The following is a 449,179-nucleotide window of genomic DNA, read 5'->3' on the forward strand; positions in this document are numbered from 1 at the left end:
GGATGCAGTACGTATAAACCACCCTCGGGACAGGGAGGGATAGAGTCGAGACCGGGCGACACGTAGCAGCCAGCATTGCGTGACGGGAAAACGGCCAATTTTGCAGAACAACACGCCGTCGACGACTTTCACTCTAGTGGCAAAACTGGAACTCTCGAGTCTCCTTCCTTCTATTTGTCGTGCATGTTTTTCGTCCCAGATCTCGACCCTTGTGACTTTACTTATCTATATCTCGTTATTCTCTGGGAAAACATCTGCTTAGTATCACTCAAGCCTCGTGCTTCTTGGTTCATGGACAGGCTTAGCTGATTCTTAGGTTTTCTAATCACTTGCTTGTGAATCCACCAAGAAACCGTTGATTTTTTTTTTTTTTTTATTTTATTTCTTCTGATGCATGCAGGCATTAATCGTCATCAGATATCGGAGAAAGTGATTATACAGAGTGGATAAAAAATATCATCGTGGTGAGACGAAGATAATCGACAACTCTCAAAGTCTCGGATAGCAAATTTTTTTCCTCAAATGCTGTGTGACTTCTTGTGTGAGGTTTAAAAAAGTGTAAATCAGCAGCACACAGCGTTTATTAAATACTTGATTACACTTTTTGTACGGTTTCAGTATATTCGTTTTAAAACTCAAGCCGGTGACTCTGGTTGACTGAGGATTATGTGATTTCTAGAACTTCTGCGTCGTCTGGCCACTGGCCTCCCAGTTTACCTTCATTTCGTCTGACCTCGGCGCACTGTCAATGTTAAGCGAACGTTCCCGAGAGCAGCGATTTAACGATCGAGTTCGACGACACTGTATAATTCGTTTATTGGCTCAGGTTGGGTACAAGCGATATTTTTAATCTCGGGCTGCAGCCGAGGTAAACAAACATTTACGACAATTAAATTGGCACGAATCGTGAGTCATGTGAAAACGAAACGACCGTTTTGACACTTATTGCCCAATCTTTCCAGGTCGATCACTCCGATTTGATTTCTTTTGTAACATGTTATAGTGGACTAAAAACTGAGTGGCACGTATTTTTTGTTTATCCGCCATTAAACATTTTAACAGGGTGAAACCACCTTCCAAGATAAGGTATGTCAAGGGATGATTTGGCTGTTTTTTTGTTTTTTAATTAAAAAAATCACGTTTTTCACTTCTCGTTATGAAAAAACGAAACGGAACTGCCAAATCGGCTTCTGACATGTCTTACTTTGACGGTTGGTTTCACCCCCTTAAAGTGTTTAATGGCAGACAAAAAAAATACACGTCGCTTAGTTTTTAGTCTACTTTAACATATTACAAAAGAAATCAAATCGGAGAAGTCGACTTGGGATATCATCCTTGCGAGGCTAACTCCATCGGTCAAGCAGACTCACTTCGGTCAACCTCAAATTCTGCGTATCGAAAGAAATTCGTTCTAACTTTTTTTCCACCTACCATGCACCACAGTAACGTAAAGCTGATTCTTATCTCGTACTGACTGCAAGAGCCGATTTCCATCCGTTTTCTCGCGTTATCCTGCGGTTCCTTTTCAACTGACCCCTGCATTAAAATTTTGATGCGGATTCAGAGGGCACTTGACACGTTCCTATAATAGGACCCTGGATGCGCATGCATGCATAACGAAGTCCTCCTCTCCTCTCCTCTCCTCTCCTCTCCGCTCTCTATTCATCATCCAGCGCGCACTTGGGCGCATGGCAATGGTCGAGAGCATGCGTATGGTGTATACACACGGGCTTACGAAGGGCGTCAGCTGATTTATGCGTCCGTATAACAGAGAGACGCCTGCCTCGAGGGCGACCTAGATCGCGATTCGTGCTTCCGTCCCTCTCCCTGCTGCCCTTCTTTCACTCCATATTTCTCCCGGGTTCTGCCACCTTTTTCAATGTTTTATTGCTCACCCCAGTAAATGAGGAATCATGCATATTCAAATCCGTGAAGAAAAAGTGGTGGGTGGGAATGGTCAGAAACAATAGAAAAAATACGGGTACATAAATTTCCAAAAAAGGAAAAAAACCGTCAAAGAACAAACCGAAGGATACACTCCGTGGCCCAAAACAGTTCAGGACTCCTAGAAAATGAATCTATGATGGGTAAAGGACGACCCTTATTGGATGTTGATTCGGAGGAGATCGAATTCCGAGCATTGATTCACCGAACGCACAATTTAACATTCCGTTGGACCTCGTCGGCTAACCTAACCCCACAGCCCAACCCAAGTACATACATACATAAGTGTATTTGTCAGGGGTGAAATGCGACGTGAATTAGTAGGTATGTTCATACATATATATGTATTATACATGTGCCGTATTTACACGAGAGTCGTTCGTCCTGCACTCGAGGATAGAGATTAGAAATAAGGTATGCCCACTGCCAATAGTCTATAAATTATTTAGGGTCTGCAGGGGTTGCGGTTCACGTTTGAGTGCGCAGTGTTCAGCGGACTTCGGTATAGGTATACAAACCACATATACTCGTCGTATTCATGCGTGCCATAACTTGGCCGATGAAATCACGCGGCCAAACAAACTTCATGCGAGAAAATATACCTGACTATCCAGAGTCGGGCAAGTAACTTAGATTCTGAATCAGAGCAAGTAAGTAGAAGAACCCTGCAAATAGTCGTCGATATAAATTTCCGTTAACTTATCTTTTTTTCTTTTTAGATTGGTACGGACTAATAATAAACAAGGGAAAATGAAACTCAAGTCCATTTCCCTGCAGACGATGAATCTGGTTCGCCTTAGGAATGGTCAGCAGCGTCCATCGGGGAGTTTAAGAGTTAAAACTCGACGTTTGTTCCAGAGTGCGAGGCGACGAGAAGGGGGGAGGGGGTGTAGTACACCGACGTAAGGCGGATGGAAGAAGTTGTGTAGCAGGGAAAGAGAGAGGGGAAACGGCGTAAAGCAGTTGTACAAACATAATTCCCTCCGGCAATAGTATGCACACCCATTTACCACCACCTCCACGGTGTAGTAGGTACCTACTACCTACCTACCTACCTACCTACCTACCTATCTCTGTTTATATAAAAGCCACACAACTCACTCGCGGCGTGGAACTCTGCAGAAGCGATAAATGGGGTGGCGTGCATGTATATCTGCTTACGGAGAGATTGATAGCTGCACTGTGGTCCGATGGGTGTGGGTGTACGTGTTATACACCGATTGGTAGATGCAAGCTGGTACACAAACACGTTTAATTTAGCAGAATCGGTATGTATATGGTAGCCAGTTATCACCATGCAATATAACCATCGTGGTTATTTAGAGACCAATGGGACTCGAACTGCCTTACCTGCAGGAAAAATTAGAGGTTAGGTTTGGTGTCGGAGTGAGAGATACCTACTCGATGGAAAATTCATTTTGATTTATTCCTGGGCGCGGAAAATATCGTGGCAATGATGAAAATGCCTGATATAACCGCGTTAAGATCGCAGCGGAAAAAATGCTATCTGCATGACTAAAAGCCTGAGAGCTTGAAGAAGTGAAGATAAATCGGTGTGCGTGGTGGATCGGAGGCGAGCTGCGTATAGAGGTGAGGGCCTCATTGTGATTCGGACAGGTCTGGACTACCAGCTCAGCTGACACAAAGAAAAAAACCGAAGGTTCAACTGAAAGGACTCCCGGCAAGAGACGAGAACGAACGAAACCTAAGGAATAGGTTGGGTCCGTGGCGAACGCGTACGGGCGTCTTGAACCGCCGATGGAGTTTCTAAGGATTGGTATTCCTCCAGGTATATGGCGTAGCACAGTGGACGGGACACAAAAAGGAGGTCACGGCTCTCGCGCACCGTGAGGAATAGAGGAATAGGAAGGAGGTGTCCGATCCTGAATGGCCCTCCGCTTCTCTTCCCGTCACAATTTCCTTCCAGGAGCAAAAACTCTCCCTGGAACAGCGGCGGTGGGGCCCAAAACGAACGTCTTTTGGATGAAGCCAACGAGAATATACGTAAAATCCGGCGGATCCTCTTCAGTTCGGAGTTGCAACGCACCCGGTTTCTATTCCAAGAGCAAGTGAAGTCTCTCGTTCAATTTACCTTATTTTCCACTCTTGGATCATTAGTTGAAATAATTTCCATCGCTATTTACGACATCACAGCTAACCGCGTAACCAGATCGAATTGCAGCTGCAGTTGAGTAGCGTTTTTCAGTATGCCATTAAATGTTTCGTCAGTTGTATAGAGGTATAGAGTAGCGTGAGACGATAGGGGAACAAGAGATCATCAAGATGCCTTAAAAACCAGCTTTGCGTTACTTTTACATCGCACTTGAAAGCGAGCTTAATTCATTCCCATTGCTCGGAATTGATGGGAAAGTACTTGAAAAACACTTTTAACATCTCGCTCCTTATGAACTCTGCTGTGGCTGGAAAAATGGACGGATCGGGTTTACCCAGCAGACTTTTCACGGTACAAAATCTTGTTCTGAGAAGTAATATGAAAGTTTTCTTGCCCAGAGTGAGTTTCGAGTTCCGCGTTGTCGGAACCTTAAGGTTTATCTCAAAAGCAGCTATAAGTAGAGAATAAGCAAAGGTGCCTTGGCGGGTCCTTAAAGGCTTTTGAAGACGCGGCGTAACAGCTGGCGAGTTTGGCCTGCATCTTTCCGTCTCCTTTTCTTGTCCTTACACTCTTCGCGAGAGCCTTGAGATAATTCCAGGTTCTCAACCGGCCCTCGTGTGCACCAGGTATAGGGAAACCTGAGCCTCCTCGGTGTCGTAGAGACGTTGTATAAAACATATGTGAAATAATCGAGGAGACATTAAGATCGGTATCGATTCTCGTTCAAACGCGTCGGTGGCCGAAGAATTAGAGTCGCGTTGAACTGCAGGTATAAGATCGGTCCATGGGAATCGGTCTGTCGAGTGTGCCGAGTGGGAAGCGAGAGAAGGAGCACAAGTTTTATACCCAATTCATTACCGAGGTGTATATACGGAATAAAAAAACCGACAATTCGATACTATCGAACACGTTGTAGGAGGCTCGAAAATACGAGGGACTCGCTCCTGCCGATCAGTTCAACTTAATCTCAACCCGTCAGCAGATGCACCAGGGACTGAGGTAGCAGAACGTCCTACGGTCCATTTCGTGATTAGGCCGACCCTGCCTACCTGCACGAAAACTACCTGTATTGACCGGACTCAAAATGAAGCCGGCATCCTCGGGAAGGAAACCCCGGAGCGCTATAAGGTCCACTAGGACTCGACAGTGGCGTAGGATTACCGTCGTCGCCTCCGACTTTGAAGAAATTTATTTTTCGAAGCATTTCATCCTACGAAAGGTCTCGCGATTCCTTTAACACACACACAAACACACGTGAAGGAAGATCGTGGGTTGGGAAAAGTTGGAATGGAATGATTGAAGGAAAGAAGACATCCATCTAGAATTATCTAAAAAGATTGTAAATTTACAGGACTGGTTTATCACCGTGGTAACACGCTGGTTGGTGAACATGCCGCAGTTTGTCGCCGCTGTTGTTATGGATAGGAAAAAAGGAACCAGACGCGATAAGTAAAGAACGGTATATCCTATGCTTGTTTTTCTTGCACGTCTAGTGTGAGTTTGGGTAGGTGTACACCGTACAGCACCGGTATGTCTACCTGTGCATTGAGGGACGACGTGGGTATAGACGGTGGAATTCGTTTTGAGCGATCAAAAGGCTGGCTGTAAACTTCGGTTACCGTCAAATCGTTTAAATCAGGTAGTGGTGGATGGTGGTCGGGGACCAGGCAGGCAGCAGGTACCTACGAGCGGAGTCTCTCCCTCTCTCTCTCTCGAGAGAGAGAGAGAGAGAGAGAGAGAGAGAAAACGAGAGAGTGAGAGAAAAAGAAGAAGAAGAAGAAGAAAATGAAAGGAGAAGAAAAGTATCGAGACCCGATTTAGCGAGGATCTTTAGCTGATGTTGGCAGGATTGACAGGCACTGTGCTCTATTATATACGCGTCTCGCACACGAAGGATAGACATTAAGTTACAGTCCCCGAGGCAGTCAGGCCGACCCAGGAGACTCACGAGACGGGGAATTTTCCCTTGAGAGGTTTCCAGCCGAGCCCCACGCTCTCAGTTTATCCTCCTGTCGTTATTCGAGTTTTCAATTTTTAACGATCCACTGGTTCCAGTCTCAAAACGAAACGAAACGAACCGAAACGAGACCGAGCGGAACGGAAAAACGAATTTCAGCATCGCCACCTACCGCGTTTCATCCTTTCCGCACCGTTTCGGGATTTAATTTCAACCCGTAATTTCACATGTGATTCAAAATTATATAATACAATAAAATATAATAACTGCTGACTACGATCTGGAGATAAGAGCGAAAGAGAAAAATTAACGTGAGTAACTCGATACAGTGGAACGATTAAAGGATCGTTGCCAAGCTGAAGAGTCACGCTTAGCTCTCCGCATGTGCGAGATTTATTTCTTGGTATCACACTCTGCACACGGAGGCAACTCTCTCGGACTTTACATGTAATTACAACGTTCATCGACACTAACTAACCGGCTCGACATCGTCCCCCCGTAACTCTTTTCAATTTTATTAACACGGGAGTAAGCATACATTTCATTACGAACATCGCCTGAGCAAAACGACTGTTGACGACACCGATAATTATAAATCCTCTCGATCTTAACGACAACGGTGAAAAGAAGTTCTAAAAAAAAAAAAAAAAAAAACACCACAATAGTCTCAACAAAGTATTTTCGGATCGGCGAAAAATGACGTTTGCGTTTATTTTTTATGCAAATAAGGGGAAAGGGGGGGAGGGAGGGGGGAGGGGGGGAGTCAAAAAGCGTCTGGAGAATACATCCGTGAATTTTTGAAATTCTCGTGCGATTTCACATGTGTGAAAAAATTCTATTACGTTATACTTCTGTTTTCGTCGTTTCACATGACGTAGTTAAATTTCAAAATTCTTACGGAATCTTAGGATCGAATAAGACTTCAGGAACCTACGTAAATGATCTGTCAATCGTCGACCTTGCATAAAAAAGATAAGCTTTCTTTCTACTAATTGAATCTATCCGTTTTAATACTTGTTTAAAAAAAAAATTTGAATTTTTCCTTTGATCTTTTACTCGAGGTACGAAATTTCTCCCACTCCTCTCCACTAATTACGTCCACGCAGAACGTTTGATTTACGACTTCCAACTGCAGGTAGGTTCGGTTCGCGTCACCTTTACTCGTCTCTCTGCTGGATCCTGGCCTGCGAGGAATTACGCGTAAGCAAGGATCGGAGGAGGTATAATAAGGAAGGTGGACAATGGGCACCAAAAGTACCAGCAAACGCACCTGTCCATCCGTTCCGATCCTTTCCGATTCGATTGTGGGTTTAGGCTCGACGTACACGACGATCGATGGACGACCGGAGCTGTGAATCCCGGAGGAAAGCGGTTACGTGCCTTAATTTTGTACCTGTCATTGCGATTTACCTCCGTCCGTGCGGTTACGGTCAATAAATCCTTCGCCATTTATATACACGAATTTATATACGCATACGCTTACGCAGGCATGCGCACTTACACAAGTACCTACGTATATATATAATCCACGCATTAAACGGTATTCTCAACTGTGCACCCTTCGGCCATTTTTCACTGACCGGGTGACTCGACCTTCAATTATTACTTACTAAGTATACGCTGCAAAAAGTTTGCCTTACCGCGAGTCATTCTCTTCAATATCTTGCTTGACTGTATTTTTACAATTCGATGCGGAGGAGATGAAGATTTCAAAATTTGCAACGTCATATATCCCTTTTTTACCGATACTGGTAATTTTTTACACGAAAAAACTTTTTTACACGATAACAGAAGTCGACAAGATTTTTTTTTTTTTTTTTTTGTCATTCCTTTTCAGTTTCTATTTAAATGAATAAATTTTGATTCTACACATCATGTAATAACCAGTATCTTCATTTATTACTTACAAAGTTTGCTTTTGTTTTTTTTTTTTTTTTTTACGTTAATAAATAAATCTTGAAGTTTTTGATGTATCGAAAATGTATGAAAAATGAAAAAAAATTTAACACCCAAAAACAATATATTATCAGAAGAAGAATATTTCAAGAGAAAAATGTATTTAAGTTGGGCCTTTGAATACCGATTTATGGCACAACTTGTCCAAAAAAAGCAATTTTTACCATTTTTATGATCCTGATGACACATTTATTGCCTTATTCGACCTTACAAATGAAGGTTCACGATAATTCCTACCATATTTTTCACCCAGTCCATACAGTGCAACTAGTTTTCTGTCTCTCTCTCTCTCTGTCTGACGAGTTAACAACTTATAACTGTTAGCTGAAACGATCAGCTGTGACCCAATTGTGACGCCATATTGCTTCATCCACGGAGTCCCTCCTTCGGATTACAAATACATTCACGAAAACCACGTGTCAAAGTGTTTTCCACATTTCGGACTGACCACAAATTGGAAAATCGACCAAAAATTTAGATCCAAGTATTAACCCTTTTATTTTCCAAAATTATAAATTTACATTACAAGAATATCTCTGATTAAAACCGATTTCTAGATGGTTATAAACACCAGAAATTCATCTCTTGGTAATTTTGGAACTTAAAAGGATCAAACAGATAAAACCAAAAAAGGTAAACCGAAAAAAAAAACAAAAGAAAAATCAGAGATCCTGCTTCCGAATCCAACGTCCTCAGGGTATGAATGACGCGAATCGGTAATCGTCGTAAGTTTTCCACGAAAAAATTACGCCGGTAGTCCCGAATACCTGAAGTGTCGAAGAGCCTCTTCTGGTCTGGTGCAGACCAGCAGCTGGACGAGGCACACGGGAATAAGAGAGGAGGTGGACGGAGGCAAAGGGAAGACGAGGCCGAGGTAGTGGACAGGTGCAGGCGAGGTTCGGCGCACCTGCTCGCATTATCACGTGCTGTCATGGTTACTTCTTCTGAGTATGGGTACCCGGACGCCGATCGGTGTCGGGTCCTTCCCCAATTTCGAGTCCGCACTTGTACCGTTTCCTCGAATCCTTGGCGTAAGCACTTTGGTCCTTTAAACGCGCGGCGTCCTCTAATCTTCCTTCTTGCGTGTGTTTTCGTTCAATTTTTTTTTCTTTTTTTTTTTTTTTTTTTGGTTTGTTTTTAACTTCTCTAACGCGTCCGATTTCCTACTCAACCTTCTCTTTTGCCGCCTCTACTTGTAGTATGTGAATTAATCGGTACTTTTGTGTTAATTGAAGAGTGTATTATAGACGTACGGTTAAGCGTGGATTTAAAACAGAGATTTTTTTAAGTCAGTTTAATAGTGAAGATGATCTGGATATATCTTAGAAAAAAAAAAAAAAAAGAAACAACGAGTTTTCGTTATGATGGTAAAATTTATTAAGACACATAAGTTTAACTTCTTCACCGCGAAATTTCTGTTGTTTATTCAAAAATCTCTCCAGCAGCAATTTATCTGAAATTTCGTGGAAAAATTTTAAGAAGATGAAGAAAAAAATTACAAGAAAAAAAAAATAAAAATAAAAGTAGTAAAAGAAGAAGATGATGAAAGGAGAGAAGGAAGGAAAATAAGAAACAGTTTTTGCAGGTTGTAATTAATCGAGTTGAGGCTGACGTACGAAGGAAACTGCGTGCGAATGGCGAGAAGGGGACTTCGAAGAGGGATAAATATATGGAACGGAGAAACTGCGGGAAATTAATTACCATCGAGACGTGTCTAAATTATCCTTGTAGAATTATCGACTGCCTCCCGGCCAGCCTTGTGGCGCCACATGCTCTCGCAGGGTGTATAATACGCTGCATTTATAACCTGGACTTCTGACAAACTTCGGCGTGTAGCTTTGGCTATCATATATATAGGCACAAGTGTCTCTTAATATTTCCCGCTTGAATCTCTCAAGCGAATCATAGCGAGAGAGAGAGAGAGAGAGAGAGAGAGAGAGAGATGATCTTGGATCAGCTGGACGAACGTGAGAAAAGCTGAGCAGCGATTATTTATCCCAAAAATTTTGTTATTCGTAAATCGGACCGGTTACGTGCAGTGTGAATCAGCCTTTGACGAATTGGGAAAATACCTGGGGAAAAGCCCAATTTCCCCTGAACACCGGTTAATTTTATATAACGAATATTACGTCAGTGTGTGCGAACGATGTATAAAAAAAATTGTATAGTGACAATTTTGCAATAACGGAAGGTGACAGAAAAAAAAAAAAAAAAAAAACTCTTGTCAATTTTGTGATATAATATATTACGGCGCGCGGGTACAGTCTGGTCAAAAAATTCGTCCAATAAAATACGTGATACATAGAATGCTTTGAAAAGTGAAAATGAAGGGTAAAATCAAGATGACAGTAATTAAAAGCGTTTAAAACAGACGATTTGCGCATAATTCATCAAAATCAAAAAAAAAAAAAAAATGTGCGGGAGAACGAGGTGGAGAAACTGCAGCACGCAACGCATCTAAACGCAAAAAATTTATTTAAAGTCGGATCACATATTTCGAGAACAAATGAGCTTAGAGGATATTATAGACGTGTAATATAAATTCTCATTTGATATTCAATTGCAGGCTTAATTAGAAATTCATTGGAAAGGTGAATTTAAAAACCCTCTCACACAATCGTTGTCACGCGGTGTTTTCCCGAGGTGTGACCTCCTCCTTTTCCCCGCGACGAACCCAACGGCGCCATAAGATCGAACATGCGCGTATATATTTTACACACACACACACATATATATATGCTATACATCTACACACACACACATAGACACGCACGTGTGTAGGAAAGAATGATCGTAGAAGAGACGCAGGTGTGTCATGGCGTACCGCACAGGTAGATAGGTAGGTACTTGGGGCAGCCTATAGGCAGAGGGATCGAGGCATTTGACGCGTAAAAACAAACTGGCTATCTGCTGGCGTGATCTATCAGGAGGAGACCACACGCACCGTGACGTCACATCCGGCGCGTGCGCGACTGTGCGTGTGCGGGCACATCCTAAACACGAATCCCGATAATTAAAATACCGACATCCTATGCAAATCACGCTTTCGCTCGTTCAATCCTCTGATCTGCTACTGCCGAAGAGCCTCGATCGATGGATGGATCAGGTCGTTCCAAGTTGAGATCGTCAAGGCTGATTGAACACAAAAAATTTTTATAATGTGCTGAGAGTCTTGCGAGGATGTTAGTTCATTTTCTAAGATGCGTGTCGGTGAATGAACAGCCAGGAGTAGATGAATAAACTGAATAAAAAAATTAAAAATAAATCTATACGTTATACCATTTATAGTGATTTTATTTACGGTTGTTTAGTCACTGCTCTATTTTAATTTATCGCCATTCGTTTTTCAATTGATGAACAAGACGCGTGAGGAGTTTTTTTTTTTTTTAATAATTTCTACCGTCGCCGATACGCCACTTCTTGGAGGATACATCTTGAAGGTAGTACCAGCTGGATTGGATATTACTCGGCAAGCCAGGCGATGGATCCTGCAAACGTGTCGTCATGCACCTGTTTACCTGTTGGAGTGTATAATAACTATTTATGTGGCATGCCCATAAACCGCCTGTTTTTTTGGTAAGGATAAAGATTTCAGGACGAGCTGAAGGCGAGCCGGAAGCGAGTACAGAAATTATCCGAGCCAAAAAAACGGTTTACTAGCATGCCACATACAATATTTTTTACGGTATGGGCATTGAAAAGCAAAACGAAGAGTGAGGTTATGTCGCGATCTGTTCGACGAAGCTACTTTATTCGGCAGTTTGTGATGCGCACTTCGAACTTCGCATCAAAACTCCGGAATAAAGAATTTATTCCGCAACTTTGTTCGCTGCCGTCTAAAGAGTCACTTTACGGAACGAAAACTGCCACAAAAAGTGGACTTTTCAATGCTCATGCCGTAAGAAAAAATTATCAACGATAACGGACGTCGAACGAGACCAGGATGAGAGCTAAGGATGGCCTTGAAGAGCCCGCAGTAGTCCGCTGCAGCGTTATGGCTCTTTGCCCTGCACGGTCCACGTCGACGAAAGGATTATCGGGGTACCAGCAGGCCGGTGTCGGCTTGCCAGTTTCTGAAGACGTGTTCGGCATCATCCAATCCTCCTCGTAGTCCATAACAGATTCAGGATCAAGATCCCAAGATGCGGGTGCACCGAAAGGTGTGCTAACGAGTGAAGGTGGGTGTCCGTGTCGGAAACGAGGCTCTTTTTCTCGCGTCTTCTATGTTATGCGTATATGCCTTGTTTGGAATGAACAACGTCAAGTTGCTCGATTAACGTCCCGCGGTGGTACAGCTGAAGAAAAATGGAAGAATCTATCTGGCTGAAATTTGTGAGATTTTTTTTTTTTTTTTTTTTTCTAGTAACCTCAGACTTCTCAGGTTCTGCTAATTGTACTCAGAGTTTGGAACCAGTTCCAAGTTGAACGAAGCTTGAAGAAATGGGGGGGAGGAGGGGGGGGGAGGAGTATAATTTTTATTAACTCTACTAACGATGTCGAAAAATCTACTTCCTGAAACGAAATTTCGTATTTATGATTCACCGAACGGTATAGGAATTAGAATGACTAATTCGTCGATGCAGGTCGAGGAGTCGATTCAATTACGAATCGAAAAAGAAACGTCGGCAATTTATTTCCGTGAAATGTAAATCGGCTATCTCGTTCTACCCCCTGTAATTATAAGGTGACATTAGAATAATTGTCACCGTGTAAGAGAATAACCGATACCTACACCTTGAGCAGCGGTAGCATCATGCATAAACGTCACTAGCGATATCGGTGAGTTAGTCATCGTCGTCTGAAACGAACGTCGTAGTGTGGTGTGCTTGTGTTAAAACGCGGGTGAAATCGGCACGTGTAAAATTGTTAAAGAATTACAGCTAGTCGAGGTTGGCGGTGAAGCCGAGGCTGCTGGGCCTGCTGCAAGCCTGCTTGGCTGTGATCTGAGTCATGCGACTCGCACGTTCGTTCATGACTCACGTAATCAGCGGTGCGGGAGGCTCGAACCCCGGCCACGGACTAAACCCTCGCATACCTGCGGTCGATCCGCATTTCCCGCCGACAATTTACAACCGAATGATAAGGGATTTATGACAAAGAGCGAATTACGCGAGTTAGTTTTCAGCCTCGTTGCTTATCCCGCATTTTTCGAACCCCAATTGTACCCGGTATTCGGTTTACCCCAAAATACGTGGAAATTTTTTTTTACGCTGAACGTAGTTGAAGTTTTCAAAACGAGAAAGTCCTCAGAATCGAAAGTTGAAAAAATTATCCTGAACAAAATACATAATTATAACGACCCTGATGGGATTGGTGAAAACGAGTATAAACGAGTTCTTAATTTGGCTAATCTTGATTAATTTGCGTTTCTGATAAAACATCGAGAAATTAATGTTTTCAGTTGTTTTTATCTTGTTATTCGAATGAATAAAAAACTACTGGATCGATCATATCCAGATCTGATCGATTCTAAGTTGAGAAGAGCCCCATCGATTGAGACCAAAAGCATCGAAATCCATTCATTCGATCACGCAAGTCCAGAAACCATCGAAAAATGGTCGTAAATTATTGTCTAAGCCTTGAAACGTCGACACCCAGTAAAAGTTCAACTTTTCATTTTCGGGTATGATTATAACAATTTCCTTTATTCTTTTCTTTTTTCCAAAACAAAAAAAAAAAAAAAATAAAGAAGGAAAAACAGAAGTAACAAGTTAATAAAAACAGCGAATAACAAAGCCCACAATTCCGATATTATTTACTTTAAAGCGACATCTTTTTCGCCGTGACAAATCCACCTGCAGTAGCAAGATAGTCGCATCTTCTTATCGTCGTACCTGGAAAGTCTGTATAAGGCAACGAAAGAAGAGACAAGGTGACAAGGGAGAAAAGAGGGAGAGAATGATCAGAGAGACCGAGGACGAGCGCTTTGCGCGAACGGACAAAAGACCCAGATTGCGAATTATAATCAAGCGAGATAAGAAGCGACGAGCGAGGACGTTTCGTTACATGTACGCCTATACATACATACCTATATGTAAAAGTCATAGTTATAGATGTGCAATGGGGAAAAATCTCGCGGCCTCCAATCGCTGGCTGCAATGATATATATTATATATGGGCGATTCCACGCCAACTCAGCACATACACGGTTGATCCTGACATTTTTCAGTTACGCTCAGAATTTTATTTCAAATTTTTATCATAGATTTTTAACGAGTATGAAAATAGAAATAATAATTTAAACAAAGATAGTTAAAAAACGAAGTTCCAATCTCTGAATCTTGCGTGAAAATGTTTCATTTCGAAGACCGAATATTTTTTTTTTTTTTTTTTTCTTGTTTCATAAAAATCTGTGAGGCTATTTTTGAGACGGATTTAAAAAATAATAGAGTAAAGATTAATTTAAAGAAATTAAAAAATGCCGTGGTCAACCGTCTGCTGATTTGGCGTGGAATGCCCCATATATACTGACAAAAATTTCATCTATCGTAGAGATGATTGCCGTGGATATAAATTCCGATGAATCTATCCCATTGTAGTCGACGGAAGGTCGCAGAAGCGCTTTCTTTAAAGACAATATTATTATCATAATAAAAATCGAAAGACACGAGCGACGCGTTATCCGCAGTCGGTAGCTTCGCGTTGCGCTGTATCCTTAAGCTGCGCATATCCTTAACTTTTACGGGACGTAAAGCGGCTAACAGCGTCAGACATCGGGGGCGACAGACCCTGACGGTGATGAAAATCGCGTTTTTATAGATACCGTTCGCACCTGCACCTGCGTTCAATCGGTTTTCCGTCGTTTCAATGTCATTATCCTGGTTTTACAGCCTCCAAGAATAAATTCATAACCTTTGTACAATCGGTTCGATTGCTTCGTTCGAAAACTGAATTAAATTGATGTTGAATGAATTTGTAATTAAAAACAAAAGCAATGGCCCTCTTCCTGATTTATTGTTGAAACGAAATCAACTGCAGTATTAATTTTTAATGTGTAAAACAAAATCAGATCCTTTTCATTTGATTTTGTAATTTGTCATTGAACTAAGATCGAATTTAAACGAAATAAGTGAAAATTTTTAATTTATCATTTACCTTTGAAAATAATACTCTTTTTGAAAGTACCTACTTATATTTTTACTGCGTAACAATTATTACAAAATTTATTTGCACCTGCATTTGCATTGCATTCTGGTGTATTTGATAAAAAAATCATCATTTAATATAAAAGTTGAAGAATCACTCAAAGTTTCAAAAATATATTAGAGTTTATCCTCTGGCCGTTGAGAATGCGAGAAAGAAAATCGCTGAGTCTAATTAGTTCTGAAAACAAATTGATAGTGTTTTAGAACAAACCAAGCTGGTGTCGAAGCGTCGATCGAAGAAGAATAAGACTAAAAACAAAACTGAAAAAACGCAAGATTCGTGAGCCAGACTCCACAGAAAAGAAGTAAGCACCTAGTCCGCGTATGAAACGGACAATCACCTCAATCGTGAAATCCGTCACGGTACGGTAGGACCGAAGTATCGTGTAAGAAAAAGGTTCGAGGTTTGAATTGAAGTGTGTACGAGGAGCAGTGGCGATGAGCGAGTGATACCGGCGAGAAGAGCGAGAACAAACACGGCCGAGATCCCGTCTGGTGAATTTTTATTGGTCGTCGTTTGGGTCGCGTGGGCCTTGCGGGCCTTGCGGGCCCCGTGGCGACGCGCACGTCGCGAGGCGGCGCTGCTACCACGAGTAGTAGGTAGGTAAGACAGTTCTGCACCGACTCCCCGGCGTCTGTGTATCCACCAGACGCCGCAGTCTCCCCTGCATTTTAATCGCTCTGGGCCCCTTCGCCGATCTCGCATTCACCGTGTGTAGCTCACGCGTGGGTCACCGGACACCGGACCCCCGGGCCCGTTTGCCCCCCCCCCCTCTTCGCCTCTCGAAGCCCACACTCAAACACGTGCCCATGAGAATTCTAATGACGCCGAGATATCGACGTTTATTACGAACGCCTGTAATCCGAGTGCCGTACCTACTCCGTGACGACTCTGCGAAGACCGATGCTCGTGTTCGGTTGACTGAAAAGGATACAACTTGGTTATGTCTGTATTATTTATAAAGCGACTATGATTTCTTTTTTTGCTTTTTTTTTACTACCGATTCAAGACAGCTGCCACGATCACGTTAAAGTTGCAAATAGAAAATTTGAGTCGAAAGATTTTCGTGTTCGGGTTTTTTTTTCGTTATCAGACGTAATTATGCATGGTGTGATACCTGAGTTAAATTGAATAGATGGGTGATGGGTGGATTGGAATAATTAATTATGGTCTTTTCTCAAGTGTACACTTTTAGCTGATTACTTTAGCTTTACTTTGACTTTTTTGTAGTGAGTTACGGTTTTACTAGATCGGTTAAAATTTATGAAACTATATATACTTACGGAGAAGCTGCGGACTCTAAAGTCATTGGGAACATATGATCTATGGTTTTTTGTTTGTTTTAATTGTCAAAAAACTTAGCAGCGATCAATAATCTCACACGGAAGATTGTTTTGAAGTTATTCTCCTCGAGCTTGGTATAGAGTGGTAATTAATTGCAGTGTAGAAATAATTGTAAGAGATGCGCTATTTTTTAAATTTTACCTACTTGTTTGATTTTTTTACATCCAAAATCTGACTATTTTTGTTACCATAAACGTTGAAGCATTGCTAATAATCCGTCTTTTACAATGCAAAGTGCAAAACATGTATCGTACCAATTTTTCCATTCGTAAAAAACTAGAAAATTAGGTATCTAGCAATCGAAACGTCCCGAAAATAAGAAAATTTCACCCTTTTTTTAGTTTATGTTACCCTGAAACAAGATTGGACAAATAATATTCGATGTTGACAGACCAGCCATTTGGTAAAAAAAAAACTTGTTTTTTGAGAGTATATAAGATATTCATCGCGGACGCGGAGATATTGAATTTTTGCATAAAACGTTTAAGGCCGAACGTTTGTAACGATCGTTGATTTGTTCGCAACAACATCATGAGGTATAATTATCGGTTGGCTTGATTACACAGTGATAATTATACAGTGACTGGAGCCTCTCCTTCGAGCTCTCCTTATTAAGCCACACCTGCTTGCCTGCCGAAGCCAGAGCTCTTGTAGCATCGTTGATACGCCGCTGATTTTTAACATACATTTTGTTCCTTTTGGCGGCACGACGATTAAGATCATTAACGAAGTTTTTCTTTAACGGACGGACAACATGTTTATTGACTAAAGACACAACCAATACCTACCGCGCATCGATCGCCGCTACAGAAACTGGAGTCATCGTTTGTATCACACTTTGTCCCATGTCGAAAGAAAGTCGGTGAACCGATTCAACTTTCAACGACGTTGCAATGCACGTATTGCATTCTCTTAATAGGGGGGAAAAATAATGGATTTAATCAAAACTCCATTATTTTTGCTCATTCTTAACACATCATTTAATCAGGCTACCAGTTGCGTGCATCGAGGGATTGGAAAGTGAAGTGACTTCATTGCCAATTGCAATTTGAGCAAATGCATGGGTTCAGTATAATACAGAGAGAGGAACGGAGTCTAGTTCTTTGCTGGTTTTCGAATATACCGAAGGGATTCTACCGCAGTATCGCTGACATAAGCTTGGACAATAGGAACCAACACCCACATGCACGCCCACCAATGGGTGCATGCATATACGAGTATATCCACACTCGTAGCTGGCATGATGCATTACATAGCAACTGTCAACTTTGCATAATCTTTCAGTTTAGCTATAAACCCGCTTCGTGTACCTGACTCTGCGGTATTTATCGTTTGCACACACCGTCCAAGCAATATGAACAATTGACCGTACACAACAGGCGATGTGTACGTTACACAAGGTGGTCATAAAGCAACTAGGCTCGTTTAGAGACTCAACAACTTATCCTGATAACAGTTTGAATATCGTGTTAAAATAAGAAGGCACACTGCTAACTGCATGTACGTATCAGTAGATATGATGCGTACAGCTTTTAGCCCAATTCGAAAAGGTTTTACAATCAAGACGTTTAGCTCACCGACCAGATCCCATAAATATATAGTTACAACCCGGAAGTCGTCTTTACGATGAACAAAATAAGCCGAAAAACTTTAGAATTGGGTCAAAAGCACTGGAGTTTGAGCGGTTTGAACATTCCTAACCTAGAATCTCGTCTCAAATCGCTGATATCCTATCTTGTGCTTTTCAAATTTGCTTCGAATGATATTCATCACATGGATAGGATGTTGTTCAACTCGTGTTCACTATCGCTAACGCATATATAACAATGATGGTGGTTTTTTTGAGCATTTTTTCTCATTTCCCAAAGTATGATTTATTCAGACATAATTGCGGTCAATTCATCCTTAACTCACGTGCAGTATGAGACCTTAGATACACGTATCTACCTATAGACCAATTGTGGAATGGTTATCCAGTCTGAAAGAGAATGATAATAGCTGTTTATCATCCAGGATTGGCTGCGTGTGCGCGACATTGGCGTGTGTGTGTGTGTGTGTAAGCGGGAACCGGATGGTGTATTTCTGGTGAAAAATGCATGCTCAATGAAAAGTTGATGCATCCAGTATTCAAGACTCCGTATACGGAGGAAGCCTCGCGTCCTGCGGCCCCTGCTCACATCAACTTTGCTCGTTTGATAGCAGCGTCAACTTTCTCCATTAGGATATTTTATTCATGCCTAATCATTAGACGGCAAAGTATACCCATACTTGCAGGTTGCCAACCGGTCCCCGTTGTTCTATCCACCCCCGACCGCACCACCGGCACAGAATTACATATCAGGGCCACCATTTTTCACGCTTGTAACAACGATTCGCCGCTTCATTTTTCACCAATTTCCGCCAACTCACCCTCGTACAGTAGAACCCCGCGAACATCCTGAACTTGTGATAAGCACACCGTACCGTTCAGCGTCCGCCATTTATGCTGATAAACTTCCAGAGATGTTTCTTTGCTCAGAAATATGGAGTTTCCGTCCATGGAGTAGTCCTTGACTTCTATATTAGCAGTTTGATGATTGGAATGATCTGATCACCGAAACCTTTCGTGTATTTTAACCTCAAATATCGATCTTCACTGTTCTTTCTTAAGGTTCCGATGACAGTATCTCATCGATTGAAGAGTAAACGGATATACTATCGCTTAACAGCCGAAGTAAAGTACGAAATACGGATTTTCGTATTTTCATCCAATGAAATACTCTGAGAAGTTTAAGTAGAGTCTGTGGGGAGTTGAGGCAGAATTTTTAGCTTCTACTGTATACTCGTACAACATAATACTGCGTACAGCATTTACCTGCTGCGGCTGAACCGACAAATCTCCGCCCGACTCAAATTCTACAGCAGAGTGACGCGCGTTTATTCCGCACAGGACGCTACGCCGCATACCTACTTCAATTCATCCAAATACATATTGGCAAATTCCCCGATGGGCGTGACTGTAACGATCTGTCGGTGTATTGTGAAAGTGAAAAACTGCACTGCTGGACGAATCCCTATATACATATAATATTATCCGTGTGTACAATGACGGGTAACCTTTTTTTCGTTTTCTCTCTCTCTCTCTTTCTCTCTCTCTCAATCATGCATGAGCGAGCATTAAATTTTTCCTTCTTTTTCTGAAAGTTGGGGGAGCATTGCTTTTGACAGATGAGAAGAATACACGGATTGATGGTAATTGTTTCTTGACATATTGTCAAAGGTTTTGGAAAAAAATTTGGACAAACGATGAGGTTCGAGCATATTTCCAGCTCGCTTTCAATCCATCGATTAATTATCAGCGCGAGTCAATTTATAGCTGTCTCGAAGTGAGGAAATGATGATTTCTGCGAAAAGTAAGGGACAAAGATATTCATCACCTCCGGCATAAGGTTCGGGAAAACGTCTGTCGCCTCTCAGAGATTTCTCGCTGATGTGACGATAGAGGAAAGAGAGACGAGGATCAGGCCGCTGGGTTACAGATCGATCAAGCCACAGCAGTTGGACGTCAAGAATGCGATGTACAAATTTGTCGAGGGCATTCTATTATGAATTCCTAAGGGATGAGTAAGAGTCCAGTTCGTGAAGATATTGTCCGTCGTCTCACGCCACTCCCATCCTTACGGACCTCCTCCTAGAAAGAGGAGCGAGACCAAAGGGTGGGTAGAAAATATATTTGTATACTAAAAGGCATCCGAAAAGGAAGGAAAAAGAAGTTGGAAAAAGAATTCATCGAGAAAAATGCTTAACACTGTGCTCAATCTCTCTCTCTCTCTCTCTCTCTCTCGCTCTCTTAAAAGATAAATAAATAAAACCAACAATTAATCAAATTAAAAGTCGTTCAGGTTTGAATAAAAAATCTCATTCTATAAGAAACATTTTCTGACACGCTAATTGTAAGAGAGCGATTTATATCCACCGATAAAAAGTGAACAATATTCTTAGCGTAGATTAAAATTTGTCATCTATTTTGAAAATTGCGGACCGTCAAACAGACATAGCTTTGAATTTCATTCTCGTCCCGATTATTGCTTATAAATACATCAGCTGGCATTGCGCGGCCGTATAATTCGAGGGAAAACTTTCGAACGGCATAATACATATTTCTGTAGGAGAATCAGCCAGCTGGCTCACAAGTCCCTTCGAGCGTTCGTCGACAGGTATAAAGTCAGGCGATGCGAAGGCATCCGGCGTCCGGTTGAGTCAGGCTCTCGCGTTTTCATGCTCTTTTCACTAGTCAGCAGGAACGGAACGGAACGGAACGGAATGGAACGAAACGGAACGGATCGTCCACTACCCGGTGAATCACTAGACGCTTGCGCTAAGCGATAAGCGAAGGTAAATGGGTCAACCTATTTACCAGTTTATGACTCGTGCTTTTTATTCAGCCCCCCCCCCCCCAACCTCCGCCTTCCTCTCTCTCCTCCTCTCTTCTCTCTTCACGGTTCAGATAGGCAGCCTGCAGGCTCAGCTGCGCCTCGTATGCACAGATTTACACGCGACTGCACTGCGTGTGTGCATCAAAATCGACCATTGTCGTTTATCGCTGTATATACATATAATTGTGTTCGTTTCAGGTTTTCTATATACATAAATATATATGTATATGTATGTATGTATATATATGGGCATGTGTGCAGTGTGTCGACGCGAAATCAGTCCAGGGATCCAGCAACAGGGCGTTGAACCTTACCGCCCGAGAAACGAACGCAGTACTTTTTAACCGACTTTTATTATTTACTGAAAATAATTCGTGTATATATAATACATATAATTTATTACAAACGAAGGGTGTATGAATTCTATAGAGAAATTTTTTATCTGGATGAATATTTTTTTTGCTACGTATCGTAATTATTGTTGCAGTAATTGTTTTTTTTTTTTTTTTTTTTTTTTGTTCACTCTTTTTCTTTGGAATTAATTATGAGTAATATGTATAGACGTTTTTATAATGGAATTATAGAAAGATAAGTGGAGTGTTGCTGTGTAGGAAGTTCTGCATCACGATATGAAAGGTTGAATATTTCTTTACGAAGAGGAAGATTGAAGAATTTAAAATACGGAAAATGTTATCGGTGAAGTTCGTATGAGTCAGGTATTCAACGAGAAGTATGATAATTTTTTTATTTCTCGCACCGTATTTTAACGATCTAAGAAAATGGTCGATATTATGTAATGTTGTATGATAATTTTTGTCTTACGGGCGTATATAGATTGCCGATGTCCATAGTATTCGGAACTAGGGAATTCAGTCGAGGATCGAAGAAGATCGAAAACTGGAACTACAGAATAGATCTCTAATTCTAGAATCTAAAAAAATTCAGTCAAATTTACTGAAATACAATACAATTTTCGACCCTCGTCAAAAGACAAAAATAATAATCACTTTTACATATTTGTAATTATTATTTAAAATCACATATCTTTTGCTGTAACGAACTTCGATTTTCGACAAAGTTTCAACATCGTTTTTAATAACTTACTAGATTTTCCAGATTTTTTTTTTTTTTGCTTAGAAAAGAAACAGCAAATTAAATCGTAACTCATACAGAGGTTGTAAAAAAGTTTACCAATAAATAGGATCATATTTTCCGACAATAACTTTGGCGTAAAAAAATTCCTGGGCAAATATAAAACCTCAACTTCCGATCTCGATCGATATATTATATTATACCTATCTCAGGGAACGCATCGTATATAAAGTATCGAAAGCAGACTAGGAAGAAATAAATAAATAAATAAATAATAGAAATACGAGAATATCGAAAAATGGAAGGACGCAGGATGCAGGGTGCAGAAAAGGACGGAAGTTGTCGGTGTCGAGGGCAACTTGACGCAGGGCGTGTAACAAGAGTAGTCGGAGTGCACGCGTACCTATGTATAGATATAAAATAAAATGAGGGACTGAAAGGAGAAAGAAGTAAAGGGAGAAAAAAAAACGACGAGCGGTTAAAAAAAGGTAAAAATTTGCAAATGTAAAATGCCCGTCGTCACCCACCGTAACGCCCTTCCTCCGCATCCGTATTGTTACTTCTACAAACGACGGAATGACGAGAGCCGCGTCGGACGGATTGCCTTACCAAAACTCGTGGGGGAGAGAAAGAGATAATCGTGATATCTTAGGTCTAATAGGAATTGAAGTAAACGAAGTAAAAAAATGTAAATAAAAAAAAAAAAACTGTAGCGCAAAATACACTTGGCTGGAAATCGTTTAGCATCGTTATACGGGTTAAATCTTCGCTTCGGGTAATGGGCGGAGCTTTTGTCTGCAGACCGTCAAAGTGAGCCGCAATATCACGAGAAACAGACTACAGAAGTATCCAGAATACATTCGAATTTCGACTCGTTTTTTGTTACCTTCTTTCATTTTTTCGATCTTTACCTTTTTTCCGTCTGTGTGTGAGTTTTTTTTTTTTTGCGGAGAGTGGAGGGGGGGGGGGGATTTGACTTTACCTTCTGCTTCTTACTCAACGAACCACTTCTCTGACTTATAAAAATTATACACCGTGAGAAAACCTGAAAGAAACCAAAAACAGAAAAAGAAAAAAAAATAACCATAATTTACTGTTACCTTACGAATCGATGTTTAAATATATTTTACCCCACTCACATAGATGTTTGAATAAGAATTGTTGCAGATTGAAGAAGGATTCCAAATGTGAAATTTGATATCGATACATCGGTTGTTTTATTTTTTATTTATTCAAATATTTGGCCACTGGTTAATAATATTGGAAATAACAAGCAGGCAAAAAAAATGCATTTTTTCAATATACGTTTTACCGCGTAACAGCAGTCTTAGTTTCCAGTCACCCGGCTTATAAAATTCGATACAAAATTCCCTCGTAATACGTGTACGTGCCTGTATTATGTTCAATACAAAATCAGGCTATAGACGAATGCGAATATTAAACATGGGCTCGACACGGTCGCGGATTAAGTTACAGAAGTCGAGTGCCCATGAATATACAATTACGCGTTTCGAGCAGACGAGGGTTTCGGTGAAATTTCTATAATATAAGCGATCTTCATTAGTGTCGGCGTCGAGGACCACACTTATCAAACGATTGAGACATTTTGACAGTGGCTACTAACGAGCTTTTAATCACAAACTTATAAGCTGTAATCATTGCAGGAAACGTCGCGCCGCCGCGGATCGGCTCCGCTGAATACGGTGTTAAATTATAGTGCAGACTAGAACCGAATGACACAACTTTTGCCCCAGTCACTCGAAGACGAGGAAGCTAACAGAAGTGATGCGTCAGTGGCGAAAAGTTCGATATGAACCGCGGTATCGAGACGAGTACTTCAAATCCACTCGCACTTTGCTCGGGATCGGATTATTATCCGGCGTATTTCCGCTCTCCCGAAACGCCGAAGAAGGTCTATTCTTAACGCAATTTAAACCCCGCCTATAAAGTGTGTTATAGTTAATTGTTTAATTTTTTTTCTCTCCTCAGTTTTCACTCTTTCTTTTCATTTTTATTTCGAAACGTGAGCAGTATAAAACACTTTTCCGAGTACAGCATAATATAAGTCGATAATAAAAACTGCCGACTTGGCAGTTTTATTAATCTCAAAGTTCGATGTGTTTTGCGCCGCGATAACTCTGCACTTTGTGTCTGTGTATGTATGTGTGTGTGTGGGTGTGCACGTAATCGCTGCAGTGCAAAAGCAGCGGAAGTAGCACCGCGAGGTGCGTTTTGTTTTCGTTAAAAATCACGAATCGTCGTCACGTATACATATACATATGTATACACATATAGTTACTACGATTTCTGCCGCGCATATGAAGCTATTTTTTCACCACCCCGCATGACCTGTGATAAGAATTTTCCATGCCAGGCTTACCTTGCTTACTGGATTTCGAAACGCGTACGCACGAATAAAAAACATTCCAGATTTTACATCTCTTGCTGTTTTAACATATTAATATAATATAAGTATATATTAAATAATGTACTTAAAGTAGATAATACAGTTACTGTAATATATACAACAAATTTTTTGTAGTTGAATCAACGACAAATATGGCGAGATTTAAAAATCCGATAATATAAGAGTTACGAGAAACCAATAGTACGATTTTCAACACGCTTAGGTAGATCCACCATGAATGATACGTAGATTCGACTAAAAAAAAATGGGGTCCATGTATTCGTGTATTTCCATGCACAAGAAGCTTTATACGCTATAATTGATTGTTGTTAAAATCAATAAATTTTCCAGCAGGAACCTTCCAGTTCAAATGGACTTCGATGAGGACCCTCTACTCGGTCCTAGTCTACCTTCTGATCTCCTGCATGGTCGGGTACTCGACTTACGTCAAGGTGCGTCGAAACGCGTCACTCTATCTTCGCTGATTCCTGACTTACTTTTTCCCCCTCGTTTTACAGTTCCTCAACTTCGTAAATCCCGAGCTCCCCTTCGACGAGTACCTCATCACCCTGATATTCTTATTCGCCCTTTTCCCTCACTGGTTTTATCAACTCGTCAGCTTGCCCTCGAGCAAAGGAGTCGCTGAATACCTCACGATGTGGACTCGCTTTCAGGTACATAATTAAGACAACAACATCCGCCCCCCCGATGCCTCTCAGCCTTCAGGTACACTTTCATCCCCGGCGCGTATTTCAGAAGCACTTTCTCGAGGTGACCGGAAGCCTGATAGAGCTCGACTACAGGGTGAAATTCATCGCGGCCCATTCAGTCGGCACTGCAATGGCCGTCGGCATACCCATAGCGCAAACCGTGTTGTTGGGAAGTTTTACACTCGTTGAATCCGTCGGCTTCTACCACGTCCTCAGCCTCAATACCTTCTTCTGCGTCTGGTGGTCGTTGCAGTGCAGCGCGTTCGTTTGCTCGGTCAGATGCATGCGGAGGACCATGAAAAGGGTGGGTATTAATTTATGGATTTTTGTTTTTTGCCTCGTAATTTTTTAATTCGTTACGATCTTTAGTGGTACCATAATAGCTATTTATGTGGCATGCCCGTAAACCGCATGTTTTTTTGGCAAGGATAAGGATTTCAGGACGAGCTGAAGACGAGCCGGAAGCGAGGACTGAAATTATCCGAGCCAAAAAACAGTTTACGAGCATGCCACGTACAATATTTTTTACGGTATGGGCATTAAAAAGCAAAACGAAGAGTGAGGTTATGTCGCGATCTGATCAACGAAGCTACTTTATTCGTCAGTTTGGGATGCGCACTTTGAACTGCGCATCAAAACTGAGGAATAAAAACTTTATTCCGCAACTTTGTTCGCTGCCGTATAAAGCGTCACTTTACGAAACGAAAACTGCTACAAAAAGTGGACTTTTCAATGCCCATACCGTAAAAATGTACTAATGCTTAGACCTCGTTCCAGCAAAAGGAAAAAATTGTTTCACCCAAACACGAAATGGTCTACAAGAAGTACAATAACATGATGTCTTTTCTCAATCCTTTTCTTTATTCGCTCAGGAATTGACGGAGAGCCCGTTTTACCTTGACGTAAGACATTACAGAATGTTATGGATGCACATTTACGAGCTGATCGAAAAGATGTCATCGTCGGTCAGCCGCATTTATGGACTGTACAGTCTCGTCCTTTACATGAATCTTTTCGTCGCGGTTTACTGCACGGTTTCGAAGATCCTGAGCCCTCAGGAAATCGTCTTCACAGCAAGGTTCGTCGGGTTTGTTGTCTGCATGTTTTATTTCAGCATTCATCTCTACGTTGTTTCCAATTCCGCTTACAATATGCACGAGGAAATGACAAACGCCGTCAGAAACGACCTCCTCGACATTCGTCTTGACAGATTGTCAAAATTTAACGCTAAAGAGGTATGAATTGATCATTAGCCTCCTGTCTAGTTGATTACACGCGTTGCTGTTTCAACCATTTTATTCGCTTAAATATAGGTCGAGTTTTTCCTCGATACAATCAATGCCAGGAAAGTTGGACTGGTAGTGAGTGGGAATCTCACGATCAGAAGGAAAACCGTCATCGAGGTAAGTATGAGGTCCATTATTCTACACAAAATGGTTGACAATATTTTTTCAAACTCTACAAAATAGGACGAATAGAGAACAGCTGTAAAAGCGACGTGATATGATTTCCGATTCGTTTTTCAGTACAGGAAGTTCAGAAAAAAGTAAAAAAATAAAAACAAAAGGAGTCCAATCCCTTCAAATAAATATACGGAATACGGAAAATCAGTCGCAGCAAAACTGGGAAATTTTTTTATGCGTATTTTGTTGGTAAAAATTAGTGTCGGTTGAAAAACACATCGCGACGAATCCTTGTACATTTTTTTTTCTTTCTTTGCATTTGCCCTTGTCCTTCAATTCTTGCATGGTCAATTATGCATCTACAGGATTTTCCTTTTTTTTTCGTACCAATTTCGAAGACCTGGATCCGATATCTTCTTCTTTCCAGTACGCTTCATCGGTGGCGATGTATTGTCTCGTTCTGCTTCAATTCAAGATCGCTTTACCAAGGACGTGAGGTACCTAGTCCAGGTCAAAGGATTGAAGAAGCATGGATTGAGACGAATTTTTGGGAGCAATGACCCTGCAATTAGTATCGTTTGGCATGTATCAATTAACTTATTGTTAGCCGTAGATTACAAAGAAGTTCTGAAATTCATCAGCGATTAGATTCGCATTATGGAAAGTAATTTAAGACCCCCTCGCGCTATCGAAACTGACCGATTTTTACCGCAAAAAAAGGAAGTCACGAGGCGCGATGTTGATTCAAGTTCCGAATTAAACTCAATCGATTCACGACGACTTTGCTCGACCTTAGAAAAGTTATTCAGTTATGTCCGGTATTGAATTATTTGTTCTCGAAGTTCAGAGTCGACAAAATAAAATCAGCAAAATGGGTCTGCGAATGATGACGTTTTCAAATTTCTAGAAAGTAATTTTAGTTTCCCATGATTACAGACCGTTGAAAGAGTAAAAATTATTAACGCTATTGAAACGTGGCATGCTAGTCTCAATTTATATTTAATCTAGATTAATTCAAACTTTTTCGCCTATAACCACGTTTATATACCGTAAAGTTTCATTCTAGCAGTATGGCCGTGTGTACAATTTTCAAGGCAATAAAAAATAATTTATAACAATTAACGAAGCTTAATTCAATCGCGCTTATCACGCGAATAGCACATCAAGAGTTTCACGTGTAAAATGCGGTTTAAGTATTCAAGTTTCATCGGAGCGAGAAGGGATGAATTTAAAATTAACAATCAACGGTAACACTGCGTAAAAAACGAACTACAGCGATTTGACAGGAAAATCAACAGCTGAAATTAATTTCAAATTTCTCGTCTGGATTCGAACAATTTTCATACATCAAGCAGCATCTATCACATTCTCGCGGAACTACCGGCTGCGGTCTGACTTATCGACGACAAAGTTAAGCTCTGGACTTACCGTTCGAGACGGTAAGCGAGTCGCGAGCTCTACGTTACCGACTGAGTCAAAAGTGCTTTCATCATCTACAAATAAGCGCTGCGATCGCGTTGGCATTGCAAGTGACGAATCGACGTGTGCTGACTGCTGTGCCGTTGCCACGTAAATAGAAGAGACGTGTCGAAGTGTAATTCTGCGACAGAGAATTTTTCCACAGAGAGATAAAACCAGGAGGAATCAAAGGTACGTAGTTTTTTTTCTCATCGAATATTAATCAGGGTCTTCTTTTGTTTTTTACCAACTCAGACTGAGTGCCCATAAAAATTCAATGAATCGACGATCGCGGCAAGTGGAATTGACGGAAGTCCTTCACCGACATATCACTGATTTGCGTTTCACGATTTTCAGATGATCACCGACGTCCAGTTAGCAGTTTTCTCGAACATCCTAGGGGTGACGCTCTTCTTTTTGGTGGTTCTCTTCCACTACATAAACGCCAACTACTCGAAATGATCCGTCGGCGAAATGGAACGGCGAAGGCTACCATAACCTCAAACATGAAAACGCTAGCCGTGAAAAAGTTCACAGCTCGATGAGCACCGCTCAAGATCATTATTAAAATTATCAATATCTTTCATACACATACAACATTCTCTTACGCAATGAAACTCGTGACGATTCCCGAATAAAGAAAACTCATTTCATATTTCGTATTTATTGTGCGTTCATAATTTACAGCGTAAATGTATTAAATTGTTTCCTGTATCTGTAATTTAATAATCTTCTGTCGTGAGAAACAGAGATCTCTACTGCAGAGATAGGAGTACGAATTTGAAAGCTCAGCAAGATAGATTATAAATTTGTTTTATGTCCTCATTTTTACAATCGGAACATGCCTCGATAAACGATGATATAAAAAAAAAACAAAAACAAAAGAAACAGAAACGATGTAGTGAAAAATAGAAAACGATGTCACGATTCGCGAACGTATAATAAACGTGAAACGTTGCATGCTGTTTATAATAAACGTATATACATGTATCGAGTATGCAGATAAACTTTGTATCATATTCCACGATTTTTATTTTTATCACTAAAAAGCAGCTCTGCGAGTATGCCTGTCTATCATGCAAGTATATAATCGCATAGTCAATGAGATGCGTCTGCGATGACGTCAAAACGACGTATATAAAAACCCAGATTGATATAATATGACAGAATTTCTACATCGAATCCGCAGCTGTATCCATTATTATTACTATTATTATTATTATTATTATTATTATACCTAGAAGCATTAGTTGAATGAAGCTTTAACCACACTGAAAAGAACACAGAAAATTGAAAATTAAAATTGGGAAAATTGGGATCGATATGTTTTTGAAATCAACACTTCAACAATTGCATAGGTTTTCCTACTTTCTCTTCTTGTTTTGCAAAATGTTTTGTATACATGAACAAATTTTTTATGTAATATAAAGCTTATAACGGTACATCTTCAGTAAAAGCAGTAAAGTGCGAGTCTCGTCTATTCAACGCCATGTTTCTTTTTTCTATCTTCATTCTTTCGTTTTTCTTTTTCTGACCGTCCCTAACAAAGTTATGTCACACATAATCGTCCGTTATATCCTTAGCCTTCATTATTTTTTTATTTTTCTTCTTTTCGTTAATTTTGTCTTTGTTTCTTTTTCCCTGTTTCGTTTCGTCGGTTTTTTTTTTTTTTTGTTTTTTTTTATCACGTTCGTCCCTCTGCTTTTGTTTTTGTTCGCGAAATTTTATCATCGACATCCGCATTCCCCGCCACGATATTATAGCCCCACCGCGAGTAGAAACGATGCGGCCTTGTCTGCTGTGTCTGACATCAGTCGCAATACCATAGAATTAGTTTCTCCGAGACGTTCTTATATGCATGTATATATATATGCTTTAGCTCTATATAATACAAATTAAATCATCGATCAATCTTATACTATAACTATAACGCGAACGAAATTCGCTGCAGCATGCCGTTTATATTTATTCAACGTTTTACATTGTGTTTTCTAAAAATATCTCCAAATCGCATGGAATCCACGTTACCACACCACCTCTGAATTCTCAAAATAAGCAAACAGAAGGTAAGAAAAAATAATATAAACAAAACAAAACTGTTTTTCGCGCGGGGGAAACGCTTTTACCGACAGATAAAAAACAAAACAAAATAGGGTATTTGAATTATATTGCAAGGTTGCGCGCGCGCGATTACAATTCAAATGATTCGAAGATTTAAAATTTTCTCCGCAAGACAATATAACGAGCAAATAGCCCATGTGTGTTAGTTTCCATTCAGAATGAATGAATGACTGACTGACTGACTGACTGACTGACTGACGATACGAACGAGGTTTTATTTTGCGAGAGCGAGATCACGGTTAGACTTCCGATGATACACTGGGAGTGGAGTTAGTGTGCGTCAGAGTGGAATAATGCGACCTAGACGGCGACCTGTTGAAGCGACGCAAATTCCCACTTTCATACGGAATACATTGGCGAGCGAGGAACGGCGTCGAATGCACGGCGGAAAGGGATGCGCAGACGCGCAAAGCCGACTTCCTCCGTTCTTCTAGACCCGCACAAGCGATCCCCGATACGTCTCTTCCACTCAATTTCGTAAGTGTCAACAACGGTTTTGTAGCGACCAGCAACGCTCCTAAACCACGCCGGTGTTCGTGGAGAATAAAACCGCCTAAGCCGATCGCGAGAAGTTGAAGAAACGATATCGCGGGGTTAAAATTTAAACATTAAAATACCGCCTTTTATCCGTTTTAATTTCACTCGCAGTGGTGTATAAATAATAATAATAATAATAATAATAATAATATTAATGATAAATTAGCGGTAAAATTTTTTAATTCAAATTAAATTGTACATTCGATTTTCTTACAGAGTTTACAAATATCGTGTTTACGTTAGATTGTGTCGTACGATTGGAACGCGGGTTATTAGAAGAAGAAAGAAATTGAGTTGGAGGAAAAAGAAAGAAAGAAAGAAAGGAGGGAGAAAATGTAAATAAAACATTGACAACACGGAGTTATATTTGTCTGCTGTAAACTTTCGTTATAAGTATATTAAGGTAAACAATTTATATTATTGGTAAACTTATAAAAATAGTGAAATATATTCGTATGTGGATAAAAGGAAATAATTTTGTGCCGGTAAATTGAATATTTTATTATATTCACGTTACAATATACATATGTATGGTATACGTATATATTACATATAGATCATGCTTGGTGTTTGAACAGTTTGAGGAAAAAAAATGCGGTCGTTAAATTATATCGTACCATTGTTGTTGACGAACCTCGTAACGACGACGCCGTTACGCGCCGAAAGTTTCGAGACGTTCGAGGAGGTCGTCAGGAGGGCGATGTGTGATCTCGACAATTCTGACGTAAGTATGTCACCGTTTGTTTACCCTATCGTCAAACCGAAACCAGCAGCACACGTGGTTGGTTCACTTAGATTGATTAAGAGGAGGAACGACACCTTGTCGATATCGACGACATGTGGAAGAGAGAAAAAGAATGCGCGTGGGTACGCAATGCGAGAATCCGACATGTGCGCGAGAAAATTAAAAGGAAATTCGTCGAGTCGTCGACGGCCAAGAATCGTTGGGCAAAAGCTTTTTCGGAGAAATTTGTTTCTTTCGCGTCGTGATTCTACAAGTGACCAATATCAAAGTTGCTATACCAGTTCCAGTTACCTAACCGAAAATTGGTGAGCAGAATAATCTCGGTCGGTCAAGAGGAAACGAGATATAAGATGTATTATGCCTTGGAACTCGAAAGTTGCGATGCGACTTGAAAAATAACGGAAATGGCTGATAGAGTTTTGACTTGAGAAAAAAAATTCTAGTTGTTATTACTATTTTCGTATATATATATTTTTTTTTTTTCTACCACAAGCGAAAAATATAGTTCTGGGTAGAAAATGAATTTGATAAATTTTTTTTAGATGGAACCAGAATATGTGCGCGATCATTTGAATTCGGTGAACAAATTAATCAATGTTAACGCCTTGTTAAATTTTTTTTTTTTTTTTTGTCTTAATTTAACAAAGTAGATCTCGTATACATTCTAAGAATTAGAATTTACGAGTTACCCTCTACATCGTAATATTCATCCAATACGTATTGCGCAGTAAAGTTGGCGCATTGAATCATCCTCTCCTCCAAACTAGGGGAAGTCGAATTTAAGTTCTACTGTAGACCGAACAAACTTTATAAATCATTTTGCAATAAGCAGAAAATGTTGCATACAATAATCATAGTGAACAGTTAATTGTTCTTCCAATTTTTTTTTTCAATTCCAACAAAATTATTCGAACCCTTAGCTACAAGAAATGAACATTTTTTATACACCAAAAGCGGTATTAATTTTGTTGACACACGGTGCCAATTCAGTCGAATACATATCACGACAAGGAAGGAAAACCATGAAGGTATTCCAAAAACGCTAATCGTATCACTAGCCGATGGCGCGCGTGTGTTTCAATTGAAATAAATATTCGGGTATTGACCCACTAAGGTTATACATACGTAGGTGCATGCATGAGTGCACAGCGATATCACACGTGAACACGTTTTCATTACCTTAGGCGGATTTGCCTATAGCTATTCTACTAAAAGCATGTACCTACAAGCGAGTTTTCAAGCACCTATGGACACGAATTTTATCTATCAATTTAAACTCGAAAATCGCTCACCTCAGAGCGTAAAGTCACACATAAGCTGTATAATAAAGATAAAAACCAAAGTACGGGTTTAATTTTATCGAAAGCAACGGACACAAGTTTTGCAACAAAAAAAAAAAAAATTTCCCCGGTACGTTGAAGCAGATTTTACTAACTTCAGAACTGATCGCTGCTATCTTTTGAACATATTATGTTTATTGAAATTGAAATAGAAGCAAAAAAAAAAAAAAAAAATTACCATAAATTTTGTGCACTTTTTCGGAGTAAAAACCGAGCCATTCCATCAGGAGTAAGATTTTACCCGAGAAAATTTCGAGAATGTTTTAATTTTTTAAATACTTTTTCCACATTTCCATCGTCGAAAGTAAGAATCGCTCGGTTTTTACTGCATAAAATTTAGAGGGTTTTCTTGTTTTTTATTACACAATTAATTTTTCTCACTCACACGACATTCGTGTTCGACCATTCGAAGTGGTATAAGTGTAAATAGCATCATCTCATGAGTAAATAGTATCTTATGTACCAAGGGCGGAAAGTGGCTCATTTTTGCCAGTGCTTGAAATTCGCAGTACGTATCGCGAGGAGGAAAGGAGAATGCAAACATACAAGGGCAAAAATAGGAGGGGTTAAAAACAACCCCTCGCCCTTGGTACACACCATATTTTTTGTCACACGTGTATAGACTTAGCGTTGTTTTCTTTCCAAAAGTCCGGGATCAAGTCAAATTGATAAATAAATTGAATTATGTATGTAATCAAGAAATTAGTACAATATATATCTACATTTAGATTCATTCAAATAGTATACTATCAATTAGTATAAAAGTTACTTTTTCGCCCGCTGTTTTTTGATTTTTTTTTACTTTCGTCCCGGATGTTGTATAGAGAAAAAAAAAAAAAAAAAAAAACTCGAAAATCGTGCATGTGTTAGAAAAATAATTTTTCACATTTCTGAGTCTGGAAAATACAGCATTATACTACACATAACGTCAATGGAACAAGGTATATAAAGGACAGGAAGAGGTCATTCGCAAAGCGGCCGTTTATAGTTGTATCGTGGCGTTTTATCTATGGGTAAAATTATACGACATTATACGTATATACGAAGGCGCAGCGAGAAAACCTTGGGGGCATATTTTTCACTGCAGATAAAAAAATATCTCGTTGATGGAAGATGAAGAAGAGTAGGAAAAAAAAACGTAGATTTTTACTCCCTTCTGTACGATTCTTCATATTTTCAATTCACTTTTTAAGGAGGGACTAATTTTTATTGACTTTCGCTCCGGACATTCTTTAAAATTCTCATATTTATATCATATTGAAATTGGTAACGTTTCCGTAACGATTCATGCTGAGGATAAAACCGTTATTTCACGATTTTGAAATTGTCTGTGAAATTCAGTAAACTGTAATAAATCAAAACTCACAAAAATTTTGAAATCTTAGTTACTTCAAAATCATTGTAAAATTAAGAAAACAGTGATCTTTTCCTCAGTACAACATATCTTCTTATTCGAGAAAGAGAGAGAGAGAAAGAGAGAGTTAAGATAAAGCTCGACCATAAAACAGAAGTCGAAAAGACATTGGTTCACTAACCCTTTAGCCTGGTCTCCACTGCTAGTTGTTTCATTCTTTTTTCGTATACTTTTTTCCTTTTATCCTTGCTTCGTTTTACGACATATTTACAAGCAAACACCGTGGCCACAAAAAAAAGTCTAGACCCGCTTCCGGTGTGTCACAAGCGCAATATGGAGGGTTCTTCGAAAAACTATGGAGCATTCCGCGAGTTATCGATCAAGATCGAGGATCAAAATTTTAGATTTGCTCCAGAATTATTAAAAAAAAAAGTATTGATCAAAAAATAGATCGAAATTTTTTTTTTCCCTACTAGCCCATATTTAAGATTTGCTATTAATTCTGAAGCACCGATTTCTAAAATTTGACAAAAATACGTGAAATTTTATTCAAAATGTAAGAAAATTTCTGATCCCTTGTCGAAGGTAGAGTTTTAATCATAGTAAAATGGGTTATTTTAAAAAAATGGTGAATGTAAGAAAAAAATAATAAAAAGCAAGTATATATGTATATATATATATATATATATATATACACACAGGTATCTACTCGACGTATATACATATGTATTATACATAATCGTACGTAAATACGTCTTGTATCAAAATGGGGTATACATGCATGAGGTTAGCTCTGAACTGCGTCAAGTTAAAAATAGACATACGTATGATTGAATAGTGCGAGCGGATACAAATGTGTTAGAAGGAAGGCAAAAGAGAGAGAAAGAGAAAGAGAGAAGAAGAAGGAGAAGAAGAAGAGGTGAAAAAAAAGTAAAGGATGAAAAAAAAGATACCATTGAACGAAAAAAAAATACATACACACACGCACACACACACACAGACACGGAACGGATACTCTTTTTATACGGATAAAGAAAAAAATCACTTTATAGCCGGTATCTATCGCGCATATCGATTCGGATCAACCGGATGAATACACTTGAATTCATATAAGACCGAGGTAAAAGAGGGAAACCGCAATGACGATTTCGAGACTCTATACTAATACAAATAATTTAATTGATTCAAGTCAATGTGCTCAAGGTTGTAATCATTTTATTAATAATGTAAATTTATCATTTCAAAGAAAGACATAAGAAGAAAAAAAGCTAATCATTTATATCGTAGTTCACCTTCTGTACACACAATACGGATTTCATATGCATATAATTATTTATATCTACACTTACGTACGACATGTAATTCAAAATGAAAAACAAAAAACCGATATTAGGTACACACTGCATACCTAATACAGGTGTTGTGTCTACTCTACACGCGGGTGAAACATGCCGGTTTACAATGAATACCTGTATTTGTATAATGTATATATATATATATATATATATATCAACCATATCTGTAAGGCAATTGAAATTCAACGAATAACCAAATCGAATAAACAACGTATAGGAATTTATTATGTTCGCATAATCTATACATATGTGTGTGTGTGTATACCTATACGTGTAAATAAAATGTATACATATAGATATATACATGCATTTGTGATAAATTTGCGTATCGTCAACGATTATTTGCTACTTTCAAAACGATGATATATCCTCGTTTGAAATATTGTCTAAACCGAAATAGTTCGTATAAAATTTGGATAAAACGAGCGATTCTTATGTACTTGTTATACTTTGGCATGTTATTTACATGCGAAATGAGAAATCAGAAGTGACTTATCCGCGGCGATCTATCGATCGAAAAATACACGCGCGATATTTCAGTGAGATTGATGCAGGTTGGTGGTTAACGCTCAAGTACAGATTGTGTTCGCTATTTTTATACTTGATACTCTGGTTATAATACGATATCGACCGTGTCATAAATGATTGTTAAAAAATTTTGGGACAGCAATCACTTGATCGAAATAATTATCGATATTATCAATCGACAAATTGATCGTCAGCTCGTCATAATTTGGTAGTTATTCATAAACAGGTAAAAATTAATTCGTCTATTTGTAAGAGAGGAAAAAAGAAGAATATCCGGCTTCCCCAAAAATGATAAGAAAACAATTTCAACAATTATTTTTTTTTTTTTTTTTTTTGTTTTTGAAAAGTTTCAATAATACACGAGTATTTTTCTGGTAATAGAATATAATCAAACTCCGACGACCAAATTGACGGAATGATTAATCGCAATTCAAGTGCGAGTCACGTTCGTAAACCGTGAAGGAATTAATCCACGTGCTATGCAGAACAGGTACATCAAAACGCGGGATAATCGACTTACGCCGATCGGAATCAAACGACTTGCCGATTCACCGGCACGTCCCTGATTATTATTCATTTAAGAATAATAAAACAAAGTGAAAGAAAGAAAAAAAAACAACACAACTAATATCAAACAATATTGCGGCAGAAAAAATTTTATTCATCAAATATTGTACGATTATTTTTCAGGAGGCGAAAAACTGCGATGAGACGAGAAGAGAGATAAATTGTGAGTTGTTGGTATAAAATTTTACTATAATTATATATAATTATTTTTATATAAATATAATTAACGACGTACTACAACAGTAATACAAGATAAACTATATAATTTATTATAATAACTGTGGTACGGTGTACGTAATTCAAGGCGTCATTATACGCCAGCTTTTTGCGAATTTTAGCCCAGCTTTCAACTATACACGGTGAAAATAAAACAGCAGATCTTACTTAAAACTGTAGAAAAAAAGGGGCGCGTCAGGTTTTTTTGTAATCTCATCGATGAGAACCACTGCGTGAGGACTGAAATCTGCAACACTTATAGTAAAAGAACGTGTAGTTGAAGTAGGTATTTTTTTTTTACGAAAAACCCTGAAATGTCCCTTTTTTCCAACCTGGTTTGAGTAAAATCAAAAATGCTATTTTTCTTCTCTCCTTATAGTATTTCAGCTTTAAAATACTGATAGCTACTCTGCACCTATTTTGGGATCGGTTTGGCAGATATACGTGTACGTGACAAGCTGACAAATGTCTTACATTTTGCGAAACCTTGCGTCGCGTGTATTATACAGACCTATGTATGTATGTATGTATGTATGTAAGCAACGATCAACGTGTTACATTATACATACCTGTACGTACCTATATATACATGTATAATATCATGTGTGATACGCGCGTGTCCTCGAATCGAAGGTTTTTGCTTTTTTAAACAACAAAGTTGGCACTACCGATTCACATATGCATTGTGGTGTGAGTCTACATGGTGTGCCTAGGAGTGCAGCTTTTTTCTCCAAAAAGTTTGTTACCCACGCTGGACTGGACTTAAGTAAGACGTGTACCAACTGCGCCAAAATACCCTAGATCGGTTGCCTAGTGATTAATTGCCGTCACGTTGAATCTGCGTGGGGAAAAAATGAGCGGGACTTTAGATAACTCACACCACAAGTATACACGGTGGCATTACCGAGCAGGGATGCGTTCGTCAGAAAAATAATTCCCTAACAATATAGGGATTTCTTTAAACCGTTGGTACACATCTCACTTAAAGGCTTTAACCTCGAAGAAAGGGGCGTATCGTAGGAATCTAGTCACACCACGATATGCATTGTCAGATTAATATGATACAACACGATAGTGTTTCAGATCTATAATATCGATCAATTGTACACACCTGTCGAAGGCATATAATGATGCACTATACATACCTATTCATACAAGTATAGCTAAATGGAATCGAATTTCGGATCTTGTTATCATATTTTACTGCAAACTATTCGTAGCATGGTGATGAAAAGAAATATCGAAAATTCCCCGACGTGAATCGAAACCTTGACTTTACTCTTACTAATTACCTCCTAACGATAACCGAAATGTTTTTTCAGATCTCAACGTGACTGCAGACGCGAATGTAACGTTCGTTTGTCGGGACACAAAGTTCATTAGGATGGTTCATAATCCGGGAACTTTCGTCATTGAACGTCGTAGTGCGAAGAATGCAAGTTGGACGAAACCGATTATCGTGAGTATTGCGTAAATCGAATTCTCATCGGCAGTATGATTGGAATACTTGTAATTATTCGGTAATACTTTGGAAGAAGAATAAATGCATGTGAGAAATATTCATGGTCTACTGTTGTATGGTAAAAAAAAATATGAACAGCGACGTAAAATCGTTCCAATCAATGAAAAAATCGGTTCTAAGATACTTTTGTTTAAAGAGCAACGAGACGACGGCGAATATACACGAATTGCGATCGGGGTCAAACTATTGGTTTCGTTTACACCGAATATCGGCGAACGGAGTTTCCATGGCAGAAAACACAGAATCGATCAGTACGATGAGCGGTGCGTAAATTTATATAATCAAGCCGAAAATTGCTTGGTTTTTAATAATTGTTTGAAATCAATCCACGAGACGTTTTTTGCCTTACAGACACTGCTCTGCCACAACAGGTGACCAATATTACATACGGAAAACCGGAAATTGATCCTAAAAATCCGTTCCTACTGCAATCGGAAATAAGTTTCATACCGGCCAAAGGTGAGACAACGTAATAAATATGTTAATAAACAAATGACACTCAAAAATCGCGGTATATACATACAATTCATTGAGATTTGTCGACAATTCCTTTTCTTTTATTGTATTTTGTTTTTTCTCTTTCCCCGAAAATAATTTACGAATCATTTTTTTTTTCAACAATTGCTGCCGCTTTTTATTCCAGATCGCAGCTGCTATTACGACATTGCACTTTTGCTACCATCGAACAACAATCAGTTCAGAAGTTTTGAGGAAGTAAGTGCCGGCTAATACCACGCTTACTTGGCAAAAAGTAAAAATGTGTATAATATAAGAGTCACGTTTATTAAAACTAGAAATATTTGCCTAACGATAGATATTATAAGTGTATAATTCTTATTGCAGCCGACTGATTACAAGGTGACTTTCGGAAAGTTGGAATTTTCAAAAACGTATACAATCCACATCACGGCATCGACCAATAGAAAGATGTCAAGCCCTCCAGCCACAACCACTCTCAAAACCCCTACGTGCCTTAAATTTCACAAAAACTTGACCATATGCGGTGAGTATTTGAAAATTAATCATCAAAGTCTGCATATAACTATGTATCGGCTTGTTTCAGCGCCAGATATTGTGGAGGGTTTGAACGCAACGGCAATCCACAAGTACAGAAACATTTACGACGTGAAGGTGACTTGGCAGAAGCCTGAATTAATTCCGGACTATTACATGGTCCACTTGAATCCAATTACTTCCAATTACTCAGGACCAATTAATCGCAACGCTTCCGGTGTAAGTTGGCAAAATTTTCTTTCCCTCATTTTCAGATTCATCATAATGTGTGTCAAAATATCTCCACACACATGGTGCAAAAATTATTTTCAATTCTGCACTACTCAAGTCGCACAATTTTAAGAAGCGATTCGATATCTTCTGCTTGATATCGAATGTTAGGAACAGACAGGAAAAACGTTTAAAAATCACAAATAACATCATACCGTAGATTTGTCCACCAGTTTTTTCCTCTTTTCCTAAATTTTTATTTAGACTGTCCGATGATTCACCCTGAATTAGGTACCTTGAAGGTTTGAGAATGGACAGTTATTCTTTGAACCCTCACCCACTTTATTTTACAGACGGCTACCGAAGTAGTCTTTTCGGACGTTCCAATATCGGACATATACCACGTTATGATAAGAGCCGTTTCTAAGCGTGGTCAAGGCGAGAGCCTCCAGGACCATTTTTTTGTTCAGCAAATACTCCCGGACAAGCCTGAAGGTATATTTGTGAAATTCTTCGTGTGACTTCTACTCTTGAACGTAATCTCTTCTTATCCTTCTTTCTTTTTTTTCTTCTTAAGAACCGTCAGTTATATCGAACGTAAGCGCTGTCATTGTGACGTTATTGGCAAGTGCCGTTTTAGTTATGGGATCCGGGATATACGCTTACCACAGGCACGCGAAACGGAAGCGAAATCGAGAGAGGTCCAAATATTTTAAGGTGAGAGATTTCTAGCACGTTGATTAAATAACTCTATAAAAGTAATTATACTATTCAGCAAATATACAGATAAATTTTTTTTCAATCTGTTTCGATAAAAATTCATCACGGGTAATCGAATTCGACGATTTTTCTCCCTTGTATTACACATTAAAGAAATATATATAGACGATCCAACAATTTTAACATACCGATTTCAAATTACGGGTAAAGAAAATTCAAGATCTCGATCACAAGGACACGGACCTAGACACGATCAAGGGCGTCGATGACGGGGATCCTCATCCAACCGGCGTCGGTTTCAAGAGCTTATTGGCACCGGCTGACGAGTACGAGATAAATCCTGACCGTTTAGAGATCAAGATAGTCCTCGGGAGCGGTGCTTTTGGTGTCGTGAGGCTTGGAAGCCTGCGCGATGACAGAGGCCAGACGACTCCTGTGGCGATAAAAATGTTGCGAGGTGCGATGAGCGACGAAACGACGTATATCTACAACACGACGTCGGTTCAGTAACGCATTATTTTCTTTACAACCATATCTTTACAGACCATCCGAGCGAAGAGGATCGGCGGTGTTTCGAGCTTGAAATAAAAATCATGAAATCTGCCGGACAACATCGGAACATCGTTTCTCTCCTTGGATGCTGCACGATCGGTCAGCGGCCTCTTCTCGTTGTTGAGTATTGCTCCAGGGGTGATTTACAGTCCTTTTTACGCGCGGTGAGTGAACAACGAATCGATCATAAGTTATACAAATAACTATATGTAAGTCAATTAATTATTATCAAGACACAGAGGGAAATTGAATGAGCGTGTTGGGTGTGAAAAAAAAACTACAACAAACAATTCGAAGGATCGATTAGAACGATTTTTCTATATTTGAATATGAAATTTCGAACGATAAATCTGGTGAAAATTAACTTAATATTGTCAATGCAGATAATCCAAAAGGCCACGACTTCGGCGAAGGAAACAAAAAATGGTACAAAGGCAGAGAAGAACACCGATGAAGTGATATTTAAATTTCGTGAGTTGAGATTGGTATGATTTTGAAACACTCTGATAAGACTAGCTAAATTTCTTCTTCCATTCTGGTTTCATTGAAAGCAAACTACACCGAAGACGACGTTCACAAATCGAGCTTCGTCGTGAATCGTGGATACGCGGTTGACCAGGGTCAGTAATAAACAGTGATTAATTCCGAACTGACGGTTACTCTTCAACTATTATTATCCATACATTTTCCCGCTAACAGACGTTCTTCGCGACCCTGACATGGTGACGGTGACAGACCTGCTGAACTTCGGCCGGCAGATAGCGACGGGAATGGTAAAAAACAGCGCCCTCGGCCCAAACGTTGACAAACATTCATCTCACGCTTTCTCAACAATTTTCCAGGAGTTCCTATCATCGAACAGAGTGGTTCACAGAGACCTGGCAGCCCGAAACGTCCTCGTATGCGACGACAAGACCGTCAAGATATCGGACTTCGGACTGAGCCGAGACATCTATCAGGAGAACATTTACAAGAAACAGGGAAACGGACGACTTCCGGTTAAGTGGATGGCCATCGAGGCGCTCACTCACCAGGTCTACAGCACCCACAGTGACGTGTAAGCTATGCAACACCGCAACCCGCAATATAATTCATGACTAAAATTCTGTTTCGGTTCAGATGGTCCTTCGGAATTCTCCTGTGGGAAATAGTGACTCTGGGCTGCAGTCCGTATCCGGAAATACCGACGAACAAGGTACTGACCAAATTACGAACTGGGTACAGGATGGAACGACCGGCCAACTGCAGTGTTGCTCTGTGAGTCGGTCACGTTATTTATTAACGAGGGTTAAGATATGGTTGGAACTGTACTCTAAACTCACTTGAGAGGCTGGCGTTAAACCGCGAATCGAAGCTTTGCCGTATTCATCTTCCAGTGTGCATGAGTTAGGAGATAAAAGATACTAATCGTTGTCCTGATCGACGATACAGGTACAACGTGATGCTGTCCTGCTGGCAAACGAAGCCCAAAGATCGACCGACCTTCGAAGCCCTGCGACAAGAGCTGGACAAATTGCTCTGCGTAGCTGCGGAAAACGAGTACCTTGATCTGAACGATATATCGAAAGGGACGCCGCCTGAAGAGAAAATATTGAAAACCTCGAATTCGCGTTCCACTCATTTTGATCAGCAAAGGAGATACGCCAACGAGCTTGAGCCGAAAATCGTTAAAGAATGAACCTCTGCTGCGGCCAACTCGAGAACGAGAAATTAGCTCAAGGCTGGGACCGATACTCTTGAACCGATGGAGGTTCGGGCGAAGATAGTAATTAGAGCGTGGACACTCTGTAAGCTATGACGAAACGACGCGGTCCATATAAGCGATAGTGAAATTTACGCTAGAGGCAAACTTCTCGACCCGTCAAATTTATACATCGAAGAATTCTCTCGCACGTTGCAGGGTTCTCAGAGAGTCGGTAAGAATTGTGAATGCGATTGACCCGCCGCGATTTCGGTATCTTTGAAACTGATTTTTGTCAAGCCACGTGATACTGTCGGTGTCAGATACTTTGTCAGCTTCTGAGAATACGCGATAAATAGACAGTGTATTTAGATTTTGTACGGTTTTCAATACTGCCTTGATACGATTTTTATTGAATTATTTTTTTAATTCTACTTTACTGACTTTCAAATAGTATGACGAAGCTTGCATAACGTTAGCACAGAAACAAATAGTACAAATTCATGTAGTACAGTTTAAGTTCGTTTTGACTTCTGATAGATCGTAAAATTGAACCGAGGAGCATCCAGGTGACATGGCGAATAGCGCGGTTTTCATTTGTTCGATTTTGAGATCATGTGAAATTCCAAAAATGATGTCTACTGTTGTGTGTGTAATAATTTTACTGAAAAATTTCTCTTTTCGTCGTTCGCACCTCTGGCTCCGGTTGAAATTCATCTTGAATTCGAAAAATTAAAAATTTTCCATCTCACAAATCAGATTTATATGATTGCTTAAGCGTGCGGAAAGCAGGATTTTATGCATAACAATTTGCACATAAACACAGATGAAAAGTAGAGAGAAGTGAACCAAGCGACTTTAACTTGATTTCATACAAAATTGCATGTGAATTGCTGACAATGGTTACAGTGCTCCTGGATTATTTTAAAAATGCTCGTAAAAATACCATGCACAGATAGTATTATAAGAACGTGTTGTATCCTGAGAGGGTAAATGACTTATTACTCGCAAAGCGAACGCTTGCGCATGTGACAAAACGAAAAATGAAACTTTTTCTTCGTACGTTGCTTATTCAATTAGTACCACTGAAATAAATCCCATTTAAGCCCCTGTAGGATGGCAACTTTATTACTTCTGTGCATATCTAGTTGCATAGTTTCATCGGCGGTATTCCACCCGCAAATCTTCTCAGTAATCAGAAGCATCTCATCGCCCCGATCTTACTCTGTATCACCACGACGTTTACTTGGCGCAAAATCACTCAACACACAAAATCTTGGTGGAAATACGGAGATTTTTTCAATGAAGAAACACGCCGGCGATGAAACAGTATTTTCCGTAAGAGGCTCTGTATCGCGGTCGGTAATGGATGAAATTGCTATGCCGCTGGGCCAAATCCTACCATAAATTGACGAAAGAAAGCTGGTAAGGCTGGCAGTCTTTATTTATCCTCCTATATGTCAACGATCTGCGATTATTAGATGGTAAATCACATTTGGAATAAACAATGCCGTCATCATTTTAGAGATACTTATGTTCATTCTAGTTTTCATGGCCGACTACTGACGTCATGGCTGCCGACACCTGAGTCTTTAGTGACCGACGACTGGAAAATCAACATATTTTTTTCAAACTATTATAATTACATTATGCTGGACGTAATTATCAAGTATAGTGTTTGAATCCGAAAGGATATTTCCTCATCTTCCGATTGATCATGGTTTCAATTCATTTTTCATGGTTATACGTTAGTGAATTGTAACTTAACGACCAATGTACAGAAAAGTGGCCAACAACCGGCGCATCTACACTAAGTATGTCATTCTCTTTCTATGTGTTTTACGAGCGAGATTGCCGGTTTTTCACACTTAGTTCGGAATAGCTGGTGGTTAAGGACAATCCGAAATAACCGGTTCTTCCAGCGAAACCCGAGATTACCAGCTTTTCTACACGGTCATCGAAAATCAACCATTTGCTACGAATCTCAACAGGTCGAGAGTTGTGATTCACTTATGATTACGTAGCTCGTTGGTTATCTACTGCGGTACAGCAACACCATTGTCGCATACTTGGAAAAAGTAATGAAATCTAAGAAAAAACATCTGCAATGTAAACAAATCCGTCAAATTATCAAAACCACGTCGCAATAAAAATAAAAGAACAGCTTAGGCCTTCATTGCCAGACTCTGTCATGAAATCAGGGAGAAACTCCAAGTCCTACGATCTCTCAGCAAGTGGGTGTACCTCGTAAAGTCAGACTTGGACTGTTCTGTGTAGTGCCACGACGTCGAAACATCATTCCAAAAGCTACGTACTTGGCGTGGAGTATATTCGATTCGTAATTTTTATTGCATACTTGTTCGTGTTCATGCTGATTAGCATACTTGCTGAGTCAGTATGGAGTAATCTATACTTGAATTACACTATGACATGGAATTTCCATACCTCATAAATTTAGTCACTGTTACGATTTATGATACTCGTATGTAAAAGTTACAAAGCAGAAAAAAAACAAAACACGTTTACAACAGAACGAATCCAAACCAGTCTGAATAAACCCGGATTTGTATCAAACTTACTATCATTTTAGAGGAATTCATGAATTAGTTCGATTCGACAAGTATCGATGCTGGTTTCGATCTTTGCTGCGAAAATGAGTGGCTCGAGCAATAGTTCCTATCCGCATTTGTTTACGCTCCTCTGGGCCACTTGGTCTCGGTGCTCGCCACAGTCCGAGGTCCGGGAAAACAAGTGGAAAGCTCAAATCTCTATAGAAACATAAATAACGATGTAGTCCGGGAACCGGGTATGGAAAAGGGCCGTTTTAACGACATCGCGTCAGAATGATTATGATCGACGGATTAGTGTAGGACTTATGTCCTTGATGAAGGCCGGATACTTTCCAACACTAGATTTTGGGCGGCTTTTTTTTGATAGCGTCGAAACCATTGATCCGAGAAAAAAAAGTCAAGTGACTATTTGTAGATATTAGAAAGACGAACAAATTGGCGTATTGCAAATTAAAATCGGTTAATTAGTTCGCCCGCAAAAAATTAAAAACCAGCTAAAATAGCCGTTTCTATCATAACCCATTATTAATTCAAAAATGCGTGTACAGTCTTTAAAATCTCAGAATATATGCCCCTCGGTACACTAAACAAGTGTACGAAATCGGAGAACCTCCACTTCCCACATTAGTAAATACGATAAATAATTGTGGAAAACAAATTCCGCTGATTCGTTGTCGAAAAAAGATTATTTTCCCGGACTAATTCGAGTTTCCAATGGAACATCTTTACCTCTTGAATAACGTGTTTTGCTCAAAAATCAATATTCGTCGCCAATAATAATGATCACGGTAACGATTATTATCATAAATTCCCTTTCTGCATTTCGTTAGTTTCCCCAACCTTGTCTCAAAAACCGAGAGCTACAGCGACGCTGCTGGAGTAAGTTGAGTAGCGTATTTCAAGAAGGAAATAATTCGCTGAATTGCCACATCAATAAGATTGTAAATTAAATACAATTCACCTAATTTAATGAAAATTAACTGAATTATTATAAATTAACCTGAATGATAAGATTTTACTGGGAAATAAGTTAATTATGGAAAATGTAGTCGAATTGATTTGAATTAGTTTGGATTCTTGCCAGAACTATTTCTTTGTGGTAAAAAGAAAAAAATTAATGAAAATCAAAAAATCAAGTTGAAATAATAGGAAATACAAAAGAATGAATTGAAATTTTTTGAAGCTTACTCACTTAAATTAGTACCCAGGCTGAAAATTCTTGTTGGCCAGTGTTGCAATTCCTTCTTATTCCTGTAATAATCCCTGCTTCGTTTCATAATGTCTTTCGAGGTGGTGTATGCGAATTAAATCGCTAAAACTCTCCGATCAACGCCCAACTACGAAGCAGCGCTTTCGTTTTTCGAAGGTATGAGAACTGACAAGGCGATTGACAGTAGCGTGTCTGCAAAAGCGTCTGGATTTTTGCGACATCTTGAGGGATTCGATTTTGTCTTCTTATTGAGCTGAACTATCGTGTGGTTCGATTTAGGTGTGAATGAATTTCATCATAAAGTAACTTTAGTGATCAAATGTCTTCAGGATTCAAGAATTTCGGGTTTCGAAATCGTGTGGGAAACGGCTATCGTTGCTGCCGAACATCTTGGCTTAGAGAAGCCGCAGCTATCTCGAGTCCGACGAGGTGTACAACGACTCATAACAGATGACAGGAATACAAGCCATACATTTTCAAGCCCTGAAGAATGTTTTCTAAAAAAGTTCTTCGAAATAATCGACCGGGTTTCAACGTCTATGGAGCATCGATTTTCTTCGGCAACTATGCAGCTTCTGAATAAATTCGAAGACTTTGCAGTTGGTCACGAACCTTCAACTGAAGCAGTAACGTCATTCTACAGGCAGATTCGGAACAAAAATGGAAGCTCTGTTGTACAAGCAGATTTCGACGCGGAAAAGCTAACCTTATACCTGAAAATGTTTTTTTTTCATGGCCGAACAAAGAAACTTTGGGCTGATTTCTCTAAAAGACGTTGTTTCTTTGTTTAGAGTAAATTCATCAATCAGGAATTTGCTTCTGGAATTCTTGAAATTCTTTGAAATTCTCGACTCCTTTACGCGTACCTACGCACATACGCTTGCGAATGACGTCTTCAGGCAGAGGCTGGAGGTCAACCTGGGGGGGTCCATCGCCTCCCATTCTTTTAACGTTTTCTGATATAATGATAACGCAGCTTCGCGCACCTCATACTTCTGTCGAGAACGCGTATAAACTCACTCTAAGATCTCAGTCCGCAAATAGATTTCAACTCCACTGCACTGCAGTTCGGAATAGCGTCGACGGTTCTTCTTTGCCCTTGTAAACAAAATTTGGTCGATACGTTTCACCGGCGCTATGACTGAGATAGTTTTTCTAGTCTGCGTGTCGTTCGGTTTAATGAACGGTCAGGTTTTCGCCAGTAACCCGGAGGGACGATTATGGCTGTCGAGCACCCTCGGGACGCATCGGACATTGCAGACCGAGAACCACACAGATTCCCAAAGGGCAGTTCCGGTCTCGCGAGGGTCTTCGTGGTGGACCGACTTCCCCGTTCTGCCGTTCGTATTCGCTAATTCGAACAGGATCCCGGAGGGTCCTTGCAGGAAGCAGGTGCAACGGTACCTCAAGGAACTCGCCAATTCCACGCTGTGGGCCGTCCAGAGTGAGTTTATTTTGATCACTTTCAATTTTCTCCAAAGATGCGGGCAATGACTGTCATTCGTTTTCCCACTTTTCAAAAAGCAGAAGCCCTGATGAATTAAGGGCCATGCGCTCGATGCGCGCCGAGTACCTACAAGGTAATCGACGTACAAAGCCGCAATAACAAACAAGTTGCTGCACTAATTTATGTTGTAAATTGCCTCAATAAAGGTTCCTCTGATTCGTGTCATAGATGAACAAGAATTTTAAATTATTCCAAAATGATGAACCAATTCTTTGGAATAGTAGATCGACCCTCACTCCAACTGAGAGTTACTTCAATATTGATTAGCAATTTTTGAAGATTTTATTGGACATCAGGATTTAAACATAGTGATTGGTGAAAAGTAGAAGCGATAGTAACGATTCGACAATGCCTTTTGTGTATCCTTGCATAAGCAAGAGCGTTATCGAAACTTCAAAGGTCCGATAAATTTGAATATAATTTGTCATCTCATATTGTCCTGAAAAAACGTTTGTATATTTTCATATATGTGTATTACGTACGTCACACTCATGAAACTACACAAAACCCAAAGGCCGGATGTTCCGGTAACGGCGCGACCATGAGCCGGATATTTGCTCTTATAGCCTTGATTGAGATTTATCGTTAAATATTTCATAACTTTCAGCATGAAAACATGATATAAATAGCAAATAATACGTGTGTAACCTTGGTATTTGTATGATAGCCGGGAATTTTTTTGAGTCCCTGATTTAATTTCAGAACTTATTTTTTAAATTTGCTATCCGCTCAAGGTAAGAATTGGGATCAGTTAGGATAAATTTTTTTAAATTAATAAAGATTAAAAAACCCACGAGTACCAAGTTTCTTTTTGGTACAAGGGTGCTAAGCCTTAGTCGCAATTACCGGTATTTGAGACGCCGTTTTGGATCCCTCGTATTAAATTTTTCAATTCTGCGTTCTTATATGGATTCCGTGACCCCAAAACTAGACTGTGAAAATTTCCGTCCCAATTCATCGGAAAATATCAGTTATTTAAAAATGTTCATTTATGATCGATTGACAGCCAACCGGATAACGTATGGGGTAAAAAGTAAGAAGTTCCTTTATCGATATTCTTCTCTCTACTTGATCAACTGCATATGTTTGTTTGTATGAATCGTATAACTTGAATAGCATTACACTCGTAGTAATATTCGATTGTCATCGTGAATCCATAATAATTATATCCATGACTAAGCACACGTAAACGTGTGTAAATTGTCTACAAAAAAAATCGAAGAATACAAGGTTCACTAGATGCCAATCTCATGCAACACTGTAAGATGTTCCAGAGTCTCGTTATTATTCATTATCTTCTCATGGAACAACATGATGAACATCTGCATGAAACAATATGGAGGTCATTACGCGAGCTAAATCATATCGTAAATCTTAACCATCGGACTTGGACGGTCAAATTTTATTGCTGCAAACGTACAATATTAATGATGACTGTGGAAAATATTATGGATAATTCTAAAGAATCCCCAGAAAACTCTTGAGAAACGAAAGAAACTGAATTCCCCGCATAGTCAAGTTGGAAAATACAATTTCAGTGTTCGACGCCTCAACGAAGTATCCAGATGGCCTGCTACACGGTCATACAAAACATTTGGGAAGCTTTGACCAATGCTACAACTTGCGGGCGGAACTTCCTCCGGATGAATTCTCTGACAGCGAAGAGCCCGACGAGGTCGAGGGTCGTTACTGTTTGGTCCGCTTGCGTTACCGGCGGAAAGACGTGGTGCCTGAACGCCCGCGACTCTTCACCCTCGACTTCGACCCAAATCTATCCGCCTGGGACGCGGTTGACGTGAGTGACTTTTATCACGGAGAGAATTCACTCGCAGCTCCGGCTCCGTCGGAGTGAATTATTGACTCGAAGCACAGGCATCGAGTTCTATCGATCCTCGTATGCATGTAATTCTGACTCTGTTCGATTTTTATTCCGCATCCGCAGTACAGGGGAGACTTCCGCCGTGTGAAACGACACTCCGTGTACTTGTCGCTTTGCGTTCCGGCAAGCTGCAGCTCTGAAGATGTTACGGCGGCGTTGACGGAGCCTCTGCAGGAGTTGGCGAACGCCCGGCAAATACACGTGGATATCACGGTGAAGCCTTCGCTTTGCCAAGCACGTGGCGACGTCCGTCAAGACTTCACCGTCGGGTTGAAGGTTTTTCTGTAAGACAAGTCAAAATCATTTTATGGCCACGGTATACGGTGAGTGGAGCCGAGGAACGACAATGTAACGAACAATTTTCCATCCAGCTTCATCGTCGCGGCACTCTTCGTCCTCGTGGTAGCGAGCTCGTGCTACGACAGCAGCGTCTATTCTCCGGAGGAAGCGGCCAAGGACAACGTACCCGGAAGCTTTTTCCTCTGCTTTTCCGCACGGCGTAACTTGCGCTCAATTTTTGTCACTAGGAGTTCACACCCTGGTCTCGATTGCATTCATTTGATCCGGTTTTTTTTCACGACATGCACAATTTTCGGTCACAGATTAATGCAGTACTACGGCTACCCGCTCGTGGAGTCAACGTACCCCGAAAAGGTTAGTGCACGTTCTTCACAGGAGCAATAAGAGCGTGTCGTACATTAGGTACTTTTTCGTTACAAAATAATGTAACTAACTCTCGTATGACTACGTCAACTGTGTGATTATGCAGTTATTTTCGTTTCACTATACCAGTTCTACACCGTGCCTATTTCGATGATGATGTTCAACGGACCGATTATCATTGACGGATTTTTCGGTATCGGGGGTCTTCTTCTGGCTTACGACGTGCTTCGCAATCTTGATCGGAGTAAGCGGTTGAATTTTACCGCTTTCATACTCAATAGATTTCTACGGTGAGTCGAACGTACGCGCCTGGCTCTCTTATTCGTTAAACACGCGGAAATAAAGAAAGATCTAAAGATGAAGCTTCGCTTGATATTACAACAGGTTGACACCCCTCTACATGCTGGTCGTCTTATTCTATGCTACCCTGATGCCGATGATGGGATCCGGTCCGTACTGGGAAGCCAGGGTGGGTTTCGATAGAGATAATTGCGCGAAAAACTGGTGGACTAATCTTTTATACATAAACAACTACGTGCGTCCCAATGAGATGGTAAGTATCGTGTCACGATCGTCAAGGTTTCTCACCATGATCATTCTGTCACAGTCAATGCCTGCATCTGTCGCACCGTGAGTCGTAACAAATTTACGTGACGACTCGACTCGTCTATCCTCTTTCGCAGTGTATGTTTCAATCCTGGTATTTAACGGTGGATTACCACCTTTACATCATTGGACTCTTTGTCTTATGGGCCTATTGGCAACTTCCAAGACGACTCGGCTACCCGTTCCTCTGTAGTTTGATCGCATTGGGCACTGCCATTCCCATCGTCATTACCTATGTTGAGGACCAGCAGCCAACATTCCTGGCATTGCTTTAGTGAGTGAAAACCACGTCCAGTTATGAAACAATTCAATCCTAATCATAGCCACATCATGTAATTCTCCGTCATTCTCCAGCTTGGAGGATCCGAGAAAAAATACGTATTTTCTCAATTACTATAACAAATCACATATGAGAATCAGTCCCTACATGGTTGGCGTTTTGGCCGGGGCAATTGTCTACAACCATAAAGACGCAACGTGGAGACTCCCCAAGGTAATTTCAGAGAAAAAACTTGATGACGACAAATTGGATCCTTGATCGTTTCTTTTCCGTAAGGTGTCAAGCCTGTCCTACTGCCCGTTGTCAGAACTATATCATTTTGTATTTCAGGCTTGGTCACGAAGTCTTTTCATTATACTGGCAGTCGGATTCACTATTATCAGCGAATTTTTGGCTGCCAAGTATTACGACCCGAATAGCGAGCTGCATCCACTTGAGACTGCCGCGTACGCTGGCTTCCATAGAGCAGCGTTTGCTGTGGGAACATGCTCGATCGTTGTTCTAATAACAATTGGCGATGGTTTGGGTAGGTTCGAGAGACTTGCTAATGCTGAAATGCGATGGAAATAGCCTTTTGGTTGATTATGAAGGATTATCGAATGTTGCATTCCATACATTTTCAGAATTTCATTACAACTTTATGACACCACGCTGGATCCAACCCCTTGCAAGACTCACTTACGGTGCTTATCTTGTCCATAATATTAAGCAAGCCTATGACATCGGTGCTACTAGAAGCCCCCGAGTATTTTCCATCTACAACGCAGTAAGTTGCATTCAACTCGATCTAGCGTGGGTAGATATACTCATGTTGTGTTGCCATTCATACGTAATTAATTATAGAAGCGTAAAAAGTTGACGTTTTCTTAGCATCATTGTAAATTACAAAACGAACTAGCAAGTTTTTCAATTTTCCACATTGCAGCTCTGTGACTTCGTGCCTGACGTGATCTACACTTTCGGTATATCCCTGCTGCTGTCGGTTGTTGTTGAAGGGCCGATACGAAAGATTGAGAAGTTTATACTCACGAATCGACCGAAAGCATGTCCCGCGGAAGCGTAAGTGTCTTTGAAAGAAATATAAATCATATACATAATACATCTTGCATCACATATAATACAATAATCAGGTAAGCAAGAGTTCCATCATCTCGGCTTCATCTCGTAGAACGGTATATAAGATAGATATAAATTTCACCCTGCGCCTGGTGATTACTTGATAGAGATGACCGACGTATAAAATCAGAATGTTGCCGCACGCACTACGGTACAACTGCATCTCATTTTTGTATTTTCAGATCGAAATCCAACGGCGTCAAAAAGAGCAACTGAGAATTATCAAAGGGTTGGTTATCATGGGGATTGCCGCTTCGTACTTTGTACAATATATTTATAGATAAACTCGTGGTTCGTCCATCTATATTGTAGGACGAACACTTGTATAGACTCTGGTTTGTAATTCCGCATCACCTTATTCTTGTACGTAAAATAATTCACCTCGATCACCACAGGATTCTTATGTTATACAAGCGACACGCTCTAGTGCTATACCTTGCGATACATGTATACCTACAGGATTTGGGGTAACCCAGAACGAGGATGTGAAATAAAATTTCATAAAGAGCTAAGTGGATGATAGTCAGTCAACATCGGAAAGGTCAACTTATATATCGCCTCAAATAAATTCCTGTTTTGTGTTTGATTAATGCACGCGGAATTACACAACGATCATGTTTATAACTCTAATCGAATAACAAACTGACGGGGTGGCTTTGGGTGAATAACAAACAGGAATAACAGATATGTGCAATATTCTCCTGTATTGGTACTCGTCTTCGATAGTCACATTAATGCTCAAGTAGTACTAAATATTAAATCATTGAAATATGCATATACAAATATATGTTACATATGCACATGAAGGTCATAATGCCATTGCTGTTACAATTGGATATAATATAGAAGAGACCGTTATAATTAATCACGTCGACACTGAAAATTATCACAACGCACGTTACCTAGATCCTTTAGAAACGAGTTGGTGAAATATAAAAGCAAACGTGTGTTGCGATGAAACCTGTCGTTTGTAAACCAACGGTAAGAACGCGCGAATCTATAACTAATAAGGGGTGAATCGTTACCACGGAAACAAGCCAGCCGTGGTTACTGTATTGACGTCGCATTAGTAATATAGTCTAAAGTCGAATTACCCACATGAAAATAAACTTTGAACAGAAGCAATCAAAAAATTGGGAAATGTTAACATTTGCATAATAAGATTGGAACAGAAATGTTAAGAATAATAAAACAATTGAATATGTCTATAATTCGTGCAGTGAATACAGTTTAATGCCGTTCCATTACAAATAATGTCGCAACTTGTTCGCAATAAGTTTATGAGACAAAATATAAATTGCCATTGAAGTCTCCTCGACACCGAGGGATGCAATAAAAAATAAATTAAGCTTAACCGGTGGAAAATAAAGATGGAGACGCAATATGTGTACACAAAGAGTCGGGCCCAATTTGGACGCTGGTGTTCGTTTTCTGACAGCAGTCCTGAAACGATGGTCAATATTCAGTCGGAACCATCCCTCATGCACAATTTCATCAGAAAAGATCCTGTCACACAGGGCACGCAATGCAGCAAGATATTTGCCCAGCACGAGGTAAGCAAAAATTCTCTGCCGCACCTTCACCTTCGTTATTGTGCGCCATTAATTAGGGCGACGGGTTTTTTCACAAACATCGTCCGCTATTTCATCAGGTGAACACGACAACGGCAACGTACAAGGAGGGCGGTATGCATCACGTCGAAGGTGGATGGCCAAAGGATGTGAACACTCACGATTTGGAACAGACGGTTCGTTACAGACGTAAAATAGAGAAGGACGAACTGTACATTCACACCATGCTACAGCTTTTACCGGTGAGGGACGAGATGAAATTCGCAATTGTTATTGGTGGTCCCACGTATAATTGTCATTCTCTTCTCAGCAATTACTCCCTCTTTTTTCCTAGCCTATGGAACATTACATCCTGCAGAATAACGTTTGCGACATATACGAGCAGTATTTTCACGACACGGAGCCAGCCCCGTTGGTTCAAAAGACTTTCTCGAGAACGGTCAATGTCTACAGAGATCCTCTACCCATAAAACGCTCGATTACCCACATGTCCTGGTCCCCTGATCAGGGAACAAGACTCGCTATAAGTTATTGTGACACGGATTTCAAGAGGACCATGAATTCCAGCCCATATTCTTACATTTGGGACGTAGGTGAGCGAGTGGCTTTCGGTTTCTTGCGAAATACCCTCGCGTAGTTCCTGGCGATGATGGTACTGGCAAGCAACGAACTCTGAATATCGTTTTATAGAAAATCCGAACAATCCATTTATGGCGCTGAAACCCTTCTGCCCAAACCTGACCATGGAATACAACCCAAAAGACAGCAACGCGCTGGTTAGCGGCATGACGTCCGGGCAAGTGGCGTCTTGGGACATTCGACGGGGTTCAGAGCCAGCCGAGACCAGCTTGGTTGAACACAGTCACCGAGAGCCGTGCAGTAAAGTTTTATGGATCAATTCAAAGACGGGAACAGAGTTTTTCAGCGCCTCTAACGACGGACAAGTATGAAAATAATTACTGAGTGAATCAGACGATAATCGAGTATCTTTCATCTTCAGATAAAATGGTGGGATACCAGGAAATTACAAAGTCCGACCGAGAATTTGGTTATTGATTTGCTGAAGCCGGAAGAACAGGATGTTGGCAGGGCGACAGGCATTTCAGCCCTGCAGTTTGAAGCGTCGATGGGTACAAGGTTCATGTGTGGTTTGGAAAACGGTACTTAAATTTCCTAATTGGAGAATATTTGTATGATGACTGTACTTAACAATCTCGTGTAATGTTGTGGGCACTGAATTGAAGGGTTGGTGATATCCGGAAACCGTAAGGGAAAAACACCCGGAGAGAAAATGGCGACTAGATTCAAAGCCCAGTACGGACCGGTAATAAGCGTTGAACGTAATCCAACTTTTGTGAAGAATTTTTTGACCGTTGGAGATTGGACGGCGAGAATTTGGTCCGAGGATTGTCGAGAATCGTGTATCGCGTGGACACCGTGAGTAAAAGTATTAGATCGCGTTATATCGTTCACAGACCATGAAGATCGTATATTTTTATTTCCCACAATAGAGGCCATAGAGATTTGTTGACTAGCGGTGCTTGGAGCGCAACTCGGTTTTCCGTATTTTTCCTAACCAAAATGGACGGTACTTTGGATGTGTGGGACATACTTGTGCAGCAGGATTCACCTGTTCTCAGCGTTAAGGTGAATATGAACAAGTAGATAAAATTTTCCCCATAACCCTGAGTCAGTGAGTCGCTCGTAGATTTATTGTGAACTTTGAAATTGATCAGTCGAGGGCGGTTTTTCCTTTTTTATTCACAATATTCACTCTGCGGGTGTGAAAGGTTTGCGACGAGGCTCTGACTTGCATCAGGCCTCACGTAGAAGGCAATCTCGCTGCCGTAGCCAGCAGAAACGGAACAGCGTACCTGGTCGAGTTTTCCGAGGCTCTGACGATTAATCAGAAAAACGACAAGCTTCTATTGACTGCGGTAAGCAGCCCTGCCGTTGATTAAGCATGTGCCGTCTGCTTTCAAGCCTGTCGGGACGTTGTTGATTTGAAACTGATTTTTCAGCTACTAGAAAGAGAAACGCGAAGAGAAAAGGTAATCGAGGCTAAGAACAGGGAGACGCGTTTGAAACTAAAGACCGGGCGGCTGGAAGCGGAAACTGAGGCGCAAGAAAGTTTGAACGCAAAGCTGGATGCGAGCAAAGCAATAGAGAGTCAAAAAGCAACGGAGGCAGATCCACTTATAATTCAGTGCGAGCTGGATTATCAGCAAGCCGTTGATGCGGTAACGTCAAATTTTTTTTTTTTTTCGTTCATAATGCACAAAACGGGCAAAAATTCCTGATTACGATTGTCATTCTTTTATAGGAAATAGTACGGCAAACTTCGATGGAAAATTCTGAAGTGAATAATAATACGGTACAAAATGGACAGCCTGCAACTCATTGAGGTTGATTTATCGCAGTGATGTCGGTTGAAAACTTTCATTTTATAATCAAATGCCACAATCATTGAAATGAAATAATAATTACTAAAATTCGTTCGTATGCCGGGCTGCCTGTGGCAAGGGGTGAGGCAATATTCTTCGCTGTATTAACATTGTGTAATCATAAGAATAATTAAGGTTATTTTCTTAACACTCGTATTCTCGGAGAGCTACACATAGAGCTTATAGACTGCAAGCTGTATGAAATATGCTGCGAGCATGTGACGTATCAAGAGTTACACCCAAAAAACGTAAGATTTCGTTCGTAATTTATCTGCTGTTGGTCCTATGCTATGTGTGATGTCTGCGAGCAACGCATGAGAAGTAATAACCAAAACTCAAGGAAATTTCTGAGAATTTTTCCGTCTGTTGGTCTAATGCTGTTCTAGATGTTTTCTTCGCATTTATGAGGATCCGATGAGTCTAAGAAGAATCGTACAGATCGAATATAGATCGAAAAATTCCTGGGTTGAGAAGTCGCAAAAAAAGCAAAGCTAACAAAATCGAATGATGGATCTAGAGGTACAGCCAGAATGCATGAAAATTGCACAAAGTTTTTGAAAAGGTGAAAGAATAGAATCGATAACTTATAGGAATTGAGTTTCACCGGTTTATTTTATGTATCTTATCCTAGTACAAGTGTTTAAGTGTTAGTGTGTAGTAATAGCAGAAGTTACCAAGGTATATAAGTGTGAGAGACAATGAGAAATGCAGAAGAATGTTTAAGATTAGATGAAGAATCGAATGATTATAGGTAGAGATTGCTGTGCAATATACATCGAATAAATAAAAATGTATGAAATACTATATCGAATAGTTATAATCGTTGTTCTGGAATGTAGCTTGAGTGTTGGACTGCGTACACGTGCAAGACGGTTCTGCAAAAGGGTGATATGATGTACAATATTGTATTCTGTGTTTTATGTATCCTGTAATAAAAAAAAATGTGATAGATTTTTTGACAATAGGAAAAAACCTGATTTTCGACTCAGAAAAAAGTAAGGCTAACCCCTTTGGATTTTTAGCAAAAATTTCGACTTGTTCAAAAAGTGCTGCAATCAGTTCTGGAGGGCACTATTCCGACGTATTTTTGCGAGAGAAGGCGATTGAGCGCAGTCCCAATACGCTGCGAGCAACGCCTGAAAAGTTACAGCCAAAAAACTGCAGATTTTCGTCGTCATTTCTCTGCTGTTGGTCCCACGTTATTTTTCACCTCTTTTCTGAGTTCCTGGGGGTCGAATTAGTCTGGAAAGAGTCATAGAATCGATTTCAAGCCGAGAAATTTTCAGCTCAAAAATTCACCAAAAAGTAAGGCTAACCCCTTTGGATTTTTGGCGGAAATTTCGACGTCATCGAAAAGTGCTGCAATTAATTCTGTAAGGCACTATTCCGACGTATTTTTGCGAGAGAAATCGATTGAGCGCAGTCCCAATACGCTGCGAGCAACGCCTGAAAAGTTACAGCCAAAAAACTGCAGATTTTCGTCGTCATTTCTCTGCTGTTGGTCCCACGTTATTTTCTACCTCTTTTCTGAGTTCCTGGGGGTCGAATTAGTCTAGAAAGGGTCATACGATTCGATTCCAAGCCGAGAAATTTTCAGCTCAAAAATTCACCAAAAAGTAAGGCTAACCCCTTTGGATTTTTGGCGGAAATTTCGACGTCATCGAAAAGTGCTGCAATTAATTCTGTCAGGCACTATTCCGACGTATTTTTGCGAGAAAAATCGATTAAGCGCAGTCCCAATACGCTGCGAGCAACGCCTGAAAAGTTACAGCCAAAAAACTGCAGATTTTCGTCGTCATTTCTCTGCTGTTGGTCCCACGTTATTTTTCACCTCTTTTCTGAGTTCCTGGGGGTCGAATTAGTCTAGAAAGAGTCATACGATTCGATTCCAAGCCGAGAAATTTTCAGCTCAAAAATTCACCAAAAAGTAAGGCTAACCCCTTTGGATTTTTGGCGGAAATTTCGACGTCATCGAAAAGTGCTGCAATTAATTCTGTGGGGCACTATTCCGACGTATTTTTGCGAGAGAAATCGATTAAGCGCAGTCCCAATACGCTGCGAGCAACGCCTGAGAAGTTACAGCCAAAAAACTAAAGATTTTCGTCGTCATTTCTCTGCTGTTGGTCCCACGTTATTTTTCACCTCTTTTCTGAGTTCCTAGGGGTCGAATTAGTCTAGAAAGGGTCATACGAATCAATTTCAAGCCGAGAAATTTGCAGCTCAAAAATTCACCAAAAAGTGAGGCTAACCCCTTTAGATTTTCGGCAGAAATTTCGACGTCATCGAAAAGTGCTGCAATTAATTCTGTAAGGCACTATTCCGACGTATTTTTGCGAGAGAAATCGATTCAGCGCAGTCCCAATACGCTGCGAGCAACGCCTGAAAAGTTACAGCCAAAAAACTGCAGATTTTCGTCGTCATTTCTCTGCTGTTGGTCCCACGTTATTTTTCACCTCTTTTCTGAGTTCCTGGGGGTCGAATTAGTCTAGAAAGAGTCATACGATTCGATTCCAAGCCGAGAAATTTTCAGCTCAAAAATTCACCAAAAAGTAAGGCTAACCCCTTTGGATTTTTGGCGGAAATTTCGACGTCATCGAAAAGTGCTGCAATTAATTCTGTGGGGCACTATTCCGACGTATTTTTGCGAGAGAAATCGATTAAGCGCAGTCCCAATACGCTGCGAGCAACGCCTGAGAAGTTACAGCCAAAAAACTAAAGATTTTCGTCGTCATTTCTCTGCTGTTGGTCCCACGTTATTTTTCACCTCTTTTCTGAGTTCCTAGGGGTCGAATTAGTCTAGAAAGGGTCATACGAATCAATTTCAAGCCGAGAAATTTGCAGCTCAAAAATTCACCAAAAAGTGAGGCTAACCCCTTTAGATTTTCTGCAGAAATTTCGACGTCATCGAAAAGTGCTGCAATTAATTCTGTAAGGCACTATTCCGACGTATTTTTGCGAGAGAAATCGATTCAGCGCAGTCCCAATACGCTGCGAGCAACGCCTAAAAAGTTACAGCCAAAAAACTGCAGATTTTCGTCGTCATTTCTCTGCTGTTGGTCCCACGTTATTTTTCACCTCTTTTCTGAGTTCCTGGGGGTCGAATTAGTCTAGTAACGGTCATACGATTCGATTCCAAGCCGAGAAATTTTCAGCTCAAAAATTCACCAAAAAGTAAGGCTAACCCCTTTGGATTTTTGGCGGAAATTTCGACGTCATCGAAAAGTGCTGCAATCAATTCTATAAGGCACTATTCCGACGTATTTTTGCGAGAGAAATCGATTGAGCGCAGTCCCAATACGCTGCGAGCAACGCCTGAAAAGTTACAGCCAAAAAACTGCAGATTTTCGTCGTCATTTCTCTGCTGTTGGTCCCACGTTATTTTCTACCTCTTTTCTGAGTTCCTGGGGGTCGGATTAGTCTAGAAAGGGTCATACGATTCGATTCCAAGCCGAGAAATTTTCAGCTCAAAAATTCACCAAAAAGTAAGGCTAACCCCTTTGGATTTTTGGCGGAAATTTCGACGTCATCGAAAAGTGCTGCAATCAATTCTATAAGGCACCATTCCGACGTATTTTTGCGAGAGAAATCGATTAAGCGCAGTCCCAATACGCTGCGAGCAACGCCTGAAAAGTTACAGCCAAAAAACTGCAGATTTTCGTCGTCATTTCTCTGCTGTTGGTCCCACGTTATTTTTCACCTCTTTTCTGAGTTCCTGGGGGTCGAATTAGTCTAGAAAGGGTCATACGATTCGATTCCAAGCCGAGAAATTGTCAGCTCAAAAATTCACCAAAAAGTAAGGCTAACCCCTTTGGATTTTTGGCGGAAATTTCGACGTCATCGAAAAGTGCTGCAATTAATTCTGTAAGGCACTATTCCGACGTATTTTTGCGAGAGAAATCGATTGAGCGCAGTCCCAATACGCTGCGAGCAACGCCTGAAAAGTTACAGCCAAAAAACTGCAGATTTTCGTCGTCATTTCTCTGCTGTTGGTCCCACGTTATTTTTCACCTCTTTTCTGAGTTCCTGGGGGTCGAATTAGTCTAGAAAGGGTCATACGATTCGATTCCAAGCCGAGAAATTTTCAGCTCAAAAATTCACCAAAAAGTAAGGCTAACCCCTTTGAATTTTTGGCGGAAATTTCGACGTCATCGAAAAGTGCTGCAATCAATTCTATAAGGCACCATTCCGACGTATTTTTGAGAGAGAAATCGATTAAGCGCAGTCCCAATACGCTGCGAGCAACGCCTGAAAAGTTACAGCCAAAAAACTGCAGATTTCCGTCGTCATTTCTCTGCTGTTGGTCCCACGTTATTTTTCACCTCTTTTCTGAGTTCCTGGGGGTCGAATTAGTCTAGAAAGGGTCATACGATTCGATTCCAAGCCGAGAAATTTTCAGCTCAAAAATTCACCAAAAAGTAAGGCTAACCCCTTTGGATTTTTGGCGGAAATTTCGACGTCATCGAAAAGTGCTGCAATTAATTCTGTAAGGCACTATTCCGACGTATTTTTGCGAGAGAAATCGATTGAGCGCAGTCCCAATACGCTGCGAGCAACGCCTGAAAAGTTACAGCCAAAAAACTGCAGATTTTCGTCGTCATTTCTCTGCTGTTGGTCCCACGTTATTTTCTACCTCTTTTCTGAGTTCCTGGGGGTCGAATTAGTCTAGAAAGGGTCATACGATTCGATTCCAAGCCGAGAAATTTTCAGCTCAAAAATTCACCAAAAAGTAAGGCTAACCCCTTTGGATTTTTGGCGGAAATTTCGACGTCATCGAAAAGTGCTGCAATTAATTCTGTCAGGCACTATTCCGACGTATTTTTGCGAGAAAAATCGATTAAGCGCAGTCCCAATACGCTGCGAGCAACGCCTGAAAAGTTACAGCCAAAAAACTGCAGATTTTCGTCGTCATTTCTCTGCTGTTGGTCCCACGTTATTTTTCACCTCTTTTCTGAGTTCCTGGGGGTCGAATTAGTCTAGAAAGGGTCATACGATTCGATTCCAAGCCGAGAAATTTTCAGCTCAAAAATTCACCAAAAAGTAAGGCTAACCCCTTTGGATTTTTGGCGGAAATTTCGACGTCATCGAAAAGTGCTGCAATTAATTCTGTGGGGCACTATTCCGACGTATTTTTGCGAGAGAAATCGATTAAGCGCAGTCCCAATACGCTGCGAGCAACGCCTGAGAAGTTACAGCCAAAAAACTAAAGATTTTCGTCGTCATTTCTCTGCTGTTGGTCCCACGTTATTTTTCACCTCTTTTCTGAGTTCCTAGGGGTCGAATTAGTCTAGAAAGGGTCATACGAATCAATTTCAAGCCGAGAAATTTGCAGCTCAAAAATTCACCAAAAAGTGAGGCTAACCCCTTTAGATTTTCGGCAGAAATTTCGACGTCATCGAAAAGTGCTGCAATTAATTCTGTAAGGCACTATTCCGACGTATTTTTGCGAGAGAAATCGATTCAGCGCAGTCCCAATACGCTGCGAGCAACGCCTAAAAAGTTACAGCCAAAAAACTGCAGATTTTCGTCGTCATTTCTCTGCTGTTGGTCCCACGTTATTTTTCACCTCTTTTCTGAGTTCCTGGGGGTCGAATTAGTCTAGTAACGGTCATACGATTCGATTCCAAGCCGAGAAATTTTCAGCTCAAAAATTCACCAAAAAGTAAGGCTAACCCCTTTGGATTTTTGGCGGAAATTTCGACGTCATCGAAAAGTGCTGCAATCAATTCTATAAGGCACTATTCCGACGTATTTTTGCGAGAGAAATCGATTGAGCGCAGTCCCAATACGCTGCGAGCAACGCCTGAAAAGTTACAGCCAAAAAACTGCAGATTTTCGTCGTCATTTCTCTGCTGTTGGTCCCACGTTATTTTCTACCTCTTTTCTGAGTTCCTGGGGGTCGGATTAGTCTAGAAAGGGTCATACGATTCGATTCCAAGCCGAGAAATTTTCAGCTCAAAAATTCACCAAAAAGTAAGGCTAACCCCTTTGGATTTTTGGCGGAAATTTCGACGTCATCGAAAAGTGCTGCAATCAATTCTATAAGGCACCATTCCGACGTATTTTTGCGAGAGAAATCGATTAAGCGCAGTCCCAATACGCTGCGAGCAACGCCTGAAAAGTTACAGCCAAAAAACTGCAGATTTTCGTCGTCATTTCTCTGCTGTTGGTCCCACGTTATTTTTCACCTCTTTTCTGAGTTCCTGGGGGTCGAATTAGTCTAGAAAGGGTCATACGATTCGATTCCAAGCCGAGAAATTGTCAGCTCAAAAATTCACCAAAAAGTAAGGCTAACCCCTTTGGATTTTTGGCGGAAATTTCGACGTTATCGTAAAGTGCTGCAATTAATTCTGTAAGGCACTATTCCGACGTATTTTTGCGAGAGAAATCGATTGAGCGCAGTCCCAATACGCTGCGAGCGACGCCTGAAAAGTTACAGCCAAAAAACTGCAGATTTTCGTCGTCATTTCTCTGCTGTTGGTCCCACGTTATTTTTCACCTTTTTTCTGAGTTCCTGGGGGTCGAATTAGTCTGGTGACGGTCATACGATTTGATTCCAAGCCGAGAAATTTTCAGCTCAAAAATTCACCAAAAAGTAAGGCTAACCCCTTTGAATTTTTGGCGGAAATTTCGGCGTCATCGAAAAGTGCTGCAATCAATTCTATAAGGCACCATTCCGACGTATTTTTGAGAGAGAAATCGATTAAGCGCAGTCCCAATACGCTGCGAGCAACGCCTGAAAAGTTACAGCCAAAAAACTGCAGATTTCCGTCGTCATTTCTCTGCTGTTGGTCCCACGTTATTTTTCACCTCTTTTCTGAGTTCCTGGGGGTCGAATTAGTCTAGAAAGGGTCATACGATTCGATTCCAAGCCGAGAAATTTTCAGCTCAAAAATTCACCAAAAAGTAAGGCTAACCCCTTTGGATTTTTGGCGGAAATTTCGACGTCATCGAAAAGTGCTGCAATTAATTCTGTCAGGCACTATTCCGACGTATTTTTGCGAGAGAAATCGATTAAGCGCAGTCCCAATACGCTGCGAGCAACGCCTGAAAAGTTACAGCCAAAAAACTGCAGATTTGCGTCGTCATTTCTCTGCTGTTGGTCCCACGTTATTTTTCACCTCTTTTCTGAGTTCCTGGGGGTCGAATTAGTCTAGAAAGAGTCATACGATTCGATTCCAGGCCGAGAAATTTTCAGCTCAAAATTTCACCGAAAAGTAAGGCTAACCCCTTTGGATTTTTGGCGGAAATTTCGACGTTATCGTAAAGTGCTGCAATTAATTCTGTAAGGCACTATTCCGACGTATTTTTGCGAGAGAAATCGATTGAGCGCAGTCCCAATACGCTGCGAGCAACGCCTGAAAAGTTACAGCCAAAAAACTGCAGATTTTCGTCGTCATTTCTCTGCTGTTGGTCCCACGTTATTTTTCACCTTTTTTCTGAGTTCCTGGGGGTCGAATTAGTCTAGTGACGGTCATACGATTTGATTCCAAGCCGAGAAATTTTCAGCTCAAAAATTCACCAAAAAGTAAGGCTAACCCCTTTGGATTTTTGGCGGAAATTTCGACGTCATCGAAAAGTGCTGCAATCAATTCTATAAGGCACCATTCCGACGTATTTTTGAGAGAGAAATCGATTAAGCGCAGTCCCAATACGCTGCGAGCAACGCCTGAAAAGTTACAGCCAAAAAACTGCAGATTTCCGTCGTCATTTCTCTGCTGTTGGTCCCACGTTATTTTTCACCTCTTTTCTGAGTTCCTGGGGGTCGAATTAGTCTAGAAAGGGTCATACGATTCGATTCCAAGCCGAGAAATTTTCAGCTCAAAAATTCACCAAAAAGTAAGGCTAACCCCTTTGGATTTTTGGCGGAAATTTCGACGTCATCGAAAAGTGCTGCAATTAATTCTGTCAGGCACTATTCCGACGTATTTTTGCGAGAGAAATCGATTAAGCGCAGTCCCAATACGCTGCGAGCAACGCCTGAAAAGTTACAGCCAAAAAACTGCAGATTTGCGTCGTCATTTCTCTGCTGTTGGTCCCACGTTATTTTTCACCTCTTTTCTGAGTTCCTGGGGGTCGAATTAGTCTAGAAAGAGTCATACGATTCGATTCCAGGCCGAGAAATTTTCAGCTCAAAATTTCACCAAAAAGTAAGGCTAACCCCTTTGGATTTTTGGCGGAAATTTCGACGTTATCGTGAAGTGCTGCAATTAATTCTGTAAGGCACTATTCCGACGTATTTTTGCGAGAGAAATCGATTGAGCGCAGTCCCAATACGCTGCGAGCGACGCCTGAAAAGTTACAGCCAAAAAACTGCAGATTTTCGTCGTCATTTCTCTGCTGTTGGTCCCACGTTATTTTTCACCTTTTTTCTGAGTTCCTGGGGGTCGAATTAGTCTAGTGACGGTCATACGATTTGATTCCAAGCCGAGAAATTTTCAGCTCAAAAATTCACCAAAAAGTAAGGCTAACCCCTTTGGATTTTTGGCGGAAATTTCGACGTCATCGAAAAGTGCTGCAATCAATTCTATAAGGCACCATTCCGACGTATTTTTGAGAGAGAAATCGATTAAGCGCAGTCCCAATACGCTGCGAGCAACGCCTGAAAAGTTACAGCCAAAAACCTGCAGATTTCCGTCGTCATTTCTCTGCTGTTGGTCCCACGTTATTTTTCACCTCTTTTCTGAGTTCCTGGGGGTCGAATCAGTCTAGAAAGGGTCATACGATTCGATTCCAAGCCGAGAAATTTTCAGCTCAAAAATTCACCAAAAAGTAAGGCTAACCCCTTTGGATTTTTGGCGGAAATTTCGACGTCATCGGAAAGTGCTGCAATTAATTCTGTAAGGCACTATTCCGACGTATTTTTGCGAGAGAAATCGATTGAGCGCAGTCCCAATACGCTGCGAGCAACGCGTGAAAAGTTACAGCCAAAAAACTGCAGATTTTCGTCGTCATTTCTCTGTTGTTGGTCCCACGTTATTTTCGACCTCTTTTCTGATTTCCTGGGGGTCGAATTACTCTAGAAAGGGTCATACGATTCGATTCCAAGCCGAGAAATTTTCAGCTCAAAAATTCACCAAAAAGTAAGGCTAACCCCTTTGGATTTTTGGCGGAAATTTCGACGTCATCGAGAAGTGCTGCAATTAATTCTGTCAGGCACTATTCCGACGTATTTTTGCGAGAGAAATCGATTAAGCGGAGTCCCAATACGCTGCAAGCAACGCCTGAAAAGTTACAGCCAAAAAACTGCAGATTTTCGTCGTCATTTCTCTGCTGTTGGTCCCACATTATTTTCTACCTCTTTTCTGAGTTCCTGGGGGTCGAATTAGTCTAGGAAGGGTCATACGATTCGATTCCAAGCCGAGAAATTTTCAGCTCAAAAATTCACCAAAAAGTAAGGCTAACCCCTTTGGATTTTTGGCGGAAATTTCGACGTCATCGAAAAGTGCTGCATTTAATTCTGTCAGGCACTTTTCCGACGTATTTTTGCGAGAGAAACCGTTTGAGCGCAGTCCCAATACGCTGCGAGCAACGCCTGAAAAGTTACAGCCAAAAAACTGCAGATTTTCGTCGTCATTTCTCTGCTGTTGGTCCCACATTATTTTCTACCTCTTTTCTGAGTTCCTGGGGGTCGAATTAGTCTAGGAAGGGTCATACGATTCGATTCCAAGCCGAGAAATTTTCAGCTCAAAAATTCACCAAAAAGTAAGGCTAACCCCTTTGGATTTTTGGCGGAAATTTCGACGTCATCGAAAAGTGCTGCATTTAATTCTGTCAGGCACTATTCCGACGTATTTTTGCTAGAGAAATCGATTAAGCGCAGTCCCAATACGCTGCGAGCAACGCCTGAAAAGTTACAGCCAAAAAACTGCTGATTTTCGTCGTCATTTCTCTGCTGTTGGTCCCACGTTATTTTTCACCTTTTTTCTGATTTCCTGGGGGTCGAATTAGTCTAGAAAGGGTCATACGATTCGATTCCAAGCCAAGAAATTCTCAGCTCAAAAATTCACCAAAAAGTAAGGCTAACCCCTTTGGATTTTTGGCGGAAATTTCGACGTCATCGAAAAGTGCTGCAATTAATTCTGTCAGGCACTATTCCGACGTATTTTTGCGAGAGAAACCGATCAAGCGCAGTCCCAATACGCTGCGAGCAACGCCTGAAAAGTTACAGCCAAAAAACTGCAGATTTTCGTCGTCATTTCTCTGCTGTTGGTCCCACGTTATTTTTCACCTCTTTTCTGAGTTCCTGGGGGTCGAATTAGTCTAGAAAGGGTCATACGATTCGATTCCAAGCCGAGAAATTTTCAGCTCAAAAATTCACCAAAAAGTAAGGCTAACCCCTTTGGATTTTTGGCGGAAATTTCGACGTCATCGGAAAGTGCTGCAATTAATTCTGTAAGGCACTCTTCCGACGTATTTTTGCGAGAGAAATCGATTGAGCGCAGTCCCAATACGCTGCGAGCAACGCGTGAAAAGTGACAGCCAAAAAACTGCAGATTTTCGTCGTCATTTCTCTGTTGTTGGTCCCACGTTATTTTCGACCTCTTTTCTGATTTCCTGGGGGTCGAATTACTCTAGAAAGGGTCATACGATTCGATTCCAAGCCGAGAAATTTTCAGCTCAAAAATTCACCAAAAAGTAAGGCTAACCCCTTTGGATTTTTGGCGGAAATTTCGACGTCATCGAGAAGTGCTGCAATTAATTCTGTCAGGCACTATTCCGACGTATTTTTGCGAGAGAAATCGATTAAGCGCAGTCCCAATACGCTGCAAGCAACGCCTGAAAAGTTACAGCCAAAAAACTGCAGATTTTCGTCGTCATTTCTCTGCTGTTGGTCCCACGTTATTTTTCACCTCTTTTCTGAGTTCCTGGGGGTCGAATTAGTCTAGAAAGGGTCATACGAATCAATTTCGAGCCGAGAAATTTGCAGCTCAAAAATTCACCAAAAAGTGAGGCTAACCCCTTTAGATTTTCGGCAGAAATTTCGACGTCATCGAAAAGTGCTGCAATTAATTCTGTAAGGCACTATTCCGACGTATTTTTGCGAGAGAAATCGATTCAGCGCAGTCCCAATACGCTGCGAGCAACGCCTGAAAAGTTATAGCCAAAAAACTGCAGATTTCCGTCGTCATTTCTCTGCTGTTGGTCCCACGTTATTTTTCACCTCTTTTCTGAGTTCCTGGGGGTCGAATTAGTCTAGAAAGGGTCATACGATTCGATTCCAAGCCGAGAAATTTTCAGCTCAAAAATTCACCAAAAAGTAAGGCTAACCCCTTTGGATTTTGGGCGGAAATTTCGACGTCATCGAAAAGTGCTGCAATTAATTCTGTAAGGCACTATTCCGACGTATTTTTGCGAGAGAAATCGATTAAGCGCCGTCCCAATACGCTGCGAGCAACGCCTGAAAAGTTACAGCCAAAAAACTGCAGATTTGCGTCGTCATTTCTCTGCTGTTGGTCCCACGTTATTTTTCACCTCTTTTCTGAGTTCCTGGGGGTCGAATTAGTCTAGAAAGGGTCATACGATTCGATTCCAAGCCGAGAAATTTTCAGCTCAAAAATTCACCAAAAAGTAAGGCTAACCCCTTTGGATTTTTGGCGGAAATTTCGACGTCATCGAAAAGTGCTGCAATTAATTCTGTCAGGCACTACTCCGACGTATTTTTGCGAGAGAAATCGATTAAGCGCAGTCCCAATACGCTGCGAGCAACGCCTGAAAAGTTACAGCCAAAAAACTGCAGATTTTCGTCGTCATTTCTCTGCTGTTGGTCCCACGTTATTTTTCACCTCTTTTCTGAGTTCCTGGGGGTCGAATTAGTCTAGAAAGGGTCATACGAATCAATTTCAAGCCGAGAAATTTGCAGCTCAAAAATTCACCATAAGTGAGGCTAACCCCTTCAGATTTTCGGCAGAAATTTCGACGTTATCGAAAAGTGCTGCAATTAATTCTGTAAGGCACTATTCCGACGTATTTTTGCGAGAGAAATCGATTGAGCGCAGTCCCAATACGCTGCGAGCAACGCCTGAAAAGTTACAGCCAAAAAACTGCAGATTTTCGTCGTCATTTCTCTGCTGTTGGTCCCACATTATTTTCTACCTCTTTTCTGAGTTCCTGGGGGTCGAATTAGTCTAGGAAGGGTCATACGATTCGATTCCAAGCCGAGAAATTTTCAGCTCAAAAATTCACCAAAAAGTAAGGCTAACCCCTTTGGATTTTTGGCGGAAATTTCGACGTCATCGAAAAGTGCTGCAATTAATTCTGTCAGGCACTATTCCGACGTATTTTTGCGAGAGAAATCGATTAAGCGCAGTCCCAATACGCTGCGAGCAACGCCTGAAAAGTTACAGCCAAAAAACTGCAGATTTTCGTCGTCATTTCTCTGCTGTTGGTCCCACGTTATTTTCTACCTCTTTTCTGAGTTCCTCGGGGTCGAATTAGTCTAGTAACGGTGATACGATTCGATTCCAAGCCGAGAAATTTTCAGCTCAAAAATTCACCAAAAAGTAAGGCTAACCCCTTTGGATTTTTGGCGGAAATTTCGACGTTATCGAAAATTGCTACAATTAATTCTGTAGGGCACTATTCCGACGTATTTTTGCGAGAGAAATCGATTAAGCGCAGTCCCAATACGCTGCGAGCAACGCCTGAAAAGTTACAGCCAAAAAACTGCAGATTTGCGTCGTCATTTCTCTGCTGTTGGTCCCACGTTATTTTTCACCTCTTTTCTGAGTTCCTGGGGGTCGAATTAGTCTAGAAAGGGTCATACGATTCGATTCCAAGCCGAGAAATTTTCAGCTCAAAAATTCACCAAAAAGTAAGGCTAACCCCTTTGGATTTTTGGCGGAAATTTCGACGTCATCGGAAAGTGCTGCAATTAATTCTGTAAGGCACTCTTCCGACGTATTTTTGCGAGAGAAATCGATTGAGCGCAGTCCCAATACGCTGCGAGCAACGCGTGAAAAGTGACAGCCAAAAAACTGCAGATTTTCGTCGTCATTTCTCTGTTGTTGGTCCCACGTTATTTTCGACCTCTTTTCTGATTTCCTGGGGGTCGAATTACTCTAGAAAGGGTCATACGATTCGATTCCAAGCCGAGAAATTTTCAGCTCAAAAATTCACCAAAAAGTAAGGCTAACCCCTTTGGATTTTTGGCGGAAATTTCGACGTCATCGAGAAGTGCTGCAATTAATTCTGTCAGGCACTATTCCGACGTATTTTTGCGAGAGAAATCGATTAAGCGCAGTCCCAATACGCTGCAAGCAACGCCTGAAAAGTTACAGCCAAAAAACTGCAGATTTTCGTCGTCATTTCTCTGCTGTTGGTCCCACGTTATTTTTCACCTCTTTTCTGAGTTCCTGGGGGTCGAATTAGTCTAGAAAGGGTCATACGAATCAATTTCGAGCCGAGAAATTTGCAGCTCAAAAATTCACCAAAAAGTGAGGCTAACCCCTTTAGATTTTCGGCAGAAATTTCGACGTCATCGAAAAGTGCTGCAATTAATTCTGTAAGGCACTATTCCGACGTATTTTTGCGAGAGAAATCGATTCAGCGCAGTCCCAATACGCTGCGAGCAACGCCTGAAAAGTTATAGCCAAAAAACTGCAGATTTCCGTCGTCATTTCTCTGCTGTTGGTCCCACGTTATTTTTCACCTCTTTTCTGAGTTCCTGGGGGTCGAATTAGTCTAGAAAGGGTCATACGATTCGATTCCAAGCCGAGAAATTTTCAGCTCAAAAATTCACCAAAAAGTAAGGCTAACCCCTTTGGATTTTTGGCGGAAATTTCGACGTCATCGAAAAGTGCTGCAATTAATTCTGTAAGGCACTATTCCGACGTATTTTTGCGAGAGAAATCGATTAAGCGCCGTCCCAATACGCTGCGAGCAACGCCTGAAAAGTTACAGCCAAAAAACTGCAGATTTGCGTCGTCATTTCTCTGCTGTTGGTCCCACGTTATTTTTCACCTCTTTTCTGAGTTCCTGGGGGTCGAATTAGTCTAGAAAGGGTCATACGATTCGATTCCAAGCCGAGAAATTTTCAGCTCAAAAATTCACCAAAAAGTAAGGCTAACCCCTTTGGATTTTTGGCGGAAATTTCGACGTCATCGAAAAGTGCTGCAATTAATTCTGTCAGGCACTACTCCGACGTATTTTTGCGAGAGAAATCGATTAAGCGCAGTCCCAATACGCTGCGAGCAACGCCTGAAAAGTTACAGCCAAAAAACTGCAGATTTTCGTCGTCATTTCTCTGCTGTTGGTCCCACGTTATTTTTCACCTCTTTTCTGAGTTCCTGGGGGTCGAATTAGTCTAGAAAGGGTCATACGAATCAATTTCAAGCCGAGAAATTTGCAGCTCAAAAATTCACCATAAGTGAGGCTAACCCCTTCAGATTTTCGGCAGAAATTTCGACGTTATCGAAAAGTGCTGCAATTAATTCTGTAAGGCACTATTCCGACGTATTTTTGCGAGAGAAATCGATTGAGCGCAGTCCCAATACGCTGCGAGCAACGCCTGAAAAGTTACAGCCAAAAAACTGCAGATTTTCGTCGTCATTTCTCTGCTGTTGGTCCCACATTATTTTCTACCTCTTTTCTGAGTTCCTGGGGGTCGAATTAGTCTAGGAAGGGTCATACGATTCGATTCCAAGCCGAGAAATTTTCAGCTCAAAAATTCACCAAAAAGTAAGGCTAACCCCTTTGGATTTTTGGCGGAAATTTCGACGTCATCGAAAAGTGCTGCAATTAATTCTGTCAGGCACTATTCCGACGTATTTTTGCGAGAGAAATCGATTAAGCGCAGTCCCAATACGCTGCGAGCAACGCCTGAAAAGTTACAGCCAAAAAACTGCAGATTTTCGTCGTCATTTCTCTGCTGTTGGTCCCACGTTATTTTCTACCTCTTTTCTGAGTTCCTCGGGGTCGAATTAGTCTAGTAACGGTGATACGATTCGATTCCAAGCCGAGAAATTTTCAGCTCAAAAATTCACCAAAAAGTAAGGCTAACCCCTTTGGATTTTTGGCGGAAATTTCGACGTTATCGAAAATTGCTACAATTGATTCTGTAGGGCACTATTCCGACGTATTTTTGCGAGAGAAATCGATTAAGCGCAGTCCCAATACGCTGCGAGCAACGCCTGAAAAGTTACAGCCAAAAAACTGCAGATTTGCGTCGTCATTTCTCTGCTGTTGGTCCCACGTTATTTTTCACCTCTTTTCTGAGTTCCTGGGGGTCGAATTAGTCTAGAAAGAGTCATACGATTCGATTCCAGGCCGAGAAATTTTCAGCTCTAAATTTCACCAAAAAGTAAGGCTAACCCCTTTGGATTTTTGGCGGAAATTTCGACGTTATCGAAAATTGCTACAATTAATTCTGTAGGGCACTATTCCGACGTATTTTTGCGAGAGAAATCGATTAAGCGCAGTCCCAATACGCTGCGAGCAACGCCTGAAAAGTTACAGCCAAAAAACTGCAGATTTGCGTCGTCATTTCTCTGCTGTTGGTCCCACGTTATTTTTCACCTCTTTTCTGAGTTCCTGGGGGTCGAATTAGTCTAGAAAGAGTCATACGATTCGATTCCAGGCCGAGAAATTTTCAGCTCAAAATTTCACCAAAAAGTAAGGCTAACCCCTTTGGATTTTTGGCGGAAATTTCGACGTTATCGTAAAGTGCTGCAATTAATTCTGTAAGGCACTATTCCGACGTATTTTTGCGAGAGAAATCGATTGAGCGCAGTCCCAATACGCTGCGAGCGACGCCTGAAAAGTTACAGCCAAAAAACTGCAGATTTTCGTCGTCATTTCTCTGCTGTTGGTCCCACGTTATTTTTCACTTTTTTTCTGAGTTCCTGGGGGTCGAATTAGTCTAGTGACGGTCATACGATTTGATTCCAAGCCGAGAAATTTTCAGCTCAAAAATTCACCAAAAAGTAAGGCTAACCCCTTTGGATTTTTGGCGGAAATTTCGACGTCATCGAAAAGTGCTGCAATCAATTCTATAAGGCACTATTCCGACGTATTTTTGAGAGAGAAATCGATTAAGCGCAGTCCCAATACGCTGCGAGCAACGCCTGAAAAGTTACAGCCAAAAAACTGCAGATTTCCGTCGTCATTTCTCTGCTGTTGGTCCCACGTTATTTTTCACCTCTTTTCTGAGTTCCTGGGGGTCGAATTAGTCTAGTGACGGTCATACGATTTGATTCCAAGCCGAGAAATTTTCAGCTCAAAAATTCACCAAAAAGTAAGGCTAACCCCTTTGGATTTTTGGCGGAAATTTCGACGTCATCGAAAAGTGCTGCAATCAATTCTATAAGGCACTATTCCGACGTATTTTTGAGAGAGAAATCGATTAAGCGCAGTCCCAATACGCTGCGAGCAACGCCTGAAAAGTTACAGCCAAAAAACTGCAGATTTCCGTCGTCATTTCTCTGCTGTTGGTCCCACGTTATTTTTCACCTCTTTTCTGAGTTCCTGGGGGTCGAATTAGTCTAGAAAGGGTCATACGATTCGATTCCAAGCCGAGAAATTTTCAGCTCAAAAATTCACCAAAAAGTAAGGCTAACCCCTTTGGATTTTTGGCGGAAATTTCGACGTTATCGTAAAGTGCTGCAATTAATTCTGTAAGGCACTATTCCGACGTATTTTTGCGAGAGAAATCGATTGAGCGCAGTCCCAATACGCTGCGAGCGACGCCTGAAAAGTTACAGCCAAAAAACTGCAGATTTTCGTCGTCATTTCTCTGCTGTTGGTCCCACGTTATTTTTCACTTTTTTTCTGAGTTCCTGGGGGTCGAATTAGTCTAGTGACGGTCATACGATTTGATTCCAAGCCGAGAAATTTTCAGCTCAAAAATTCACCAAAAAGTAAGGCTAACCCCTTTGGATTTTTGGCGGAAATTTCGACGTCATCGAAAAGTGCTGCAATCAATTCTATAAGGCACTATTCCGACGTATTTTTGAGAGAGAAATCGATTAAGCGCAGTCCCAATACGCTGCGAGCAACGCCTGAAAAGTTACAGCCAAAAAACTGCAGATTTCCGTCGTCATTTCTCTGCTGTTGGTCCCACGTTATTTTTCACCTCTTTTCTGAGTTCCTGGGGGTCGAATTAGTCTAGTGACGGTCATACGATTTGATTCCAAGCCGAGAAATTTTCAGCTCAAAAATTCACCAAAAAGTAAGGCTAACCCCTTTGGATTTTTGGCGGAAATTTCGACGTCATCGAAAAGTGCTGCAATCAATTCTATAAGGCACTATTCCGACGTATTTTTGAGAGAGAAATCGATTAAGCGCAGTCCCAATACGCTGCGAGCAACGCCTGAAAAGTTACAGCCAAAAAACTGCAGATTTCCGTCGTCATTTCTCTGCTGTTGGTCCCACGTTATTTTTCACCTCTTTTCTGAGTTCCTGGGGGTCGAATTAGTCTAGAAAGGGTCATACGATTCGATTCCAAGCCGAGAAATTTTCAGCTCAAAAATTCACCAAAAAGTAAGGCTAACCCCTTTGGATTTTTGGCGGAAATTTCGACGTCATCGAAAAGTGCTGCAATTTAATCTGTCAGGCACTATTCCGACGTATTTTTGCGAGAGAAATCGATTAAGCGCCGTCCCAATACGCTGCGAGCAACGCCTGAAAAGTTACAGCCAAAAAACTGCAGATTTGCGTCGTCATTTCTCTGCTGTTGGTCCCACGTTATTCTTCACCTCTTTTCTGAGTTCCTGGGGGTCGAATTAGTCTAGAAAGAGTCATACGATTCGATTCCAGGCCGAGAAATTTTCAGCTCAAAATTTCACCAAAAAGTAAGGCTAACCCCTTTGGATTTTTGGCGGAAATTTCGACGTCATCGAAAAGTGCTGCAATCAATTCTATAAGGCACCATTCCGACGTATTTTTGAGAGAGAAATCGATTAAGCGCAGTCCCAATACGCTGCGAGCAACGCCTGAAAAGTTACAGCCAAAAAACTGCAGATTTCCGTCGTCATTTCTCTGCTGTTGGTCCCACGTTATTTTTCACCTCTTTTCTGAGTTCCTGGGGGTCGAATTAGTCTAGAAAGGGTCATACGATTCGATTCCAAGCCGAGAAATTTTCAGCTCAAAAATTCACCAAAAAGTAAGGCTAACCCCTTTGGATTTTTGGCGGAAATTTCGACGTCATCGAAAAGTGCTGAAATTAATTCTGTCAGGCACTATTCCGACGTATTTTTGCGAGAGAAATCGATTAAGCGCAGTCCCAATACGCTGCGAGCAACGCCTGAAAACTTACAGCCAAAAAACTGCAGATTTGCGTCGTCATTTCTCTGCTGTTGGTCCCACGTTATTTTTCACCTCTTTTCTGAGTTCCTGGGGGTCGAATTAGTCTAGAAAGAGTCATACGATTCGATTCCAGGCCGAGAAATTTTCAGCTCAAAATTTCACCAAAAAGTAAGGCTAACCCCTTTGGATTTTTGGCGGAAATTTCGACGTTATCGTAAAGTGCTGCAATTAATTCTGTAAGGCACTATTCCGACGTATTTTTGCGAGAGAAATCGATTGAGCGCAGTTCCAATACGCTGCGAGCGACGCCTGAAAAGTTACAGCCAAAAAACTGCAGATTTTCGTCGTCATTTCTCTGCTGTTGGTCCCACGTTATTTTTCACCTTTTTTCTGAGTTCCTGGGGGTCGAATTAGTCTAGTGACGGTCATACGATTTGATTCCAAGCCGAGAAATTTTCAGCTCAAAAATTCACCAAAAAGTAAGGCTAACCCCTTTGGATTTTTGGCGGAAATTTCGACGTCATCGAAAAGTGCTGCAATCAATTCTATAAGGCACTATTCTGACGTATTTTTGCGAGAGAAATCGATTAAGCGCAGTCCCAATACGCTGCGAGCAACGCCTGAAAAGTTACAGCCAAAAAACTGCAGATTTTCGTCGTCATTTCTCTGCTGTTGGTCCCACGTTATTTTTCACCTCTTTTCTGAGTTCCTGGGGGTCGAATTAGTCTAGAAAGGGTCATACGATTCGATTTCAAGCCGAGAAATTTTCAGCTCAAAAATTCACCAAAAAGTAAGGCTAACCCCTTTGGATTTTTGGCGGAAATTTCGACGTCATCGAAAAATGCTGCAATTGATTCTATAAGGCACTATTCCGACGTATTTTTGCGAGAGAAATCGATTGAGCGCAGTCCCAATACGCTGCGAGCAACGCCTGAAAAGTTACAGCCAAAAAACTGCAGATTTTCGTCGTCATTTCTCTGCTGTTGGTCCCACGTTATTTTCTACCTCTTTTCTGAGTTCCTGGGGGTCGAATTAGTCTAGAAAGGGTCATACGATTCGATTCCAAGCCGAGAAATTTTCAGCTCAAAAATTCACCAAAAAGTAAGGCTAACCCCTTTGGATTTTTGGCGGAAATTTCGACGTCATCGAAAAGTGCTGCAATTAATTCTGTAAGGCACTATTCCGACGTATTTTTGCGAGAGAAATCGATTAAGCGCAGTCCCAATACGCTGCGAGCAACGCCTGAAAAGTTACAGCCAAAAAACTGCAGATTTTCGTCGTCATTTCTCTGCTGTTGGTCCCACGTTATTTTTCACCTCTGTTCTGAGTTCCTGGGGGTCGAATTAGTCTAGAAAGGGTCATACGAATCGATTTCAAGTCGAGAAATTTTCAGCTCAAAAATTCACCAAAAAGTAAGGCTAACCCCTTTGGATTTTTGGCGGAAATTTCGACGTCATCGAAAAGTGCTGCAATTAATTCTGTCAGGCACTATTCCGACGTATTTTTGCGAGAAAAATCGATTAAGCGCAGTCCCAATACGCTGCGAGCAACGCCTGAAAAGTTACAGCCAAAAAACTGCAGATTTCCGTCGTCATTTTTCTGCTGCTCGTTCCACATTATTTTTCATCCAGAAAGGGACATATGAATCGATTCGGAGACAAAAGATATGTAACCCAAAAAATAAGTAAGGCTAAGGCTGCCGTCCCATGGTCCGGAATTTGTTTCGTCTCCACGAATCCGGAATCCAGTGACTTTTCAAGCCTCAATCAGAGGCGTTCCGGCTCGACTGATTTACGGGATGCATTTTTTCGACTGTCCCATGATACGGAAATGACACGCACGGAACTATCGCTGGCGAATTGCGATCGTTCCTTTTAGCGCTGAAGTTGAAATGCGCTACTGTGATTGGATGTCAGCACTACCGGGCCTGTGCATTCCGTGTCATGGGACACTCGATGCTGACAGAGACGGAATCGTATTAACTCACACAAGCATATGTATTGTTTACATGCTTACGTTACGCGCTTAACTTCTTTTTGGTTAATGAATTGTAATATTGGTAAGAATAAATGGATGCCGAAACCGTTTTGTTGTCCATCGCGGCTGTGTGGATGAAATGGAAGGCAGCACCGCCGAGACAGAGAGAAGTGCTGCGCCGCAAGTTGTTACGATTTATGTGCATTTACGATGTTTTGGAGTCAGAAAACGATCGTGTGATAAAACGTAAATTTTCGGTTCGCCCGATATTTACTACAGAGCTGCGATTTCAACAGGGTGCAAGTAACAACTTGATAAACAAAATGGAGTTCGTTGACAACGACAAATACGTGAATTATTTTCGGATGACACCCAGACTTTTCAATCAATTACTCGCTTCGATGGAACCTGGCCTGACGAATTCATTTTTGTCTTCGCACCCACACACACACAGATACAGAGATTTGTTTGACAGTTCGCAAATACTGGTAGTGCACACGGAACGGAATGTCCGGAACGCCTCTGATTGGGGTTTGAAAAGTCACTGGATTCCGGGTTCGTGGAGACGGAACAAATTCCGGACCATGGGACGGCAGCCTAACTGCATCCGATCCTTGACGAAAATTCCAACGATTTGGAATATACTGAACTAATATATACAAAATAATTTTTTGTCGCACGATATCGACGTAATTTTTTGAGAGGAATTGGTTGCGGGCATTCCGTATACGCTATCATTTTCTCCATTTCGCTCCCTTAATATTTCCGTTTTCTACTTTTCTCGCCGTTTTTCTTAGTGCTCGTATTTGTTGCGTCAAGTCATTTTGACGCCCGTAACAATTCAGCCCCACAGATATACCGCGTGAAAACAAACCTGAAACCTCTCATTGCTTCTGTGCCGATTATTTGACAGCCACTATTTTTTTATAGAGTGGGGTATTCTCAAAAAAAAAAAAAAAAATTATGCGCACTTTCGTGCAAATTCGAGACGCGTGACGCGATTTTAGCACGTTCGAACTCGTCAACGTCCGAGAATTCTGTTAGTTCTTAGAAGTTAGTCAAGCAGCAGCAACGACTATGTATGTAAGACTTAGGACTACGTATGCGTGCGCTTACGTAGATTTGCCGCATGATGACGCCTGGTTAGCCAGACTTCACCCAGAGGGCCGAAGGTGGCTAGAGCGACAGCCTACTCGTAGTTCGTGTTCTTCCCAGCTTAAACATCCGTATCCAAGGTCTGTAATCGTGTGTCGTGCCGGCTGCTGGTGCCACGCGTCAGAATATCAATTGCGAACGAAAAAAATATCGTAAAACACTCCAAAATGTCGGTGGTTGCAGTACTGGGAAAATTCTGGCAAGAGTACACGAAGAATACTCCGAAAAAGTTGAAGATCATCGACGCGTATCTGTTCTACATATTTCTGACAGGAGTCACACAATTCGTCTACTGCTGTTTGGTCGGTACATTCCCGTTCAATAGTTTCCTCAGCGGTTTTATCTCCTGCGTTTCGTGCTTCGTTCTTGGCGGTAAGTGGTTCTCTTCGATATTGAATAGTAACGCGATATTCATCAACGTTGTACGTACATACATGAAAGTTTTTAGGTTAATCAATGCGCTGCCCTGTCCATCAATCTGAACTTGAGTCGGCATGCACCCTGTCTCAATATATTTTCATTTTTCTATTACAGTTTGCCTGCGGCTACAGGTCAATCCACAGAACAAAAGCCAATTTCACGGCATTAGTCCAGAGAGAGGATTCGCAGACTTCATATTCGCCCACATTATACTTCACATTGTAGTCATGAACTTCATCGGTTGAATGATATACCGTGTTTGTCTTAACGTAAAATAAATCTTCAATAATTTTTCTGTGCATAAATTTGAACCAATTACCTATTGCAATGATAAGTTCTCAAAAAAAATAAATCTTTTTCCATATTTCCTTGCATTTTTTACTTATACTACACCGGCTCAGGTTTTTCACAATTGCAATTGTTGCTCTACAATACATGAATTCTGCACTCTGAACATATTTTGTAATAGACGAGTTCACCCTTCTGTTCTGTATTCCTGTTGTTTGTCTGCTTCACATAATTTCTGGGTAAATGTTAAAGAAAACACCTCGATCATTCTAAATTAATTTATATTTACATCACATCATGGAGGAACTGATGTACAATATGTCTTATTAGTGATATTGTGACAGTTTTTCAAAATTTACACTAATACAATATGCTGTTGTCGTTTTTGATACAAGTTTTAAATTATGTATAGGATAATTCACTTACAATCTTGAAATAAAGTTTTTTTTTTTAACCAACTTTCTACCGCAGATTCGGAAATAATGGACGCAATAAGAAAATCGTAAAGAAAAACATTATTGTCTATGGAGTGTTATCTTTTTTTTCTGTTTCCTCCTATACTGGTTCATATTTAATTTTTATTCAAATGAAAATGCAGGAGTCAACTGCATCTTGTAAAATTGTGAATTAAAATGTGTTGACTGATTATGTATTTAAAAAACTGGTACAGAAAGCCCAATTTTATTTTCTAACTGGCTCATCGCCATACACAAGGAGTTGTATTTCCACAACAATATTTAGTTTATTTCTTTATACTCATCTATTTTTCTTTCTTATTATCTGTTATTTATTATCAACTAATCACTTATCACGTCTAGAAAATAAATATTCGAATAATTGTTTACAATAACGTACTATTGGAAAAAAATATAGTGTAAAACGAAAATGAGTGAAAAATCGATGTAACACATTTGTCTATCCAAAATTTCTATTCAAAATTTTTTATTTCATGCATTAAATATGCAAGCTCAAGATCAAAATGATAAGAAAAATTATGCTTAATAATTATGTCGTATTAGTAGTAATAATGAAAAAAATAACATTAATAATTGTAAGAAACGGGTTCATTACATGTATACTTTAATTATATCACAAAAACAAACTAGGATTGTTTTCAAAACTTCAAATCTAGCATTGAAACACAATGAAAGAAAAAAAATTATGCACAACTTGCACACTTGTTTCAACTTTTATTCCCATATATATATATATATCTTTTTTTTCCTTTCAATTATTTATTATATTCCTTAATCAAAAATAAATAGCGTACTACAAAGCTAAGGAATCAGCATTTGCTTCAGGACTATATCAAGTGATCTTATAGATACATATATTATATTATGTTATGTCGTGATATATCACGTCACCGCAGGTCTCAATTGCCGTATAATTATACTGCTGCCATGCTTTCAACTAAATTTGGTACGATACTTCATATAACTATACTTGCTGCGATAATATCTATATGAGGTTCAATCAAGCAACGCCTTACATTTCGCGTTTACACTCTCTTGGACGCAGATAAGCTGAGATACTCTGTACAGGAACGAATTTTTACTCTCGATTGATGTTCTTTTTCTCGAAAGTAGTAAGTCAATAATGCAACAGACACGTTGTAAGAGATCTCAATGGTAACTTCTATGGTTAAAAGCAACGATAAAACTACGGTACCAAAATATGCAAACTTTTTTCTAATTTTTTCTCTCTCTCTCTATCTCTCTGTTCTTAAGATTAGTAGAAGATGATGATACGATAATTACAGATACACACAAGAATTTTAAGATCGAACAAACCTCGCGTTTCCACAGTCGTAACAATTTCATTCGGCAAATTGTTTCAATTTATATAGGTATTTATATTTCGTTTTCTAAATAATTTTTGGCAAGGTTGCGTGAAACAGATGGAAGATTGTAAGAATAAAAGTAATTATAACACGGAACTATATTAATTCAAAAGTAAAAATCGAATGATTTATAATCTCACTTCAGGTACTATTATACTTGCGCAAGAAAGTTATCCAATATATTTTTCTCTACTGTCGGGCACCCACGATTTGTTCATTTTCATTTATTTAGCAATTTCACAAGTGGACTGGACACATGGAATCGTGATAATAAAGTACGAGACATAATTGTTGAGAACAATGAAGCAGTTTGATCGGCTTGCTACATAGTTAGTAACTAACAAAAAGTACAATGCACTCTGTGATGCGGAAGGCGAATTAAAACTACGATGCGATTAGTGGAACGCAGAACTAATTATTATTACTATTATTATCACGAAATATATAGTGTACAGACGTACCAGAATACGAGGAGAAAAAATTGTTCTTTTTTGTTTTTTAAATAAATTAAATCAATTGTTAAAGATTATTTCGAAACACGCATTGTAACATTTATCAACTTATGAGTGAGCCATTGATTGTCAATTTTAATGTCGTGTTTACTGGTTGGTATAGCATACGTGTGTACGTAAAGCACTATAAGCACGTCTGCGATGCTAAACATGATCTATTTCGCAGTACGTAGGCAACCGCCAAAAATCTTCAACTGTGGGAACGTCTACCTATACTTGCTCAATTTCCATACCTTTAGAATGAAATTTTCAGTTTGATAAAATTCCGAATGAAGCAGCCATTCGTGTAACGAAATATCCGTAACCGTTTCTCAAATTTGTGTCAATAACCCTGCGATAGACGCATATCGACTAAGGACGAAATATTGAATAATTGAAGCCGTAGCAAATCATGGAGTGATCTCCTTTTCTCGGTATCATCGAGTAAATTGGAGAAAACATCTTGTGCCTTGAGATTGGGTAAAACTCGCATCGTCATAGGCAGAAAATCGCACACAGTTAAATCAGGTGGGTGTAACAGCGAAAGTTTTTAAATATTTTTACATATATTATCATTAAATGAAAAGCGGCGAGCCTCCAATAATAAATATCATTCTTCGGCGCGAGTATTAAAATGATGATTTACTCTCCTCGTGAGCTTACCTCTTATTTTTCTCTGTTTTTTCTCTGCTTTTTCTCCCTCTCACTCTTGCTTTCTACCTCCACCGAGTTTGTAAAACGGAGATCAATGAACGAGAGAGTTCGTCTAGACTAAATCATTCACAGCTCGATCGCATCGACAATCTGAACTGTGTTTTATAGTCGAAGATTAATAAGCTGCGATCCGGCAAGCATTGCGGTGGCTCCTTTTCAGTTATGAGAAAGGCTTATCCTCGGTGTAACGTTGTTCGGATGCACGGGGGACGAAACGTCCAACGATGTATCAGACTCATTATGATGGGGATGTCTCTCAAAGTATTTCCGACGAGCCGTAAGAAGCATGTGCTCTTTTCTACGCTGCAAGATCCTTTCCCTTTCCATTGACGATTTCGAGAATCGTCCACCGAGATTGGACGGCTCTTCTCCGCTGAAGTTGCCAAGTTTATTACACGTAAATACAAACTCAGAGAGAAATAGAAAAATCCCAATAACGCTGAAAACTTTTTGGACAAGCTTACCTATCAGCTGCTGGTATATCGAGTCTCGGATCCAAGGTGTCTTGGACTAAAGGAATGGGCAAGATGTGAGCTGTTGTGGTTTGCGTCGTAGTCGCTGGCTCTACTTCCGGTTCTTCAATAACGTGGTGCGGAGGCAAAAGCCTGCTGTCCAGGATGTTCTCAATTGTGATTTCGATCGATCGAGTCCCTCTCAAGTCCTCGAGAATCACATTGCGAGGATAATAGGGAAACAACTGTTGGACCTGAAATTGAAAAGCAGCCATTGCAATTTAAGGAGTGAACTTCAAATGTGACCAAAAGTTAGATAATATTATTGCGAAACGATGAACCGAACATATTTATTTAGTCTCAAATCTGTTGCAGTCAAACCCTGAAAATCAATTCAACTTTGATCTCTTGAAGAATAAGAAGAGAAATTGCAAAGAAACGTCGAAAAAGAATCTGTCTCACCTGTCTAGCCATAGCATCAAGCTGCGAATTGGTGTGCGCCAATGCAGAAATATCGCCTCTGATCCTGTTATGGGTGACCTCGACGGAGAAGCTAGGCAGCCAAGAGACGTATCTGGATCCGTCGAAGTGGAAGAAGTGATTATCGTTACGACGCGCAGGTGTAGGGGATTCGGAGGGTATTTCGGGAGCGTTTTCCCTGTGATTGGCTTGCATACTCAGGGCCAATCTGCACGTTGGACAGGAAGTGTCCTGCTCTAGCCAAGACTGCAGACAAGAGTTGTGAAACAAATGTCCACAAGGTAGTTTCCGAGCAGTTTCCATTTTTTCCCAGCAAATAGCGCAGTTGTCGGAATTCTCGGCTAGTTCCTCTTGCGACGCCATCGGGTAGCTGAGGTGAAATAATTTTGTCAGAATGATTCAAAGGTGACCTTGACGGTAAATTTCTAGCAAGTATCTCTCTCAGTTATTAATAATACAGACTCAAATTTAAATGAAAATCTTAGCTTCTTTAATTTAATTAACAGCAACTTACTTTTGTTCCATGTGACTAAGCACAGCGAGATAATTTCTATGCTTTGTTATACGTCGTTGAATTTCATGGAATAGATATCTGAGCTGCATACAAATAACAAGGGAAGCCATGCTCAGGAATATATTACTCCAAAGCAGCATGTGAACGTGATGAAGGAAGTCTACGGCCAGGATTGTAAGTTCGGACGTTAATTCTGTGTAATAGGCTAGCGGACCTCGCTTATCCCAAGAACGTGGCGACGTGTTACCAGCTCCTCGGGTATCGTAGAGATGTATTGCGTATCGTAGCATAACGTGGACCGTTCTCACCCCCAATAAAATGCACTGAAACAAAGTGGAGTAACAAAGTGTCAATATGATGCTGAAGAAATTCGTTTTACATTTTGTTATTGAGAAGTCAAGGACATTTTCTATAATTTTAAATTTCCATATTCGAATATTTGTCCACATTTTATACTTTAAACAGGAATTTTTAAGGATCAAATTTTTACAGGCATTGTTACAGATATTCTCGAAACTTGAAAAAACCGGAAAAAATTTACTGTCAAACATAAATTATTCTTTGCAAATATCAGCTGAAATTATAGGCTTGGAGTATGAATTGTTATTAGCGAACATCAATTTGTGATACTTGATTAAACTGTAAAAAAAAAAAGAAAAAAGATGAAACCAAATATGATTGTGCACAATAAATTTGCTCGACATCAATTTATTTATGCATAAATTGTATGCCAATGTCATTGAAAACAATAAACAATACCGATTATTAATCGTTTTTGATTACTTATTTTAAATTCTTGTTCGTCGAGATTGCACTAAACAGCATAACAAGGACCTATTTTTTAATAAGAAATTTTGATCAAGATTTTTGCAACGTATTTATTCGGCGATTATTTATATTAGAAATTGCAAATGTCTCCTAATAGGTGTTAGAGAATTAAATTGAAAATTTATTTCACTATAAACTCTATAACACGCTGAAGGTCCATTTTGTTTTCTATCGTTGGCATGCATTCCGATGAAGAGTCTAAAAAGATTAGAATTCACTGAAACGCTATACTTTTGAATGATTTCTAGAAATCTCTACATGATAATAATGTCAAGGCTGCAGGTAATTAAACGTCAACATACGCGGTGATAAACTTGATGAATAATATCTTAATTTATGCCAAATCCCGTATACAAAACGTCGTAATTTCCCCCTTTTGCTCGTTATATGAGTTTTATCCATACTACGAATCGCTTTGAACTAATCTAATAAATCAAATTCTATACTGTATCATAAAACGAGGTTGAAATTCACATCGGAATCAACATGAGGCAAAGATAGTTCGAATGTAAATTTTTGCACAAACAACAGGCGAGATAAATAATAAAATAAGTAAATGAAGCGACATGTTAAAAGTATTTGTTTATGAATTGTTTGCTACATCTGTGTTTGCTGTTTAAATATTGAATCAAGTTGTAAAAATAATGTTGTTCATTCCGATGCAGAAATATATGTACAACGATTCCAAACTCGTTGAGATAAAAAGAAAAAGAAGAAGGATAAAGAAAAAAAAAAGAGAAAAAAATACTGGTATTTTTGCAGCAACATCGAGGGTCGCAACAGTTTTATTTCACCTGTTCGATAAACGACTATTTGAGATATGATAATAACATTCAAATAGTAATAAAATGAAATCGAATGTAAAATTTCAGCTGATGAAGTGTGACGTGTGTGCAGTATGCATGAAAAAATGAAACTTAAAAATAAGAGGCAATGAAATAAGAATACATGAGAATCAGAAATATCAGAATCAAAGTAAAAAGTTAAAGAAAAAGGTGAACAAAGATGTTGACTAATAGGTTGTGGAATTTTTTTTCCTTCTCTTTTTCCGCGACGATTTTTCAAAATGACAACTACTTTGAATTTCTGAGAAAAAAAGAGATAAAATTTAGTGCAGAAAATACGTTTCAGCTCTTTTCCGTCTACGGATAATGTAACAACAATTTTTTCACCCGCATACATTCTGAAGAAAGCGTTTCTCGACGAATTCGCAATATTATATTATTCCCGATTCTCGTTAATCCAGCAGCAATCAAATATTCCATGAATTGACGCAACATCCAGACTTTTGAAATATCCAAGAAGTTTTTCATTGCAAAATTGCGGTCGCCTATAAACTGGTTGGAAGACGAAGAAAAAATATATATATATACATTCATCATCCATCTTACGGTTTACACCTCCGAAAGTAATTAAGAGATTAAATTAAAATCAGTATCAGTATATTATAAAATATAAAAAATTCGGCCATCTTCTGGCTTGCGAATATCAAAGAACTGTTGAAAAAATCTTCGAGGTTAGGAATTCGAAATTTATGCGGACGGATAAAGGCGTTCGAACAAATTTTTAAGAATTCATTAACGATCACGATGGAATATTCTTTAACGGTATATATATATATTCCGTAAATTTAGAAATTCTCCGATTGAAAAGAAGAAAACAAAGAAAAAAATAATCTAGTCGTAAGAATTCGATGCCACCTACAGCGAATCCTTACAAGTTATTTGTCGCGAATTTTTAATTCAACTATGAACAACATTTGGTTGAAATATGAATGTTTTAAGCAATAACTTGTTAATTAATTTGGCTGGCCTTGAAACTATTTGCTTCGATGAGTTTCAAGGCAATAATTAAAACCTGAGGAAAAAAAATCTTTTTACATCTTTTTTTTTTTCACATTCTCGTTACAATATCGAGTAATTTAATTTTTTTTTTAACCGACAAGCTATAAATCGTATAATTCCTTTTCTCGATCGTGAAATATTTTCGCCCGCGAATAACGATAAAAATACTTACATATGTTTAGGAAGAAAAAAACTGGTTTACGCCACTCGGCGTTCGACTAAAGTCCAATATTTCATTCGAATCGATCGAATTTGATTATTATAAATACGATACGCGAATAGATTTTTACTTTCGTATTATTACCTAATAATTCGATATAATAAATATTGCGACCGAGGTAAAATATATTTCTATTTCTTTTTGTCTCTTATTCTCTTTCCGCACGATTGTTACTATCCTTACGCGTATATATTATACATTCCGCATAATATTGAGAATTCTAAAAAAAAAATGATTGCGCATTATTAATAAAGTCTTCGAACTCATAATTATGTAAAAAAAAAAAAAAAAAAAAAAAAAAAAAAAAAAAAAAAAAAGAAACACGACCGTATGCCGATTAGGTATAGAAAGAAATCGAGTCGAGCATTTACATCGAAAGTTGATCTGAAATTTCCTCAACTTACAACTTAATTTGGTCTTTTATTTGCCTATACCTATCGATTTCTAATTGATGGATTTGTATTTAAACTTTAACGCTCGTTTTGAATATTTTGAATCGTTAAAACGAATTATAAGCTAGTGGAAAATTTTTATCGGTTAAATCATTTGAAAACAGAAAGAAAAAAAAAAAAAAAAACGAAACAAAAATATAACAAACTATGAATTTAAACATACTTAGTATATTTAATAAAATGTTGATCAAGATTTGTTTTTTTTTTTTTCTAATCTTACGCCTGAAGATATAAATTATTGAAGATTTCTCTTCGTTGTGAAAAAAAATTGTATTCAAGCTCACATCTTGTCGAGGGTGAGAAAAAGAAAAATCTATAATCGCATTATCATATTATTTAACACCCAGCTGTGTTTCAATATCCGTGGGGCTGCTGCAGCTGATCGTTTTCACGCGTCAACGAAGCGGAAATCAATATGATGCATATACCTATATATATATGTATATTACAGATATAAGGAGTTCAAAAACCGAATCAATTTATTGGAAAATAATATCATTATTATCATACCTCGTGCATTAAAGATAAGGTAAGAAAAGAATGGAGAAAAAAACAAAACACGAAGAATAATAATAACAACATCTCTGCTTATCAATCCTGCAACAATATACTTAATTTCCTTAAATATTGCTATCATCGTCGTTATTGTTCTTATTATTATTATTATTATTACTATCATTATTATTATTAAAAGCTCACCTCGGCTGCCATAAAAGCGAACGTGTTGAACGACACGAAGAAAAAACCAGCCGCGATGCACATCAACAACATGAATGACGAAAGAGCTAGGATCGCGGTAAGGAGACCCAAAAGTCGAACGTGACTCCACCCGGGAGTCGTCGGCGAGAAGGAGAGCTGAAAATTGAGAAAAAGACGAGTGAAAAACATTTATTTATGTATAATTATGCAAGTGAATATAACCGGCGGGGGGAGGGGGGGGAGGGGGGGGCTTATGGTTCGGGGTTAATTTTTGACATTATCGTCATCATCATTATCATCATCGTATCATTGTCTGTCAAACTAATGCAACCTGGCGCTGACATTTGACCGTGTTTTTAGCATCCAGATGGTAAAACAGGACATATTATTGAATACGTTTGATGAATTGAGATGACATGAGTAATTTGAAACCGCAAAAAATTACGATTTGCCTCCAATTAAAATCACAAACTTAGGTTATCTGGTGATAAAATGGCGCCGACAACCAGGCTCTGACGTCATGAGGACATTTTCGAATGGTCAACTGTCACTTGTCGACCGCTCTCGATTCTAGGGAATTTGTTCTTTTCAGGGAAAGATTGCTTCAGACTGCGTGAATGGATGTCAGTAAATCAAAATTAAGTAAATTGAACCTTTGAAGTCCTTTGAAGAAAAACTCTTGGTATAAAACTCAACGTCTATCATCATTACGTAATCTGTATAAAACGTATATGTCTATGTCCGTATGTTCGCTTATAACTCGAAAACTGCTGAACTGATTTTGATTCTTTTTTTCTGCCTATTAGCCACAATGTTTGTCCAGATTTTAGGCTACATTCCATTAAAACAAAACTGATAGTTTCGGAAATATAATGATATTTGTAAGGTTGGCTAAACACTTACAGATAGGGAAAATTAGGTTCAAAAGTTATCAAGATCTCGACAAGCTCAAGAAAAAAGTTTACCGCGAGAGCATGTAGCTATATCTAAATAGTTTTACCACAGAAAGTAAAATTTGAAAATATTCACAGACGGAGCCGCGACGAGCTCCTAATATTTATTATAAAATACAATTATGCAACACGATGTATATTCGCCAACAGCTTGTTGACATATATATATATATATATATATATATATATACCAATAATGTATGTATAACTGACATGTTATTGGCAGCGTTTTATCGCATCTGCCGCAACATTTCGTGCGTTATTACATCCTGTGCACAGTTATTGGCACCAGTTTATCGCATCTGCAGCAAAATTTCGTGTACGTTATTACATCCTGTGAAAATTAAATGCACGGCATTTTATCCCGGAATGCCAATTAATGCCAAAGTTTAAATATAAACTTATATGAGTAGTAATAATAATTGTTATTATTCTGTACATTATTTATATATTGCAGAGAGATAGAGAGTGAAAGAGTGACAATAAAAAATAATTTCGGCACGTGAAGTCGTGAACTGACCACAGTTTGCATGCTAATAATAGGGAAAAAAAAAAACTTTTAATCATATTATATATTTATTATACTATGCAGTTTGTTTTCAACTTCTTAATTCTTCATATTTTCATAGATAAGTAGATAACAGAAGAGTCGTGACGTGTTTAAAAGAAAGAAAAATCGATCGGACTAATTCGATTAAAAATATCGAAGATTTTTCACTGCGGAATAATATCAAATATGATATATATATATATATAAAAATGAAGAAAGTTTCATTTTAAAATCGCAGGGACTTCCCGACTTGTATGACTTCGAAACCTCCCCTATATATATATATATATATATATATATATATCTGCATCGTTGCATATCGATACAACACCAGCTGTAAATAACATAAAAAAATTTCTACGCTAGTAAAGTTTCACACTGTCAGGAGAAATGGTCAGGAATAAAAATAAAAATTGGTTTTAAAATTGCAGAGCCTCGTGTATAAAATTGCTTTCAATGTTGAACACCGGAATTATACAATAAATAATAAACTGTTTGTGAGAGGAAAAGATGGGTTATAGACAACGTAATGTAATCTTGCAGCTAGACTGTATACGTATAAGATTGGATATACTTATTGGATTGTCCAGCTGCTAAAGGGATTATTTAACGGCAATTAGGTGAAGCAGGTTCACCTTGAGGCTAGGCAATTGCGTAAAGAATAAAAGATAGAGAAGAGAAAAAGAAACAACACGTAGAATGAATTGTCGAAAATATTTGTCGAAATTTAATTTGAAAAAAGCCTCGACTAGTGAGAAAAATTAAGAGAATCTTGTGTTCTTCGTTTTTATCTTCTTCCCTTCCAAACTCGTAAACACAAGAGAGAGAAAAGAAAAAGAGAGAAATTTATCGTTATACTCACATATTCGAAACGGTCTTTGCACAGCTGACTGAGGAGGCTCAAAAATCCAAGAGCCGTAAACCAGGCGCACCAAAGGACGACTTCGTCCATGTACTGTACGTTGAGTACACCAAAAACGAATATGAACTTGTAGAAAACGAAGTTCCAAAATTTATCCTTAAGGTGTTGTCGCTCGGAAACTCGAAGCTCGCCAAAAACCAATTTCTGAATTGATTTACCGACGAGTATCAAAACGCAATACGCCATGTTTATCAGCGTCTGTAAAGCAGAAGAAAGAAGAAACATACTTTAGTCATTTTCACAATAAAAACTTCGAGATATTTTATTTATTTAAAAAAATTTTTACCCCAGCTTTTACGTTCTATAACTCATTAAATATGATCGATCAAAATATGATCAAAGTGTCATTTTGTAGGGAATTGAAGTCTTTTTCAAATTCGTATCGTTGCGTGTAATACATCGATTTCTGTGAATCATGATATAAACGCAGTGAAAAAGATAAATAAATAAATAAATGGAACAAATAAAATACAAGAATAAATAGACCGTGCAAAATAAAGAATATAGAGTAAAAATTGAACTTGGTTTTTTGTTTTTTTTTTTGCTCCTAAATCACACCGCCCGCGAATAGACACCAACGAAAAATATCATCTGCATAATTGCGAGTTGCAGGGGTCGGAGGTTCCACACAATGAACGCGTCTCGATTGAAATCAATCTATTGAATTACACCAATGCCGTTCACTGCACCGTTTATACGATAAAGGACTTGTACCAAGTACGGTAACGTATACATCAGCCGAATATATATGTGCAAATTAATTAAACAAGGTTTACGATAATAATTACAAAGGCATTACACACAACCATTGAGGGTGAATGACCCCATCATAAACTTGTAATGGAAGAAACTTATTTTCAATGCGTGCCAATTGGAAAAAGTTAATTATTATACACGCCATGATTTAAATAACAAGACGTCGTTATTCGCAAGAATTTTTTTCTTCTCCACAATTTTATACCTACAGAAGAAAAAAGAACGAAAAGAAATTTCATTCAATTTTTATCTATATACGATTGGATGAATTTAAATTTTTACAAACTGTCGCGTTTTACGTACACAGAGAAATTATTACGCGAAATGAAGAAAAGAATAGAAGAAGAATAGGGGAAAAAAAAAAAAAAAACTTTTTCAACTAATGGGAATGAAAATTTGTCGAAGGGTGAATGATTTTTTGTAAATTGAATTTGAAAAGAAAGATATTATTATTATAACACCTACCTACAAAATGTCGAAACAACTATTTTCATAATTATCATATGTTTTGAAAAAAAAATTTCATGTGTATATACATATATCTTACATTATACTGTCAGTGTGTAAAAAGAAAATAATTTCTCTTCTCATACTTTTTATTTCGTGTGAATGACCTCCGTACAGTTTCGCCGAAAAAGGTGTTCAGACAAAACAGTAAAAAAACATTTCCAAACAGACTGCATCAGGCATAATAATTTAGTTCGTTCATACTACACTGTATACGTTATAAAACGGTATAATGGTAACTCATATTCGCACGTAAATTGCGTAATAACAAGTAATCGCTGAAATTACTTTACATATCTTGTTGTGATGAGAATACGCGCATTTTCCCACGCAAATTTCACATATACATATATGCATGTGGAAACCATACATTTATTCTCATTCCTACCTAACCTAACCTAACCTAACCTAACCTAACCTAACCTAACCTAACATTCATTCCCATTTGCAAAAAGATATACGCAATATTATAACTGTACAGTTTATTTATACATGTATATAATTATTTTGCAATTTTCAACGCCGTATTAAACTTTTTCCTTAAGATCACGTGGTACTCCTACCCTTACCGACCGAGCAAACTCGCGCGTTTCCTTTCTGTATTAAATAAACAAACGAACGGAAAGAAGTGAAATTTCGAGGGTTACTCATACCCGGAAAATCGTGAAAAAGAAATCTGTGGTTTTTCGACACACTGTTTTCATGCAATATTGATTCGTCGCTAGACGATAACTAGGAATTAAAATAATTCCGTGAAATTTGACCCGTTTCCGTCCGTTTGCTTGTTTAATACAGGAAAAAAAAGAGCGAGTTTGCTCGGTCGGTAAAGGTAGAATTACTACATGACCTTAACATCATTTTTGTTCCACCTACTCCGGAGTATTGTATTGACTCATCGCTTACACACTTGTTAATTATAATTAATTATTATCGGTGTTTCTTCATTCGTGTAATCGTTTATTCATTAATTCATTCATTAGATTTATTCATTCGTGCTTACTATTATCGTTGCTATTGTTGTTATTATTACAGGTCTCTGTAAGGCAAATGATTAATAGAAAAAAAAAAAAAATTAAAACATAAACAAATAAAAATTACATACGAATGATACGATATATTACACTGCGTTTCGTTACTTTGAATGCAAAAAGAATTGAGACAAGAAATCAATGTCGAAAAAAAAAAAATCGTTACAAGGTCTGAATCACCGCCACCGCATGGTCATACATACACAGGTAATATACGTCACGTATAAAATCGATGAGTCAATTTTGCAGTTCCGAATCCGTTGATTATAAATGAGTAAACAAGTATAGTGAACACAGGTATAAGGTACACACATACATACAAGCCGTTTTTATGTCCGTGTTGATGAGGCAGAAGATGCTAATGCAAAATGACGAGAATAGCTAAAGCGATTTCGTCGCAGGCAGGGATTTCCGGAGCCGGTGAAAAATAGTAGTCGTTCGTTTACATTTTTTTTTTACATAAATTTACAAATGAGGATGTACAATTATACATACATACAAAATGAATTATTCATTATATTTAAATTTGTGTATATATGTGCTTAGCTAAAGAGATAATAAAGATCTCGCTTCAAGAAATGAAAACTTTCTTATTGATAGATATAAACGTGATAAAAGAAACAAAGTTTTATTATTGGACGCGTATAAATTGATGAATATTTGCAAAAGTCTTAAGAATTTATTAATCTTGACGTAACAACTGTTCTGGCGAAAAAAATATTTTTCAGTATCGACGATTTGTTATATATATTTATTTCTTTTATTATACATGCAAGTAAAAGCATTTTAATAATTAATTATAATTAATTCGTTGAGTATATATCTATATGTATGTATAGTTATATATGCAATAATACAAAGTGTACAATTCATTCTTATGCAATATGAATTGTCGTAAGTTGGTTATTACATTCGAGAGGCTTCGATCGTTCGTTACAGTAACATTATATATGGAGCATTCCAAGTGAAATCAAGGAGTCATTTCCCTCGGGTAATCAGATTTTTTTTTTTTTTTACATTGATTCCGCTTCAAAAAAAGTCCAATTTTTTGTAAAAACTTTCTCGCTCCTCATTCGTGTATAAACGCAACGATCGTTGTTGCGTCAAAAAAAAAAAAAAGGACAGAAAAAAAAACATTTTTACATTTTAAAAAAGTTACGCAAGAATCTAATGATGACCTGATAGAAACGACTCCTCGATTTCACTTGGAATGCATCATACATATCTAACTGAAGCGTTCAAAAATTTATCTGGCCGTTTTTAAAACGTTTACACAACCAACTAACGTTCACCCGGAAGAGGAGTTGAAGAGAAAAAATAAAAAAAAAAATGAAAAAAAAAGTAAATAAAGGTACGGTTACACGCTGAATATAATAATAAACTAATACGAAAATTGTAATAATAATATGACTAGTTAGCCAGCTGGAAGGTTAAACGCTTTTTCTTTTTCGTAATTTCAATGTCGGATGGTCGTAGATCGGCTTTAAATATAAGAAAAACAAAAAAAAAAAAAAAAAAAACCACACACACACACATACCAAAAACTCTAATTTTTTCAGATTTTTATTTCAAGTCCTGAGACTCTCTGCTGGCGTTTTTTTTTTTTTTTTTTTTTTTGTCCCCCTCAATTATCAGAGAGAGAGAAAGAATTTTTTGACTGATGATATAATTTTCAAATTCAATGTGTAACCGAGATTGAAAAGGTTGTTGAGATAATGAAATAAATCCTGTTATATAAAAACACTGACAGTTAGAATGTGTAACAAATCAATCGTAAAATAAATTCTATTTGTATACGTACAATAATGATAATAACCCTTCTTCAATTTGGAATAATTATACGTAACGTAAAAAAAAAGAATTAAGAACTCACGAACTTAATATGACGAAATATTGTTGTAATAGATGATGAAACCGACAGTGACTAGGATAGATAATAATAATAACAGGTGCATCGAACAGAATGGCTGTGTATAACTGCGAATGAAATCGTATTACAAGCGAAACAGTTCCCAATATGCAATTGATATATATATTTATATAAAACGATAAATGAAACGTTCTTGTTAAATGACAATAACCATAACTTGTAATAATTTGAATAAATCAAAATTACATTTTCTAATAATAACAATACATTGCCTGAAATTTAACAATAATAATGAATGATTGAGAAGAAAGAAAGAGAAAAGAAAAGAAAAAAATAAAACTATGTATTATTATACACAACGATAGGTATTAATCTTTCGAAGGATTATTTTAGAAATTTCACCAAAATGTGAATAATTTATGAACACAAAATAAATATATATATATATTTTAACAAAAATATAATAGAAAGTAGCGAGAATGATCAAAGCCCCCATTTAATGTGTTACATAAGAGGTAAAACGGATTTGGTTAATATTCTTTAAACCGGGTATAGCGTTATATATATATATATATATATATATATATATATATATATATACAGCGTTATGTAAACATTATATACCTATATATGTAACTGTTTTGCCGCGAGAAAAGTGTATCACTGGACCAAGGCTGCTGCTGCGGTTCTGTCCCGCATTATACATATATATACATATACACATATGTAAGTGTGTGTGTGTGTGTGTGTTTACAATATAATATGTACATAAAGCCATTTGACGAAATTTTCTTCTTCTTTCCTTCTCTGCGTGTGAAAAAATATATATATTCTTGTTTGTAAAGGTGATTTTCAAAATGTGGATAGATGCTAATCACCGGGTACACGGGTTAATAATAATAATAATAATAATAATAATAATAACAATAACAACAACCACAACAACGACAAGAACGAAAAAAATAAAAAATAAAACAAAATAAAATGAAATCAACAACAAACACAACAGCAACAACAATAATTGAAATAATAATAATAATAATACTATACTGCAGCGCTAAATACTCGAAAGAGTACCTACTTTAACATTTTTTCTTTCCCTCGATAACAAATCCTTAGCTTAAAGTCAATGAATTTACAGCAAATATTGATATTAAGATGATGTTATGTTCAGTCTTTACCGACCGAGTATTATTATCCAACGCCTACGCAACACAACTGTTGTGAGCCAAACACAAATATTGAAAAAAATATTTTCTCTTCGCGCAACGATAATGGCGATTTATTAGGTATAATTAAATTACCACTTATATGTACGGTAGATTTACATTTTCTGGCTTTGTCCTCGGGTAAAACAGAATGAAAAGTTGTTGACTAGAGTTTGTTTTCAACAATTTCGTCGGCATTGAATGTTTTACATGAGCGATTCGTAAGGTTAACTGAGCTAAAGAAAATCGATTATATTATCGGGTCCAAAACAATAATCGAACACAAATCGATTGAATAGGTAAAAATTAATCAATTTATCGATTAATTCCTTTGTTTTTTAAACTGTGCATTCGAAACCAGATTTTCATAAATTCCAATACGTATAAGCCCTTAATAACGGTAAAATTTGTTGATAATTTAGAATTTCATTGAAAATATTTCTCAATTTCAAGGGAGTACAAAAAAAAAAATAAAAAAAAATAATTGAAGAATACTAATCGAGCCGATCGATTAATCGAATTTGTAAAATAATCGATTGTAATCGATTATTCGATTAAAATAGAATCAATTATTTTCTTTCGTTCTCTATTCATAGGCTTTGGGAATAGACAAGTGATATCGTACTTGGTCGGCAAGTAAATATGTATAATGTATGTATGCACTGGCTATTTCAACGAAACTACGTATATCATTCGTCGAGAATGTTTGTTGCCAACAACGTTGCATGATAATCGTCGCTACAATAATCATAATAATAATCATAATAATAACAATAATAATAATAATAAAATAAGAAGAAGAAGAAGAAACAACAGACCCGATAAATACCAGTAAGACAGAGAATTGCGTTGCGTCACAACAATTCAATCTCATTCTCATTCTCATTCTCATTCTCAGCTCCTCTCATGCACGCTCTGTGTATGTAAAATTTGGCACAGACCGTACATTGCAGCAGCAGAGACACAAAAAGTGTGATAAGACAAATGTTGAGGCTCGCATGCAAAACATATGATACTTATTGTTAGAGGCGAGTGCAAAATTTCTGCAGTGTGTGTATAAGGGAGGAATAAATCGACGTAAGATTTACCCACCGATTGTCTACGTGTACATGCAGTTGTGTCTTCCTATCGTGTTATAAGGAGCCGAATGACGTAAGCGAATCACTGCTGCAGGAGTTGCGCAGAATTGGAATTTCGAAGAAACCCCAAAACAATCTCTCTACACGTACATACTATATAGATATATATATATATATATATATATATATATATAAACTGTGTAACATTATTACATACCAACCTATTTTACTTCCGGATTTTCCGCTGCTCTCTCTGTCTCTATATATATATATATATATATATATGGGGCATTCCACGTCAAATTAGGAGCTTATGTACTTCACCCCCTTCGATTCTGACCATTTTTTAGTAGGTACAAGGTTCTCACCGACCCAAAATGAATCTCGAATATTTTTTTTTTTTCAGATTTTCTTTAGCCACTCATGAAATTTGTATGATAAAATTGCAAAAACGAATTACGAAGAGGTCGTTGTCAAAAATCGTTGAAAAATTCACCCCGATTCTATGATTCAATATGTTCAATGTTCACATACAATATGGTACGTAGATATATTATACTTATGGCATTCGTAGTTGCATTCGCGATATTTATATACCGTTTACAATGTACATACGTACACAGGTTCGTTGATATACCTTCTTACCTACTATGTATTATATATATATATATATATATGTATAGTTGGTATGTTCCGGGTGTCGCAATGACGCAATGTACCAAATACCTTCTTTCTCTCTCTGGTTGGCGCGCACGTTATACCTACGTACATACGTCATCCAAGTATGTCAGATCCACCAAATTTTTCTCAACAACATGTTTGTGCGTACAATGTAGGTGCACATGTGCACACGTGTGTTTCAGCAAGGCGCGATAATGATCGTCTGGCTAGTTTGAGTTTTGTCTCTGGCTATGATGCGTGGTCACTTTGTTCATGTGCATATACATGCATACATAGATCGTGTCGTATGTATGCGGAAGAAGCAATTTCGTTCAATGTATAGCATCATCCGCACGAAGTTTGAGAAACAAAATTTGAAAAAATCCTTCCAGCACTGGTTGAAAAATAAAATATAATAATAAAAAACGATTGTCAAACGAGACAAACGAGAAATTTTTTTTATTTATCACGTGATTGCTGTGCGATTTTAGGAAATTATGAATGTATCTACGTTGCGCAATTCTTCTTCTCTTTCATTGACAATGAGAATGTGATCACATGTTTGATTTGCATAGAAAATATTAATTCTTCATCGGAATGATTAAACAGGCAGAAACGGGTATCAAGACTCCCATTAACAACGTGATCGGCAGTTTAATTACAATTACATGTGTATGTTCAAGTTAACGTGCAATCCTTTCGGATTTAACGATTTTTTTTTTTTTTTTGTTGTAAGGATATATATATATATGTATATATGGCACAGGCCGAAAAGACGTGTGAAAACCGACATTATAGTTTGAAAGTGAAATTCTACCTAAGTCAGATTTGAATTTGAATAAACAAAGGTTTCTCTGTGATCCGAAACAGAATATTGAAGCACAGAATTTCAACTTTGAACTGATAGTTAGCTAGGTATCGATAACTTGAAAGAAATCTAAATTACTTATCCAATTGTGATAAAGAATATATAGCTTGTAAGTGAATTCTTCACAATTGGTCTGATTGCGAGTCAGACTTTGGATAACAATGACGTATTTCTCTTGCCGAGTATAATAATATTATCATGTGTAACTTGTGACAACTGTAAATGATATCGGATTTTTCGATCGACCGAATAACTGAAGTAGAAAAAATAATCCACCCCGGCCACGACAATGAGTCGTGGGAAATTGATTTTTGATATCGATGCGTTTTCCGAAAAACTCGTCACGTTCGTTTCATCACTTTATGACTCTCCGAGATTCATTGAACCGTAAAAAAAAAAAAAGAGCATTAGAGAAAAATCGACTCTTCTTTCAAAGTTTTAAATATAGTAACTTAACATCACGGTGACATTATTCATGGCCATTTTTTTTGCGTTCCAGGTTACCGAGCAATTCAATCTCCGTTGATTATCATTCCTGTTTTACAATTTTATCTCGCACTTTGCAGGAACTTCCTTAACGAGGCTGATTGTACAGTTAATAAGGTCAACATGACGAAACGAAACATCAGATAGTAGAAATTCTCATTATTTTATAATGTAGAATGATTTCCGATGAGTAGGTTTTTCAAAATATGAGTAAATTTCGTTCGTTACGATTTCATACAATTTCATACAATCATAGAAGTTCAAGGTGACGATTTCACCTAATAATCCATCGTTACAGTGACGTTAGCAACTCCAACCTCGTCTTTCTTGCCGATATAAGACTGGACTTGATCATCAGGCTGAAGTCAGTAACGTTAACGTTGGGCAATTTAAAAATCACTTTCAAGGAAATGACTTTTACAAATATATAGATATATAAGTATGTTTAGTTTTATTCATCACGGTTTATCAAAAATTTTCTTAAACATCCATCGTTACAGTATCGTTCCTAACTTCATCCCCATACTCAAAACGAGATTAAAATTAATAAACGTTATCGTAACGAAACATCGGTAAACAAATCATTACTTTCTTATTTCTACAACGATTTTCAAAGAACTAAAATTACAAAATATGAACATATATTTTCACGTTTATAAATATATAACTGTTTACCGAATTTCAAACAGTTCCAAAATCGCGAAGTAACGCTTTTTCCTAACGAAATAAATCGTCGCGAAAACGTTTCAAACTTCACACGATGGAAAGAAGAGAAAAAAAAAAAAAAAAAAAAAAAAAAAAAAAAAAAAAAAAACGGAGGGTGTTCACTCACCCATATGCATCCCGGCTCCTGAACCATGCAGGCGAAGAGTTCCCTCATGTGAACACCAAGGGTTCGGGAATCAACGATGGCCGATGCGTTGTTATCGGTGTTGTTTCCTCCAGCGACGACCAAGGAGTTCGGATGATTATTCCGCCATCCTGGATCCTTGACGATCTGTGCAGCGTAATAAACCGAACAGGACAATATCGCGATGCTTATCGAGGTGTAAGCGCGTAGACTCGGGACCGGTAAACGGTCGAGAAAAACCATCGGCATCTTGACGCCGGTCGGTTATTCCTTTTGCTAATTAATTAATCGCACTTGGGTCAAGTGCAACTACTCGACAACCACCACCACCACTACCACCGTTCACTTGGCGCCCCCCACCCCTGGCTTGGTTTCACCTTAGATGTGTTTTACTCGTTTCTTTGGAGAACTTCGTATTTCCTCTTTTTTCTTCTCTTGTTTTTCTGTTGTTTTTTGTTTTTTTTTTAGATATTTTCTCACCTGCTCACTTTTCACTTTCCATCGTTAAATGATGAGATGTATACGGACTTGTGTGTAACTAGGTGAATGAAACACGTTGTTTTTGTTGAGATGTTTAAGTACGCAGGCAACTATTCACGATATATTACAATTTTGTACACTTGATAAATGGTTTTCTTTCTATCTTTCTTTCTTTCTTTCTTTCTGTTTTTTTGTTCTATGTCTTGTTCTCCTTGATCTTGTTTTGTTTTTAACCTTTAAGTCGTTACGGCGCTTCACAAGAGATACGGGTAGTTATTTTTAGATACATCCTACACTCACTCGCCAATTTATTTATTACGTATGGTTACTCTTGTACGACGATCACTGGTGTAGTTTAGAAACCTGGAATCGAATGCGATAAAAAATTACTCCGAATTCAAGCATATATATAAATATAACTCAGTTTACTATAACTCATTTGCTTTTCAGGGTGTTCTTTTTTTTCAACTTGCACACACTAATTCGCGACTATTCGAAACGAAGAAGAAGAAAATGGTAAAAATTGGGGGGGGGGGGAGGGGGAAACAGCGTTTAAATTTGTGTACAACACAAATGTTTCACGCATTTCTCTGCTGTCAACTTTATGAATCACTCTCGCGTTACAAGATTCAGTTGATTGATACGAGCAAATTTTGAAGGGACAATGACGACCGGCTTCGCGACTCGAAATAGTGAGGTTATGTGTGACACCACGGGGTTAAAACTGAGAAGGAGAGAGATGAAATTTTGCACTGCGGAGATCCTGAAAACCGGAACAACGGAGAAAAAAGTATTTGACGTTTGTAAATAAAACAAAAGGCAGACAGAAACGAAGAACAAACAAACGAAAAAACAAACTCTGTAATATCGGTGCAACCATTCGGCACTGCGGTCAATGCGTCAATGAACAGAAACGCAGGTCCGGCGGATAGAGAAGTGACAGGTCGTGAGATCGGGGCGAAAAGGGGGGAGGGATAATGAAAAAGAAAAGGAGGGCAGTCCGGGGAAAGTATTTGAGACGACTCGTCGAAAGAGAGAAAGAGAAAGAAATAGGGTGAGGTAGGGAGGGAGGGAGGGAAACAAATATCTCATTGTTTGTTTTCAACGTGTATGTATGTACGGTGACCGTGTGTCTCGGTATCAAATCTGATTATTTATATGAATATTATACGTAAGACTAGTTTTTAATCAACGGTAAATGCTTTCCTTTAAACTTTAAAGTTAATATAAACTGGTAGTTTTTATATTGAATTAGAAACAGCATCGCGGATGTGGTGATTGCGGGGAAGAATTATTCAAGGTTGTATAAAAATAAATTTGTATTCGCCCCTCCCAGGATTAGTTGGCTCTGTGAAACGTCCGGGTGATCATTGGGTGGCAAAAAAAAAAGGAAGAAGGACGAAAGTCACGAAATCAGGTACAACGATGGGGGGGGGGGGACATACACACACGCGCAAAGGAACGTCTGTGACGCCAAGTTTTTCGATAACACGGGAGAGATCTGAATTCAACCGACAAATTATGCGACACATAACCAATAAATCGCTGTCGATATGATGCACGTAATCAGGGGTCAAAAGCAGCTCGAGTTTTTTACATCGCTTTCTGGTGATATTCCGCCGATTTTCGTACCTCTGTCGGAACGAAGTCGGCGAATTTTAACTCTCCTGGATCCTAACAGCAGTTCGCTACGAGCAGCACCGAGACTGCTGACATAATATCGACGGAATTGTAACCGTACGTTGCGACGCTCCGAACTCCGCATCCACCACGCACTATTTTTTCAGCGACGCAAGCTGAAATCCATTCCGGAATTATTATCTCAATAGGGGAGGAATTTTCGGCCCCGGAATCGCGATTACGCGACGAACAACCTTCGGGCTTCTCGTGCCACGGCTGACACACAGCAGGCACCATGCACACGGCACACGTATCTTTTTCACTTTGCAGTCAGACCAATCCCGAGGCTGTGTTCCTGTGCTGTGATCTAGGCGGCAGTCAGCTTTCGTCGCGAATCGTTCCGATTACCGCAACGACGGGATGCCGGGCGATAGTCGGTCGGTAAGTTACCGACGGAAAAGGTGCCTGCGTTTTGGTACAGGTGGCGCCGCTTACCGTCTCGATTCTCCGACCTGTGACTGCACAATTCGATACGACTGAAGCGGAAAATTCATTGCACTAAATGCAACATGAATGCAACGGTAGATCATTATTCAGACGAACGGAAAAATTCCATGATTTAGATAGATTTCCGAGATTCCCGGAGGTCGCTTCTCAAGCTCAAACTCAAACTCAAGAATGCAAGGTTACTTGATGTCGGGATTTAAGTCTCTAATACGCTGTTGGCTGACGATTGTTGAAGTCTGCATTTTCACGGGCAGCAAAATGCTGTCGCGGCATTTTGCAGCCTAGTTCTTGGTCAATAGGAATGCCAAGAAAATATGTAATTCGTAGTAAACGGCTCCCACTGATAAAGAAGCTACCGGATCGCTAGCAGGGCTTCTTATGGGCCCAGATCCACTTACCCACCGAGTACTAGTCAGGAAAATTTACCCAGAATACACTTTTCGATGACGTTTCAATATTATCTCTACAAGATAGTCAATTTATGATGACATCTTTGAACAATAAGACAAACTGTTTCAAACATTATGTCGATAGGTAGAATTTGAATTATCGACTCGTCATTACTATTTATGATAACAGTAAACTGATTGAAAATATGTAAAGAGTTAAACAAAGAATATATTTTTTGAAAATATTCATAGCTCCAAATGAATTATACTGAAATTGTACCGTTTTTTGTATAAACTACAACGGAGGAAAAAATTAATTGCTGTAATAATTTCGTTGTGATTATCAGTATTTTATTGAAATAGGTTTTATTTACCGGCTTGAAAGACCGTTACTTGCATATATAGGTCTGTTTATTGCCATATGAGAAATCATGTTGAATAATTTTCTCAGAAAATAGCAGAAGCTCGTGTATATCATGAATACATAATATTATCAAACAGTAAAAACAAGCACAAGCTTAAAACGTGGACAAAAAATAAAAAATAAAGCAGTGAAACTGAACCGGCGTAAAATTCATATTATAAGTTGCAGAAAAGATTCGCGTCTGTTATCATTTGAAGTTTATCTACATTAGATTTTTCACACATCCTGAGAGTGTTGAAAAAACGATAATAATAATAATAATAATGCTTATGCATGCAATATTGCTGTTATTAAAAAATGTTGTACTGTCCATTCATCAAAAGTGGTACAGCCATGTCCCATTTACGATAACGAGTTATAACTTGAGTATATCTGTAATAAATACGCCATTTAGATATAATTATGCTTGTTGCTACAGTCTGTAGAAACAAAAGTCAATTTCAGTAACGGAGTATGTTTTTCCTTTTTTTTCCTCCACAATTTTGCGAAATTTCGACTCGACATTTATTCAAACTGTGGAGTAAAAATCGTCCGGTATACACATACGTATGATGTACGTAATGCAAGTATCCGAACGAATGATTTACAACTCGAATGCGTGAAAGTATTGTCAAGCAACGCTCAGCGCGAACTTAATAATTCAAGGCAGTCTTCTTCAAGTTTTTGCTCGATTTGAACCATACGTTGAACTTAGCTGCACAATTAGCCGAATGATTCTATGTACTCACCTGTTATTCTTTGGAGCGGTAATTTGTGCGAATGTATTTACCACAGGCGAGATATTTTTATGCAAGTTTCTACTCAAGAGTGAACAGACGGATTACCGAAGATGAAAAGGATATTTTTCCATCCTCAGACGGCGAAACGATTCTTTAGATAAAAATTTTCGGTGAGAAACAGCGTGTATCAGTTGCAACTCACAACTTGTGCACATGAATTTGTGGAAATTTTTTTTTTTTTATTTCTGAGCTTATAAGCGAATATAAATGAGAGTATATAAAAACAACATGGCTGCCGTTCACGCGCCTGCGATCCTCTTTCGGTTACACAGTCCCTCTCATCACTCATCAGATATCGAACATTATTTGATGACGAACAAAGTCGTGGCAAGGATACTTTGGCCGTGATTAAACCCTCGACAAAAGCCTGCGCGGCCTGAAACTTGGCTTGCGAAAATAACGCGCCATTTTCGTCTGCTCGTAGCGTTTACGATAGACTCTTAGAAATGCGTTCAATGATCGCGATGATCGATTTGAAAGCTTTTGGATAATGCATAGGCCAGAATTACAGCTTGAATAGTATTCATATAAGTTTTTCCTCGAAACAGACAATCGATTACGAAATTATTATTGATATTTGATTATCAATTATAGACACGTACAATGACTATCAAGGTCCTGGAAATCCGAATGAAGCAATTATGACTATATATAACTATTTTGATGTTCCAGGCGCAATATCTGACCACTGTATACATCGGATGGCTCAACAGGTCAATCACATAAGACATTTCCTCGCCTGCGGTAATCAATTGGACGCGGTTAATTGGATACGAGTCGCTTCAAAGTCAACTACTGCAGGTGTTCAACACACGTTTATGACGTCTATTTGCAACAACATGTGTCTTCATGTGTACCTATGCAGGACGCACCGGTACAAGGCCTATTCAAAATACCACGGAGATCGAACCTTATTGTCGATAGCACAATAGTCTATAAAATTTATGTAAAACAAGAAGCTATGCTGTCATGGTTTGATTACAAAAGCCGTATTTCATCACAGTATCCGTTGCAAAAAGGCACTCGAAGACGTATTTATTGGGGAAAAAGAAGAAAAACGAAACAACAACTGCACAGTAAAATGTATAAATAGAACGATGACGAGGACGTTGAATATTTTATAAATTTACCTTCGGACACGTGGTTTTCTGCTACCTTTAAAAACAGCGAAAATCGGTCCCGTTGCTGTTCACTTTTGAAATCTTGATGAGACTCGGACGATTATCGATGTGGCATTGGCTTGTTTTGCGGCTACTGTAACAATGGTGCCAATTCCACCGGGTTTTTAAAAACCTCGGGTAAATATCTTGCATGACAAGAATCACGTACCCACGAGTAAGAAATACCCATATGCGTCCATACGAACTACCTTGGAAAGTCTTATATAGATGCAGGTTGAAGTATATCGCGTAAGTCACTTCTACAATTTTTAGGTTAAATTCTGAGTGAAATATTAGTCATAAAGAATTTTTTCGTATTAGGATATTCCCTGAGAATCACTCGACATCCGGAGTTCCGGAGTCCCTCGTCTATTCCTCGGATCCATCATCTCCTCAACGTCCGCCGGAAGCACTTGAGGCCCATTTCGGGCCCATCGAGCCGGGTTTAGAGACGGGCTCGCGGTTATCGGTCCCGGTTTCAGGGCGGGGGAACTTTTCTGACAGTATATCAGGGCGATTAACTTTCCAACAAGACTCTCTCGATATCGGAACAAATAATGCTTCCTTGCCTTTTAGTGATAAGGCTCTATAGCCGATAGAGAGCTGTTTCAAGCTGTCTTGCGCGCGCAACGCGTATAATCGTCGCTCAGTCCCGTAAGTCGGTCTCAAAATTATTTACGTCAACCATATTGCACTCTTCGCTACGCCTGTTTTACAGTGAGAATATTTAATTAATAGTATAAAAGGTAGAAGAAAATTCAAGAAATTTGGTGAACTTTAAATCAGACGTTACATCGCGCTAATTCATAAATACCCATGGAATTGGTATCAATAAACTGTTGTAAAAAAATACGTGATGAAATAATCGTTCGAAGACTGTCTTCTGAGCTTAATCTATTGTTTATACATTTAACTAAGGAATTCCCCGTGATACAGGAAAAATTTTTAAACCACACTATTGAAAATCAAATAAACATCTCGTTATGTTAATAAAATCCGAGAAATCATATTATTCGACTGTGATTTTTTTTATTTTTTTTTTTTGTTTTGTTCTTTTTTTTTTCAACGAAGATACTTTACGTCGCACAATCGATTCTTATGAAACAAAGGAGCCCACATTGTTTGTAAATTAATTTTCCACGCACGATTCGTCGGAGTTAAATTCTAGATAACAATATTACTCGTAATGACGTCTTTCTTGCTGAATAATACGTTCATCGTTAGTGAATTATAACGATTTAACAGATGATCGGATTTTTATTTGTTTTCACCAACCGAATCTGAAAGTAGACGTCCGATATGATATTTCATGGGAAATTTGTTTATAAATAGAATGAGCCATTTTTCCTGCAATCGGCCAAACGATACATGGTTTTTTCCGTTACAGTGTTCATATTGTTGAAATTCAGTGTTTCAAAATCCTCAACTCGATTACGGGGACTTTTCTATTTAATACAATAGATTTAACCATAGAAATTAAACTTCGGTGAGACTTTCTGGTACTGTTTTATCGGATTTTTGTCCCGACTCCCAACATCCATCAATCGAATATCTTCGACGAAGTGAATGTAAAATAATAAACGGACATTCTCACCGACTTCTAGGATCAGTTCAGTAATGAAATACAAATGTGCAAACGGCGAGTGGCATTAATTTAATTTTAGCACATCGTCGTCCTCGAGTCGATTTGCAATATAAATATATCTCACATAAATGGAGAGCACCGATGTGGAAGAATTGTGAAAAATATAATTATGCGTTCTATAAGCAACAGCAGCAACAGCAACATCAGCAGACTTATATGCCAGTTGTATATTATATAAATCGTATATTAATTTAATCGGGAACTATCTGCAAAACGTCGATACATGCATGTGTGTACGTACGCCTCTCTGTGCATGGTTGGAGTGCATAAAACTAGAAGGTGACATTATTACAGGTACGTAGGAAAAACCCTACAATTATGTATATTAAACTCATTAATGTACGGCATCTGTACATTATACGTATATGTATACGTATATATATATATATATTACATATATGTTGGTATACACATACACACACAAACACCTATTTATTGCCGCATTGCTGCCGGCCAGTCACTTTTCCTAGTAATTGCAAGGGAACGATTTGCTCTACATTATGCATACTCCAGGCAATTGCCGTTTTTTCAATTTTCCTTCTCTTTATCGTCTTTCCTTTTCCTTATTTTTTTTTTTTTTTACTTTTTCCTCCACTTTCATCATTTTTATTCATTCCTCGTTGTGAAGTTTTCTTTGCTATTTATATTGTCATATAATATTCTAGTCGCTGTACCGCGTGACAAGCTGTAATTATACTTGTAATATTCGAATCAAGCGCAGTTATTATATACATATATATGTTATTATATAATATTTACCTACACGCACACACACACACACACACACACACACACACACATTTTCAATATTATACATACTTATATACACGTGACAAATCGATGCTGTTTACGCGTTTGTTCGGCGAGGTGAACTTCCGGTTCATATATGTATATTGCCTGCTGCAAATGATAGATTACATATATATATATGTATATACATATATAAGATACATATTAACTCGCGGCAAGTTGTTCTTTTTTCTCTCTCTTCTTTTTTCACCCATCGTATTTTTTTCGAATACTTTTTTTTTCTTATTACTTCTGCTCCTCTAGTTTTAGAAGAGACTTTTGTTTTTTTCATTTTTTCTCAAATCCTTCGACGAACACTTTTTTTCTATCGTCAAATATTTCGTCGCTGACTGCAATATAAATATATATTCATGATTCCGTCGGCGGTGTGAATAAGATTTCTTGACATTCGATTTCCGCGTAGTTGTTTTTTTTTTCCTGTTGATTGATTGATTTTTTTTTATTTTTCATTGTTTCTTTCATTACTATTTTATTGAACATTTAATACTTTGGTATTACGTAACATAGGTACAAAAAAAAAGCACAAGAATTTTGCAATGCAATTCAACGCGCGTTTTTCGTGAAATCGTGAAACTGCATTTTCAATATATATACCAATTCAAAACGAACTCGTCAAAACGTCAAAAACGAATCTTCGCAGAAAGATATTTATTAGTTATCACGAATTTCAAAAGGCCCGAACTTGTCCCTGGAAGTATTTTACGTAGAATTAAATTATCTAAAATTTTATCGCTTTCAATGTTTGATATGTGAATTCAATAATTGAGCCATTAAACAGACGTAAATATGAATTTTAATATAAAATTGATTTTCGAGACAAGTATCATTTGGACTGTGCAAACTACAACAAATTTTGCCTGACGACTCGACGTATTGTTGTCCTAATTTACGATAAGTTTTTCAAATCCGTTAGCAAAAGAAAAAATTGAGTCGCTTCCAAAGAAGAGACTTCGAGGTTTGTTTTGACCTCGGAAAACTGCGCCTCACAGCTCTGCGACATTAATACGAGAATTTTTCGCGAAGTTCTACTCAATTTTCAAAATCACAAACTACTTTACGTGCAGCAAATCCTGCCAAGGAAATCGTTTTAAGATCACTTGTAATCGCTGAAAAATTATTTGAAATCGTTAGAAATCAGTTAGAATTCCAGCGAATAATTAATCGTTTGTAATCATTGTAAAAGTTGTTCGAGGTAACAGAATCTCTTCGGAATTGAAGTACTTTGAAAAATCACTTGTGATCGGATGATGAAATCGAACAAAATTTTTAGGTATCGCGCGAAATAATGAAAATCTTGCAATCGTATATCACTCAATTAGCAGTGATTCCAAAATATCCCTTCGGTTTAGTTATTGAATTATTCGCGCGCCAAAAATTATGCAGCTTTTCGTTATAGCCTAGTAACGATAAAAAAAAAAAAAAAGATTTTCGATTAATCGATAATAAGTTAAAAATATTTTCCATTCAAAAACTTTTTATCTATTCAGACTACATACTGAAATTTACAAAATGTTGGCAAATGTTGGCACCGTTCAAAAAAGGCAGGAACCAATCGATCGATTAATTTTTACCGATCGAGTCACGTTCAATAATTTTCCGGACTGGATAAATCGATGCATCGATTATTTTTAGGTTGTTAGCGGGCATCGCCATACATCAGCTATACGGCTTTGCTCGACGCTGTCGTTTGTAAACGTTTACTCGATGCCGGTCCATCACCATCCGCAGTATGTGTCCACTAGCAAGATACCTACACTCGTATTGGCCTGCTCGCGATGCCTGGAGAACTATCGCGGCGACGCGACGCGACGTTGCGCGTCCTGAGCTACAGTAGCGGCGACGCTTTCCGCCAGCGCGGACTTTGAGCGGCGTCGCGTCGCCTCGCGTTGCGTTGCGTTGCGTTGCGTTGCGGTAAATTTACAAACGAGACGAAACGTTTCTGCATGCACGCGAATAACCCGTAAATCGCATGTGCACTCGTCGTCACCTCTTTCAAATTTTTTCTGTCTTTCCTACAGTCGTTCGAAAATCTGCCGCCAATTATATTTGGCGGAATTCGTCTTCATGGGAAAGGGCGTAGCCTGGCGGAGAAACCAAGGGTAGGTTTTTGCCCCCCCCCCCCCCCCCCCCCCCCCGTAATTCCCCCTTTCCATAATTTTTGCTTCAAGTTTGGTGTCACGCGACCGATACAAAAGTTTTTGTACAAGAATTCATTTGATTGTTTCGTAAAACGTCGATTCGGTTTGAAATTTTAGGTGATGTGATCGATTTGATGTTAGGAAGTGAGGTATGTTCAGTTGGAACCGATAAATTATTGTATTGATTAATAATCGAATAATTTGCATAACATAACCTCAAAGCCCGCCTCGCGGGGAATTAATTTAATGGAAAATCTGTACGACGGTTATTCAGCCTTGGTTGACCAGAGCGAACTGTTAGACAATGGCAGGATCATTTTATGGGAAATCCTAAATCGATTCAAAGTTTTACGAAAGCTTGATATGGATTTTAGTGGATATTCTGACATCGATCACGTGACGCAACGTCTAATTAAAACGCTTACGACGTTCGATAAACTTTACGTAGAAATATAATTGATGCGTATATCAAGTGAAATTACAAGTTTTTCAAACTTGAGACAGTATTTCTTCTACATATATGTTTGGTAAATTCAAACACACGTGTTCTTTTGTTTCTCATCATCTAAATCTGTATGAGAATTGTTGGCTAACAGTTCATCAAACAGTATAAACGATCGTACGTATTTCAAAGTTTCAAAGTTTTAGATGCGTATTCGATTTTCACATTTCGTTATTATTTGCAGCTTGTTTGCATTTGTGTAATTGTGTATAGGTGCATTATATAAGTATATCACGCAGATCGTGGAGGTTAATTGTAAAATAAAATTAACGAATATTATTATAAATTAAACTTATAGACATGTATAGTCGAGAATCGAGAAACTGATAAAAACTGCGCGCTTAATTGATACCTAATTATATAGTGTGATAAATTTATCACCACATGATTTACGATAATTCTGCATAGATAAAACAGTCCGGGAATACGTGCAATTATTGAATAAAAGTAACTTTGTGTTATAGACAATTAAGTATATGAATACACTGTATAAAGATTAGGAAGATTGGTTGGCTAAAAATCTGTACTTTTCCATTTATTTTACATTGATCAAATCGTTATACTCTCCAGTTATGAAGATATAGAAAAAAATATTAGAATTATAAACAAAAGCTCAGATATCAATGCTTCGTTTCAAACCGTATCAAAATCGATAAAAATATGGTAGATCCGATCAATTCCATTTTACAATGGTCATTTTATTCGTGAGACTATTTTCTACAAATTCTGTACTAAATCGAATTTTGTTTTCTTTTTTTACAGCAGTCGGTTCAAAATTGTTATATCTTATTCAAAATTGATATCAGCACAACGTAAAATTCAACGATACCAAATTGTGGAAACTATAGTTTTGTCGATAAAAAGAAGCCATGATTAATGATCACGTAGAAAGAAATCGAACAAATGTAAAAGATTTTCAATCTTTTCGAAGCGATTTGAAACGAAGCATCGGTATACATAAAAGCTTTTGCTTTTTTCCGGTAGTATTTTCTGACTCTCAAGTTTCCAACGAGATCTTCATAACCTGCGAAGAGAATAATTCGAGATATACTGAACACAGAATTTATCCGTCATATAAATAAAATGACTCTCAAAGTGTCGATTTTTGGCAAATCAAGAGCTCGTTAACTCCGTGAATTCGAAAAGACCTCCATTTTTTAATGTATTTCGACAGTCGCAGAGGTTTGCACTGGGCTCGAGATGATAGAGAAGACGACTGCCGGATGAAGATGGACGGGCACGTGATTCAGAAACTGGTGCCGATCCGTAACGGGCCTCAAATCGATCGTTCAGGTGGAGGAAATACCGATCATCCATATCCCTACGCCTCCGCTTCCGGGGACGGTGAGTTTCCAGAATTTCGATCTCCGCGATTATCATTTTCCTCGAGCGATCATCGCTAGACAATAAAATTTGCTGGAGGGATGAGTTTTGCTCGTCAGAGGACCGGTAATAAAAACCCAAAAAACGATGACGTTGCAAATTCGTTTAAACTTGACAAACGTTTGTCTTTTTCACCATTTTCCGTTGCTCTGCCAGCCACGATATCTATAAGAATTTCCGCACAATTTTCTTCTTCTAATTTTGTTTTCAACAGTGAAATTGACAATTGACAAAAAATACGAGAGCAGGATCGTTCAACAATATTGTCAATCCAGGGACTGAAACAGCGATTCAAGTCACAGAGCTGAATGTTTGTAGGTTAGGTAACGAATTTCATCAATCACTTTAACATACGAACGATTTCTTAACGGTCTATCCATAGAATAGCAGGATAGTAGATAGGCTTGGCGGGTTCTGGAACAGCCAAATCCCTCTTCCCCCTCCCTGGCCCAAATCGACCAACTGCGCCTGCGCAAAGGCGGGAAATTTGAAAAAATTTTCCGTGGTCTGCGATTTTCGATGATCGAAATTGTTTCACGCGTGAAATGAAGGTCGTGAAAATATTATCCAAGCTAAAAATATTGACTTATATGACTTTCGTCGCTGTTTCACGCTGGTGACAAACGATAAAATTTTGGACCAAGATCTCATGTTGAGGATTAATTTCCGTATGGATAATCATTGTAGATCACGTTTTTGCCATTGCCGCAACTTGTATAATGATTGGGAAATAAACCCGAGAGCCTGGCGGCGTCAGGTTAATTTGTGGTTATAATAAAACACGTAATGTATTTATAATGTATGCATAACTTGTGGTTCAGGTTGTGGCAAGGCAACTATATGTATAACAAGTTATCATTTCTCAATACATGTGATAAAAAATTGAAAAAATTCATCGTCGATACGTTATACGGTTTGCTGCATAACGATGCGAGTGAAATTACATGTGTAGTTACACAGAATGGCGGAAAGTTTTATCACGTGATTTTGAAGCAGCGCAAAACGTTTTGAAACAAACTGATGCTGTTGCGGAAATATGCATAGGATGTGAAAATGTATGAAGAACTCTGAAAGCAGATAACGAACAGGAAAATTAATCATACCGTTGCTGTTGACACTGCATACGGGGCGTTCCGTGCCAAATCCCTGGGTTTTGAATTTCACTACAATATTGAATCTCGTTGAAATTTTTGCCAAACGATAAAACCAGTTCTGTATACTGTACCAAGTTTTTTTTTTTTTTGTTTCTTTATTTATTTTTTCGAGCAATTTTCTGCAAGACATGCAAGATATTCGAATCCTTTTATCACGGTTCGTCCATTTTCAAAGTTCCCAACAATTGCATTTATAACTTCCAGAATTTCAATACAGACCTCACGATCGAGTTGGTTTCCTTTTTTGTTATCAATTTTTACAGACTCTGAAATTTTTGCCGCATGTATTTTTAGGAAAGAACGAACTATTGACAAAAGTTTCAAATATCGACAGTTGAAACGTATTTACATCGAGTAGAATAGTAACAGCAAAAATTATAAGACTGACTCGTGTGTAATTTGATACAACGATGAATGAATGGTTCAGTTTTCTCAATGGATCGCGATAATCATTCACATTAACAATTCTACAGAAGTGATTATGAGGTTATGGGTATCGATCGTTCAAAATGGCAGATTATTTAGGTAAATAGAAATACACGAAAAGAAATTTTTTAAAGTCGGTTTGAATATTTTATGGCGAGTTACCTTTTGTTATTGCATATACGTTGGGAATTTGATTATTTATTTATTTCTTATCTTTTTTTTTATGCTTAGATAGTGTTTCGAAAGGATGAAAATATGCAAAATATTGGATTAGGATTGCGAGACGAAGATGAAAAAGAAGGTCATTAATTACAGAACAACAAACAATTATTGCTACACACTGATTGATTATAGCATATTATTTACATAATCCAGTCGACAAACGCGATGAAAGAACGAATTTTTCAATGCATTCTCTTCTTTTCGCGGTTATGCGGAGAAACATCGAGAATAGATTATTTCATCACCGAGGCTGCGGATCGAGGGGTCAAGGCCATTTGCCGCACATTAAATATCTGCATCCGCATAGGTGGACACGCATCTTACATATTATATGCGCGCCATCATCTAAGTACTGCAGTTTGCGGTTATTTGCTGCTGATATACTGCGTGATGTAACGCGCATTCAACTGCATGCACGAAATGTCTATACGTCTACTTCCAACTTTGATTTACGGTCACATTGACGACCAAATTAATATAAGGACGAATAGGGTGTACAGTCTAGTCGGATTGTAAAAGTGTTGGTACAAAAACGTGCCGAAACTAAGCTTTAAGGTCACGTAGTATCCCCGCTTTTACCGACCGAGCAAACTCGCCCTTTTTCTTCCTGTATTGAATGTATAAATGATTGACGATGTCAAATCGTTTTCAAATGCCTAATAAAATCAAGTATGTTCATCTGATTTCTAGTCGCAACGATTCACTTTGTTAGAAAGACCATTTTTCAGAAATTTGTCGAAACACTTTTTTCTTAATTACGTTTGCAAAGTTCGATATTTCATTTTATACAACGTTGAATGGGTATTGATCGTGGTCAATAAATGGAAATATTTCATCTACTACTAATAGATAAAAATAAATAAATAAAATCCGTCTCGGTAAATTTCGTAGAAATCAGTCTTCTAAATAAAATGATCATTAGTCATCGTAGATTCAATCCGGACGAATCTGACAGATTTTCGTCGTATCTTTCGCGATTTAAAGTGAATCAATATCGATTATATCTATAATCTTTCTTCGTATAATCCCGCTATTTACTGGTTCGAAATTTTGAAAAAGTGGATAAACGCATTCTAAATTGGAGAGTAATTTTTTCCGTTCAAAATCTCTCTCTCTCTCTCTCCCTCTCTCCGATTTCCGAATACGTGTGAGAGTAACATTTCACGATCGTTTTCGGAATAAAAAAATACCGCATAGATTGGACGAAGAGACCTCGCGTCTTGTGACATTTTGTAAATTCGTTCCAACTAACGATAAATTTTAATACGCATACGAATATATGCCTATAATGTACAACATACATGCGACTGTTTAGTTTAAATTAGTCACCGAGCGATTAGTTCTTGGATTGCGGAGTAATATTGGAGGCCTAAATCTACACGGACAAATCCATTGCTTCTAGGTTAGCTGCCGATCCGTAATTGTGTTTTTCTTTCGATAGCTCAGGCATTTCCGATTAGGTATGTCGAGCGAAAGCAATTATATGTACGCGTTGCGCCCGATGAGTCTATAGCCAGCCGTGTCTGTTTGTCTATTGTGCGCCTATAATCTGTTTGCGTTCGTACGACGTGCGCTGCGCTACCGTTGTTGCAACAGCATGCAACACCGACAAGCTGTGTGATGGATATTACAGACTGCATTGCATGCGATGCGATGCGGCGGGCCGGCCAAAAACAAACCTTCTTACGATATTACTTACGTACACATGTGTGCGTGTGCTTGTGTATACCGTGTGTCCATGAGAAAAATGTGCACTCTGTGCGCGTGCGTCAAGTCGTTCGAATTTTATTGGCCGACAGTAACTGCTTGATTAAGTAGCCGACGCAATACCGATCACGACTGTCACAAAATTCCCTAGGAACCCACAGCTAACGGCGGGCTCCTAGGGACCAATACCAATCGCGACTGAAAGAAAATTCCCTAGGAACCCACAGCTAACGACGGGCTCCTACGGACTAATACCAATCGCAACTGATGTCAGAAAATTCTCTAGGAACCCACAGCTAACGGCGGGCTCCTAGGGACCAATACCAATCGCGACTGAAAGAAAATTCCCTAGGAACCCACAGCTAACGACGGGCTCCTACGGACTAATACCAATCGCAACTGATGTCAGAAAATTCTCTAGGAACCCACAGCTAACGGAGGGCTCCTAGGGACCAATACCAATCGCGACTGAAAGAAAATTCCCTAGGAACCCACAGCTAACGACGGGCTCCTAGGGACTAATACCAATCGCAACTGATGTCAGAAAATTCTCTAGGAACCCACAGCTAACGGCGGGCTCCTAGGGACCAATACCAATCGCGACTGAAAGAAAATTCCCTAGGAACCCACAGCTAACGACGGGCTCCTAGGGACTAATACCAATCGCAACTGATGTCAGAAAATTCTCTAGGAACCCACAGCTAACGGCGGGCTCCTAGGGACCAATACCAATCGCGACTGAAAGAAAATTCCCTAGGAACCCACAGCTAACGACGGGCTCTTACGGACTAATACCAATCGCAACTGATGTCAGAAAATTCTCTAGGAACCCACAGCTAACGGCGGGCTCCTAGGGACCAATACCAATCGCGACTGAAAGAAAATTCCCTAGGAACCCACAGCTAACGGCGGGCTCCTAGGGACTAATACTAATTGCGACTGTCTCTCAGTGACCAATGGTCGGGAGCTTGTTTGCTTATGCCAAAGCGCGAAATTACAGAATTTACGAAAAATAATTAGTTACTAGTTAGTAGTGAATATATATATATATATATATATATATATATATATATATATATATATACATATATATATATAATGGCTAGGAATGTATATGCGTGTTGTGTTCGTTTCGCCGAGTCATACTTGGGTCAATATTTTTAAGAATACGAGATAAGAAAATGTCGATAGAACCAAACCAGCTCGTATATTATACCCCTATAATAAATAATATTATATACTGTAGGCAAATATTAGTTTTTGTAGAAATAGAGGCGGTCAATTTTGCCTTTCAGCTTTCTTCTACTCTCTTTATGTTATTCTGCATATGTACTGCACGGCATTCCTCGCGTATTTTGTCATGCAAAAATAACAACGAAGATAACAAGGAATTAAGGGGGAAGTACTTGTTGCAAAAGATAACTAGGGAATAAGAAGAAGAAGAAGAGGAAAAGCTTTCTCTACGTTATTAAGATTATTCTGTTTTGTGAAAACCGCATGGGATTCAGCTGTTCCAGAAGGTTTGGAAGTGACTCGATTTGAATTTATTCGAAAAAATATTTCTTTGGAGTAGAAAAGATTGTGGAAAACCAGTTTAGAAAATAAGTAAAAACCGTTGAAAAGAGTCGCTGCAGCGTTACTCGTGGTATTAGACTAACGAATGAATGAACGTGAACACGAATGAATGAACGTCCCTGTCATGGAAGGTCGGAAGTAAATCTGAGCAAATTTGAAAAACGAAAGCTAACAGGATGCAATAAATAATTTGAGAAAAGTTTATGCAACGAGAATTTTCAAAACTACGACTGAACTGGTGTTTCTTATATCTTCGAGCTCGTTCTGCCGAAGGACCAGATCCTTGAAGCCGTTCTGAAAAACAGTAAAGAAGTCTTGCATTATGATGAAGGTAGTTGCTAAGCGAATGAGAATGCAAAACGAGTTTGCAGCGATGAACTCCAGTCAACACTTGCAGCTTATAAGTCATGCAGAATTGGTTGCACCGCGCTATTTGCAAGATAAATGTTTGACGACTAATTAACAACGACTCGTAAAATCAAAACCGCGGGACTTCGCTGCCACAGAATATGATATAACATTGTCATTCCACCTCTTGAATAATAAACATACGTACTTTACCGTTGACGTCTCTCTTTCTCTCTCTCCCTCTTCGCTAAGGCATAAATAATAAACAACCAACTAATCAATCAATTAATTAATCTTTCTTTTTCTCATAATTTCGTATTGTTTCCAAATCGGACACCTTTTCCACTCACCCTTCAATGCGACGAATATTAAGGTCGTGTGGTATTCCTACCTTTACCGATCGAGCAAATTCAACCTTTTCATTCCTATACGTGTTCACGTGTCAAAAAACCTCATATTTCTTTCTCACGATTTTCAGGATATGAGTAACTTACGTGAATTCTAATACAGAAAGAAAAAGGGTGAACTTGCTCGGTCGGTAAAGGTAGGATTATTACATGACCTTAACGCACATTTTCCCGTGTCTTTTTTCCTTTTTGTTTTTTCAGTCAGTCGTAATTATAGCCAACGATTTTACGCTTAATATCAATTCACTACCTCTTAACTACCCGTTTTTCTTTGCATACTGAATCTAATCAGCCGAAGTTAATTAACCTGAAAAAATAATCGAATCTATTTCATTCAATGCGATTGCGTGCAGAGGAAAAGGAGATGGAAAAAATTAATAAAATTGCTATACCGAGTCTATTGGCTTGCGATCGTTAAATTTATAACGGACATTAACCATATTTAAAATTCTTCTCTTACTCTCTCTCTCTCTTTTTTATCCATTTACGTATATAAGTGTAATAATAATTATTATAGCTGTGCGTAGGATTTCACCTTGAATATTAGTACAAGTATGGGGCAAATATCAGGTTGGATAATTATAACAACTTGACTTGGCGATGTGTGCATGGTGACGTATTGTTCCTTTTTATTTACTTTTTTAAAGTTTCTTTTTTAGCATTTTCGTTCATTTAAATGCACTCGTGACTGTACTGCAGCAGATGTAGCGATTAACATAATGAACGTATTAATTTTTACACGTTTGAATAAGAAAAGTGTCAGAAAAAACTTGGACAGGGAAGTTTTTTTCATAAAGTATTATTATAATTGTTGCGGTTTCTATATTTATGTAATAACATAAATTTTCTGGCTCGGTTTAGCTTTAACGTCCGTTTAGCGTTTAGTGTATTATATTATATTCAATGTCAACGTGTAATTAAAACAAAACCGTTTTATTGTTAGTGCTGTTTGTGCATATTATGTGTTTAACAGCCTGCTGCAGTTTTATTACCACGATTATTTAATTACAGCAGCTTAAAAAATTGCCACAATTTATTTTCAGTCGTTATTTCATCGCGATCAGTATTAATTGTTACATTAAAACTATGAGTGAAAGAAAAAATTTTTATAACTCAAAATTTTTTACAAATATGTACTAATTATAAATATAATTTAATTATATCTTTCGGGAAAATAATTGTAAAATGGGGCTGGAAATTCATCGTTTATTACGTCATTTTTTAAATTATTATCTCTGCTGATTTTCAACCTGCAGTGTTCGAGTGAAACGATTTAATTATTGCTTTTCTACTCATTTTGCTCGCCAATCAGACCCAAAAAATTGCTCGAAGAACGTTAATGAGATCTGAGATTTTTGAAGAACATTAAAATCTGGTAAAACCCATCAAAGTTTAAATATTTTAGCGTTTCAATTATACATAAAAAAAAAAGCTGATCAAACGAACACGAAAGATTATCATAGATGCGAGAAATTTTTCTCACCTGCAACATTCATTGATAATATAATGAATTTTAATGGTGAAGTGAAAAACTGAGAACATAATTGAATAATCATGTCCACTAGTGAAACCGCAGCCTAAAAAACGTATTTATTTATTGAATAATTATCAGCTGTGTTATTTCTAGACGTCGGCGGTTATTAACTCGCGGGACTGACCTTAAAACCGAAAAACGAGGCTCGACTAAAGTGGGAGATTATAAAAGTCTCGAGAAACTGGTTTCCCTCGATGAGACGATTATTCATGCAAAACCACATTGTTCTGTGGCCTCAAATATTTGATCCCGAATTCACGAAGCGAGTGCATAACGATAACGCTGAGATAAGAGAAAAAGATCGTTGATTCGTCGTCAATGAATTTATGCACATTTCATCGCATCACGAATGTATCAAAGTTAATATTTTACTGAAGACGCGTGCGGCGAGGAAAAAAGTTAATAAATATTTTTCACCCTCGTTATACTGGAGTTTTAAATCAATAACGTGTAATTTCCACAACACAGTGTCTAGGCATTTGATAAATAAAAATTTCTCAGAACATCGCGGAAATTTCGTTGATATGAAATTTCTAAAACTTTTCCCGTTTAATTATTTTAAAAAACTGATTAATTCACGTAGATGATTAAGCGAAAAGTTGAATTTCCGCAACTGTGGACAATAAGAAATAAGGGGTGTAGAATATTTGTACTTATGAATATGGCTTAGTATAAATATTCTTACAATTACTGCACACTTTTTCAAAACATAAATAAACGATTTGTGGGTAAAGGAAATTTACCATAATTTTATTTCATCTAATTTAGAATAATATTGCTGTAAAAAATTCTACTCAAAGAAGTTTACCTGACTGCAAAATTAATTCCATTAGCATTTTTAACAATCCTCCGTAGCATGTAATGTACAATATGTAAAAACAATTGGTAGAAAAAAAAAGTAATAATAATATTTAGGATTATCGCTTGGTGAAATATAAATAATAAGGTAAATCTTGAAAGTTTGTAATAGGAATTTACAAACATAACATCAATATAATTAGAAGATATTGTAAATTACATCGAGGATGTTTTTTCCTCTCGTCTAGAAACATAAATCCGTATAATAAAACAGCGACAATTAATGAAGAATAAAACATCAGGCGGCAAATTTTATATACAATATACATGCAATATACGAATATACAAATGATAATTCGTCGAGACAGCTTTATCGCAATGCCAGATTTTTTATCACCCAATACTAGACATGTGTTACATAATCTATGTACAACACCATAGTGGATGAAGATGAAGATGAAGATCCAAAGAGTTGCAAATGTTGTAGACCGTGTATGAAAAAAAACGAACCGCAAAAGATTATACGAGAGACGAAGAAACCGATCGGTATTAAAGTAACGGAAAGGAAAAGAAAGGAAAAGAAAGGAAAGGAGGGAAGAACAAGGAAACCTGAAGGAAGACACGCTTTCAGCACGTGCTGAATAACAGAGGGCGTAGAAACCAGCAGCTCCTGCTTTATTATTTACACCGTGTAACGCGGGCTGCGGACTGTCGGACAGCCGTAATAATAAACTCGTATTTAACGTTATAACTCGACGGCGGTAGATTTATTGTACATGTTATAAGCAAGCCGAGAACGGGTCACGCGATAACCCCGCAGGTCGATGGGATCTCGGATAGACGGGCATACCGGTCACGTATAACGCTCAACGTAAACGACGAATCGAATCGTCGCGAGCTGCGAGCTGCTTCAAAATTATTATATGCGGAATACGAAAAAGGGGACGGAAGTTTCTAATTTTTTGGAAATTAGTCCTTTGAGTCAAGTTTTATAACAAGGGTCGCTGATTGCGAATCTGAAATCAGATTTCGAAGATTCAAGATGGTAGATTCAAAATGGTGGACGAAAATATCAAATTTCATCTAATGTAGTCAAAAAAAAATCTATCCAGGGATTTTCGGGGTGGCTGATTGGCTTCGCCACGCTGAATTTTCAAAATCTGATTTCGGATTCGTAATCAGCGACCCCGAAAACCCCTAGACAGAGTTTCTTCTCCGGAATCGATCGGATATGAGATTTTTCTCCGCCATATTGGATCCGCCATCTTGAATTTTTGAAATCTGATTTCAGATTCGTTATCAGCGTAAAAAAAAATGTGTAACTTTCTCGTGAATGAATCATTCCTTCAATTTCCACGATTTTTTTCAAACAATTTGTTTCTAACAATAATAATTTACATTATATCGCAATAATTACTCTCGAGTATTGAAAATCGAAGGGTTAATCATACATCGTAATCGTAATCAACAGTTTGGTGTTTTTATTGCATACGAATCTGATGTTTTGGCCTCGTTTTTCCTTTCATCGTATAATAGATCGTAAAGAGGTCGTAGAAAATATTTTGCTAATAGTTTATGTAACAACAATTACATTTATAGGTCATAATTATGCTATTGACGTGAGATTTATGATACGTTTTTTTACACGATTTGATGGACAGTTGTAAAATTAGAGCAAAAAGATTAGAATCTAATCAGAAACAGTAGAGTTTCATCATTTTGAACATTCTAATTACAGAATTATTGACAATTGGACATATTCGATTGCATTCACCCTTCGCAATATTTTTTTCGATAAATCCAGGCCAATTCAATCTCGCGGTTTTCAAATTTTGAAGTTCGATTTTAACGTTCTTTTATTGGCTAACAGTTTATCGACCGGGCTGGAATCTAACCTCAAAATTGAGAAAGGTGAAACCGCAATGTGACGGGAAAAGTACCAAGAAAACTGAAAATCGGTTTTCAAATTCTTTACAGATCGCATCGCAGTGCATAAAACGTCTGGAAATGAATTATTATACCGATAAAATCATAGGATTTCTAAAACCCCAAAGCGACATGAAAATCGTGAATCAGAGTCCGTAAAAATAGTTGTCGTTAAAAGAAAACCTTCAAAAGTATACTCTACAATTACATTTGCCCATTCTTTAATCCCCGCTTGTAAATTATTATACCCAAAAGATTTCCAATCGATAAAAAAGCGGTTCCTACGTATTTGCATCAGCTCGTCGTTCAGGTATTTCTCACATATTTATAGAAAAGTTTCAAGACATCATTATATCAGCGAGTACACAACGATTTATCAAATACATTGACACACGATGACCGATCCAAACCGTTATCTCAAATTTCTATGCTATACTCGTACACCAAACTCAAGAGGGCGGTAAATAAGACGATATATAACAAACACGATTAGATAGATTATAACGAGAAAAGTAGGCCTAATTTGTTTTCGAATTTGATTAGCCGTGTGTGTGTACACACACACTTTGAGATTGTACATATTCCTGAACACCCATGTAGAGTTTTATACTATCCATATGCCTCTATCATTTGTAAATCTACGATTTGACAATTACTTAGATTTTTCCCAATAATATATCTAACGAAATATTTATTTAACTACGGTATACTAGATATCGATCGATTTTTTATTCGACATACGGACTTGGTTTGAATTTATATACTTTTTCAATTTCTTATAAAATTGAAAATTCTTATGAAATTTTTTTTTTTTATCAAGACGATATAATATTTATACAGTATATTGAAAATCGATCGATTAATTAGTTATTGATTAGTTAATTGCGATTAACAAGTTCAAATTAGAATTGCACAGTTTCACGATGGACGAAAATTTTTTCTTCCACTCGTTTAAATCATCCTCTACAAACTTAAATGATCTGAAAAAGTTTTCTTGTCTCTTAAAACTAGAAAAAGTGTTTGTGTATTCCAAAAATTTGAAGCGTCGCGGTAATAAATGTCGAATTTATTTCCATACGAGTGATCGTTGCGCGGTTAATTTGTCAAGCAGAAGAAGAAGAAGAAGAAGAAGAGAAAAACAAAAATCAAAAAAATAACAATGATAATATATTATTCAAGAAGCGAGTGTTTTCCTCTCGATATTTGAATCTCGATTCGAACCTCAAGCGATAAAAACCTCCAGCTTTTAAAGCTCTATATAAAAAGTCGGACAAGGTTGATGATCGATCAATCGCGATTCGAGCAGTAAACTACACCGAAGAAAAGACTTTTTGTGATATTATTTATTGTCAACAAACGATTATATCTGATAAACGATTACATTGTTGAATATGGTGAAACAAAATTTTCCGTTATTATTATGAAATTTTAGTTGAGCCAAGTAAGATTGTTAACTATTAACAAATTCTTGTCAATCGTTATTTGGCTCTCTCTCTCTCTCTCTCTCTCTCTCTTTCTCTCTCTCTCTCTCGGCCGCGGTTCTTATCTAATCTCAACGCCACAAGAATGGAACCTCATAATCCTGACCTACGTCGATTCGACCCGTCAAATTAGGCTCGAAAATTATCACATCTGCACGTGCAGCTGCGATGGCTTTTGTTCGGCCTTGTCAAAGTGTCAAAATCCGCGTAAAGTTTATTGCAGGATGTAACTGACAACAGAGAAAAATGTAGGGGATGGTGGAGGGCAAAGTGGGCCCAATTAAAAAAATAATACCTAAAAGTGGAAAAAAATTTTTAGTTTTCATACGAACAATTATGTTTAATTATTATCTAACTTTCTCGAGAAAAATTAGTCAGAAATTCAAGTTCAGAAAATTATTTCACTTTGACGAATTTTGAGTAAAGCACAACTTGAAACGTCTCGCGTTTTGACCTGTGCAATTACTCGAGTAAATCATTTCCGAATAATTCATATTTAATAAAAAGTTAAGGTGGTTAATTTTATACCTTGTTATTTAAAAAATTTCAGGGGACCCATTTTGCCCCCAAATTTTTTGAGGTATCGAAAATTTTAAGGGGCCCACTTTGCCCCTATCAACTAATCTTCGATGCGATGCAACCGCGAATTTAAGCCGTTTTATATATATATGCTCGAATATCGTATCTCCAACCGATCAGAGATCGGTGATCGATGAAACAAGTGGAGTTCGAACCTTTCACTTATCAGCTTTGAAATTGATAAGAAAAACTCCGAGCATAGCGATCCTGCATCGAAGTAAAAAAAATCGACGGGGGAAGTCGACCAGATTCTGCAGTAGCTTCATCCGCCATATTTAATTCACGATTCAATTCAGAAAATATCGATCTAATTGTGAGACAAAAAATTGTTTACCAGGATCAAAAATGGAGGGAATTTAATTTCCTACAAGTTTAGTCGTGAAGATTTCGAGAAAAAAGAAATTCACCCATAAATAAAAGATGGCGGCCGAATCCAGTGCAGAATCTGATCGAAATTCAGGATTTAGACTACAAATGATTATAAAAAAAAGAAAATAGTGGCATTAAAAAATATCAATTTCAAATGTCCATTCCGACTGAACAATCGATATTTTTCTTCTTCTTCTTCTTCTTCTACTTATTTTTTCTTCTCCCATCCAGAATTCTTCCAGACTCGTTTGTAGAGCAAACTAGAAACCCGCTGCATGTATAATGCGGAATTGCACAACGATTCTGAACGATCCGAAGAAGAAATATCGCAATTCTTCTCATCGATCACTGCAGGCTTAAACACATGTGTCTGTATGTAAATCTAGCATTTTTCATTTATGTGTGTACTTTATATGCACGTTGCACAACGAAACTCGCGGTTCAGGGGCAGAAGTTCTGGATTACGATGATGATTACACGCGTTCGTTCCGTTGCGAATATATATATATATATATACACACTGCAGACTGCAATGATTTTTTCGCCTTAATATTATGATTATTGTTATTGTTGTTATTATTATTATTTGCGAAACGAGATAACACGGAACACTTTGATACTTCGAAAAAAAAAAATTTTCTTTTGGTTTTGTTCTTTTATTTTTTTCAAAATTATTCATTTGTTACTTAGTGTAAAAATAACAGCGCTCTATACCTAAACAATTAAAAAGCAATAGAATTCACAGCGTAACGTTAAAAGTGCGTTATTATATGTATATAAATAATAATTATAATATGTGAAAATAGTGAATGAAGATATGAAAATTTTGGAAAATATTATCGACTGTAATAAAACGATACGAAATTTATTTACTTTGTATACGCTTGTTACGCAATTTTATACGCGATGCTCGGTGAATTTTCGTATTTGGTAAAATTATAATTATTCAAAGACGCTTCTCCTCATTATACCAACTAGTTCTCGACAATTTTTCACGATAATCAATTTCAAGGCTCGCGTTTCGGCAATTTCTTATCCTCCGCACGTGCATACATTTTAAAAGTATATGTTAAAGTATTTATCTACCTGTACTTCTGGTAATTGGATGAATAATGCTCGTCACGCGGGCTATGCGAGCCTAATATTTGACATGTCGCATAATGGGACCCGAGTGTTTAATTTCATGCAAATCTATCCGCCGTCTAATTAATTATTGCACGTAGAGACGGTCATTTTTATTTATCTCGTATCCCCCCTCCCATCAGTTTCATAGAATCCCCCCAAATCCTACGATCTGCGGTATTTTTTGTGCCCCCCCCCCCCCCCCCCCAATTCCAGTTTTCTTCGTCATCTATTCGTACGAATTTCTTACTCTGTTATATACGTATATTTGTTTATAACGCGCCTACGTCAATTCTTCCATATTCTGCATTTTTTGGTATAAAAATACTCATTCATTCGTTTGTTCAGTTCCTCTACGTTTTCTTTATCTTTTTTTTTTTCCCTTTATTTCACCCTTAAATATTTAATTAAATAGACGGTTGAAGAGAACAAAACGCGCAGGCGTAATAAATTATTATCAACAATTCACAACGCATCTTATGTTTATTATATTTTACACGTAGTTTATCGGTTGCACAAATAAAACAATTTTGTTACATGAGAACGCGATGATCAGCCTCGAGGCTCGTCTCTTCTACACGTATTTAATCGTATTAAAAAATTGAAGAGGATCTTGAATTCGAACGTAAGATGACGAAGGAGGCGAAATTTGACCATGAAAAATATGTTCTTCAAAATAACTCGTAGACAATGCTGTAACAAAAATAAGCAAATACGACATCGAACTGGAAATCGAAAAATTATTAATTCGTTCATAATATTTAATCTATCCTCAATTATCCCCATAAAACCAAAATAATTTCGACAATTAAAAGATGAATATCTCTCCAATAATACATCCCTGATTCTGATAAGTACTCTACGAATATTCCCTGAATTTCCCAGAGTGAAAAAATTGTCGCCCGACAATTCCCTGATTTTTATTTTCTACCGCTATCCCGTTTTTAATTAAAAATTTCATTTTCACTCGAATGAAAAAAATTACGACTCCTCAAGTATGGCAAGATACCTTTCGGCTTGTGCTAATGGATTGAATTTTTCTTGTCACTTTGCTCTAAATAATTATCAAAACAAACGCATAATTTCCAAAGTAATAAATCTCTTTAAGGAAAACATACAGAATAGAGAAATTAATTTTTTGAAAAATTAGGTATACAAAACGGCGTTCAATTATGCGCTGTACGTAATGATAATTGTAAGTAATTACATTATCTAATACAATAATAATAATAACAAGTTGAGCTGAATCCATCGACGAGTCTGATCTCCCGAGTCTCTCTCTCTCTCCCTCCCTCCCTCCCTCCCTTCCTCTTTCCCTCATTCTTTTTCTCTCCGGCTGCTGCTGCCATGCGAGATTAGATTATCAGTTTAAAACGTCCCCGAGTCCCCTCTCCATAGCTCTAAACAGTCTTTCAAAACTGAAACTCCTGAGGCGATCGAGCTAGTGTGTCCACAGAGTCAGCGTGGAATGAATATTGGCTACCTCGGGGCTGCCATACGACTCACGCTTTCCATCACCGCGTTTAAACGGCGGCCCAGAGACACGCGGTTTTTGGTTTTGGTTTTTTGTTTTTATCGTTTTTGCCTCTCACCGGTTCTCGTCCTCAACGATCCGCAAGATACGAGTGAAAACGCGGATCTTATTCCCTACGGTGGATTACGGGTACATTTCATACAGTGTCACAGGGTATAAGCCACTCGCGAAATTGTGCAAACATGCGGTTTGACGAACAGTTCTTCACCATGCTCGGTGGTAAGTGAAGTGAAATTTTTATGTCCCGCCTTTTTTGTTTTTTTTTTTCATTCTTTTCTTTTCCCCACCCATGTTTGTCGTACGAAACCGCTTCCTTGTCCTTTGATATTCAAAAGACGCGTTTCCGAATTTTAGAATAAATATTGATCGATGTTAAAAAAAAAAAAAAAAAAACACCATCGTCATGCATTTCCTGATCCACGATGATCAGTGAATTATTTCATTACACGGAATCTTTTCGGTAACTATTTTCTCTTTTGTTTTGTTCTTTTCTTTCTCACATATTTTTCACTGCGATTTACGAAGTTACATATTTTTATACACTTTTTAACATTTTAACATATTTTTCCTACACTTCTGTATAGACTATCGATCATTTTATTGATATATACTTTCATTCCGTCTATTCGTTGTCATCGATGTACAGACAAGTTTGTTGAATCGAAAAACGAGCAGAGGAATAATGAATCGATTGTAACCGATCGCAAGTGACAACTTTCATTTACGATGTGTGTAGAATAGTCGAAGTGGCTCGTCAAGCGACGAAAATTAATTTAACAAGTAGGATAATCTCTACAGATTCATAGACAAGGTAACACTTTGTCTAATTTTAATTGCTGGTGTATAACAGGGTAATTATTCTATAACATGTCCGTACGTACACTGTGCGCACTGTTTACTCGTTCATCGCGATTACGGTATCATTATAACACGAGCTGTGATATAAAATATGAATTTCATGACTTTCGGTTGCTTGATCTTGATTGTATGATACTTTTTTTACAAGCGAAATGATAAAGTCAACTGAGCGAGCGCAGCTTTTCTCTGATCGCTCATATGCATGTAGGTATAGGTATGATACAGCACAGCAGTGATGAAATGCGCAAATTAATAGGTGCGTCGCAATTACAAAGCGCTATTTAACCGTATCTGAGATATTAAATTACTGGTGATTGCTCTCGTTGCCTTACATGATTTTTCATCCCCGCCGTGTGTCGTCTGTGCAGGAATGTGAACCATTACGAATCTGTGGCGTGTAAACACACGATTATAATACATACCGTCGTATACATGCACGTTGCATGCACGCGATTATGTACTTTGTTAGTGGTAGGACAGAAGTTGTGATACAACTATGTATGTATGCGAAATAAGTAGCCTTCGATGTATAGAGCTCGAATTTACAGTGAAAGCAATTTTCGATTATGTGTCAGTCTCGATGCCTCGTGTATCGATAGTATTATACACATGCGAATACGTCACGGAAACAGAGAGAAAAAGAGAAGGAGACAGCGAAAAGGGTACGAAGCCTCTTCTTCTCCTCCTTGCTTCGAGGTAATTTTAATCTTTTTTTATTTACCAAACTCTGAGTATCATTCGGTCAGTACAATAAAATTGAGGTTACGTGGTACTCCCACCTTTACCGACCGAGCAAACGGACGTTTGTTTGTCTAATATAGGTAGAAAAAGGGTGAGTTTGCTCGGTCGGTAAAGGTAGGAGTACTGCATAACCTTAAGCTGTTCGAGGTGTGAATGAATCGGTGATTAAAATTGTGAAAAAAGCATTGAATTCGCAACGAAGCTGAAAAAAAAAAAAATCTCCAGTATCCTTGACTTTGTGTTTTTTGAAAAGTTTTGGATTTTTGTTAACCTCCGTCACTTCGTCATATTCATCTTCTAAATTTCCGTGTAACTAAGAATCGGCCATTGATTAGGCGAGGAGTAGATTTCATCGCGCAGTTAATTTTACCAACGTTATACTGTTTACAGTGATAATAATTATCTGCTACATCGAATACGTTTCACTTATTCAATGAAACGTAAAAACGAGCACACAAACGATCCATTTTTCTGCAGAAGCACAAAGATATCGATGTAAACATGTTTACGTCTTAACGGGTAATGGATAATTTGGCAATGTTCTCCTCGCGACCCTGCGACTGTCTGTCCATTCGTACATTTTTCCCAGACACAACTTGTTCGGAGCTTCTCCCCCGTTTTTACCATAAACTCCACCATGGACCCGTGATAATCGGCGCCTCAGATTCCACCGATCCGATCCGTCTAAGCACATGCATTATGCATATCTAGTTATTTCTCAATAGCCATTAAACGACATTGCCTGGCCTTCCCTGATCTCCATCATACATACAAGTACACGCCTGTCAGCCATTGTGTTTGTATCTATCTATGTATAGTGCATACGTTATTCCAAATAACTATACCACACCGACACCTCATCCAGGTTTCACGACAATTTTTATTTCAGTATTTTGTCAAAAATTTGTCTAGTGATACGTTAAAATGTGAATAAAAAAACGTTGAGAAATAAACTAACCTATGGTGTATAGATAACTGCACATGGACCCTGCGTGAAAGAATCTCCGATTTCGTATTGGATCGAGAAAAAGAAAATACTATTTCAAAATACGGATGTAAACAAGGAGCGGCAAATAAGACGGAGTCATCATAATCCGTCTGGGTTCAAAGCGTCCAAAGCGGTTGCTCAAGAGGTCATTCATCGAAGTCACCGACTCTCATCAAATAATCGTAAATACTGGTGAAGATAAACATCTGCGCATGTGTATAGGTTAGGTATACCCTCGCTTTACCTGGAAAAATTTCAAGCTCTTCAGGGTCGACTTGAGGGATTTTATGGATAGCCAGGTGCGTTGCTTCCAGTTGTTGACCGGCCCAGATTACCGTGTTTGTCCCTTTGGCGTTGTTTTGAGAAAAACAATTCCCGAATATGCGCCTGGCAGCGCCACGTCATTGGGAGGATTCGAGCTCTGTGACGCATGCGAAATCCGCTCGACATAAAATGTGCATAATACGCATAATGGAGGATCGACTCCCGGTCAGATGACTCAAAACAGTGTGATTTCATGGTAAAAGAAACTTTCAAGAATTCGAGTAATTCTGGAGTATGATCCCGGATAATCTTTTCTAATAAACGCATCATTGAACGAGCTTCCGAAGCGTCGAGTCCTTTCTAGTGTCCTTCTTACTTAAAACTCGAGCTCCACTCCACATACTAAACATTGCTCCTTATTTGAACGTATATAAGATAAGTGTACCAGTTATTGACACGTTTAGAACCAAGTATTGACCCTTTTATTTTCAAGAATTGTAAATTCATGACACAAGTTTTGACTTTCTTGACGACTAAAACCAATTGCTAGAAAGTTAGACGTTACTTTTAGCTTTTCTTTAATTTTGGAGCTAAGGATAATTGGGTCGATAATAAACAATAACCTTTTCATGCACCGGTGCCCATGGATGCATCAACCATGGAAAAGGTCGCCATATTGCATGGATGGGAAAGAGGATTGTTTGTGTGATCTAGCAGTGGGCGCATGTTATAAACGGACGTAAACGGCCTGACTCATTTTCAGTTTGCGATAAAATATGAGACCCAATACGATCATAAACCGTTTATACATCGTGCACACGCACACGTCGCTGTTATTGCTTGTAAAGCCGATACTGATGAGTTGCTGTCACCATGCGGAGACAATGCAAATTACGCCTCTACGTACACACGATACGATACGTACGTATGTATGCACTTCGAATTGTGTGTATGTATGTAGGTACCTACTGCAATCACAAGGATCGCATGTCCAGTAAGTCAGTCACTGAAAGGGGTATTATGGTTGTACTTAGCGAGGAGAAGCAGTGATTCACAACGTGGTCACGAGTCACGTTTGGCGATAATACACTTTTGCCCATTTACGCCTTATACGTACAATATACACAACAACATACACGTATCAGTGTTTGTGTCTATCTTTTGTATCATTTGCGATCATCCCGTTAAACCTTTCTTGACAAGTTGCTCGATGTTTGAAGAGTTAGTCAGCGGGTTTTAATCATTTTTTTTTTTTTTTTTTTTTTTTTGGTAAACCCTAACGGAGATATAATTGTAACGAGTAAAGCTGATAAAGCAACATCGGCTTTCTGAAGGTCATTCTATTTCGTTCGTTTTTCTTTTCTTTTTTTTTTCTTGTCAGTGTACCCTTCTCTTGACTACTAGCACATTGTTACATCATTCATCCTGTTTTTCGTACAAGGTAGAATCATTCCGAGATATACATATAGGTATAATATGACCGGCAACAGCAGGTAAAATTTACTGATCAAAAATCGATTACCATATTAGGGACATTCAGATTTTACAAATAAATAAATTATGAAGGTATATGCACAATTGCTATTCGTGTTTCGGCTACAGGATTATCGTCTTGTATGCTTAATATATGACACGTCATATGTAGTCGCTGTTCGATCCACGTGCTCTCTAATCCCAAAACCTCACATCTAATTAGCCTAATTAGTCATTATGGACACTGTACACACTCGCGCACGCTGATTGTGAACGTGAATTATCCGACATTAAGTCTCCAGTTGAACGATCAACGGAAAGTTTAGCTGCAATAATCTCGTCACGCGTCTTTGACACACACACACACACACACGCACGCATATTTATGTACAGTACAGAAATTTGTCACGGTCTATTTAAAGTCGCGATATATGGATATATATTATCCACACAGATGTGATCGATTGAGACAAAGTGAAAGAGAGGAAAAACTTAACCCCGCAGATAAGACAACAAATTAAAAATATATCGCAGCTGTCGCTTGTTGCGCAAGATATATCTATACAGTAATTCTTATCTGCTACAATATCGTTTGATCGAAGAGTCTGCACGATGGTTTCAAGTGGGTATTAAAGGGTGAATGACAGGCAGTAACCGATAGAGAAGAATTCGCCTAGTAAATAATTTGGCATCCTGAAATGTCAAATTTTTTCGCATTATTACGAGGCAAAATTGCGCGCAAACTATTCGTGCCATTGTCCAGTTCGGTGTTTGACGTCACTCGGTAATCAGCGAGTGTCAAAAATGACAGTAGAACCAAAATAAAATCTCAAGCGAACGAAGAGCGGCCATTTTGATTCTGTGAAGAAAGAGAGAGAGGTTTCACCTCGTTAGTAAACCGATGATATTTAAGGACAAGAAATAAAGAGTAAGAAAGAAGAAATTCACGCTAATCGTTTCGATTCCCAGTATGTGAATCGATACACGCCGCCGCTGACTGCCGATTCTCATAGCATCGTAACAAGCAGGTGAGTAAAACGTTAAGTACACGGCGGGGGAAAACCGCGGAGTCCCTACTTTTAGCGGGCTACGGTGTAACACAGTTGTGTGACACTTCCAAGTTGTCGAGTGAACGTGAGCGGTGTGTTCTGGTGAGTGTCTCGACGCGACGGTCAGCTCGAGTCTAATCTTTGAGTGTAGATTGGTCAGTCGGTCTGTTTGCCATCCCCTCCAGGCAAAAGCGTGGCGGCGGGGCCGCGAGGCTAGTCGTCGTCCAACACTCGTTTACATCTGACATGCTTCAGAAGAAGAAGAAGCAACAACATCAGCAGCAGCAGCAGCAGCAGCAGCAGCAGCAGGAAAACAAGAAGAAAAAGAAACGAGCTTCAAAATCCAACGCGCCATTATTCGTATAATTTGAATTTTGCGTAGCGACGCAACGTCGTGAAGTTGGTCGCATTTTGCGCTTCGAAGTGACAGTTAGTTGTTATCCGTGGACAAGAAACGACGATCGCGCGTGCGCGTTACTTCCTATTTGAAATCCCTGCGCGCGAAATTGAAAATTATATATTACGCGTTGTGTAAAGGGGATTCGCGACGATGTATAAGGTGATGTGAAATGTCGCAGTGTTCGTGGTTTTTCAAACATGATACGTACGGTGATAAAATGAAAGTTAAAATTTCCGAACGTTCGTTATAGGTGATCATTGAACGATTCGAAGTGTGGATTTATTATAGAAAAGAAAAAAATAAAATAATAATAATAAAATAACCGGCTAAATAGTCCACGTTGGCGAGCCTATTAAAAACAAATTTCAATATAATCAAATAAAAATTCTATCGATCTTGTGCAGTACGCCTATATTACAAATCCGGAAAAACAATAAAGAGAAAAATGGGATTGTCAGGTATGTAAAATTTCTACACACTTCCGTGAAGTTCTTTCTCTATAATTAAACAAATTTCGTAACAGAACGCGCGTTCGTACATAAATATACAGCAACGTTATAGGTAATGACGACGATAAGAATTCTCATCGAAGAAGAAAGTAAAACAACAACTTACGAGCGCGTTAAACGAAAGTCTATAATTAACTTGCAAATGTCAATTGACAATGTGTCTTTGGCGAGTAAATTGTTGTTACAGACGGAAAATTCGTCTTCTTTACCGTATATAACGTCACGCGGATAATTATAATATTACGCGCATCGGCACGTGATCATTATTCGAGCAAGCAAGTAGCGATCGAGGATTCGAGTTATCAGCTAGAATGCGACGAATCACGCTGCCCGCTGCCATGCAAACCTACAACGCATGGCTGATGCATATACATGGTGCGCATAATGTTCGGCCAGCCAACTAAAACCGTCTGCGCTAAGTTTATTCCTCGAGAATATTTTGCATACATTTTCATTCAATGCGACGAGTGTGGAACTCGTTTTACGTGCGTATTGTATAAGAGTTGTCTTACTACAACGCGGTGTAATCCAAGGGATCCATCAATCTTTGTCACCTGCGCGGTGTTTATGGTCACCTTATGCCCATCTGCTTTCCAATTTTAATTACACTTAAATAAATATATATATATATATATAAACAGACACGCTCATCCCTGTAGCTATTTTTCTCCTCAGGTAAATTATACTGTATATACGTTACAACGTACGAAAGACGAGGTTCCGATCATACCACAGGAATATTCACCTGGTTTCTGTTTGACTATGATAATTATTTGCACAATAATAATTAATCCAAGTAAATAGAAAACTTGACCTTCCCCCAAGCTCGTACTCCACTGCATCGACCAATATTTTTCCATGGGTGGTTAATACTCGTGTTTAATCATTATACTTATAATACACGTCATGATTTTCATTTAATTTCGCAAAACTGCTCTGGTTCAATATTACAAATATCATTTCTACGTAACGGAGAGAAAGAGAGAGAGAGAAATTATTTTTCTGCAGAAGTGTATTATGTACATGAACGGTCATTTCTCTTGTCATGCAGTCAGACAAACCCAACTTCCGGACACTTTTACAGTGTGTAACATACATGTATATATATGTATGTGCGTGTTGGGGTATAACGTAACGAGAACTCATTAAAACCGGATGTCAATTATTTCCCAAACCACGGGAGTTATAGATTATTATAACAACCAGAAACTGACAATGACTCAGAATCATGCAGACACGTTGTAACATACAATACACAAGCATCAGTACGCGTTTCCTCTTAACCACTGACGCAAGTTGTACGCGCGTTTAACATATGATATATGTTATATACACGTACATAAAAACACACATAATGTACGTTATACGTTTGTTCAACTATATGGTAAAAATTATTATAGTATAATAATTACACTCACGTCTGTGTAAAGGGTATAATAAAAAAGAAACGAAGCTTGTCATGGAAACAGACGTAGAAATAACGAAATGAATCCTATAATTATGATTTTTGTTCGATTCTCGTGAGCAAGAGATACAGAAATTGTTAATATTATTATTATTGTTGTTGTTCTTGTTCTTGTTCTTTTGCCTCTTTTCTCTTATCGCGTCAAGTAATTTGTGAAAGAATTTATGAAAGGCACGTTGAAACTGTGGAAAATCTGAAGAAGAAATGAAGAAACGAGACTGTCAATTTATTGCGAAATATTAGCATGACACACGTGTTACAGCCAGTGTCTGTCGCTACAAGTTATACAGACAGACTGTGCAGTACGTTATTTGCATTATCGGTTTGTGCAGCGTATTTACCGAGGAAATAGTACGGTTTCTTGATTCTTGTTAATTATGAAAATCAACAGATATCCGCCATTTTACACGTATGTAACTTGTATAGTAACGACACATGCACGTGTGTGCTAAGGGCAAATATTTGAATCAGTTCTAAAACAGCTGGAATTCCGTCATTCTGTACGAATCACAGCACGTTTGTCTTTACCATATCCGTGTTGGAATTTTATGCAATCATGCTCGCCTCTCTCGTTCGAATTAGTATATAAAGGAACGATTTTTTTATTCCCATTTCACATCTCCTCCGAAATTCAATTCGTACAGACAAACAAACATGTTTACATACATATGTTATTTTCCACGAGTATCAACGAGTTTTTACCGATATTTAGGGGCGGGTGGGGCAAAGTGGGCCCCTTAAAATTTTTGATACCTCAAAAAATTTGGGGGCATAATGGGACCCCTGAAATTTTTTAAATAACAAGGGATAAAATTAACCACCTTAACTTTGTATTAAATATGAATTATTCGGAAATGATTTACTCGAGTAATTGCACAGGTCAAAACGCGAGACGTTTCAATTTGTGATTTACTCAAAATTCGTCAAAGTGAAATAATTTTCTGAACTTTAATTTCTGACTAATTATTCTCGAGAAAGTTAGATAATAATTAAACATAATTGTTCGTATGAAAACTAAAAAATTTTATTCTAATTTTAGGTATTATTTTCTTAACGGGGTCCCACTTTGCCCTCCACCATCCCCTAAAGAGTTTCGTTTTTTTTTTTGTACAAATCATTTCCTCAAATTATTCTTTCCGCAGCACCTGCACGATATTGCGTTCGTTGTAACGTGTACGCGTGAAATTAACGCTTGACAAAGTTTCGCGGAAATTGTTTACTCACAAATCAATTTACAAATAAGGTGCGATTGTCATGTTTGTTTAAATGCGGAGCACCGTATATATATATACAAACACATTATATAGATATATGTGCACGTAGATTCGAAGTAATTGAACCGATTTAACCGATCGCGGCTATAATAATACCCACACAATCGTGTATTATACATGTTTATGTAGAATATAAGAATGTTCATTCATCTGACAAAAGGAAATGCAGTTTCATTTCAATGACACGTGCCGCATTGCTGTGAATTATGACACAACAAATGAATAATGAGTCAATTCTGCGGTATAACGACAAAGAGACTGCGTCTGATCGTTCATGACACGACGACGTTGCAATCTCACTTCGTTACAACGTGCACGAGATATAAATATTATTTATAAAATATAAAATTTATAACCATCTATTCGACAATTCGAAAGAATGATTCTTTTCTGATTTGTAAAAATAACAAAAAAGAATTTCTTTACAACTATCGAGTGTATAAGTTTGATGACAGAGGAAAGAAAATTAACGAATGAACAAAAAGTAAGAGTAAATAATCGTGAAAGATTGAAAAGAAGAAGAAAGATCGAAAAAAAAAAAAAAATGAAACGAAAAGAAAGCAAATTTTCATCTCCCTCTTTAAATTGGAAATTAATCAATGATACAAACGGTATTTTAAAAACGTTATTCGTTCAAACGATTGGCGAATAAAACGAAGAATATACGTTGAAAAAATAACACGTAGATAATATCTGTGAATTACCGACGAACTCGAATTTACAACAATCTTAAATAAATGAATTAAACACCCTGTATATAAGTATTCTAAAAGTAAAAATCGCGCCCGAAGGCACAGATCGTATTATTAATACTCGTCTTAATCTCCGTGTCACGTACCGTCACATATATGTATATACACACGTCGGGTTTTTCGAATTGAGTAAGACAAAATTTCTGCGGGCGTTTCAGGTAAAATATACTCTACACACCTTAAATCTTCTAAGTTTTCTGTATAATACGTATACATATACATATAACACGGACCTCAAGTGTTTCGTAATCAAAACCCTGCGGTATAAACATTCGTATAATAGATAATATATTCATATCGTGGCTGTTTCAATAATCTGAATACGTGTTTCTATATACTTTTCGAATAATGAAGAGTTGCATCAAATTCTCGTCAAAGTTTTTTTAAATTATTATTATTATTATTATTATTATAACTTTGGAAAAAATTTGGAAACAAAAAATAAATAATAATGAGAAGATGAAAAGAAAAAAAAAAAAAAAGCAAGTACTCAATGGCAGGTTTTACTCTTGAATTGATATATATATATATATATATATATATATATACATACGAGGCGATATGAATTAGATATACCTACATATACTATGTATGATATAAAGTATTCGAATTCGGTTTAATTTTACAACATCGTGACACTGTATTAAATAATATAATATCGTTCGTTCGTAGTATTGAAAATAATTCATTCATTAGATACGGACCATTAACCGCACGAATTCCGGATAAAAGTAAAAGGAAAAAATAATAATAAAAAGTAATTGATAATAGAAACAACTCGACGTGACGAAAATTCGTCGATAATAACGAATAAACTCCTCCCCCCCTCCCCCCTCCCCCCCCCCCAAAAAAAAAAAAAAAAAAAAACCTAAAATAAAAACGCACCGATCATATTTTGCATCGACAGATATTCGTTAGGTTTATACATACATTATTCTCGTTTATTATTCGCGTGCAATATTTTCAGGAATAGAAGAATAAGGAAATTATCACTTCGCCGAATCGCAATGGCGTAATAACAATTACCGAAACATAAATACAGTAGGGTAAACCAGTTTTCGTTTCCTTATACATTTCTCAGTTTCCCGTGTGTTTAACGTTATATATCTATGCATATATATATATATATATATATTTATTTATCCGCTTATCTCGATCTCTCGCTGCGTTCAATGCAGCTATGGATATACCTTTGTAAGTATATATGTATATAGACGTTATACCTACCGCATTTTGCCTGTTTCTCCATCTTTCTCTCTCTCTCTCTATCTATCTCTCTCTCTCTCTCTCTCTCTCTCTCTCTCTCTCTCTCTGAGTATAATAAAACGACCAAAAATAATATAACGAACCCGCGTTGCTTGTGTACAGCATCTTTCATACACACCTTTACTGTGGATTATACAATCGTCGTTACCGCGCGCGTGAGTGTCTCTTGAGGTGCCTAGAAAATGAATGTAAAAGTATAGAGGTAAAAGAAAATAAAAAAAAAAAAAAAAAAAAAAACCCCGAGTAACACAGGATGCGTGTATACACAGAAAAGCGAAAGAACCCAAAAGATGAACTCCTCTATGAGAGATATTAAACGAATATTATACGTGCGTCAGCGTAATAAACGACGCTTTTTGAAAGTATAATATATAACATGCGATAAATCTATGTGAATATCTAAGATAAATCGTTATTTTGTATAAAAAGAAAGAAACCAAGAGAGAAAAAAAACACGAATCAGAAAAAAAAAAAACAAAAAAAAAACGAAAATAAATCACTTTCTAATTTTTACAGTGCATATGTGTGTGTGTGTGTGTGTGTGTGTATGTATGTATGTATGTACGCGATTATGTGTTAGATTAGGAACGAATATAACACTGCGTGTGGAAAATTTGTAAAAAAAAAAAAAAATAATAATTTTCATGACGAAATGTGCGTACATAGAATTCGCTTACATGTATGCATATTCGACTCTCTTACTTACGCGCGACTTTTCAAACACCGGAATTACCTTACATAATCGGCAATATAATTATGTAAGTATACGCATATATACGTATGGGAATAAAAGAGGTGGTAATAATAATTGATGAAGTGAGCGTTGCAGAGGCCGCGATTACTCGATTTATTCGTTACTTTGTGACTCGTCGTTAATCAGATACTTACGTGATACGTGATACGTGAAAAGCGCTGGGGGGGGATGGGGGGGGGGGGGGGGGAGAAAAAATTAGTAGCAATTCATCTGATCCTCCGCATTTTCGACATTCTCTTTCTCTATATTTCTCCCAGCTGTGACACTTTGTTTTCGCGAACGTCGTTTCATTATACATATATATATATATATATATACATATGTATAATTTTTAAATTTCGATTTTCCAACTGGAAATACCTGAAATAGTTAGTTTAGGCAGAAACAAAAATTCCGGCGAAAGATGAGCATTGTCGGTTGAGTGAAAGATCGGGCACATTTGATTTTTCTCTTTTGATTTTTGATTTTTTTTTCTCCTTTTCATCAAATTTTTTATGGATAATTGTTAGTAAGCATTTTTTTCTGGGGGGGGGAGGGCTCAGAACGGCTAGTGGGTTAATTTTTTAACTCTTTAGTTGATATTTAATAGGTACGTCTAACGATTTTTCAACTGATTATCATTATTATTATTATTCAATTAAAACACACTAAAAAAAAAAAACATTTATCGAAATACCAAGCAATTGACTATTAATATTATTAATATTTACACTCAATCACCTTCTATTTACATATTTAATGGAAATTGTGTGAATATTGAATAAAAAAAATTGAAATCTGAGTGAGAAAAAGTTTTTTTTTTTTTACTATCTATCATAAATTCGTTAAAAAGGGGGGGGGAAAAAAAAAACATGAAAAATCAAATGCGCCCGATCTTCCGCCGCTCGATCGACAATGCCAATATTTTGCGAGAATTTTTGTTTTTACCTAAACTAACTATTTCGGGTGTGGACCGATGCAAAATCAAAAAAAAAAAAAAAAAAAAATTTTTTTTTTTTACACACCCTAATATACAATATATCTATATCTATAACCGTTGACATTCGTCAAAATTTGAATTGAAAGATGGGAAAAAATTCGTTTCGAGATAATAATAACAACAACAACAACAACAACAACAACAACAATAGTAACAGGTCGAAATTACGAGTACATACATATATAAAATGACGGAGCGCGTAACAAGAAAATATAATGTTTAAAAGAAGAGGGATAAGATGGGATGAGGAATGGAGGGAAGTGGGAGGGAGGAGTAAGGAAAAGGAAAAAATAAAAATCTCTTATATTTTTACTGGAAAACATCCTTATTCCGAATAACGCTTGCACAGCATATGTATTAATCACAAAAGTTATGAAAACGCGAGTGTAATAATTACATTCTGCTTGCATATACGCAACTTTTTATACACATAGACGTTATAAATATGTATATATATATATATATATATATATATATATATATATATATATAGATACAACCGGCATCTCACGTATGTACGATGCACGTAGTTGTTGTACGTATTTACGAGGAACGTCGGAAGTTGCCTGCAGGCGTTGACGGCGGCGTTACGTCATGAGAAGAGCGGTTTCTCACTCGTCATCGCGACTCAGCGGAATTGTATCAACTCAGTCATCGAATCAGTGTGATTATAGTTTTTTTCGTGCGATCTTTTCCTCCCCCCCCCCCCCCGCCCTTCCCCCACCCCTCCCTCGCCGATGCCGCCTCTTTTTACTTTCATTTTCTCTTTTTTTCGTCACGTGTATGCGCGAAACGAGATGAGAGATGTAAAAAAAAAAAATTGCGTAATGTGTTTACAAATATTGAATTCAGGTAAATGATTTTTACCGGGAATCACTCGTTTTTTTTTTTTTTTGAAATATTAATATTCTTAAGGATGTTATTTATTAGGAATTGAAAAATTGAGATTTTGGGCACATTTTACGACAGTTAAGGTTAGGTTTTTGATTATTATCGGAGATTAGGAAACGAGTATATCTATATCGATCAGATTCTTAACTTTTTGAATCGCGTGTTATTATGCTGTGGCAAGTTTTATAAAAAGATGGTATTCTTTGATTTTCCCGATCAGTGATTACGAATCTGAAGTTAGATTTTGATAATTCAAGATAACGGAACCAACGTGGTGGATGAAAATTTCAAATTTAATTGAACTCGGTCAAAAAACTCTTATGATAATTTCGGATTCGTAATCAGCGACTCTAAAAAATTCTTAGACAGATTTTTCTCTGCGGATTCCATCATGTTGGATCCGCCATTTAAAAATTTTTAAATCCGATTTCAAATTCGAAATTAGCGGCCCCAAAAAACTCACAATTTATTATAAATGATATTATAAATCCTTGCTTAACGTTGTTTAGATTTTTATTAGTGAAAACGCGGTAGATCGAGAACCTGAGATTCATTCGTTTTCGTAGATCGTTAATTTCTCCTGTTATTCTATCGATTGTTTAAACTTTTTTCCCGGATTTATTTTTCTGGGAGCCTCGCAACGAGATCGCGTTTAAAGAAGAGGAAGAAAAAAGTCGAAAATCAAGCACCGCTCGTTAAATTGTTAAAATTACTATTTCGAAAGTTAAATGACCTAACAATATCATATGTATTATTATACATAGGGTATTCCACGCCAACTCGACCAGTGTTATAAACCCCGACGATCTCAAAATCATTTCACGTTTTTTCTAACATTCTACTCGGTAAAAAACGCGACCCGATTCTTTTTCAAATTTTTTCAATCAACCGTTTATTTTTTACAAATATTTTAAGTCGAAGCGCGAATGCCCATTTCTAAAAATTTTTTAATTTCGAATTAGGTGGTGATAAAAAAAAAATATAAAAAACATTCGGCCCACGTTTTCCTTAACGCGGAATGTTTAGTGTCATTCACTGTATCATTGAGAATATTTTCATATTTCTAAAAAGGGGAATTCGCAATCGACTTGAAATATTCATAAAAAATAAACGATGGATTAAAGAAATTTGAAAAAAATTCGTGTCGCGTTTTTTACCGAGTAGAATGTTAGGAAAATAAAAAAATGAAATGATTTTGAGATGGTCGAGTTGGCGTGGAATACCTGCGGCAAAAAAGCGCAAATACGATTCCATCAGAAATGCTCAAGAGTTATATAATAACTTGTACAACGATAATCAGCATGCGGCTCAAGGATAATTGCGGAAACGCTGCGATCATAATTCCCAAATGTTAACATAACGAAGAGGTGTAAGATTTTTGAAATTAAAATTTTACCGCGTGACGTTCGTGAGTTATTATTACTCGCCGGCTACTCCGCGTTACATTACCATCGTCATTGCTTGATGTGTGTATACCTATATATATATATATATATATATATATATATATATATATATATATATATATAAACATATATTACCACGTGTATAATCCAAGAAACTCTTGAATTAACCAAGTGCCTAATAATTTTCGTAAATAAAAGGCTTTCGAAGTCCTCCGAATACACTGCGTACACGTATATACGAATTGATTGTAAACTTTTTTTTTTTTTTTTTTTTTCAAACGACCAACAAAAACGCTTCGTATGTAAATAATTATTTCAATCGATTATTTACACACATAAGATTCGATAATTTATTATATAAATCTTCAAGTATATTCACTACACGATTAATAGCTTTTATTATCATCGATGAAATTTTTCAACACGTATCAAATCTTTCATTATAAACTGATTACATATTATATCCAACCTGATAATAAGGTTTTTGATCTACAATCTACAATGTTACGCAAAGATTTGAAAGAATCTAGAAACTTGACGTGTACAGTTTGAAGTTGGATTTTTATCTGGATTATATTATTATTCGATGAACCGTATACCTAACGTAATGTGATATAACAACTCGTTATCCATAATCGCTCAACTATCTGATCTCGATATAATATAATATAAATTTCACCACATATCGCTGAACTCAGAAGAGGTTTCACATATGTATACATATATATATATATATATATATATATATATATATTAACCAGCTATCAATCATTACACCTTCGAAATTAAAACTGATATACCCAAAGATAGGACAGAAGTGACTAGACTTAAAATGAGCTGCGTATGGTGGATGTAAAAAAAAAATAATAAATAGTAGATAGAATAATGTATACGTTAGGGTGGCGCAAAAAAAAAAACCGAACATTTTTTTTTTTTTTTTGAGACTCGTGTGACAAAATGTTAGTTTTTGAGGTTTTAAGAGCCCACTCCAAAGGACAGATCAAAAAAAATTTTTTAAGAGGTCGCTCCAGATTTTTTAAAACGTCAGACATCGTCAAAAATAGATTTTTTTTTTTTTTTTTTTCGTTACGGTATAATTTTATAGACAAAAAATAAAAATAAGTTTCCGAAAGTTTCAGTTCAAAATTTGAATTTTGAAAGGTCGCTAATAATTTTTTTTCAATTTTTTGGTGCATTTCTTTAGATATTTTCGAACGACCTTTTAATATTCATATAAAAATTTCATAAATTTTTCTTCTTCAATTTAGTACGAAAGAATCGATAACAATACACCACGACATGAATTAAAAATCAAACAAAATACTGAAAATATAATTTTTTTAATTTAATTTTTTGACGATTGTTGACATTTTAAAAAATTTGAAGCGACCTCTTAGAATTTTTTTTTTTTGAGCTGCCTTTTGGAGTGGGCTCTTAAAACATCAAAAACTAACATTTTGTCATACGAGACTCAAAAAAAAAAAACAGTCGGTTTTTTTGCGTCACCCTAATATACATATTTAACTCCACATATATATATATATATTTATATAATCAGCGACCCTAAAAACCGAATTAAATTGAATTTGAAATTTTCGTCCACCATGTTGAATTTTGAGAATCCGATTTCAGGAAGTTTTAAAATAGATTAAAATCCATGCGAATTTAATGAAAGTTGAACCACTGCGACAAGGTGTAACCGAATTAATCTGAAACAGTTACGTACGTGTGGGGGAAAAAATAAATAACTAAATAAGTAAAAATTACCAACAAATTATCATACGGGATAAGGATACGCGTCTAGATAGGTACATCCATTATACATGATACAGTAATAGTCTGTACATAATATGTAATACGTGCTATACGCGGTAGCTTAGGTACGACGAATCGGGACCTTGAAAATTATCTCGCAACGATCCGTAATGACGTGCGAAAAAGAGATAGAGAAAAAGAAAAAATTATGAGAAATGGGAAACGCAAGACAAGGAAAAAAAAAACGAAAAAAAAAAACCAAACAAAAAAGGATAAAAAAGATATTCAGCGATAACGTTTGAAGCGAACGAAGTCTAATCTATCAAAATTAAGATTACAGCTCTGCCTCTAGATCCTGCTTGGCAATGAGAATTAGTTACATATCAAGTGTTGAAAATAGATGTGAATTATAAAAAAATTTATTATAAATAAGCAATTTCGTAGAAAGAATTGTAGTTTCTCAAGTTTAAAATTTAACTAATTTGAAAATAGAATTATTTTACCGTTGAACATAGTCGAGTTATAAAAATTCAACTACTTGAAAAAGTCAGTGAAAAATTTGGAAATATGTATTAATTGTTAGTTAATTAAATTAATGCAGCTAATTCGGTCAAATTTTTTTTTACTTAGTTTATTATTTTACATATTACTGGTCGTCCGTATTTTTCTCGAGATCAGATATAATTTATCCCGCGATTCTACGGCTGTTTCCTTTCGCTTTCGCCTAGATTCAGGTTTCGACGATTACAGAATACTCTAACGACTCTGCTAGTAATTCCACAGCAAGTTTTATTAAACCGGGCGTGGATGAACGTAACCAACGCAACGTACGTGTACGTTCATCGTTTAGGCAACTTTCATAGTCTGCAAATTTGTTTTTACAAAACTTCTCATTCACATCGCGCATCAATTGTTTATCCGGCGTGCCGTTTTATTAATTATAAATTCAGTATCAATTAGCCTCGGTTGTGTTTAAAAGAAGAGAGAGAGAGAGGGAGAGAAAAAAAAAACAGAGAAATAAAATTCACATTTCCAAACCTCGAATTCTACTCTCTTAAATTAATTCTTCAATTTATCTGCAATGCCAATAAAAGTCGTGGATAACAAAAATATACGCAGACGCAGTGACGAAAATATATACATATATTATTGAACATTGTAAGCTACGGTCAAACGTAAAATAGAAATACCGCCCAAAGCTGGAGTCTGAAAGATGATAACGAGACGGCTTATCGCGACCCGAAAGATTCCAGAGAGAGGAAAAAAATGCACCGAATAAAAGCAAAACACCGAAAGAGCAGCAGAAAAAGAGGGTGTAACGGAGAAAAACAAAAATCGTTTAATCTCCATCACATATATATATATATATACATAAACATATATTTTTTTTTCTTATTCTTTTTAATAAAACTATAATTATACGTAACACGAAGGAAAAAAAATTCATCCATCATGATTCTACACGAGATAATTTAGTTTCATAAATTTCGAACGACTTACAGTAGGACGGATTAGATTCAATTTTTAATTTTTTACCTCTGCATTACAGACGCGGATTTGAGCATGGGGGCTGGAGGAGCTGGTGGGCCGATTCTGGGCCTCCCAGGAACCGGTGTAGCCGGCGTTTTGTCCCAGCACTGTGCGATTTGCGGTGACAGAGCTACAGGGAAACATTACGGAGCAGCATCGTGCGACGGTTGCAAAGGCTTCTTCAGAAGATCTGTGAGAAAAAATCACCTCTACACGTGCAGGTATGCAAAGACGTTACACAAGTTGGAATTAAATAAAAACGCAAATGAATATACACGCGAATAAATTGTGTCTGCAATCGGATCATCGATAAACTTTACTTAAGTATAATAATACAAATTTGCCAAACAGATGGTAACAAGTCTTTCGTTTACAGCAGATTAATTGAAATTGAGTTACAAAGAAGTTGGAGCTTTGTTCGTATCACGTGGTTTCTTTCTTTTTCTTTGTTTCGTTTTGCTTTGGTTTTACATCCAAACCAACCATCGCGTTACCTTTTCCCATAGGTGTGATTGTGAAAATTGAAATTTATACATCGTGTTGCGTTTCAGGTTTAGCAGAGCATGCGTGGTGGACAAAGACAAGAGAAACCAGTGCAGATACTGCAGACTGAGGAAATGTTTCAAGGCCGGGATGAAGAAAGAAGGTAATTAATTTTCTACGATTTATACATATAGAAAGCAAGAAGAGAAAAGGAAAGGCAAAAATGATTTTTTAAATTCGACTATAACTTGACTAAAGTTTTTCGCACAATTTTTTTTCTCTTTTTTTTTTCTACAGCCGTTCAAAACGAAAGAGACCGAATCAGCTGTCGAAGGCCGAGCTACGAGGAGCAAGGAAACGGGGGCGGCGGTTTGTCGGTTGCTTCGCTTCTGAATGCGGAGATGCTCAGCCGTCAAGTTGGCGCAGCGTTAGAGGTTAGTAGTAGTGGGTATAACACATAAACCTAGGAGAAAAGTAAAATAATTCTATCCGCATCGGTTGGAAGAAATTTTGGTAAAAAATAAGGAAAAAAAAAAAGTCGCGATTTATGTTTTTTTTTTTTTTTTTTTTTTTTTTTTTCCTTAAACTGATATTATTTATAATTTTGATAAAATGACTTCGCAGCAGCTCGGAAGTCCGAACAGCGAGGCAGATCTGAGCACCAAGCAAGTAGCGAGTATAAACGACGTCTGCGATAGCATGAAACAACAGCTATTAATTTTGGTCGAATGGGCGAAATACATACCGGCCTTCAGCGAGCTCAGTTTGGACGATCAGGTGGCCTTGCTGAGGGCCCATGCCGGTGAACACCTTCTCCTCGGTGTTGCGAGGCGCAGCATGCACCTCAAGGACGTTCTTCTCTTAGGCAATAATTGCGTAATAACAAAAAATTGTCCTGGTAAGTAAAGCTCCCGGGCAAATACGGCGCCACGCGCGTGCGTTATTATATACATATATATTATTATTATTGTTGTTATTATTATTACTATTATTACTATCATCATCATTGTTATTAATTATATATCTATATAGATATAGATCGTATATACTATATTATATATGCATATAATATAGATAACTATATATATATACAGACCCTTGTTCTGGATTATATTATATGGTTTGTTTAATTAATTCGGACATGGATTCGGTGTGGTGCATGTACCGATAATTATTATTTTCTTCATGTCGTGTCGCTTGGGAAGTTACTTACAAAATTTTGGCTATTTCTTATGTTTCTTACTTTCAAAATCGTGAAACACAAGCAATGCATGCGCCTAGATTAGTAGATTACGCAAGTTGAATATTTTTTTTTTTTTATTTAATATTCATCGAAGATGAATGGTTATAAGCAAATTATTATTCTTGCCATCGTTTTCTTCGGCTTGAAATATCTCTGGTCAATTAACGAATTGTGAAAATAATCCTAAAGACGAACTAAAATTGCAAGCGTGCCAACGACGCCGGCCATTTTGATTTTACCCTATTACAGCGTATGAAATTCGATCGTGTCGACCGTTTCAGACAAGTGAACTTTGTTTATTTGCACTATAGATTTGAAGGGTGATTTTAATGACGAAATTTTTCGCAATTTTCGATAGCCGCGAGTACATTATATATGTCAGTAACTCGGTGTATAATAATTATAGAAAATACTGCCCCGGTTCACGACTTTAATTTTTAACACACGCAACACATATATATTGCTTTTCTTATTTTTATGATTTTATCAGAGGTTCGTTGGAAAATCGTCGCTCTTTATAAAACGCAATATTATAAGTCATAGTCTAGGTTGCGGATCAAGGTGAATATGTTGTTATACACTTGTCTGTAGAGCGTTAATCATCGAACATTATACGCTGCATAAATAAACATTTATTTTTACGTAACTTTGTTGATGCGATAACGGAGAGTAAATAAATAGACGCATATATATGCATATGAATTATAAATATTCGAGAATATCTCGACTGTCGCAATGTCTGCAACATATAAAAATACGTATATAGATATTATAGACTGGTATTTAAAACGTCTGGCTTTAAGTGAATTGAAGAACGTAAATTAAATTGTGAAATTAGAACCATAAAAATGCATGAACTCTGCATGTAAAACTGCACGTTATTGTACACATTATTCATTTCTTCATCTAATGCAAATACGGGTGAAAACACGTCAAGGCCTCGAAATGAATTTTATTTAAAGATTCAAAAATAGTATATTGTGTTACAAATCTGGGAAGTCAGCGATATTTCCGCATGTATCAAGTAAGCAGCGTGAACCGCAAAAGCGAGTGCTGTAAAATACACGAGTCGGATATCGCCAATTTCCCACGTGTGACAAACGCCGTCTTTTCCAACACCTGTGAAGGAAAGTTTGACTTGCTAAGCAAACGAATGTAATACAAGAATTCAGAAAAAGTAGATCAAGGATGATCAAGAGGTCCAGAAACCTAATCGCGGCTTCGTAAGACCTAACCTAAACGCGCCAACTTCAGGTTGAACTCAGCCCAATGACGTTATTGGCGGTGCGTAAGGTCCATGCGTAAAACTTAGCCATCGGAAATGTGCGCATGCGCCAAACCAAGCCTTAGTCCGTAAAATTGAGAATTTGAATTGAGCGCACGCGCAAGCGTCATCGTTTTACCGCATTGTTCAAGAAATGGGGCGATTTACGCACGCTCCATAGACTTTGTTTGTCTATAACTTTCCAAGCACGTGTTGAAAAGAGATTCTTTACTTTTATTTGCCTTGAACTAACACACGCTTCAATTTATACACTCTCAATTCGGGGTCTTATTATATCAATTTTTTCGAACATTAGGATAGTTTATTCGTATATTCATGTATCATTATGCACGGCAATGGGGTGTAGCTAGTTCGACTGAGTCCGGCGTAATTGTTCTCTGTGTTTATATTGCATAGAACTGCATGGTCGTGGAATATGGTTCTGCTGGATAATGGACATATCGCAATGCATCGGAGGTAACAGGAAGGCACTTGATTGAAAATATGATTGCCGGACTCAGTCTAGATCTTAAGAAGAACGGTATCACCGTTGTGTCAGTAATCTTATTGTCCACAGAGGGACGCAGCCAGGACCTCGACATAAGTAGAGTCGGCACTAGGATTATGGAAGAGCTTGTCAAGCCTCTGCATGACGTGCAAATCGACGACACGGAATTCGCTTGTCTCAAAGCCATAGTGTTCTTTGATCCGAGTGAGTATCCAGTCTTCAAAATAATAGACAGCGTTTTCAACTGGCTGCACTGAGTGTGTTTTACCCAAAATCTCTAGAATTTCGCTCTTACTATTGGTTGAAAATTGGGAAAATTCCACTCAGTGCAGCCAATTGCAAAGACCATTAGTACAATTTATCTGAAGCGATTGAGTTTGACGTCTTCCCGTTTGGAGTAAGTTGGCTCCCCTGTCTAGTGAATTACCTAGCGCATGCGCGTTTGATACATCCTTGATATCATGAGAACCCATTCCCCAGGTGTAACCGAATGATTGAAATAACAGCGCTTAAAACGCCTTTTCCACAGACGCAAAAGGGCTTAGCGAGCCGGCGAGAATCAAGCATCTCCGTTACCAGATCCAGATAAACCTCGAGGACTACATAAGCGATCGCCAGTACGACAGCCGAGGTCGTTTCGGCGAGATTCTCCTGACGTTACCGGCCCTCCAGTCGATCTCGTGGCAGATGATCGAGCAGATACAATTCGTCAGGCTGTTCGGAGTGGCGCACATCGACAGTCTCCTCCAGGAGATGCTGCTGGGCGGTGCTACGGCCGAAAACAACGGCTCGACCTCTCTGCCGATACCAAACGCCCCAGGAAGCTACGTGAGCAGCAACGAGAGTCCGAGCAGTCCGCTGACGCCCGCTCATCCTGGTCCCCTCAGTCCCCAGGACCACATGCTAGCCGCCGGAAGTCCGCCGGACATGATGCTCAGGGACCTCACACCGATGACCAACGAGGAGCACACAACAGCCGCTGGTTTCAGGATGTTCAAGCAGGAGCCGAGCCTCGAGGCTGACCCGCCGGGTTTTTGACTAGACGGTGAATTTCCCTCCATTTATCCGGAAGAGATAGCCTGCTGAAAACCCTTCTCCTCCTCATCCTCCGTTTCTGCAAGCTCATTGGATATAGTTCACGATCAACTTTAAATTCCGATGCAAGATGTAATTATCCGAAATTGGCAAAGAGACGACAGTGAGGGCTAATCGAGGGCGGGGTATCATAGGCGGGAAATCAGAAATCAGAAATTCGAAAAACGAACTCCAAAATCGTGGAGAGGTTGAAAATCAGTGAAAATTCTGTACACAATGATTCTTAGATTCTTAGTGAGTGATATCCAGTCGGAACAATGATATAATGTTAATCGATCGGTAGGGAAAGAGCAATCAATCATGGATTATTCAAAATTTAAAATTTGGAAAATACAAGGACAATTGGAATTCGATATCCAATTATCGAGATAAATCGACTCGGCCATTTTTTTCTGCCACTCTCTTTAATTGCGAGTAATACGATAAGAAGCTGCGTTTCACATGATAAGTGTTCAGTGAGAAAAACTGAGCAACAATGGTAGTCGGAAGGATGACTGATTATATAGTAAATATGCAAAACACTGCGCGTTTTTGATACCGCGTATATACGAATACACTATTGTAAAAAATATAGCCATAGATGATCAGTGCCTTGATAATTGCTCAATGTATAATTTCTATATCAAAGTAATGATATGCGGTAAACTATTATATATACAAGAAAAAAATCGTTGATAGATTTAAAAGAAGAAAGAAAAAAAAAAAATGTGGCATTATTTATATACACCTACGATAAACAAAATACCTATAAGCGTGTATATTCACGAGTATGCATGCGAGCATTAATGAAAATTTATTAATGCGGGTAAAACTTGTGATAAGATACAATATATAGATATATATATATATATATATATATCTAAACATATGCATAATGAATAATTGAAAAAATGGAAATCTTTATACGTGCGATCTTACGATTAATTACCGTTACGACATAAACTTGCGCTAGGAATTTCAAGTGATAGAAAACGAGGAAAAAACGATGCCTCAAACACTCAAATTCTAGTAACTTGACACGTAAATTACATAATGTAATAAAGTCAGTTACTCGAGTGAAAGAAAGAGAAATTGTGTGAATCGAGCTGGAAAGGATCGCCGTATGTAGCGTAAAGTACTTATGCGAATGAAGAGATTGAAAATGAACAAAAAGGTACGGTAGACTAATGATCGAATAATAACGAAAGTTTGTAAGCAATGCAACTATAATGACAATAGTTTAAGGGTATAAATTAACGATTAAGTTTGTAAGCTTGCGAGTGCCAATTTACGTTGATTACTACATATATGTATATGTGTACAATGGAGAAAATTTTATTTCTCCCAACATCAAAGTTTGCTCAAAGGCCATATTTTTTACTTTTCATCACCTTTGGCGATGTAAGAAAAGTATTGGTTATGGTCGAAAATCACTTTTACTAATTTCAACGAACCTCTACGTTGTCGAACCTCCGGAATTCGATAAACAAATTTTTAGAAAATATCGTTCTGTCCGATAAACTCGCACGATGATATCGGAAACGGGTGTATTGAAAAAATTTGAAACTTAAAGAATTCGACAGTTAAATGATGGGCATGAAAAAAATTGTCATGTCTCGTTTAATTTGAAATTCCGGTTCTACCGGAAATAAATCGGTTTTCAATGTTTTACCGTGAAATATATACTTTTTCCTGCTTATTACTTTCACTAAATGAACGATTATGTATTTTCCAATTCATACGTATGTTTTGAAAAAAATTATAAATTCTTTGCTTTGGAAATTTTTTGTCTTTTCTCCAATTCTTCTTTTAAAACTTTTTTATTTAGCTGCCAAGTTCTATCAGTTTTAGATTTATCACTCGGCTGTTTTCGAGATCATCATTCTCCTATTATATATATATAACGAAAAAAATTCTGTACCCATTTTTCATTCATTATGAAAATTAGAAGGAAAAGAACCGAAAAAAGGCAAAGACACTAAACAATCGAAGGGTTAAAATGAGTTTTCCTTTTCTTTTACTGACAAAATTTCGTCTGTATCATTCGAAACCCTTTTTTTTTTTTTTTTTTAAATTCAGTTTTAACTGTTTCTTTCTTTGTTTCCGGTACGTCGTTTGACTAATTGTCTCGAATGAAGAAAAAAATTACCACCACTTTACGTTAGGTGGATTGAACTTATAACTGCATAACTGACGAGAAGGTGTATATAATAATATATTTTATATAACACTTAGATATGTTAAAGATTTTACGATAAAATATTATAACTATTTAGGACGTATGAAGTTGGAAAAAAAAAAAAAAAAATGATGTACATTCCGAAAAATAATAGGAAAAAAACGTTTTGTAAATATTATTGTAGTTAGGTATTAAATTTTGTGTATATTATTGTACACATTATTTTGTAGTACAATCATAAATGAAAAATGCGTCAATTTACTAAAGACGACGTAATTTATGCGCAGTACGCGTTTTTTTTTTTTTTTTTTTTGAATTTTTTTTATTTTTTTACTTACGAGTAACGTGAGCCATTGCAATGCAATTTGTTATAGTAACACCGTAAATATTGGTGTATGTTATATATTGACAGGGAGATTCAATCTACAGTAATTTTGAAATTGAAATATTACTATTATTATTATTATTGTCCCAAAATCATAATTATTGCAATTAATAATTATTAAGTTCTATTACTACTGTTGACATTAATATTATTGTTGTCATTGTTATAATAATAATAATAATAATTGTTATTATTATTATTATTGTTGTTGTTGTTAGCGTTATTCAAAATCTGAAGAAAGAGGAAAAAAAAATTCCAATAAGAATTCAGCTAGTTTATTAGAATTTGATGTGGAAACTCGGCCGGACACAAAGCAATAGTAACATATTATATAGTTTTTACTCCACAATTAATATAAGATTTATGCATAAAAAATAAAACTTTCCTATATTTTCAACAAACTAGAAATAAATAATAAAAAAAAAATTAAACAAACGAAACAAAAATCACATGACACACGCCCGAATAGTAGATATAGCGTTTCTTTCTCTTCTAATTAATTTGGTTTGAATTTAATTCTGGTGTTCTTTGTACAAACAACTTGCGTGAGCTCAAAAATGTTTTTTTTTGTTTTTTTTTTTTAACTATATCTCTCCGGCGGTTATGAAATTCGGATAGAATTGCTTACAAAAATCAGAGTTTTTGTTTGTTCATTAAATCAATCAATAATTAGTGTTTATTTTCTTTCCATTCTAACCTTACGTAGTCAATGGGTTGTGAGATAAATGATGAACCTGTTGTTTGTTGCGTGATTATTGTTATTATTATTATAACTATTATTATTACAATTATTACTGTTATTATGATTTTTCTACCGTTAGCAGTTATATCATGTGACTGATTTCGTTGGAGAATAGCACGGAAGAGAATATTTACATTTGTTACCTAGTAATAGTGATAATTATTCAAACCTATCTATTCCACTTGTTTAAATAAAGGGTTATAATTGTACGATTCTAAAACAGCAAGAGTGTACCTCTAATTATTTATTTATATAAAACCAAATTTTTATCCCGTCATTCTCACCCCGAGTAATTAAGAAACAATTCATTTTCATACGAGGAGTTATCTAATGTCCAGCTTTCAATCTGATCAACGATTCAATTTTCAGAAGAATTCCATCGATTCGAGTAGCTTCCGAATCTCTACTGACGGCAGAGCAAAGTAATAAAATAAGTTAGAATATCTAAAAATTGCCTGCTATCACGTATTCTCATCCTCTAGTTCGGCTCGTTTCCGTTTCTTATGATTAGCTACCATCTCCGATGTCTCAATATTACCGCCGCCTTCTTTCAACCAAGAAATCAAGAGACACCTAGACTTTCTACCTGTTAAAAATAATTTTCTCTCCAGAATAGGAAGCTGCAATCCTACCGTCGGATCTGTTCCTGTATTTTGAGCCCAGTCCATTACTAGTCTGAACCGCGATTTGAACGTCTGAAAAGCAACGACCGCCGTAGGAATAATGAATGAAAACAAATACAAAATCTATCAAAACGTGACTATCTTAGAGAAATAATTCGAGCCCAAAGAAACAAAGCAAGAAGGTCACTTGTCCACCATTTTTCTATGAACATCTATGTGCATTTCAGTCACAGGACTTACACCAATCACAAATCTCCACTTGAGGAATCACCGAAGCTTAAAAATCTTTGTGAAATTGTTACAAACTTTCTAAATTATAAGTGCACATGTTCTATGCATAATTTGATCAGTATTGCAGGAAAAAAACTTGATCTGTTAGAAAACGCATGAACGATCATCAATAATATTTGGAACTCTAATTCAGGCATGACAGCAAAAGTTTCTCTTTGCAGTGGAGAAACTAGTTGAAAAATGTAAGTATCACCTTTTCAACTACAGATTTTTAGTAAACTTTTATCATAATTATTTGTGTTGTCTCCGTACGTTGCTGTGAGAGGCAGAATTAAGAAATTCAAAAGAATTACCTGCAATAGTAGATCCTGAATACTCTTGCAATCATTATTCTCGTACTGAGCGAGGTGAATTCCGAACTCATAGAAATAGCAACTCCACTTGTTAAGAGCCACCGCGCATGCGTCTGCAGTTAGAATTTCGCTGTGGTGTAATAGAATTGGTTTTGTCAGTTGTTATATCTACTGACAACCGCTCGCGACTATTTTTAAATAATTCCAACACCTTTACACACTTACCGATATGCCTCCGTGTATATTCTAGGGACTTCCATACTGACGAATGGATGCGTCCTGGAACTCATGGGGTACGCAAGCCAGTGAGGGAGGTCCAATTTTGTTCCTGGTTGCAGATCTGGCGACTCCGAAGACACGTCCAAGTAGCCTGTGTTCGAATCACGGTCATCATTAATAAGGAAATAAAGCGTACGAAATTCAGTTTGCTGCAGTTCTTCAGCACTTCACACAATACACTGAGATCAATCAATACAAAAAACAGTGTTTCAGACTGTAATTCGAAAAACAAACGTCACTGCAAGACCGGTTCCGATGATTTTCTTCACAGGTTATATCGTGAAAGAGTAAAAAAATTTATAGAAATTAATTATAGAACATGTTGTTAACAAGAATCCAAAACTCATTGAACACCTAAATCTAATTCATCAACACCGATTCAACATCAGAATATCAATGCGACGTATAAAATCAGCGACGTATTGTATTAGGTTATGTTAGGTTAGGTTTTCGTTGATAAACTCACCGAGACCTGGCAGTTTGACTTCGATCTTGCATGAAACTCGTTCTTGACTGGAGAGAATATCGTCGATCGAGAAGTAATTTGGCATGTAACTATGACACAAAGACATTTTGCACAATATTCCTCGCCGTTCCGGTGCGTACGTTACCTCATTTTGACTTAACGCCAGACGCTGCCAAACAAGGAATAACCAGACTTACCAGACGCCGACGCTCATGTGCAAAATAAGCCGTCTAATCTTGTAAGGGTGCGTTCCGATATTAACTGCCAGTGCTGTCAACAATCTTTTATCTCTGTTGCTCCATCAAGTTCTTGATTAGCTCTGCCTCTGTTCTAGGGAATTTTAGCTTTGTCAGGTAATTTCGGAACGCACTCTAAGCAGTGAAGTGAGCAGCGCAGTAACCACTCACCGCCATTGCATTCAATCGGCCAGTGTCGCCAACGTTTGAAATGACAACGAGCGCTACCAGCCTACTTTACAACGTATTTGAACGTATTCATTTTCCGCGCGAATATTCAAACGACCTGACGGCGGAAATTCTCAATCGAGATTTGTGCGAACGTTGATTAAAAAATACAAAGGCGGGTGCCGCTGACAAGTTTTTGTGAGCAACTTTCGATGGGTATTTTCTATACGGAACTGCGTATCGCGGTCAGTAATGGATAAAAATTTTATGTACCTGGAAGAGTTTACTACGTGTATGGAATAATTTAATTTGGTATAATTATATGTATAATAATTATTCCACGTATAATTATTTTACATAAAATTATCAAAATTTCTGTTGACACACGAAAGTCCATAAAAGTAACTACTTTTATATTCTTGAGTCAAGTTGTTGATCAGTCTGTCACATGGGCGATCTTTATGTGCTAATCGTAAGCTAACTTATCGAAGCTGTCGATTTTAGACCCTTTGTTATTAAATTTTATTAATACCAACAGCTGGAAATTTTTCTTCCGTTAAATTCATCCCAAGAAACGGCTAATGTAAGATTAGTCGACAAACAAAATTAAGATTATATGATAATTACGACCTATAAATTATGTATAATTGAGCGATATTTTTAATATTAGTTTATTTCGACATTTTAAGATGTATGGACAATTATTACATAATAATTATATATATATATAATGAGACATACTTTACTTTATGTCGGTTGGTTTGCGTGTATATAATTATGTATTCCAATTATATGTATCGTGTGTCTCTCCTCGTTACATTTTCTTTTTAGACATTTCGAATCTTACACAACACCCTTTCATAAAATTATAATTATATATATATATTTATATATTTATATAGTCATTAAACTATGATAATGAATTATGAAATATGTGTTCAGGGTAGGTTATTAATCGCAAATTAATAATAATTATTCATTTTTTTTCTTCTTCCTCTTCCTCTTCTTCTTCGTCGTGTTATCGTTATCAATATTATAATCAGTATATTAATGATTAATTATATTATGTATAATTACGATGTAACACTATAATTAAAGTTTGTTGTGATTTTTTTTTTTTGAGATTTTTTCCATCTTTTTTTCTGTATTTATCTTTATTTAATTTTATTTACTGTATTATCATTAATATTATTATCATTATTATTATTATTATTATTATTATTATTATTATTATTATCATTATTATCATTATTAATATTATTATATATCTCATCCGAAATAAGTGAAAGTACGTTATACAATTACTGCTGCACGCATATATAATAATATAATATATATATGTATGTTCGCAACTCGACAATATTAATCCGCATAAATTTTTCTCTCTTGTTTCATTCATTTAATTATTTATTTGGTTTTTAATAATTTTCGTCCCCTTCTTCTTTTTCTTTTTCTATTTTTTTTTTTTTTTCTTTTGTTCTCATGTTTGTTTGTTTGTGTATGACGCGTTAATTAGAAATACGCAGGAATATTCAATGACATAATTAGTAATCATGTAAGAGTACGTAAGACATTGTCGATGACCGTATCTCAAAAGATGGTAAAACTTTTCAACCTTCTGTACACCTGCAAGATATTTTCTGGTGAGCATTGATAGAGGAATCCAAACGTACGTGTATACTTATAGGTACGATACCAGAAGAACAGTATTCTTGTGACGTAATTAACTTATTCTTGGTACATACGGTTCCTATATGTGTGTCTATTATATCTATACATGTACATATATATATATATATATATATATATATATATATATATATATATATATATATATATATATATTCATAATATATGATACATGACACATTAATACCAAATGCTTGCCAGAAAATGCCTGTATTATATGTATTCTAGTCTAAAACTATCCGTACAATTATATTATTCTTAATAATATTATTAATATTGTTATTGTTATTTGAAAAACGGTCGTTTTTGCCCATCGGCTTCAATACACACCGTGTATATAATCAATACATAAATACGGTATCAAGATCGATCTTCAATTTTGCCATCTTCTTGTGCACAAGATACAGATTAACGCAGGGAAGGCCAAACATTTACGGATGAGTTACAATTGGAACCTCACGTAATGCAGATGCACGAGGATTGCTTTACATTATTTATAATTTTGCAATCCTTTGTGAAAATTATTCTGCATGGAAATGAATCAAGACTTGCAATACTCAGAGCCAAAAGAGCCACATCAGGTTTGGCCGGGCCTGCGGCAATGTCTTATTTCTCCTCTTTAATCACTATTACAAAACCTTCGGTTGTGTGTTTTTTATATTTCTATTTTTAACTTTCCTTCTATGTATTTCATATCTTTGTTCTATATAATTCTATGCAATATGTATTAATAAGGAAACCCTGACCTCAGCAGCTGCACTAGCAGGTCCTCCATTTCTCACGCTACGTTTTTTTCTTCGTCAACTTTTTTTTTTTTTTTTTTAAATCGTTTTTAAAATTTTTTTGTTGCTTTTTTGGTTCTTTTTTTCAATGAATACAGAGTAACTATAATTATATATATATATACATATATATTATATATATATATATATATATATATATAATATAGAGGTAAGGAAGCGCGGTTGGTGATAACACTTCCTAACTCTCTCGGCTAAGTCGATACACGTCATGTATTTTTAAATATGCAAATGGCGTTGGGTATGCATGTATGTATATCGCTTCCTGGCGCATTGTTACAAACAATTTACTAACGACGACGGGGAAATTGTAAATAATAATTAAAATGAAATAAAGAAAAAAAAAAAAAAAAAATTATCGACATTAATAATAATTAATAGTATTAATGTAAAATAGCGAGAAAAGTAAAAGAATCGTTACATTTTGTTTTAAAACGGAACGTTTCCTGCATACCAGTGTATTGTTCAACTATGTATGTGACTAGAAACACGATGTACTAATATGAAATATAACGTATGACTTAGTCGTATGATAATAATAAGAAATATTATTGTTCAAATATATTACTTACAATTATACATAATCGCTATACAGAGATTTAAGGATCATAGTGTTAATTTTATTTGATTTTACAATAATATGGCAACGACGAAAGTATAGAGTAGAGAAAAAAAAAATTATAATAATAATAATAATAATAATAAAACTTAGTAAAAAAATAAAAACGAACAAACAATAATTAAAATAATGATAATATTAACAATAATAAAATTGAAAAATGTAGACTCGAAATATACCTTACATTAGATGTATGACATGTGCGAATTTATACGACGAAAAATAAAAATTTTTTACACGCTTTCGTTTTGTTTATACGATTATCATCTCTTTATAGATATTAAAAATACGTTGGAGCCAGATATTGAACAAGCATTTGTTAAAAGAGAAAAATTATTCAGTCCTGACTGAAAAAATAATATATATAGATATATATAACGATTTTCGAGAAGAAAGATATTTCTTGATCACCTATAAATTATAGGGGTTGCAAGTTTTGAAAGATACGGTGAATAATTTGTAGCATCGGATAAATTGTATTGCATATTTCGTCAATGTTCACTCAGTGAGACTTTTAATTCGTACCTACGGACGATATTATACGTGTATTTCGATTATTATATCTGGTGAACAATTTTTCTTTTTCCCCTCCCTCGTAATCGATACATTTCGACACTATTTTTTGCGACATATTTATTTATTCCATGCCTCTATCTTGGCTATTTTTTCCTCAGCGATTATAATTCCTCTTCGGTTTTTCTTGCGAATATAATATTTGTTATTAGTGTTCGTTTCAGAGATTCGTAATATTTTTAACGACCGTCTAATTATCTCATTCAACTGGCTGTCTTTAATTTTCTATCATCTTTTGGTTGTTCTTATTTTTCGTTTCAAACATGCCTTGTGTGTATACAGCGGTGGGATTGTGGGAAATAAATTTTTCTACGTGCAATAAACACTAATTTTTAGGTATACATATAATATGTAATAAATTATGGCAAGGAATGTAGCAATGGCACTATTAATAATATGCTAAGTATGGCGAAGAGACTCGTTGCGGTAAATTGTTTTTTTTTCTTCTTTTCTTTTCTTTTTTTTTTTTGCATAAGCTAATTTTTGAAAAATAAATCAAGTCGTGAGTTTGCGTAAGCTGTGCGTATTTGTTTGTTTTTTTTTTTTTGTTTTTTTTATTTTTGGGTGACTTGCGATTTTTTTTTTCATCCTTATCGATAGGGATCGTCAAACTATCTTTTGTAATTTTTTTCTTCTTCAACTTGTGATTTTTCATCAACTTATTTTGAGACGTGTTTTTTTTTTTTATTTTCTACCATTATCATCAGTTCCGATTCTTCCAAACTTTTTCACTCATTTCACGATCAATAGTTTATAATAATCGACACGCTATTCTTCAAAGGTTGCATTCCTTTCTTCACTCTCATTTTTCTGTCTTTCACATGACAAACTTTTCATTCTATTTTTCTCTCGTTGTCTCATCCTTTCTTTTCAAAATTTTATTTGGATAAGCAAATTATAGAAAAAAAACCTACTACGAGTCATTATTAGACCGACGATTTCCACGTGACAATAATCTTTGGCAGCTACAAACGATAATCAATGACTTTCCTTAAATGATGGTACAAAAAATAAAAGGAAAATAATAAAAAAAAAAAGAAATTTTAATACACATCGATTACTGTGACAATTATTTTTTATACCTGTAAATCCCAGTGATTCGTTCAGTTATTTTCATTTCGTCTATTCGTATTAGTTTTTGTTTTCCTGTTTTTCAAATTTAAACGTTCATTCGATCTAATACTTTAGCAGACAATTATAAAATCATCGTTAACGTTCATTGGCTAGCACGCTTTCCTAATATATTATATGTATATTATATATAATTGTGTATACATATTTCGAATATACCGCAAGTATACAATTCACACAAATATTTAATCGATTATTTATCATTTCCATTAATATGTGTAATTACATAATTATTGTTAATCATACTCGTAATAATACGATAACGCAATAATAATGGGTATAGATATAATCATTACGATTCTTACACACACACTTTTTCCTCAATTTTTCCTTATTATTTTTTTTCTCAAATCGTTTTCCCCACTTCTTTTCCCTTTTCTCTATATAATAACATATTATACGTAACACACATATTATTTTTCACCCTCGCTCATCCTTCTCCCCATTCATCACTCATCATTTATTATCCTCTTGTTGCCACACCCCAACATCAGTTATCTATAACTTATCATTCAAAACAGAATTTTCATTGCAGATCATTAAATGTAGTAAATATTATTATTTTTTCAAATCTGTTTCCTATCAACGTTTGAATAACTACGTTGCTGAATTAAGTAGATCCGTGTTTAGTTAGCATATTATTATTATTATTATTATTATTATTACTTCAGTAGCTATCGATAAACTAAGGAGATGCATCATGAATCGTAACGCTGGTGCAAAGTTCAAAATTCAAACAATATTAATTTAGTCACATGTAGCAATCCACAATCAACAATCCGCTGTTCTCTCCCTTTGTCGCACAGAAGCACACAGAAAAACATTCTCACCAGCTTTCGCCATGCAGCCTTACGTATTTTATAATAATAATAATAACAACAACAATAATTTTTCAATTTAGTTAGCTTTGCTATTACAACAGACATCACGTTTAACTAAAATTATTACCCCCATGCTCGTTGGCACGTAATTGTATTTGGTACGTTTTTCTCTTTTGTTCTCCTTCCTCTATGTGTTTCAGTTTTTTTTTTCTTTTCTTTTTTTTTCCATCATTTTCTTCTATACTTTTTATAATTATAAGATTGGATTATTGTTCTCGTCGTTTGTACAAACACTTTTCACCCCTGTGCAGTAATTTCAATTACATATATCTAGCTCTCGGGCAGCTCCTCGTCTTTTATATCTTCCTCATCCTCGATGCAATTCGAATCATTCTTTCAATCTGTGTGCCCACATGTACTTTCTCCAATTTTTTTCTAACACGTTCTTTTTAATCCTTTAACTTTCAAGTGAATGTGTACTTGGACATTCTCACTGGTGTTTTTTGTTAATTTAATTTTTTCACCTCATTATCCTCTTCATATTTCTCGTTTTCCTCCGGTGAGTACAGAATATTTGTAAAGATCAGTGTCGTTTTGATAAAAATCTGTTGCAGCATTTGTCAATAAGCTTATACGCCTCGAGTAGCTGTATGATAATTAAATAGCCTCGTTTGCATTTATAAGATACGTGTACAACGTCGTGCGATGTTGAAGGAATAATCAATCTCGGTTTTTGTGTATCCATATCTTGGTATTCTGCTATTTTTCTATTCTTCTGTTTTTTACTCCAAGTTTTATTATCATTATGATTATTGTTTTGTTCGTTTGTCATAATTAAACCTCGTTCGAATTACTACTCGAGTGTTCCTACAATAATTTATTCCTTCTTGAACGATCATGGTTATTTAATTTTTCTTCTTGTTTTTTTTTTCTTTCTTTATCTTTCATGCTCTCACTTTATTTGTATTATAGTAAAATATAATAGATATGAAAATATGAGTGTTTAGGAGTACTTAAGGAGCGAAAAATATTCGTGCATTTTTAATTAAAATTTATCTTTTCATCGTTTCACATTCTCTTATTCTTTTGGTCTCTGTTACTTCTTTCTTCTATACACGCTATTTTTCTTGACTCTCCTATTACAGTGCCTTGAATCTTACGACTGTGCGCAATGAAATCTGTTTTTTTTTTTTTTTTTTTGACTTTGTTTAAATTTGTAACTTTGAATGTATAGTATATGAATTATTATAATATATATTTACGCTGTGAGGTCCCGTATGAGCTTTTGTTTTGTGTGTACATTTAATTATTTCCTTCTCCTGCTCCGAAAATCCAGTGCTACCAGGATATTGACAAAATAGTTTAATTACTTTTTTCACATAATAAAAAACGAAGAAACTAACGGACAAGTAATAGAATAAAAAGCTAAGAAAAGATAAATAATTTGCATCCCTATGATAAAAATGATTGTATCTAAGAGATAATATATTGTTAGAAAAATACGTTTTCGGATAAAGACGTACTAGCCCAGGATTCTATAATTGCCGGGTAATTATCAATTGAATAATCATTTATTTGTGCATTTGTGTCGAATATATGTATATATATATATATACACACAATATGCGTATGTATATATATTTTATTTCTTTACTTTTTTATCATCTAGCGCTAATATTTTTCTTATGACATTATAAATTATCATACACCGCCAAACGAAGTCTGTATACCAACGCGTGATGCAATCGCGTGAGTATGAACTAGAAATTACTACTATTTCATTTTAAGCCTTTTTGTGTTTAATTGTATAGAATAAATAAATGCCACCGTAGATTTGTTCTATAATAACTCGAGTTCTATCAGGTCACGTGTTATGGTTACAACGCCGTTACACCGTGACAAGATTATTATATATTAGGGTATACGTTTCACATTGTGAGGATATTGGATTGATAAATTCAAGTGTATAAACGAAAGCAAAGCATACTGTGCAAAAGATACAAAATAAAATTTCCAAAACCCCGCAAGTGAAGCAGAGGGCTGAAAATAGAAATTTAAAACTTCCTTCATAAAATAACGCTTTCGCCATCGAACTACCAAGATTTTTTCTTCACTCGTACAAGTTCAACAAATAATAATTAGAATCTGTCTTTGGACTGTTCTCATTAAATTTTAAAACTGTGGTGAGATAATTATATGATTGTTATTTTCCATCACGATAGTTTCCGAGATGAATGTACAATATTTGTAAATACATTACATGTGTCTCGAAAACTGATCTATTTAATTTTATATAAAAAAAATTTTACGTATGCACGAACGAATTACGCAGATAAAATAATAATAATAAGACATTGAAAACTAAATATTAAGAAGGACGAAAGAGTACTAAAAAAAATCTAGATATTTGCGCGTATCTTTAGTTTTATTTAATTAAAATAATAATAATACGTAATAATAATTTTCTCTAGAAATGTATTCACTTAAGTATTACTTTTGTTGCTTCTTTGATTGCCGACTCTATATCTTTCTCTGTCTCCACTGTGATTTGTAAGTGATAAAAACTGTACGCGGTGTACGGTACATATATCATGTGCGTGTGTATATGTGTATATATGATTTGAACTTAATTTATTTTATTCAAAAATTAATCCTTTTTGTGCAGTTGTCCTGTGCGCCTCATGAATTGCCGTATTTTAGTTAATTGAGGATTGAAAAAAAAAAATAATTAAATATATAAAGTGCGGTGTGTGCAATTTTTTTCACTTTGACAACAATATTGATCTGTTTATTGTGTATTTAGTAGATTCGTATTAATCGTAGTTTTTGTTTTTGAATATATGAATCGAACGATACACCGACTAAATATCGCAACCTTGAATAACGATAATTCAAATCTCCGAACCTCATAAATTGAGGAAAAAAACATGAAATTTGCATATTTAAATTTCAGATCAAGACCGAGAGATTCGTATATCGAGAATCCGGCACAACTGTGTAATAATTGGTAATGAGAAAGCTTTAATGAATGTGCTGAACGCTCGATAGTATTTTTAACGTTCGACATATAACAAAGAAAAATAAAAACTAAAAATCTCGCTTCAACAAACGTTTCAGATCTGAATCGTAGCTCACCAGCCTCCACTGCACATTGCATATATTTATCCGACGAATAAGATTCAATGATCTGTCGACGTAGAGATTTTTCAATAACTCACCAATATAGTAATGATTAACTTTCTCTCTCTCTCACACACTCTCACTTTCACGCGCTCTTTCTCTAGTTACGTAAGATTCTATTAATGTATGTACTCAATATACCCTATTCATACAGTATATTATGTATACGTTTAAGAGCCACTGTACATATAAAACAGTTAAATATATATAATGATAAAGTTGGATTTAAAACCGTTTTAAACAGGTTTTACAGAAGCGTTGTAATTAATCACGTTCTATCCTATTTTTCCTTTTCCTTTCGTATTTCCATTTTCCTTGTTTCTTGTTGTTTTCACTTAGTTTCTTTCTTAATTCTTCATTCCAATTCTTCTTCCTAACGGCAGCTCTCGATGTCACCATCTTTTCCTCTTTCTCATTCTTTCTCCAGCTCACGGCCCTTCTCGTTCGTCAATTTTTCACGCTTATAATTATAGGTTGTTTAAATAGGATGTATTAAGTTATTGAATTAGGCTAGTAGAGACCGCAGCCGCGAAGATTATTAGCTATAATCACGTCTGTCACAGCATCGAAGACAAACTGAATGTTATTTGTGTCGGTGGCGCATGTCATATGGCAGTAAATCTCTTTCGTAGTAGATTTGTTCTTTGCCTCGAATTGTGCCTGGATGTAGGCAGCCGCTTCGCCGTATTCTTGCGCTCCTGAAAAAAGAAGAAGAAGACGAGATTAATATTTGCTAGATTCCTAAAATCATCTACACTTCTACCTAATTTACGACAAAGAATATTTCTTCATTAACTATAATTAAAGACGATCTAACGTAAGAGATCTTCCGCTCCTAGTGTAAATCGTTTTCTACGCACCGGCGTATTCGGGGAAGCATATGGTCAGGGGCGATTTGCGGATCTTCTCCTCGAAGAGATCCTTTTTGTTCAAGAAAAGAATTATCGACGTGTCCGTGAACCACTTGTTGTTGCAGATCGAGTCGAAAAGCTTCAAGCTCTCCTGCATCCGGTTCTAAAATCATAAATGCCAATGCTTAGTGTTAATAATTATTCGATGATGTGATTTTCGTATTGGTTCCAGAATATCGTTGAACATTTTCTAAATTGATGCCGAGATGAGGCGACGAAATTGATTTCCGCACTCACGGCAAGATATATTTCATCGTTCCCTAATTGAGCCACTGCTCTGGTTTTGTTTAAAATTCAGGTTACGTTCGCGGTACCGCGACGATCAATTGACACTTTGACACAAGCAACGTGAGTCGTTGCACTAATACACTTCTTCCCACGTGTGTCTCTCGTGCCTCCTGTCTGGTTCTCCCATTGTCAGGCGACCAATTGATCCCTTGATCCCTTGATTTCTTCGTTCATTCAAGTCTCACGTCACTGCAGCTCCATTCATTTTCAGCTATCTGTCTCCATCACACTTTCCATCTCTTTCTTAAAACCTTAAAAGTGTTCCACTCTACAAGTCAGCGAACTTAATACGTGACAAGTTCTGTGCTAAACTGGCGAAGCCACTCAACGCCCATTGATACTTGCAAGAAAATGTCGCGTTTCCAATCTACGTTCGGTCAATTTTTTTGTTATTCCTCGTAGGTTTTCAGCCTCCCTGACCCAATGAATAACGTCTGGACTTCGTTTCAACGCCAACTCATTTTTTCTCAAATTCATTTCAATTTCACCGGTATTACAGATTCGCTGAAACGAGCTTCGAACTTTGAATGTTATTTCTTCAAACTTTACGCCATAGATCTGTGAACGATGTCTTCAGCGAAACTCTGATTGTTGTTAATTGTACACCGCAAAGAAGGCAAAACTCGCACCATCTTTACCGTATATTCTCTGTTAAACTTCATCGTTTCAAACGTAGAACTTAGAAAAAACAAGAATTTAACTAATATTAGAAATAACAATTTTGTAACTTGCCGTTGTCTCGTCCTCGTGAAGAACTTGATCGTACTCAGACATGGCGACGCAAAATATGATGGCTGTTACGTCCTCAAAACAATGGATCCACTTTTTGCGCTCACTTCTCTGGCCACCGACGTCGAATAACCTAAAGTTAAAGAATAAGAAAAACCATGAAAGAATCAATAAAAAAATAACAAGTAAAAAATCACCCCCGTACATGTTTCCAACCCCTTAATTCCCCTCTATATTTTCGTTGCCAGTTTATTACACATCAAGAGAAGCCACACAGTAGCTGATTCTCCCTCTTCATACTTCTGCAGTCTTTATACTCGACGCTCGTTAAATCAGTTCAAATTGCAGTTATGATAATTATCAAGATAATATATATCTATATATTATATTATATTATGTATAGGACCGCATCACGGAATGAATAATTGATGAAGCAGAACCACGAACAGCCGATGTGTCTGTATATCTATACATATATACCTATATCGCTCACTATGCGAATTTTATACAGTCTATCTGTACTCTACCAGACACGATATAGGCACACGCCTGTTACATCCACGCGTCGTAGCGTATACAATTACTACTGTTATAAACGGCTATTATTTGAGCGATCGAATTTGCCGTAATCAACTTTATAGTACCCTTGTTGAATGTATCGATTTCAGAAGCTGTTATGATCCACAGATGAATGACGAATCGTACAATATATATTACGTTTAGGTGTATACATGCGCGGGGGGGGGGGGGGGGGGGGGGGGGGTTGGAATAGCCAAAGAAAAAATTCATGACAAATAGTTGAAAATTAACAATAAACAATTGGCTATACTCACTTGAAGTTGAGGTTCTTGAACGAAAAGTGGACCTCTACTATCCCAGTGGTTTTCACTCGAGTCCTGAGGATGTCCTGTTCCGTTGGTTGATACTCCCTGGCACCTAACCGGTCCAAATCGTCGAGGAAGCTGAAACGCAGACACAAAACATTCGGCTTTTATTATATATATATATATATATATATATAGTTACAATGAAAAGTAAATCCTTGGGATTCTTTTTTTTCTTTCTTTCTTTATTCATAGACTTACGAGTGATAGGTTTTAAAGAATAAACATTGCAGTCAGGAAGCGAGAAAGAAAACGTAAATGTATGGATAAAAAAAAAATGTGACAGCAATTTAACCTTATAACTATCTCAATCCATTTCATGTATTGTGTATTGTTTGCGAGGCATGTACCGAATATTTAGCTGTCAATTCAACGGTCTCCAGATCCGGTTGTCCGTTCATCGACTGAACGTGAATTTGTGTATTATTTATACCGAGGGAGTCGACAGGTGGCAATTGGGATCGCCGCCAATCAGATGGGGAATCTGCACGAATTGCGATTTCTCGATAAATTTATGCTTCGTTTTGTTTCGAAACTTTGTTCATCGATATATTGCATTGATTTTTTGATCATTTTTTTTTTTTTTTTTTTTTCCCCTTAAATTTCCACCTATGGATTCGTGCATATTTTATAAATGATGTTTCGTTTTTCCTTTCTCCTTTTTTCCTACCCTCATACCTTCGTTATCTGCAAAGCGTTATTACGACGATCCCACGATTTTAATTTTCGTGAAAGTTTAGAAATTGTAGTTTGGACTAAAAACTTTGACAGATTCGAAAGTGCCTCAAGCTTTCGATGTGGCTTTATATCGAAACAATTAGGAAACAAACGTTTTTTTTTTTTTCTTCATCTTTGACACAGGCTAAACCGTATTGACTTTACAAAAAGACAATCAAATTAACACATTTGAACAAAATTTAATTCTGTACAAAATCTTTCCGTGCAAAATCAAATCCGTACGTCATTAAATGCAACCGAGTATTAACAATTTAAAAAGGAAAACGAGAAATAGAAGATAAAAAAAAAAAATGGATACTCTCTCCCCCTCCAAAAAACAAAAATAATTATTTAAATGAAAAACTTGGAATTCCGTGAAAGCAAACTTTTAAAATTCAATTGACGAGATATCCTTCCGAAACGATTTTTTTTCCTACCACCAAGTCAGTACATAGGTATACAAGTTTTTCAATTGTTTATAAAGAGAGACTTGAAAAACAAATGAAAAAACAAAAACCACAATTCTCACTTCCAAATCGAAACACCGTAATCTCTATATATAATACATAAATTTATCCTACCACTTGCAGTGTATAAGATAGTATATTTTACACAAGAATTGCAGTTGCAAAGGTATTCGAAAGGCGTTGGGGTTAAGGGGGAAAAGAGGGAAAAGAGGGGGGAGGGGGAGGGAAGGAGGCAAAAAGGGGCGAGTGGTTCTGGGTGATCCAAGACGAGGAAACGGGGTTCTCGAAGGGTGCTGGTTGGGGGTAGGGGGCGAAGTCGGCCATTTTATCGCCACGTGACACGGGCGTGGCGTGACGTCACTGCCGATCAATACAACACAGGAGGTTCCCTCTCCCTCTCCCTCTCCCACCCCCTCGACACGTTCAGCTGCGCCCTTTTCGCTCCCTTTCGCTCCCCGACTCTCGTCGTCGCTCTTTCCTTCTTTATTTCTCTCGCAATGTATGTACATACCATACATATATACTTATATATATATAATAGGTATATGCGTTTTTTTTCCTCGAACATGCGAAAGAAAGGTGATGGTGGTGGTGGTGGTGGTGGTGGTGGTAGTTTTGTGCGCAAGCTCAGCGTGCTGCCGTGGCGAGCTTTCTTCCACCTTTTACATACTGTATAGATATACCTCCATAGAATAATGCTTGTCGTATGAATATAGGTTTACACATGTGTATCGCTGGTATCGATGGGGTTCTGTAGCTGTAGCAGCAGCAGCAGCAGCAGCAGCAGCAGCATTTCTGGCCTACTCCACTGGCCAAGCTGCTCTCTCTGGTTCTCGTCGACTTTGGAGGACAGGCATTGCACTGTCCTGTGTGGAAGGCAGGCTGCTCAGGCGGTAGATTTTGACGTGGCGTCGACCGCTGAGCGATTTTTATAGACCACGCGCAAGCTCCCTTCTTTCACTCTCTCCCTCCCTCCCTCCCGCCCTCTATTTCAGCTTTACCGCAATCTCTGTCACAACTCGAGGAGAGAAGAACTTGATCACTCTTTGAGGGGAGGATGTAGGTACATTATATTCTTTTTTCTTTTTTTTTCTTCTTCTCTCATGCTCCAGAGATTTCATTTTTTTTTTTACCGAGCGTCTCATTTTAATCCTTTTATTTCTCATCTACTTCTTCTTCTTCTTTATCATCTTCTTCTTATTTTACTTATTCTTGCGGGATAATCCATCGTCTTTTTAATACGGCGTCTACGTAACTCATATATATATATATAGTATATTATACCGATAATGATTTATTTTCTATAGGTATAATATATTATATATATTTACACCTGGTATATATTCTTCAATACATTATTGAATATCGCTTTCGGATCTTTCTTCTTTTCTTTTGTTTCGTTCTTCTGCATATACACAATGAGTAAGAGAGATTAAAAAATATATAATAATTCTATCTATCTGTAATATCATCGCGATGAATGTGCAGATGTACAGGATGTAATTATATGCGCAGGGGATATGACGTGCACTGTTAGTTAAAATTACATTACATTCGATGCTGTACAAGGAGATTTTCTTCTTTCTAACATATTCACCTACAGTTTTGACGAACTCTTTTTCTCTCCATATATACATAGGCATACAAAATCGATGATCGATGATCCGAATATCTATATATTTACGCGTATAATAAGCACTGCACATGTCTGTACATCGGGAATTGCGAAATTGGTAATAATGATAATGATAATGATAATGATGATGATGATAATGGGGGGTCTGGAGGTCCGCGATATCAAATTATATATTATACAGGTTAACGTACATAGACTATGCGTTAATACACAAGGGTATTAATAATATACCCTTAATAATATTTCTTCGCGATCACCCCACAAAAGTACCTAATCGAAATATATTGAAAAAAATCTGGCCAAGTCCCTAAATTATTCAGATAACTCTAACATGCCTCGGAAATCGGAATAATTCAAGGATTTGACCAGATTTTTTTTCTTAAACATGTCGAGTAATTTTGGCGCCGGGGGGGGGGGGGGGGAGGCAAAGAAATTCCGACTCGACTAAAATAAGAGACGATTCGATATTACGGGAAGGAAGTCGACGGAGAGGATATGGAGAGTAGTTGGGGAAGTAAATATAAACAAGGGACTCACTATTTAGCCGAATCGTTCAGCTGGTACTCGTTACTCCTCCCGAAACACTCTTGGACCCCGTTGTCAGCCCAAAGCCTCTTCATAGCAGCCAGTAGCTCTTCGCTGAACGGCTCGGTGTCCTCCATCCGTTGAATAACGTCGAAGACCATCTTGGCATCGGTCTGAAGGATTGAAAAAACGTTTCACATATAAGATCGTGAATGACTAAACAAATCGTACATCGAGACTGAATTTAAAGCTGAAAATTCGCAAGAGTTATTCGATCTTCCTTTTTATCCTTTAACGCGTTTCAACTTTGTCCGCAGTTGCACGTAAACAGCATCACGCATTAATAACACGACTGAGAGTGACTCAGAGTGTTTGAAACATAATAAATATCTTGCGATAAAAGTGAAAAGTATGAGCCTGATAAATCGTTGTAACTATATCATGTGTACGTATCAGCATGGCTGGAGATAGAATTTATTTTCAAATTGTCTGCCAACTTTATACAGGTACACACGTATAATGCAGGAGCGTTATGCGTCTGCATGCACCATCGTCTATGTGTCGGTCGTATAATGCACGCCGCGTATTACACAGCACGAGCTGTGATGCACGCGGGGTGGCGTAATTCGCGTATTTCAATTATACACGACCTCAGTTTACTCGCGCGTGTGAATATTCAACGGGTGACGAGTCGCGATTATATCGGCCTACGCTACGACGGTGTATTAATACATCTTTATATACTCGCAGTATCATACAACGATAGTTAGGTGTGGCCGTAATAACAGTGTGTACAAAGAGAAAAAGGATTTAAAAAAGTCGCTTTTTTTTTTGTTACCCCGATCAGAATTCGAGTATATATAAAAGTTTTGCCGCGGTGTTAGAAAATCATTAGGTACCATCGGCAAATGGCGACGCGTTATCCGCTTGAAGAATTCGGAACATTGTCACGGTGAATTTTGATGGTGAAAATTTCTGAAAAAATTTAGAAACACGAAGATCGATGGCACAAACTTGCATTCTAAGTTTCATCAACATTCGTTAGTAACGAGAAGATTTATAATACATATTTCAATGTTGATTTGAAACTGACCGCCATTTTGAGATAAAAAATTGCAGGACGTCTAAGAGATTTAGTGCCAACATGAAAAAGGATAAAAACAAAATTATATCAACCGTAATCGTATCGTTGTTTCACGTTTTTTTTTCCCTTTCATCATTTTCTACGCTTAATGGACAACGTGGCATGTATAATATGTATACGTAGGACATTATATACGACGCGTGGGTACATATGCACGAGTGACGAGCTATACATCATGACGCAAACATGTGCGGGTACTGGCCTCTAGACTTTTCTACCTTGCGCGATCATTCAATGTCAGTCTTCGAGTTTCATTTCAGTATGTATGGCGTGCCCCTAATACAAAATGCACGAGAGGCCAATTCGGATCGCGGCCAATATCACCACCAATGTGCACATCACACGATCCACTTGACCTCGTGGTTTTTCAATTTTTTTTTTTTCTCATTCTTACTCCATGTTAGAATAATAACGGTACATCTGTGTAATTCAATTTTATTGATAGCAATTGAAATTGTTTACGACAGGGGGACAGTTTATTAGATAAATTCCTATAAATGACGAATGTTAGAGGAAATATACATAGTATACATCAGAGATATCGACGCCCAATATTTGTCATCTGTCCTCCAAGGCGTGGTTTTTTGACACGGACTATAACCAAACATACTTTTCTACCTCACAATTAACAACAAACCAACGAATCATCTTTTCCCCATTTTTCTTTTTTTTTTTTCTAAATGTATACGTACGTATATATATATATATCTTATCTAATTCAATTTTTGTCTGCGTACAACTGCCCCCGAGTCATAACGATTGCGTATTATCTGCCACTAAATAACAGTAATAACGACACTTTCAATTTCACGGATTCGCGGCTTCCCACGCGACGATCTATACCTGCAACCTGTTCGATATATCGCCACAAGTAGCCGGCTAATCTGTACGCGTATATACATATGTACGATTCAGTCAGCAACCTGTGGCTGATAGTCAGAGAGTTAGTGTTGAATATTGGCTACCTGCTGCCTGTAACAACTGACAAGAGTTGGGCACTTTGCCATCCCCCGTGAGAGGTTGACGGCTCGATTCGAAACTCGAGATCTAACTTGATTTCTTTCTCCTCCCCCTATATTCGAAATTCTATATGCGTCCGTGATCTGTTTCATAGCTATTTCTCTTCATCGTGCATTGTTTTGTCGTGAATTGATTTCCATCTCGAATTTCCACAAAGACATTTTCTATAGTCGTTATGTTTTATGGAAACAATGACTGCCAATTCCACAAGTGAAATCTCAAAGTGTTTACTAAAGTCTCAAAAACACGGTTTTTCGAATCTAAAGTAGCCCTGGATGTCAAATAGTGATAAAACACTACTGCGATGGAGATGAAGAAGAATTAACTCGCTGAACGCGATGGGTATTATTAGATATACAGAATGGACCTAGTCGTGGATAAACAAGAATAAAATAACCTGGTACCGTGAAACAGCAAGTTGTTATAATGTTTGCCTTGATTTCTAACTCGCGGGGGACGACGATATGTGGGTCGACTAGATGGGAAATCCATTAGTCGACGAGGAAGAAGAAGAGAAAATTACGTCGAGGGTAACCTTGAGTAGGCCCGAGGAGGTTGAGGTTGAGGTTGAGGTTGAGGTTGAGGTTGAGGTTGAGAAACTGTCAAGGTAATTGATTCGAAGCCAACATGCAACAGTCCGCACAACAGGTGAGTGACCTCCCGTGGCGCGCGGTCTCGTCTTGGTTCTCTCGTTCAAGAACCGTGTAACGAACACCAACAGTCATAATACGACGCGAATAACCCATACAAATTGCATAAGCCTTGCCCATCACACAAGAACCTGTTAAGAGGAATAAATCTTCGACGGGAAAGTAGAATTGTCGTAATCAAAGCACGACAAGACCGGATTATGACCATATTGCAATGACTTTGCCACTTGGTGCCTGATCCTTGCGTAGAACAATCGCGAGGAAAACGAAAACTTTGATTAACGATCGAGAGATTTCTTTATTTCATTTTTTTCCTTTATAGATACGTTTTTCTTACACGAACAGGCATGAATCACATTTTCTTAGACCGCAATTAGCGGTTTTCTTCCTCTCGACTCACCCAATGTATCGTAGTATGCTGTGTATTATATTTATTGAATTCTTGATATGAACATGAATGTAGATTGATGATTGGAGAAAAGAAATTCCTTGGCTTTTAGTCACAGAGCCAAGAGGTACGCGATAGAATCATAAATGCGGTGAAGATGAAGCTGCCTTTCGATTTCTTCAACCGCATGATCCAATGCTATCGACCACGTAGACGAGGAACGAGTGTAGAGTTGATAACGCGACACGAAGAATGATGTCCAACAACGTCGTAAAGGAGACACTCGATGCACGTATCACAGTTAAAACATTCATTATGTATGTACCTTGACGACGCGACCGACGCATATAATAATTGGATCATATTCACTGGCGAAGTGTGTATAACATTATACAATCGACTGACGTGGTAAAACCGGAATGGACGATTGATAAACTCCTTGGCGGGTTCAGCGAGGAAAATAATCATTAAGAACATGGCGATAACGTGATAAAAATGGCTCGCCTCGTGCCGAGTGTTTCAAACATGCCCGCGACAAAGTCATCGGATTGAAAAATCCTTGGAATAGTTGCAGGTCGGTCATCCTTATTGGACAATGACTGAATAAGGATTTCCTGAAGATATGTGCGATGTGCCATAGTCTAAATGGAAGTCATGTTTCAAATTTCTTCCACATTTTTTATCCAAGTAGTAGTCCTTACAACTAAATTATACGCCATCTTTCTACAGGAGTATAACAACTGTTAATTGTATCTTATTGGATATGACTAAATCAGTCTTTTCCAATTTCTATACCCAGCGGTGAAAATCACGATATGCTGATAAAAAGTCTGAAGTGTACTACTTTTCGCAAGAGGTGTTCGGTGTCTGCACGGTGCGAACGACCGTTCGACCTGACCCCGAAATGACCTTTTTTCTTGCCAACGTAATAACGGCGTACCTTGGATGTGCCTATAAATAGAGAAATGGTAGGTAAGAGAAGAGCCCACACCATGGCCCAGGCGAGAAGATGGAACAGAGGGTAGGAGGGTGCGAGAAGACACTTCTCTGGGCTGCAAGACCGATCAATCGACCTTTCCAACCCCTCGCTAGCTTCAAATATAGTATATCTAGGCTGCCTCCCGTGCCTCCGTTAAACTCTATACACCTATTGGTACTGTGCGTCAGTAGAGAGTAATGGAGAAACGTAGAGTGTTCCGTTTCAAGAGAGACATATCAGCCTTTTTTGTCTTTGAGTATATACTGATCAATCACAGTTTTGCCTTGTCGTCTGCCCATAATGCAAAGGGTAGATGTCCTATTATTGGAAGTCGCGTCTGAAGTGTAGTTATTGTTGCAGCTAGTAGATGTAACATCGATATACTGAACACGTAAGCATGCAATGAACAGACCGGAATCATCATGTTTGAAGTCAACATTAGACAGATATTTGAATGCCCTTTAAGGTGCTTTTTTTAATGCGTAATTTTTTACCGACATTACACGCATACATTACCGGCATGCGCGTAATGTCGGTAACAAATGTTGCCAAAATGAGATTTCGGTGTACTTCGTAATGGAAAACCAGATCAGCTACCATTTCGTCATTTCATCATCAAATTTCATAAGACTGGTCTCAAAATCTATGTTTCAACACCACCGAGTGGCATCATGATGAATAATTCGATCCATTCAGTGTAACTGTGAAAATTTGGCCAATTTCTGTGGGTGGTAACCAATCTGTAAAATTTGTTCCCAAATTTTGAAAAAGTAAAAAGACGCTCCACATTTTGCCAAAATAAGGCATTAACTGCCCAAGTTTCACTCTGATCTCTTGAGCGGTATAGGAGTTTTGCATCCCCGCGTTTTCGAGGTGTACAACGCGTCTTTATAAGCACCTTAAAGACGGATGACCGGAGTGCCGATCATGTTGCAAACCGAGAATAAATAGTAGTGAAGAAAGTATTCGACTGGAGTGAAGAAGTTGGCGTTTGTCGATAATTCCAAAAGAAAATACCCTGACGAGTAGATACCTACTGCATCACCTCAGCATGTTATTCAGGTAGGTATTATAGCATCGGGTTAAGCGGAAGTTCGAGGGCTCGGAGATTCACCGCAAAACGATCGGAAAGGGGGTGAAGGAGGATGGTGGATGATGATGCACAAGGGTGAAAATAATAATGGGAGTGTCTTGTTGTGGGGGGTTGCACGGTGCAGGCTACGTGAGTCAAGGTGTATATTTAACACGTTGTTCGATGACTAGTTTGCATGTGGAGGAGAGAAGAGGAGGAGGAGGAGGAGGAGGAGGAGGAGGAGGAGGAGGAGATAGAGCTCGTCGAGAGGTTCGTCCGTTCGTTGGTTCGTTTGGCGGCTCTATCGAGTGCTGAAGCAGTGTTGTTCACCTGCCGCCACCAGCGCCGATAATTGCTTCATCTTTACCTGTTGCTACTCTCCTGTTGTTGTACTACGATATAGTCTCTATGTGCTCTCTTCCACGTATCTATACATATTTCAGAATATATATCTATTGTCGTAGAGATATTATCGTAGTGGTAGAACATTCAAGGGATCATGCGAGTGTCACGTGACGAAAAATGGCTGTGATTTTTGTTGATATATTTTTTAGTTTTTGGCTTTTTTTTTTGTGATGGTTAAAATACGCTAATCAGTCTGTTTTTTTTTTAACGTAAAATCAAAGCACTCGTGAAGGGCAGAGAATAAATTTTTAAACGTCCATTTTTTTTTTTTTTTAACGATATTCTCGTATTAACGTAGTTTTTCAAAACGATGGACACTCTTGAAGAAGGACTTTTCAAACTATCCGTATCAAATTTGAACGCCATTCTTCAACTTGCTTTGTTTTGAAATTTACATAAATTTTTTTTTCAACGAACAACCGTCGAAAACAAATTTCTAAATTCAATACTTTTTTCTCAAACCACCGCCATTTCGTCAATTTTTATGAAAAAAAAAACACACACACACACACACGCATACCTCCGTAGCAAGATAACGGCTTTCGTACTGATTAATAATCTTTATAACGAATTTTCATTCGTATAATATTTATAGCCAGAACCGTGTGTAGTCGACGAAACGCAATGGAGATCGCAAAGTCTAAGATTATTCAAGAATTGCAATGATTTTATCGTTTGAAAGAGGAAAAAATATAGTACCTATATGTATATAAAATATGACTCGTAGATGAATTTAATACGCTTCTTCTTTTCACGAGCGTATTGAACATCGATGTCGAATTCCTCAATTTCTCACTTGATTTACGTCCCGAGCGAATATCTTTTTCACGATCTTAGAAAATCTCTAAGAAACAGATGAAAAAATAGCTTTCCAACAAGTCTACTGGATGCCACAAAACGTTGCACTTTCTGCTTAGATTATTACTGTTATCGTTGTTGTTATTGTTATTATTATTATTATCATCTCAAAAATGGATCCGGCATAAACGGCGAGTTTCTGAAATTTCTTACCTCTCGTTCGTTGGTCGAAAATACGATACTAAGATTGGGCATTGCTCTGAGAATGGCGACCAGAGATTGTATCGTATTGCTGTAGACGACCGGCCTGTACTGTTTGAAGTCTTCCGGGGTGAATCCGCTCTCGTGGATGATTCTGAAACGAGGAAAAACCGTGTAGGAATGAGAAAAACAATCCTCCCGTTGTTTTGGTTCACGCGTCTTTTTTTTTTTTTTTTTTTTGATAATAAATTATATATCTTAAATTTCCTCTTTGAACAATGATTATATTCTTATGAATTAGAAATTGTGCTACAGCATTATCGTGCAAGCGCGTTTCAGGATGTTGCGGTTGTTTTGGGGTCACGTCGCTGCTGCTGCTGCTGCTGCTGCTTCGTAACAATAACAATAAACACCTGGTAGAAAAAATTCCAAGTTAAATATATTGTGCAAGTGATTAAGTGAATATGAATGAGCGATGTACAAAATTTATTCATTATCTCCAACCTAACGCGTAGCGCGAATATTCAAAGTTATATCTTTTATTTATAGACTCTCTCGACCAGATTTGTCATCTGCAACAGCGCAAAAAAAGGCGGCGGCGGCGGCGGCGGCGGCGGCGGCGGCGAAGAAAATCGCATTTTTAACATAACTTCTCGTTAATTCTTTTCGCGTCTTTTTTCTTTTCTTCTTTCGATTATATGTATAGAATTTTGCAAATTACACCACCGCGTGCAATATTTTATGCAAAATTCCGAAGAATTGACTCGACCAATTCGGACAAAAAAGCGTGGAAACTTTGGAATGCGTAAAAAGATTCCGAACTTTTCTTCAATCATGTTGTTAATTCTAATTTTTTATTCCAAACTGCATCGCTTTCAACAATCGAATTTACTCTCTATAATTGTTGTATTTTATTATTATCACAGTGAATTTGCTAATAAAATAACCGACAAAAACGAAATATATTCGGACAAATGGATGAATATTGCAAAAACAAAATATATCAACTTTCTATTGAAGCTTAAAAGCGGCAACACACGCCGGATATTCGACGTGAAATTCTTTTGTATTACCAGAGTACAAATATCTCTGTAAATATAAATACATACTATACATATTATAAAAGCATCTCTTGTTCTCACAGCGAGAAACTTCTTTCGGAGAACTGTCCACGCGTAATAACGTTCTACGTATAAATGATATAATTGACACAGTTTCGATTGGCGGAAAGAATTCTTATTTTTTTTTTTTTTTTTTTTTTTTTTTTTGCTTTCTCTCATTCATCTGACGATGAGAGAATTAGAAATTAAAATATGACGAAAGAATGAACGAAACAAAGATGGAAATTCCCAACATCATTGTTGCGGTTTAGATAATGATCACAATGATAATAATAAAGATAATGATAATGATACTTACTTCATCTGTTTGACGATGGTACTCTTGCCGGACTCTCCAGCTCCTGTAAACATAAAATATAACAAACGAATGATTATCTGATTCACGTTTAACAAAAAACAGAGATCAGCTATAATTATAACATATGGTGAACAGAGATGTTGCAAAAATAATTAAATCTCATTGTCAGTGAGTTCACGGTTGATAAAGCAGGTTTCGCTTTAACCCTCCGCCGTTAATGTAGTTTTATTACTGACTGTTACTGACTTTTCAAAGTTAAAAAAAAAAAAAAAAAAAATCAGGTAACCAGTTTCAGCTACCTACTACTTGATATTCCAATAATTTTCGTTGCGAAATTTTCAATCAGTCAATTGTTAGAAATTGTTATAAGCAATGGAAAAGTTACCGAGACAACGATAAGCGAGAAAGTCATGGTGGACGATATCGTCCCACAGCAAATGGTTAAATAAACGGACTTTTCAAAATTTTGCGCAGACATGACGTAAATATGATCCAAGTTGCAGGATTCGATGAACTTTAACATATATATATATATATATATATATATATATATATATATATATATATATATATATATATATATACCAACGGGTAGGTAATACACATGCGGTGGAAATTGCTCGATAACGCGGTTGGGATATCAGCTCATTATGAGTTTCAGACCGAATGTGTGTATGCATACATGATACATACGTATATACATAAAATGTGGGTGAAGCGAAATTGTAATATATATATATATATACGTATACCGGCGCTTTATAGCCGGACGTGACGCGGTGATGGCGGAACTTGCTTTCCTGCCTACCGCAAGCTCCCCTCTTCTTACCCCCCCCCTCCCCCTACCCCAGTTTTACACTCCGTCCACCATCCCCATCCCCATCCCCATCCCCATCTCCTCTCTCTCACTCTCTCACTCTCTATCTCGCCTATCCCGCCTTTAAAAGCCCTTCAAGTTAAGTAGTCGCCTGTAATAGCTGTTACAGCTAACAACGCAGACCTCATGCTGGTAAATCTCTCTGCATAAAGCCACCAGACACACACACACACACACACACACAGAAGCATACCTATACAGCCTATATATATATATATATATATATATATATATATACATTGTATATGTGCATATGTGTGTGTGTGTGTGTGTGTGTATATAGGTATATGTACATACTATACCGATAAATGAATAAATTCATCACAAGACGTGTAACAAATACGTAAAACATGATGATATAATCTGTGTGTAATATGAGATGTATAGGTATTTACTATAATGGGTATATATGTATGTATAGATATTTGCGGACAAGATATTTGAGAATTGAAAACAACGACGCGCTTAGGTATATCGATGGCAATTTAATTGTGACAATGTTCGACGATATGATTGTAGCTGTACAGATTTTTGTCTGAATTCAATTTTCTTACAATATTTACGTATTGTTACTATATATGTGTACATACACCCAATGCGATTCGTAATTGTCGAAATTTTTGTACAATTTTTCTGCTTAACAAAATATGTTATTCATATACTTTTCCCTCGACAATATTTCGATAATGAAATCCTTTAACTTTGCTACCGCATGTAGAATGTTAATAATTAATCTTACTAATATATTATTCATCAGCTCTTTTATACTCATAAAATAATCGCACAATACATATAACGAATGTAAGCGTGTAAGGTAATAAAATTAATCATCACATAAAGAATGAAGAAAGTAAGTTGTACGAATCTCGATTAATTAGGTTAGCGCCATTGATCTTGATGCTCAAATCCGTTCATAAATCACAAGAATCAATCTCAGCGCTATAGATATACTATATATAATACTCGGACTTGAAACCGCAAAAACTGAATCTTTTTCTTTCTTTCTTTCTTGCTTTCTTCCAACCTTGGCAATTAACGAGAAACCCATTAAGTCGCGTGCGCTTCCAAGTATCTACAGGTATACATATGCGTGTATGTTACATATATATATATGTAACGTGCAGAGTGCATCTCGAATTTGACTCGTTAGTCGATTTGACACGGTGTTCCATCACGCGAGCGAACGTGATGTTACGACGTTTTAGGAACGTGACTGCTTCTTGAAGATATAAATTAATTAAAGTGTTTGTCTGTGTACTATATACCTATATTGTACCATTCGATACGCATGTAATGCGCGTGTAATGAATTCAGAGCCAGTATCAAGCTGCAAGGAGATAATCGGGATGATCAACTCTGCTGGAACAGTTTATGTATCCATCCATGCAAGTTATAATCGTCCGAACGACATTAAAGAGTGAGTTACAGCAGCGTTGGAATGAAACAAAAATCTATGAAGAAAAAGAGAGAAAGAGGCAAAAGAATAAATCTTCTCTTCTCTGTAAGGAAGATATTTCTGCAGGAGATACGAGGCTGGAATCAGGAATCAGTTGAATTAGCAGGCAAACGTTATAATGTAGATTCGAACAAGGTATATAGATAATAAAGTCCGAGAATCGTAATTTTGTTTAATGTCTTGAAACCCGCGATACTTTAATAAAATTACGAGGATTCCATCGTTGAAATCGACAGTAACTCGAATTCAAAACAGGTATAAATCGAACATTCTAACCTAGAAAAAACCTGTCCAGTCAAGCCACTATACCAAAACGACAAAACGTGAAATCTTACTCTCACTCGACTTATAAAAGTCGTAAATCAATTCATCAACTCCTATATATCCATATACTACAATCAAGTTTGATCACATATTATTATCATCACTTGATGACGATCGATAAACGAAAACAAGTTCCTGAGAGGCTGATCGTCAAACCTAACACCATATATATCTAGCCACGACACAACCACGAAAATTGAAGTTCAAAATATGGTTGCGACGACGTTGGCACTTGATCATCAGTGCAACAGCCTACACTTCAATACTATAGAGTATCTTCACCATCCATTGGTCAAGGTGCAGATTTACTAGCTGCTCCGATGACGCGTCAAACTTGAAAACCTCAGGGTCGAGGACACCGATCGATCGGAAATGGAATGGCTAATAGTGGGATTCGACTCTTTGGTTCCGTGCTTCTTTCTGCGTTTTTTTTTTCGATTTTATTTTATTTTTTTCTGTTTTTTTTTTTTACTCCATAGTTTAAAACCAACGATCGGCACCGAGTTATCGAGAGGTAAACGCGATATTTTTTTCCCCCTCTCCCCTTCCTCTCGGAGCTGGCGGCAACCCCGGGCTATTAATCGGATATAGAATCAGGCAACAGTGTCGGGGAATGACGTCACGTGCGGGCTCTGGTTATAGCAATAAACAAGAGCCACATTTCGTTGGTAGGTTCATGTTCCCTCGGTTTTCACTTATACTAACCGTTTATAACCCCGCGATCCCCGCCATACCGACGGAGTTACTCTTTTCCGCGTTTTTCTTCCATTAGCGGCAAAATTGGTTTTGTGATGCTAAACGACTTGCCATGTTTAAAAATTTCTCGGGAGGAAGGAAGAGGAGGTGGAGGAGATTTGATGTACAACGAGTAGATAATTAAAGATGTTTGGAGATGATACCGAGATATTTCCGGGAAGGATTATCGAGAATTTTTAATCAACTTTGTAAAGAGATGTTTAGAAATAATTAAGGAATTTGAACATTTTTCAGATCACCTTGAAGATAATGGAAAGCAACGTTAGAAGGAAGTTTGTGGGAACTTTTAGGAAACTGGGACGTGCACAATTTTTTACAGTGATTTAATTTCTTTTAATTTACGCTGAGACGCTCAGCGTTCAAACTTTTTTTTTTTTTTTTTTTTTTTTGCAGCTTTTTATTCGTTAAACTACTTTTTCGGTAACGACTGTCGAGTTTTTTGGTTCCAAATGGTCGTTGAAATATTTCCAACTCGAAAAAAAAAATATTAAAACTTATTTATATGTATTTATTTATTTAGTAAAAAATGAAATAGGAGGTGTAAAAAAATAGTCGAAAATCGTACTTTTCGACAAAATAAAGGATTTTCTGCTAATCTACGATGTAAATCCGAATTCCAATTTTTACGCAAACTTAATACACACGAAAATATTACAAAATTTTTTCAAAATCTTTCAACTTGTTTTTTTTTTGTTTGTCCACCATATTGGACTAAATTTCTCATAATCAGGGACCCGAGAAACCATGTATCATAAATTTTGATCAAAATCAAAAAACTTAAGGAAAAATATATGCAAGATGGATTAACCCTGGTAAATTTTCATCTCACCACTGCCTTCACTCGCTCTCTGATTCCCCTATACGACCAACAGTTGTTATCAGCCCCTCGTCTTAGCTGATGCTGCGTGTGAGCGAGATGCTGATCTTCTCGAAAGCATCACACCGCGTCGCTTCTCGCCTCTAACAAAAAACTAAACGAGCCTCAAGCGCCTCCCCGCTCTTCCCTTTACCAGCAACCAATGATGATCGTTAACCTCTGACTGAGCGTCACTCATTCAACGATCGTTAATTACCGTCTAACCGCCACAGCGCATAGTCAACACTGAAAATCATTCATTGACGCTTGTATGTACGTTCAACGATCCCTTGTTTTATTACAGCATGTTATAGATCTATAGATCCGTGCAGAGTTTGATTTTACAGGATATTAAATCCAACTATTGCTACTCCCTTTCCAACAAACTAGTGATAGGCAATTATTTTTAACGCTGCAACTTCACGGTAGTATGGATAAAAAAAAGATTTCAATAATTATAGAGAATGCCTTTGTCCCTTTTTGCAGTTTGCAGGTTTTTCTGCACTATAGATTCGTCTCTTATTTCTTTCTCTTTTTTTAAGCCTGCTCAAACGATGCTCTTCAACCGTTTCACCGTTCCGACGACTCGACTCTTCTCTCGGTCTAACTAGTTGTATAATAAGGCTACAGGGAGGAATATAGATGCGGAGTGTACAGGGTGGGTACCTGTAACTCCCAGGAGACGGCGACGACGACGTGTAATTGGCCATTTCGCACAATGCAATTAGCTAGCGGGGTACGGACTTCGTATAGTATGTCGTTATTGGTATGCGTGATAAGTTGTATTCAGTACCTATACCTGGACTGATCGGCAAATGCTATTGTGGACCAATTCGCGTCGTCTGGTAACCGGCATTGTGCCTGTTTCTCGTCAAAAAAGCTTCTTCTTCTACTGCAGTAGCTATAACAGCTATTATAGTCGCGACGAGAGGTCAAGAGGATGAAAAGAGGAAAGATCAGGGCCTCTTTCCGAGGTTGGCGAAGAAGGAGGAGGTGGAGGACTGGCACAGTGAGTCGACAGTCAGTCAGTCAGTCAGTCAGTCAGTCAGTCAGTCAGTCGCCAGACGACCAGACGAACAAATCCTCGTCTTCGTTGATGCCTCCGTAGTTGCCCCCCGAGTAGCTGTTGCTGTACCTCAGTACCCACCTCATTCGTAACATACCGTCACCATGTGTCGTCTCGATACTAACTTTCAAGGCAGTGGGAGATGTTATTTTTTCTCGTCAAGCGCTATGAATCACGCCCGAAGTCAGTTCTGTGTAATATGTAATCATGATGCGGCTGGATTCTCGGATTGCGTGTAGAGATGCAAAAAATTAAACGTGACGAGTTGATTCATCGAAGAATTTAGAGGCTAAAGTTCTTTTGCGCGAACTCTGTAAGACCGATAGTTTTCGAGTTATGCTTGTTTTAACGACCGGCCAATCAGGCTCCCTCCACGTGACCCTGACGGGGCGTGTCTAAGCCTGCGTCGCGCTCCCTGATTGGTGGACTTCAGAAGTCTGTAGTTTGAAAACCGCAAGTCCCAGAAGGTTCGGGTAAAGGAATTATAGTCTCAGTTTTTTCCAAGGAATTTACTCCTGAAATATCATTCCTATCCAGCTTATCCAAACTTTATTACAAAATTTACGTGCGTTGAAAATTTTACCTTTTTCATTTTTTATTCCCAGAGAGAAAGATGTTTGTTTTTCAACTACGAATAAGAGGAAGAATTATATTAATGACTTGAAGAAATTGTAAAAAAAAAAAATAAAATAGTAAAAAAATCTAAATTTCTCAGGCATAAGCGAAAGAATTAGTTATGCAGATTTAACGTTGCATGCACGGTTTGATTTTACATTATGTGTATGTAAACCTAATTTGCCTATACACGCATTTTGTTGCAGGTGTTATATTTCCCACGGTGTTACAGCAGTACGATCCTTTGAAGGGTTTCGAGACAGGGTAAAAAATACGACAAGATGAAAAATAAGAAAAAAGAAACGAGGATGGGACCCAGCAGGACTTAACCTCCAAACTTTTTTCTCCACCCAAGTCGGGTGTCTGTGTTTGGAATGCAGCCAGAAATAGGCGAGGAGAAACGAGTAACGCGAGCAAGAGACAGAGGAGAGAGGAAGAGAGAAAGAGATAGAGAATCGCAAACGTCAAAATGCAAAAATGCTTCATCCTATAAGATTCGACGATAAGAAGATCGAAGTGAAAAACAAAAAGAAATACAAATATCAAAGATGTAAATATACGTTATCAAATTTTTCACGGTAAATGTATTTAATTAAGGTATCTTCTTTGCTCTATATTTAACATCGTCGTGTTTAGTCTCAACTGTAACAGAAATTAGATACAGCTTCTGAAAGCTGGTTGAACACGAAATGTACCGTTACATTTTATTGTAACAAAAACTCAGATTCATTTCAAACGTTTAAATCGCAAAACCGCGGAATCGTAGAATCGCGACTATACATACATATATACATAAAATATTTTTTAAATCAGTACATTTTGTACTCATTATAGTTAGTTGGAGTAAAGAATATTGCATCCCACATTTAGAGGTGCCCAATCGTTTGTAGAATGACAGCTAAAATTATCCACGCCATTCAAGTAGTGGATAAAAAGATGCTATTACAGTTATCCAAAAATAAGTGACACAGTTACATATTTATACATTTATACCTTCATTCAAATATGCTTTCACATCGAATTCCATACACATGTGTAATGAATTATACTTCTATCCGTATTCAGAGTTCAAGTTTATTACGTTTCAGGTCAGATTTTCAATTCGACTATTATACTACTAGACCTCTTGAGACCAACTGTATTCGTATGTGATTATTTTAAATAATGTATGAAAATGGCAAAGTTCGATATCTCGACATTAACGAGATTCAAAAACTATCGTCAAAAGTATATATACATATGTATATAGAATATTTGTACGCGTACCGAGAAAATTTCACATTTAGTTTCAGACAGACCTCCAGGGTGGATAGATAGATAGATAGATAGATAAATAGATAGATAGATAGATAGACGAGGAGAGGAAGAGGGGGTATGAGTATAGCCCAAAATAGAACGACGAAAAAATAGTACCACCCCACCCCCGTTCGTCAGTCCGTCCGTCGTAAAGTAAACAGAAGGAAAGAGATTGCACGAGCTGATGTGAGGATGAAAAAGAGCCGCCGATAACAGCGGGGAGACATTCTCTTGATCTTGTTCTATTCTCATTCCACCATTCCTTCTGATATTATCATATTCGTGCGATACAAAGCAAAGTGTACTTACGGGCATGATTTTTCACACACGTAAGTAATTTCAGGCCAATAAATTGATCACGTGACACCAAATTGTGTGATATTTTAATGAGTATCACAAGCCCCATGCAAAGTAATACGTTGCTGGAAAATATGCAGGATTTCTTTGTAGTTAGGTATATATGTATGTATACGTGTAGACAGAGTTGGGTAAATGTTACTTTATGGTGGCGACGTTTTCATGGGGTCAACGAGGCTGCATGGGTAATTATTCGAGCCGGAATTGTCGGTGGTAACAGCAGAGGAATTGAGGGAATTAAAAGAATTAAAAGGCCCACGTCCCAGAGGTTCGCGCAATTGTGACAATAATACAAGTAACTAAAACGCACGCTATGTAATTGATCAAGTAACGTTAGTTGTAACGCACAAAGCTATATACACGTATTTAAACGTTATTAAAATACAATGGTCCGAATTTTGTTCTCCACATTTTTCTGCAGGTCACAAGTTTGACATTCTAAATCTGAAATCTAAATCTTTTAATATACTTATAATATATGCACACAAGATACGCGTTTGAGATGAAAGTTATATAACACAGGAATATATTATGTAATGTATAATGCGGCTGAAATTTTCCTTATACTTTTTCTATATCTTTTGATCACTTTCTTTCTTATCTCGGCTTCTCCTTATTATTATTGCTTATCTTCGCTTTCTTTCTTTTTTCCACTTTCTTCGAACTGCCGGAAATCTCTCGACTTAACTTCCGGTAAAAATATTTTTCACAAAGACAATATTTATACACTACCGCGTGTATGTGTATGTAGGTATACATGTGAGCGAAGTGTGCACGCATACTCTTACAACTTATAGAACCTAGACTACGTTTTATCAAAGCCGTTGCATAGTAAGCAAGAAAGATAAAAATTATAAGACATTTTTTTCAAATATTTTAAAACGCTATCTGCAGAAGGAAAATGCCCTTCGCACGCCAGGGAGCAAGTAAATCCTGTACTCATAAAAAAACACCTGCCAGCAAACAGACTGCAGGCTGCTTAGGTATAATAATTACTTGTAATGTACAATTTGTGCGATTAAATTGACGAGAAATTAAGATGTTTATAGCGTGAGTGTCACGTGACCGATTCAAGAGTTTTTACGTGAATCCATTTAATTCTATCGTAAGACTTTGAATGGATTTAGAATTTCTCGTGAAACGATGCTGCCATTGTCTACAAGTGCGCCCTGGTCAACTAGGGCTGACTAAATATCGTAGAGATTTTTCATCTATTTATTTCGCCGCGAGACGGAGTTTGAGGTTATATTTTGCAAGTTCTTCGATTACTAATTCATACGATAATTTATCGGTCTCAGCTACCCAGCGATCACTTCCTACCATCAAAACGATCGAATGACGATAAATTCCGATTCAAATCGATGTTCTACGAAAGAATAAGACGACTTCTGAAATTTTGAGTGACTTTGAAGTGGCTAACAAGTTTTAAAATATGAATTACCGATTTGCCTTATTATAATTGAGTGAATTATTACAATAACGATACTAACTCCAGCCTCGTAAAAACACCTTTAAATATCACAATAAACATTATAAATAAAATAATGGAGTACCTATAATAATCAATGAAACACGTACGGGTATAAGTATAAATTGACTCACCGAGAAGCAGGAGCTTGATGTCCTTGGCGGCTTGAATACCATCCTCCTTGAGATTCTTCTCGATCTGCTTGCTGCGGGCCAGAGCGGCCCGCTCTTCCGCTGACATGGCGCAGCCCATCTTGCCGCAGGTTGCCTTCACAAACGCCACCCCCGCCCCTTGTTATTCCACCCCCGGCGATCGGACACGACGCAACCCTCGCGCCCCCCCAAAACTCGTCGGCCCACCGAGCTACCTTCGGCGTCGACCACCTCGGGACGCCGCCACCCTTACGCCTATTTCCGGACGATCCTGAAACTGATTCATGCGGTGCCGAAATTATTATAAAATTATACAGATTATTCTGATTGGCCAAAAACTATCTCAATACTTTCATAATTATATGATAATTTTAATTGTTATTTTATATGGTATAATACACGGTGATAGACGTGTACGTTAAATATTTATCGGATCATAGATTATAGGTGAATGTGTCCTTGAAAATAGAAAAATAGAAGAATAAAAAATAATGGATGCTTTGTTTTAACGATCGCTAAATCTAGTACATCAGTTCGTTCTATCTCATTCTTCTCTTTGTTACAATCAATATTATCGGTCTTATGTTTTATAAGAATAGAATAATATTTAACGATGCCAATGTGTTAATAAAAATTCTCTGCTAAATCAAATCTAGAGTGAAATTGAACGCGACTCTAAATTTTTTTTTTTTTTTTTAATCAATTGGAAGAGACTTGTAACGAAGCATCGATGTATTTTAACTTCGAATTTTGAACGTCAACGTATTGTATTGAAACCCTAAACGAAAAATCATTATTTTTCAGCTTCGGAACAACAAACAAAATATATGAGTTTCTTACAGTGCTGTACATGACGATTTACTGAAATTACAGATAACCCGATACATCAAGTTGTGGAACATCTAATTTTTTTTTTGAAAATGCTGTACCGTTACATCAACTTTACGTACTTTAATCTGATTTTATTATACGATTTTTTCACAATGTGCCACCTCCATAAAAAAAACATATATCTCGTGCCTCTTTCACGTTTAACACGCTGAATTAATTTATCTTATTTATAATCTTCCGCTTCCAGAAATTATAATCATGACGTCTTTCAGTTTAACGATCAGTATTTATATGTAAATGCAATGGTATACACACATGCAAAAAAACGCATTGCGGTTTGGGATGTCGATAAAAAACGATAGTATGCGAGATAATTAATAAACACCACATGTTCAGCCAATGTCTTGCTGTCATAACTTTGTTTAGATTTTTTTTCTTTGTGGTGGCAAAATATAAATAAATATAAATTGTGCACCCCCCCCCCCCCCCCCCCCCCCCCCATCAAATTAGGTATATAACATATTTTAAATACCGGCATGCTAGTCCAGAAATTTGTTGATATTTGTGCAAAAACATTTAAGTTCTACGATCCGCACAAAAACAGGAACTGAGTTATAATGTGAAATAAAAATTATGGCAATCCGTTTAACCTTCACGATAATTATTATTAATAAATTATTATATATTACTTAAACGTATATACGTGCAGTACTGCCAACTTTTAAATAGAAATACGCTAAAAATAGGTATAATAAACGCTTTAATTAATTCATCTATTTACATTTGTTGTGAATAAGATACGCATGAATAGTGAATTAGAATTAAAGAAACTTCCGCTACAGTCGAATTTATTTCTTCCTTCTTTTCGACTTCCGGCTTACTACGTATAATATGGTATACACGCATAGATATAATCATCACCGCATGTATTATGCCGCATACCTACATCGTTGCAGAAGAAATGCGTTAATTTAAATTTGACCCGAAATTTCCGGACTTCAGGGACCGTTACACGTATTTTGACCCGCTTCGTAATATACTGTACATACATACACGTAAGATGCGTGCATTTATATGCTTTTGTATCACTTTCCTTTTTTTAGCCGTTAAACAATTATTCAAGAATCGTTACGCGAGCGTCAGCGATTCTCTTGCAACAACACGCGACACGATTCAATCAGTTGATACATAAATGTCCTTCTTAAATACATGATCGTGCATGAAACAATCCATTTTGAACGGGATCACGTACGATTAAACGGAAAAAAAAAAAAAAAAAAAAAAAAATTTCTCAATAACGCGATTCTAATCGAAATAAAACTCGAGTAAAAAATTTCCTTTGTATTCCCTAACCTGTCTTATCAAGAAAAAAGGCGTGACGAAAGCAGGGTAAAAAATCGACGAAACAACACGCGACGTCGGGCATGCAGAAGGCTGAACGACGAACAAGTTCGACGTATTTTACGAGAACAAAAAATCATCAACCGCCGAGGTTCTCCTTTATTACGTACACAGAGATCTGAATCTCGGAGGCGGAGTACAACAACGGTACGAAACGTATACGTATGTCAGACATGTACCTACGCACAGGGGTGGATATTTATTTTAAGAAATATGAGCGTGTATGTAGCAGCGAACCCGAGAGCTGCTGCAGAGGCGGACCGACCGATCTCCGGATTCTCCGGCAGCGGGACTTATTCATCATGCTTCATTGGTGGGGGTTGCCGGCTGCCTGCCGCTGGATACAGCAGCTAACAGCGGCAGCTCTGCGAAGAGCGAACTAGCGATTCTCCGCTCCGCTCCGCGCGCGTAAAAATCCCCTTTTAATCTACACCGTATCATATCGGTCTCCTATCTACCGCAAATAATTACGCACGCACTACGCGGCGCCGTGTCGACGTCTTCTCACGACCAGTTTTCCTCTATTTGCCCGTGTGAAAATATAACCGACGCGAAGCGATCGCGAATCCGCAGATCGAATACTTGTTGACGAGGATGTAACCGCGTTGCGTGAGATCTGCGTCTACGCTATATATAAACTGCATGCTCTGTTCTTATGCATCGTATTACAGACCTGTGCAATCTATGCTTTTCGAATACTCATTTTCAAATTTGAATTTCGAACGTTCGTCCGCGGCTAGCTTCGGGTCGAACAGTAACAGCAGACGATCGTCCTTACGCTTCGTTCGCTCAACGACGATTATATTTTATACGCTTTTCGAATACTCATTTTCAAATTTGAATTTCGAACGTTGGACCGCTGCTAGCTTCACGCCAAACAGCAGACGATCGTCCTCCCGCTCCGTTCGCGTATCGTCCCAGAATTCACTCTGGGCCTACTCGGAGCACGTGAAGGCGTGCACATCCAAGGGACCTGCGAGCTATTGACTCCGAATCCCGAGCGGGCGCGAACGGGAAACGAAACGCGGGGACGGAAAGACGGTGATAAGCCGACATCGCGAGGGATCGAGGAGCGGCGGTGGCACTGCACGCACCCTCCTACGCACGCCACCAGCGAAGCGGCGGCCGCAGAGCAATTGACTCGCCTCTCCCCCCCCCCCCTATTCGGAGGAGCGGAACGCCGCCCGCGTTTGATTGGAGTGCGATATTCGAGCCGAGGGACTCGGCGGCGGTTCTTTTAATTATAATCCGTTTTCCCTTTCTCTTTCTCTTCCTCTTTTTCCTATTCATCATCACTTACTTTCGAAGCCACCCCGCGAACTCGGAGACCGATGAAACGGCTTCCTCCTCGCACGCCTCCTGCTTCCTATGTCCAAGGGTGGTTAAACCGCGCCGCTGCAGCACCGCGGATCTCGGACATTCATTCACCCTGGACTTTCGACTCCGTCGGATGGCCTGGCTGCCTTCGCCTTTAACCGTGTCACTGCGTTTGCGGGTCGTTAATAACTCCCTGCTTTATTCCCGAATGACGATTTATGAATTTCGATTATTATCCCCGTAGCGCTGCGTTCTCGCTTGTATTATACCGTTTTTGGCGATATATATTATATCACCGTGATATAGCGACGAGGAAATTTTCCGAATTTTTTTCGCGCACTCCCGGTCACTAATGTTTTCCGATACTATTTGATCGATACTTTGAGAATTGTAAGCCCCGGCACAGCCCCGTCTCTCAGGAGGTGGGTTGGTACTTTTTATACAATCCAAACGGGGGGAATACGCTCCGCCGTTTTTCCTTCTTACGCGTCTTTTTTTTTCTTTCTTTTTTTTTTTTTATACTTCGAATCGTTCACCGGCGTCGCGCGATCACTTCTATTTTTTCTTCAAAAACTACGAGTTGATATCACTTCTCCCTCTGGCTCTCTATTCTCTCTGGTTCTACTTTGCCTCCACCTCGCCGCTTGATTGATACATAAACACTCCCGAATACTTCTTCGTTTATATATCGTCCCGCGCGATTCGTCCGCCTTTCTTAGGTGCCTTCTTCGCTTCCTAACAGCGAAATCGAGCTACGCCCGGGCTGTGCCTTCGTCGTGACTAGCTCTCCTCCCCCTGCGGGAACGCGATACAAATTTTTCTAAAACCGATCGAAAAACGTCTTTTGACAGCGGCAGGCTGGACGCGTACTGGCAGCTACCTCGACGCCAGCGACCTCTCGCCCCGCCCGAACCTTCGCTCGCTGCTGGGGACGAGCCGGCCGCTCGATCAATCCCACGCACCAGCCCACGGGCCCCGCGTCTAGGCAAAGGACCGAGATCCTGTTTGCCCGAGATTCAAAGTCCTGCCTGGCGACATCTGGCGCCGTTTTCCCGAAGCGATAGTCGACTCTTCGCTCGGCCGGTAACGAGGAGAGTTACGATACTGAAATGCTGCCGGAAAAATAGGGCGCGAAGATTTGAAACGGGCCGGAGGAATGCTGACTGCTGTGATTTTTGAGACTTTTCACTGCTTGCTTTCAGATTATATCCGTTTTGGCAAACGATTAAAGTATTAATTGGTAAACTTTTTCAAAGGAAAACGAGATTTGCGTTATATTTATTTAATCGAATAAAAAAACATCGTTGTTTAACGAAACGTATCGCGAACTGTCTTCTTTTATAACTTAATTATTGAGGCTTTATGTATACACTTCAAGTCCCAAATGGCTGTAAGGGATATACGAAGTAAAACGAGATGACTTCCGTTTGGCGAAATGCCAATATTCATCCATAAAGTTGAAACTCATTGTCTAGAATTATTCATATATTCCAAGTTTTAACGGTGAAGATATAGGTATGTATGTATACCACAGTATCCGGTGAGCGGTTTTTTTTTTTTTGTGTGTATACTATCACTTGTTGGCGTGAAATTTTGATACATTTTTTATTTTATTCTATCATTAATTCTTATTCGTTTCGCGGTTGGATACGAGAACTTTTTATTGCATACAATGAACGTATAATAATGCAACGATGATCTCGAATCTTAGTTATTTGCAAAAGAAAAACCTGCAGACTTATCTCGCTGTAAACTGATCAAATTTACAGTTCAATAAAACCTAAATTTAATTATTCAGTCGTTTATTTATTCATTCATTTATTTCCGTTTACACACGGGTTAAAATTATGCCGCGATATAATAATGTATCAACCTATTCAAATTCTACATGTATGCCGTGTATGTGATATTCTGCCTGAAAGACCTTGGTCAACACCTGCTACTTTGCAAGAACGTACTGTGATTCTCCTCTCCTTCCTTCTTCTCGTAGAACTTTTATACATACAACGTGCGTGTGTGTGTATAAATAGCAAGCTCTTTTATACATTTGCCTAATGAATAATAGTTAGCATATCAAGGTAACGACCGCTTGCAGTACAAAGATCGTATATTTTTGAAGTTTGGATTCAAGACGAAAGAAACATTGGGAGCTGCATGATTTGATTACGGATGAATAATTTGAATTGTAGATGAAAAATAAAAAAGAGAAATAGAAAAATACGAAGTATAAAATTATCAAGCTTAAAGTAACGGCAGTGAATATATGAACTTACGGATGAGGAAATAACTGAGACAGAAATTCGTAGTTTTTACATAATAATTTGATTATCGCAGACTCATATATTGTATACGTATGCATATCGTATAATATATTTATGAAATTTTATATTCATAGGCGAATGTGTATGTGCATAGGATATATATATATATATATTGCTGCAATATGTGTGCTGCTTTTCACTGTACTTTATTGAAAATAATATATATATATATATATATATATGTATATATTGATATATATATATTATTATGTATGCATATATTTTGGTTATTATCAAACAACACATGACATTTCTGATATCATATTTACATTGAGTGTCTATTACAATTATTCAGTTTAATGTATTATCATATCGTACAATAGATATTATTACATAGTTATAGGTCGTTTGAAAATTTGTGAAATATGTTAAAAGTGCCCAACTCTACATGTCGTGTAAGGTGTGCGTATGCGTGTGTGTGTGTGTGTGTGTGTGTGTAGTACACGTATTAGAGGGAAGGCCTAGTGTTACGTTCGAATTACAAACTGTATCCAATTAATGATTATCGATATACAATATTTAAGTATGTATTTCGAAACTGGATCTATGTTTTTTTTTTTTTTATAATATATAATCTGCTCGACCGCAACAATCGATCCACCCTGTACTACTGTTGCTGCTACTGTTGCTGCTGCGACGACTTCGCTGATTTATTATACAGACACTCAGATTGATACTCAATTGCACCTACACATTGTAATAAAATCGCTGCGTGCAATTGCGTCAGTTGTATAAAAAATTCCCAGTGAATTTCAAGACACACCTTATGGAGTATTTTTATATAGAGTTACAGTTATTCTTACTCATATACATATTTAGAATTTTTCCATATCAAGTGGATTCAAAATTGTTATATTTTTCCCCTTAGATAAAATATAATATAAACCTGATCAAGAATTTTTATTTTAAGAATGAATCGGCGCGCGTTTACAGCGTGTAAGTGTAGGTTTCGCAAGCTGAAATTCTCTGTTTTTAGACTAAATGTGCAGAAATCACATCTTGCCATTATTCTGTTTCACATGGAATAGCTCTCGACCAATTTCGAGTGCTGGGAAAAATTGGATCGCCAAAATAAATCCCCAAGCGTATCACCAGCAGCCATGTTGATTTTAAAGATATCTTATTCATAAAATTAAGGCTAAATTTGCGACTGTTGTGACACTATGTGACGTTTTATGCTAAGACGAGTGCGCAGTTCAATCCTTTGAAACTTTCTAATATTACCAATAAAACGCGATTGCACGCACAGATAACCGATACTGTGTATATACATATATATATAAGGTTTTTGCGTGATATTGTGTGACAACATTGATATAAATATATGCACATGTATGTATAAGTTATATTTTAAACAGCTAAACTAGGACAAGCTTTAATTATAAAAAATTATTATTTCTTAAAAACGACGTATGAGCATTTATCTGCACAACACTTTAGCATTTTTCTCTTATTTAAACTTAACTTCACAATTTTTAAATATATATTTATATTATACTTACCGAGAAACCTTATGTTTAATACTTACTAATCTTTACCTACTGTCTTTACTTCTTACATCCGGTGAATAAATGTAATGATAATTTACAGATACATTTGACTATCGCACTGTACAGCTGTTATCTTGACCTGTAATGTTTTACCAATTTTTTTTTTTTTTTTTTTTTTTTTACCAATACATAACATCAGCGTTAATGAATTTTTTCAATTATACACAATATATTGTAAGACGTAAAGACAGTGACGAGCTTGAATTATTTCTCTTATATTATATCAAACTTCACCCTATATATCATCGCGCACTTTAAACAAGAAAAATATAACTTGGCTACTATTCAACTTTTCTAATCACAATCTACCGTATGTTGCTACAATTAATTAAATATAGGTATATCACCGCTGGAACACGAGGATACGATGTCGATTTGATCTAGACTGTAGGATGTCTGTCTCATCAATCTTATCTTCGTCTGATCGTCGTGATGCTTGTATAAAAGAGGGCTAAAACCTACGTATGATTATTTTTAATTAATTCATTACATTAACTTATATGCTCTCATTGTTGTTTTTCTTCTTTTTTTTTTTCAATATGTATATAATATATATTAACTATTACACTTACGTATTATCTACAACTCGCTATATAATCGCATTCCCTATATTCTACCGTTTCGAAAATTACTTAGATTATTCATTAGTGAGTTCAATTGTTAGAATACAAATTACGAAAGAGCGATTACAGAGGCAGTAAGTAGAAGTTTCATTCAAGTATATTATGCATGTATGTACCTGTACTTTATCCGTCGGGCAATCTTCGTATCAACAAAAAACGCGTTCTTGAAACTTTCAACATGTCTGAATGTGGCTGCAGGTTTCTTCATACGTTTTCAAACTACATAACGTAACCTTATCTACGAATTATTTCAGATTTCTTCTAGCTTCCGTTCGAAAGACACTAAATTTTGAGTCTTCACGGTAGTCAAGTCAGCTATTACATTATATTTTTACCCTCAACTTTTCACATGAAATTCTGCGTACAAAAAAAAACAAATGATAACAAGATTGAAATCCCATGCGAGAGACAATTCCAGTTCTGATTTCAAAGTTATTACCTCTTCAAATTGCCAAAAATTTTAATATTTTTCATAAAATTCATTGCCAACGGACTTTTTTATTCGCTGATAGACTTAAAGAAGTTCGAGAAAAAGTCACAACTTGTAACATCAAAGTCGGAACCGCCTTTCGCAATATGTTTGAAAATCTGTCTTTGTTAGGCATCTTTTTTTTTTCTATTGATGTAGAATTTGATGTAAAATTTTGAGTTAAAAAGAATGTAATCATTTAGTTCGTTATCTTTCTACCGAAGGCTGGAAGAATCTAAAATAATTCGCCAACTTTATGATATTAGGAAGATTCACATCGCGTGAAAAACCTTGAGCCTAATCGGAATTGACGAGGGTCAGGATCGTTAAAGTTAAGAAAATCATCCGATTCTGAATCCATATTCATTGTTTAACATCTATGATCGATTGATCGTTTGATTTCTCTGTTTTTCTTTTCCTTTAAATATGCAGCCGCTACTGAATATATTTGGAAGTTGCGCTCACCGCAAATTGTAAAAGGGAACAGGAAATTAATGATAAGATAGCAAACATTATGGATTGTTAAACGAGGAGTTTGGACATTCCTAACGTTTGGAAGGATATCTCAACACATTATTTTTTCTTTCACAACTGCGGTGAACGCACAAAGAAACACGAGATAAACAATCTTTCGAACAATACAAAACAGTGAAACGAAATTAGAATCAGACGATCTTCCGCATTGCATTGCACATGCATACAGTAGAGTACTGGAAACATTTCCGCTATTGAGTGTAACAAGTTTTCACTACACAGATAATCTCTACAGCGATGTATGTAACGTTTCAAACAGTACTCATTACTGTGCTTTGTGAAAGTTAAAAGTTATGCACAACAGAAGTTTGAGATCCTTGAAGAATTTTCTTTGAGCTCCAAACAACAGTTTATTTATTTTCGATTTGGAATCGCCACGAATTTTCTCATTATATAATATTATAAGAACCAAAGTGTAAAGAACGCGTTTGAAAAATAAACCAGCGGGCAATACATAATTGCGAAAAAAAATTTTGCATGCGATTTATAAAAGAGGATTCAAAATACTTGACCATAGTTTTGAAATATGTGAAAATCTATACAATATTACAACAGAAATTTGCCGTAGTTTTTCTAAAATTATTTCACAATATCATAGATTTCACGACATTTGTTGCATATCAGATTATTTATTTTCACGAAATAAAGCAGCTTATATTTTACAATTTTAGCATGAAATTACCGTCGACCATATACATGTGAAATTTGAAGCGATACAATTCTTCGAAATTTTAAGCTCGGTTGCTTATTCAGAAGACCTGCATTTAATGATTATTTATTCCGAATGCGTGAAAATAAACGGGTAATATGTATTGCCCTTGTGAATATAAAAATAAGTGAATTTGAGGGACGGAAAAGAGCCGCAGGAAGAAAGAGACAAACGAAGGGATTACTGAAAATAAATTGAATCAATAAAATATATTAAACAAATATTGTATATATTTCTGTAATGCCTAATAATAAAAACATAGAAATTAAAATCATCAGGTTAAATGGGCATTGTTACAATTATAATTTATTAATTATTAAACTCGTTAATGAAATTATTCTGGACGAGACGTTCTTGAGAGCAAAAATACATAAACATTATATGGGTCACACAAAATTCATAAAAAAAAAAATTGAAAAAAAAAAAAAAAAAAAAGTAATAATAATACGTCAAGAAACAACAAACGATTGCAGACGAGAATCACATACGACGTACTTGAAATGATCGATTGCTCGTGATAATATTAATAATAATAATAATAATAATAATAATAATAATAATAATAATAATAATCCTCTATATTCAATAATTCGTATGATAAACCGAGATATAAACTTTTTGAAGCACTTAGCACAGTTTCACGTAAAATTATGAATCACAATATATTTGAAATTTTTTTACAATTATTTTGCGTGATTTTTTTTTTTGTTTCTGTCATTTCTTCTCAAAAGTCGTTATTGTATTTGTTTTTCCATATCCATATCATATTATTCGCATCGTAGCTCATCTATCTATACAGTACATAAAACGTAACCACTAAAAATCATTCGATTCAAGTAAATCTATTCAATTTATCTTTTGTGTATACATATAGGTATAGTAAATTATTGTATTTAAACGCACGCATTTACTCCCCTATTTGCATGCGATATTCACATTATTCTTCATCACCTCCTTTTTCTTCTTCTTCTTCTTCTGCTCTTTTTTTTTTCTTTAAATCACTTTCTTTTAATAATATACAATATAATAATATACTATGTCGCATATAAAAAACAATTACTTAGTATAGAGTACGGGTTCGATTCATAGTTAAGTATTCAATTTTTTTTGCTTTTACCTCTTTTCTCTTTTTTGCTTCCCTTTTATGGTGTCATCATACTCGTATATTAGTTATATATAAACATAAGACCTTGTTTTCTTTTACTTGTTATTCGATTGGAGTTTTGTGTGTTTTTTTTTCCATTTTCTTTTTTATTTTATTTATTGTTTTCGCATTTTTTCTAAAATATTATTTATAGTTCCTCGCCCCCAGAATTTTTAGTCGCTTCAATTTCAAATTCATTATATCTTCGATAGTTTCAGTGAAATTATAAACGTAATGTATGTATATAGAATTTGAAACTGATCAGTGAAATATTCTTCTCTTTTTAATAAGGAATTATAAATCATGAACGATCAATGCCACACATCGGAAATGTAAAACACATCATTGTGTATCGGCACAATCGACGAATATTACGAGAAAAATGAAAAAAAAAAATAAGATTATGTAAGGGAACAAAAAAAAAAGTACTACGTGAGAAGATAATACAGGTTTCTTTTATTTTATTTTATTTTTCTTTGCAAATTCTCGGTCTGTTTGAAAATTTCGCCGATCCAAATAGGGTTGATAAAATAAAAGGAAAAAAAAAAAAAAAAAAGATACATTTGAAAGAGATGAATTCGGGAACGAGGTGAAAAAAAAAATTAAATTGGTCTATGGCGACAGTCAGCGCGAATGCGTTTTTTAGTTGGTTTTTCCGTTTTTTGTTTCTTTTCTTCTTTTATCTTTATTCTCTAAGAAAGCAATTTATCGTTTGGAGCTAAAAAACCGTATTGTTATGTTTTGGTTGGCAGGTCTGAATGCATGTATACATATATACATATATTATATATATATATATATATATAGTATATATATATATGTATATAACATTTTGTTGTTGTTTGTAGTGTGAGATCGAGCCCTTAACAACAAGATCGACGATATATCGAATTACTCTATCTGAAGAGGAACGCGATGTCGCGATGTTGCTGAGTTAACAAAACAATCTGCTCCACGTTTCGCCTTCGCACCCTAAAAGACGATTCTTATCACGATTTCATTCCAAGTATCTAAACTGTATCTTGAAGATTAACTAGTTTATCTAGATTCATATACTCTAAAAAATTTTAACTTCATATTATTGAGTATTGCATACTCATTGATAAAATTTACACACAAAGTTAATACTAATCTTCAAAATAAACTGAATATCAAGATACAAGTGAGATTTCAAAACTCTGGTATTCCAGTATCGAATTTATTCAGAATTTATCAGTTAAGGGGATATCCAGGATAAAAAAAAATCAACCGCATAACGAACTAGACTTCCTCGTCTCATTCATGAATAATAGTTTCTATTTCAACATTGTGTAAGATCAGTTCGAATCGGTTTAAATTTTTCCTGAAAATCCCCGTATAATATCACATTGAGCGAACAGTAATACTGTTTATCTTCAGTTATTACTGTCAACCCTTTAAATTTTGGAAAACCAGCCGCTTTATTCTATTCTAACACCGACTTGATCATCGATAGAGAAGAATAATTGGATAAAAAAGAAAAAAAAAAAAATTGAATAAACATGAGCGAAAGAGAACCACTTACCACACTCGAGCAGGCAGAAGAGGCGGCCGTGGAAGCAGAGGTAGGGACCGTCAATATTGAACGATATTATCCACAACTGCAAAACCACAGGCACCGAGACCCGCACTCGACATTAAGCGAACTAATTCTCTGGCATGTGAGACGGCAACTTCGAGCGGGGGTCGTCGTGGTAGATTACTGGACTCTGTAATGAAAAAAGGGGATGAAAAAAAGAATTAGCAAAATTATTTTATCTTTGCGATAAGATGCGGTTAATCAGTCTTCTTCTTTCGCTTCATCTGCATTTCAATTTCCTCTGCAGAATCAAATACTTACCAAGTATCGCGGAGTTCAGCCTATCACAGACAGTTTCTCTCTGTTGGGAATCCAACTGCCAACCAACCGGCGAACTCCACGGGTTCGAATATGCCAACAAGCTAAATGCATCTTGGAGCATTTTTTTATTCGCATCATTTTTACCGTGCTGTTGCCTTAGGTGTATAGACTGGGAGTACAGCTGCCTTCCGAATTCCAACATCTTTTCGACCGCCTGCTTGTTACCTCCGCACAGTAATTTCTTGTTACTCTTACTGCTCGGATTGTCGACGTTGTTACTACTATTGCCATTTTGTTGCTGATTTTGATTTGAGTTGTCTACCTCTGTTGCAAAAGAAAAATAACAGCAACTAATTATACGATGCGTATATTGTACAACGATAAAAATAATTTCCAAGATTTTCATTTGGTGAAAGAAGGTGAAGTCAGTAGAAAAATTCAGAAACATTTTAGTAAAATATGAGTATTGAAACTAATAAGTGGATAAAAATATATAATTAGTGCAGGAATCATTAACGAAACAGTAATCAGACAGCATTTAGTTAGAATCGTGACTTGTGGAAGAAAATACATTCATTCATCTTACCCATATCTTCAAAGCCCCCGTTTTCACACTTGTGTCCGTTAGTGTTTAGGTCGCCATTTTGATACCCATTCCCAGTTTTAACGCCATTGATGCCATTTACACTGTTTTCTTCCATGTCGACGTCATCCTCGATTTGCCCGTTGATGATTTGTTGATCTCCAGCACCATTCAGAGTATTATTTAAGTTCATTTCTTCTACACTACCGTTTGTCGATGATTTTGTATTATATGCTTTGGTCGATTGTATAACGCTAGTTTGGTTTTCGCTGCTGCCGGTCTGGCACACCTCTGAATCACTACCATTTACCATTTCGACAAATTGACGACACTTCAGGGCGAACATAAGGTTTGGATCTCGATCTAATAGACCAGGGTATAACCTGCTTGTTAGCTCTATAGCTTCACCCATTCGTCCCGCTAAAACCAACTTTAGAATTCCTGTAAACACAGTCCACATGCATAAAGCATATATTAATTTCGTTCAAACATTTTGCCATACTAAATACAAAACAATACGAATTATGCCAAATTTATGACAACAATCCTTATGGGAAAGGAAATATTAGAAAAGTACTTTGCTTGTTTAAAAAAAACCTACTTTGTCTATTCTTAATAGAATTTATCTCTTCTTCAAAGACCTGTCCAGTGCTATTGGCAAAGGCTTCGGCAGTCGCGCAATATCCGTGATGAACAAGATACGTCGATACCATTCTGAAAAAATATATTGAGTAATTAATAATCTCCATTGATATTCAATACTACTGTCGCTGCGCGAAACCAATATGCTGGACGAAATGAAAAATGTGACTACATTTCGACAATTTCTTTCCTCTTTCTTTGTCTCTGCATCAAGAGAAAGCACATCAAGTTTTCGTTATTCCGAAACAGTTTTTTGCTGATTAGATAATAATAGAGTAAACAGAGATTCGGTTAATCATGAATGACGAACTTTCTTTTCTCACTTGTTTCTGCAACTGAATTGTGCTTAGTGACAGCTAAAGAAAAAGAAACTCAGCGTAACATTATAAAAATAAACTAAGAGGATAAACCTAGATAGAAGAGAGAAGCAAAGCGATTTCCGCAATCTTTTGAAAGACTGGCTGAGAATTTCTACTCTTTCGTTAACAAAGATTCTAGAAAAAATCAATGATTCCAACGAGTAATGTGCAATGCTACTGCAATATTTGGTGAAATTCAGATGCTTAAACTGCATACATCTCGGTGAGTTTATTTATAGATTTGATAGCGCTGTACATACTTATGTAGGACAGACTGCCATTGTCCTTGGCCATGATCAGGCGTTGGATAATCTATTATTTGCAATCGCGTTCTGACACGCAGCTCATTGATCATGTCACCGATATCGAATACGAAAGGAGCCTGACCAAAATTTGCATCGACGATCTCTCCTGGTGTTTGGAGTCCGACCGTTGGATACAAGTTTGGCTGAAAATCAGGAGCACAACTCGTATAAGAGAGGCTTAAGAATCGATTGTTCAATAACGATAGTTAACAGTGTTTAATATTACTCACAGGAAGGTCAGTGAACGCTATTCCAAGATGATGTCCATTTTTTGTATAAAAAGCGGTGTTATCCACCAAATTTACTCCGCAACCAATAACGTCTCCTGTTGTAAATGTCGGACCATAAGGCTGACCCGTTCCGGATGAACAAAAACTGTGCCCGTCGTCACCGTGGTAACCGTAAGAATTTTTATCCCATCCAGGAAGTCTGTTTACATTTACGCCGTGAGCAGACAGACCAATTCCCATGTAACCGTCCCGACCTTTGCTCACTATTTTTACTTCAAAATAATATAAGCCACATGCTGCCGGTATTGAATGCATTGTGCGGACGCTTGCTGCATCTTTATGTGTTTTTCCATAACCTGAAGAAGAAGAATTATTTTCAGTATTATAGACTTATACCTGTATTCAAGGGTTTTCCATTACTGTGCTCAGATTCGACAATATCCAAGCTGTTTCGGCTGCCAGCACAGTGTGAACTGATCTGTAGTAACTGTTTTTACATTTGGCGAGACAGGATATATTATGAAAACTCTAGCAAAACGAAAGGATGAAAACTGATCAACGGTACGTGAGATACGAGGCCTGTACTTTGGAATATGAATTCCTGCATGCGTATTGCTAAAATCCAAACAATACAAATCAACACTAAACAGAATATTAAATACATGAACAACTGAGTTTCTAAGGTTTAATTTTCAACCATCTTTAGGACTCTGAAAACCTGAATCTATGTCATTGGCAAAAACTTGAGTTTTAACTAGATCTAATTTCAGTTTAATAGGCGATGTGAAAAGGAGATGAAAAGAGGAGGATTGGCGTGAAAAATAATGCATGAAATTTTCAGGTTTTCAGATTTGCAACTTTTAGCGCCAGCCTAAAAGAACGTCGCGCTAACGAAAAGCGATATATCTATGTGCCATTCAGTGTACACCTCAAAGTGCTAATATTCACGCGGTACTGGTTTAGGTCTTATCTTTATATGACCTTCGCTGAAGAAATAACTTCCACTTGATACTTTCTCACATTTTTGAGCTGTTGTTTGGTTACAGATAATTCTAATTATGCCAATTTTCACAAGTATACGTAATAAAATGACTTTGTTACACACTCTTTTAGTCCAGTACACTTGTATTGATTTACCGATAATCAAATATTACTGTTCGAAAGTGACATTGATGGTGCAAAAATAATCAACTTACTGTATCAAAAAGTGAGATATTTAGCGGTTCCTTGCAATGACACGTTAACAATAAGCTTTACACACACAGTTGCAAATTACGTAGCTGTAAGGCTGACAGATGGGTGTGCAGACATTTGACAATTAGGTCAGTAGGTCAGGTGCAAACTTTATCAATGCAACTACAAATACTCATGAAAAATCTCTATGAAAGCTCGCGTAAAATATCTAGTAATAGCTGAAATAATATACGCATCATTTGGCCATAAGGCTTTTTCAACAATATTATTTTCTCTCCTCAAAATATTGTTAATCCTAAAGCAGCAGCTGTTGGATTGCATCAGATGTCTGACATGGTTCATTTATTTTTCCCTCAAGCAACCACAATTTTACATCAATGTTACCAAAATCTTTTGAAAATATTAAACTTTTTTCAAACACATGAACAATTGACGTGAAAAAAAAAAAAAAAAATTATAATAAATATCGGTTAACAGTCTGATGGGAAATTATTATTTATATACGCACACTATTTTGCTTTCATGAAGCAGAGAATGAGGTATTTTTCCTTCTTCCTTAAATTCATTTGTTTTCAAGTCCAATTTTTACGATATACGCACACAGAAATTCAAATGGCAAAGTATTTGGCAATAAGCTCAAACATGTTTTTACGAAACCTATTATACTTGGTTGCCCAAGTACGCATATTCATTTATATGTGTACAAGTGCAATAGTCTGCACAATTACTTTCACAAGACAAGGAATTTCAATTGTACACACTACCTTGTATAAACAAAAAATTATGCGAATATAAAAAATACATGAAATAATAATGATAATAATTCTTGCAGATTACTGCAGAATTTATTCATGAAAAATTGTCTAAACAATAATTCATATTTAGATAATGACATTCCGCTTCAAAAAATATATGCATAATAATAGCATAGTACGTAGAAATTTAGAATAAATAAAAATTTGTTAAGAAAGAAACGAATTTAGATGGGTTCTAATACAAAGATACATAGTTTAGATTCAAGGTGATTTAAACATGTGATAAAATTGTGGTTCAATATTTCGATGGAATTAATTTGAGAGAAAATTGTATAATTTAATAATAAATCAACAACAATTCGATTTGTTTTTTTTTTTTTTTAATAATTGAGAAAAGTGATTTCGGATGGTGAGAAGTTGATTAATTGTCAAATTATCGATCGGAAATTTTTGCGAGAGCAGGGTAGAGAAAAAAAAATCGTAAGCACAATGGCAGCCAATGATTGTTGGAGAAAAATTAAATTTGTGAAACAAAAGTTGATTGAAAACATTGCGCAAGGCTGCAATAGCAGCAGCAGCAGCAGCAGCAGCAGCAGCACGAGCAGAAGCAGCAATGCGCGATAGATTTGATGATAGGTAGCGTAAATGTACGCACGCTATACGCTACGTAAGAATAGATACAGAGGAACAGCTGTCATTGACATTGTACGTCTACGCACAATTTTTCGTCCACGTTTACGCGAAGCGAATAAAATTGATATTTGTGGCGATTGGTGAGCCGTAGACGACAGGGGGGGAGAAGGAGGGGGGGGGGGGGGGGGGGGAAGCTCGCTCGCTACGAAATAGTAGAATTGTTCAATGACAGGGTTATTTATTGGTTTCATCGAAGTGCCCAGGTGAAAAAGGGGAAAAATATAGGGTTGACAAAGGCAACTTGAGGGTAAAGGAATAACGAGGAACGACGACAGCACAAGATAGGTGCGATCAGCTGATTCCTTTGTTTAGGTCACTGACACTCACGAAAAAGCACCCTGCCATTTTAAATCGATATTGCCGAGGGGTCTGTCAGATTGGGAAATAAATAAATGGCAATTTGGTGGTGATTTTTAGTGATTTTTGGCCAGGTGACACTTGTGGTGTCAAAAATAAATCGCGTTGGGAAATATCCTTGAAATACGCATCGCAGTTTGAGACAGAGGATGGCTAACTCACCTTTGTAATGGACACGGAGGTTGTTTTGCGACAGGCCTATGTAGTTGAATTTATCCTTTGGACTCCAGGATCGCGGCAATGGCGTTTCTTCTTCGTTCACCATCGGGTAGAGCATCTTCAAACGATCGGTTGGCTGACTTTGCCCTGAATTCGTACCTGAAGGCTCCATAGCGCTCCGCTCCTCGCTGGTTGCTGCCATCTTTGTCATTCTCGATCCCACCACTAGCTCTCCCTGCTGTTCACCGAAACAGGCTGGCCAAGAGCCACTGCTGCCACACGCGGCCCAACAAGTTACTAGATTTTCGAATTTCGAATGTCGAATCATCGCTGAGTTGGCGGATAAGAATCGTTTGGATGTATTTAACACGCAAAATACTCACTTGTTACACGCTATATTGATATTCTATTTCAGACTAAAATACAAAAGAAAGGCGTCTTTAGATCTATCGATGTGCATTCTTTATATACAAAGTAGTAAAGGCCGTTACTCTATGCGCTAAAAATTATATGATTCTGGTGATATTTTTCTATGCAACTTTATGGGAATTATTATTGTAGGAAATAAATTAATTAGCGTTTCTTACATGACATAATGATAACAGTTTTTGAATTGCGATTGAAGGAAGAAAAATCAAACAATGGAAACTGCTAGAATCAGAATCATGCTATCCAAATAGAAGTCTAACGAACAAGAAGATGGTCACTTTTGTTTATCATGCTCGGAGCCAGGTCCAAAGTATTTGATTTAATAAGATTACTTAACATTCGATAACGATGTGCATATATTTACAGAAGTGCGAGGTGACCGATAAATCAATTTTAGGTTTTTGCAATAAAACTGTACAGCGTTAATATGCACCGTAGTGAATTTTGGGAAGTTGGGTTTATTTACGGACTCGTATAAACTGTGGTAGGATAGAATAGGAAGGGGTATCGTAATACGCACGATGTACAAATCACTGATGCTGCTTGTACTACAAGCAGAATGACGGCTACCTTCATGTACGCGATCACCGCTTCACAAGGCCGTAACGTCACTCTCGTCTGTGGCTATGTGACTATTACATTATAACGATTAAAAAGAACGATACTCCGTAATTCAACAGGTTCAATTTGTGGCCCTGGTTTAGTGAAATAAATCGACGGACTTGAATTTGCATGTCCCAATTTGAGGTAAGAATTTGTTGTGTACTCATACTATGTAAAACTATTATGAGCTCATTCGAATTTTTATGTATTTCGATAATAATAATCAGATCTGAAATATGAGAGACCGCGAGTCACGGACCTCGTTTCGGTCAAGTTCATTACTTTCTGTCTTACGTTAACCATTAATTAATCTACGATTTGCTGCGTTGAAATCTTGTAGATAGGTGTTAAATTCTATACGTCTACGAAAATTGGATTTCGAGGATAGAACTTGTCTTCAATTTTCTCATATGTTCATCGTTCTCGTAGCTGATAGTTGGGCTGAGATATTCGAATGTGGCGAATATTCTTCTGAATCTTGACCTCTGGCATAGTTCGTAACTCAAACATGGTTATTATTACTTCACTGTTTCTTCTATCATTCAATATGGTAACCAAGGAAAGGAGAGTAAAGAGGAGGAAATCTAAAAGGGGACAAGCCAGCAATATTTCACAACCTATTTACACAAAAATCCAATCGCGTCCCTTTTACAAACTTTTGGCCATCACGTGTTACAGCTGTGACTTCCATAGATAATTCACTATAGCTTCACTAAAACACGTGATAAGCAGCTCCGATGATACGAAGTAAAAGTCACCATGGTTCGAATAATACGGGTTAATCGTGAACTTGCGCAAAACGAATTGGAATAATCGAATGTTTTATATTGTACAACAAATTATGAATACTTTAAAATTGTAAATTTAAAGTAACTAATTCAAATATCCATTTTTTCCTTACCATTTCTAGACTCTGAGAATTATATATTAAGATGATACATCTCACCGTGGCCTCCATCGTACCCATCGCGTTGACAATTCTGCATGTATCTGCTCTGAGTAAGCTTCTTTCACATGAATTTTATATTTATATATTTTATTTATTCTATTTTATAAATACATATTTTATCATGATAATTATGATGGTAATAACCGTTGATTAATGAAAATGAAAAATCATTGTTATAGAGCCAGAAATTACACAGCCACCGACCAATGGGGTGACTGTAGATGGGAAAAGTGTTCGGATTCCCTGCCGCGTATCCGGTGTTCCGGAACCTGAAGTCAAATGGTTCAAAAATGGCCAAGAACTCACAGCAGGCAGATACCGCATCCTTGAATCCGGGGATCTTGAAATTGATAATGTCCACTTCGGCGATGCTGGGACCTACAGATGTAACGCATTAAACAAATTTGGCAGTGAGGAAGCCTCCGGTAATCTTGAGGTGAAAGAACACACGACCATCACCGATGAACCGGAAGACTACGAAGTTGCTGCTGGATCTACAGCAACATTCAGGTGCGTTACTTTTATATTAAAGAAACAAATAATCGCCATTTCTGCCCAACTAGTCCAGAAGTTTCTATTATTTTATTATATTCGATTATCACAGTATCTGATTTAAATAACTAAATTAAACTTTATCGCAGATTTCAGTTTAAACTAATCAAATCTGTGTTCCAGATGTAATGCTGTGACAGATTTAAGTTTGTCACTGATTATTGACTGGCTGCGTAACGGAGAGCGGATAGATTTTGGCACTGAGCAGAGGTTTATTATGGCCAACGATTATTCATTGACCATTACAAAGACTATAGACTCAGATTCTGGAACATACACATGCGTCGCTCGTACAGAGCTAGATGAAGCAAAAGCTGAAGCTACATTAATGGTCCAAAATGTGCCGGAAGCACCTCGCTTAGAGGTAGTAATGTGCGATATACATGAAGCCAACGTCCAATGGGTCCCTACAGGTGACAATAGAGCTCCCATCCTTCGATACACCATCCAATCTAAAACCAGTTTGAACAATGACACGTGGGTGGTTATAAAGGACGATATTCCGGCCACAGCGCAAAACTACACCGTACCGCTGACACCCTGGGTCGAAAAGGCCTTCCGTGTTTTGGCGTGGAACAAAATAGGTAAATAAGACATCAATTGTTGAATTTAATCGCTCCTCGTATACGATTGAGGAGTGGATTTTCATCGAGCTTTACTTGAGCACAGGGGTGTCGTTACCATCGCAATCCAGCGAGGCTTGTGTCACTCCACCTGATGTCCCTCATATGAACCCGAAGAACGTTAGAGCTGCGGGAACAAATCCTCATAATATGGTCATTAGATGGACCGTGATGCCTCGGACAGATCGTAATGGGCCAGGGTTCAAGTACCGAGTGTTCTATAAGCGTGATGCAGACGGCGCAGAATGGACTGTTACAGATATAAACAACTGGAAATTGCACAAACTCCAGATAGACAATCTGCCGACTTACCAGCGGTACAAGATCAAAATTATCGCCATTAATGACCTGGGAGAGTCCAGGATAGCGGCGAACGAAGTCTTCGGCTACTCGGGAGAGGACGGTGATTATCGGTTCCCACTGCGTTTTTAATTAATGCAAACGACCATGTTTAAGCCGTCGTAGATTTTTTTTATCCAACCAATTTTTGTCTCGGTTTACTTCTTACACAGTGCCGCAACAAGCTCCGGGGAACTTCACGCTGTTAAATGTAACCGGAAGTACGAGTGCATTATTCTCATGGAGCCCTGTACCAGAAAAGTCGATTAGGGGAAAATTTCGGGGTTATAAAATCCAGACGTGGACAGACAAGAATACGGATGAAAATATAACCGAGATTCATGTGAACAAGGACAGGACCAGATTTCTGTTTCAAAAATTGGTGCCATTCAGCAAAAACTACGTGAGGATTCTTGCCTACAATAAAAGGTACGGATGAACAGAAAAGTTGTAACGAAATCGTGATGACCAGCTTCTTGATTCAGCTTTTTCAATCATCTCGGATAGGTACTACGGCCCACCGTCGGATACGCTGAGCTTTGAAACACCTGAGGGAGTTCCAGGAATGGTCCAATCGTTCGACGCAGATCCTCTGGGATCTGGCGCGCTCAATTTAACCTGGGCAAAGCCTGAACATCCCAACGGAATTCTCACCGGGTATAGAATTTACTACGAAACCGTTTCAGGCACAGATTTGGGTCCCATTCGGGAGATGAGACCGTCCGTCACGGACCCAGAAGCGACTAGTGTCGAGCTACATGGGTTGTTACCAGAAACTACCTACAGAATTCATATTCGAGCCACGACAAGAGCTGGGGAAGGTGAACAGTAAGTGTTGTTGGCAAAATGTTATTACACTGATATGTATATTGAGTTAAGAATCATTCGACTACACTTTTATAATTTCATTTCGCTTTTTCAACCATTTTTCAGATACTTTATCGAACGATCAACAGACGGCCCAGACACAGAAGATTATTATGACGAATAAGTCGCTCAGAATTTTCTGCCAATTGGTGCCTTCATCTGTCTGAAGGGGGAATAATTATAATAATGATTTTTTAGGTATACGTTTTAAAAGAATGTATTTGTTTTTCTTTCAATTAACAATGGAATATAAACTTAAAATATTGGCTTTCCCAGTTTCAACTTGTCAAAAATTGAACCTCCTAAGATTTACTGTAAACATTATGTGTTGAACTTCGAATATCGATGGAACCGTAGTTTACAGGCATGCGTAAAAGTAAGACTTTTAAATTTTTGCTACTGAATGTGTGACGGAAAAACCTCACGGCTGCAGAAGATATTTTGTGACCAGATAGCGAATTATAATTATCTGAAAAACTAGCTAAATGAAGTAACAATAAAAATACTTGTTAAATAATTGAGCGACAAATCCAATTTACTGCAATGTTCTCGACAAGCTTGTGAATCCATGTTTTCCGTACGATCATTTGTGCAGTCGACCAATTTAAGTACGAAGCAAGTAGAGAGCTGCTTTTGCGTGTGATTTTGAATCCTTACGACGACTAGATGAAACGCTCATCGAAGCACAGCGACGTGTCAAGCGATTCGTGGCACGTAATGACGATTTTCAACTATATCGACGAAAGTACACTGCAACATCGAAATAGACCGAGCATAAGAGCAAAGGATAAGTCATTTGAGCTCTCTGCGTCTGCGAGAGTTAATCGTTAAACTAGTTGCAGTTTTTTTCTACTACATACGAACGAGTTGATTGCACAAAATCTACTGACTTTTCGAACTTTTACAATTGATTTTTTTTTTTTACTACTTTCAAATCTCCAAAAACTAACAGTTACAATATATTAAGATGGAACATCTCATCGTGGCCTTAATCTTATCCTTCGAGCTGATTACGGTTCTACAAGTATCTGCGCAGAGTAAGTATACAGATACAATTTATACTCGTTTTACGATACAAATTGAAAATGCAAGCTTGACGTTCGTTCTCATTTCATATCTATAGTCGAGAAACGCGGAATAACCATTTATAGAGGAAAAATCTGCAAGAATTTTTTACAGAACGGAACACGTAATGAAACTTAAATAATGATTCAAATATCAAAGTATTATGTGTGCTTGCAGCTACTATCAGACCAGTAATTTATCTTCAACGTAGCTATAGTTCTCGGTTCTTTCTAATTCAGAATTCAACACAAATAGACATCCAATAATACAAGTTGATAACGCAGCGGTGACACAGTTGTTTGCTGTACTTCTTGACCCCGAATGATTACATTTATTTACAGTACAATATCCACCAAAAATAACGAAGCAGCCGCCAACAAATGAACAGTTCTTTCAAACCGCTGAACCAATGGTAAAAGGCAGAGATCTTATCCTAGAATGTGAGGCTGAAGGCAACCCTGCGCCAACGTAAGTTAAAAATATCTGCACCTAATGGATAAGAAGGAAACTTTTCCATAGAAACTTTCCATCGATTAGCTAGAACCGGTCTCCAATTTAATAAAACTGGGGACTATAATAAACCGCCATTACTATTAGACTAAAATTAATTCAATCATCAGGTATCGTTGGAGAAAAAACGGAAGACATTTCGAGTGGCAAACGTACGCAATTCACATCTCACAGCGACCTGGTAAAGGAACATTGGTAATATCGAAACCGCGAGCCGAAGACGTAGGTCAGTATCAATGCATAGCCGAAAACGCTTTGGGAACCGCAATATCGAATTCGGTATTCATGCGAAAAGCGGAGCTCGACTATCCGAAAGACATCCAATCGGCCATAATGACTGCAAACGAGGGAGACCCATTCAAACTGACTTGCCAGTCTCCAACCGGACCACCCAAGCCACTGATATACTGGTTGAAACGGTATCCAAACGGAAGTACAGCCTTGATCAACGATTCCAGAATGACCACCGATCCTGAGGGAAATCTTTGGTTCACTAACGTGACTAGAAACGACGCTTCGGACATGATTTCTTACATTTGTGCAGTCAGTTCGGAGTTCAAGGCCGAGTACAAGCTGAGTCCTCCTGTCTTGTTAAATGTTGAGCGAACGGGATTGCCAGCAAATAATAATACACGAGAGCCAGTACAGCAGTACGTTACCATAAAGAATAAGGCTGCTTTACAAGGTAGAACAGTGGAACTGTACTGCATTTTTGACGGCACTCCTGTTCCGCAGACAGTGTGGAAGAAAAATGGTGAAATATTGGAAAGCAGCGAGCGGATGACGGTGAGGAACGACGGAAAATCGTTGTTCATAAGACATGTTGTATTCGAGGATGAGGGAACGTACACTTGCAACGTATCGAATGGAGTCGGCGATCCAAAGTCGTACTCGATTAACCTCCAAGTCCAATCTTTTCCTTATTTCACTGTCGAACCAGAAACCATAACTGCAGTGGAGAACGAGAGCGCGGAGTTTAGGTGCGATGCTGGTGGTGTTCCTGGGCCTGAAATCAGGTGGATCCATAACGGGAGGCCTGTTCAGGAGTCGACGTATAATCCGAGAAGGAAAGTATCTGCGAATTCGATTGTCATTGAGAACCTGGTCAGGAATGACACTGGGAACTACGGATGTAACGCTACGAACTCTCTAGGTTATGTTTACAAAGACGTTTTTGTTAACGTCTTGGCTTCGACACCAGAACCTACACAACCGCCGACGACTACGGAAGAAGCGAATATATAGAACAATTAACAAATGTATGAAACAGAAACATCATGATTGAGTTTATTTTGAGAATAAACTTTACCCTTCCCAGTACCGCTCTATTTGTAATATAATATAAAGAGATTTCCTGAAACCAGTAAAAACTTTTCTTGCGATACATTTTTTACTAACGACACTATTGATGGCGATGCAGGCAGTTACAGAGTGCATGGAAAATTAATTCTTGTATCGCTATAATTGTGCAGCCAGTTATCCTCGCGATGTCAATAACTGCTCCTCTCACCTTAATCACGATTTCCGGCTACCAAATAAACGCCGCATCGTTGAATGGGTCATGCGAGAAATTGGCAAATTGGTGACACTGAAGTCGTAATTAGGGGGGTGGAGGGGGGAATTTTTTTACGACGCACGTACAGTAGATATTAACATCACGGACAGAGTGACAGTGCCTGGTTTGTCCTGAGCTTGATCGTCGTTTCGTAAGAGCAGGGTACGAATTTCGTCTACAATTGATTAGAAAGAACGTGAAGATTCGTTCTGTGGTTTTGATTTTGCGAGTTTATGTAGCAAATTTGGTTTCTTACGAGCGGATTTGAGGTAAGCGTTTGTTCGATGGTGTCTATGATTATCCCGGGTGAGATTCCATATCAAATTCCTAATAAAATTCAAGTGCATAGCCTCGATGTATTTAACATTGATTAATTATTCCAAGTTCATAATTTTTCAAGCAATGCACTGCATCGTCAACACTGAAAATAAGTCAAACTCAAGTTGCCCTCATCCTTATACAGGATTTTACTCTCTGTTGAAATTGACGAAAATTCGATATTTATGAAATTCTTCGTTTCTGATCGTTTGCGTTCGAACTCCCAGAGAAGGATTTTAAATAAAATACAGAAATAAGCAATCACGTGATAAAAACGTATATTAAATTCTGAATTTATGCATTCGTGTACCGTTCAATAATTGGCACGATTCTAGATGAATTACCAGAGTTTGAAACTAATTATATATGCATTAATTTTTTTATCGTAATCTACTGGCTTAATTAATTAAAAGTTATAGTTATTATTATATAAATACAAAGTAGACCTGCTGGGACATTATGATTAATTCAATTTTTCTAACAGTGTATCTTCAGAGCAACACTGATCATCTTGTTGAGCATCTAGTTGGAATGCTCACATTCCAAGCATCTCTTTTGTTCTATTAACAAGAAGTCGGGTATTGAATAAATTTCTTTTATTTACCCTCCACACCTAACCAATACCAGTTAATCAAAGTACAACTTATTAAATCCTGAGAAGTTTACGTTTGAGCTTAATTTATGCATTCGTCAATGTTTTTAGCATTCCGTTTTCATTCCATACTACCAATCCTACACCAGGATAATGCGGTTCGATGTGGTCTCAACCGTGCCCCTTGCACTGGCGATTCTGAGAATATCTGTGTTGAGTATGTCCTTCTGAAACTTGGAAACTATACTTTCCTACACAGAGAATCGATCAGAGACAAAATTAATATCGAAGTACTATGCATGCTTGCTTGGCCGCGTTTATTGCCAGTTAATTAATTTCACTTCGACTCAGCCGTAGCTCGCTTTTTAACTTTGTTATACTAAAAGTTTAAATTTATATCGACTTCATGATGCCAGGTCCACAAATTACACAGCCACCAATCGATCAGACGACTGTCATTGGAAAAACCGTCAGGTTTACCTGCCGTTTTGTAGGTGGTTACGAACCTCGACTCGAATGGCGAATACAGAGTTGGACATTATGGGGACACAGATTCTCCACCCTTAACTCCGGCGACCTCGAAATTAGAAATGTCGACGCTTGGAATGCGCACACCTACACATGTCACGTATTCAACAGCTTTAGCTCTGTTGAAGCCTCTGCTACTCTCGTTGTGAAAAATAAAACTATCATTGTTGAGAAACCTGAAGACTACGAAGGCGCTATCGGGTCTACGGCAAGGTTTAGGTGCGTTACTGTATTATTAGAAAGAAAAAAACTGACAAATAGTCGTCAATTTTTCCCAAATAGTCCATGAACTTTCATTCCGTTAAAAGATCTAAAAATCGATCATCTAGGCCTATTTAAGCATGGATTGAATAAAAACCTCTCTTCACTTTTCAGTATGAACAATTGAAATCTGATGTGTTTCAGGTGTATCGCTGTATCAGATTCAAGTTTGAAACTGAGAATCGACTGGCTGAGAAGTGGAAAGCAAATAGATTTTGAAACGGAGTCAAGATTCGTCAAGAGCAATGATAATTCCTTGACAATTACAGAGATCATAGCATCGGATTTAGGAACGTACACTTGCGTGGCTAAAACAGAGTTGGACGAAACAAGGGCTGAGGCTATATTGATGATTCAAGAAGTGCCAAGACCTCCTCGCCTGAAAGTGGTTAATTGCAGAATAAACGAAGCCGACATCCATTGGGTCCCTACAATGAATAGCAACGGTGCTGCCGACATTCTGCGGTACACCATACAATTTCAAACTAGCTTTAGTCCCGCGAGATGGGAAATTGCTCGAGACAATGTTTCAGCCTCCGCCCAAATCTACACCGTGCCTCTATCGCCTTGGACCAAGTACAAGTTTCGAGTTGTGGCCTGGAACGAAATAGGTATGGTATTTGGTCGATTATACCATGGTTCATGTCAAGTGTTCGATGAGTTTTATCCCAATTGACTTGTGATGCTTTACAGGAGCTTCGTTACCATCGTCACCCAGCAAGGTTTGTGCCACTCCACCAGATTTGCCTCACAAAAATCCCGACAATGTCAGAGGCGTGGCAGCTAAGCCACAGGGATTTGTGATTCGATGGGCCATGATGCCCGAGATAGAGCACAATGGGCCAGAATTCAAGTACCAAGTGTACTTTAAGAAAGACATACCCGGCACGGATTGGACAAGGCTGGGTAACAGTTCAAATGACTTCAGCATTTTAATTATGGATTTAAAACGTTGAATGTCATTTTTCATTTTCCATTTGAAATTTGAAATAGAACTGGAGAAAGCATTTTCATCTGTCCATTTGAATGACGTTTTATAAGCATTGATTCTATTTTCGATTTCGAAAGCATTTTACCCAGTCCTGAGAATGGTTAATTCTAGCTATACTCAACTGGACTGTAGAACAGATTCGGGTAACGGATCAGCCACCCAACCAGCGATATAAGGTCAAAGTTACTGCCATGAATTACCTCGGAGAGTCCTGGGCAAGGCCTACTGAAATCATAGTCGACTCTGCAGGTGCATGACAACGGTAAGTAATTATTGGTTTACGCTACGATTCATGAAAACGTGATTCATTCCTATTTTTCTAGATATTCCAACCTGAAAATAGGATTTTTTCATTACACAATAACACTAATACCTTCAATATTACCTCGTAAATAACTTGCCGTCTAACTATCAATTAATTTATAAACAACAGCCTGGAAATTTTTTTTTCCTCAATATCGAGTATACGTATAGTACTTTGTATGAGAACAAGTTTGTTGCTTTGACAAACTCTAAAGTTCAGTCTTATTCCCGAAATTCCCTAACTTTTCGCCGACTTTTACCTACTATAAGAAATTTCCTGAGTTTTCCCTGTTTTCCAGATTTTTTCCATATAATAAGTACAGGTTTGTTATTCGTACTAAGAATAATTAAGTTTTTGGTACTTTTCGAACTTATTCCCCGTAACTTTTTCAACTATTTTCTAGCTATTTCGTTGTGAAGCGATCAACGCTGAGTGACAATGCAAAAGAAGCTGACGATTTTGTTGACTATTGAGTCGAGTGAAATTTCTCAGTCTGTGGATCGTGATTGAAACGTTGACGACACATGATTCAAGTAGCAAGATTTTTTAAATAATACTTTTTACTCTACTTCTGATCCGAATGACAATTTCCGGCTATAAGCGCAATGGCGTCATTGAATGAGTCATGCTGGAAATTGAGAAATTGGTGGTACTGGACTCGTAATTAGCTATGATTAATTATAATAGAAAATAAAATAGAAGAAGGAGAATGAGGCACTTTTGTTTTCAATCGATTTTATGACTTGATTCGAGAAACTTATATTCATGTGGCAGAGTTTGAGGTGATGACTTTTTCTATACTCTCTGCAAAATAATTATCGCTTATAGTTGAATGTATTATACATGTATATTATTTATTTAATGTTTGTCAATTACATTAGTTTTCGTCTAATAAAGAGTTCGTCTGCGATTTGCTGTTATAGTGCAATTTCACATCAAGTTGTAACGAGGTTCGACTTCACAACGTCAACGTATCAAAAAATGCAGAAATTGCTATTTGTCAACTTTAGAATTGTTGTAAGAATGTAGTAAACAGCCGATGCTTAGTTTTCCGTGTTTTTTATGGAATACACTAGTTCGTAATCCCTAAATCCCGATTCGATTCTGATTCTGATGAAAACAAAATTGAATTTTGAAATATAGATCATGTGTGCGTTGGTCATGAGAACATAACTATATTAAAATATAAGTAAATCATTCAACGATTGGCAAGTTTCGACAAGTCAACTACCAGGATTAATCGAATCTAATATGTGCATTGATTTTTAGTGTTAGATATAGATAGATAGCGAATAGATCAGAGAAAACTATTAAAGTATATTTCACAATAACTACTATGAGGTCATTAATTTACGTTATGAAATTAAACCAACCATAATCTCATTTAAGATCCTGCGAATCCATGTCTCTGCAGTGTGATTCTTCATTTCAAACGCGATGTGGGAAGCGGCTCTTATGCATGTGAGTTTCAATTCCCATGACGACGATGCGAAAAGCTTATCAGCTATCCATGCGGCATGGTCGCGTATCAAGATAAAAAAATCCGATATCAGGTTCTACTTGTTTTTATATCAGTTTCCAATTGTAACCGTTCAACGTCGTCATTTTGCGTTGTCACAATAACCAACGAAACTCGAGAAATGTTACCAAATTTACTTGCTGTAAAATCGGTGCATCGTCAGGTGCGTCTAAACGAAGTTCTGGCCAGACTCGAGAACGCAAAGACTCAGCACGAGATACTGAAGCCACCAAAATCCTCGATAGTACCAGGATGCAGACACTGCAGGATCAGAATGAAGAATTCATGCGGGAGGAAAGTTTTTCCTAACGCATCGCGATACAAGCCAGTCTTCATAGCGAAGTTAGAGCTTTTTGTAGAAAAGGAACTGAACCGCATTGAGAAAGGGTCAGAATGCCGTGAAGTTGGCTGCGACCATCTTCTTTGCGAGCAGAAAAAGCTGGACGCAGAATTGGCGGTATACAAATCAGCGTTCGAGTTACTTCTGACAAAGATAACGACTTTCAAGCCCATCTTGTCGAGGATAAAATCAACTTACGACAAGTGCATCGAGGTCAGAGAGGACAGGATGAAGCTGATGGAAATAGTGTCGTCGAAATTGGATGCGTTCAAAAAAACGGTGGAGAAAAAAATCGACACGATCGAGCGAACGGGGACGGGAAAAGTTGGCGCGTTAATGAGGGAAAAGTCCTGCTTGACGGAAACCGTTGCAAAACTTAAAGCAGACCTCGAAGAGAGTGGCGCGAAGATAAACAACTTGAGGGAGGAATTGCTCGAGTGCGAGGAGAGGGAAATCCGAAGAATCGTTAACCAACGGAGGCAAAATATTGAGCCATCCTCTCGAGGCGCCAAAGGTAAATAAAAAAGGTAAAACAAAGCTGTGCTGAGAGTAACGCCGTTGCTGAGAGAGTCGTTCGGTTTAAATTGTTGAAGAAACAAGGATGGGACGACAGACGACGCAAACTCGACGGCTCGACGAAGATCCCGTTTTGATGAGCGTTTGCTTGCAACGAGCGAGGAAGGACCTCAGCTCTGCTCATCGGAAAATCGCCGAACTCGAGGACACCTTCCGTGAAGTTGTGCCAAAATGGGAACTCGAACGGCTGGAGAACAGACACCAGGCTTTTGAAAGGGAATATCGAAACCTCTCACAGGAGTTCGAAGCTCTCAACAAAGAGCACGAGGCACTCAAGTGTAAGGGAGCACAATAATTAGTTTTACTCGTTTAGTTAGTTGCTGTGGAAGCTGATTGGTCTTATTAATCATGTCAAGGACATCGGAATGGTGCGATTGTTAGAGTAGGAGATTTTTTAAACTTTGAATTGTCATTCGTGAAGAGACTGAAGTTAGTAACGTTGACGTAACGAAACATGAAGGTGGAACTAAGGTAATCGAGTTTTCAAAACATAAATAGCAAAATTACGTTTTTTTACGGAACGTAGATCATTTCAATAACGTTACCAACTTCATCTTCAACATTCATCTAAGCGTACGAAAATGAATGCGATGGGATCATAATATTCTTGAATAAAGATTAGAAAAATAGAGCTATTTAAAAAGTGCGACTAGAAGCTAATCAGGATAAATCAGAATGAGGCAAACAAGATGGATTTCTCCGTGCGAAAAATGGTTGAATAATAACATGACGTTTATAATGTTTTTAACACACTGAAAAGTGTTTACGCGGGATTCTCTTTCATCGGGGGTAACTAGATTAGCTTTAGAAGCACTTTTCCAAACATATGTTTGTTTAGTCATGTTTTCGTTTCAACAGATTTTTGACCAGGTCTCACGCGTTATTTTAAAATCATTTCAGTGAACTTTGAGGTGGTTCGAGAGCAAAAGAACAGCCTAAGAGACCGCTGCAAAATATTGGCACACACAAACACACCGAGGCCGGATTGGTCCAAGTAGGTAGACAGGAGGATATCCATGCCTGCCTGATCAATCCACATGCATGCAAAATATGTGCACAAGTACAGTCGATGCGCGAGCTAAGTACGCGGTTACAATTATAGACTCACTCACTCACTCGGTCAGAGGTCTAATTACGTGATTACGGCCGTGAAACGTTGAAACAAGGCCGATTTATCAGTATAATTGTATTTCGCCGCTGACTGCACTTGCTCGGACGTCGACTATGCAACTACAGAGATCTGCAGGTGCACGCAGTTTATCAGGGGTAGTTCCGAAATCGCTAAATTCCGATTTTTTTCGTGGCGAAACTTAAAGTAAAGAGATAAAAACTTTAATGAAATGTCAAAGTTTCGGATAGTCCGAAACCCGACGCTTAAAGCTCCGAAAGTGCGAAAATGAGAAAATTGAAAAATCTGAAACATCGAAATTCCGAATGATAGAAAGTTTTCAGTTCCGTCAATTTCTGGCTTGGTGAAATTTCGCCATTTTGATCTTTCTTCGTTTTGGATTTACGATATTTTTACGCTTGAAATCCTGATGATGGTGATCCTGATTTTCGGTTTTTCTGAATTTTTCGCACCCATTCATTGAGTAAACCACGCTGTGTGAGTATATTTTAATTTTTGAAATTTCGCTCTATCGAAACTTTATTTTTCGGAACTTTGTTCCATCGTAACTTGAATTTTCGTAACTCTGCATTTCGGAACTTTGAGCCGTTGGATTTCCGACGATTCGAAACTTTGTTGTTTGGTAAAAGTTTGATTTCTTTACCCCGAGTATTGCCACAAAACAATTCGAAATTAGACGATTTCGTCACTTCTCAAATTCGGGACTTCAACTCCACCCCGTTTATCAGACCTTGGGTTAAAACCGAATCACTTCGTGAGTCTGTCGAGTAATTTCACTCTCCACATTTCCCACCATCCAAGCAAATATTCTGACCGATTGACTCAACTTTACAAACCATTCAGAATCCTCGGGTGTTGGGAATCGTGAAAAGTGAAATCACATAATCAACCCCCTGGAGACGCCATCGTCTCGTTTAACGCACCTGACGATGATCTGAAAATTCTAATATACCAACACCGTGTGTGATAACCTAGATGCGGACAGTTCATTCAAGGCGGAGTTCAACGCTGGAGGGACATAACAGCGAAGAAATCAAGCGAAGATCGACTGACCATTCTTTTATCGGAATTATGCGGGGTGGCGAGTGCCGAGAACGACTACTTCGTAGGTCAAGGTACCGACCCGTCGGTCCCGGTATTTCTCCGGTACAAGGGTAAGATGAAGAACCGTAAATTGGGCCGCAGGGAAGTGAGCATCCTGATAAACGACATCTGGAAGAACAGGATGGGTTCGGACATGGGGACACCGATGGGCGAATACGTACTCAAGTACTTCTCCGAAAGGTATCACATATCGCTGCTCAGGTACGAGTGGATTTATAATCTCTACTACGCCTGTCAGCGTCTCGTGTACGACGACCAGATTGGACTCTTTTGGAACATACTCTGGGGCAACGTCGTCGAGGAGGCTTATCACGCCCCGAGGAAGGAGTTCGTCCTCCTCAAAAGGATGATGGAGATGCGGATGGAGGATAAGAAAATAGTAAATTTCCCACCGTGGTAGGCGTAAAAGAGCTGCGACTCAATGGAAGTCGAACAGACTTTGAATGATCGCATAGACAGATGTTGGTTCTGTACTATAACCGAGAGATTCATTCAACGGTTTATCGCGAAATCGATTTGAGATACGCAGCTCTTTTCGCACATCTTCTCCCGGGTTTTTGACGTTTTTATGTAACGAAGGTAACAACTCGATCATTCATTTTCAGAACGCACTGCTCGCTCAGGACTTGATGGACGTAATGGACGTCATGTACCCCCAGAAAAGCAATCGAGACATCGAAAACATCGTTTACGCGGCAGGGAAACAGCTCGGGATAGATCCTTCGACCGAGGCATTTGACGTGGGAAAATTATTCGCACAAGTACGTAAAAATTGATAAAAGAAACTCCTGCAGTGGCTATTAGGGTGGTCCTTATTTAGAGCGTCGACGAATTTTTCTCGTTCCATCCCGTAAATCAGCTTCGAATAATTAAAAAAACAATTGCCTAATTTTTTCATGTTCTGTAAATGCTACTATCTGAAAAAAATTTACATTGTCATACCAGCCAATCTAAACGAATTGCACAGCCTCGAAATCTACTGCCTTTTTTTTAAAGGAAAGTGCAATTCGTCAAGATAGGCTGATATGACGATGTGAATTTTCTTTCAGAAATCCTTGCAGTTACAGATTTTTTTTTAACATTATTACTCTTGCAATACAATATACAAGCGGACTCTATCTTCGAGTTGAGGTAAAAATCTGAAAAAATTAGACAATTGCTTTAGAATTATTTGAAGTTGTTTTGCGGGGTGGGGGGGACATAGATTCATCAAAATTTTCTTTTTATCGAATTGAACAGACCGAGGAAGGATGGGAGCGCGGTGATTTTGCCAGAGAATTAGCTCGTCAAATGAAGCAGGAAATAACGGAATTCGGCAAGGGGATTTTGCACAGTGTAAATATATACGATAAAACGAGCGAGGTGACGGTGGAAATGCTTAAAAAGGGGTTCATGGAAGTCGACGAAGATATACGTGCGTAAAATTTTCCGTCTTCAAAGTCTTCGTTGGTATTCGTTGCTACCCTAATCCAGCCATCATTACTTCTCACTTGGTTTCCTCTTTTCCAGCTCAGAATCTGCTCACGCAGCACTTAAAGTGGATTTACAAGGTTCAAGACCTCAGCAAAGCTAAACCCATGGTGAGCAGCGCAATAGTAAGACAAATGTTAAACGGCTACATAAGGCGAAGTCAGCCGAAAAATCATCGCAGAAACTAACGACACTCGCATTGCCATGTAATATGTTCTATGAATAAATTATGTAAATTATTGCATTTTTGGTATTACACCTATAGAAGTATAGGTATTCGTTTCAAAAACAAATCACTAACCATTGATTGCTTTGAGATAATCGTTATTATTGTTGTCGCTGTTGTTGTTGTTGTTGTTGTTGAAAAATATTTTATATATACACAATAATTTTTTATTTTTGTTTGTTGCTTTCTCTCTGTGTCGGGTATAGCTAACATAATAATTTAAAAAATCTATACGTAATACAAAAAAAAAAGAAAAAACAATCTTAAAAATGTAGTTGTTTGGTTTATTGTTGCAAGTAAACTTTGAAATTTTTCTTCGGTCAATTTTTTTTAAATTATCGTATTAAATATGAATATTTAGGTTTGCATGAATTATATTTCAAGTAGTATATAGATAAGTCTAAATGTTAGTTATTGTTGAAATTTTCAAAGTTCATCAGGCTATCGTCAGTTATACATACAGTAGTGATTCTAAGTGTATAAGATTCTGTACAAAGTGTTTTGCGCCGCTAACATCATGAAAAACTAAAATTAAGTAGCAGGATAAGAAAAGATAAAGAGCAGCGCACTTTCCACAGCTACGTTTCAGTTTTTCATCATACGGTAACAGCAGCATTAACTTACACCTTCAATATGTAACAATTTCAAGTTAGAATTAAACTTATCAATATAATTTTCTTTCTTTCTTCCTTTTTTCTAATCAACCTTATTCATACTAGATTATAATTCACGGGATGCTCGAGAAAAAAAGAGAAAAAAAAAAACAGCATTTAAAGGAATGCATCAAGTAAAAAGAAAGTAATCCCGTGAATCATAAACCAGCACATGTCTTTAACGTCAAATTTCAGGTTTGAAGCGTTTTAAGAATGCATTTCAAAACGATCCTCTGACTTTATTTTAGTCTATTTTTTTACTCTTTTACCCTCTGCTTATATCATATATGGCCTTAAAGTATTGCATATTACATTAATTAAAAAATAGTTCAACTATTTACGTTAAATACATGGGAATTTTGTCTGTTCAACGACCCCAACTCTCTCAACATTTTTAACTTCCAACTCAGAATGTGAATAATAGACCTGCTCGATAATCATTTGTTAAGCGATCTGAGTTCAATTTGGGGATTGATTTGAAGCTTAAACTATTATCCACAAAGTGAGTCCAAGGAGATAAAACATATAGAGGGAAAATTTGACAGGGCCATTCTGTTGAAGTGACAACAGATGACCGACATGTAAAAAAACATGTATGTCACCCTTATGCCAAGTAATTTAATGTATATTTGACTCGTGTTATTAGTCATTCGTTAATACATGTGTTGCTGACGTTATGCGTATTTTTTTTTAGGTGCAACATAATACACGTCTGTCCATAGGAAATATCAAAGTAAGTTTCAAACGTCGACCATAGGAAGTCCTACTATTTACAAGAAAAATAAAGAATCGTTTTTCAACAAGAATAAATAACTGGAACATATGTATATGCGTGAAATAGAAAAGAGATGCAGGACGACGAGGAGGAGGATGAAAGCTCTTGTAAAAAATAAGAAATGCATCAGCGGCTAAGAGAAGGAAAAAAAGGAATGAGCCAGATCAACGCGAGTTGAACAGTAAGAGAGACAGACGCGTATAGGATATGCAAAATGTATGATACGGATGAAGTCTACGAAACATATTATAATTATTAAGTATATTCATTTGTTTACGCGTTATGTTACAGTCTTTTCTTTGGTAGCGAACCAAAAGCGGATATTACCGTTGCTTTTGTCCCCGTCGCTGAGGACGTGAGCGTTGTTAAGGTAGGTTGAGACAACAATACGGTAGGCTTGACGGAGGTAGGAGCTCCGGTCGCCACCTGATCCCATTTGCTTTTTCTCTTCTTGGCGTCGTCTTCGGCAGTAACAGAAGAATTTGTTGGCCTCTTAGCGGTGCCGGATACAATTTCAATTTTTGTTTTCTCCTTCCTCATTTTCTCAAGCTTGTCCATTTCCGTTTTTTGCACCTTGGCCAGTTCCTCGTAGTACGAATCTTTGCCCCATTTGAAAGGATCGAATCTTTCTGGCGGGTAATTGGTACCTAATTCATTGATGCTACAAAATTGAATAAGTTTTTCGTAAATAGAAGGATTCCGAAAATCTTTTCTCTGTTGTATGACTTTGTTCATGTCCAGACCGCTGCCCTCCATCTTTCTGAACAGTTTAGTTATCTTTTCCTGTAACTCGACAGGGCATTGTCCCTGCGGTTCCGGCGGTATCGTCACTCCGAAAAGGTCTGTCTCGCCATCTGAAATCATATCTCCCTGATGCGAGGGAGACTGCATGGTGGAAGCCAAGGGGGATCTCCCATTTTCAAAGAGCTGCCCCCCGGCGTTAACCACCGCAGTACCCTCGTCATCCGAGACTATCGTGTCATCAAAATATGAAACTAATCTCTGGACTTTGGACGTTACATCCGTAACTAAGGTGGGGGCGTTGGGCAAGTTTGCATTTGACTTGCTATTCGACCCGATGGGGCTATTGGAGGCGGATCGGCCAGATTTGGGACTGGTGAGACCCTGGGGTTGACCAAATTGGACATTTTGCGGGGCAGTAGTCCCCTGCGGGGTGTTCTCCTCTAGATCCTCTTCCACCCCGTCCTCACCCTCCGAGTCGGTATAGGTGGCCGTGAGGGATGCCAACGCAACACTTGGTACAGACATGGTTAGTTGGCTTTGACTGTCCGCGATGCTACCAAGCAATATTTTGTGGGAGAACTCACCGGTGTAGCGTTCCAGCCTCTTTTTTTTTTGTTTTCTCGCTGGGATATTATTTTAGCAGCGCACAACTATTGCGCAACTTGATTAAAGCGTGCCTTGATTTTCGATCCAATATCTCAATCAGTATTCCTGTAACAAGAATAATGCAAAATGTGGATTTGAAAATTCGCCACATATCAGATATTGTCTTATTCCTTATAGACAAATTTGAAAATATTTCTTTCATCCAGAAAAATATTCTTCAACCTTATAAACTTACGACGCGCGACCTGTTCCACCTTCTCTCGTTTTTCAAGGGCTTACGCTATCTCGATACTTTGGAAAATCTGTCTGGTTATTTTGTATATCTTTAAAATAAGAAGTTTTGTGTTAATGTAAACTGGCAAGGTGGAAATGAAAAGGGTTAACGATAATTTCCGATATGCGAATAACTCTGACGACTAAGAATATTTTGTGGTAATTTTTTTTACCAACATTTTCAACGTGCTGTAATACCGACGTTAGCTCACAAATTAACTTTATTTCAAATTATACCTAAATCGCCAGAAATTCACGAAATTGATCTATTAATCGTAGCGGTGGACGAAATCACTGTCCAACATATTCATGGTGAAAATCATTTTCCCTAATCGTAACTTCAAATAAATCCCACGAGCCAGCGTTTCCATCATGAGGTTATACTATTCCTGATAACGCTTGGTGGTCGAATATCTTCAAGTTGTTTTCCCCCCATTGTTTTTTCGTAACTTACTCGGTGGATACTTGACCAATATTAAATTCCGTAGTGAGAGAACGGAGCGAGTAAATTGGGCGAAAAGAGGCCTAATAAGCGAGACACGAAGCGATACGAGGATGATATACGGACGCTCGGTTGGAGAGATTTGAGGTCACACATAAATGACACAAGTGAAAAGTTAGGTTAGGTGGCTTTTAAGAATTCGGGGAATTTTTAATAAACCGGATTAACGACTCACCTGATATATGCCGCATTCAATTTTTCACTCTTCACCGTGTCAGAGCGCACCATCCAAATACAATCAAAACACGGCGTCTTCCTGGCGAATTAATAAATAAATAACGTAACGTTACACAGTCGATCAACGCGCATCCAAGGGCTTTCGCTTTGTTGCGAAAGCGGAAGTGCGCATGCGCGAGTCTTGATCCGGCACTTTGACTCTGCGCAGTCGGAAACGAATCACAATTTATAAATTGCTCATACAATTGAGTGGAAAAAATTTGGCGAAAGTCTTCTCTCTTCAGACAATATTTGAAAAAATCACTGACAAAATTGTAGAATGATCAGAATCACCATCGCTGATATCATTTACTATATCGGTTAGCGAAAGATTTATAGTGAAATAAATGTCAGCTGTTTCACAAAAATGAACTCCGCAACTCTCTTTTGTTTAACGAAATTGTGTAATGAATAAATGAATATTGACATTCGCTCATACAGTCTATAGTGATAAAAAAGTTTACTCAAACAAGACATCCTCGATATTACTCTGAGACAATGTAATTACAGCATGTTTTTTGCATAAATTTCGGCCAAATTCTTCGCGACACAGTGTTGCATTGAATATTGTCAAAACAACTAACTTCAGGTCGTAAAAAATTTTCTTAATATGATCGAAATAAATTCGAAGTTGTTAAACATTACATTTGAATAATCCAGTTCAGAAATTCTTCTTTCACCGAAACGAATCCCTGAACACAATTTTAGTCGAGTCGAAATTTCAAACGACCGAACCACGACAAACTAAACTACCAGAGAGCCAGCCATATGGGAATTGGTCTGTTATAAAAATTGAACAGCAGAGCAGAGCGCCACTTGCGACTACGGATCGCCGTGCCTCTCCCGGCAGCACTCGGAAGCGTTCTACCTGTCAAAACTGGTCAAAACCGGCGAGCAGTCGAATCGAAATAATAACCTATTTTGAAGATTATGGAAACATGCCGTCTGAACACGGGTAAATTTGGACGCAAATTCCGTAAACGACTCTTTATCAAGTAACGTTTCTTGGATAAGTATAAGTACTTTCGTGTAAGGTGCGTCTTTTGTGAGAAACCGATGTCGGCAAATGAAGTTATATTTAAAATAAATGAAATTGTCAACGATACTCCTTCACGCCGGAAGGTTCTTCAACATTTCAATAATATATTTTGACGATAAAGGATAGCCTCGATAATTTCGACCACTGGAAAAAATGACAGTCAAATGTGTTGCTAGTGAAAAAAAAAATCATAGTTAATGAAATGATAGTCAAATAATTTATCGTCAAAAACGAAGATTTCAAAGAAAATTTTCACAGACAATTGATAATTTTGAAGTAGAGTAGAATAGACCTACACAAAATATCTTCCAGAAAGTACTATTATAATTATTTATAATACTTAATCTATTGTTGATATTCGAGTATGATCGTACGATCCGCGTCTATCCGCATCTGAAAATATCGCGGTTGTCATGACAACCCAAGCTTCTTCCAAGGGAGAGTAACAAAGTTCGGTCTCCTCCTTCTAGCCTCCATCCATAGTTCACGTATACAATACACGACATCTTCCATATCTCGCGAAAACTCTGATATATTCTCTGTTATCCCATTGGACGATGCTAATCTATTCCCTATTGCTATTGTCAAAAACATACGTATGTACCAGTGAGTTATATCTTTTAGTAGAAATGGTCGAGAATGAAGAATAACTGCCCCACAGAATGCCCTAATTTACCCTGCCGATGATAGCTCATCAGACACATGCATCGATTGCGAAAGAAATTTAAAAAGCATGTGATAGGATGACTATTAGCCATTTTTACAGAATATACGTTACGATTACACGTGACATGTGATACATCCGTGAGTCACTTAGAGCCACGGTCTTAGATACAGGTCTGGAAACTCCATTGGAGAGGGTAGGTCGCTTATTGAAGCCGTGTTGGTAGTTCACTAGTCGCCACTGGGTTCGCTGCGATCTTATCAACAGCCCCGGCGGGGCCGGGGGGGTCCAGGCGGACTATGGTATTCGCTCACTCATCGTATTTATTGAGGTTATTGTTATCCTGGTAACTCGACCGCAGCGACAACTGGTGGTGCCGCTAGAATCGAAATTTACCCTTGCTAAGCGATACGAATAATTGTGGCTCCCAGCAGAGGAGTTTCCAGACCTGAATGTCAAAGAACATGATACTCACTAGTGAGCAATATGGCGATCGTGAATTCGGGTCACCAAGGCCACGGTGTCTCATCGATAAATTGAAGTGACTCATCGTGTTGGATCAATTCAAATCGTATTAAATATCGAGAAAATCCAGCTTGAAAAAATGAGCTTTTTCGCCAAAGTGTTCGGCGGTAAGAAGGAGCCCACGGCTCCTTCAACGGCCGAAGCGATCCAAAAACTCAGAGAGACCGAGGAAATGCTTATGAAGAAACAAGAATTCCTCGAGACGAAGATCGACGGTGAAAAACAGGCAGCTAGGAAGCACGGAACTGCGAACAAACGAGGTACCCAAAACGACCGAATCACTTATCTCCGTACGATTGGAACCAACCTTGACATTTTTCCATGACACATCACCTGTCATTATACAATGTCAACTACCAGTAATCAGATTTAATGAGGCTTCAAAACCGATACAAAAGCGGTCTATCAACGACATTTTTGTAACCGACTGAAACTTCTTCTTACCGTTACTCTCAATGTGCCAAATGTGCTACAATGTAGCTATTTTCCTACTTACAATTTATTGAAAAATTTGTATTGAATAAATTTATTTTTAGCTGCAATTCAGGCACTGAAACGAAAGAAACGCTATGAAAAACAATTGCTGCAAATCGATGGAACGTTGTCCACAATTGAAATGCAGCGGGAGGCGCTGGAGGGTGCCAATACCAACACAGCGGTCCTGACCACCATGAACAGTGCCGCAGCTGCTCTAAAGGCTGCCCATCAACACATGTTAGTCACACCGATGATCATATAGCTTTAGGACTTAACCTATTCTTGTCTTATCTTAGCTGGGTCAATTTTTTTAATCACTGTATCAAAGCCTGTATCAACATTCATTCTCCCCTCTGCTCTGCAGTATCGAGATTAGTTCAGTTGAAGCATTCTAGACCAAGCTACAGAGAGTTAGAGTACGCATTTTGTGTAAAAAGGAACTATTTTACAAACAATGGCGCAGCTGGTTTTCTTCTAACACTTTTTACATGAAAAAATCTCTGTAGCTTGGCCTATTCCTAAACTCTTCAGTTTGTGCTTAAGTATTATTAGAACCCTTTGGGTTTGCTTTTCAGACTGGAAGATACTGTTTAAAAATTGTTGATTGAAAATTGTAGGATAAGTATCCTGCGATTCTGAGCAAACCATCCGTTTAGCTTTTATAAGCTTTAGTAAGCTAAATTCAGTCACAACTGTAAGTCTACTATGATACAAATCCTCATTTCAGGGATGTTGACCAAGTTCACGACATGATGGATGATATCGCGGAGCAACAAGATGTTGCACGCGAAATTTCCGACGCAATTTCAAACCCGGTTGCCTTTGGCCAAGATGTGGATGAAGATGAATTGGCCAAGGAACTCGAGGAACTCGAACAAGAGGAATTGGACAAAGAGCTGCTCGGAGTTGGCGGAATTGGAACTCCTAGCGAACTCCCAGCCGTTCCTGCTACATCAGTGCCTGCTGCTCCTGCTAAAGCTCGTTCAAGTACGATTTTCTTTAGCCTAGAACAAATTCTGGCACTCAGCCAAACGCTGAGTGAAGAATCCAAACAATATTTCCAACCACTATGCGACTGACTACAGATAATACGAGCATTGTTCAAAGTGTTTGTTTTCGCAGTTTCTGCTGACACCTCTTCTTTCTTTTCAGAAGCCAAAGCCGAAGAAGTCGACGACGATCTAAAGGAATTGGAAGCCTGGGCCTCGTAAAGAAACTAGGGCTATGCTGTGTACACAGAGTAGAACGAAAAAATGGTGAGAAAAAGTTATTGGAGGAAATAAATGCTTTGTAAGGGGAGAAATGCTCTGGATACTGTAAAAATTACTATTCTTGCTGGCATAGGAAATTAGTGAGTCAAAAATGGGTATATTCTACACCCCTACGTCCCTCTATATTTTGACGTGTAATCCTGTTCTACCTGACTCTATCATTGTTAATTGGTAATAAAAAAAGTATACAAAGTGAATGAGATCTATTAATGCATGACACAAACAGCAAATGTTACCTCCAGTAATTAATTTATTTTTTATTCCAGCCGTATAGCTTTCAACTGGCAATGAGAAGAAAGATGTTGCATGTAAGTGAGTCCCAATCGTCATTATAAAATAATTTTTTACATAATATAGATTCCTATAATATGAAAATTTACCAGGATAAATTAAACCAGGCGAAATATTGTTAATTCAACTATTCAAGTTCTAAGGTTTATAATGTTTCTGTACATGGGTCATTCCATGTCAAATCGAAGGGGGTCGATTCCAACTATTGGTCGATTTGACATGGAATGACCCACATACATTGTTTCATACAATGATATATTACGATAGCTCTTAATTATAAATTGCCTTATGCATATTCTTTATATAGGCAAAATTGAGCCTATTACTAACACCAGGTAATCCATCTAAGTTTAGGCAAGCTTAATACACAACTAGTAGAAATATCGATTATTCAAAATAAAAAAAAGTGTCAGTAAATAAAGTAAGCTCAGTACACAACTAGTTGAAATATCGATTGTTCAAAATAAAAAAAAATGTCTGTGAATAAAGTAACAGGCAAATGGCTTGTGCGATTATTCTCTTTATGGCCGAAAAGCACTCCTGAATTTTTTTCCAATTTCTTCGTACAACCGTTAATTTTTTATGATTACTCAAACCTATGTAAAAATCGTCAGTTTTTAAAGATCTTAAAACATTCTAAAAAATCTTGATTTTCATTCCGATCATTTTGACACCAGCAAGGTTTTGAAAACTCTCCAAAATATCACCAAAAATTTTGTGTTATTGTGTCTAAACCTTCAGAGTTGAACACCGAATTTTTGGTATTTTTTTTGGGAGTTCTTGGAACATTGAAACTTGTTGAAATGAGGTAAAAACCTGAAAAAACTCAGGAGTGTTTTTCTGAGAACGCAGAATTATATAAAAAATTATGAGGCTAATCAAAGATGGTGGGGGGAATTATTGGCCGAGTTGACATAGATTGCCCTATAGTTTTGTCACTAATGTTCGTATCTAGACAGACGATTTCCTCTGCAAGATGTGAACGAAATTTAGGGAACTTTATTTCCCTAATTTCTGGCGAAGCCATATTTTGATATGAATTCGAAATATCTATGAGAAGAATATTTTCAGTCACGTCTGAAAAAAAAAAAGTTTAACAGCTTTATGAAGTTTCCTCAAAATAGGTCCTTGAGGTAAAACTTTATACTGCATAGCTACAAAAAACAACGCTTCTATATATCCGTGTCCATGTTATGTGAAAATGTTTATTAAATAAAATACATTGAATATAAAAACCAACATTGGCTTACTAGTTTTTATTGACAGCTGGAGAAATAAATACTATTTACAAATGACATTTCATATAATTTAAACGCTGCCTTGTTCCTTTCACGTATGTTAAAAAGAAATATTCTTATCTACTGATAATTTAACAAAGCTATGATTATCCAACTTCCCCCATTAGGGCGAAATCACATATTTTTCTTCCTTTCGACCGTTGACATCAAAAAAACTTGCTATAAACATACATTTCCCACAGTTGAGAAAAATCCTATTCAAAATACCAAATTTATACTTTAGTCTGGGATTCGCATTACAATGGTCGCGTACGCGTTAATAACAATACATATTTACACAGGTAAACTCGCACATAAGTATTCTTTTCGACTTATGCGTTACCCATAACAAAAACACACTCAATAGAAATTTTATCCTCCAAGAAAAAGTTGCTAGTAAACCTACTGTATACGTGGTATTTAAAGCAAAATATCACTTCCACATGTGAGAACTGGTGTGGGTGTATACTTTTTGTTTACTTTGTTGAGAGCCGGTGCAGACAATGGATGCACATGTGGCTTAGCAGGGAATCTTCGTCCTGCAATATCGACTTCGTAACGAGCATTTGGATCCATTATGAACTCTGTTGTTATTGGACCTGGATCATTACATTCGTGTCTGTGACCAGGCAGCCCGATAAAACCCAGACAAATGAGTTTATCAGTAGCAAATCCATACCTGTTTTAATTCAGACATTTCGTTAATCACCATTTGCAGTGTTGAGACATCGTGGACTTATGCAATAATAATAATACGTGTATCCACATGCCACTATATATATAACGATAAAAATCATACCCTGCCGACGTGACCGTCCCTACATATCTATCGTCACGATATAGAGGTTCACCACCCCACGGCCAAACATCTTTATTTGGATCGAGTTGACCACCCAAGACAAAAAGGACTAATCGCTTTCTCACTCCTTGTTCTTTTTGATGCTGAAGCGCATATTTGCCGATAAAATATTCTTTCTGTTTCAAAGAAAAATACAGATATTGATCGGCACGCCATGAAATTTTGAAGTTACAAAGTTCAAAAACAAACTTTCATGAAATCGAAAACATAGCTTTGAAACTTGGCGGTATAACTCACGTCTAATTTAACACTGTATCCGTTTCCAGCTTCATAAGGCGTTACATATGGGCTTAGTTCTTCAGCCCAGAATGGAATAAATCTTTCTATTCGCATGAACCGTTGCGTTAGTACTCCCACATTGCGGACTCCATAGTCTTTCCCAGTCGCCATCAATCTTGCATACACATGCAAAGCATATTCTGACGGGATGTACAGGCAATACCCAGGCTCTCCAGTATGCGTAAATGCCATCACCATCACATCAGACGCATATCCAACGTTTACCTTCTGCAAGAAAATTGGAAAATATCAGCTCACTGTCATATGAATTGTGCAGCGCTAATCTGTGGATCTGGAGAAAATGGCTGGCACGTAGACATTACCTTGTGCGTAAATGGAGAGAGGTTGATGTCAGAATTGGATAACGCTGAGAGTAATTCAGTTGCTTTTGGACCGACAACGTTGATTACGGTATATTTAGACGTCACGTCGTTCAAACCCACAGAACGATCGGAGGGTAAATGTCTGTGGGCAATTGATATAAATATTCTTAACATTAAAACGTTACCTTTGTGAAAATAAGAAAAACATAAGATCTAGTAAATTGGAGGAGTTTCGAGTACGAGTCAAATATTCTAGTCACCTTGATCGATAATCGTATGCAAGATAAATTTTTGGAAATATGTTTGAAATATATTTATTGCTAGTATTACATCTACAGGTCTCACCTGGACATCCATTGGTAGATGCGTGTTTGTTGTGATGTAGGGGAAACCATGAAAAAACTGTTATCCATCTGGCGTACCAGCATACAATCATTTTCGTAGCCACCTCTCTCGTTTTGCATTCCTGTATGAGCTATGGTGCCTACAGGTATGTTTGCATCGTTCGAGCATAACTGCTGCAGATAGTTGACAACTTCGGAGCGACTTGACTGTTACATTTCAAACATACAATTAGAGCCAACTATCTGAGATACAGGTATCTAACAACATTTATAGCCAAACTTTTGATTAAGGACATACACATGTATCTTCATTTTATTAGCATATTGCTTGGGTAAGAATATTTTAGTAACGATTTTAATTGCATACAGCAAAAACTGTCAATAACATACATAAAGACGGTATGTACAAACATTTTAAATCCGTTGAGAATAATTTATGCAAAGGTAGTAGAAGCATATTATTTGTGTGTTGCGTGGTCGATTCTAGTCTTCAGAATTCCATCAAACAGGCACATATATTAGCATCCAAAGCATGAGATCGATTGGCAGGTTTGTGGTCTGGCTATAATGATGAATCATCAACATACAAGTACAGACGGTGACATTATGAAACTCCAGAACCGACCACAGCGAACTATTTGCTCTCTCTATAGTTGTAGTCCTGCGGCAAGTTTGACTATACGACATTGTGCATAGTATTTCAAAAAGACATATATGAAACAACCTGATTTAAGCCACGGTTTGTGTATTATATCTCTACAATGTTAATTAAAGTTACAAATAAGCTGATATTAATGCCTTTACAAAAAATAATTGCTAAATATATCATACCCCATCGTCAACAATTGAACCATAAGCCCTACGCCTTGTGTCGGCATGCGTCGACTAATAAAAAAATGGTCGATGTTATTCATTGACTTTCACTTATTCAATCGCCTGCGTTAGTTTCAATAATTTTACCATTTAATCCTTCAAAATTCTACAGATGTAATATTACCCTATCGAAATGAATTTTCACAACGTTACTCTCACCTTAATTTCGATTTTAGAAAACGAGCTCATGTCGATTATTCCCACACCTTCACGACAAGCGTGAAATTCTTCTTTCATGAAATCAAAGAATTTTGGTTTGTAGAAACTGCCCGGAGGCATTTCAGGTTTTTTATCACCTCCTGAAAACATATAAATAAACATCAAATTGGCATTTAACCAATTTTACCCTGCTGAAAAGATTTATAATTCCATATCATTCAAGTATCATGCCGATGCATCTGACTGGAATTTAAAAAAGTCTTCGTCAATTAGAAAAAGAGACAAAATTTATGCAGCTTGTCATAAAATTAAAGTTTAATGGCAGGTTGATGAAGAAAGCTTTGAAAATCACCACGAAATTCGGGAAAAGGAGAAATTTAAGTTGCTGTGGTCCCTAAAAGTGTTACAGAAAAAAAAAATTCCCAGATTGAAAAAATCAATTTTGACACAACAGAGAAACACAGTGAATTGTGAGGTGCGACTACAGTATTAAGTCTCTTCATAAAAGTTGGATAAAAATGAGCAACGGTAACGTTTTGTGGTCGATACAATTGCTTACTTCGATAAGTTGAAACAAAGTAGAGGGGTCTCTCGTACGCCATCTTTATGCCAAATACTGCACCCTGTTCTTCTAACACTGAGTATAAAGGTGAGCAGCGTAACTTCCTGGCATACTTGTACTCGCACTGGTGCGGATATAATATGGCGTAGTGGCGACCAACTACTTCCTTAATTCTCTGTTGCAGGTACTGCTTGTTGTTGTGCAAATCCAAGAACCTTTGTACATTAAACGGAAGTAACTCTTGCGCAGGTTCACCTTTCATCATCCATTCAGCAACTGCTTTTCCAATACCTCCGGCACCTCCAAGAAGAAACATTAATTTCTAATTGGTTTTTGCTTGATGTGTAAATTTTTTTGTTGCTTTCCCAGAATTTTGTTTATTTCATAGACTGCTTACCCTGCAACGAATTTCCGCTCATACCAACAGCGACGAAATAATTTTTCACCTCTGGACTTTCTCCAAGAATCCAACGTCCATCTGGAGTAAAGTTGTCTGGAGAATTGTAAATCGTAGGATCTCCCATTTCTCTCAATATAGGAAGACGGTGCTTTGCTCTTTCCCAAAGTGGTCTCCAGTGTTGTGGGTCATCCTTTAAATGGCGATGCCAGTCTTTAACAGGAACCTTTCCTTCCTTACCAAAGGCTGGTTTTGCTTCTCGTTCGAACCACCCAACCATTAGACCACCTAGGTACAAAATAACATGATTGTCATTGCCTAAGAAGCATAAATCAAACCTATGATGACCGTTATACTATAAATGAGAAATCGTAGCTTGAGAAATGAATAAACTCCAGGCAAACAATGGATAGTTGATCAATTTAAATCAGGACTACAGGTTTTGAGAACCATAGAAAGTATATCTGCAGCTCTGTGTAAATTAATAAACTGATAAAAATATTTAGACATTACATTTTTCTAAATTCGATTCATCTAGCTTTGCACATATTCTCTTCAAATAGATGCTTGGATTTGTAGGATTTTCATTACCTTGCCATTGGCGAGCATACGAATATGCGTCAAAGTCTCTTACGCATGGCAGATGGGAACTTATCTCAGGCACCAAAGATGGTGTAACTGCGTAAAAATGTTCTGCCGGATATGCGGGAATTCTCACAGGAGGATTACATCGCAAACCCAACTCTCTCGCCCACTGTCAATGAGACATATCATTTTATTACTATATTTTAACAGGTAAGTGTTGATAAATTCTCTGTATACTAAGCAGCAACAAAAAAAGCAATCCTAATTGCTCTGATTCCACAAAATTTAGATACAGGAACAATAACGACATTAAATAAAAATAAAATAAAAATACTCCTGTTCTAAAAAGATGCGTAACTCAGGTTTGTTAAAATTCTTACCATTCCTGCACAGTTTATGAAATATTCGCAAACAATACTGCCTTGATCAGTTGTGAGACTCTTAACAGCCCCATTTTCAGTAAAGACTTCCTCAATACGACAATCCTCTTTGTAACGAACTCCACCCTGTTTTGCAAGCTTTGCCAAGGCATGGCATATGGCACTGGAATCAGCGACAGCGTCCTCAGGTACCCAGACGGCTCCTTCCAAATCATCAACGTGTAAATAAGGATGTAGCTTCTTTAGCTCTTCTTTGCCAAGAAGCTAAGCATACAAAGTTGTTAATCGATGGCTCCGAAGCAGTGAAGTGTAACAGAGAAACTCACCTTACAGTGCAAGCCTGTCGGAACATTATAAGCTATTCTCCTCTTCAGGGCGATCATTCTATCCTTAGTTTGAGCGAGATTAACACTCCCACACTCTTTCAAGCCAATGTCAAATCCCATTTCGTGCAATTGTCGGTATAATTTTAAACTGTACATTATTATATTGCGATGAGCTATCGGCTTGAACAAGCCAAGCGTTCCAGATCCGAAATGAGAAGTCCCGCCGCCCACCCTGGTAAATTTAGTATTTGAATATAATTATTTAATCTTAGTTTATTCTATCGGTAAACAGGAAATAGACGATAAGCTTTGCATACCCAGATATTTATGAATATTTTCATAGTGAATTGAAAGGGTATTCGTCGGGTGTCAAATAAACTTGTAAAAGACACAGCCAGAGAAATTAAGGGAGCGCATACTGGAAAAGGGAAATACACAATTTTCCTTTCTATCATGCTACAAAAGAAACAGTCGAACAACGGCTAGTCGATGTATTCTTTAGGGCTTGAGGGACTGGACAAATGCCCCCATTTCTTTTTTATTCCTCTCCTAATCGCCTCGAAAGCCAAAAGTCTGATTGAACGCACCGGCCTTGTTCCAGGACGAGCACGTCGTTCCATCCATTCTGTACAAGGTGGTATGCTACGGAGTTTGCAACTGTCCCTGCGCCCGCTATCACGACCTGAACCTGTGACGGGAGTACGGAATCGCTGTCGGGGGTAGACAAGTCTGTTCTGAATTCCCGATTGGTATCCAGCACCCCTGCTGCAGCACCATATTTGCAGGTTATGCCCTGTAACAGTCGTCCGTGAAGTTCGTGGCTCGGTTGGCCTGAATGTCGCAAGCGCAAGCACCTCGCACAACCTCGGTTTAACATTAACATTCACGCGATAAGGCTGTAGCAACGTTTCTGCTTCTTCGACCGAACTCTTCTCGGATAATGATAATGAAAGGTGCGGACGTCGCGGCCAGTACTTTACTCCACATTCGAACTCTCTCGAGTGCTTCAGTGCTCTCGACCTTCTTTGAATAACCTGGGTTGTATCTTGTAGCATGCGACCCCTTACCCATCATATGGTCACAACTCCACCTACATGAAATGAACGTTCGTAGCTTGTAAATTTCATAAGCGACCAATATACAGATCAGTAACTGATCGTGAGTACGTATCGTATCTGATGGTCAGTTCTCGAGGGTCACTACATCGAAAAAAGCAACCCCATTTTTAAATTTCATAATTTTTTTTATTCATTGCTTTTGAAAGAAAATTTATTTTATTACAGTGTTTTTTATTAATCTCAGTATGGTTTAATTCGGTAAGAAAAAACAATTGAACCATTTACTTTTGTGTAAAGAATTCTCAGGTTCCTGGAAAAAATATCTCACAGCTGAAGTGTTGATTGCAAAATTGTTGGAGTGCAAATCCGCGTTGCATAATCACGCATCGCATCTGCATCATGCTTGCATCCATACATGTTTTTTACCTTTGAACGCAGCGGGAAATTTCCTTACAATTAGAAACTGGGAAAATAGCATATGCAGTACATACTATTATGCTAAGATTAATTTTAAGAGTAAATATGTATGTATGTATGGGAGAACTGTACACCCTATAGTTCTACATACGTACGTGGATCTACCTGGTGTACTGTTGTGTATGCAACAAGATTTTGAAGTTTCATCTCTTGAGCTTTGACGTATATTTATAAGATCTACAGTACGTATAGTTATCCTTCTGCTTTGAGCCCTTGTTGAGGTCTCTGCTTGTCACCACTTGTCATTCCAGTCAATTCCAGTCGAAAAGACCGCAGTTACATAATCTAACCTGAAGAAGTTGAATGATCCGACAGCTGTCAGCAGTACTTGCCGCAAAACAAAAACGCAGAGTGCAGGTGCAAGCCAAGTTCGCGATCGTCATTCCGACATTTGAGGTAAAAAGGGTAAAAAGAAGAGCTTATTCTACCTATGGCGAAGGGTGGAGATTCCTCGAAGGGTGGTGTAAGTTTCAACTTGTGCTCTAGGCATATAAATCTGATTATAATTTGCGAAATGGGATTTTACGTCAATCGAGACTTTAGGTAGACAGTAGATGCTCAACACATCCTCATCACTCACGAGGTGTAAATGATGCAATTTGCGTCGCGTTTCGATCGTCTTTAACAGTCTCAACGCTGACCATTGTTGTGCGAATGCGTAATCCGACGACCGCCGTTTCGGTGCTTAGAAATTTTGCAAGGCGAATTTAAAAATAAACATTTGATTCATCATGCAACAGCGTCGGTGGGGATTGAGGTCGCGCTTATTTTTTATTAGCAGTCGAGTATCATTTCCGAGATGAAAAGCACGTGGCGGGACAGAGATCGGGTGAGCAAATTTTCAATAATCACGGTTTATGGTTGTTACGATTTAAGGTCACGTCGACAACGTGTCCTCTCGATTATTTGAAAAATCACGGTAATAGTTGTCTGCCTTTACCTTCAGGATTAACAAATCAGAGGATCAGTTTCTTTTTTTTGGGGGGGGGGGGGGGGGGGGGGGGGGGGGGTGTGACTGGAGTCTGAACTCTGAAATTTATCATTAGTCAACAGTTAAACCTGTATCATATATTCTTCTTTTACCCCATAAACGCAGGACTTTCAGAAACACTTAGCTGGCGGTGAGACAACTGGCCAATACTTGGCCCAGGTTCTCTACAATACTAAAACCGATTTTAAGCCGCTGCCTGGATTTACAGAAAAAGATGACAACACCAGTTCCTATCGTCTTCAAGCAAGTGTTGACTGCGACGAAGTCTGTCCCAATATTTATATCGGAGATGCGTAAGTGTTTTTCACTGACACAATTTATCTTAGCTGCATCGACTTTGATTTCTAAAAACTAACAGTTCTTGCCTGGAGGATCAAAATTTACACGGGCAATAATAAAGACAGGCATTACTTTTATCACTGATTTTTCAAGTAAAATTACCGATTTACAGAGCAACTGCTAAGAATAAAAAGTACCTGAAAATGCTGGGGATAACACATGTTTTGAATACCGCTGAAGGCAAACGTTTTGGATTCGTCGATACTGATGCAAATTACTACAAGGACACCACCATGAAGTACATGGGTCTTCCTCTAGCCGATTTACCTTCGACCTGCATTAATCAATACTTTCATGCAGCAGCGACATTTATTGAAGAAGCCGTGTCCACGGGAGGTATTGCAATCTATTGTTTATTACTAACTCTGATCATCAATTTTAATCCACGTAAATACATGTGTAATGGATCTGGTTTTAGGCAAGGCGTTTGTTCATTGCATGATGGGTATGTCACGCAGCGCGACGTGCGTTCTCGCCTACCTCATGATTAAAGAACAAATGCTTGCTTCGAAAGCAATTCAAACAGTACGTAGCAATCGAGACATTCATCCCAATGATGGCTTCCTTCGTCAGTTGGCCGAATTGGATAACCAGCTACGCAGGCAACGTTTATAATAAGCAATAATTAAGTACCTTAAATTGAATATCTTTATACACTTCTCACCTACTACAAACCTCAAGTATTGAGAAGAGCGAACCAATACACTAATCTTAAGATGTCAAAATAACTATTGCAATATTTTTTATCAAACAGCTATTAATGCCAAATATTTGCCTTTTATCAATGTTTGATGTGCATGTATGTCGCAAATGCGTCAATACCAAATTTAACAGTTTGTATGTGTATATCTCAGGAATATTCGATGAAGCGGACACCTCCAGGTAATTTAAGGCAACTGCCTTATACTGTGCCTTGCATTGTGGGTTTAGGGACCCCACTTCACTGAACATTCCAGGAATGTACGAGCGTTTACAAAACATGCAATCATTGCTCACTTGGAAGACTGTTTTGAAACGTAGATTTGCAATTGTAACAATTTTGGGAGCAAACCTGAATCTTTATATAATAATATGGACGTTATAGTGCAGGACAATTAATATACTTTACAAAACTAATGCTGTATAATATATTCAAACAACAAACCACTATGCAAACAGTATCAAATGTAACCCAAACGATTACGACCAAAGTTTTCAACGATAATTCTCTTTTTTGCAACAATATCGCAATTCGCAAAATAATGCCTTTGTGATTCTGTTTAGAACTTGACGTCTGTAATAGTCATCTGCCATACTTTGTAAATAATTCACCAACAAATTGTGTAACAACTTTGTGCATATATACAGATCTCTTTCGATGTACCTGCATTTCTTGGACATGAAGTACCGTATTGTTTCAAACTTAATACGTCGACATTTAATTCTAGGAATCTGTTTTTGGAATTATTCCTCAAATATGCATGTATGGTTAACCGCCACCTATAAGTAAGGTAAGAGTTGTTCAACTTATATTCAGCACCAAAAACCTCGGCATACGTATAATATTTGAAACAATATGCTGACTATACATATACGTGTAAGATACTAATACACACCAACAACGAAGTGCTTATTAGTTAGATAGCGTTTTACAGAACTAGCGTGAATATGAGTACAAAAAGCATCGCATAGTATTTACCAAAACATTTAATATCATTCCTCTGACTTGGCCTTTCAGCGATCATGTCAGATAATAAATACTTTGTTATGTTATGTTAAATCAAATAAAGCGGAGTTTCAGCAGTATTGTAATATGAAGCAATGATTATTAAACAAGCGGCATACAAATGGCTTACACATTGTACAAATAATATTCATATCAGCAAAATGCACTAAATTCATATCTTGTGTATGCAATTACAATAAGATTCGTAATTCAGGATGTTAAATAAAAATGCATATGACGCAAAATTCTCTAGTTATATTAAAGAAACCCCCTCTTATATTGTGTCAATTTGTATTGGATTCACTATTTCCCAAATGGAGAGCTTCATGGGCTGGTACGAGTCAGAAGTAATGCAATTCTTGCTGCAACAATTGGTGGACTTTGTTGTCAACATTGAAATTCTGTCTTTCAAGTAAAAACACTTATAATTAAATACAGTCTGGTAATCGCATGATTCAGATGGCCAACCAATTAATTCGACAGCCATTAGTAATTAGTCTTTATGAGCTCTTATTAGAATAAATGTTCATCTGATATGTTAAAAATATATCTTCTCATAATTGCATTAGAATTAGAAAGCAAGGATATGTTTGGCAGACGAATAACATAATCAGTTTCTCACACTCTAATTAATGACAACAATAGTCTCCATCTCCAGCCAAGTTGTATTCTAATGTAAGAACAATTATCTTGATTTGTTAGATTAGGAATTTGTCAGTCTTCCAGGAAAGAATTTTTTGAAGACTGTGGGAAAATATAAAAACTACGAACACGTCTTAGTTAGGAAATAATTTTGTTGGCCATTTCTTGCCTGGATGATGGAAGGTCACGTGGAATAATTGAGCAGAACACTCTTGAGTTTTATCAGTTTACTTTATTTTTAGAAAAGAAAAAAGCACACCTAGATTACTTCTTGGCTTTCTTCTCTTTGGGGGCCTTAGTAACGTCGTCAGGGTTCTCAGCAGCGTCTTTAACACGTTTGGCACGTATACCAACAAGACGAGCGTCGGCTCTAGCTTTACGCAGCGTAATGTAGGCAGAGAATTTCTTCTCTTCGTCCGTAACTACACGTGCCTTAGCCTTAGCAGGTGCTTGATGTCTGACTGGCATCACTTCGCCCTTAATTTGAGATGCAACCTTACGCTCTTCCTCTGTTGCTTCTCCCTTCTTGATCTATGAACATTTATATTTATGTGTTACACAATTTGTATAACAGCGGCATGGATATTCAGCACCAATACAAGGCTTGAGATCAATGACATCTTGCATGTAACGGTATTAAGAATTGCCTAATTTTTTAAACATAAAATTAGATGCATACCTTCTTCTCATTGATCGGGAAGAGAATCAACTTGGCTCTGTATTCCTTGAGCCGTTGTGCATTGGTTTGCAGAGACTCTACAGACTTGTTTCGTCTGCGATGGTCAACAGCGATGCCGATGGTCCTTGCAAATTTCTTGTTAAGACCAGCGCTTTTCAATTCTTCTAAAGTAAATCCTTTGCCTGCTCTGACCTTAGCATGGTAACGGAAAGTTGGGCAATGGACAATTGGCCTCAGCAGAGAAGCAGGTCTGGGAATTAATTACAAAATATGACACAGAGCACAGTAATATTTTGAACGGCATATACAAGGGGACGACAGCCAAAAGACAAGAGTGTTCATCCGTGGAGTATGGAAATAATATCTCGAAAAAATAGGTGTAACGCATCCTCGGAATAAATTATCCAATAACATTACCTGGGAGCTACCGCACGTGCTTTCTTGACACGGTTTTGTCTTCGACGGTATTTGCGGGCTGGCTGGTTAAACCAGGTCTTCACAAATCGTTGCCAATCTTTGTGGAAGTGCCCATTCGGGATCATGTTATTGCGCTTACCCATCTTGGCACCACTGCACAACAAAGATTTTGTTAAACAAGTTTAGTGCACAGGACATCAAATCAGTAGCATACCAATATCATTAATTTATAATTAAGTAACCCGATTCGCATAGAACGATCAGAAACGAATGTATGATTCAAAGATATTGTACACAGTGTATACAGCGGAATTATAGGTTAGGTTAGGTTATGTTTTCCGTCACGTCTGTCACTCAAGATCAGGTATAAGGTGTAATATAAGTAATATTGTTATTTGTATATTAGGTTCAGTCCGGGGTCTGAGCAACTATATGTAATAGTGGCTTTCAAGTCAATTAAGAAAGACTGAGATATTCAACTCGACAATGTTGATCGTCGTATCGAACCTTACGTATCACAAAGTTTAAAACTTATGCTTATTAAGAGTATAAATATGTAGAGCGTATCATACACGTGAATTCAGTCGAGAATTTTCACTGCACCGTAATTTCTGAAAAACGGTGTGATCGCGGGGATATGGATTGATTTTACGTCAAGAAAATAGCCTTACCACCTTGTTTAAGGCAGCACACCGGAAAAGGAGCAATCTCGGAAAGACGGAAGTAATGATGTTCGAAGAGAATTCGAAGTCAAAATAAGATCCGTGAACGGTATAGAAATCAAAATATTGGATATATTGGAGTTCTGTACTTCAATAATTCTTGGTTATTAAGTTAATTCGTAGTGCAAATATTTTGGATACTTCACACCGAATTCGCAGAACTTGACTTTAAATACTCACTGAAAACTTCACTTTCGTTTCAACCAATGGGAAAGTCGGATTCGTGCTCAAGACAGGCTCAAAGCTACGGTACGAAGTGTAAAACAAAAACTTTGAGGTTAGAGTAGCATACCAATGCCCGTCGCTTTTACGTTTTGAATTTCGAATCAAGCCGACAGATACACACACGAAATGCATTACAAGTGCTTGTACTCGTCGAAAATGTATACCAGATTACTCACCGACAAATTTATCCAGCGTATTTCAACGAGACACATGTCAACTGGATTGAATCTATGGGTATACGGCTTTCTTTTACCGAACAAATTGGATGTGTTTCAAAAATATTTAGTCGGTTCCACGGCAAAATTGATGTATAGCAAATATCTCGTACTTCACACACCTTTTCTGCGTAGTCCTGTTTACTTAAAGAAACCTAACGTAATCAATGATCTTTCAGGAGCATGACATCAATGCCGAGATGAAACATAAAATTGAACAACATTGGAAGCATAAACTGAAAGATGATCTGTTCGATGCACATTCTCAGTCTAAAGAAAAATTCTATGTTCTATCAATGTTTCCTTATCCGTCAGGCCAGCTACACATGGGCCATGTCCGAGTGTATTCCATCAGTGATACAATAGCTCGATTCTATAGAATGAAAGGCAAGCAATTTTTGTTTAAAAAATTTCAAGGTGTTCAAGGAGAGAACATTCATCGTCTCCTGTCCCTTCAATAGGCTTATTTTTCACATGTTTGACGTAACTTTGTAATTAAAGATAGGTTTTAGGTAAGAACGTGCTGCATCCAATGGGTTGGGATGCGTTTGGTTTACCTGCTGAAAATGCGGCTATGGAACGTGGTTTGGATCCTGTTACGTGGACTGAAGACAACATTAAGAAGATGCGAGTTCAAATGGACAGACTGGGATGTTCGTTTGATTGGGAATGTGAACTATCAACGTCTAATCCAGATTACTATAGGTGGACTCAGGAATTATTCATAAAATTGTTTGAAAATGATCTTATTTATCGTAAAGAGGCATTGGTAAATTGGGATCCTGTAGATCAAACTGTGCTTGCGGATGAACAAGTTGATGATACTGGCTGCTCTTGGCGATCGGGTGCCAAAGTTGAGAAGAAAATTCTCAACCAGTGGTTCATCAGGACAACTGCATTTGCCAAGTGAATATATATTTCAGCACAGCTATTTAACTCGCCATTGTATGCGTGAAATTGAATTTGATTCTTTTAATTCTTTGTGTCTGCACCAGGCCGCTGCTGGATGGTCTAAACGATCCTGAGTTGAAAGAATGGCGGGATGTCATAAATTTGCAAAAACACTGGATAGGGGAATGCAATGGCCTTTCCATAAACTGTCCTTTAATTTCCGATGACCCGAGTTATCCTAAAACAATCGACCTTTGGACGGACAAGCTGGAATCGATCGAAGATGCCAAGTTTGTCGCTGTGTCATCAGGCAGTTTTCTGGACAAAATCGAGGGACCCAAAGATGCAAATGACGTATTCAAGTTGTTGAACACACGCGCAGTCAATCCTTTCAACAATAAAGAGCTACCAATTTATGTCACAGATGCCATAGAGTACGATTTGTTTACCGACAGCCACATTGGCATTCCGACATCGTCGGATATCGACGCAGAATTATGTAAAACTTTTGGGATAGACTTTGAGTTGAAAACCCAGTTATCATCTAGTCAGATTGAGGAAAAGCGATCAGAGATATTAAAAAAAGCAACAGATTTAAATATCGGCAGATATCCTGTGAGTTCAAAGTTGAGAGATTGGTTAATATCTCGTCAACGTTATTGGGGAACACCAATTCCAATTGTCCATTGTGAGCACTGCAAAGTTCAACCGGTTTCCAGGGATCAGCTTCCGGTGGTTTTGCCAAAATTAAATATCACTACAAAATCAGGAATATCCCCTCTGCTACAAGCTACCGAATGGCTGGAAACAAAGTGTCCGAAATGTGGTGGAAAAGCAACTAGAGAAACTGACACTATGGACACATTTATGGACAGCTCTTGGTATTTCATGAGGTATATAGATTCTAAGAACAATACCGAAATGTTTTCCAAGGAAACTGCTAAGGAAATGTTACCTGTTGATTTATACATCGGTGGAAAAGAACATGGTACATAAATTATTTATTTTAAGGGAGTACGATTCGCGTACCTTAAGATGTATTCATTTTTCAAGACAATTTTTCATGATAAAAACGAGTCGATATTTCATGTTCTTGTCTTCATGGATCAATGAAGTAAAATCAATAAACAGGATTAAAACACCATTGAAGGATAGCGAGGAATACGTTGGAGCTTGTAGAAGGCAGCTCCATTCTCAGTAGATATTTAAAAATATTCAAAACTGCAAAAGTATAAAGTTAACTTCCTTTTTCTTAATGACGTGCGACACGAAAATTATAAAATATAAGTTTTCTTACATTACCTAGTTTAAAGGATTGAATGGTAGCTAGTAAAAAAATCGATATTTAAAATTTTACAGCTGTTCTTCATTTATATTATGCGAGGTTCATCAGTCATTTTCTACACTCGCAAGGATTAGTACCAACCCGAGAACCTTTTCGACAGCTGCTAGTCCAAGGAATGGTAAATGGTCAAACGTATCGTGTACAAAGTACCGGCAAATACCTGAAAGCAGATGAAGTTGAGAAGAAAGGAAAGAAAAAATTTGTGCACAAAGAATCAGGAAGTCCTGTTGTTACTGCCTGGGAAAAAATGTCCAAATCCAAATACAATGGCGTTGATCCTGTAGAGATTTTTAATGAACACGGAACAGATATGACCCGATTAATTATCTTAGCAGATGTGGCACCAACGTCGCCTCGAAATTGGTCAACAGCCAGTAAGTTAATATAGCTATTTCATAATCCGATAAATTCCTTAAACAGTATCAGTAAAATTAGCAATTTATTTTAATGTTGATAGCATTCCCGGGTATCATCAACTGGCAGCATCGCTTGTGGCTGACAATACGAAAGTTTATACAAGAGCGGAAAGCGTTGACTCGTGAACAATTGGATACAATACCCAACGAAGATAAATTTGTAGAAACAGAAAACATTTTGTTCGACGCTAGGAATTATTATATAATGGGGGTTACTAAAAACATTATGTTTACTCAGCAATTAAGTGTTGCGATATCAAAAATGCAAGGACTTACGAATAGGTAGGATATCAATTTTGGCACATACTAACAAAGGTGACTCAATATTTTTCGAAGTACGAATTCTGCCCTGATAGAATAATAATTTATTTCTCAATTGCCTCAGCATACGCCGATCTGCTCCAGACGTTATAGCGCAGGGCCGTGAATATGAGAGAACTTTAGCAGCACAAATAATCATGCTTGCTCCATTTGCTCCGCACTTTGCTTCAGAGTTGTGGGCTGGCTTCTGTTCAGCGCCACATCTCACAAGTAATAAAAATATTCATGAGCAAGAAATACAATGGGATAAAGGAGTGTTGCAACAAAATTGGCCAGAAATTGACATGGAGTACAAATTGAGTGTAAATGTAGTGGTAAGTTGTGATATGATACCCCATTTTTACACAGGAATTCTTTTTCCAATATTTGTATTTATTCTTGAATAACATTGGGGAATACAATTCAACAGTACTTGTTTGATTTACAAGTGAAAATAGTGTCTGTGATTAATCACTATAGTCTTTCTTAATTATTTCAAGTTCAAATGATAGGAATAAGAAATAATTGAGTTAAATGTAAGAGAAATGTCTTTTAACCAACATTTCTTTGCTCATTCATCCGCACTTCGAAGTATTTATATTTAGAACACAAAAAAAGGAAACAATATCACTTCAGTATGTACATTTTGGTACAACAAATTGAAGTAACTTCATGTCTATCGCAGGTGAACGGTGTCGAAGCTGTGAAGCTGGAAGTTCCTCGATATATGCTCGAAAATATGACTTCCGAGGACGCACTGCGGTATACAATGGAAAGTCCAAACTTCCAGACATTCCTCAAAAACTGGAGAGTGGTCGAATCTAAATTTCACGCAGCGCAACTCTTCAATGCATCCATCGAAATCAGTACCGAAAAACCAATAAAAGAATTAGAGATGCAAGAAACGCAAGTGTGAATGAGTTAGGTGTTGACCTTGAAGCAACGTACTTTCAGATATTTGCGGACGACTATTCAAGTACTGAATAAGAACTCTAAGGATTTACTTGAAGTTGTGTCAAACTGCTAATTTGAAAAAAGCGGTTTTAAGTTGTAACATTTCACAAAATGTTAAAGTTTTGCACATACTACCACTGGGTGGTACTCTACAGCGCAAATACAGGCTATTTTCAATCTAAATAGAACTCTGAACGCTGCCAGTATAAATATATCAGAGAACCCGCAAGATTTACTCTGCATTTTTTTTTAAACGAAGTAGGAGAGAAATGCAAGAGAGAAATCATTAGATGCAATGGCTTACCCAATCTCAGGTTCTCCAAGGTAACCATTGTGTGGGAAAGTTTCCAGAAATTTGATATAGTCAGCTGGTAGGCCACTTTCCCGAGCTCCCCTCAGAATTGTGTCCCTTGAGGGAGAAAAATATTATATTCAACTGTCTTGACAGAAGCTAGAGACCAGTTAATAAGCAGAATAATACCTGTATGCGGCAGAAGGTCTTCTATCCTGTGGCAAAAGATCGCCGGTGAGGTGCTCCTGTGGGTTATTGCATTGTTGGTAGACTTTGCACTTCAGAAACGAACCGTTCGGCGTTTCAATATCCACAATTTTTGGAAAATACAATTTGTCCCCTACACCTTCCTGCTGGTCTAAACTAGCTATGTTGGAATTATCTATTTCCCAGATAGCACCCCACACATGCTCGTTTTCAGTAGGCACTATTGTAGCTGAGGCTCCGTGCCACCGTTTGGAATACGTTGCAAAGTCTAGCCTGAAATCCTGGATGAGCAAGGGCATGTTGAGATATTTTTTTGACTGTGTCTCTCTTTGTGTATATTAGCAACAATACTAAAGTATCTACCACAAAAACCGAATCTGTTCTCAGAGATTCATGTAACTTTTACTATTAAATTTTTGTGTCTGTTAGTCAAATGGGTTGATTTCTGTTACACAATCTACTCTATGATTTGTAAACTCTGTTGTTAGTTCAAATTACTGAAACGTGATAGTTATTATTCTGAATTTTGGATTGAATCTGTAAGCTCAGTGTGAAATTTTTTTATATTCAAGAAGCAGTGATAAGCCTAATTTTAAACTCTCTATCAGGAAAAAAATTTAAAGTCTAAATTGAAAATCATCAAATCACATTTGAAGCTAGTATATCTATTTAACATAATTTAATTTTACCCACTAATCATCTTGCAGATAAAATTCACCCTTCTATTACTAGTTTCACTCAAGACTGGGTTCGATAGCTGAGCAGTTTAAAAGGGACGAATTTTACTTGCAAGATGGCAAAACCATAAATGCGTTCGTACCTTAAGCCGTCCGATGTCCCGTCGTACAGCAGTTGGATTATTAATGTGAATACGTTTTGCGAGCAAGTTGCTGCCGTAGGCAAAATACAGGAACGTGTTGCTGGCCATCGTAAAGCGAGGTTAACTGTCGTCAGTCTGTTATGAGAATGTGGCACTAGAAAAACTGGATAGACGTAGACGGTATGTGAGGGGTGAAAGTCATCAGGAAACTTCCCCCCGGGAATTATCTTTTATCTTGTTTATTCAATTATCGTGAACTCTGCACTGTGGTTCGTCGTCCGTTTTTCATGGTTCGTCATTATTTAGACTCGTCACAACATAGGCACGTGGACAGTGTCTAAGCGTGCACAGGCGCACGTGGCTCCAAGCGTACCCGGTTGCAGAACATGCGGCGTAATTAGATTAAACGAAATCCGCCCGTATATAGGCAAGCGCTGTGACACGTCTCAAAAATTGTTGCACAAATTGCCTAGACACAGGCGGGTTTACCCTGTAATAATTTTTCTGTAGTGCGCATAGACTCTGGAATGGTGCTGACCACTACTTTTTGTGATTCAGAATTATCTTTTCTTTTGCTTGGTAAAATTAATATCTAATACATTACTTTGACGTCGTGATATATCATTTGTATGAGATTGGCATAGGTATAGAAATAATTACGTGAATGAGGATTTTTGAGCATGATTATATTTGGTAAAACTCGCTCCGTTTGTTACATTGTGTACACATGATGTTAGATTATTAATATAATATTAACTACGTAATTACTGAAAGAGTATAATGTCTTACTTTTAAACGTTGTAGATAGTTTTTAAAGTTAGTAAATCGTGTACTGTATGATTGCTTCAATTAAGTAGTGCAAATGATGTTACGAATATGTGTTGTCGGATGACCGTAGGAGAATATGTACAGAAAAATGAGTATGAAACAAAGGGGGGGGTCATTTTGTTCCGATAATTGATTCAACGCTGAAAGATATCACCGGTTTCTTTTCGAAAATCGGTGGGGGTGAGACGACATATGACGTTCCGTGTTTACCGGATGGGTTGAAATTCTCCCGCGGACTAGAGGCTGCAAATATGAAACCACTGAGTCTTGTTTTGGAGGTTTGAGCCTCATTCGAAGACGTGTACCAAGGGGCAGCGGTTTGGTACGCCGGGTACAACGATTGTAAGTCTAAACTCTCGTCAGCAAACGTCCGTCTTTTCCGTTGTCGATCACTCGGCGATAGAGCGGCCAAGATCTGGGGTGCTGGCATTACTATAACAGAAAATCGTAATTTCGATCAGAGGAACTTTCGGCTTTGCGTCTTCGACGAATTTGACCGAGAGATTGTTAGAGAGATATACGTTAGAGTAACCGCTAACTTAAGGGTATCGTAATCGATTTCTGCAGGTCGATCGGATCCGGAAATGAAAAGAGATGACGTTGACTAGACCACAATTCTCTAAAGTTTAATAAAATCTAGACATCGGTACATAAGTATATTATATATAGCTCGCACCATCGTTGAGCTCGCACAACAGCTGTGGACAAGAGTATCACCTTTTATGATTTCCTTTCGTTGCTTTGAAACTCTAGGAATGTCAGATGTACAAAAATAACAGGATTTCGTTCCTTGGAAAACTGATGGAAGTGATACTGTATCATTTACAAGAATAAGAAATGGTAAAGGCTCGGGGAAGAAGGGGGGGACGGGGAAATCGTCCAAAGTAAACGATCGTAAAGTTATTTGGGGCTCGTTGTGTATCTACTCGCCTTAAGATGTTTGCAGAGTGATGTAAACAAAGTTTTATTGTCTCGAGGGTCGGCAAGTTTGAGTGTACATTGCACCCTGAATTCACGTATACCTATACATGTTGCACGTACACAATTTGAATTTATAAAATTCGCGTTCCCTTGAGTAAACTCGTAAATAACGAAGCAAACGTATACGTCAACTCGTATTGTTAGTTGGGTAAACAAACCCGTATGGTAGTCGAGTTACAGTACCGTAAGTTGCTATACCTGCGGACTGTAGTCCACCACTCCCAGGCAAGGCGTTCAAGCTCAAATTCTGCGTAACACTGATCTGCGTTTGGGTGAAGTGAAGATGATGCTGCAGATTGCGCAGTCTTCGCTGATAAGCGGCAGCAGCACGCTGCTGGTCCCCTATATTATGGACTTGTCCCTCGTTTGCCAATTTCCCGGACGTGGGGAGCCGTCCATGGTCATTGTTATAGCCGCTTCCGTGTGCCTGTTGCTGCCGACGGAGGGCAACTTGGGCTGCCATAACCCGTTGACGTTCGACAACCAAAAGGCAGCAGGGACAACGGCAGTCCTTCCATGCGCAGGATCTTTTATGACCCTTCAAACCGGAAATCACCCCGTGGTTTCTGCACCGCGCACATTTTGGACTGCGGAGACGATGCTCGATCGATGATGATGCCGACTGTCTCGTTGATGGATCGGTCGATTGATCCGTCTTCATAGTTTCTCCGAGTCTTCTCTTCAGGTAATGTGGGTACCTCTTTGCACTATTAGGTACCTGAAACCTATTTTACTTTCCTAAAACTCACGTTGCCTCCGAGTTTTACAGTTCCCCGAGCTTCTACTTGACTCAACTCGTACATACAATCATTCACCAAACCGTGTCGATATAGTGGCCACGGGTCTCACTCATCCGTAAGAAATCCCAGCTTTTCTAATCAACTTTTTCAGCGATACTATAATTCGTAGAGCTTGACACTGTAACACCGATTCGGATCGTTGGGGGATGCGTCGTTTACTCGAGAACTAGAACCTTGCGACTGGCTGACTCAACTGGTCCAGGTTTGTCGGAATTGCTCGTATAGATGAGACGTTGCAATGTATACCACTCAATCGGAGGCTGAGAAGACTGCGTGTTTTTTTTTTTTTATTTTTTTTCAAGGAGGAGGAGGTGTGGTGTTGCCGTTGCCTCCGCCTCCGCCTACGAAATTAAAAACTATTCTTAACCATCGGTATCTCTGGTTGGCTGCGATCTCAGAGAAGCCCCGCCACTTCCGGATGCTTCTCTGGGGCATCGGGCCAATCGACCCTCCAGGACTACAGTTTGTGGTTACGGGGTATATCACAATTATCACGCGGTCCTGGGGGGTTGGAGAGTCGAGTTATACCTACGCCTACATTATAATACAGTATATACATATACACTCATGTTTTCACGTCTTTTCGTCTCCGGCGAAATTCCTTGGATCCTCCACAATTTCCGAAGTTGCTAGTGGATCGTGTAGCTAGTCGATCAGTTGTTAGACAAGCAGTAATATCCATGCAGCCAAATTGTAAATAATCATTATTTTTCGGAAATTTAAGTTCAACATTGGTTAATGAGAAGTCGAGAAACAGGAAAAGGCTAGTTTTAGCGAGAGGTAAATGTAAATGATACTACAAGTCGTGAGTTTGCGGATGTCCCTTAATGAAATAGAAACAGCGGTTATAACAATTTTTGTATAGATATATACTTGGTGAAATAGTTCATCTTTCGAATAACGAAACCGAATTTAATTTGCCATTAACCTGAAATACAGGAAAACTTATATTTTCTAGAACCCCTCTGAGTTCTCGACCCTCTCTTTCATTATATTCTAAAAATCATTGGTCTTTCCGCTCTTCCTCTTAATGTTTTACGTCCCTAAAAGGGAACCAACATTATACTCATAGTAATATCCCTAAATAGTCTAATCCGATGATACACTTTCTGCAGAATAAGCCAAGTTGTGAATTCCAGCTACCTTCCTGATACCGCAATACCATATGTTGCGATATGACTGCCGCGGAATAAGACTTACAAAAATACAGTCAGTCATTGTGGACTTTGGGAAGAATCTAGGACTATAATAAGCATTCCTGTACCGCATAACATAGAGAGCTGGTTCGATTGTTAGTTCAGTGAGCTTCTCCACTCCGTTTCGAGAGGACTTGAAACCACTGTACAGTACACATCTTATTTTCCGACGACATGCCGTGAGACAATTGTGCATTATATCAACGTGCACGTACGCGCTAGTGTCTAACACCACGAGGCTGTGTGTCGTCGTTAAGAAAACTTTGGACTCCGCGCGTGTCCTCTTCGTTTAGCTGCGAGGCTGCCGAAGGCCTTGTATTGTTGGAGATTTGGTAAAAGGTGCTGCGGTGGTCGTTCTCGGTGTCTTCGAATCGCGGCTTGTATGCGCACTCGAAAGTCAAAACGTCCCGCACCAGCTGCGACCACATGGCATTCTTTCTGTGATCTGACTTTAAGAGCTCGTTAACAAGATCCTCTTATGCCTACGTGTTGCCAACACACAGTTAATATTAGTTTTCAGCTTGTTTTTCCAACGTATGACTGTTAGATGGACTTCCTTCCTCGCTAACCTCCTCCCCCCCTCACACCTATATATCTATATACCTACATACTCTATGGAATTTTAAATGCCACCCAGCTAATGTTGTCCCCTGATTGTTATTACTGCCCTAATGTTTCTCTGACGGATACCATGCGGCCGGTCGACACCATGGAATATACCTATACATAGTATACTCGGTATTATACCCACAACTCTGTCTTACAACCGATACGAATGGCAATGAAATATGCCATTTACACGTTGCAGAGTATTGGAAAATCTTCTTATGACCTCAGAGTCTGGTTGTCGGCGCTATTTTGTCATCGCATAATCTGAGTTTTTTATTTTGGTGGAGACAAATCATAATTATTCAGCTTTCAAATTACTCATGTCAGCATAAATTAATGAAATGCAATTAATAATACATCTGTTCTACCATCCACGTTCGAAAAAAATACGACCAACGATCAGCTATCAGCCTCGTTGCATTGGTTTGATTTTTTTCCACCAGATGACACGTTTCAAAGTAACAATTACAATAGTTATAATAGGTATAAAACATACTCGCCGTCGATTTTCTCAGTATAATGTATACATACATACATATAACTAAAATCTGCTGCGGGTGTTATTATAGTTTATGCGATTGGTGATTTGCTCCTTTCATTTTACATAGTATAGGCATATAAGCAAGACATGAGCTGTCATCTGGAGCGAAATTGGAGATACCTTCGTAAATGAAAATTTATGGGACTTTTTCCGGGCATTTAGCGATTCCATCATCCGACACATTGTCACATATGTCACGGGATATCTTTTCTTTTCTCATTTTTTCCCTCGCGTTCTTCTTGCTTCTTTTCTCCCCCTTAGTCTGTGAATTGTGACCTGTTTCCCAAGTCACCACGGGGACTGTCAGTATATAGGCCCGACTAGCTTCTGCAGGCTCGGGGGGTGTTTAAATATATCGATGGGAGGCACGCGTGAAATGCGACGGAGAATTTCTTCTAATGAGCGTGAATGACGCACTGTCGGTTTGACAGTTTTCACTCGATTCTCTTTTTCACGCCACTTTTCTCCCTCGTCTTGCACGCTGCAGTCGACACTCCGAAAAGTTGTTGCGGCAAATATGTTGACAGCCCATTCACCATCCCTACAACGATGCGTCAAAAGCCCCGTGACTAAAGGGAAAAAGCGGCGTGCTTACGTCTTTTTTAATCCCTTTCTTTTTCCCTTTTACTCACTCACTTTTGCCCGACGCTTATATATTCCTCGCCGCTTAAACTTTCCTAACTTCTTATCAATGCTCGCCACCGAGATGCGAGTGTGCTTTACATATTGAGAACATGTTAGTAAATAAGCATGTTCAAACTGGCAGTCAAAAAACCGCGTTTACGAATGAAAAATAGCCAAGCGTGTTCGTCGACCGGCGCGTAACATTTGAAAAGCTGCGACCCCGCGCATTTGTAATTTGTTTCCGGTACGTCAAAACTCTCAACATCCGAAACACTGCATCCCAATTTTTCTGCGGCTAAAAATTTTTATCCTTGTGAAATTTCAGTTCAATAAAAAACCGAAGGAAGAGCACTCGTGAACAGTGAACGCACAACTTGTCACTCGGGGAAGGCGGAATCATGACTCGGAACGATGGCAGTCTGCACCGCAAATAACATAAATTCACCCTTCTAGTTACAAGAAACAACCCCACCAAACGTACAACTAACCATTTTTATCCTATAAAATATGTTTATATGTTAAATGTGATGTGCATTTTTACGTGCAGCGGATCAAATAAGTTTCAACTTCACATGAAGCACACCTGTAATAACGCCCTTAAAGATGCCTCATTGCACGGCCGATTACCCCTGGTACCTCACCAAGTTTGCTGTCGGATTTGCGAGCATCTTTTTCTTCTACATGGGATTTTTGAAAGAAAAGTAAGTGCCTCGGAGTTCTGGCCATACATTTCTCCGATAGCGTTTCTTGTCATTGAATTCTGCAATCAGGGTTCTGATTCAACCCTGTTGATTATTCCTACCAAAGAATCCCTCAAATTCTAAATCCGCCGTTGAAAAAAAAAACATTAAATGTCTTATACATGCATTCTCGTTATGACAATTATAAGTGATGAAGTTCATTCATGATCGACAGACAATTTCTTTGCGTTTGCGGTCCAAGACGACGCCAGTGGGAGAAGAACGGTGAAAAGTGAGTGAATTCGTGGAGATTTTTATATATTCAAACACAATAATACTCAGTAAAATTCGCTGCTTTACAGACGTGCCGACCGGTGCATATGCAGAAAAGGGTAAGTTAACGAATTTCCGTTTCATATAATACTGAAGCCTTCCGTGTGGCTACATTTGTTTTTAGAGTGGTCATTTTTTACCGATCGGTTTTTTTCCGTAATTCTTTTCGTAATTGTGGGTTTTTTGTAAAACGCTCTATGCAGGAAAAGAATAACGAGACACACTTTCGTGGCCATATTAAGCGTTAAGTAATAAAGTGACACGCCTCGACGTAGAAAGCATACTGCCTCACAACGAACACCAACTGTTTGAAGTTTTACGATTACATCCGTTTCTCTCGGTTTTGACCCTTTGTTTCTTGGATTTTCTGTTTTATTGTCCTGCAGGTTCGGCAATCCGGTACGGTACGGATGCGGATGCCGAAGAAAGATCGCGTAAGTTTTTGACATCGAGCTAATCGTATATAATTCAAGTTTCGCTTGTCAAGATCATTGATGCCAAATTGAATTTCAGCTCTGAAGATTTCGACGAGAACAGGGCCGAGGATGGAAAGTCATCAATCGTTACTGACGCCGCTGAGTGTTGCTGCTCACGAAAACGACGATGAAACATGTATATCTACCCTGTTTTCTGGTGCAATTTGATTTGGTTCCTATAGCTTATTTAGTTATACTCATTTTCTGTTCAGCCAAATCTCCATCGTGGCACTGGAAACGCAATACGGGATCTTTAATCACGCGGCAGAACAACTACGAGGTAATTTATGATATAATGATTCTAATAACTGCATAATTACAGTATCGAAACTTCAAAGCTCATCTTCTGTATTGAAAATCCAATCCCGACGAAATTCGATCTCACCTACACACGAATAACGTAACGTAGGTGAAGATATCGTACATTGATTTATACCGACATTCTTCCATGTTAGACGAAAAAGGATCAAACATCGAGAATTACTGCTCTAACAGAAAAATGCAGCCGACCCGAGCGGTTTTCCGTTAAGTGTATCAGACGGCCCTCAAAAAAGACTGCGGCAAATTATTTACGGAATAAAGATTGGCTTCGTGAGGCTGCTACTACAATGCCTGACGTGATTGAGGAGGAAGAGGATCAAACCGGAGAAACAGTCGAGGATGAAATAGAACAGATCAAATGGCTGTCGAAAGGGGTGGTTAATCCTGTATGTACGAAATGCGGACGCTGGAACGACGCCTGCGTGTCTAAGCAAGAAACACAAACAATTTATAACGATGATCCGCAAGATTGTCCCAGAGATTCTATGCTATTTGGGGTCGTCAACGATCGCGTAAAAAATGGCCGATTCCCCCTTTGCCAGAAGCTCGTTTCTGATTCACAAACTTCAGATCAGCAGGCTTTGAATGGTTCGAAAAAATTTCATGTTCCCACAGCGCGTTGCGCAAGACAGAAAAAAAATACCTTCAAGAGAAAGAAAATCTGCTCGACTCGACCCCGCATGCTGCCGGGTCTTCTGCATCAGTATAATAATTACGAAGTTTCGTTAGACGCCTATCGGCCACCTAAAACAACACGGACAAACGACAAAAGTTCGATTATGCGGACAGTGGCTTCTGGAATTTACGAAATTTCACGAATTCTGAAGGACGGACTGGTCACGCTTTTTGCACAGAACGAAGACACTGATAATCCTGTTTCGAAATATGAGGGGCTCTCCTATTGCCAGGTCCCGGAAGACTCGCAGAACGAAAGAACAGAATCGGATATGCGTTGGGATTCGAATGAGGATAAAATTTTCACGGATCACATCTGGCAGCCTAATAACGACGATGATCTGATCACTTGCGACGGTTTATACAGCGCAGAAAAGCAGAAAAAAACGAATTCAGTATCGAGCAGCACTTCCAGTTTGCTGAGTTCCACTTCGTTCCAAAACGCATTTACACTCACGGAAAACTATGAGTGCGTGGCAAAGCAGGCGAATAACGATGACAGCGATAATTCTGAAACGTCAATCGTCAGGTTGAATAAATTGGATCAAAAAAGTTACTCTATACTTCCGACCGTAAACGCGGAGATGGAAAAAATGGGTCCAGATTTTGAAAACGAATTAGCATCCTCTACAGACGAAACAGACTACGATTCGACAAGTCGTCCCACGACGATTTCTGAAGGGATTTGGGACGGCTCTGACGAAGCGGAGAATGTTTCAACCCCGAGTGAAATCGAGGATTCGAATTCATGGAAACCCGGGAACCACAGAGATTCCGAATTTCAGTCTGACGAAAACGAGCTTCCCTCGACGGCAAGGAATCTTGTTGGGAAAGCAGCGCTTTACCACGGTTTCCAGAAATCAGGTGCGACGGGTTTGAATCAGAAGTGCGTAGAGCCGAGGGAAAACTTTGAAATTTTAAGAGCAGGAGCAAAGCGAAATGATCGTCGTCGATCGGGTTGCAGCGAGAAACCAAGGAGTCAAAAGTGCTGTGGCAAAAAATACACCAAGACAGAGTACAAAAGCGAACGAGCTTACGGAACGTTTGATAAAACACGCCTAGAGTATTGCAAGGAAGTTGAATCAGAAAAGATGACGTTAGAACCGGAGTCGGGACCACCCTGTTCGAAGATACCGAGATTGGTTCGACGCGCAGACGTCGAGGAGGGGCGAACCAAAGTTAGTTCACGATTCGATTTCTGTAAACAAAAAATGTATTGTTTCCGGTGATTGATTATACAGCGGTCTCGTTTCGAAGGCGTGCCTTCCGCACTCATCGTCAGTGTATTCCGAGGGGTTAATCACTCATCGATTTGATGTACACCCGATTTCAAGATTACAAGGATTTCAAAAGATTTCAGGGGTTTCAAAAGTATTCAAAATATTATAGATCATTTCAGAGGATTTTAAAAGATTACAAGATACTTCGTGGAATTTCAATGGATTTTTTCAAAGGAAAATTTCGACGATTTTAATAGATTTTAACATATTTCAAACGATCATAAAAGACTTCAGATGAGTTCAGATGACTTCAAAAGATTTCGATAGATTTCAGAAGGTTGCAAGAGACTTGATTAAATTTCAAAGGGAAATTTTTAAAATTTCAAAAGACTTCAGAAGGTTTCAAGATATTTCACGAGATTTTCGGGAAAGTGTAGACCTGATTTCACGAGTGATTAACCCCTCGGTGTATACACACCAACTTTTATCTAATACGGTATTACGTATAGGAAGATTCAAACACGATGCACGTATCCCAACCGAAATCACTGTTGCGTTCGATTTAAAAAATTGCAATTAGTTTTCAAATAATATGAGTACAAGATGAACATACTTCGATTGACTGAGATTTAACGACATTTACAACAATTATTGTATCGGTCTTTCTCTCGATTTGTAGGTTTCTAACAGTCAAGCCAGTAATGTGCAGCCCTGTCGGGATTGCGGGCTTGCAAGCTCTGGCGTCGAGCTGAGTTTCGTAACTAGGATCAAATCGAGTTCATCACGGAGGGAACCGCCGTCGCAGATCACTGGCATTAAGAAAAACAAGCATGCACCAGTGCGTCGCGATAATTATCCATATCACTCGTGTACCGCGGCTTCCAATCGACCAGCAACTATTTTTACGTGTAAATATTAACTTTCGACAGTGGAATTTGTAATTACGCCTATCGAAGTGGAAACTCAGATTCGAAATCGAACGAATGTTTTAAAAAACAAAGTTAGCTCACCAAAAAATAAGTAACAATATTTATCGTAAGCAAAATCAATAATATAACTGTAAGTGAAAATAACGAGAAACAAAACAAAACAGAAAAAGTGCTGTGATTGTTACCTAATTAGTAATTTCAAATAGAGAGATGTATACTAATCGTAAAGTATTGCACTCAAACTGGGTTGAGATTACACTTGTAATTTCTGAATTGGTTAACGGAGGGTGAAAATTTATGAATGCGAATAAACTAAGTTCATCTTTACCCTTGATAAACAGTTAAAGAGGGGGGATAACAGTAGCCCATCAGTGAAACTTTGCGTATTATTTTTGCGTTCGATCAATCCAAATAGTGTTTTTTTTTTATTATGTAGTAATCCGTTACAATTCGTACGGTTACCTTGGCACAAAATTAGACTTCGATGAGTGGTAACGGTTCTGGTTGTGGGGAGCGGGTTAGAGAAGAAGTTAAAAATCTGCGGAGACTCAATTAATACGCGTCTGGTTGGAAGTGAGGTTGACGCGTCTATAAGTAGAACGTGAGTCGTGAGGCTAGGCCATGTCTAAACCGCACCAAACCCATCACTCATATTCGTACATTAATATTATTCTGTCTAAAATCTCGTCCAGGAGTCGCGACTCAAGCCAAGAGAACGAATAATGCTCCTCCTTTTTACTAACGAGACGGCGACAGTTATAACAATAATAACGACAACCCCGGAAAGTAACTAACCGGTCTGGGTTTACATTTGTATAGACTTATACATTATTGCCCTCGAATCGTACATGAATGCCGATCTATAGACTAGATTTTTCGTTTCATTAACTCCGTGAATCATACTTAATTTGAGCGCGTTACTGATAGAATGAAATAGGAAAGGAAAATTATTTCTCAGGAACCTTTAAATCGACCATTATTTTCGAATACTTCTTAATCCTTGGAGACTTCGTGTAGAATGGGATTTTGAATTTGTGGATAAATTAATCGAAACACTCGACGTAGATGGCGTGGATAACTTAGAGACCGGAGATCTATCACGTTTTGGTCGATCAACGAGACGTGAATTTCACGGTGTTGATTACTTGGCCGTCTTTTTATCGCGCTGTTAAGATCTCTGAAAGGCTCTCTTTGTGAAGAAGACATTGCAGCTGCGGGTTCATTAAATTTTGCGCGCATTCCGTAGGTGGAGAAAGAACGACTTGAGCGACCGCAAGGAGCAGTAATATTTCGAAAGTCTCCGTAGGGAAGATGTTAAACGAGCAAACTGTCGGCTGTCAGTTCGTTTCACTTCTGACAGCTTCTAGTTTCTCATCCGTCACGGAGAACCGAGTCCCGAGAAATACGGCATCCTCGTCGACTGGGAACAGCGAGCGAACGCGAATATGGCGTAATCGGTTTATTTCCGTTGTTACACTTTGGCATAACATCGGTAAAGTGTGTAAACAATTTGTATAAAAGTATCAGGACCGTTAAAACTTGAGCCGCGGAACACCACGTCAGCGTTTAAAATCGCGAGGATATTCCATCGTGACAAAACGTTCGAGTTAGTATATAATAACTATTACTAAATCTAACAGCTGTTCGTTGTATTTTGGTGGATCGAATACTCGGTATCTGGGAGCAATTTTCGTTCACGAAAGCAGTCCGCTATCCATTGCTCGTCGAGAATCTTTGGCACCGATTCTCCAGCCGCAAGACTGTTATGAATTTCTGCAGGAATATCGCTGTTCTTCAAAGCAAAGATATGAGTCACGCGATTGTCAAGTATACCAGTAGCTGTTCCACCCATGAAGCGAAACTCCAGATTTCGTTGTTTATCGCTCGTACAAAAATATCCCACGCTGCCACGGAACACTGAGAACGGCGATGTTTCATGACCAAACAGTTCTCTGTCGATTTCCTTGTACTGCTCGTTGGTCAACTGCGAATCTTTTGCCTGCAAAGCAACACGGAAATGAACTTTTTCTATACGTATGGACTGTACCTACATAGGAAATGATAGCTCGGAGGCTTACCAATTCTGCAGCTCTTTCTAAGGACCGTTTTAAACTCTCTATATTCGTATCTTGTACATAACTATCATATGTATCATCGAAAACTGTTGACATATGGCTTCTGGTTGACTCAGTGGCAGATAGCAGTTCCCACGGGAGCCAAGGCTGGAGGCTTGCAAAGTTTTCTGGTTTTGTAGCACGCAAAAGCCACTCTAAATTAACAACATTGTACTTTTGACCCTGTATCATGTTTTTTACTCTGAGCTGAAAAATATTTAATTAGTATAATATGCTGATCGCTGCAACGGATCGATGTCATAATATGAGACTCATACCTTGTTAGCAGTTCCTACAATAGCGCAAAAAGTCTTTCGGCCAGGATGCTCTACTACACTTCCCCCATGCTCGCGCACAATTTTCTCAACGCTCTCCTTGGAGATGTCGTTGTTTCCATTCACGACACAGATCTCCTTGTCGTCTAACAGTCGACTGATACGTGCAACATCGGTCTTTGCACAAGGAGTATAGTTTAGAACTTTAATAGTTCTGTCTTTCGTCTTTCTTGGAGATTTTTCTGGAAGATCTTCCAGAACATCATGTTCGGTTGCATGACGTTTTGTCAGCTTTTGAATTACTCCACGATCCTGTAAAGTTGCATCCAACAAACACCAAGCGATAACTCAGTGAAACCTTCTTTAATTGACGTAGTGAAACTTTGCAATAACTTTACCTTTACAAGCGAGTGGAATTCCTCTGTTGTGCAGCATTCGCGCCAACTCTTCTCATCTCGTCTTCTGATTGCGACAACCCGAGGAAATCTTAAACTATATCCAGCTGGATAAGAGCTTGACCGCACCAATTCTGTGGCGCGTAACTTCAAGACTATAGAATTTTTTGGCTCAATCCACAAATTAGGTGGTTCATTCTAAAATTGCATCATATCCGCATATTTAGGTCTATTCATGACGAGCCAAACTTCACCATTTGATATTTGCACAAAGATTGACACATAGAATTTTTTGTAATTAATTTAACACAATCCATTCATATACAATGACGGTAGAAATATCTATGAATAAAGTGTTACCCTTGGTCCAACAACATTGTCAGGACATTTCTTAATCCAATGAGGATTCAATGTTGACAGTAATTCTTCCAATGCCTCTATCTTGATTCCAGTTCGCACCGAAGAGACTGCGTGAAATTTGAGATCATTCGTTGTTTCAGGATCTCGAGAATGCGTCACAGCAACAAGGAAACTGTTGATACAGCCCCTGAATCTCCCTTCTCCGTAATACCCTCCGACAATAACTAAATCTATGTCTTCTACAAGGTCCGCAGAATACTGTAAAATAATTACAGGTTTTTATGAAGGTTGTTAGTTTTGTTTGCTCTGTATCAGACCGCATGCTCTGAATGTGAGGGAGACGTTACCTCTGCCTTTATCTTATAGCAACCGCTACCCACACGGACCCCTGGTTTGTAAATGCTGTTACATTTCTTCAGAACAATTCCCTCTTCACAAGTATCCATACTTTTGTTAAATGCGTCCAGTAATTCAGCTCTGAAGAAAACGTTTGTGCAATCAGTCTACTATCTTTGCAGTGCAATCGTTGCAATTATTCTTAATTATCGTTTGAAATCTTATATTTGTTCTCATACTTGCTGCTAACTATTCTCGTTTGGCTTCGGACTAGGACACCTTTCTCCTCGACGAAAGCTTCCTTCAGCACCTTCAAACGTTCCGTTAAAGGTTCGTCAACAAGGAGCTTTTCGTTGTACATGATCACGTCAAAGGCAATAAAGCAGGGCTGGTGTGTGCTCGTTGGTGTCATTTTCTTCACGTCGAAACTCATTCCTTTGGATCCAAATCTCTGGCGAACCTTGTGCCACCCCATCATTTCACCATCCATAATGATAGAGCGGCAAGAAGGGTTCAACAATCTCGCAATTTTACCAGTCAGCAAACCTCCTGCATAAGACCAACAGAACTGAGATCTTACTTATTACGTCTATTTAAAGTCCGCCAAAATGTACCGAGGCTGACCTGAAGATTTAGATTTGCCATATGCTTCTGTGAAATTAAATGCATTCCTGGAAAAATAGCTAAACTGGCCATCTTTCATGTGCAGCTGGAATCTCTCCCCGTCATGCTTTGTCTCCACGAAATATGATTCTTGATCAGTAAAAAATTTACCAACATCATCAATTTTACACCTTTCCAGTAGCATTGGCTTAAATGGGGAGAAAATTTCTATTCGACACTTTATTCCAATGTCTGCATTCTGCAACTTGTCACAGACATCACGGAGGCTCATTGATACGTCGAACAGTTCCACCGCATCTGAGTGATAGGCTGAAAGAGCAATATTTTTATGGGAACAAGAACGTAATTTTTATTAGGGGACCTTTGAGGATAAAATTATACGCTCAATCTAATTCAACGTTTCATTTTTATGGATCAAAAAAGTATGTGGGAAATGACTAACCACTTAGAATTTTTTTCTGCGAAAGTCCAAATCTCAAATCCTTGAGAAGAATCCGGATCAGCCACTTTTGCTCAACCGCACTTAATTGTTGAATAAGTTTTTGAAATTCTCCATCTTTACTGATGTTGCTGGCGTTTTTCTCCGCAATACTGTCTAGAATCGTATTTACTTGTTCAACAGTCATTGAACTTTCTTGACATTGAACACGTTCACGCAAAATTGAATATGCAATCGCTGCAAAGTCTCCACCGCTTTGCTTTCCAGATATCGGAACTCTGTCAAATAACAAGCGTATTGAAAATACATTGATATCTTATGAGCTCAAAATAGAAGCGTACATCTTATGGATATTAATCTTGGATATTGAAGTGAAGCCAAAGGTAATTTACTTGTAGTGCAGTAATTCCTGAGCATCTTTGCTGGTCTGTCCAAGTCCTAAGACTCGTACATATAACTTTGCCAAAGCTGTTTGTTTCAGACCGTAAGCTCCACGCTCACGATCGTGCAGTGGCAGGAGTAGTCTCAGTATTGGAAAAAATGAAATGTCCTTGAATGTGATGGAAGTCATGTATTCACAAATTTTATCCATTTTTAACAAGACTGTATTTCGTTTGTCAATCAAATTACTTACCGCGTCTTTATCTTTCTCTTTCAATTTCTCACTCAAATCGCGACATTTCTTGATCAAAAATTCCAAGTGGCTAGATTTTGAGGCAGCTTGTGCTTTGAATATTCTATCGAGAACCGTACAAAAATCTCTGAATTTAATTTTTGAGGCCAATGTAAGCGTCATCTTCCTACAAAAAAAATTATTTTATAAAGTTGAATTTGAGTAATAACTCCAATAAATATGTCAAGTTATTCTTATTGCTGCAGAGCAGCCTATTTCGTAAATCAGTCCTTATGAGATACTGATAAGAATACGTTCTAAAGTTGTATTAAATTATCTTGAAACCAATACGTAGTGTGTGACTATAAACCATTTCTATCACAACACTTTGCTCTCATATAAAATGAGCCGTGTGCCTTCAAGTGATGCATACATGCACATAAAGAACAGATGCGGATAGACATGGTAAATCGTAGTGAGACTCTTTGATTGTTCATGTATTTTCTTCTTTATTTCTTATCACATTTTTAGAAATAAGTTAACGCACAATAGATATTTCACACAGTAATATAATCCTCCAGGTACATTCTGGCCATATCCTCGTTTTCTGAGTTAGTATAAATAAGATGAAGGTTGAAAGCAGCCTCTCGTTTCAGGTCCAAAAGATGCGGCATTTGGGAAACGAGACTGGACGGAGTTGATTCCAAAACAAGTTTGTAATGGTGAACGGCAGCCGGCAAAAGACCGAGTTGATGAAAAGCTCGAGCTGTATTGTAGCTAGTTTCCTGTTCACCGCCTTTGCCTCTCATCTGTGTATATTTCGTCAGAAATGCAATAGCTGAAAGGACAGGTCCTTTGAGTGTCTTTTGGGAGATCAATAAACTGATTTTCTAACTAGTATAAAAAGGATGACCTTATAGCTTTGGATACCTTGTATAACGAGTTGATTCTTTTTAACGGAGAACCTTTGACAAGCCATTTGCAAAAGTGTAACAGCGATCAATAAAGCCAGGAGCGCACTGGGCCCGACTTTAAACAAAGACACATAATCGTTGAGAGCATACTTGTATGTTCCGGAGACTAGACAGTTGTTGGCATGCAGAACATGCAAGTATGAAAAAGCTTCCACCCTTCCGAGTAGCCTCATGATAAACCTATTGTGTCTGCAATCCTCTGCCCTTTGGATAATGATATTCATCAGATTCCATGAATTTGATCTTCTGCAAACTCGGACCAATTCTCTAACTATGTTGTATCCGTGATACGAATCGTTATTGTGTATGCAAGAGATTAAACATAGAAATGTGATGTGAGAACTCTTTTTTTCAAATCTTTTTGACGTCATTGCACCAAAAGCCAATCTTTGGAACAAACCGTATCTTTTTTTTTTGCACGCCAGTTGGCACATCTGTAAAAATAATGAGAATTCATTCCTCAGACTCGGTTGATTCTCCACTGTGAAGCACGGAGCATTTTCATCCTCAAAAGTTTCCCCGCGAGACATGCGATAAAGTTGGAGGGCATCAAGGCGTTGTTTTACTCCTGTAGCTTTGGTCAATGTTATTAACTCTGCTTTCGACCTCAAAGAGACGCAATGTCTTGAAAGTAGAAGCATTCCAGATTGAAAATATTCATTGTAGCGTTTCACTTTTAGGAGTAGTACAGTTCTTTGGTAAACCACTCCAGGATCTAACAGATCTGTTTCTGGATCTTGTTTCAATACTTCTATAGCTTTGTTGAACTGTCCCCTAAGTTTGTAAAGCTTGGCAAGTTCAAGTCTCGCCCCCAAATGTTGAGGCGACAGCTGTCTCACCATCTCATAAGAATTTACAGCTCGCTTCAAATCTTTGCATCCTACCCAACACTCTGCATGCCTCAGCCAAACTGCTGCTAAACTGAAGTTTTTACTCTCGATCAAGGGTTCTAATAGCTGTAGCGCTTTTCGGAATTTCTTTTTACCCATCAATGCTTCGGCTACATCTAAAAACAAATCACCTGAAACTTCCGGATCTACTTCAGTGAGAAATCTTGGTAAGAAGGCATCAGTCCATTTAGTTTCGTTCAATTCAACGAGGGTTATCAGGAACTTAGCCTTCAAGTCCATTACAACGTCATTCGGTAATTCACACGATTCAATAATGGGATTCTCCTCCGTTACATCCCCTTCATCTTTAATTATTGAGCGCGAGTCTTTGTAGGTGATTTTAATGCTTGTATATCTTGTTAATATATCTAAGCATTTGTGGAATTGTTTCAGTGCGATTAACAATTCCGTCATCACATTTACCTCCTCGAGGGTGATGAGGTCAGGACATTTGGTGAAAAGTTGATCCATGGCTTCCAAAGCCTGTTCGTTATTGTTCTCTTGCATAAAATGTTTTGCCAAACTCTTTGCATACGCTAGAATATTCGCCCCATCTTCTGGTCCTAAATGATGCAGCAGCTTCATGTAGCCTTTCAAGGCTCCTTTTTTGTCTCCAATTTGATTTTGCAGCTTTGCGCGTTGCTTGTATAAACTTATGTCCTTAGGACTGGCTTGTATAGCTTTGGTAAAACATGTTATCGTTTGTCTTATGTTCCCGGACTCCAGCGATAATGTGGCTAGTTTAATCCACTGGTCGGCATCTCTTGGGCTCAAATGAGCGGCAATCAGTGCAAATTGTAACGATTTTTCTGGTTGATCATTTTCGTAAATCATTGCCAATGTATGAAATGGTTCTGGCGCACTAGGGACTTGTCTGTGAAAATCCCATTAAAAATTATTTGTAATTCGTATAGCTGAATTATTAGTTTCACAGTAAATATTCAGTCACTTGCCTAATTATTTCCATACACATTTGCGAAGCAAGGGATACCTCGCCTCTAGCAAATCTCAAATTAGCTTCTCCCATCAGACCTTGTAAAGCGGTTGGTAAAGTTCGCTTTTTTCTACGGTTTGGTTTTTGTTGCGATGTATTTAATGTTTTCTGAGCTTTTTTTTGTCCAATTTTTTTACTCGCGACAAGCTCATTTTCAAAAGCCCGCCTGAAATTTGAGAGTCTCATATGAAATATAGAATAATTCAATTTGTGCTGCGTAGATTGTCGAAAGAGTTCGCCTGAATGAAAAAATCTGATGTCCAAATGCTTTTCAAACCCAAATCATTGCTGCGTTGATCTTGCATCATTGGGACATTCAAAGTATTGGCAAAACTTTTCACTTTCCATCCTACCTGTTAGATTCAATATCAGGAGTTTCTGTTTCGATTCCTTCATCCATTCTCAAGGAATATTCAGAAAATGTTAGTTCCCCGTTTAAGAATTGCTTTGTCAAGCGGTCCTCCTCATCTACATGAAACCTATCAGATTCTTCTGGGTCGTCGGTAGATTCGGGATTCAAATTCTCTTTAGAAGTTACCGTCTCATTCTTCTGCTCTGGATTTATCACATTATTATCATCTCCTATTTCCTGAATTTCCAGTGCTTCAGCCTCAACAAACTCAGTCATGTCGACATCCATCCATGTTATGGCATTTTGATCCAATTCTTCTATAATTACTGGTGCCAACGAAGTATCACTCTCAATTATGACTTCACTTTCCGAACTTGAATCACGAGGCCCAACAATCATCGTTGCTGGCTTTTTCTCGGCCATGTTGACTATGAATAATATTATACCTGCAATCGAGTACCCACCCAATGATTTCTACATCAGTTTTCAAATAACGAAAACATGTTATGAGAAATAACAACCAAGAAATAATAACTGTACTGTGTGAATTAAAATTTAAGATTTTTATAGAGATTAAATAATTAGAAACATATAAAGGGCCCGATTCTAAAGTTTAAACACAATAGTAGCTTTTTGTACTACGACCAGGGCTGTGTGTGGCATCTCCGCAAAATTTGTTGACTCTGAAATAGAATATGTAATAGCATACAAGCATTTTCACCTTTTCTCCAGTTATTTCCACGGAAATTGTCGAATCCACAAAGAAATAAGTTCTGTGATCGAGTAGATTAGGGTTATGTTCAGGTCAGAATGAATGATTCTTTATGTAATTCTACATAATCGCAAAAGATTGTTAAATTTAAAATTTACACAATATACATAGAACATGTATAATCAATTGCAACCGAACAAAACTTGTAGGATGCTTTTATGGTTACCATCACCAGCTGTCAAGTGTAAGCGTCAACTCCACCTGAGTCAACTCGTCTATTTTTAAGGGTTTTTAACCTCAAATCACTTGTTCAGCATTTGTGTGAGGTGCTGCTATCTGGTGTAATCTCAGTCTTTTCAATCCGGCACATTGCCCGTTACCCCCGTTACCAATCGTTACACCAGCATTCGATTAAAGTTGATTTGCGTTTGAGTTGTTTATTTATTTGTTTGGTTAATATGCAGATTTACAGAAGATAACATCGCAGTTACCACGTGTCGTTAAATTTCAACACTTCGTTATTACTTTCCAAGAATGTTCGAATTTAGCAAAACTTGAAACATCTTTGATACGTTGAATACAAGAACGATGCCAGTGGAAAAAAGTGAGGTTATGATATAAGGAATATTAGTAATACTAGGCCGAGGGTGAGCGAGGTTTAATTCATATTTAATTTTTTTCTATTCGACCACAGCGACGGAACTCGGACAAAATCATGATTTAAAAGTCATATATATATTATACTCTTCAGGCTTTTTCAGATTCTATCATATATTTATCTTGAACTTGTTAGACTGGCTCTTAAAACTTACTTAAAAATAAATTAAATTGAATATGTTTGTACGTATTATGTGATCTAAGTAATATTAGATGAAGTTATTATACAGATTGAATCTTGACTGTGTATCTTCGAACTTACTCATCTCCAGTATGATTAATTAAAAGTCTGGTTATCTGAGTATTACTTTTTCTGATTACATATAATTTAAACTGTTTCATAATAATTTTTAATATTTCTCTGTGCATCCCTAGTGCATGGATTCATAAACCAAAGAAATACGCAGTTGAATCATATTTTTCCTTTTCTGCTTCTAGCTGTACAACGGCGACGATGAAATGTGATAATATTTTTGAGAGAAAATAACTATTGGCTTCCATTGATTGTCCCGAAGAAGAGGAGGCAGTAGTATGAAGCCACGCACAAGTCTTCTAATCACGCTCCAAGTCTTACTGATTGTGTCGATCGTTGAACCCTTAGACAACCATCAGAAACATTCCAAGAAAGAAGAAAAGAAAGAAAATCATGTCAATGACCCTTGCCACGATCAGTCTACTCGATGCAACGGTACGCAGGATGGACAAGAGGTCCAGATCCAATTCTCAAGCCGAGTAGTAAAGAACGAGTACATTGTAGCTTTCAAAGGATACTATAAACCGGGTACTCGTAAAAGCTATATTGGGGCTGCCTTGAATTCCTCTGGAGTCGGTCACTGGCAGATTTTATCTAGAGATAATCCAGCCAGTGGATATCCAAGCGATTTTGACGTTGTTCTATTGGAAGAAACCGACAGGCGCAATGGACTCAGCGCCCTGAGTGATCATCCCCTGGTTAGAAGAGTGACGCCGCAAAGAGTTGTGCATAGAACTTTGAAGTATCTGAACACTACAGAAGATGGGGATATGCCGGAATATAAAAACTTCAAACGAAAAATTAATGGCTATGTAAGTATTGCCAATCATTTTAATTTATAGCTAACAATATGTTGCAAGGAATATTCCTGTCGTACTTTCTCAGAAAATGAATTAGAGCTTTGGTTTTCGACTATTGATTGGATGAATTTTTTACTTCTCAGATACAAAATTGAAACAAGAAAATAATGTTTGTGTTACACAGCGCACTGCCTTGGAATAAAAACAAATGCTTACAGTTCTCTGCATTTCGATATCGAAGACGAACTGTAATAATACACAAAAATAGAAAAATTCTTCACTTCAATTTATCCATTTTAGAACAACCAGTTTTGGCAACCAGCGGCACGTTATGCTAACCGCCGACTTCTACGTGCGATTCCTCGCCAAATCACCGGCATACTACAAGCAGATGCACTGTGGGGAATAGGTATCACTGGACATGGTATAAAGGTAGACTTTCTTGAACACTTGTTACTAGTTTGCCAAATAATAAGGTACAAACAAAAAATGGTGTGCAACGCCCTGGAATCCAGAACTGTAGTTTTTTTTTTCCCTAGAATTGACTTAACCGATTTGTTGGAAAATTCAATATTATTGAAAGAGTTTTTACAGACGCAGTGGACAGATTTTCAGTTTGATAAATTCATAACATTCGTCAAATGTACTTTTTCCATGCTAATCCCTTTGCAGCCTTTCTTTCAAGTCAACGCCATTTCTCTTCGATCCCTTCGCAATACATATTGATCAATGAATTTTCATGCGGCAGGTGGCAGTCTTTGATACCGGTTTGGCTGCAAGTCATCCACACTTCAAAAAAATTAAGGAACGAACAAATTGGACAAACGAAAAAACCTTGGAAGATGGTCTTGGGCACGGTACGTTTGTGGCTGGTGTAATAGCTTCAGTTTCACGTGACTGTTTAGGCTTTGCACCAGACGCCGAGCTGCACATATTCAGGGTATTCACTAACGCTCAAGTCTCCTATACATCGTGGTTTCTTGATGCGTTCAACTACGCGATTCTCGCCAAAATAGCTGTTCTGAACCTCAGTATCGGGGGTCCAGATTTTATGGATCACCCTTTTGTTGACAAAGTTTGGGAGTTGACAGCGAACGGTGTGATAATGGTTTCAGCAATTGGGAACGACGGTCCTTTATACGGGTAAAAATTCGTTCATATATTTCTATTGGTGTAAGAAATCTGAGGCAGTTATCAAAAATACTAATACCAATAATTATCCATTTTATTTACGTAGGACACTCAACAACCCAGCAGATCAGATGGATGTTATAGGAGTAGGTGGTATCAACTGGGACGATCAGATTGCAAGGTTTTCGTCACGTGGTATGACAACATGGGAATTACCCTCGGGTTATGGACGAGTGAAGCCTGATCTGGTCACATATGGATCAGGAGTGCGAGGATCTGCCTTGCAGAGTGGGTGCCGTACTTTATCTGGCACCTCGGTTGCTAGCCCAGTAGTTGCTGGGGCTGTAGCTCTGCTGGCCAGTGGTTTTTTGCCAACAAATTCCGCATCAAGTCAGCCTGGCAACATTCAAAAAGTTAGTTCTCAGCGAAATTTTTGAATTATTATTCATTTTCGGTTGTTGGCTCGATAGATGGATAATCAGATTTCGTAATCAAGATATTTAAGGACAGTTTCATAAACCAATGCGTTGATCTTCATTGTTCCCCGAACATTCTTATCACCTTTTTTATTTCATTTTCTCGAGAATTTAAGTCACGTTTTTACTAGCTTCTCGTAATTATGTCTTATTGCCTTTATCAAAGAGCCTAACAAGTTCTTTCTCTTATCTCTTTTTTTCTAAATGGAAGGTGACTCCTGCGAGCATGAAACAGGCACTTCTGGGATCAGCGCGTCGCTTACCAGGGGTTGGGATGTTCGAACAGGGTGCTGGAAGACTCGACCTCCTTCGAGCTTTCCACTTTCTACGATCATATAGGCCGATGGCTACGCTGAGCCCCAGGTCAATGATAATATCCAATCTAATACAAATTATTAATCAAAATCTACGATTTTGCACCAACTTAGAAAGATTCAGACGAATTTATATTGGGTAATTGAATAGTAACGATACGTTATAATTTTTGGTGAGCAGCTACATAGATCTTACGGAATGCCAGTACATGTGGCCTTACTGCACCCAAGCGGTTTATCACAGCGGAATGCCAACAATAGTAAACGTTACTATAATTAATGGACTGGGAGTGTCAGGGCACGTGACTTCTGTTAAATGGCATCCATACTCACGCGACGGCAATGGTGATCGCATCGAGGTCTCCTTGACTCACAGCGACGTTCTTTGGCCATGGTCAGGGTGGCTCGCTGTTGCTATAACTGTTCCTGCCTCCGCTAGTGATTGGCAGGGTGTCGCACAAGGTATAGGATTAGCACTGATGATTTGTCTATCCAACTTTCTCTGCGAATCGCATATTGTATGCTTCATTTTGCAGGTCACATATCATTGACTGTAGAATCACCTCCAGGAGACGGTGAACAGGAACCCAGACGTTCCGCTGTTGATCTACCATTGAAGGCAAAAGTTATACCTACACCACCTCGTCAGTAAGTTTTACTAGATAACACACATTTCTTCTGGCAACAATCCTACGAATTGAGTAAACGGTTCGGAGTTTTTTTTATTCTTTCCGTGGATTCATAATGAATTTCTCTCTTTCTCTAGCTCCCAGTCACCTCTTACTTACCCACTGCTAACACTTCCTTGTATCGTGATGAACACTGCTCATTCGAATTCCGTTTATTAACTTATATTATGATATAAGAATGTGATGACATTTTAGCAAGAGAATACTGTGGGATCAATTTCACAATCTACGATACCCACCTGGCTATTTTCCGAGAGATGATCTACGAGCAAAGAATGACCCCTTGGACTGGAACGGGGATCACATACATACAAACTTTAAGGATATGTATCAACATTTGCGAAATGCTGGGTATTACCTAGAGGTTTTGGGTTACCCACTGACTTGCTTTCAAGCCAAGAATTATGGTACCTTACTTATTGTTGACTCTGAAGAAGAATTCTTCCCCGAAGAGGTGCGCGGAAATCAACTTGTGCATTGCTCAAAGCATGTATTATTTGCACGCAGTCGATAGGTATAAAAATCCCAACAAACGAATGTTACAATTCAGGTGGCAAAACTGAAGTTGGACGTCGAAGAGGAGGGATTGTCTGTAGTAGTGTTTGCGGATTGGTACAACGTGACAGTGATGCGGAAAGTTAAATTCTATGACGAAAATACACGTCAGTGGTGGGTACCGGATACCGGCGGTGCCAATGTACCTGCTTTAAACGACCTCCTCCACACCAATTGGGGCATAGCCTTTGGCGATGAAGTCCGCGATGGACAATTCACGCTCGATCAGCATCCACCGGTTACCTTTGCATCTGGCACGACGCTTGCTAGGTAATTTTCTTCTATAAATTTTATTCATCTAATCACTTGTAATCAAATTGTTTCAAATTTAACTGTGGAATTTTTACAGGTTTCCACAGGACGGAGTAGTAATCCGTGTAGAATTAAAGGACCAAGGACACGAACTACTGGTGGAAGGTGATGCCAAACAACCTGAACTCGTTCCAATCCTTGGGCTTTTCCAAACTCGAAGTCACAGAGCAACTGATCATCGCTATGATACTCTTGACAATGAGATTCCAAATGATGTAGAAGAAAATGCACCAAATAACAAGGAGAAAGATATTGCTGGCAGACTCGTCGTTTATGGCGATTCCAATTGCATCGATGATAGTCACCAACAAAAACGTACAATTTTTTAAATAGCACGTTGTACATATATTTCGGTTATTACAACTCCGTGAACCATTATCGTCAGTTTCTACCCATCCAGCCAGAATAACTCATACTTATAGATTAAGTTGATTGATTGTTGCAGCATGCTTTTGGATGTTAGATGCTATACTGGAATTTGCTACAACCGGTCATGTTCCTACGGTGTTTGAAGAGGCGAGTAGGCGTGATAAAAATTCTGTTGATGGGGAACATTGGATGAGCAAAGATGCGGCGACAGAAGCACTTTTACCTCTACGGATGGAGGATAGCCACTTAAGTCGTCATAGTAAAGTTCTTGAGGTCGATGCCGGTGGTGTCGGTGGACGTCTACGACCTCTACCAGCATGCCCAGGGGCGATACTCGCTGTACCGTATCCGCTCAACGAATCCGTCCCTGCGTGAGTATTTCCGACTTAGCCCCATTTTTTTTTCTACTTTACGCTTAGCAATATTTATGGTACTCGAGTATGTCAAAGAGCTTGATGAATTCTATACAATTCAAATCAATTTTCTTTTAAACAATTTTTCAAAATCCAATTTGATTCTTTTCATGCTCCCCGTTCCATCCTAATGACAGCAACCAGTACTCACAGTAAAATCGCTTGCTATTTCTGTACAGATAAGCATTCCAATGTACATAAATTTCATAAACATTCATCGCCACGATGCGGATATAAGCCTTTTTAGTAACAAAAGATTAATTTGCGTCAAGTCAAAGTACACATTAGTCGTCAATTGAATGTACATTTTCAGTAATTTGTACAAGTCACAGAAGTTACTGTCGGTGGGCGATAGTTTTATCGTGGCTGTTCCTCAGCTCCAAGATTCAGACTCCTCTTGGTCGCGACGACGAGGAGGCAATGTGAACGGTGGAGTGCCGCATTATTCTGGGGGCAAAAACACCGATTTTGAGGAGATTGATGAGGAGATCAGAGAGATTGGATGGTGGACCACTCGAGAACAGTGGAGATTGTTAGCAGGGATCGTTGCTCTTGGGGTGGCCATGCTCTGCGCGTTCAGTCGGTGGGGTTGTTGTACATCGAAACGTCATCCTCGGAGAAAACGAGCAACAGGCAGATTACGCAGAGTGATCCAAGCTTTTGCTACACGCAGAGTACCTCAGATGTAGTTGAATGGTTTTTAGCGCAGTCCAATTCTGACTAAGAAGTAAGTTGCCTTCAATTGCTGGGCAGTGCTACGTTTGAATAATCCTCGCTACTTGATTGATCATTCGGTCATTCCCGCAATTTAATCTAAAGTTCTGCAGCAGTCCAACTGCGTGCTAATAATATAACTACCTAGGATAATGTGAACTGATCTTTTATTCATTGTGTAAAAATGTGCTGATCGAACGTAGCAAACGGTGCAATTACTTTTTATATTATTGTATATACGTGCTGTGTCTTAGCTGAGTGCCTTGAGGCCCTAGCACTGTAATGGCACAGTTAAAGAAAGGTGAAACGTTCTGTGTAGATATACGTAAGTTTTCAGAGGAAATCACCATAATTTAAGTTTCGAGAATCTAACATTTCATTCAACAAAATTAAATCGACTAACTCAGCAACGACGTGAAATAACATTGAAACTATGCGCAACTATTGTTGTCAGTGCCTTAAAACACGGTTGAGTAATAGGCAATGAAAATCATATTATTTTATCATTTAGATAAACCAACCAAATAAATTAAATTATAAATATATTATACTTTATGTTTTACCATTTTAGGGATCAGAGTATATCAGTACGTAATGACATTGAGTGAGACAGTTGAGAATAGAGAATTATCAAGAATTCTGGCTCTAAAATGTGAATGCCGTGTACTTACGTCTACATTTTTCATAGATTTTTTGAATACTTCAAATATCACCTATGATTCATACTAACGAAGCTCTGAGGTAGAATAGTCACCAATGAATTTGAGTGCACAATCTTAGTCTGGGGCAAATCCACAATAATAAGCTTATTAATACCTTACTTGGTCAGTCCTATGGTGAAGCTGGAGCTAGCAGGCAGAGTTAACAGTGAAGCGCGTCAAACTTTTTGGAAGTAGAAAAATATTCAGTTCAGTTCAGCTTCATCCTCATGATTCTATAAAAGTATTGAGTGTTTAAGGTATGTCACAAGATTTTGATTTTCGGTCTTCACTACCTTATGCAAATGAACATTAAAACGATTGGCTGCTAATTCTGGCTGCTAGCTTCAGCCTCGTAGTCCTATGTTGTCAAGTTCGTACTCATTAATCAGTATATTACAAAAATATGTGACACGACTTGAGATTATGTACGAACAGTTATTGTAGAGTTTTCTTTACTCCAATCTCACTGTACTAAAACGGCATGTGATTTAATTCATACAACAGAGCTGAAATTAATATTCTTTTACCCTGAGCCATGAAGGTATCGGAATATATCATTTCAAATATTGATTTATTTAATTTAGAGGCTTGAAAATTTTAAATGTACACATATTTTATATTACTGTTACTGCTTTAGGAAAATATAAAGTTGAAGTCGATGCCCTTTTGTATACCAATGGTGGTGTCTTTCAATAATTCTACTAGGCCAATGACGAATGAAGGAATACAATTTTTTAGTAAAATTCAATTAATAAGTGGCTTAGAAAATATTTCTAGTCAACGTTTCGACATGACAGATTCAAGCACTGTTTCCAGTTATCTACTAATAGGATGGACTTCAATAAGTGTAAAAGGATCGCGCATTTTAATGGGATTGGATTGGATTTGGAGAACTCGTGTTTTTCTTCTTACCTACTCGCGTTTACTAAATCTTACAGTGAAACCACAAAAAATTCGGATTCTATAGAAATAGAACTTTATAATACACATTATTAAAAGTCATACTAAATCTAACGAAACTTTTTTATTTAGATATATAAAATAAAGAGATTTAAACAACAAACGTCGTTTTGTGTCAAATTAATATTCCTATAAATTTGGATCAAAGTGAATAACTTGAGGTTTGTCAACATCATTTTCTACTTCAACTCTGTGACATGAGATCACAGATGAAGATACACGAATAAACACGGCTGCTTTTTTTTAGCTAATACGTCTTACAGTGGAAATAAAATTTTACAGTAGATCCTAGTTATAAAATGGATTATAGGTAACCCAGTGGGCTCTAGTTTGTTCGCTGGCTGACTTGTGCGAAGTAAAGAGGCTCTTGAAAACCTCAGTTGCTTTTGGATCCTTGGCAACGCTGTAGCTGTCCTTGGATTTTTTATAAGCGGGATCTTCAGCTGAATTTTTGTGACTAATCTTGCTCGGTCCCTCAGTTTCTTCCTTTTTAATTTTCTTCTTACCTTTTCCTTCTTCTGCTTCAACACTTCCCTCACCTTCTGTTTTTTCCACATTGTGTGCTCGTTTTTTCTGAGCTTTTCTTTGAACCTTTCTCATTGCTGAACGCTGTTCCATTTGTTCCAAGTCTTCACCCTCCGCATTCATTATAACAATATCAGTTTCATCAAAAGGCTGCTGGCATTTGTGGCACACCTGTGTATTAAAATTAAGCAGAGTTTTATAAATGGAAAAAATGTTTATTCTGTAATGTGAAATTCTATATCAGTTTATTCCAGTAGTGTTTTGACATGATTGACGAGTGGAACATTTCTATCAATTATTTTCCCCACGTTCGCAAAGTAACTATTGTCCCTATGCCCTAGAATGAAATCAATGAAAACAAAAGAAAACCTCCAAATTTCATAAAATAAAAATCATTTATGTTGAAGCAGTTAGACGACTCACTTTAGTTTTAACTTCTCTGAGCGAACGTTCGCTCATCACACATCCGCAGGACCACAAGAAGCAGAATTTGTATTTGCCGTTCATTTCAAGGCCAATGACTGGGCAAATGTAAGGGCTTCTTCCTCCATCAACATAACAATCACCCTTCTCAGCCTTGGGACCCTCATATGCCGGATTATCAGTCAAGTTCAAATCTTTGATATCTTTTACAGTTTTGATATGTTTGGCAGTATCGGGAAGCATAGTACGATCCAGTAATCCTTCAATGACAGACTCTTTGCTGTAGAGACGACCGAGACCACACGCAACTATAGGGGACTGCAAAGGCAGTTGCCGGATGGCACAATGTTTCCATCTGAACGCTAGCTCCGCTTCTTTGTCTTTCTGCAAAGAAATAAACATTCAGTACCAGCTCAAAATAGATGTAATCATATTCGTAAGGTTAACCCAACTAACCTGTTCTGGCTTCTTCTTAACTCGCACCAACTCGTCCCGACGAGGAATTGTTCCACCATCGCAACCCATAGTATTTTTTTTTGTTCAAAACCTCTTTGTAACTCTTCAACGATAGTAAGATTCGGTTGGAGTGCAAGAAACGTCACCTAATTCGAAACTATTATTTTATGACGACTGACAAAATCACGAAAAGAAACAACTATCTTAACCTAACCCGACACAACGTAGGCTTAAGATACGTAAGCTAACATCGAACAGGAGAGTGTCACGTGATTTTCCTTTCGAAGCCAATAGCGTGTCAGGATATAATGCAAGCCACCAATCCTCACCTCCTCTGCGGAAATAACATGACGGAATTTTCTTGTACTGGACCAAACGCTTGCGGTTGGTTATTTCCGATCAACACCGTGATACAATTGGCTGAGAAAAGATACCTCGAGTCCGGGAAAATCGGAAAATTGAAAATGGGAAAAAGAAAACGGGCGCGGCAGTCAGCTGTTTCGTATGTAACTAAGAAAGGCGTCGATAGGCGGCAGCACCGAGTCACGTGAGATAATGGTGGAAGGTGGCAGTCGAGTAGGGTGCGCGATCCGTCTGAATTTCGCGAGAAATTCAGTTTATTGCTGAATTAGTTAAGCTTCGTCAAAATATTTGACTCTCAGGTGAATAGTATTATCATACAAAAAGTAATTAACCATACGGACGATAGGACCCGGCGTAAAATCAGTCTCTACAACGAATTGTACATGGTAGAATAACCGCGGAGGGTAGAGTGTGTGGTGGTGGGTTGGGTGGGCCGTGCAGCTGTTGTTTGCTGGTCCGCAATTTGTACGATACATCATTTAATTTATTTTGTTGCGTAGCTTCGATCAAGTGTCGGACCGACATGGAGTCTGCAAGTTCTGTTTAACCCTTGTTCCTCTTGTCTCGCGAGAGAGTTAACAAATTTTGCTCGCGTACAAAGTCTTAACGAAGACGTAGGGTTACATCCGCTGGGTACGTTATTGATTTTTTAATACATAACCGGAGAAGTCTGGCGCCGCCGAGACGTCTGCTAGCCAGCAACTCGGGCCAAGGACACGTCGAGTAGCCGTGCGTTAAACTTACTCTATCAAAAGACAGACTATCCGTCGTAATATTATTTCGCTTGTATATCGAGTGCACAGCGTTTTCATCGGCCGCTTCGTGCATCGCGTACCAGTCACGTGGAAATGGCAGGGATTACGTAATTCTCGGGGAGAAACGCCAAGGTGCCACGCCCCCTTTTACCAATATCAAATCCCACGGATATTTTCCCGTTTAAAAATTCCGCTTGACAAGCAGCCAACTTCTACATTTATATTTCTACCAACTAAAGCACTCAAATTTTTTCTAACATTGATCAGATATACTGCTGAACAACTTCTTCCGAATACTACACGCTGGACTCTTGGAAGCTCGTTTCTACGCATGAGGAATGGCGGTATGTGTTTAACCGACATTCGGATTAACCAAAACTCTCGAATGTTACAGAAGTCGAGCGTCGTGCAGCGGTTCTAGCCAGCGATATTAAAAATGACGGAATACTGGCTAATTTCGGCACCCGGTGACAAGACCTGCCAGCAAACATGGGAGGCTATGAACAACTTGACGTCCAAGCAGAACTCGCTCTCGTCAAACTTCAAGTTTCACATACCCGACTTGAAGGTGGGCACCCTCGACCAGCTGGTCGGCCTTTCCGACGACCTTGGAAAGCTGGACGGTTTTGTGGAACAAGTTACACGCAAAGTTGCCACTTACTTGGGTGAAGTCCTGGAAGATCAAAGAGACAAGCTTCATGAAAACCTCATGGCCAACAACAGTAAGTACTATAAAACTCTGGCGTTGACCATATCTTTTTATTCGTCTCGTTATTATAAATGACCACTTTGTACACAGAGGTTCAAGTGCCCAAATCTCTCGCCAAATAAATTTCTTGCATTTTCAAGGCTGCCTGTTTATGGTTCGGTGAATATCAAGAACTCTGCTCCCTTTATTCCAGTCGTCAGAATTTTTTCATACATCTCTGCCTGATTAAAATCAATTTCAAAATAATCATCCAACAAAAGCCTGAAGCACTTTCTGTTCCTCGGCTACGTAGACTTTACATTTACGTACCACCATTTGTTAATTACTTAAAGCCTTGAACAAATAAATTTTTTTCAGTTTTGTTGCACCATATTTGGGTTTCGTGCAGTACGAATATCATGCAGAAAATTTATGATATGATTAACCGATTTGATCAAATTGACAGTATGAATCAATCAAATTCTATACTTCCTGCATTAGTGCATGATTGTGGTAATTGTTATTTCTCCACAAGAAAGCTCATATTTAACTGAATGATCATATTTGAGGAATAACAAATTTCACTGAACCATGAAATCGTCAGTGAGTGACTTTTTTGGGCAAGATCTTGAACCCCTGAGTATGTCTACCCGTTTGTCCTACTTTATACCCATATTATCGGTCGGCCGTAATTCGTGGTAGCAATTGATACTATACACAACACAATACAATCACACAAATTGGAGTTGATTTATTTTCATTATAGTAGTTTCAAAAACCTCTTGGTTGAGTTTATCAAAGCCCAACTTGAGTTGTCGTTAATGACCCCGATACAGAGGGTCCTTATTTTATCCCCCGACTTCCCTCTATGCCCTGTGGTATACAATAATATGATAACGTGTGTATCACATGCTGAGTTCCTGTACGGTGGATCACGCAAATTATGAAAAGCTTGTCCAAAAAGTCTTTTAATGAGGTCCCAAGTTTACAATGCTTTGCGCTTAGATTCATTGCAGTAAAAATAGTTTACTGAAACACGTTCTAACAATGCGCAATATAATTTTGTTATTGTGAAACCTAAAATGATATCGAATCAATCACACCGTTCAAAAACTTTGCTATCGTTTCGTTAGCGTGAAAATCCATATATTGCGAAAGTGCGTCAGCCACCGTACGAATATTACCGCGTAATAGGACGCAAATTGAATTATATGTAGAGCGCTTGGTTTCCTGGGTTTGATTTAAGATGAATTTCACAGATGCTTTGTTTATTACTTTTTTCATGAATAATTTTTGTTCGCGGTGTTGCTTCGCTTGCTTTCATTCAGTTGGACCACACTAACCCCTTTTCCCCCCTGCCTTTTGTATTATTCTTTTTCTAACAAAATCTACTAAGTATCCACACGAAATATCCCAAAATGTTCAGAGTAATGGAAAAAAAAAAAAAAAAAAGAATGTTCAAATATTGAGAGAGAAAAAAGGCTACTGAACCGAGCTCTACTACGAGGAGGCGATTGAATAAATATTCAGCTGGATGTTGAGACCACAATTCTTGGCGTATATCAAATTCAATATATACAAATATACATATATATATATACACATATATGTATATATACATATATACGTTGAATGGATGATCAAAGGAGTCACCGGGTTACTGTGGTCACCGAGCTTCAATTAGTAACACGATTGTGTAGGTTCTATTATTTAGTTACCTTAAATCTCTTCACACTTCCTATTGTTATTGGCTGTTTGCGTTGCACGGTACAAATATTTATTTGCAGCTCCTTTATCGTAATATTTTTGCTCTAGTTTAATTTTTTTTTTTTTATTTCCAGTTAATTTTTACCATTGACTTTCTTTTATTATTTCACATTATATTTGGTTACCCTGCTTTTCTTCGGAGAATTTATTGGAGCGTCAGTTCTTCCTTCATGCATTATACTTTGTTTAGTCCAAAACGAAACTAACAACTCTACGATGTTTCTGATAAATTTTGATTCCATTTTATAACTTTGTAATTCACCGATGACAGTAAAATTTCGCTCATCCTTGCCGAACGTTATTTTATAGAAATATTTTTAAACAACGCTGTTGTGGAAAACGAGATTCATGGCAAAAATAGAAATGCTTAGTCCTCAAAGCTGACGGGATTGTTTACTTGTCTGACTGTTAATCGGATCTTTTTTGCTCAGCGATACTGAGTGGTAGACAAAGCAAATTTTATTTCTCTGTAGAATGAACTCGACGCTTTATGTTAACCGCTCCGAAGTCAGATTCACTTTATTTTGATTCTATTTGGTTGCTATTGTCGCTAGGCATTTGCGTAGGACGCAATTATAGTTGAATGAGACGTAAAAAAAAAAACAAAAAAAAAAAAAACAAAAAAAACCAAACGCGAGGAGATTGGGACTGGGCTGTAATGGATAGGTCAAGCCTCAATGGATGGGGAGATTTCACCCCTCGGTGGGGAACCGGACACTCCGCCAAACACACCTGTGACCCCGTCACACAAGACTTCCAGGGAGCGCCGCGAACAATGGCAGGAGACGGAAGAACCAGGGTTGACAGCTTCCCTAGGTCAGCATCATCGCCAACGTCATCACCATCATCACAACCACGACCAAAACCACCACCACCACAATCACCACCAACATCACCAACATCCTTCCAACTCAGAAAAGAGATCATCATCCAGTTCCCAAGGCGCCTGCGAAGTTCGAACTCCGAATGATTCGTCGTCAATATATTCGTGCTACCAAACGCATTGGTGCGCAGCTTCCAACCCACCCACCCCAACCCCGAGCCCTACCCTTGGCAGCCCGTCTCCTTGTTTCTCGTCGGAGGATGAAAACTACGACATTAACGATCCACAGAAGCCTGGGCGATCTGGAATTGTGAAAAAAAAACGTCACGCTTCGACGAATCAACAATCTGATGACAACGATGATCAAGAACAAGACTGTAGCAGCGATTTGCCCAGCCCAGGTACCCGTCCCATCACCAACCCCCACGTCAGCCTCGTCAATCCTCTTCACGACGCACCCTTCTGTTCCGATTCTTCCCATTGCACCATGAAAGATGATCAGAAAGCCAAGAATCCTGTGATACCACCTCCCAACATTAACCCGGAGTGCTTGTCCCAATCGTTCCAATATTTTCCAATGTTTCCACTCCGTGCAGGAGTTAAAATCGAGTTCTATCTCAAAGTAATCTTTAACTATTGCTTGAATCTGTGGTAATCAACTCTCTTTCGCTTCAAATCTCTTCATTCCCGACGAATAAATAAAAGTCTCACCATGGGCTGCCAAATATGAAATAACGGAGAATAGTTAATGATGCTGCTTCCTCTTAGTGGAGACAATCGCTCCGGTCTATTTTAACGTCGAACACCTCCTAAGCTTTCGCTTTTTATTCTGCTTTTGATACAATAATATATATCCACGTTTTACTTCAGTTGCCTGTATTATTATTTTGCAATCCTCAGGTCTTGCGTCTAATTGTTAGTGAGATTGTTTTTTTGCCTTTTCTCTTTCCATACTTGATCGTTTGATTTTAAATTTGATTCTTGTTCCAAAACTGTGAGCTAATGCACAATTTCACCTGAATCAAATGGTCGGAGAATAATCATGAGGATATAATACCGCTTTTTATAAGTAGGAGGGAATTTTATATGCTGTGGAATGAAACGGTAATTATTATGAGTGAACTGTGAAGTATAAAATAATTCTACCCTACGTTTTACTAAGCATAGAAATTTGCAAAAAATTTACATCAAGGTTTGATGCTTATATCCTCGCTTATATCTTAAAAAACAAATTCTTTGGACAAGAATTTGGCTACGGGCTAGAACAAAAAGGAATTAATTTCAAATGATCAAGAATTTTGCAATCCGCCAGCAGGCTCTCCTTCCCAACTCCGATTTGCTTTCTAACAATACATTCAATTATGAATTATGACAATTACAATGACGATTGTTCATTCGTTTATATATATAGTTTTATATAGCCCTTTAATATGGTTTTCTCAATACCAGAAGACAATACCGAACAAACGATACAAATACATTACAAATACAAATGTTATGAAATCTATACATTATAGTACGGTAAGAAACTTCACACAATTAACAACAAGATATAAATCACCAACTATAGGTCGATAAGCTATTAACGCATGTTTTCTCTCATTTTGACTATTTTACATGTTGCACGAAAAACTTATTTTCGTACGATAGAAACTGATTAAAACCGTATAATTGTCTTATCAACGAACTGAAATATCACGTTGCAAATATTGCCAAAACATATCTACTTGTTAATAATTCACATGGACTACTTACCCTTGTCCCTCATCCCAAGCTGATGCAATCATTTAAATTCATCTGCGCTTTGCTTAAAACCCTTCTGTTGTGCACAGCTATCCATATAATTACAGTTGTATGTAGAAGTAAACACAGCGGGTTTGAGAGTGATGATTAGACTTTATTTGAATCAATAACAGATCTTCAATTTAATAATAATATCTCTTTTTGACTTTTTTTTCTTTCACTATTGAAAAGACGAGAAGACTTTACATGTGTAATTGAGTAAAAATCACTTGTTTGAGAAACTCGGCGAAGAAATACTTTTAGCTGTAAATCAATACGTTATATCCGTGAGATCTGGCTACTCAATAAAGTATTCAGACTGTTTTCTATTTTTTCGAAACATCGGGTATTAAACTTCAACTAACTAGATTACATCATTATTTTCGTTTGGTTTATAGTTAATGTTAATGATTCGTCGCTAATGTTTTGTACCATAATTACCAGAACTTTCTATACTGATTTCAGCAGAGTCTAGGCGGGTGCCGGTTTCCAGAAAGCCTTTTGAAATCATACTGTAACAATTTTTATTCGTTCATTCAGCAATGAAAAACTAAACCAATGTTATATGATAAACATTACGAAAGAAAGCAACGTGTGTCTGCACAGAACGCTTTTGGTGCTAAATCCTATTTGTTTATTTATAATCGTCAACCGGTGGAAGTTCATTTCATTGATACGTGTCCAATACCAACTCAACTACCCTATGGTGGCTTTTGTTTCCCATACTCACTCTTTACATTCATTGTTGTATTGTAGTAATTTGTAATTAATATTACTGCACAGTGTAAGCAGAATATGTGGCTTGAGAAATTATTTGCAACGTAATGTCATGTTGTACATCTGGTTCACCTCTGCATTGTTTCTATTCTAAGCAGAGCCCAAGATGTGTAAAATTGAAAAAATTAATCAGTCTGTGACGTAGTAAAATATATGATAAAATAAGGATTCATCTTTTATGTAATAATAATTCGTGCATAATACCAGTTGTAGTAACTGGCCTTCCAATAATATATCCCTTTTCGTTCATTTCGTATCAACTTCATAGAATTATCCAACATCTAACAGCATCTGCTGATAATAACGTCAATCTGCTTCTAAATAGTCTACACCAAAGTTCAATTTGTTTATCAAGCTTTATGGTAGCGGATCAGCATCAAATATGCGTATTAAACTTGCTTCAGCACAGCGGGCTTTGTTTAGAATATTGGTAATCATGTGGTACAGGCCTAAGCATTAATGGTCTTGTACTGAACACAGCTAGTTACACATTCTATCACTCTTAATCTGGTCGTAAGTAGCATAAGAAAATTGGGTGTGGCCATATTCAGGGCAAAACTGTTAATGCTCAACCCTGTACATCAAAGAAAAAAAAAAAAAAAATTTTATCGAGTTATTAAAAATAAAATTAATGTAATTAGGTGATCTGCCAACATACATAACAAGATTCCAATGGGACATGGCCAAGTATCCAATAAAGCAGTCTCTGCGTAACATCGCCGACATAATCAGCAAACAAGTGGGGCAGATTGATGCGGATCTTAAAACTAAATCAACAACGTACAACAATCTAAAAGGGAGTCTGCAAAATCTCGAAAAGAAGCAGACGTGAGTTATGCTTATGCGTATTGTTAGTCTTAGTACTAATGAAAAGTCAGTAATAATGAAATTGCCCTATATTGATTCGTTGTTACATTTTGTACAAGCTGGTGTTACTGAAATAAAAAAACTTTGCCAGAGCAATAATTATTGTATTATCTTTGGCAGCGGGAGCTTGTTGACTCGCAATCTGGCTGATTTGGTGAAAAAGGAACACTTTATCCTCGACAGCGAGTATCTCTCAACGCTGCTTGTAATCGTACCCAAGTAAGTCCACTAGAAAACGACAATACCTGTACTCTATTTATTTACCATTTTTCATTACGGTGTATGGCTTGTCAAAATTTTAAAATTTGTCAGATTATTTATCCGGTTGCATCAACTAACATCAGTCGATTGTTATCAGGACAAGCTTCCAGGAGTGGTATGCTGTCTATGAGAAATTGACGGACATGATTGTACCACGTAGCACACAATTGATTAGTCAGGATCAGGAGTATGGACTATTTACCGTAACTTTGTTCAAGAAAGTTATCGAGGAGTTCAAGTTGCACGCTCGGGAAAAGAAGTTCATTGTTCGTGATTTTACTTACAATGAAGAAGAGCTGGCTGCCGGTAAATAACTTATTTACACTTTACTTTTTGTGTTTCGCAAAATGAGTTTAACTACACCATATGCAATACAAACAGGGCGTCATTTCGTCCATTGCCTTGTCATCAGCACAATACATCCTTTCATAACTTTATAAATCATGTACACACGTGTTTTTACTGACAATAATTTTGTGTATTCTATTTCTAAGGTAAAAATGAAATTACCAAGCTGGTAACTGACAAGAAGAAGCAATTTGGTCCTTTGGTTCGATGGCTCAAAGTCAATTTCAGCGAATGTTTCTGTGCTTGGATTCACGTTAAAGCTCTTCGCGTTTTCGTCGAATCGGTCCTTAGGTAAGCTTCAACGCCGTTGACGTAGCGATGTTAATAGACATTATTCAGTCCGTTATACGTAGTGCCAAGTAACTACTACTAGTTATACCTTATCTTTAATTTGTATGATGTAAATAACTAGCTCAATAATTTTCAAATGGCAATCAGGTACGGATTGCCAGTTAATTTTCAGGCCATTCTACTGCAGCCGAATAAGAAAAACAGTAAAAGGCTGCGGGATGTATTAAACCAGCTTTATGCCCATTTGGACTCCTCTGCCACGTCTGGCGGAAACGCACAATCTTCGAATCAGGATGTAAGTGTTCAATTGAGCCTTGTTAATTACATGCTTTTGAGAAGACCAAGTGTCCGTAATTAAAATTTGTTACTTCTTTCACACAGAGTGTGGACATACCAGGGTTGGGTTTTGGACAAAGTGACTACTACCCATACGTCTACTACAAGATCAATGTAGATATGGTCGACAATAAGGTGTAAGAAATGATTTACTATCGAATCCACCGTTCCGCAGCACACATCCCTATTTTTCGTACACACATCCTGTTCTACGTCCGTTGCCCACAAGGTACGTTGGGCAACAGGTCCGTGTTGATAGAAAACTGAACTTTGCCATTTATACCAGAAAAATTAAGTATCCTCTGTATATATATGTATGTCAAACCGTTGCCAAGATTGATAATGTTTGGTAGTTTTATCAATTGAAGTGTAAATTTGACCCTGGAGAATTCATTGCGGAAAACCGCCAAGATATTATCCGTGTCTTATAAACTGCTTTCTGAGTATCAGCAGACTTAGTTAAGTACTAGAATATCATTTTGGCACTAGATTTTTCGGTATCAACGGTCACAAAGTTCGGCGTAATATGCGACGTGTCTCTATTTGTAAATACTGTGTGCAGACTATTGAAAACAGGAAAAAAGCTAGCCTTATCAAGGCCCTGGTCTAAAGTTTATTCGGTAGCTTTCTTTGCGCGTTTGTTTTACCGAAAATTCCACCGTTTCTCGTCGCAATAGCACAGAAAAGAAATATTTAAGTAATTATTAATTATATTGAATGAAGAAAAAATGACGGATCGCGGACCAGATAATGCTGAGACAAGTTTTTAGTGTTATAAGCTCAATAATTTTCGAGTATTACTGTAGAACATTGGTTGAAACACTCAGGTTTTTACATATGGAATGGATTTAAAATCATCAGACGAATCGCGTATCAAACCTGGCTTTTTCATCCTAATTGAAAATTAACTAGCGTCAGTTAGACAATAACTTTTATTAAAATATGGCTTAGCGCTATATGCTCCGCAGTGTCTTCGTGTAATCGTCTAACTTTAACTAGCCAGTTAGTATTATTAAACGAGACGGTAATTAACGCAGGCCGAGGGTTCAAAAATAATTTTTTTTTTTTTTGAAGAATTCCTACATTAGTTGTTTAGATAGATGTAAAACGATTTAGTTGATAACTACGAACCATCTTACTTCTGTTTTTTCTCGTCCTTTCGACGATAACAATACGATTGCTTATTTTTGAAAAGTGCAAGTTTATTAATAATGGAGTATATTAACAGAGCAAGGAAATCATTTCTAGTCTAATAGTTCAATATCAACGTATGCTTTTCTTTAATTTCTTTCAAATTGTAAATGGAATTTTATTCTGGCATTACGGTTTCAAAAAATTATTAATGTCTAGATCCTAGACTTTAGCACGGGATAAAAATTTCATTGTGATGAATTGAACTGTTCCTACAACTCCACTTGACTGGCAATTAATATCTTTCCAAAATAAGCGATTGATTTAGTCAACATCGAAACTGGGTAACGTTCTTGGAGCCTGCTTACACCTCCAAACTTGGATTACGGACCGTAATAAAATTAAACCTGGGATTATTGTGGTCCAAAAATGACCCACATGTATACTGAGGTAAAAACACGCTGCATTGTTCATCGTCGTGCAAATATTAATTTTATGATAGCTGTACATCGAGGACTAAATAATTTAATCATGTAAATGGATATATTATACTAGAAAAAGGAGGAAGGTTATAGTTTATATATTATACTTTACGTATATCATTGCAATTCGCTTTTATAGTTGTCTTGATATTGTATCTGATCATTGACTTAGTTCGCCATCAGAGGGGAAGGGTAATACTTCATCATTCTTTCGCTGTAGTTATTTAGAGTTGAAAATCAAAGTGGGTCATTGCATAAGTAACTATTTAAGTGTAAAAATTGATTTACTGTACTATTCACGATGGACAATGGAATACGTGTTTAGCTCCATATCTCTGTATGCAGTTACACCAACAACTTCCCAACACTCGTTCAATCCAAGCCAAATCCGAGCAAAGGCATGTTTGCCCTCTTGGCCATCATTGCATTGTTATGAATTTGAGGAAATACTTCTGTGTATTTTTGAAAATATCATTTTTAATCGTCAACCAACGTCAAGCAGCTCCCGACGTTTATTGTACGATTAAAAATTGTGTAAAAAATTAGATGACTCAAGATTCAAAGTGAATTTGGTCAATCCACTATTCGTATATTTGAAACGTTGCGCATTCCAAGCATAATCCTTTGCATGGTAAAAGTGAACAATGTGAAATTTTAACACTGGTAATAACTGTGAGAAAGGTGATATGTTTTATCTCATCTGCTTGCTATTTTCTTATATTTTTACTATTAAATATTGTACATTTGGGGTGTACGTCTTATTTGACAAGAATTCCCATTTGTATAATGATTAAGCACTTGAATTTAGAGCGAAACGCTACTTGAAATTCGATTCACCTACCTTGTGAAACTTCCATTCTGGGATGTGACTCAGTTTCAATGGTACATTGTTGTTTTCTGAGTAAAATTAACTTCCTTTATAAGTTTCTAGAACCGGATTTAAATTTCCAGATATTTTGCTTCTACAAATAATATTGTTGAAGAATAAAATATTATTAAGAGGCTACTTGCAATGGTAGACTTTTATCACTGTAACTGTACATCTTTCTGGGTCAATTCTGTTAGCAGTGGGTGAAAAAAATGTATGTATAAACAAAATTCGCTTAACAATTCTGTGAATGTATTGTAATTATATAATGTAACAAAGTTGGAATCGATGAAGAAAACAGCAGAGGCAAAATATTGTAATTTGTAGATATTATATTTGAATGAACGATTTATTGGTCGTTCAATGAATATTATATTATTATACATTATAAATAAATATCACGTTCCGTTAAGTACCTGTTATTCACAGCAGGTTGAAATTACTCCCAAGTTTGCACGAATCTGTATTTTCCCTGCATTCACAGAGAATTTACGAAATCAATATTCTAATGATGTTAAAACATGAGGGGAAAAAAATTCCCGAAAGGTTGATTGGAATTTGAACATTTTATTTCATAGCCATGAAATTGTACAAGGTTCGAAAAAAAAAGTATTTTTGAGCTCTATACAGTTCATGACATCTCTTAGAATCCTAGGCTGCTTTATTTGACGAGACGTTTCCACACACCACCAAATTCTAGAGAAAAATTGTTTTTCTTAAACTTACGCATTGGCAAATAATACTGTCTATGTGTGATGGATAAAAAACTGAATTCTGCATTGCCACGTCTTTAATAGTACTTGACTTATACAATTCTAATGTGCAAAGACATTACCTTGAGTTCTTCAATCTTTTCATCCCACATTTCTTGATCTGACGATAGACCCAGAAGCTTGATAGTTTCAATAAGAAGCTGAGTTACTCTAATAACGTTTTTCTTGAATACGCTCATCACATCTGCCACGCATACTCTGTCTCCTGCATCCTTCCAACAATCATAATCTGTAGCCAAAGCAATAGCTCCGTACAGAATACCTGCTTCCTTTGCCAAACACACCTAATCATAGAACATTTAATAGTAGTAATGACACCATAAATGTATAGTATAATATCATTAGTATGCTAATAGTAAGTATTAGTATGGGTGATATTTGCAAAGATACGGATCATCAATTTACGGCAATTCGCACCTCTGGGACTACCGTCATATTGATAAGATCACCTCCCCATTGTCGGAAGGCTTGACTCTCTGCTTTTGATGAAAATCTGGGCCCTTCTATTGTGACCACGGTTCCTCCATCCCTTATCCCAATGTTCAAAAGCTTCGCTGCATTGGCAATCGTCTTCCGGACATCGGGGTGAAACGCTGGTTCCATTGGTACGTGACATACTCCTGTGAACATTGTCCTTTAACAAAGTTCTTTTTTTTTTACATAGATTTTCCTAAATTATAGGAATAATGAAACAATTTGTTCACCTGCGTATGCATTGGATGTTCCGTCAAAAAATGTGCCATTCCTCTTGGTTGTCCTATCGATAAAACTATCCGGTATAACGAGATCGCCAGGGTGGATAGATTCTTGCAGGGATCCGCAAGCTGTCGAGGCCAATATGTGGGTGCAACCAGCCAGACGCAGAGCTTCTATGTTCGCTCGATAGTTCACATTGGTAGGATTAATTTTATGACCTACCCCATGTCTGAATGATACATTCGATATGGTTAAAAAGTGAAAATTTTTTAGGTATCATTTATAATTATTTCACATAGATAGATTTGACCGAGTGATCCTTGATCAATTGTGCAAATTCTCACCGAGAAAGCAGGACGACCTCTATGCCAGCAATTTGACCCTGGTAAAGATCACTCGACGGGAGACCAAATTCATTTTTCGCAATTTCCTGCGATATTTCTACGCGATTCTGCAATATTTGACCGGCTGGATCGTCTAGACCGGACCCACCAATTATCCCAACCTAAAATGACAGATGACATTGACAGTTGACGATGGCGAGGCTGACATTCAGCCGAATTTTTTATTTTGGCACCCAACAACGTGCAGCTACAATTTATAAACCAGGATATAAGTAGCTTCGAAGAATTTTGTTTACTTCAGAGATAAAGACAGCCAGTTGTACCTATACCTAACCTCTTTCGGTCACTAGGCGTTTCCGCATAAATAATATATCAATGAAGTTCATACCTTGATTTTGTATTTTCCCATAACGAGGGATCGCGAACTTCCGTTTTATCAACGTCTAGCTTTAAACAACATCTATTGCGAAAAGTCTGACAACCCTACGTGCCTCGCGTAACCTTTGCCTTCGTTCATCAGGCCTACGGCTCTATATAAGTAATAATCGCGAACTCGTGTACGTGATAATGCTGACCTATTGGCCTAGAGCTCGCTAGAACCTTGAAATGCGTATAAATGTTCTTATCAATTTTTTTTTTTTCGTTTCTCGGTTGCGAAATCCGTTCAAATCGAAAATGTGAGTAATGATCATTTTTGATCATACGTAATATTATACCTATACATCACCGGAATAAATCAAGGATTCTGGCCATAGATCCTGATTCGCCCATTGTTCGATTGCATAAGTTAAATTTTTCGTAGTACTATGACGCACCTCATCGTAGTTTCAGACATTCTTGTGAACCTGATTCACAAGAGCGGTGTCGAATCATTCATCAGCAGATGTCAGCGATGAAATTAACGAATTAACGAAAGATTGGTAGATCAATCGACTCATTACAGGTATACTTACACGTGAAGATTGTAGAGTTCATTTCACGTATTATAACGTTTCCCCACGTACTGCTTGCGGAAAAACTTATTTATGTAAAACGAGGTTTTTCTGATTGACGAAAGTCTGCTTTCAAGGAATAAATTGGGATTCAAAAAAACCTGATTACTTTTCGCCGGGGGCAGGGGAATGGGATTCACAGAGTAAAATAGATTCCTGTATACTAATGATGGAATCTGTTGATACTTATACTGCTGTTTGCGTGGGTCTTTTCCATTCACGTCGCCACAAACTGGTCGTATCACTCTGCGTCAAGTCTACCCGCCAAGTACCTCTACTCAAATGGAAATTAGAAAGCACAATAATTTCTGCTTGCATGCTGCGTGTAACCGCGACTCTATAATTCATCCGCATTCCAAGTTGAGTTCAATTACCGACTATCATTCATGGCGTTATGCGAATGGCGCCTGTGCCGATAATTATACGATCGCAAATGCCAATTAGTTATTTCAATTGTGCATGAATTACTTCGAAACGAAACAAAATACAATATGTATCACTTAAGATTGGAGGGTTTCAGTTTTACGCAGAATTATCAGCGAAATGTTTTCAAGGAATTAATGTCTACACGTTAATCCGTCTGTTATTGTTTTCTTTCAGCCTGGAATGATAAGACGCGTTGTTAGGCAAAAGGTGTCGTGCAATGTTCAGTATTCCATACAGGTTTAAAAATATCGTTGCGTTCAGCGCTATGGAGCAAGAGTTAGGCGACAGACAATATAAAAAATAAGGTGATATTGCAGCGCGTCATATATACATGTACTATCATCTTTACACCTTGTACTTTTCGTACTTTGTATACACGGTAATAAAAGCGGAAGTATATAGCGTTGAATTAACCTCATCGAAATAGCATTCCGATCGCACAGAGCTTTTTATATTACAATACAATATATGGAACAGTATACATTATCCGGCGAACATCTATATGGTACAATAATTCAGTTATGATATGCCATAACAATACCACATGCGACATCGGTATCTTCTTGCAAACGTGGTTGAAACTTAATTGTCATAACATCGGGAGGAAATTGAGGTTAGAATCTGTGAATGAAATTGTTTTTAAACCGTCGTTGCCTTTTTCACCAGCATGTATAGAGTCAGCTCTAACATGAGCAACCCAACTTGCGGGAAAAATCCTGACACATTATATTTACGTTTGGTAAGCCGAATGGTACGCGTTAGGTTGAGACCAGCCCCCCCCCCCCCCCCCTTCTCCCACCAAAATGTCTCTTTCGTTGGTCTGGTTCCGTAAACCGATTACCACTGGCTTCTGAATATAAAAATTATTGATTGACCGTGGCGGAGGCGAGGTGCCCCCCTTGTCGTAAGTCTGCTTCGTCGGCAGTGGGGACATAAGAACCAACGAGGAGATCGTGCAACCTGTTGGCAGCCGGTCTACCTCTGCGCTGCACCCACTACGACCTGCTGGTCGGTCGGCAGTGAGTGCCAGAGTTCATTCCAGACCGTTCAGACCTCAGTTAGTCACGACTCGCGCGTATAATAAAGCATGGCCCCGCCGGTTTGAGGTTTTGTCGACGTTTGTCAAACAGTGGCCATAAAATCAGTAATAATATCTGAAAAGCCAGACGGGAATTCGGCCGGTTTCGTTGGACGATTTTGCGATTTATTCGTGCCGGAATCATCTTGTCGGTTGACTTCTACTTTGTTTGAAAATGGTTCAAATGGTAGGTATATATTAATTCTGGTATAAGTAATTATACACAATCATGTGTTCAGTGGTATATATTTAATGTATTCATGAAAGTTGGAACGACGGCTGTATGCGCTGCGGTGTATCTGTATTACAGGAAAAGCGACGTTATACTCTGATCGACCTTCTATGGCGACTTTAACAGCGGTAGAATGAGTAAATTTCTAATCAATTTCACCGATCGCTATACACCATCTGCAGAACGGTTCAACGCGCAGCTCGTCCAGATGTTGGGCCATCGAGTGTGTATAATAATATTATTCGTGAAATCGTCGAGGGGAAGGATTTGCTTCCGGTCACTTGACAGCCAACAATAGCTGCGGTACACAGGTTACGTACATCGCGCACGTACATAATCATCGTGTACACAGTGACGATGGTGATTCAGTGATTGTATATCTCGCAAATTATCGCAAATTTGCAATATTGCGCGTGGATGTTACACTTACAATTAATGTATCGTCCGTCTGTAGAGTAAACGATCGGAAGTAGGATATGTGAACTAGAAGATAACGCGTATTTAATTGGAAGATAACGCAGCTTGGTGACGATATTTTTTCCTGTCAAACCATTCGCGGTTAAATTCTTGTTGATACAACAACCGTCGAACGTGCCGAAGATCCGACTTTCATGTTGCCAAACTATATAAACCTCAGTAGTAAGCAAATTAGTTGAAAAAAAATTGAAAGTGTTACCGCACCTGTTGAAGTCACCGGTATTACTCGACCATATTCTTAGTAGTGTGTATAGTGTAAGTACGTACCTACGTAGATACGTAAAAATTATAGACGCTTGATTTTATGGCGGGAACATGCCGCCGCCGAAAGTGCGACGCCGCAGAAAACGCGGACAATCCGTGAAATTTATTTTACATATCAGCATGTATATAATTTGAATTTAGAAAAACGAATAAGCTGAAGTTAGTAACGTACGTTAGTGTAACGGAATATCAGTAAAACAAATCATCATTGTGGGATTTTGTAACGATTTATTCTATAGGAGTTCGTTTTTCAAAATACGAGTATGTTCATTTGTTTATCATGATCATGGCTAAGTAAATTTCGGAGAACTCCGAGGGTGCGAAGTAACGATTTTTCCAAAACTTTAACTTCAATCTCATGAAAAAAACAAGCCCACAGCCAAGGCATGTCGCACATCAACGCAAAATCTAATTTTTAATGATTTCAGCAGGTAACACAGACGAGCTCTCCGAGCATCAGTACAGTCATCGTGGAACTCGATGGCGGCATACAAAATCCAGCCTGTCAAGATGACCTCCATGAGAATTGTTATTCGGAAAGACAAGACTGTGAATCGATGAGGAGGCCTACCACTAATGTAAGTATCGTTACGTCTAACTCCTGAAGAAAGAAAGACCGTTTAGCCCATGATTAGACGAGAAGTAGGTAGACGATTGACACGGTCTTATTTTCTTATCTGCATTCATGGCTATAAGACACATCCGTATGTTTGTATCTATTTGAAAGCACGTCTTGTAATATCTTACATGCATGTACACACCTATAAGCCACGTACGTGTACAACTCCGTTGAACAACTTGCGGCCGGCTGTTATACCTCTACATATAGAAAACTTAAACAGGCTTTGAATCCTGAATAGAACAATTAGTTTTTCGTTACTCAACAATGTGCAAGCAATAGTTGCATGTTTCTGTCAAGCCTATACAAGCATAGATAAGGCTTATTCTTACCGTTAGACGATATTGCCGAATGTATCAATATCCGTATGCGGTGATTCTACACCTGAACCTGGAGAAGTCTTACTAGTTCTCAGTCCAATCAGCCTATCCAATATTATACCTATAGTATAATAAAGCCCGGGCATAAACCGCTTCTTCTAGTTGTTATACGCAACGACAGAAGTCAAACTGGGTTGACCGATGATTGCGTTAATTTCAATGTTCATCTTTCATTTGTCATTGTAAATAATTGTTGGAAATAGGGATTCCTATATCCTGAAAGCTATATTTGTTACTCATCCATATATCGTAACACGTAATGTAGGCTATACTCATTACGCAGAGGGAAAATTCACTCTTTCCGGCCCTCTGTACGTGTTCTGTGGTTACAAATTTTACACCATTTTTCCTTGATAATTCTCATCATTCTCATATATATGGAGCAGAATTGTCGGGTAGTTGGTTAGTTTTTATTACTGAGTGAGTTGCAACAGGACGTTACAGGATGACGATGTATGTAAGTAAAGAGAAAAATCAGTTCACTCGAGCAGAATGTAACACGCATTGTGGTCTTTTAAAAAGGTTCTTCAATCGAACACCAGTTTCTCGTTTAATTTTATACAAGGTGAAAACAGGCGCCGAACTTTCAAGGAATTTGCGTTTGTAAGCCAAACCGGTCAACGAATATGTGTTTCTCTTTGTTTTCTTTCTGGCGATACTCGCTCCTCGACTCGACGTGATGTTTTGTTCGTAAAACCATCGCTCCATGTGCTAAAGTATAGTATTCCATGGCTTCTAGACCCGATGGTGGGCCAAGCAAAAAGATCGTATTTCGAGGAAGCCTAACTCTCAAAATGCCAAGGGCAAATCGCCGACTCAAGTCTCGGTGGTCAGAGTATGAGGGTACGGATCGTTATATTATATCTATAATGATTCTATTAACTAGCGATACGAGTCTGTAGATGTTTTACAAGGTTAAATTTAAACGGTGGTGGATAATAATATTCCTGTAATGTAAAACGTTGAATACGCGATTTTTTCTTGTTCTCCGTTTTATACTTCGGTTATAATGCTCCATATGACACAACATTTGAGTTCGTTGTACTTTCTGCATAATTATCATTATAATGTATTGCGGCACATACGGGAAAAGTGTATAGAATGTCTACATATGTAAAATAACTATGCAACTGAGTAATCTGACGTCACGTAGGTATGCAATATTAGGAGGATAATTATCTTTGATAAAGAAGTATAAAGTGATATTGAAATCCGTCGTAAATATAGAATGCTGTTTTGAAATCTATAGACCAACCTCCTGACAGCGATATATAATTCATGTGGAGTAATCTACAGTGTACAGTATCACTTTATAATTTTCCGTTTTGAAAATTTATCGCACAATAAAATAACGGATAAAACGCACGACATTGCGCATTTCCTGTAACAAAAATAGCATTTTATTAACTATCCTTATTACTGAGTAATATAATTCGTCGTTACAAATCGTTCTTTTTTATGGTACATACATACGTGAGACTTTTGCCAGCTGACAATGAGTAGCACTAATCATCGTAACGTATCATTGCTCTTCCGCAATTCACAAGTCTGAGGTATAAAAGGCGAAAAGTGTGTTAAACCATCCGAACAAAGCATAGTCATCATCATCATTATCAAGGGTGCACTTGGCGCCGACATATCGCCGTTGCTGGTAATCAGTGTACCACAACCCGCCACGCATATAACAGTATTTATACGAGGGAATGACTCATGATCTTACTCACCTGGAATTCTGCTTACGCACTCGTCACTAGCCAGGTGCGTGTGAGAGTCCTGCGTGGCCGTAGAATTGCGTGCGCGTGTCTTTCCCTCGAGAACCGAAGTCCAACGTATGTACCCTTAAGAACTTCATAGCGTATAAAAAAAACTCAAAGCATTTCGATACTAATATGGAAAACACTTATTACTTTCAAAGGCAGGCTGAGTATGAGTGGCATCGATTTTCTGCTAATTGTACGTACAATAAGTAACACTGGTCAAGAATAGTAATGTTACCTTTGATATTTGAGTGATCCTATAGAAAGCTTTGATGTCAACGACCTGAAGAGTAAACGTAGTTTTTCGAAATTGGCTCTAGTTATTTATTTTATTGATATTTTCACATATAATGCAAAAAGCAACATTTAGATGTAAATTGTTATTTTTTTTTTTCTTTATTGATACCTAAAGTTTATTAAAAAAAATACTATTAATATCTTTATAGTTGTACTTACTTTATTCAGACAAAAGTTTAAACGAATATAGAAAATTAGAGAACTTCAAATAGAATATCTCAGCCAAATATAAGCTCGATCTTAATATGAATTTTTTGTATTTTTCGTTTAAATAAGACGTAGAAAAAAAAATCTGAGAATTTTTTGAATATTTTTTTTTTCTCGTAAACGGCTTAACTTAAAAACTATCTGAACACAGATTTTAATAGGAAATTCCACGTTCTATAAAAATTTATCGAGATAGAATTTTTGTAATTCTTATTGATTGTATTCAAATTTAATATAATCATAATTATATTCGTAAATTCTACGTTTTCAAAGAGCAGAATTCACAGAACAAAATCAGGGTAACAAAAAAAAGTTGTTTTTTTTTCTTTTTTTTTTTTTGCAGAGCTTTGTAATGCATCTCTAATAACTAGACAACATTCTATATATCAGTGATGCTTTTGTAAGAAAACGTCAATAGAAATGCCTCGTTGAAGCTTGCGGTCATGATCAGTTATATTGCGGACTTTAGTTACGCCCTTGGTTACACGCCTGGTTTACGTAGGGTGAGATGTCGTTATAGATTACCGAGGAAACTTGGGAAATTGGAACGGAAGTTGCAGGAAGTAAACGTGCGTCGACTTGTGAGTACAACGTCGTATACCTATACGTGTAAGAGTTGGATAACTAAGTAGGGAGTCGAATTCGGATTATTGGATATGCGTTTGCAGAATTTTCAGAATCGCGATTTGTAGAAAAGTTATCGAACATTGCGGATTCATTTTTGTACGTGTATGATGTGACAATTTTATTATCGGCTGTCAACACTTGTTACTCATACTTACATATGTGTATAGATGTATATGTATAATATGGGAATAAATACGGCTGAAAATTTCGATTCTGTTCTTTACTTCGCGGATAAAAAAATTTCCCATACCGGGAATCGAACCCGAGCCTCCTGGGTGAAAGCCAGGTATCCTAGCCACTAGACCATATGGGATTGTGGTGAAGATGTATTTTAGATATTACTTAAAGTGTTTAATCTTGAACTGCTAATCAAAACCCATCGTATTTATGAATATTCAATATTGACAGTGAAAACTGATTTGAATTTAATTAGCTTAAAACTTGTTCGAATTAAGGCGAGACGAATTATGTACGCATTTTACGCCTGGACCGATGATGAGCAGGCAACCTGCATGATTTTGACGACATGTGGGTTGCCATGCCGCAGGCGCCGCGCATTTCTTCCAATTCGTTTTATTGCTCGTCAAACGGACGGATTCATCCATCGGTATAAAAAACAGCCAACTAAACAAAGAAAACAATCTCGAAACGGAGAAAGTTTAAAGCAAATAATTTTCGTACGGCACACCCTTTGTGTTCACGATACCCTGAAGTCGACCGATAACACGAAAGTTAGTTTTATCCGTTGGCGGGTGTGCAGACTGTTTTTTTCTAAGTTGCGATAGTAAATTTTCACGATAACATACATTCCGGTTCACAATCGTATCTCGAAAACGTATGCTCATCCTCAGCTGTTTCATGCACGCACATGGTACAGGACAAAGCATCCGTTTGTCCTAACGCCAACTAAAATGCGAACTCGCAGAGAATATCTTGCTTCCGTCACTTCCTCTCTTTTCGGGAACAAAAATCATTATCAATTTTAATCCTCGAAAATGGTATGTCCTTTAGACATATAGCAAAATGGCCGCACACAATAATCATCCTTTTGTACTCCATAATCCATGCAATCTTGATCGTGTTTCTCTCGTTAGCTCGTTATCGTCGTAGCCATCGTGAAACTTGCTTATCATTCTTCCACTGGAAATAATTCATCGATTATATTATTTTCGTCGCGGATCTTTTTATTTTTGTTTATCTCGACGCATTTGTTCGAACAAAACAGATATGCCACATACCTATATGGTGTACCTGTGTGTACACTCGCGATGTAAAACGGTTGCGCATCTCTAATTGCAAGTTAAACTCCATATTATTTACGTATACTATGATTTGAAGAATGTTACAGGGATTTTAGGTCTTCGGCTTCCAAGATCACTGCTTAACTAATATTTTCCATCGGCATACATTTACCTAACTGCCGTTTCTTTCCTCCGTTGAGAGATCCGTAAATATGCATATAATATGACTATTCGGGTGCTTGTATAGAGTCAACTCAAGGCATACAATTCTATGGTAACGTACTAATTCTCAGTTACAGTTAGTAGATTTTGGGACTTGCTTCCGCTGCTTGCGGATGATAGATTTAGCCATTGAAAATTTCGAGTATTCGTGTAATGCCATTTTTTTTTTTCCTTATCTTTTTGCTTTTCTCTTTTTCTACCGCAAGGATGAACGGTTGATGCGTAAACAATTCTTCGTCGATAGGTATAACGTACAACCCATTTTGGAGTTATAAATTAATTATTGATGGAATGTTGATAGACGAAAGTGTTTTGGCATTGACTGACTGATGTGAAAATATTTCTGCGCAGGCTATCTGCAAAACAAAAAATAAAAAATAAAACGATCTCGCCATGTGGCCACAGATTTCCATTACCAGCGTGCAGCTGGATGTTCTATAAGGCTTCAATTATACAGAAGGTCAAAGTGCCAATGTACCTGCAAGCCTTTAACTCGGAAATCGTAATTTAAACTTCCGCGATGAATCGCAAATATGACAATATAATAATAGTATATTCGATTGCATTTTAATGTTGCAATAGAAATTTTTCAAATTTGGTAAGAAAATATTATATCCAATTAAAGATTGTGTTTTTTTTTTTTTTTTTTTGGTCATACAGCGCAAAGTCTGACATTCTGATCTTTGTTTCTCACTGACCATTCCGCGTATATTTAATTTATTCAGACGTATCCGGAAGATTTTCTCAGCAATGAATCTGAATAACTTTATACAAGTTCCCTGATGGACATGTTTCTATTAAAAGTTATGATTCGATAGACGTTTTCGCGGTTTTACAGAAAATGTTATTCTAAATGTTGTTCTGCAGAAGTTGTTCAGATTGTTCCTCAATTATTTTTTAACGATATCGGTATATCCCAAATTGCCTTCGAATCGTTACAATTTATCGACAGTGCTGGATTTGATGATGAATTTTAAACTACCAACTTCGCATTATTATCGCTATTACGTATAGCGTATAAGTTTTTTAAACGAGAACTTGTTCGATTCACCGACGCAAGGAAAGAATTTTTTTCCCCACCTCTTTCTTTTCTCTATTGACGTTTCCGGAACACAAATATTGTTTTATTCGGATTGAAGTTTATTCAACGTTTGTTTAGTCCGAAAACAATTTCGTAATAAAAAAATGACTTGAGGTTTGTAGGAATGAAATTCCAACTTCACGTTGCCTCGGAATAATTGTCCGATTCTCAAATCAATCCAACGATTGAAAATCAAAATAAATTGCTGAGCCTTTCGACGACTCGTCTCGAGCCCTGGTACAAATAATCGTCAACGTGATTCGTGCGACCTTCTGCCTTTGAGGCAGAGCGACTCTATCCGAGTCCCCCCCAGTGAACGATCATAAATCGCAATTAAAATATAGGGGTGGTGTACGAGGACGTTGAGTCTTGCTATCCACATGCTCGAGGGCCAACCAGAGTTTGCTACGCAGAAAGCGTCGTGCGTCAAAACGCAGCTCGATATTTACTTTTAACAACAATTCAGTTTGAATGAAACTGATTTGCGTCTCAGCTCGAGTTTACCTAACAGCGATAACAATGCGAAGATGGTCGTTTAAAATTGATCATCAAATCCGGCACTGTCGATAAATTACTTCCCTTTACATAAGACGTATAAATTCTCATATCATAACGATTTGAGGGTAATTTGGGTTATGCCGATATCGTTAAAAAAAATTTAGGAAATATTTAACTAATCTCATATTCGCGAATAATCGTTACAGAAGTTTTCGTATATCCATTGTGACATTTTTTATACGCATCATACCGTAGATCACACGTCTAACTCTATAGTGACAACACATGTAGGAGGAAAATAAATTGAAAGTACGATGAACTTGTCAATTTTTATGCTATTATTTTATTCACCTTGTTTTATCGACACTTTCAACGATTGCTCAGAGTGTTTTAAAAAGGAATTTAGTATATGTCGTACGGATGCTCATTTGATAGGGTTATACGCAGCCCTTTGATGCCATTGCGGTTTATGTTCGATTTGTAAAAGAAAAAAAAAAACTTTTCACTTAGCCGATGAAAAAACGGTCTCAGTAGTCGAGTATCGGCGAACGTCACATCAATTCATTCGAATAGCACTTGCGAAGACATATTCTGTAGTTCCTTGATTATTATAACTTCAACATATCATTTGTGAGGTACAAAATGAGAATGAGTTTCGTAAATGTAAGAAAAAAAAAAAATATATATATATTTTATGTGCTATAGTATTGTTTCGGATTGTAATCACTGGAAATGTATTTTCTTGCAACTATTAAGATCATTTAATGTGGGTGAGACGTAATCTTGGTGAAAATTTTTACAACACAAGAATTTTTAGAGAAATTCAAACATGTCGTATTATTTCGTAGAAAATTTTGAATATCGATAATTTTTCGTAAAGAATTGTTAATTTTTGTTAAAAATTGCGATATCATGTAAAGTTTCATAAAAAATGTAGAAATCATTACGAAAAATTAGGAATATTTAAAATTTTGTATAAAAACAAAAATTTTGGTATATTCCTTGAAAAATTCGTGTAAAATCGTAGAAATAATAATTTCCACCAATGAATACCTAAGAAATTGATTTCTAGTTGTAAAAATTATTGATAAACGCCACTTGCGATGCGATATAGAGAAAAAAGTCGACGGTACTACAGTGGTTGGTCATACACACAACCATGATCTTACCAAGTATAACGTAATTCGTGTTTATGGATGAGCCCATTCGTCCGGTGGTGGTTTACACATACATCGTACCATCGTGGGTGTATGTGTACATTTCATCGCGAGTGTGGTGGGGGTTGTTAAGCCTACGAGGGAAAAAGCGACCGGCCGATAGCACCGCAGTTAGTAGCCGTAAAGCGGTCGGCTAAGGTGGTCGATGCCTTGCGGACGATAAACGCACGCGTTGTACTAACAGCAAAAGCAGCAGCAGCAGCAGCAGCAGCAGCAGCAGCGGGTAGATTCGATTCGGGAAAACGACACAAGTACCCTGGAACCGAGTGCGGAAACGCGACCCTTGACAAATCGTTGGAAACGTCAAGGAGAAGGCGCGCTGTCGTTCTCATATAATTTATCCTCCCTCTGTCGCTGCAGGGGTTCCAATTTATTCTCATCCTCAAAAATCGATCCCACGAATCGTTGGTACCAGCCTGGAGTACCTAAACCTTTTGTTTGCCTTTACGTCCTGGTTAGGTGTACCCGCCTTAATATCCTATGTCGAGTAAAATTTTAATTCATCCAATATCCGTTTTATTAACTCGCCACGTTATAACTATACACACTCTACGTCCAATGTATTATACTTGATCGGGGCATCAAGTTGTTAAAAGCGGGGGATAAACTGCCGCGCTGGATTTGCCCGGATTTAAAGTCTAACGATATTTTGTATGAACAAGCTCTCGGAAAACGTTGCGATATATCGATATTATCGTTTCGTGTCGTGATATATTCCCAGGCGATATTGTGATTCTAAAATATTTGTTGTTGTTATTGTTTTGGCTTTTTTCTGGTGTTTTTATACCTGACAAAAAGAAACACATCTTCAACTTTACTCAAACCTCGACCAGCTGTTCTGTGTGCTACAATTTCAGAGAGGCAAGTGAATTAATTAGATGGGATAACATTATCATTGTAAACTTTCCTGCAAGGGATTCTTGAATTTTTCTTTTCCATAAATATTTTTCTGTTATCATTCAATACCGATTTCCGTACTTTGAACAATATTTATCATTATACTGTTGATACGACTGTTTCGATCATATTTACACAGTTGTAGTAACATTTGCGCTACGTAACATCTTCTATACCTGTATATCTATAATTTATTTATGGTATAATATTTATGACTATCAAAGGTCTGATTTATGCAATCGAATATGAACTTGACGTTTCGTGCTAGAAAATAAATTTATCTGGTATCTAAAAAATCTTGTGTCTTTGATAATTTTAACGAGGTGATAAAATTCACGCAATTAACAATAAATCTGATAGATATTTGAATAAGAATTCGTTTCAACGTGGAGTGTCGAAACTCCCGATATCAAGTCTACTAGCCACAGTATAGAAGGTGTCATATACGCATTTCGGCTTATAGGTATATTACAGTCAACATAAATATACGTGTTTATTGATCACATGTACACGCATAAGTGGTAAAAAATTATTGCACATCGTATGTATAATGGTGTACATATAAGAGGTTGTAAGAGTTCATATAAGCTTATAAACTTTGTTGGTCTCCACGCGATGATCGGTAAACAGTCCGTTGCACGTGCTTGTACGTTACTATTTACAGTGCCCGATGCATGGTAAAACGTGTTCTGAAACACCATACCGGGTACATGCATCTACCCTATACCTACAATATAATGTATTGCTTTTAAAGTCGTTTTTGACCGGCATTACACGCGCCGTATAGCTGAAGAGTCCCATCGACTTCTGAACAATCTTTGATCTTCCAAAAAGGGAATAAAGTAAGAACAAAAAGAAACAAAAAACCACTTCACTTCGGAATAGTCCAGTTGAACGTGACCCACATCTTGATTGATATGAACATTGTCAAGATTTCTTATATACTTAACTCGTTGTGTAATCCAAGATTGATCGCGCCAATAAAAATCCTCGTCAACTGCATCTGCGATCATTTTTTTTTGAAAAACTTGCCGTGTAAATTTGGAGGCTTTAACGTCTTCAATGTCTTGATCGATGGTGTCGTCAATCGTTATTCGCATTGTATCGCCGTGATGGATTGCGTCTATAGTAAAAATCTGCAAGGGTGGTTAAGAATCCATCAAGTAACGTTGACCGAGGGTGATTCGGGTGATGAAAATAACCGTCATCGAAGACGGATGTAGAAACGCGCGCATATGAAAATATGTTACCGTGGGACGTGAAATTCCATTGCAACCCTCAAATTTACACTGTAAATAAAAAACAAATTAATTATTCGGTTTGACTTTCAAGTCAATGGATATAATTTGAATACAGCTTGAATAACGTATGTAGGCATGTTTAACTGACCAGCAAGTGATATGATATAAGTACATACGTACATACATAAAGTTTACCTGTACAGAGGCGACACAACGCGTATGTCGTTAACGATAATACTCGACGGAATAATTGCTCTCGGTAAGACGATGCATGATCTTCGTCTCATGCGATTTCTCCGAAGCTTTAAGAGAGGAGCCTAGTGTCACATGTGTACCCATAATAATCCACACTTTGCGCCTGTATGCTGAAAAATTGGAAATTTCACGTATGTACCTCGGTCAAGAATATGTAAATCTTTTCGGGATAATTAAATTCAACGAGGACTTCTCCTAGAGATACATTACCTCCAACATCTATCTCCACCGAATGAATCTATTCCTGAGGTGCGAGCAGTTCAAAATATCAAAAAACGAAATAATTATACGGTTACGTCCCTTTGCGCTCGATTTATTCCTCTGAAAATACCATTTATTGGTGTACCAGGTGTGTACCGTAGACATATATATATATATATATATATATACTATAATCTAGGAGACTTATAGACCTCTATCTATTTGTTGTCACTAAAAGTGCCGCGTCGTCTAGGAGGAGGCGTATCAGTAACTGATAGGGGATTTTCGAGTCACCTTCTTCTCTCTGTGTATTTTTAAATTATTTTTGGTACAATCAATTCAGACGTTGCACCACTCTTCGTTTCCTGCAGAGACCATTCATCCATACATATAAGTGCAGTATACATTTCGGTCTGTAACTATACGTATATACATGTATATTCATCTTGTATTAAAGTGTTAAGTAGTAACACCTGGTCTTTTAGTATCACTTGCTTTCGAGACAAGTTTAAAGTTCAGGCGCTGTTTTTTTTTTTTTTTCTTCTTACTTTTTAACGAAACACGAGTGTCGGGATTTATACAATTAGTGGTACTCTCCGAAATTTTTTTTCTCATTCATTTCGACACGATAACAATCACGGAAAGAACGGAGAACATTATCAAATACCACCTGGCGCATGCCGTGAAATTCTCAGCAATGAAATATATTATGCATGAGTTTTTTTTTTTTTTACTCAGGATAAGCATATTGTAACACCTGTGAAATTTGAAGTAAGCGATACGGCTAACTTAGAGATCGTTGTCTGTCGATGAGAAGAAACCATAAGATAATCAGGATCCCAAACAAGTTGACAAAGTTGGATTCACAGTATAAAATAATCATATGTTTATATCCTAATGATTTAACAAAAATTTTCACCTTCATGCAAACGTAAAAACAACGGTTTCGTGTTTGATTCTTTGTAGACTGTGAAAGGTGGTATTAGAATATCCGTTTTTGAGTCCGCGCGAAGCGCCATGGAAGGTGTATCCTTGGAAGGAAGACGGTTTTGTTTTGTCTCGTAGGCAGAAGCCTCTTGGAAAGGTCTCTTTGAATAAGATTTTTGAATATATCTATTCAGCTGGGGCAAGGCAAAAGTTGCTTCAGCGCGTTCATTGAAAAGACTTCCATATATATATGACACGTTTGTCCGACTAGCTACTTCGGGGGCGAAGCTGCAGTCCGGGGGACGGGAGAAGGAAGACTCCCTTTCAAATCTTGACGCGACCTTTGACCTTAACACCCCCTTGCCTCAGCCCTCGAGGGCGTTCCATTGCCTTCAGGCTTTTCCGCTCGGCTCTCGTCCCATTATGTATTTTTACACCCTTCACGAGCTGTCGTTAGCATAACGACCACGACGAAGTCATCTTGATAATGTTCATCCCAGTTGGTACACCAGACCCGAACCGGGTTCGTCCCTCGTACACAGACTCACTCGTATAATTGGACGGGGTACGTTTGTTTACTTTCGCTTTCTCTCTAAAACATCACGATATGTCATCCGTGAAACTGTATAGGCACTGTAAGCTCCAGCCAAATGGACTCTGAAAGCTCTTTGCGCATGTTGGATATCTTCTCCCACGTTTAGTCTCGTCACTTTTTGCTGTAACTACATGTTGTCCGATAGATTTCGTCGACTTTGAAGCATATCTTGCCATTCAGGATTAGTTTTTACCTGACGACTATAAGGCACGTCCGCCGACGATGTACCCACCTACTCAACCAACGCTCACCCTCTTCAAACAAAATGTAATATAGGATTGTCGACGGTTAGAGAGTAGAAGGCAAACATATCATATCGCTTCGAGGTGCACCCGTCATTCCTTTCTCGCCCAGCTATCACAACTTACAACCCTCACATTTATGGACATTCCGTTTGTCTTCTGATGACATGCATGGTGGTGGTGCACTTTTTAGGTACCATTGTTTGACTTTGGTGTTGCGTTTACTGGTCAGCAAGCATTATCACTAAGCCAAAAAACTCGGGGCCAACAATTGGTCTTACTGATCTCGAGGAAATTAATTTGTCAAATTATTCCTTCATCCTTCGAATGTCCGGTTCGCAAAATTTAATCGTTTCACCATCAACAAATCTACTGGCGATCTATGTGTGCTTAGCTTTTCAAAATCTAATAGTGGCCGGATATCATTCATGATTCCTTTGGTGTATTACTACAATACCTAATTTAAAGTGTGTGTGTGTGAACGGTGGCACTCAAGTTTTTAGACATACTTTATACTCACCAAGAACTTGCCAATCTCACAGCAAGCGCTCGTTTCCACCAACGCAAAGATCTCTCGCGAGCACTTGTATAACACGATTTATATGAATCTTAACTGGTGAAATTCAAGAGCATTCCTCGGACGACGATTCACTACATTCAACTTTAAGTATAACGTCAATTCTTGAAAATGTATCACAAGCGAGGGTAATATACCAAAACCTGCGTTCACGTGAGATTACTAAATAGGAAAATTACTTAAATTAGTTAGGCAATAATCGTTTCAAGGTAGTATAAAAAAAACCTATGTATGTATATATATATATATATAAGAATACAATCACACTATGAGCTGTTGTGTACTTTTGCATTCCAACTCTGATACTTATCCTTCTACTTCTTCTAATTGACAGAAATCTACGGAACTATTGACGATCCAAAGCACCGATAGATTGGACTGCACAGTCGTCGTCGGCAGCACCGTGGATCCGACGGGGACAAGTTCCGGGTCCAAGGGTGCCCGCGAAAAGATCATGAATGCTTGTCGAAGTCTTTGGCACTGGCGACTACTAATCGACATCCTAATCGTCGTAACAGGTAAGCTTTTACACTTCGCTCTTTCTCAGGCAAAGATACTCACAAACAACAAAGTAAACAAACGCGTAGTGTACTTTGGTGTGAAAATCTCTGCACATGCCAGCATTCCATCTGCTGTATCTACGATTCTACATTTCGACCAACGACGTTGTGCCCTAGTAATTAGTATACATTCCATCCAATGCTGCACGTTTACAGCTTCCAATGCATCAGGTGCCAGAGAGAGAAGCATATGAACGACACTGTTTCAGGTATTTTTTGATGAGAATCACTTCCATGGCTGTTCTCCATTGGTGACACAATGTCACAGTAATTCCAATCTCATGTATTATCAGCGAACTTGCCTAATCGGGAGGGTCACGTGATGGTGATTCTCTATAGCTTCGGCTGCATCGAATGCCAGTCATCCATCCACGTGCAGGAAACTAATGTTCCAGGTTTCAGGTGTTCGTTAAACACTTTCAGAGTCTCTGTTTACACGCACGGCGTTTATCATCATCGACTGTTGTAGGGCATGGTGTGAGTCGTACTGCATCAACGTGTTTTGAACCCTTCTGCACCCTCTTGTCACCAATTAGCCGGCTCGCCGGTTATTTCCTGATTACGTAACTCGCGCGCTTGGCGACTAAACGCGACGTGCTGCAGAGCAAGAGGAGAAGGAAGGCGTTAGTTTTAAGCGGAGCCAAGTTTGCCCGATGCATCCTACGTAGGCATACATCTACGATGCACGTTTGTGGTAGTTTGGTGGATGTAGATGTAATATGTACGCTGCTCGCACGCTGTTAGTGCTTAGGGGGAAAGTGGGGGAGAATGTTAGGGGAGCACGAACCTGATCCGCACTTATAACGGCAAGTGTCACGCGTTAGAAGAGTTGAAAAAAATAGGAGACGATAAGATGCAGTTTTAACGGATATAAGTGCAGAAATTTTCAAACCGGAAACTCTCGGTGGATTTAATCAGGTCAGGTCATTCGGTTTTAGGACTTTGTTGGATTCGTACGATTCTCCAAATGACAAAAAACAATCGAGTAAAGATCTTTTTTAAATCAGACTAGTATGTGTTGGAAATATCGTGATATTTTGCAGATTGCTTATCCATTTTTAATGATTCACTTTATAAAATCAACAACCAAATTATATGATATTATTGTGCCTCGGGCGACGGAAAAAACTCAATTTTAATTTAAATTTATTAGTGTCAATTCAAACACGTCGAAACTAACCGAACTACTTGTGCTTAAATCAAACGTGTAATCCCATTTGATATTTTCAACAAATTTTCCTCCTTAGTGTATAACAAATATTTATACACAGAAGCAGAAAAAATCGGATTCACTTCGTCCAGAATATGACATGTTTATATTGTAAAATAGCTCCTGAAATAATCAACTACGCATACACTAAACATGTTTGCTTGTTTTTTCGATTGTATGTACATACATACATATCGCAGAATTTATGTGTTGCTCGTATCAACTTGTGTATACGACGCTTTATATCTTGATGTTTTAGATCGTCGAGATACGTACAAAAATAAACGCATACCAAGTGAATAAAAATTTCTATAACGCATATAGTATATGTCAAAGTTTTGTATACTCGCAAGATGATCCAACGCCAAGCCGTAAGCAAGACTTTGGCGAAGGTCTTGAGAACAAAAACGAAACAACTTGGCGCTCTGAGATTAGACTTAAAAACATCTGTCATATCAGCAGCGTAATTGAATATTAAGGCGGCCTTAACGTCTCATAAATTAAAAGATTGCGTGCTTTACATACACGGTTTGATCATCAATTGGCCTGTGTTGCGGATAATAGTAATATTTAGTGCGGAGCGCGAGGTGTCGGGGGGGGGGGGGGGGGGGGGGGGGGATACAAGAAAAAAACAAACCTTGCCGAAGTATATACGCTTATCAGTGAACTCTGTGTTAAATAATCACCCGCAATGGTTTTTTTCCTCTTTTTTTGCACGTTAATTATATAATAACAATCTCGGTCCAATGCCACACATGATATACTTAATTGCCCGGAACCAGATGGCGAAATTGCCAAATATTTAGCGGTTTTTTTTTTTTTTATTGCCGTGCCGTTGATTTCGTACGCGCGAATAATTATCATTCAACGTCATCCTCTCTGACATGCCGTCGATGAGTGAAGGAACGGAATATCTAGCGATAAATATACGCTTTAAATTTTCTTCGAATCCATTTGCAATAATATGTTAAATATATTATATGCGGTGTGAATATATTTATATATCGGATTAAATGTGGCGCTTAATAATGAGTCCATTTACTTTAGAAATCAATTATATAAAAGCTGTTTAATTTTAAATCGATAACAAATACTTAAAAAACAAATGTATTTTACATCCTGCAGACAAATCCGAACGTACGTCTGTTGATCGATGAATTATCTGTTTCGTTTGACGTAAACTTCATTTTAAGAGAAATCTTTTCTAAAGCCGATTACACTTTGAGTAATAACCCAAACCCTGGCAATGCGCAGTGCAGGATGCATCAGAATGCATGGACCAGACGGTCAGTACAGTCCGGCGAGTATGCAGGACTTCGTTTCAAACTGGTCCGCCTATTACGAAAACACTTCCTTCCATTCGAGAGACGCGACTGACGATCCCAAATTTTTACTCCGCAGTGTGTCTCTCTGGTGTATATTATTTCACCTTGGCACTCTTCCAATATGGTTTTGTATACTGGCCCTGCAGTATATTGAACAGAATTTACACATAAAATTGATGGAAACTTGAATATTATAGTTCAGGATGCATACCGATGTCTTAATTAAAGATGTCGAAAATTACTGTATTGGGATGAACAAAAAAAAGAAAAAAGAAAAAAAAAACCACGGAGTGACAAACGAAACTCTTATATGATTGATCGGTTTAATATATTTTTATAGATGTATGTATGGTAATCAGTAAACGAGGATTTATTTAGACGCTGGTTAAAAAATCAATGAAAAAGTTACGCACGTGTATGGAGTGAAACATCGATGCTTAAAGATACCATTTATGGCGATATATTATCGTTCACGCGTGTATAGAATATGTCAGGTACCACATATATTATCTACACATGTTTGTATTGCCAATTATCGATATGATTGATGATAAATCGAACGCTTGTATTATAGATATAGATGCTAAGCGACGCGTGTTATCTACTGTTTCGTAGTGGCGTCTTGTTAAGTGTAGGTATACACAAATATCGACTTTTTTGGAAGAGCCATTGTTGGTTAGGAAGTTGTTATTATACGAACTGAATGTAGGTACGCTATTATCTGCATTTTTTTTTGCCAGACTCTTTGAAAGTACATACACATTCAAGCATAATATATTAATGTATTAATAATGCCGGCGGTATCTGTGCGAAAAAATTTTTTCGTCTTATCTATACATATATAAAATTGCGTCACACGCGATGAGCATGTGAGCAAAGCGAGTTTTATCGCAGGTGGAATTCCATTTGCGCAAACATCTAAAATCACTGCCTGCACACGCGATGTATAAACAATTCACGCGTCTGGCTATAGTGGATTTTAAATGTTCATTGTCAGGAGATTTGAATGGAACTAGTCGCATCATTTTCATACGGTAAAGAAGTTTTTTTACCATATACAGAGTTCAATTTTAGATAAAATATATAATCCGAGTTATATATTCATTGGCTAACTTGTTTTCGGTTCGAAACAAAGCGCGACTTTAATTCTATACGAATCATGCGATATATTTTGTCTTCCATTTTCTCACTTCGTTGGCTTCGTCGGCAGTCATTGTCACATAATTCGTATAAAGTGCAACTCGCGTTTTGTTTCGAACCGAAAACAAGTTAGCCGGAACGTCAAGCCGTTAATGAATATTACCAAAGAGTCTTGAATGACGCTACATCGGACAAATGACAGACGCTCAAAACCACGTGATGTAACGGATCTATCTGAACCGCATCTTTGAACGGTAATGAAACTCGAGGGTTTTCGTATTACCGTCTCGTCTCTCTTTGTCTCCTGAGATTCTCGCCCCTATAGTTGATTGTTTTCTTTCTTCGCGTCATTATCAAGTTTCACAATACATACGGTATACCTTTGTACTCTTATCCATCACCCTGTAATACCGGATCGTGTAAAGTTTCAAACTGTACCATCTACTGCGGCCTGATGCAAGACCCCATTGCTGAATACCGATGGTTCAAGGTACCCATTTCAGGGGAACATTTTTCGGCGATTCGAAACGCCGAGACGTTAAAAATGGGCTAAAACAAACGGGAACAGCTACAATCGAGGGTGTGGTCCTTCTCTCGGCCAGAGGATGCCAAAGTTTCACTGCAGGTTGAAGGCCTCGCCTTTTTTCCTGCAGCCTCCTCAGTCCTTACAGCAGGTATGCATGTGGCTCCGTATCTCCGACATGCCTATCCAGACTGCTACCCGCAGACTATGTGGCCGGATATTGGAATCGATTGTTGGTCGTTAAACGTCAAGAAGAATCGTCTAGTCATTCAGCAGCCCTTCGACCCAACAAACAACCAGCAAGCACTAGGAGGGCGGTAGAGGACCAAAATCCCTTGGACTGCTGCTGATGCTGATGCTGCTCAAGCCGAACTCCCTGCTTCTCCACGGTTTTTTATTTCAATTGGTTTCGTGTTGCCAGCTGAGAGAAGGGAAACCCTCATTATGATGCGTCAGTCCAGCCAGTCGCCGCGCCCTTGCCAACCACGCATTACAGCCTGCATGCATGGGGGAAGAGAAGCTTGACCCGAGAGTTACGGCCAGATCTTTTTCATGTCCTTATACTGCCTGAGGTACCGAGTTCTCCGTTAGTTAGATTCTGGATCCACGTGGTGAGACCAGCCTCGATTATCACGGAAGCCAGACTTTGCACTCTACGTCAATGTCCTCCACCTGATTTCTATTCCAATACCATATTATGCTTTAATTGACATTTTTTAACGTATCGTCTGGTCGCCTGTACTGCAAGCTTGAAGAAAAAGTCTTGTAACTGTGAAAGATGCTGTGTATAGCTACATTAAAATCTTTCTCTCGCACTGATCAATTGGAAACGGTTCAACGACCGGATCCAATGCTGCAACGCTCTTTGGAAACTGGGAATAAACGAGCCGGCGAGATATCTGCAACGATTCGCGATTCGCCACCCACGCGTCTACGTCCCACGACTCGATCTCGCACCGGCTTTACTGATGCAAGTTAAACTGCTTTTCCGTACCGCGAATCGCCGCAGGTTGAGAATTGAAATGAGTAGTAACTGGCTCTGGTAAAGGATCCTAAAAAATTTCAGATGACGGAACATTCGTCTTACCAGATAAAATCGTGCAGACTTCCTGCTATGACCTGACGCTATTCCAGGTATAAGTTGAGGGATGTTTACCCTGCACCTGCACAACTCGAGACGTGAATTTCGACGGTCCAGGCCGAAGTTAAGGCGAAAATAAACACCCGAGATTGGGTGAAAAAAAATAATTTACACCATCGTCGTGACGTTCAACGGGCAATAATAATTCGTTCTTGGAGAAGGGACGGAAACGAGCCACTCCTTCAACTTATAGCCTAGAACGGAAATTGAGGGTGTTGCGAGACGACACCCTGAGCAATGAGCTGCTTACTCGACGTCGCGTGGGTTTGAGCCTCTCTCTCTCCCATGGCATTGCTGCAGACGGGCAATTCCCGAGCGTCTCAAAGATGACTCGACGGTATAAAGTTGACCTAACATTGGCCTGGGATTATAACCTGCGTTCCAGAAATTATTCATAACATATACCTAACTCTACATAAATATTATAATGTTTTGTCTGGGACTGCATTTCACACATGCTCCTAGAAGCAACAAACAATTATTTTAGTATGGGTGGATATGGGTTTAAGACAATAACTAGAAATCTCTGTTTATTAATCGTCAGCAACGTGTTATACCTTCGTTAGACATGTTCAACGTCATATATTATAACGTACGTCTATGAAACTAGATGCATAGACGTCTTTCCTTTTGACCTAACCAACACGCAACCCCGAGTCATGTTCTTTCTTTTCATTTTTTTTTCTTTTCTAACCTTCGCCTAAAAAAATTCAAGGACAAAAGTTCAACCACGAACGATGGTTGATGCATTCACCCTGCACGATTAATTGCCTACTCGGTAAAGTTGGGTCGACTCATATTCGGAACATCATCCTGTATCCATCCAGAGTTACGAGTCATGTGTAAGTACCTGGTCTTTGCCTGGTTTATTTGTTTATTTAATTATTATTTTTTTTTTGTTACCAGCAATTCGTATCCTGTTTAACTCCTGACAAGTTTTAATGGTCGTTAGTCATGCACACCTCGCAATGTATATACGGATAAGATTTTTTAGGCAGAAGTTCAAGGACAAGTGTTTTTTTTTTTTTAATTTTTTTTATTGCGGCCTGGAAACTTTGCTCGGAATCAAGATTTGGAATCGTTTACTCAACCGACGTAAGATATTTACACGATTCTCTACACGCTACAAGCAATGTAAGCCTGAAAATTTTATACGCTTTCCCCACTGGTTAATGGAGATTTATCATCGACATGCTCTTGAGGGTGTTTCGTTCCATTTCGATAATAAATATCGGTAGACACCTGAGATTGTAACCGGATAAGTGCGACCGTATCCTGCTGTAGAAGCATGTATAGGTCTACGTAATACAGATACATACTTAATTCATTACACCTTAACGTTAAGCCACCAAATATCACTTTGTTAACACTTAAAATCATTACAGATATTTATTTTTTTTCCTACCTATCTATATTCTTTTTCGATGGATAGACGATGAAGAAATATCTTAGGAATTATTAAAAACTAATTAATATCCAAGTCCAAAGACCAATGAGAGAGAGAGAGAGAGAGAGAGATACTGGGAAAGAAAAACTTTACTACGTCGTAAAATAATATATTATGTGGTGTGTGCGTGCATGCGTACGTGTAATCGCTTTTTACTGAATATAGTTCCACAATGGTATGGCCAATCGTAATTTTATTAAAATTATCTCCTAGTTGGGGGAAGAATTCTAATCAATTATCTAGAGTTAATTTCATGTTACGATGATTTAAATGGTGTTTCTTTCTTCTTTCCGTCTCTTTTTTTCTCTTTCTCTTTCTCTTTCTGGCAATCCCTCGGTGATAAATTTCCGCCTTTGTATCCATCCTATCTCCCGGGTGCGGGAGAAGACGTATCATTACAAGGTTGACGGAGCATCGGTCTTCGCTGAAGCAGGCTCAGTATATCTATAATATAACACTCTCTACCAACAACCGAAATGAAAATTCCACAGTTAAGTAAAGTACCACCCAAGCAGCCGATCGCTGGGCATGGATTAAAGTATAATCCATTTTTTTTCTTATCGTAAAAATGAAAAAGACAATTTTAGGGATCGTTGCGAAGCGATCGCTCGACGTCGTCTTACAACTTTGGATCGCATTCCAAATCATTCGTACATACACAAAATCTGCTTTTCTAGTCTCTTAAAGACGTTTATTGCAGCGAGATAAATCGTTCAACGTTAACCGTTGTTCCTTGTTCTTCCCCTTATTTCAACGGCCAACCTTTCAGTCCATGGCAAGGATTCTTGTCGTTGGTTAGTTCGAAATTCAAATAATGTCACCTAACCACCTCGAGTCTTTCCGTCCTTCCGAATACGTACCTGCTTCTTCTATACGAACAGAACTTATCACACAGATTATCCACTTCGGGGTCTGTTCTAGTACGCGACTAGACTTAAGGAGGCTGCGCGTGTACGCATTATACTATTTTTATTGTCGAAGAACCTGTTCTTTTTTAGACTTCGACCCTGGTTACGATCAGTGTTATTTTTTCCCTACTATCACACAGTTCGAGACTTCGCTTTTACGTCCTCAGCTTGAACTCTTCCCTCCGGTTCATCCGGTCGCCAGCCTCTGCATATATAGACTCCCCGTGTCGTTCTTACCTCTATCTATCGATTTTTTTATAAATTATTTATCGACCTTGCTTCCGTGGTAAAAGTTCTCCGATACATCGTCGATTATCCGCTCTGTGGGATTACGTCCTGGAAGTGAATTGTCTCGATTTACCTGCACTGCATGAATGCGTCAGCTTTGCTACAGTGCTTGAAAACTGTTTCTCGTCAATGTATTCTCCATGATAATCAAAATAGTGCGTGACCTAAGGATGAAGAAAAAGTCGACTCTGAGACGAGTCTACAATTTCTTCTTATCAACGTCTTCCGAGCAGCTATATCAGATCTTAATACCACCATGGAAAGCAATTTTAATAGACGGATTGAAAGCTTTGCATCTGCATATAAGCCGGCTGTTGTAGTTGTAATGGTATAGCCAGAGACACTGATCGAATCGTCTGGAGAAGAAGCTGACGGTGTTATACGGTACACCTATAAAGCCAGTTACGCATTCCTGCATTGTTTTGTCTGATGAAAGTTTCAAGATGCAGCCAAGCATATATGTCACGTTACAAACAGTAATTAACCGATTGAAATCTGGTCGTCGGTAACGTATGGGATTACAACGAAGAAGTCGTTGCCCCCGTCGATCCATGGGAAATTCTTCCGTGGGTCAATACCGTATACCTAATCCTTGATTTCAAACTTATACAACAACAATAACGACGTTCAAAAGTGACGAGAAATACTTCAGTAAGTATAGCTGTAGGGAAAGGAAACAAATTAGTGGCAACATTTTAACCGGTAGTTCCAAGTCGATCTTCTGCATGCTTAATGTTATGATTCTTTGCTAGATTATACGTTAAAGTAAATGTATACACTTTCCACTGGAAGTGAAATAGGACTAATAGGCAATCCCTTAAGACTTTAACGATGCGGTTATGCCAGGAATACTAGGTTCTATAAAGTCCTGTGACAAATTTTATGCATACCTTTCCCTGCTTTCGGGCATTTTCTGTGTATTTACAACTTATCCATACTACAGGTGGATTATGTATGCATGTATGCGTAATCAGCCTGCCGCACTTAGCCGTGCGATAGGAACACACGATATATTACAGATACTTAGGGATATATGTATGGTGAAAACATGGTGGCCGTTAAGTAGGCTTACAGGATTTTATAGTCGCCCCTTCGTCATTAGGATGTAATTGTCTGCCGTAGCGCCTCATTTCTCCTTTGCATCTGGTACATTCGCCTAATTATACCTGAGTTCACGACTACCCTTCCCTTCCCTTTCCCCTCCCCTCCCCCCTATCGTTTTGGGCTGGGCAGGAATTTAAAAATGAATTATTAGATATACCTAAGCGCGATTATGAGAGTCCGGTACTTATACATGGTATACGTACTGCGTGTACGATGGGTTATGAGAAATCCTCGAGAGATTTCCTCGAGTAGGAAACTAAAATTGGATAAATGCATCATGGACGATGTTATAGGTGTATAGTGAACTCTAAAGATTTGCATCGAGCATTGGGTTATGCTTTATGGGAAGCATGCATGTGCGATATTGTGTAAACCGGTCGCTATATGTATACATTCTCTTATTTGAGAGAGAGAGAGAATCTTCAAGTGTGTTAACATTTGCCAGACCGAAGCTTCTGTGTCTGTCTGCTGAAAGTGCTCCAGCTGGCTCTTAGAGAATCTGAAGCACGTGGAGGGTGATTAGATTTTATTTACGTGTAGGTTATATACCCCTGAGGGTGTGGAGTGCCTCGCACGTCGACCAGGGTCTTTGAACTCTGTAACCATTGCAAGTTTTTGGCTATAGCGGTGGTAAGTCGTTGATAGCTATATTAGTACCAATCTTGGAAAGTAATCACTCTTAGTGCATGTCAATCATCGTCTTGCGGTTTGACGACCGCGTGATGTATCAGAGAAAACATAATATCAGAAACCTTGTTGTTCACCTTGACATAAAAAACAATAAGATATGTGATAAAAAGTTACTATACCTCAAGCATGAAATGAAGTGAAATGAAATGAAATGAAATCAAGTTTGTAACGTCGCGCGTCGCGTCAGTCTCGATTGTCAATATATATACTTTTACATTATTATAGATTATTCTTTATTTCTCTGCAGCTGCATTCGGCATACCCAATTAACTGAATCCGACCAGTTCGTAACAGGTTCAGATACAACCGAAGCCCCGTATTTCGTGTAGCCATTGTCACACCGTTAATGGCTCCGGTTTGACCCAGATGTCGTTGTTCACTTTAGACCCTCTAACCAAGCTGGCTGTGACCCCTCCTACATGTAAGTTCTTCTGCAACGTACCATCTATCCATAACCATGCGACATGTAGGGGGGGGTAAAAGGTGTGACAGGTAAGAACTGCACGAGGCATTCCATCCCTAATGTATGATGCATCTGTAGTTATAAATTAGTATAGTTAGTATATTCCATGCACAAGTAAACATCACCACTTGCAACACATCCGAATAATCAGTCTCAAGACTTGTAAATTTTATCATCAACAGATTTACGGACCATCGCTTGTAAACAATGTAAACACCGCGAAAACGGCACACGACGAATGGCACATGTCACTATGCACATGCAGGAGCCATGATGCGCCATATGTTCCGGGATATTTTTAGAGATCCCTTCGGTAGAAAGGGTATCAGGTTGTTTTACCACCCTAAAGAAACCGCTGAACACCCTCGTCACCCTTCTTGCTCCCTCACTCCCTCGCTAACTTCATACCATTGGCTTGTAAACATACACTGCAGCCTCGCCTATACGCAAACGTCAAGTTTAGTTTCGTTTCCCTTGTGCGACGGCCACTTGGCTGCGTAAATGCATTTATGCAGCTTATATAGTTAGAGAGCAGAGAAGATACGTGTGCATCTGCTCGCTCGGCTGTAACCGGGTTGACCTCATGACCGACCTTGAACTGAACACCGAAGAATTCATCCTCGCCTTAGTTATACCTATATTGCATGCCGTTGCAGGAGATACGAAAATTAAAAGTTTAACAAATCTCCACCCCCTGCCGAGCGAAAGACAGAGAGAGAGAGGCAAAGGTTTTTACTGAACCATTTAAAATTTTTAAGACGCGGCTCATTTCGCGGTTGTAATTATGGATTGTTTTTTTCTTTTTTTTTTCTTGTTTTTTCACCTCTTTTCGCCACCAAGAAATATTCTTTTAACCAATTCATTTTTTGTACAGTACATAATCGTTTCACCAACCAAATGAATAACCAACTGTACAACCATCGTTTTCGTTGATTTTTTTTTTTTTTTTTTTTTTTTGTCAAAAAGCGCGGTGGTCTGACAAACATCGGTGCAATGCGGAGCGACGGATTGATTAATTGAGTGGCACGTGTGGTGTTTACACAATTCTCAGTGACATATAATATATTAATCTTTTCTGTAATCTATTATAGGATCAAGCGCGAAAGAAATGGTACGTTGGTTAATTGGAAATTGGTCTTAAAAAATAAAATAAAATAGAAACAAAACACCGCGGTGCCTTTGATTTTCTCGAACCTGCCACCAGACCTTATACGATTAGGTAATTGTTCGGGATGAAAAATAAATACCGTAAATGGATTTCATTGAATTTTTCATCCCGTTTCAATGAGCATTTTTTGTTTATGAAGTGTGCCCATTTATACCTATTGTAAGTAATCCGGGTGCACGTGGAAATCGAGAGAATAAGGTCGAGGGAGAGATTCTTAAGAATTTGCTCAACCGTTAGCGTGCACGTCACTTCAACCACTACCTGCACCCTTTTAACCCCATGTAATCCTATACCACCGTCCTATACCAACGAACGAGGCCCTGCAACTCTGAATTCAATTGACCCCGTCAAAAGCAGCTAACTTGATAATGCTCCGAGACAATAGCTCGCAGTCTGCATTTGCTTGTGGTAAGAGTAAGAATTCTCTCTATGCACTCTCATTTTTGCAAACCCCCCTTTTTATCGATAACGTAATGAAAACGTACGCGGTGTGATTCGGTCACAATTTCTAAGGATAATATATATACCTGCAGTACTGTTTTTTATATACATATATGTATTGACACTCTCGGAATAGGTATAAATGTTGTAAACACTCCAATCCATTTGAATCCATTTTTTTTTTTATAAGAATGAAACAAAGGAATTATATACTTGTTCTTGTATATCCTGCGAAGGGATGAGATACTCCGAGGAGTCGGGCTTCCCAGAAATCAGTCATACTTTGTTAGAGACAAATTGCGGAAATGGTAAATCATGGTGAATGATCGTTCCGGGCGAGACAATGGTTAATTCGCAGCCACTTGTACATATATATTTTTGTAATTGTGTCGTCACTCTTATATTAATACTTCTTGAAATCGTTTATAAGACATTCAACATTCGTACGAATGGGTATAATTGCAATAAAATTTCATACTGTTGATCGGGGGTGGCTTTTCTCACCTAATACGTAAATCAGCAATTTATTGATCAAATTGAAATTAAACCGAATTAGCGTCGAATTTGTGAATAAAGAAACTCTGCCGCACATGTGCCAAACCTTACAACTGTCCCTGAACCGAGTGAGTGAACTTCGTCACGTTACACCTTGGAGTTTAAGGTTTAAGGCTGTAATTAAGGCGTCGGTTGTTGGCATGATTCAGAGTGACCCGAGCCACATGGCGACAATGTGTTTACTCGCCTTCATGCAGCCGACACTCATCCAAAACCGGGAGTACGGCTTGAGCATGAACTAGTAGGTATAATGTAACAGTCCACGATGACACTGTTTATACAGCCAAAATTTGTATCCCACTAATTATCTAATAATTACTCCTGGTGGGTTTTAATTATTTTAGTTTTCTAGCCCCAGGCCTATATGTTTTCTTTATTCGGATTGTCACTTTGCAATGCGTCATCTGGGGCTTGATTATGTAATTTCACTTTTCACATTTCCCACCATCCAAGCATTCTGATTTTTTTGTAAAGTTTAGTCACCCGATTTCAATTAGTTTGGAAATTCCATAATCAACACTCTAGTGGAAAAAAATCAAAATAACCCAACCAGACTGACGGCTAATTGTTGACTGTGTTTATTCGAATTTGAGACTCCGAGAATTACGATTCTCCTTTATTAAAATTGAAAACTTAGGTTATGTGGTGATAAAATGGCGCCTGAAATCAAGCCGTGACGTCATGATCAGACATTTTTCAATACTATTCAAACGTTCTTCGCCTAACTTTGGGAATTTGCAAATTGTTTTGCCTGGTAGGCTCGAGCTACCGGTGATGCATCGATGCAACGTGTATTGCGTACTGTGCATGAGGAGAAGAACTATCTCCACGGGCTCGAAATCAGCTGACTATAACGTGTAGGTACCTTACGTACGTGATGCATGCGTGAAACAACCGAGAGTAATAACGAGAGCTAATAAGTCATGCACTAACCGCAAATTTATTAATGACTGACATCCGCTAAATCTAATTGTGTTGCTCCCGATTAAACCTTTTTAGTCTCTCGACAGCTTTTGTTACCGATGATAATATTTTCATCGCAATTCGAGTAGAATTTGCGTGTATAATACATATATGTATATAGTTTATTTTTTAGCAATGGCAGCTGTTATTTCAAGGTGTAATTTGAATTTTTTTTTTTTTTTTTTTTTCCCTCTGTTAGTCAAACGAGTCGCCCAATTCGCAGAAAGAGAACGACTGTACCGAAATACCTCCACATGTCGAATCAACTGTGAATAGAACGTATATACGTAAATGTAAATCTTCTATATATACCTGCAGCATAATTTATGAAAGTTTTGCATAGATTTACTTTTTCAGATCGTCTGTTCTATGCCTTTGTTGTGAATTCAAAGGTCTCGGATTTTAGAATAAAAATTTATAAACACCACACAAAACTCCACGTAAAGGGTAAAGTCAAAATTTCGTATACAATACACATATATGTACATATACGTCAGAACAATCTGCGTGGAAAAAAAGAAAGAAAGAAACCGAATGGTTCCAAATTCCTTACATCTACGTCACACTATAATTTCACACTCATGTAAATCATTTTACACCTGTGACGATGAAGGTGTGAATTAATTGGTGTACAACACATGTTGCCGCACATCGTATGATCAAGAATGCGTTGCGGTATAGAAAGAAGGAAGAAAAACCACGAAAAAAAATAGTATACAAAAACTAGAAAAATCCGGGGGTTTTGCTGCCGTAGAATATCAACGCCGTGCCACGCGTATACCTTGAATGCTTATCTAATAACTACGGCTGCTACCGAAACCACAAAAACGACATCTGATATCTTTATTGCCTGAGATAAAAACGACTCTAGTGTGTGGTCATGAAACCAGTCTCTGCGGTCATGCGTAAAAAAAATTTTAGAACTTGGCGGGTTGGTGTAAAGCCACCAAACCGCTAGAAATGAAACAACGTAATTCGATCATCGAGTCTATTTTTACATAATCGTTGCACTCTTAAGAGCAGGTAACAATTTTTTTTTATTTCTTTCCTTTATACTATTGGCTAGATTGAAAGAATTTTTTGTTTCCTTTCTTTACAAGTATGGCCAACGGAGTCCATGAGACAACCTTATAGCTTAATTTTGCCATATAAAGTTTGTCAGTGATTTGTAAATCATGACAAAAAAGAAAATCCAAACATATCATAGAAAAAATTCTTTGTAATATTTCAAATTATATTATGCCTTACAATTAGTTTCGAGTTTATTTCTCCGCACTATGTGCTCTGTGACATCAGAATGTACTATATCTCAGCTGCAGGGACAGTTGGTGCTTTTCAATGGCGTCGTCTACACTAGAAATTATATACAACAATTAACCTGGGGCCCGGCTTTTTGCATTGTTATCCTTACACTATTGTGTACAAATCGGTGTTGATAGTACAATACTCGGCAGTTTCGATCTGCCATTTTTCTATTATAATATAAAGACCATCAAATACGCTGCTGTTATACTCCATTCGGCCAATACGATTCGGTCGCTAATTGAAAGTAATCGCTTTGAAGAGTACACGTTGAGTGCGCATGCACCCGTTAGTTCAATTAACGAACGCCCAGCTGATCGAGTGTACGCAAGAAAACGCGGGAATTGCTGCCGTTGACTGAAGATTTAATGTAGTATGTAAATCGAAAGTGCTAATCAGAGGCGGTCAGTGCAGTCTCTGCGAGCAGAAGTCTGCAGTGTCATCCAAACGGAATATCTCCAACGTTGCAGGGTTCAGTGGTTAAATTCAATGTCATCTTTCTTTATAATTTAAGTGCGTTCACTGTGCGGCAGGTTTGAAAGTCGCGGATGTTCGACCCGTTCCGGCGCGAATACTCGGTTGAATGATCGATCCGTCGATCCATTGCGCATGCGCAATGCCTCCTGACCCTGCGAGTGGAGTAGGAAAGACCACTACGAGAGACTTTCACAACAGTTGTCACCAGCTGGTCTTACTAGCGACCTCTTATGATCCCCGTCGTCGTGCAAAGTGCTCGCAGATTTCGTTCTTATCTTCGGAATTACTCACAATTGACACAATTTTCACTTGCATCGTTAATAGTGACAGACCGTGCAACAGACACGCCCTCCTTGATTTGAACTTATTCAATATTTGCAACGAAATTTGGGATTGACGCTACTGTGCCTATAATTACATTATCCGTATATACATATCTATCTATACGTAATATATAGATAGTATGAACAAGACTGACGAACTTAGCGACCATACGACGGAAGTCACAAGTAGTATCGCCCGGCAAAAATTTCTATTCCAAAATATACGCAGACGGCATCGATACAGCGCGGGTAAGTGCAGATTAATGCCGGTTACAATCGAAGAGAGTCATATATGCTGAAAATGGTTTTCTAGTTGATACAAAATCGTTACTTTCATTAATTAGTTTCAAATAATTAACCGATTGATACATATTATTCATTCTGCATACGACTTTCACTAGCAAAGCATGTAGCCTACGTCATAATGTTGAATTTCCATTGAAAACTCCGCCATATGAACGGTAAATTCAAATTTAAATTCAGTGAAGCGGCCAATGAGAAGTCACCTCGAATGCAACTTGATTGGCGTAAACATGAGTGAAACTTTGAAATCAATTGTAAAGCAATTAATGTGATTGATCCAGTAGTTATAATTTCTTGACTGCTAACCGGAGCGCTTGAAGGACAAATTTATTATAAGCGGGAACGTAAGGAGAAAAAATAAACTATACTTAAGACCCAAATTGATGGAACTTTAATTGTTCGTAAAATATTAACTGAACGCTATAGAATGCCTCTGGAAGGATGCTCGAAAGAGAAAAAATTGTATTACGAAACTTACAGAAAATGAATGATTTCATTTCTCAACATGATGACGTCATGCCGGAACAAAAGATTTCCCCAGCGTTTCCAACTACTGTACTATGACGTTACATGGAAAGATGAAACACGTGCGATTATTCAACTTCATAAGAATGTACATATATCTATTGAAGTTATAGCTATGAATAAAAATGATTGCTTACTTTATAAAGTTTTCCAAGAAGCTACTTCATAAATTTTGTCAAATCATCCCTATTTTAGGATATATTTAAGACCACTTAATAATTTTCTGTTTTCGAAGCAAGCACCACAAAAGTATCGAATTACATTGGATTTCCTCTCACCTCATGTATTTCTCTACTAACTTGTAATTATTTTCACATTGTTACAGTGGTCGTCTTCATCGGTGTCGTAGAATTTGGAATTTTCCCTCAACAGCAGATCGGTTTTTACTGCAATGATCCAGGACTTTCTTATAAATTCACCGGGGATACCATTTCTTTCTCCGTTCTTCTGGGTGGCAGTATTATTTTGCCATTGATAGTGGTAAGTTTAGCTGATCACCTTATCGATAATTGCTTAATGAGCAGTTACAAAAAGCCTCCTCAAGGCTTTCACAGGTTTATCATTTCACATCAATCATAAATAATGTTACATATAGAAAGCCTTATGAAATTCTAAGTTAACAATAACCATCTACGCGCAATAAACTTTTGGTCCTGTTACTTGAGATATTTTCTTTTATTAGATGTGGATAGCCGAATGGACCTGCCATAAACCGGACAGCTATAGGAGCTTGAGGCCAGGATGCGTCGGAACCAGAGGAAAGCAGATATGGACGTGGTATGGACATTACACGACAGCATGCGTCGCCATAACATGCATACTTGAGTTAGTCAAAACTCTTGTTGGTGCACCGAGGCCCCACTTTTTTGATACGTGTAAACCACGCGAGATGTACAATTGCACAGAAACGTAAGTCCCTGTTAAAAATTTTTATAAATACACCGAGGACGGTCGAATATGCTTTGGATACAATTTAATGGCTGCCTAACACTTGTCTCATATTTCAGTTCTTCAATACCTTATAATAAATAAGCAAGATTTCATTTGAAAAAATTAATGGAGTGGATTTTTTTTTACAGGTATGTCCAGTCTTACACATGCACAAATACGGAAAGCAGTGCCTGGGTTGTGTCTGATTCAAGCAAATCTTTTCCGTCTGGACACTCAATTCTGTCAATGTATACCTCGGTTTACATAATTGTAAGTTTGAATTTGTTATATCTCTTGACCTTTTCAAAAGTATGATGTGTTGGAGATAATTTTTGATATTTTTCTTACAGTATTACCTCCAAAACCGTCTGCCCAGTGGAACGTTAACCACCCTGTTCAAACCCTGGATGCAGTGCATGGTTCTTTGCTGGGGCATCGTCTGCTGTGTGACTAGATTAAGCGATCACAGACATCACTGGTGGGATGTCCTGGCTGGAATTATTATGGGAATCGCCGCTGGTTTTTACTGCGTCAAAGTGAATTGCAAGGAATTTGTTCTTAAAGACGATAGCTCTGATTGGGCTCATGGTGAATCTGTTGAAAACGGACACAACGGTTACGACAATAGACGGCATCAGAGCGTTAGGAAATTATTGAGTAATACCAGCGTAGAAAATCGCGAAATGGGTGACGTCGTCACACCTAGCTGGAAAGAATAAATTGACTTTCTCTCAATGTTCAGAAATTGAGAGATAGTTATGATTACCGAAATTATTGTTATCTTTGTTAAATGTGTGTAAATGGATGATTGTGTGTATTTAGTGAACTATGTGGCTTATACCCTACTTCAATATTTTATGATGAAAAACAAAGGATCACTTGCCCGCTTGAATTTTATAGAATGTACACTTTGTTATTGTGAATATCTTTGTTTTTCCGCAACATGGGTATAAGTTTCGACATCTATGTGTGGACCAATTACGTGTGATAGAATATTGATTTGAAATAATTCACTTGGTTTTCATTGGCGGACCTCGGATCATTCAAATTGAATTGAGTAAAATAACTCATAGATATCTGCAATCAATTAATTGTTATTCTTTACTCGTTAAAAAAATGCATCACACAGGTCGAATGATTTGTTGTAAATACTTGTATAGATTAATATTACGAAATAATTTATATTAGAATGTAATGTTATTTAAGTAATAAATATTTTGGTGACCAGTATTTTAAAACTTAGGGCAGTGGTGTACCACTCGAGGATATCATGTTATATAGCCCAAAAAATATGGGTATTATTTTATTGAATTGTACATATCATACAATATATATATATATACATATATATTGTATGTATTGTATATTATATATATATATATATATCATATCATATCATACAATATATATACATATATCAAATATATAATTGACGAAACACATATGACTATTTGTTCGTGTGCGAACAGCACAATATTTACGCTTCTTACTATGTCCTCCACTAATCTAGAGAGCTTAAAACTTAAATGATGTGTGATGTTTCGATAAAAATTTACCTTTATCCAAGTTCAGTATGAAGTTTGACATTTATAGTCGAATGTCAAATTACAAATTATATACTATAAACAGTTTCACTGTGTCTCTTCTGCTTCTTCATTGTTTTTATTATCGTTCGTGTCACACTTAGGAATTTATAGGTTTACACTATTCTTATCCAAACTGAACGGCATCCTGTGATGCTTTTCCAAAATATGCTCCAAATATTTATCTGAGTTGAGAATAATGCAAACATGACTACCAATCAGCCCAAACTTGCTGAGGAAAATGGAACTCATGTGAATTCCTGTTGGCCTAAAGATACGATATGTCAACTATGTAACTTATCCAAAATCGGTAGCAATCAAGTCCGACCAAATAGCTTGCGAGGATGCAAATGCAACGAGTTGTCATCATATTACAAGTATTGACTCACATTATTCCTCAAGCACTAAGGCTATAAACATATTCCGGAAATTTTCAATCACAACACTTTCTTTCTCATTGGAATCATATGATTTGCAGCAACGAAAAAATCAATTATGTGTATTTCTTATTTATTTCATGCGTCTTGAATACTTGTGAAGATTGCCAGATCCATCCAGATGTGTCCAATCTCCTATACTTGATCCCGATCCTCCGAAGGCAAACTTGGATGCCTACGTGGTAGCATCCTGTCATCCGCAGCTTTCAAAAATAAACAATACCGAGACACCAGGCTCCCCTAAAGTGGATATGTGCTCTCAGGAGGAAACAGTTCCAAAGGAAGTCACTTTCGAACCACCGCAAGGAATGGATGCCGGTTTGCTGATACTATAATCCTTGTTTCATAGTAATTTGAAGGTGATTCTTTGTCACCTCAATTGCGGTGAGTGAGCTTACATAATGAAAATTATTGTAGGACAATATCCAAGATCTCTTTTTTACCAATATTATCCAAATCGAAACAAGGGCTATACCTTTGATGTACTCCCACTACCTTTTTTGGAGAGCCTAAATTACAATCAAATGTCTGCCCTGTCCATTGAGAATGGAGATATGAAACAGGAATGGAAGGAATTTGTGTACAATTCACCAAACAAAAAATATCCGTCTGTACTCTATCCAGATGAAAAGTAAGTGATTTCAGATTTAGCTAAACTCTGGAGGTATTTCTTACAGCTACAGTTAAAGTTCTGACAAGACCGTATTCATATTTCACAAGATGGAACCTCTGATCGCATTTCATCAAGTCAAAATCAATTTTAATAATATCATGTATACAGATTCTGGCGTTGGAAAACATATTTAAGATACAAACCCGATGAAACGGGGAAAGATTTTCGGTACAAGATGCAAACGGGGCCAAAGTACGATAGCAAAGGACGTTTACCAATTACAGGAGAGGAGTTGCAGATATACCGAAATTTTCAAAAAATAAAGTTAAAATCAACAACTAATGTGAAGCATACGTTGAGAAACGGTAGCGGAAAACAGGAAAAATGAGCCCTGCGAACTGATTTCAAAGCAGTCTTACACAAATTCATATCTCCATTGATTTGGAAAAATGGAAGTTTGAGCCTAATGATAAAATGTTATGCAAATACCTGATCACAGACTCATTTTTAAGGTCATACTTGATTTGTACTACTTGCCTTCTTAAATGAAAAAATAATTAACACTCTTGCTCTAAATAGCATTAAACAAAAATAATTTATTGTTCTAATTATATTAGATTGAACATGTCACTCACACTGCTGAAAACTTATTCGACAAAGCATCTGAACTAGTCAAATTGATAATTTCTATATACCTCTTGGAATAAATCTCGACAGTTGATTTTTACGCTAAGTTTTGCACATAACAAAAATACTCCTGATAATTTTCGGTGCAGGCTATATATTTCTTCGGGCGGTGGACATAGCCTATGGTTGAGTATCGTAGGTATCAAGGCTTGAACTCTGCAATACAAAGATTGACAATCAAAGTGTACTCAGTGCAAAACTATTGCAGCGCAATCATTTGTAAAGATTCAAAATCATTGTTATCAACAAAAAAAGACATCTGTTAAACTATTGTTCTATTGAGACATTCATCATTGCCCATAAATATGCTACTGCGAGGAGTATATTTTAGGGATTCAGCCTACCTTTTTGTAACATCTTGACCACCAAAGTCAAAATACTCGTGCTTTTCGTCAAAAACTTGACCCAAAATCATGACTGTGTCAACATGAGCATCATCCATCACCTAAAATTGATAAACAAATGTAGAGTCAATTCAACAGTTAAGAAAGAAATAATTTTCAATTAATCAAATCAGTGAACTAATACAGTACTTTGGACTCATATCCAGTTAGAAATCCCATTTGACGGGACAATTGTAGAACCTTTTCCCGATCACCTTCGCTCGCACCTTTAATTATTTCAATATACTGGTCCATGAACCGTTTTTCGTAGGATCTGCACGCACCAAAATCTAATAATGTGAGCTGGAACAACATGTGGTTGTTGTCAATTCTAGACACATCAAATGTACCAACATGATCTAGACCAAATTTTTTCTCATCGGTTGAAATTTAATTCTTCAAAACTTTCATACCTGCTTAGTCTCAGGATTATAAAAGAAGTTTGCCCAGTTTGGATCTGTCTGCATGTACCGAAATTCAAATAATTCCAGTAGGCAAAGACGCATCACCATTTTGCATATATGTTCTCTAGTTTCGGAATCCATTTCTGCGCATTTGTCGACTGGTATACCATCAATTAATTCCGATGTGAAAATTTGTTTTGTGCTGAATTGGTCTGTGAAAGTAATTTCATTGTAGACAAAGGAAAGTGTATTACAAATAACGTGTATGTGTTTCCAACCACATCAAAGTCTTATGGTACTTTAGATCAACAAGTATTACCAACAACTTTTGGCACATAGTAATCTGAGTACGGAGATATTAAATCTCTGTATTTCCTTGTGCATTCAGCTTCCCTGACATAGTCTACTTCCCAAGCCAGCTCTCTTTTCGCTACCTCGACAACATTATCAATAAACATCCCTTCTGGAAATATGTTCCATATCTGAAACAAAAAAACAGCACCCCCTTAGTGGTGACGCGGCTCGATTAAGCCATTCTTAGAATTTACAACCTTCTTACCTTCAGTACGCTGACCAAATTGTCGATATCGCTTTGAATTCCTTCAGCTACGCCTGGGTACTGTATTTTCATAGCTACTGGAGTTCCATCCAGTAATACGGCATGGTGTACCTGACCTAAAAAATTTCTTGAATTAATGTTTTCCAAATAAAAGCAATTATTCAATCCTATATCATCACATTACCAATAGATGCAGCTGCAAACGGTTTATCCTCAAAGCTGGATAGTTTACTTCTCCAGTCCGAGCCGAGTTCATTGATCAATACTTTCTGAAATACACAGTATTTTTTGTTATTTCACATATAACATAACAGCTTTATTGGTCCGAACTCTTGTGCAGCAATCTTATTACATGTACATTTTACAAAAAAATATACCTCCACTTGCCATGTTGGCATGAAGTCTGCGCTCTGCCTCACTCTTTCAAAAGCTTTCTGTAATTCAGGACTTATAATGCTGTTATCCTGGATACTTAATATCTGGCCAATTTTTAGCCCAGCGCCTAAAAATGTACATGACTGTTAACATTTCGAGCAGATTTACAGTAACTCTGTACAACTGCCGGTTCTTTAACCATGATAGTGTAACAGTAGTATTCACTGCAATGAGGTAAAAAAAATTTACCTCTAACTTTGCACAATGTAGAAACGATCCGTTCCGTGTTGGCTTTTGTGAGGAACATGCCGTCCAAAGATTGTGAAACACTTTGGTTTTTTAATCCTAAAGTACGTCGCGTGTACTCAGCCATTGTTCCAATTCCAAGCCCTAAGCCCAAAGTTCCAAAACTAACCACACGCTGAAGTCTTGTAGATGGCACTTTTCGTTGACGTGCATTAGCTGAAAGCTGTTGAAGTAAAAATTAGATTGGGTAATTGTATATTCAATTTGTGAATTGCATATTCAGTTTGTGAATTCCTCGAATGTTTCCATTTTCAATTATTGTATCAAATGATATTACCTGATAAAATTAGGTCGAGCTTCACAGTATTTCTTTTGCTAACGCGAATTTATTTAGAGTTTACTGTATTCATTTGAATTGTTGTACTTTTCTTCGAATCTGATAATGACAAGTGGTAATGATAATTAGTGCATTCAATGATTTTGAGTGAAACTAAACTTACTGATTGCCTAGGCCTCACAGAAGGCATCACTTTGTGAACTTGTACGGTTGAATCATTTTTATTGTTCTCACTACTTTCATTGCTATCAATAATTTGTTTATTTAATGTATTTTCTTTACTATCCGTGATTGGGTCGCCTATTGTATTTCCTTCTGGCTTCTGCCGTCTGATTCTTTCTTCATGTTCTAATTCAAGTTTTCTCAGTAATTTTTTATCTTTATTAGACAGCTCTATTTTCGGTATATCTTCTCCCAACATGGCAATAGTTTCAATTTTTTCCTTTACACTTGCAAATTTCTTGGGTGAGACTGGCGTTTTTATCTGATCAAGAGTCTCAGTCTTTGCTTTGCTCGATGCGGATTTCTGAAAATCCGTAACACCCTCGTTATCATTGTTAGTTACAGAGACAGAGTCTGCCCGCTGACTTGAAGTACTTTTACTATCAGCTTTTTGCTGAACTGCATCACAAGATCCTGTAGCACTGCTTGCTCTGAATGTCACATATCGCGTTAAACCTGTGCCAAGCACAGACACACGTTCTACGGTCTCTTTCACACCGGCAGCCACATCATTCTAGAATAAAATAGATGTAATGATAACTGCGAGTATTTACAAGATCATGATGTGCAGTACTTTTATATTCACATGGGATAATGCGTAAAAACTTGAACCATTTCTTTATTGCAGTTCATGAATCATATGCACTCCGCTAGAAATAGTTTCAAAGATCGTAGGACCTAGTTCATGGAATTTTTTCTTATCCTGATGGAGCAACAAACAAATTGTGAGTCGTTATCTTCATTAACTATTAATTTTAACTATAAATTATTTAAAAGCTATGAATGAAAATGCAGGGCGAAAGTATTTCTTGGATATTCATATAAATGATAAGAAACTGCATTAGCTTAAAAGTGTACTGATATAATCAAATAAGAATGAGCACAACTATATCTGCTATATTCTTTTGGAACTTACAGGAACCTTACTTGGATCAATATTTTGCAGTCGTTTCCCCACTGCCTTGAGATTGTCTTCAGCTAAATTTCTGAGACTGGAATGAGTTACCGCCTGTTTGATACTATCTTCTTGGATTTTTAATACTGCATTAGCTACAGTTTGCGCTCCGCGGACTACGCCTAAAAAGTCTGAGATCCATGGTCGTGACATTGCTGTTAGATCGAAGGTTTGTCTTTATTAGAATAGAAATGACATTGTATTCAGCTTAGATCTAAATTCACTATAAAACTGAGAGCTCGATAAAAGCTAATTGATTGTTACAATGAATCTGAAACATTAAAAACATAATAAAATGCTGCTTCAACAGCTACAAGATATGACTTGAGAATAATTTCTTGAGGTTACTTTTAGCTCGAGAGCTTCGTAAATCACATTGAAATTCAAAATAATTAACGTTTTCTGTGTTTTTACGTAAAAAATATACAATGCTTACCGAAATTAACGTGCATGCAATAACACGTAAGTGGATCAACCGCTAAATCGAGTCGCAATGTTTACTACTGTATTTTTCTGATTGTTGCACTTGCACCACATTGGGTAATACTGAAAATAACCAAAGTTCGTGCTCATGCCCGTGGCATTGAGACTGAAACATAGACTTTAGGATGTTACGTAAGCATGGTTATGTGTCGTGGATCTATGATCCACGTGAAGTTGGATAAAAGGGTAGTTTTTCAGCTAATCGTGAAACCTTATATCACACATCAATTTTTATAACCTATTTATTTTGTGTATTTGAGATGAGCTATGAAAATGGCATCGAAATATGTGCCTGCACCCGAAAATATTCGACAACCCACGAAGGCACTTCTGTTACACAGGCATCGAGTAAAAATACGAAAATTGAAGGTTTACGTAGAATTAATTGCCACATCAACTTTTCTCTTGTCTCTATACAATTTTTCGCCTTCACAACACTTGATAATTTGCCTTTTCAAGCTTTTACACTCGTCCATACTTGTTAAAACACATAGGCAATATACGTTGCTGCCAGCATTCGAAGGAAGCTACTTCAAAAGTACAGAATCTTCATACTATCAAAAATACGAAAGGAACGAAGACGAACTGCCGTTGCCCTCGTTCGTTTGAATCGAAACATGACTCGAAACTTCATACAAAACATGAGAGAACGATGAAACATGATGAGAAACCTAAATGGTTGAACTGCTTCATGCAGGGGTGTCAGCAGGAAAGCTGCTTCAATGGGGAAATCGACTGTTAGTATTTACAGGGCTCAGCTTTTTTTTTGGTCTAGAGTGAATGCACTATTGGGATATACCTACTTTGCAAGAAAGCATCAATAGAACTTATATGTACTTTGTAGTGCCAATCAGGTATCCAAGTCTTAAAAAGCCATGTGTACCCGAACATGTTCGTCCCCGTCCACCTGTAAATTGGAACCGTAGACCCCCGCTATTCACACCACCTGAAATGCTGAGTAATCTGAAGCAAGGAATTAGGAACCCTTTCCAAGTGCTCTCCTCCTCTCTCGTTTCTTGAAATAATGCATTTTCGTAACAGTCCTAATAGATTTACTGGTCTAATAGATCACACGCAGAAGAAGAGAGATGCAAACACGATTGGACAGGCTAACGGACGAGCATCAGGCCTTTGCCTTTCCACCAGGCACCAGACCATTTCGTGACAATTACTATTTCATAGACCCTCCATTGAGTCTTGTGGAAAATTATGACATCATCCGTAGAGACATTCATATGCAGAAATTCGTTGAATGCTCCACCAGATCATCCCTTCTAGTCTTTAATCAAGAGAAGTACAAGTTCTTTAGAGAGCGGCTACCAATGCCTGAAAAACGTATATTGAATATACCTGGTAATAATTGGTAAGCATTAGGTGAATGGTGATGACTGTCCTAGTTTTGTTTTGTAAGTGGCTAGATGGATAAATTTTTTTTTTTCCCTAGTAACCACAACAATGGACTGACAGAAATGGGTGATCCAATTGTTCCACTCGATGCTCGGTAAATCATAGCAGAGTAAAGTTAAAATTCTGATTGGTTGGACTCGGTACCTCGAATTTTCACACCTGTTTCGTCAATTTTTTTTATACAGCAATATTTTTTTTTTATATACATAATGATTATACTAATAATCTCTATAGCTTTGAATCTGTGGTTATATTATGGGTTTTATTTCTATGAACACCCTGTATGGACCCATATTTTTGTGATGTGAAGTTGAGAATCATACCTCAATTGCTTCGTAAAATTCATACTACTGTCAAATAATTGAATTATACACCTTATAACTGGAATACAATTTATTGTTGTACAAAAATGATACAAAGTTTGAACGAAATTTGTTTATATCATCTAGGTCGCGCGCAGCTGTTTGGTTCAATGCTTTAAATCTAGTTTGAACCCACCATCATGAGAGACTAGAGACTAAGACATATTATCATGCTCATTTTGGTTGCAATTCACATTCAGATAAAAGTACTTGCAATGAAAAACTATCATCACTTACACGAATGTTAAAAATTTCAACAATGTCGCTGAAACCATAAATCCTTCATAGTAGGATTTTGTTTCATTTTCGAGATGATTAAGAAAAAGACGATTAAAAATACAGACCCAAAATTATTCTAAATACATGGAAATGTAGCTCTGTATTAAAAAATTATTGCACGATATCCCACCTTCGGAAACTTGTTAAACTAGCAGTACCACGTAATTAAAATTACTATATAAAATCATACCTTTAATCTAATGCACAACACACGGGATTGAACTATAATTTCTACATAAGATGTAGATTGTTAAAATCAAAAGTAGAAATCAACACTTATTTGCTACGTACTGAGAATTTTAGCACACCCTAGGTCTATCACAATACTGTATGGCAATATTTAAAGGATACAGGCGGAGTTTTTTTTTTAATCATACTTTTGCATTTGTTTGAAAATTGCGAAGAGATTCCGCAATTTTTTATACTTATAATAAATACGTCATAAAATCTGTAGAAATGAAGTATTCCCTGGAACATTTAAAGAAGCACGGATTTCCAGTACTGTGATTTTATCATGATTTTGTACGAACGTACCAGTTTAAGTTGCCAAACTGTTTGCTAGGGCAATAGTTAATACTTAGAATGATAAAATATTGCACCATTTATCTTTTTTTTTTTAAAATACGAATACTTTGCATAAACATGTATGAAAGCACAGTCAACTTTAAAAATAAGCCAAGAACTTATTTGAGCCATTGGTACGAGAATGATAATATATAAGTCAGAATATGTAACTAGATGCTTCATCCCATTAGGATACAATGGCACAGATATATTCTAGAATCAAAATTAAATCGCTATACATCTAGCAGTGGTCCTGATTATAGAAAATCTTCTGTTGACGTTACTGTTGCTTCTATCAGCAAACCAAAGTCTAGTTCTGTGAGACTAGCTGCAAAATCAAGATAAAGCATTAATAATAATAAAGATCAATGAGCTAATATTGATATTTTCAGTACCCTGTCTCGATACAGAAAAAAAATCTATTAATTAGGAATTATTCAAATCGTACCTTTTGCAGTCAGTAAATCGAGGAATGTATCAAGTGGTGAAAGTCGGTCTGCCGAAGGAAAAGCTGCTAATCCTAGAAAATAATCAGAGGTATTACTTGCGGTCATTGCTTCCTTCTGTTATTACTAGTTCTAGAATTCTAAACTAAAAACAAACATCAAATTGAATTTGACTTACCGTTATGATTGATATGATGCTGAGATATTCTTCCACGGCACTGGGAAAGTTCTCCAGATAATATGTTGGTAGCGTGTTCGCGAGCTCGTAACATCAAACTAACGGGATGTAACCACTGATTAAGCAGTCTTTTTGCTCTAGACCTCGGTAGTAAGGAAAGCAAGCCTAATTTTCTACAGACCCCATCTTTTGTGTCACCTGAATCTAGAGATATTCTTAGTAATATTACATACATAGTTGGTAAACTAAATAACAGAATGAATTATTGAGACTACGGATTTTCATAAACCAAAACGATGATATAAATTTTACATCTGACAACTCAGTCATCCCATGAAATTCCTTTTCTAGACTACAGAAATTCACTACGTACCAAATTCTTTGATGAATAGAATTCTAATTAACTTACCAGCCATGATTACTTTCATAACATCAACCTGTAGCTCAAATACATTTCTTTGTACATACTGTAAGAATGTTGGATATTTGAGACTGCGATATCCTAGGTAAGTAAAAAAAGATGTGAACCCTTGTGGTAATGGAAACGCAGTACTTTCAATGGCATAACGATAGCGTTCCATTAGGGTAAATAATAAAGAACGTCTGGCTTCATCCAACTGGTCACTATAACACGAATTCACAAAATTATTAAGTGGAAACTCTTGAATTTGTTACTAAAGATGCATAGAACATAGCAAAATTGTAATAGTTGCAATTTTAGAAAGAGAATTTCAGGTATAGAAAAAAAAATTGAACAAGAAAATTCAAAGCTTCCAAATGTTATTACATGAGAATAAATCCTCGTTCTTGTTCAGTTTTAGGGTCAACGCTGGAGGCTCGACAAAGCATTTGACACAGTGAACGTGAGGTTTCCAACTGAGCAGCTACGTGTCTAGTTGCCATTGCATGCAAGTGTAAGGGGGTACAGATTCCCTGCAATCGCATTGTCGATGTTTGCGTCCCGTGTCTCAAAAGATGCATCGAGAGCTCTCGCAAATTCACTGATACAACATGCTCTTGTTTCGAGGCCGTACAATTCTCCACCTCAATGAACGGCAAATTGGAATCTAACATCTTGTTATTCCCTCGACACCCCATTAACTCTCCTAAAGAAGCTGCTGTCACTGCTAATCTGCAAATATATCATGGTAATTCATTACGGTACATCCAACGAACTTGGTTCTATTTTACAGTAAACATAGGAAATTTTTATAACGTATGACTTGTACAAAGCAGTTTAGCTGGTGATCAAATCAAAATCTTTTTGTTGGCTCACCCTCCACTAGGCGACATTGGCGTGCTAGATCTAGATAGAGCTTCTGGCTGATAACAGGCCAAGGAGACCATAAGCTTTTCGGCGACTTGGCTTGGTTTGAATCTTGGTTTATCGCTATTACATTTGCCCAGCTGATCCCACAATTGGGTCCATAGATCGTTGCAGTAGGGGACTAGTCGTTGTTGTGGGGACAACAGCATAACGGAAGTATTCCACAATTTTTCATGGCTAAGGGTGATGGTTAGATCATTCACTTTGATTTCAGTTTTTGAGTTATTTTGCACTGTAGTAAACGGCAGTAACGATATTAGTTGCTGCGCATCTGCAGGCAAATTTTTTTGCACTGCTGCGTATGATCCAGAAATGAGAATTTCTTCCAAAAGTCGTGCAACACTCAATAGTCTAGGCTTCTCAGCTATGATGGAAATTAGTTCTACAACTACATCAGGATCATTTCGATGAATCAGGAAGTAGTGAAGAATGCCAAGTCGCACTTCGACAGATGTTTCTTTACGAAATACATCAATCAAGAAGTCTGTGGGTATTGTCAATGGCACAAGGTCCAATGTTGGAAGATCTACAGTCAATGGATTAGAAATTGAATTCATCAAACCGCCAGAACTGTCCGACTTTGCAGAATTAGCAGTTTTTGTGTTAGTATTTGTACGACTCTCGCTAGCTTTCATACTCCGAGGCCTTTCACTATTATTGCTATTATTACTATTACTATTAGCTGCAATACAATTCTTGCTCAGGTCTAGCAAAGGTACTAGATAGGAAGACTGTAGTGGCACGCAAGTTAGTGGACCAGATAGAATATGACAACATGGTTCATGCGTCACACCAATCTCCAACAAGTGTGTGAAGGATCCTTGTACAAATACGACCATGTGATGATCGCCATATATAGCAAAGGTTGGTCTCATCAACTTGGCACGTACCCAAGGTATCCCTGGTACGACGCAATGGATTACACAGCTATGATGGAGAACAGTAACGGAGTATGCAAAATGTACCGTATTAAGATCGGAGAGACAGCTGTTCTCTATTGGGTCTTGCACCTGATTTTCAGGGCGATAGAGATAATGATGGCATATGCATACCATCCCTCTTGGGTCTGACACAACAATTAAGTCCAACGAACAGTCATGAACTCTTAAGGGAATCACATCATCCTCATAAGTTCCACAGTGATCGGAACCAGGCAGCTGAGGTAGATTCAATGGTATGTTTAACTGAAACCAAGCAAAAGAAAATTTAAAGCCATAGTAGCAAATGGAAAAATACTTCCCTCTAAAATTTCCAATAACATTAAAACAATCCGGATGGGAATCCGGATTCAAGCAGTTGTTGGAGCAAAGAAAATTCAACTTACAACTGTTTCATGAGGTAGATCATCATGGAACTGGAGACCACTCAGTGTGGGGTATGACCCAGGTGTTTTTGGTTGGCTATTGCTAGCTTCTTCTGTAACTAAGCTTGTGGTGGATCTGCGATGATGTATATGATATAATACTTGATTTACAGAGTCCCATTGAGCCCAGATAAATGTCCGGACCAAAGATTCTGATTTCAGTTCCTTTATTGAATTAGCTTCTTCGTCGGATATGTCAAAGTAAGTTGTGTATAACATCACAGCTGTGTGCAAAAATAAGTCAAGAAATTGACGGACTTGGTTTTCAGCAAAAAATTGGTTGTGTTTTGGCAAGTGCTTAAACATATATCGTGTTCAATTTCAGTTGCTCAATCGATGGCAGCCAGTTAGGAGAGGAAAAAAACCAGCATGTGTTAGCATGAAATTTTGATGACTGGTGATAATTGCAGTGGTAGCAGTAGAAGCAGGTACGCTTTATACTATCCTACTGAATAAAATCCACTTAGATTGAAACTTACATTCCTGATGGATGAGGACTAGGAACTTGTCGGAATCTCTCTGTGGGCGTTGCTTGTAAAGAAATTGAATCCGCACCTGCTTACTTCTCTCCAGCTCTAAATTGTGAAGATCTTTAGCACCCGAACAAAGCTCTACGACGTAAACTCGATATACCTCCAAGGCTTCATGCAACTGTGGCATTTCATTTTCTACTCCAGAGTCAGTTAGCAATGTTTTATCAGCCACCGTGGAGCCAGACTTGGTAACAAAGCCAAGCAGTGTATGACATTGATTTATTGTAGCTTGAACGATGTTCAGTACTTGGGAGAACTCGTGCAAAACCTAAGGAAATAAGCCAAGATTGGGATATATACATAAGATAGAAATGGAATACTTTACCTGTAAGTTGTCCTTTGCCCTATCGTAATGTCCAATTACGGAATATGATCGCATTGTTTCATCTTCGGCACAACTTTCTTCTATCCAACCAACTAATAATGATCCGTCTTTCTCTTGTCCCAATAGCTTCCATTGTTCAGCTGAAATGCATAACGTGAGAAAATCATTAAATACGAGATAAGTGGTCATCTGTAATATTGTATTGTTCAGCTGGCATCGCAATCAAATTTCGTAAATAAAACCGCGATTGCGCGCGCAGTACGCATATCAGTTAGATAACATAAAAAAATACATTGATAATTTGTGTTTGTCAAATATGGATCAACAGTTGGTACTAATTATAAGCACAAATCAATGTTCGAATTTTTTCGAGATATAGAGGAATATGGTCTCTACATATTTTATCGCGATGATTTCCAATACGCCAAACGTCAAATTGATAACGTTAATATGTGCACATGTATTACCTTTAACACCCCTGTCATGTAAAGACGAACAAAGCTTTGCAGCCAGATTGTCCGCCATACCGGTGGACAGTAAATTTTTTAATCAGTACAATTATTCGATCGTTTCTTGCTTTCTTTACTGTTATCACAGGTCGACTCTGATAATTATCTGTATTTCTATAAAGATAATACAAGAAACGAGCAAGAAATGGGAAGTAATCGAGGGGGCGATACTTGTTCGATCATCGATGTCATATGTATACACTCTGCTAATCATAGATAGAGTCTAACCGAATGGTCCAATCGGCCTCGTCTGTATCAGAGTTTCTATGACGTACGTCACCAACAGCTGGCGCTGGTGCTCTAGTAATAAGTAAAGTGAGGGAAAATAAGGATAGAGATTTTGATTCGAAAAGTATAATAAAAACAACTTGTCTTCTTTTCGTTCTATGCTTCACATCCAATATTGAGAAAGTAGAAAATGTAGTTTTCATTACTGGATTGAAGAATACGGTAATCAATGACAATGACTATTAGGTTCAGTAGGTTTAAGCTTGCACACGCGCTAACTTTATTTTTTAGCATTGCATCCATTTTTTCAGTTTCCGATTATTCCTGAAAAATACATTCAGTGCGCATGCCCGATGAAGTGACGCATAAAACGCGCCGAATCCTACCACGTGCAGCGAATTAGCTGTTTTCTCGATTTTTGAAAGAACACTGAAACAAGATAATATAACCTAATTTTATAACCTATTCTATAGTTATCATTAGTTTTACTTCGGTGAGGTGTTTTGATTCTGGATATATAATAACTGTTTATGTTTCTGACATTATATCACATTCTCGAATTGAACCATATTCTGAGATGTCCGAGATACTTGAATCCTTGGAACATTTGTCTGTGAAACACACCGACGACACTTCAATTAATGGATCAAATCGCCGGGAAGACGATGCAGGAAATGTGCAAGACAAGTTTGATTTCGTACTTGCTGCAGAAGAGGCAGTATCTTTGGATAAGAACTACATCCTCCAGGTTTGCGCCACAAGGTATATATATGCATTTAGTTGTTATGGTGTACGACGAGTGGCATTTTTCGATGCGAGTAATTTGTTCTCTACATTACAGCGGTCCAGAATTCAAGATAGGAACTGCGCTTTCCGATTATTCCTGCAATGTTTATGCAGTGGGTGAAACGTTAAGTAATATTGCGACACTTGATGACAATAAAGCCTCAATAATTGGCATCAGGTTTAGTCCCATGCATCACAATTTGTTGTATTGCGCCTCCAGTAATGGATCTATTATGCTGTATGATTTACGCTCCAAAGGAAGAATGGTGACGCACTTTAAAGGTGACTTCAAGGATTTCTTAGGGAAAACTTAGTCGGACCCATAAGTAATCCATGGATGGTTTCTCATTATTTTCAAATTTCTTGGATGATTGTAGCCGATGAACGGGAAGATAATGGAAAGATAAAAAGTCTTGCAAGTTTTGACATATGCCAAGATGAACGAGTCATGGCTGGAGGCACAGAGTTAGTTGAGGGTGACGTGTTCATATTGTTCTGGGACACTAGATATCCCACAAGTAAAACACAAGGAAAAAAAACTTTGCTTGGTGGATATTGGCAGTCTCATACAGATGATATAACCACCCTTGCATTTCATCCTAGCAGAAGAGATTTACTAGCCTCCGGTAGTACTGATGGTCTTATCAACATTTTTGACTTAACGCAACCTAATGAAGACATGGCACTCACACATTCCCTTAATACCGAATCATCTGTGGTGAGTTTTTTTTTTATGGTTGTAGCGATCGGTTTTGGTAGGGCGTTAATGTATCTAATCAGCTGCTTTAACATTTATCAGTTGTCTACATCATCTTGTAATAGTGAATTTTGAACATTGAAAGAATTATTTGGCTGATCCAAGGATTTACGTTGCTTAAAAACTTGGTACATTTTAGCAAAGGGAATCTTCTATGATACAGAACTGGAGATGTTGAATTTTACGTGACAAAATCTCTTTCTTTTTCCACAAATTTCAACCAAAGGACAGACTAGGGTGGCTGGGTGAAGAAAAACTGTGGTGTGGAACGCACACCAATGCCCTTCAACTTTGGGACTGCGAAGGTGCTGCTCCTTATGCAAAATTTGAGCGAGAAGAACTAGCAACTTGTCAGGTAGATTTCATTTCTTGTTGTAGACTTGACTGAGAAATTTGCACATCTTGTTAAGCAACAAATTTACCATGTTATACTTTATACATTGGCATAAATCTTCCATCGCATACGTTTTTGAAACATTGGGAAGTTCAAATCACGTAGATGATATTGTATGTTACTGATTAAATTTTATCCCGAAACAATGCTTTTATTGAAACTCAACTCAGAGTGAAGATCCGGAAAATTGTTACATTGTGAGAATGCACAGCGAGTCTCTGACAGGCAATAATTTTCTGCTAGCTGGTTGCAGTTCTACTAAACGGTAAGAAGTAAAATAATATCCAATAAAATAGTCACCAACTAGTTACACAGTTCTTAGTCTATTCAGTTTTTAATTTTACATTCAGAGAGAGCTTAAGATGTCTTACGGTCGGAGAGAATAAATTAAAAACGTGCTGCATGATGTCAGAGAATAAACAAATCGTTCGAGACAGCTGGTTCGATGAAAAGGTAACACGATTATGTAAATCATATTTCAGTACATTTTAGTATCCTTGTGATGTGCTCGAAAACAAATATCATAAGTGAATCAATACACCTTTCTCTTCGATAGAACAATTACTTAGTGACCGGTGGTGAAAGTGGTATCGTTAGCATCTGGAAAAAAGAGGAATCTGCGTCGTCTCGATCAAATTCCAATAATCGATTGCAACCCAAAATAAACAAATTTAAAGGACGAGACAAGCCTCATAAGGCAAAACCGTACTGAAGTTATATATCTCATAATCCTTGATAAAATTTAAATTGTGCACAATGGCATTAGAAGTGAATCATTCTCTGAGCATGTAAGTTTTAAATGGATTTTGTATTGAATATTGAATGAATAAATATAGTTTTTCACACAACTATTATTGTCTTTTGATGTAGTAACTGCATCCTGCAGTTCTACACAGACAGAACAGTCTTATAACATGGAGGAACCAAAAGAAAGAAGTTTTAACTGACGGACAAATCGTTTGTATATTATGCTTATTATTATTTATTATCCTCACGTTCTCCTTTATTACAATAACAATTGTATGTACATTTACAATAAATAGGTATGATTTCCCTAGTTGGCTGTTTATTCGATGATGAATGATTCGATAACGTAGCATAGTAAGTTAATTAGTAACTACAGTAAGAAATGCAAATGAGTTAAGGCGTATGAGACGACAGAATGGGGAAGTCAACCAACCAATTTCATTTAGTGAACGGTATGGCTTCACAAGTTATTGGTAGCATAGGCTCGATTCTAGTCTTACAAGTCGGAGTATCGCAGTAAACAGTAAACAGGTAAAACTCAGTACTCCAAATAGCAGTCAAAATGGTTACAACATGTACCCGCTTTGTATTACTGAAAGCTCAAGTTTGGAAACAGAGTTTCCTCGCTATGCAACACATGCGGTCTTCAATAATGTTGCTTGCTTGATCTGTAATCATTTTGGTATTCAGCACTTCTTCCTAAGTTACATAATATGTATACTCTCCGGTATCTTCAATACTGAATTACCTTACTAGCCACTATTATTTTATTTATTTATACATAATTCAACAAGGATAAAGTTTTAAAAACGGTTTTGTAATAACAGGTATATACCTAATTAATATATGTAGATTCGGTACAAAAAACAAATATCTGCGTGTCGCGAGTAAACATTAACATCTCGCACAAACAGTTTTCTGATGAAATTTAGTAGTAGTAGACGTCGTCGTAGTACTATTAGTAATAGTTTAGAAGTGGTAATAGCGTAGTAGTGGAGTAGTAGCAATAGTCATAATAGTAGTAGCATTATTATTACAATTAATCATTTTTTTTTCGAATAAAATCGTGATGGTAAACTTACGTCTAACAGTTTCTACAAAATCATCTGGTTGAATGGCTTGAATCAAAATACGATGTTATAAAATAGACAAATATTATGTATAAGTATGTGTATATGTAAATACGATAATAAAATATAATTATTAATATAGTGGCGCTGATTAATACAGCCAGTATCACAATAATAATAGTAAATATGTAGTTGAATGCAAATTTAGAGCGGGTTATTAGGGCGTAAACATGCGGAAATACTCTTGCCTGGTTTGCATAACGCAAAATTTTGGATATTGAAGCTAATTCCCAAATTTTCTGTAATATCAAGAGTTTGTGACTTGAGCTCTCGTTTTCTAACTCAAGCGCTAAATAAACCAGGCATTACCACTTACAAGGAAATATGGTGCAGTGTGTAAATTTTAGCAACAAGAAGTCAATAAAAAAAAACAGAGTGTGCCGTGCAAGTAAATCAGTAGGCATGGATTAAAAAATTCTTATCCCTTCAGTAATTGATTGGGTCCGTCAAATCGTGATGAAGATTAATAGCCTGAAACATGATGTAAGTGCCACTTTAAGCCAGATGTTATAAACAATAAACACTCTTCATTGAGTTAAAGATTGAAAAAACAAGCATAGGCTCCTGGGCTGATGGTTTTTATGTTACACATTTGTGTTACGTTATAGTTGCATGAAGCTAAACATTAACGGATTCTTCTGGACAAAAAATATATGAATGAAATAATTGAATAGATTGGAAAATAATCAATTTGTTAAATTTAAGTACAGTATTGATCACTGTTGAATGTTCAGTGCTTCTTAAATATTGATACCGTGGTGAGCCAAGGTACTTGCAATCTTTCATATAATTAATAGGTTTACAAAAATGATTACAAGTACATCGATGGGTACATCACAATATTGACACTTTAGTAGAACTTAATAGTTTTCCGATAACATGAGCCAGTCCTTTTTTTCACAATAATTTATAACAGTGTCTCTACATAAAACATGAGAAAAATAATCTCACGTTTAGCTGTAATAAACTTCGATTTAACATTCATGAAGTATAAGTTCTCGCAACAGTAAATGATCAATTTTGAAATCTTAAATAATCAGGAACGTGTGTAGAGAGCAATTCTGGGTTCGGTCGACATAATATCAGTCAGTCGCTGTTTTTCAAAGTAGTATGCAAATAGAAACTGTCTAAATAAAGATAATTTGCATGCAAGTTAGATGAAAACGATATATCTTATTTGTCAAGTTTTGGGTGTTGAGCCCACTTACACTACTTCATTTGCGCCCAAAATATTCTTTCGCTATTGTCCAGAGAAAATGTTGACTATACAACAATTACAAGCTGTTCGATGAATGAGAATACGGAGAGTTCAAAAATAGATTCCACGCTGTTCGCAAAACAAAAAAACGGTTCGCAAATTGCCAAAACATAGTGCCACGTTCTTATATGCTACAAAGAAGAGCAAAAAGAGAATATGTGTAAAAGATTAGCTGGTATCGAACAGTGTCAGCAGGGGAAAGGACTACTCCAATAACAGAGAGTTTTCAATTCTTTGCTTATGACTCGAAACTTGAGTGAAAACACGATTAAAAAAGAAAACTAATATGTTTGAGAGGTAGTTTCAGCTCCGAAAATTGCTTAATTCGCGGATTATTTTTCAACACATATTCTTAGCTCCATCAACAAAATATTAAGAAGTAGGTCCCATATTTCAAGATTATATGAAGAGCGTTCATTTTGCATGTTGATGGCAATTAGCGACATTATACTAAGGCAAGTAAAATAAATACTCAAGCCACCTCGAAGCATATATCTTTTTGACCAGTGTAATGTTAGTTATGATTGCCATCAAATAATTGTAATCAATTCATTGTTGAATTCCGCGATTATATTTTAATAAACTGACACGTTCTTTTTCTCTCGCCCTCCTCGATTACTGTGGAAAATTATTGAGATTCCATACCAAACTACTAGATAAGTTGGAAAACGAAACTACCACATCTTAACTTCTGGCATCAATTGTCTCTAGACAAATTATCAAATATCATTATTGAAAAATACAGACTGTTAAGCCAGATACTTAAAAAGAATTGAACTTTGAATGCGATTGTTGATTGTATGAATTCTCACTCCATAAGCAATATTTATTGCACTTTGGTTGCTTCATGGATCAGTGTAAATCAATTGTGAATGCTAACTCTGTGAAGGATTTTTCGGTTTAGATATTCTTGATCAACTGAAATGGCTAAGCCCCAGTCTCGGTATGCATATAAATTCAGGATGTTGAGCAGGTTTGAAAACATGCGGAAATTGAAAATCTCTCAGGCTTCGATTTTACAGAACAACATCAGAATATTTTTTAAAATAACTGAAACTGACTGGACTTGTCGAATTTCGGAAGAAATTTATATTACTTGTGCGTTAGTTGTCTTGGAAATTGCTCATGATTTCTGTATTTTCTTACTTTTTCTTCATTTAATCTACCATTCGTTTTGTCAAAACGGTAGAATAGATACTTCATTCGGTGTTTTGTTTCGTTTTTGTTAGTTTCTACGTTAGACTTCAAAAAACAGCAAATTCTTAGGTTTTTTTATATCTGTCCATTTCTAGATATCGTGGCTGTTGTTCAAAACTTATCGGTCCAATTGTTTCATTAATTACAAATGTAATTTATGGAACTCGACAACATTTAATTTAGCGGAATCTTTTTCACGTAACATTGGTCTTGTTTTTAGTGAATCTTTACCGTCAATACCTTTTTACATTTCCTGCTTTGTACCATATCAGAATTCGAATATACCAAGGGTATTTTACTGTAAGAACGTATAATACAGCGTGCATGAAATTTTTTTGGTCGAAAGAAAAGAAAAGTTTATTTCACTTGGGTAATGACTATGAAACACGATTCTTTAATCTGGAAATGGGTCAAAGTTATGATCTGTTAAACCTGGAATTCTGAGGGAATTCAAACTTTCCCGATCACTGAACACCCTGATATTGCATAGCCATTGTCATGATATTAAACGTCATAGTTCTAAACTCAACTACGTTGCTACCAGCTAACAATTATTAGTTGTATTAACACTCCGTATAAACCTGCATGACCAAAATTATCCAACATTGAATTACACTTGTACACTTGTAGTATTCTAGACATTGCGCCTGATACAATCATACCTTTACAGTCTATTGTCACCACGATTGATTGAGAAGAGATAGTTGCTAATATTACTTAAGTTTCTTTGTCTTATCCTATCAATAATAATTATCTGATGCAGTGTAACGCCGATCAATCAACAGTTAGTAGCTACAGTCAACATTTCCGTTAACAGCCACTTGATAATATTTAAACCAGGTTGATCGACTGTTTCACTCATATTCCAGAAAGATGTTGCCAAAACATTTCAACGAGTTTCGATTACCTGGAGTAAAATAAATACCGATAAATATTTGGCTTTTCGAAAATTTTTCAAGGATTTGTCATAATATTTACAAATTGGGATTCGCTTATCCACGAATAAGTCCATTCATTCATCTGTCTGGAATGAATTGATCGAACAACACTTTTATATCACTAACGAAGAACATTCTCTTTGGCAAATAAGCCTGAGAACAGTAACAGGACATAAGTTACCACAAACCGTTTCATCGAACCTTAGTTTCAATTTTGTTTATATAATAATTTTTTTTTTTTTATTATAACGAGTAGCGAAGGAATGATTCCATTTTCATAACAATAATACTCATCATCGAAAAGTTAGTAAACAAGTGAAAATGATGAAAGAGAAATGAAAGAATGTATGTTTCATTAGTTAGTAAAAAGGGAATGTTTGTTAATGATGGAAGTAGTCATTTATAAAATAAATGCGTAACGTTTGTACGTTGTGTACGCTAATACTTTTTTAAGTTATACATATAGGATATAAAATGCAGCAAGAAAATATATCGAAAAAAGATCCAATTTCACGTTCATTATTAGTAGACATAACTTTAATAGCTAGAAATTGGCATGCTGCGATCAATTGGCACTCGCGTGGTAGTTTTCCGTTTCTGAGTCGTATAAAGAAACAAACGCGGACCAATGCGAGGCATAACAAATCTGCCTCTAGAAGTCTTATAATCTATTAAAATATTTAAACGTTACGGTATAAGAATACCTACCATAAGAATATATATAATATGTATATATATATATATATTTATATATATATATATATATTTATATATATATATATATATATATGTGTGTGTGTGTATTTAAGTATATAATCGTAATATGTTTAATGTTTATCTAATACTAGCAAATGACAACAGGTATTTGCTTAAAAGATTCGTCTAAAACCTTGTCTAGAACCGTCAGTCGACATAATAATAAGTATATAACGAACGAAGAGTCAACAAGATTGGCCGATAATTTAAAATTTTTCGACCCGTAATACTTTTTTCTGGAAGAATACAACGATCAGTGGCCGTTCCGTTTGAACATTGCCACCGTTATTCATTACCTCAAATATCGTTGTCAATATTAAATACCCGATCTATAGAACAGAACATTGTTTTGCCTCCAATTTGTCATCTCACCTCAGTAGGACATTGAGAGCTAAACTTCTTTTCAAGATTGTTGCAATGTATCTCAGAACGATACATTTAAGATCTGTATTCTCCACGTCCCTGCTGGCGTTAATAAAATTCTTTCCCTTTATCATCTTTCACTGACCAACAACTTCTATTAATAACCCGGCAGTTTGTTCATTAGATATTGGTTCAATGTACCTGCATATAAAATCTGCGACTAATTAACACTCGGATTAAAAATCCAGAACGGTTTTATAACTTTATTAGTGGGACACCTGTCATACCTGGATTCACCTCGAGAAAAGTTGGGAGAGGTACGAGGAAAGGGTGTCTCAACTAAAGAGTCAAAATGATTTGACTCGACTTCTTGGGGGTTGTGATTGCCTTTGTTGGCTTCGTGAAGGAGTCGGTGTACTCGCCGGAATTGTAGAAATGATAGCAGGAGGCGAGGCCGGCGCACGTGGTGGCCGATGATGTTTGCGCCCGAATCTAAAGAGCCGTCAGAAAAATATAACTTCTTCTTCTAGGGGTTGTTCCGTCCTTTGCTGTTGATGTTGTTGTTGTTGTGATTGTTGTGACTGCTGCTGCTGCTGCTGTTGGTAGTGGTGGTGATGCTGCTGTTCAGGAGGCGAACGAGTTGCTCGTAATCGAGTCTGCGTATTGGTGTTAACATTGCTAGAACTATTGCTGCTACTGAGGTCGGGTGATGAAAACGATGAGCTTGTCACGATTGCTGGACTGCTACCAGCTCTTGAGTGACGATCCGGGCTGTTATTGGCCATAATGCCCGAGCTTCTGTCATCAATATTTGTACACATTAAAGCATGAATTGTTATGAAATGACTAACCTTTTTTGAACTCAGATTCAAGTTTTCAGCGAGAATTACCTAGAATTATTGTTGTTGCTGCCACTGGCCAGCTTCAAAGGCAGCTGTTGTTTGACTGGAGGAAGGCTGCTCTGAACTTTCTGTTGGTTAGTAGCACTGATCAAATTCAATGGTATACGTTTGTTGTCCTGACTTTTCCGCGATGGCAGTGTGTCCGTACTTTGGCTCCCGTGTGCAGGTGCAGCTCCGGTTGCAGCCGGTGTAACCAGAGAAACGCCTTGCCTCTGTAACGCTTCGATTCGTCGATACAACTGATCGCGTTGTTGCGTGACATCACGCTGGTCGGCCGTAACTTGATCCCGCAGCCTTGAGATTTGGGCCCTCTCTTCGTCCATTTGGGTACGCTCCTGTTGAGTTGACGCACGCCACGCTGCCTTTTCACGGCTAAGTTGATCCTGCAGATTACGTAGCTCTTCGAGTTGCCGATTAGGGTTTGGCCTGTTATTTGTCGACTTTCCACTTCCGTCTTTACAAGCTGCCAGCTGTGCTTGCAGACTGTTGATCGTCGTCATTTGAATCGCGACTATACAAAAGAGCCTGTAAACGTAGTGTGACAATTGAACGGCAGCTAATTGTTGATCTCGATTTCCATCGGCCTCAGTGTCTGCTTCTTCATCCTCTTTTCCTTCCCCCAATTCATTTAATAAATGACCAATCTTCATCGGAGGAATGACAGAGTTCAAAGTTGCGTTGTCGCGCCACGGGGAACGCTCCTGAAATAATAAAATTCCATTACTCTGGAGAATTTCAAAGTGTCAATAACAAGATTTTTCGATATGAATGTAAAAAAATATTACATGATGATATCGACGAACTTTCACGTTATATGGTAAGACGAACTAATTTATTTTATATAACGCGAGTATGTTTCACGCGGTTTTTCTTAGGTGTTTTCGGTACACAAAGTACCCGTTTCTACGCCGGTCGAGTGAGTCTGCGAATTGCGCATGCGCGGAGTACTGAAACAACCGCTTTTGACTCCTGGGAGTCAAAGTTGGTCATTTCTGTACGGCTCTCAGGCGCTGACGCGACAAACACAGCGAACTGATCTCACATTTCGCGACCCTAACCTCAATTTGGTGCTGCACGAAAAACTGCGTAACATACTCTTGTTATATAACATGTATCGTGTATAACATAGAGGCAACGGTCTTTGCCTCCTTGTTATACAATGTACTAGTAATTACCTTATTGTGATCAAACCCAGCAAACGTTTCCGCACGTCTAGGTACACACAGTGCTGGCGGCACATAGGCTTCACTATGCCGTTCACCGGCAGAGCTTAAACTCCGTGAAAGAGTTGCACTTCCTGTACTAAATGACAATGAACTGGCAAGTCGCATCGCCTTCTGAACAGCAACCACAGCCTGTAACATTAATTTTTTTTTATTGAGTCGCTGTTTCAGCATTCACTACGGAAAGAAATAAATAAATTGATTTAAACAAAAACACCATCTTACCTCGTTCCAGACTAAACCTATGTCAGCATGCACAAGTCGTTTGTAATCTGGCACTAATTTACTGCAGTCGGGCAACTCTCTGTCTTCTCGACTCTCTCGTTCGTTGTCACTTTCATTTGTGTTCCACACACCGGTAGCAGATCGAAGTCTCAATTGCAATCCCATCTTCTCTTCGAGTAACGCGGCTTGTTCTACATCTTTTTTGCGCAGTTCATCTACAAATGGATATAATCAGATTTTTATGACTGGCATATTTTTCAACTCAAAGTTGTCAAATAATAACATTTATCTGCGTATCAAGTTTTATCCACAAATATATCAAGATTAAGACTTTTACTACTATTATGTGAATTGAATTCTATTGCTCTTTTTTTCACTGGTAAAATTGCTCTGTTTATACAGACAATTATAAGTACAATCGGATGAATGTACATACCGACAATGTCGCGTATATGTGACTGTTTCGCGTCGACAATACGCTGTCTCTCTTCGGCGGATATTGTTGATACAGATGAAGAACGGTTATCCCTATGCTCGTTTTCTCCGTTGTTACCCAATTCGTCGTTTTCGTTTTCTAAATCCTGCGGACAGGTTTCAACTGCGGCTCTTATTGCCTGTATCCAGAGCTGTTTGTCTTTCGGCTTTTGCACTTTCAGTTCAAACATTTCTGGATCCGAGGGGTTACTGCTTATCAAATATATGCCTGGAAGATGAATTGCGATTAATTGTATGATAACCAATTTGCAGCCGCGACTGCTTAAATAAACAAATGATCCGATAAACAATACATTCTTGTACTACCAGTAATATATTTGGATTCATAGATACCTCTGGATTCTTGTCCAGCTTTTTCTCTCACAAGTAATTTCTGAAGTGAGACAACTCCAGCTTTGTTATCTGGTGCAAAGAATGCATATTTCTGATCTCTTGTTTCAGCAAGAAAGAATAATACATCCGATAGAACGACAACAACCACAGGTGCCATTTTGCTACGACCTTGCATCAAGAACGCTGTACCCTCAAATTTGAGGGTACGGTTGCTTCCCAGTACATCCGACTTTTTGAACTTCATACCTCGATGCGTGGCAAAAGACTTGGCCTCGATTCTGTCAAATGTAAAAAACTATCTCTATATTGACATGTAAATAAATGGGTAGGTTTAACAATTTTTTTTCAAATCTAGCCCAAAACTGTACCCAACGAACATGAGAAGCGTTCTTTAGAAATTGTCAAATATTGTGGGAAATTGGAATTTGCAAACATAGTGTGGCAGTTGAATTCAATAAATTTTCTTCTGAGGTTTTTAGACTTTGAAGGTACGTTATTTGTACTAGAAGATTATCAGCAGAGTCACATTATTTGAAATCAAATTTGTAAAAAAAATATCGATTCAATTGGCCTCGGAGCAATAAATTTCATTTATTCATCAAACAATTAATTAGTGAATACCTTACCTGTGATAGATCTCTAGCTTTCGATCAGCTCGCTCCTTGTCGGCAACTTGGGCATCGACATCCCCCAAAATTTGTTTGACGAGGAGCAATGCTTGGCGTAGATCTTCGACTTCGTGGGATGCAACCCCTGTCTTGATCAGAGGTTCAACGAGCAGCGGGTATTTTGTCAAACGTTGAGTGACGAAGAGAATGCACTCTGGAATTCCTTTCTTCTTCAAGAGAGGATTTGCCTGTCGATAATTGGTTCTAATTTCAGTACCATTATCTCGATGTAAATGAAACTTTGTTTGGAAAGATTTACATGGCCTAGATATTGAAACTTCAAAAGTTAATGAAAAGTCATCTAATGAAATAAAGAAAGGCAGATAAGGCGATTTCTTTTCGCAAGTCGGCAAAAATCGTCAAAGTCAAACTATTGTTCAAACGTTTCCCAGTTTTGCTCACCTGACAATGCCGTACGAAGCGGACGAATCTGGGCTCGTTGCGATAATAGTATTTGTAAGCATTAACTGCTTCACGGTGACGGCTACAAAAATCACCATACGCACTTTTCATTGACGTGGCGTTACCCCCGGAAAACTGTTCGATCAAAATGTCCGCTATAGTTGGCACAACGGAGTTAGACTGTTGGCGTCTCCTCAGCTTTAATAGAAACTTCAGATGAATGTCTGTAAGATCTCTTAGCCGAGGAAACATTCGTTCGAGATCTGTAGGTGGTAGGCCAAAATGACGTCTAAGGCCATCGGCGAATATTCGCTCCATAGCCAGTAAAACAAGGCAGTGATGTTTCTCGGTCAAGACAAACTCGTATATGTGCTCCTGTCGTTTAACTTCACGCTCACAGCTATTTACAAGACCCCTGGCTACGTTGCGCCCCACAGCTGCAGTCCATGAATCGGGTTCCTCTTTGCCCAAGCCCAACTCAGGGTCCAGTCCCTCCAAATCACCGACGTTAAACTGATGACTCTCTTCGCCAAACTCGTGTTCTTCCCAGTTACTGGAAACCAAATGAGTCAAATTATTCATGACATACTTTAAGGCCATAAGAACAGCGAAGGTGATTAGTATGATTTTTTGATAAGTACTTCCCTGTAGATCAATTTCTCATGAAGAGTTGAGCCATGAAATATGGCATATATTCATTCAGTTTATTAATTTGAAAAATATTTTTAAGAAAGTTTAAATACAATACATAAAATCGTGGGGATTACCCCTTTCAACCATACTGTAATATATGAACAGCGACGTTATATAAAATCGGATAACGAACAAATATGAGAGCATATGACACAGAAAGGACTAGATCAGAATAAAGCGATAATCTATTACTAGCATTCGATAAGCAGAAAATTCAAGTACTCGTAGCGACTTGTCATGCTGCGGAGTGTGTGGGAAAAGAATATGGGAAAACTTGACTGAGGTTTCGTTTATATTTAGACGTCCACACCCTGAGAGCTTCCTCAGTATGTTTTCAAAAATGAAACATAACTATTGCTTCAGATCTCAACTATGCTTTTGGGTGAAATCGCAGACTCACATATCGCGTAACATGTCGTACCGGGTTTTTTATACTTTTTTTTGCAACTCAACTTACCTTGGCGCTTCGCGATGGTGTCCAGTGCTATCCCCGTCTCTTTCCTCATTGATCGTTTGACTGCAATAAAAAGAGTTAGAGTTCTTTTTGTTTTAAAAAAAAAAGATTAACTCAATTTCCTACACCAATTCCTTACGTGTCTACGGCGTAGCCGAATAATGATTGGCATGAACCTTTGCAAATCACGGAGACACTATTGAGTGTCTAGTCTGAATTATAAACACCTCACCAGAGTATTTAATTCCAAAGGATTTTTCAAAAATACTGAACCAGAGCAAAACGCAGAATCTAATAAACGGTATGTCTATTAATACACTACACCATAGCAATTACGATCTATAAATATTATTCCATTTTGCAATTCTATAACTCGTATTTTTTTCTTTCATGTTCTCAATGAAACTTAACATTGAATTTGGAAGTTTCGAAAGGTATTGGGCACTGTATAAATCCCTATGCCATAATGTTGTTACAGCATTTTCTAAGATGGTGTCAGGCATGGCAGGTCCAATACTTAAAAGTAACAGAGAACACAGTTGACATGATCGGAGCTGGTAGCATCTTGTGGACGTTTTTGTTGTATTGACAAATACTGAAAAGAGACCAAGAGAGAGAGAAAGAACAGACGTGCGTTGCGGATAACCAAACTGATTCAATATGTTCAATTCGTTACTGCAGTTTTGCAATAACGCTAGTACTGACTACAGTAGATAGGTATGTACATAAGATCGATGTGGACGAAGAAGTGATCAAAAACGATGAGCAAATGGAAATGATGGGAGAAGCAAGCGGTTTTAGAAGCACAAGGCGTTGATATTCACTTTTTCAACACTTTGCGAGTAGAGTAGGAACAAAAAGAGTTTAAACTTTCTTAATGTGCAACAAAGGTTTACATATACTTTTCCATTTCCTTGGATGTTTCGAATGTAAAATATTAATGATACATCCTTTGGAATGTTGCTTAACTCGCACATATTGGCAGCATTTTAGCATTCAATGGGCACCATGATGAAAGATATTTCGCTTGATCTTACCAACTAAAATAACAATCATGCATAGTGCAGAGTCAACGAATCCTTAGATAGGTGAAAGTCATCAGGATCATCATTGTACACAGTGTTGTGATTACGGTACAACAGCAACAAAGATAACCAACGAATAAACAAACGGACGGATGACGGGACGAAGAAACGTGGCGGCGAGTTTGGCAGGTACAGGTGTAGGATTAGGATAGATGTCAGATATCCGAGACTTACTTGACTCCTAGCTTGGTGGCGACTCGCCGCCAAGGACTGTATCCCGTTGCGGTTTTCTTGTTGCTAATCTCCCTTTTATCGTCGATCAATCAGTACCATTAAATTCCAATTGGTTTGTTGCAGTTGCACGGGAAGGAATGCACGGGGGAAGGAAAAAGCACACACTGCATTAGCGCCATTTAAATTCACGCTGTCACTCCTCCTCCCTCCCATTTCTTTACCATTTGCATTCAACACCAATATATCTCTAATCTGTTTCTTCTCCGTCTTTTCTCTTTTCTGTAGCTTTCTTAGCTGAACAAATATATTAATACTATCGAATCTAACAGCTTGTTCCGATCTTTGTAAAAATAATGGTGCCGCAGCATAGTTATGGGAAAAACTAAATAAAAACTAATTTGATGGGTAAAACTAGATCCACTAGCAGGTGTTCTTTACTTCTAGATCATATGTAGTGATGCGTTGATGCAAATCTAATGTAAAGAATGCAAAGTAGAAAAGTTGTAGCTACCATTTTTGTGCAATTCAATTTTCTTAGCTTCCCCTCTGCAATCTGTTGTAGAAAACGGGAATACAATATTTCGGCTCATTTATAAACATTTTATTATCGCTGTTACAACTTTCTATTTCTACGCCTTTCAATCGCCATGTTATAATTCCGACACGCTCCACAAAAAGTTTCCGCTGCTGTTTAATTAACAAACACTGAGATATAGACATATATTTAGAACGACCATGAAATCCTCAATCCTGAGTCCAGGCATGCCAGATATACTTGCCTTTACCGCAATTGATTAGATCCAAGCGTATCGTAAAGCAAGAACGACTTGTTCAGCATTCCTAAATTGTAAGCGTCATTGCCAACTAAGAGCTACCATTGCTTGGACAATGGACGCAAGTAGTGCGTAATATACTGAAGCTGCAAATAAATTTGCTTTAAATCAGATGAGTAAACTGAGTCTCGGTGTGGCAGTTTTAATACTCAACTTTTATAGTGTTATGATTAAGATTCCCACAGATTGATAAAAATCCATTGTTTTGCGATGCTTAGCATATATTCACATGCTCCTTCATAATATGTGTATAAAGGTGAACAAGCGTTGGCTGAGCAAATATATATTTTTTTACGCTATTATTTGAAAACAAAAAGAAAAAGAAAGGAACAAAACCTCGAACGCAAATTGGAATTATGTGTTACTCTGTTCATGAACGTGATAGCTCAGAATTCATGCCCGCGGAATACTTAAAGCCTGGGAATGTAATGACGTGCGGCCTAATCTGAAGCTGTAAAACCAGAACCAATGCAGCAACTAACGGCGAACCATGGAAAAAAAAAATATTTATGAGTAATTTCACATACCTCCCGCTGTTCGTCGATAAAGGAGGAGGTAATGAAGACGTCGACCCTCTCTTAGTGTTGTTGGTTGCTGCTGGAGTGCCAGACACGGACTTGGATCCCGATTTTGATGAATTTTGTTTGTGCTTGACACACTCCAACGTCAGCTGATCCTTGCATCCTTGGCTCTGATGGACCGTGACTCCGCAATCTACAATTTTCCCAGTTTAGAATTCAGATAAGTATAGTATGCAAAATTTCATGGTAAACTTGACTTTTGAAATCATTTGTGACAAGCATCACTTCATAGATAACTAACAGTGGAGAGTGAATATTAGCAATGAATTTTGTTTAAATCAACTATTGGTTGAACAATTTGATGAAAAAAACTGACTTTCACAGTGTAGAGCTGGCTTGTTCGCCACCAGCTGCTTGGTGCAAAAATCACACGTCGCCCCACTTTGATGACTGGCTGCAGCTAACGTCACCCACTGGTGCTGGTGACTTTGGTTTGCTTTTTTGCCGCTTTTATCCTTCGACAACATGATTTATATATATAGTAAAAATGTCGACTACGGCAGTTGTTCCGATTGCGTGACGAATGAATAAAAAGCAAAAAACTTACCTTCTTCTTGCGGAAGAATAGAGAGCCTCGCTTCCGGCGTGTCTTCTCCGAATGATTATCGTCATCCGCAACTCCACTATAATAGAAAGATAATGTAACTCTTAGTCACAGAGTTTGGTTTAGAGTAAAGAAAACATAATCCTGCTATTTTCCAAAATTCGTGTGCATGTGTTATCTCAACGTGCTTCCAAGGTGCAATTAATACGAAAGAGTGAGTCTTTACTCGTATATTTACAGACCGGGGAATAATGATATTCTTTACACGGGAATAGCTGCCTACTATGGGAACAGATTCACAGTGCCAGCAAATAATAATTAAATTGCAAAATGCCTAACGCGAATAAAATACTTACTCGGGAAGCAGCTCGTAAAAGGAGGCTTGAGCATTGGGTGTACCTTCTCTGGCCAAATCTTCGTGAAATCCGTGGCTCCGTTGTGGAATAAGATCCTCAGTTTCTGTCTCGCTTCCACTGCCTCTGTCATGACGTCCCGGCCCATGTAGAATACTATATTCGCGGTTTAACTTTCAAGCACGTAACACAAATGGCAAGACCAAAGAGCTTGGAGCTAAAGTCCACCTCAAATTTTGAAGATTGTAGCAGGAAATAGTTCAGTAATTTCTTCTTTATTGCGGAGACTTTAGCTACAGCTCTGCCAAACAGTGGTTTAATGAAACTATGGCAAAGATCTAGCGAAGAGGAGGTTTATTAAAAATGTGTAGCCATGCAATTTGATATTTAATGTGAAATTTGGAACAAATGCGAGATGCAAAATGAATAAAAAATAGCATTATGATTAAGCAGTCAAGATTTAACTCGTTCAAATGGTAATAAAAATTTAAGGATTTTCATCTTTGCAGCATTAATACGAGGGCTGTGCTTGATTTTCAGTATGCAAATTGGTCCAGAATCCAAAGTAATCGAGTAAAGTGTGTTATCTAAATTTCCACTGTGTCCGAGTTAGATCAAGAATTTCAATAATTGATGCAGAATTCAAATAATGCATCTACTATAAAGTTTAAAAACATTGTATTCAAGAATATAGCCAAAAACTAAAATCTAGACTGCAGTCTCCAATGTAAGCCACAGCCGCACGGGGACCTGATAAATAATTATCCAAGTAACAGGAAAAACCACAAGTAAAAAGCAAGTTTAAAAATCTTTAAATATGTGCCTGCAATTAGAGGGTTGTGGTTGACCCACTTCCTAGCTCTCAGTATCTCTACCCTGTTGTAGGGATTACTTACGCGGTAAGCAGAGGAGTAGTTCGAGTCCCAGAGTCCGTAAGGTGTGTGTGGACAGGGGGGGTGACAATTGAGGGTGTTGAAATGGATTTCTGCAATGGTAGACGAGAGCCAGTAATTCCAGGCATCAGGCCTCCGCTCTCACCGAGCCTCTCTCTCTTTGCAACGATCTTCTGGAAGTCACCCTAGAAATATCACAAGATGAGTTGATGTTCCCATTAGTTTTCCGAGTATTCAAATTTCAAAAAATAGAGAATTTCCGTATCGGATTAACATCGTTTATAAACAATATACCTGAATAAGATCTGCTTCGTTAAGTGAATGAGTACTGGCTTGAGATCTAGACGCCTTGCTTCCGGGTACCGTTCCGGTGGGGTGAGGCTTACTATCCAAATCTAAATCTAGTTCACTCTCCAAGCTACTGAGGCTTATACTCCGCTGACGCTGAAACGAAAAAACGTTCAACACGTTTGTTTCATCCTGACAGAAAAAGACCAGGTAAATTATATGAATTCATAATGAGAAAAATAGTTAATAACAAAGGTAATAGCAATAATAGATTGAAGGAGACTGACCATCGTTCGGGTTTGTAGGTGAAGGTGATGGTCCTGTCCAGAGTGGCGAGACCCTCGTCTCGAATCCTCAAGATCGGTCCAACTTCGTCGTCTGTCGACTCCTTGACTGCCATGAGGCAAGTGGCGATTAGATGAGGGGAAATGGGTGGGCGAACTGTTGGCCGAACCGTCGACTAACAAGTCGGGGTCAGAGCTGGTATCTTGATGCTCATGAGTACGGAGAGGGACGGGATTGAGAGGGCAAAGCGAGGGACAAGAAGAACTGAGCCTTTGCGTGTGATGACGATGGAGGCGAGAGCGAGCATTGTGACCGGTGGTGGTCAGCGTCAAATCCCGCATTCGCTGAATGCTTTCATGTATTTCGTGTAGTTGACGAAGGTTGTCATCTGCGAATCATGATTATACCAACATGGTCAGTGTTGTCAATTTTCAACCGTATTACATTCTACGTAAAACTTACCAAGAACAGGATAGTGCTTTGCAAATCCTGGAGAATGGGGAGTCACACTGATTATCGGTACCAGCGGCCCCGCAGAGCGTAGCTGTGCACCGATTCCTCCAGGATGCTGCTTGAGCTGGTCGAAACCCCTGTCCGACATTACAATGACAGAAGACCCGTCCTTCGTATACTCGGACTCTGAGGCACCTCCGTCAAGCGTCAAACCATCCAACTCGTCGTCTGTTCCTCTGGCTACTCGGCTATCGTTGGGATTTGCGGAACTCAGGTAATCCGTTATTACATCCTCGTCGCTGTCCTCTCCGCTGTTCGGACATTCGTCTGCAAAAGATACACAATTGATCCCTCATTTTCACCTCACAAATTGTTTATCTGGCATTGATAGAATTTCGCAAACAATTTTAAGAATGTTCAGAATTCTTATTTAGTAACTCATTCGACCTCGTGATTCAAGTTATTCTTGGTAACGATATATAGAATTGTTGCATTCAAATCTGCAATGTTCTTTTTTTTTTCTTCTTTCTTCACACCTACTACCAGAGTTTCTCAATTCTGAAAAGTAACTGATCGATTGATTGTAGTAATGAACATATAATATTGGTGAATTTTATCAGAATAACCAAGTAGGCCTTCAAAGTAGTAAGATCGGATGAATTTAGTACCTACAAAGTTGGATGTAACAATCAGTATAAAGATAATAAAAAATAGAAGGTCTAAGGTTTTTGTTTTAATATTCAAATATTTAATTCCGTTCTGCGAAAAAATATTGCTAAATGAATACGGATATTTTTTTCCATATCCAGTCGACGTTATGAGAAAGTCTGTAGTGAAAAATCACATCGCATATCTTCCCATAAAAGACTCAAACTCTCGTTGCATTTTCAGAGATCCAAAAGATCAATTGATAGACGATGTTACCCGATGATCTCTGGAGTAAATTCACCATTGCATCACCATGATTATGATCGAACGGATTTCGTCACTCCTTGTGTGAAACAATGGTTATCATCAAGTTACAGACAGGTATTGATACGTTGTAAGTAGGTATGTAAGTAGGGACAATACCTAATACCCCTACTTTCTGTACTCCATGATATAGGAAAACTGATAACGAGGAGAAACGGAGAACAATAGGAACAAATCCCATCTCTCTCTTTCTCTCTCTCTCTCTCTTCTCTCTCCTTGCCAGAACCCTCCTTGCGACGTTTCGTGGTCCAAAGTCAAAGAGACGGCAATCTGAACACATATACTATACATATCGCATAATAATGGCACGCAGATTGAATAGGAACCAGGTCAAATAATTTTCTGTACAAAGACGAGAGAGACACAGAGAAAGAGAGAGAGAATCAATCAATCGGCCCCAGGCGATAAATCAGGAAAAGTTTCGACGCTCACGGTTGCATTTTCTGTCTCCACAGAGATTACTCTCTGCCATACTGTATCATTGTTCTCTTTCACCCGATGTACCAAGACAAAATTGCATTCGTTTTATTTTATTTCATTCTCCGTATATTCTTACATGCACATTGTCGCACACGTGGCCTGCCATGTGAAGCATCTAAGATTTCGCTGAACGAAATCAAAGATCTAAGATTTCTTTCACGTAGGGGTAAAAAGGTGATTACAAGTACCTGCTGCAGCTGTAATAATTTCTGGAATATCACCGCCCCACCCCAGGGTAATTAGAAAATTGAAAATTTATGACACGTATTTTATGGGAATCCTCTCAAATCTCCCAAACGAAGATCCTTGATTCGTGAACAATTTAGAGGTTCTTAACTATCCCCTCTTGCCATCGTAAGCCTCGCGTTAAATGAAAATGTAGGTTTAAAAGCTGTGTTTCCTGGGCTGTAGTGCGAATCTGTATTATATGTGTATAGATACGTTAAGAAAAGACTCGTATACTTTACGTGCCATATGATTAAACACTACATATTCATAATATTTATACCTGTCTTGTGAAGCTGGAGGAAACATTGAGCAGCGTTGATAACCCGCTTCAATTTCCACTGTCTTTTGGCGAACATACTCGTATTAAGTCGAGTATCTTGTTTGCACATAGCATCGAATTACCAAAATATCCATAAGAATTCCGTTCAGCATATTCAGCGTTATAAGTAAATATAGATACGATTAATTACGTCATAGAAGCTTTGTCGTAATAATACGAAATGAATATTTGTTGTATTGACTTTGCAACGGCAAAGATTCGTCACTCAGAAATACGGAACTCTCGGTTGGTTGGAAACAGCGAGCTTAGTTTAAAAGTGTAAAATCGGCATGCCAAGGAATAGCGAATAATATAGCGTTTAGATTTTTTCAGGTGATCGGGAACCAAGGCGACAGAAAGTCTGTCATACACATTTTTACATTCCACGTTAGTCATTAATTGTAAGATCAACGTCTTATCGAACGAGGGCGAGGATACAGAAGCATGAAGAAGAGAAGGGAGGATTTCCGACGAGGTCACTACTTCGCGAAAAACCATCAAGGTGGTATTAAATTTTTATAATAATATGTACCGATAGCGATGATAACTGCGGTCGCGTTCAATACCGCGGCTCACGCGAAACGAGGAAAATCGTACACTGTGTGTATGTATGCCTAAATGCCCCGAGAGACGGCAGAAGTCGTAAAAAGTCCGATCAGGAATTACGAAGCCCTTCTAACGTCCACGTTGAAAATAATCGGTAAAACATAACATTTACTTATATACATACATATATGCATTTCTCCTCTCATCCTGACTCATCGAATTAACACACTGATCGCAGAATCGACATTGTTGTGATCTGCTCTGTCCTCGGCACTGCAGGCATGATTTTAATCTACCTATCGTTTTCGACTGTATATATTTGAGAAAGAAAGAAAAGAATGAAAATTCGAAGGACATCAAACCTGCCGAATTTAGATTTTTTACGGACGCACCGGCATTGCTGGATAGTGTGAAGAAGGCGGAAGAACTCGCTGACGGTAATCCAGGGAACGTGGTATTTCACCTCAACATCATCGGTTTCTCCTCGACATGTTTCCCGGCCGTTTGGGTACGTCGGCAATCGGCTACGAGCTAGAGGGTGGAAAACGCGGCAACTTGTTTCCGAGTTAAAGGAGACGACCGACGACCGACGACCAACCACCTCCACCTCCACCTCCACCGACCCAATACCGAATGACTGACTGACTGTTGCTTTTCCCGTAACTCGCCAGCGGGAATTGATCCGCGAGCTCGAGCAGCCCCCGCGAGCCCCGTACGAACGACCCCACCTTTTATCTACCTCCCCTCAACAACCCCTCCGAGCAGCCTCTGCATGTGTATAATATCGTCGTGATGCCCGCGTACACGCATCGCAGCATTCCACTGATGTATGTAGTACACGACATACGTACCACCTGATACCTGCAATCTCAACATTCGACGACAATCAAGGTCGAAATATTTCACGAGGGTGAAATTGGTGAGGTTATATGTATACTGTAACGATGCGTGTTTAAAGAAAGATCGCTACTTGGATCATATTGAAGTTAGTAACGTTACATCCTTTTAAATCATTGTAAAATTAAGAAAATAGTGCTTTTTTCCACAATCTTTCGTTACGACAGTTCGATTGAAGAAACAAAATATACTTTAATTTTAAAAAGCCAACTCGTTGAAAGTCGTTTTTAAATTGCCCGATAATTATGATTTTTTGGCCAGATATTTCGCTACGTTAACGTTGCTAACTTCAGCCTGATGACTTTTCTGTATAGTATGGTATATCGTCAGTTGGCAGGGTAATATACGAAGTTTTACTTGTTATTACAGGGTAAATTCGATGCAGTATAATTATACCAGCTCGTATAGCGTATGTATATATAGGTAAACGGCGTTCATCTTTATAATTTTTCGCTGATTGGGGTGAAACTACAATCGCAAACGGTGCACAACAGCAACATTTCAGATTTTCTCTCTCCGCGTATAATCGTGTATACTTTTCTTATCTCGTATCATCCTTAATTCGCATGCTCATCCGAATGGTTGAAGGTGCGGGGGAAGGTGAGTGGGGGATCAGATCTGCACTGTCAGGAGAACGGAGTTGGCGATACAGAATTAGCAGAAAACTGTGTATACGTGTAGGCATCCGTATAGTATATATATATATAATTATATACATAATTTGTGTATGCCGTAATTGGATTTTGTTGCAGCTCATGGCATGGATTTTAAGCAATGTTTTTCGAAAGTAATCCATTATCGCAAATTTGACGAAATCGCGCGTATCAGAGAGAGTTTTAATAGGTCCTGCACATTTGTTCATTTTGTGAACGAAATCCAGCCGGATTCTGCGGCGAAAAGTCGGGCTGCTTTCCATTTATAGTTTTGTCAATACATACGGTTTACGCTATTCGAGGATACCACGAAAGATGAACACAGGAAAGTCAGTGGGTGTAAAAAATTATTTCAAACATTCGTAAAAATTTTCGAATTTTAAGATAAAAATTGAAAATGGCGTTGCGGACCGCCGAAACTACGACACTACAACAAAGAATAACATTGACTCGTGTAGAACGCATTTTGCGACGACATCATGCAGTAGCCAATTATTGGGTAACATAGAAAACCCGTGTTATAGACCAAACACCAAACGCTACAGTTTCAACAAGAGCGTTAACAAAATTGTAATCTTAACCACAGGTTGTTTACCATCAACCAAACTGGGGTATATAAGAAGCTGATACATGCAAATAGGAAACAATCCACGTTTCCTTCCGCTGCAATATGATCACACGATAATACGTATAAACCAAGAGAACTAGATTAAATCTCCTATGTAACGTGCGCGGAAGCTTGAGATTGTAAATACTTGGAAAATGGATCATTTTTAAAATATACGATTTGTTCGTATAATATACCGGCAGCATATGTAGAGAGAGAGAGAGAGAGAGATATTAGAGGTGAAATATGATGTGTCACTAAAATCGCTGCTGCAACGTTCGCGCAATTTTAGAATGACCGATTTCCATGCGATAGAATTTCGACGATATTACAATCATTAGTATAAAACTTGTGGCAATTAACGTTATTTTTTCACAGCAAAATGGCGTTAAAACATTATATGCTGATTTTCATAGAAATGAAATTTTTTACCAAAACTGGTGATCGTATAAAATATTTAACGCAAAAAGTAACTTGAGTTATTCTCTGCTTCCCAGTATAACCAGCATTTGCATGTATCTGTAATCCTGATACAGGCTCAATGCATATGATGCGCAAGATGTGTTTCATTCACAAAATACTTTCTCTAATCATTGGATTTGTATTCAAGGTTGCAGTCGAACGGCCATCAATCCGACTGAGGTACTGATCGAAATATTTATATACTTGCTATATAAAACTTGCCCAACTTATACCACATAGATGTAAACAATTGCAATGGTTTGTCTTACCAATTATTCTGCAGGAATCGTTTACTCAAATCTGACTTAGAGTTGAAAGAAACAGTTTACTATATACTCTCAGAAACTCAAATGGTGCTAACCACATTGCATGAGTCAATAAACAGTTTATTTTCTTCCAAGAAAAGTGACAAACAAGCTTGAGTAGCTAGCAGACTGGCTATTTGAAAATCGTAGTTACTCGGTTAATGAATTGCAATAGCATTTCAAGGAAGACAAAAGCAATTCAAAATGGATGGTACCATTAGAAACAACTCACCAGAGGAGAAAGGAGCTAGACTTTCGGGACGTTTATCCATCTCTATGCCCTCCACTTGCGCCTTGGAAGGTGTGTAAAGCTTATGATCTGGAACAAATTATTCCTTTCATAGTTTAACAGTTTAAATATACATTGATAATCATCTCTGAAGACAGAACTGAGAAATAATCGTTCTGGTTAACTACTATTTATAAATTTCTGCCACGGCATCAGTGTTTTAGTTAAATTACAGCTCTAGAGTACATTTTTCCTCAATGTTCGAGTTAGATTAACGGCGATAGGAAGCTGTTGCAATTTGACGATTGTTTCAACATTTACATGAAGTTTTAATAAAAGAATATAAAGATAGATTAAGATATTATCCATTGCAGCATGATAAAAGGTTTACACATTTTCTAAAAGCAAAGGTCATCTTGCTGTTAAATTTTAAATCGGAGTTCACAAACCGAAGCTATAATTCTCTGCTTGTTCAGACCATTATATGTGGACATGAATTATTTGAGAAAGTTGGGAAATAAGTAACGGACGATGGCAGACAGCCGTGTGCCGTCTTGTTGCCAGGGAAAGCCGTGTATTGACAAGGGGTATTGCTGCTTTCTCACACTCGTTGTTCAACCATTTTTCACCACTTGTGCTACGAACAATGCAACGCTCCGATACATACCAAGCGTAAATCGGAACGTGGAAGTCCATTTGAGTGAAAATTTATTCCGTATTTTGAGTAAATAAACACAACGTCTTGACAGGACTCTTTGACAATACACAAATTATCACGGCGCGCCGCCGGCCATTTTCTATTCCTGGCTCTGGTGCCGCCTCACGATTCATTCGGAAGAGAGACGAATGCCGCGTTATGTCCAATTCGAATTGTCCACCAATCGAAAGACGGTGAAACTCATCATGGCAGTCATCGGAGCCGGCCATTCAGTCAATAAAATCGTTTTTATTCCATGTTTCGGATAAAAACGTTTCATGACAGCTGTGATTTTAAGGTTAGAATCATGTAAAGGTTGGAATTTCCGTGTGAAAATTACCAAAAACAAAAGATTTCCAGCAAGCTGTGACAGCTCGGCACAGTGTGATACAATAGTGTAACGATATTGGCTGGGTCTAACGGAAAACGCCAATAATATCAGTTTTTGTCGAAATTTGTCGGCTGCTGTAAAGCTCTCACAGTAGTTCACGTATCGTTTTGAATTGTACAGAAAAAAAAGAACGACGTGATAGCCAGTGGATTTGGGAAACGCAATATATTCCGCAATGCATGATGAAATTGTCGTTCGATTTATCTGTGTAACAAATTAGCGGAGTATCATCGAGGATTATCAGGTTACTTTCTTGTTATAAAACTGTAGCGATTGGTGTAGAGTGTATTGAAAGGCTAGAATCGAATGTAGATCTTTGATCCTTGCCTATTACAGTAAGAACGTAATACGCGTTCTGCTATATACTTAACTTGCGGATAAACCCCGCCGTCGTTTTAAAAAGTGATCAACTTTGAATCAAAAAGTATGGATGAAGCTCATCGTCTGAAGATAGCAGTCGTAAGAAATGCCATCGGCACGTACCCTGATTTTCCAAAACCAGGAGTTATATTCAGGTAAATTTTACAAAGTTGAGTATTTCTAAAGAAACACATGTTGTACACAAATGTAAAACAGATTCCGAGTGTTCTATTAAATAATTCTTGCTGCGTTAATTTCAGAGATGTGTTCAGCATTCTGACCAATGTGAGTGCGTCGCAGGTATTGATGGACCTCATGGTGGAACATGCAAGGTCGTTAGGAATTGATGTGATTGTAGGTTTGGATGCCAGAGGATTTTTGTTTGGACCCTTAATAGCTGCCAAACTTGAGAAACCATTCGTACCGATCAGAAAGAAAGGCAAGTTGCCTGGTCGAGTTCTTTCTCAGTCTTTTAAACTCGAGTACGGGGAGGCAAGTATTTAAGTTGCTTCTCTTATCCATTCGGCTGTAAACATATTTGAATACATACATGTAATCTGAAATTATCATTGTTTAAACTCACTTATTTCAGGATACTTTTGAAATACAAGAAAATGTTCTGGGTAAAAGGAAACGTGTGCTCGTCGTTGACGATCTTCTTGCTACTGGAGGTGTGATAGAAATAACAGATATTAACAAGCCTTGTCTATCTTTGGAATATACTTATCTCTTCTTTGGAGAATAGTTTTATATTATAGTGTTGTTTTAAAAAAGGAGAGCAATTTTTGCATGTGCAATGCAGATAGAGGTTACAGGACTTAATACCAATTTTAATTCCAGGCACAATGGCGGCAGCTACTCAGTTATTGAATTTAGCTGAGGCGGATGTTCATTGCCTGGTAGTAATAGAGCTAACATCACTGAATGGACGCAGCAAATTGTCGGCTCCTGTACACTCCATCGTACAATTTGAATAATTAAACTTATAAAAGACGCACAATACACCTGAGAAAACATTCCAAAAATCATTGTAGAAATCGATAATTTCCACGTACAATTATTTTGTATATTTTCAGAGTTAATATATGTTTCTCATTGTATACACTATGTATAATATTCTTGTTCCAGCGACAAATATTCAACGTTCAGACGTTTACTTGAGTACAGTACGCCCAATTCATTCTTGAATGCAAAGACTGAGAACATAGGTCTTCCCTATAATATCTCGTACCATTCAATGTTCTTCCGGTGAAAGACTTGCGTTATTTACAAATTGTGGTTTGTGTAGTAGTACCAGAGTCCAGTGTTTCTAACAATGTTTGAACTTCGAATTCCAATTTTTGTACTTGACTTTGCAATGTTTGACACTGTTTAGCTTGTAATTCTTGTTCTATAGCTTGATCTTCTGTCTCGATGCTGAACTCTTCGAGATTATGGGACTTCTTATGATTCCCATTTTGCTTGTAGAGATTTTTCAAACTGAACTTGTTGTTAGAAATTTTTGCTTCGTAACATCGGCGTTGCTCTGGAAATTACAAACACATAAATTTGTCATTCAAAATACTTGGTATTAGTTAGAATATAAAAACCATAATTGCAATTCTGGATCTCAAAACCATACTTTTGATATAGTCGAAGTATCAGATAACTCACCATCTACTCTAGCAGCCTCAATCTCTTTTAGAAAATTGGCTCTTTCTATTTGCAGTCTTTTTTCTTCCATGGCTTTTAACTGACAACGTTTGCTATGTCTAAGTATTGTTGCTTGCTCCTCATTTCGTTGTAATCTTTGCAGTTCCAATTGTGAATCCTCCGTAAGATACTTTGGATACTGGTCATTCAAAAATGAGGGGTATGGTCCTGTTTTAGGTAACCGACTCATCGTGCTCCTTAGTTGATATAAAAGTTTTCAAAATAATTTTTTTCAGGAAATGAGATTCGAAAATGTACTTTGTTTTAAAGTGAGAATAGTGTACCTCAAATATCTGTCCGGGTGGAGATGGTATGGTGTATTTTGATCTAATCTACGTGCCACTTTCAATAAATCAACGACTCTTACATGCCCCTGGGCATGGTAGAATTGTGTAAAGTCTTGGGTGGAATGCAATTGAGACATGATAACTTCACGTGAACAAATGCTGTAGGCAATTGAGCTCATTAATAAAAGAGTCGAGCGTCCAGATGAGAAAAGATGATCCCATAAAATCAGCCATTCATCTCTAGAAAGTACTTCACTCAGCGTAGTTTGCAGCAAAGGCCAAATGTATTCACTTGACGTTACACCTTTTTCACAAAAGTAATTTAGCAGTGAAGGGTCAGCTTCGGATAAAACATTTTCTAGCATAGCTAAAACGTTCAACGGAGGTAAAGGATGATATTCGAACCATCGTTGGCAATAGTTTGATAATACCGAGATGATAATTTCAAAAGCGAGCAGGTGATTTCCCTGAAACAGTAACTTTATGTGTTATTTGTTTCAATACTAATTGCCATACCTGAAATTGCAGCAAGAATTTTGACTACCTGAAAAACAACAATGAATGGAAAAACGAGCCGTGGCAAAAAGGTGCTCTGTGAGAGCAGAGGACACCAATGAACCAAACAGTTGATGATCGTGCTCAGAACCAAGGCCTTGCCCTTATCCGCCAATGGATAATCGACCAAAATCTTCTCCATGAGTCCTTGCTGAGGGGTTTTGTTGGTCAAAGCTGAGTAGGCACATAGATTTCTCGGCAACTCCAATATTGACGCCCATATGAGTGAGCGATGTTTACGTGGATACTCTCCAAACTCTTTTAATATGGGTATAAGTCTTTTCAAATTTAATTCTTCTTGTATATATTGTCTGACACACCTCAAGTGATGACCCGAGTCATGAGAACGAGACTGATTCGGCTTAAAGATCTTTGCCTTCTGCTTGTGCTCGAATGATAACAAATTATCCGCTACTTCCAATCTTAGGCTTCCCGCTATGTCAATGTACGCAATATACCTCCCATTCGGCGATATACTAAGGTGATTAACTGCCACCAGAGGATTACTTGACGATAGTGGCACAACGCGAGATGTACTCAGATCTACAAAGTGCAAGGTGTGATCGGAGCGTAGGATAGCCAAGATTTTGTTAGCGCCTCCATCCAGCACTTGGGGCAAAAAGCTGAGCTCTTTTATACAGGCCAGTCCGCTAGGTAATTCAAGACATTTGATCAAGTCCCATTTGAAGGTGTTTATGATGACGACGTTGTTCGGAGTTCCTGCCATCACCATCGCCCGTCCATCTCTTGTAAACTGATAATCGCAAACGTCTCGTAGCCCGAATGGTTTCACGTCAATTTTAGTGTCTTGATCAAGCCGTTTAAACTCCCAGACTTGTAGTGTACAATCTCGATACAGTACAGCTATGATACCTGTTGACGAAAAACTAGCTCGGCGAACGTTAACACTGGTAGTGAAAAATCGGAGTTGATGAACCTTGCTCAACGTAGAAAGGTCCCACATTATAACTTCTTTTGAGGAAGTAGTCAAGGCATAATTCTTGTAAGTTGAGATATGTTTTACAGGGAATTTGTGGCCGATGAGTGAGCATTGCTCTCTGGCATCTCCACTTATTTTTGTGACTTTAATCGTTCCATCAAGCGATCCCACAAGTATTTCGATTTTGTTCAGAGGATTAAAAGCTATAGACGTACAAGACTGTACTGTCCCTAACTTGCAGTATCTCATGGATTCTCCAAGTTCAACTAGGATAATCAGTCCTTTGGAATCAACGGCTAGAAGGCGATTTTCCGTTTCATCGAAGGCAAGCCGTGTCAGTTGCCGTTTAGCTGTCCGACAGCTGCCTGACGTATTTGACTTCACATCATCAGCCAACAGGTCTAGAATGTAGCTGTGCGATATTTTTTTCAAGCAAATCCACTTCTTGACATTCATAATCGGCCTCAGAATTATGATTATAATCTATCTACGCCAAATATAACGCAATTAATGCTGGTACGAACATTGTACACATTACATATATTCAATTACCTTTGGATATTAATTGCGCGAACCGCCATTTGTAAACAACTATGACCATCTATTTTCTGATAGGCTGTTACTTTTTGGCGGGAAAGCTTGGTATTCTCCAAAGTGAATGCCTAATTGTAAGGCGTAAAAGGTAACTGTAGCCTGCTGCCACCTGGCTTCTAGAAACTGAAATACTTATCAGTGTGAAGAAAGCAGAGCACCGAATAAAAATGAAAATTTTTAATCTAGTAAATAAACGTTATAAACAATTTGTGATCATTACAACAATTTCACAGCGGATTTTTTATTAAATATATCGGTGACGCTGTGGTTTATTGAAAAAATACTTTCAATTCTTAAAGGTTTTGTAAGAAAATTGGCTGTGCTAATGATATTTAACAATTATCGTCTCTAAAACTTGACTTGTTGGCGTTGTAAATTTTGCACGAACAAGTGTTTCTCAAGGCCTCGATAGTGATCGTGGCCAATGCCGGCCGCATTCGGATAAAACAAAAGAGCGAGTAAAGTGACAATTCCTACGCCGGTGAGATGCGCAGAGATGCGCGCGCAGTTCTCGATCGTACTTCGAGAGAATTTGAAAACACACGTCTGGGAGTTACGTCGCGGTGTTTCGTGTTCGTGTGGCGGTGTTTGTTACCTGGAGTCCGTCGTGTTTAGTGATCAATTTAACCGTAGTTCTGTTGATAAAGTGACGTGATGAGTGATAATTATTAACACCTGAGAAACGGAATCATGCAGAGAAGTGGTGAGTAGCATTGATCCTCTTCAACATATCTAGTAATCAGTAAGTAAAACGTGCGAATAATATCACTCTCGCTCACGTCACAACGTACCGACGACCATTTTGAGGGCGCCAAATATTTGCGTCAATCCATGGCGTCAATACGCAGCCATGCAACGCGGCTTCGCAAGCCTCGACCGGTCAATACATCGCGAGCCTAACCTATCCTATCCTATCATTGGTTTGCCGGAGGTTCAAGCAAACGAACGGATTAGTTGCTACTAACTAAGTTGTGTGTAGGTTTTAATCCTGTCATGCCAGTCGCTGATGATATTAACTGCTGCATTTGGTCATATTTTTTATTGCAATCCACACGTCGCCCTTGAAATAAGTAACTCACAAGATCGGCGTTGTGCGTATGCCAAGAGGACAAACGAAGTATCACCGCACCTGCGAAATACGTAGATATACGTATTCGGTTTGTTTATGAAACCTGAGCGATGCGGGACACCTGTTAGTAGTTTCTTTCGACAGAATAGAACATTTTTTTTAGTGGAAATAGCGCGCTTCGAAGTACAACGTAACAAAGCATCGAAACTATTAATTTGTAGTAGGAGAAGATTAAACAAATGAAAACGGCGATATGAAGGGCCGCGGTTTTCCTTTTATCAACAAGTACTTTAAAGGTCATGAAAGAACGATAATTGATAGAAAACAAAGCTGAGGATCGAATAATAATTTCACGCAGTTGGACGGCGTGCAAGTGTTCAACAGGCATCCCTTGATTAAATAATAAATAAATCATCCTCGGACTGTCTCGTTTGTCTCGCTCTCTATACGTCTGTTTATTTTCAGTTACAGTTTTCCTTCAAACCGAGGCTGGTAAAATACATACATACAGTCATATGCGTACTACGTGGTCTACGCGACAGACAGTTTACAACATTATCTCAAGATAAACATAGGAGGGCCGAAAATAGGTCCCCAAACAAACTGGATGGGGACTATTTTTCACGTCCTGTCCTGAAATGGACAAAAAGACGCTTGTATCGCGAAGCTTGTGAAACAGCAGCGTTGTGTTGCAACAGTAGATTTATTAATTAATTTCAATATGCACCACCGTGACACAGGCGGCAGCGCTGCCGAGTCGGGACAAAACTGGGTTAAAATACGAAATTTGACACCCGTGGCAGCTGAGAGTCGATCATCGGACGAGTTTCTACCTACATTCTAATTTTAAACGACTCTGTAAAAGTCCCATCGCTTTCGAACAAGTCGTATCTTACATACGCACGTATATAAACACAGCGAGTGCCTCGTATATACTCGATGGAATTCAGTTAGATCCGTTTTGAAGCAAAAAATGGTGCGAGGGTGACGGAAGAAAAGAAGGACGATACGCCGCGGAGGTTCTCAACCCTGAGCGCTTAACCCTTTCAGTCACATTTAGTAGGATTCTCAGCGTCCCACCTAAAGAATTTTAATGTCCTAACCTCATCACAGTTTATTTACAACTTCAAATGATCTTTGTTATTTCGTATGACTATTAAAATATAGAAAATTCTAATTTCATAGTTTGTTCGATTTTATATCCGCCATATTGGTCTCACCATCTTGGATTTAGAAATGGTCAAACTCTGACTTCAGATTCGTGATCGACGACCACAAAAACCACCTAAAAAAAAGTTTGGGCTAGAATCATCAAATTTTTGATAGTTTTTTTGATTTTACATCCGCCATATTGGACCCGCCATTTTTGATTTAGAAATTATTACATTCTACTTCAGATTTGTGATCAACCCCAGAGTAACAAAATTCAGACCAAAATATTGAGTGTAAAAATGTCTAGCTCAAAGGGTTAAACCTCACAACTTCGTTCTGAAAGAGTAAATCAAACGTTTCGAGGCTGTTGGAGCTAGTCGAGAGAGCACTTAAGCTTCTTACCGTGGCCCTTCGAACCACACGCAAGTTCGACGTGTTCCAACATCCATATTCATCCGCTGATTTTCTCACGTTCTAATATTGTTCAAAAAACACGATCGAAATCTCATCTTGAGTGCATGGTTTTGCTGATATTTTCAAAGCCAGTTTCAACAGAATTCTGTCTATGATGCTGGGGAGTGATTAAAAATCCAAGATTTCCTGCACTGTGTAAATTACGAGGGATAGACTTATGTATACTTATAACTAATACGCGTAACGTGGTGTATTTAACATGAGACGCACTGACCACGTGCTCACCATTTAATTAATGGTAGGTTTGTTTTCACACTTGTGATTGTAGTAGTAGCGGCAGATGCAGGTACTGCTTTGAGCTTCTGAATAGCTGGTAATAACGAAGATGAAGAAAAAGGAGAAGTAGAAGAATGTGGAGAGATGTAGTGAGAGCAAAGACTCGTTTACAGCTGCTTGGATAGGGTCCCACATTGTTCTCTTTCCGTCATCCTTTGATGCTCGCGAAACGTAATCTGCGTATTGTTATCATTCCTTGCAAGTATGTGAAATATCATAGGTACTAGCTAAATAGAAAATACATATTCACTGCATCGAGGTGAAATTAAGTCATAAATTATTACTAGAAGTGCCGATAACTGGTTCACTGAAAAAGGTAGTTTACAGGAGAGAGCGATGAAAATTTATTTATATATTTCAGAGAACGCTCTCTTCCTTCGCCCCCGTAAAATTAAACGGGGCTTGTTAGTTAGACCGTTCAATCGCGTCCATCTGACTTGTTGTAACGAGTATATTTGTCAGTGGAGCTATTACGTTGCCTGATGGTTAACGTAGACCATCGCTGGGTGGCGTCTGAACCTCTTCGTAGAACGATGAAAAAGAAGACGGAAAAAGAGGAGATAGACAGCTAGATGCATGCCTAGAACAGCATATATCGAGAGCTCGATACGTCGCCCCTGCAGCTCTTCCTCGGCAGCACAGCAACGTCATCAGCTATCTTTATTCTTCGCGCGTTCCAATGCCTCGTCTCGTTTTACTATTTATCGATGCACACCCCAACACGTGCAGTCTTCGCTATACCGCGGCGTGATTGTCGAGGGAAAAATCTCTTCTGTCTATCTACGACCTTTTATCTTTCTCATTCTGGCCTTTTATCGACTACCTAGTCGATTGATCTCGTCCTTTTCTATCTTCAATTTAACAGTTTCAATGTCATTTCGATCCGTACTTGCTCTGCTCATCAGGGTTCAATTATTCTTTCATCCATTTACGTGGGTATAATGTGCGATTGATCGTTAACACCAATAAAAATCAACGAGCATCGCCCCATCGTCATTTAAATTGCTGTCACTAAACACGTATGGAGTAGCATATACATAGATATACATAAGTATATATATATATATCTTTATACGTGGATGCAACTTGTTTTGGCATCGAATCGGACGATGACGTTGCACTCTGCGGTTTATTAAGTGGGTGGAAAATGTGGTGGTGGTGGTCTGATAATTAAGGTTCAATGTAACTTCTTTACTTTCAACATCCTCTGGATTTACTTTTCAAATGAAAACTCATACCTATATTCTTTATAGATGCACCTTACATTTTCTTCCTACTCACTTGTCGATATAAACTTTCAGCAGAGTATTTTAGCGCTTCGCTTTCCTGCTATATCACAATCACACCTGTAGAAATCGATCGTACTTTTGACACGATTCATACATGCGCGTTTATGATCTCCGAGCAACTAAATAGGCCGTACAGCACACACAAGTGGATGGAATTTCAGAGTCAAATTTAGCCGCACTCTTCTAGGCATGCATCGTCGGTTCGTCTCTCGACGGTCTCTAATTGCGTATAGCAGTATAGCATATATTCTCCTTCTAATGGCCCGTGTATAATCATATACAGGGTGATCTTCTCATTCTGAACATCCCGTTAGATGGGATTTTTAACACCATAACCGAAGTAGCGATAAACGTGTTTCTTAGAGTTCAGACTAGAGTTATTGTGAAGGGTCTCGAAGTGGTCACAGGACAACGTATTCAACTTACACCCTCAATGCCTATAGATACAATATTTCTGCACAAATCGGTTGGAGTTCGTAATAATAAAAATCTCGTTATTAGTTCGCAACCTTTATAAAAACGCGTAGTATATAAACATATTATTCTTTTGCTGACTCAGTACCTTCGAAGTCATTCTAAATAGTTATAAGACGGTGATAATTTATCTAAACCTCGTATTTCTGCCTCAATCCTTTTCAAGAATCATCAACAACAACAACTATTCTTAGCGATAAACGTTAGCTCGAGAACTTTATGTACGAAGAATAGTTTCTCTAGAAAAAAAAATCTTTTTACATACATAGACCCCCACTGCACTCTCATATCACCGTCACACCAGACTATAGTGAGAGAAAGAAAGTATCTACAGAGTCAAGAGTAAAGCTGGGAGTCGAGACCCGCGAAGCTTGAAATTTTAATTGTATTGCACTTGAAAGTTGCGTTTGACTGTGTCTGTGTGAGCGCCTTTTGTATATTATATACTTTAATTACAAGGCATGCTAGCTACATTCGTGCTTGCGTACAAGTACACATATGCGTTTATGTATCTATATGTATATAATTATACTGCAGGGCTATTAAGAGTATATAGTACGCGCACTGATTTAGTTACACGTTGTGTCGTTCACTCACACACACACACGTGTCTAGGTATATATATATATATATATATATATATATATATATATATATATATATATATATATATATATATATATATATATATATATATATATATATTCTCGTCAGTGGTCGAGTCGCGTGACACTTACGCACGTTGAACGTATAAAACACACAGTCAGACTCTGCGCGTATATAAGTTGTTATGTATACGCAATAGCGAACACCGGACGAAAGACTTTTAGTAGAGCCTGTGTATTCAGTACCTTAACTTCTTCTTCGCGTAGTGCATGGCAGTGTTTTTTGTGCACTAACGTGCATTATTCGCGCAGTCGTTCGATATATAGTTCCGAGGGATAAAGTGCATTGACTTTGTTTGTTGTTTTTTTTTTTCACCTTTCTTTCTTTCGGTTTTTTTTTTTTTTTTTTCTTTTTGATAGTTCAAACGGTGTGAACGTCTCTTTATCATTCTGATACCAAAATTTAGTGAAGTTTATGCGGTGATTTGAAGTGAAAATATAATACATATTAGTTTAAAATAGTTTAACAATATTTGTATATATAATTTATCAAACTACTCAGCAGCGTCGATTAGTTTTCTATCGATTCGTGTACATTTCTCTCACACCTCTCCGAAGATCAATGAATTAACTTGAAAAAAGTGTGACGAATAATATCTTTTTTCTCAGCTTCTTCGTTGTTGTTGTTGTTTTTGTTGTTGTTGTTGTTGTTGCAGCAGACCTGCGGAGAGCGAGACGCGTTAATTAATTACCGGTAAACCGCGCAATGAACAGGATATTGAAATTTATTTATTTATCGCATTTATACGCACTTGCACGTGCAGTCTTGATCGCTGCAGTCACCGGACGTCTGTTTGATTTCCATTTGGAAACGGAGGGGGGAGGGGGGATCAGTGTGCCCGGTTCTTTGTTGTTGTGACTCGTTTTGATCGGTTATATTATTCGAATGAAATTCAGGTTAAACCGTAAAAATAAAGAGAATAAAAAAAGAAAAGAAAAAAAAAAAATAACTAACGGATGTTGTAAAAATCCCTCCGCAATTTGCATCGCGCATCTTTTGTCAACTCCTCTCGTACCAGTAAAAATAATTATTATAAATTATACAACTTTATCGTATAACTATCGCGTATAACTCTCGTTGTACGATCCAATTTCGGAAGATCCCTTTTATTTTTTTTATACATCACGTTCCTCTCTACAAGGTATAAACTGAAGCCCTAGAGAGATTCATTCCTTTGGATTATGTTCCCCCGAGAGAGCATCAAGGGTATACGTATAGCATAGAACTGAGTCGTTAGCAGAGGTCCTCGGTCTGTGGTCGGGTTCACACTTACGGATTCGTGATATTATATCTTATACAGCCCAGATCCAGTAGATCCTCAGGAATTTCATATATAACACTTTTTAACTGACGTGTAAAATCATTTTTTTCGATCTAATACGCGAACAACTATAGCTTAAAAATGTTATCACTTAATTGGCTTTTTTACATCTCAGTTTTTGACAACGACGAAAAGTAAAAAAAAAAGAAGCTGTTAAACAATAAGCTTGAAAATTTACATGCTATATTACATTATATCAGTTTTTGAAAATATCATGTCGGGACTATACATATTCAGACGGTAAATGTATATATATATATAATTTTATCAACATTTCCAAGTAAAATGTAGTGCGGGAAATATAGAAATTGCAAATCTTACGAAATTAATGTTGCGTATATGATAAAAACCACCACCTCTGACTTCCATACCGATGAGTCATTGTTCGGTAATTAATCGAGTGTTTAAACATACTTGCCCGGAGCTTTAGTATAATACATATTACCGCAATTTCCATCATAATTGAATTACTCTGTTCATACAAGCTTGAAATTGAATTATCTTAATAATAATAACAATAATAGTAATGTATTATATATCTGTAGGGGTGCAGTTTGAGTTCTAAAAATACCGCATAACCGAGATTGGTCGACGGGCGTTCGTTCGTGAGTTTAGATCAGTTCGGAATCCCGTGGTTTTTGACTACTCTTTTGAAAATCTATTTCGGTCGGTGCATTCGCGTGTCGTCGACGCCTCCGTGTTACCGTACTAACACCCTGGCATCGTCAGTAACAGGAGGACGCACGCGCCTCGATTGAGATATCAAGAAAGAGAAAAACAAAAAAAAAACGAAAAAAAACTGCCAGTAAAATATTTACCATATATATATATATATACAGGCACATCCTATACTGCCCTCGGCGAAATTTTGTAAACCTGCGGATGATAATTTGAAAAACCGCGGAAGTATATAAACTTTTTCGGCTAACAACAGCTGTTTTTTAATCTTTCAACGTCTGGCAGCATGGAAACATCCACCGTTGTGATCTTGCCTCAAACCCCTCGTAAGCAAATCCTTTCAAGTGTATTCAAAGGACTAATAACCATATTCCTTTAATTTCTTATATGTAAATTTGTTTTCTTCTTTTTATTGGGGCGTGTCGTCTTGTTATTATTCTCGATTGAACTGTATAGGCTCTTTTTGATTAGACAAAAAAATAAAAATAAATAAATAAATAAATAATGATCTTGATCAGCAATCTTATAACTATAATCTAATTCGGATTTATTATTATAGGTACAATTGAAACGTGCAAACGTAATAAAAACTGAATACTTTTACATTTAAGTATAAATGTTGAATTTATTTTTATCATAAATATACATATATACATATTAATATAATGTGTTCAAAAAAAAAAAAAAAATTATAACCAATAATGATTAATTGTGTTTTTCCCAATGTTCCTTTGTTCCTGTTTCCCGCGTCCTCTTTTCATCCATAACTCGATAACGCTCCACTAAATAAAATTATGGTAATTTTATCCCCCTTCAATTTACACATAATTTAATCCTTTTTTCCTTGGTAATCCCCCCCCTTGTTCTTCTCTTTTCCATTCCCTATCCGATCCCCACTCCTTGCATTTTTGTTTCCGGTTTTCCGCGGATGTTGGTCGACCGGCTGCTTGATCGCCTGGACAACGACGACGACGACGACGACGACGATGACTACGACGACATCACCGCGGTCACCACGGCAGCGGTAAGTCACCAGTAACTAACCACTGATAAGACCCGCCACACAGGCAAGAAAAACTCGCTCGCTACAGCCTATATGATATTATACATTTTCAAACTCTAAGTAGGTTTGATAAATTAACACACCAGTTCATATATATATATATGCTCGTCGAGTTCGTTCTGCGGTAGTCAGTTTATATTATACATATACTCATAGTTTTATGGTGGTACCGTATTTATTGACGAAATTATTGCAGAATTAGTTTTATGTTAGTTAGCAATCAACAACTCGTTCAGTAATCTCGTTACTGCTGCAGTGTTGACGAGTTTTATAATCCGCGTGATCTTTAAATAGGATTATGATATAATGTTCGTGTAGAAATATTTGCAGTGAATTCGTTACTCTCACTCTTTGAATTGTATAAATAATATGCGGATGATGTAATGAATCATTATAATCTCTCCACGTTTTACAAGATTGTGCGTTATCGTTACACCGCGTTCAACCACGCCTTTTCGTTACTACAAAGCTTCATGGTTCATTACTTCTGTCTATCTATAGGTATTCGAAGCTAGAGAAATTTCGTTCGTACGGTTCATGCAGGTTTCCTGCAGACAATATCGAACAACACGTGAGAATCTTTCTTCCCACAATTTTAAATAAATATACTACGTTTTGTAACTTATGATCATTATAGGAAACTCGGAAACTTTGAACTATATATAATATATGTAATATTACAGAGTACGATCATCAGCGTTGCTTGAATTACAAAATTGATGAAAAAGTAAATTGTGTACAGTTTTCAGCAGCCGTTTCTTAACAGAGAAATTTTATAGCTATACGTTAGTCCTTCCATGTCTTGTCCTTCTTGTCGCTGCTGTTCACTCTCCTTCTAATTTTCATTAATTTCATCTCATGTAAAACTTCTTAGACATAAATTCATCAGTTTACCAGAAGTTCAATACAGTTTTTTTTTCTTTCTTCTAACAACTCTTGTCATGCAAAATTTTATCACGCGAAATGGCTGAGACTGTTATAACGGAATTATGAAATTCTTTGACGGGGGAAAAAATGATTTTCATTCTCCTATTTCACGCATCATCAGATTAATGGTAAAACATTAATGATACCAGTCATACGCACACACACACACACACGGATTGAGAGAAAACGCGAGCAAGGAACTTGTGGCAGCACTGTAATAGCGTTAGAGCTACGTGGTCGATTCACAGTCGCATGAGTAACGAGTAAATGCTGCAGTGAGCCGGTCGTATAGGACGGAAGAAGAGAGACACATCCAACCACGCACCGTGATAATTGAAAGAAAAAATGACGTTCTAGTGACGTTTTAACAGTGGTGAAAAAGTCAGATTTGAATAGTGAGAAATCTATGAGTTTCATTTGTTTCGTTCTCTCATTTTTCCATCTCATTTTCTATCCAACGATATCATCACGTACATATACTTCTACCTACAAGACCGTAGAATATTATAAATCGAATCGTGAATTATTTTTTTTTTTAACGAGTTAGTGTCAGAGTTGTGAAATCGCGAGTGAATATCAAGTTCCCACACACTTCCAAGTTTGACGGGGAAAGACGAGAAAGCAAGGAGATAAGAGAACGAAAGAGAATCAAGAACCGGAGACCATCCGATTCCGAAGGTTCTCTAAAATGTTGACTACGCCCGCTGCTGCCACTGCGACAAGACGTCGTTTGAGCCCTTCGATGCTCGCTAAATACGACAGTGCAAACCAGAATCATCGAGACCCGTCTGAACAGGTAGTCGAACGATAAGAATTCATTTTTTCAAGCTTCAATCCTAACAGTATGCAGTTTTGCAACAGTTTCCTGCACTCCATTTTCCTCTTCGCCTATATTGCCTGCAGAGAAAAACGTGCTGGTATATGTACGAATGTTATACGACGTCCGGTTATACCGCACACGAAGATATTGTATGGCAAACTGTGACATTCTATTGTGCCGCATAAGATCAACATCGTTTTGTTTTTCGTTTCGGATTTTTTCTCTTCTAATGTGAATTTTTTTGGTTATATAATAATCATTTGATGCAGTAACTTCGTTTGTACTACCATCGAGTGGTGTTATATATTTTTGATATTGCGGTCAAGATGATTGTACAGGAATAGATGATCTAATATTCACCTGCCTCATTTAATCGCGATGTGCATAGTTGTGATTAACAATAAGTATTATGGACTGTTTGCAGTGTCTCTTGTTTGATATAATTGGTATGCTAGATACGATGATAGGAAGTAGCCTAACAGAATGCCGAGAGTGCGTCGCGTTGGGCTGAATAACTACACGTGAGTACGCCGTAATTGGTCCTTCTGACCATTGAGCATAGCGGTTTTTAAGTCGTGGCGTGCTTTTCTACACGCGTGATGGTATACTGTTATGTTTTCAAACGCCACCTGCATTAAGTAACATATTATTCCATTTGTATTGTCGACGCATACTAGTTTCCGCCCTCTAAGACGGGTGACTCGATCATAGTTGAGGTTGGGCCAGGTTCCGGCTTAAGTTCTTCCTTACCGACCGGTATGTCCTGAAAATTGTTAACTTTTCATTGAATTACGCGTGCGATTGTTACATTTTATAAATTGCAAGTTATTCGACAGGAAGTAAATTACAACAATGGATCTAGATTTAAGAATCATGTTTCCTATCTACATACACGGTGTAAAATTCTTACTCTTTAAATCACGTTCAATAAGACTAAAGGCGGTATTTCATTGATTACACGCTGATCTATGAGACGTGAAAATTGGAACACCCTGTTCTTAGGTGTTACGTTCTGTGATACTTGAGCCTGGTGAGCTGTTGAATGGCGGGACGTCAAGCAACGTCAAGTCACTATACTTTAGACTCTCTGTGTTATACTATACGGTACACGTTTACTACACAACCGCCGATACCATGTGTGATGGTGTACTTGGGACAATGACGTTATAGACAATAGAAAAAGTGACTTATTTTCATTCCAGCATGAGGGTACTTGAGCCCTTGCTGTTCAGGCTTATCGTTATATAGTTGGTTTAAGGGACCATTCAAGTATCAGCTAACGCATTTATTGCTAATTTTTGTAGCCCACCCCTAGCGATAATGATTGGCAACGTTTGCTTGTTTTTTCCACTGCCGTTTTTTAACGTTAGTTAACGCTTTTTCAAAAGTTTATTGGCAAATCGATTCATTGCATGGGAATGCCAGAAATGCCATTTATAGTCATATCGTGATCAATTTATTCCTACTTTATAAAAATATTAATTATTAATACGCATTAACATGTTGGATAAAACGTGAATTTATTATTCATTAGGTATTAAATACATTATACTATTTTGTCTTTCTTCTTAAATACAAGCAATAAACATTATTTTTGCTAAAATATTATTACTGAACAATTTTGAATAAATTGTTTATTATTTTCAAGCAAACAGCGTGTTTGAGTACGCACTTCGAATTTTCTATTTTAGATAACGCTTGCCTGGAATGCTTACTACTAGTATAGGATAACATTTGATAACGTTTCTCTGAATGGCCTACCCCTTTTTCAGCGATAGCTAATACGTGAATAGCCCCTTAGCTTACAAAACCAGGAAGAACAAAGTGCTGTAAACAAAACTGGCGCCTATATATAATATACATACCTATACATATATGGTAGGTATGTATAACATACATGTGATATGTCGTGTTGACTTAGGCTGGCAATTGTCAATAAATGCCTCATTTCCAGTTCCCGAAGTACAAACCATGCATGGCGCCAAAGATTGCTCCGAAATGCGTATATCAATAGTGTAAATAATGAAACCATCTACTGTCAGTGTACTAATAATGGCTACGTATGTTCATGTATAACGATAAGAATTCAATTTGGTTTGTGACCCGAAAATTAGGTTACACAATTTCTCAAACACGTTTTTCATACCAATAACGAAATGTCAGATAAAATAAAGCTCTGCAAAGTTAAACCCTCGACCATTGAAACAACCGATATTGGATGTCTAATCAGGGGATCTTTTTCCGGACATTCCACGAATGGCCTGTATTCTAAAAACTGTCTCGAGGGTTGTTAATCCTCGGTGAAGCAAATGCAGTATCTCAACAGGCCTGAGGGCCTCCACCTAGTGCGTATACATACGATGTATGTATGTACATACGTAAAAGAAGGTTATCTCGAAAGGAAAAGGTCGTCCACTATGCGGAGGCGGCAATAAAAAAAAAACCTCAACCTTCATCGCTGCAGATAAAGCAGTAGTGCAGTTATAAACGAAACACGGGTTGCTCGTCGGCAGGCGATATCTGTTTTTTCAAGAACAACAAACGAGGGCGCGAGTTTAAAGAGAAGAATGTCGAATTACCGACCGAGTATTTTACACCCCCCCCCCCCCCCCCCCCCCGTGGTTCACGGGTAAAGTGAAATCGTTTTTCAAACTTCGGGAAATCATTACAGAGTTTGCAATTATTGTGAATTGGTATAATGGTGATTGAAAAACAAAGTAAATTAGAGGAAAAAATATTAAACACCCGCGGAAAGAATGTTAGCTCTGTGGGTAACATTGGAAGGTCCGACGGTATCCCTTGTCCTACGCCTATGGTCCGTCGAAATTGGGGATGGCAGCACATGCGCGAGGGTTGTCGCGGCGTGCTGCAGAGACTCGTGGTGGGGGGTGCAGTGGCGTAGCCATCATCTCTGCCCCCACCGCGTTGAGCAGCTGCGTCAGGCGTGGTCGTCGTGTTCGCGTCGTGAGTGAGTCGACGGCAATTCGGCATTCAGCGCGAGCGAGTCGCCGTTTGGTTCGCCGCTGACTGTCAGTTGAACGGTTAAACCGACGCCGGTAGAGGCAAACACGTTCGTCGAGAAGTTTGTCGCCTCGCGCACATACACACACACGCGTTGTGCGAAAAACGACGGATCAAAGTCCCCAGGTTAACGGGAGGGAACCTCTCCCTCTTATTTGTTTACTTTTCATTATTTTACAAGACCGTCACGATTTCGGCTCTCAATAACGCTCGATTATCAGGCTCTCTGTAATACACGCAAAACAATGGAACGAAAAGTGAGAGTGGTCTCGTCCTCGTCGTTTCTTTGCTTCACTCGCCTCGTTCGTAAGACGTGAATCATCTGGCGTGCCGAATTTACCCACACAAACAACAGTGTCGAAGGTCCTGCCGGTGGAAAATCGTTCGTACAAGTCTGCTGCCGCTTCTTTTACGGCAAAAACGGGGCGGTTGATTGAACTAGGATTTTTGAGCCATAGGGATAACGGGTATATTCATATATAGCAAAAGTCTCTCACGGGGATGTATTATTTTGTCTGTGTGACAAGTGGATGAGAAGATCATAAGTGCGGTCGTCGTCTTCGTTCGAATACGAACACATATTCAAAAAATAAACGGACATTACAGTTTTATTCCTAACAACAACTCTCGCTGTTGTTGATTCCAGTTGTTAATGAGAAACCGCGTCGTAGTGAATATTCGACAATTCTGTTTAACCCCCAAACTTACGTTACAAACTGCAGTGGACACTTTGAGGTTGAAGAAGAACCAACGTCCGGTGATTAATAACGCGATAAGATTTGGAATATTCATCGATTGTAACAATCGGAAAAGGGACGAGCGGATAAACCCAAAGCCGTGAGAGCAGCAGCAGCAGCTACTAGGGTCGAAACCGTAAAAGTTCGGAGTAGCACGAATCGAGAGGAACGAACATAGCGCGGTGAAGACGTGACTAAAAGAAAAAGAAGAAGAAGAAGAGAAAGATAAGATGTCGGTGGAGAACCAAAACGGCACCGCGACTGCTGTCCCGTTGCAAACGAATGGGATAAAATCATCGATAACGAGCATATCGACTACCTCGTCGGCGGTCGCCTCGGTCGGCGGCCGCACGATACCGAACAATTCGTCCTACCTCTACAGCACGAGTTCGGTACTGAATCGCGAAAAAAACCGTCAAGCACCGCCCACCTTGCCAAAGTACACGTCGAGCTTCAATGCCGGGACTAACGGCAATGCCGAAAGACTTGCCAGGGAACGAGAGTCCGGCGGCAGCTACCGGCTAGCCAGTTTGGACAGACTGGCCCTCAGACAAAGGATATTGGAGGGCGAGGGGAAGCCCAACGGCGACGCCGCATCGACGGTAAGGATTTTGATAATCGGATGCGGCCACGCATGCACACACCGTCCTTGGACCCCGATCGGAATAACTTTGTCTCATCGAGTATTGTTTTCTTGTCCATTCTTTGGTACGGCAAGAGAGGTATCTTGGGTTGATGTCTCCGATTTGATTTCTTTTGAAATATGTTATCATAGTAGACTTGAAACTAAGCGATAAGTGTTTTCTTCTTTTTTATCTGCCATTGAACACCTTAGGGGGGTGAAACTGCGCTCCAATGTAAGGCATGTCAAGGGGCGATTTGGCAGGTTTTTGAAACTTATAGTTTTTAGTTCGCGTTACGAGAAAAATTTCTCCAATTGGATTGGTTCAAAACTGTTATGTTCTTGGGGGTGAAACTGTCAAATCGAACCTTGATATGGCTTACTTTGGAGAGCGGTTTCATCCCCTTAAAGTGCTTAATGGTAGACTAAAAAAAATACGTGTCGCTTAGTTTTTAGTCTACATAAGAGACATCGAATCGGAAGAAAACGAAATGATGAACCGATTTTAAACTTTTGCTTTTCGTCGTACTTCCGAGAAAATTTCTCGTACTATAAATATTTCTTCAATCGTACGTTAGGTTCCTCGGGTCAGGTTAGGTTCTACGTAAATATAAGTGTAGTTGGAAAACACTATTACTAGGTAAATCGACTTTGAACTATGAAGATAAACAGTTCTAGAAGCCGTATTTTCTTAGACCACAAAGTACCTTTTCACGGATAGACAGATTTCGAATTGTAGTCATGCCGAATATTCTCTACGTTGGTATGACGATAGTAAATTTTTGGGAGTCATTGTTATTTAGAAACTTCGGTATTGTCTGAATTGTACGTTACTCTGCGAGCATTGCGACAAAGCAAAATATTACACCACCAGATACTCGTATTACTGCAAACTCAACTAGTTCAGTGATTCTAAAAACTTCTTGCGGTATAGTGTTGTTCTCGCAGTTTGCTACCTCACAAGGTTGAAGATAGTAGATAGTTGCCTTATCGCAACGAAACATTCGGAAACAAAACACATTTTCTTATTTCTAGAGTGATTGTCAAGAACTTTAGATTGAAAAAAATTAAAATTCCGAATCTTCAAAACGACACCGAGACACCCGTTGGATTCCACTGGTAGTAAATGTACGTTTCCCATGCATCATCATCATCATCATCATCATCATCGTGCATCGCATGCACACGACGAACGGAATGATTGCTTACTTGCTTGCGTGCATGCGGCGGCGACCGACGTATTATATGTATGGAATCGTGTGTATACATTGCCTGCCGCCGTGGCGGCTATGAGGACTATGAGTCATCTAGCGCAACTGTGTATCTTTCTATCGTCCGTGACGCAGAGACCGGCGGGGGGGGCGGGGGGGGATGAGGGTGCGGGACAGACCCTTGCTAACGAAAAAGTAAAGCCTCCCCCCCTCCCCCTCCCGCCGCCGGGGTCCTCGCTTGCTGTTCTACCGCCCCCGGCGCGCGGCGTTACGTTTCTTCTTCCCTGCGTGTACGAGAACGTATAACGTCGCACTGCACGCGCAAGGGTTCACCCTGTAGGGTCCGTCGGTGCCGCCTTTCCTGCCTGCCTGCCTGCCTGCCGGCCTGCCTGCGTGCCTCCTAGCTTGACATCGGCCATGTGTTTTGGGCAGGAGTTCTCATTCTTCTCATGCCCGAGTTATCGTACAACAACATAGCTGTATGTTATATGTATTATCAGAATCTTCCACGTTAGAATGTGAATCATATTATTTTCTTCTGCTGGCAGGTTAAGGTTTGAAAAAAAATTTGAATATGAACAACAATAATAACGATAATAATAATAATAATTGGAATGACGAAACAGTCCAATGTACGATACACGGTTATACTGTGTTCTGTTGATGTTAGTGCAGCTTGCAGACTGCAGCGGCATAAATGCAGCGTAACTAATTAGGCGAAGGTGGGCCAGACTTGTGTATATATATATATATATATATACACATGCACATGCACGTGTCGTAATATGGACATTTTTGACGACCGAACGGTGATAGGAACTAATCGAATCCATGCATTATTATGTTACGTACGTGTATCGCTTTTTTTTGGAATATTGTTACGAGGAACAGAATAATACAAGTGTTTGCAGAGTTGATACACGACGTATACTTTATTAATACGCGAAGTGAAAAGATGTTTTCTTATTATTTATTTACTTATTTATTTTTTTATACACGGATAAAAATTATCCACTTGCAAAAAAAACTGGTCGGGAGAAATTTTTCATTCGTAATGTTGTCCACCATAATGTTTGGACAGAAATTATTATTTTTTATCTATATTATAAATGTAATTTATAATCAAATTTAAAGTGTGCTTTGATTTCATTCGAAGAGTTTACTGTATATATGTGTAATATAATCGTTTGATAAAGTGCGAGATAAAGTGGAAAAGTACGCAGGACTTTGACTGTACATATAATAAATATATATACATTGGCGTGCGTTAAAAAAGTTGGGTTATAGCTTACGGCCGATAAGTTTGTCATATCGTTCGGTCTAACTGTGGTAACAAAAAATAGTATGAAGGAAAATATGAGGAAAATAATAATGAGGAGAAAAAGAAAAGTTTTGGGAAGACGCAAGACGCTCTGGATGTGAGATCCAGTGAAAGGGGCCTTGTCGACTCTCCGGCAATGGTTTCCCCGTATCGTGTATCAAGTATAACGCAACCTCGTATGCACTGTACTTACATCGACTTACATACAGTACGCATCTGTCTATATGTAACAACCCAGCATCTTTATGTATGTACTCCACATTATACGGTCACAAGCGTGAAAGCGGAGGACGAGTTGTTGTCCAATCCACGAAAAGTATGCAATTTACTGCAGATTATTATCATCATTATTATTATTAAAACAAATTAAACAACTTTTCTAACAATTAAGATAATTGTTTTTCTTTTGTTTATTCGGTGAAAAAATTTCGTACGTTTCGTCTTGACAAGTATGAAGTATGAATATTCTTTCTGGTCCCCCATATATAACCGTTATAATAATCCAACTGGCTTTGTGAAAACTACTTGATTATGGCGAAAGTATGTGCAACGGAAGAAGGGGTTTGAGCTCTGTTAGCCCGCGGGGAACAACCTTTGCGTTCCTGTCATATTGGGAACTTGACTACAGGCGCCTAAACTAGGTTACAGGGTCTCCTTCCTTTTCCTCCACCCTCTCCTCCGCGATCTTGAAACCTCCCCTTCATCATCCGCGCTGATTCATACATATGGTGAGGAAGGGCGTGAAGGGGGGGGGGGGGCTCTACGCGAATTAAAGCTCCTTGTACTGAAATTAATAAAAAGTAACGACAAATGAGCGTAATTCTAAATAAATTGTTTATTCTCACGGTGCATTTATTTCTATTTGAATTTTTTCACGTAGTCGTGCGTGTATGGTGTATCATATACGCGAGTAATACGACTCTACGCAGTCATGGTGGCCGACCATCGCTGCTACCATCGTGCATGAACGCTTCTCACTATCGATTGCCATGCGGCGTCTCCCAACTCTGCGCGGTAACTGGAATTATTGTAGAAATTGAGAAAATATATAGGCAAAAAAATTTTGGAGAGTCCTCGAAAGAACGGCAGCTGTTCGACATTGCAAAAAGTAATTTCAACTTATACGGGCGAAAAGCGATTCTGCCAAAGTAATAAATACTTAATTATTATAATATATTATTATTAGATATTTTCGATTGATTGTAGATTCTTCTCGTTATTCACTAGTTTATTTTAAATATCGGTTTATCAAGTCTATTCAAATTCTTCACTTTATTTTTCAAATGGTAATGGTATACATATTGTATACATATAGTATATTCATTACCTACACGAATATTGGCATGAAAGAATTTAGTGATCTTGAATTGTAGTTTGAATTATTTCATCATTTTGTGTTTCAATTTAAATCAACTCGCGCGTTGCTCCGTAAATTTCGATTTCTTATTCTTGGATGGTATGTATGGTTGCCTGTGCAGGGAACGGAGAAGAAATTGTTTGAAAAACCTGTTTAAAGTTTGTTGTTTTCTTTCGTTGCCAATCATCTTTTCTTTTACCACGTTTTAATATACATAATTATTAAGATTTTCGAAGTACATATCGCGCCTTGTTAATAATCCTAAAATGCATGTTTAACACGCGTTCTTTGTTTCGACCAAATATACACCATGCAATGCTGGTCCATCTCAACTTTGTATAATCAACAAGCCGCGGAGTATTGGACGAATGAATTTATACGCGTGAAAGCCATTAGGCTGAACAAACAGAAAGATTCTCGCTTCTGTTTAACGTCTGCATTATTCACAACGATTTCTTCTTTTTTTTTTCACGAACCTCGTTCTCCGCACTGCAATTATAACGTTATGACATTGTTTGACATCATAACTCTGGTCGTGTATATACATATATTACGAATATATACAACTTGTAAACAAAGAAAACAACAGGCGTGTAAAATAAAGTGGAAATAACGAACGCGATTTCCGAAATGAACACAGAAATCGGTGCGTTCATTTTTACTTAGTGCATTGAACCGCGGGAATTGACATCTAATCTTGAAACACTGCTGCTGTTATTATAATAAACGGATCGCGAATGTTTTTCGATGCGGTGCAACGCCTCGCTCGCTCGCTCGCTCTCTTTATCTTTTTTTAATCTCTCATGATAAGTATCTTCACGAGTTATCGGAAATCGCTGCACGACGTGTCCGTGCGGACACTAAACTCACGATTTTTTATTCAAATATTATTACTCGGATAAAGCTAATCTCGACATTTTTCCCCTCCTTTTGTTCTCTCTAAATCTAGCAGCAAAGCGTCATCGTGTCGAGGAAATATCATTTGATAATAGATAATTGAAAAAAAAAGAAAAGAAAAGAAATGCGAAACCACGCGTTTATATTTTAAATCCATACTGCAGTATCTACTCAAGATAACCGAATTTTTAATACGATGACTACATATACTATACATATAATAAGAGTTTGCCTGCTGATCTATCGTGCTGATTTCAGTCACGTCAAATTGTATAATACAAGAATTTTCCATTCCCTGATTTGAATATTTGACGTAACAAATCTATTTAAGGAGTGTGTAATAATAATATAGTAGAGAGATCAATACAAAACGGTTTTTGCGGTGTTGCCTGTAAGTTGGACAGTCCATATATGTATACGTATGTTCCTTATAACCGGTAACAAATGAATTCTTTATTATCATACTATTCGGATTTTTTATTTTTATTTTTGTTTTTGCCGTTTCGGTACAACGCATTATAGAATTACGATACTATAGTATAAAGTTGGATAGATCCAGCCAACGTGAGGGTCTAATAAAAGTCCACCTCATAATGCATGGTGTAATTCTTGCGGGGATGTAAAACATGCGATTACTTTACATTTTCATTATCAATTTATATTAAAATATATATTATCGATTGTTATACTTTGGGTAATTATTTAGACAGGATTTTTTCATGGTTTTAAAATGGGAGTCGATTTTTCTTTCTTCCTTCTTTCTTTCTTTCTTTCTTGCATTCGAAAATGCTGCACCCATTCTCCGACGCTCGACGACGGTGGTTAGTCATTAAAGTTGCTGTCTTACTTCTCGACATGAGGGAAATGATATATACAAGGAGGGAACGAAGAGCCAAGAGGACGGAGACGACGACGACGACGACGACGACGACGACGAGGAGGAGGACGCCTTGGTGGCGGCGTCTAGGTCAATACTCTCGCGTGCGCAGATCTCGGGGTCTCGACTTATTCTATACTACACAATAAGGGACTTCTCGGAACGAATCGCATGAGCGCAAACTACCGCCACGACGACCACCGTCGGTATAATCCATCGACTATCGAGGAACACAGGAGATCCAGTGTCAATGCAGGCGCACAGATATTCGAGGGAAGTCATATCACGAGCAAGCGGAAAAATTAACAGAGAAAGAGGAATCCGTAAAACGGAACTCGACAGAACGTCGATGGCGATATTTTACACATCTACACACACACATTAAAGACTTACGATTAGTTTTAGTCTATAATTATCGCAGGTTAACCCTTTGAGTCACACATTATTTTACTGAGTCGAATTTTATTACAAGATGGTATTCGATGGTTTTTGAAGTCGCTGATTACGAATCTGAAATCAGATATAAAAAATTTAAAATGGCGGATCCAATATGGTGGACGAAAATTTCAAATTTGAACGAATACGGTTTAAAAAGTCTATGCAGGGGTTCTCAGGGTCGCTGATTGGATTCGCCGTACTCAATTTTCAAGATTTGATTTCAGATTTGTAATCAGTAACTTCAATAACTCACGGACAGAGTTTTTTCTCCGGATTTGATCGAATTTCAAATTTTCGTCGGCCATATTGGACCCGCCATTTCTTCTCCGAAATGAATTATATATTCAATTTTCACGGTTTTTTTTTCAATCAATTTGTTTCTAACAGTAATAATTACTCTCAAGTATTGAAAACCTGTTAGTTTTGTATCAGAAATAGTAAAAAACCGCAAAGATATATGTTGAAAAGTTCTCTAAATATACAAAAAATTGATATAAAACAGGTGGTGAGAATATTTACCAATATGATTCAAAGCTTTAATTAGTGGCTTTCCTTACACAGTATACCGTAGTACAGTCGCTTGCGGATGAAATTGTCTTGTTGCCTGAATCACAAAGGTGTCTCATGACTTCCGGAAATTGTATACACCTGTATATAGTAGGTATAACACATGATATCGTGAATGATCGATGAAACGATATCCATACATGTAGAGATATCCAATTGGTCATCAATTATGCATGGCTTAATACCTATACCTATACAACTTATATGAGTATAGAAATTATTTAACTCTCTTACATATACATAGATTCGATATTCTTTCTTTTTTTTCTATGAAATATATACCTACTTTTGCTGAATTCTCGTTTGTACTTGCAAACGTGCAGTTTATCTCAAAGAATCCTGCTATCGGAAAACAAGATAGTCGTGCCTGTACAGTATATATATACAATATATATGTATATATCATATAACACAAAGATCGTCCACTCTAATCATTGTTATTACTATAAATGTTATTGTTATTGCAATCGTTCGACGCGGTCTGCTTTAGAACTCAGTCGGTTTGTGTTCTTGTTCTCTGACGATTAAGATTATCCTTACAATTGTAGTTGTGTATACAATATTTAGATATTATATATGTGTCTACCTATGTGCAATCTACTAAACGTAGCCGTCGTAAACCTGGTTATATGGATATTAATCGAGAATATAGTGTAACTTTGTTTAGCATGCTGTGTATAGAAAAGGAGAACTGCCGATGTGTGACACATACTGTAAACAGTACAGTGACAAATTGATATGGAAAATTGCATGGCAAATCACACGCTTCTTTATTATTATTATAGTTAATGTTGTTGTTATTATTTTTATCATCATTATTATAGACTGTCTTGTTAATACGTCTTGTGCAAACTCACGTGCAGGCGCGCGCGCGCATGCAGAACAAATGCCATAATAGGAGTTATTCTGAGGAAACAGAGTGTCTCAAGGGAACTATCTTTTTTTCTTATTCGCAACGTTCAATTTATAGAACTTTGATTATGATTAGTTTAAGCCTTATACGAGTTTCACGGTGGACGAAGGCGAAGTAGAAAAAAAAAAAAATAAAAACTGATGTACGCAGTTTTCTTTTTTTTTTTTTTTTTTTTTTTATGTAGTGTAGCGTATAAATTTTTTTAAACCGAGATTGCAGAGGAAATTTGATACTGTAGGATAATATAACATTTACACAAATATCATACACTATAACGTGCATTCATTGTGTATGTACATTATATGTAACACGTGTGATCTAAAAGATTTTAACCGGTCAAATATCTAAATTATCACTCATCATTTCCAAATTATCATTATACGTAATTATTCATTTAGTATATTATATATAAATGCATCTTTAAAACTAAACTAACTGTTTATTAAACTTATTTAACACATATTATCAACGATGTAATTTACACTCTGGGATAGAAGAGCGACGAAATAACGTGGGCAGATAATATATATCGTTGTAAATACGTAGTATTTACTTGTATATATCTATAGCTACGTACTGCAATCTGGTGTTGCACTATTCGTTACAGAGTAAGAAATAAAAGCGGTGACACACGAAGGAGAATATATATGTACTCTATACGTGAACAGAGTCACATAACCACGTGGTGTAGTATGTACCCAACCGGAGCCATAATAGCTGCAGCAGTTGACTGACTACTCTTGGATGCAGCTCTGCTTGTATACCGGGTGATTTTTTGCAAATGCACACAAGTTGCCGTAAGATGATTGTTCCAGTTATTATATCGACCTTGTCCCAATTATTTAACTTTTTCGGTTGTATCTGTTTGATCCTTGGTTCTAAAATTAAGAAAATATCAATTCGTAGTGTCTAAACTTCTAGCAATTGGATTTAGTCATCGAGAAATTCACGATTTATAATTTTGGGGGAAAGAAGGTTCAATAATTGGGTCTAAATTTGTCCAATAATTGGTACACTCACGTTAGTATATAAAGTGAGGAACTCCAATCATCGAGATGAATATGCAAGCTTGGGTCTTCGCACAGAGTTACCCGGTATAACTTCTCCGGACTTATTATGGGACCGGCTATGGATCTTTCTTATACCATATATATGATATGGATATGCGCGTAGAGGGCGGAGAACCATTCGAGTAACTCTCTCCCTTTAACTGCGACCCTTTTTTCATACAAGCTTCGATGGACCGGTTCCTCGACTTTGGAATACGATGTATGTACATATTGAACATACAGCGAAGTGGAAGTTATCATTTCGTGGTACCTCCTCACTTTGAAAGAGACTCGCAATCGGAGTGAAATTCTCGGAAGTTTTCCGCCCTTCTTGTTTGCTCGGTTTTTCTATTTCTCACTATACTCTCGTCGTCGCAGAACTGAAAGGTTAGATTGTAAATGTGGGAGAATTGGAAGAAATATTGAAAAGAGAATTGGAACCGAGACGGCGTTGTAGTGATTTTTAAAAGAAAATTGTGACTGTTGAAAGAATCCATCCACAAAAGAAAAAAAGGTACGACAATAGTCTTAAAAAAAAAAAAGAAATTGTGCGATCAGATAGAAAAAGTGGCTAATTGTTCTTCGCCGATAGAGAATTTGACGCTTCAGTGGATACAGTTCGAAGGTTGAAAGTGAACAAAGATGTTATTAAAAGGGACTAACCGACGGGAAGAACTTGAACGCGATTTTTATGAATGGTTCCAAAGACAATGAGATCGTGGCGTTTCAATTTTCGGACGAATCATTGTAGCGAAAGCATTCGTGCTGAATATCAAAGGTGTTAAAGATGGATTCCGAATTGATCGCAAACTGATTTTGAAGCGTTTGAAATATCCGCGAACAAGAATTTAAGGTGCAAAATTTTGAAATCGTGAAAATCCTGATTACACGTTCCTTTTGGTATTCGACAATCTACAATCAATCAAACGACTATTCTTTGCTCCGGTGGTGAAGTAGTACAGCATAATAAAAAGCAGAAAATTCGAGGTCAACCGTTTGCGCGTTTTAAAAGGTTTGAAGAGACGAACCGTTGTTTTTGTACGGAGCATTCCGTGCAGCCAACTCGAACAACGTTTGACCCTAACCGCGTTTCGGATCCTGATTCTTGTTTTTCCTACCATTGTGTCGCGACTCTATAAAAGAATATTTTCTACCTTTCAACTGAAGTGTGCTTGAGCCGAGTTACGCCGTGCTGGCAATACCAATTAGGCGAATGACATGGTTACTCGATTATTATTAATTAGGCTAATTAGATTATAGTTCATGCTATCGATTTACAGTTTTATGCTTGCAATTGTGTGCTGTGGTGGCATTTTTTATGGAAGCTTTAGTGACTTCGAAATTACTTATACCGATTGAAGTGATTGTCAAGTAGTATATGCATATATACGGTGTTGTTGCTGAGAGTGAAGTGAAAAATTACTTAAAAAGATACTTCGGTGAATTGAAAAAAAATCCGTACCGCTTTGTACGAAGTGGCATTAACAATGGATTTCGGAAATATTATGGTACCTATACCTATAACCCTCCAAAACTCTCTCTAATTTATTTCAGACAACGAAACGATGTCTTCCTCGAAGGCATATAATGCTTTAATTCGTAGATAATTTACTACAGTATTGAAAACCGAACATATATAATCCCAAACAACATCTCAATTCCACAGTCCTTGTGGTTCATATTTCATTTTTGCGTTGCGACCTTTATCATTGTAATTAAAAAGTTCTCGTCTTTCCTGCTTCAGATCCAGACGAAGCGCGAGCTGTTCTTCAAAGCGGACAGCGGCAGTCTCCCGTCTTCTCCGTCGGTCCCGCCGCCTCAACCTCCGACCGCCGCGGCTACCGGAACGACGTTGACGTCGAGCGTACCTCCAAGCGTAGCGCCTCCTTCAGCACCTACGAAAGCTCGGCTGCCGCAGACTAGCGTCACTCTGAACCAGAATGACTCCGAGGACAGCAACAAACGCGAGTCGGCTAATAACAGGTCGACCGACACCAAGGACTCGAGGTCCGCGCCGACGACTAAACCCAAGGAACTCGACGGCTACGTAGGATTCGCCAATCTTCCAAACCAAGTGTACCGGAAAGCCGTGAAAAAGGGATTCGACTTCACGCTTATGGTTGTCGGTAAGATTACAACGATTCCAGGGTTATTAATAATGTAGTTTTGAAATTAACATCGTCAGCTTGGACTACGATTGGAACTGACCACCAATTTTCCATAGTTTTCTACGGGTATCGAAGCGGACGTTTAAGTTATGTGTAATGTACCATTGCATTGGTACTATATGTAGAATGGACATTCCGAACGTGTCTTGCTAATGAATAACGCTTGTATGATTGAAATTGTGTACAATAGGTTTCGGAAAGTGTTTGAAGTATGTTGAAATGTGAAAGTTTGCAACAACGACTTTGATGGTGATAAAGGAATGTGGAATTCCATTTGTCGCGTGAATATTATAATAATATGTACTATATGCGAGGATATTCTCACTCGTAAGTTCTTTCATCTGCTGAACATGTGCGTCTCTCTGGCCAGCTGGATCTCTGAGTCCACTCTGATATATATATATATCAGTGGCTCTCAATTGTTTGCTTGTAAAACAATATTTTCCGAATTTTTGGTCCCTCAAAAGTTTAATCACTTATCGCAAAAGATGTTATTACTGTATCGAAGATGAAATTTCAGACTATTAATGCAGTCATGGTAGTAACTACAAAGATGCCATTCAACTTCTCAGTTGTAATACAGAAATCGACGAAAATGGATTAATTTACATAGTTGGTTGACCAATGTTGTTTTGTCGTATAAGTATGCTCTCAATTGGTCCTCTGTATTTTTCAACTAACGCATGAGACTGAAGTTATTAAGAAAATTAATGTACAAGTGTAATTATAAGATGCAGCTCAGCGCTGTTATATTTAGGTGCAAGACGCACCGAGTAGTCATTCCACCATAAATAGAATAATTGAAGCAGTTGCTCTGGTATCAAATGCACGGCTGCTGTTTGTCGTTCAAGGTCAAATAAGCTAAAAACTTGAGAGCGTGTCGTGAGAATTGCATTTCTTGAGCCCATACCTACGTGTTTGGTTTTTTAAGCATTTTTATTTCATTTAATAACATTGCATACATGCTAGACTGGAAACAAGTAGTGCAATAATTTTTTTCAATTTCTTCATGAACAGGTGAATCTGGTCTTGGGAAATCGACTCTCATAAACTCCATGTTCTTGGCTGATATATACAGTTCCGAGTACCCTGGTCCGAGTCTTCGAGTAAAAAAAACTGTCGCCGTTGAAACCAGCAAAGTTCTTCTCAAGGAAAACGGAGTAAACTTAACTCTGACCGTAGTGGATACTCCAGGATTTGGTGATGCCGTCGACAATAGTAATTGGTTAGTATGAATTTTGGCTCAGTTGGAATTCGACCCCTCCTTGTATTCTTCGTGGTTCATGTACTTTTAAGGAGAACGTAAAAGAAACCCTGAAAATTACATAACATTTATCTATAAATCTTTTGTTTCAGCTGGGTACCTGTCATCGAGTACATCGAGTCTAAGTACGAAGAATTTTTAAACGCCGAATCTCGCGTGACAAGAAAACAGATTGCAGATAGTCGAGTTCACTGCTGTCTCTACTTTGTGGCTCCATCCGGTCACGGATTAAAACCGTTGGATGTAGAATTTATGCAACGCTTACACGACAAAGTTAACATTATTCCAGTTATCGCGAAAGCAGATACGATGACACCAGATGAATGCGCACATTTCAAAAAACAAGTGAGTTAATTAATCAACTATGATCATTTAAACAAATTTCCACGTGCAACTCTTTAAGAAAAAATAAAAATAAATAAACACACAGGCAAAGCAATTAGCTAATGTTTGATTTCACAGATATTGAACGAGATCGCTCAGCACAAAATTAAAATTTACGAATTCCCAGAGGATGAGGAGGAGGAGGAAAGTAAATTACACAAAGTATTAAGGGATAGGGTACCGTTTGCTGTTGTTGGAGCAAATACTGTCGTTGAACAAGATGGTAAAAAGGTTCGAGGACGAAAGTATCCCTGGGGTGTTGCCGAAGGTACTTTTTCGTGTATCCATATATCATTTTTAGACAAACATTCAGCTCTTTGATGTTTTCCTTATATATTTTGTGGATTACTGAAATAAATTACATGATTTTCTGTCGATCCGTTGCAGTCGAGAACCTTGAACACTGTGACTTCATAGCGTTGCGAAATATGGTGATTCGAACGCATCTTCAGGACCTCAAAGATGTGACAAATAATGTTCACTATGAAAACTTTAGATGTCGAACCCTGGCTGGTCTTGGTGTTGATGGCAAACCGACGAGGATTTCAAACAAGTAAGTCTCATTTTGTTCATTAGAAATCAGAGGATAATCCTGAACTATCGCCATAAACACCAACACTCCTGGAAATGCTCGAGGAAAATCATGTCTTCTGTAATCACAAAAATCGTCTAAAAATCCTTCATCATTTGAATCGTGATCATCGTTTTTAAAATATGCCGTTGATGCTGTGGAAATATTTGAATGTCATACTGGCGCATTCAAATACATGAATTGTGGGTCTATTCATCGAAAGCCGTTCCAAATAACAAATGTGCAGATAAATCGTCTTCATTTTTGGAATTCACAACAACGATACCTGTTCTGTCTAGTTTTATTCCTAAGAGGTGAAGAAAAAAGCTTGTGCATGCAAACTCTAACTATAAATATACATGGTAGAAAGTAATTCCGTAGTTTGAACGAATGATTCAGGATTAAAAATATCGGAGGTGAATTCGTTTGAAATAGTTTCTTTGTTCTGTTATACGATTTCATTGACTAAATTTTAATGATGGTTTCTTATTGGTCAGTTTGTGCCCACAAGGAGTGATGAACAGTTTCATGACGGTGTGGTAAGTCCTTAACTAAGGCTCAAAATTATGTAATATGGTTTTGTGTGCACAAGTCTTAGTATCTTTACAACCCTAATTACGTACTAGTATACTGACATGATACCGTAATGTTAATTCCCGAAAATTTTCATTGGTACCGATTAATTGTCGATTCAAAGAAACAATTGTTCTTGTTTGTTTGTATTCAGGTTGACCACAGTTCTTTGTAATTATTAATTTCACCTTATCTCTTTCGAATAATGTTTATATTTTCTAGTATGTTTTTGTTCCCTCTGTCTTTTTTTTTTCTTTCATGTACCTGCAAAATATTTATATTATATATTATTCACACCGTATTCACATCATTACCACACCATGAGAACCTTTCAAAATTGATATTACTTTTTCACACATCATTTGATACTTTTACATTTTTGAGGGGTAGGTAATTATCATAAAGAAGACTGTACCGTGGGCCTCTTTGAATATTGACTCAATGCGGTGAACTAAGAAGCTTATTTCAGACTATGTTGCGGTTTTGTAGGAATCCTCTTGCTCAAATGGAGGAGGAAAAGCGAGAACATGACAACAAGATGAAAAAAATGGAAACTGAAATGGAACAGGTATTCGAGATGAAAGTCCGTGAAAAGAAACAAAAGCTCAAGGATTCTGAGACTGATGTGAGTTTTATTTTGAGATTTCATTCCTTTCGCTTTTAATACCAATTTATTCAAAACTCTGTTTCAATTGATCACAAATAAATCAATCAAGACCAAGATTCAACTGCCGCGTTTTATTCAGTTGTAATAACTGAATGAAACGAATTTAGAAATGAATAACATTCTTTGATAATAATTTATTTTTCTTCCGAAAAAAATAGCTACAGCGACGGCACGAGCAAATGCGACGTTCGTTAGAGCAGCAGGTGCGCGAACTTGAAGAGAAAAGACGAGCATTTGAGTCCGAAAAATTAACTTGGGAGCAACAGACTGGTCATAGCATCGAAGAGCTTCGCAGACGCAGTTTAGAGGCTAACTCCAAAGAGTAAGTACCTTTTCTATAGTATGTAATTGTTTATATCCATGTACATTTTGAATTTTCATATCGGATCAAAACTGTGTATATTCATGTAAAGATTTAACGCTTGACGTAGAAATTAAGTGGGAACGTCGAATTGCTGCATAGCGCTTTAGCTGAAAATACAAAACATAGTATACCGCGGAAACATTTGACTAAAAACTGTTTGATAATATTCTTATGTTGGACCGGACAATATTCGATGTAATTTCATGCTTTAGTTGTAAGTCGATTTTTGATTTTTCAATCGCATCTGTTACGAAAAGTATCATTATTGAGATTGAACTGAATTGTTTACGCCTCGGTGTTCATTTCATTATATGTAATTGCTTGAGCCTGTAATTATAAAAAATGTTATAAGCTTTCTTTAAATCATATTATTTTATATGGAGCTAGATAGAGTTATGCGCAAAGTCGATATATACTACTTATTTGCAGGAAATTGCTAATAAGTGGTAATTAACTTGTTTTCTCATACTGTTCTACATCACTTATTCATATTTATGTTCTAACAACGTTCGTTATTGTCCAACAAAGCCCTGATATAATGAACGATTCTTATAATGAATTTAGTTTGTGATAATTACTTGAAGGATTAATCCATGGAATTAGGATTAGTACCAGTAAGTGGCAGGCTGATGTGTGTTGTATAAATTGTGTCTTCATTAGTTTTGAGTATTTGTATCGAGTTTGCCATCAACTTGTTTATGTCCCGCAGTAAACGAAGCTCAATCAAATATTTGTTGCAGAATTTTGTTAAATAGAAAAAAGAAAAACAAGAAACAATCCCTGTGTAGAATATATTAATTCGCAATGAATTTTCAACAGTAAACTTTAGAGAAATGTACAAATGATCCTAACAAACTGAAACTTCAGTAAATACTTAGTAACAATCTATTTGTCCCTAGCGATCTAAACCAATCCCAATTGGCAGTTTATCTAATAATTTCTCAAAGATTAATATACGAGTCTTGTAAAGTTCGTAGGAAATGCCGTTGAGCGCTTGGTTACTCTACTAAATTTCACATATTTCGGGTCTTATAATTGTACGTATTGTTTAGATGTGCTTGAACCTTCATGTAATCCCGTGGATATTACAAACATAAAAATTGATATTTCAATACACATATTGCATAGCGTCGTGCCACTATTTTCAAAATTATAAAAATGACCTAGTCTTGAATTCCTTTTACGTTACGCTTTGTAATGATTTTTATACAATTTTTTATATTTTCACGTTGGCTACTTCATAGGCGAATAAAACTTTCAGTATATAACATAGAAAATTTTGATGGTTAGTATCTGTAGATTTTCAATTATTGAGATAGCGAAACATTGAATATCAAATAAATACTTTTCTTTTCATTTAACTCTATTTACTACTTGAAATATTTCTCTAAATGCATGCTGCAGTTATTTTTGGTTCCTCAAAAGGCAAGTTATATACAAATATTGGTTAAGTTGTTGTAGTGTATGAATGAAATTGAATATCTGAAACTGGGGAGGTACGATATTGAATTTTCGAACAATAACTGCTAACCTGCTAATACTGGCAAATATTCAACAGCGATGTAAGAGTAAGCGATAGTAATAAGCGCTGTCAAGCATCGATATAATACGCTATCGACGCATTCCCCAGAATAGATTTAGGGTCGAATGATTATCATACAAATCCATTTTTCTACAACATAAACATTCTTATTTTTGGGTCACCTCGCAAATGGAGGAGCTTGAAATTGTGAAGAAAATATTGTCCAGTATTTGGGTGAAAATCATTGTTGTTTCATGTAACCGGGACTATTAATGCCAGAGTAGTTATGTAAACGAATTGATACTGACAAGACAATCCCTATTTGATAAACTTCAAGTATTTGTAACAATATTTATGGAACATAATTTCATTAGTGGTGTCTTTTCACTTTTGCTATCCGCTACTTTCACAGAGGATGTGGCACTAGCGGGTGTTAGATTTGATGGTACGATCAGTTAAAATGGTGAGACGAGACGATTACTCTGGTGTTAACGGTATAGTTGAATCTAGAAACGCGCGCGCCTTGCTTGTGCTTGTGTGTATACGATGTCGGGGTGTCCCTGATTTAGGACGGGATCTGTATCTTCGGAAGGGTCTGGAGGCGGAGGGGGTACATTGAGAGGCTCCCGAGGAATAGGAAGTCTTCTACGCCGTCACACCAGTTTCAAATCACCTCAAGAGAGCCCTACACAGAATCACCTTGTCATACAGCATCCCGAACACCCCTGATCAGCCAAGTCATTTTCTAAGCTCTAGGGTTCTTTATACTATTCTGTAGATGGGAGACAGTGACAGTTTATCAGCTCAGATAATTTCTTTAATACTTTAACGTCAGGTCCAGACACAAATTGCCTTACATAATAGAATATAATGAAAAATTAACGTCGAGCAAATCGAAACTGAGCCTTGATGCCTTTAAATTAGATATTTCAAATTATAATTCGGGTATTAACTCAAAGCGCAGAAACCAAAAGTATAACGGGCCCGTCAAGATCGGTGATGGCAAATATTTAAGTCAATAGACTCCCACATACAGAGATATTATTAAATGTTAGAAATATTTTCTTCCTTCTTTATAAAAACAATTCCCTGTAGCAATACATATGTGTTGATATATCCGGAAAGTAATAGATTTGTTGAAGAGAAATCTAGAAGAAATGTTGACTAAAACAAGTGGAGTTGGAAGTATTAGAATCTCAATAACTATCTTACGATTAAATATGAAGCAATTTACATAATACTAACTTCAGATTCGAAATCAGCTAATGTCAATAGCCTTTTATATGTTGATATTTTGAACCAAACCAATGATATATAATTGTGATAAAATAATTAACCAGACGAAGCCAATTGCAACGGCGTTACTCTGGATGATAAAATAATTAACCAGACAAAGCTAATTGCAACGGCGTTACTCTGGAATTTTCATTATTATTTTTATTTTTTTGTTCCATTTAATATACCGATATTGTTATACCATAAATAGTTTAAACAGAGATTATTCATCTAATAGCAATGACTTATAACGCTACATGTTTTTATTGTGAACTGCACAAGCTGTCTACTGCATAACATTTTCATGAATATGCCAACCCGTCAAAAATAGAAGTATCTTGTTCACTAGTCTGGAGATATTATAACACCTGTGCTGATTTCCTATCAAATCTAAAGTAGTTGAGACAGCTTGACAGGGGCTTATTTCTTAACATTTACTAATGACTTACTTCTAATAATTAAATATATATTGTTAATTTTATCATTAAAGCTTTGTTCACCAGCAAACATAATGCTTCGTTACATCATTTTACTAACCAATCATTTTTCCTATTGCATATTTCAGTTGATGACTGAAAGTATGAATCAAAATAGATGGTTACTTTTTTGTATACACCATATGTAATTATTAAAACTTCTTTTTGACTTTTGCCGCATTAGGTTTATTCCTTTTCTATTCAGCTTATCGGGCAAATCGCTACCTGCATACTGCTGCGACTATTACAGTTTCAACCACTGACACTTTTAAAATATGATTCGCCAACAAATGCAATTCATTGAAAATAAACTTTTCCATCTAATACAAAATTGGTGGGTTCAATTTTATCATTCTGTATTCGTGCTCATTTGTTTTTCAGGCAGCATGTGCAATATGGCTTAGTGGTCGTTCAGTGTGAAAAATGCATAAGTACCTTTCGCGGCATGCGAGAGTGTCTGGCACCAGTTTGCATGGTTGGATATTATATGTATTGTATATCGACGTTGTCGCTACTGTTAAAAGAATATTTCTTTAAAAAGCTTACATTTTCACGTTCAAGCAAATGTACCGTCAATACTTAAAATTGACAAGAGGCAGAGAGCTTGTTTGGGTACGCAGCAATTTAGTTTTGGTTGCAGTTTCTTGGAAGAATATTAACAAATCGCGGGTGAAATCAGTTTCTGGTAACATAATCAGGGATACTAACCACTGCAGATCCGAATTCAAACTGCAAACATAATTTGACGTTTATTAATGGGGTGCGTTCTACATGTTCTTTCCTTTCAGGGCCGTCGACGGCAAGGACAAAAAGAATAAGAAGAAAGGCCTCTTCTAATCGTACCATCTCAGACATAGAACTGTATACCTAAACGAATAGTGAATGTACCAGTACCTTTGAGATACAATCTCCCGAGTCTGTGAATTTTTTCCATTTCCTGATCCCTTTATGCTTTGGAGAAAAAAATTCTGTGTCGCTTATGATTTTTTTGTAGAAAAATTCTGACAAAACTTAACTTTTGTAATTTACCACATGTTCGAAACACATTATTGTGCTGAAAGGATCCCACGTTTCTGTAAATGGAATCCCGAAAGTGGAGTTTGGAATTTTGTAACTTTGAGGTACAGGAATGTAACAGTATAATGAGTCATCATTTCTTAAGTACGTCCGACATTTTGCATAAGTTACACAAAACTTATTGGCGAACCAGAAATGTCTCGTCGACTTCTGATAACAGAAGATGAATGAATGTTCATTGTCAGTATTGCTGTGCGCTAACTATTTTACTATAAAATACATGAGATATGGTTTTCATTATTGCAAGGTGGGTCTCTTGAGTGATACGAAGATACATAAATAACTACAAATTGATTATTTTACCTAGAAGCGAACGCTGCTTCGTCATATCTTTTTCTTCAGTATCTAAGTGTTGTAGTCATCTAATCATTGTCCAAACAAGAAAATTTATAACTTTGAATTGGTTATCAAAATTCAGTTTTTGTCGCGTAAAATCAATATTGTCTGTAGCTGCTGAGCTGATGATTGCCAATAATTCAGTATTTGATAAAGCTACAATTCTACATATAAATTGAATAAATTTATTTATCATGTTTACTGATGCGAAGATTAACCATTTGATTCAATTAGGAATACGTATTTTCGCGAGTTGACTATATTGTTCAAATGAAAACTTGAGTAAAATAGAAATTGTATAATTTGATTTAAATCTTCGTAGCCAAAATAGTGGCCATATATATTTATGTATAAATGATAAATTTTAATCGTGTAAGCGTAAAATATATCAAAGAGAGTCAGACAAGTTGGAAATACCTATGTAATAAAATTAGTGTAATAGATTTAACGTTCTCAGACAGTGTGTTCATTCCATGTAATAATTTACTGTCCTGTTACCGAATCCAATTCGCGTAAAGTCAATCTTTGTTGATAATTTTCTTTCACGTCACATTTCCCAGCAACTGTATCAAAATATGATTTTCCCATGAGTTATTTTTTTTTTTTTCCTTCTTTAAATCTCCATCGTAACAGGGCAGTAAGTTTTTATCTATGTATAACGAATTATAAATAATTCATTCAAGCCTTACACACTGCTTGAAACGTCAAGTGTACCTAGTTAAAAATAATTAAGCTACTTTTGTGCCAAGATAAAATTGAAAAATTTTGTAACGCAAGCGAGCGGTTTTTCGCATTTGTTAAGCAAGTCATGAAATTCCTCAGTGAAATTCATAATTTATTTGATAAAAAAAGCCCCACGCTACATTCCTATTTTGTACGCATTTTCTAGCAATTGCTATTTCCGTCGACTCGATGCCATGTTTTAAGTAGAGAGTGAAAATAAAGTATTCTAACTCCACGATAATAAAGTATTTGAAAAAAAATTCACTGCAAGTCACAACTTCGAACGCTGTATAACAATTTTGTACAATGGGTCAAGTTGTTTCTATCTACCACATTGTCACAGACAATTTTCCAGGAGATTAAGGGGATTGGGAAGAAAAACATCTCGTACCGAGATGTTGACGTACAAACTAAAAAATTGTTTAATTTAATTAAATCATTGTGACCGCTGGTCAATGATTTTGTACAAAACTGGATAAGCTGTTTTCGACGACTTTTACTCTCTGATTAATCATACGTTGATAAAAATATTTTCTATGAAAACGGATTTATCTAAGTTTCAGAATTGAATATTGTGACTCTGATGAAGTTTTTGCTCTACTATTCAGAGTAATGTATGTACTGTACGCACGTTTAGCATTCGAGCTGAAATCCGTTTAAAACTGAATTCAAACGTTTATCTTTTATGAATTTTGTCGTTTACAGAGAAAAGTATGATTAGTATTTGTATTTATTTCTACATTTCATCAGAGTATTTACAAACGATATATATATATTTGCATATGTACCGAAGATTATTACGAGAGAAAAATGAAAGCTTGAAAAGTTCATGAAACTTGCATAATGCAATTTATTTTTAATATTTAAGAATCTATCAGTTACTCGTACATATTCAAACATGACCACAATGGCAGAATTTTTAATTTACAGTCGTAGTCGTAAAGAATTGACATTACTTAGTATTTAGATGTTAAATAATTTACAGACAAAAAAAGCACTAGCTGCCGATGCGTATGTCTAGTTTTATCAGCCAGGCTTATGCTCGATAGAATACAGCGTTAAATGAAAAATATTGTTAGGAATTGTATAACTCTGTTGATTACAAACCAAGAATGGTAATTTTATTTTGCCGTGCCATAGGTAAAATGAACAACGCTGCCGACGCTACTTTTAGATAAATTGAATAATGATTGAATCCGTAATTATACTATAGTAATTATAATTATGTATCAAGTAAATTATGTATAAAAAAAGACAATCAAATGATTTTTTTATTATATTTTATTTTCAATTATGTAAAAAACACCCTCCGTTGAACAATCTAACACTGAGTTATAATTTTTATGTTCGGAATCTGATACACAACTTGCGACTTATTATGCATTACAAACATTACGTAAGTGAATAAAAGTGAATATCTATACGTGAATTTTATTTTCTTTTTCTGTCATTATTCATGTTACAGAATATAGCTACTGAGCGTAGCTCATATCCATATGTATCATGTATACATATGTATGCACACGCAGTAGCAGCCATTTCAAAGGTCTACCGATTATACGGAAAAGGTTGTACGAAAGGTCGTGAAATTTGTCATATGAACGACTCGTCACGGAAGATTACACCTACAAATGATTCAATAGTATTTTAGAGTGGAACTGCAAAATTTTCAACTGCCGCATTCCATGTTAAATATTATTATTGTAATATTATTGAAAATGTCCGTTCAGAAAGCGTCATGTTTTTAGCATAACGACTCGATTTCGCCAGATGTGTCATTACATACGTACACGTACACGTATAATGATATCACTAACTAATACCATTTGACGCGTGGAGTAAGGAATTTGGCAGTTTAAATAACGGCGATGTAGCGTCATCAATGAAAGTATCCACGCCCATTTTCACGAGGAGTGGACGCCGACGTGCAAATGGGATCTGCCATTTTAAATGTTAGAATGAAAACAGCACTAATGTGAAAGACCCGCAAACGACGCTTTCCTAATCTGTAAGGTCAAAGACTTGAATTGTTTTTGGTGCGAAAATTAAAAGAGTTGGTCTCATGAATCGCCATTCCCAATGAACGCGATAACTCGTCACCACACTTCAGTCGTGGATAAAATAATTCATGTTCCATTGTATGTCCGAAATCAAGTTCTAACAACTATATGTACGCATAATACGTATGTACGGGCGGGGGGGGGGGGGGGGGGGGGGGGGGGGGGGGGGGTTATTAATAGCCAAATATGTTCGGGAATGGAGCGACGAGACTGCGATTATCAAAAGTGTCGTGCTTCCAGCAAAATACGTAACGACGCGACGGCGGGACTTCATAAGATAATGCTTATACCATTTGTCAAAAACATTTCCGTGGTCGGAAATATTGTATACGTCAAAGAGTCTAACACGCGGTACGACATGTAGTAGCATCGCATTATTCTAACGACAGTAGATGATAGTTGTATTACGCAAAGTTGCATCATCGCAATGATTCATTCGAAGCACTTGGCTTTTCATGGCTCTTATCACTCGGTTTCAGAACCTATGGTATTATCGATGGGATTATGAAACGAACGAACGAACGAACTACGGGCTTACCAGTTTTCAATTACGTACGCCAGACACGAAAAAAATACGTATTAGGTATCGTCTTTACATTCGCCATAACTTTTGTCTCATTGTCAGAAAAACGGTCAGTTTCCATTTGAAAACATTTCTCTTCAAAATTTCGAAAATGGCGCCAACTACGATGAATTTGACAACGCCAACTTTCGTCCTCGTCAAAACGATGAAACTTTTTTCTGAATCTATTGTTAGCAAAGCGTCTGTTTTTCGAGATATTTGACTGATTCGATTAAAATGGAACACCCTGTAATAACTATTCTTCGCCAAACTAGGTGAAGAAATGAATAGTAAGCAAGTCACAAATATTATGACGTACATATAAAGAATCATTGTTTTACAGATTTTCTAAATTCACAGTCAAACTCGGGCAGACCGAGTCCACATAGCACTAAGGGAAATTGAGTTCAGGGTCGAATTCTTTTGAACTTGACAAGCAGTGGTTTACAAACTGCGAAAGTCGAATGCATTTACAGTTGAACCGTTGGTCTGAAAAAGGCATGTTTAGAACAACTCACACAAAATGTTGAACACTTCGTGTGTATCGTTCCTGGGTGATAATCTAACGCGTAAGCAGATAGGCCCAGTGCGATTACGAGGAAGCTGAATAGTTTCCGTGAATATTTTGACAGTTAATATTCTCAAGTGAAATTTACAGGAAATATTGATATGGGAAATTGACCGTTCTACATTCAACAAGTTGCAGTTTTTTTAACTTTGCTCGACAGTACTATCGATAGTTTCACCCTCCATGTATCTATCAGCGCGTGGGCCCAAATATGTAAACCGGTCCTGTAAGTGACCAACGTGTGTACGATATCCATAAGTTTGACCTAAATCGTTGACCTCAAAATGGGCGGAAAACGAAACGGTGGGGGCTAAAGTCGCTCTACAAATATATTATATGTACATTAACGTTATGTAGACATTTTCGAATCTTGGTAACCTTTAGAACTCCGTAAAATGATTATTGTTTCAGTTTTAGAACCTTAGAGCTGAGAATTTCCCTCGCCTTCTCGCCATGAGTTATGACTTATAGATACGTAAAAATTAATATAACTTTTCCTTCCGAAAACGATGATTCTAAGTAATTTACGTGTCGCACAATTATCGGCAATCATACGATAACAAGGTAATGTGTATTGTGTATTGTTAGTACATAATTCAATGATTGTTGAAAGTAGTGCGTTGAAGTTTTTCCATAAATGAATGGTCTTGCTGAGTGTACTACCTAAAATAGTTGGAGAAATATTCTTGTCCAGTAAGTATGAGTGTTCCGAGGAATTCTTTTACGCAACATTGAAAGCTCGATAATACAATATATCGGAATGTCTTCCGGTACTCGCAAAAGAAATTCGGCTGTTTCGATTTGCTTCTAGGTACATAGTTGTTTATAACATGCACTGCATGTCTGTAGGTATAATACATAATCAAATCGATGGTTTCTCTTCAGCGAAGATCAGTAGAATTTGCATGCGTCGCAACGCATTCTTATTGTTGCGCAGCATTTTGCACTGCGTGAACCGTCCTTGGATATGTATGTATGTATGTATGTATGTACTACATATGTATAAACTACGAGCGTGGGTCACGATGTGCCCGCGAAAATTGACCATGTGAAGTTAGTAACGTTATCGTAACGATTCGTGCTGAGGGTAAAACCGTTACTTCATGATTTTGGAATAACGTTTGAAATTCGGTAAACCGTTACGAAACAAAACATACTCATATATTTTGAAATCTTTGTTCCTTCAAAGTCATTGTAAACATAAGAAAATAGCGATCCTTTCCCCAATGTTTCGTTACGACAACGTTACTAACTTCAATCTCGTGGAAATTGAAGGATCGGCTTGCGGCTCGACTCCTTGGCAGCCACCAGCTTCATAGGCAGCGGTAAAGCCACGGAATGGGCCCTAATTGTTGTGACAAGTGCCAAGTGCCAAGTGCCAAGTGGCTCGACCGCAAGCCGTGGCCACAAACTCACAATATGCCTGTAACGTTATTACGAGCCGAACTATGCCGAACATCGCGGGACTCTTCGGTGCGGCGTTCCACCGAGACGGTGAGGGTATTAGAAGGAGCTGTTCAACTTTCGGTAGGTTTAGTTGAGAAGGAATAGCGTCGACGGACGGAGGCCGAGATTGTCGAGGGGCCGATACACCTGACCGTCGTTTTCCCCATTACCCGCTATTCGCTAAGCGTCAATCGACTAACGTAAACTTCTTGGTGCCTGACCGTGATTTTCACTCTCGAATTTCACTTCTAACCTAAATCTACCTCCTCGATTACCGCTAAACGTTCTGGATAAATTATAAGTGTACATACCTACGCCGATCGAGTTCTTCGCACTTTTCCTCTATGCATAGTTCAACGAAAGTTCGTGTGATGCGCACATCCTAAACTGAATACAGATTTACTCCAATTCATTATCCGCATTCCGAACAAAAATCAATCAACTACGCTAACCTATTTTCACCGAGTTACATAGAGTATTCAACAATAATATACTTACGATTAGTACGTTATAAAATACCCGAAGTATTAACCATTTTTTTTTTTTACTTACCTGGTGCAAGCACGCTAAGAACTGAAGTGAGTGATCACATTACGCAGCACATGAATTATCTACATCCTGGCCTGAGAAATAGAATCTTTTAATTAAATAAATAAACTAGAAATTGTTTTTAACAGACGTCTAAAAAAGTTTAAAAAAATGTGGCCAAACAACGTGGGTATCAAGGCGATCGAAGTCTATTTTCCGGCTCAGTATGTGGACCAAAGTGATTTGGAAGAATTCGACAAAGTTTCTGCTGGAAAGTACACGGTAGGCTTGGGTCAATCGAAGATGGGATTCTGCAATGACAGGGAAGATATTAATTCCCTGTGCCTGACGGTGGTTCGACGTCTAATGGAGCGGCACAGCGTAAAGCCAGAAGACATCGGAAGGTTAGAAGTGGGGACGGAGACGATTATCGACAAGAGCAAATCTGTCAAGTCTGTACTCATGCAATTGTTTGAACCTTTCGGCTGCACGGACATCGAGGGTGTAGATTCGACGAATGCCTGCTACGGAGGAACAGCTGCCTTGTTCAACGCAGTTGCCTGGGTAGAGAGCAGCTCCTATGACGGCAGAATGGCGCTTGTCGTTGCCGGTGACAACGCAGTCTATGCAAGCGGTAGTGCCAGGCCAACCGGAGGAGCTGGAGCAGTGGCTATGCTGGTCGGACCGGATGCACCGATAGTTTTTGACCGTGGACTCAGAGCCTCGTACATGAGACATGCCTATGATTTTTATAAGCCAGACCTAAACTCTGAGTATCCCGTGGTTGATGGAAAGCTTTCGATTCAGTGCTATTTGGGAGCACTTGACAATTGCTACCAAAAGTATTGTCAGAAAGCCAATGAGAAGAATATCAACAAGTCTATATCTTTGGCCAGTTTCGGAGCTGTACTATTTCATTCCCCGTACTGTAAACTTGTACAAAAGTCATTCGCTCGGTTGGCGTTCAATGATTTTTTGAACGCTTCCAAGAACGGTATCGCCAATGACAAGTATCATGGTCTGGAGAAGTTTTCATCATTAAAATTGGAAGATACTTACTTTGATAGGGATGTAGAGAAAGCTTTTATGACTTTGAGCAACAACGATTTTGCTGGAAAGACTAAGCCAAGTTTGTTGATTGCTAATCTCGTCGGAAACATGTACACCCCATCCGTCTATTCGGGTCTGGTTTCTTTCCTCATTAGTAAGCCGATAGACCAGCTGGCTGGTACTAAAGTCGCAGTTTTTTCTTATGGATCAGGCTTAGCTTCCAGTATGTACTCGTTAACTATTGCTAAAGACTCGTCATCTAAGTCTGACTTAGAAAAGTTGGTGTCGCATTTGATGTATGTAAAGCCTCAGTTAGAGTCAAGGCGGCGCGCATCGCCGGAGGAATTTACTGGAGTCTTAGAACTCAGGGAAAAAAATTGCCACAAAGCACCATATCAGCCTCAGAGCAGCATTGACACTATGTTTGAAGGCACGTATTATTTAGAAAGTATCGATGACAAATATCGACGAACTTATGGAAGAGTCACTAAGAGCAAATAGTATTATATTTACCCCTCAAATGAGAAATTTTATTTAAAGAGATTTATTTATCAATTATCATTGTTGACTAGCTGATTGCTTTGCGCTTGTTGTAATAGTGGATACATTTAGATGACAATATTTTTAATCATGGTATGATTTAAAACTGAATACATAATCTTTTGTTGCTGACAATTGATTATTAATAATAAATAATTGTTAGCCAAGTGAGAACAAAGTTCGGAGTGTCGCATTTGTTCAATTAGCGACATTTCGGCTTTTCTACTTGTAGATAAATATTTTTTACCTTCGAATCAAAACGTACAAATGTTGTTTCATCAGTGCAGCTATTCCTGTGACATACGCGAATTGCTATATTCTTGTTGAATTTCAATTGATGTAGAAAAATTAATATTGCACCTAACGAATTAGGGCATCAAGAATTGTGAATAGCAAAAAAAGTTTTAATAAAATTTTATACGCTTGTACAGTAATATTGACATGTTTTTTCTTTATCGCCGTTTGTGAATGTCTCATCGACACCCAGGGGCCAGTATATTCAACAAAAAGTTTAGTCATTGGTATTCACAGACGACCTAAAGAATATTTTTTTTCAACAACATTGATGTGTAAATGTCAGATTACAGATAAAAATTGTTATAAGAAACTTGAAGTTTCTCTTTATTATCACGGCGAAGGTCTTGTAGTATTTTGTAATGTAACAATGGTGCCCGGTCATTTGGTCAATCTTTTGTTGGAGAACCATACAATAATTTATACGAACCGTTTACTGACTTGTATGAACGAATATTCATTTGAAACATTAACCCGTAGCATGTCGGGTAAACCTGATAAAGTTGACCTTTGGTAATTGTATAAGATTATACATTCAATAACATGATCAAGGCAAAAAAAAAAAAATGTAATCATTGTCCAAAGTGTCTGCAAGGCGCCGTAAAATGACTGCATTATTCGATACAGATTTACTTTATCGTTATGTAAATGATTAGACATTCGTTTACCTTGATCCTTGCAGAATACGAGCTTGAAGTTATTAACGTTATCGTTGCAAAACATCGGGGAAAAAATCCGAATTTCCTTAATTTTACAATTATTTTGAAGGAACTAATGTTTCCAAATATGAGTGTGTTGCGTTTTATTACGGTTTACTGAATTCCAAGCAATTCCAACATCGCGAAATAACGGTTTTTCCTCAGCATGAGTCGTTACGATAACGTTACTAACTTAGATATGATTTCCAAACGCGATAATGCGATTAGTTCCTCATACGTGTTAAAGTAAGCGAAAATTTTAATTTCATTAGTTTTCAAATGATTTGTAGTATATGATATACGATAATTGTTATTTAAAAAAAAATTTGATTTTATTTCTTCTCGTCCTTTTTTTTTATCATATGTATGCCCTGTTCTCACGACGACTGTTGATTTTTTTATCCCCTAGAAAGATTAAATTATCACGTGCACGTGCAGTGCTCAAAAGTTTGAGCTTTGGCAGTGCTCTGTTCAATACGTAATTATACGTAAATTATACCTATCGATATAGGCTTTGTGATATGTAGCGATTACGGCCGTTTACTGTATCCGTCGACAAATAATTAAGTCTATCAAAACAGTTTGCACAACGCTGAATTACAACGTGGATTATCTCACGTATTCCGACAGAAACGTTGTTAAAAATGCATTTCCATTGTATATACAATGAAAGGGTAAACTTAACTTGTAAAGCCCGATTCTAACTACCGGATTTGTATCCAGATACACGAATTCAAAATATGATGTATGCATTTTCGAGTTATTTTATTAATACGCACGACATTGAGCGGCAAATTTGATTGTGTCTCAAATTTAAATTGTTTAAGTCAACGCTATAGCGCATTCGGATGTGACTGAAAATATATTCGGTATGTGTGAGTATGCGTATCTCTCTCTAATAGCGTAGTAGCGTCTGTAGTAGTGTTAAGACTGTGAGTTGCTGTGACCAGCGTGTTATCCTGGAGCGTTGCCGTCACTGATTTACAGCGTTCTGAGTTTGTGAATTAGAATCAGTTAAATATTTTCTGGTAAAACGTGATTCTGACCTACAAGAAGATGTCGGGGCCCATGGTCTTGTGCCAACTATGGATGGGAGGCGTAAGTAAAATATTCGAACAAAGTTTACAATTAAAACAAGTTCCTAACCTCCAAACTTGACGTGCCCCGTTAGAATAAACATAGTATCATTTGATATTAAATAACTAAGATAATCGAAATATCTTTATTGCACTTTGTAATCTTAGAGTTCTAAAATTTAAGTCGGTATAGCAGATATCGCAAGAAGTGAAAAGTTGCGCTGGTTTTCAATCGTTTCAAGGTTGGAATTGATAAAGAATTTTAATGTAAAGGATTTTGAAGCATGATCTTAAATAATTTAGTATTAACTAAATGATGTATCTGCTATGACTATTTATAGTTGGAACCCTATATGACTGAGAGTTTTATTATGAACGCATTTCACAAAATGAATGAGCAACCGCAAACTGTAAAAGTGATGAGAAATCGATATACCGGAGAGCCGGCTGGCTACTGCTTCGTCCACTTTCCGACTGATGAAATGGCACTTGACGCTATGCACAAACTGAATGGCAAAGCTATTCCAGGTTCCAACCCGGTAAGTCGCTCATTTTGTTCTTTTTTTCTTGTACCTTACTTTTAAGAAATTTTTCAAATGTGAAAATACCTACTCAATTTCAGACTGTCAGATTTCGCTTAAATCATGCCAGCACCACAGGCAAACCGGCAACAGATAGAGAATTCAGTATATGGGTCGGTGATTTATCAACAGATGTGGACGATTATTCCTTGTACAGAGCATTTGCTGCGAAATACAATTCCATCAGAACAGCCAAAGTAATACTGGACAGCTCAGGTTTCAGTAAAGGCTACGGATTTGTCAGATTTGCCAATGAGGAAGAACAAAAAAATAGTTTGGTTACAATGAATGGATACCGAGGTCTAGGTACTAAATCATTGAAAATTTGCAACGCAGTTCCTCGGCCGTGGAACAAAATTACAGGGTAAAAATGCGTTTATTGAATAATTGTTCCAATATCTTGCTTTTCATTAGAGACTAGTTTCATCTTCTGTGTCCTACTTTTTTTATTAATACTTTTTAGCTCGGTACCTCCACAGTCATCCTCTGATTACTCTATGTCGAACATGAATTCAGAACCATACAACTATTATGACACTTCTTCGTACTGGAATAGTTACAGTGCTTGGCAACAGGGATATTATGAAAGTGAACCAACGTCAGACAACTACAACAATTATGTATCAGACCAAAAACCAGAGGAGGATGAACTGGAATTGATTGGTAATTGTGTGAATTCAATGGTTTTACTTAAATTTATGCTTGTGTGATTTAGGAATTGTGAATTGAAAACTCAGGATCTTAGCTTTTGTCTAATTTCGATGGTGAAAAAGAAGATTACAATTATTTCATCTCCATATAAAGAGTAAAGAGTCACACTGAATTGATAACTAATATTATTTACCATCACGTTGTTATATCCTCCGGTTGTTTTACATTGAATATCTGTTGTCTTAATTATTTTCCAGAGCATTCTATTCCAGTGGATGTGGACAAATATAACAGAGATGCAATTGAGCAGGATTACAATATGTGGGATGCTTTAGAGAGTTCTAAATGGATACCCTGTGATACTCTGGAATTGTGCTATTGAGACACTAATATAGTTTTGGCTGTTCATAAAGTTTTCAGGAAACTAGAACTTTGCTCTACCACCAAATATTGGATGATTTCCAGAAATCATTTTTTTAAATATTTTACCAAACATGCTGAGTATGGGATCAGCATTGCAGGGAACGTGAACGGCATGATTTGGAAAAATGAAGTATATCATGTCAGGGTTGGATTCAAAGGTTGAATTTTTTGTTCAAAACTTTATCAGCTCAGAATGACACTTGATTGTTTGTATTTTTACACGCCAGGTTAAATGCATTCTACTATAAAAGCTACACTTATTCAAGTTCGATATATGAAATAAATAAATACCTTCAAAACAAGTCTAACATTTGATTTAAGATTAACTTATCCATATAAAGTAATTACAAATGCATAAATCTTAAACAAACTTTTATAACATAATGAAGAAGTATAACGAATGATGATTCATGGCCACAGGTCAGAGCTCGGAGGCACAAATGATGCTGCAAATACCACAGCAGTTAACTCAAGGCAAGGGATCACATCGAGTAGCTTGATTGAATTCGTTTCGTGAGATCCTCTTAGTCAGTTCTTCAGTTTTACCAATGTGATTTTTGTGAAGGAATAGACATCAGGTAAAGCCAATCTTTAGTCCGTTCGTTATACTCTGTTGGTACGTATCTGCGATTATAAATAGATCTCGAACTGTGCAAAGCTTTGTAATAAATATATCACCAAGCATCAATTGGTACAATATTTTACCAAATATATTTTGTACGAAAAGATGCAATTATTTCAGACCACATAATATGTCAAGTTAATCAAAGTGCCGTTAAAGTGAACAGTTTTTCATTATCTCTGGATACTAATCTTCTTCGCAAGGAAAAAATGTTTACATTTCAAGCAAGCAAGACCACTGAAATATACACCAACTAGAACATGCGCTACCCACAAGGTACTGTAGTAGCAAAGCGTATCGTGTAAAATATCATCATATAAGCATACCACGAGTGGTAAAGACAGAGATAGATCACCTTTTTCAGATATACGTACAATATTATCGTGGGTCGTAGGGAGAGATGGATCATCCGTTTTGTAGCTCTCTCCCAGTATGCTTGTACGCGTCCAGTATATTTCAGTGAGGTAAAGACGCACTTGACATTAAACAAGTAAATACAGTGAAAAAATGTTTATGATATTTTCTCACGCTGATCTAATGTATACGAGCTTACAAATTAATAACAGGTCATATGTATGGTGTACATAATGAAAAAAGGATACCAGTAGGCTCAGAGTATCAGAATCGCATGTAAAGTAAAAAAGAAACCGTATTTACAAGTAATCTTAAAATAGAAATTATCACAATCTAATTGTACTTGGATCTATGTACACTTATAAATTTAATATCAATGAATAGCATGACACCAATACAAAAAAATGTCAGTATAATAATAAATAAATCAAGCCGTAGTACAAAAAGTGTTGATTGAAGCTATCTAAAGACTATTAATCCTGTGGGAATCTGTGTCACGACGAGGTCAGGGTTAATTTCGGTTTCCTGCACTCAACAATTCGTTTAATGGGCTGGTAATGTAGATCAAACATCGGTTTATTGAACTGCGGATTACAGGAATTTCTCCGTCCCGTCTCTCACCTTCCGTCGCCCATAGAACATTTCGCACACTAATTCCATAGGGTCTAGCAGTCTTTAAGTATCCTCAGTTAACACACAGAATAATACATGGCAAAATACTAAGAGAATGCGAGAGACAATCTACTCGATTCTCATTATCCAGTCAAAACACACTTTCAGGCATTATTGTGAATTTTGAATGACTAAACATTGCATCCAAATTCAAGTCCTTTATTATCGAAATTTGTAACCATTGTGATATTGCAATTTGAAGCGATTGTTTCCATTCGCGAAAATATTCACTTGCATTTATAAGAATTCTACAACTGAGTGAATAATGAAAGTCGCGCTAAAACTACAGCTGCATTGATATTGATAAAAGTAAGCCGTAGGAGTAAGTAAATATGCTACACCGTATTTACAGGTTGTTGTGCATCAACGTTTGGTGAATCATTTTTCGATATTTTAGTCGTAACCGTAGCGAGAAGTTCTGGTGATAATTCAATCGGTGGGATGTTTTGTTTACTGCTTACCATCGTTGGATCTGGATTAGGACTTACCATATAAACTTGTAACATGGTTTTCCCTGGTTCATCTGGCGATTCACTGGACAAAATTACTAAGGAACCAGGTTCCGCTTTACTAATATCGGTAATCTTATGTTCTACGTGTTCCAAGTGATCTTCCGTAATTTGAACCTCTTTGACGGAGTTGTCTGAAATTAATTCAGATTTTTCCATTTCCGGCGCAACACAAACTTCTGTGGTATTTCCATCTTCATTCAAAATATCGTCTGTATGATGATCATCCATTTTATTTACATCAGGAGCCTGTAATCTTCTGATTTTTGGGCATCTACCGGAACGTGTCGGTTTCACTTCATAAATTTCAGTTTCACTTTCGGAATCACTGAAGATTCCTGCACCTTGCATTAAGTCATCTAATGCTTCCTCTATCGATATGTTCTTTTTACGTTTCTTACGGGTTTTCGGCTTTTCGATACTCAAATTGTTGTTTGTTTCCGATTTTACTGGTTCTCCCACAACGGAATTTTCATCTTCGACTTCGTCTACTTCTTCTTCCTCAGTTTCTTCATCTTGTCCAATGCTTGAAGTAACAAATGCTGGGACAAAAATTCTAATTAACTTCAAATCTATCTACTTCATCGTGTGCATAAATCTAATTATTTCAAAATGAATATATGATCTTTAATTGCCATTGTTTTGTACATTAACAATTTTTTACAGGTCCAGACACAGTAAATACATACCACATTTCTTCCTCTTTTTAGTCTTCGATCTCTCTTTATCCTTAGTCTTGTTTTCTTTTGCTTTGTTCTTTTCCTCCAATTCAAGCTTTTCTTTTTCTACAAAAATTGCTGTAACCCAACAAACAAACCCTGTATTTCCCATTTCATAAAAAGCTATCCTAAGCAGTATATGTGTAGATGTTTAATAACAAGGCATTATATGCATCTGACTCTGCCGAACCTGAATGATAGAAATTAGAAATATAATAACTAGTCGACTTTGAACTTACCAAGCTCTTCTTCCAATGCATCTGTATCGAATTCTTGATGATATTTCAATGCCTTTTCAACTAATGGTCTGTTTGTTTTTTCCTCCTTTTTAAATTTCAACTTTATTTCTTGTCTAGATCGATTGGGGAACAAACTTTGCATAAGAAGAAAATCCGTGCCAATTGTATTCAAAGCTTTATAAAATCTTAAGGTTTCCCATTTTGGCCACTCTTTGCTTTTCTTAGGTCGTTTGTAAAATCCATTACCAGTACGCCCTTCGTCTACTACTACCTCTGAGTTAGCCAATGCTTCTCGTCCTTTCTTTGTTCCAGTTTGTTCTATGACCAGACTTTGCTCGTCTATGATTAATTGACCATCCGGTCCAACTTTGACCTGTGGTACTGGCATCGCAGCTGGTTCATCCACATTTTCCTCTTCAGTATGCACGATGTCATCATTTGACCTGAAATCATTATTAATTGTAAAAAAGTTGTACATCGAATTTTTCAAAGTATATTGTTCAACAAAAATTTTATTGACGATAAAATACACGTGTTACATTTTGTTGGGCACACTGTGCATAAAAAAGGTGATGCAAATTTCATTCCATCCACACAATTTATACTCACACAGAAGCAGGTTCCGTCCTCATTACTGGGGTAGACATATCTGGATTTTTCATCGGGTTTGTCACAGGGTTGTAGTATATCAGATCATACATCGTTAGTTTATTTCGATCTGGTGTTTTCTTTCCGTGTTTATGCAAAAACTCTCGTCTAGCCTCTGCTAACTTTCTAGCAGATTCTGAAATGACCATTCTTCGTTTTGGTACCGGCTTGAATTCTGGTGCATTATTGACATTTGTATTAGCTATGGGATCTCTGTTACTCTGCACCGAGCAACACGAGTCATTTCTGATACGATTAGGCACTGCACAATTAGGTCTCCGCCCATCGTCTTCCGATTCGCTTGCACTGGCTCCGCTTCCTTGTATACTATTCCTACGTATTCTACCACTACCATCCAGTCTTGGAACAGGTCTGACAAATCTTGATCTATTTTGTAATAATTTTGAAGGTGACGCAGGTGACTTTATTGAGGTAGAATCTGATTTAATGGACTCTGATCGGTATGGAGGAGATGCAAGTGCTGCAAAAGTACACTCAGGAGATAGAATAGTGGAATCTTCTGACAATTTAATAATATCATTGTTTTCGTTCTGATCATTCACAGGAGCGAATGTTATTTCCTGATCTCCTCTTATTGGTAATGGTGTTTGTGGCTCTACATTCGCAGAGTCTGATTCCTCAGTGACAATAGGAATGATTGGCTTTTCGATGTCAGCTTCTGCTGTAACTTTATCTGTACTTTCCACCTTAGGACTGGACGATTGAGATGGTACTGGTTGTGACGGTTCTGGTTGAGAAGCATCTTGAGTAGCTTTCCGTCGCAGTGGAACATTAGCTACAGCTTTTATTCGAGCACGCCGCATGTTGAGTTCAAATTTCCTAGTAGATCAGACGGTAAGCTATGAGGAATAAGAAAGTTTATCTTATGTTTAAGATGAAGACGATTGAAGTATACATGAGACAAACAATGAAGAGCAAACACTGGAATTGGTGTTAAAAATTTTTGTTTTAAAAACCGAAAAGGAAAGGAAAGGATATAATTTTAGTTACGGACGTTATGATAATATCAATGCATCGGATGCGATCCACGAATAGCCGGTGATTAGTTTTTTCACTCGACCATATGGGATCTAGATTGTAATTTAAACTTAAAGCTTTCTTATAAAACCATTCTGCCGTTGAAGTTGCGGAGTTGTTTCAATCGTGATTAATATATCTTGACTTATTCTACAGAAATTGCATTGGCATTAATTATTTCATCTCCTCTGAAATTCGGCGAACCATTTTTTATACCCAGAACGTGCGCGCACGTTGCGAATGAGGATCGGTTGGGGTTATGTTTTCATCCACTGGGTTAGGTTAGGGTAAGATTAGATTCAACGCTCCATATACCTACTTACACTTAGCACAACGTTTATTTCTCACAATCAGGCAAGATCCGCCGTAATGATTTTAATATTGCATGTTCCGAGTGTTCCAAATGTTCTATTATCACTTGCGACACTGCAATGTATCCGCTCATTTCATACGCATGCCTCTTCATGACACTCGTAAACCGAATTTCACACTCAAGTCAAAACTCTAAATGCACTCCAAATCGACACTACTGTAACCCTTTTTACTTTGAGTGTTGAGTTTCGAGGGTATCGTTGATTTTCTCACGTGCCGACCGCCTGTCTGCCAGCTTGCTTCCTCCTCCTGCTCCTGATCTCCGCCGCTTGCTATTATCCCTCTACCTTTTCTCCTGCCCCTCTATCTTTACCCTTCCTTATCGCCGAACGTGGTCGACACACACATATGCGCATAGCGCACGCATAAATACACGCTCACGGAATAAATCATGTAGTCAAATGAGATGTGATGCATTCCACACATGCTTTAAGCTTACTTACAACCCCTGTGAGTATTCGAATACTTGACACTTAGTGGAAAACACAATTTGGCAAAAAGAACCACTGTATTTCAAGCACATGATAATAACTCAGAGGACAACGATAGATTTATGTTACTTTGATTGAGAAGTAAATGAATTCAGTGTATATTTTTTTACATGTTATGTATATGGGTATAGTAGATTACAAAAGTTATTTTCTTTACTCAATCTTTCATTCGAAAAAGTATTACCCTAATTCTTACAGCACATTCCCATATCCATTTCTCTCTTTCACTTTCTTTTATACCTTACTAGATGATCATCAATTTCCATAACAGCAAATGGATTAAGCGCAGGGTATGTATGGACCATTCAGGAAACAGTTGAATTTTGCACTTTAATTTTCTCTTCAATATGTATTCGATTAGATTTGACAAAATTACACTCAGCTCTCAGCTGCCTAAACAATAATAAGCATACGCCGTATTGCTGGATAAGTTTTGTTCCTACGATCGATATTCCATTTGTTAATGATTTACTACTAACTTTATATAAGTATTTATCACTCGGTCGTAATTAGTTCTTAACATGTTAGAAACTTATACACATAAGCTATTAGATTTTTATTGTAAAGCTGTTGATAATATGCCTATACATATAATATATTTGTGTATTTACATATCCTAAAATGCTATTTCCGCTTTTATTTCTAATGAATTTAAAAAAAAAAAAAAAAAAAACTGTGTACATTTACATATATTTTTTCTATAGTTCTTAACTAACTTTGGAACCAAATGATACTTAAATATTTGAATAATTGTATCGCACATCGAATATTGCAATGATGCGTGAATAGGAGTAACATACAGACAATTTTGTAATATTTATTCAAGAAGACAGGATAAACAAACAAAATTCAAACCAAGAGATGTTACTCATTGTTAGGCATTGACGGTAATTCAGGTCAGCAAACCCATCTTCCTTAGAGTTTCGAACTGGTGATCAGATTATCTTCAAGACTCGCGAATACTTTGGTTGGAATTAATCAAGAATTGTGTTCAGTATCAAGAAACAAGTTTTTCAGAAAATTACCGAAAGTGAACCACTGCACATTGCTTATGTTGATAGAGATGCTTGTCAACAAAGTTAACCGTATGAAACTTACGAATTATGTTGACATACAATAATGGACGATGATTACAATTTCGTGAATATTTCTCAACGTTTTCAAAAGTTTTTCATACAACTTGGTATGTAATAAATGTAAGACTTGTTTTGAATACCGTGTATAATCGTGGAATAAAATCGTTGAATATACTTTTTATACCATAATAGACCTGCACAGAAAACTCCGTCTCGTAATTCCACTAGTCTGCTATTACTCATACAACAGTTTTTACGTTTGAAAAACGTCTGAATTCACTATTTTATATCAATCATAGATTTTGATCGTTGACCATTTATACTAAAATATTAAAACAACTGCTTCGACGTTTCAACAAACATGTGCTAACCTACTCTATTCGTCCACTGACCTATGTCAGTTACTAAAAGATTATCTTGGCGGAACAGTTTCAGCTATCATATAGTCCACGTCTGTGAAACAGGACTGATACCTATAACATGTCAGAGACGATCTCTTGCATCAATGCAAAGTTTTAATTCGATTTTAAAGCATATGTATGTATTAATTTACAATTGGATAATATAGAACGAAATTATTATCGAATTAGACAACGTTTGGTTGATCGGGTATAAGAGATGCAAAAAACGAACTGAAGAATGTCCAAGCAAATGCCAAAGCTCCCGGTCTCTGACCTTCATCTTCGTCATTGGGATTAACATGTGTGTCTGTTTGAGGAGCTGGCGGTGGTTGCTGTGCCGGTAAAGCCTGTGCTCCAACAGCTTCGTTTTGTAAAATTTGGTTATTATTGTCAACACGACCATTGTTGTTGTCAACCAAGAGCATTGGTTGCACCCGAAAGAAACCACCCTGGTACCTAGAGTGTTTACAAGCATTTCTTTAGATCGATGTTAAATGCAAGATTGCTGTATTGTTTTAGTTGCAAACATGTTATACTTACAAATACACAGCAAATCCCAAAAATGTTACGATGAGAAACCTGAGCGGAGATGAATAGAAGTAGACGATGCTAAACAAAACAATGACTCTGGATAGCATGTAAAAAAAGTCAAGCCAATCACGGTTCAATACTATTCCACCATCTCCTCTCTCATCGGCTGCAGCAGCATTGTTATTGGCATTGTTTGCTTCTGCAGGATCTATGGGAGCCCCCGCACCATGAGCGGCTGCACGCTGATGATCATCGCGATTATTGTTATTGACTGCTTCATTTGTGTTCGTGTTCACAGGCTGTATGTATGGAATGCTGCTTTGTACTTGGATACCTTGCGCAGCCATCCTGTAATACAATAGAAAAAAAATGTCATACGACCAATTGTCTTCACGCATGGATTCCAAAACTAATCAAGTTAGTGTGATGTATGGATATACAGAAAACCTGTTTCATTCTCATCACTCACATCTGCATATACTGTGTAAGATAATGCGTATAAGCCTGCTGCATCCATGCTATCTGCTGACTGTTCAGCTGGTTATAATACCGCTGAGTAGAATATAACTGAGCGGAAGAAGATCCTGGATTGTTAACCTCTTCACTTTCTAAGCTCTGACTTTGGAGTCTTTCCGATTGAACCGGATTTAGAACAGCATCAGGCTGTAATACGCCCATATTTCCGTCTTGGCCATTGGTTGATGTGTTAGTGCGTGCCTTGTCTGTGTAAAATGGCATCGTCGGAGCACAGACTAGATGTACAGTATAGGATTGGTCGAGCTGGTCTCCACCACCGTAGTGATGGAGGACATCCCTCAGGAAGGCAGAATCGCTCAACAGCTGTCCAGAGTAAATGAGCTTTTGTTCGGAAGACTTCTGTTGAAAAAATCAGAGACCGTTACGGATAAAGCATTGATAGTGGCGTTATAATCAATTTAAGAGACGAGTTTGTTTGTATATTTGGTAAAACATGGAGGGGGGAGGGGAGAGATAATACAATACATGTATGATTTAATGTACGGTTAAAATAGATATGAACAGACGATAATGATTTGAAATATGCTACGAGATGCTATCAGATCAGGATAAGAGATAAGGTTTCTATTTGGTAGAACGCATATTTTTATTCACAAGTAATGAGAAATTGGAAGAAAACAGCTAATGACGGAACTTTCTCTCAGAAAAAGTTTATCACAATGAAAGGTGCACACACTTTCACAAATAAGAGCGAAAATATCAGATTATCAATATTTTTATACTCGTGACGGATCAAAGAATAATACGCACGTAAATAAGATTCGGATGCTTACTGGTTTGCTAGGATAAACTTGGGCGAGGTGATCCTTGAGTCGTCCAATGGTCCACCCTAATTCGCATCTTATAATTTGATCCTCAGTCTGCTGATTCGGGGCCTTTACGATTAACCTAACGACTCCTTCCATTATCACCGCACAGCAGTTGTTATTTAACACAGTCAGTTATTTGTCCGGAACAAAGTTCGAGAACTACCTATAATAAGTAAGTTTCGTTTTGTCTTCTCGCATCGGCGAAGAGAAACAATTTATATTAGCACTATTGATACGGTCACGATCTATCACGAAAGAAACGCGTATTAATCGATGATAACAAGCCCTAATAAACAGTACCGAACGCAATTATTTATCGTTCGATCCAACTGAAGTGTAGTATAACCAAAGTCCTTTACTTATTTAAAAAATTCCAAGTCAATTATGCCACCCACAATCACCAAACGAATGCCTACGTCAGGTCCACTGTGCATGTATGTTTATAATAATACGAGCTCGGCCGCAGCCTGTACGTGTCGCTTGCAATTTTTCCTTCTTTTTACGTTTCTTATTGTTATTATTATCTACGGTCGTGTTGGGTCGAGTCCAGTAGCCAATCAGAAGACGTCAATGCAGTGGCGCTCTCTGTCGGATTTTATCCACTTGCGTGGTGAAATGGTGTTGGAGCGACGTCACATCTGCTCAGAGCGTGTGTTTGGATTCAAGTGATTAATTTACATTTGTGGGAAATTTACCAAATGAGAAAAATAATAAGCTGAATAAAAACTGTAAACAGAGCGTAACTAGCGAAGTCTTCTACTAGTCCAGCATTGAGGGCAGTTTTTTTGGACCAAATCGCTCAACAACATGACGAAAGGTAATCTTTCCAAGTTCTAAAGTCTTCACGTTCGATGCCGGCGAAAGAGGTTATATCGAAGAAATATTTTCTTAATTTTTAACTTAACTATTCAACTGTACCACACACAGTCGGTCATTATTTTCTAAACACTGTTTGCGTCAAACAGCGATGAGATAATCTCAGTTTGCATCGAGAATTCACTTTGAGTTATTGCAGAAGGAAGCATGGGCAAGAAGTCAGTGGAGAATAATGACACTGATAAAAAAGCAGCCTCCGAGGCAGGACCAGATCCATCCGCACCGATTACTCGGAGAGGCGTGCTTACTTCGTTTCTAACTGGAAAGCCGATGGAGATACCCGAACAAGATATCGTAAGAGCTGTTTATACATGTAATTAGGGCAATGAACTTATTTGAAAATGTTTGTAATATCGGTCACTAACCCACACTATCATTTACCTACAGCTTGGCAAGTGTAGATTTGTGTCGGAATTCGAAAAGTTAAACCGAATCGGGGAAGGCACATATGGAATAGTATACAGGGCGCGAGATACCAAAACGGACAAAGTTGTTGCATTAAAAAAGGTTCGCATGGAACATGAAAAAGATGGATTGCCCGTTAGCGGCCTGAGAGAAATCAGTGTCCTGTTATCATGCAGGCATGAAAATATTGTGCACCTCAAAGAAGTTGTGGTTGGGCGCAGCTTGGAAAGTATATTCCTAGCCATGGAATATTGCGAGCAAGATTTGGCCAGTTTATTGGACAATATGCAAGCCCCTTTCTCCGAGAGTCAAGTCAAGTGCATTGTACTCCAAGTATTGAAAGGCCTTCGTTATCTGCACCATAATTTTATCGTTCATAGAGATTTAAAAGTTTCGAATTTACTCATGACCGATAAAGGGTGCGTAAAAATTGCAGACTTTGGGTTAGCCAGGTGGTTTGGTCTACCTTTGACCCCGATGACTCCACGAGTAGTTACGTTGTGGTATAGAGCTCCTGAACTACTTCTTCAAGCAAAAACTCAAACAACTTCGGTGGATATGTGGGCAGCTGGTTGCATTTTAGGTAAAATCCGAATCTCAATATTGATGTAAATTCGTCACTGGTGATAATAACCAGTACATAGGATAGTATATACTATGTACCAGTATATAGGAACCAGTTTATAGGATATAATAAAATGGTTGTATTATGTTTAAGGTGAATTACTCGGCCACAGACCTCTGTTACCTGGAAGGTCAGAAATAGCTCAACTAGAACTGATAGTAGACTTATTGGGGACACCCAGCGAAGCAATTTGGCCTGAATTCAATTCGCTACCAGCACTGCAAAATTTCTCCTTGAAACAGCAACCGTACAACAACTTGAAACAGCGATTTCCGTGGCTAAGTGCAGCCGGTCTTAGGCTATTGAACTTTTTATTCATGTACGATCCAAAGAAAAGAGCTACTGCCGAAGAGTGCTTGCAGAGCAGCTACTTTAAGGAGGCACCCCTGCGTTAGTAATTTTATCAGATAAAGTATCGTCTTCACCGAGTAGGTTTATTAAAATCCTTATCTTTCATCTGCCCCACAGCTTGTGACCCAAAGCTGATGCCTACATTCCCACAGCATAGAAATATGAAGAAGTCTAATCAGGCAAAAGAAGTTCGCGAACCTGAAAATTCAGTTACAGATCAAACCAGTAACTTGCCAGCTATTTCCGATCTCGTGAGTATAAAGCAAACAGGAGAAATCAGCAGGTAGTCTGCTTCTTTTTTTTTTCGAAATGTGATTAGGGATCTTGGCTCTCAATTTTCTGTATTTCTTGAGATAATAAGTTAGTAAAAATGAAATCCTTTCATTGTAAAAGTGATACGAATCCCGATTATCTATTCTTACACTTCATTCTGTTGTCATATCTCATTTTTCAGCTTGGATCTCTCGTCAAAAAAAGGCGCGTGGAATGAGCCCCAAGCCTAGAAACTCTTACATTTGAACTTCTTACTGGTAAAAGTCAGTAAGTCTGTTACACAGAACGCTACGAAAATCTACAATTTCTGTACCAATTGAGGTATGGAAACTAGCTCAAGTTGTCAGCCTCCCAGCTTCATATGGAGCTCTGGGAAAACCCACCTTTGGTATGAGACGAGACGTGTAATGCTGGAAAGAAATTTACTTGGAGTTTTATAACTGATATGGAACAATGAATTGGAAAATAATATTCAGTTCATGAATTTGCGGCACAGTGTTCTTCTTTCATCTTATTCTTTATTAGAATAATATTTCACAAAATATAAGTCACATAATTGAAGGATAATATCTATGTATTTGATTGAATTGGATTTCATCCAAAATGTAGCCAAGCCTAAGCTTTCTTTGCCACAATTGATGCTTCGTAGCGTTTTTTGTACTCTCCTCGAGGATCGTATTTTGCAGTAAGCTTGTCCCAGTCTCTCGGCCGTTTCACTCTAAGATGTTCTATCACTTTTTCCGCCGTAGATTTTTGTTTTTCGTTGCATTTGCTGCATTCCGATGAAAGGGCGTCGGGTAAAGTCTCTGTCAAAGTCAAAATAAATGTAAATAATGGTTTTACCACTGTAAACATGGCTGCAGTCAAATACTTTCAAACGCAACAATATTCATGCCACCGACAGTCCGATATGTGCTAGTTGCGTATCTTTATAAATGGAATACTGCAGCTCCGGGCACTAAATTTAATAATCACGCCACCTGCTACCGGCGTGCCTAAAAAATTTCCGCTTTAAACGGTCTAATAAAAAGTTACAGCAATACAATCCACTATCAATATCGAATCGGACGAACACGTACCGCCTTCTTTGGCCTGCAATAAATCGCATTAAAAGTTTTTGCACGTCATGTATTTATTACGCACGTTATACCCATAGCCTTTTTAATCATTGGCACGAAATACTGTGCCCAGTAATTGAGCTTCTCGAATTATTTATTCTTATTCGGTTAATTCATTCTTTCTACGTGCGACAGGTTACAATATACGCATTCATATGCGTCGCATCATTGAAGTCTTAAATATCTGAGCAACGTTATGCGGACTGTTGGGGCATCGGTCACATAATTTAAAACCTTATTTCAGAGTTTAATTCAAGCTGTAGATTTAGGAAAATGTAGGGTTCTGCATCATTTGCTTTCTGCAATAAAAACCATGGAAGCAACAACGAGATACTGAAAATAACATGACTATAACATTTCGTTTTCTCATTCTGCACTTCTGAATACTTCGTCAAATAATATATGTACGAATTATGTGTAGTGTTTGCTTGATAATTTCACATCGCTTACGAATTGACTGCAGGTTTTGGATCGAGTGCAACGGCCAATCGTGAAAGTTCACAATTGATCTTATGTAACCGAACTAACTGAGAGTATGTTGAACCCTATCGCAATGTATCATATGCAATGCGGTGATCTATGTACTCGTATAAGGACGAGAAGGAAACTGTCGTGTTGTACTGTTTCCATTTGACTTTATCGAACTCAAGTTATGCCGATTTTGGAGGCGGGTGCAAAGTAAAGAACGCATCTCTAGGATTAGCTATTGTTAAGTAACGATACTACGGGTAGATTCCAACAAAATTTGACTCTTTTTTAATGGACTATATATATGTATGTATTGTACGTTATGTGCTGGAATTGGAAAAGAAATACTGAAAACGTAGCGAAAATGCATGATTAATGAAAGAATCTGATTTTCAACTTACTTTTCAATTCCCGACCTTCCGCAGTGCAGGGTCCTTCTTCCATCAAGCAGCGTATGTAATTGGTGAGGACACGATCATTGCTCAGGATTCTATCGACGTCTACGTCGTCGTATTTGCTCGAATAATTATTAGCGAAGACGAGCGCAAATAACGTAAAAAAAATCACGCACCCCTTCATTGTGTCGTATAATCACCGACCATGAGCAGTATAATTCAAACCGCGACTATAGTTACGCTACTATTATTTGAATGAAGCGCGACTAGTCGACAGATGTAAAACAGAAAAAGTGCGATACGCGGTTGCGAAATCGAGAATTTTGGCGCGCTGCGTTGACTCTGACCAAAGTGGAGGCACCCAAGTGCGATATTTCTGCGGGAGCCTCCTTTTATATGATACGACGAGTACGACGATGCCTGGGTCGGGTGAAGGTGAGGAAGGCGGCATAGTGAGGTACTGCAGCCCGATGTTCGTTCCACCACTGCATCCCGGATTCAACTTTTTACCCACTTTTCTCCTTTTTGTTGTTTCGAAGACTGCGGATATCCTATCTTCCACGAACCGTGAGCACGGTACGCGCGATGCTCGATGTAGCAGACTAAAAATCACGCAAAACCGCAAATTATTACGGAATTATTTACGCTGTAGCCACGTAGCATAGACTTGTACCCTTTTTTTAAGGGCCGACGAATTTCTCTTTCGCAACGATTTTCACCTCCGCGCACGTTTCGTGAGAGTTTACAGTCTTATCGTTTTTACTACGTGACATTTTGATAATTTATTTATACGTTATTTGCATTGTTATTGTTATTATTGTCATTATTATCATTATCATTTTACCAAGAAGCAAATTATTTTTTTCCGAAAGTATCTTACAGTAAGAATAATAATATGGTCAACACCATTCACTTACCGATGAAAATGACATTCGCGTCTAACTCAGTGGCTCGATCCTAATATTCTAAAATCATGATATATATTTTTTACTACTAGGTACGATTGATTAAAATATGCTAGTTGCATAGCTGCTTCAACATACTTTCATACTTCTGCAGAGTTGCGTAATTGAAAACTTGCTGCACTGTCTAAAACGCACTGTCGTTTTTCATTGTATTTTCATACTGCGGCGTTCGTATATGTATAAGACGTTTAAGCAAAAATGAAATTCCGAAATATCAGCAGATATGAGTACACGTAACTATTAGGTGGAGCTGAGGACGATCTTTCATTTATGTAGACATAGCAGCCGAAAGAATGGAGAGCAGAAATGAAGCGCGGAAATTTTACAATTTTCATATTGTAGAACAATGAAAATTCAATGAAATTCCAGTTGAAGATTTCTCGTGAAAATTTTGCCTATCCAAGTAACTTCGCTAACTAAAAAAACAAATGCCTTATCAGAGTTTCAGCCAAGGATGCTCAGGTAGTCGGAAGTTTTTTAATTATTTGTAATATGCGGAAGAAATTTTGACATCAAAATTGTTGCATTATACAAGTGGGAAACTCCGTTTCGTATGCATATACTTCACGAAAAAAAACTCAAGCGCATGACGAAATGGCGTGCATAACTATACGTATGCCCACGCGTACGGAGAAAGTGATTCGAAGAAGCTGCTTTATGTCTACAGAATATATCAGGTAGCCGGGCAATACCTACGCAAGAACGTACGTTACGTGTATCTGGTTTTCCATTACACGTTTCTTGACAATATTTTTTCTTGTAACCATAAATCCAATTACGAAAGGCTACAATTTAGGTACGAACACGTGTGTAATTTCATTTGAATTTTCACACACGCATGTGTGTGGTTAGCATTTTCCTCAACTTCACTGGATCGCAGATTATGCGATGATATTGAAATTTCACCCGCCATCGTTACGTGAGAATAATTTTCAATCATTGACTAAAGTGGAAATATCGCACCTTGGAGTTGTAACTGTGAACGTACCATTGCTTATTATGCGTGTTGTTAATAAACAGGGGAGTGACGCAAAGTATGGATTTGGCGGGAAGGAAAGAAATAATAATTTTGATGCGCTAATGTTGATGAATTACATTTTTAATCGTTCGTGAGTCATAACGCGGGACTGTTGTTACCCCGGCTAACGGGATATTTTCGCCAGATTAAATTCATTGTGAATTCTCGACTAAAAATTATGAACGTCGTAATTAACGTTATGCATCCAATTTTCAAATGAATGCTTATATGTGCAGTTCCATCTTCTCTAGATTACATCTTGATTTTTCACCTCCGAACGTCATTACAATCTGGACACGGAATGTACGTGTAAAAATACATCTTATGGAGCTTATTCGAGTAAAAGTTTGCCAGTATTTCCGTGGATTTCTCTAGACAGGCCGTGGCGCAAAGAAAATTCTCGTTTGACGCTGGCAAAGAGAACATCGGTAACTAGAAATATTTGTGCAATAGCAAAGGCTAGCGTGACACCAAAGTAAAAGTTCGCATTTGCTGATCGTGAGTAAATCCACAGGTGCCAAACTGTTGGAGCAAACACTGTGCAGGACAAAAGGAAGCAGCTGACAATAAATCCTTGCTGCATATCTGGAATAATTAAAATCGATACGTTAGTTCCGCAACAACTTAAGTAAATTGGGACACATATGAAGAGATAAAAAGTTATGATTCAGTAATACTAGATTATTAACTTACGCGGAAACAGATGCTTCCACATCGGTAGTAGAGCCATATAAAATCCAACTTCTCCTAAGCAAGGGTAGGATTTGAAAATAGCCGCGATTGCGAGATATGAGAAGGCCAGGAGCATAGGATCGCGACGAAATCGTAGCGCGAGCGGAGCAACGTAGAGCAGGCCTACGTTTATTTGAAATGATGCAACAAATAGCCACCTAAAGTGTTCAAACATTTCTGTGAAGAAGTACCAGTACAGCCCGATGTTGGGCCGCAGATCAGGTACTGTTAAAATGAAACCGATGGTACTGTGCAAAAATGACCAGCTCCCTGATACTTTGTAGGAAAGGTAATATAATGTGGTCAGAATACTAATAAACATCGCTATTGTCTTAATGATACTTCCGTAGGGAATATTTTTACTTTTACCTTCTTCGTTTCGTGCCAAGTATATTGTGGCAGGTACCATCAGAGTGATAGGATAAAGTCCTTGTAATGTTAAAACGGCTATAGTGAAGCAACTACATAATCTCGATTTGTTTATCATGGAATGTAGAGCCACGGATAGCAGAAAGTTCGTAAAAACCGTTGTGGTTAATCCTACACAATTAAAAACTACGTATGGGTTGAAAAGGTAAGCTGAAGGTACAAGTAAAGCGGAAGACGTAACGCTGGACGCTGGTATGGACATTGATGAAGATAGAGCAGATACTTCTGTATCATTAGATTGCTTCTTACGTTCCTGGATGTCCTTTTGTTCTGTGGCAATCTGCAAGAAATTGGTCAAATGTTGGTCTACGACTATGTCTCAGTGGATGTAAATTTGCACTTTGGCCCTCTGCTTCACTATAAAATAGATGCTGTCATCATTATTTAATTAACTCACTAGTTGCGTCGTGTAGCGATAAGCAGTCAGACCCAGAATCCATGCCGTGGCCAAATCCGTGAAGACGAATATGCCACATAATATACACGATGACAAATACTTTTGCATATAACTGAAGACGACAAGGCCTATAGGACTTTCGTGAAACAGATCGCCAGTGTAAGGATCGATACCAGCTTCTCGTAGGTAGACTCCCTCAGTAACTGGTAACAAATAAGAACAATCATACTTAATAAGCATGAAAGCAGAAAAATTGAAAGGCTCACCTTTTTTCCACGAATTAAGTGCTGTGGATACTTCGACTCTGTCTGCGATGATTTTTTGATATTCGGAATATATCAGTAGCAACCTTATCGATGCCGCCAAAGCGAAACATACAAATTTTTGCGTAGTACTCATTATAATTGGTTACAACCACACCCTATTTTGTACGTGGTATAACAGTTGACGTTTATCAGATTTCGTCCACTGTTAAAAAGTTTAATTTATTATTTAGCAACTCCATCAAATGTAGGTGTTTAATCTTCATTTTTCATAACCTGAGACGCTTTTACACACATAAACATTAGGCCGCACGGAGTCATAGAGAATATCATCTCTATGAATGGACTCGATGCAAAATGCATGGACTATATACCACAGGTAGAGGGTCGACTCACAGCGTGTAATAATTCTGTTTAACCTGTGTTCAAGACAGGTTAAGATACGCATCTTTCACATTCACGGGTAAAGAACGATAGATTTGATCAGCTTTCAGTACAGGGTTTGTTCACTTCAGTTACGCTCACGACGTTGACTACTCATGATTGATTCTGATTTTTTGACTATTTTTCGTTCGTGAAGGCCGTAATCAGCGGTCTATCTCAGTCTATCTAGTGTAATTAGAAGGCAGCTTTGAACGGAAAATCTTTTCATGAGTGACAAATAAATCAGAAATGAAAATCAAATTGTACAGCCCAAAAGAATCAATAAATTAGACTAAACTCAACTAACCTCATTGCATTTTTCTCTACAAATTTATGCAGATTTAATAGAATCTTGCGAATGACAACGAATGCGCCTAGTTTAGTTTTTAGGAATAATGCATCAAAAGTTAGAGTCGGAAAATGATAAGTTGGTCGGTTCGTCTTCAGATTTACTTACAATTAGCTGATGATTTTCGTATTTTCTAGATGTCTTTATTGATTTCCTGACGAACCAATGAGTGAGAAAAGGGTCTTGCAAGTCGAAACTGAGGTCAAATGCTTTTTGCCCTAAAATTTGCAAACAAGGAAGGCTAACCCTTTTATTTAATCGCAACAAATGCATTCTCGCAAATAATTCGGATGCATTAAACTTTGTGACATATGTACAAATATACACAATTCCAGCAAATTGCGAATTCAGGTCACTATATCCAAATACATGTCGATGTGTTTTTCAATTCACAAATTTAAAGCACTTGACATGAAAAACCTAGGTGTCCTGAGCACTTGTATGTATACGAATACCATGCATATTTTTAATTTCCTCCTTCAGAATCTACAAACAAACATGAAACACAAGGATTATACTAAATTTGCACTAGTCAAATATTAATAACTATCATAATTCATCAATATTGAAAAGTAGTAACCAAATGAGTTCATACCTCATTGATAATCCGATGCTGCTTAACCGTATTAAGTCCTTTGAATTCTGGGGCAACCACATTTACTTCAAACATTGCTCCACACCCTCCTGTGTGAATCAAGAAAATAATAGTAAGTAGCCACAACTGATGTACATTGGTTAATTTTGCAAGGTATCATTCGACATTCTAGCATCGTTTTTGTGTGTGCAGCATAATATATCATCTTGTTTTCAACTCAGATTCATTAGTAAATACCCACCAGATACATCTGTAACTTCAATGAGGCTCGCTTTGGGAAACTTATCTCTGAGAATAGTGACCATCTTCTGCTCAGCTTGCTTGCCAGCTAGTGCTCCGTTCGGTCCACTCCAAACTCGTGACAGAAGCTGGAACACTTTTGCTTTATTCATTTTTCTCTATTTCAAATGATGTGCCTGAACTAGCAGTCTTAGCAAGGAGGGGGCAGAACAGAGATTTCGATAAATGGCTGGAAAGGGTATGGGAAAATCCTGCGGAGTGGATTACAAGTTTGAAGTAATTGAATAAGCAGTTTCCCATCGAGTTTCTTCGACGGTATGAAAGTACGAGGCTTTTCTTAGCTCGTTTATACATTGAAGTTTTGAAGTTTTTCGATGGGGCAATGCTGTAAATTATATTTTCTACGTACCGATATATTACGAAAATTTTTTGGTATCACACGTCCGAACATAGCTGAATCGTATTTTCAGAATTTTGCAAATTTTGCCTGTCGCGTGCTACCACCAATTAATTTCGATGTTCAATCGCCCGTTTCAGTGCAACATTCGCGCTTGATTTTCAATTATGATGATTACAATTCACAAGGTAAATCACTAATTTCTGTTTGAGGTTACAATCCGGTAAGTTGATCATTGGATCTCTTCTATCCTTCACTCGATCTCTTCCGATTTCTACCCATGGACATGCCATGGACATAGGACTAGGATTTCTACTCTGTAGCCTCCATGAAATATGCCACAACTAGAAGGCGCACAAGCCCATCTCGAGCGCGCCAGTTTAGTGTGATTTTGAGTTATCCCCCATCTCAAGTTGTCCGCATTAAATATAAATCCTTGTCTCAAATCCATCAAATGAAAAGCAGATAATATGGAATACAAGTATTAGTTGACCTCCAAGACTCCAACTGAATTTATGGATAAATCATCGGGTGTTTGACTTACTTCTTGAGGGTTCTGATTTTCTCGCGCGCGCAGCGAATAAGAACGATATGATGTGTCTATCTCAACTCACTGATCTCTCTCGGCATACTCCGGTCTGCAGAAAAGCATATACAGTGCACGTAGCGTACTGTTATACCCACGGAGCAGTATTATATCTCAGTGCAGTCAACGCTCAGTGTTTCTAGCAGTCGAATTGATTCCAGCGTTATCGCAAATCGATAAAATTTTCACCAAGAGTCCAAAGGGGTTGACATTACTTTTTTTTTTAGGAAAAATCTTTCATGTCTGAATCGATTTGTATGAACCTTTCTGGACTAAGTGGACCCTCGGCATTGCGAGAAAAATATCTGGACTAGCAAAAGACCAACAGCTAAGGAGATACAAAAAAAACAAGAAAAATTCATTTTATATTTTTTATTTTAATTCGGGTTACATGAAACGATAACAATACAACAATATCATACTTATTACATTGGTTCCTGCAGAGGTGTGTTGTACCTGTACGCATACATGCCATAACTTAAGCTATATTTAACAATATGTGTGATAGACACTAGCTAACACAATATTTTTCAGATTCTGTTGAGGACATGATGTTATACTATTGAGTGTTGTTTAATCACATTTTTGCATTTACATTTATCGGTTACTTTAATACTACTCAACAACTTGTTATATTTTTACACACTGACACCCAAGCACTTGCATTAGAATTAGGGTATATTGAATAAACAGCTGAAACTTAGTAGATACAAATTTGTCATTTTTCTTCCCCACCTTTTCGAAATCCGTGTGCCAATGCAAGGAATTTGGCCGGAATATTTGGTAACTAATTGGGCGACTAGAAACGCAGTGAACGCACTGAGAAGAGCAAAGGCCATACGGCGAAGAAATTGCGTAGTGAGAAGCAGCAGCAGGAAAAAGAGAGAAAAGAAGCCCTTCGTTTTTCGGCTGTAACTCTCGATCCATTGCTCGCATTGTATTCGGACTGCGCTCAATCGATTCCTCTCGCAAAATTACGTCGGAATAGTACCTGAGAGAATTAATTGCAGCACTTTTCAAAGTCGTCGAAATTTTTACCAAAAATGCAAAGGGGTTAGCCTTGGATTTTTTTTGACCGAAAAATCTTTTGTCTTGGAATCGATTTGTATGACCCTTTCCGGAGTAAATCGACCCCCAGGAACTCAAAAAACGCACGAAACAGAGCGTAGAACCAACAGCAGAGGAATGAGGACAAAAATGAGCAGTTTTTCGCCTGTAACTTTTGATCCGTTGCTCGCAGCGTATTGGGACTGCGCTTAATCGATTCCTCTCGCAAAATTACGTCGGAATAGTGCCTGAAAGAATTAATTGCAGCACTTTTCAAAGTCGTCGAAATTTTTACCAAAAATGCAAAGGGGTTAGCCTTGGATTTTTTTTGGCCGAAAAATCTTTTGTCTTGGAATCGATTTGTATGACCCTTTCCGGAGTAAATCGACCCCCAGGAACTCAAAAAACGCACGAAACAGAGCGTAGAAACAACAGCAGAGGGATGAGGACGAAAATAAGCAGTTTTTCGCCTGTAACTTTTGATCCGTTGCTCGCAGCGTATTGGGACTGCGCTTAATCGATTCCTATCGCAAAATTACGTCGGAATAGTGCCTGAAAGAATTAATTGCAGCACTTTTCAAAGTCGTCGAAATTTTTACCAAAAATGCAAAGGGGTGAGCCTTGGATTTTTTTTGGCCAAAAAATCTTTTGTCTTGGAATCGATTTGTATGACCCTTTGCGGAGTAAATCGACCCCCAGGAACTCAAAAAACGCACGAAACAGAGCGTAGAACCAACAGCAGAGAAATGAGGACGAAAATAAGCAGTTTTTCGCCTGTAACTTTTGATCCGTTGCTCGCAGCGTATTGGGACTGCGCTTAATCGATTCCTCTCGCAAAATTACGTCGGAATAGTGCCTGAAAGAATTAATTGCAGCACTTTTCAAAGTCGTCGAAATTTTTACCAAAAATGCAAAGGGGTTAGCCTTGGATTTTTTTTGGCCGAAAAATCTTTTGTCTTGGAATCGATTTGTATGACCCTTTCCGGAATAAATCGACCCCCAGGAACTCAAAAAACGCACGAAACAGAGCGTAGAACCAACAGCAGAGGAATGAGGACGAAAATAAGCAGTTTTTCGCCTGTAACTTTTGATCCGTTGCTCGCAGCGTATTGGGACTGCGCTTAATCGATTCCTCTCGCAAAATTACGTCGGAATGGTGCCTGAAAGAATTAATTGCAGCACTTTTCAAAGTCGTCGAAATTTTTACCAAAAATGCAAAGGGGTTAGCCTTGGATTTTTTTTGGCCGAAAAATCTTTTGTCTTGGAATCGATTTGTATGACCCTTTCCGGAGTAAATCGACCCCCAGGAACTCAAAAAACGCACGAAACAGAGCGTAGAACCAACAGCAGAGGAATAAGGACGAAAATAAGCAGTTTTTCGCCTGTAACTTTTGATCCGTTGCTCGCAGCGTATTGGGACTGCGCTTAATCGATTCCTCTCGCAAAATTACGTCGGAATAGTGCCTAAAAGAATTAATTGCAGCACTTTTCAAAGTCGTCGAAATTTTTACCAAAAATGCAAAGGGGTTAGCCTTGGATTTTTTTTGGTCGAAAAATCTTTTGTCTTGGAATCGATTTGTATGACCCTTTCCGGAGTAAATCGACCCCCAGGAACTCAAAAAACGCACGAAACAGAGCGTAGAACCAACAGCAGAGGAATGAGGACGAAAATAAGCAGTTTTTCGCCTGTAACTTTTGATCCGTTGCTCGCAGCGTATTGGGACTGCGCTTAATCGATTCCTCTCGCAAAATTACGTCGGAATAGTGCCTAAAAGAATTAATTGCAGCACTTTTCAAAGTCGTCGAAATTTTTACCAAAAATGCAAAGGGGTTAGCCTTGGATTTTTTTTGGCCGAAAAATCTTTTGTCTTGGAATCGATTTGTATGACCCTTTCCGGAGTAAATCGACCCCCAGGAACTCAAAAAACGCACGAAACAGAGCGTAGAACCAACAGCAGAGGAATGAGGACGAAAATAAGCAGTTTTTCGCCTGTAACTTTTGATCCGTTGCTCGCAGCGTATTGGGACTGCGCTTAATCGATTCCTCTCGCAAAATTACGTCGGAATAGTGCCTGAAAGAATTAATTGCAGCACTTTTCAAAGTCGTCGAAATTTTTACCAAAAATGCAAAGGGGTTAGCCTTGGATTTTTTTTGGCCGAAAAATCTTTTGTCTTGGAATCGATTTGTATGACCCTTTCCGGAGTAAATCGACCCCCAGGAACTCAAAAAACGCACGAAACAGAGCGTAGAACCAACAGCAGAGGAATGAGGACGAAAATAAGCAGTTTTTCGCCTGTAACTTTTGATCCGTTGCTCGCAGCGTATTGGGACTGCGCTTAATCGATTCCTCTCGCAAAATTACGTCGGAATAGTGCCTGAAAGAATTAATTGCAGCACTTTTCAAAGTCGTCGAAATTTTTACCAAAAATGCAAAGGGGTTAGCCTTGGATTTTTTTTGGTCGAAAAATCTTTTGTCTTGGAATCGATTTGTATGACCCTTTCCGGAGTAAATCGACCCCCAGGAACTCAAAAAACGCACGAAACAGAGCGTAGAACCAACAGCAGAGGAATGAGGACGAAAATAAGCAGTTTTTCGCCTGTAACTTTTGATCCGTTGCTCGCAGCGTATTGGGACTGCGCTTAATCGATTCCTCTCGCAAAATTACGTCGGAATAGTGCCTGAAAGAATTAATTGCAGCACTTTTCAAAGTCGTCGAAATTTTTACCAAAAATGCAAAGGGGTTAGCCTTGGATTTTTTTTGGCCGAAAAATCTTTTGTCTTGGAATCGATTTGTATGACCCTTTCCGGAGTAAATCGACCCCCAGGAACTCAAAAAACGCACGAAACAGAGCGTAGAACCAACAGCAGAGGAATGAGGACGAAAATAAGCAGTTTTTCGCCTGTAACTTTTGATCCGTTGCTCGCAGCGTATTGGGACTGCGCTTAATCGATTCCTCTCGCAAAATTACGTCGGAATGGTGCCTGAAAGAATTAATTGCAGCACTTTTCAAAGTCGTCGAAATTTTTACCAAAAATGCAAAGGGGTTAGCCTTGGATTTTTTTTGGCCGAAAAATCTTTTGTCTTGGAATCGATTTGTATGACCCTTTCCGGAGTAAATCGACCCCCAGGAACTCAAAAAACGCACGAAACAGAGCGTAGAACCAACAGCAGAGGAATGAGGACGAAAATAAGCAGTTTTTCGCCTGTAACTTTTGATCCGTTGCTCGCAGCGTATTGGGACTGCGCTTAATCGATTCCTCTCGCAAAATTACGTCGGAATAGTGCCTAAAAGAATTAATTGCAGCACTTTTCAAAGTCGTCGAAATTTTTACCAAAAATGCAAAGGGGTTAGCCTTGGATTTTTTTTGGTCGAAAAATCTTTTGTCTTGGAATCGATTTGTATGACCCTTTCCGGAGTAAATCGACCCCCAGGAACTCAAAAAACGCACGAAACAGAGCGTAGAACCAACAGCAGAGGAATGAGGACGAAAATAAGCAGTTTTTCGCCTGTAACTTTTGATCCGTTGCTCGCAGCGTATTGGGACTGCGCTTAATCGATTCCTCTCGCAAAATTACGTCGGAATAGTGCCTGAAAGAATTAATTGCAGCACTGTTCAAAGTCGTCGAAATTTTTACCAAAAATGCAAAGGGGTTAGCCTTGGATTTTTTTTGGCCGAAAAATCTTTTGTCTTGGAATCGATTTGTATGACCCTTTCCGGAGTAAATCGACCCCCAGGAACTCAAAAAACGCACGAAACAGAGCGTAGAACCAACAGCAGAGGAATGAGGACGAAAATAAGCAGTTTTTCGCCTGTAACTTTTGATCCGTTGCTCGCAGCGTATTGGGACTGCGCTTAATCGATTCCTCTCGCAAAATTACGTCGGAATAGTGCCTGAAAGAATTAATTGCAGCACTTTTCAAAGTCGTCGAAATTTTTACCAAAAATGCAAAGGGGTTAGCCTTGGATTTTTTTTGGCCGAAAAATCTTTTGTCTTGGAATCGATTTGTATGACCCTTTCCGGAGTAAATCGACCCCCAGGAACTCAAAAAACGCACGAAACAGAGCGTAGAACCAACAGCAGAGGAATGAGGACGAAAATAAGCAGTTTTTCGCCTGTAACTTTTGATCCGTTGCTCGCAGCGTATTGGGACTGCGCTTAATCGATTCCTCTCGCAAAATTACGTCGGAATAGTGCCTGAAAGAATTAATTGCAGCACTTTTCAAAGTCGTCGAAATTTTTACCAAAAATGCAAAGGGGTTAGCCTTGGATTTTTTTTGGCCGAAAAATCTTTTGTCTTGGAATCGATTTGTATGACCCTTTCCGGAATAAATCGACCCCCAGGAACTCAAAAAACGCACGAAACAGAGCGTAGAACCAACAGCAGAGGAATGAGGACGAAAATAAGCAGTTTTTCGCCTGTAACTTTTGATCCGTTGCTCGCAGCGTATTGGGACTGCGCTTAATCGATTCCTCTCGCAAAATTACGTCGGAATGGTGCCTGAAAGAATTAATTGCAGCACTTTTCAAAGTCGTCGAAATTTTTACCAAAAATGCAAAGGGGTTAGCCTTGGATTTTTTTTGGCCGAAAAATCTTTTGTCTTGGAATCGATTTGTATGACCCTTTCCGGAGTAAATCGACCCCCAGGAACTCAAAAAACGCACGAAACAGAGCGTAGAACCAACAGCAGAGGAATGAGGACGAAAATAAGCAGTTTTTCGCCTGTAACTTTTGATCCGTTGCTCGCAGCGTATTGGGACTGCGCTTAATCGATTCCTCTCGCAAAATTACGTCGGAATAGTGCCTAAAAGAATTAATTGCAGCACTTTTCAAAGTCGTCGAAATTTTTACCAAAAATGCAAAGGGGTTAGCCTTGGATTTTTTTTGGTCGAAAAATCTTTTGTCTTGGAATCGATTTGTATGACCCTTTCCGGAGTAAATCGACCCCCAGGAACTCAAAAAACGCACGAAACAGAGCGTAGAACCAACAGCAGAGGAATGAGGACGAAAATAAGCAGTTTTTCGCCTGTAACTTTTGATCCGTTGCTCGCAGCGTATTGGGACTGCGCTTAATCGATTCCTCTCGCAAAATTACGTCGGAATAGTGCCTGAAAGAATTAATTGCAGCACTGTTCAAAGTCGTCGAAATTTTTACCAAAAATGCAAAGGGGTTAGCCTTGGATTTTTTTTGGCCGAAAAATCTTTTGTCTTGGAATCGATTTGTATGACCCTTTCCGGAGTAAATCGACCCCCAGGAACTCAAAAAACGCACGAAACAGAGCGTAGAACCAACAGCAGAGGAATGAGGACGAAAATAAGCAGTTTTTCGCCTGTAACTTTTGATCCGTTGCTCGCAGCGTATTGGGACTGCGCTTAATCGATTCCTCTCGCAAAATTACGTCGGAATAGTGCCTGAAAGAATTAATTGCAGCACTTTTCAAAGTCGTCGAAATTTTTACCAAAAATGCAAAGGGGTTAGCCTTGGATTTTTTTTGGCCGAAAAATCTTTTGTCTTGGAATCGATTTGTATGACCCTTTCCGGAGTAAATCGACCCCCAGGAACTCAAAAAACGCACGAAACAGAGCGTAGAACCAACAGCAGAGGAATGAGGACGAAAATAAGCAGTTTTTCGCCTGTAACTTTTGATCCGTTGCTCGCAGCGTATTGGGACTGCGCTTAATCGATTCCTCTCGCAAAATTACGTCGGAATAGTGCCTGAAAGAATTAATTGCAGCACTTTTCAAAGTCGTCGAAATTTTTACCAAAAATGCAAAGGGGTTAGCCTTGGATTTTTTTTGGCCGAAAAATCTTTTGTCTTGGAATCGATTTGTATGACCCTTTCCGGAGTAAATCGACCCCCAGGAACTCAAAAAACGCACGAAACAGAGCGTAGAACCAACAGCAGAGGAATGAGGACGAAAATAAGCAGTTTTTCGCCTGTAACTTTTGATCCGTTGCTCGCAGCGTATTGGGACTGCGCTTAATCGATTCCTCTCGCAAAATTACGTCGGAATAGTGCCTGAAAGAATTAATTGCAGCACTTTTCAAAGTCGTCGAAATTTTTACCAAAAATGCAAAGGGGTTAGCCTTGGATTTTTTTTGGTCGAAAAATCTTTTGTCTTGGAATCGATTTGTATGACCCTTTCCGGAGTAAATCGACCCCCAGGAACTCAAAAAACGCACGAAACAGAGCGTAGAACCAACAGCAGAGGAATGAGGACGAAAATAAGCAGTTTTTCGCCTGTAACTTTTGATCCGTTGCTCGCAGCGTATTGGGACTGCGCTTAATCGATTCCTCTCGCAAAATTACGTCGGAATAGTGCCTGAAAGAATTAATTGCAGCACTTTTCAAAGTCGTCGAAATTTTTACCAAAAATGCAAAGGGGTTAGCCTTGGATTTTTTTTGGCCGAAAAATCTTTTGTCTTGGAATCGATTTGTATGACCCTTTCCGGAGTAAATCGACCCCCAGGAACTCAAAAAACGCACGAAACAGAGCGTAGAACCAACAGCAGAGGAATGAGGACGAAAATAAGCAGTTTTTCGCCTGTAACTTTTGATCCGTTGCTCGCAGCGTATTGGGACTGCGCTTAATCGATTCCTCTCGCAAAATTACGTCGGAATAGTGCCTGGAAGAATTAATTGCAGCACTTTTCAAAGTCGTCGAAATTTTTACCAAAAATGCAAAGGGGTTAGCCTTGGATTTTTTTTGGTCGAAAAATCTTTTGTCTTGGAATCGATTTGTATGACCCTTTCCGGAGTAAATCGACCCCCAGGAACTCAAAAAACGCACGAAACAGAGCGTAGAACCAACAGCAGAGGAATGAGGACGAAAATAAGCAGTTTTTCGCCTGTAACTTTTGATCCGTTGCTCGCAGCGTATTGGGACTGCGCTTAATCGATTCCTCTCGCAAAATTACGTCGGAATAGTGCCTGAAAGAATTAATTGCAGCACTTTTCAAAGTCGTCGAAATTTTTACCAAAAATGCAAAGGGGTTAGCCTTGGATTTTTTTTGGTCGAAAAATCTTTTGTCTTGGAATCGATTTGTATGACCCTTTCCGGAGTAAATCGACCCCCAGGAACTCAAAAAACGCACGAAACAGAGCGTAGAACCAACAGCAGAGGAATGAGGACGAAAATAAGCAGTTTTTCGCCTGTAACTTTTGATCCGTTGCTCGCAGCGTATTGGGACTGCGCTTAATCGATTCCTCTCGCAAAATTACGTCGGAATAGTGCCTGAAAGAATTAATTGCAGCACTTTTCAAAGTCGTCGAAATTTTTACCAAAAATGCAAAGGGGTTAGCCTTGGATTTTTTTTGGCCGAAAAATCTTTTGTCTTGGAATCGATTTGTATGACCCTTTCCGGAGTAAATCGACCCCCAGGAACTCAAAAAACGCACGAAACAGAGCGTAGAACCAACAGCAGAGGAATGAGGACGAAAATAAGCAGTTTTTCGCCTGTAACTTTTGATCCGTTGCTCGCAGCGTATTGGGACTGCGCTTAATCGATTCCTCTCGCAAAATTACGTCGGAATAGTGCCTGAAAGAATTAATTGCAGCACTTTTCAAAGTCGTCGAAATTTTTACCAAAAATGCAAAGGGGTTAGCCTTGGATTTTTTTTGGCCGAAAAATCTTTTGTCTTGGAATCGATTTGTATGACCCTTTCCGGAGTAAATCGACCCCCAGGAACTCAAAAAACGCACGAAACAGAGCGTAGAACCAACAGCAGAGGAATGAGGACGAAAATAAGCAGTTTTTCGCCTGTAACTTTTGATCCGTTGCTCGCAGCGTATTGGGACTGCGCTTAATCGATTCCTCTCGCAAAATTACGTCGGAATAGTGCCTGAAAGAATTAATTGCAGCACTTTTCAAAGTCGTCGAAATTTTTACCAAAAATGCAAAGGGGTTAGCCTTGGATTTTTTTTGGCCGAAAAATCTTTTGTCTTGGAATCGATTTGTATGACCCTTTCCGGAGTAAATCGACCCCCAGGAACTCAAAAAACGCACGAAACAGAGCGTAGAACCAACAGCAGAGGAATGAGGACGAAAATAAGCAGTTTTTCGCCTGTAACTTTTGATCCGTTGCTCGCAGCGTATTGGGACTGCGCTTAATCGATTCCTCTCGCAAAATTACGTCGGAATAGTGCCTGAAAGAATTAATTGCAGCACTTTTCAAAGTTGTCGAAATTTTTACCAAAAATGCAAAGGGGTTAGCCTTGGATTTTTTTTGGCCGAAAAATCTTTTGTCTTGGAATCGATTTGTATGACCCTTTCCGGAGTAAATCGACCCCCAGGAACTCAAAAAACGCACGAAACAGAGCGTAGAACCAACAGCAGAGGAATGAGGACGAAAATAAGCAGTTTTTCGCCTGTAACTTTTGATCCGTTGCTCGCAGCGTATTGGGACTGCGCTTAATCGATTCCTCTCGCAAAATTACGTCGGAATAGTGCCTGAAAGAATTAATTGCAGCACTTTTCAAAGTCGTCGAAATTTTTACCAAAAATGCAAAGGGGTTAGCCTTGGATTTTTTTTGGCCGAAAAATCTTTTGTCTTGGAATCGATTTGTATGACCCTTTCCGGAGTAAATCGACCCCCAGGAACTCAAAAAACGCACGAAACAGAGCGTAAAACCAACAGCAGAGGAATGAGGACGAAAATAAGCAGTTTTTCGCCTGTAACTTTTGATCCGTTGCTCGCAGCGTATTGGGACTGCGCTTAATCGATTCCTCTCGCAAAATTACGTCGGAATAGTGCCTGAAAGAATTAATTGCAGCACTTTTCAAAGTCGTCGAAATTTTTACCAAAAATGCAAAGGGGTTAGCCTTGGATTTTTTTTGGCCGAAAAATCTTTTGTCTTGGAATCGATTTGTATGACCCTTTCCGGAGTAAATCGACCCCCAGGAACTCAAAAAACGCACGAAACAGAGCGTAGAACCAACAGCAGAGGAATGAGGACGAAAATAAGCAGTTTTTCGCCTGTAACTTCTGATCCGTTGCTCGCAGCGTATTGGGACTGCGCTTAATCGATTCCTCTCGCAAAATTACGTCGGAATAGTGCCTGAAAGAATTAATTGCAGCACTTTTCAAAGTCGTCGAAATTTTTACCAAAAATGCAAAGGGGTTAGCCTTGGATTTTTTTTGGCCGAAAAATCTTTTGTCTTGGAATCGATTTGTATGACCCTTTCCGGAGTAAATCGACCCCCAGGAACTCAAAAAACGCACGAAACAGAGCGTAGAACCAACAGCAGAGAAATGAGGACGAAAATAAGCAGTTTTTCGCCTGTAACTTTTGATCCGTTGCTCGCAGCGTATTGGGACTGCGCTTAATCGATTCCTCTCGCAAAATTACGTCGGAATAGTGCCTGAAAGAATTAATTGCAGCACTTTTCAAAGTCGTCGAAATTTTTACCAAAAATGCAAAGGGGTTAGCCTTGGATTTTTTTTGGCCGAAAAATCTTTTGTCTTGGAATCGATTTGTATGACCCTTTCCGGAGTAAATCGACCCCCAGGAACTCAAAAAACGCACGAAACAGAGCGTAGAACCAACAGCAGAGGAATGAGGACGAAAATAAGCAGTTTTTCGCCTGTAACTTTTGATCCGTTGCTCGCAGCGTATTGGGACTGCGCTTAATCGATTCCTCTCGCAAAATTACGTCGGAATAGTGCCTGAAAGAATTAATTGCAGCACTTTTCAAAGTCGTCGAAATTTTTACCAAAAATGCAAAGGGGTTAGCCTTGGATTTTTTTTGGCCGTAAAATCTTTTGTCTTGGAATCGATTTGTATGACCCTTTCCGGAGTAAATCGACCCCCAGGAACTCAAAAAACGCACGAAACAGAGCGTAGAACCAACAGCAGAGAAATGAGGACGAAAATAAGCAGTTTTTCGCCTGTAACTTTTGATCCGTTGCTCGCAGCGTATTGGGACTGCGCTTAATCGATTCCTCTCGCAAAATTACGTCGGAATAGTGCCTGAAAGAATTAATTGCAGCACTTTTCAAAGTCGTCGAAATTTTTACCAAAAATGCAAAGGGGTTAGCCTTGGATTTTTTTTGGCCGAAAAATCTTTTGTCTTGGAATCGATTTGTATGACCCTTTCCGGAGTAAATCGACCCCCAGGAACTCAAAAAACGCACGAAACAGAGCGTAGAACCAACAGCAGAGGAATGAGGACGAAAATAAGCAGTTTTTCGCCTGTAACTTTTGATCCGTTGCTCGCAGCGTATTGGGACTGCGCTTAATCGATTCCTCTCGCAAAATTACGTCGGAATAGTGCCTGAAAGAATTAATTGCAGCACTTTTCAAAGTCGTCGAAATTTTTACCAAAAATGCAAAGGGGTTAGCCTTGGATTTTTTTTGGCCGAAAAATCTTTTGTCTTGGAATCGATTTGTATGACCCTTTCCGGAGTAAATCGACCCCCAGGAACTCAAAAAACGCACGAAACAGAGCGTAGAACCAACAGCAGAGAAATGAGGACGAAAATAAGCAGTTTTTCGCCTGTAACTTTTGATTCGTTGCTCGCAGCGTATTGGGACTGCGCTTAATCGATTCCTCTCGCAAAATTACGTCGGAATAGTGCCTGAAAGAATTAATTGCAGCACTTTTCAAAGTCGTCGAAATTTTTACCAAAAATGCAAAGGGGTTAGCCTTGGATTTTTTTTGGCCGAAAAATCTTTTGTCTTGGAATCGATTTGTATGACCCTTTCCGGAGTAAATCGACCCCCAGGAACTCAAAAAACGCACGAAACAGAGCGTAGAACCAACAGCAGAGGAATGAGGACGAAAATAAGCAGTTTTTCGCCTGTAACTTTTGATCCGTTGCTCGCAGCGTATTGGGACTGCGCTTAATCGATTCCTCTCGCAAAATTACGTCGGAATAGTGCCTGAAAGAATTAATTGCAGCACTTTTCAAAGTCGTCGAAATTTTTACCAAAAATGCAAAGGGGTTAGCCTTGGATTTTTTTTGGCCGAAAAATCTTTTGTCTTGGAATCGATTTGTATGACCCTTTCCGGAGTAAATCGACCCCCAGGAACTCAAAAAACGCACGAAACAGAGCGTAGAACCAACAGCAGAGAAATGAGGACGAAAATAAGCAGTTTTTCGCCTGTAACTTTTGATTCGTTGCTCGCAGCGTATTGGGACTGCGCTTAATCGATTCCTCTCGCAAAATTACGTCGGAATAGTGCCTGAAAGAATTAATTGCAGCACTTTTCAAAGTCGTTGAAATTTTTACCAAAAATGCAAAGGGGTTAGCCTTGGATTTTTTTTGGCCGAAAAATCTTTTGTCTTGGAATCGATTTGTATGACCCTTTCCGGAGTAAATCGACCCCCAGGAACTCAAAAAACGCACGAAACAGAGCGTAGAACCAACAGCAGAGGAATGAGGACGAAAATAAGCAGTTTTTCGCCTGTAACTTTTGATCCGTTGCTCGCAGCGTATTGGGACTGCGCTTAATCGATTCCTCTCGCAAAATTACGTCGGAATAGTGCCTGAAAGAATTAATTGCAGCACTTTTCAAAGTCGTCGAAATTTTTACCAAAAATGCAAAGGGGTTAGCCTTGGATTTTTTTTGGCCGAAAAATCTTTTGTCTTGGAATCGATTTGTATGACCCTTTCCGGAGTAAATCGACCCCCAGGAACTCAAAAAACGCACGAAACAGAGCGTAGAACCAACAGCAGAGGAATGAGGACGAAAATAAGCAGTTTTTCGCCTGTAACTTTTGATCCGTTGCTCGCAGCGTATTGGGACTGCGCTTAATCGATTCCTCTCGCAAAATTACGTCGGAATAGTGCCTGAAAGAATTAATTGCAGCACTTTTCAAAGTCGTCGAAATTTTTACCAAAAATGCAAAGGGGTTAGCCTTGGATTTTTTTTGGCCGAAAAATCTTTTGTCTTGGAATCGATTTGTATGACCCTTTCCGGAGTAAATCGACCCCCAGGAACTCAAAAAACGCACGAAACAGAGCGTAGAACCAACAGCAGAGGAATGAGGACGAAAATAAGCAGTTTTTCGCCTGTAACTTTTGATCCGTCGCTCGCAGCGTATTGGGACTGCGCTTAATCGATTCCTCTCGCAAAATTACGTCGGAATAGTGCCTGAAAGAATTAATTGCAGCACTTTTCAAAGTCGTCGAAATTTTTACCAAAAATGCAAAGGGGTTAGCCTTGGATTTTTTTTGGCCGAAAAATCTTTTGTCTTGGAATCGATTTGTATGACCCTTTCCGGAGTAAATCGACCCCCAGGAACTCAAAAAACGCACGAAACAGAGCGTAGAACCAACAGCAGAGGAATGAGGACGAAAATAAGCAGTTTTTTGCCTGTAACTTTTGATCCGTTGCTCGCAGCGTATTGGGACTGCGCTTAATCGATTCCTCTCGCAAAATTACGTCGGAATAGTGCCTGAAAGAATTAATTGCAGCACTTTTCAAAGTCGTCGAAATTTTTACCAAAAATGCAAAGGGGTTAGCCTTGGATTTTTTTTGGCCGAAAAATCTTTTGTCTTGGAATCGATTTGTATGACCCTTTCCGGAGTAAATCGACCCCCAGGAACTCAAAAAACGCACGAAACAGAGCGTAGAACCAACAGCAGAGGAATGAGGACGAAAATAAGCAGTTTTTCGCCTGTAACTTTTGATCCGTTGCTCGCAGCGTATTGGGACTGCGCTTAATCGATTCCTCTCGCAAAA

General features: G+C 38.1%; 45 protein-coding genes, 2 long non-coding RNA genes, 1 other non-coding gene and 1 pseudogene across 84 annotated transcripts; 25 read left to right on the forward strand and 24 right to left on the reverse strand.

Annotated features, from left to right (window-relative positions):
* Nucleotides 1–25,320: 25,320 nt before the first annotated feature.
* Nucleotides 25,321–27,202, forward strand: LOC124415907 (gustatory and odorant receptor 22-like). The gene is made up of 4 exons (XM_046896627.1): nucleotides 25,321–25,388; nucleotides 25,957–26,319; nucleotides 26,398–26,487; nucleotides 26,915–27,202. Exons 1-4 carry the CDS (start codon nucleotides 25,368–25,370, stop codon nucleotides 26,981–26,983), a joined length of 543 nt encoding a protein of 180 aa, XP_046752583.1. The 5' UTR covers nucleotides 25,321–25,367; the 3' UTR covers nucleotides 26,984–27,202.
* A 1,100-nt stretch (nucleotides 27,203–28,302) lies between these two features.
* Nucleotides 28,303–28,605, forward strand: LOC124415908 (dolichyl-diphosphooligosaccharide--protein glycosyltransferase subunit 4). The gene has a single exon (XM_046896628.1). The coding sequence runs from the start codon at nucleotides 28,303–28,305 to the stop codon at nucleotides 28,405–28,407; it is 105 nt and encodes a 34-aa protein (XP_046752584.1). The 3' UTR covers nucleotides 28,408–28,605.
* A 2,383-nt stretch (nucleotides 28,606–30,988) lies between these two features.
* Nucleotides 30,989–43,348, forward strand: LOC124415906 (tyrosine-protein kinase receptor torso-like). Its single transcript, XM_046896626.1, has 19 exons — nucleotides 30,989–31,006; nucleotides 31,182–31,327; nucleotides 36,616–36,655; nucleotides 38,031–38,167; nucleotides 38,367–38,493; nucleotides 38,582–38,689; nucleotides 38,874–38,944; nucleotides 39,074–39,233; nucleotides 39,294–39,463; nucleotides 39,808–39,949; nucleotides 40,032–40,171; nucleotides 40,385–40,631; nucleotides 40,718–40,890; nucleotides 41,110–41,197; nucleotides 41,278–41,346; nucleotides 41,426–41,499; nucleotides 41,569–41,783; nucleotides 41,846–41,983; nucleotides 42,158–43,348. Exons 2-19 carry the CDS (start codon nucleotides 31,196–31,198, stop codon nucleotides 42,402–42,404), a joined length of 2,478 nt encoding a protein of 825 aa, XP_046752582.1. The 5' UTR covers nucleotides 30,989–31,006; nucleotides 31,182–31,195; the 3' UTR covers nucleotides 42,405–43,348.
* A 3,947-nt stretch (nucleotides 43,349–47,295) lies between these two features.
* On the forward strand, nucleotides 47,296–52,839 carry LOC124416115 (nose resistant to fluoxetine protein 6-like). The gene is made up of 12 exons (XM_046897000.1): nucleotides 47,296–47,631; nucleotides 49,233–49,489; nucleotides 49,637–49,857; nucleotides 49,945–50,227; nucleotides 50,366–50,526; nucleotides 50,621–50,789; nucleotides 50,920–51,116; nucleotides 51,197–51,335; nucleotides 51,453–51,648; nucleotides 51,746–51,888; nucleotides 52,048–52,181; nucleotides 52,421–52,839. The coding sequence occupies exons 1-12, from the start codon at nucleotides 47,325–47,327 to the stop codon at nucleotides 52,452–52,454; spliced, it is 2,241 nt and encodes a 746-aa protein (XP_046752956.1). The 5' UTR covers nucleotides 47,296–47,324; the 3' UTR covers nucleotides 52,455–52,839.
* Nucleotides 52,840–53,608: 769 nt separating this feature from the next.
* On the forward strand, nucleotides 53,609–56,213 carry LOC124416321 (dynein axonemal intermediate chain 2). Its single transcript, XM_046897253.1, has 10 exons — nucleotides 53,609–53,791; nucleotides 53,890–54,051; nucleotides 54,144–54,402; nucleotides 54,500–54,753; nucleotides 54,810–54,969; nucleotides 55,054–55,246; nucleotides 55,321–55,456; nucleotides 55,600–55,746; nucleotides 55,831–56,049; nucleotides 56,133–56,213. The coding sequence occupies exons 1-10, from the start codon at nucleotides 53,609–53,611 to the stop codon at nucleotides 56,211–56,213; spliced, it is 1,794 nt and encodes a 597-aa protein (XP_046753209.1).
* Nucleotides 56,214–77,679: 21,466 nt separating this feature from the next.
* Nucleotides 77,680–78,583, forward strand: LOC124412262 (dolichyl-diphosphooligosaccharide--protein glycosyltransferase subunit DAD1). Its single transcript, XM_046892000.1, has 2 exons — nucleotides 77,680–77,997; nucleotides 78,160–78,583. Exons 1-2 carry the CDS (start codon nucleotides 77,793–77,795, stop codon nucleotides 78,288–78,290), a joined length of 336 nt encoding a protein of 111 aa, XP_046747956.1. The 5' UTR covers nucleotides 77,680–77,792; the 3' UTR covers nucleotides 78,291–78,583.
* Nucleotides 78,584–80,196: 1,613 nt separating this feature from the next.
* Nucleotides 80,197–98,973, reverse strand: LOC124412248 (E3 ubiquitin-protein ligase AMFR-like). 2 transcript variants are annotated; one of them, XM_046891978.1, is made up of 7 exons: nucleotides 98,590–98,973; nucleotides 89,236–89,493; nucleotides 86,871–87,026; nucleotides 82,828–83,150; nucleotides 82,296–82,683; nucleotides 81,846–82,087; nucleotides 80,197–81,754 (listed from the first exon to the last, which is right to left on the reverse strand). In XM_046891978.1, the coding sequence occupies exons 1-7, from the start codon at nucleotides 98,854–98,856 to the stop codon at nucleotides 81,538–81,540; spliced, it is 1,851 nt and encodes a 616-aa protein (XP_046747934.1). In that variant the 5' UTR covers nucleotides 98,857–98,973; the 3' UTR covers nucleotides 80,197–81,537. The 2 variants fall into 2 exon arrangements, with proteins under 2 accessions (XP_046747934.1, XP_046747943.1); XM_046891987.1 differs by lacking the exon at nucleotides 89,236–89,493.
* Nucleotides 98,974–108,420: 9,447 nt separating this feature from the next.
* LOC124414733 (hepatocyte nuclear factor 4-gamma-like) lies at nucleotides 108,421–149,548 on the forward strand. 6 transcript variants are annotated; one of them, XM_046895784.1, is made up of 8 exons: nucleotides 108,421–108,520; nucleotides 110,236–110,405; nucleotides 144,000–144,201; nucleotides 144,532–144,626; nucleotides 144,761–144,897; nucleotides 145,091–145,361; nucleotides 147,530–147,682; nucleotides 148,008–149,548. In XM_046895784.1, exons 1-8 carry the CDS (start codon nucleotides 108,486–108,488, stop codon nucleotides 148,514–148,516), a joined length of 1,572 nt encoding a protein of 523 aa, XP_046751740.1. In that variant the 5' UTR covers nucleotides 108,421–108,485; the 3' UTR covers nucleotides 148,517–149,548. The 6 variants fall into 6 exon arrangements, with proteins under 6 accessions (XP_046751740.1, XP_046751731.1, XP_046751749.1 ...); XM_046895775.1 differs by having other exon boundaries at nucleotides 108,426–108,520; nucleotides 145,088–145,361; XM_046895793.1 differs by having other exon boundaries at nucleotides 108,426–108,520; nucleotides 145,088–145,361; nucleotides 147,548–147,682.
* Nucleotides 149,549–151,341: 1,793 nt separating this feature from the next.
* LOC124415093 (DNA replication complex GINS protein PSF3) lies at nucleotides 151,342–153,976 on the reverse strand. Its single transcript, XM_046896397.1, has 4 exons — nucleotides 153,811–153,976; nucleotides 153,291–153,435; nucleotides 153,066–153,195; nucleotides 151,342–152,553 (listed from the first exon to the last, which is right to left on the reverse strand). The coding sequence occupies exons 1-4, from the start codon at nucleotides 153,914–153,916 to the stop codon at nucleotides 152,320–152,322; spliced, it is 615 nt and encodes a 204-aa protein (XP_046752353.1). The 5' UTR covers nucleotides 153,917–153,976; the 3' UTR covers nucleotides 151,342–152,319.
* Nucleotides 153,977–160,910: 6,934 nt separating this feature from the next.
* Nucleotides 160,911–165,507, forward strand: LOC124415287. The gene is made up of 3 exons (XR_006930269.1): nucleotides 160,911–161,027; nucleotides 162,224–162,232; nucleotides 165,497–165,507. It is a non-coding gene; the product is annotated as an uncharacterized LOC124415287 (long non-coding RNA).
* LOC124414952 (guanine nucleotide-binding protein G(o) subunit alpha) lies at nucleotides 163,125–190,955 on the reverse strand. The gene is made up of 9 exons (XM_046896143.1): nucleotides 190,016–190,955; nucleotides 186,466–186,760; nucleotides 177,261–177,303; nucleotides 175,854–175,995; nucleotides 169,197–169,357; nucleotides 165,789–165,917; nucleotides 164,959–165,088; nucleotides 163,888–164,041; nucleotides 163,125–163,725 (listed from the first exon to the last, which is right to left on the reverse strand). The coding sequence occupies exons 2-9, from the start codon at nucleotides 186,581–186,583 to the stop codon at nucleotides 163,538–163,540; spliced, it is 1,065 nt and encodes a 354-aa protein (XP_046752099.1). The 5' UTR covers nucleotides 186,584–186,760; nucleotides 190,016–190,955; the 3' UTR covers nucleotides 163,125–163,537.
* A 7,244-nt stretch (nucleotides 190,956–198,199) lies between these two features.
* On the reverse strand, nucleotides 198,200–204,846 carry LOC124414671 (ran-binding protein 9). Its single transcript, XM_046895687.1, has 8 exons — nucleotides 204,521–204,846; nucleotides 201,360–201,715; nucleotides 201,085–201,272; nucleotides 200,425–200,537; nucleotides 199,827–200,264; nucleotides 199,241–199,564; nucleotides 198,926–199,109; nucleotides 198,200–198,354 (listed from the first exon to the last, which is right to left on the reverse strand). Exons 1-7 carry the CDS (start codon nucleotides 204,843–204,845, stop codon nucleotides 198,976–198,978), a joined length of 1,878 nt encoding a protein of 625 aa, XP_046751643.1. The 5' UTR covers nucleotide 204,846; the 3' UTR covers nucleotides 198,200–198,354; nucleotides 198,926–198,975.
* Nucleotides 204,847–206,459: 1,613 nt separating this feature from the next.
* Nucleotides 206,460–209,003, forward strand: LOC124416322 (neuroglian-like). The gene is made up of 7 exons (XM_046897254.1): nucleotides 206,460–206,550; nucleotides 206,680–207,008; nucleotides 207,174–207,634; nucleotides 207,720–208,076; nucleotides 208,186–208,441; nucleotides 208,520–208,840; nucleotides 208,946–209,003. The coding sequence occupies exons 1-7, from the start codon at nucleotides 206,482–206,484 to the stop codon at nucleotides 209,001–209,003; spliced, it is 1,851 nt and encodes a 616-aa protein (XP_046753210.1). The 5' UTR covers nucleotides 206,460–206,481.
* An 820-nt stretch (nucleotides 209,004–209,823) lies between these two features.
* On the forward strand, nucleotides 209,824–214,998 carry LOC124415233 (neuroglian-like). The gene is made up of 7 exons (XM_046896415.1): nucleotides 209,824–209,916; nucleotides 210,286–210,412; nucleotides 210,565–211,646; nucleotides 213,330–213,666; nucleotides 213,853–214,319; nucleotides 214,402–214,614; nucleotides 214,811–214,998. Exons 1-7 carry the CDS (start codon nucleotides 209,847–209,849, stop codon nucleotides 214,954–214,956), a joined length of 2,442 nt encoding a protein of 813 aa, XP_046752371.1. The 5' UTR covers nucleotides 209,824–209,846; the 3' UTR covers nucleotides 214,957–214,998.
* LOC124415056 (charged multivesicular body protein 4b) lies at nucleotides 213,574–229,088 on the forward strand. Its single transcript, XM_046896326.1, has 6 exons — nucleotides 213,574–213,584; nucleotides 216,075–216,079; nucleotides 227,433–227,624; nucleotides 227,901–228,078; nucleotides 228,569–228,828; nucleotides 228,994–229,088. Exons 3-6 carry the CDS (start codon nucleotides 227,444–227,446, stop codon nucleotides 229,050–229,052), a joined length of 678 nt encoding a protein of 225 aa, XP_046752282.1. The 5' UTR covers nucleotides 213,574–213,584; nucleotides 216,075–216,079; nucleotides 227,433–227,443; the 3' UTR covers nucleotides 229,053–229,088.
* Nucleotides 216,644–221,348, forward strand: LOC124414638 (translin-associated factor X-interacting protein 1-like). The gene is made up of 7 exons (XM_046895641.1): nucleotides 216,644–217,376; nucleotides 217,456–217,716; nucleotides 218,339–218,432; nucleotides 219,543–220,050; nucleotides 220,277–220,432; nucleotides 220,911–221,085; nucleotides 221,181–221,348. The coding sequence occupies exons 1-7, from the start codon at nucleotides 216,644–216,646 to the stop codon at nucleotides 221,327–221,329; spliced, it is 2,076 nt and encodes a 691-aa protein (XP_046751597.1). The 3' UTR covers nucleotides 221,330–221,348.
* On the reverse strand, nucleotides 222,635–225,174 carry LOC124414964 (SAP30-binding protein). The gene is made up of 2 exons (XM_046896166.1): nucleotides 225,096–225,174; nucleotides 222,635–224,250 (listed from the first exon to the last, which is right to left on the reverse strand). The coding sequence occupies exon 2, from the start codon at nucleotides 224,062–224,064 to the stop codon at nucleotides 223,081–223,083; it is 984 nt and encodes a 327-aa protein (XP_046752122.1). The 5' UTR covers nucleotides 224,065–224,250; nucleotides 225,096–225,174; the 3' UTR covers nucleotides 222,635–223,080.
* A 1,753-nt stretch (nucleotides 229,089–230,841) lies between the features above and the next one.
* LOC124414439 (pyruvate dehydrogenase phosphatase regulatory subunit, mitochondrial-like) lies at nucleotides 230,842–236,897 on the reverse strand. 5 transcript variants are annotated; one of them, XM_046895411.1, is made up of 14 exons: nucleotides 236,632–236,897; nucleotides 236,355–236,560; nucleotides 235,768–235,999; nucleotides 235,442–235,705; nucleotides 235,068–235,230; nucleotides 234,477–234,767; nucleotides 234,077–234,379; nucleotides 233,518–233,657; nucleotides 233,317–233,370; nucleotides 232,487–232,692; nucleotides 232,142–232,283; nucleotides 231,777–232,046; nucleotides 231,480–231,655; nucleotides 230,842–231,359 (listed from the first exon to the last, which is right to left on the reverse strand). In XM_046895411.1, the coding sequence occupies exons 3-14, from the start codon at nucleotides 235,921–235,923 to the stop codon at nucleotides 231,101–231,103; spliced, it is 2,424 nt and encodes an 807-aa protein (XP_046751367.1). In that variant the 5' UTR covers nucleotides 235,924–235,999; nucleotides 236,355–236,560; nucleotides 236,632–236,897; the 3' UTR covers nucleotides 230,842–231,100. The 5 variants fall into 5 exon arrangements, with proteins under 5 accessions (XP_046751367.1, XP_046751346.1, XP_046751340.1 ...); XM_046895390.1 differs by having other exon boundaries at nucleotides 234,477–234,764; nucleotides 236,355–236,897; XM_046895384.1 differs by having other exon boundaries at nucleotides 236,355–236,897.
* A 504-nt stretch (nucleotides 236,898–237,401) lies between these two features.
* LOC124415083 (dual specificity protein phosphatase 3) lies at nucleotides 237,402–240,262 on the forward strand. Of its 2 annotated transcripts, none has more exons than XM_046896375.1 (4): nucleotides 237,402–237,765; nucleotides 238,399–238,586; nucleotides 238,745–238,968; nucleotides 239,051–240,262. In XM_046896375.1, the coding sequence occupies exons 1-4, from the start codon at nucleotides 237,733–237,735 to the stop codon at nucleotides 239,245–239,247; spliced, it is 642 nt and encodes a 213-aa protein (XP_046752331.1). In that variant the 5' UTR covers nucleotides 237,402–237,732; the 3' UTR covers nucleotides 239,248–240,262. The 2 variants fall into 2 exon arrangements, with proteins under 2 accessions (XP_046752331.1, XP_046752341.1); XM_046896385.1 differs by lacking the exon at nucleotides 237,402–237,765 and adding an exon at nucleotides 237,951–238,131.
* A 929-nt stretch (nucleotides 240,263–241,191) lies between these two features.
* Nucleotides 241,192–242,842, reverse strand: LOC124415061 (60S ribosomal protein L13). 4 transcript variants are annotated; one of them, XM_046896340.1, is made up of 4 exons: nucleotides 242,747–242,842; nucleotides 242,076–242,228; nucleotides 241,659–241,908; nucleotides 241,192–241,510 (listed from the first exon to the last, which is right to left on the reverse strand). In XM_046896340.1, the coding sequence occupies exons 2-4, from the start codon at nucleotides 242,216–242,218 to the stop codon at nucleotides 241,244–241,246; spliced, it is 660 nt and encodes a 219-aa protein (XP_046752296.1). In that variant the 5' UTR covers nucleotides 242,219–242,228; nucleotides 242,747–242,842; the 3' UTR covers nucleotides 241,192–241,243. The 4 variants fall into 4 exon arrangements, with proteins under 4 accessions (XP_046752296.1, XP_046752303.1, XP_046752316.1 ...); XM_046896347.1 differs by having other exon boundaries at nucleotides 242,750–242,821; XM_046896360.1 differs by having other exon boundaries at nucleotides 242,076–242,225; nucleotides 242,750–242,774.
* A 188-nt stretch (nucleotides 242,843–243,030) lies between these two features.
* On the forward strand, nucleotides 243,031–247,757 carry LOC124414513 (probable leucine--tRNA ligase, mitochondrial). The gene is made up of 9 exons (XM_046895472.1): nucleotides 243,031–243,256; nucleotides 243,417–243,624; nucleotides 243,750–244,143; nucleotides 244,233–245,116; nucleotides 245,488–245,847; nucleotides 245,931–246,171; nucleotides 246,275–246,524; nucleotides 246,875–247,125; nucleotides 247,454–247,757. The coding sequence occupies exons 1-8, from the start codon at nucleotides 243,149–243,151 to the stop codon at nucleotides 247,103–247,105; spliced, it is 2,676 nt and encodes an 891-aa protein (XP_046751428.1). The 5' UTR covers nucleotides 243,031–243,148; the 3' UTR covers nucleotides 247,106–247,125; nucleotides 247,454–247,757.
* On the reverse strand, nucleotides 246,898–248,792 carry LOC124415127 (gamma-glutamylcyclotransferase-like). The gene is made up of 4 exons (XM_046896407.1): nucleotides 248,463–248,792; nucleotides 247,625–247,923; nucleotides 247,448–247,552; nucleotides 246,898–247,032 (listed from the first exon to the last, which is right to left on the reverse strand). Exons 1-4 carry the CDS (start codon nucleotides 248,568–248,570, stop codon nucleotides 247,011–247,013), a joined length of 534 nt encoding a protein of 177 aa, XP_046752363.1. The 5' UTR covers nucleotides 248,571–248,792; the 3' UTR covers nucleotides 246,898–247,010.
* A 341-nt stretch (nucleotides 248,793–249,133) lies between these two features.
* LOC124415015 (doublesex- and mab-3-related transcription factor 2-like) lies at nucleotides 249,134–251,105 on the reverse strand. Its single transcript, XM_046896248.1, has 2 exons — nucleotides 250,470–251,105; nucleotides 249,134–249,722 (listed from the first exon to the last, which is right to left on the reverse strand). The coding sequence occupies exons 1-2, from the start codon at nucleotides 250,930–250,932 to the stop codon at nucleotides 249,403–249,405; spliced, it is 783 nt and encodes a 260-aa protein (XP_046752204.1). The 5' UTR covers nucleotides 250,933–251,105; the 3' UTR covers nucleotides 249,134–249,402.
* An 8,552-nt stretch (nucleotides 251,106–259,657) lies between these two features.
* On the reverse strand, nucleotides 259,658–264,018 carry LOC124414491 (DNA ligase 4-like). The gene is made up of 11 exons (XM_046895442.1): nucleotides 263,853–264,018; nucleotides 263,611–263,768; nucleotides 263,222–263,496; nucleotides 262,780–263,088; nucleotides 262,395–262,701; nucleotides 262,167–262,296; nucleotides 261,820–262,077; nucleotides 261,463–261,657; nucleotides 261,068–261,376; nucleotides 260,754–260,996; nucleotides 259,658–260,674 (listed from the first exon to the last, which is right to left on the reverse strand). Exons 1-11 carry the CDS (start codon nucleotides 264,012–264,014, stop codon nucleotides 260,309–260,311), a joined length of 2,712 nt encoding a protein of 903 aa, XP_046751398.1. The 5' UTR covers nucleotides 264,015–264,018; the 3' UTR covers nucleotides 259,658–260,308.
* A 296-nt stretch (nucleotides 264,019–264,314) lies between these two features.
* On the reverse strand, nucleotides 264,315–267,497 carry LOC124414480 (general transcription factor 3C polypeptide 3). Its single transcript, XM_046895431.1, has 4 exons — nucleotides 267,043–267,497; nucleotides 266,649–266,855; nucleotides 264,762–266,569; nucleotides 264,315–264,669 (listed from the first exon to the last, which is right to left on the reverse strand). Exons 1-4 carry the CDS (start codon nucleotides 267,462–267,464, stop codon nucleotides 264,389–264,391), a joined length of 2,718 nt encoding a protein of 905 aa, XP_046751387.1. The 5' UTR covers nucleotides 267,465–267,497; the 3' UTR covers nucleotides 264,315–264,388.
* A 645-nt stretch (nucleotides 267,498–268,142) lies between these two features.
* On the forward strand, nucleotides 268,143–275,489 carry LOC124414381 (membrane-bound transcription factor site-1 protease). Of its 3 annotated transcripts, none has more exons than XM_046895338.1 (13): nucleotides 268,143–268,357; nucleotides 268,849–269,475; nucleotides 269,764–269,895; nucleotides 270,212–270,606; nucleotides 270,701–271,006; nucleotides 271,278–271,433; nucleotides 271,566–271,846; nucleotides 271,921–272,032; nucleotides 272,269–272,527; nucleotides 272,624–272,898; nucleotides 272,978–273,255; nucleotides 273,386–273,680; nucleotides 274,036–275,489. In XM_046895338.1, exons 2-13 carry the CDS (start codon nucleotides 268,942–268,944, stop codon nucleotides 274,409–274,411), a joined length of 3,399 nt encoding a protein of 1,132 aa, XP_046751294.1. In that variant the 5' UTR covers nucleotides 268,143–268,357; nucleotides 268,849–268,941; the 3' UTR covers nucleotides 274,412–275,489. The 3 variants fall into 3 exon arrangements, with proteins under 3 accessions (XP_046751294.1, XP_046751295.1, XP_046751299.1); XM_046895339.1 differs by having other exon boundaries at nucleotides 268,149–268,357; nucleotides 270,701–271,007; nucleotides 271,282–271,433; XM_046895343.1 differs by having other exon boundaries at nucleotides 268,149–268,357; nucleotides 274,100–274,290.
* A 653-nt stretch (nucleotides 275,490–276,142) lies between these two features.
* Nucleotides 276,143–277,715, reverse strand: LOC124415006 (replication termination factor 2). Its single transcript, XM_046896235.1, has 3 exons — nucleotides 277,502–277,715; nucleotides 277,046–277,429; nucleotides 276,143–276,793 (listed from the first exon to the last, which is right to left on the reverse strand). The coding sequence occupies exons 1-3, from the start codon at nucleotides 277,568–277,570 to the stop codon at nucleotides 276,386–276,388; spliced, it is 861 nt and encodes a 286-aa protein (XP_046752191.1). The 5' UTR covers nucleotides 277,571–277,715; the 3' UTR covers nucleotides 276,143–276,385.
* A 294-nt stretch (nucleotides 277,716–278,009) lies between these two features.
* Nucleotides 278,010–287,135, forward strand: LOC124414905 (V-type proton ATPase subunit C). Of its 5 annotated transcripts, XM_046896102.1 has the most exons (9): nucleotides 278,010–278,163; nucleotides 279,014–279,341; nucleotides 281,741–282,298; nucleotides 285,098–285,284; nucleotides 285,444–285,542; nucleotides 285,682–285,890; nucleotides 286,079–286,223; nucleotides 286,371–286,518; nucleotides 286,605–287,135. In XM_046896102.1, exons 2-9 carry the CDS (start codon nucleotides 279,056–279,058, stop codon nucleotides 286,698–286,700), a joined length of 1,728 nt encoding a protein of 575 aa, XP_046752058.1. In that variant the 5' UTR covers nucleotides 278,010–278,163; nucleotides 279,014–279,055; the 3' UTR covers nucleotides 286,701–287,135. The 5 variants fall into 5 exon arrangements, with proteins under 5 accessions (XP_046752058.1, XP_046752022.1, XP_046752031.1 ...); XM_046896066.1 differs by lacking the exon at nucleotides 281,741–282,298 and having other exon boundaries at nucleotides 278,011–278,163; XM_046896075.1 differs by lacking the exon at nucleotides 281,741–282,298 and having other exon boundaries at nucleotides 278,044–278,163; nucleotides 279,017–279,341.
* Nucleotides 287,136–289,216: 2,081 nt separating this feature from the next.
* LOC124414999 (S-methyl-5'-thioadenosine phosphorylase) lies at nucleotides 289,217–291,555 on the reverse strand. Its single transcript, XM_046896223.1, has 6 exons — nucleotides 291,242–291,555; nucleotides 290,854–291,014; nucleotides 290,518–290,738; nucleotides 290,231–290,433; nucleotides 289,876–290,097; nucleotides 289,217–289,736 (listed from the first exon to the last, which is right to left on the reverse strand). The coding sequence occupies exons 1-6, from the start codon at nucleotides 291,260–291,262 to the stop codon at nucleotides 289,692–289,694; spliced, it is 873 nt and encodes a 290-aa protein (XP_046752179.1). The 5' UTR covers nucleotides 291,263–291,555; the 3' UTR covers nucleotides 289,217–289,691.
* Nucleotides 291,556–293,242: 1,687 nt separating this feature from the next.
* LOC124414882 (phospholipid phosphatase 1-like) lies at nucleotides 293,243–326,397 on the forward strand. Of its 2 annotated transcripts, XM_046896020.1 has the most exons (7): nucleotides 293,243–293,536; nucleotides 294,751–294,900; nucleotides 307,738–307,921; nucleotides 324,585–324,739; nucleotides 324,942–325,168; nucleotides 325,339–325,459; nucleotides 325,540–326,397. In XM_046896020.1, the coding sequence occupies exons 1-7, from the start codon at nucleotides 293,525–293,527 to the stop codon at nucleotides 325,906–325,908; spliced, it is 1,218 nt and encodes a 405-aa protein (XP_046751976.1). In that variant the 5' UTR covers nucleotides 293,243–293,524; the 3' UTR covers nucleotides 325,909–326,397. The 2 variants fall into 2 exon arrangements, with proteins under 2 accessions (XP_046751976.1, XP_046751987.1); XM_046896031.1 differs by lacking the exons at nucleotides 293,243–293,536; nucleotides 294,751–294,900; nucleotides 307,738–307,921 and adding an exon at nucleotides 323,311–323,680.
* Nucleotides 298,451–298,522, reverse strand: Trnae-uuc. The gene has a single exon. It is a non-coding gene; the product is annotated as a tRNA-Glu (tRNA).
* Nucleotides 326,398–326,823: 426 nt separating the features above from the next.
* LOC124415249 lies at nucleotides 326,824–328,295 on the forward strand. The gene is made up of 3 exons (XM_046896416.1): nucleotides 326,824–327,149; nucleotides 327,313–327,527; nucleotides 327,991–328,295. The coding sequence occupies exons 1-3, from the start codon at nucleotides 326,980–326,982 to the stop codon at nucleotides 328,014–328,016; spliced, it is 411 nt and encodes a 136-aa protein (XP_046752372.1). The 5' UTR covers nucleotides 326,824–326,979; the 3' UTR covers nucleotides 328,017–328,295.
* A 103-nt stretch (nucleotides 328,296–328,398) lies between these two features.
* On the reverse strand, nucleotides 328,399–332,650 carry LOC124414584 (atypical kinase COQ8B, mitochondrial). The gene is made up of 12 exons (XM_046895562.1): nucleotides 332,427–332,650; nucleotides 331,952–332,145; nucleotides 330,977–331,549; nucleotides 330,480–330,699; nucleotides 330,233–330,357; nucleotides 330,040–330,124; nucleotides 329,856–329,971; nucleotides 329,616–329,778; nucleotides 329,306–329,508; nucleotides 329,043–329,195; nucleotides 328,854–328,954; nucleotides 328,399–328,665 (listed from the first exon to the last, which is right to left on the reverse strand). Exons 1-12 carry the CDS (start codon nucleotides 332,440–332,442, stop codon nucleotides 328,491–328,493), a joined length of 2,124 nt encoding a protein of 707 aa, XP_046751518.1. The 5' UTR covers nucleotides 332,443–332,650; the 3' UTR covers nucleotides 328,399–328,490.
* A 69-nt stretch (nucleotides 332,651–332,719) lies between these two features.
* LOC124414972 lies at nucleotides 332,720–334,986 on the forward strand (annotated as a pseudogene).
* A 110-nt stretch (nucleotides 334,987–335,096) lies between these two features.
* Nucleotides 335,097–339,983, reverse strand: LOC124414433 (protein pigeon). The gene is made up of 10 exons (XM_046895379.1): nucleotides 339,725–339,983; nucleotides 339,258–339,397; nucleotides 338,879–339,200; nucleotides 338,361–338,623; nucleotides 336,986–338,220; nucleotides 336,497–336,841; nucleotides 336,119–336,333; nucleotides 335,710–335,913; nucleotides 335,534–335,605; nucleotides 335,097–335,413 (listed from the first exon to the last, which is right to left on the reverse strand). Exons 1-10 carry the CDS (start codon nucleotides 339,780–339,782, stop codon nucleotides 335,343–335,345), a joined length of 2,925 nt encoding a protein of 974 aa, XP_046751335.1. The 5' UTR covers nucleotides 339,783–339,983; the 3' UTR covers nucleotides 335,097–335,342.
* A 210-nt stretch (nucleotides 339,984–340,193) lies between these two features.
* Nucleotides 340,194–343,478, forward strand: LOC124414866 (WD repeat-containing protein 89). Its single transcript, XM_046895977.1, has 8 exons — nucleotides 340,194–340,216; nucleotides 340,306–340,756; nucleotides 340,836–341,062; nucleotides 341,158–341,498; nucleotides 341,764–341,892; nucleotides 342,102–342,196; nucleotides 342,282–342,384; nucleotides 342,488–343,478. Exons 2-8 carry the CDS (start codon nucleotides 340,572–340,574, stop codon nucleotides 342,641–342,643), a joined length of 1,236 nt encoding a protein of 411 aa, XP_046751933.1. The 5' UTR covers nucleotides 340,194–340,216; nucleotides 340,306–340,571; the 3' UTR covers nucleotides 342,644–343,478.
* A 2,377-nt stretch (nucleotides 343,479–345,855) lies between these two features.
* On the reverse strand, nucleotides 345,856–347,952 carry LOC124415265. The gene is made up of 2 exons (XR_006930247.1): nucleotides 346,382–347,952; nucleotides 345,856–346,344 (listed from the first exon to the last, which is right to left on the reverse strand). It is a non-coding gene; the product is annotated as an uncharacterized LOC124415265 (long non-coding RNA).
* Nucleotides 347,953–348,556: 604 nt separating this feature from the next.
* On the reverse strand, nucleotides 348,557–365,698 carry LOC124414211 (rho guanine nucleotide exchange factor 28). 2 transcript variants are annotated; one of them, XM_046895198.1, is made up of 20 exons: nucleotides 365,570–365,698; nucleotides 364,906–364,984; nucleotides 359,214–359,531; nucleotides 358,754–359,139; nucleotides 358,473–358,658; nucleotides 358,182–358,363; nucleotides 357,289–357,441; nucleotides 356,936–357,011; nucleotides 356,705–356,843; nucleotides 356,335–356,521; nucleotides 354,975–355,046; nucleotides 353,719–353,778; nucleotides 352,569–353,121; nucleotides 352,125–352,354; nucleotides 351,499–351,776; nucleotides 351,107–351,373; nucleotides 350,671–350,885; nucleotides 350,398–350,577; nucleotides 349,211–349,923; nucleotides 348,557–349,118 (listed from the first exon to the last, which is right to left on the reverse strand). In XM_046895198.1, exons 2-20 carry the CDS (start codon nucleotides 364,943–364,945, stop codon nucleotides 348,824–348,826), a joined length of 4,530 nt encoding a protein of 1,509 aa, XP_046751154.1. In that variant the 5' UTR covers nucleotides 364,946–364,984; nucleotides 365,570–365,698; the 3' UTR covers nucleotides 348,557–348,823. The 2 variants fall into 2 exon arrangements, with proteins under 2 accessions (XP_046751154.1, XP_046751147.1); XM_046895191.1 differs by lacking the exons at nucleotides 364,906–364,984; nucleotides 365,570–365,698 and adding an exon at nucleotides 361,165–361,442.
* A 439-nt stretch (nucleotides 365,699–366,137) lies between these two features.
* Nucleotides 366,138–367,327, forward strand: LOC124415103 (adenine phosphoribosyltransferase). Of its 2 annotated transcripts, none has more exons than XM_046896405.1 (4): nucleotides 366,138–366,505; nucleotides 366,611–366,842; nucleotides 366,943–367,021; nucleotides 367,120–367,241. In XM_046896405.1, the coding sequence occupies exons 1-4, from the start codon at nucleotides 366,417–366,419 to the stop codon at nucleotides 367,170–367,172; spliced, it is 453 nt and encodes a 150-aa protein (XP_046752361.1). In that variant the 5' UTR covers nucleotides 366,138–366,416; the 3' UTR covers nucleotides 367,173–367,241. The 2 variants fall into 2 exon arrangements, with proteins under 2 accessions (XP_046752361.1, XP_046752360.1); XM_046896404.1 differs by having other exon boundaries at nucleotides 366,203–366,505; nucleotides 367,191–367,327.
* Nucleotides 367,148–370,544, reverse strand: LOC124414531 (TBC1 domain family member 31). Of its 2 annotated transcripts, XM_046895503.1 has the most exons (5): nucleotides 369,909–370,067; nucleotides 368,874–369,825; nucleotides 368,327–368,796; nucleotides 368,004–368,239; nucleotides 367,148–367,875 (listed from the first exon to the last, which is right to left on the reverse strand). In XM_046895503.1, the coding sequence occupies exons 1-5, from the start codon at nucleotides 369,947–369,949 to the stop codon at nucleotides 367,613–367,615; spliced, it is 1,962 nt and encodes a 653-aa protein (XP_046751459.1). In that variant the 5' UTR covers nucleotides 369,950–370,067; the 3' UTR covers nucleotides 367,148–367,612. The 2 variants fall into 2 exon arrangements, with proteins under 2 accessions (XP_046751459.1, XP_046751452.1); XM_046895496.1 differs by having other exon boundaries at nucleotides 368,874–370,544.
* A 383-nt stretch (nucleotides 370,545–370,927) lies between these two features.
* Nucleotides 370,928–406,023, forward strand: LOC124414593 (septin-7). 8 transcript variants are annotated; one of them, XM_046895631.1, is made up of 12 exons: nucleotides 370,928–371,121; nucleotides 378,840–378,841; nucleotides 395,382–395,763; nucleotides 396,823–397,030; nucleotides 397,162–397,414; nucleotides 397,532–397,721; nucleotides 397,841–398,006; nucleotides 398,522–398,563; nucleotides 399,087–399,222; nucleotides 399,423–399,586; nucleotides 401,033–401,053; nucleotides 401,720–402,371. In XM_046895631.1, exons 1-12 carry the CDS (start codon nucleotides 371,109–371,111, stop codon nucleotides 401,877–401,879), a joined length of 1,737 nt encoding a protein of 578 aa, XP_046751587.1. In that variant the 5' UTR covers nucleotides 370,928–371,108; the 3' UTR covers nucleotides 401,880–402,371. The 8 variants fall into 8 exon arrangements, with proteins under 8 accessions (XP_046751587.1, XP_046751579.1, XP_046751571.1 ...); XM_046895623.1 differs by lacking the exon at nucleotides 370,928–371,121 and adding an exon at nucleotides 378,100–378,143; XM_046895615.1 differs by lacking the exons at nucleotides 370,928–371,121; nucleotides 378,840–378,841 and adding an exon at nucleotides 380,458–380,603.
* A 3,547-nt stretch (nucleotides 406,024–409,570) lies between these two features.
* LOC124414823 (hydroxymethylglutaryl-CoA synthase 1) lies at nucleotides 409,571–412,637 on the forward strand. Its single transcript, XM_046895907.1, has one exon. It carries the CDS (start codon nucleotides 410,373–410,375, stop codon nucleotides 411,750–411,752), a length of 1,380 nt encoding a protein of 459 aa, XP_046751863.1. The 5' UTR covers nucleotides 409,571–410,372; the 3' UTR covers nucleotides 411,753–412,637.
* A 1,087-nt stretch (nucleotides 412,638–413,724) lies between these two features.
* Nucleotides 413,725–415,902, forward strand: LOC124414992 (tRNA selenocysteine 1-associated protein 1). The gene is made up of 6 exons (XM_046896209.1): nucleotides 413,725–413,881; nucleotides 414,201–414,398; nucleotides 414,482–414,804; nucleotides 414,904–415,103; nucleotides 415,349–415,496; nucleotides 415,532–415,902. The coding sequence occupies exons 1-5, from the start codon at nucleotides 413,840–413,842 to the stop codon at nucleotides 415,471–415,473; spliced, it is 888 nt and encodes a 295-aa protein (XP_046752165.1). The 5' UTR covers nucleotides 413,725–413,839; the 3' UTR covers nucleotides 415,474–415,496; nucleotides 415,532–415,902.
* Nucleotides 415,778–420,942, reverse strand: LOC124414557 (transcription factor TFIIIB component B'' homolog). Of its 4 annotated transcripts, none has more exons than XM_046895534.1 (5): nucleotides 420,639–420,942; nucleotides 419,239–420,137; nucleotides 418,630–419,072; nucleotides 418,361–418,468; nucleotides 415,778–418,213 (listed from the first exon to the last, which is right to left on the reverse strand). In XM_046895534.1, the coding sequence occupies exons 2-5, from the start codon at nucleotides 420,099–420,101 to the stop codon at nucleotides 417,498–417,500; spliced, it is 2,130 nt and encodes a 709-aa protein (XP_046751490.1). In that variant the 5' UTR covers nucleotides 420,102–420,137; nucleotides 420,639–420,942; the 3' UTR covers nucleotides 415,778–417,497. The 4 variants fall into 4 exon arrangements, with proteins under 4 accessions (XP_046751490.1, XP_046751481.1, XP_046751498.1 ...); XM_046895525.1 differs by having other exon boundaries at nucleotides 420,631–420,942; XM_046895542.1 differs by having other exon boundaries at nucleotides 420,532–420,942.
* Nucleotides 420,943–422,413: 1,471 nt separating this feature from the next.
* Nucleotides 422,414–425,012, reverse strand: LOC124414924 (homocysteine-responsive endoplasmic reticulum-resident ubiquitin-like domain member 2 protein). 2 transcript variants are annotated; one of them, XM_046896123.1, is made up of 4 exons: nucleotides 424,497–425,012; nucleotides 423,656–424,059; nucleotides 423,196–423,534; nucleotides 422,414–423,111 (listed from the first exon to the last, which is right to left on the reverse strand). In XM_046896123.1, exons 1-4 carry the CDS (start codon nucleotides 424,626–424,628, stop codon nucleotides 422,841–422,843), a joined length of 1,146 nt encoding a protein of 381 aa, XP_046752079.1. In that variant the 5' UTR covers nucleotides 424,629–425,012; the 3' UTR covers nucleotides 422,414–422,840. The 2 variants fall into 2 exon arrangements, with proteins under 2 accessions (XP_046752079.1, XP_046752072.1); XM_046896116.1 differs by having other exon boundaries at nucleotides 423,656–424,062.
* A 144-nt stretch (nucleotides 425,013–425,156) lies between these two features.
* LOC124414875 (cyclin-dependent kinase 10) lies at nucleotides 425,157–428,540 on the forward strand. The gene is made up of 6 exons (XM_046895990.1): nucleotides 425,157–425,349; nucleotides 425,548–425,702; nucleotides 425,796–426,396; nucleotides 426,532–426,828; nucleotides 426,907–427,040; nucleotides 427,244–428,540. The coding sequence occupies exons 1-6, from the start codon at nucleotides 425,340–425,342 to the stop codon at nucleotides 427,277–427,279; spliced, it is 1,233 nt and encodes a 410-aa protein (XP_046751946.1). The 5' UTR covers nucleotides 425,157–425,339; the 3' UTR covers nucleotides 427,280–428,540.
* Nucleotides 427,678–429,431, reverse strand: LOC124415159 (ejaculatory bulb-specific protein 3-like). The gene is made up of 2 exons (XM_046896409.1): nucleotides 429,050–429,431; nucleotides 427,678–427,868 (listed from the first exon to the last, which is right to left on the reverse strand). The coding sequence occupies exons 1-2, from the start codon at nucleotides 429,225–429,227 to the stop codon at nucleotides 427,678–427,680; spliced, it is 369 nt and encodes a 122-aa protein (XP_046752365.1). The 5' UTR covers nucleotides 429,228–429,431.
* Nucleotides 429,432–431,086: 1,655 nt separating this feature from the next.
* LOC124414851 (phosphatidylinositol glycan anchor biosynthesis class U protein) lies at nucleotides 431,087–433,138 on the reverse strand. The gene is made up of 4 exons (XM_046895952.1): nucleotides 432,851–433,138; nucleotides 432,585–432,787; nucleotides 431,720–432,467; nucleotides 431,087–431,611 (listed from the first exon to the last, which is right to left on the reverse strand). Exons 1-4 carry the CDS (start codon nucleotides 432,981–432,983, stop codon nucleotides 431,358–431,360), a joined length of 1,338 nt encoding a protein of 445 aa, XP_046751908.1. The 5' UTR covers nucleotides 432,984–433,138; the 3' UTR covers nucleotides 431,087–431,357.
* Nucleotides 433,139–433,749: 611 nt separating this feature from the next.
* Nucleotides 433,750–435,113, reverse strand: LOC124415175 (bolA-like protein 3). Of its 2 annotated transcripts, none has more exons than XM_046896410.1 (4): nucleotides 434,864–435,113; nucleotides 434,456–434,582; nucleotides 434,215–434,303; nucleotides 433,750–434,105 (listed from the first exon to the last, which is right to left on the reverse strand). In XM_046896410.1, the coding sequence occupies exons 1-4, from the start codon at nucleotides 434,903–434,905 to the stop codon at nucleotides 434,040–434,042; spliced, it is 324 nt and encodes a 107-aa protein (XP_046752366.1). In that variant the 5' UTR covers nucleotides 434,906–435,113; the 3' UTR covers nucleotides 433,750–434,039. The 2 variants fall into 2 exon arrangements, with proteins under 2 accessions (XP_046752366.1, XP_046752367.1); XM_046896411.1 differs by having other exon boundaries at nucleotides 433,750–434,136.
* Nucleotides 435,114–449,179: the final 14,066 nt, after the last annotated feature.

The sequence above is a fragment of the Diprion similis genome, chromosome 2, assembly GCF_021155765.1.
Source record: "Diprion similis isolate iyDipSimi1 chromosome 2, iyDipSimi1.1, whole genome shotgun sequence".
In the NCBI taxonomy this organism is placed as follows: Eukaryota; Metazoa; Arthropoda; class Insecta; order Hymenoptera; family Diprionidae; genus Diprion; species Diprion similis.

Bases quoted from the DNA above. Each gene is read 5' to 3' on its own strand.
- LOC124414433 (XM_046895379.1), bottom strand. From the start codon at position 339,782: ATGGCGGACAATCTGGCTGCAAAGCTTTGTTCGTCTTTACATGACAGG. The intron at 339,398-339,724 runs GTAATACATGTG...TATGCATTTCAG, and splicing joins ACATGACAGGGGTGTTAAAG to CTGAACAATGGAAGCTATTG. The intron at 335,606-335,709 runs GTAAGTCAAATT...ATTATTTTCTAG, and splicing joins GCATCATATCAATCATAACG to GATTAGCAGCTTTTCCTTCG.
- LOC124414671 (XM_046895687.1), bottom strand. From the start codon at position 204,845: ATGATTCGACATTCGAAATTCGAAAATCTAGTAACTTGTTGGGCCGCG. The intron at 201,716-204,520 runs GTGAGTTAGCCA...CTTCTTCTTCAG, and splicing joins CCTCCGTGTCCATTACAAAG to GTTATGGAAAAACACATAAA. The intron at 199,110-199,240 runs GTAAGTATTTGA...TTTTCATTACAG, and splicing joins GCTGAACTCCGCGATACTTG to AGTCCAGTAATCTACCACGA.
- LOC124416321 (XM_046897253.1), top strand. From the start codon at position 53,609: ATGGAGACGCAATATGTGTACACAAAGAGTCGGGCCCAATTTGGACGC. The intron at 54,754-54,809 runs GTATGAAAATAA...TTTCATCTTCAG, and splicing joins GCGCCTCTAACGACGGACAA to ATAAAATGGTGGGATACCAG. The intron at 55,247-55,320 runs GTGAGTAAAAGT...TTCCCACAATAG, and splicing joins TCGTGTATCGCGTGGACACC to AGGCCATAGAGATTTGTTGA.
- LOC124414823 (XM_046895907.1), top strand. From the start codon at position 410,373: ATGTGGCCAAACAACGTGGGTATCAAGGCGATCGAAGTCTATTTTCCG.
- LOC124415908 (XM_046896628.1), top strand. From the start codon at position 28,303: ATGATCACCGACGTCCAGTTAGCAGTTTTCTCGAACATCCTAGGGGTG.
- LOC124414866 (XM_046895977.1), top strand. From the start codon at position 340,572: ATGTCCGAGATACTTGAATCCTTGGAACATTTGTCTGTGAAACACACC. The intron at 341,499-341,763 runs GTGAGTTTTTTT...TTTCAACCAAAG, and splicing joins TTAATACCGAATCATCTGTG to GACAGACTAGGGTGGCTGGG. The intron at 342,197-342,281 runs GTAAGAAGTAAA...TTTTACATTCAG, and splicing joins GGTTGCAGTTCTACTAAACG to AGAGAGCTTAAGATGTCTTA.
- LOC124414905 (XM_046896102.1), top strand. From the start codon at position 279,056: ATGACGGAATACTGGCTAATTTCGGCACCCGGTGACAAGACCTGCCAG. The intron at 285,285-285,443 runs GTGAGTTATGCT...TATCTTTGGCAG, and splicing joins AATCTCGAAAAGAAGCAGAC to CGGGAGCTTGTTGACTCGCA. The intron at 285,543-285,681 runs GTAAGTCCACTA...GATTGTTATCAG, and splicing joins CTGCTTGTAATCGTACCCAA to GACAAGCTTCCAGGAGTGGT.
- LOC124414439 (XM_046895384.1), bottom strand. From the start codon at position 236,650: ATGTTAATGTTAAACCGAGGTTGTGCGAGGTGCTTGCGCTTGCGACAT. The intron at 234,768-235,067 runs GTAATGAAAATC...TTATTTTGTACC, and splicing joins GTATGCTCGCCAATGGCAAG to TAGGTGGTCTAATGGTTGGG. The intron at 232,047-232,141 runs GTAATGTCTACG...ATTTTCTTGCAG, and splicing joins TCTCTCCATTTACGCACAAG to AAGGTAAACGTTGGATATGC.
- LOC124414584 (XM_046895562.1), bottom strand. The intron at 329,779-329,855 runs GTAAGAAGGTTG...TTTTTGTTTCAG, and splicing joins ATTTGGTCAGCGTACTGAAG to ATATGGAACATATTTCCAGA. The intron at 328,666-328,853 runs GTAGGCTGAATC...TTTGTATTGCAG, and splicing joins GGTCAAGATGTTACAAAAAG to AGTTCAAGCCTTGATACCTA.
- LOC124414513 (XM_046895472.1), top strand. From the start codon at position 243,149: ATGCATTACAAGTGCTTGTACTCGTCGAAAATGTATACCAGATTACTC. The intron at 243,257-243,416 runs GTATACGGCTTT...ATGATCTTTCAG, and splicing joins CAACTGGATTGAATCTATGG to GAGCATGACATCAATGCCGA. The intron at 246,172-246,274 runs GTAGGATATCAA...CAATTGCCTCAG, and splicing joins ATGCAAGGACTTACGAATAG to CATACGCCGATCTGCTCCAG.
- LOC124412248 (XM_046891978.1), bottom strand. From the start codon at position 98,856: ATGCCGATGGTTTTTCTCGACCGTTTACCGGTCCCGAGTCTACGCGCT. The intron at 82,684-82,827 runs GTAAGTTGCTGT...ATTTCACCTCAG, and splicing joins CTTAGTCACATGGAACAAAA to CTACCCGATGGCGTCGCAAG. The intron at 81,755-81,845 runs GTAAGCTTGTCC...TGGCAACTTCAG, and splicing joins GATATACCAGCAGCTGATAG to CGGAGAAGAGCCGTCCAATC.
- LOC124415006 (XM_046896235.1), bottom strand. From the start codon at position 277,570: ATGGGTTGCGATGGTGGAACAATTCCTCGTCGGGACGAGTTGGTGCGA. The intron at 277,430-277,501 runs GTTAGTTGGGTT...ATTTCTTTGCAG, and splicing joins TTAAGAAGAAGCCAGAACAG to AAAGACAAAGAAGCGGAGCT. The intron at 276,794-277,045 runs GTGAGTCGTCTA...TTTAATACACAG, and splicing joins TCAGAGAAGTTAAAACTAAA to GTGTGCCACAAATGCCAGCA.
- LOC124414557 (XM_046895534.1), bottom strand. From the start codon at position 420,101: ATGCGGCGTGCTCGAATAAAAGCTGTAGCTAATGTTCCACTGCGACGG. The intron at 419,073-419,238 runs GTGAGTATAAAT...TAATGATTTCAG, and splicing joins AGGACGGAACCTGCTTCTGT to GTCAAATGATGACATCGTGC. The intron at 418,214-418,360 runs GTATGTATTTAC...TTTTTGTCCCAG, and splicing joins TAAAAAGAGGAAGAAATGTG to CATTTGTTACTTCAAGCATT.
- LOC124414480 (XM_046895431.1), bottom strand. From the start codon at position 267,464: ATGGCCGAGAAAAAGCCAGCAACGATGATTGTTGGGCCTCGTGATTCA. The intron at 266,570-266,648 runs GCAAGTGACTGA...GGATTTTCACAG, and splicing joins ATGTGTATGGAAATAATTAG to ACAAGTCCCTAGTGCGCCAG. The intron at 264,670-264,761 runs GTATCCAAAGCT...CTGTCCTTTCAG, and splicing joins GAATCAACTCGTTATACAAG to CTATTGCATTTCTGACGAAA.
- LOC124414638 (XM_046895641.1), top strand. From the start codon at position 216,644: ATGTTACCAAATTTACTTGCTGTAAAATCGGTGCATCGTCAGGTGCGT. The intron at 220,433-220,910 runs GTACGTAAAAAT...CGAATTGAACAG, and splicing joins TGGGAAAATTATTCGCACAA to ACCGAGGAAGGATGGGAGCG. The intron at 221,086-221,180 runs GTGCGTAAAATT...CCTCTTTTCCAG, and splicing joins GGAAGTCGACGAAGATATAC to CTCAGAATCTGCTCACGCAG.
- LOC124414924 (XM_046896116.1), bottom strand. From the start codon at position 424,628: ATGGAAGGAGTCGTTAGGTTAATCGTAAAGGCCCCGAATCAGCAGACT. The intron at 424,063-424,496 runs GTAAGCATCCGA...TTTTTTCAACAG, and splicing joins AAGTTTATCCTAGCAAACCA to AAGTCTTCCGAACAAAAGCT. The intron at 423,112-423,195 runs GTAAGTATAACA...TAAACACTCTAG, and splicing joins TTGGGATTTGCTGTGTATTT to GTACCAGGGTGGTTTCTTTC.
- LOC124414952 (XM_046896143.1), bottom strand. From the start codon at position 186,583: ATGGGCTGCGCCATGTCAGCGGAAGAGCGGGCCGCTCTGGCCCGCAGC. The intron at 165,918-169,196 runs GTGAGTCCCTTG...TCTGCGTTTCAG, and splicing joins CTGAACGATTCGGCTAAATA to CTTCCTCGACGATTTGGACC. The intron at 164,042-164,958 runs GCAAGTTACAAA...TTATGATTTTAG, and splicing joins TTCACGAGGACGAGACAACG to AACCGGATGCAGGAGAGCTT.
- LOC124416115 (XM_046897000.1), top strand. From the start codon at position 47,325: ATGACTGAGATAGTTTTTCTAGTCTGCGTGTCGTTCGGTTTAATGAAC. The intron at 49,858-49,944 runs GTAAGACAAGTC...TTTTCCATCCAG, and splicing joins GTCGGGTTGAAGGTTTTTCT to CTTCATCGTCGCGGCACTCT. The intron at 50,228-50,365 runs GTTAGTGCACGT...TCACTATACCAG, and splicing joins AGTCAACGTACCCCGAAAAG to TTCTACACCGTGCCTATTTC.
- LOC124415175 (XM_046896410.1), bottom strand. From the start codon at position 434,905: ATGTTCGGACGTGTGATACCAAAAAATTTTCGTAATATATCG. The intron at 434,583-434,863 runs GTACGTAGAAAA...AAAGTGTTCCAG, and splicing joins AAAATTTTCGTAATATATCG to CTTCTGTCACGAGTTTGGAG. The intron at 434,106-434,214 runs GTATGAACTCAT...GTTTGTTTGTAG, and splicing joins AGCATCGGATTATCAATGAG to ATTCTGAAGGAGGAAATTAA.
- LOC124415056 (XM_046896326.1), top strand. From the start codon at position 227,444: ATGAGCTTTTTCGCCAAAGTGTTCGGCGGTAAGAAGGAGCCCACGGCT. The intron at 227,625-227,900 runs GTACCCAAAACG...ATTTATTTTTAG, and splicing joins CGGAACTGCGAACAAACGAG to CTGCAATTCAGGCACTGAAA. The intron at 228,079-228,568 runs GTTAGTCACACC...TCCTCATTTCAG, and splicing joins AAGGCTGCCCATCAACACAT to GGATGTTGACCAAGTTCACG.
- LOC124415159 (XM_046896409.1), bottom strand. From the start codon at position 429,227: ATGAAGGGGTGCGTGATTTTTTTTACGTTATTTGCGCTCGTCTTCGCT. The intron at 427,869-429,049 runs GTAAGTTGAAAA...TGACTTTGACAG, and splicing joins GGAAGGTCGGGAATTGAAAA to AGACTTTACCCGACGCCCTT.
- LOC124414875 (XM_046895990.1), top strand. The intron at 425,703-425,795 runs GTAAGAGCTGTT...ATTTACCTACAG, and splicing joins AGATACCCGAACAAGATATC to CTTGGCAAGTGTAGATTTGT. The intron at 426,829-426,906 runs GTTAGTAATTTT...TCTGCCCCACAG, and splicing joins CTTTAAGGAGGCACCCCTGC to CTTGTGACCCAAAGCTGATG.
- LOC124415061 (XM_046896340.1), bottom strand. From the start codon at position 242,218: ATGGGTAAGCGCAATAACATGATCCCGAATGGGCACTTCCACAAAGAT. The intron at 241,909-242,075 runs GTAATGTTATTG...ATTAATTCCCAG, and splicing joins GCACGTGCGGTAGCTCCCAG to ACCTGCTTCTCTGCTGAGGC. The intron at 241,511-241,658 runs GTATGCATCTAA...AAATGTTCATAG, and splicing joins TCCCGATCAATGAGAAGAAG to ATCAAGAAGGGAGAAGCAAC.
- LOC124414733 (XM_046895775.1), top strand. From the start codon at position 108,486: ATGGGAAAGGGCGTAGCCTGGCGGAGAAACCAAGG. The intron at 108,521-110,235 runs GTAGGTTTTTGC...GTATTTCGACAG, and splicing joins GCCTGGCGGAGAAACCAAGG to TCGCAGAGGTTTGCACTGGG. The intron at 144,627-144,760 runs GTAATTAATTTT...TTTTTTCTACAG, and splicing joins GGCCGGGATGAAGAAAGAAG to CCGTTCAAAACGAAAGAGAC.
- LOC124415233 (XM_046896415.1), top strand. From the start codon at position 209,847: ATGGAACATCTCATCGTGGCCTTAATCTTATCCTTCGAGCTGATTACG. The intron at 209,917-210,285 runs GTAAGTATACAG...ATTTATTTACAG, and splicing joins TCTACAAGTATCTGCGCAGA to TACAATATCCACCAAAAATA. The intron at 214,320-214,401 runs GTATGGTATTTG...GATGCTTTACAG, and splicing joins TGTGGCCTGGAACGAAATAG to GAGCTTCGTTACCATCGTCA.
- LOC124415093 (XM_046896397.1), bottom strand. From the start codon at position 153,916: ATGTCTTTGTGTCATAGTTACATGCCAAATTACTTCTCGATCGACGAT. The intron at 153,196-153,290 runs GTAAGTGTGTAA...ATTACACCACAG, and splicing joins ATATACACGGAGGCATATCG to CGAAATTCTAACTGCAGACG. The intron at 152,554-153,065 runs GTAATTCTTTTG...GTTGCTTTTCAG, and splicing joins TTCAGGATCTACTATTGCAG to ACGTTCAAATCGCGGTTCAG.
- LOC124416322 (XM_046897254.1), top strand. From the start codon at position 206,482: ATGATACATCTCACCGTGGCCTCCATCGTACCCATCGCGTTGACAATT. The intron at 207,009-207,173 runs GTGCGTTACTTT...TCTGTGTTCCAG, and splicing joins GGATCTACAGCAACATTCAG to ATGTAATGCTGTGACAGATT. The intron at 208,077-208,185 runs GTGATTATCGGT...CTTCTTACACAG, and splicing joins CGGCTACTCGGGAGAGGACG to TGCCGCAACAAGCTCCGGGG.
- LOC124415127 (XM_046896407.1), bottom strand. From the start codon at position 248,570: ATGGCCAGCAACACGTTCCTGTATTTTGCCTACGGCAGCAACTTGCTC. The intron at 247,924-248,462 runs GTACGAACGCAT...TTGCTCATCCAG, and splicing joins GGGACATCGGACGGCTTAAG to GATTTCAGGCTAGACTTTGC. The intron at 247,033-247,447 runs GTAAGCCATTGC...GATGCATTGAAG, and splicing joins CTTGGAGAACCTGAGATTGG to AGTTGCGCTGCGTGAAATTT.
- LOC124415083 (XM_046896375.1), top strand. From the start codon at position 237,733: ATGGCGAAGGGTGGAGATTCCTCGAAGGGTGGT. The intron at 238,587-238,744 runs GTAAGTGTTTTT...ACCGATTTACAG, and splicing joins AATATTTATATCGGAGATGC to AGCAACTGCTAAGAATAAAA. The intron at 238,969-239,050 runs GTATTGCAATCT...ATCTGGTTTTAG, and splicing joins AGAAGCCGTGTCCACGGGAG to GCAAGGCGTTTGTTCATTGC.
- LOC124415906 (XM_046896626.1), top strand. From the start codon at position 31,196: ATGCGGTCGTTAAATTATATCGTACCATTGTTGTTGACGAACCTCGTA. The intron at 38,168-38,366 runs GTGAGTATTGCG...TTTTGTTTAAAG, and splicing joins GTTGGACGAAACCGATTATC to AGCAACGAGACGACGGCGAA. The intron at 40,632-40,717 runs GTGCGATGAGCG...ATATCTTTACAG, and splicing joins GGCGATAAAAATGTTGCGAG to ACCATCCGAGCGAAGAGGAT.
- LOC124414593 (XM_046895573.1), top strand. From the start codon at position 384,616: ATGTCGGTGGAGAACCAAAACGGCACCGCGACTGCTGTCCCGTTGCAA. The intron at 398,564-399,086 runs GTAAGTCCTTAA...GCGGTTTTGTAG, and splicing joins AACAGTTTCATGACGGTGTG to GAATCCTCTTGCTCAAATGG. The intron at 401,054-401,719 runs GCAAGTTATATA...TCCCTGATTTAG, and splicing joins TATTTTTGGTTCCTCAAAAG to GACGGGATCTGTATCTTCGG.
- LOC124414851 (XM_046895952.1), bottom strand. From the start codon at position 432,983: ATGAGTACTACGCAAAAATTTGTATGTTTCGCTTTGGCGGCATCGATA. The intron at 432,788-432,850 runs GTGAGCCTTTCA...ATTTGTTACCAG, and splicing joins ACTTAATTCGTGGAAAAAAG to TTACTGAGGGAGTCTACCTA. The intron at 431,612-431,719 runs GTAAGTTAATAA...TAATTATTCCAG, and splicing joins GTGGAAGCATCTGTTTCCGC to ATATGCAGCAAGGATTTATT.
- LOC124415249 (XM_046896416.1), top strand. From the start codon at position 326,980: ATGACTACCAATCAGCCCAAACTTGCTGAGGAAAATGGAACTCATGTG. The intron at 327,150-327,312 runs GTATTGACTCAC...ATACTTGTGAAG, and splicing joins GAGTTGTCATCATATTACAA to ATTGCCAGATCCATCCAGAT. The intron at 327,528-327,990 runs GTTTGCTGATAC...TCATGTATACAG, and splicing joins ACCGCAAGGAATGGATGCCG to ATTCTGGCGTTGGAAAACAT.
- LOC124414964 (XM_046896166.1), bottom strand. From the start codon at position 224,064: ATGTCTGTACCAAGTGTTGCGTTGGCATCCCTCACGGCCACCTATACC.
- LOC124415103 (XM_046896404.1), top strand. From the start codon at position 366,417: ATGGATGAAGCTCATCGTCTGAAGATAGCAGTCGTAAGAAATGCCATC. The intron at 366,506-366,610 runs GTAAATTTTACA...CGTTAATTTCAG, and splicing joins AAACCAGGAGTTATATTCAG to AGATGTGTTCAGCATTCTGA. The intron at 366,843-366,942 runs GCAAGTATTTAA...CACTTATTTCAG, and splicing joins TTAAACTCGAGTACGGGGAG to GATACTTTTGAAATACAAGA.
- LOC124414999 (XM_046896223.1), bottom strand. From the start codon at position 291,262: ATGGGAAAATACAAAATCAAG. The intron at 290,739-290,853 runs GTGAGAATTTGC...TGTATCATTCAG, and splicing joins GAGGTCGTCCTGCTTTCTCG to ACATGGGGTAGGTCATAAAA. The intron at 289,737-289,875 runs GTAATGTCTTTG...ATTTTTCTCTAG, and splicing joins AAAAGATTGAAGAACTCAAG to AATTTGGTGGTGTGTGGAAA.
- LOC124415907 (XM_046896627.1), top strand. From the start codon at position 25,368: ATGCGGAGGACCATGAAAAGG. The intron at 26,320-26,397 runs GTATGAATTGAT...GCTTAAATATAG, and splicing joins CAAAATTTAACGCTAAAGAG to GTCGAGTTTTTCCTCGATAC. The intron at 26,488-26,914 runs GTAAGTATGAGG...TCTTCTTTCCAG, and splicing joins GAAGGAAAACCGTCATCGAG to TACGCTTCATCGGTGGCGAT.
- LOC124412262 (XM_046892000.1), top strand. From the start codon at position 77,793: ATGTCGGTGGTTGCAGTACTGGGAAAATTCTGGCAAGAGTACACGAAG. The intron at 77,998-78,159 runs GTAAGTGGTTCT...TTTCTATTACAG, and splicing joins TTCGTGCTTCGTTCTTGGCG to TTTGCCTGCGGCTACAGGTC.
- LOC124414381 (XM_046895338.1), top strand. From the start codon at position 268,942: ATGAAGCCACGCACAAGTCTTCTAATCACGCTCCAAGTCTTACTGATT. The intron at 272,033-272,268 runs GTAAGTTTTACT...ATGACATTTTAG, and splicing joins ATACCTACACCACCTCGTCA to CAAGAGAATACTGTGGGATC. The intron at 272,899-272,977 runs GTAATTTTCTTC...GAATTTTTACAG, and splicing joins TCTGGCACGACGCTTGCTAG to GTTTCCACAGGACGGAGTAG.
- LOC124414992 (XM_046896209.1), top strand. From the start codon at position 413,840: ATGTCGGGGCCCATGGTCTTGTGCCAACTATGGATGGGAGGC. The intron at 414,399-414,481 runs GTAAGTCGCTCA...ACTCAATTTCAG, and splicing joins CTATTCCAGGTTCCAACCCG to ACTGTCAGATTTCGCTTAAA. The intron at 414,805-414,903 runs GTAAAAATGCGT...AATACTTTTTAG, and splicing joins CCGTGGAACAAAATTACAGG to CTCGGTACCTCCACAGTCAT.
- LOC124414491 (XM_046895442.1), bottom strand. From the start codon at position 264,014: ATGACGCTTACATTGGCCTCAAAAATTAAATTCAGAGATTTTTGTACG. The intron at 262,702-262,779 runs GTCAGCCTCGGT...CTTATGCAGGAG, and splicing joins TGGCAAATCTAAATCTTCAG to GTTTGCTGACTGGTAAAATT. The intron at 262,078-262,166 runs GTAACGTCTCCC...ATTATTTTACAG, and splicing joins GCTATAAGATAAAGGCAGAG to TATTCTGCGGACCTTGTAGA.
- LOC124415015 (XM_046896248.1), bottom strand. From the start codon at position 250,932: ATGAAGACGGATCAATCGACCGATCCATCAACGAGACAGTCGGCATCA. The intron at 249,723-250,469 runs GTATAGCAACTT...TTTCTGTTATAG, and splicing joins TGGTGGACTACAGTCCGCAG to TAATGCCAGCACCCCAGATC.
- LOC124414211 (XM_046895191.1), bottom strand. From the start codon at position 361,273: ATGTGCAAACAAGATACTCGACTTAATACGAGTATGTTCGCCAAAAGA. The intron at 355,047-356,334 runs GTATGTGAAATT...CGACGATAAAAG, and splicing joins TTATCGACGAACAGCGGGAG to GGAGATTAGCAACAAGAAAA. The intron at 350,578-350,670 runs GTAAGATGGTGT...TTAATGTTACAG, and splicing joins TAGGTTTAGTCTGGAACGAG to GCTGTGGTTGCTGTTCAGAA.
- LOC124414531 (XM_046895496.1), bottom strand. From the start codon at position 370,280: ATGAATGTCAAGAAGTGGATTTGCTTGAAAAAAATATCGCACAGCTAC. The intron at 368,797-368,873 runs GTAGTCAAAATT...TTACTGTTTCAG, and splicing joins CATTCATTGTTGTTTTTCAG to GGAAATCACCTGCTCGCTTT. The intron at 367,876-368,003 runs GTGAGTTATCTG...TGTAATTTCCAG, and splicing joins TGAGGCTGCTAGAGTAGATG to AGCAACGCCGATGTTACGAA.
- LOC124414882 (XM_046896020.1), top strand. The intron at 324,740-324,941 runs GTAAGTTTAGCT...TTCTTTTATTAG, and splicing joins TTATTTTGCCATTGATAGTG to ATGTGGATAGCCGAATGGAC. The intron at 325,460-325,539 runs GTAAGTTTGAAT...TTTTTCTTACAG, and splicing joins ATACCTCGGTTTACATAATT to TATTACCTCCAAAACCGTCT.